Below are 481,106 nucleotides of genomic sequence, written 5' to 3' on the forward strand. Positions count from 1 at the left end.
CCAGCAATAGTATTCAAGGAACAGGTGCCTGATCCGTATTTTGTGGACTGTGTACACGACCTTCTGTAAGTAACGGAGATGGATTCATTCAATAGCACCTTGAGTGATTCCAGAGATCTCCATGAGCATCTGAAGTTGGAAGCAAACATCCTTTCTAAGAAAGAGGCTTTTCCTCAGTCTCTTCTAGCCAAACATTTGATAGTCATCTTGGGCCTCAGACGGGGAAGTAATCGGCAGGGGTGTGAATACCTTCAGCCCCCTCCCTGCTGCTGCGGTAGGAAAAGTGGCTGCTGGCGAGAACTCCCCCGCCCCCTTAGGTGCAGCCTGTGGATCGTGGATCCTGCGAGCAGGAAATCCCACACCAGCTTTATGGGAGCAGGTGGGCCTTCTCCCCTGTCCCTGTGGCCCCAGCAAAGACTCAGACAGACAGACATGCAAAAGCAGACTAACCTGCCCTAGCCCTCTAACGGGGAGGCAAGTCCCATTTGCCCAGTGCAAATATCGCTGGCCCTTGACACCTTTAATCTTGTGAGAGAGAAACTTCGTCTCTAATTGTGAGTGCCTGCAGTTATTTGGATTTTTGTTTGGCTCTGCTCTGGCTCAAAGAAAACGGTCTCAGATGTGACAGAGACAAGTAACCGTTTTGCTCCCAACCACAGGAGGACGGAATCCTCCTGTCGTTTTGCTGCTGCGGTTGTGGAGTGTAAGTTTTTTTTTTTTTTTTTTTTGGGGGGGGGGAGGGGAGGACCAGCAGCCCCTTAGCTCTCCCTCTGCCCCAGAGGGGGAACGTTTATGACTGCAGAGAGGTGGGGATGTGGAAGATCTGTCATCAGGCTTTCTTCCCAGAGGCGCGAGGGAAGGGAGGGAGTGGTCCGCGGGTGGGATCTGTGGAGCACACAAAATATGGGGCTCCCGTGCCTCCAAGTTCAACTTGTCCCTTCCTGAGTGAAGAGACGGGCATCCGTGGTGCCTCTCCCAGCGACACGGAGAGGAGAGAACGCACCCCGGAGGAGAGCGGACGCTGGGGCCAGCGAGCCATGCTCTCCACCAGGCAGCCCCCCGCCCCCGCTCGGGCACAGCGCCCCCGCCCAGCCGCCGCCCCGAAGCCGGTAGGTCCACGACTCGCGCTCCTCCCGTAGCAGCCAGGTCGGGTGGCCTCCTAGGGGATCCAGGGTCAACCCCTCCTCCCCAGGGTGCCACCTCCCTCCCGGCCGTCGGTGAGCGCCGGCGGCCTTCGCAGTTCCACGCGGAGCGCCCTGCAAACTGTCCCTGGACCCACGCCGTCCCCGCCTCGGGTCTCCCAGCGTCCGGGACCCTCCCAGGGTCATGGGCAGGGTTTCCTTCAGCGTTCGAGTCGGCTCGGTGCGGAGAGCCCGCTGTACGTGTCAGGGGCGATGCCACCTCTCGTGCAGAGTGCCTCTCCCGCCGGGCGCCGTCCACGCGCCGAGCGGAGCGGGCTGCGCGCGGGCGCCCTCGGGGGCTGCAGGTGCAGCCGTCGGAAGCGGCCCCCCGGGGATCCACGGCTTCCTCTCCGCGCCAGCGGCGCACGCGGCCGGCAGCTGGAAGGAGCGCGCCGGCGCCTCGCCCGCCCCAGACGTAAGCCTCGGTCCCCGACCGCGCGCCGGGCTCTCCCTCCCTCCCACAGCCGGGACTGGCGCTCGGGGCCCCGCTGGCGTCCGCCCGGCGTCCGCGCACCAGCGCGCCGGCAGACTGCGCGCAAACTTTCCCTGGGGCGCACACTCGCCTCGGCACGCCGGGCTCCGCCCGCCGGGGGGCGCAGGCTCTCGGCCGCCGGGGTCTGGCGGGCTCCCGGCCGGTCCCCAAGGGGAGGGCACCTCGGACGCTCCCCACCGGCCTGAGCGCCTGCCAGCCGAGTCTCGTTTGCGGCCGCTCCTCTCCTTCGGCGTCATTCAGGGTGTGCAATGCGCGCTCGCTGCCGCGGGGGACCCAGCCGAGCCGAGCCGAGCCGGGACCGGTGCCGGCGCGGTGCCGGCAGAGCCCGGGACCCGGTGGGTGGCGGGCGGCAGGGAAGCGGCGTCCCCTCGGCTTCCGCCGGGACTCAGGTCCCCGCTGCCAGCGCCTCCCGCTCGGGCCGGTGGATGGCGGTGTAGGCGCTGTTTGCCCGGCTTCGCGTTCCGGGACGGAGCCCCGGCGCGCTGCGCTGCGGCAGGCATAGCCCTCCTCCCGCGGGGAACTTCTGGGCACGGCGCGGTCAGCCTCCTCCTGGGGACAGGACTTAGTGACGGCCTCCGTCCGCTCGGCTGCGGGGCACACTTTTCCTGTTGTTTTTATTAGTCTCTGGCGAGGGCCGCTGGGCAGATGGACTCGCTGGCGCTGATGGTCCAAGGACAAAGCCTGGCGGAGAGTTTTGGAGTTAAAGGTGCATTAAAATATTCATTTCGGCGTCGCCGCAAGAGAACGAGAGGGGACGATGCATGTTTTTTGTCGCAGTCACGCCGACGCCACCATTCGCCAGCTTGCTTCTATTCTTAGGTGTCTGGTGGATTGGCCGGGTGAGGTCAAAAAATCAGCCCCCGGCCCCGGTTCCTGGGGCTTGAAAGGTGAGACTGGATGGCTGCCTAGAGCTGCGTGAGTGCTGGGCTGAGCCGTCAGGATTTGCACGGGATCCTGTCCAGGACACCAAGAGTTCCACTAGGATGAGCTATTTTTAGAGTTATTCTGGGGTGGAGTCCCACAACCCTCAAAACCCCTAGAAGCTGTGAAGAGGGGGGTCTTGCTAGAAAGTCCCGTGCAGGATTGATGGCAGTAGCAACCGTGAAAGCCTAAATGAACCTTCAGGTAGGTTAAAGAGACAAATCGAGATTTGCTTTATTAACCCTGTGCGGCGCACGTCCAGGGACGGTGGGACTTTCTGAGAAGATGCAAAGGGTGCGTCGGAAACCCTCGTGGTAACGCTCCAAAGATCTCGGGAGCGAGGGCCTGGACGGCGGCGGCGGCCGGCGGCAGCTCCCTGGTGGGCGGCCACCTTTCCCACGCTGGCTTCCTCTGGATTCGCCGGCGCTCTCGCCCTGCCAGCCCCTCGGCTGCCGTCCTGCGTTGTTGGGGGACGTTAGGGGTGAAGCTGAGCAGCCCGGTGTCTCTAGAGGGTTAGCATAGCCGCCCCCTGACACTTGCGTCCTCAATTGTCCCTGACACTTGCCTCCTCAGATGTCTGTACTGCTGATGGAGTGCCTGCTCCTCATCCTGCCTCCCTCCCTGCCTCCAGCCTCCTGCCCTGCAAAGACCTGTGCCTTGGGCTTTGAGTGTCTCTGCTGCTGGGCTAATGGCAGCACCCTGGGGACCAGGAGAGCTGGAACACCGACTTTTTGCTGAACAGGTCCACGAGGGAAAGGTGTATTAAACATGCCACTTTGCCTTAACAAGCTATTCAGCAAGTAGCATTCATGCCTGCTGTGTGCCCCATTGCTTCCACTTTGCCTGTTCATCTGGGAGATGAGGGCTGGTTGGCTAAGGGATATGGGCCTGTGTGGAATACTAGATGACACTCAGCTCGCCAGGGACTCCCAGATGACTTCCTCCTCCAGATCTGCTCCTGTGCACGCCCCCCCCCCCCCCCCCGCCCCACGCTTTTGCTTTTGTGCCGTGGGACTATTCAGAAGAAATGGAAGAACTCTCAAGAGTAAAACGTACCATAGCATACTGTGAAGACTGCAGCAATACGTTCTAGAAGTAGTGCAGGTCATAGTTGTATGTTGTATGAGCGCTTCTAACCTTTTTGTAAAAAAAACCTACTTTTTCAAGGTATTGAAATATACAACACTCTACCTATTTAATGTATACAGTTTGTTGCTTTGGAGATAAGTACACAGCATGAAGCCATCACCACAATCAATATTTCATCACCTCCAAAATTTGCTTCTGCCGTCTTTATTACTTTGCCATGAGGACAATGAACAAAAGATCTGCCTTCTTGGAGAAATGTTGAGTTTGCAATACAGCATCATTAATGTAGGCACCATGTTGCACAGTAAACCTCTAGGATGGATTTATCTTGCATAACTGCAGCTTTATGCCCTTTGTCTAATACTTCTCCATCCCCCTCCCCCAGGCACCCACTGATCTACTCTATGTCCATGAGTTTGAGTATTTTAGATACCTCATATGGGTGGGATCTGTATTTGTCTTTCTGTGTCTGGTTTATATCTCTGGGCATGCACATTGTCACAGGCAGGATTTTTTTTTTAAGGCTCACTCGTATCCTGTTGTATGTGTGTGCCACAGTTTCTTTATCCATTTATCCATGATGGACATCTACGCTGCTTCCATGTTTGCAAAGACCATGAGAATGTGGGTGTCTCTTCAGCATCCTGCTTTTGATGTCTTTGCATGTACACCCAGAAATGAGATGCTGTATCATATGGTTGCTCTGTTGTTTTTGAGGAACCTGCCATACTGTTTTCCATAATAGCCACATCAATCTATGTTCCCACCGATGTTATACACGGTTTACTCTTGTCCATATAAAGTTCCAGTATCATTCTTTTGCATGTACATATCCATTGTTTCAATGCCATCTGTTGAAGAGACTGTCTTTTCCCCCACTGCATGGTGCTGGCATCCTTGTCAAAGCTCATGTGACCATGTATGTGTGGGTTTGTATCTGGGCTCTCCATTCTACTCCATTAATACATATGTCCGTTTTCATGCAAGTGTCATGCAGTTTTGATTAGTATAACTTTGTAATATATTTTGAAATCAGAAAGTATGCTGTCTCTAGCATTATTCCTCTTGCTCAAAGTTGTTTTGACTGTTTGGTTTCTAAATTGTTTTTCCTTGGGGAGCGGCCAGGTGCATCTCAGATCCCACATGTAGTCTCTTAGGCCTTTTCTGAAGGCAGCTTTGTGTGATTCCAGTGCTGTTCTGTGCAGTAAAGTGGCTGCCAGCCACATGTGGTTGGATGTAAATTAATCAAAGTGAAGTAAAATTTAAATCTTGGTCTCACATGCTTTAATTACATGTGGCTTGTGGTCACCATATTGGGCAGTACCAGTGAGAGAGCCCCTCCACTGCAGAATGCTCTCTTGGACAGTTCCCGAGATTTCTTCGACTTCCTGATTTAATGAGAGTTTAGGAAGGGGGTTTTCCTGTCCAGCACCTACCTTTGCTTGTTTTCTCTTAAGAAGTGGTTTTGAGTAGTGGAACGTTTTCTATCTCCTTGAGGCCTTTTACTCTATTGTAGCATTTGTTGAATGGCAAAAGGACCAGATTTATTTATAAACCTGCCAACGAGAGTGTGTTGGTCACAAAATCCCTTCAAGTTCTCCCCTGTAGCCAGAATGATTTTTGTTTATGTGTTGTTTTCTTCACTTCTCGATGAGCTTTAGGGCTGATGGTTTTCTTGGTTTTAGAGCAGAAACTCTGAAGAAAAGGCTCTTCTTCCCCTGAATATACTCCTACACATTGTACCCCCCCCCCTTTTTTTTAAACAAGAATTATAGTGCTAGAATACTAAGTTTTATGTTTGGAGCAAAACCCACTCAGCATGTTTAATATCTGGCAGGCTACATATATTTTTTGAAAGATTTATTTATTTATTTGAAAGGCAGAGTTACAGAAAGAGTTTGGGAGAGGTGAAGAGAGAATCTTTCATTTTCTGGTTCGTTCCAAATGGCCACAACAGCTGGAGCTGGGCCTATCTTAAGCCAGGAGCCAGGAGCTTCTTCTGTGGGTGCAGGAGTCCACTACTTGGGCCATCTGCTGCCGCTTTGCCAGGCACATTAGCAGTGAGTGGGATCAGAAGTGGAGCAGCTGCCTCATGGGATGCTGTCACTGCAGGTGGCGGCTTAACCCATTATGCCACAGTGCCAGCCCCAGGCTGTATTTTTAGTTTTTTATTTTATCTGTTTTCTCGCTCTTCCTACTCCAAATGGAAGTCCAGAGAGTCAGAGATTTTTCACTGTTTCTGTTTATTGCTGCGTGTGTGCCTGCTCCATAGTTTGTACCTAGTCACCATTCAAAAGACAATGACTGGCTCTACAGGCCTGTATTTGGCTAAGATAGATGCTACATTAGGTGCCTAGGGCTGCTGTAACAAATGACCACAGTGGGGGAGAGGGACTTCAAACAACAAGACTTGATTTGCTCACAGTTTTGGAGGCCACAAGTTCAAAATCAAGGTGTCGGCAAGGCTTGGCGGCTTTTGAAGGTTCTGAGGAGCTTCTGGTGGCCACCCGCCATCCTTGGTGTTCTTCGGCTTGTGGGAGCCATAATGCTCCCATCACCTCCATCTGAAGAGGTCCTCCTCCCTGGGCGTCTGTGTATTCTCTTAGTAAAGGGCACCAGTCCTACTGGATTTAGGGCTCACTCTAATCTAATGCGACCTCATCCTAACTAATTATAAATGCAAAGACCCTGCTAAACAGTCATAGCAGCCTGTTGAAGGTTGTCAGTGCCATGGAATCTTAGTCTGGGGCTCCACAGACCCGCTGAGTTCAAGGTGGATTTTCTGCCTGGCATGCTACTGCTCCCCAAGATGGGAAAGCTATGCACCGGACCTGAATGACTTTCTCTTACAAGGCTTCAACTACGTAGCCCGGACATAACAGGACCGGATGCATCCATTTATTTGGCAACCATTTATGAGCCAGACACGGTGCCAGACCCTTGGGGATACATCGGTGAACAAAACAAAGGTCCGCGCCCCTGTGGAGCGGAATTTCTAGCTGAGCAATAAACCCTACCCCAGGGGCACAGTGTGAGTCCTGCTGCTCAGTGCCCTGGAGAGAGAGCACAGACTGGGAGAAGACTCTGCTGTTAGCCTCAGAGCCCCGGTGCGCTGGTGTGTGGTCCTGTGTTTAAACATCAGCACGTTTCTGCCCGCTACCCGCTAACCTCAAACCAATGAATTCATCTGAGACTCAACTGATGAGTCTGTTCCAGCTCTGGGAAAACTGACCATGTGGGATTTATTGACAGAGGTTATGTTGGCACTTCCTAAAGATTTCCCAGACTTACTTGATGGTGCCTGATTTTCACGCCTGATTCAGACACAAGGAAGGAAGATGTTGCTCCACTGTACCGGGCTTTGGAAACCAAAGCTACAATGTGTTACTTCATCTTTCTCTGTGACCCTTTCAAGCAATTTTGTCCCAGTCAAGCAAAATCAGAAATGGGAGTTTGATACTAAGTGGATACTACCAGGCTGTGGGATTGGTTTCCTGAAGTATACAATGTCCTGGTTAGACTGTTTAGCTCTGCAAGCTGAGACTTCAATGTGGCCACAGAAAATGAGCAGGACGTGGTACCACTTCCCTGCATTCTGTCCCCGGTGCCCTGCTGACATTCAAGGGGCTGGCATGGTTTTCTGTCCTACCCCCTGCTGCACTGTGACTTTCCCACCGCGCTACTCCAGCCTTGACCCCACCTGGATGTTGAGCAATTCACCTGAATTCTAACACTGTCTACATGGACCTCGTGGCTGATCCCTTGCATTTAAGGGCTCTGCGCCATGAGACTGCCCCCACTGCAGATGCCAGTGGCAAGTCCTAGGCCACGCTGACTTCTGATGGACCGGCTACAAATCAGGGGTCCCACGGCCACCTCCTCAGGTGCAATGATATGCTGGAAAGGTCACAGAACTCAGGAAGATGCATGTATTGTTTTAGGATGCAATTGTGCAGCCAGATGAAGAGGTAGAAGGGTCTGGAAGGGTCCTGAGGGGGGGTGCTTCTGTCCCTGTGGAGTTGGGGTCAGTGTCTCCTGGCACGTGGACGTGTTCACCAATCTGGAAATTCTCCCAACACCATCATTTACACATTTGAGTGGAGGTTTCATCACATAGGCATGACTGATGACCAATTCTGTCTTGGGCTCCTCCCTACTCCCCAGAGGTTGGAGAATGGAGCTGCAAGTTCCAGTCTTTTAATCAAGGCTTGGTTTTCCTGAAGCTAGCAAGGGACCCATCAAGAATGACCTTAGGGGCTGGTACCGTGACGTAGTGGGTTAAGCCTCTGCCTGCATTCCATTTCAGCACCAGTTCGAGTCCCGGCTACTCCAGTTCTGATTCAGCTCTCTGCTATGGCCTGGGAAAGCAGTGGAAGATGACCCAACTTCTTAGGCCCCTGCACCCATGTGGGAGACCGGGAAAAAACTCCTGGCTCCTGGCTTCAGATCAGTCCAGCTCTGGCTGTTGTGGCCATTTGGGGGAGTGAACTAGCAGATGGAAGACCTCTCTCTCTGCCTCTCCCTCTCCCTCTTTCTGTAACTCTGCCTCTCAAATAAAGAATTTTTTAAAAGATTTATTTATTTGAAAGGTAGAAATACAGTGAGGCAGAGGCAGAGCAGAAGGAGATAGAGAGAGAAAGGTCTTCCATCTGCTGCTTCACTCCCCAAATGGCCACAACAGCTGGAGCTGAGCCGATCCAAACCTGGAGCCAGGAGCCTCTTCCAGGTCTCCCATATGAGTGCAGGGACATAAGGACCTAGACCACTTTCTGCTGCTTTCCCAGGTGCACCAGCAGGGAGCTGGACTGGAAGTAGAGCAGCTGGGATGGGCACTGGCACGGCAGGTGGTGGCTTTACCTGCTAGGCCACAGCACCAGCCCCAGAAAGAAGTCTTTTTTTTTTTTTTTTTTTAATATATCATCAGAATAAAAGGTGCTCTTATCTCTCCTATCACACAGGAGATTTAGGAGCAAAGATGAGATGAAATATGTATTTTTTTTTTCATTTTCAATTCTCTTTATATACAGAAGATCAGTTTAGTATATATTAGGTAACGATTTCAACAGTTTGCCCCCATATAGTAACACAAAGTGAAAAAAAATACTGTTGGAGTACTAGTTATAGCATTAAATAAGAGTGTACAGTACATTAAAGACAGAGATCTTACATAATATATTTTTTTAAAAAAAATTAACTAATTTTCTATGCCATTTCCAATTTAACACCAGGTTTTTCCTTTTTTTCATTTCCAATTATCTTTATATACAGAAGATCGATTCAGTATATAATTAGTAAAGATCTCATCAGTTTGTACCCACGCAGAAACACAAAGTGTAAATATACTGTTTCAGTACTAGTTATAGCATCACTGCACATTAGACAACACATTAGGGACAGATCCCACATGGGATGTAAGTACACAGTGACTCCTGTTGCTGACTTAACAATTTGATACTCCTGTTCATGGCATCAGTAATCTCCCTAGGCTCTAGTCATGAGTTGCCAGGGCTATGGAAGCCTTTAGAGTTCGCTGACTTTGATCTTATTCCAATAGGGTCATAGTCAAAGTGGAAGTTCTCTCCTCCCTTCAGAGAAAGGTACCTCCTTCTTTGATGGCCCTGTTCTTTCCACTGGGATCTCACTCCCAGAGATCTTTCATTTAGGTCTTCTTCTTTTTTTCTTTTCCATGGTTTCTTGGCTTTCCATGCCTACAATACTCTCATGGGCTCTTCAGCCAGATCCGAATGCCTTAAGGGCTGATTCTGAGGCCAGAGTGTTGTTTAGGACGTCTGCCATTCTATGAGTCTGCTGTGTATCCCACTTCCCATGTTGGATCTTTCTCTCCCTTTTTGATTCTATCAGTCAGTATTAGCAGACACTTGTCTTGTTTGTGTGATCCCTTTGACTCTTAGACCTATCAGAGCCATCGAATGTGAACTGAAATCGATCACTTGGACTAGTGAGATGGCATTGGTACATGCCACCTTGATGGGATTGTATTGGAATCCCCTGGCACATTTTTAACTCCGCCATTTGGGGCAAGTCTGATTGTGCATGTCCCAAATTGTACATCTCCTCCCTCTCTTTTTCCACTCTTAAATTTAACAGGGATCACCTTTCAGTTAAAATTTAAACACCTAAGAGTAATTGTGTGTTACTTACAGAGTTCAACCACTAGTACTAGAACAACAACAACAAAAACAACAACAAATACTAAAAAGGATAAAGTATTACATTGTACATCTAGAGTCAGGACAAGAGCTGATCAGTTCATTGTTTCTTGTAGTGTCCATTTCACTTCAACAGGTTTTCCCTTTGGTGCTCAGTTGTCGCTGATCAGGGAAAACAAATGATATTTGTCTCTTTGGGACTGGCTTAATTCACTCAGCATGATGTGATATACTCCATAGAATACTATACAGCAGTAAGAGACAATGAAACCCAGTCATTTGCAACAAGATGGAGGAATCTGGAAAACATCATGCTGAGTGAAATATGTATTTTTTATGATGCCACAGGAGTGCTGCCTATGTGGGGAATCCTACTTGATCTTACTATCTGCTCCCCTCTTCAGGAATGTCTGCGAATCGTTGTTATAGTGATCTCCTGCCAAAGTACAGACTTGCTCATTCAATCCAGATGAAGACCGATTAGAGAAGGCAGCCCTGGTCTTCTGGGCGTGTCTACTCTGGCTGTGGGTCAGAAGGGAGCATTTTCCCTAGCACGCCCTTCGTGGTGTGGAAGGAATGGGGGAAGGGGTGTTCACTGGTAGTGAGGGCCTCTACCTAATGGGCCGCCAGTGAGTTGGGGGCCAGGTGTACTTGTTGGTGCTGCTGAGGATGACTTTGACACAGGAGAAAATTCTCTTTTTCCATTACACAGGTAGGAAAGATGCCCCTGAGCAAAGAAATAAGAAACATCACAAAAATGTGTTAGGAATAGCAACGCAGCAGAATTTTCAGGTGAAGTTGGAGAATCCTAGGACCTTTGAGATTTGGGAAGATTGGAAATAAAACAATGGAGGGTGTAGACTGAGCCTGATTAAGTCTTTCCACCCAAGGCAGGAAGTTAGCCCAGCTGCAGAGGCACGCAGGCCTGAGCTGGGTCTGCTCTTCACTTACTGAATGGACTGGGTGCCCCAGGGCACTCAGTTTCCTTGTCTGAAAAGTGGGAACGATACCTCCCCCGCAGGGCCGTGGTGAGGATGTGGTGAAATAATGCTTTATAAGAACACAGGTTGCTAGGTCAGTGTGTTTCTCTGTTGTTGCTGTTATCTAGTGGAGAATTTAGTGGTACCTATCCCTAATATCCCTCTTGATTTGAAATCTGAATTCCGAGTGGTTACCTGCTGTCCCCAGAGAAGATTGAAAGGAGAAATGTTCTCAAAGTCTGGGCCCCCTTCTGAGCACGACTAAGACAAAATAAAACAATTGAAAGTTAATGTCACACTGCAGTAGCAGCACCGTTCAGTAGAAATATGTCAGCTGCATATGTAATTTAAAACTTCCCAGTACCTGCATTGGAAAAAGCAAAAGGATGAGTTTAACTTTATCAATGTATTTCATTTAAACTGAATATATCTAAGATTCTATAATTTTAATGTGTAATCAGTTACTAATGAGGGTGGGCGCTAAGCCTGGGCATTCAGATGTTGGTTGGGGCCTCCGTGTCCTACATCAGAGTTCCTGGGTTGGATGCCCAACTGCAGCTTCTGACTCCAGTTTCCTGCTAATGCAGACCCTGGGAGGCAGTGGTGATGCTAAAGCCATTGGGTTCCTGCCACTCATGTGGGGTCTTAGATTGGGTTTTTGGCTCCCAACTTCATCCTTGGCCCAGTCCCAGCTGTTGCAAGCATTTGGGGAATGAACCAGTGGATGGAGATCATTCTCTCTCTCCCTCTCTCTCTCTCTCTCTCTCGTAATTAAATAAAAAGAATTTTGAATTAAATATTTTATTTTTCATAACAAATTTTAAAATTTCCGTGCTCTTATAGTACATCTCAATTCAAAGGAGCTAAATTTTAAGTCTCAGTAGCCACAGGTGGTACAAGGGCCGATAATAGCCTTCCAAACCTAACCTTGCCCTTATCCCCAGGGCCTGTGAATGCTAGGAAAGACTCATAGCTGCCCCTCCCTCTCGAAGAGGGGTGTTCCATGCCCTGGGGTGGCCTCTGGGATGGTCCTCCCGCCAAGGTAAGTATCCTAAGTAGAATCTGCTGGGGAGGCCCGGTGTAAGCTAACACAGCTGGGGCTTGCAGAGCACCCTGGGAGCATACCAGGCTGCTTGACCCTTGAGCCAATTTGCTCATTCTACATGGACTATTTAATGTGGAGCAGCCGGGCCAGGCGGTGCGGTTCACTTGCCGCCTGGGAGCCACCATCTTCGGGTAAGTAAAGGCGGTGTCTCCTTGCTGGGGTTCTGGGTGGTTTCTTCGGAATTAAGGAACGCGATGTTTGGGTCCTTTTGGACCTCCAGTTCCATGATTGGCAGGACAGCTGGCCAAAGGGATTTTGTGGATGGGACTCGGGAGTTTGAGAAGGAGAGATTCTGCCGGTGGGTCTGGGAGGGCCTACGGTAATCCCAGCGTCCTTGCAGGAAGGAGGCAGGAGACGTTGATGCGATGGCGGGGTTGACATGGGAGAGGTACGTCTGCAGGCACAGGCTGGAGTCACGGTTAAGGAACGCAGGCAGCCGCTGTGAGCTGGAAGAGAGAGATGGTCTCCTCGGGCTCTCAGCAGGAAGCAGCCCTGCTGATGTCTTGACTTTAGCCATGGAAACTTATTTTGGCCTTTTGGGAGAGTTAAGTGTAGGCTGCCTGAAACTATGCAGTCTGTGGCGATTGATTACAGTGATAATAGGAAACCAATAAATACAGTATTTATATAGCAACAGCCAAGACCATTTGGGGAAGGTGTCCTGTTAGCTACTTGAGTATCCTAATTCCAGTTGGCTTCATGTCGGCTTGGCTGAGTATCTATGTTTATGGTCAACTCTAGGGCTCTCTCCATTAGTGCTACCTCCCTCCATTAGTGCTGGGCTCCCTTTCTTTCTGAGTTAATTGCCGTCTTCGATAGCCACCTCCATTGCTGTGGTGTCACTGCCTTCAAGAGGGAACAAGGGAAAGGTGTTTCATACAGGCAGGCTGTGTGTACAGCAGAAAGACAATGGTGTATTAATGAAAAATGCTGTCACGTGTGTTGGGTAGGGTTAGAGCGTTACACCTGTCTCCATGAGTGTTGGAGTTCTCCAAACTGCTGTGCATGGGCGTCACCTGGGAGGCTGCTCACAGATCACTGAGCCTGGCGGTCAGAGTTCCTAAGTTAGTAGGCCTGGGATGACCAGGAGAACTTGGATTTCTAACGAGTCCCAGGTGATGCTCATGCGGCAGGTAGGTGGGTGTGGGAGTGATCCTCACAAGACCGGCTGCTGGGGGGACTGCAGGCCTCATCTGCCTGGGCAGGGAGCGACGCACACTTGGCTGAGAAAGACTTCCAGACTGAGCCTCCCTCCAGGCTGGGGTGCCGGAAGTCCCTCTCCAGCCCCGAGCTCAGCAGCAGGTGCGTGGGAGCCTCAGAGCCTGCCGCTCGTCTTGCCTGGCTTTGTTTTGCCTCTTCAGCTCTGAGGGCTAAAGGAGCTGACAGTCCTGAGCTCCCCGAGTTTCAGCTAAAAATACCTTATCGGCCACAAGCTAGCCGAATTCTAGGTTTTCCCAGCTGGAGTGAATCCCTCGGGCCTGGGGTTGCCCCCAGCAGAAAATACCTGGTTAAAAATAGCCCAGGGGAGGCCCTTCAAAGCCCTGACACCCAGCTGCTCCCTTGGGGTAACGAGGACCGACAGCAGGACTGCTGGCTCTGCCCAGTGTCTTTGTGGGAAGGCAGGCGGTGGAGGCAGGCGGTGGAGGCGAGTGTCAGCCCGTAGGAGACCAGTTCCCTCTACCTGGCCTTAGCAGTCAAGTTCTGGACTTGGTCACCGTGGTGTTACACCTGGCCCATGATGACTTCTATTCTGCCTCCCATAGAACAATAAAACTGAAATTCTTCGCCTGTTTGAAACTTAGACGATAAAGCCTTCTTAAGGTGCCTTGGTAAGAATATCCAGGGAGCTCTCAACAAGTATGAAATACCTCTTCGCAGAAAAGTGATTTAACACTAATAGACATAAAAGAAGTTCATGGGATATTTTAATGAAAAATATGTAAAGTCTTTTTAAAGGACGGCTTTCCCTTCAAAGTTTCCTTTCTGTTTCTCAAAGACAGAAGCCATAAAACCAAGTGTGGTGTTTATTTTAAACATTCATTTTTTGTTTTTGAAGGCAGAGGGAGGTGTCATCCATCCGCTGGTTCACTCTCCAGGTGGCTGCAACGGCTGGCACTGTGCCGATCCAGAGCCAGGAGCCTTTTCTGGGTCTCCAAAATGGGTTCAGGCACCCAGGGACTTGGGCCATCTTGAACTGCTCTCCCAGGCCATAGTAGAGAGCTGGATCAGAAGAGGAGCAGCTGGGACTTGAACTGGCGCCCATATGGGATGCCGACACTGTAGGCAGTGGCTTTACCTTCTACACCACAGTGTCAGTCCACCAAGTTGATCTTTGTGCCCCAGCAGAAATGCTAACTGCTCTGTAGTGAGGCCCAGAAATGGGCACACAGTAGTCCCCTTCCTCTGTGGTTCACTTTGCACTGTGCATTATGAAGGTTAACTGACCTGAAAATGTTAACAGAAAGCTTCACAAACTAATGCGTATGCTTTCTGTGTCCCGTTGTTCTGATGAAGTGTGAGAAGACCTCAAGCTGGCCCACTCCATGCCACCTGGGATGTGTTCATACTTTTGCTGGCACAGCCACACTGCATGTGTTACCCCTGGGTTATTCACCGAGCGGTTGTCTTGGTTGTCAGTGTCACTGTTAGCATATTCCTGTGCTCGTGTTCAACTAGCCCCTGTTTTTACATAAATGCCCTGAGGGTACGAGAGTAGTAATGTCGCCACTTCTCAATGATACACCAATGAGAAGCTGCAGCTTTGTTAGCAGGTTACTATCGAATGGTTCAGAAAGTTACATATTCACAGAAAAGCTGCAGATAGAGTGATTTCAAGTTTTTAAAGATTTATTTATGTGAAAGGCAGAGGTCCTCCATCCGCTGGTTCACTCCTCAGATGGCCGCAATGGCCGGAGCTGCGCTGAACCCAAGCCAGGAGCCAGGTGCTTCTCCTGGTCTCCCATGTGGGTGCAGGGCCCAAGAACTTGGGCCATCCTCCACTGCCTTCCCAGGCCACAGCAGAGAGAGAGTTGGATCAGAAGTGGAGCAGCTGGGACTCGAATTGGTGCCCATACTGCAGGTGGTGGCTTTACCTGCTATGCTACAGTGCCGGCCCTAAGATTTCATTTTTTTAAAAGGGGGGTGGGAAAGGGAGCATATGCATAGCCTAGGGGTTAAGATGCCTGCGTCCCACCCTGGAGTGCTGAGCTTGATTCCCGGCTCTGACTCGGCCTTCCTGGTGGTGCAGACCCTGGGAGGCAGGAAGTGGATCACTGCCGCCCACGGGGGAAACCTGGATTGAGGTTCAGGCTGTGGGCTTCGGTACCTGCCTGGGCCGTAGTGGGCATCTGAGGACTGAACCAGCAGATGGGAGTCCTTGTTCACTCTCAATTTCCTAAAACAAATGTTACTTGATCTCGAGGCTTTTCATACTTTAGTTTTTGTATTTACATGAGGATGAATTTTACTTGTAGTCATAAAAGTTTTGTTTTTTTGAAAGTAGTAAAGTTACATGGTCAATAGATAATTTGATCTTAAATTTCCAAAATAAATTGTTCCCTAACTTCAGCTGAAAACAGGATTAATTATCACTTAATTTCCAATCATAATTCTTAATTGTAACTTCTTTAGAGTATTTTAAAGTTGATACATCAAGGTTAGAAAAATATTAAACACTTAAACAATTTAAAAGTTACCTGAATTTGGGTCTAGGGATTTGCCTTTTTGTAAGCAATTTAGATGCATTCATAATTCATATATATATTTTTTGACAGGCAGAGTGGATACAGAGAGAAAGATCTTCGTTTTGCCATTGGTTCACCCTCCAGTGGCTGCCGCGGCCGGCGCACTGCGCTGATCCAAAGCCAGGAGCCAGGTGCTTATCTTGGTCCCCCATGGGGTGCAGGGCCCAAGCACTTGGGCCATCCTCCACTGCCCTCCGGGGCCACAGCAGAGAGCTGGACTGGAAGAGGAACAACTGGGACTAGAACCCGGCGCCCCAACCGGGACTAGAACCCGGTGTGCTGGCGCTGCAAGGCGGAGGATTAGCCTGTTGAGCCACGGCGCCGACCCATAATTCATATTTTTGACAGGTAGAGTAGACACTAAGACAGGTCTTCCTTTTCCATTGGTTCACTCCCCAAATGGCTGCTATGGCTGGCGCGCTGTGCTGATCCGAAGCCAGGAGCCAGGTGCTTCTCCTGGTCTCCCATGCAGGTGCAGGGCCCAAGGACTAGGGCCACAGCAGAGAGCTGGACTGGAAGAGGAGCAACTGGGACAGAATCTGGCACCCCGACAGGGACTAGAACCCGGTGTGCTGGCGCCGCAGGCAGAGGATTAGCCTATTGAGCTGCGGTGCCAGCCTTAATTCATATATTTTTTTTTAAAAGGTTTTTATAGAGACAGGTCTTCCATCCAATGGTTCACTCCCCAGATGTCCGAAATGTCCGGAGCTACGCCGATCCGGAGCCAGGAGCTTCTTCCTGGTCTTCTATGTGGGTGCAGGGACCCAAGCACTTGGGCTGTCTTGTCCTGCCTTCCCAGGCCACAGCAGAAAGCTGGAGCGGAAGAGTAGCAGCCGGGACTAGAACCCTCACCCGTATGGGATGCTGGCGCTTCAGGCCAGGGCTTTAACCCACTGTGCCACAGAGCCACCCCCCATAATTCATATTTTAAAACATTTATCACTTATGTTTGGTCGGAAAGCACAGACAAGTTTAACACTGGGAAAATTGAATTCACATGTTACATATTCTTGAAATACAGTATTATCATTTTAAAGATGTTTTATTACTTGGAACTACTAACTGGAAAGATGTTAATGAAAATATGTATGGAACATTGGGCTTTATATTTGCAGTTTTTCTTTTCATCAACATAACTTCAAGAAATTTTTTTTTTAAGCTTTTTTTACTTGAAACGCAAAATTGGAGAAGAAGCAAGAGAGATCTTCCCTCTGGTGGTTCACTCCCCAAATGGCCACAGTGACTAGGCTGAAGTCAGGGTGGTTTCATCCGTGCCTCTGACTAGGGTGCCATATTCCACTGTTCCCCAGGCCTTTATTGGGAAGCTGGACTTGAATCGGTGTCCTTATGAGTTGCAGCTCTTCAAACAGCTGCTTAACTCTGAGCCACAGTGCCTGCCTGCAACTTTTTTTTTTTTTTTTTTTTAAATATTTGAGAGGCAGAGTTAGAGGGAGAAAGATCTTCCATTCACTGGTTTACTCCCCAAATGGCCACAGCTGGGCATGTCCAAAACCAGGAGCAAGGAGCCTCTTCTGGGTCTCCCACATGGGTGCAGGGGCTTAAGGACTTGGGCCATCTTCTGCTGCTTTCTCTGACCATGGCAGAGAGCTGTATTGGAAGAGGGGCAGCTGAGACTCAAACCGGTGTCCATACAGGTTGAGGTGGAGGCTTAGCCTACTATGCCATAGCACCGGCTTCTGCAATTCTTAGTATCTTATATATGTTGATCATAAAAATTAATCATTCAATAAAACATAAGTATTAACATGTTAAAAATATTTAAAACCTTCAGTGGAAAGAATCTGGGAAAGTCAATTATTTGATTATGGCTGAATTCTAAAAGTGATTTATTTATAGGTCTAAGTATTGATGCTGCATATCCTCGAATATTAATTTGTTACCTAATGTAGTTCTATTGAACAGTTTTTTTTTTTTAAATGGTCAGACCTCTCAGGGTCTGCACTGTCAGGAAACTGGAATTGGGACTCCAACTTGAACTCCGAAGTGGGATGCGGGCATCTTAACCTGTCGGCCACGCGTATGCCCCCTTCCCCACCCATTTTAAAGAACTTGAGGCCTCACACGTTACAGAAGTTTCAAGTATAACTTCCTGAACTGTTGGACACTACATTGCTCAGTAATGTGGGCATCTCAAGCGCAGCCTTAGCTGCTGCAACAAACCGCAGTCCTTGAACATAATTAAGATAGATGTCACTTTTATAAAGTTGTTGTTTCCATCTCCACAAATGGACTACCTTGTACTTTTTATGGCATCCATCTGAACTGCCGTTAAGTGACCATTTGTAATGCTGTTAGCCCATTTCTCCCCCAATAGGCTGTGTGTCCCTTAAGGACAGGGACAGTTTCCACCTCCACATCACTGGACAAATCGTGTTCTCTTGTGCTCTACACTTTTATCAGGAGTCCAGTGTTCAGCTGGTGGATTGGTTCTACTATGAATAGGCAGAGTAGTTTGGGTTTGCTCCTGACAGACACCCAGTCTGGGCTCAATTTCTTTATTTCACAGCTGGGGAATTATGAACCTTTTGTACAACGTACATCTAGTACCCAAGCCTGCTCATGGGTCAGGCTTGGAATTTTTCATTTCTCGCAAGAGCTTTTCATTTCCCCCTGACTTTTCAGAGGCGTGTTTGCTCTTCTCCCTAGGCTAACTTGAGCTCTTCTCATTTCTCACATGTGCACTGAGAATGTAGCATTCTGAAAATCCTGGCTTTAGGCCGGCACCACAGCTCACTAGGCTAATCCTCCGCCTGCGGTGCGGGCACCCTGGGGTTCTAGTCCCGGTTTCTCCTCTTGTAGTCCAGCTCTCTGCTGTGGCCCTGGAGTGCAGTGGAGGATGGCCCAAGTGCTTGAGACCTGCACCCGCATGGAAGACCAGGAGGAAGTGCCTGGCTCCTGGCTTCGGATCAGCGCAGCACCGGCCTTAGTGGCCATTTGGGGGATGAAACAACGGAAGTAAGACCTTTCTCTCTGTCTCTCTAACTCTGCCTGTCCAAAAAAAAAAAAAAAAAAAAATATCCTGGCTTTAGCCAAGGCTCTAAGTTCCAAGTCCTAACACTGGCCATTTCCCAGGACCTAAGATAATTGATCTTCTTGTATTGTTAAATATCCCATTCCTCCTCCTACTAATTTCCTAGACATCAATGTATGCACTTCCTGCTCTGGTTTTCAATTTCCCCTTCTTTTTATATATTTAAACTGGCCTGAACAGTGGTTGAAGGAAGTATGGTTACGTCGGATAAAGGAACATGCTGGCAGGGGAAGGAAGTGGCACTTGCTGGAACTCGGACACTCTTGACTGCACTGCTATTCCTTGTGCACTTTCCCAAATTCTGAGAGGTGGAGCTGCGCACTTGGCTTTGGCGAGAACCTCTACCCTCATCTCCTCCTCCAATGCCATCTATAAAATTTCTGGGAAGTATTCTATTTTTATTTATTTATTTATTTATTTTTTATTTTTGACAGGCAGAGTGGACAGTGAGAGAGAGAGAGAGAGAAAGGTCTTCCTTTGCCGTTGGTTCACCCTCCAATGGCTGCCGCGGTAGCGCGCTGCGGCCGGCGCACTGCGCTGATCCGATGGCAGGAGCCAGGTGCTTCTCCTGGTCTCCCATGGGGTGCAGGTCTGGGAAGTATTCTATATTTGATAAGACTCTTGGTTGGAAGTTATGGAAACTTCTTAGATTTAGCTAAACCAGAGAAGGGGATTTGTCTAGGTTTGCTTGGACTCCTCACAGGTCCTGAGAGCAGGAAAGCAGGCAGACATCAAAAAGGACTAGAGTTCAGAGGCAGAAGCGTGGTGGGAACTGAAGAAAGGGAACAAGCTCAGCTGTGGGTGTCGGTCTGCAGAAGGGATGCCATGTGCCTCTGGCCTACTTCTGGGTCAGGATCCTGTGAAACCAGGTGAGGCTGCTGGAATAAATTCCTGTTTTGGTGGACTTTGATTCCTTCCATGTGTCTCTTTATTTCTGTCTCTTGGGTTATCTAAGCTATTTGAAAGGCGAGGCATAGAGGCAGGAGAGAAAGAGACATGAGAGACTGACTCTGCCTGACTGACCTCCATCTGCTGGTTCACTCCCCGAATGCCCACAACAGCTGGGGTTGGGCCAGGCTGAAGCCAAGAACTCCTTCTGGGTCTCCAGACTTAAGTACTGGAGCCATCATCTGCTGCCACAAGGGTGTGCATGAGCAGGAAGCTGGATTGAAAGTGGGGGTGAGACTCCATCCAAGGCACTTTGATAAGAGATGCAAGCTTCCTGGACAGCAGCTTAACCTTGCTGCACCACAACACCTGCCCGGTCTTTGCATTGTAAAGTAGGAATTGTTGTTTCTGCATGTTAGGATCTTTATTGCTGACTACAGAGGTATTGCCTGCCCTACTTTTGTCTCTGCACCTACCTCCTCTAGAAAGGCTCGGATGAGTTTTCAAGAGCTGAACCTATATCTTGTTTTGTTTCCATCTGTAGGTTGGATAGGGCTGGTGTTCTTCACTGGGTTTGCTGTTAGGTTTTCTTTGCTTCCTGGCCATTGTTTTTTGTCTTCCTCTTCTAGACTTCTCTATGTGGTTTCCCATATAATGAGAAATATGCAGCTGGTGGATTCTGGGTCTGCTAAGAGATTTCTTGTTCAAACAAACCTGGTCTAGCACTATCTTTGAGTTGACTAATTACCCCTCCCTCTCAGTAAGGAATTCTCCTATCAAATATATATATAGACACATACATATCACTGAGGCTTACACTATGTATTATGATTTTTTTTTTAAACTCCCTTTTAAGGTTGAGTTTTGCTTTTATTTCCCTTATCACTAACCTCAGACATTTTCCAACATCCTAAGGAAGTGCACACTCAATACTCGAGTATCCATCTATGAGAACTGTGTCAGGCTGTAACTTGATGTTCAAGAATTCTCGGAGCATTTTATGCTGCTTCTCAGTAGCCAACTGGCCTGGCTATCCAATATTGAAGGTTCAGTCCCCAACTGTTCTTGGAATGAACTGTTCAGCTGTAGCTTTATGAAGCTGCCTTCCAGTAATTTCTCAGATCCTTGGCTCACTAGGAAGATTCAATTCATTTTTTCTCCCAAGAGCTTGGTCCTCATCCTCTGTTTGATCCATTTGGATTATAGATATACTTGTTTTTTATCCTAGAAAGCACTAAAAACTCTCTTTTCAATAGACTGAGAATATTAGGCCTGGGTACAACTCTTTAGTTAACCTTCTTCAGTTCAGACCTTCAGAATTGTATCTTCTCAAAACCCAACATTTCTCTTAAGAAAACCTGTCTTCTCTTCAAGTTTAGTCAACTGTTCTTCCAAAAGTGAGACTAAAGTGTGTTTTTCAAACCATTCAGACCTTCTTTGACTTCCTGAGATGAATTCTGTGAACGCAGAATGTTTGCATAGGCCTCTGGAATTACCCCTTTAGCCTTTGCATTTGCAAGTATTTTTATTGAGTTGTTTCTATTTCACCCAAAGAAAATGGAATAAAACTATGATAAAGCCTTCCATCCCATTTTATTTTGAAACAAAGTTTGCCAAATTTCTATGGTTAAATCCATAAATTGGTTCTCTGTAATCTAAAACCTTGGTCAGATAATTTAAGAAGCCCAGAGTGACTTCAGGGCCATGTGATGGAGGATTGCTAGAACTTGTGAACAAGCCTGTGCACCAAGTGTTGGCACTTCCTTCTGTTGGTTTATTGGCCTTGAATATAGTTTAATGCAACATCATGAATAGAATTTGAGGCAGTCTGTGTGCAATAGCTCTTTAAGACCAGCATGAATACAGTTGGAAGCTCACAATCTACCCCCTTGAGGACCGAAGGCTCTAAAGCTTTTTGTAGTTTTTGGGGCAGCACATTTTTCCTGCTCATCTTGGGACCCAAGAAGACTTAATTGTCCTGAGCTGAAACTGGGTGAGTTTTCTCCAGGAACTAGAAAGGGTTTAGAGATTGTTCAAAATGTAAAATCCATATGGACCCACCAGGGCTTAAAGGTCTGCCTGCTCAAGAAATATTTACTCCACATATATTTTTCTCCCTAAATACCAGTCCTTACACTCTTAACACTCCTAGCTCACTGTAGTAGGTGTTAAGTTTTGAAGATCTTAATAAGTTACACCACTTCTCTTGATGTTGACATGAAAGTTCCTTTTTTTTTTTTTTTTGGCCAGGAAGGTTGGTGATCACAATGAAAAGACTCAATGCTTGTTTTTAAAAAAGTGAAACATTCCTCTCTATAGAAAAATATATAATCTCTCAGCGCTTACCTAAGACCTATTAGTTAATGCCTACAGAAAGTGTAAATGGTTTGCTTGCTTGGGACTTTTCCTTCTACCCAGAGAATAGAGGTGATCATTGCCTTCTGTGCTTAATGGATGCTTGATGATTGGCTTAAGTAATTCTCAGCAGGGGAAGGTAATACATTAGACATTTAGGGGGTCAGCACTCTAAGTCCATTGACTGCATCACTGGCATCCCACATAGATGCCTGTTCAAGTCCCGGCTGCTGCTCTTCTGATCCAGCTCCTTGCTATGGCCTGGGAAAGCAGTAGAAGATGGCCCAAGTCCTTGGGCCCCTGCATCCACATGGGAGATTCAGAAGAAACTCCTGGCTTCAGATGGGCCTAGCTCTGGCTGTTGTGACCATTTGGAGAGTGAACCAGTGGATAGAAGACCTCTCTCTATCTCTGTTTCTGTGTAACTCTGCCTTTCAAATAATAAATCTTTAAAAATATTAAAAGAAGACCTTTAGAAATAACAAAGGACCTGTTTGTTGGTGAAAGACAGACTGTCAGACTATTGGCATTTGTTAAATGGTGGCCAGAGATGTCCAGTGTCCTGAAATGTGTCAGTCCCATCAGTGAAAAATTGTCCTACTCAAAATGGCAGTCATGTTGCTTCTCCTTAACTCCTTTAATCAACAACAAATGCTCTGAGACTCACTGGAGGGAGTACTCAAGAAATAGTGTTGCTTTATCTTGGTGCAGAAGTGCACTCTGCACCTGAGGTTGGCTTACTGTTTTCACATGTTTGTGTTAATGTCCCCATCGTGGATACTGAAGTCACCTGGGGAGTCTTCTAACTCTTTAGAGGCAGGTTGTCAATTCCTTGAGGGAAAGGCCTAATCTTCATCTTTATATCCCTGTAGCACAGCTGTGCAGAGAATAGGTGAGAAACACGACTGGAATCAAATTAGTGAGATCTTAACATACAGCATAGACATACTATAATACAAACCTCAGCACAGAATTTCTAGTTTCCAAGTAGAAGATCCATGAAACAGCAAAACACGTGATAAATGTTAAGTTTGGTATTCATCCTTTTGCTCTAGGTATTCAGAAATTGCTGCTTTGTCTAACACACAAAATCCTAGTGCTTTTTTCATTGCAAGATTCCTTTCAGCAGGTAGGTTCAGTAGGTTAACTGTCTTCAACATCTGTTCATGTTTTACTTTGCATTGAAATGCCTGAAATGGGTTGTTTCAGAGCGTAAAGTCCATTTTGTCTTGTATGCGTTCCCTGATTATTCTCAGCTGCAGAAAGTCAATATTTTATTTCCCTGCCACTCTTTCTGTTTATTAAAAAGCCGCAACATTTCCATTGTCATAGGATTAGTGCATTGATGAAGCCTCTAAGATTTGTACAAGTTCAACAGTCTTATACTGCTACATGAAAAATAGAGTTAGCTATGTTTTTATAGTATATAAGCATTAAGCTCCTTTGGATTTTGCTATCACTTCCTTAGAAATGTAGTAGAAACAAAATAATTTGAATTCTAAAACCTTAAAACAAAAATGAATAAATTTCAAATATTGACATTCCAAAGAGTTATAATAAACCCAGCTCTCCTTTTTTCCTTCGGTAGCCTTCATTGGTTCCAAAAATATATCTTGCAACAGTGACCTTTTAGACTGTCCAATATATGCAGAGACAGTTTTGATATTGGATCTGTCTTAAAAAGAGGCATTTATTACTTTAAGGTTTGTGGCTTCCATAAAATGATAACATTGACATGTTTGAGATTGGGGGCAAAGTCATCTCAGAAAAAGGACACAGGATTCTATTTACCACCTTGTCTAGATAAAGAGGAGCCTCCTGTTTCTTTCCAAGACCATCTTCTGTAACTGTTACAGAAATGTGACCCTCCCACCTAGCTCTGAAGAACATGGGGTTTACTTCAAGGTTAAAAGAGGCTCTTATTGCCTCTGAAGACAACCCCTTACTTGAAGAAAGATTATAACTTTATTCCAGGGGAACTTAATTGAGTAAATTCTGAGCTATGTGTTTGAGCAAAATCGGGACTTGGAGCTTTCTGGACTTGTAAGAAGCATTTTTTTTTCCCCACGCATTTGCTTTATTAACTTCATTTTCCTTTTGCAATATTTGGGATTAGAGCAAGACATTTTAAAACTGTTATTTGTAGATATAGAAATACAGTCAGGACAAGGGGTAGTTTGATATGTTCACCTAGATTTTCAGTGGTAGAGGGGATATTGTACAAGTTCCCCCTGATACTTCAGAAGGATGTTACTTTCAAAACAAACACGACTGTGATATGGTGCGTGAGTATTGGATTACTGTCTAGTCTCCTTGATGGGACAGATTTTTTGTGTGTGTGGTATTTGGATGTGCAACATGGAGACCATTCTGGGTTATATTAATATGAAATCTGGGAGAGGACTATCTGGGGCTGTTAGGTTAATTTTCAAAGGAGGAAAATGGGCAGGGTTGGTTTGCAGAACCATGTGTCCTGGTGTGAACTGAATAATTTCATTGTGAGAGGGTGCATGAATTATTTGAACTTCACATGCTTCAATTAAATGCCAGAACATGGGATGAAAAGGCTTACTGAAAACCAGATGCTGTTCTTTAAGTCTCTCTATGCATCATAACAAACATCATAACAAAAGACATTTGGGTTTGGCATAATTTACTGTTGGATGATTTTGGAGGCATTTAGCTTATTGGTAGAGTAAGAGCTAATGTTAAGAATGGGCAGATGCTAGGTTTGAGAAGTAGCTAAATCATTGATCTTTCATTCAGTAAGTCTACTTCTAATTCATGGGAGGCACACTTTCATGGTTTATTGAACAGTAGAAAGCATTTAGCACTGGCAGGTTCTTGTGTTGAGTAAGAGGTAACACCTGGCTTGTTTCTTGCCTGGTGAAGATGGGGTGGAGAGGCTCCTATCTCCGAGACACAGCAATTCGAATTGCATTTTGGGCAGAGATTTGTGTGGGACGTGTTCCAACCAAGGGCCTAGCATCAAGCAGAGTTTCGATGTGTGCATTTTTTCCTGTGTGTGCGTTACAGCACAACGTGCCCTTAGAGCTTTGAGGAAGTGGTGGTGTCCTGTTCGGGCCACACTAGCAATAGTGACTTTACTATCCTTGTGGGCTGTGCCCTGCTCTGCTGACACAGCAGGCAGAAAATGCACTTGCAGTTCATCTCCATACCTGGACATCAAACGTGCTCATAGTGCTGACTTTTGTTTTATTAGGTTTTTCTTTGTAATTGTTTAATATTGTGAGTTTTCTTGTGTGGCCGAATGGCCATTTAATTGTCATAATTTTGCATATAATTCTATCCATTAAAATGTGTACCCATTTTGGTTTGAGAATGTTGTGATATTTTTGCTTGGTGATAATCAAACTCTAAAGCAATAATTAGAATTTTGTCTAAGTCCTCCAGATTAGCCTGTAAATTAGGGTAATCGTTGGCTAGTAATATTTGTACACTAAATATCAGACTGCTGCTAACCATTTTTATTAACTAAGTCTACAAAATTACCTTATATTTAAGGATAAAATTTTGTTATAAAGTGCACAGTATAGTGTCACATTATGCTTGTAGAATTAACTTTCATATCTCAAAACACTCTGCTAATCAGGAATAGCATATGTGTTCTCCTAAGTTTGCCTGATCTCTGGTATTACATTTTTATTTCAAATAGGATTTAAGTCAGTACCTCTCTTTGTGTGATGTATTAAATTAAAAAATGGCAAGCTGATGTTACTCTTTCTGTAGACGGTATCTTTGAGTGAATAGTGTTACTTCCAGAGCTACCACAGGCCAAGTATGGCATGTGTTTAGCAAAACCTTGGAATGATCAGAAAATAGGTTTTCTTTTTTAAATTAGGTTTTTGATTTGTCAGAAATGAACTTGAACCTGCTTTATATTTCAATCTTTGCTATTGGAAATGACATTTCTTATGCGACCTTACTAAGCAGAATGACATTCACATATTTGAAAACTGACAATCAGGGCCAGAATTTGCATTCCATTTTCAGAGCAAAATATTCTCAGCTATGTAGAAATTGTCAGATTTCACATTTACTAAAATTCCAAGTTCTTCTCTGGCAATTTTTCACAAATTCTTGACGATTTGGTTATTTTCAGTTTCCCCCCATTTTTCCAGAGATAGAGTAGAAAAATCAGTAAATGTTCCAGGTTTCGATAGAGATTTTTCTAGGTTTCGATAGATTTTTTTTTCCTTTTTAAAAGATAAAATAAGGAATTCTGTTTCTATCTTCAGTTCTAGTATATGTGCTGCCGAAGCAAGCACTCTGTTTCTATCTTCAAAAAATTAAAATTTAGCAAACAGGCCATTTCCAAAGCATCTTCATTGTCCAGCTGCAGGGGGTTGGTAGTCCTTCAATACTCTGACCAGGAGGTGGTAAAGAGGCACAGGAAAAAGTTGGTTTCTTACCAATAAAGGGCAGAAGTACTGAAATGGGTGATTTCAAAACTTGTGTTGAAGGCTTTGCATCTAGGTACAAACAAGGTGCTCAAACATGGCTCGATACATTTTGGTTGCTAGATTACCTTTTCTGAGCTAGGGACCCCTGGGAGAATGCCAGATATGGAGATTCTTTATTTGGTTTCAGACTTACGGGTTTTGTTTATATATTCATATATCTTGAAATATCCAATGGAGATGTTGGATATGCAGGTATCCAAAAATGACTAGTATATGCAGATCTGGAACTCTGAGCTACGGTTCTATGCATAGTACTGAAGCCATTTGTGTATGTGTGTGGGCGACGATGCCCAGGGAGAGGGTGAATGAGAAAAGAGCCTATGAAAAGAGAAGAAATGACTAGAGAGGTAGGAGAAAGGGAAGTCAGTGGAAGAAAGAGCTTGAAGGAGGGAGTGGGGGAAGGGGCGTTGTGGCATAGCAGGTAAAGCTGCTGCTTGCATCCCATATGGGGACTGGTTCATGTCCCAGATGCTCTACTTCTATCCCGCTCCCTGCGATAATGTTCATGGCCCAAGTGTTTGGGTTCCTGCCACTTAAAACACATGCTCTTAGAAGTGCCAAGTACTGGACTGGTGCTATGACATAGTAGGGTAAGCCTCTGCCTTGTGGTGCCAGCATCCCGTATGGATTCTGGTTTGTTTCCTAGCTGCTGCTCTTCTGGTCCAGCTGTCTGCTTATGGCCAGGGAAAGCAGTGGGTGACCACCCAAGTGCTTGGGCCCCTGCACCTGCTTGGGAGAGCCAGGAAGAAGCTCCTGGCTTTGGATCAGCCCAGCTCCAGCCAACTGTGGCCATTTGGGGAGTGAACCAGAAGATGGAAAATCTCTCTCCTTATCTCTGCCTGTAACTGTGTCTCAAATCTTTTCTTTAAAAAAAAAGTGAGCATAAATGAGTAGGTGTGTAGCCTTAGAAAGGTATGGCATTTTTCATTTGATTTTCATTCTGTGAAGTGGGACTTGGGGTAAGTCCTGGGCAGAAGAGTGGGAGGAGATGGTCTAAGGAGAAGGGAGGAAGTTTTGTTAACCACAATTCCTCAGTCAAGGTGTAACTAAAGAGAGCCAGTTCTTGTGTTCATCTGGTATTGGTTTTTGCAGGATGAGGAAGAAGAGAACCCAAGAGATTAAGGAGGTTCAGGACACTAGCACGAATATCATTGAAATCTTGATTTGAAAACTTTCAAGAAAATACGTAGGGAAATTGAAAACAGAGTTGATGGGCTGGGAAAGGATTAGAGGGACCAGTGGCAAGTAGGTCTCAGTCAGAAAGACTGTCATGAAAATAGTTGAATCAGCACGTTAAGAGGCAAACTAAATACCTAAGAATATAGAAGATGGGGATTAGAAGTGCTCCCAATGGGAACCACATTGACTCAAATACCCTAGTTGAGTAGACTTCATGAATTTGGTATATAAACCAAAGTGGCAGCTGTTGCCATAAAGGTAGTTCCTAAGATACAATAAGCACATTTTTGTCAATAGGATTAGTAAAACAGAATTACTGCTTCAAAATATGTGCAGATCTAATCGGAAACTCCATTCCCTGCCCCACCATGGAATGTCGTGCCTGTGCTCAGCTTACAGTCTTGAGGAGGATGAGGATGGATTGTGGACAAAGGATGCCAATCTGGAGAGAGGATTGCTCAGAGTCCATGGACAGGAAGCACAGGGATCGTCCCGGTAGTTGACCTGCTCTGGCAGCATTCACTTGACTGGGAAGTCTGAGAGCTGCGTTACGTTCAGAGGAACCCAAAGGACCTCTGAGTAATGCAGCACTGACAGCTACAGTCTTCAGGGCCAGAAGAGCAAGAAGAGTTATGCGACCAAGAAGCAAGTGATGAAACATTGAATTTCTTCTTCTAAATCTTTTTTCCTCCTCTCCCTTTGAAAAGAGTTATCAATGTCCTGGGAGCTGGGTAAAGTATTTGGACTGGTCTGGAGTATGTTTTCTGGAGATGATGTACTTGTTGATGTGCTTACATGAAATGGTAAAACGAAGCTGTAGCACTTCTTTCACGGTTGTACCTGATGACTACATGGGATGCATTTTGCTAAGGATTCCAGATAGTAAAGAGCCATTTTGAATTTGCCTCTCGCCAAGATTATTCCCGTCATGCTTGTGACCTCTGTAACAAGGAAACATCTTCCATTGTTGAAGTGAAAGTTCCTAATTCCCTGTCTCTCTGGATGCATTTTCCAACTCTTTTTACCTATAACAAATCTTAGAGTAGTGTGGGTTCTTTTTTCTTTTCTTTTCTTTTTTTTCCAGAACTGTGGCTGATTCTGATTCTCAAAGTGTCTTACCTGACCCTCCAGCTGGAAACTGTATTTCTATCTTTTGAATTCCCATGGCACTTTAGCTGTATATCTCATGGTGCTTACTGTTTGCTACCTTGAAATATATTATTTATGTACATCTCTTCTATAAGACTGAGCTTTTGTGAACTGGAAATTGTTAGATCCATCATTATGCTTATTACAACTAATAGATGGCTCATGAAGTGAAATGGGTTGATTCTGCTACTATCTTGGTTGTCCTGAGGTCCCACACTGTGTCTACAAACCTGAAAAGGCACCACTTTTCCAATGTTAGTGTCATAATTGTCTGGTTGATCTATTGTGCAGAACCATGTATTTTAGATATAAGTATTCAATAAACTAGGTGATAGTCAAAGTGTCTGATAAGTTACTTTGTGCTGTATGATTTCACCCAACTGTAGACTAACATTAAGCATTCTGAGCATTTTCAAGATAAGTTAGGCTAAGATATGAAATTCAGTAGGTTAGATGAATCCCTTACATTATAGATTTAAGATAGTTTCAACTTATGATGGGGTTATGTCCCAGTAAACGCATCTTAAATTGAGCATCTAATACATGTTTATATGTTGGAAGTTCAGGATTCAAGAAAAGTTCACGCGATAACTACACTATGGCCATAGTTCAAGCTCTGAAACTGTCAGGGAGAAAATAACAAAGTCAGAAGTCCAAGAGGGAATGGCGAGGCACACTTTGATGAAGGAAACTGAAGAACTGATAATAGTGACTCAAAACACTTGGAGTCCATCTCAGACTCCTGTTGAAAATTCACTGCCCTAAGCTACTGTTTGTAGTAAACAAGTCTACAGACTTCATTAATGGCAAGACATTGCGCTAAGCATAACTTAAAGCATTTGAAGACAAGAACTTTGTTTGAAGCATTACTGCAGCACCTCCTCATCCCCTTACAATGGATGGCCTGCAGGAGTAGCATGGACAGCCAAGGATGTCCTCAGTACCAGTATTCCACTGGCAAACAGGACAGGCTCTTTCTGATTGTTAAACTTGACACTAAATGTATGGGTTGGTAATCATTGCTGAATATTAACAATGAGAAATATATTTTATCCAGTTTCATAGACATCTGTGTTGGGATTAATGAGATGAACAAATGTGTGGATAATACCCTATCTACACCTACTAAATAAATGCTTTATCACTGAATTAGTCTTTGCTTACAGCTCTGGTCCAGGGTCAGTTCATGCCTTGGTAATTCCTAGCCTTGGAATAACAATAACTGGCAAATATGCTTTAAAAAATCAAGATGAAATAACATTAAGTGTTCATAAACTGAGGAAAAGTGATTGAAATAAAGGGTACTTCAAAAAATCCTAGTAAATGGAATTAAGTTTACTTTGGTATAAAGCATCCATCATGAGGGCTCTTCAAAAAGTTCATGAAAATGCAAACTGTGAAACTGTGTATAAAATTCTTTTGCACTAAAATAAACTCTTAATCTAATTTTTCATGTACTTTTTAAATGTACTTGTCGATGATTTGTTCTACCTGTGTACAGTTCATTTATTAATGTGATTTTGTGACTAACTTCATTTCCTGCCTTCAAGTGCTCATTGTAAAACCCTTCAGGAATGCTGCTGCTCTGAATGAATAGATGTAATCTACAATCTCATTCCATGTATTGAGTTTCTTTGAAATTAAAACCATGTTTCATTTTCCCCTCTTCTAGGTTTCGGGAGCTGATGACAATAACATGGGTGATGGTTGTTCCCAGAAACTGGCGACTGCTAATCTTCTCCGCTTCCTCCTGCTCGTCCTGATTCCGTGTATCTGTGCTTTCATTGTCCTGCTGGTGACCCTGCTTTCTTTCGTTGGTGGGTGATGTCATTATTGAGTTTTGAAAAAATGAAGTCCTATTTAAAAGCACAATTTAGAATACTGGTTTCTTGTCATTTTTTTAGCCTGAAGTGTCAAATCAATGAGATGGTTATCTGTCGACTCTTAGGCAAATCTTCAGTTTCAGCCACTGTAATCACTCTGTGGGTTATTATAAATACAGGCTGAGCATTCCTAATGAAAACATGTAATCCAAAATGGTCCAAAAATCTAAACTTTTTAGATGCCAACTTGACACCACAAGTGAAAAATTCCACATTGGACTTTATGCATTGGGCCACAGTTAAAATATAGGCACATTAATAGTATTGCATAAAATTACTGATAGGCAATACATCTGAATTATATATGAAACATAAGTGAATTTTATGTTTAGACTTGGATCCCATATTTGGTATTGGTCATGTTAATGCAAATACTTCAAAATCCCTCCAGAATATGGAATTCTGAAATATCTGAAATCCCAAGCATTTTGGATAAGAGGTTCTCAACCTGGATTAAATATTTAACAAGTGATGATGAGATTTCAGACACTTTAAAAGTCTTTTTAGAACTCAAGGGTGATTAAACTAGTCATTCTCGGTTAGTCATTCCTCTCAGTAGAGCAGAAGAACTGATTATCACAAAGGGCAGTATGGATTGGATACATACATATATAATATACATGTATATACACATATGTATGCATACATATATAAGGTATTCTGGTGACAAAGAAGGCTCCAAAAGGCTGTAAACATTTTAATCTTTGGAATTAAGCTAATAGGAATTGAGCTTAGAAGACAATAGTTGGGGATTAACATTTGGCAGGCAAAATAGCAAGTGCGAAAGTCTAACTTCATGAAAAATGAAGATGGTCTTAGGAAATGGTAAAAATTGGCAGTGGTGAGAAATCTAGCTGGATTGCTCATGTCCCAATGACATGATCTTCCATGTCATACGAAGAGACTTGGGCTTTAGTATCTAGAGTACTGGTTTTTAAAAAACTATCCCGCGGAAACAAGGTTGTGAACAGAAGGCTCAAGGGTTACATAAATGCTTGCTTTGGCTTTCATTTTGAAAAATAGGCACTTAAATACTACATAGCAAATTTTAACCAAGTGGAGACCAGCAACCAAGTAATATGCGCTGGTAGGCAAATTCATTTGTATTTACATCTTGCTATCTAAGTGAGCAATATTCTGAGTTTGAAAGATGAACTGTTGGGAGTGGAGAAAAACAACAAACTATTAAGAATGATTTTGAATTTCTTTATTTCATCAGAACTCCTATTTTCTTCATTTATAAAAACTATATATTTACAGTCTGTAAGTAAATTCCAATAAAAACAAAGTTCATGTTTGTCAGGATTAGGCTCCTGTATGCTATGTACTTGAAAGTAGACCAGTCGTCCCTTAATATCCACAGGGGATTGGTTCCAGGACCCCTTGCATGTACCAGAGTCACAAATGTCCAATTTCCTCATGTAAAAATAGTAGGGAGATCAGTTTGGAGCTCTGACTAGAGCCTAGGTAAAAGGTGATAAGGGTTTGAAATGGACATTGGGTACATTCAACTCAACAGAAATCTAGACTGACTAGATTTTGGTGTGGGGGAGAAGAGTCAAGGCTGCTTCTTGGATTTCTGGCTGGAGCAATTAGGTTGATCTTGGTGAATCTGTTGACATAAGAACTAAAAGTGGACAAGTCTGATGCAGGTAGTTGTAGGGCATGTTGAATTTTGTAAGTTAGAGACCCTTGTGGGATGACCAAAGGCAGTGCAATCATAATTAAAATGTATTTAATTTGAATAAATTCAACAGTGTGGGCTGGGCCAAGAAATGAGAGTTGTGTAAGAACTCAAATACTGTTTCACTAGAAAATTTCAAGGAAAATTGTGGACTAAATATGATTTTCTTGGTTTGTGTGCTGACTTTGAAATTTAACTGCCACCCTGCTGTGACAGGTTTGTAGCAAGAGCATCCAGAGAGAAGTTGGGAAGGAAGCCCTGGCCACAGTTAGGGATGTGGGAGTCTCAGTGGTAGCTGAAGCACAGGAGTTGATGAACTGTGAAGAGAGAAAATGAATTTATTACAAGCCAAGGACAAAGCTCTGGAGGATGCTAGTATTTCCAGGGCTGACAAAGAGGAGGGAGTGAGAAATGAAGAAGGGTCAGATAAGTTAAAGGAACCTGGAAATGCTAGGCTTGACAGAAGCCAAGGTCAGAGAGTGACCCAAATAAGAGGACAGAGCAGGTGCATCAGCCCAAGGAGACTGCAGGTCTTCTGTTGGGGTTTGGGTCACTTCTCCTTCTGTGGTGGTCAGCTCTCAGGCTGATGGCAGCCAGCAATCCTGAAACCCATCCCTGCCACTCTGCTTCCGAGGATAAATCCCTTCCAGGCCGAGTCCGCCCATTTTCCCTGCCCAGTGCCGGTTGGTAGTTGCTTTGATGGACATTTTCCAGTTTGTAGCTGTTGTCTATGGCAGGAGCTTTCTCAGTGTCACCACTGTTATTTTAAAAGTCTCATTCTCATGCTGCTATGTGCAGTGGCTCACACTTACTGAAGGATTTTTGCTCCCCTTCTGAGTGTCTAATACTACCTTAAAGTGAAAGCACACTTTAAGTACTTTAATGCTTAGAGGTCTGTGGGCAGAGGACAGAGGAGGGATGCTCAATACTTTAAGTGGATTATTTTTATTTTTCATTTACTTTTTTGGAATATAATTCATAACCCATATAATTCAACCATTTAGTGTACAATTAAATGGTTTCTAGTATCCTAGATCCACAAGTCAGTTTGAGAACACTTTCATCACCCCCAAATTAACCTTATATCTGTTGGCTACCTTTTTTTTTTTTTCCCCATCTCGTCCCAACCCTAAGCCATCCACTAATTTATTTCATATCTCTGCTATTTCTCTATTGTAGACATGCCATATGATTATGTCATATGTGACTTTTTTCACATAGCATAATGCTTTTAAAATATATTTAAGAAGTGGGGTGTGGAGAGGGAGCAAGCAAGAGAACACTCTTGTTTGCTGTTTCACTTTTCAAATGGCTGGAGCCAGGAACTCCACCCAGGTCAGGTCTCCCACATAGGTGGCTCGAACTCAACTACTTAATCATCACTTGCTGCCTCCCAGGGTGAGTAAGCAGGAAACTGGAATTGGGAGTGGAGCTAGAACTTACTCTAATATGGATGTGGATATCCTAACTGGTATCTTAACCACCAGGTCAAATTCTCTCCCCTGTAATGCTTTTTAAGGCTATCCAAGTTGTGGAATGTATTAACATTTCATTTCTTTTGATGGCTGAATAATACTGTATTTTGTGGGTATACTACAGTTTATTCATTCACCAACTGATGGACATTTGAGTTCTTTAAATTTTTTCCTTTAATTTTGAGAATATTTATAATTATACTTAAAGGCTCAGTGCTCCATTAAATAGAGTTCAAGAAATGAAAAATCTTTGGCTATTCATGCATAACTCTTAGTATATAAAGAAATGCAAATGTGTATACAAAGAATGGAATTCTGAATAATTTATGTATGAGATTAGGGAGACTGCTAATTTGTGACTACTCCCTTTTTTTTTTTTTTTTAAGTGCTACTTTGTGTATAGAAGCAACCGTGGGCAAGTGGTGGTTTCCCCACACAGCTTCAAAAGCATCACTTTTATTGATTTGATACAACCATACTGAAGTAATATCTGTCCAAGTAAACACTTCCTACTTGAAGATGTTTGCTGTTGTAATGAAACACAATGACTTTATCTTTGTTTTAAAAACATTACATGATGTTAACTTTAAAAAATGTTCTGTTTGAATTTACAACTCCATGCTCTTTCAAAGTTTTGTAGTTATTTTTGGGTACATGTGGGATGCTAATGAATGCTGGGATGCCAGTATTTAGAAATAGTAGGAGCACCAACTTCAAAAAGCAAAGAAGATGATGAGAGGATTATTGACTAGGGAATGATAATAAGAGCCTTCTGTTAAACAGAAGTAAGATGTGTCTCTGATTTTGTCTGTTTTGGCTTCTCTCATGTTTGAAGCCAAGACAGTAAAATGACTTGAAAATGAGAGTTGGAGTTCTTGAATAATTGTTTTAGCAGAAGGTTATAAAAGATAGCAGTAGAAAATTGTTCCTCCCTCCCCCATCCCTACCACCTTGCCCCTACAGTGGGGATACAAAGGCTTAGTAGATAGTCTGAATTGTCCATGTGATTCCAAAGATTTGAACTCTAAGAGTTCAAATAAGAATTCAGGTTTTTGAAGGAAATTAAGAGGGAAACTTAGAGTCAGAGTTACAATATTATCTCTGTATTTTTATTTTAGTCTAATACTGATGGGTCATATGACAGATAAGAAACCTACAACTTGGTGCTAGAAGGTCTAGTTTTAGGTCTTCCTCTGTCAATTATTGGATATGTGACTTTAGGTAAGATACATCACCTTGCCTGTGAGATGGGAAATTTTGAGAGAATTGTTACAAAAGGCACATGAGATAATGTTTCTACAGGTGCTTTTGTGAATGATAAAGTTCACTATGAAGGTAAAAAATGTTTTTCTTTGCATAGGAAGGATTGTCAAAGAATTTAACAGTCTTTTATACTCAAATACACACTGACTAAAAACATGTCTCATTTTAAGTGTAATCCACGAGAACTAAGACCTCTGTACTGTGATTGTCATAGTAACTTTATAATCCATAACCACATAACTCCAGGACCATGCCATTGCCACAGTACATTCTAATTGCCCATTAAGTAGCTAGGAAGGAATAAAGTTGATCAGTGGATGGATCTGCAAGGTGGTGATAAGTTTCACATGATTTGATGCTTAGGCTAATTCATTCTCATAAGAATGAAGTCTGCAGCAGTGTGTGCTGCTGTCACCTGACTGTAAGGGCCAGCTTACGTCATGGACTACTTTGCCAGAGACTGAATTGACCCCTGACTTAACAATAGATGCATAATCATGTGGCACACATCCACATATATCAACTTATAATATGTATTATGTAACACTTAAAGTAAAATCTTTATAGGGTATTGAGAAACACCTAAAAGAAAATACAAGTACAGGTATAAGTTCTTTCAAGAAATATTTATTGAGTGCCTGGTATTTTTTTTTTTTGACAGAGTGGACAGTGAGAGACAGAGAGAAAGGTCTTCCTTTTGCCGTTGGTTCACCCTCCAATGGCCGCCGCGGTAGCGTGCTGCGGCCGGCGCACCGCGCTGTTCCGATGGCAGGAGCCAGGTGCTTCTCCTGGTCTCCCATGGGGTGCAGGGCCCAAGCACTTGGGCCATCCTCCACTGCACTCCCTGGCCACAGCAGAGAGCTGGCCTGGAAGAGGGGCAACCGGGACAGGATCGGTGCCCCGACTGGGACTAGAACCCGGTGTGCCGGCGCCGCAAGGCGGAGGATTAGCCTAGTGAGCCGCGGCGCCAGCCGAGTGCCTGGTATTGGCAGTGGTGTGTGCCATAGGCCCAGGGTATGGCATTGAGTAGAGCCCATCCTGGGGACTCTACAGTTCAGTGAGGGAGGAAAACGTGGAAGGATGGCCACACTGCAGTGTAGGAAGACACGAAGTGCTCAGAGCTCGTGCCAGGGACTGGCCTGAGGGAAACTTCCCTGAGGGAATGGTACTGTAACACGGAAACCCATAGTGAGGATGTTGGAGTCAAGGTGATCTTGTTAGTTATTGTTTATCTACTTTATGGAGATGTGAGGTATGGTTGGTATGCAAAAAGTTGTACATATTTAATGTTCAATAACTGGATGAATTTGAAGATATGTACTCAACTGTGAAAACTTCACCATAATCTATGACAAAACAAAAATGCAGTGCATCTTGTTCAGAATTTTCTTCCCATCTCTTGTTACTATAGTTGTCTTGTTACTATTGGTTGGCGATAAGGACGTTTAAGATCTATCTTTTCAGCAAACTGCCAAACAATATTGTTGACTAGACACTATGCTGTTTGTAGACCTCTAGGACTTACTAATCTTGTATAATGGGAACTTTGTACTCTTTGGCCAATGTCAGACCTTCCTGTTCCATCCTATCTTCTGAGTCTGGCAGTTACTATCCTAGTCTCTGCATTAATTTGATTCTTTTAGATCCTTATATATGTAGGAACATGGCAAAGTTTTCCTTCCATGGTGGCTGATTTAATTTGGAATCTCCAGTTTGATCCATGTTGTCACAAATGACAGCATTTCCTTCCTTTTTAATGTTGAATATTTTGCTTTATATGTATACCACATCTTCTTAATGCACTAGTCCACTGATGGATGCTTATGTACCTTCTGTGCCTTGGCTATGGTGAATAATGTGGCAATGAATATGACAGTGAAGATAGGAGATTCTGATGTGAATTGCTTTGGATATATCACCAGAAGTGGGATTGCTACATCATGTAGTGGTTCTATTTTTAATTTTTTTGAGGAAACTCTATCCTATTTTCCATAGTAACTGCACCAATTTATATTCCTGACATTTTACAAGGATTTTTTTTCTCCATATTCTCACCAACTCTTATTTTTTTCTGAATTCCATTCTAACAGGTATGAAGTCCTAACTCATTGTACCTTTGAGTTACATTTCCCTGATGGTGATGTTGAGCGCATTTTCATAGACCTGTTGGCCATTTTTATATCTCTGGCAACATTTTATTTTTATCCCTCACCTATTTTAAAAAATGGGTCATTTATTTTGTTACTTTTGAATTGCAGGATTTCCTTATATATCCCCCCCCCCCCCCCCATTTTTCAGATAATTGACTTTCACATTTCTTCCTGTTCTGTAGGTTGCCTTTTCAGTTTTATGTTTCCTTTGCTGTGTGAATTGAATTTTTTTTTGGTTTAATGTAACTCATTTGTCTACTTTTGTCATTGTTGCTTGTGGTTTTGTTGTAACATTCAAGAAATCATTGCCATAGCCTGAGAAGAATAATATTTAGTAATAAACTTTACTGAAAAATTGATTTATACACTAAAAACATTAAAACTGATGAAAGGAATTAAAGAGGACAAATGGAAAGAAATTTTATGTTCATCAACCAGGGAAAAATAATGTTAAAATGTCCCTACTACACAAAGGGATCTTTGCAATCCCCAACCAAATCCCAGTTCACAGAAATAGGAAAAAAATAAAACCCCTGAAATTCATATGCAACCCCTACAAGACCCTGAATAACCTAAGCAATTTGAGGAAAATAAAGCTAGAGGCATCACCCTTCCTGATTTCAAAATATATTATAAAGCTATGGTAACCAAAGCATAGCTCTGGCTTAAACTGAGATATAAGCCAATGGAACCAGATTATAAGGCCCAGATAGAAATTTTGTGTTTATCTAATGGAAAAAAAATTCAACATTTGGTTGAAATGTTTTTTTTTTTTTTTTTTTTTTTTTTTTTTTTTTTTTGACAGAGTGGACAGTGAGAGAGAGAGAGAAAGGTCTTCCTTTTGCTGTTGGTTCACCCTCCAATGGCCACCACGGCCAGCATGCTGTGGCTGGCGCACCGCGCTGATCCGAAGGCAGGAGCCAGGTGCTTCTCCTGGTCTCCCATGGGATGCAGGGCCCAAGCACTTGGCCATCCTCCACTGCACTCCTGGGCCAGAGAGCTGGACTGGAAGAGGAGCAACCCGGACAGAATCCGGTGCCCTGACCGGGACTAGAACCCAGTGCGCTGGTGCTGCAAGGGGGAGGATTAGCCTATTGAGCCACGGCGCCGGCTGGTTGAAATGTTCTACCCAAAGAATTTTGTGCCTGGAACTTCATTTAATTTTAAACGAAGGTGCCAAGAATATACAATGGGGAAAGGATAGTCTTTGCAACAAATAGTATCAGAGAAACTGGATTTTGACATGTGGAAAATTGAAATTGGACCCTTATCTTACATTATATATAAAATCAAAATATATACATCATATATCAAATCAAAATAAGATTTTCTCTATTGATCTTGGAAATCATTGCTTGGTTGGGAATATTATTTTTTTTTTTAGATTTATTTGAAAGGTAGTTAGAGGCTGGTGCCATGGCTCAACAGGCTAATCCTCCACCTTGTGGCGCCGGCACACCGGGTTCTAGTCCCGGTTGGGGTGCCAGATTCTGTCCCGGTTGCCCCTCTTCCAGGCCAGCTCTCTGCTATGGCCTGGGAGTGCAGTGGAGGATGGCCCAAGTGCTTGGGCCCTGCACCCCATGGGAGACCAGGAGAAGCACCTGGCTCCTGCTTTCGGATCAGCGCAGTGTGCTGGCCGTGGCGGCCATTGGAGGGTGAACCAACGGCAAAGGAAGACCTTTCTCTCTCTCTCTCTCTCTCACTGTCCACTCTGCCTGTCAAAAAAAAAAAAAAGTAGTTAGAGAGGCAGAGAAGTATTCCATATACTGGTTCACTCCACAAATGGCTGCAATGGTCGGAGCCAGGACCTTCTGTGTTTCCCATATGGATGCAGGGCCCAAGAACTTGGATCATCCTCTGCTATTTCCCAGGCATGTTAGCAGGGAGCTGGATTGGAAACGGAGTAGCAAGGACACAAACCAGTGCCCATATAGGATGCTCCCGCTGCAGGCCAGGGCTTTGACCCACTGTGCCACAGTGCTGGCCTCTTGGTTCGGACTTGTAAAAGGTAGTTTAGGTAGCTGTATGGAGACAGGATTGAAGTGAGTTGAGCCTGTGGCAGGGAGTCCTATAAACATATGGAATATGGTCTGAATTGACTTTTTTCAAACTATTGTTCATCTCAATTATAATTTCGCCAAAGTTATTGTCTAAGAACTTGTCAGAAGGATCCCAACTTTTTCTCAGGCTGTTGAAGACTTGGTTTCAAAGCCTCTTCCCTCTGTTTGGAAGGATGACCTAAGGTTACCTCTTTGACTTTCTTAAAATGAAAAATCTATGCATGACTTAATTTTCTATCATGAAGAGATACTATAGTGGCACAGTTTAGAAAATATAAGTAGTCAATTTTTCTTAAACTTGATACATTCCTCATAAATGACTTTGCTCCTTAAATACTAGACGAGCGCGAGTTCATTGCACTTCAAAACAATTTTTCTCTTACCAAAGCCACAAGCTGAAAAGAAACTTTCTAAGAATTTTTAAAAGGATCATAATTTCCTAACTTGCAATGTTGTATTTTTTGAGTATCATTTTAAATGGAAAAATCTTCCAGGTCCTTATGTCCTTCAACCAATATTGAAGAATCTTTATGATCTTTCGTGACTTGTCTGTCATTGCTTTTAACCATGAAATTCTATTAATAACTCAGATCTTCTGGCACAGATTCATCAACATTAGACTATCTTTTTTATTTAACTCCTCAAGCCTGAGATTGTATGACGGATACAGGGCTTTTTGAAATGGTATCTAAAACATTGTTCTCCAACTGTGGCCCATGGCCTGACAGCATTAACATCACCTTTAGTTTGTGTGAAATGCAGAATCCAGTGTTTGATGTTGTGGCACCATGGGCTACGCCATGGCTTTAGATGCTGGTATCCCATATCAGAGTGCTGGTTTGAGTCTTTGATGCTCCACTTCCCATCCAGCTCCCTGCTAATGTGCCTGGGGAGGCAGCAGAAGATGGCTCAAATACTTGGACCTCTGCTGTCAGTGTGGGAGACCCAGACGGAGTTCAGTTTCCTGGCTCAGCCCTGGCTTTTGTGGCCATTCGGGGAGTGGGATGGGGTTTTTCGTGTCTCTTTACTGTACAGAAAATATTCTGCTTCTATTACTATATTCTTTGCCATAAATACTTTGCTGAAATTTAGAAAACCAGTAGTCTTTTTTTTTTTTTTTTTTTTTGCCAGGCAGAGTTAGACAGTGAGAAAGAAAGAGTTAGACAATGAGAGAGAGGTCTTCCTTTCCATTGGTTCACCCCCCTAATGGCTGCTACGGCCGGTGCTGCACCGATCCGAAGCCAGGAACCGGGTACTTCCTCCTGGTCTCCCATGTGGGTGCAGGGACCCAAGCACTTGGGCCATCCTCTGCTGCCCTCCTGGGCCACAGCAGAGAGCTGGACTGGAAGAGGAGCAACCAGGAATAGTACCTGGCTTCCCAATTGGGACTAGAACCTGGGGTGCCGGCGCTGCAGGCAGAGGATTAGCCAAGTGAGCCATGGTGCCAGCCAAAAACCGGTAGTCATCTTTTAAGACTCGCTTAAAGACCAATGAGGAAACTCTGCCCTGAGAATTCTTGACTTTCTCAAATGGATTAATGACTACTTCTCTACTTTTTTTTTTTTTTTTTGCCACCAGATTGCCACATCCCATGCATATCATTCTCAAAGCACTTGTACCATGGCTTGTATTCTTTCATTGAGGGAGGCAGATATTTGATCTACGAACATCTTCATAGGAAGACATTCTTTTTCAATTTTGTGTTCTCACTGGAGAGTATGTATGAAGTTCCTGGCACAAAGTGCAAAATAAATGTATTGCACATGGCTAAAGATACAAAGACAAGGAATTAACTTTAAAATTGTGTAATAGGAAGATAAATTGTGCAAGTATACACCAGTTTACTGTTTTAAACTGTTCACTTTGTCTAGAGTGAGCAGTGTATGTATGGGGGACGATGTGGTACATCTATCTATTGTATCCAAGCTCAATTTTTAGGTAAGTTAATTAACTCTTGAACTCCAGTGTCTTTCTCTCCAAAACCCTGCAGAAGGGGTTCATTATATTATTGATTTCATAGTATTGTTGGAAGGTTAACCCGGCTGAAGCCTCTAGTTGAGGGTACTTAAGCAAGGTGCCTGTATTAATTTCCCATTGCTGCTATCACTAATTACCACAAACTTGTTAGCTTAAACCAACACAGATTTGTTACCTTAGTTATGAAGGTTGCAAGATCCAAACAGTTCTCTCCCCTAAGTTAGGGAGCTCCTTACAGAGGCTCTAGGGACTATGTGTTCCATTGCCTTTTCTAGCTTCTAGAGGCTTCCAGCATTCCTTGGCTTGTGGTGATCTGCCACCTTAACAAGAAATGTCCCATCGAGTCTTTCTCATTTGTGATTTCTGCAATGTACTCTTATTTGCTTATAGTGACCTTTTTGATCCTAGTGGGCTCACCTGAATAACACCCTCCCAGCCAAGACCAGGTCCATAACTTAATCACAGCTGTAGCATCTTTTTTTTTAATGCCATGTGAGCTATATAAAATAGCCACTTCCTAATTTACAAAATGTGTTATCTGTAAGGGAGGGGCTATTACTCTGCTCACCTCCATGGCCCATCTGTTCATAAGAGACCAGTGGAGTTTGGTGGTATTACTAGCATTAGACTATTTCTTAAACACTTGAAAGTGAATCAGTCATGTAACAAAACCATCTTGAGCCTCACAACCTTGAAAAGACGTGATGTTCTGTTATAGCACTAGACAGCTACAGTTCTTATTCTAAAAGTGGGTTAAGTGATTTTCTTTTGAAAAATGGCCATTCTGTGAGGCTGGGATGCTCTTATAGTAAAAGGAAATTGTTGTTTATTTAAAAGTACTTTCGTAGCCCTAAAACAGACTCTTACTAGTGTTACTATAATTGTATAGCAGTGACTAACAGTTGTCAAGAACTTAGCATGTGCTCAAAGCTGTTTAGATCTGTATAGTCTAATTGGATCCCCAAGCCAGCCCCATGAGGGAGAAACTTTTATCTTCCTTATTTTATGGCAGTTGAGAGTTTGCCCAAACTTTTAGGACTAGAAAGTGATAGAAATGGAATTTAAAGCCAGGTGGTGAGACTGTAGCACTTGTACCTGTAACCACAGCACAATAAAAACAGGAATGTAGACCAGGATGCTGTGACATTCCCATAATCTGGGTTAATAGCTCGAAGCGTTTCTATAGTTGAATACAGTGTGAGTTGAGAATATTTGAGTTCTAATTTTTGTGCTTTTTTTTTTTTTAAAGAATTAGTTCTTTTTTAAAAAGACTTATTTGAAAGTCAGAGTTACACAGAGAGGAGAGGCAGAGAGAGAGAGAGTCTTCCATCTGATGGTTCACTCCCCAGATGGCTGCAACGGCCGGAGTTGTGCCGATCCGGAGCTAGGAACCAGGAGCCTCCTTTGGGTCTCCGCGCGGGTGCAGGGGCCCAAGACTTGGGGCCTCTGCTATGGCCTGGAAAAGCAGTTGACGAGAGCTGGACCGGAAGAGGAGCAGCTGGGACTAGAACCGGCGCCCATATGGGATGCTGGCACTTCAGGCCAGGGTGTTAACTCACTGCGCCACAGCGCCAGCCCCTAAAGAATTATCCATTTACTTGAAAGAGTTAAAGAGAAGGAGAGGCATAGATAAAGGGTCTTCCATCTTACTGGTTCACTCCCCAATTAGCCACAATGGCTAGAGCTGTGCCAATCCGCAGCCAGGAGCCAGGAGCCAGGAGCTTCCTCCAGGTCTCCCACGTTGGTGCAGGGGCCCAAGGACTTGGGCCATCTTCTACTGCTTTCCCAGGCAATAGCAGAGAGCTGGATCAGAAGTGGAGCAGCTGGGACTCGAACCGGCACCCATATGGGATGCCAGCACTGAAGGTGGTGGCTTTACCCATTATGCCACAGAGTTGGCCCCCAATTTTTGTGCTTTTTAAAAAAATTAGATCACCAGCTATGGTGGGAGATGGTCAGTTTCCTGAGGTGCTTGAAGACAAACTTTGCAGTGATTTTGTTTTCTCTCCTTGTCCCCTCACTCCCTCATTCAAAAAGTATAGTTTAGGAACATTAGCTACAGCAGCTATCGTGTTATCTTCCTTTTTATTTTGCCACAGTACACTGACAGTTTAAGAGCAAGGAAGCTGCTTTATTTCTTTTAAAGCATTTTTGACAGGCAGAGATGGAAGGAGAGGCAGGGAGACAGAGGCAACTTCGATCTACTACTTTATTTGCCAAATGCCCAGGAGCTGGGAACTTAATCCAGGTCTCCCATGTGGGTGGCAGGAACCAAACTACTTAAGCCATCACCTTCTGCGTCCCAGAGTCTGTGTTAGCAGGGAGTTAGAATTGGGAGAAGAGCTGCGATTTGAACTTGGATGCTCTGATATGGGATGCAGGTATTTATAATGGCGAGGCCAAATGCCCATCTTGGAAACTGTCTTAAAAAGTTGTGGTCCAAGTTGGTTTCCTAAAGTCAATTTTTCAAAGGACTTCTTAGGGTAAGCAGATGTTCTTAACATCTGCACCCCTGTGGTTAGGTTAAAAAGATAGGAAGAGTGGAGAACCATTTACTGTCAAGAGCCACTTTGATATTTATGGCATCACTTGTGGACCATACAAAACTATCACCTTAAAAATTAGCCTGCTATACATGGATTGACTTTCAAGTGCTACCTGCAGTTGTCTTGGCAGGACCAGACCAAGTGATTGTGCTGCCCTTACATTGACCATGGGCTGGATGTTCCCAACTCTGAAAAGAATATTAATAGAGCTAATTACGAAAAAAAGTTGATTGCAACTGTTCAAATATTATGAAAAGGAACTCATTTTGAGAGAGTTACTTAAGGATAAAGTGAGGAATTGGCTTTTGCTAAAAACATGTTGACAGAATCCGATGCTGACTGGGGTTTAGCATAAGTAAATCAACTTGATGTACCTTTTGTATTCATCACAGCCGTGTTAGTGGCAATGTTGCATTATGTGGAACATTTTTATGCCAGAGTAAGCAAAAAGGAGAACAACTAACAAATAGATGAATGCAAAGTGATAAGTGATTTGTTAGTAAATTTTTCTGTAGGAATTTTTTAAAAAAATTTATTTCATAAATGTGAATTTACAAAGTGCAACTTTTGTATTGTTGTGGCTTCCCCCCCCAACCTCCCTCCCTCCCGTGGCCCTCCCCTCTCCCTCTCCCATCCCACCCTTTATCGAGTTTCATTTTCAATTACCTTCATATACTGAAGATCAACTTAGTATATACTAAGCAAGGATTTCAACAGTCTGTACGAATTTCACGTAGTCATCAAACCTATCATGTTAATTTTGATCTAGGAGAAGTTTGCAAATTAAAGACAAATGAAGTCCTTCACTGAATGTATTGCATTTAATACCTACTCATAATTGCGCACTTTGGAGACTGTTACCTGCACTGCATGGTCATGGCTTAGCTCACTTCATGGCTTTATTTAGAATCCTTTGGCAGATGAAACTGTTGACCTCCTTTAGTTAGAAAACAGCTGCTTTTCTATTTTGATTTGTAGTTAATGTTTTCCAAGTGTCAAGCACATGTAGAGAAATTTTTTCCATAGACTGATATTAAACATCTTATTTATATTTTTTATTTTTAATGGTCCATGGGACTATTTAGAAAAGTGAGAGCCAATTAGAGCATTCACTGGAAGTCTTTTTAGAAGAAGTCTCCCTTGGGTATTTCTATGTATCAATATCACTTTCATTTATTTTCGTGGCATGCTCAACTACAGTGCTATATTCTAGAAACACAGTCGGCTGTCTATTTTGGCTGAGTTAAAAATGTGATCGCTCAGTTTCCAAAAGTTTCTGCCTTGAGACAAAGATAGATGATTCTCAGTAATCTTAGCTTTGGCTCTTTATTTTGTCACTTTGAGAAACTGACCAGCTAATAATCTGTTTAATGACTAATTCTTGTTTCACATAGTTACATTCTATATAGCTTCAGGGCACAGATGAAAATGTGGTTCTTTGAATTTGTGCTGTCATGAGGGTTTTACTTTTTGGTATCTCTGATACAAATCTTGGTAAATATATTACCCCTATCATTTTTACTTATGTTATGGATACTTTACTGAAATTGAGTGCAAACTATGGGGAAACATAAGGCTGAAGCCAAGTGGGCACCATTGTCCTTCAGTGATGGATGCAGTAGAGAAGGTGGAGTACACGTCCTGCCTGGTGCACCATGACAGGTGAAACCAAGCAGCTCGAAAGCTAGAAGGAAACCCTGAGATTCACCACCTGCTGTTTGTGGGGACTTCCAGGAGAGGTAGAAGAGCCCTAAGTTCTTTGGATACTAAGCAATTTAGATGAGAGGCTCGGTTTCTAAACCTCGAACTCGTAAGTATGAGTTTCCTCATAGGGCTGTGTGATTTGTGGTAGAGAAGTCCATTTGGTTATCTCCGTGAAGGAAGAAGTGTGGCTTTCATCATCCTTTTCTTTGTGTTGTCCTGGATGCAATGACCCGTGAGAAAGTAGCTCTAGTTTTCTTAATGTACTTTAAAAATAAGAAAAGACTTCTAGTGATATTTTAAAATCTTCATTTCTTTTTTGGTTTAGGAACATTAAAAAAGGCCTATTTTAAGTCAAATGGGAGTGAACCTGTGGTCACGGACGGTGAAGTCCAAGTGCCTGATATTATTCTTACAAACACAACTTATAACCAGAGCGTGTTGGCATCTACTGCACCTCCCAACCCACACACTACAGCCTGGACTGCAGAAGTTGCTGTCTCGGAGAACCAAAGTCACAGGAATACAAGTAAGTCTGAAGGTGCCAAATGCAGGTGGCCTTTAGTGTCTGTGGGACACACAGGTGGTTACGTGTGTAACTGAAGCAGGGACTTGACAATCTTATTGAGTATACTGGCAGAATTTACCTTCTAAGCCTAGCTGAGTGCCCTGTTCTTGAACACGAAATGCCATTAGCTCAGCTGTCCAGGTAGGGACTGAGGGAAAAACAAAGCAGTCAATGTTATTCAACGTTTTTGAGAAACAGACACTTGCTGCCGCTTGCCTCCATGGGGTGGAATTGATTTTTGTAGTGGTTCACCTGTGAGTGTTCATACTTATTTGTTGGCTTGCTAGAGGGAGCTCTAAGAGGATGACGAGTGATTGACCGGGAGCTACAGCCCCCTTGTGCTTTTGAGACACTGTGCGTTCTTGTCCTGCTTCAATCTTTTCCCTCACTTATTGGCAATGAAATAAAGTTTATATGTTGGTAACTGACAAATACTCTCACTTTGAGGGTAAAGGGCATGTGTGAAAGCATTCTGGTGCCCACATGGGATGCTGGGGAGGGGGTAGTTCCAGAGAAAGAGCTGTGGTGGCTAGGGGAGATAGGACAGAAGACAGTGGGGCCAGTGAGCTAGTGGCAGGCTCTGGAATGTGACCCCTCTCCCCCCAGGACTCTCCTGGTAGCTCTTGGATTTCCAGTAAAGTTACTAAACGTCCGGAATGTTTGATGGGAGAGGGTTTGGGTACGACATGATGAAGAGTTTTGGTTCTAATCTAACCAGTGCCAACAGAAATGAACCAGAGCACAGTCATGCAAAGGACTTTGTCTATAGTTGTCTGGCCTACCATTTCCTACTTCCTAAAATGATTATGTGATTGGGATTCATTTCGTACAAATCCTATCTATCCATATCCATGATCATTTTCTTATTTCTCTGTGTGTGTGGGTGTGTGTCTGTCTCGCTCTCATGAAAACCCATGAAGGGATATCATATATTGGGTCTGAGACAGTATTTATTTTTATTCTGAGCCAGGAAGGGAAGGATTAAATAGATTTTTAGCTATTGCAGTATATGCTTGCCAGTGTTGGAGGGAAAGCAGGATTATTCAATTTCTCCAGCCCCAAAGAGACAGACTGTTTGGATTCCATTGTTTCAAAGAGCACCTATTGGTATTAACTGTTTGTTATGCTTAGTGTTCACCAGTGATTCATACAGAGTTGTGTGTGTTACCTGATGGTAATATTGCAACCCAGCATTATGCCAAGTTAAGTTTATTTTCCTCATGAGTTTAATTTTGAGGTTTTATATTTTGGTCATGTCTGAAGCACTTCATTATTCTCTAAGACAATATTTTCCATCAGAGGTGCAGAAGCAATTTGAACAAAAACTCAGCCCAGTTAATGTGGTTGTAATTATAGTAATTGTTATTTTCTTCTACTAAGTGGATTTGTCTGTGTTTTGAAAGCTCTGTCATTTCTTAAATTTCAAATAAGGTTGACAAACACATGCCCCAAAGAGTAAAGAAACACATGGCCATGGTTGCTCCATTTGGAAGTTTGATAGAAGCCTGTGTGACTCATTTTTTCTTCAATGACTGGAACACTGCTTGAGAGTATAAGTATAATTTGACATGTGGAGGAAATCCAGATGAAATTACAATGATTTAATGGGGAAAGGTTGAAGCCTTTGAATATGTGTCACTCTGTGTTTTTAATGTACCTGACAGCTTGCATTGAGCTCTGTCTGACCGCATACTCTCAGGATATCTGTCTACATTAACTAACGTAATTTATTGCAAGGGACTTGATAATTTTTCATACATTTCAGCAATAGTGCCAGGCTGTGTTTGCAGAGCTTTTGATAGTTTTTTAAGACATGTTTGAATATTTTCTCTGTGATCCTTATAACTCAGGAGTGAGAAACATCCGGCTTTGGTGTGTCCCTGCTAAGGCAACCCAAACTCAAATTTTTAAAAATTTATTCCTGATGTTTGGTTGTGTTTTTTAAATTTATTCACTTGAGAAGAGGCAGAATTACATACAGAGAGAAGAAGACACAGAGAGGTTTTCCATCTACTGGTTCACTCCCCAAATGGTCACAATGGGTGGAGCGAGCCCGATCTGAAGCCAGGAGTTTCTTCTGGGTGTCTCACGTGGGTGCAGGTGCCCAAGCACTTGGGCCATCTTCTGCTTCCCTAGACATCAGCAGGGAGCTGGATCAGAAGTGGAGCAGCTGGGACACAAACCGGTGCCCATATGGGATTCTGCTGCTGCAGGTGGTTGCTTAACCTATGCCACAGTGCCGGCTCCAGGAATCAAAATTTAATAAATAGATAGTGGGCTATTTTTGGTGGTGGGGAGAGAGCGAGAGCTTGAGCTTCTACTCCTGGTTCACTCCCCAGATGGCCACAATGGCTGGAGCTGGGCTGGAGTTGAGAACTTCTTCTGGGTCTTCCACATGGATGCAGGTGCCCAAACACTTGGGCTATCTTATGTTCTCCCAGGTACAATAGCAGGGAGCAGGATGGGAAGTGGAGCAGCCGGGACATAAACTGGTGCCCACATGGGTTGCTGGTGTCACAGGATGGTGGCTTCAGCTGCTACACTGCAGCACCAGCCTCAGCAGGCTAATTTTTAAGTTGGATCATTTGTAAGGCTTGTGAATGACATTATAAATAGCCAGATGACCCTTGGCAGAACAAAGGATTCCCACACCTGCGGGATACGAAGGACTGGAAATATCATACACCATTTTTCAAAGTATAAAATAGGGACTTAAGGAGATCAAGTTAAACATCCAACATCACTTGAATTGGAATTCAGGCCTTGGAATCCCTACACCAGTTATTTTTCAAAGAGTTCGTGCTTCCTCATTTTACTTTGTTTATAGTAGCTAGAGCATTTCTGAATGAATTGTAATCTCCAGGAAAGTAGAAAGAGTAGTCTTTAAAAATTTCTTTACTGGTATATAGCCAGTGCTCAATAAAATAAACAAATGAATTATAATAGTGATTTCCAGCTCTTCTGATTTATCACTTTCGTTAGTGATTCCTAGTCGCGCTCCTGCCACTTGATATCTATTTAACCAGTGTTACTCAAAGTGTAATTTAATGTCTTATTTCTACATTAAAACCTAGCAGAGAATTTACTTTGGTTATTATGATCTAGTTAAGATGTTGTTTTGAATTCTTGGCTTATGATAAAGCTATTTAAGTCCATTTTAGTCCAAGAATACAGTGGCCAGACATTCTGTCCTTACCCAGATCTACTGAGTGGAAAACCAGGGGGCCAACTCCCAGCAAAAGGTGTTGGGAAATGTTCTTTCCCTAAGACGGCTCCTCTGGGGGTCTTTAATATCACGCTAAAGTGCAGAGCACTGCAGCTTGTCAAGTTAGCCAGCACACTCCCCATGTTACACTGGATAACACATCTGGGCTCTGTGGGTGTGATAAAGGGCTTATGTAATGTTCACTACCTCTTCAGGGTCATTAGTTGAGTTTTGAAATCCAACTGCAGTGTGGAGAAAGGCCCACAGTTAACTACCATCACACTACGTCTCCGCAAGGGATTTTTCTAGGTCACATTCTGTGTTTAGGTTTTTATTTTCATCTTTTCCTCCTCTCTTTGATAAATACTTAAACATATTGACTTCTAAGGAAAGGGAAAACTCTTTGACTGACAAAGAGCTTTTGGATTAAATATGACACACGATAAAATAGCCTAGAAACTCTAGCCAGGTATGAAACTGTCAAGAGTGGATTGATGGGCTACCAGCTTCTCATGTCCTGTTCTTTGCGACCATCCTTGATAAACTCCCAAAACTCCTGCTTCAGGTGAAGATGTGTCCTCTTTCCTTCACTTAAAAATAATCTTGGAGATACATACCATACAATGTCCTTATCAAGTATCATTCAACAGATTTTAAAAGGTAGTCACATGGTTATGTAACCATTATCACTTTCATTTTAGGATGTTTTTATCATTGCACAAAGTTTTGTACAGCTAGTGCTCTGTTTTTTCCCCTTTGTCTCCGCTCCCTGTTCAAATGAATGTATTTTCTGACTCTCCAGATTAGCCTGTTCACGTCCTATAGAGGGCGTCACTCAGTGTGATCCTCAAGATCTGGCTGCTTTCACTCACTGTTTCAGGGTGCCTCCATGCTGTAGCATGTGTCAAGACTTCATTCTGTTCTGGTGATGAGTAATGTTCCATTGCATCGACATACCATGGGTTTATTGACCCATTCATCCATTGCCAGACACCTGGATTACTTCCACATTTTCAGCTATTGAGAATAATGTTGCTGTGCTTACTCATGTACAACTTTTGTGGACATAGGTTTCCAGTTTTCTTACTTTGTTGTCATCTTAATTCAGCCATTGTTGGGAATGGATATTGATGTTTCCAATGAACAAAAAGCTTTGTAATTCTCCCTTGAATGCTTTATTTTTGCTTTATATACTTGGATGGTCTGTTAGGTGTATAAGTACCTGAAATGTTACAACTTCTTGTTATATTGAAACTTTTATTAATGTATGTCCTTCCTTGTCTCTTCTACTCATTTTTGATTTAGTCTGTTTTGTCTGATATTTGTATAATCATTCCACTTTCTTTTGGCTACTATTGACATGGATTTCCTTTTTTAAATCTATTTTGTGTCTTTGAATCTAAAGTGAGTCTTTTGCTGATGCTTATAGTTCATGTTTTTGTGTTTCTTTAACCCATTTTACTATCCTGTCTTTTGAAAACTTAATGCATTTATATTTAAAGTAATTACTGCTAAGTAGGGCCTTACATCATTTTGCTGTTTTCTAAATAGCTTATAGCTAATTTTTTTTTTTGTCCCTCATTTTCTGGGTTACTGTCTCTTATATTTAGTTGAAATTTTTTGTCATGAAATATTTAAATTCCCCTTGTTATATATTCTATAGCTATTTTCTTGGTGGTTAATGTGAGGATTACATTTAAGGTCCTGAAGTTGTAGCATTGCAATTTAAATTTGATGAGAGTTGACTTCAACTCTGCTTCACTAACAGCTTTGTCTCCTGCTTTTGGTTGTTGATATCATAAAATTCCCTCTTACTACATTGTGTGCCCCCAAATGCAAAAATACTTCAGGGGCTGGTGTTGTGGTATAGGAGGTAAGTTGTCACTTGTGATGCTAGTGTCATAAATTGGTGCTGGTTTGAGTCCCAGCTGCTCCACTTCTGATCCAGCTCCCTGCTAATGTACCTGGGAAAGCAGCAGAAGATGACCCAAGTGCTTGGGCCTGTGACCCACGTACAAGACCAAGAAGAAGCTCCTGGCTTTGGCCAGACTGGACCCATTGTGGCCATTTGGGGAGTCAACCAGTGGATAATAGAGCTTTCTCCCTGTCTGTAATTCTGCCTCTCAAAAAAAATAAACTTTAAAATGCATTAACTTCTTAAATTATGGAGAAATACAAAATGCAGAGTTAAAAAACAAAGTTATGACATAACTAGATTTTAGACTAATTATTTTAAAATGTTCCTTAAGTCACATAAAAAAATAAAATGTTTAGTTACAAGCCACTGTTACACTAACATGAGCTTTTATTAATGTGTTTCTTGATATGGCTTCTAGATCCTATCTGGTGTCCTTTCCTGCTGAGTGCAGAACTTCGTTGAGCATTGCCTGCAGTCAATGATAGATGATTTCTCATTATCTTTGAGATCTTGTCTTTTTTCCTAATCTTTGACAGTTTAATAATGTGTTTCAATGTGGGTCTCTTTTCATCATGTTAGGAGCTTGTTTAGAGTTCTTGGATGTTTATCTTGAGGTCTTTCACCAGTTTGCGATCATATTACATATTTTTAGTTGAAGTCATTATCTGTACAGAAAGCCCTACATTCTTTCCTTTCTTTGTCACATTTTACTCCTACAATTGGTTTATCTCTGAACAATATTTATAAGTTTATAGTTTTATCTGTGCCTCTATAATGTTATACAAATGCATGTAGTATATATTAAAAAATGGGATCATTCTTATTACATGTATTTTCCTACATAATGTATTTTTCATTCAAGAATACTTTACCTCTAAGACAATGGCTTAAATCTGTTATAATGACTGGATTGTATTCTATGTTTCATTGCCATAATTTATTTAGCCTTTCCCCTAATAATGGCATTTACTTTAGTATTTTTTTTCCTCAATGAACTATGCACTGTCACTTCTCTGAAGATAAAATGACTTGGATCATGACAGTATTACTGTCAAAATAGCAGTGATTTATTTTATACTAATTAGAGATGTTCTAAAAATTCCCTGAACACATACTGCAAAGTTGCTAAGTATAACAAGTTTATGCACCAATCCCAAACCCTAAAGTGATTCTATCTCGCTAGCTTTGTGTTTGACATGTGGTATTTCCATTAGCTTTAAAGTGAGCTCTGCAATAGGCAGTTAGGAGAATCGTAGAAGGTCTGGGAGTTTTTACCCATACTAAATTCATTAGGCGCATATCCAAGGGGAGAGTCTAATTAGACATCAGAAATCGGGTGAAGTTGCTCATCCTTTTTACTTGGCTTTCTAATCCTATCCTGGATGTCCACTGTATTCCTTAAATTCAGGTGATTTCCTCACTTTTGCAAATTGTGTGGTTTGGAGTGGGAGTTTGTACTTAAGTGGATTGGTGAATGGCTCAGATGTGCCTGGGGCAGGGATTAGAGGGGGGTGTACTATGGTATTGTGGCCCAGCTAGTTAAGTCCTCCTCTTGTGACTTGGGAGTGCTGGTTTGAGTCCCAGATACTCTGATCCATCTCTCTGCTAATGTGCCTGTTAAGGCAGTGAAAGATGGTACAAAGGCTTGGGTCCCTGCTGCCATGTGGGAGATTGGGGTGGTTTCTAGGCTCCTGGCTTCCACTTTGGATCATTTTGGTGGAGTAAACCAGGGATAGAAGATCTTTCTGTCTCTCCCTGTCTGTCACTCTGCCTTTCACATAAATAAATGTTAAAGACATGCCCAAGGAATTAGATTCTTATCATTCCTCTGGATTTTTTTTTTTTTTGGACAGGCAGAGTTAGAGACAAAGACCTTCCTTCCCTTGATTCACCCCCAAAATGGTCACTATGGCCGGCGCGCTGCGCTGATCCGAAGCCAGGAGCCAGATGCTTCCTCCTAGTCTCCCATGGGGGTGCAGGGCCCAAGGACTTGGGCCATCCTCCACTGCCCTCCCGGGCCACAGCAGAGAGCCAGACTGGAAGAGAAGCAACTGGGACAGAATCCAGCGCCCCGACTGGATTAGAACCCGGTGTGCCGGCGCCTCAGGCGGAGGATTAGCCAAGTGAGCTGTGGCACTGGTCGCCTTTGGATCTTTCTACAATATTTCTCCATCCCAGCTCTGGGGGACTTTTCCATGCAATCTAGGGGATTCAAGTGTTCTGTGTAAGAATTTCTTAGTTGTGTTTTCATTTCAGTGATAACAATAAATAAGCTTATTCTGGATCACCTGGATAAGCATCTTCACTAGGCACAGTGATGGTGTTGTCGTGTATGCATGAGTTTTTATTTAGAATTACATTGTTGTTAAACTATACCGCTTAAGCTTTTCCTGGATATTAAGCAAGGACCAGAAGCAGACTTGATAAATATTACCCTCCATGGGAGAACCAGGTCTGTACTAGCATGTTATACAAAAGGACACTTTTGTAGTGGCTAAGCCAGGATACCGGGTAGTGCCTGCTTCCCAAACACAGAACTTGTGCCATAGCAGTCAGCACATTTAGTGGTGGGTTTTAGCAGAAAAATGTTAATATTCACTCATTTTAAAATTAAAATTTAAATATTCTTCATTTTGAAGTTTGAAATTGTACACAGAAACCAATTTTATAGTTGTTAGACCTATAAAGGGATTTTTATCTAATTGCATGTATGCCTGCAAAACATTCTTCCTGTTTATAAAGCCTGCGTAATTCTTTAGCTTAAGGAATAATGCTTTAGGGTCCCTGACGTAGGGCTGTCTGGGTCACATCCCTAGAAAAACCACCAATGCTCTATGGCAAGCTTTCTCACTGTGTGTGTGTGTGTGTGCACATGCGCTGAGGACTCCTTTGGCAGTTTAGTGAAACTGATAAATGTCTTCGCAGAATGTTTTGTTTAAATACACAGAATTCAAAACAGTTATATCACATGCAGTTAATAAAATACTAGAAATAGAAGTTCATTATATAGTAACATGTGCCTATTCACTAATATATATCATAATGTATATTATGATATAACATATATAATATATAATATATATAATATAATATATATCATAGTATATAATGACAACTAGCAGTAGGTCGTTTACCACAGTTTTATGAAAGGGATTGAGCATAAATAGCATTTTGAATTATCTATAACAACTCTTGCTGTGCAAGTGTTGATGGTCTTTATTTTTTCTACATGTTGCCTGCATTGATACTTTACTTCTATGCAATGACTTAGGTGATGGAAGCAGCTGTTACTTTTCTTCCATAAGAATTCATTACATGGGGTATTGGGGTCTTTGAATTCTGACAAAGGACACTTTCTCTGGAGAAAAAGCAAGTTTTGTTGGTGCCCAGGAGGACCTGAGCTGCCACCTCAGCTTTAAGTCTTACTCCAAAAGTTGCAGAACCTAAGAGCCCTGGATGCCATTGTCAGACCCCAGTGTTCAAGTCCAGTTGGTTGCCCTGTTGCGTAGAGTAAATCACGTTCTGCAGGCTTACACGTATGAGACCTGGGCATGAACAAATAAATGATGCATTAAGTAACTTGCATGTGCTGGTCTGGTGAAGACCTTGACAGCTCTTGGGAGAGACAGAAAGGAAACTGAGTATAGGATAGCCTCCTTCTCTTTCCTTGTTCTCCTCTCCTTCCTCTCCATTCTATCTTTGGGTGACTTTTTCCCTGGACCATGTTGAGTTCCTTCCAGAAAGAGCAAACTCAATCTTAGGTGCAGAGCAAGGCTCTTGGAAGGAGTTATAGAACAGTGCCTGTTTTGCTCTCCTTTGGCTACAGTTCTAGTCCTCCTTTCCAAGAATTCTTGGCCCCCAGTCCTGAATGAGAACTGCAGTACGCCCCAGGTGACAGGTACCTGCAGAGGTAATGTGCCAATGCCACATTAATACAGCAAATGAGAGTCAGAGTTAAGCAGTGTGGCCAAAGGCTTGTGGCTCAACATTTTCCTCTCCAGGTTCATTATCGAAGTCTCCTCTTCAGCAAGAGCAGCCTGATACCCTCAATCTACATACAGAAAAGAACAGTAGCAAGTTGATGTCAGCAGTGTGAAATCGGTGCTGATCCAACTCAAAGACAATAATGCTCTTTTAAAAGCCAAAGCCTCAGACAAAAAAACAAAACAAACAAACAAACAAAAAAAACAACAACAAAACTGTAATTTACTTTACTCTCTGGTTCTGAAAGAAAGTTGGCACTGTATATATTCTTTTGCCTTAATCATTCAGTTTGCTGAGTCTCAGGTTTTTGGTCTTTGTACAATTTTGTGTTGAGAGCAAAAAAACAACCTCTAAATGGGGATCTGTTTGCTGTTAAGTGTGCCTTTAGAGAATATGCCTTTTCACTTACTTGGAGTTGAAATAAGTATGGTAATATATTTTCCAAACCAAAAACTTTACATCTGTTCACATTTGATGCAAACCACTCCTTGTGTTTCAGTGTAAACACATTTTATGTTTTGCTACTCTGCTTCATTAACCTAATATTCACATGTGGTGTTTGAAGTAATAGAATTTACCATATTTGTTTGTAATTATAGTAATCTGTGTAAAGCCATCCTGGTGCCTATGGACTCTTCCGAGGTTTATGAAATATCAGTTTCAGAGAACCTCAGTTAATAGTCCGTGAAGCATTGTTTATTCATCCAATAAGCTATTTATTGAGTGCCAAGCTCTGGGGACTTGGCTATTTGAATTAAGAAGATGGATAAGATACAATTCCCATTTCCAGGTAGCTGTCGGCTGACATCTTGAGACATGAACCATGTTATTCATACCTTGAGAAATAAAGTGAGAAATTTTTAAGAGTGGTTCTGAGAAGGAAGAAAACATGATCTATTTCAATGGTTTCTATTTCTAAAAAGACAGTACTATTTATTATAGCATGAAAATAGTTTAACATATTTTTCTAAAAATACTTTTAAACTTTGTAATAACTTATCTTGGGGCTTCTATTTTTAATCAGACTAATCTACTTCATTTTAAAAAATGAAAGCAATAATGTAATTGGCTTGGGCCAATTGAACAGTCTTGTAATTTTTTTTAAAGATTTGATAGAGTTGATAGACAAAGAGAAGGGGAGAGAGAGAGAGGTCTTCCATCTACTGGTTCATTCCTCAAAATGGTCACATTGGCCAGAGCTGGGTAGATCTGAAGCCAGGAGCTTCTTCCGGGTCTCCCACGTGGGTGCAGGGGCCCAAGCACTTGAGCCATCTTCCACTGCTTTCCCAGGCCATAGGCAGAGAGCTGGATCAAAATAGGAGCAGTTGGGACATGCACGGGTGCCCATATGAGGTGCTGGCACTGTAGGAGGAGGCTTAACTTATGCCACAGTGCTGTCCCCAGGTAATAATGCAATTTGTCACCTTGGGGAAGTAGGGGATCTGGAAGCTTACAAATGCCTCCTTGGAATTTGCCTGCTAATTTTCCATTATTAAGTAATGGAGCTCAGAGAGCTTGCTTGTTTGGATTATATGTTCATAGTTGGGACACTATGACAGAGGCCCTTAGGGTATTTGGGACACTGACTTGTGACACCTTATAGCTGTCAAAGCACAGTGATTATGTTGCCATACAATGTCTTTTGCAGTTGAACAGACATTTTAAAAATGAATAAATGAGAGTGGTGCCAAGAGAAGGTAATGGAGACCTTAAATCTAAAGGTTTTGCTTGCTGGAGGGTTTGGGAACAGGCCAGCAGGCCAGTTGTGAGGAGCAGTGAAGCAGGTGATGCCAGGGACGCAGGAAGCACTGTGAACCTCCCCGAGGAGGTTACCCTACGATGGCAGCCCTGTCCTCCATGCAGTCCTTCCGAGCCTGCAGGGGTCCTGCCGTAGTGGTCCTCACCACAGCTCGCGCCATGGGCGTCTGCCGATTCTTGGAGTTCACACATGTCTGTTGTGGTAATGCAACAGCCCCAGGAAGTAAGTGCTGTCCTTAGTCTCCCTTTATGGACAAGGAAACTCAAACACAGAGGATTAATCCTGTGCTCAGAATTGCTCAGCTAGTGGGTGGCAGGGGCCAGTGTTATAAGCCAAGTAGTGTAGCTCCAGGGTCTGCAGTGTATTTTTGCCACAAAGAACAAAACAGCAAGACACAGGAACAGTCCTAGAAAGACACATGGGAATGCGGAAACCCATGGCCTAAGGGGAGCCTAACTCAGTCCCAGAGAGCTGGATGCCAAGGCTGGTTAGCCACAAATGATATTTCGGGGGCAATTGTGTAGTCTGGTATCCAGTACTGGAGAACAGTTGTCTGGGACAATGACAGGGATGGAAAAGGGATGCTGCTTAAGAACTTGTTTCAAGTCTGGATTTATAGGAAGGATATATGGCAAACCTCCTGAGAGATCAGCGGGTTAATCTGAAGACAATAGAAACTCGCTCCCACTGCTCCCTATTAAGTTTTTGCTATGGTGAGAAACACAGTATGTGAGCTAACCTCTTCATTTTTTTTTTTTTTTTAAAAGAATTATTTACTTGAAAGAGTGTGACAGGGAAAGATGCCCTTCCTGCCCTGGCCAAACAAATGTTCACAGATCTACCTCCCACTGGTTCATTCTCCAAATGCCTGCAATGGCCAAGGCTGGGCCAAGACAAAGCCAGGAACCAGGAACTCCATCTCAGCCTCCCACAGGGGTGGCAGGGGCTGAAGCACTGGAGCTACTTCTGCTGCCTTTCCGGGTGCATTGGCAGGAGGCTGGATTGGAGCTGACGTTGCACACTTCCTAAGTATCTTGGGACTCGGAATGATACAGTGATACAGATGTGGGCATCTCAAGCAGCACATTGAACTGCTGCGCCATGACGCGTGTCCCTACCCTCTGACAATTTTAAGTGCACAGTGTTATTAACCGCATGCACATTGTTCAGATCTCCAGAATGTTTTTAGCTTGCAGGGCTGAAATTCTATGCCCTATTCTTCTGTTCAGCCCCTGGCAACCATCATTCTACTTGGTGCTTCTGCAGGTTTGAAATCTCATATGACTGGAGTCAAGCAGTATGTGTCCTTCTGTGACTGGCTTATTTCACTCAGAATACATCCTCAAGGCTTGTCCATGTCTCAGCATGTGACAGGACTTCTTTCTTGGTAAAGATGGATTTCTTTGAAAGGCTGAGTAACAGAGGGAGAGGGAGAAGAATTAGTTGCTGAGTGTTTGCTGGCTTACTGGACTTGGGATAACTTAGCTGTGGTTGAGCATTTATTCCCCTTTGCTCATAGCTTCTGAATTTCCTGTGGAGGAGTTATCATGTGGTGGTCTTCATTCTAACTTGACAAGTAAATAGAGATCTCGTGCTGACTAATTCACATAGAAGCTGAAGAAATTATTACATGTTCCTTTGCCACCTGGCTTATGCAGAAGGTAATCAAACAGATAAATGTTCGCGCACATAACATTGGCTATTGTACAAGTATACAAATCTGTTATCTTAGTTGAAAAGTCAAGTGGTATCCTTTTCAGAAGCTTACAGATCAAAGAAAAATAAAGCTAAAAATGTATAACTGATAATTAACATTCTACTCATGAAGTCTTGAGGTACATTGAAAGAGTACAGCGAGGGAATTTACAGCTATACATGCTTACAATAGAAAATTAAGGGGCAGGTATTTAACATAATGGTTAAGATGCTCACATCTTAGGTGAGAGTTTTGGTACTGGTACTGGGTGTGGTACTGGCCTCTGGTTCCAGGCTCCGGATTCCCGTTAGTGAAGACCTCTTGGAGGCAGCTGTGATTGTCAAGCCCTGTAATGTTAATTTTGATTTGGGAATATCGGTGTAAAGTTAGTATTTTCCTTTTTTTAAAAGATATATATTATCTGTATTCATTGAAAAAGACTAGAACGAATGACAACCTGGAAGCAATGAGCACCTCTGGAGCCCAGTTTCTCCCTAAGTTTTTGTTCAATATTAATTTTCGATACATAATACATCCCATATTTCTGGGATATCATGTGATGTTCTCATACATGTATACATTGTGAAATGCCAATCAAGATAAACATATCGACTCAAAAATTTACCCTTTTCTGTGGTGAAAGCAATCAAAATCCTTTATTCTTTGAGTTGTGTGGTACTTTGTTAGCCAAAGTCGTCATACTGTACAACGAAACACCAGAACTTATTTTTCTCAAGTAACTAACTCAGAGTCTGTTCAAAATTTCCCCACCTCTCTCTACCCCATTGCTTTCCCCAGTCTCTGGTAACCAGTATTCCACTGTGAACTTCGTTGAGATCAGTTTATTTAGATTCTACATATGAGTGAGTCATGTGATATTTGTCCTTCTGAGCCTGGCTTATTTCACTTCACATGGATGGAAGTAGAGGCCGTCACGTTATCACTAATGACAGGCTTTCATCCTCTTAAATGGCTGAATAGTATTGTGTGTGTACCACAGTTCTTTATCCATCATTTAGGGACACATTAGGTGGTTTCCATTTTTTGGCTATTTGGAATAGTATTGGGAGAAAAATGGGAATTCGGATGTCTTTTCAGCAGGTTGATTTCATTTCCTTTGGAAAGGAGTATGCCAAATGTGGAACTGAGATATTCTTCTAATTTTAATAACTTAATGTATATTGACGTCCATCATTCTGACAATAATGAAATGTTTTCATATGCAGACTCACTGATTCCTTCATTTCTGGAAATTTTTTATCATTACATCATTTGGAACTTTTCAACTTTTAGATTGAGGTGTGTTTTGGTTGACCTGCTGTCTTCTATGTGCATCTTCTTAAACGTCCTCCTAATAATTCTCTAGCCCCATTGCATTTTTAACTTATTTATAATTTTGAAATATTTTTACTGTTTATATTAGTAGGCTTTTTGTTGCTACATAACAAATACCTAAGAGGATTTACTTAGGAATAAGAGGGTCTATTGTGGCTCATGGTTTGTAGGTTCACAGTCCAAGGATGTATGTATAGGAAGAAACATAGTGTATAGACTTGAGTACCATCCTCAGTTTTGGGCACCTACTAGAGATCTTGGAACACACTCCCCTGTAGATGAATGGGACTGCTATACTACATAGTACTGAGCAGTTACCTAGAGAAAGCAAAGGCTTTGCAGCAGCACACTGAACCCTACGTGAAACATTAAACCATCATTATTAAAATTGATATTCTAAAATTTTATAACTTTAGAAAACATTGAAATGTCCTAAACACAAATGTGATTCAACAGTCTTCTCCTGAGTTGTCTGTGTTGAGCTTTCTATGCCTTCTGCCAGACCCTTCAGCTCTTTGCCTCTGTAGACCAGGGTGTGTCTGCCTCGTTGGCTGTGATGTGCTTTCCTTGCTATTTCCCCTCTACACGGGCATTCCCATGATTTTGTTTGCGTTATTATCTGAGTCGTCTATTTCTGTTACTTCCATAACATCTACTGGCCAGCAGACTTACTTCCATCTTAAACAAAAACAAAGGGTAGGAAGTAGGGTGTGGGCATTTGGTGCAGTGGTTAAGAGGCCACTTGGGTTGCCTGCATTTCCTATCAGAGTGCCCGAGTTCTAGCTTTGGCTCTGCTTTTTTAAAAAAATTATTTGAAAGGCAGAGCTAGAGGCAGAGACACACCTAGATGTGTATCAGCTGGTTCACCCCCCAAATGGCTGCAACAGCCAGGGCTGGGCCAGGCGGAAGCCATGAGCCTGGAATTTTCATCTGGGTCTCCCAGGTAGGTGCAGGGGACCAAGTACTTTGGCCATCTTCTGCTTTCCCAGGTGCATTAGTAGGGAGCTTGATCAGAAGTGGAGCAGCAGGGACCCAAACTGTTGCACATATGGGATGCTGGTGTCACAGGCCATGGCTTAACCTGCAGTGACACAATGCCAGACCCTTGACTCTGTTTCTGATTCTGCCTCCCTGCTGACATGTATCATGGGTAGCAGCAGGTGGTATTCAAGTAGCTGGGAGACCCGAATGGATTCCATCCCCTTAGTTTTGGCCTGGCCAAATCCAGGCTTTGCAGCCACTTGGGAAGTAAACCAGCAACTCTCTCTCTCTCTGTTTCTCGGCCTTCCAAATAAATAAATTTTAAAAATTGAAGGCAGGAAGTAGAGAGGTTTTAGATTTTTAAAGATAGTTTCCACACAGAGTCCTATTTGTGTTCCAACAAGTGAATTATCTGCAGGAATTGATAAAAAAGTAGGAGGAAAGTATGCTGGAGTTTCCTATTAATATCTTTCAGATAAGGACAACAATCTTCTCTAAATGCCCACCATACAGTTCATTACAATTGAAACAAATTCTTATCTGTCTTTAGTGGCAACAGAGTATGGCCATTGATACTTTCTTGAGAACCCCTGTGTATGAAGAACTCAAACTGACTCAGGATGAATTTGCTTTGATATGGGTGTTGTAATTTATAAGCTGCCGGCGCCGTGGCTCACTAGGCTAATCCTCCACCTTGCGGCGCTGGCACACCGGGTTCTAGTCCCGGTCGGGGCACTGATCCTGTCCCGGTTGCCCCTCTTCCAGGCCAGCTCTCTGCTATGGCCAGGGAGTGCAGTGGAGGATGGCCCAAGTCCTTGGGCCCTGCACCCCATGGGAGACCAGGAGAAGCACCTGGCTCCTGCCATCGGATCAGCGCGGTGCGCCGGCTGCAGCGCGCTACCGCGGCAGCCATTGGAGGGTGAACCAACGGCAAAAGGAGACCTTTCTCTCTGTCTCTCACTGTCCACTCTGCCTGTCAAAAAAAAATTTTTTTTATAAGCTAACATAAGGCAGTGGCTTTTCAGTAAAACAGTTGAAATGCTGACTTTAGGTAAGGTTTTTTGTCCTTGCTAAAGTTTGGGAGTGGATGCTTACAAAGACAAACACCAGTGTTCTTCATCAACTTGAGTTCGGCTAGATCTTTTTCTTGTCTTTTTTTTTTTTTTTTAAATTAAAGATTTACTTATTTAATGGAAGGCAGAGTTACAGAGAGGCAGAGAGAGAGAGAGAGAGGCAGAGAGAGAGAGAGAGAGAGAGAGAGATCTTCCATCTGCTGGTTTACTCCTCAAATGGCTGCAACAGCCAGAGCTGGGCTGATCTGAAGCCAGGAGCCAGGAGCTCCTTCTGGGACTCCTATGCAGGTGCAGGGGCCCAAGCCCTTGGGCCATCTTGCATTGCTTTCTCAGGTCATAGCAGAGAGCTGGATCAGAAGAGCAGCCAGGACTAGAACCGGTGCCACAGGCAGAGGATTAACCTGCACCGTGGTGCTGGCCCACTAGTGGTTTTTTTTTTTTTTTTTTTGCTGTTGGAGAAATGCATGCCTTTACAAGCTAGAGTCAAAATGTACTTTGCAGCTATATTTGACTTCCCAGGAAGAACCACATTTATGCAATGTTTGAGGAGACTTGTGTGTTAGTTACCGCTGCCTCTGAATCTTCAGGCTGTATAAACAGGCAAGAGACCTCTGACTGAACTGGAGGCCCCAAGCACTCTTCAGCTGCTCGCCTCTGGTTCACACCCAACACTGTAGAGCAATGCTGGGACTGCTGCTCAGTTATCCCTTTGTGCAGAGTCATGGGGGTTCCCTGAAGGTGGTACTGCGTCCTAATGATGGAGTGGCTTCATAAGTATGATGGCCTGTTTTCTTGCATAGATCCTCATACTTAGAAAGAATCTACATTTTGTCTAATGCTCTGCTGTCAAGACTAGGGTTTTGAGCCTCAGAATACAACCTACAAGAGTTGTTCTAATCTTCTCACTTTTTGTTGGTGTTGGTGTTGAGTGGTTGCTTCTGGTAGATTTTCTAATCTCATGTTACTCTGTAATAAGAAAAATGTATACTTATGAAGAAAGCAGTAATATATTTTGTATTCATTCCAAAATATTTAAAATACTTGACTATTTCCTTTTGGGTACTGAGAACATGCCTTTCCTTATGATCTTATTCCCTGTTTAAAAAAATTCCTTTGGTCCGGTGCCGCAGCTCACTTGGTTGATCCTCTGCCTGCGGTGCCGGCATCCCATTTGGGCACCGGGTTCTAGTCCCAGTTGCTTCTCTTCCAGTCCATCTCTCTGCTGTGGCCCAAGAAGGCAGTGGAGGATGGTCCAAGTGCTTGGGCCCCTGCACCTACATGGGAGACCAGGAGGAAGCACCTGGCTTCTGGCTCTTGGCTTCGGACCGGCATAGCTCTGGCCGTTGTGGCCATTTGGGGGGTGAACCAATGGAAGGAAGACCTCTCTCTCTCTCTCTCTCTCTCTGTCTCTCTCTCTGTCTCTCTCTCTCTGTCAAAAAAAAAAAAAACTTAAAAAAATTTCTTTGCAGATTCAGAGTAAAAAGGTAAACATCAGCTCAACCTCAGTCTGACTTCTCCCAGGATTTAAATTTGGAGAATTCTGAATGAAAGCAAACTATCTGAGCATTTTATAAAAATAATAATGCTTAATGATATAATTCTTAATTTTTTTAGACAGCTTTTATATAATACATGTAAATTTCATAAGTACAACTTTTGGATTATAGCAGTTCTACCACTCATACCTGCCCACCCACCCCCAAACCATCTCACCTCCTATTCTCTCTCCCATCCCATTCTTCATTAAGATTTTAAATTATATACAGAAGATCAGCTCTATATTAAAATTTCAACAGTGTGCACCCACACAAAGTATAGAGTACTGTTTGAAGACCAGTTTTACCATTAATTAGCATAGTAGAACACATTAAGGACAGAGGTCCTACATGGGGAGTAAGTGCACAGTGACTCCTGTTGATTGAACAATTGGCACTCTTATTTATGACATCAGTGATCACCCGAGGCTCTTGTCATGAGCTGCTAAGGCTATGGAAGCCTCTTGGCTTCACAAACTCCGACCTTATTTAAACAAGGACATAATCAAAGTGGAAGTTCTCACCTCCTCTCAGAGAAAGGTACCTCCTTCTTTGATGGTTCTTTATTTCCACTGGTATCTCACTCACAGCGATTTTTCATATAGGTCATTTTTTTTTTGCCACAGAGTCTTGGCTTTCCATGCTTAGCCAGATCTGAATGCCTTGAAGGCTGATTCTGAGGCCTCAGTGCTGTTTAGGGTATTTGTCATTCTATGAGTCTGCTGTGTTGCCTGCTTCCCATGTTGGATCATTCGCCTTTTTAATTATATCTGTTATTAGCAGACACTTAGTCTTATTTATGTGATCCCTTTGACACTTAATTCTATTTTTATGATCAGTTATGAACTTAAATTGATCACTTTAACTATTAAGATGGCATTGGTACCTGCCAACTTAATGGAGTCCCATGGCAAGTTTTAGCTTTACCCTTAGGGGTAAGTCTGTGGGAACGTGTGCTGAACTGTACATCTCCTCCCTCTCTTATTCCCACTCTTACTTTTAACAGGGCTCAATTTTCAATTGGATTTAAACACCTAAGAGTAATTCTATGTTAAGAGTTCAACCAATGGTATTAAGTAGAAAAAGAAAATACTAAAAAGAATAAAATAGTAAGCTGTTGCTTGAAAGGACAAGGGCTGATCAAGTCATTGCTTCTCTTATTGTCAGTTCACTTCTACAGGTTTCCTTTTAGGTGCTAAGTTAATTGTCACATATTGGGGAGAATGATATTTGTCCCTTTGGGACTGGCTTATCTCACTCAGCATGATTTCCAGATTCCTCCATTTTGTTGCAAATGACTGAATTTCATCTTTTTTAACCACTGTAGTATTCCATAGAGTACATATCCCATAATTTCTTTATACAATCTTCATTGATGGGCATTTAGGTTGATTCCATGTCTTAGCTATTGTGAATTGAGCTGAAATAAGCATGAAGGTTCAGGTTGCTCGTTTACTTGCCAATTTAATTTCCCTTGGGTAAATTCCAAGGAGTGGGATGGCCATGTTGTATGGTAGGGCTATATTCAGATTTCTGAGTTATCTCTAAATTGTCTTCGATAGTGGCTTCATCAGCTTGCATTCCCACCAACAGTGGGTTAATGTGCCTTTTCTCCACATCATCACCAGCATCTGTTTGTTGAGTTCTGTATGAAAGCTGTTCTAACCGGGGTGAGGTGAAACTTCATTGTAGTATTGATTTGCATTTCCCTGACGGCTAGTGATCCTGAACATTTTTTTTCATATGTCTGTTGGCCATTTGGATTTCTTCTTTTGAAAAACATCTGTTTACTTCCTTAGCCCATCTCTTAAGTGGGTTGTTGTTTTTGTGGAGTTTTTTGATCTCTTTGTAAACTCTGATTATTAATCCTTTATCAGTTGCATAGTTGCAAATATTTTCTCCTATTCTGTTGATTGCCTCCTCACTTTGTTTTTTTGCAGTACAGAAATTTCTCAATTTGATGTAATCCCAGTTGTTAATTTTGGCTTTGGCTGCTTATGCCTCTAGGGTCTTTTCCAAGAAGACTTGTGCCAATATCTTGCAGAGTTTCTCCGATGTTCTCTAATAATTTGATGTTGTCGGGTCATAGATTTAGATCTTTAATCTATGTTGAGTGGATTTTTGTGTCAGGTGTAAGGTAGGGGTCTGCGTGTGGAAATTCAATTTTCCCAGCACCATTTGTTCCATATGCTGTCCTTGCTCCAAGAATTGGTTGGTTTTAGCTACTTGATCAGATATAAGTTGGCTGTAGATGTTTGGATTGATTTTTGGTGTTTCTATTCTGTTCCGTTGGTCTATCCATCTGTTTCTGTACCAGTACCACGCTGTTTTGATTATAACTACCCTGTAGTATGTCTTAATCTAGTATTGTGAATGCTTAGCTATTCGAGGTCTCCTATACCTCCATATGAATTTCAGCATCATCATTTCCAGATCTGAGAAGAATGTCTGGCATTTTGACTGGTATCACACTGAATCTGTAAATGCTTTTGGAAGAATGGACATTTTGATATTGATTCTTCCAATCCATGAACATGGAAAATTTCTCCATTTTTTTTTGTATCTTCTATTTAAAGTTTTGTAATTCTGCTGGCGCCACGGCTCACTAGGCTAATCCTCTGCCTTGCGGCGCCGGCACACAGGGTTGTAGTCCCGGTCAGGGCACCGATCCTGTCCCGGTTGCCCCTCTTCCAGGCCAGCTCTCTGCTGTGGCCAGGGAGTACAGTGGAGGATGGCCCAAGTGCTTGGGTCCTGTACCCCAAGGGAGACCAGGAGAAGCACCTGGCTCCTGCCATCGGATCAGTGCGGTGCGCCGGCCGCAGCGCGCCTACTGCGGCGGCCATTGGAGGGTGAACCAATGGCAAAAGGAAGACCTTTCTCTCTGTCTCTCTCTCACTGTCCACTCTGCCTGTAAAAAATAAAAAAATAATAAAAAAAAGTTTTGTAATTCTCACATAGAGATCTTTGACATCCTTGGTTAAATTTATTGCAAGGTATTTGATTTGTTTTTTGTAGATATTGTGAATGGCATTGATCTTAGAAGTTCTTTATCAGTTGTGGCATTGTCTCTGTATAAAGGCTGTTGATTTTTGTGTATTGATTTTATATCTTAGTACTTTACCAAACTCTTCTATGAGTTCCAATAATCTCTTAGTGGAGTTCTTCGGATGCCCTAAGTAAAAAATAATGTCATCTGCAAATAGGGAGTGACTTTTTCTAACCTTTGACTTTCAGTCTGCATGCACCTTTGTTGGAAAGATGTGTTTCTTGTAAGCAGCAAATAGATGGGTTTTGTTTTTAAATCCATTTAGCCAGTCTGTGTCTTTAACTGGAGAGTTGAAGCCATTTATATTCAATGTGACTATTGGTAAGTAATGATTTTGCCCTGCCATTTTTCCAAAGATATTCCTAATTTATACTTTGAACTTCCTTTGATCTTTTACTGAGAGATTTTCTTCCTTTACCTTTCATATTGATGTCCATGTTTCTATTTCTGTGTGTAACACATCCTTAAGCATCTTTTGCAGGGCTGGAATGGTGGTGACAAATTTTTTCAATTTCTGTTTGTTATGAAAGGCTTTCATTTCACTTTCCTTCACAAATGAAAGCTTTGCAGGGTATAATATTCTGGGATAACAGTTTTCTTTTTTTTTTCCCTTGGGACTTGGGCTATATCTTGCCATTCTCTCCTAGCATGTAGGGTTTCTGATGAGAAGTCTGCTATGAATCTAATTGGAGATCCTCTGAAAGTAATATGGTGTTTCTCTCTTGCACATTTTAGAATCTTCTCTTTATGTGTCACTGTGGTAAGTTTGATTACAATATGTCGTGTCAAGGATCATTTCTGGTCATGGGAGTTCTGTGTGCTTCCTATACTTGGATGTCCCTTTCTTCAAATCTGGGAAGTTTTCTGCTCTTACTTCACTAAAAGGGCTTTCTAATCCTCTCTCTCTCCATGCCTTCAGAAACTCCTAGAACCCATACATTATTTTTTTTATAGTCTCCTGTGGATTCCCAACAGTGAATTTTAGATTTCTAATTTTCTCTTCTTGTCTTTGGTTTGCCTGTATACTTTCCTGTGCTCTGTCTTCTAAGTCGGATATTCTATCTTCTGCCTCACTGATGCTGTTTAAGGCTCTCCACTGCATTTTTTTTTTTTTTTGACAGACAGAGTGGACAGTGAGAGAGAGACAGAGAGAAAGGTCTTCCTTTTGCCATTGGTTCACTCTCCAATGGCTGCTGCGGTAGCGCGCTGCGGCCGGCGCACCGCGCTAATCCGATGGCAGGAGCCAGGTACTTACCCTGGTCTCCCTTGGGGTGCAGGGCCCAAGGACTTGGGCCATCCTCCACTGTACTCCCTGGCCACAGCAGAGGGCTGGCCTGGAAGAGGGGCAACCGGGACAGGATCGGTGCCCCGACCGGGACTAGAACCCGGTGTGCCGGCGCCGCAAGGCGGAGGATTAGCCTAGTGAGCCGCGGCGCTGGCCTCTCCACTGCATTTTTTGTTGTTCTATTGAATTCATTTCATTTTGATTCCTCAAGATTTCCATTTCATGTTCTATTGCATTATTTCATTGATTCCTCCTTAAGATTTCAATTTCATGGGAGAGATTTTCTTTCATGTCCTGCATGGATTTCAATAGTTAGTATGTTTGCTTTCGATTACTTCTATGTAATCTTCTGATCAATTTTTTGAGTTCCGTTTCTTCTATCTCATCATCTTCTTAATCTAGTATTTAAGTGTCGTGTTCTTTTGGGGGCATCATGTTGTCTTCCTTATTCTTGTTTCTTGTATTGTTGCATTTGTGGAGATACCTGTGGGTTTCTTTTTTTTTACCCCCCACTGTGGCAGTTTTTATTGTTGTACTCTGACTCTGTAGATAAGTGGACGTTTGCTTTCAGTGAATCTCTAGAAGCTTGTGGTTGGTGTGGCCAGAGAGCTCTGAGTTCTCCAAGGTTAAGGGCATGCATAAGGTGACCCAGATTTGGTGTGGTAAATCTATTTTTTTTTTTAATCAGAAGGGAAGTAATTTTGCTCAGCTTCTCCACAATTGAGACCAGTGCCTGAGCACTAGCCCCAGTGGGTATAATATTCATCTGCTCTGTCCCAAGCACCACACAAAGGGTTTGTGTAGTCCTCAGTGTAAGTTCAGATGTCCCAGCAATATCTTTCACCAGGTACAGGAACTCCTGAGCTTGTTGCATCTCCCACTGAGATTACTCAAAGTTCAGCCACACCGTGAGTTCTCCCACACACACTCAGGTTTTTTTTTGCCACAGTCTTGGTTCAGAAGCTTCACATAGTCACAAGCTATTAGCCCCTAGTTGTTTTTCCCCAACAGAGTCAGGAGTCTGCTCGGCTGATTACCGGGCACAGACATGAGCTGTCACAGCTCTTATATATGTCCAAAATGATGTCTGCTCTGTGAGCTTGTCGCAGTACACCTTTGTAAAGTGATCAGAGAGAGAAACATGTCCATTCATCTTTTCTTTTTTCTCTAGTTTGGCTGGTGCACTTTCCCCCACTTGGCTTCAAGCCTTGTTCCCTCTAGGCTTTTCCTGCTGCTTTTCGCCAGTGGCTTGGACTACTGCGGTCTTATCTCACCTCGTTCTTCAGCACTGGTGATTAGGCCCGCGGCTGCTTGAGTCCCAAGCCATGGGTGCCCACACCCTCTACTTAGGTTTCCTATGTCCCTCTAATTTCATTAGTTTCTTTGCTTATTTTCCTTAACTCTTCCCTGAGTCTACACAATCTCCATTTAAAAAAAAATATTTATTTATTTGAAAGAGTTACACAGAGAGAGGAGAGGCAGAGAGAGAGAGAGAGAGATCTTATATCTGCTGGTTCACTCCCTACATGGCAGCAATGGCTGGAGCTGCGCCTATCTGGAGCCAGGAGCTTCTTCTGGGTCTCCCACATGGGTGCAGGGGCCCAAGGACTTGGGCCATCTTCTACTGCTTTCCCGAACCATAGCAGAGAGCTGGATCGGAAGTGGAGCAGCTGGGTCTAGAACTGGCGCCCATATGGGATGCTTGCACTGCAGGCCAGGGCATTAACCCGCTGAGCCACAGTGCCAGCCCTTATCTCTACATTTTTTAAACTATCTCCTCCTGGGATAGAGCAGCAAATTCTCTCCCTACTCTGCCATCTTGGAACCTGTTGATGGTATAATTTAGACCTTAGTATGCAAGTATACATCATGAGGCTTGGCATTCATTTGTCTACTACTTAAATCTTGACTATTACTAAACCATTTTAAAATGGGATTCTAATAAAACTACACAGGGCTGGAAGGTCCCCCAAAATCTCATTGTCTTGATGGAAAGTAACCATGAATAGAATAGTAGTTTTACGATAAACTTTACCTGTAATGAACATGTACCACTAACTGATTTTTTTTTTTATTTGAAAGAGTTAAATTATAGAAAGGGAGAGATGGATACAGAGAGTAAGAGATCTTCCATCTACTGGTTCACTCCCCAAATGGCTGCGATGGCTTGGGCTGGGCCAGGCTGAAGCCAGGAGCCTCTAACTCTTTCTGGTTCTGCCATGTGGGTGTGTGAGACCTGAGCCTGGATCAAGGTACAACTATTTTAATTTAGGCCTCCATCTTGTAACTTGGGCCTGACCAGGCCCTAAACCCTGAGCCAGAAGCTCCCAAAAGTAAATAAATGAACTCCCCTTGCGATAAACTCTCCTAGCAACAGCCGATTAGCAGATAACGGAGAAATACCTAGAGTTCCTGGTGTCTTCTCAGGGCAGATAAGGTGATTGATAGCTACCCGAGACCCTGCAGTTCAGCACGTACACCCCAGCAGCTCGGACCCTATGCTTCGGCCAATCAATTTAAAAGGCATCAACCCCAGAGCCATCCAACCGCCTTTAGTAGGTCCGTTCCCGCCACTGGATGCACTAATCAATTCTAAGAGATGTCCTTTGAATTTCCTGCGGGATGAGATGATTTGCTAAATGGTACCATGATGTATAGAATGTCTCTGAAAACCCTATAAAAACCCTGTTAACTGAAGGGTCAGGGCTCTCAATTCAGACCCACTGTGTCAGTGTTGATCGAGAGTCCAGGCCCGGACCTGCAATAAAACTCTCATGCGCTTTACAGCGGTGTCGGCCCCTTGGTGGTCTTTGGGGACAGTTGAACTGGGCATAACAGGTGGCAGGGGCCAAAGTACTTGGGTCATCTTCACTGTTTTCCCAGGCCAATTAGCAGTGATCTGAATCAAAAGTGGAGCAGGGTGGGATTTGAACCAGTGCCGACATGGGATGCTGGTGTCCAGGCATTGGCTTAACCCACTGCACAACAATGCTGGCCCTGCACTAAGTAATTTCTAATGCCCTTAATATTATATGACTTACTTTTACCATTGTTGATGTGAAAAATAATTCTCTATATGTATTAAGGTATATTTCAATTGAAAATCTAATTTTCAAGGTTTTTTTTTTTTTTTTTTTTTTTTTTTTTAACCAACAGCTCTTCAATACCAGGCCTAGTGCATTTATATAATCACTAGGGACTTCATAAGTATTTTCCTGATGAATAATGTTTCCAAATACTTAATGATTTTTAGAAAGAACTCTCAACACTGTCTCATTTTCTAAGCAAGCAAAACTAATTAATTAAATGCTCAATTTTGACCTCATATAAATAATTATTTTTCCTCTACAGATAGATATATCCTGGAGTCCAGAGGAAAAATACAGAATGAATGTTTAACCTATCTGCCTCAATTTTGCTATCTATGTCATAGAGATATAAGTAGTGTCTCCTATATGGTTATGGGGCTTATGTGAAACAAATGAAATAATAGCAAAACTCAGAAACATCACAGTGACCCCAGTAAACACAGATATAGTTGTCTGCATTATGCAGCTGAGGAAACTATTAGAAAAGGAACAATTTGCAAAAGGCCACATAATATACACTGGAGCTGGGATTTGGATCAGACTGTGGAACCACTATACTATGGATGGGAAAATATAGAAACTTGAAAGCACCATATGAATTAGAATTATTGAATGACTGAGTAACAGTTCAAAGATGGACGATGGTATGAGATCAAGAGATAGTTATTTTGAAATTGATGAAAAACCATTGACAGAAACATGTTATAGCTGGAATGTTATGTCTCACTTTTTTAAAGATTTATTTATTTGAAGGCAGAGTTAGAGGCAGAGAGAGAGAAAGGGGGTGGGAAGAGTGAGAGAGAGGTCTTCCACCCACTGGTTCACTCCCCAACTGGCTGCAGCAGCCAGAGCTGCACCAATCTGAAGCCAGGAACTTCTTCTGGGTCTCCCATGCAGGTGCAGGGGCACAATGGCTTGGGCTATCTTCCACTACCTTCATAGGCCATAGCAGAGAGCTGGATCGGAAGTGGAGCAGCTGGGACTTGAACCTGTACCCATATGGGATACTGACACTGCAGGGGGCAGCTTTACCTGCTATGACATAGCACCCAGCCCCCTCATTTGGTTTTATAATACGAATACTTACAATAAAACTTTGACATTTATTATGTTAGAGAATTGTCACAGAAAGTATTGAATGAATTGCATCAGAATGAGGCTTTATCTATGACGTAAACATCTTAGAACCAAGTGCTATGGATGTATATGTGTGATTAACACAGAGAATGATCTAACTATATACATAAATACTTCTCTCACACACGTAAGTGTGAAATTGGCAAAAGACTTCAAGAGACTTGGGGTTGCATTAGCAAAGTTAGAATTAGAATGTAGGTAAGTATGTAGAAAATAAACCTTATACATCCTATTTCTCCTGGAAAAGAATAGCTAGCTTTTAATTTGTTAATTTATACAACATGAAATATGGTACTTTTTCTTTTTCCTTTTTCTTTTTTTTGACAGGCAGAGTAGATAGTGAGAGAGAGAGACAGAGAGAAAGGTCTTCATTTTCTGTTGGTTCACCCCACAATGGCCGCTGCGGCCGGCGCACCGAGCCAAGTGTTTCTCCTGGTCTCCCATGCGGGTGCAGGGCCCAAGGACTTGGGCCATCCTCCACTGCACTCCTGGGCCACAGCAGAGAGCTGGCCTGGAAGAGGAGCAACTGGGACAGAATCCAGCGCTCCAACTGGGACTAGAACCCCGGGGTGCCGGCGCCACAGGTGGAGGATTAGCCTAGTGAGCTGCAGCGCCGGCCACTTTTTCTTAAATTAACAAGATATTGGCTTATTTATACTTTATTCATGTCTGTAAATATTTTTCCCAAATGTAATAACTGACTCATTAAGAAAATATGTCTTACAGAAAAGTCAGGAAGGCAAATGTAATAAGAAACAGTCTATTATGTTTGGATTCAGTTTATGGAGTTGGTTGAAAAGCTCAAATCTTCGTAGGATGGTCTGGTCTTCATGTTTTATCTTATTGTAACTTTCTTACTGATCTAAGTACACAACATTATTCCTAATTGGTTTGTATTAGAAATTGTTCTGGCAAAAATTTCTTTTTGTGTGAGTTATCTAGAACAAAGAGTGTGCTTTTATTATCCACTATGCTGATGCAGTTCTGACTTGAGTTAACTCTATGGTATAACCAGCAAAAGACGCTAAGCATTCTCAACCTAACTGGTTCCTTCTAACCTGTTTTCAACCCTTGATAACTTTATTTATATGAAATATGAGGAAAAATGTTATATTGAGTTTTTTTACCTTAAATATTTCTTTGTGGGAGGAGAACACTTAAAATCTACTTTTAGCAATTTTCATAGCATGCCATACATTATTAACTAGAGTTACCATGTTGCACAATGGATTTATTTTATTTTATTTTATTTATTTATTTTTTTGACAGGCAGAGTGGATAGTAGAGAGACAGAGAGAAAGGTCTTCCTTTTGCCGTTGGTTCACCCTCCAATGGCCGCCGCAGTAGGCGTGCTGCGGCCGGCGCACCGCGCTGTTCCGATGGCAGGAGCCAGGTGCTTCTCCTGGTCTCCCATGGGTGCAGGGCCCAAGGACTTGGGCCATCCTCCACTGTACTCCCTGGCCACAGCAGAGAGCTGGCCTGGAAGAGGGGCAACCAGGACAGGATCGGTGCCCCGACCGGGACTAGAACCCGGTGTGTACAATGGATTTATAAACTTACTCTTCCTTTTTAACTGAAACTTTTTATCATTGGAAAAAAATTTCTAAATCCTGTTCTCTCCTCCTATCATCTCCCATGATCCCAATTCTATTCTTTGTTTCTGTGAGTTTAAGAAACACTTTTTAAAGGTTTACTTATTTGAATGTCAGAATTACACAGAGGAGGGGCAGAGAGAGAGAGAGAGAGAGCGCGCCTCTATCCACTGGTTCCCTCCTCTAAATGGCCACAATGGCTGCAGCTGGGCCAGGTCAAAGTCAGGAGCTTTTCCAGGTCTCCCACATGAGTGGCAAGGGCCCAGGCACTTGGGCAATCCTCTGCTGTTTTCCTAGGCTAGGGAAGCTGGATCAGAAGTGGAGCAGCTGGGACACAAACGGACTCCCATGGGAGAAGCAGGCATTACAGCCAACAGCTTTACCTGCCAAGCCACGATGTCAACTTTTTTAGTTTCCATGTGTAAGATAATGAAATTTCTGTCTCTTCCTGATTTATTTCATTTAGTGTAATGGCCTCTAGGTTCATCCATATTATTGCAAATGGCAGCATTTCCTTTTAAAGAGATGAATAATATTCCATTGTATACACTCATATACCACGTGTTCTTCTATTCATTAATCTATTGACTAATGAATTAACCTATTATAATTAATGAATTAATCTATTCATTAATGTTACGTCGATTATCTATCATTGATCTTGGGAATAGTGAGTGCTACAATAAACACCAGAATGCAGATTGCTGTCCGTCCTATTGATACATCCTTTGTATACCCTGTAGTAGACAGACCACCATATCATCCAGTAGAGGTGCTGCATTGTATTTTTTGAGGAATTTCCATACTGTTTTCTATTATGGCTGTACTAATTTACATTCCCAACGAAACAACAGTGTGCAAGTGTTCTCTTTTCTCAATTCTTACCAACTCTTTCTCATGGGTTTTCTTCTGGTAGTTTTTTAGTCTTTGATCTTACCTTGAAGATTTTAAGTCATTTTGAGTTCATCTTTGTGTATGATGTGAGATCAAGATCTATTTTCATTCATTGGTATGTTGATACAGTTTTCTCAACACTATGTATTGTAAGAGACTATCCTTTCTTCATTGTATATTCTTGGCATCTTTCTCAAGTGAGTTGAATTTATATGTGGACGTATTTCTGGACTCAAATGTTACAATCATCTGTATGTCTGCATGTCAGTAAGAAATTTTAATTACTGTTGTTTGTAATATATATATTTTAAAGACATTTATTTACTTGAAAGTCAGAGTTGCACAAGAGAGAAGGGGAGGCAGAGAGGTCTTCTGCTGGTTTACTTCCCAGTTGGCTGCATCGGCTGGAGCTGTGCTGGTCTGAAGTGAAGAGCCAGGAACTTCTTCTGGGTCTCCGACATGGTTGCAGGGGCCCAAGGACTTGGGCCATCTTCTACTGCTTTCCCAGACCATAGCAGAGAGCTGGATGGGAAGTGGAGCAGCTGGGACTCAAACTGGTGCTCGTATGGGATGCCAGCACTACAGGTGGCAGCTTTACCTGCTATGCCACAGTGCCAGCCCCTACAATATATTTTGATATCAGCTAATATGATACCTCTAAATTTTTTTTGGTCAATATTGCTTTGGAAATTTATTACTTTTGTGGTTCCAAATAGGTTTTAGAATTTTCTGTTTCTATGAAAAATGCCTTTGGAATTTTTATGAAGATTGCATTGAATCTGTAGATCATGCTAGGTAGTATGGAATTGTAATGATATTAGTTTTACTTGTTTTAAAAATTTATCTCCCACATATAAGGGAGAAAATGTGGTATTTCTTTATGTGTCCAGCTTATTTCACTCAACATGTTATCCTCTAATTGCAACCAATTTGATGCAAATGATAGAATCGCATTTTTTATAGCTGAATAATAATGTATGATGTGTATATACCATATTTTCTTTATCCATTCATCTCATGATGGACAACTTGGTTGATTTCAGACTTTGGTTCTTGTGAACAGTGCTGCAATAAACATGGTGATGTAGATACCTCTTTGATACAATAATTTTTTTGTCTTTTTGGTGTTTACCAAGTGTTGGGATTGCTGGATCATATGGAAAGTCTACTTATAGCTTTTAAAAATAAGTCTGTATGGTAGGTCTATATTCAGATTTCTGAGATATCTCCATACTGCCTTCCACAGTGGCTGCACCAGTTTACATTCCTAGTAACAGTAGATTAGGTTATCTTTTCTCTCACATCCTTGCCAGCATTTCTTGTTTGGCTCTCTTACAGAACTTAACATTCTAATTGGAGTTGAGATGAAACCTCATTGGGGTTTTGCTTTGCATTTCCCTGATGGCTAGTGAACCTGAGTATCTTTTCATGTGTCTGTTGGCTATTTGAATTTCCTTTTGAAAAATGCCTGTTCAAGTCCTTTGCTCATTTCTTGTCAGAATTGCTTGTTTTGTTGTTGAATTTCTTGCTCTTTATAAATTCTGGATATTAATTCTTTGTCATTTGCATGGTTTGCAAATATTTTCTCCTGTTGGTTGCCTCTTAACTTAGCTGAGTATTTCATTTGCAGTGCAGAAACTTCTCAGCTTGATGTAATCCCATTGGTTAATTTTGGCTTTGATTGCCTGTGCCTCTGGGGTCTTTTCCAGGAAGTCTTTGCCTATGCCAATGTTTTGCAGAGTTTCCCTGATGTTCTCTGGTAATTTGATGGTATCAAGTCATAGATTGAGGTCCTTGATCCATTCTTGAGTGGATTTTTGTGTAAGGTATAAGATAGGGGTCTTGATTTATACTTCTGCATGCCGAGATCCAGTTTTCCCAGCACCATTTGTTGAAGAGACTATCCTTGCTCCAGGAATAGATTTTTTAAAAAAAATTTTTGACAGAGTGTACAGTGAGAGAGACAGAGAAAGATCTTCCTTTACCGTTGGTTCACCCTCCAATGGCCGCTGTGGCCGGCACACCACACTGATCCGCAGATCTGAAGACAGGAGCCAGGTGCTTCTCCTGGCCTCCCATGTGGGTACAGAGCCAAGCCATCCTCCACTGCACTCCCGGGCCAGAGTAGAGAGCTGGACTGGAAGAGGGGCAACTGGGACAGAATCCGGCGCCCCGACTGGGACTAGAACCTGGTGTGCCTGCGCCGCAGGCAGAGGATTAGACTATTGAGCCGAGGCGCTGGCCCAGGAATAGATTTCAACTCCTTTGTCAAATTAAGTTGGTTGTAGACGTATGGATTGATATCTGGAGTTTTTGTGCTGTTCCATTGGTCTACATGTCTGTTTTTGTGCCAGTACCAGACTGTTTTGATTATAACTGTTCTGTAGTATGTCTTGAAGTCTGGTATTGTAATGCTTCCAGCTTTGTTTTTGTTGTATAAGATTTCTGTAGCTATTTGGGGTCTCCTGTGTTTCCATATGAATTTTTTCTAGATCTGAGAAGAATGTCATTGGTATTGTGATTGGGATCACATTGAATTTGTAATTGGGTTTTAGTAGTATGGACATTTTGATATTGATTCTTCCAATCTGTGAACATGGAAGATTTTTTTCTGTGTCTTATTCTGTTTCTTTCTTAAATGTTTTGTAATTTTCATCATAGAAATCTTTGGTTAAATTTATTCCAAGATATTTAATGTTTTATAGCTATTGTGAATGGGATTGATCTTGGAAGTTCTTGATCAACCATAGTATGGTTTGTGTATACAAAGTCTATTGATTTTTGTTTGTTAATTTTATAGCATGCCAGTATCCCAAGATCTTTTATTAGTTCCAATAGTCTTTTAGTAGAGTCTTTTGGATCTCTTATTTTTGGAATCCTGTCATCTGAAAATAGCGGTAGTTTGACTTCCTTCTTTCCATATGATCCAGCCATCCTATTCTTGGGAATTTACCCAAAAGAAAATCAGCATATGAAAGAGTAATCTATATCCTCATGTTTATTGCAGCTGAATTCACAATAACTAAGATATAGAATCAACCCAAATGTCCAACAAATGAAGACTGGATAAAATATTATGGTATAGTATTCTATGGAGTACATGTCCCATAATTTCTTTATCCAGTCTACTGTTGATGGGCATTTAGGTTGATTCCAGGTCTTAGCTATTGTGAATTGAACTGCAATAAACATTCAGGTACAGACAGCTCTTTTATTTGCCAATTTAATTTCCTTTGGGTAAATTCCAAGGAGTGGGATGGCTGGGTTGTGTGGTAGGGCTATATTCAGGTTTCTGAGGAATCTCCAGACTGACTTCCATAGTGGCTTTACCAGTTTGCATTCCCACCAACAGTGGGTTAGTGTCCCCTTTTTCCCACTTTGTCACCAGCATCTGTTGTTGGTAGATTTCTGAATGTGAGCCATTCTAACCAGGGTGAGGTGAAACCTCATTGTGGTTTTGATTTGCATTCCCCTGATTGCTAGTGATCCTGAACATGTTTTCATGTGTCTGTTGGCCCTTTGGATTTCCTCTTTTGAAAAATGTCTATTGAGGTCTTTGGCCCATTTCTTAAGTGGGATGTTTGTTTTGTTGTTGTGGAGTTTCTTGATATCTTTGTAGATTCTGGTTATTAATTCTTTATCTGTTGCATAGTTTGCAAATATTTTTCCCATTCTGTCAGTTGCCTCTTTGCTTTCCTGTTTTTTTTTGCAGTACAGAAACTTCTCAGTTTGATGCAATCCCAATAGTTAATTTTAGCTTTGACTGCCTGTGCCTCTGGGGTCTTTTCCAAGAAGTCTTTGCCTGTGCCTATATCTTACAGGGTTTCTCCGATGTTCTCTAATAATTTGATGGTGTCGGGTCATAGATTTAGATCTTTAATCTATGTTGAGTGGATTTTTGTGTAAGATGTAAGGTACACATCTTGCTTCATATTTCTGCGTGTGGAAATCCAATTTTCCCAGCACCATTTATTGAATAGACTGTCCTTGCTCCAGGAGTTGGTTTTAGCTGCTTGATCAGATATAAGTTTACTGTAGATGTTTGGATTGGTTTCTGGTGTTTCTATTCTGTTCCATTGATCTATCCATCTGTTTCTGCGCCAGTACCATGCTGTTTTGATTACAACTGCCCTGTAGTATGTCCTGGAATCTGGTATTGTGATGGCTCCGGCTTTGTTTTTGTTGTACAAGATTGCTTTAGCTATTTGAGGTCTCCTGTGCCTCCAAATGAATTTCAGCATCATTTTTTTCCAGATCTGAGAAGAATGTCTTTGGTATTTTGATTGGTATTGTGTCGAATCTATAAATTGCTTTTGGGAGAATGGACATTTTGATGATATTGATTCTTCCAATCCATGAGCATGGAAGATTTTTCCATTTTTTGGTATCCTCTTCTATTTCTTTAAGGTTTTGTAATTTTCATTGTAGAGATCTTTAACGTCCTTGGTTAAATTTATTCCAAGGTATTGAATTGTTTTTGCGGCTATTGTGAATGGGATTGAATTTAGAAGTTCTTCTTCAGATGTGGCATTGCCTGTGTATACAAAGGCTGTTGATTTTTGTGCATTGATTTTATATCCTGCTACTTTATTGAAACTCATAGAAGAGTTTGGTAGTCTCTTAGTAGAGTTCTTTGGATCCCCTAAATAAAGTGTTTATGGTTTAGATGGAATGCAGGGTATCAATTGGCTTGTTGATTTGGCTTTGGTTCTGGTAAGCCTAGAAGTGTATCCTCCAAGTTACTTCTTTTTATGTTCTTTTAATATAAAGAGAACCAATTCCATATATTTCTTAGAGAAAATTCTATGATCAGTATACTTCTCTTCCTCTCATTCCCTCCCTCAATCCCCCTTTCCTCTCTTCTCTCCTCTTAAAACATAACTTCAGTTTATTTTATAATCACAGCTTTAATGTACCACTAATAATAATAAACAAACAAAAAGTAGACAACTGTTCAATCGATCTTTCACCTTTTGGCTAAGATCAAGTGTAGAAAGACAACTGTTCAGGAGTGTAAACAAGGGCTAAAACAATCAAAGAATGTCTATTTCATTCTTAAACATCTTTTGTATTCTATATTAACTACCACATATCAGAAAAAAACAAATGTGACTGTTTGGGACTAGCTTATTTCACTAAGCATAGTGGTGTTACATCTATTTTGTGGCAAAAGGCAGGGATTCATTTGGTATTATGGTTGACTAGTATTCCACAGTATATATACATATTGCATTTTCTTTATTCCATCGTGAGTTGATGGACATCTGGGTTGATTCAATACCTTCCCTATTGTGAATTAAACTGCAATAGACATGGGGGTACAGATCACTCTTTCATATGCTGATTTCATTTTGTTTGGGTAAATTGCCAGTTGGAGGATGGCTGGGTCATATGTTAGATCTATATTCAGGTTTCCATACTGTCTTCCACAGTCCTTTCCAGTTTACTTTCCCACCAGCAGTGGACTAGGGTACCTTTTCCCTCCATATCTTACCAGCATTTGTTGTTTTTCTGATTGAAAACAGTTCTAACTGGAGTGAGGTGAAACCTCATTGTGGTTTTGACTTGAATTTCCCTGATAGCTAGTGATCCTGAGCATTTTTTCATGTGTCTGTTGGCTATTTGAATTTCCTTAGTTGAAAAATGCCTATTCAAGTCCTTTGCCCATTTCTAAACTGGATTGTTTTATAGTTGTGTTGTTTCTTGAGCTCTTTATAGATTCTGGATATTAATAAGTCATCAGTTGCATAGTTTGCAAATATTTTCTTCCATTCTGTCGATTTCCTCTTTGAGTGTTTCATTAGCAGTTATCTTGAAGTTTCTTAGCTTGATATAATCCCATTTGTCTATTTTTGCTTTGATTGCCTGTGCCTCTGGGATCTTTTCCAAGAAATCTTTGCCTATGCCAATGTCTTGCAGTTTCTCTGATGTTTTCCTCTAATAGTTTGATGGTTTCAGGTTATAGATTTAGATCTTTGATCCATTGAGAGTTGATTTTTGTATAACATGTAAGGTAGGTATCTTATGTACTTCTGCACTTGAAGATCCAATTTCCCAGCATCATTTGTTGAGGAGACTGTACTTTCTCCAAGGATTGATTTTTAGCTCATTTGTCAAGGATTAGTTGGTTGTAGCTGCTTGGACTGATTTCTAGGATTTCTGTTTGTTCCATTGCTGTTTGTCTTAATTTTTGGCCAGAACCAAGATGTTTTGATTATAACTGCCCTGCAATGTGTCTTGAAGTCTGATATTCTGATGCCTCCAACTTTGTTTTTGTTTAATATTGCTTGCATTATTGGGAGCTTTTGTGTTTCCATATGAGTTTAAGTATTTTCTAGATCTAAGAAGAATGTCCTCAGTATTTAGATTTGGATCACTTTGAATCTATAAACTGCTTTCAGTAGTATGGACAGCCTGATGGTATTAATTCTTCCAATCCACGAGTATGGACAATTTTCTCACCTTTTGGTGTAGGTCTTTTTCTATTTCTTTAATGTTTGATAATTTCTATGGTAGAGATCTTTCACATCTTTGGTTACATTTATTCCATGGTATTTAACTTTTTTGTAATTACTGTGAGTGGCAGTGATTGTACAAGTACTTTTTTAGCCATGACATTGTTTGTATAAAAATGCTATTGATTTTTGTATTAACTTCATATTTTGAAACTTTGCTAGACTCTTATGAGTTCCAATCATCTGTTAGTGGAGGCTTATGGATCCCCTATAGGTAGGATCATGTCATCTGCAAATAGGGATAATTTGACTTCCTCCTTTCTAATTTGTCTCACTTTGAGTTCTTTTTTTTGCCTAATGGCTCTGGCTAACACTTTGAGAACCATATTGAATAAAGTGGTAAAAGTGGGCATCCTTGTCTGGTTCTGGATATTAGTGGAAATGCTTCCAACTTTTCCCCATTCAGTAAGATGCTGGATGTAGGTTCATCATATATTGCCTTGATTTCATTGAGATAAGTTCCTTATATATCCATTTTATTAAGTTTTTTTTTCATAAAAGGATGTTGTATTTTATCAAATTTTTTCTCTTTTGAGTTAATTTTGTGGTTTTTACTTTTCAATTTGTTAATGTGATGTGTCCCTTTTATTGATTTGCTTATGTTGAAACGTCCCTGGGATAAATCCCGCTTCAGGTGAATGATCTTTTTGATGTGTTGGATTTGCTTAGCTATTATCTTGATGAGGATGGATCATTGTTCAGGCGTTTTGGTCTATAGTTCACATTGTCCTATCTTTTTATGGTTTTAGAATTAAGGTGATTCTGGTCTCTTGGGAGCAGTTTGGGAGAATTGGCTCCCTTTGAACTGTTTTGAATAGTTCAGGGAGAATTGGGATTCAATCTTCTGTAAAATTTGGTAGAACTCTGCAATGAGGCTGTCTGGTACTGGGCTTTTCTTTTTTGGGAGGGTTTTAATTATTGATTCAACCTGTGTCTTGGTTATTGAGTATAATGTGTCATGGTGAAGATCTTCTCCAATCATTCTCACTTGGAGTTCTATGTGCTTCCTGTACTTGAATGTCTATATCTGTGTCTAAATTCAGGAAATTTGCTATTTCACCAAGTAAGTTTAAGTCTTCTATTCTGTAGATACATGTATTTTGTCATTTGATGGTATCTTACAGATTCTGAACGCTATTTTCATTTTTTCATCTGACTTAGATATATCAAAAGCTTTGTCTTACAGCTCAGATGTTCTTTCACCAGCCTCACCAAGTCTGCTTTGTTGAGGTTTTCCCCTGTGTTTTTCACTTGACATATTGAATTCTTCATTGCTATTATTTCAGTCTGGTTTTTCTTTAATTTCTACTTCTGGCAGAATTTCTCATCCATGTCATTCAGATATTTCTTTAACTCATGTAATTGCTTCTGTGTTTTTTGAGTAGTCTTGTATTGAATCTTTTGAATTCCTCCTCAGACATTTAGTCCATCTTTTCATCTTCAGATTCTAATATTGAACTACTATTGTGATCCTTTGGGGGAGTCACATTGTCTTCCTTGTTCATGTTTCTTACATTTCTATGGTTATTTTTATGCACCTGGAGAAACATTTGTTATCTCCTCTGAAGTCTTTGTTCTTGGAAATGTGCTGCTAGGCATAGTACCTTCAGGTGTTATCCAGAGGTGTGTGCTATGTGTGGCCTAGGAACTCTGGCCAGCATTGTGGGTGGGAAAAAGTCCAAGGTAACACCAAAAATATGCATGGTAGCTGTTCTCTGTAGTTAATAGGGGACAGATTATGATCACCCTGGCTACCGTGCTTACTACCTCTGCCCTTCTCTGTGCCAGTGTGAACCTCTCCATGCCTGCACCTCTGACTTGGGTGCATGAACTGCACAAAGAATCCATGAACTCTGTAGTATGAACATGAAGGTCCTCCTTGCCTATAGCTCAGTCTTGGGATTCCTGCAGTCACAGGCTATAGAGGACCTACACTCTTTGCCTTGCAAGCCTCTCTGTCCAGAGAGAGATCCCTGTATCCCTGAGCTGGGCACCTTGGTGGTAATAGGGGAGGGAAATAGTGTGCCTTCATTTCACATAGTTAAGTTGGCACCCTGCACCCTCTACTCTTCTGCTTGCACTCGGTGGGGACCATGGATTTCTTGCTTTGATGACAAAAAACAAAAACACAACAAAACCCCGGAGGCACACAGGCTGCTGTAACCTCCACTGGCCTTATTCTGGGATGATGGCACTTTCCCACCCAGTCATTTGGTGCCCTGATCTAGGGGAAGGAGCAGTGTGCCCTCCATTCATAGCACTAAGTGGGTGCTCTGCCCCCTTTGCCCAGACTCGAGGTCAGTGGGAATTGTGGATTTCTCCCCATGGCAACATCCACCAGAGGTGCCACAGCCTCCAGTCACCTTACTCCAGGAAGATGGTGCTTTCCCTACTGGTCACTGGGTCCTGGTCATGGGAGAGGGCAACGTGCTTTCTGTTCAGAGTCAGGTGGACATCCTGCCCTCCCCCTGCCAACTCATCTACCTGGAATCAAATTCAGGGGGGCTATGAGCCTGTTTCCCAGACAGGATCACCAGAGGAGCCCAGGCTTCTGCAGAATCCTCTCACCTTGACCTGGGAAGAGGGCCTTCCCACAGGCTGCCAGCTGTGGATTCACTGATGGTGGTCCGCAAGCTGCTGCATTGTCTGTGCAATCCTTGTTCCATGAAGTCTCTTCTTACTGTAGCCTTCTCTCCAGCTATCTCCCAGGAATGCAGATCCTCTAATTTTTCTGGTCTTTTCCCATGATAAAAACCAGCACATCTTTCCTCTATTCAGTCATCTTGGAATCCTGAGTTACTTCTTTTGCTTTAGTCACAGTCAATAATGTCCATAAGACACTCAGGTTTAATCAGCAGTTCGTAGGAGTAAAAGTGTCACTTTGACATAAGTGTGGGCTTCCTGTGGTATCTTCAGTCCCCAGAGAGGTGGGTGTCAGTTATATTTGGAATATGATAGCCAGACCCTTGTCCTTGCTGCTGAGGGAACAAAAAGGGAGCTGTCGCCTTGTTCCAGTGGCATGCCTGAGTGATGCTAGGACTTACAGCACCAATAGCTGTGGCTCTAGGAAGGTGTGATATGGATGAGACCATCCCCAGGTCTTGCTGGGAGGGCATGACTAGGGCTGGGGCTTGTAACACCAACAAAATGTACTGGACGGACTGGGGCACATGAACTGAGTCCTGCTCCAAACCTACAGGGTGAATACAAAGTATGTGGGAAATTTTACCTTGTCAGGCATGGCTTCCGAGAGGTGGAATGCAGGCAGGTTCTTCCCGAGGTAGATTTCACTGTGTGTGTTTGAGGACATTCGTACTGATTGTTACAGTCCTTGTATTGTGGGATGCAGTGGGGTTCTTATCCAGATCTCCCACGGTGAGAACCAGGTTTTGGGTGTAGTGGTAACCACCTGCCTAAAGCAGAGTGATGCTGATAAAGCATTCCAGGTATGACAAAAGACAGCAAATTATTCCAAAGATTGCAAAGCCAGCATCAACAGTCTCAGTTCTGCAATGTACAGATGGAGCTGCACCCGTCCCCCCCTCTTCTCATGCAGCATGCAAGGGTGATGCTGAGGTTTGTGTCTGGCGGTTCCAGCACTGTGAGCTAGGAGGTACAGAGGGGGCTTCATCAGGTTGGGTCCAGATTTTTTATGGGCCATTGCTTAAAAGGAGCTGAGGGGAACCCCCTGGATCACATACAGTGAGTGACCGCAGCTCTGAGGGTTACGCCCAAAACTCCCACAGGATGCAGGGATTCTGCTCTCCCCCCTGTAAATTGCCCCAACTCAGGCTAAGGTTTCCTCTGGTAGCAATGAAACTGCTCGATGTTTGCTGAGTCAGAACTGAGAGCAGCTGTGACACTGCACAGCTGTACCCTTAGAAGTAAGTCTGTAGGAATGTACGCAGAACTATACTGCTTTACAGTTACAAACTTCATGCATTTGCATTACACAACTACAACATCGGGGTCATGGGGATTCTTCCCTCTGTGCCTGCCCTCCCTCCCAGACTCCCACCCGCCCCCTTATTCCCTCTCGTATTCTCTTTTATTTTTATTTTTTAAGGAATACAAATTTCATAAGTACAACTTTAGGAATATAGTAATTCTTCCTAACATACCTGGCCTCGCACCCACACTCTCCCCTTTCCAGTCTCATTCTCCATTAAGATTCATTTTCAAATTTTGTATACAAAAGACCAACTCTATACTAAGTAGATCTCAAAAATTTACACACACACACACACACACATATATATAAACTGTTTGAGAACTAGTTTACAGTTAACTCTCATAATAAAACTCATTGAGGACAGAGGTCTTGCATAGGGGTTAGTGCACAGTGATGCCTGTTAATTTTTTTAAATTTATTTATTTGACAGGTAGTTATAGAGAGAGAGAAAGGTCTTCCTTCCATTGGTTCACTCCCCAAATGGTCGCTACGGCCAGTGCTGCACCGATCTGAAGCCAGGTGTTCTTGGGCCATCCTCCTCTGCCCTCCCAGTCCACAGCAGAGAGCTGGACTGGAAGAGGAGAAACCGGGACTAGAACCCAGCACCCATATGGGATGCCAGCGCCACAGGCAGAGGAATAACCAAGTGAGCCATGGCGCCAGCTCTGACGCCTATTAATTTAACAATTAACGCTCTTATGTATGACGTCAGTGACCACCAAGGTTCTTGACATGAGCTGTCTAGGCTATGGAAGCTTTTTGAATCCACAAACTCCGTCGATATTTAGACAAAGTCATAAGCAAAGTGGACGTTCTTTTCTCCCTTCGGAGAAAGGTACATCTTTCTTTTTTTTTTTAACTTTTATTTAATAAATATAAATTTCCAAAGTACAACTTTTGGATTATAGCAGCATTTCCCCCTCATAAACTCCCTCCCACCTCCCACTCCCTTTCCCATCCTATTCACATCGATTCATTTTCAATTATCTTTATATACAGAAGATCAATTTAGTATATATTAAGTAAAGATTTCAACAGTTTGCACCCACACAGAAATACAAAGTATAAAGTACTGTTTGAGTACTAGTTACACCGTTAATTCACATAGTACAACACATTAAGGACAGAGATCCTACATGGGGAGTAAGTGCACAGTGACTCCTGTGTTGATTTAACAATTTGACACTCTTGTTTATGGCGTCAGTAATCACCTGAGGCTTTTGTCATGAGCTGCAAAGGCTATGGAAGCCTCTTGAGTTCACCAATTCCGATCTTATATAGACAAGGCTATAGTCAAATTGGAAGTTCTCTCCTCCTTTCTGAGAAAGGTACCTCCTTCTTTGATGGCCCATTCTTCCCGCTGGGATCTCACAGAGATCTTTCATTTAGGTTTTTTTTTTTTTTTTTGCCAGAGTGTATTGGCTTTCCATACCTGAGAAACTCTCATGGGCTTTTTAGCCAGATCCGAATGACTTAAGGGCTGATTCTGAGGCCAGAGTGCTGTTTAGGACATCTGCCCTTCTATGAGTCTGCTGGGTATCCCGCTTCCCATGTTGGATTGTTCTCTCCTTTTTAATTCTATCAGTTAGTATTAGCAGACACTAGTCTTTTTTTTTTTTTTCCCCTTTCCCGCTCCCTTTCCCCTTCCATTCATGTAAAGATTCATTTTCAATTCTCTTTGTATACAGAAGATCAGTTTAGTATATATTAGGTAAAGATTTCAACATTTTGCCCATATAGCAACATAAAGTGAAAAAACTACCATTGGATTACTAATTATAGCATTAAATAGCAATGTACAGCACATTAAAGACAGAGATCCTACATAATTTTTTTTCAAATTAATTAATTTTCTATGCCATTTCCATTTTAACACCAGGTTGTTTTTTTTTTCCATTTCCAATTCTCTTTATATACAGAAGATCACTTCAGTATATAATTAGTAAAGACCTCATCAGTTTGTGCCCACACAGAAACGCAAAGTATAAAAATACTGTTTCAGTACTAGTTATAGCATCACTTCGCTTTAGATGACACATTAGGGACAGATCCCACATGGGGTGTAAGTACACAGTGACTCCTGTTGCTGACTTAACAATTTGACACTCCTGTTCATGGCGTCAGTAATCTCCCTAGGCTCTAGTCATGAGTTGCCAGGGCTATGGAAGCCTTTAGAGTTCGCTGACTTTGATCTTATTCCGACAGGGTCATAGTCAAAGTGGAAGTTCTCTCCTCCCTTCGGAGAAGGGTACCTCCTTCTTTGATGGCCCCGTTCTTTCCACTGGGATCTCACTCACAGAGATCATTCATTTAGGTCTTTTTTTTTTTTCCATGATATCTTGGCTTTCCATGCCTGCTATACTCTCATGGGCTCTTCAGCCAGATCTGAATGCCTTGAGGGCTGATTCTGAGGCCAGAGTGTTGTTTAGGACATCTGCCATCCTATGAGTCTGCTGTGTATCCCACTTCCCATGTTGGATCTTTCTCTCCCTTTTTGATTCTATCCATTAGTATTAGCAGATACTTGTCTTGTTTGTGTGATCTCTTTGACTCTTAGACCTATCAGAGCTATCAATTGTGAGCTGAAATTGATCACTTGGACTAGTGCGATGGCATTGGTACATGCCATCTTGATGGAATTGTGTTGGAATCCCCTGGCACATTTCTAACTCCACCATTTGCGGCCAGTCCGATTGAGCATGTTCCAAATTGTTCATCTCCTCCCTCTCTTTTTCCACTTTTAGATTTAACAGGGATCACTTTTCAGTTAAAATTTAAACACCTAAGAATAATTGTGTGTTAATTACTGAGTTCAACCAATAGTACTAGAACAACAACAACAACAACAAATACTAAAAAGGATAAAGTATTACATTGTACATCTAAAGTCAGGACAGGAGCTGATCAGTTCATTGTTGCTTATAGTGTCCATTTCACTTAACAGGTTTCCCCTTTGGCGCTCAGTTGTCGCCGATCAGGGAAAACAAATGATATTTTTCTCTTTGGGACTGGCTTAATTCACTCAGCATGATGTTTTCCAGATTGCTCCATCTTGTTGCAAATGACTGGGTTTCATTGTTTCTTACTGCTGTATAGTATTCCATGGAGTACATGTCCCATAATTTCTTTATCCAGTCTATTGTTGATGGGCATTTGGGTTGGTTCCAGGTCTTAGCTATTGTGAATTGAGCTGCAATAAACATTAATGTGCAGATGGCTTTTTTATTTGCCAATTTAATTTCCTTTGGGTAAATTCCAAGGAGTGGGATGGCTGGGTTGTATGGTAGGGTTATGTTCAGGTTTCTGAGGAATCTCCAGACAGACTTCCATAGTGGCTTAACCAGTTTGCATTCCCACCAACAGTGGGTTAGTGTCCCTTTTTCCCCACATCCTCTCCAGCATCTGTTGTTGGTAGATTTCTGAATGTGAGCTATTCTCACCGGGGTGAGATGGAACCTCATTGTGGTTTTGATTTGCATGTCCCTGATTGCTAGTGATCTTGAACATTTTTTCATGTGTCTGTTGGCCATTTGGATTTCCTCTTTCGAAAAATGTCTATTGAGGTCCTTGGCCCATCTCTTAAGTGGGTTATTTGTTTTGTTGTTGTGGATTTTCTTGATTTCTTTGTAGATTCTGGTTATCAATCCTTTATCTGTAGTATAGTTTGCGAATATTTTTTCCCATTCTGTTGGTTGCCTCTTCACTTTCCTGACTGTTTCTTTCGAAGTACAGAAACTTCTCAATTTGATGCAATCCCAAATGTTAATTTTGGTTTTGACTGCCTGTGCTGTTGGAGTATTTTCCAGGAAGTCTTTGCCTGTGCCTATATCTTGCATGGATTCTCCAATGTTCCCTAATAATTTGATGGTGTCAGGTCATAGATTTAAGTCTTTAATCCATGTTGAGTGAATTTTTGTGTAAGGTGATAGGTATGGGTCTTGCTTCAAGGTTCTGCACATGGAAATCCAATTATCCCAGCACCATTTATTGAATAGACTGTCCTTATTCCAGGGATTAGATTTGGATCTTTGTTCAAATATAAGTTGGCTGTAGATGTTTGGATTGATTTATGGTGTTTCTATTCTGTTCCATTGGTCTATCCATCTGTTTCTGTACCAGTACCATGCTGTTTTGATAACAACTGCCCTGTAGTATGTCCTAAAATCAGGTATTGTGATGCCTCCGGCTTTGTTTTTGTTGTACAGGATTGCTTTGGCTATTCGAGGTCTTCTGTGTCTCCATATGAATTTCAGCATCATTTTTTCTAGATCTGAGAAGAAGGTCTTCAGGATCTTGATGGGTATTGCATTGAATGTATAAATTGCTTTTGGGAGAATAGACATTTTGATGATATTGATTCTTCCAATCCATGAGCATGGAAGATTTCTCCATTTTTTGGTATCCTCTTCTATTTCTTTCTTTAAGGTTTTGTAGTTTTCATTGCAGAGATCTTTAACGTCTTTGGTTAAGTTCATTCCAAGGTATTTGATTGTTTTTGTAGCTATTGTGAATGGGATTGATTTTAGAAGTTCTTCCTCAGCCGTGGCATTGCCTGTGTATACAAAGGCTGTTGATTTTTGTGCATTGATTTTTATATCCTGCTACTTTGCCAAACTCTTCGATGAGTTCCAGCAGTCTCTTAGTAGAGTTCTTTGGGTCCCCTAAATAAAGAATCATATCATCTGCAAAGAGGGATAGTTTGAGTTTGTCCTTCCCGATTTGTATCCCTTTAATTTCTTTTTCTTGCCTAATAGCTCTGGCCAAAACTTCCAGAACTATATTGAATAGCAGTGGTGAGAGAGGGCATCCCTGTCTGGTACCAGATTTCAGTGGAAATGCTTCCAACTTTTCCCCATTCAATAGGATGTTGGCCGTGGGTTTTTCATATATTGCTTTGATTGTATTGAGGAATGTTCCTTCCATACCCAGTTTGCTTAGAGTTTTCATCATGAAAGGGTGTTGTATTTTATCAAATGCTTTCTCTGCGTCTATTGAGAGAATCATATGGTTTTTCTTCTGCAGTCTGTTAATGTAGTGTATTACATTGATTGTTTTGCGAATGTTGAACCATCCCTGCATACCGGGGATGAATCCCACTTGGTCTGGGTGGATGATCTTTCTGATGTGTTGTTGCATTCTATTGGCCAGAATTTTATTGAGTATTTTTGCATCTATGTTCATCAGGGATATTGGTCTGTATTCTCTTTCAATGCTGCGTCTCTTTCTGGCTTAGGAATTAAGGTGATGGTGGCTTCATAGAAAGAATTTGGGAGGATTCCCTCTTTTTCGATTGCTCTGAATAGTTTGAGAAGAATTGGAGTTAGTTCTTCTCTAAATGTCTGGTAGAACTCAGCAGTGAATCCATCTGGCCCTGGGCTTTTCTTTGTTGGGAGGGCCTTTATTACTGTTTCAATTTCTGTGTCAGTTATTGGTCTGTTTAGGTTTTCTATGTCTTCCTGGCTCAATTTAGGTAGGTTGTATGTGTCCAAGAATCTGTCCATTTCTGATAGATTTCCCTGTTTGCTGGCATACAAGTCCTTGTAGTAATTTCTGATGATTCTTTTTATTTCTGTGGCGTCTGTTGTTATGTTTCCCATTTCATCTCTGATCCTATTGATTTGGGTCTTTTCTCTTCATTTTTTAGTTAGTTGGGCCAATGGGGTGTCAATTTTGTTTATTTTTTCAAAAAACCAGCTCCTTGTTTGGCTGATTTTTTGTAATGTTTTTTTGGATTCAATCCTGTTGATTTCTTCTCTGATTTTAATTATTTCTTTTCTCCTACTGGGTTTGGGTTTGGTTTGCTGCAGATTTTCTAGATCCTTGAGATGACTTGAACGCTCATCTATTTGGTGCCTTTCCAATTTCTTGATGTAGGCACCTATTGATATAAACTTTCCTCTTAACACTGCTTTTGTTGTATCCCATAGGTTTTGGTATGTTGTGCTGTTATCCTCATTTACTTCCAGAAAATTTTTGATTTCTCTTTTAATTTCTTCTATGACCCATTGTTCATTCAGGAGGATGTTGTTCAATCTCCATGTGTTTGCACGTGCTCTAGGGATTCCTGAGTTGCCAATTTCCAATTTCATTCCTTTGTGGTCTGAGAAGCTGCATGGTATGATTCTAATTCTTTTGAATTTGCTGAGACTTGCTTTATGGCCTAGTATGTGGTCAATCCTAGAGAGGGTTCCATGTACTGCTGAGAAGAATGTAAAGTCCTTAGATGTAGGATGAAATGTTCTGTAGATGTCTGTTAGATTCATTTGGGCTATAGTGTCATTTAAATCTACTGTCTCCTTGTTGATCTTCTGTCCTGTTGATCTGTCTATCTCTGAGAGTGGAGTATTGAAGTCCCCCAGTACTATTGTATTGGGGTCTAAGTCTCCCTTTAAGTCCCTTAACAAGTCTTTTAAATAAGCTGGTGCCCTGTAATTAGGTGCATATACGTTGATAATCGTTATATCTTCCTGTTGAATGGATCCCTTAATCATTATATAGTGCCCCTCTTTGTCTCTCCTAACAGTTTTTGTGGTAAAGTTTATGTTGTCCGATATTAAGATGGCTACGCCCGCTCTCTTTTCATTTCTGTTGGCATGGTATATCTTTTTCCAGCCTTTCACTTTCAGTCTGTATGGATCATTGTTGGAAAGATGTGTTTCTTGTAAGCAGCAAAAGGATGGGTTTTGTTCCTTAACCCAATCAGCCAATCGGTGTCTTTTAACTGGACAGTTCAAGCCATTAACATTCAATGTGACTATTGAGAAGGAGTAATTTTGCCCTGCCATTAGCCAAAGATACTTTCTAATATATGGTTTGAGATTCCTGTGATCTTTTGGTGTGAGGTTTCCTACCTTTACCTTCTTTCATATTGGTGACCGTGTTTCTGTGTTTCTGTATGTAACACATCTTTAAGCATCTTTTGCAGGGCTGGACGAGTGGCGACAAATTTTTTCAATTTCTGTTTGCTGTGAAAGGTCTTTATTTCACCTTCATTCATAAATGAGAGCTTTGCAGGATATAATATTCTGGGCTGGCAGTTTTTCTCTCTTAGCACCTGGGCTATGTCTCGCCATTCTCTCCTTGCTTGTAGGGTTTCTGAAGAGAAGTTATCTGTGAGTCTAATTGGAGATCCTCTGAGTAATCTGGCGTTTCTCTCTTGCACATTTTAGGATCTTTTCTTTGTGTTTCACTGTGGTGAGTTTGATTACGACGTGTCGTGGTGAGGATCTCTTTTGGTCATGTTTATTAGGGGTTCTATGAGCTTCCTGTACTAGGATGTCTCTGTCTTTCTCCAAACCTGGGAAATTTTCTGCTAGTATCTCACTAAAAAGGCCTTCTAATCCTTTCTTCCTCTCCATGCCTTCAGGTACTCCTAGAACCCGAATGTTGGGTTTTTTAAGAGTATCCTGTAGATTCCTGACAGTATTTTTTAGATTTCTGATTTCTTCTTCTTTTCTTTGATTTGATTGTTTCCTTTCCTGTTCTCTGTCTTCTAAGTCTGATATTCTCTCTTCTGCTTCGCCCATTCTGTTTTTAAGACTCTCTAATGTGTTTGTCATTTGATCTATTGAATTCTTCATTTCATTATGATTTCTCGTCACTATCACCGTTTCTTGTTCCACTAGTTGTTTCATTTCATTTTGATTCCTCCTTAATATTTCATTTTCACGAGAGAGATTTTCTATCTTGTCCATTAAAGATTTCTGTAGTTCAAGAATTTGTTTTTGAGAACTTCTTAATGTTCTTATCAATTTTTTGAGATCTGCTTCTTGCATTTCTTCAATCTCCTCATCTTCATAATCTTGAATTGGGGTGTCTTTTTCATTTGGGGGTGTCATAGTGTCTTCCTTGTTCTTGTTACCTCGGTTTTTGCGTTTGTTGTTTGGCATGTTGGAGATATTTGGTTTCTTCACTGTGGTGTTTTTTCTTGTTACACTATGGCTCTATATTAAGTAGCAGACACTAGTCTTGTTTATGTGTTCCCTTTGACACTTTATCCTATCATTATGATCAATTATGAACTGAAACTGATCACTTTGACTAGTGAGATTGCATGGTACATTTCTTTCCACTGAAGTCTCACCCACAGGGGTCCTTTATGTAGGACTTTTTTTTTTCCAAAGTGTCTCGGCTTTCCATGCTTGAAATGCTCCCCCTGGACTTTTCAGCCAGACTGGAATGCCTTTAGGGCTGGCTTACAGGTTGGAGTGCTACAAAGTGGTTATTATTCTATGAGTCTGCTGTATGGACTGCTTCCCATGTTGGAGCCTTCACTCCTTTTTAATTCTGTTGTTCCTTTTTTTTTTAAAGATTATTTATTTGAAAGTTATGCAGAGAGAGAGGTCTTCCATCCACTGGTTCACTCCTCAGTTGGGCACAACATCTGGAGCTGGGCCTTTCTGAAGCCAGGAACCAGTAGCTTCTTCCAGCTCCTGCCTCCCACACAGGTGCAGGGGCCCAAGAACTTGGGCTATCTTCTGCTTTCTCAGGCCATGGCAGAGAGCTGGATTGGAAGTGGAGCAGCTGGAACTTGAATCGGTGCCCATATGGGATGCCATCACTGCAGGTGGTAGCTTCAACCTCTGTGTCACAGTGCCAGCCCCTATTATTGTTTCCAAACACTTAGTCCTATTTATATGATCACTTGAACACTTGTTCTTATCTATATGGTCACTTTACCACTTATTCCTTCCCATTTGATCTTTATGACACTTAAGCTGCTATTTTTATCAGCCAGCTCAAGGGATTTTGGGGTCCTATAGCTAGTTGTTAAGCTGTACCCTTAGAAGTAAGTCCTTGGGAATGTTTGTAGGACTATGCTATTTTGCAGTTGCGAACTTCATACATTTCACAATTACAGCTTTAGGATCTTGATAATTCTTGCCACTGTGCCTGCCATTCCACCCACACTCCACCCCCATTCCTCTTTCCTTTCTTATTCTCACTCTTATTCTTTACTAAGATCTGTTTACATTTAACTTTATGATTAACTCTGTTAAGTATAGCATTCAATGAATTGTCTGAAAGAGAAAAAAAGTAAGGAAATATTTTAAAGGAAAAGAAAAGATAAACAAAAATGTGAATAAGCAGCTGTTCCTCAACATCTAAGAGAAGGGCTGTTCCAAATTGTCGCTTCTCAAAGTGTCCCTTTCATTTTTTCATGTTGTTGTTAAGGTGCTCTGTTATCACAGGTCAGGGAGAACATAGAGAATTTGTCTCTTGGGAACTGGCATGTTTCACTAAGTATGATGTTTTCTAGTTTCATGCATCTTGTTTCAACTGACTGGGCTTTTTTTTTTTTAATTTTCTCTTACTGTGTGGTATCCTGTGGTGTACATATCCCATAATTTCTTGATCCAGTCTTCAATTGAGGGGCATTTGGGTTGATTCTGTCTTTGCTATTGTGAATGGAACTGTGGTAAACATGGAGGTACAGATAGCTAATTTGTATGCTGATTTCATTTCCCTTTGGTAGAGTCCCAGGAGTGGGTTGGCTGGGACATATGGTAGGTCTATGGTCCTACCTCTGAGATATCGCCGTACTGTCTTCCATAGTGGCCTTACCAGTTCAAATTCTCAGCAACAGTGGATTAGAGTACCTTTTTTTCCTACATCTTCACCAGCATTTGTTGTTTTTTGATTTTTGTATAAAAGCCATTCTTATGGGGTTTAGGTGAAACCTCATTGTGGTTTTGATCTGCATTTCTCTGATGGCTAGCAATCCTGAGCATTTTTTCATGTGTCTGTTGGCCATTTGGATTTCTTTTAAAAAAAATGTCATTGTGTCCGGCGCTGCAGCTCACTAGGCTAATCCTCCGCCTGCAGCACCAGCACCCCAGGTTCTAGTCCTGGTTGGGGCGCCGGATTCTGTCCCGGTTGCTCCTCTTCCAGTCCAGCTCTCTGCTGTGGCCCAGGAGTGCAGTGGAGAATGGCCCAAGTATTTGGGCCCTGCACCCGTATGGGAGACCAGGAGGAAGCAACTGGCTCCTGGCTTTGGATTGGCACAGCGCATCAGCCATAGCAGCCATTTGAGGGGTGAACCAATGGAAAAGGAAGACCTTTCTCTCTGACTCTCTCTTTCTCTCACTGTCTAACTCTGCCTGTCCAAAAAAAAAAAAAAAATGCCTGTTAAAGTCCTTTGCCCATCTCTTAACTGGATTGTTTGTTGTTGTGGAGTTTCTTGATCTCTTTATATATTCTGGGTATTAATCCTCTATTAGTTGCACAGTTTGCAAATAATTTCTCCCTGTCGGCTGTCTTTGATTCTTCTGTAGTGCAGAAGCTTCTCAATTTGATGTGATCTTGTTTGTCAATTTTGGCTTTGATTGCCTGTGCCTCTGGGTCTTTTCTAAGAACTACGCCTGTGCCGATGTCTTGAAGAGTTTCCCCAGTGTTCTCTAATAATTTGATGGTGTCAGGTCATAGATTTAGGTCTTCAGTAAATGTTGAGTGGATTTTGGTGAAAAGGTGTTAGGTAAAGGTTTTGCTTCATGCTTCTGCACATGGCAATAAAGTTTTCCCAGAACCAATTGTTGACAAGACTGTCCTTGCTTCTGGGCATTGATTTAGCTCCTTTGTCAAAGACAAGTTGGTTGTAAATACTTGGATTGATTTCTGGCATTTATATTCTGTTCCATTGGCCTATCCATCTGTTTTTGTACCTGTGCCAGGCTGTCTTGATTATAACTGCCCTGTAGTATGTCTTGAAATCTGGTATTGTGATGCCTCTGGCTTTGTTTTTGTTGTACATGATTTCTTTAGCTATTTGGGGTCTCCTGTGTTTCCATATTAATTTCAGCATCCTTTTTTCCATACCTGAGAAGAATGTCTTTGGTGTTTTGATTGGTATCTCATTGAATCTGTAAATTGCTTTCAGTAATATGGACATTTTGATGATATTGATTCTTCTAATCCATGAACATGGAATATTTTTCCTTTTGTTGTATACTCTTCTATTTCTTTCATTACTGTCTTGTAATTCTCATTGTAGAGATTTGACATCCTTGGTTAAATTTATTTCAAGGTATTTTTTTTTGTAGCTATTGTGAATGTGATTGATCTTAGAAACCCTTTCTCAGCCATGGCATTGTCTGTGTACACAAACACTGTTGGTATTTGTGCGTTGATTTTATATCCTGCTACATTTCCAAACTCTTCTTTGAATTCCAATATTCTTTTAGTGGAGTCTTTTGGATTCCCTCTGAATAGAATCATGTCATCTGCAAATAGGGATATTTTGACTTCCTCCTTCCCAATTTATATCCCTTTGGTTTCTTTTTCTGGCCTAATGGCTCTGACTAAAACTTCCGGAGCTATATTGAATAGCAGTGGTGTGAGAGTGGGCTTCCTTGTCTGATTCTAGGTTTCAGTAGGATTGCTTCCCACTTTTCTCTACTCAATTGGATGCTGGCCATGGGTTTTTTATAAATTGCCTTGATTGTGTTGTGGAATGTTCCTTTGGTACCCAACTGACTTAAAGTTTTCATCATGAAAGGGTGTTGTATTTTGTCAAATTCTTTATCTGCATCTATTCAGATAATCATATGGTTTTGTTCTTCAGTTCGTTAATATGATGAATCACATTGATTTGTCAATGTTGAAGCATCCCTGCATACCAGGGATAAATCCCACTTGGTCTGGGTGGATGATCTTTCTGATGTGCTGTTGGATTTGAATGGTTAGTATTTTGTTGAATATTTGTGCCTATGTTCATCAGAGTCATTGGTCTATAGTTCACTTTCTCAGTTGTATCTTTTTCAGGTTTAGGAATTAAGATGATGCTGACTTCATAGAAAGAATGTGGGGGAATTTCCTCCTGTTTGTTTTTGAATAGGTTATGAATAATTGGAGTTAGTCCTTTAAATATTTGGTAGAATTAAGTGGTGAAGCCATCTGGTCTTTGTTGGGAGGGTCTTTATTACTGATTCGAGTTCTATATTGGTTATTGGTCTAATTAGGTTTTATATGTCTTCATGGCTAAGTTTAGGTAGGTCATATGTTCCCAGGAATCTATCAATTACTTCTAGGTTTCCCGTTTTGTTGGTGTACTGTTCTATGTAGTAATTTATGATGATTCTTTATATTTCTGTGGTGTCTGTTATATTTCCTTTTTCATCTCTGATTCTGTTAATTTGGGTCTTCTCCCTCTTTTTTTTTTTTGGTTAGTTGGGCCAATAGTGTGTCAATTTTTTTATTTTCAATAAATAAGCTCTTTGTTTTATAGATCTTTTGTTTTAGTGGTTTTGATTTTGTTGATTTTTATAATTTTAATTATTTTTTCCTATTAGTTTTGGGTTTGTTCTGTTTTTCTAGGTCCTTGAGATGCATTGATAGCTCATTTATTTGGTGCCTTTCTAATTTCTTGATGTATGCTCAATTGCTATAAACTTTCCTCTTAACACTTTTGCTGTATCCCTCAATTTTGATATGTTGTATTGTCTTCATTTGTTTACAGAAATTTTCTGATTTCTCCAATGACCCACTATTCATTCAAGGGCATGTTGGTCAGTCTTCATGTTTTTGTGTATGGTCTGGGGATTCTGGAGTTGTTGATTACCAACTTAATTTCATTGTGGTCAGAGAAGATGCATGGTGTGACTTCAGATTTCTTGAATTTGCTGACACTTGCTTTATGGCCTAGCATGTGGTCAATCTTAGAGAAAATTCCATGCATTGGTAAGAACAATGTCCATTCTGTGGCTGTAGGGCAGAAAGATCTGTAGATATGTTAGGTCCATTTGGTGTATAGTGTTGATTAACTCTGTTTCCTTGCTGATTGTCCAGTTGATGCTGCGAGTGGTGTATAGAAGATCCCCATTACTATTGTATTTGAGTCTGTCTCCCTTTAGATCCCTTAAAATTTCTTTTAAATAGCCAGGTACCCTGTAATTAGGTGCACATATTTATAATAGTCACATTTTCTTGTTGAATTGATCCCTTAATCATTATATTGTGCCCTCCTTTGTCTCTTCTAATAGTTTTTATGTTTACGTTTATTTTTTTCTGATATTAGGATAGTAATACCAGCTCTTTTTTGGTTTCTGTTGGCATGGATTAATTTTTCTATCCTTTCATTTTCATTCTGCTTGCATCTGAGATGTGTTTCTTATAGGCAGCAAGTAGTTGGGTTTTCTTTTTTAACCCATTCAGCCAGTCTGTGTCTTTTCACTGGAGAGTTGAGACCATTTACATTCAGGGTGACTATTGTTAATTAACAACTTTGCCCTGCCATATTTCTGTTGATAGTCCTATTTTTTTTTTTTTGAACTTTCACTGGGAGATTTTCTGCCTGCGCCTTCTTTTGTAGTGATGTCCCTGTTTCTGTATTCCTGTGTGTAGCACATCTTTGAGCATCTTTGTAGGGCTGGTTGGGTAGTTGCAAATTCTTTCAGTTTCTATTACGGATGATCTTTATTTCACCTTCATTCATAAATGAGAGCTTTGTAGGATATAGTATTCTGAATTGACAGGATTTTTCCCTCTAAGGACTTGGAATATATCTCACTCATTCTCTCTTAGCCTACAGGGTTTCTGATGAGCAGTCTGCTGTGAGTCTAACTGGGGTTCCTCCAATTGTGATCTGAATTTCTCTTGTGTACATTTTAGAATCTTTTCTTGTTTTACTGTGGGGAGTTTTACTACAGTGTGTCATGGTGAAGATCTTTTCTGGTTGTATCTATTTGGAGTTCTGTGTGCTTCCTGTACTTGGATGTCCCTTTTTATCCACCAAATTTGAGAAGTTTTCTGTTATTTCATTAAAAAAGCCATTCTAATCCTTTTTCTTTCCACGCCTTCAGGAACTCTTGGGATCCATACATTAGGTTATTTTATATTATCTTGTAGAACTCCACACACTGGTTTTTAGTTTTCTAATTTTTTTTATCTGAGTGGAAAATTTCAAGACATTTGTCTTTTAGTTCTGATAGTCTTTCTTCTGTCCCCCCTACTCTGTTGCTGAAACTTTCCATTGCATTTTTTATTTGATCTATTGTTCATCATTTCTAGTATTCCATTCTGATATTTCATTATTATCTGTTTCATGGGAAAATTTTTCATTTATTTCATGAATTTACTTCTAAGAAACCAGATGATTGATTTTTTGAATTCCATTTCTGGCATATACTCAATCTCTTCATCTTTACCTTCTACTATTGAAGTATTGTAGAGCTCCTTTGGGGGGGCTCATAGTGTCTTCCTTATTTAAATTTCTTCCTTTGTTTTTCTGGATTTGTGTAGTTTTTTTGGTTGCTTTTATCTTCGTTTTATGACTTTGTGGCTTAGTGGGATGTCTATACTTTAGTGAGTACCAAGAGATGTGTACTGGGTGTTGCATGCTTGTACTGTTCAGTATTCCATGATAGAGCAAGTATCCAAGATTAGGCCCCCATGGGACTTTGTAGCTCTTCTGGTTATCTGGATTCAGGAGGGTGTTTGCCTCAGTTGGTGTGACCCACCTTTATTACAGTGGCAGGACGCCCTGGTGTTAGTTCCTGGTGTTTTCAGCACTAGTTTGCACTGCTTAATAAACTGCACATTTGGGGCTGGCGCTATGGTGCAATGGATTTAAGCCCTGGCCTGAAGTGCCAGCATCCTGTATGGGTGCCAGTTCTAGTCCCAGCTGCTCTTTTGATCAAGCTCTCTGCTATGGCCTGGGAAAGCAGTAGAAGATGGCCCAAATTCTTGGGCCCCTGCACCCACATGGGAGACTTGGAAGAAGCTCCTGGCTTCAGGTCTGTGCAGCTCCGGCTGTTGCGGGCGTATGAGGAGTAAACCAGCGAATAGAAGACCTCTCTCTCTGTCTCTACCTCTGTAACTCTTTCAAATTAATCAAATAAATCTTTAAAAAAATATACTGCACATTTGATCCATGGCATCTTTCCTGTGAGCATGGTTCCTTCTGTTATGAGCTGCTATAGGTCCTGGGGTCATGGGCCTGTGTGCAGAGCCCTTGGTTCACTTCTCAATGGTAGTGGACGGGCATGAACTTTGGATAGGTGGAGCTTCTCCTTGCTGTATGCTACCTGCTTGAGTACAAAAATAGAAAAAAAAACTAAACAAAGGAGCAGAGTGGATTCTCTTGGTTGGCTGGCTACCAGTCCCTGCAGGGTGTGGGAGGGAGAGGGAGGTGCCACCTCTCTAATTGTTCATTTATATTTTCCCCGCCTGGAACTTCAAAAGCAGTTCGCCAGGCACTCCACCTCATTCCTATCTGCAGCTCCACGGGCCCGTGGATTGCCACCTCTCCTGCCTGGTCCGCTGAGGTCACGCTCTCCTTTTTGGGTCCAAACCTCTGCTAACCACTCCCTTCCCCCTTATTTGGTCTTCTGGAGTGCACCAGGACTGTCTCTATTCTTGCTTGGTTTCCCACTGCAAGTTTCCCATGATGTTATCTAGGGTGTGTAGTTTCTATCCCTCTTTTTTTTTTTATTTGACAGAGTTAGACAGAGAGAGAGACAGAGAAAGGTCTTCCTTGCGTTGGTTCACCTCCAAAGTGGCCTCTATGGCTGGAACTACACCAATCCGAAGCCAGGAGCCAGGTGCTTCCTCCTGGTCTCCCATGTGGGTGGCCATCCTCCACTGCCTTCCTGGGCCACAGCAGAGAGCTGGACTAGAAGAGGAGCAACCGGGACTAGAATCCAGCATCCATATGGGATGCCGGTGCTGCAGCAGAGGATTAACCAAGTGATACATGGCGCTGGCCCCTATCCTTTTTTTAATTATTAACTTTGTCCCACGTGATTCGGACCATCTGTCTATTCTGCCATCTTGGAACCCCTCAATGACTTCCAAAATGACCATATATTTTTTTGTACCACATTTATTAATTTCTGTGAGTACAACCATCCTTGCATCTCGGAGATAAATTCTTGGTTGCTTATGGAGAATGACTGCTTTAATGTAGTATTAATTTGGTGTGTTACTGATGGTGTGGTGTTGTTTTTAGACTTTCTGCCTCTGTTTGTGAAAGATATTGGCCTGTGATTTTCTTGTGGTAGTTTTGTCTGGCTTTGGTTTCAGAATAACGCTGTGATAATAAAGTGAGCTTGGAAATATTAGTTCCTCTTGAGCTTTTTGGAAGAGTTTGAGAAGGATGGGAGACTTTTCATTTCTGACTAAATCTCTTAACATGTTATTGGTTTGATCAGATTTTTCCATTTTTGTTTTATAAATATTATTTAAGGTACACAAATTTCATATTTCTTGTAAACAGTAAACAGATCTTGTGTACAGATCTTGTATACAGAACATAGTGATACTTCCCACCCTGGCCCCATCCCTCCAGGCTCCTACACTTCCTGCTCCATCCTCTCCTATTTCCTATTAATTTTTACAATAATCTAGTTTAAGTTTACTTTACACTTATAAGATTAATCTTACCCTAAGTGAAGGGTTCAACAAATAGTAAGAAGAAAATGTTTTTCAACAGTGGAGACAAGGGCTAAAAACAGACATTGGTGCAAAAATGTCAATTTTACTTCTAATACATTACATTTTTGATACTGTTACAACAGATCAAGGAAAACATATGGTGTTTGTCTTTTTGGTACTGGCTTACTTCACTAAGTATAATTGTTTTTCAGTTGCATCCATTTTGTTGCAAATTATAGAAGTTCATTCTTTATGGCCGAGTAGTATTCCATAGTGTATATAAACCATAATTTCTTCGTCCAGTCTTCAGTTTATGGACATCTGGGTAGATTCCCTATGTTAGTTATTGTGAAACGAGCTGTAATGAATATGGGAGTACAAACAACTTTCATATCCTGATTTCATTTCCCTTGGGTAAATTCCCAGCAGTAGAATGGCTGGGTCATATTGTCGGTCTATATTCAGCTTTCTGAGAAATCTCCACACTGTCTTCCACCAGTGGCTGTACTGTATGAAAACAGTTCTACCTGGGGTGAGGTGAAACCTCATTGTGGTTTTGACTTGCATTTCCCTGATGACTAGTGATCCTGAGCATTTTTTCATGTGTCTGTTGGCCATTTGAATTTCCTTTTTTGAAAAATATCCATTGAATCTGTCTGAAGAGCCCATGAGAGTATTGTAGGCATGGAAAGCCAAGACACTCCGGGGGAAAAAAAAAAAAAGACGACCTAAATGAAAGATCTCTGCAAGTGAAATCCCAGTGGAAAGAACGGGGCCATCAAAGGAGGAGGTACCTTTCTCTGAAGGGAGGAGAGAACTCCCACTTTGACTATGACCCTGTCAGAATAAGATCAAAGTCGGCGAACCCTAAAGGCTTCCATAGCCTTGGCAACTCATGACTGGAGCCTAGGGAGATTACTGACGCCATGAACAGGAGTGTCAAATTGTTAAGTCAGGAACAGGAGTCACTGTGTACTTACATCTCATGTGGGATCTGTCCTTAATGTGTTGTCCAATGTGAAGTAATGCTATAACTAGTACTGAAACAGTATTTTACACTTTGTGTTTCTGTGTGGGTGCAAACTGATGAAATCTTTACTTAATATATACTAAATCGATCTTCTGTATATAAAGATAATTGGAAATGAAAAAAAAAACCTGGTGTTAAATTGGAAATTGCATCGAAAATTAATTAATTTTTAAAAAATATATCATGTGGGATCCCTGTCTTTAATGTGCTGTACACTGTTATTTAATGCTATAACTAGTACTCCAACAGTGTTTTTTCATTTTGTGTTGCTATGTGGGGGCAAACTGTTGAAATCTTTGCTTGACATGTGCCAAACTGATCTGTATATATAGAGAATTGAAAATGAATCTTGATGTGAATGGAAGGGGAGAGGGAGCGGGAAAGGGGAGGGTTGCGGGTGGGGGGGAAGCCATTGTAATCCATAAGCTGTACTTTGGAAATTTATATTCATTAAATAAAAGTTAAAAAAAAGTGTCCATTGAAGTCCTTTGCCCATTTCTTAACTGGATTGTTTGTGTAGTTGTTGAGTTTCTTGAGCTCTTCAAAGATTCTGGATAGTAATAAGTTATCAGTTGCATAGTTGGCAAATATTTTCTCCCATTTCATTGATTTCCTCTTTGAGTGTTTCCTCGGCAGTGCAGAAGTTTCTAAGCTTGATGGAATCCTGTTTTTCAATTTTGATTTTGATTTCCTGTGCTGCTGTGGTCTTTTCTGAGAAATCTTTGGCTATGCCAATGTGTTGGGCAGTTTCCCCTATATTCCCCACTAATTTAATGGTATCAGGTCATAGATGTAGATCCTTGACCCATTTAGAGTTGATTTTTTTTATAAGGTGTAAGGTAGGGATCTTGCTGCATACCTCTGCATGCAGAGATCTAGTTTTCCCAGCACAATTTGCTGAAGCAAGTGTTCTTGTTCTGGGATTTATTTTGTTGGATCTATGTGCATAGATTGCTTTCTGGAGTTTCCATGTTGCTCCATGGTCTACATGTCTGCTTTTGTGCCAAAACCAGGTTGTTTTGAATATTAATGCCTGGTAATATGTCTTGGAATCTGGTATTTTGATGCCTCTGGCTTTGTTTTTGTTGTCCAAGACTGCTTTAGGTGTTCTGTCTTACACTTCCTTATGAGATCTGTGAAGAATGTCAATGGTATTTTGATGGAATCACTTTGAATCTGTAAATTGCTTTTGTTAGTATGAACATCTTGATATTCCAATCTATTTCTTTGCTTAATGTTGTATAATTTTCGTCAGATCTTTGACTTCTTTGGTTAAATGTACTTCAAGGTAATTTTTTGGTAACTGTTGTGGATGGAATTGATGTTAGAAGTTCCTTCTTGACCATGGCATTGTCTGTTTATACAAAGACTATTGATTTTTTTTTGTTAATTTTGTATTCTGCAACTTTGCCCAACTTTCTTATGAGTTCCAATAGTCTTTTAGTGAAGTCTTTTGGTTCCCCTTTATATAGAAAAATGTTATCTGTAAATAGGAATAATTTGACTTCATCCTTTCCAATTTAAATCCCTTTGATTTCTTTTCCTTGCCTAATGGCTCTAAAACTTTCAGAAGTATATTGATGGTGAAAGTGGCATAATGTCTTGTTTCAGATCTTAGTGGAAATACTTAATTCTTCCTTATTCAATAAAATGCTGGCTGTGGATTTGTCATAAATTGCCTTGATTGTGGTGAGGAATGTTCCTTCTATACACAGTTTGCTTAAGGTTTTAATCATGAAAGGATGTTATATTTTATCAAATGCTTTCTTTGCTTTCCATTGAGCTAATCACATAGTTTTTATTCAGTTAATGTGATGTGTCACATTTATATTTAGTGAATGTTGAACCATCATCCCTGCATACCAGGGACAAATCCCACTTGACACGGGCGAATGATATTTCTGATGTGCTGTTGGATTCAATTAGCTGGTATTTTGTTGAGGATTCTTAAATCTATATTCACTAGGGATATTGGTCTATAGTTCTTTTTGTTTGTTTTTCTGGTTTGGGAATTAAGGTGATTATGGCCTCATGGAAGGAGTTTGAGAGGATTCTTTCTTTTAATTGAAAAGCTGGAGAAGAATTGGAATTAGTTCTTTTACTTTGGTAGAATTCAGCAGTGAAACCATCTGGTCCTGGTTTGTTTGTTTTTTATTGTTGTTGTGAAGATGGTCTTTATTAGTGATTCAGTCTCTGTCTTCGTTAATGGTCTGTTTAGGTCTTCTATGCCTTCATAATTCAATTTAGGTAGATTGTATGTGTCCAGGTTTCTGTACATTTCTTCTAGGTTTCTTGATTTGTAGACATACAGCTCTTTGTAGTAATTCTTGATACTTTTTATTTCTGTGGTATCTGTTGTTAAATTTCCTTTTTCATCTCTGGTTTTATTGATTTGGGTATTCTCTCTTTTATGTGTGTGTGTGAATGTCACATCAATTTTGTGTTTTTGTTTTTTGTTTTTTTTTTTTCAAGAGAGACAGAGAAAGGTCTTCCTTCTGTTGGTTCACCCCCAAAATGGCTGCTGTGGCTGGCACGCTGCACCGATCTGAAGCCAGGAGCCAGGTGCTTCCTCCTGGTCTCCCATGTGGGTGCAGGGCCCAAGCACTTGGGCCATCCTCCACTGCCTTCCCGGGCCACAGCAGAGAGCTGGCCTGGAAGAGGAGCAACCGGGACAGAATCTGGCACCTCAACCAGCACTAGAACCCAGAGTGCTGGCACCACATGCAGAGGATTAGCCCAGTGAGCCACAGGACCCGCTGAATTATGTTTTTCTTTTCTTTTCTTTTTTTTTTTTGTTTGACATTTCTTTCTTTCTTACTTTTTTTTTTTTTTAGTAAATATAAATTTCCAAAGTACAGTTTATGGATTACAATGGCTCCCCCCCCCATAACTTCCCTCCCACTCGCACCCCCCATCTCCCTCTCCCTCTCCCATTCTATTCACATCGAGATTCATTTTCAATTATCTTTATATACAGAAGATCAATTTAATATATTAAGTAAAGATTTCATCAGTTTGCACCCACACAGAAACACAAAGTGTAAAATACTGTTTTAGTACTAGTTATAGCATTACTTCACATTGGACAACACATTAAGGACAGATCCCACATGAGATGTAAGTACACAGTGACTCCTGTTCCTGACTTAACAATTTGACACTCTTGTTTATGGTGTCAGTAATCTCCCTAGGCTCCAGTCATGAGTTGCCAAGGCTATGGAAGCCTTTAGGGTTCGCCGACTTTGATCTTATTCCGACAGGGTCATAGTCAAAGTGGGAGTTCTCTCCTCCCTTCAGAGAAAGGTACCTCCTCCTTTGATGGCCCCGTTCTTTCCACTGGGATTTCACTTGCAGAGATCTTTCATTTAGGTCGTCTTTTTTTTTTTTTTTTTTCCCCGGAGTGTCTTGGCTTTCCATGCCTACAATACTCTCATGGGCTCTTCAGACAGATCCAAATGCCTTAAGGGCTGATTCTGAGGTCAGAGTGCTGTTTAGGACATCTGCCATTCTATGAGTCTGCTGTGTATCCCGCTTCCCGTGATGGATCATTCTCTCCCTTTTTGATTCTATCCATTAGTATTAATAGACACTAGTCTTGTTTGTGTGATCCCTTTGACTCTTAGACCAATCAGTGTGATCAATTGTGAACTGAAATGGATCACTTGGACTAGTGAGATGGCATTGGTACATGCCACCTTGATGGGATTGTGTTGTAATCCTCTGGCACATTTCTGACTCCACCATTTGGGGCAAGTCCGATTGAACATAGCCCAATTGTACATCTCCTCCCTCTCTTATTCCCACTCTTAAATTTAACCAGGATTACTTTTCAGTTAAAAATTTAAACACCTAAAAATAATTCTGTTAATTAGAGTTCAAACATTAGTACTAGAAAAAAAAATACTAGAATGGATAAAGTATTGCATTGTACATCAACAGTCAGGACAAGATCTGATCAAGTCACTGTTTCTTAGTGTCCATTTCAGTTCAACAGGTTTCCCCTTTGGTGCTCAGTTAGTTGTCACCGATCAGGGAGAACATATGATATTTGTCTCTTTGGGACTGGCTTATTTCACTCAGCATGTTTTCCAGATTCCTCCATCTTGTTGCAAATGACTGGGTTTCATTGTTTCTTACTGCTGTATAGTATTCTATGGAGTACATGTCCCATAATTTCTTTATCCAGTCTACTGTTGATGGGCATTTGGGTTGGTTCCAGGTCTTAGCTATTGTGAATTGAGCTGCAATAAACATCAATGTAAAGACAGCTTTTTTGTTTGCCAATTTAATTTCCTTTGGGTAAATTCCGAGGAGTGGGATGGCTGGGTTGAATGGTAGGGTTATATTCAGGTTTCTGAGGAATCTCCAGACTGACTTCCATAGTGGCTTGAGCAGTTTGCATTCCCACCAACAGTGGGTTAGTGTCCCTTTTTTCCCACATCCTCTCCAGCACCTGTTGTTGGTAGATTTCTGAATGTGAGCCATTCTCACCAGGGTGAGGTGAAACCTCATTGTGGTTTTGATTTGCATGTCCCTGATTGCTAGTGATCCTGAACATGTTTTCATGTGTCTGTTGGCCGTTTGGATTTCCTCTTTGGAAAGATGTCTGTTGAGGTCCTTGGCCCATCTCTTAAGTGGGTTGTTTGTTTTGTTGTTGTGGAGTTTCTTGATTTCTTTGTAGATTCTCGTTATCAACCCTTTATCTGTTGTATAGTTTGCAAATATTTTTTCCCATTCTGTCAGTTGCCTCTTCACTTTCCTGACTGTATATTTTGAAGTACAGAAACTTCTCAATTTGATGCAATCCCAAATGTTAATTTTTGCTTTGACTGCCTGTGCTTCCAGAGTCTTTTCCAAGAAGTCTTTGACTGTACCTAATGTTGCAGGGATTCTCCAATGTTGCCTAATAATTTGATGGTGTCGGGTCATAGATTTAAGTCTTTAATCCATGTTGAGTGAATTTTTGTGTAAGGTGAAAGGTAGGGGTCATGCTTCATGCTTCTGCACTTGGAAATACAATTTTCCCTGCACCATTTATTGAATAGACTGTCCTTACTCCAGGGATTGGTTTTGGATCCTTGATCAAATATAAGTTGGCTGTAAATGTTTGGATTGATTTTTCGTGTTTCTTTTTTTTTAATGTGTATATATTTTTTTGACAGGCAGAGTGGGCAGAGAGAGAGAGACAGAGAGAAAGGTCTTCCTTTGCCGTTGTTTCACCCTTCAATGGCCGGCGTGCTGCAGCCGGCGCACCACGCTGATCCAAAGGCAGGAGCCAGGTGCTTATTCTGGTCTCCCATGGGGTGCAGGGCCCAAGCACTTGGGCCATCCTCCACTGCACACCTTGGCCATAGCAGAGAGCTGGCCTGGAAGAGGGGCACCTGGGACAGAATCCAGCGCCCCAACCGGGACTAGAACCTGGTGTGCTGGTGCCGCAAGGTAGAGGATTAGCCTATTGAGCCGTGGCGCCGGCCTTCTGGTGTTTCTATTCTGTTCCATTGGTCTATCCATCTGTTTCTGTACCAGTACCATGCTGTTTTCATAACAACTGCCCTGTAGTATGTCCTGAAATCTGGTATTGTGATGCCTCCAGCTTTTTTTTTGTTGTACAAGATTGCTTTATCTATTCGAGGTCTCCTGTACCTCCATATGAATTTCAGCATTATGTTTTCCAGATCTGAGAAGAATGTCTTCGGTATCTTGATTGGTATTGCATTGAATCTATAAATTGCTTTTGGGAGAATGGACATTTTGATGATATTGATTCTTCCAATCCATGAGCATGGAAGATTTCTCCATTTTTTGGTGTCCTCTTCTATTTCTTTCTTTAAGGTTTTGTAATTCTCATCGTAGAGATCTTTAATGTCCTTGGTTAAGTTTATTCCAAGGTATTTGATTGTTTTTGTAGCTATTGTGAATGGGATTGAACTTAGAAGTTGTTCCTCAGCCGTGGCATTGCATGTGTATACAAAAGCTGTTGGTTTTTGTGCATTGATTTTATATCCTGCTACTTTACCAAACTCTTCTATGAGTTCCAATACTCTCTTAGTAGAGGTCTTTGGGTCCCCTAAATAAAGAATCATATCATCTGCAAAGAGGGATAGTTTGACTTCTTCCTTCCTGATTTGTATCCCTTTAATTTTTTTTCTTGCCTAATAGCTCTGGCTAAAACTTCCAGAACTACTTTGAATAGCAGTGGTGAGAGTGGGCATCCCTGTCTGGTACCAGATCTCAGTGGAAATGCTTCCAACTTTTCCCCATTCAATAGGATACTGGCTGTGGGTTTTTCATAAATTGCTTTGATTGTATTGAGGAATGTTCCTTCCATACCCAGTTTGCTTAGAGTTTTCATCATGAAAGGGTATTGTATTTTATCAAATGCCTTCCCTGCATCTATTGAGAGAATCATATGGTTTTTCTTCTGTAGTTTTTTAATGTGGTATATCACGTTGATTGTTTTGCGAACATTGAACCATCCCTGCATACCAGGGATAAATCCCACTTGGTCTGGGTGGATGATCTTTCTGATGTGTTGTTGCATTCTATTGGCCAGAATTTTATTGAGTATGTTTGCATCTATGTTCATCAGGGATATTGGTCTGTATTCTCTTTCAATGCTGCATCTTTTTCCGGCTTAGGAATTAAGGTGATGCTGGCTTCATAGAAAGATTTGGGAGGATTCCCTCTTTTTCGATTGTTCTGAATAGTTTGAGAAGAATTGGAGTTAGTTCTTCTTTAAATGTCTGGTAGAATTCAGCAGTGAATCCATCTGGTCCTGGGCTTTTCTTTGTTGGGAGGGCCTTTATTACTGTTTCAATTTCTGTGTCAGTTATGGGTCTGTTTAGGTTTTCTATGTCTTCCTGGTTCAATTTAGGTAGGTTGTATGTGTCCAGGAATCTATCCATTTCTGGTAGATTTCCCTGTTTGCTGGCATACAAGTCCTTGTAGTAATTTCTGATGATCATTTTTATTTCTGTGGTGTCTGTTACGTTTCCTTTTTCATCTCTGATTTTATTGATTTGGGTCTTTTCTTTTTTTAGTTAGTTGGGCCAATGGGGTGTCAATTTTGTTTATTTTTTCAAAAAACCAGCTCCTTGTTTGGCTGATTTTTTTGTAATGTTTTTTGGATTCAATCCTGTTGATTTCTTCTTTGATTTTAATTATTTCTCTTTTCCTACTAGCTTTGGGTCTGGTTTGCTGCTGATTTTCTACATCCTTGAGATGACTTGAAAGCTCATCTATTTGGTGCCTTTCTAATTTCTTGATGTAGGCACCTATTGATATAAACTTTCCTCTTAACACTGCTTTTGCTGTATCCCATAAGTTTTGGTATGTTGTGCTGTTATCCTGGTTTACTTCCAGAAAATTTTTGATTTCTCTTTTGATTTCTTCTATGACCAATTTTTCATTCAGGAGCATGTTGTTCAGTGTCCATGTGTTTGCCTATTTTCTAGGGATTCCTGAGTTGCTAATTTCCACCTTCATTCTGCTGTGGTCTGAGAAGCTGCATGGTATGATTCTAATTCTTTTAAATTTGCTGAGACTTGCTTTATGGCCTAGTATGTGGTCAATCCTAGAGAAGGTTCTATGCACTGCTGAGAACAATGTAAAATCTTTAGATGTAGGATTGAAAGCTCTGTAGATATCTGTCAGATCCATTTGGGCAATAGTGTTGATTAAATCTGCTGTTTCTTTGTTGATATTCTGTCCGGATGATCTATTTCTGAGAGTGGAGTATTGAAGTCCCCCAGTACTATTGTATTGGAATCTAAGTCTCCCTTTAAGTCCCTTAGCATATCTTTTGAATAAACCGGTGCCCTGTAATTAGGCGCATATACACTTATAATAGTTACATCTTCCTGTTGAATTGAACCCTTAATCATTATATAGTGTCCCTCTGTCTCTCTTAACAGTTTTTGTGTTAAAGTTTATGTTGTCTGATATTAAGATGACTACACCTGCTTTTTTGTTTGTTTGTTTGTTTGTTTGTTTCTTTTGGCATGGAATATCTTTTTCCAGCCTTTCACTTTCAGTCTGTATGCATCTATGTTGGAAAGATGTGTTTCTTGTAGGCATCAAATATATGGGTTTTGTTCCTTAATCCATTCAGCCAGTCTGTGCCTTTCAACTTTAGAGTTCAGTCCATTAACGTTCAATTTGACAATTGATAAGTAGTGACTTTGCCCTGCCATTTTCCCAAAGCTGTTTTCTAGTATATGCTTTGAGTTTCCTATGATCTTTTACTGGTAGGTTTTCTTCCTTTACCTTCTTTCATATTGATGGCCGTGTTTCTGTGTTTCTGAGTGTAACACATCTTTAAGCATCTTTTGCAGGGCAGGATGAGTGGCAACAAATTCTTTCAATTTCTGTTTGCTATGAAAGATCTTTATTTCACCTTCATTCACAAATGAGAGCTTTGCAGGGTATAATATTCTGGGCTGGCAGTTTTTCTATCTTAGTACCTGGGCTATGTCTCGCCATTCCCTTCTAGCTTGTAGGGTTTCTGATGAGAAGTCTGCTGTGAGTCTAATTGGAGATCCTCTGAGAGTAATCTGATGTTTCTCTCTTGCATATTTTAGAATCTTTTCTTTATGTTTCACTGTGGTGAGTTTGATTACAACGTGTCGTGGTGAGGATCTCTTTTGGTCGTGTTTATTAGGGGTTCTATAAGCTTCCTGTACTAGGATGTCTCTGTCCTTTTCCAAACCTGGGAAGTTCTCTGCAAGTATCTCACTAAAAAGGCCTTCTAATCCTTTCTCCCTCTCCATGCCTTCAGGAACTCCTAGAACCCGAATTTTGGTTTTTTTAATAGTATCCTGTAGATTCCTGACAATATTTTTTAGATTTCTAATTTCTTCTTCTTTTCTTTGGTTTGCCTGTTTCCTTTCCTGTTCTCTGTCTTCTAAGTCCGATATTCTCTCTTCTGTTTCACTGACTGTTTTTAAGGCTCTCTAATGTGTTTGTCATTTGATCTATTGTTCTTCATTTCATTTTGATTTCTCTTCACTATCACACTTTCCTGTTCTACTAGTTTCTGCGTTTCATTTTGATTCCTCCTTAAGATTTCATTTTCTCAAAGGAGATTTTCTATCCTGTCCAGTAAGGAATTCCGTAGCTCAAGCATTTGTTTTTGAAGACTTCTAATTGTTCCTATCATAAACTTTTTGAAATCCGTATCTTGTATTTCTTCCATCTCATCATCTTCATAATCTTGGCTTGGGGTGTCTTGTTCATTTGGGGGTGTCATAATGTCTTCCTTGTTCTTGTTTCCTTGGTTTCTGTGTTTGTTGCTTGGCATTGTAGAGATATTCTTTGGATTCTTCTTCCCTCGCTGTGGCATTTTTTTCTTGTTATAGTATGACTGTATTAAGTGGACTGTCTGCTTTTGATGGAGCCTTAGAGGCTTGAGATGGGTGTGGCCTGAGAGCTCTGTTTGGTTCCTCAGGGTTAAGGGTGTGCCAAAGGTGACACTCCCAGGTTAGGCATGATAAATCTTCCTTTCCTTCCTTCCCTTCCTTTCCTTCCTTCTTTTTCCCTAATGTTAATTATTTCCTCCTAATTTTAGGTTTGTTTTTCTAGGTCTTTTTTTTTTTTAAATTTATTTGACTGATAGTTAGAGACAGAAAGGTCTTCCTTCTGTTGGTTCACCCCCCATGTGGCCAATTTGGCTGGAGCTACACCGATCCGAAGCCAGGAGCCAGGTACTTCCTTCTGGTCTCCCAATGCAGGTGCAGGGGCCCAAGAACTTGGGCCATCTTCTACTGCTTTCCCAGGCCACAGCAGAGAGCTGGACTGGAAGAGGAGCAACTGGGACTAGAACCCAGTGCCTATATGGGATGCCGGCGCTGCAGGTGGAGGATAAACCAAGTGAGCCATGGCACCGGCCCTGTTTATCTAGGTCTTTAAGATGCATTGTGGCTCATTTTTTATGCCTTTCTAATTTCTTGATGTACCACTATGTATAAATTCCTCTCTTAACCCTGTAGCCATTTGGAGAGTAGACCAGCAAATGGAAGACCTCCCTCTCTGTCTCTTCTTTGTGTCTGTAACTCTGACTCACAAGTAAATAACCTTTTACTAAGAAGATAGCAGAAGGAAATATCAGAGCAGAAAAAAATTGAGCCAGAAAAAATGATATGTAAGATCATCAATTCTGAAAAATTATATTTTGAAAAGATAAAATCGAGAAACTTTTAACCTATTTAAGAAAAAAAGTCTTAAAAATAACAGAATATAATAACTGGTCCCACATAAAAAGTACAAAGCATCACAGGAGAAAATTGTGAACAACTACATGCCAACCAACTGTATTACTGATAGGAAATTAATCCCTAGAGATAAACTACCAAGACTGCATCATGTAGAAATTGAAAAATCTGAACTTTCCATGATGATGGACTAGGGAAAGGACATACTGCTTTAAACTGAGGGAAAATAGTAACCATAAAAGCCAAATCTAGGAAGTGCATTCCCAGAGGAGAGTTGGAGAGAAATCTGCAGTGGGAGTTCTAAAGAAGGTGGATGGTGTCGCAGTGGATCAGTGTGGAAGGGGCGAATTCTCAGCTATGAGCATGGACACAGACCCCAGCAGTGGAGAGCCAGGAGGAAGTGCCAGCTTTTGAGAATGAGGTGAGAGAATGCAGCAGCCTGTGCTCTGGCACTATAGCAGGAAGGAGGTCCTGGCAGAGTACCTTGTCTTTGAGTCCAGCCTGGAGCCTTAAGGGGGACAGAGTACCTGCCTAACCCAGCAAAAAAGTGGCACATTTCTCTCTCCTCATCCTCCCACAAAAGCACACAGCAGCCAGCTGGGAGAGGGCACTATTTTGACATCAAGAGCAGCTGTGGAGTCTCACGTGTAGGTGCTCAGCAACTGGAGAGAACAAAGCACCATCTGATACCATAGTGGCCTTGGCAGCTCCAGGGCGTGCATCTTGCGATGGGCGGGGAGAAGGCACCATTTTGAAATGGGTAGCGGCTGCAGCTTTTTCGCATGCATGTGATCCAGGAATTTTACCAGAGGGAAAAATCTGTATTCCCCACTGATAGTGAGTCTGGCCTGGAGGATGACAGGGTGCTGGGCACCCAGGTAGGACTGTGAGCTATGCTTGGGCTCTGAATATATATCACAGGCTCCAGGGCTAAACCCCACAAGGGGGAACACCCACAAGCAACTGGCTCTGGGAATGTCTGTCTCCCTATCCATGGAATAAGGCACAATTTTAAGGCACAGGAGGCTGGGTGTTGTGCCGCTAGCCTGGGCTGCGGTGGGACCAACGCCATACCCAGGAAACCTGGGCAAGAGCCAGGCTGGGTACGTTGGCTCCCCTGACTCTCGGTGGGAATGGCTCTCATGGAAACAGAGTGTCTTACTGTCTGTCGTTGAATGTGGGATATTGAAGTCCCCTATTACTGCGTTCAGTCTTTTACTACATTCAGATGTGTTATTATTGGCTGTATGTAGTTAGGTACTCCAATGTTGGGTGCATATATTTTTATAATTCTCATGAGTTGACTCCTAATATCAGTATATAATGAACTCCTTTGTCTAGTTTTACAGTTTTTAATTTATTTTTATCTGATATAAGTATACCTGTCCCTGTTCTATTGTTTCCATTTGTGTGATTTTTTTTTAAGATTTATTTTATTTATTTGAAAGAGTTACAGAGAGAAGTAGAGACAGAGAGGTCTTTCATTTGCTGGTTCACTCCCCAGATGGCTGCAACGGCTGGAGCTGTGCTGATCCGAAGCCAGGAGCCAGGAGCTTCTTCTGGGTGCAGGGGCCATCTTCAACTGGTATCCCAGGCCATAACAGAGAGCTGGATTGGAAGAGGAGCAGCTGGGACTAGAACCGGTGCTCATAGGAGATGCCGGCGCTTCAGGCCAAGGCGTTAATCCGCTGCGCCACAGCGCCAGCCCCGAAATCGGTTTTTTTGTTTATTTACATCACTTATAAGAAACATTTTATTAGATGTTTTCTTCCATCACTTATAAGATATGTTTGCTTCAGTGGTAAAATTGGTCTCTTGTATGCAGCAGTTGGCTTGGTCTTGTTTCTATTCAGCTTCTGTTTTTTGATTGGAGAATTTATTTAAATTCAAGGTAATTATTGATAGTATCATTAATTCCATTTTGCTAATTGTTTTTTATTTTGTTTTGTCAATCCTTTGTCCCTTTCATTCTCTCCTTGTATTCATTTGGGTTTAATATTGACTACTGACTTTGACTTTAACTGGATAATTGTTTCAGTCTTTCTCTGGGTTTGTGCATTTTTCTGTCATTATCTCTTGTAATACGCTTTCTTTTTTCTTTTTATTGGAATATGCTTTCTATCCCTTCAACATTCCCAAATCCCTCTGGAATCCTAAAAATTTGAGTATTTACTGTTTTTTTCTTTAAAGATTTTTTTTTATTTATTTGAAAGAGTTAAAGAGGTAGATCCAGAGAGAGAGAGAGAGAGAGAGAGAGAGGTCTTCCATCTACTGTTTCACTCCCCAAATGACCACAATGGCCAGAGCTGAGCTGATCTGAAGCCAGGAGCTTCTTCCAGGTCTCCCACATGGATGCAGGGGCCCAAGGACTTGGGCCATTTTCTACTGCTTTCCCAGACCACAGCAGAGAGCTGGATCGGAAGTGGAGCAGCCAAGATGTGAACTGATGCCTAAATGGGATGTCAGCACTACAGACCGCGGCTTTAACCTGCTGGGCCACAGCACTGGCCCCAGTATTTACTGTTTCATGCCATCCCATATTTCTTGTAATCTTCATTCCTTTTTATTTATTATTTTTAGTTCCAATTGTGTATTTTCAGATAGGCTGTCTTCAAGCTCAGTGATTCTTCTGTTGGATCTATTCTGTATTGACACCTATTGCATTTTAAGTTTTAGTGTGTTTTTCAGTTAGAGAATTTCTACTTTTAATTCCATCTCTATCAAATATCTTTTAGAATCTTGAATCACTTATCTGTGCTCTCTTGAATTTCATTGAACTTCCTTAAACTAGCTACTTTTAAATCTGACTCAGTTTGGGAATTTCATTTTCTAGATGGTTGGTTTCTGGCACCTCATTTTGCTCTTCAGGTGAGGTCATGATTCATTGTAAGTTTATTTATTTATTTGATAGGTAGAGTTACAGACAGAGGGAGATAGAAGGAAAAAAGTCTTCCATCCACTGGTTCACTCCCCAGATGGCCTCAATGCCTGGAGCTGGGCTGATCTGAAGCCAGGAGCTTCTTCTGGTTTTCCCCTCATGGGTGCAAGTGCCCAAGCACTCGGGCCATCTTTAAAGGCTTTCCCAGGCCATAAGCAGAGAGCTGGATTGGGAGAGGGAGCAGCTGGGACATGAACCAGCACCCGTATGGAATGCTGGCACCACAGTGCCAGCCCCCTTGGAAGTTCCTGATGTTACTGGTGTACAATGTCATCTGTACATTGAAGGGTTAGTTAAAATAACCTGGCTATGTTTGTGGATGTTGATCTAGAAATTCTAATCACTTTATTTTCTCTGAACCTATATACTTATATTTTAACAGTAGACAGTACTCTAAGTTAATGGCTTTTCCAAGCTCTTCTGTTGATATGTTTTTACTGATTCAGTCTTGGAATTGTCCCCAAACTTCAATGTTTCCCAAATCTACATTTGATGGCTTTGTGCAGTATGTACTGGGTAAGTGCCAAAAAGGGGTTGTCTGTCCCTAGAAGCCTCTTCCTGGGCCTGTGTGATGCTCAAATCTTTGTCCCGTGTCAATGAATGCCACATTGGTAGAAAACATCTGGATAGCTCAGCCCGTGAACACTAGTGTATACTTAGGTTATAGACCAAAGCTCAGAGACTTTTCTTAGGAAGATAATAACACTGTGGTCTCTCACCTGGGTATAGATATTCGCACTGGTGTTTCTGCAGGGAGGTGGTCACTGGAGCCTCTTGCTGAGTCACCATCTTGGTTCTGATATACTGGAAAATAAATTTATACCTTTAATATTAAGGAATAACATGAATACATAGTGATTTATTCAAGGTTTTACTGCAAAGTAAATTTATTTCTTAATCCTATATATTTCTCTTGCTGAAGCTACTTATGTTATCTAAGCATTAGCTGAACATCAAACATATTAAAAATTATCTAAAATTTTTACTTTGACAGATTTTGTCCTTCCAGCCATAGATTAAATGTTGTTATGATTTCTACTTTATGGATTAGGACACTTTAAGAGATTGTGTAACTTCTACAAGCTCACATAGCCTTGTGGATAATTGAGTTGGACTTTCAATGGGGCTCAATGTGGTCTCCTAGCTTCTGTTTCTCAGTCCTGGAGTATCCACTTTTTACTTTGGTTTACAGAATTTTCTCCCACTCTTGTTAGCTACAACAGTCACTCGCATCCTCACTCTCTTCAGAGCTCTCTGCAACATTGTTGCAGATGGTCCTCATCTATGTATCAGCATGCTCTATAATTTGTAAGCCCTTCCTCCTCTTTTTCTGTCCTGGAGTGGGGGAAATCTCATGGTGAAGCAATTGAAAATGCTTAAGGATAACAGAAGATAGAACCTGTTAGATTATAGGGAAAAAGATGAAAGGGAAAGTAGCCACTATTCCTTTACTTCCAACTGCTGCACTTGAGTCCACAGGGGAGTCCAAGATAGAACTGATCTGATGAAGGTAATAGTATATGATTTTCCCATTCCACGGGGAGTTGTAGGCAACAAGTTTTGAGCACAGTAGTAGCAATATTAGCCATCATATTGGCATCTTTGAATCTCATATACATGGCTTTGTTCTGTATACTTCTATATTCAGTAAGAAAGCTTTTGGTATCAAGAGTTTGTTAGATTTAATCTGTTTAGTCTTTCAATGGATTGCTACTGTCTACTGTTTGATCTTCTAGTGGTATTTTTGTGACAAAGCCCATTACTACAATGTAAGAATACTCAGAATAGACAAATAACTGAACAAGACAATATTAGGTAGTACAAATGCTGTAGTGAAAATAAAGCAGGATAATGTTATAAAAGAGACAGGAGCACTTTGGATAGGATGCTCATTAAAACATTTATTGTGCCCTTGGAAGGCTATTTTTTGAACTGAGCCTCTGTTGTAGCTCCCTATCCCTGCAGGGTGATTTAGCTGCTATGATTAACCTAGTGGAGAGAAGGAAATTGCTTCTCTTTGATGTTCTTATTGGATGGCAGTGAATTCTAAGTAAGTAAAAAATGATGACAGCTTAAATAACTTAAACATTATAATAGAAACCACAAGACAGGATGCAACAAGCAAAATATTTGAACATGGATATGAATTTAAAAATCAAAAGCCTGGGTCAAATTATTTCCTGGCATATGATTTTTGTAACAATTTTACTGCTTGAGTGGTTGGTTCTGGTATATTTCTTGGAGGAGGAATCTTTCCGAAGACTTATTTGTCTAAAAGGTAGAGATACAGGAAGAGAGAGAGAGAGAGAGAGAGGAAAAAAGATGCTGCATTGCTTGTTCCCTCCCCAAATGGCTGCAATGGCCAGGACTGGATCAGCCAGGAGCTTCATGCAGGTCTCCCATTTAGGTAGCAGGAGCTCAAGCACTTTCCCGGGAACACCAGCATGGAGCTGGGTTGGAAGTAGAGCAGCCAAGACTTGAACCAGTGCCAATACAGGATGCCAGCATCACAGGCTGCGGCTTAAACCACTGTGCCACAATGCTAGCATTGAAATTCACTTTTTAAATTTTTTTATTTGAATATACTTTAAACTTTGATTTTTGGATCCACATAAATGTTTCATTTATTAAAAGGAGTAAAATGTAATTAGCTTTATATCAAGTTGGATATCACACAGACAAGAATTATTTTGGGTTTAATTTTCCCTAAAAGATATTATAATTTATGAAGAAAATGAGTACTTAAGTATGCACATATAGTTCATTACATAGTTTATAATGTAGTTATATGGTAAAGCTAAATATTTTGTCTGCATAGACTTAAGTATATTTCCTTTATTTGATAATTATTGCACATCTATTTACCTTAATTTTTAATTTTTTTTTCTGTTGAGATTTTATTTTTTTATTTAATGAGTACAAATTTCATAAGTATAACTTTAGGAATATAGAGATCCTTCCAGCCATACTGGCCCTCCAACCCCTATTTGCACCCAACCTCTTCCTCCTCTGTCCTATTCCCAGTTCCATTCCCCATTTTAAAAAAACGTTTGACAGTGGAGACAAGGGCTGTTCAAAGTCATTGCTTCTCAAAATGTCAATTTCACTTCTACAGATTACCTTTTGGGTTCCCTATTAGTTATCACAGATCTGGGAGAACATATGATATTTGTCCCTTTTGGGATTGTTTTTTGGCTAAGTATGTTTTCCAGATACATCCGATTTTTGCAAATGACTGGATTTCATTTTTTTTTTTTACCACTGTGTAGTATTCCACAGAGTATATATCCCATAATTCTTACAGTCTTCAGTTGATGGGCATTTGGATTGATTCCCCATCTTAGCTATTGTGAATTGAGCTGCAATAAACATGGTGGTACAGATAACTTTCATATGCTGATTTCATTTCCCTTGGGTAAATTCTCAGTAGTGGGATGGCTGGGTCAAATGGTATATCTATATTCATATTTCTGAGGTATCTCCAAAGAGACTTCCATAGTGGTTTTACCAGTTTATATTCTCACCAACAGTGGGTTAGGGTGCTCTTTTCCCCACATCCTTGCCAGTACTTGTTGTTTGCTGATTTCTGTATGAAAGCCATTCTAACTGGGGTGAGGTAAAACCTCATTGTGCTTTTGACTTGCATTTCCCTGATGAGTAGTGATCCTGAACATTTATTCATGTTCCTGTTGGCCATTTGGATTTCCTCTTTGAAAAATGTCTAAGTCCTTTTAAGTACTTTGCCCATTTCTTTACTGAGTTGTTTGTTTCGTTGTTGTGGAGTTTTTTTTTTTTTTTCTTAAGATTTTGTTTAAGAGCTAGAGTTAAAAAAGAGGAAGAGACAGGGAGAAAGGTCTTTCATCTGCTGGTCCACTCTCCAAATGGCCACGATGGCTGGAGCTGTACCAACCCAAAGCCAGGAGCCTCCTTAGGTCTTCCACGTAGGTGCAGGGACTTAGGCCATCTTCCACTGCTTTCCCAGACCATAGCAGAGAGCTGGATAGGAAATGGAGTAGCTGGGACTCGAACTGGCACCCATATGGAATGCTGGCACTGCAGGTGGCGGCTTTACCCACTATGCCACAGCACCAGCCCTGTGGAGTTTCCTGATTTCTTTGTAGATTCTGGTTATTAATCTTTTATCAGCTGCATAGTTTGCATATAATTTCTCCCATTCTGTCAGTTGCCTCCTCACTTTCTGAGTGTTTCTTTTGCAATACCGAAGCTTCTCAGTTTGTTGTAATCCTATTTGTTAATTTTGGCTTTGATTGCCTGTGCCTTTGGGGTCTTGTCCAAGAACTCTTCAGCTGTGCCAATGTCTTGCAGGGTTTCCCCAACAATAGTGGGGAAACAGTCATAGATTTATGTCTTCAATCCCTTTTCAATGGATTATTTTATTTTTTTGACAGGCAGAATGGACAGTGAGAGAGACAGACAGAGAAAGGTCTTCCTTTACCGTTGGTTCACCCTCTAATGGCCGCTGCGGCCCGGCCAGTGTGCTGCGGCCGGCGCACCGCGCTGACCCGAAGCCAGGAGCCAGGTGCTTTTCCTGGTCTCCCATGGGGTGCAGGGCCCAAGGACTTGGGCCATCCTTCACTGCACTCCCGGGCCACAGCAGAGAGCTGGCCTGGAAGAGGGGCAACTGGTACAGAATCCAGCACCCCAACCGGGACTAGAACCCAGTGTGCTGGCACCGCAGGCGGAGGATTAGTCTATTGAACAGCGGCGCTGGCCATTCAATGGATTTTTGTGTAAAGTGTAAGGTAGGGGTCCTGCTTCGTACTTTTGCATGTGGAAATCCAGTTTTCCCAGCACCATTTGTTTGAGACTGTCCTTGCTCCAGGGATTGGTTTTAGCTCCTTGGTCAAATATAAGTTGGTTATAGATGCTTGGATTGATTTCTGGCAATTCTTTTCCATTGGCCTATCCATTTTTTTTTTTTTTACCAATACTAGGCTGTTTTGATAATAACTGCCTTGTATTATGTCTTGAAATCTGGTATTGTAATGCCTCTGGCTTTGTTTTTGTTGTATAAAATTGCTTCAGCTATTCTGGGTCTTCTGTGTTTCCATATGAATTTTGGCATCGTTTTTTCTATATCTGAGGAGAATATCTATGGTGTTTTAATTGGTATCACATTGAATCTATAAATTGTTTTTGGAAGAATGGACATTTTTATATGGATTCTTCCAGTCTATGAGCATGGAAGATTTTTCCATTTTTTTTGGTATGTTCTATTTCTTTCTTTAATGTTTCGTAATTCTCATCATAGAAAACTTTGACATCCTTACTTAAATTTATTCCATGGTATTTGATTTTTTTTTTTTTAGCTTTTGTGAATGGTATTCATCTTGGAAGTTCTTTCTCATCCACGTCATTGTCTGTGTATACAAAGGCTGTTGGCATTTGTATATTGATTTTATATCCTACTTTACCAAACTCTTCTATGAGTTCCAATAGTCTCTTGATGGAGTCTTTTGGATCCCCTGTATATAGAATCAAGTCATCTGCAAATAGGGGGTGGTTTGCCTTTCTCCTTCCCAATTTGAATACCTTTGATTTCTTTTTCTTGCCTAATGGTCCTGGCTGAAACTTTCAGGACTATATTGAATAGCAGTGGCAGAGTGGGCATCGTTTTCTGGTTCTGGATCTCGGAGGAATGTAACTTTTCCCCCACTCAATAGGATGCTGGCTGTGGGTTTGTCATAGATTGTCTTGATTGTGTTGAGGAATATTCCTTCTAGACCCAATTTGCTTAGAGTTTTCTTCATGAAAAGGTGTTGTATTTTATCAAATGCTTTCTCTGCATTTATTGAGATAATCATATGGTTTTTGTTCTTCAGTTTGTTAATGTGGTATATCATATTGATTTGCGAATGTTGAACAATTCCTGCAAACCAGGAATAAATCCCAATTGGTTCAGGTGCATGATCTTTCTGATGTGTTGTTGGATTCAATTGGCCAGAATTTTATTGAGGATTTTTGCATCTATGTTCATCAGGGAAATTGGTCTGTATTTCTCTTTCTCTGTTATGTCTTTTCTAAGTTTAGGAATAAAGGTGATTCTGGCTTCATAGAAAAAAATTGGGAAAATTCCCTCTCTTTCAATTGTTTTGAGTAATTTGAGAAGAAGTGGAATTCTTCTTGAAATGTTTTGGTAGAATTCAGTAGTGAAACCATCTGGTCCTGGGCTTTTCTTTTTTTTTTTTTTTGGGAGTGTCTTTATTACTGATTAAATTTTGCCTTAGTTATGGGTCTGTTTAGGTTTTCTAGCTCTTCATGGCTCACTTTAAGTAGAGTGTATGTGTCCAGGTATCTATCCATTTCTTCTAGGTTTCTCATTTTGTTGGCATACAGCTCTTTGTAATAATTTCTGATGATTCTTTTTATATCTGTGGTGTCTGATGTTACATTTCCTTTTTCATATCTAATTCTATTGACGGCTCTTTTTTGGGGGGGGCAATGGTGTGAATTTTTTTTAAATCTCCATTTTAGTGATTTTTTTTGTATTTTGTTTCAATTTATTTTCTTTAATTTTAATTATTTCTTTATTAGTTTTGGGTTTGGTTTGATAGTGTTTTTCTAGATCCTTGATTGCATTGATAGCTAATTTATTTGGTGCCTTTTCAATTTCTTGATGTATGCACCAATTGCTATAAACTTTCCTCTTAACAGTGCTTTTGCTGTGACCCATAACTTTTGATGTGGTTTATTGTCTTCATTTGTTTCCAGAGAATTTTTTTTTTTTTTTTTGGACAGGCAGAGTGGACAGTAGAGGGAGACAGAGAGAAAGGTCTTCCTTTTTGCTGTTGGTTCACCCTCCAATGGCCGCCGCGGTAGGCGCGCTGCGGCCGGCACACCGCGCCGTTCCGATGGCAGGAGCCAGGTGCTTCTCCTGGTCTCCCATGGGGTGCAGGGCCCAAGCACTTGGGCCATCCTCCACTGCACTCCCTGGCCACAGCAGAGAGCTGGCCTGGAAGAGGGGCAACCGGGACAGGATCGGTGCCCCGACCGGGACTAGAACCTGGTGTGCCGGCGCCGCAAGGCGGAGGATTAGCCTGTTAAGCCACGGCGCCGGCCCAGAGAATTTTTTTAAAGATTTATTTTTATTTATTTGAAAGAGTTAGAGAGGTAGAGACAGAGAGAGGTCTTTCATCTGCTGGTTCACTCCGCAGATGGCTGGAGCTGTGCCAATCTGAAGCCTGGAGCCAGGAGCTTTTTCTGAATCTCCCACATGGGTGCAGGGGCCCAAGGACTTAGGCCATCTTCTACTGCTTTCCCAGGCCATAGAAGAGAGCTGGATCGGAAGAGAAGCAGCCAGAACTAGAACTGGCACCCATATGGGATGCCAGTGCTTCAGGCCAGGGCTCTTTAACCCGCTATGCCACAGCACCAGCTCCTCCAGAAATTTTGATTTCTCTTTTGATTCTTTGATGACCCACTGTTCATTCAGGGGCATGTTGTTCAGTCTCCATGTGTTTGCATAAGTTCTAGAGGTTTCTGAGTTGCTGATTTCCAGCTTCATTGCATTGTGGTCTGAGAAGATGGATAGTATGATTTCGATTTTTGAATTTGCTGAAACTTGCTTTATGGCCTAGCATGTGGTCAATCCTAGAGAAAGTTCCATTCACTGGTGAGAAGAGTATGTATTCTGCAATTGTAGGATGGAAAGGTCTGTAGATATGTTAGGTTTATTTGGTCTATAATGTCAATTAAATCTGCTGTTTCCTTGCTGGTGCTCTATCTGGTTGATCTGTCCACTGCTTAAAGAAGGTTATTGAAATCCCTCATTACTATTGTATTAGAGTCTATGTCTCTCTTTAGATCCCTTGAAATTTCTTTTAAATAGCCAGGTGCCCTATAATTAGGTGCATATACATTTATAGTAATCACATCTTCCTACTGCATTGTATCCTCCTTTGTCTCTCAAGCTTTTGTGTTGAAGTCTATTTTTTCTGATATTAGCGTGGCTATATCAGTTCTTCCTTGGTTTCTGTTCCCATGAAATATCTTTTTCCATTCTTTCACTTTGAGTGTATCTTTGTTAGTGAGATGTGTTCCTTGCAGGCAGCAAATAGTTTGGTTTCCTTTTTTAATCCGTTCAGCCCATCTTTGTCTTCTAACTGGAGAGTTAAGACCATTTACATTCAAGGTGACTATTGATAAGTAATGACTTTGCCCTGCCATTTTCCCATAAATATTCCTATTTTTCACTTTGGATTTCCTTTGAAATTTTACCGAGAGATTTTGTTCCTTTACACACTTCTGTAGTGATGACCATGTTTTTGTGTTTCTGTGTGAAGCACATCCTTAAGCATCTTCTGCTGGGCTGGATGGATGGTGAAAAGTTATTTGTTTCTGTTTGTCATGGAAGGTCTTTATTTCACCTTCATTCATAAATGAGAGCTTTGCAGGGTATAGTATTCTTGGTTGACAGTTTTATTTTATTTTATTTTATTTTACTCTTAATACTTGGAATATATCTTGACATCCTCTCTTAGCCTGTAGGGTTTCAGATGAGAAGTCTGCTGTGAATCTAATTGGAGATCCTCTGAAAGTAATCTGGCTCCCTGACCACACCCACCACAAGCCTCTAGTTATTCCCAAAATGCAGACACTCAGACATAGTCCAAAGATAAAAGCCACCAAGCAGGGAGGCAGGGGGACAAGGAAACCAACAAGTATCTCCACAGTGCTGAATAACAAATGCATCTTTCCAAGAAACAATAAGGAAGAAAACATGACACCCCTAAAAGAATGCAGCACTGTAATACTAGATTGTGAAGCTGATGAGATTGAAGAAATGCCAGAAATAGAATTCAAAAAGTAATCTGGCATTTCTTTTGTGCACATTTTAGAATCCTTTCTTTATGTTTTATTGTGGAGAGTTTGATTACAATGTGTTGTAGTGAGTATCTTCTCTGGTCATGTGTGTTAGGAGTTCTATGTGCTTCCTGTACTTGGATTTTCATTTCTCCAAATTGGGGAAATTTTCTGTTATTTCACTAAAAAGGCCTTCTAATCCTTTCTTTCCATGTCTTCATGAGCTCTTAGAACCTGTATGTTAGGCCGGCACCGTGGCTTAACAGGCTAATCCTCCGCCTTGCGGCGCCGGCACACTGGGTTTTAGTCCCGGTCGGGGTGCCGGATTCTATCCCGGTTGCCCCTCTTCCAGGCCAGCTCTCTGCTATGGCCCGGGAAGGCAGTGGAGGATGGCCCAATGTCATGGGAGACCAGGAGAAGCACCTGGCTCCTGGCTTCAGATCGGCGAGATGCGCCGGCCGCAGCGGCCATTGGAGAGTGAACCAACGGCAAAAAGGAAGACCTTTCTCTCTCTCTCTCTCTCACTATCCACTCTGCCTGTCAAAAAAAAAAAAAAAAAAAAAAAAAAAAAAAAAAAAAAAACCTGTATATTTGGTCATTTGATAGTATGCTGTAGATTCCCAAAAGTGTTTTTTAGTTTTCTATTTTCTTCTTCTGTTTGGTCTGACTGTATAATTTCCTGTGCTTTGTCTTGTAAGTCAGATATTCTTTCTTCTGCTTCACTGATTCTCTTTTTAAAGCTTTCCATTGTATCTTTTATTCTATTGAATTCATTTGTGAGATTTCATTTTGATTTCTCTTAAGAACTCTATTTCATGGGAGAAATTTTCTTTCATGCCATGTATGGATTTCCTTCTGATTACTTTTAAGTAATCTTATGATCAATTTTTTGAATTCTATTTCTGGCATTTCTTCAATCTCATCAGCTTCACAATCTAGTATTGAAGTGTTTCATTCTTTTTGGGGTGTCATGTTGTCTTATTGTTAAAGGTGCATTTGTTATTCAGCATTTGTGGAGATACTTGTTGGTTTCCTTGTTTTTTGTTTTCACTTGCTGGCATTTATCTTTGGACTATGAGTAGATCAGTGGAGTGTCTGCTTTCAGGGAATAACTAGAGGCTTGTTCTGGGTGTGGTCAGGGAGCTCTGTTTAGTGCTCAAAGGTGGAGGGTGTGTCTGAGGTGACACACCCAGGTTTGCTATAATTTTTTTTTTAATCAGGTATGGTTTCTTCTTGTCTGTTGGCATAGATTCAGCTGAGCTCCTCTGCTTACAGAGACCAGTGCCTGGCACTAGCCCTAGTGAGTATATTATTTGTCAGCTCCACCACAAGGACCACACAAGGTTCTATGCAATCCTCAGTGTAAGCTTAGATTCCCCAGCAGAGTCTCTCACCAGATAACCAGGAAGCCCTGATTGTGTAGAGCCTCCCATGGTGACTGTCCAATGTCCCAGCCACACCTTGAGTCCTCCCATGCAGCCTCAGTGTTCTCACAGTCCCGGCACACAAGCCTCCCACAGTCCTGAGCACCCAGTCCCCTGTCTGTTCTCCCCACCAGACTCAGGAGTCTCTGCTTGGCTCGTTGCTGGGCATGGACACAAGCAGTGCAGCTGTTAAGTATGACCAAAATGGTCCCTGCTGTCGGCTTGTTACAGGACACCTTTGCAGGATGGCTGGGGAGAGAGAAAACATGATCCCAACCCTTGTTTTTTCTCCTCTAGTTTGGTGGATCAGTATCCTCCACAGGGTTGCAAGCCAGATTTCCTCTAGGATCTTCCTGCAGCTTTTTCACCAGTGGCTTGGGCTGCTGCAGTCTGGTCTCACCTTACTCTCCAATGCTGCTGCAGAGGCTCTTGGCTGCTGGTATCATAAGTTGTGTGTGTCCTCACCCTCCATGTATGTCGACTTTGTTTCTCAAATTTGTGTAGAGTTTCCTGTGCTCTTCCTAATGCTTCACTGATACTGCACTCTTTACACTTTTTTTAAACTCTGGATTTCTTTTAAATATAGGCTTTTGAATTTATAAGAATTCCTCAAAAAATGCATGGAAAACACATATTATGAAAAAAATTTATTTCAATTTTTTTTTCCAGAAAGACTTTTTATTTAAGGAATACAAACTTCATGCATTTCTTAAGTACAACTTCAGGAATATAGTGATTTTTTTTCCTGCCACACCTGCCTTCTTACCCATACCAACACTCTTCTTCCTCCCTCTCCTATTCCCAGTCTTGTTTTGTATTAAAATCTATTTTCAATTAACTTTATGCACATAAGATTAAGTTTATAGTAAAGAGTACATCAATTTGTATGGAAAAAGGAAGAAACAAAAGGAAAACTGTTTACATTTGAGATAGGGGCTGTTCAAAGTCATTGCATCTTGAAGTTAATTTCAGTTTTTTTGAGAATTTAAAGAAGCACCCAAGAATGATATCTTTTGCTAGCACTTAGACATAACTGTAGCTTATGAGACATAATTATATCCTCTACTCAATACACTAAAATGGAATAAATCTGAAAACAACTGTTATTGCTAACTTTCCAAATAACAACTCTTTGAAGGCAGAGGTTCTGCATAGGAGGTTAGTGTAGAGTGACTCCTGTTGTTACTTTCATAATTAACACTCTTATGTATGACCTCAGTGGTTACCTGAGGCTCTTGACATGAGCTGCCTAGGCTTTGGAAGCCTTTTGAATCCAGACTCCATCAGTGTTTAGTCAAAGCTATCAGCAAAGTATAAGTTCTTTCCTCCCTTCAGAGAAAAGTACATCCTTCTTTGATGACCACTTCTCTCCACTGGGGTCTCACTCATAAAGGTTCTTCATGTAGGACACTTTTTGCCTCAGTGTCTTGGCTTTCCATGCCTAAAATGTTCTCCTGGGGTTTTCAGCCAAACCAGAATGCCTTAAGGGCTGATTCTGAGGTCAGAATGCTATTTAAAGTGATTGTCATTCTATGAGTCCACTGTATGGACTGCTTTCCACATTGGAGCATTTGGTCCTTTTTAATTCTATTATTACTGAACACTTAATGTATATTATCACCTTAACACTTAATCCTATCTGTATGATCATTTTAACACTTAAACCTATCCATGTGATCACTTTAACACTTAAAATGCTATTTTACACTCCAGCTTAAGAGGATTTGGGGGGGTGGGGGTGGATGCGGTGCCTGCAGTGCCGGTATCCCAAATGGGTGCCTGTTTGAAACCTGGCTGCTCCAGTTCCAATCTAGCTCTCTGCTATGGCCTGGGAAAGCAGTGCAGGATGGCCCAAGTGCTTGGGCCCCTGCACCCATATGGGAGACCTGGAGGACGCTCCTGGCTTCAGATCAGTCGCACTCTGGCTGTTGGGGCCATTTGGGGGAAGGAACCAGTGGGTGGAGGACTTCTCTCTATGTCTCTGCCTCTGTCTCTCTGTAGCTCTTCTTTTCAAATATATAAATCTTTAAATAAAGAGGATTTGGGGTCCCATGGTAAGTTTTTAAACTCTTCTCTTAGAAGTCTGTAGGAATGTATACAGAATTACAGTTTTACAGTTAAAAAGTTCATATACTTCCTAATTACCACTTTAGGAATATGGTGATTGTTCTCACTGTGCCTGCTCTCCCATCCACACTCCCACCCCTCTTGCTCCTCTCTTATTCCCACTCTTTTTATTAGGATCTATTTTCAATTAACTTTATACACATATGACTAACTTGATGTTAGGTAAATAGTTCAACAAATAGTAAAGAAAAAACATAAAACTGTTCCTCAACAGTCAAGAACTGTTCAAAGTCATTGCTTCTCAAAGTGTCACTTTCATTTCTACAGATTGCATTTTAGGTGCTCTATTAGTTATCATGGATCAGGGAGAACATATGGTATTTGTCCCTTTGAGACCGGCTTATTTCACTAAGTATGATGTTTTCCAGAATCATTCATTTTGATGACCAGATATCATTTTACCACTGTGTACTATTCCATGGTGTACATATCCCATAATTTCTCTACCCAGTCTTTGGTTCAAGGGCATGTGGGTTGATTCCATGTCTTAGCTATTATGAATTGAGCTGCAGTATACATAGGGGTACATAGGGGTACAGATAACTATACTGATTTAGTTTCCCTTGGGTAAATTCCAAGGAGTGGGATGGATGGGTCATATGGTAGGTCTATATTCATATTTCTGAGGTATCTCCATACTGTGTTCCATAGTGGCTTTGCCAGTTCACATTCCCACCAACAATGGGTTAGGGTACTGTTTTCCCCACGTCCTCACCAGCATTTGTTGTATGTTGATTTCTATATGAAAGCCATTCCAATGGAGTTGAGGTGAAACCTCATTGTGGTTCTGATTTGCATTTCCCTGACGGCCAGTGATCCTGAGCATTTTTCATGTGTCTGTTGGCCATTAAGTATTTCTCAAAAGAGGAAATCCAAAGTCCTTTGCCCATTTCTTAATTGGATTGTTTTGTTGCTGTTGAGTTTTCTGATCATTTTATATATTCTAGTTATTAATCCTTCATCATTTGCATAGGTTACATATAATTTATCCCATTCTGTTGGTTGTCTCCTCACTTGGCTGAGTGTTTGTTTCTTTTACATTACAGAAGCTTCTCAGTTTGATGTAATCCCATTTGTCAATTTTGGCTTTGATTGCCTGTGCCTTTGGGGTCTTTACAAGAACTGTTTGCCTATGCCAATGTCTTAGAGTTTCCCCAGCGTTCTCTAATAATTTGGTGGTATTGGTTCATAGATTTTTGGTCTTTGATTCTTTTTGAGTAGATTTTTGTGTAAGGTGTAAGGTAAAGATCTGGCTTCATACTTCTGCATGTGTGACAGTTCAGTTTTTTGAACACCATTTGTTGAAGATTCTGTCTTTGCTCCAGTGATTGATTTTAGTTACTTTGTCAAAGATCAGTTGGTTGTAAATGCATGGATTGATTTCTGCCATTTCTATTCTCTTACATTACCCTATCCATCTGTTTTTGTGCTAATACCAGGTGGTTTCAATTATAACTGCCCTGTAGTATTGTCTTAAAATCTGGTATTGTGATACCTCTGACTTTGTTTTTGTTGTATAAGATTGGTTTAGCTATTCTGGGTCTCTTGTGTTTCCATATGAATTTTGGTATCATATTTTCTATATCTGAGAAGAATGTCCATGGCATTTTGATTGTATCACATTGGATCTGTAACTACTACTTTTGGTAGTATGGACATTTTGATGATATTGATTCTTCTAATCCGTGAACATGGAAGATTTTTTCATTTGTTTGTATCTTCTATTCTTTAATGTTTTATAATTCTCACTGTAGAGATCCTTGACATTCTTGATTAATTTCATTCCAAGATATTTGATTTTTTGTAGCTATTTTGAATGGGATTGATCTTAGTTCTTGCTCAGCCATGGCATTGTTTATGTGTAGAAAGGCTGTAGATTTTTGTGTGTTGATTTTATGTACTGCTACTTTACCGAACTCTACTGTGAGTTCCAGTACTAATAGTACTTAGTTCATTCCTATTAAGAGTTGGCATGTTGTGATGTTAGTGTTTCCTAAGAAACACTGTGGTGTTTGCCAAGTATTAGGAATATTACAATGTGTATCATTGCCAGACAATGTTTATTTGTGTTTTTTGTCTCTCACTATTAGACAATGAGCTTTATGTACGCAGGAACTCTGTTTTGCTTGGTATCTGCTTTGCTGCTAGCGAAGTGCCTGCCACGTCATAGGAGAGCAATACAGATTGGTGAGTGAGCAGTGAGCAGGAGCCCATTTACCTGGGCAGCATTCACAGGCGCCCTCTGTGGTAGTGGTATAAACTCAGGTGGGAAGGTGTTATGAAGTACTGTGCTCAGATTGTGGAGGCAGCTGTTGGTAGAAAAAAGCATGGACTTTGTGTGCACAGACATGAATTGAATTCCATCTTTGCCATTTACTAGCTGTGCAAACCTTGGGGGGAAATCATTTACCCTTGTTTCCTCAGCTGTGAAAGAGAGATACTGACTTGCAGGGAGGGCAAATGAGCTAATGTGGGTGAAAGGGCTGAGAACAATGTGTGGGGTGTTACAGTCGTCCAGTAAATACTGAAGACAAAAATACACAGATGAAAGTGATGAATGTGAGAAAGTAAAACCAAAATACTAGGATTTAACCCAAAGAGATTTATCATATAGGAAGCAGCAACAAAATTAATGACAGATTGGATGAAAAGAATGAAAGAAAAAAGGGAATTTGGAGAAGAAAGCCAGCTATGTCATGATTTTCTTCCCAGACACTGAAAGACACTGTGTGAAAGAGCTCACCCTTGGCTGGTGCTGTGGCACAATGGGTTAAGCCACTGCCTGAGATGCTGTCTTCCTGTATGGGAACTGGTTGAGTCCCAGCTGCTCCACTTCCATTTCTAGCTACCTGCTAAAGTGCATGGGAAAAGCAGCAGAGGATGCCAAGGTACTTGGGGCCCTGTGCTCATGTGGGAGACCCAGATGGAGTTCCAGACTCCTGGCTTGAGCCTACCTAGCCTCAGTCATTGTGACCATTTGGGGAGTAAACCTGTGGGTGAAAGATCTCTCTGTCTCTCTTTCTCTCTAACTTTGCCTTTCTTTCAAAATAAATGCCGCCCCCCTAAGGATTTTTATTTATTTGAGAGAGGTACAGACAGAGGAAAAGACAGATCTTCCATCTGCTGGTTCAGTCCCTAAATGGCTGCAATAGCTGGAACTGAGCCGATCCAAAACCAGGATCCAGGAGCTACTTCTTAGTTCCTAACATGGGTTGAGGGGCCTAAGGGCTTCAGCCGTCTTCCACTGCTTTCCCAGGCCATAAACAGAGAACTGGATCAGAAGAGCAGCCACCAGGACATGAACCTGCACTCATAGGGGGTGCCAGCGCTGCAGGCAGAGGCTTAGCCTACTAACTCACAGTGCTAGTCCCCAAAATAAGTAACTCTTAAAACAAAAAAACAAAAAATCTTTCCTTTATGATCCTATTTAAATCTCAGGTTCTGGAAATGGGACAAACCCATGCAGAGGCATCCATGGGGGAGACCTGTGGAGCAAAATTCATGAGTTAAAATGAGGCAGTGTAGGCAAGTTAGGGCAAAACCATTCTGCTTTTCTAAAATACTGCCTTGTGATGCAATGGGATAGTGGGAGTAGCCCTTTAATGAAATGCAATCCTACAAAGGAAGTCAGAAGTGAAGTTTCTTGTTAAGATATTAGACAAAAGGAAACAAAGTACACTTGGAAGCTGATGTTTCCTTATTTTTAACTTGAAGCTTTCTGGCAGATAATATTGTGTCGTCTAATTGTGGTTTGATGCCATTTTGCTTTGATTTACAGCAATTTTAAATGCATAGCAATTTTTAAATTGTATTGAAGGAATTTTTAAAAGAACTCTGCTGACATAAATGCCATGCGAGTTAAAACCAGATATGAATGTTTACTATATTGCACTGATGGAAAATGAAGAAACAATTTGTAATTAAGGATGATAATGTGTGAGTGATAAACATCATTAATATAAAACCTCAATACAGAAATATCTAGTTATTGAATCTATGCCGCCCCGCGCCCTTAATCCTACCAAAATGCTTTGTTAAATGAGATTGGTTATGGGTGTCATTGTCTTAAAATTAGCTCTTAGATGGACCTTTGAGCCTATGTTGGTTTATAAAAGCTAAGCTTTATTCTTGTTAATTGTGCATTTAACAAAGTCTTGTAAGTAAGAATTTCTAACTGTATTTCCTTATCCGAGTAGACAAAATAAAATTCATAATTTTTGAAGGGTTGTAAGGGTAATTCCTACAAAAGACCCATCTTGCCTTCTTAATTTCAGTATCCTAAAAATATTAGCAGTGAGGTCTGAGCAGAGAAAATCCCAGTTTGATCTAGAAAGCTGTTGAGTCAGGTTGGGACAACAATAAAAACCAGCACTACATCACTAAGTAGCACTTTGTTTATATTTTTAAATTTTTCTCAAGTTGCAGCCTGTTACATAGTCTACTCTGAAAATTTGTTATGAAATCATGTCTTATTAGTACTGGTGTTTTAGAGACCCAATTACATTAATCTGACCATTATACACTGTGTATTTATTTAGAAATGTCACATTGTACCCTGTAACTATTGTGTCTATTTAAAATAAAACTTTATTAAATAAATATTTGTTTCACAAGAAACACATTATATCAGGAAGTGATTTTTATTTTCCCCTAAAGACTGTTTTTAGATTCTCATTTCCCCCTTGTGATTTGACTCCTCATAGAACAGGAGCATTTTGGGGGGGGTGGTGTTGACATGTAATGGACTAAGCTGGTACCTGCAATGCTGTTGTCCTCTGAGTGCTGGATTGAGTCCCAGCTGCTCCACTTCCAATCCAGCTCCTTGCTAATGTGCCTAGGAAAGCAGCGGAAGATAGTGCAAGTGCTTGGGCCCCTGCACCTGTGTGGGAGACCTAAGTGAAGCTCCTGTCTTAGGCCTGGCCTGGCCCTCGCCATTGTGGCCTTCTGGGGATGTGAACCAGTAGATGGAAGATCTCCTTTTCTGTGTAACTCTGCCTTTCAAATGAAACAGGATGAGACTATATTAAAAAAAAGTTTGAATTGAATGATGCTGTTTATGAGAGTGTTGTGGTTAAATACACTGTAGTTTTTTTCATGTTCTTACATATCAATCCTGACCTCTAATTTCTAGTAGATTGAATATTAAGTTCCCAGGGAAGAAAAATAAACTGTCACCTCCTTTCTTCCACCATTTGTATGCTTTCTTGCACTGTATGTATGCTTTGTTCCACTGTATGTAAGCCTAGTTAGATGGAGAAGGAACAACAAAGGAGTCCTCTTTCAAAGTGCCCTGTCCCTTCCCCACGGAGAGATGACTTTGCATGGTGCACAGCATGGAGCTGATTCATGAAAACTCATTTCTTCTGGTGAGAATGTGTTAAAAAACACAATGCTAGAATTACATGCTCCAAAAAATGGCGGAGCATCCTAGGAAAAGATATGTGACCCACATGTGGAAGCAGAAAGATTAATAGAAAATGGACACAATTACACAGATACAAAAGGCTTGCAGTTAGGAATCATAGGATGTCATTCCCTTTTAAACTTATATTTTTAGCTGTTAATAAATTCTTAGCAAATTTATAGAATTACTCTGTCCAGAATTAAGTTTTTCACTCTTTCTTTGTCACATCCAATTATGATTTGTCTTTGTAGGTATTTTGCTCTAACAATCTAGAACTTGCATATCTTTCAGTCACTGAAATGACTCCTTCCTCTTCATTAAATCGTGCCTGTGATTTATCCTATGTTAAATTCCCAGTCTTTTGGATTTCTTGTCAATGGCAGGTCCTGTGTTGCTGACAGCTATGGTATAGTGGACAGAACGTTGCCCTAAGAGGTGAAAGACCTTCTGTTACTGCCCTTGTGTTCTTTTGTAAATCAATTTTTGTACGTCTGCCTACTTTTTGTCCATCTGTGCATCCATCACCTTTCTATCTAGATATGCACTTAGGAGAGCCTAGTTTCCTCATATATGAAAGAAAATGTGTTCTATTAATTGTATGTTTCTCAATGATAGCTCTTTGGAAAACTCTGGAAAATCATTGTACAAATATGACATTATTATTTGTGTATGTACTAGTAATTTTTAGATTTCTTTAAAGTTTTTTACTATTATTTGATCATTTCCTGAGCATAGATTCTCTTTTCCTGAGGGAATTAGCTATTAGAGAGGGGAGTATCTTTTTACTCTTGGCAAATCACACTAACATAAAGCTAGTAGAGCTACCGAAAACATGATTTTGCCTTTTATTCTTATATTTTCACATGATCTGTTAATATTCAGTGTTTTCTTGGCTATGTGGTGGTAGGGGGACTGAGCTTTTTGGTTATCTAATTGCTTCAAATATGTTCCACGATCAAATGTACTCAGAAATTGAAAAGCTGATAGGTTCTAAAGAAAACAATGTAATATAAATTCAGATGTGTATGTTTGTGTATACATATGTATACAGATAATAAAGTAATATAAATGCAGCTATTTTTATGTTTTTTTTTTGATAGGCAGAGTGGACAGTGAGAGAGAGAGACAGAAAGAAAGGTCTTCCTTTTGCCATTGGTTCATCCTCCAATGGCCGGCGCGACCGGTGCACTGCGGCCGGCGCACCGCGCTGATCTGAAGCCAGGAGCCAGGTGCTTCTCCTGGTCTCCCATGCAGGTGCAGGGCCCAAGCACTTGGGCCATCCTCCACTGCCTTCCCGGGCCACAGCAGAGAGCTGGCCTGGAAGAGGGGCAACTGGGACAGAATCCGGTGCCCTGACCAGGACTAGAACCCGGAGTGCCGGCGCTGCAGGTAGAGGATTAGCCTATTGAGCTGCGGCACCGGCCTTTTATATGTTTTTAGTGTCTCCTTTTAATGGGGCACTAGGAGTCATTTTCTTTAAGAACTGTTACATTTTAAATTTCAGAGGCAGAGAATAAGAGAGGGAGGGAGAGAGCACAAGCGAGCACCCATATACTTGTTCATTCCTCAAATGCCTGCAAAGACTGGAGCTAGGTAATACAATCCAGGTCTCCAATACAGGTGGCAAAATCCCAATTCCTTGTCATCACTGCTGCCTCCAAGGGTCTGCATGCCAGGAAGGTGGAACTGGGAATGGGAGCTGGGACTTGAACTGGAGAACTCCAGTGTGGGATGGAGGCATCTTAACTGCGAGGCTCAACATCCCCCTAAGAACTATTTTTACGTAATGACAATAATCCTCTTTATAAGAGCCCACATGGGCTATAGGTGGAAGTTACTTGGGAGACACAGGCTTCATATCTGGAATGTCCGCATGAGGGCCATGTGTTCCCAGGCAGTTTCCTTAGCCATCCAAAATTGAGTTTCCTCCGTGATCTATAGATGTGATACCACTTCACTGGGTGGCGAAATGCAGATCATTATGAATGTGAGGGTCTGAGTGCCTGGCCCAGGGTTGGTTATCAATAAATCTTCCCTTGAGTCTCTCTATTTTGGATGGGGAAGAATTTTCACTTGTGCTCTTATGAGCAAGCTCTCGGCTTATAGCACACTATGCACGATTGTGGCGTTTTGAAGTCTATTTGTACATTCTCACTTCCCATAATGCTCCCTCACACTGCCACATGGTTTAATTTTTCTCACTTACCAACTTGAGTGTCACCAACCTCATCTGCATGAATGTTATACCCCAGAACTTATGTGAAGTTGAATTCATGTAACTATCACTATGTCTTTTGTATTCATTTTGCCTATTTTTATCTGGATTTTCCTTCCTTTCTAATTCTCTTCTTTCTCATTTTGTGTTTGGAATTTTGATGAGGCAAAAGAAAGTGGTATGCCCTTAAATTCTCTGCCATGTCTATTCTGTGGTCTATATACAGAAATTCTACACATTGCTGGTTGTCTTTGAAAGTGGAAATCATATTCCGAATGTGCCACATTGAACTCGGCACATCTTGGGTGATTGATGAGTATTGTGTAACAATGGGGAGTTGCATCTTTTCATGAGGGTGAGACTCTTGAGCTAATGGCTACAATCTGGTCACTGGGGGAAAGGTGTCCTGCGTGGCCTGGGAGGTTTTCAGAGGCGTTTGGAAGAAAAGTGAGATGGGAAATGAGTTTAAAAAGAGAACTGGAGGAGACCATGAGGGAATCAGTGGTAGATACTACAGTGATCTGTCTGAAAGTCTGAAGTGGAAAGTTAAAATCCTATTACAGGTTGTGTTTTCTAAAAAATAATTTGTGAGACAGAGTGAGGAACTCCCATCTGCTGGCTCGTTCCCCAAATGCCCAAGTGTCTGCGATGCCTGGGCTGGGCTGGGGCTGAAGCCAGGAGCTGGAACACAGTCCGGGTCTCCCATGTGTGTGGCAGGAGCCCAGTTAGGTCAGCCATCAGTGCTGCCTCCTGGGGTCTGCCGTGGTAGGAAGTGGTCAGGGGCCAGGTTTCACACCTAGATGTGGAATGCAGTATCTTCATCGCTATACAAAATGCCTGCTTCTAGAGATTCTAATTATTTTGTTACTGATCAAAGACTTAGTTGGACTTTTGTAAGAGACACAGCCTTATTTTTAAGTTTTTTTTTTTTTTAAATGGAGCTATCTTTTTGTTTGGAGAGAATAATCCCTTCACTTTGGAATGCTGTAGTGGTCAGAATAAATATTTCCATTATTGCTGAACTTTCTCCTCATATTTTCCCCTCTAATTGGAATTAATGCCTCCATTGCATTTCAAAAATTGAAGATCCTGGTTTTATTTTTTTGAAGATTTTTATTTATTTTATTTGAGAGGTAGAATTACAGACAGTGAGAGGGAGAGACAGAAAGATCTTCCACCTGCTGGTTCACTCCCCAGATGGCTGTGATGGCCAGAACTGTGCCAATCTGGAGCTAGGAGCTTCTTTTGGGTCTCCCACGTGGGTGCAGGGGCCCAAGGACTTGGGCCATCTTCTGCTTTCCCAGGCCATAGCAGAGAGCTGGATTTGAAGAGGAGCAGCCAGGACTAGAACCGGCACACACCCATATGGGATGCTGGCACTGCAGGCGGAGGATTAACCTACTGCGACATGGTGCCAGCCCCAATCTTGGTTTTATTTTTAAGAGAATTATTTTTAAAGGCCGAGTTAGGGGAGACACACACACACACGCGCACACACGGAGCTCACATTGTGTGGTTTACTCCTCAAATGGCTTCAATGGCCAGGTCTGGGGCATGCTGAAGTCAGAGGCAGGAGCTCTATCCTAGTCTCCAACAGGAATGCCAGAGACCTAAGCACTTGGTCCATCTTCTGCTGCCTTCCCAGGTGTGTTAGCAGGAAGCTGGATTTGATAAAGAATAGCTGGCAGCTGAACTAGCCCTTTAATATGGGATACTGGCATAGCAAGGAGAGATTTAACCTGCTGTACCACAACACTGGACCTGAGGATTCTGTGTTTTAAATAGTAGCTTGCTTAAATAAAAATAGAATTGCCTCCTTCTGAATAAAAGTCATGACTCCATATAAACAGTAAGAGGATACAGAATAAGAAATATGTAGCATTCTGCTACATCCCATCAAAGGGATCCATGTTAACATCGTGATTTATATCAGACCAAGCAGGCTAATTTCTGGAAAGATGGAATTGGAAAGGCTATGGGTGTGCTGGTGCCCTGAAGAGCTGGCTGTACAAGGGAATGAAGTTGCTCTGAGCTGATCCTGAACTCTGTTGAATAGGTAGGATTGCAAATCCATATATGATCATGTGTTTTCAGAAACAGCATCATGTGGTAACTAACATATACAGAACAAAATACTTGTCTTAGAGATTTGATTATTGTGTATAGCTCTTGTCTATACTCCTGAGGAACACTGGTTTTTCTACTTAACTACTTGTTGAATTCTTTATTTAGTGGAGGATTATGCTTGTGATTATAAGTTGAAAGTATGTCATCACAAAAATTGAAAGGAGGATGGGAGCAAGAGAGAAGAGGGAGGGAAGGTTTTATTTAATTATTTGAAAGTTACAGAGAGACAGAGACAGACAGATCTTCCATCCACCAGTTCACTCTCCAAAGGACAGCAACTACTGGAGCTGAGCTGGTCCAAAGCCACGAGCTTCTTCCTGGTCTTCCATGTGGATGCAGGGGCCCAAGGCCTTGGGCCATCCTCTGGTTCTTTCCCCAGGCCGTATCTGAGAGCCAGATCAGAAGTGGAGCAACTGGGACTTGAACCAGCACCCATATGGGATACTGATGCTGCATGCTGGGGGCTTTAACCCACTGTGCCACAGCACTGGCCCCTCATTATGTTCTTTTTATTTTATTTTATTTTTTATTTTTGACAGGAAGAGTGGACAGCGCGAGAGAGAGACAGAGAGAAAGGTCTTCCTTTGCCGTTGGTTCAACCTCCAATGGCCGCCGCGGCTGGCGCACTGCGGCTGGCGCACCGCGCTGATCCGAAGGCAGGAGCCAGGTGCTTCTCCTGGTCTCCCATGGGGTGCAGGGCCCAAGCACTTGGGCCATCCTCCACTGCACTCCCGGGCCACAGCAGAGAGCTGGCCTGGAAGAGGGGCAACCGGGACAGAATCCGGTGCCCTGGCCGGGACTAGAACCCCATGTGCCGGCACCGCAAGGCAGAGGATTAGCCTGTTGAGCCACAGAGCCGGCCCCCTCATTATGTTCTTAATAACTGTGCCTATGAAATACATGAAATTTGCTCCCTTTATTTAAATAAATTAATTAAACAGGATCAAGGTATACAAAGGTTTTGTGGCCTGCCATTTTAAATTACATTATAAACAGCATTCCATGTGATTACATAGATTTCTAAATCATTTTACACATACCTGAGTTAAGTGTTCTATTACTGGCTCTGTAGTATTTTTGTGTTTTTTTTTTTTTTTTAAATTTTTGTTTTGACAGGCAGAGTGGATAGTGAGAGACAGAGAAAGGTCTTCCTTTTCCATTGGTTCACCCTCCAATGGCTGCCATGGCCGGTGCGCTGCGGCCGGCACACCGCGCTGATCTGAAGCCAGGAGCCAGGTGCTTCCTCCTGGTCTCCCATGTGGGTGCAGAGCCCAAGCACTTGGGCCATCCTCCACTGCCCTCCTGGGCCACAGCAGAGAGCTGGACTGGAAGAGGAGCGACCGGGACAGAATTTGGTGCCCTGACCAGGACTAGAACCCGGTGTGCTGGTGCCGCAGGCGAAGGATTAGCCTAGTGAGCTGTGGCGCCGGCCGGCTCTGTAGTATTTTAAACAAGTCACTTTCATTGCATGTTTAGGTGATTTCTATTTCCTGAAAACTACGAACTATGCAGAGATGAAGATCACTGTGGATACATCCGTGTTCACAGCAATGATTATTCCTTTAGGTTAAATATCTAGAAATGGCATCATAGCCTCAAAAATGCATGTTTATAAGAATTAAAATTGTATTTGAAAGGCAGAGTTACATAGAGAGGAGGAGAGATGAAGGGAGGGAGAGGTGTGGGCAGACAGAGATTGATCTTCCATCTGCTGGTTTGCTCACAAAAAGGGGCAAAACAGCCAGGGCTAGGCCAGGCTGTAGCCAGGAGCCCAGAGCTGCTTCCAGGTTTCCCCCATGGGCACAGAGGCCCAAGAGCTTGGGCCATCTTCTGCTTTCCTCGGCAAATTAACAAGGAGCTTGATTGGAAGTGGAGCAGCTGGACTATAACCTGGTAACCATATGGGATGCCAGCATTGGAGGCGGAAGCTTAACCTGCTATGCCACAATGCTGGCCTGTTTGCGAAGTTTTTTGATACATACTGCCTTGCCTTCCTCTAATCTAAAACATTGACTGCCAATTTATATGCCCACCAGGTATGTAGAGAGCGTGTATTTTCCACACATTTGCCCAGGCTGAAAATGTTCACCCTCTGTAAATAGTAATGGCTTGATTTCATTCCCTCCCTCCTTCATGTGTGTGCATAACTGTATGTTTATAATCATTCTTACTTGCATAAAACACTTTATCTTATGAGCACATTACCTTGTCACATCCAGTGAACTTGCAAACATTTCTGATATGTCCACTTCTAAGTGTAATTGTCTTTTACTTCCCAGGTGCCTGCATCAGCATCCCCCACAGCCAGTGTCAGATGCTGCCCTACCATACCACGCCTGTCTTCTCAATCATCAAAAACGTGCAGATGGAGAAGTTCCTCAAGTTCTTCACGTACCTCCATCGCCTCAGTTGCTACCAACATATCATGTTATTTGGCTGTAGCGTCGCCTTCCCCGAGTGCATCGTTGATGGTGATGACAGGTATTTGGGGAACAAACCCGCTTAGTGAAAATAGACCTTTAAAGCGGAAGTGCTTGAGAGGCATGAGATCAGCCCAAGCTACTACCTTTCTTTTTTTTTTCTTTTGTTATTAAAGAAAAATACTGTGAGTCATATCCAGTTGGAGTCTTTTGAAACTAGAAATGTTTTTGCATACCTGGAATAATTTTTATTTGTGTGAAAAATTATTCAGTATGTTATACGGATGCTCTTGGAGGGATGTTCAATTGCTCTTCTGGTGAGAGTCTAGTAGAAGACAGCACAATAAAGGGTGGTGGAAGAGACTCTTAGGGAGGTGTGTACAGTGTTAAGGAGACGAGTGAGTGATGGGGAGAACAAGGCTTTTATTATAGAGGGTTGCTGTCCTCCCAGCCAAGTCTTGATGGACAGAAGGGCCAGCAGCACCTGTAGAGAACTGTGAACTGTGACTGTGGATGGGGGTCTCTGACAAGCCAGCTGCTCCACCTGAGGCAGAGGAGCCCAACCACCGCTGGAGCTTCAGTCCTGCAATGGAGAGGAGAAGGAATAAACACTTGGGCTTCTCCTCCCACTCTCCCCACTGCCAGAACCTCTCACCAGCTGAACTTGCTCCCACAGAGGACCAGGGCACACAACCGAGGTGCAAAATCTCATCCAGATAGACTCATCTCCAGATTCCCAAATTTTATCATTTAAATCACATGCTGATGGGATTTTGGATGGCTCTGGGGCGTGCGGGGACTCGGAGCAGAGTGAGGGACAAAGACTATTCAGCGCAACATAAAATAGGATTAGAAATAATTTTTGTTAAGAGCCAGTTAACCAAAAGTATAGTAAAGAATATTTTATTTTTTTTCATTTATTAAACTTTTATTTAATGAGTATATATTTCCAAAGTACAGCTTGTGGGTTACAATGGCTTCCCCCCTCCCATAACTTCCCTCCCACCCGCAACCCTCCCCTTTCCCGCTCCCTCTCCCCTTCCATTCACATCAAGATTCATTTTCAATTCTCTTTATATACAGAAGATCAATTTAGTATATATTAGGTAAAGATTTCAACAGTTTGCCCCATATAGCAACACAAAGTGAAAAAACTACCGTTGGAGTACTAGTTATAGCATTAAATAACAGTGTACCGCACATTAAAGACAGAGATCCTATATAATGTTTTTAAAATTAATTAATTTTCTATTCCATTTCCTATTTAACACCAGGTTGTTTTTTTTTCATTTCCAATTATCTTTATATACAGAAGATCAATTCAGTATATAATTAGTAAAGACCTCATCAGTTTGTACCCACACAGAAACACAAAGTAAAAAATACTGTTTCAGTACTAGTTATAGCATCACTTCACATTAGACAACACATTAAGGACAGATCCCACGTGGGGTATAAGTACACAGTGACTCCTGTTGCTGACTTAACAATTTGACACTCCTGTTCATGGCATCAGTAATCTCCCTAGGCTCTATTCATGAGTTGTCAGGGCTATGGAAGCCTTTAGAGTTCGTTGACTTTGATCTTATTCCGATAGGGTCACTGATAGGTCTAAGAGTCAAAGGGATCACACAAACAAGACAAGTGTCTGCTAATACTAACTGATAGAATCAAAAAGGGAGAGAAAGATCCAACATGGGAAGTGTGATACACAGCAGACTCATAGAATGGCAGATGTCCTAAACAGCACTCTGGCCTCAGAATCAGCCCTTAAGGCATTCGGATATGGCTGAAGAGCCCATGAGAGTACTGTAGGTATGGAAAGCTAAGATACCATGGAAAAAAAAAAAAGAGACCTAAATGAAAGATCTCTGTGAGTGAGATCCCAGTGGAAAGAATGGGGCCATTTCTGAATTAGAATAATGAGGAAATTTTCAGAATAGTAAGGTTAGAAATAATTACATCTAGGTACAAATAGGTTCTATATTATTTCTACTAACTTAATTAGTGTGTAAAATATGCCTGGAATAATGCTAAGATGTTTATTATTTTAACTGAGAAAAGCCTGCATTGTTATTGCTTCAGCCTAGAATAAAAATAGATTCTGCATTGTAGAAGTACATAAATAACTGTCAGCAGACATGGCATTCAGGGAAACATTTCACAACCCTGAATTGGCTGCAGAGCATGCCTTCATGGTATAAAGGTGGGGAGACTGTGCTAGGGCTTTCCCATGGTTAAAATATGGCTGGTGGTAAAGTTGCCTTTTGTGTTCCTAGACAGTAGTGGTATAATACCGTGGTTGTGTGAGTTTCTTAGGGCTGCTATCACAGATGACTACAAGTTGGGTGGCTTAAACAACAGAATTTATTCTCTCACAGTACTGGAGGCTGGAAGTCTATAGTGCAACATCCCCATGCTCTTTCCCAGGGCTCTAGGGTTTGAGGGGGGATTAATCTCCTTCCTTTGCCAGCATCTGGGGGTTTCATCCACTCCTTGACTTGTGGCCACATCACTTCAGTCCCTGCTATTATTTTCACGCAGCCTTCTCCTCTGTGTGTCTGGGTCTTCTCTTCTTTCTCTAGTTAAAACACTTGTCATTGGATTGAGGGCCCACCAGATAACCCAGGGTGACGTTTTCATCTCCAGATTCTTAGACACACCCACAAAGGCCCGTCTTCCTAATAAGATAACGCTCACCAATTCCAGGGGTTAGGACTGGGCCTGACGTTTTGGGGGCTACCATTCAACACTGCAGGGTTTGACAGGGCAGCTCCTCATCTGTAAATTGACAACAATAGTTGTGTTTACTTTACAAAGTTAATATGAGTAAGTGACAGAGCCTGTCTCTTACAAAGAACTTAATGAATATTGGCAATTATTATAAAATAGAGAATTGAAGATAGGTGATGCTAATGAAATGAGCACGAAAACTATAATATGTGCTGAGTACTCTAAATATTGAATGACTGCAAAACAGGAATTTAGGAAGACTACTTGAAGCTGGATTCTGATTCCATCTCTGCCTAATTTGGAACAATTTCACCTACATCTCATTGCTTTCACTTTCTACAGGTTCATGTGTGTGTATGAATGAGACAATAAAAGAGTACATTGACCTTCTGAAAGCTTTAATTTCAACTTGATCATCCTCTTTGTTATAATTCAATCTCTTCTTGAATTGTCAGTTGTAAAGTTCTACTTAATTTGCTCATACTTTTATGGGCAATTTTAGGTAAAATTTGTTTCTGTGACCTGGTTCATCTTGATAAATGCATTAATATGAGAGTTTTCCAATTTTCTGTTGTCATGACTAATGACATGTAGTCAAGAACACAAAGGGGTTCTTTGGGACCGTATCCTGTTTTTATTTTTACATTGTTATATTTAGTTTTAAATTTGTGCATTCGGACAGTGCTTCATGCTATCATTTGGTGTGCATGGGATATACAAGCTAAATTTAGTAAGAATAATAAGTTCACAAAAGTAAAACGTATTGTAGAAAATAATTCTAAAGTCAAGTGTACTTATTTCACTTTTTTATATCATTCATTATACTAGTTTCCTCTACTATTCACATAATGGAGAATTGCTTATTTTCCTCCTAGAGAAAATAGCTACTTAATAACATTTAAAACTTAATTTAAAAATACTAGGAAGGGATGCATAAATGGTATAATTTTTAACGTGATTCACATGAGACCTGAGATAATTGGTAACTATATAAAAGTGAATTTCAAGTTTCTACTTGAACCACGATTGCTTTCAGTAAATGTGTAAATCAGGTATGAACTGAAGTACTAGTTGAGAGGAGTACAATTTATGGAATAAATATATCTTAAACACAAAAATTTAACTGACAAGCCATCAGGGTGACCCTAGAAATATGTGTCACAAGGGATTCAGTAAGTAGCTCATGAGAAATTCACAATTTGGGGTCCAGGAGAATAACAGAAGTTCATAGATTTTTTTTAAAGGATTTATTTATTTGAAAGGCAGAGTTACAGAAAGAAGGAGATACATACATACATACATACATACAGAGAGAGAGAGAGAGAGAGAGATCTTCCATCTGCTGGTTTACTCCCTAAATGGCCACGATAGAATGGCTAGGGCTGAGCCAGGAGCCTCTTCCAGGAGTCTCACATGTGTCTAAGGGGCCCAAGCACTTGGACCATCTTCTGCTCTCCCAGGTGCATTAGCTAGGATCTGTATTGGAACTAGAGTAGCTGGGACATGAACCCACACCCCTAAGGGGGTGCCAGCATTGTAAGTGATGGCTTAACCTATGCCACAACGCCAGCCCCTGTAGAAAATTTTTTTATGCTTAAGTACACAAAGACTCTTGGGAAGAGGAAGCAGATATTCCAATCATGTGCTTTCAGTGTGTAGCTATCACCTTTTCCCACCTTAAGTACTGCATAGAGATCTGAAACCTTTTTAGAATTAAGGAGGAGCTAATTTGGATTAGACACCTAGCCTTGCCTTTGCTTCTAAATGACTCACTGGAGACTGATTTGTCATCACCCCATTCATATCTTCCACTTGGCAAAGAAATACCACACTCATGGAAGCAGGCCTTAAAGTTAGGAAACTGACATCCTGGCTATGGATTCATCCCTACCCTCACGTATTGATTTTTCCATTAAATTCTTGGCAGAAATTCTTAATATCTAGGTCATTGAAGTAAAACAAATCTTTGTCTAGCTGAGTAGTGGTTAAAAATTACATGTCAAACCCAGGAACTAGGGGACAATATTCTCTAGTGTACTCAATCCTTGTGGGTTCAAGGTGAAGATCAGATGAGTTTCCTCAAATAACTTTCGTTAAAAGCAATATTTTATTCAAATTGTATATTATGCATGTTCACTGGAAATTAAATAATTAGGCTACTTGAGAGAATGCCCTTGAATGTTTAGGGGGCAAATAAAGCCTAATTCAACCCATAGCTCTGCCAATGGCCAGTTATAAGACCTTAGACACTAACTACTCTTCCTGATTCTGTTTATGTGTAGAGTGAGGATTGTTAACACCCACTTTATATGGACTGTGTATTTCTGTGTGTATTCAATGGAATGCTTTATACCAAGTACTTGTACATGGGCTACACTATCTGACACATACTAAGTTCTCTAAAAATAGTCATTCCTATTATTGATATGGTCTTCAAATAATGTGGGAGGATATAAACATTGTGTTTTTCAGAAATGCAAGACTTGCATTTTTTCTCATTCTTGCCATCTTCTAATCCACTGTCCACTTAGCTGTCAAGGTGATAATTAAAAACACAAGTTGAATGGTGCCATTCCCCTGCCTCTGTCCTTTCTGGGGCTTTCCATTAGATTACAAGCTAAACGCCTTGCCACGCTTGTGAGGTCCTCCTTGTTTCTCTAGAGTCATGGACAAAGCCACATTGATCTTCCATTCTGTTTCCTCAAAACATCAGCGCCTCTCCAGTTTCCTTTGCATGTATGTCATGATGTCCCTTTGTTTGGAAAGAGCTTTGACCTGACACTAAGTTCACTGCTATTTGCTTTGGAAAAAATCATGAGAAAACCCACCTGAAGGTTTTGTAGGGGTTCATGTTGACACCTGATTGGTCACATCGATAACACAGGGTCACCCATCTGTCTTCAGAAAGTGTAGGCTGAGTTAACTGCAGGAGTTCTGCTTTCCTAGGGAGGCTTGAAAATCGGGACCCTGCTACCCAAAGACCCTTTTCTGCTTTAGTGCAACTCTCAGGTTCTCCCCTAAATATTTTAAAGTATACCATTTTGGGGAGGTGCTGAATCATCTTCTTAGATACCTGTGTGTCTTGAGTGGCTTGGTTTTTGCTCAGAGTTAAACAGTTCATGGTAGAAAATAGAACTTCCAATTCCAAATGTTAAGTTCTTGTTCCTCTGTCATCTGCTTCTCATTTAATTGAGTTTTTTCCTTATTTAAGGAGTTAATACATTAGATTCTTAAGGTCACTGCATGATAATTACTACAACACAGTTCTCATCAATTCTCATGTTAATGTGATATTAATACCAAGAAAACAAATTACATGTAGTTCATAGGTACAGTTCTAAGAATGTAATGATACTGCCTGCTTGCCCTCTTCCCTCCCTCTGATTCTTTCATCCTTTCTGAGTTTTTGCGATTGCATATTTTTAATTAATTCTGTGGGATTTATTTCTAAAATACTGCTAACTAAACCAAGATTTGAATTCTGCTATACTCTATTTGCCTTATGTTCATCTTTTAAGCTTTCACTTTTTGCCAAAATCCTAACTAGATAAAATAAAAGCTCTAGGGACATTTCATTTCAACCTCTAGTAAAGAGAAAAACAATCTTAAGATATCTTTAAAACTTCCTCTTTAGGGAGCACAATTTGATCATTTCTTATAAATTCTCTAGACTTTATTACAAAAGTGGCAGAGTTCCCTGGTAAAAATGAGCTTGTTTCCCAGTTTGTATTACTTAAAATGTTCTTAAGTTGAATGTTCTAACACATACAGACACACATGCACACTCTAATTACTACTACTAATTGACTACCATAAGGTAGTCAGGAGGAAACTTTGGGCTTATAAACTAATCCTCAATTCCATCAAGTTATATACATTAGATGTGGACAGATTGTTCTATACCAATAAAACCTTAATGAACTAGTTAAAACATTTTTCCTGTCATTTAAAATGCACAGATGGTATGATGGACTGGGCTCCATCAAATAACCAAATCTGAGATGGGCCATGTTGAAATGGTCAAGAGAGGGGACTTAAGTTGTTAGTCAATTGTTTTCTTAAGAAAACTCTTTGCTACACAAAACTATAAAGCCTCTTTCTCACCATCTAATTTGTAGTCACACAGTCTGCTATTTCACATCATTATGTTTCCATGTCATTTTTGAGTTGAATTTTACTGATTACGTTTTAGTAAAATAACCAGTGTATCTACTAAGTATATATTTTGACTTAAATGTCATATAACAGAGCATGGGACACTTTATAGGTAAACACAACCCTGAAATCATTTAAAGTCCTATTGGAAAACACGACTTGACTTAAAACTATTTTTGGAAGAATTCATTATTCTTTTCCTGAACAGAATAATTATACCTGCTTATTTGTTTTACTAAGTTTAACCCATGTCTCAAGAAGTATTTTTGTGTCACACTTGGAAATAAATGGAAACATTACAAAAATATTTTTCAAAATAATTGAAAATTATAGATCAGTATTGAAAGAAAAAAAGTTTTGTTATTACCAACTAAATAGTCTGAAAGTCATTTGCCACTTACTTCCCTGACTGTCGAACTTGGAAACAGCAGTATTTTGGGCCACAGCAGGCTGGCTACTTGGCTGTCCAGTTGGCCAGTTAATTGTGGTACAGTTCCCTTCTCAACCTCCGGCAGGACTGGTGAGCTAGTCTTCTTTTTGGCCTTGCATTACAAAATATCAAATGCTAGACAAGCTTCCATTTTATGAACCAGAATGCTTCAAAAATTAGGTAATACATGGTCAGGCAATACAGATTACTTTTATTTTATAAAGATGTTAAGCTAGAGTCAGACCATGACAGATCTAATCTTTAAAAATACCTTTGCATGCTACTGACAGTGTCTCAAGTGCACATATCTCATCAAGTTCAGTTGAATAATTGGTATACTTTTCTTCTCCATAATTCATTTGTGTTATGTGACTAGAATTTAGAAATATTTATGATTCAGTTCATTTGAAGTCATATTTATGGCATCACTTCATGATGCACAAAAATCAAAACAGCTGCAAAAATTTAGCAATTGTAAGCTTCTTTTGTGATTTGTTAATCCCCTATTCCCTTGGCCCTGGTAAAGTATGCCAAATATTAATGAGAATCAGGATCGTGTTGGTTAGAGGGGTATGGGATTCTTATATGCTCTTTCAGGAGTTAATATGTGGTTTTATATTATTTACACCCTTCTTAATTCAAGCTGTATGTTTCTGTTGGCATTTCCTCAAGTTTATTTTCAGAGTGACATTCTACTGTTAGTATACAATAGGGTTTGCATCTACAGTGATTTTACTTACATTTTCCTGTTACATGGGAATTACTTAAAGGTTGGATAGTGTGTGTGTAATTTGCTGACCTGAAAGTGGGGGGAGGGATTGTGCAACTCAGTAAGTTGGAAGTTAGATGGGATGGTTCTTCCAGCTTTGCTACTACCACTTTTATTCCAAGCAGGTCACTGACTCATATTCTGCACGTGACTCATTTATTTATTCAAAAGATATTCATGGGCCGGCACTGTGGCTTAATAGGCTAATCCTCCGCCTTGTGGCGCCAGCACACTGGGTTGTAGTCCCGGCGGGGCGCCGGATTCTATCCCGGTTGCCCCTCTTCCAGGCCAGCTCTCTGCTATGGCCCGGGAAGGCAATGGAGGATGGCCCAAGTCCTTGGGCTCTGCACCCGCATGGGAGACCAGGAGAAGCACCTGGCTCCTGGCTTCGGATCAGCACAATGCGCCGGCCGCAGCGGCCATTGGAGGGTGAACCAATGGCAAAGGAAGACCTTTCTGTCTGTCTCTCTATCCACTCTGCCTGTCAAAAAAAAAAAAGATATTCATGGAGTGTTACTGTATACAGTAGGGATACACTTACGTATAAATAGCTGACAATCCCTGACCTCATAGGACTTGTATTACATAGGAGGAAATAATAAGTAAATGATAGTATATAGTGATGAGAGCAATAAATTAAATAATACTGGGAAATGGAGACCTTTGGGAGGCTGGAATATAGTGGCAAGAGATGAAATTTTAAGCATTGTTCAGGAAACCAAGAAGGTTACATTGGCCCCATGAGAACATGGGAGTTCAGGGGGTGAGGGTGAGCCAGATGTCCCAAGCAACCTGAAGTGGAGAAAGAAGCTGTGATGGGATCAGTCCTAGAAGCAAATAGTTACTATTGCCCAAGAGAATGAATGTGGGGTGAGGCCTGTCAGGAGCAGAGCTGGGAACTTGTCTAGCTTGGGAGCGCTCTCTGTTTCTGCCATCAGTTATTCTACAAAGATGTTGGAAAATGATCAACTTGTTGAATCTTTTGGCAAACACTGGTACTTACAGTGTGTCGGGGCACATTGTTTGATGCAGAGGGTGTGATGAATAAAACACAGTACCGCCTTCAAGAGACTCAGTATAATAGGGGACCAGACATAAAAACAATTTGTTGTACAGTGGGGCCAGTTTCCAAGATGTGGAGATAACACAGAAGGAGAGAATCATCCCATTTGGCACTGTTAGTGAGGTTACTAGTGAGGAAGAGAAAAACACATGAATAGGATTTGGAGGGCATTGAGAAATTTGCTGTGTGGACCGGTGGGAGAAACAGGCAGCTCAGAGTAATAGCCTAGACCTAGCATACAGTAAAGCAGCTACAGCTCGTTGACATTTAACAGGACACAAAATGGGGGGAGAGAACAAATGGACTTAATGGATATTTTTTAAAGATTATTTTTTTTGTAAGGCAGAGCAACAGAGAAAGAGAAGGAGATCTTCCATCCACAGGTTCACTCTGCAGATGGCTAAAGCATCCAGATCTGAGCCAGGCTGAAGCCAGGAACTCTACCCTAGTCTCCCATATGGGTGGCAAGGGCCTGAGCAGCTGGGCCATTTTTTGCTGCTGTCCTAGGCACATTAGCAGGGAGCTGGATCAGAAGAGAAGAAGCCCGGGCTTGAACCGGTACTTCCATACAGGATGCCTGGTGTCGTTAGTAACAGGTTATTGCAACACAATACCAGATCCCTTAAGGGATTCTTAGGAAGCGAAATTGTCAGTATGCAATGATTAATTGCATGTGGATGGTGAGTCCAAGATCTTTGGGCTTGGAGTGTTGGGCAGATGGCATAACCACCAAGAAAATGTCTATCACAGGAACAGTAATGATGGTGGACAATGACTTAATGTTGAGAGGATTTCTTACTGTGGTTCAAGAAGTATGTGATAGTGGTTTTTCCACTGAGTGGAAGTAAAATTGTTTGCTGTAGGAGATGAGTTGATTTGCACTTTGATCCAGGAATGTGCTGGTAAACTGACTCCCTGAAAACAAATAGCAAATAGTAAAACCTTCATTTGTAGCATTTGCTAATTTCTAGATAGTAACTGTTGTTCTATGCACATGCCATTGTGCTTCATGGAAGTATTAGTAGCTCTGGCCATTGCAGCCATTTGGGGAATGAACCAACAGAAGGAAGACCTGTCTTTTTCTCACTCATTGTCTGTAACTCTGTCAAATAAGTAAGTAAAATCTTTAAAAAAAAAAAAAAGTCACAGAGAGAGGTAGAGTTACAGAGAGAGGTCTTCCATCTACTGGTTCACACCCCAAATAGCCACAACGGCCAGGGCTAAGCCAATCTGAAGTCAGGAGTCAGGATTTTCTTCTAGGTCTCCCAGGCGGGTGCAGGGGTCCAAGGACTTGGGCCATCTTCTACTGCTTTCCCAGGCCATAGCAGAGAGCTGGATTGGAAGTGGAGCAGCCCAGACCAGAACTGGAGTCCATATGAGATGCCGGTGTTTCAGGCTGGAGCTTTAACCCGCTATACCACAGCGCCGGCCCCTCCCCTTATTTTTTAAACCTGAGGTGCTAACGGCTCTCTGCTCCAGCCTACTGTTGGTTTTTCTAAAGCATTGTGGACCTCTGCAGTGGTTGCACTTAAGTGGGCCATTTGTGTCCTGCTGCAACCATGGCTAATACAACTTTGGACAAAGGCAGACATCATCCTAGATGCTAGAGTTTGAGACCAAAGTGACAAACTTATGCTGGCTTCTCTCATTACTTCTCTTCTGATGTGAGTCAATGACAAATCCAAACATTCATTTGCACAGTTTCTCATCCCATGTCTAGTGGAGGTGAGAGCCAGGGAAGGCACTCTGTTGCTCCCTTCATACCCCATCTAAGTCTAAGGTTTCTTGTGGTTCCGGAATGTCCTGACTTAGGCTGGTGCTGCTGGCCCCTCCCAGGGAGAACAGGCCCTCCCTCGTTTTCTGTGTTTTCCAGCAGTGGTGATGAATTCATGCTCTTATGTCATTTATGACTTTGTTTTTACGCTATCTGTGGCTCATGTTTGAGAGAGGAGGCCATCTAAGTGACATTGGTTGAACTGGGCCGTAGCCACAGTACTTAGCCAAGCGATCTCCTCCTTAAGTTTGTTTCTCACAAGGCCAAAGGAGAGAGTGTGAACAGATTGTCTGACAGATCCGTCAAACAGCAACATTTCTCTTCCTTGCTATGTGAGGGCTGCAGCTCAGGGGCTGCCTGTGACTGTGACCTTGTAAGCATTATTCACTGAAGAGCTCGGCCTGACCACACCCAGACAAATGGTATTTTAGAAAGAATCCCTCTCTCTCTCCCTCTACTCTACCTATATGTCTTTCTCTCTTTCCCCTCTTCTCTCTCCCTCTTCTCCTCTCCCCCCTCCCGAGAGAGAGAAAGAGAAATTGAGAAATCATTTGCTGGCTCACTTCTCAAATGCCTGAAAGAGTGGTTGGATAGGGGAGGAGAGGACCCCAAGTTGGTTCCAGAATTCAATCCAGATCTCCCATGTGGGTGGCTGGAACCCAGTTACTTGGGCTATCACCAGGTCTTGGGCTTTCCAAAGTCTGCATTAGCTTTGAAATGAGCTAGAGGTAGATATTGAACGTAGGTACTCTGATATGGGACATGAGCATTAAAATAACCAGCAGCTTAACTACTAGGCCAAATACCTGCCCTAAGGGATGTAATTTTTAAAATCATGATAGTGTGTGTCTCACTAATGCAGAGTATCTCTAACTCCATAGTATGACTTCAAAAAAGTGGTATGTCAATGACAAATGTATTAGTTACCTTTTGCTGCATAATGTATTGCCATAATCATAGTATCTTAAAATAGCATGTACCTAACTGTGAGATATACAGTTTCTGTTGGTCAGGAATCTGGGAATGGCTTAGCTGGGTCTTCCAAATGGGTGTAATCAAGGTATTGGCCATGGCTGGCACCGTATCTGCAGGTTTGACTGGGGAAGGAGACCCTTGCAAGCTTGTGTGACACAGAATTTCAGTTCCTCAAGGGCTATTGGACTGAAGGCCTCAGTGCCCAGCTGGCTGTTGGCCAGAGGCTACCCTAGGTCTTTGCCATGTGGGCCCCCCAGTCTGGGGACTTGATTCATAAAATCCAGTAAGGGAGAGTCAGAGGAAGGCAGAAGTCACAATCTCATGTTAACCCAGTGATAGAAGGAACATCTCATTACCTTCTATTGCTGGGAAGCGAGTCACTGGGATGGTCCACTTGGAGAGGAGCAGCTTCGATGGGGCACAACACCAGGCTGGAAAGGTCGCTGGTGACCTTTGTAGAGTCTGCCTGCCACGGAGTGCCTTTTGTGTTTAAAAAAAAAAATTAAATCCTAAGCTCTCTTAATATATTTAAACCTTATCTGCCAAAAATAAAAAGTGACAACTAAATGTGATGAGGGAGTTGGTCCTAGAGGAGATCTTGGTATCTTTGGATATAATCCTTTGTTGAAAGGCATTGCACTAATGTGGATTTCCTGGTTCTAATAATTACAGTTACGTAAACTACTTATCTTAGAGGAGTCTGAATAATTGAAAACTTTATGTACTATTTTTACAATTCTCAGTAGGTATAAAAATCAAGATAAAAACAAGGCTATTTAAAAAATCCATTGGTCATATAAATTTATTCAGTAATTTTAACTTCATGTCCTTATCAGAACTGTTTCCTGGCAGATAAAATCTATATATTTGTGGGTACATCATAAAAAAATCTTTGGTATAAACTCTCTAAAAATTCAAAGTATATGATCCTGGGGCAGGTGCCGTGGCTCATTTGGTTAATCCTCTGCCTGCGGCACCGGCATCCCATATGGTCACAGGTTCTAGTCCTGGTTGCTCCTCTTCCAGTCCAGCTCTCTGCTGTGTCCTGGGAGGGCAGTGGAGGATGGCCCAAGTGCTTGGGCCCCTGCACGCGCATGGGAGACCAGGAGGAAGCACCTGGCTCCTGGCTTCGGATCAGCGCAGTGCCGACTGTAGCGGCCATTTGGGGGTGAACCAAAGAAGGAAGACCTTTCTGTCTCTCTTTCACTGTTTGTCAAATAAAAAAAAAATATGATCCTTTGGCAGAAAAATCATTTTACAACATCCATCTTAGTGAAATCACAAAATCTCATGATGACTATGAAGTAATATTCTTTATATACTTATTGAATGTTTCTACGAATAATTATAGAGGTCCTATAAGGGTCTTCTGCTTTCATTTTAGCTGAAATGTGTTAGTGACTCCTGCACAACACCAAACCCACTTCACACATGCATTTAAGACAATCACCATGTCTAAAATAGTGTTGTGATAGCTGAAGTGGCCACTTCCCCTGGGCTGAACCCTATTTTCCAGTTACCAGTCTGCTTGTTGCTTGACTATGGACACTTACATTCCAAGTGTGGCCTGTCTCCTCAGACTGTCGCAACTGATGAAAAGCAAAATATTTCAGCCCTCAGAAGTAGTTGAATTTCATGCAAAGCAAGAACAATGTCTTTTCATTTTGCTCCCCATTTGAATGGATTTCTAGTTATTAATATTCTATCACCATTTCACATGTCCTGGTCCAGCAATTTAAAGCTTAGGGGTCTCGGTTGGTGACACCTCTTAAGAGACCTATTTGGAAACACTTTGCACGTTTTTCTTAGTCCCTATTTTTAGAACGGATGGTCTGATGGTATTTTAACGTCACTCTATATTCCCAGAACAAATTCCCAGGTCTGTTACCTGTCAAAAGCAAAGCTGAAGGGATTATCAGTGTTCTTAGAAATATTGTATTAAAGGATGAATTTTGATTTGTAAAATGTCAGTGGAAAAAGGATCATGAAAATTCATCCCAATTCCAGCTCTTTAAAACATCTTGGTTGGCCGGCGCCGTGGCTCAGTAGGCTAATCCTCCGCCTTGCGGCGCCGGCACACCGGGTTCTAGTCCCGGTCGGGGCACCGATCCTGTCCCGGTTGCCCCTCTTCCAGGCCAGCTCTCTGCTGTGGCCAGGGAGTGCAGTGGAGGATGGCCCAAGTGCTTGGGCCCTGCACCCCATGGGAGACCAGAAGAAGCACCTGGCTCCTGCCATCGGATCAGCGCGGTGCGCTGGCCGCAGCGCGCCTACCGCGGCGGCCATTGGAGGGTGAACCAACGGCAAAAGGAAGACCTTTCTCTCTGTCTCTCTCACTGTCCACTCTGCCTGTCAAAAATAAAAAAAATTAAAAAAATTAAGAAAAAATCTTGGTTTTCAAATGAGGAAACCAAGTCTTGTCCTGAGTGAACATTGGCTGAAAAATCAGACAGTGGAGGGTCAGCCGTGTAAAAATCACAGTGAGAGACTCGGTTTTTTCATGTAGAAACACAACCCTCAAGAGAGTCAAGGATGCGAGTCCATTTCTGAGTTGAAGACTTGAGAACATGAAAACAGCCTGCTGGCTCCTGCGTGGAACTTCATTGCTATTGGTCTAGATGAGACAGTTCTGAGAAATGGTGTGTAATAAAAATAATGAAAGAGGTGAGTACAGCATTGCACAAAGGTCGAGGAACTGCTTGTGAGAGTTGAGCCTGTGAGTACCGGCCAGCTTTGCAAAAGATGTCAAATGGGTTTTTTCGCCTTTAAATGAAATTTTATGAGTTAGAGATTCCTTTGCCTGGGGCAGACAGTCTTGTAACAATGAAAAAAAATCTCAGAGGCCGGCGCCGTGGCTCAATAGGCTAATCCTCCACCTGCGGTGCCGGCACACAGGGTTCTAGACCCGGTTGGGGCGCTGGATTCTGTCCCGGTTGCTCCTCTTCCAGGCCAGCTCTCTGCTGTGGCCCGGGAGTGCAGTGGAGGATGGCCCAGGTCCTTGGGCCCTGCACCCCATGGGAGACCAGGATAAGTACCTGGCTCCTGCCATCGGATCAGTGTGGTGCGCTGGCCGCAGCGCATGGCCGCAGGAGCCATTGGAGGATGAACCAACGGCAAAGGAAGACCTTTCTCTCTGTCTCTCTCTCTCACTGTCCACTCTGCCTGTACAAAAAAATAAATAAATAAATAAATCTCTGGGCAGGTCAAGTGTGCATTATTGTGGATTAATGTATTTCTCTTCCCAGGTTTTCATCTTTTAAATAAGTCTAATTGAGATTAGTTATGATTGGGAGTACATGCTGGATTGCAGGAAGGGAAGAACTTTGAGTATGATGGTAGAGGTGGCCATCTGGGGGGTGGGGCTGCAATTTGGAAGGTCAGGATGGTATAGGACCCCAGGACCATGGTCAGGGACCAGCAGGTGAATGAGGAATGCAAAAGACAAGGCTGGCTTGATTCATAGCTTTACTTTGGACTATCTCTTGCTTTTCAGAAGTGAAAACAGATATGTCTCTGCCCTTTCCTGAAGCCCTTTCCTAAGTATTATGATCATAGAATGAGGGGAGAGCCCCACCAGTGTGTGCATGGCTGTGCCACGGGAAAGTGCCTTTCAAATTTTGAACTAACCTTGACTTGCATTTCTGAAGCATTCATTTGTGAAGTCAGAAATTACCTGTAGTGCAAAAGATAAACAGTGGATCCTTGTGTCACTCAACCAGAGTTCTAATCCTATTTATAACCTCAGTGAACTTGTACAGGTTCCTTATTTTCCCAGTGCTCTGGTTTCCTTGTTTGTGTACTAGCGATTGTCTTGGTAACATTTTTTGCTGCTATATTAAAAAAATCCCAGATCAAATAATTTATAAAAGAATAATGGTTTAGTTAGCTCATATTCTAGAGGCTGGGAAGCCCAAGAGCATGGCATCGTTTGGCTTCTAGTGAGGGCCTTCTTGCTGCATCATAACACAATGGAAAGCAACCTGTGGTGAGAAAGGAAAGGTGCTAGTTCAGCCTCTTCCTCTTAGCCACTCCTGCCATCACGGGGGCCTTGTCCTGCTTGCATCTAATCCTAATTAGTCTTCAAAGGCTTCACCTCCAAATACCATTAATGGATGAGTGTGGCGGTCAAGTTTCTGGCATGTGAACTTCTGGGTGACCCACCTAAACCACAGCAGGGATGGTATGAGTTCCTATGTCACAGAGCTATTTTGAAGAAATAAATGATTCAGTGCCTGGGAAGAACTTAGGACAATGCATACTAAAGTGTAAGCAGTTACTTAGTAATTCTACCTTCTCCATATTCCTTAACTGTACTTTGGTTTTATTTAAGAACATTACAATTTTTAACTACTCTGGCATAAGACTTAGGATAATAAATGCTCAAAAAATGTCATTTGAGTGATACATTTTTAGTCCTGTAAATACCTAATGTGTTTGCTGAATGGCAGTCAGGTGGTTTCTTTATATCAAGATATTTACCTGGACCAATCCACTTTTTTGCACGAAAACTAATTCTTTCAAATGCAAAATCTCTCTCTCTGCACTTTCACTATAAAGTTTAGTTACACGTTAATGTATGTAGAAAATTATGTGACTGGCAGAATTCTAAGTTTTAATGTGGCTTTCTGAGCGGACGGTCAGAAATATTTTTTATGTGAATGTAGTTGAGTTCCCTTTTCCACATTTTTATGTATAATAAAATCTCTCCCCCAAAGATTCTTTTACAGACCATTTCAGTTCAATTTTATCTCAATGGCTGTGTGTCCCATTATGTTCTTTAATCTGTAGAAGCACAAATGAGGTATTGTTATAAATGAGCTTGTTTTGTCAAGGGGCTTTTAAAGTCCAATTATTTGGCCCTTATCTGAGAACAGACAATATAGGAGATGATGCGCTAGAAAATGGTCTGAGAGGCTGAATGCGTGAGTTCTGTCCTCGCTTCTGCCATTAGGAGCTGTGTGACATGCAGTCCATCCTAGCATTTCCCCGGGTCTACTCTTCTCAAAAGCTGGGTTTAAATGAGGTTTAGGGTGTTTTTGTAGGTCTAATATACTATGATTCTGTGATACCTTGTCAACTGTGCATTTGTACATTGCAGGCTTTGATTTGACTAGCGTTTTCTCCAAAATCATTTGAGATGCCTTTACCAGATGACCAGCCAGGGTGAAAGATGCAGTCTATAACTGAGAGCAAAAAGCCATTTCATGGGCGTGCAAGGGAACAAGGTTCATGCAGAGCTGAGTCTTTTGGAGGGTTTGAGATTGTCAGGTGAACAAAGAAGACTCCAAGGGCATCAGTACTGCTACCAGTAACAGATAGTTACTGTACTTTCCTATTTTGCAGAAGACCGAATAGAGAGGTAAATAATCATACAAGGTCTTCCAAATTGCTACTTGTTTGTCTAATGTTTCATTTCCAGAGAGAACAGAGAGTTAAGGGACAGCTTTTTCCATCTCAGAGACACTTTGAGTTTCTCAAAAGGAAGATTAAAAAAAAAAAACTAGAGAGTAACCTATTTTGTGACCCACTTCTGCCTTTGCCATTTGGGGACCTTCATTTCATGTTAATTTTCCCATTTTTGATATGAAATAGGGCTCTTTTTCTTGGTTGTCACACATATTAGAAAATTTTTTAAAAGTCATTTGGGATAAATATTTCTACAAATGATAGTTAAATGATGTGTTATGGAATTAGCTTATTCATTCTAGATCCTAGATAATCAAATGGCTGAAATCATTGTTTTAGGATTGACTATAGAAATTTAAATGGTTGACTCTATGAAATACATATTAAGATAATAGAGCACTGATGGCCAACTTTAATTTCATTATCACTTGAGAAGTGTTTTATAGAAACATTAATTTTCACCTTTTTCTTTCCTTCTAGTCGTGGCCTCCTGCCCTGTAGATCTTTTTGTGAGGCTGCAAAAGAAGGCTGTGAATCCATCCTGGGGATGGTGAACTCCTCCTGGCCCGATTTTCTGAAATGCTCGCAGTTTAGAAACCAAACTGAAAGCAGCAATGCCAGCAGGATTTGCTTCTCACCGCAGCAGGAAAATGTGAAGCAACGTAGGTATCTTTCATTCTTGCCAGTATTTGAGTATAGCATTCATATAGAGATGTTTGCAAGTACATACACAGTCCAATAAATTCTAGCTAAGTGACCAGACCCAGGTAGCCAGCACTCGGATCAGAAACAGAGTATTAACAGCACTGCGGAAACATCCGTCAGCCTGCTCTCTGTCAGATCTTGCCCTCCCCAGATAAACCTCTGCTTGACTTTGTCACCTTGGATGGTTTTGCTGACTTCTGAACTTCATAAAAAGGAAACACACAGTATGTAAGCTTTTGGTATCTGGGAACATTTGCTTAGCATTACATTAGCAGATTGATTACACTTTTATCTTGTAGTTCATTCATCCTAATTGTTGTATAGTCGTTAATAATATACTACAACATATTTTTCTACTGTTGGACACTTGAATTGTTTCCAGTTTGCAACTGTTAGCAGTTGTGACTAGTACTCTTCCTGTACATTTCTTAGAACATGTTTAAATAGTTGTTTAGCAAAATGTTGTCTAAAGTAGCTGTACTAATTTATACTTCTACCAGCTATGTGTGAAAATTCGTTATGCAAACAGCAAGGTTGTCTCCTCCCCACACTTCGGCTTCCTTTCTCAGCATGTGGGTGCTGCTTCTCCCGTGTGCTCCCACGGTCATGGCATGTCCCGTGAGGTGATACATCCAAGGAGAACTTGCAAGAGCCAGTGTCATGTGGTTTGGACCTTGGCTGCTGAAACTGTGAGCTAAATAGAACTCTTTTTCTTTGTCAGGTACTCAGCTTCAGGGATTTGGTCATAGTAACAGAAAATGGTGTAATACAATGATGTATGATTTTCTTCACATTACTTTTTAAAGACACCAGAGTTACTGAGATATAATTGACATACCATAACAATCTGTTTAAAGTGTGCAAGTAAATGGTGTTAGTATACTTCTGAGTTGTCTACCCATCACGACAATCAAATTCCAGAACATCTTCATTTCCCTAACAATAAACCCTATATCCATTAGCAATAAATTGCAATTCCCTCTCACCTCAGCCCCTGGTGACCACTAGTTTACTTTTGTTTCTATGAATTTGACAGTTTTTATGAATTTTTAACTGACATACAGTTCTAATTATTTTGGGTATGTACTTAGGAGTAGACTTGCTAGGACTAGCAGTAACATTTTTTGGCAAATATTAGATCCCATCATTAATGTATGAGTTATAATTTCTCTACATCCTCATCAACACTTGTTATTGTTCTTTTTGTTGATAGGAAGTAGCATTCTAGTTGGTATGAAATAGCATCTCAATATGAAGTAGCATCTCACCATGGTATTTTAAAATTTACTTGAAAGGTAGAGTTACAAAGAGGCAGAGGGTGAGAGAGAGATCTTACATCCACTGGTTCACTCCCTAAATGGCCTCATCAGCCAGAGCTGGGCCGATCTGTAGCCAGGGGCCAGGAGCTTCTTCCAGTTCTCCCACTTGGATGCAGGGGCCCAAGGACTTGGGCCATCTTCTACCACTTTTCCAGGCCATAGCAGGGAGCTGGATTGGAAGTGGAGAAGCTGGGACTAGGACCAGCACCCATGTGGAATGTTGGCATTGCAGGGAGCAGCTTTACCTGTTATGCCACAGCACCAGCTCCCTCATTGTGATTTTGATATGCATTGTACTGATGACTGATTATATTGAACAATATTTAGAGAGCTTGTTAGTGTTGGTCATTTTTATTTCTTATATTGAGAAACATCTATTCCTATACTTAACCCATTTTGGAATTAGGTTATTTGCCTTTTAATTGCTGAAGTATAAGATTCTTTATATATGCTGGGTATAAGTGTCTTATGAGATGTATGATCTGCAAATGCTTTTTTATGTTCTTTGGGATTTGTCTTTTGAACACAATTTTTTAAAATTTTTATTTTCATTTTACTTGAAAGGCAGAAAAAGAGAGAGCTCACTTCCATTCATGAGTTTATTCCCCAAATGCCTGCAATAGCCAGGACTGAGACAGGCTAAAACTGGGAGCCTGGAACTCAGTTTTGGGTCCCTACCACTCATGTGGGAGAACCAGTTCTTGAACCATCATTTGTGGTCTCCCAGAGAACACATTAGCAGGGAGTTGGAATCAAAGTTGGGACAGGCACTCCAATGTGGTATATGGGAAACTAAAATGCCAAACATCTGCCCCCAATACTCAGAATTCTTTTTAAAGATTTATTTATTTTGAAAGAGAGAGAGATAGAGAAAAGGAGAAAGATATTGATAGATCTTCCATCTGCTAGTTTATGCCCCGGGTGGATGCAATGGCCAGGCCAAAGCCAGGAGCCAGAAGCGCCTTGTGGGTGGCAGGGGCCCATGTGTTTGGGCCATCCTTTGCTGCTTTTCACAAGCCATTAACAGGGAGCTAGATCAGAAGTGGAGAAGCTGGGACATAAATCCTTACCCATGTGGGATGCTGGCATCACAGTCAGCAGCTTTAACCACTACATGACTACACTGGCCCTATGTTCAGAAATTTTAAACTTTGAAATTCAATTTATCTGTCTTTTGTTCTGCCTTTAGTGTAATGTCTAAAAATACTACCTAATACAAGGTCACTAGAATTTACTCCTATATTTTCTATAAAGAGTTTTACGGGTTTACTTTTAAAAAGATTGATTTATTTGAAAGGCAGAGTTAGATTGATCAATCGATTAATCTTCGATCCATTGGTTCACTCACCAAAGGACCATAATGGCCTGGTCTGGGCCAGGCCAGAGCCAGGAGCCTGGAACTCCATCCAAGTTCCTGGACCATCTTCTGCTTTTCCAGGTGCATCAGCAGGGAGTTGGATCAGAAGTGAAACAGCTGGGACTTCAACCAAGTGCTCATAGGTTGCTGGCATTGCAGGCAGTGGCTTAACCCACTGTGCCACAATGCTGGCTCCTGGATTTCATTCTTATATTTGTTATTGATGCATTTTGAATTTTTGTGTGTTGGGGGCAGGGTTGGCAACCTCATTCATTGTCAAATGTAATTCCAGTCCTGACACCAGCTGTTGAAGGGATCATTCTTTCCCCCACTGAATGGATTTGGTACCCTTTTCAAAAATCAATTAGCCATGGATAAATGGGTTTATTTCTGGACTTTCTATTTGTATCATTGATTGTATCTGTCTTTTTGAATACCCACTGTCTTGATTTTTCTTTGCAGGAAATTTTGAAATTGAAACGTGTGACTTGGGAGATCGTTTTTAGGAATTCTAGGTTCCTTATATTCTTGTATGAATTTTAGGATTAGTTTGTCAGTTCTTGAAAAAAATTCCAGGTGTGAGTTTTGATAAGGTTTGAGCACATAGATATCCCTTTGCAAACAGTAAGCAAAAGAACTGGAATAGCCACAGTAATATTAGATCAAATAGACTTTAAAGCAAAAATAGTTGCCATAGGAAAAAGATGTCTTTTAATGATAAAACTGTCACTTTATAAATTACAGACCCCAGAAAAACATAAAGCAAAAACTGACAGAACTGAAGGGAGAAATGGACAACTTAATAACGTTCCACTTTCAATAATGTGTAAAACAACACAGGCAGGTAATTAAAAAGGAAAAGAAGATCTGTAAAATATGATAACCAACCGGACCTTATAGACATCTGTGGGACACTATGCTCAACAGCAGCATAATATATGTTTACATCTAAATGTTTCCATTTTTAAATTTCAACTGATGTGTGTCTCTGAATATAGTTATATCTCTTATAAATAAGACATAGTTGAATCATATTAGCATGCAAATCTGTCTTTTAACTTTAGTGCTTAATTCATATATATTTAATAAAGTGATAAGCAGGGATTAATATGCTGTTTCAGGCCTCTCCATAATGAGCAAGAGGTGAAAGGAATAGGGCAATTTAAGATGCCACAAAATGAATGTTAGTATCACGATTCAGCAGTTTTTCTTGAATAAATCTTCTTGGGTTATTGGAGGCCTTTGGTTAATTTCCAGAGTTCTGTAAAAGTTGACTTTTGCTTAATTTTACCAGTGTTCTCATGGGAGAGACAATTTTCGTAAGTGTTCCCCTATACTGATGACTTATTGAAGCTGAAATTTCCTTATTTCCTGGAGTAATCTTCACTTGTTCGTGATACATTAGTCTTTTTTACTTATTTTTGGATTTTGTTTGCCAGTGATTTGTTTGGGATATTTATATTATTGTCTATGAGGAAAAAACTTGATGTGTGATTTTTCCTTTTTTGTTGTATCACTGTCTTCCTATTGTATCAAAGTTTTGATAATCCAAAAAAAAAAAAGTTAAGAGTTTAAGACTGGTATATTCCTTGTTTCAATGTTTAAAGAAATTTACCACAAAACTGTCTCAGGCTCGATATTTCTTTGTAGAAAGATTTAAAACTTTACATCCAATCTGTTTGATGGATAAGGAACTGTCCAGAATTTTTATTTTTTTCTAACTTCTTTTTGATAAGTAGTATACTTTGAGAAATTTGCTTATTTAAATAGTCAAGAATATTTATAGTTATTCATGATCTTTTCTCTTTTTGATGTTTTAAATATGTCTGATATTTCCATTTTCATCTTAATGTTGGTAATATGTGGCTTTCTTCTTGGTCTTACTAGAGATCTATTAATTGTATATATCCTTTTTTCTTTTACAGTGATATACTTTCAGTTTATTTTATAATCATAACATTAAGCCTTCACTAAGTAAAGAACTCAACAAATAGTAAGGAGGAAAAAATATTCCTCAACAGTAGAGACAAGGGCTATAAACAATAATTGATTCTCAATGTCAACTTTGCTCATATATTACATATTCTTGTACTCTGTTAGATACCACAGTTCAGGGAAAAGTTATGTGTCTTTTTTGGACTGGCTTATTTCACTGAGTATAATGATTCAGTTATATCCCTTTTGTCACAAAAGACAGGATTTCATTTTTTTCTTTATAGCTGAGAAGTATTCTATAGTGTATATTTACAACATTTATCCAGTCATCAGTTGATGGGCATCCGAGTTGATTTCATATCTTAGCTATTGTGAATTGTGCTGCACTAAATATGGGAGTACAGGTAATTCTTTTATATGCAGACTTTATTTCATTTGGATATTCTCAGGAGTGGAATAGCTGGGTCATATGGTATAGCTGTTTAGAGCTTTCTCGGGAATCTCCATGTTGTCTTCCACAGTAGCTGTATTAGTTTGTAATATCACAACAACTTCTTACCCATACATCCTCACCAGCATTTATTGCTTGTTGATTTCTGTATGAGAACCTTTGTAACTGGGTTGAGGTGAAACCTCATTGTGGTTTTGATTTGTAATTCCCTGATGGCTAATGATCCTGAGCATTACTTCATGTGTCTGTTGGCCATTTGAATTTCTTCTTTTGAAAAGCCTTTTCAAATCTTTTGCCCATTTCTTAACTGGGTTGTTTGTTTTGCTGTTGTTTCTTCAGCTCTTTATAGATTCTGGATATTAATCATTTATCAGTTGCATGGTTTTCAATATTTACTCTCATTCTGTCGATTGCCTCTTCATTTTGCTAAGTGTTTCTTTTGCAGTGCAGAAGCATCTTAGCTTGATAGAATCTCATTTGTCTATTTTAGCTTTGATTGTGCTTCTGTCATATTTCAAGAAGTTTTTGTCTATGCCAATGTCCTGCAGTTTCTCTGAGGTTTTTCTCTGGAAATTTGATGGCATCAGTTTATAATTTAGATTTTGATCTCTTTTGAGTTGATTTTTGTATAAGGTGTAACGTAGGGATCTTGTTTCATTATTGTGTGTTTGAAGATCCAGTGTTTCCAGAGTCACTTGTTGAAGAGACTGTTCTTTCTTCAGGGATTGATTTTACTGCCTTTGTGAAAGATTAGTTGATTATGGGTGTGTGAATTAATTTCTTGGTTTCCTATTTTGTTCTATTTGTCTGTGTCAGGATTGAGGCTGTTTTGAGTATAACTGCCCTGTAGTATATCTTGAAATGTGGTATTATGATGTCTCTGGCTTTTTGTTGTTGTTTCAGATTTCTGTAGCTATTTGGATCTCTTGTGTTTCCATATGAATTTTAACATTTTTTCTAGATCTGAGAAGATTATCATTGGTGTTGTGATTGGGATCACACTGAATCTGTAAATTGCTTTTGATAGTATGGACATATTACATTAATTGCTCCAATCCATGAACATGGCAGTTTTTCCATTTTTTGTATCATTTCTTTTTTAATGTATTGTAATTTTTGTCATAGACATCTTTCACCTCCTTGGTTAAATTTATTCCAAGACACTTTTTTATAGCTATTGTGAACAGGATTGATTTTAGAAATTCCTTCTTATCCATGACATTGTTGGTGTACACAAACAGTATTTTTTGTGTTAATTTTATATCCTGTCACCTGACCAAATTCTTTTTTGAATTCCCATAGCCTCTCAGTGTGGAGTCTTTTGGTTCCCCTAAATATAGAATTGTGTCATCTGCAAATAGGGATCATTTGACTTCCTCCTTTCCAGTTTGTATTCCTTTGATTTACTTTTCTTGCCAAAGAAAAGTTTAGGCAAGCTCTGGCTAAAACTTCCAGGTCTATATTGAATAACAACAGTAGAATTGCATGTAGTTGTCTGGTTCACAATCTTAGTGGAAATGCTTCCAACTTTTCTGCATTCAGTATGATGCTGGCCATGTTTTTGTCATAAATTGCCTTGATTGTGTTGGGGAATGTGCCTATTATACCCATTGGCTTAAGGTTTTCATCATGAAGAGATGTATTTTATCTACTGCTTCCTTTGCATCTATTGATAACCATGTGGATTATATTCTTCAATCTGTTAAAGTGATGTATCACATTGACTTTGTGTATGTTGAACAATCCCTGAATACTAGGGATAAATCCCGCTTGGAATACATGAATGATCTTTCTGATATGTTGTTGAATATGTTTAGCTAGTATTTTGTTGACAATTTTTTCATCTATGTTCATCAGAGATTGATCTATAGTTCTCTTTGTTTTTATCTTTTTCTGATTTTGGAATTAAGGTGATGCTGGCCTTGGAGAAGCATGTTTGGGAAGATTCCCTCACTTTAAATTGTTTTGAATAGCTTGAGAAGAATTGAAATTAATTCCTCTACTAGAATTCAGCAATGAAGCCATCTGGTCCTGGGCTTTTGCTTGTTGGGAATATCTTTATTACTGATTCCATCTCTGTCATGGTTATTGGTCTGTTTAAGTTTTCTGTGTCTTTCTGACTCAATTTAGGTAGATTGTGTCCAGCAACCTAAACATCTAGATTTTCCTATTTGTTATTTATAGTAATTCCTGTTGATATTTGTTATTTCTGTGGTATCTGTTGTTATATCTCTTTTTTCATCTCTGAATTGAGCCTGTGCCCTTTTTTTGGTTATTTAGGGCATGATATATGTTTTTTTTTTTTTTTCCATAAAAGCAGCTCTTAGTTTCACTGGTCTTTTATATTATTTCAATTTTGTTTATTTCTTTAGTTATTTCTTTCCGTCTACTAATTTTAGCTTTGGTTTGTTTATCTAGGTCCTTGACATGCATTTATAGCTCACTTATTTGATTCCTTTCCAATTTCTTGATGTAGGCACTAATTGCTCTAAACTTCCCTCTTAGCACTGCTTTTGTTGTATCCCATAAGTTTTTTTTTTTTTTTTTTTTTTTTTTTTTTTTTTTTTTTTATTGACAGGCAGAGTGGACAGTGAGAGAGAGACAGAGAGAAAGGTCTTCCTTTTGCCGTTGGCTTACCCTCCAATGGCTGCCGCTGTAGCGCGCTGCAGCCAGCGCACCGCGCTGATCCGATGGCAGGAGCCAGGTGCTTCTCCTGGTCTCCCATGGGGTGCAGGGCCCAAGCACTTGGGCCATCCTCCACTGCACTCCCGGGCCACAGCAGAGAGCTGGCCTGCAAGAGGGGCAACCAGGACAGGATCGGTGCCCCGACCGGGACTAGAACCCGGTGTGCCGGCGCCGCAAGGCGGAGGATTAGCCTAGTGAGCCGCGGCGCCGGCCTATCCCATAAGTTTTGATATGTTGTATTGTTGTCTTCATTTGTTTCCAGGAACTTTATTTCCCTTTTGATTTCTTCTATGAAATTTCATTCAAGAGTATGTTCAGTTTCCATGTGTTTGCATATTTTCTAGTGGTTCTTTTCTGAACACAATGGAATGAAATGGAAATAAAGATACATGGTATGATTTCTGTTTTTGTGAATTGCTTGAAACTTGCCCTATGACCTATTATTTGGGCTATCATAGAGAAAGTTCCATACACTGATGCAAAGAATATGTACTCTTCAGCTATGGGATGAAACATTCTGTAGATATAAGTTTGGTCCATTTGGTCCATAGTTTAGATTAGCTCTGTTTGTTGATTTTCTGGCTGGTTGATCTTGCCACTGATGAAAGTGGAGTGTTGAAGTCCTCAGATGATACTGTATTGGAGTCGATGTCTCCCTTTAGATCTGTTAAAATTTGTTGTCAACAGCCAGGCTCCCGGGATTGGGTGCATATACATTTACTATAGTCACATCTTCCTGTTGAATTGATCGCTTGATCATTACATACTGCCCTTCTTTGTCTCCTCATCTTCACATTCTTGTGTTGCAGTGTTTTGTTCTTTGGGGAGTCATGCTGTCCTCCTCTTCTTGTTTCTTGTATTTCTGTGTTTATTTTTAGGTATTTGTGGGAACACTTGTTGGTTTCTGCACTGCTGAGTTTTATCTTTGAACTATGCCTCTGTGGCCTAGTGGAATGTTTTCTCCTTCAGTGAATACCCAGAGACATATGCTGGGTGCGGCCATGGATCCCTGGTCAATGCTCAAAGGTTGGATGAGAATCCAGGGTTATACCCAAATTGAATATGGTCCTCTATTGTCAGCAGGGGAGAGTGTGATGACATCTGTTGGGGTAATCACACCCTCACCTCCTGTCTTCCATGGTGATCAATGCCCAGGGATTGCCTACAGTGACTACAACCCTCACCCATGCTGGCACATGAATTGCATAGTCCCCAGGGTGAGCATGGAATCCTCTGTAGTGATCTACACCAGGTACTCGGGGAAATCTGAGCTTCTGGTGCCAGACACCGATTGCCCAGAGACCAAGCGATACCCCATGCCCTATCATGCAGTTATAGAATTGCCACAGCACACAAGGCTTGCACAGTCACCAGTAGCAGAGGATCCCCTCGGAGCCCCTGAGCCTGTTCTGTCCATGGGGAGAGCAGAGCCATTCCCAGAGCGAGCTGCCTGCAACAGCCCTGCCTTGGAGGTTTGAGCCCCAGAGCCTGTGATAGGTTGAGAGGATGGCAGCAGCTCACAGTCCTAAGTGGATGCCCAGCCTCTTGTCAACCCTCCCAGCCAGACTGAGTCTGGGGAATGAGCATTTTTCATCTGGTAAAAGCTCCTAGATCTTGCATGTGGGAGAGCTGCCATGGCCCCAGCTGATGTGAAGATGGCACCTTCTCCCCACCAGATGCCAGGAGCCTTGTGGAGGGATGGAGAGAGAAAAATGTGCTTTTCCTTTGCTGGATTAGGTGGGTACCCAGCATCCCTGCTAGGACTCCAGGCTGGGCTCAAAATCCGTATGGCCCGCAAGGCTCTGCTTCAGACAGTGTCACAAATGGTATGGGCTGCTGCAGTCGGCTCTCACTGCTCTCGGGAGCTGGTGTCTCCAGCCCCGGCTGTAGGAGTCACATGTGGTGTCACTGCTGGCTGCTGTGTGTCTGCTCTTTCCACTCTGCTCCATGGCACCCCTCTCTTTTCTGTAGAATTTCCACTGCAGACTTCTCTCCATGCTCCCTGGGAATACACTTCCTTTGCTTTAACTTCTTCTAAATTTCCTATGGTCAAAGTCAGCATGTCTTTTCCCTATAGCCATCTTGGAGTTGGTATATCCTTTCAAAGAAGTTTTTTCTTTTTCTATTGCATGTTTGTTTTCTATTGACTTAGTTATCCTTGTATCTTTGTTATTCTAATGTTTTGGCTACTTATATCTTTGTTATGTACTCCCCCTGTTCTAGCTTTAATTGGACAAGATTTCAATATTTTGGGACTTCCAGATGACTCTATCCCCAAATTTCAACATTGCTTTCCACCACCTTCATCTCCTCCCTACTGGTGATTTAATCTTGGCATCAATGATTAATCTTGTTTGGGTATTTACTAGATAGAGCTGGATCACTCTAATTCCTCAGCTAGGTCATTGACTTTCTAGGCTCTGCTGCTACAGTATACAAGACTGTTCTTAAGCTACAAGCAAGACTTTTGCATATGGATTTTGCACATGGCTTCCAATTGCCTATACCTTTATTTATTGCTTTCTAGGGGATTGATGTCTAGTTAATAAGCTATCCAATATGTTGTCCATTGAATTACTCTTTCCTCTGTGTGTCTCAAACACCTGATGAATTACCCTACTTAGTACATTACTTTCCATAGGTGTACTCTTTATGAAATTATAGCGTCAGCACACCCACTTATGCTAGGGAATATCCATCTCTACCTGCCGCCTATGAGGACATCTTCATTTCTATCCCAGTAGTAAGTTATCCCAATCACTAACTCATCAGATCATCTGCGTTCTTGGACCACCCCTGAGACCAACTGTAATGATTTGGATTTTCTAGGGACAGTCCCTGGGATGGAGTTTTTTATTAGGCATTACCCTTTCTGTTAAGGGGGCAGAAAAAGCAAGAGTGGGGAGAGAACAGTTGAAATGTGATCCTCACCCATCAAAGCCTTAGCTGATTACTTGGGGAATTCTGAATATATTTGGCATAAAAGAGTCATCCCATGTTGAGCCAAAATAGTCAGGTCTTTATATCTGTGCATCAACTGGTCACTGGATATGGTCTTCCCAGGAAGATGAAGCCCTTGGGTGAGGCAGATCTCAGAGGCTCCCTACAGCTGAGGCAAAACCCGAAGGGGCTGACAACTAAAGGCTCTTGCCTGACAGGTGGAGCAACAGATCCTTACTTGAAGACTGGGGCCAAGGGAGGTGGTTGTGCGGATGACAGACTACCTTGATCTAATCATAGGTGGAGTTGATTTTGCTGGTTTCAAATGGTTCCCTCCACCTCTGGCTTGTCTCCATTGTGGAGGTGCTGTTTTCTAGTGGTGGCAACTGAGAAAATGGGGAATTGGCTAGGTTGTTCTCCTTGAGCAGTCTCCAGTTCTAATTCTTTGCTTTCCACTTCATTATTCAGAAGCTTTTTTTTTTTTTTGCTTAGATCTTTAGCCTCCTTTTTATTAGATTACTTTTATTGGCCCACAATAATTATACATATTTATGCGGTACAATGTAATAATTTGATCCATGCATATGTTTTAATGATCAAAATAGGATCCATCTCTTCCTATATTCAAGATTTCTTTGAAGTGTGAACACTCACAAGTCTCCTAGCTATTTAGAAATATCCATAGCTTCTTGTGCTCTGTGCAGATGCCTTGAGGGGCAAGCCAACCTACTTAGGGCCCACTTCTTTGGTCTCCTCTCTCTTGACTCCTTAATACTCAACTACTTTGACAACACCTAACTCTAATGTTTTGTTCTTCCACCCCTGTGGGATTGCCAAAAGCCCTGCTGGCTTCTTTAATTCTTTACAGTGGCCTCATGTCCAGATTCTCAGCTTTCTAGCTCCATGCCAAGAACTGGTGAGTTCCACAAAGGGAAAAACACAGAGGGTAGACTTTGTTCTTCACTAATCTTCTCTCTGGGATCCTGGCTGCTCATGTACTTACTATCTTGTCAGCCCTCAGATGACTTCAAACAGCTGTTTCTTCCCTTTTATCTGGCTTCCCTACTTGTACTTGATGGAGGCACTGACCTGCTGCAAGCTATTGTACTGTGGCCAGAGTAAGAGTTTTTCTTTAACATATCGTTTAATAGCGATATGCTGCTCAATTAGAATCCCCTCCAAAAGATGTCATATAGCAATAAGCTGTTCAGAAGGATCAATGGATTTTCTCTTCAGCAACATTTGCTCCTGTTAAATATGAACACTTACAGCCTTTATTAGTGCGTATTTGGAAAATGTATTCCACTGATACAGGATATAAGAATTCATAGAGAAAACTTGAAACCAAAACACTATCAGCATGTTCTTTAACACTACTGGTCAGAAAGTATCACTTCTTGGAAATCAAAATAACCTTGTTGGGGCTGGCGCTGTCGTGCAGTGGGTTAAGGCCCCCAGCCTGCAGTGCTGAGCACCAGTTCGAGTACCCACTGCTCTGCTTCTGATCCACCTCTCTGCTAATACACCTGGGAAAGCAGCACAAGACAGTCCAAGTCCTTGGGCCCCTGCACCCATGTGGGAGAGCTGGAAGAAGCGCCTGGCTTTGGATCGGCTCAGCTTCAGCCATTGTAGCCATTTGGGGAGTGAACCAGTGAATGGAAGACCTGTCTCTGTCTCTCTGTAACTCAGTCTTTCAAGTAAATATTTAAAAAAAAAATGACCTTTTCAGTACAGATGCTCCTTGACTTAAATTTCTGTCCACATAAACTTCTCACAGATTGAAAATTTATTTAGTCAAACATACATTGCATAATACACCTAAGCTACTGAACACTATAGCTTAGCAACACAGTACATGGTAGAGATGCATTGTTTGTCCTCGGGGTCTCATGCCAGACCAGGAGTTGTGGCTCACTGTGGCTGCCTGGCATGGTGAGAGAAGAGTGTGCTACATATTGCACTGGCCAGGGAAAACATCAAACTTCAAACTATACTACCTACTGAATGTGTATCATTTTTGCATGATAGTAAAGTCAAATGTTAGGTTGAACCATCATGAGTTGGACCGTCTGTATTCTTTTAATCACTGAAACTGAAATGCCACTTAAAATATTGGCTCTTTACTGTCAGAAGATACTGCAAATCTAACCTTGGAAAATATTGTGGAAATGCTAAAATATTTATTGTTAAAAACTTAAATTTGAGAACTGAAATTTCTGCATACACCCATCTAATATCCTGTAATTGTCTTCAGAACTCTTGGTTGTAATATTTTTTCATGCAAAAGCATTTCTCTAAAAATGGGCCTAATGGTTGGTCTGTGGTACAACATTTATGTGGAATTTAAAATATTCTATTTCATGCTTGATGAATAAACAAGATATTAACAGATGATCATAGTTGATATGCAATGGATACAGTTACTGATAGCTACAATCTTTGTATAGGAATAGGAATATATTTCTAGCTTATGCACAGTTAATAAAAAAGTGTTCCTATACTAAGAATGTTACATTACAACTAGAAAAGTATTTATTATATATTAGTCTTAATTATATAAGAATTTCTACTATAGGATTCTTTCATAAATGCAACTAAATACAGTTCTCTTTTTTCATTCATTTACCAAAACTTTTCTAAATATCATTCCAGGAATTCTGAGAAAAAAACAAAAGTCTCCAGCCCTGTAGCCTCCCTCCTTTAGTTTAACTCAGTAAATTGAGGGAGTGGTACAGCCAGCCACGTGGTTCTAGTCACCAGACTGTTGAGGTCATTTGTTTCTCCAGTATGTGACTTGATGGCCAGGGTTATCTCCAGAGGTTTCCCTTAGGGGAATGCCAGGGCCTGAGGCAGAAAGTAGCTACCACTTGTATGTAGCCCCAGGCTGACTGAAACCCATTTAAGACATACAAATATCATAAGAAATGGAACATTGCTGGTCAATCACGAACTTGGACACAAGCTGCACAGATAACCTGACCGAATAATTGCTGACACCAGCCAGTCCCTTATCACCTGGCTGTAGGCCAACTTGGCTGTCCCTAAACTGTTAGCTCATTCCTGACTCCCTCATCCTTGTAGCCTCCTTAAAAACTCCCAATCATCCTCAGTGCTCATTCAGCAGGTCAGTGATTCTGTGGAGATGAGTCTGCTACCTCCTCATCTATTGATAGGTTAAACTTTATCATAAAAGAATTATAGTGACCATAATATTTATACCCATCCAGTGTAGTGGTTCTTGACTAAGGGTGATTTTGTACACTTTTCCCTGGGAACGTTGGGCAGTGAAGGATTGCTATTAATAATAGTGGGTAGACACCAAATTTGCTGTGAAATATCCCACAATGCACACTATAGCCTCTGACACAAAAAGTTAATGTGGTTCAAAATATGACTTTTGTAAAACCTTGGTCTAGGGCTTTGTTTTTCAAAGTACTTTCACAAAGTGATGATGATAATGATGAAGATAAACGTAACATTCTTCCTACATTTAAGGAATGTTAAACCTACTCTGTGGCATCCATGTATAAAAAACAGAACTCCAAAAGAATACTAGTAACTACATGTAAACATGCTGTCATACAGAAGCCACAAAGGGAAGCAGGCTGAATGCCAAGGGAGTGGAGTCAACTATGTGAAATAATACGGAGTATTTCAAAAGGGGGAGGGTCCCACTTGGCAGAGAGGAGGAGAGGAGGTGCTCTGGCATGGTATTTGGCACTGTGAACTTGTGCTGGCATCCCATTCCCACTCGGCCTGTGAAGTGACTGAGGACTAAATATTGACTCCTGTCTCCGTCTTCTCATCACACCTGCAGAATCCACTCTGGCCCCGAGAAAACCGTGGCCCCTTACATCACGCACCCCACTCTCCTTTCTGAGGTGCTTTCACAGCTGCTGGCTCGTTTTGCTTCCAGAGGAAATCTCTAAAGTATTACCATCTTCATTGTATTAATTAGAGAATTGAGGATCAGGGAGGTCATTCCAAGGTTGTTGTAAACACAGTTCTCCAGGCTCCATTTCCCACCAGATAGTCCACCATCCTGAGACCATCTTGGGATTTGAATATTAATCCTTGAACACTACCCTGTGTTACAGCCTCCTTCTCATAAGAGCTCTCAAATGTCTTTTCAGATTGAATTGAGCCAAAACCTACAATTTGTAACAGCTGCTTTTCCCAAGGCATAGCTCTGTGAATTCACTTCATCTTCTCTTAGCTTCCTTTAAATCAGTCATAACTCCTAAGAAATTTTGTTCTTACATAGAAAGACATACACAGTTATCTGATCCTGTCTATCTTACATTGGTGCTAGGTCCTGCAAAGTAAATAATGTGCTAAAGTGATAATGCTATGGGAACTGTTCTTCAGAGGCTTAAAAATAAATATTTGTGTGTGTTTCCATAGTTGAGTAGTGAGAACTTTGAAGGCTAAAGTTCAAGTTCCATCCATCATTCTGAGTTTTCTGACTAATCCTTTACTCTACCTTGTCTGTAATCCTATATGGAAAGTATTTTTAAATGTATTTCTGAGGGCCTAAAGATATCTCCCTGCCTGCCATGAAAGAACTTGAGTTATTTATTCTTTCCTTTTCCTTTTCCTGATACCTTATTGCTTTGTCTAGCTCTGGTTGCTGATAGCAACCATTTAAATGAATTAGCAACAAAATTTTAATTTTTGGATCTCATTAAAACACGTATCTGGGATTTCTTCCTATTGAATGGCAGGTTCATTTGGGAGAAATACATATAATACTGTTTGCAGCTCGTGGTGTCAACATTTCTCCGGAGATCGATTGTGGCTTGTCCTGCAAATCCACACTGTCTGGCAGAACAGGGTGACAGTGTCCTCCCCACAAAGAGCACCGGAGACAAGTTTCGGTGAACATGTCTGACTTCATTCACAGCCACATATGCCTTTTAAAGGGCAGGGAGAGGGGGCGAAACTAATTCAGGGGAACACTAACTATTGGACAGAACTGACACTGGCCCCAACCTGCCTCTCCAATCAGCTTGAAGGTGGCTAACCAGGTGGGCCTGGGCCACACCTGGGAGCATTTTACCTGACTGGCAGAAGGTGGAGGTGGGGAGAAATGTGCCTGGGGCTCCCGCCACCTGCCAGCAGCCAGGCTGTGGGGGTCCCTCCCGGGAGGCATGGTGCGCCATGTCCTCTCCACCTGCTGCATGGGCGTGGCAGGCAGCCTTGCAGGATCGCCCACAATAGATGACCACAGGACAGCACCATGAAGCACTAGACTAGCTGTGCACTTGCATTACAATGTCTCTGCTTGGTAAAGCGAAATTTTCCTGGAACCTCCTGTTGTCCAGCATTTATATTTCTGAATTATTTGCTATTGTGAAGTACAAATACACTTTCTTCCCTATGGATATAAGTGTTTCATTACAGGGCTCAAAACTTAGAATCTGCAAACTTGTGTCCAAGCCCTTGTGGATTTACTTAATACCATGGAGGATTGAGAGAGCCTCAAGCCCTTCGAACCTCCATTTTCCTGCCTTTACAGTAGGAGTAATGAGACCTGAGAGGTAGAACAGTTTCATGGACTACACGAGGAAACACATTTGAGAGAATTCTGGAAGCCGCAATGCCCTATGCTCCCTTTCAACAGACATTTAAAAGTGCCATTCTCTGTATCAGGCAGCTTAACAGGAAATGGGAAAGGAATAATAAAAACACTGTGAAGGAGTTCCTGGGCCAGTGGAAGGAGTCTGAGTACAGAGCAAATGCTGAGATGGGCAGTTGAGCTCCGATGGGATACTTGGGAGGTGGCATGGGGCAGTGGTGGGGTTGGGGAAGTGGAGGAGTGATTCTGGGTAGGCAAGATGGCCAATAATGAATTCTCAAACCAGCTACCATAGTGGGCAACTGGAGTGTAGTTCTGTGGGAAGATCTGGGAAATCATGAGCCACAGAGTCCAGAATTAGCCCATTTTGAGGGCTGAAGGAACTGGGCACGTAGTTCCTTTCTGAAGTCTTTGAAACTCCTCGTATCTCCAACAACTCGCAGCACAGCTTCCTCTTGAAGAGGAAGGGTAAACCATGGCTGTGGCTGCAGTGGGAGGCTTTGGTCTCTGTTGATTGCGCCTTCATCTGTAGCACCTTTTACCTCTGGTTTCGGAAACGCCTCTCTTTCTGCTTTGTTGTAATCACATCCTAGTCTCCTTTTGCCTTTGCTGACCCCTTGAATCTTGGCATTCCTAGGTTTCTATTTTCAACCTCTTTTGACATTTTCTGTTTTCTCTGGGAAATCTCAAACCTGCTTATAGCCACATAACCATTGATGACTTTCAGCTCATCCCGAAGTTTATTCCACTTCCCTAAATTTCAGACCCACATCCTAGTCTTCCTTATCCTCGCAACCACAGCACTCTTCTCCACCTCTCCAAGGCCCTCTGTCGTGTTGTCACATTTCCTAGTATTCCTGGTTCTCCGCGGGTTTGGCCTCCAGGAACATATGCCACATTTAATCACTTCCTTCTCCCTGATAAACATTCCACATGACTTCCAGGAGGGTTTCCTCCTTCCTGACCACTTGCTCTCAGTCTCCATGTGTACTTCTTTTTCATTTCTCTCACCCCCAGACACTGGGGTGCCCCCAGGCTGTTCGTTGGATCTCTCCTTTTTGGGTGTTCTGCTTCAGGCTCATAGCTTTAGATATCCCTGACACATTGATGACACAAACGTGGGCCTCTAACCTGTTCTCTGAACACTGGACCTGCATGCACGTGTATGTGCATATCACATACATACACATGTGCACGTACCCACAATCTACCTTCTGTCTATTTCCACGTGAATAGCTAAACCTACAAACCAAATATATCAAAAAACCAATCTGATATTGCCCCTGTACCTTCTCTCCCAGGTCTCCCCATATTGGTAAATCACAACTTTATTCTTCTTGTTGCAGCCTAGAAGTTTGGGTTATCCTCGACTTGTCACTCTCCCCCACAGCGTATCTGGCCTGTCAGCAAATCTTTGTGGCTCTCCCCAAATACATACAAGATCTAATCAGTGCTCACCACCCCCGCAGCCTTCATCTTGTCCAAGCCAGCTCGATTCAGGTCTGATCATCCTTCCTGGTCCTTACTGGTGTCCTTGCTGCCTCCCCGTCCCCCTGTAGGCTCTTCCCTCTCATAGCATCAGATGAAGTCTTTTAAACTTTCACCTGCTCTTCACCAAGTTTTCTAAAGGCTTCCCATTCACTCAGAGAAAAGTCACCAGTCCTTACAGCAGCAGGAGCCCTCCATTGGTACTGCGGCGTTGTGCAGTTTCAGGCAGTGCCAGTCCCACAGAGTGCAGTGGGCACAGTGCCTCCTGGAGTTGTGTAGCGTGGAAAGCTGCTCTATGGTTTTTCATCCCTTTACCTCTCTGACTTTTTTTTTTTTTTTTTTTTTGACAGGCAGAGTGTATAGTGAGAGACAGAGAGAAAGGTCTTCCTTTTTGCCGTTGGTTCACCCTCCAATGGCCGCTGCGGCCGGCGCATCTCACTGATCCGAAGCAGGAGCCAGGTGCTTCTCCTGGTCTCCCATGACATTGGGCCATCCTCCACTGCCTTCCCGGGCCATAGCAGAGAGCTGGCCTGGAAGAGGGGCAACCGGGATAGAATCCGGCGCCCCAACTGGGACTAGAACCCGGTGTGCCGGCGCCGCAAGGCGGAGGATTAGCCTGTTAAGCCACGGCGCCGGCCACCTCTCTGACTTCTATCATGTTTATTTTCCTTTCTGCTCACTGGACCTTAACTACTCCATTCTAGCTGCCCATATCTTCTTCCCACAAATAGTCTATCTCAGTTCATTTTATCAGCTGTCAGGTGTAGCATGGGACTTTGGGTTGTGATAGGGGTAGGGATTTGGAAGAATTTTGTGAAGAAACTTCATGCTCAGTTTTTTCAGTACTTGAATCTTACCTTGTTGTGAATTGAAACTTTAGATTTTTAAAACTATAGGGCTGGCGCTATGGCTCACTAGGCTCATCCTCCACCTGTGGTGCGGGCACCCCGGGTTCTAGTCCCGGTTGGGGCGCCAGATTCTGTCCCAGTTGCTCCTCTTCCAGTCCAGCTCTCTGCTGTGGCCTGGGAAGGCAGTGGAGGATGGCCCAGGTCCTTGGGCCCTGCACCCACATGGGAGACCAGGAGGAAGCACCTGGCTCCTGGCTTCGGATTGGTGCAGCACCGGCCATAGTGGCCACTTGGGGGGTGAACCAGCAGAAAAAGGAAGACCTTTCTCTCTGTCTCTCTCTCTCACTGTCTAACTCTGTCAAAAAAAAAAATTTAGGTTTCTAACAACTTATTTTGGTGAACCAGAAGAAATGGTCATCTTATGGATATTCACTGTTTTTCTGAGATAGCCACGGACTTGTTTTGCTTTTGCTTCAAAACCAGCATAAAGAAGCACTTCCAAATGAAATATATCTCTTGTTGAGCCAAAATACTAGCTCTCCTCTTTGGGCTTGGTAATTCTTACATATAGATCATTTGAGATTAGGTTCTGTGAGATGGCAAATACTGCTTTATTTGAAGTGGCACAGTGGTTCCTAAAACAGCAATGTAGAGGTTCCTTCCCCTCACCTGCAACCACCCCTCTCACACTCTGTGCAACTTAGCTGCTTGGCCTAGAGCTCAATAATGCAGAAGCTCAGCATCTTTGATGGATTCTTGTGCCTCTTATGAGTGATGCTTTGTTCACTGACTAGAGACCAAGGTACCCATTTTGTTCAATATTACTAACAACAAGAAGTCTACATGCGTGGTCTTACAGGTTCATAAAATGTCAAATTTAGCAACACAGCTCTTCATTAAAAGAACTTTTTACCTTGAACAAAACATTTAAAAATTAATTTAGCAGAGAGATAGAGGCAGAGACAGAGCAAGAGATGGAGAGCCCCCATCCTTTGGTTGATTTCCCAAATGCTTGCAATGGGCAGGGCTGGGCCAGGCTGAAGCTAAGAGCTGGAACTCAGTCCAGGTCTCCCATATGCATGGTAAAGACCTGACTGCTTGAGTCATCACTTGCTGCCTCTGATGGTCTATGTTGTAGGAAACTGGAATTGGTAAGCCAAGCTGGCAATCAGCTAGGCACTATGACATGGCATGTGAACATCTTAACCTCTAGGCCAAATATACAATACTTATAATACTAAGCATAAAACTATTAGCCTATTTTGGTCGATCATCAGTTCTGATTATAGTAAGGATGGTGATCATTCATACCTTGAACAGTTTAAAACATCATGCATTTTAATTCTAAATCCAGCTTTATATTCCCTATGGCAATCAGTTTAATCATGGCAGATTATATCTTCACATAATCAGGCAAGTGAAAAATTATCTTTTTTTTCCTCTTGCCCACAGGAGAAATACTAGCTTAGTTCTAAGTTCCACATTTATCTAAAAATTCCCGTGATAGGATACCATCTATGGCTTTTCAGGTGACAGACTTGTGGTTCTAAAGTTCAACCAATTCTCCTAGGAATTGAGTTAGAGTGACATGGCAGTTGCCTAGTAATTGAGGTATCTGAGAGTTTGAGCTCTTAAACAGAACTGCCCACTAGAACTAGTGTGTGATTCGGAAGTATCACATCCAAATCTGAGATTTTTCTGAGGTTGTGATTTCATTGTGCTAAATTGCATTTCAGTCTTCATAAATGCAATTTCATTGAGCTCAGCAATTGAGAAGTAATTTGAAGTCTCCAGTTTCATGTGCTCCATCAATATGTTTATTTTTAAACAAAATGGGCTTTATTCCTATCAAGGAGGTGGTATGATAGTATTTTAGAGCTGTAAGCTTCCAAATGGCTTCACTTGTGTATCCATAAAGCTATACAGCCCTTGTACAGTTTTAATATCTGAAATTTTTAATCGTGAATATAAATAGTAGTAAAGAATTCAATTTAGAAGATATTATAATTAGCATTTCAAAAATAAACTGTTGCATTACTCTTTTAAATGTGTCTAGCAGAATTTAAATTCCATGATGATTTGGCACTCAATGACCATCCAACAATTACAAGCTCTCCTTGTAATATTAAGCAAATTTTATATTACTCCTTCTTTCATGTTCTTATATGTATGTCATTTCTGGTTTTTTTTTTTTAAGATTATTTTTAAAGTCAGAATTAGAGATCTTCTGTCCACTGATTTCATGCTCCAGATGGCTGCAGCAGACAGAACCAAGCTTGGCTGAAGTCAGGCGCTTCCTACTGGGCTCCCACGTGGAAAACCAGGACCTAAATACTGGGGTCATCTGCTGCTATTCCCGTGCCCTTAGCAGGGAGATGGATTGGTGGCAGCTTTACCTGCTGTGTCACAGCACTGGCCTTCTAAATGTCCTTTCTTACACAGAATTCCATTGTGGTGTGATACCTATTTTTAATGCTTAGAATTATTTCTATTGATCTATTATACGTGTCTAGACAAAACTATGCATAAAAATATAAATTACATGTTTCAATAGCTTGTACTTTTTTATGCTTACTAACATTCTACTATAGGGATGCACCCAATTTGTTTGTTCACTCATTTGTTGAAGGACATTTTGGTAGTTATTAAAATGGTTGCTATAAACATTCACTTACTGTTTTTATAAGCAGATTTCTCTAGGATAAATATGTAATGGGAAGTGTGTATGTTTAGCTTTATAAGAAACTGTCAGCTGTTTTCCAAAGTTGCTATCTCTTTAGATGTTTTCATCGACACCATATGCAAGTTCCTGTTGCTCTACGACTCCACCAGCATCTGTATTCTCAGATTTATTTTGTCATCTTTGTGTTGGCCGTTCTCATAGGTGTATTGAGGTATCTTGCTGTACTTGTAACTTGCATTTCTTTAGTGACTGACCATGAGCATGTTTTATAAAACCTGATTTGCCATCAATATATCTTTAGTGGTCTATTCATATTTTTGCCCATTTTTCCCTTGAGTTTTTTGATTTCGTATAGTTGAGTTTTGAGGATTCCTCATATATTTCAAGTACTAGTCTTTTGTTGAATATGTAGTATAGAAATATTTTCCCTAGTATGCATCTTGTATTTTTATTCCCTTCACAGTGTCTTTCATAGAGCAAGTCTTTGTAATTTTGGTGCCCCAATTTGCCAATTTTTCTTTTTATAGGACATATTTGTGTCATAGGAGCTCTGCCTGAGTCACGCACAAAATTTTCCTACTACAATTTTTCCAGAATCTTTTATAGTTTTCATTCTATATGATCTATTTTTGCATAGAGTATGAGGTTTGGGTCAAGTCATTTTTTCTTCCTTGCATATGGCTCTCCAGTTGTTCCTTGACAATTTGTTGAGAAGACAATCCTTTATTCATTAACTACTCTGCATGTTTGTAAAAAAAATTAATTGAACAAATTCATGTGGGTCTATTTCTGGAGTCTTTATTCTGTCCCATTGATCTTTATGTCAACCCCTCAACCAAAACCATGATTTTTATATTGATTATTCTGTGTTTCTATTGTCTTACATCTGGTAGTATGGGTTTTTCACTTGTGTTCTTCCAAATTTACTTGTTAGTTCTAGTTCTTTGCCTTTCAATACAAATTTTACAATCAAGTGATGGGGGTGATTGGAATTATTGTAAAGCTATCAAAAAAATTTAAGGAGATTTGACATTAACCTTATTGAGTTTTTTGAACCATGAACTCAATTTTTCCCCATTTGTTTAGACCTTCCTTGATCTCACTGGTATTTTTATTACAAATATCTTGCACATATTTTGTTAAATACTTTAAGAGCTATTTTAAAATGTACTGCTTTGAAAATATTGGTTTCCTACTGTACATTGTTTTGGTAAACTGAATTCCCAGATGATCTTTCAGGTGCAATTCCCCTGGTATACTACTTGATATACTCCTCCTACTTTAGATATGGGCATGGGAGAGATTCCAAGATGCTGGAATACTGAAGAAGCATACAGGTCTAGCTAGGAGAAAATAGTTTTGTGTTTTTCGTGTTTAAGGGTAGGGGGAAAAACATATTCTAAAGGGAGAGTTAGAAGACTGCAGAGGAGATTCTACAGAAGGAAGAGGGCTGTCGTGGATCTGTCTGGAAGGAGCGACACACAGCAATGGCCATGTACAAAACACGACCCCAGCAGATGAGAGCCAGAGGAAGCACCAGCTGTGGGGAGAGCAAGGGGAGATCAGACTGCAGTGGCCTGTGCCACTGGTGATATAGCCTGAGGGAGAGCCTGGCTGCCTTTGAGTTTGGCCTGGAGCCCTGAGTGGGACATGGTGCTCACTACCTCAGTGCGGGGAGAAAAAGGAGCATGTTTCTCTCTCTCCATTCCCTCCAACAACGCCACCTGGGAACTGGCTGAGAGGAAGCAGACCATATTTTGGACAGAAGTAGCAACTGTGGCAGCTCTTGTGCACATGCCTAGCAACCAGCAGGGAAGAGTCGTCATCTTGCACCCGGTAATAGGCGGGGAAAAGGAACCATTCCGACATCAGTACTGGCTGAAGAGGCTCTTGTGTGTGCCCAGTAACTGGTGGGAAGAAGCTGCTGTTGTGAAATAAGGAAGGATTGTGGCCAGTGGCTCTTGTGCACTTGTGAGATCCAGGGGATTCACCATGGGGGGGAAATCCACATTCCCCCTGCGTTTGAGTCTGGCTGGGAGAAATGATGGGGGCTGGGCACCCACATACTACTGAGGTGCCCCCAAGTGTTCAACATATCACAGGAACCAGGGCTCAAACTGCCTATTTGGAGCAAGCACAGGCAGCTGGCTCTGGGAAGGTCTGAGCCTTTGTGGTCGTGACAAAGAAGGGCACTATGGAATGACTAAGGGGATCAATTCAACATGAAGATGTGACTGTCATAGATGTATATGCACCCAATGCTAGGGTCCCTGGCTGTTTAAGCCAAATGTTCATGGATCTAAAGGGAGACATACACTGCAATACAATAATAGTGGGGGACTTCAACACTCCATTTTCATCAAATGACAGATCAACTAGACAGTAAATTAACAAACAACAGAGCTAATGTATGCTATGGACCAAATGGACCTAATGGATATCTACAGAACTTTTCATCCCACAGTTGCAGAATACATTCTTTTCAGTAGTGCATAAAACTTTCTTTGGAATAGACCATATGCTAGGTCATAGGCAAGTCTCGGCACATTAAAAAAAATTGTACCATGCAACTTTAGTCCTAGAAGTTTTAGCCAGTGCCATTAGGCAAGAAAAAAAAAAATCAAAGAGATAGAAATTGGAAATGAGGAACTCAAATTATCCATCTTTGCAAATGACATGATTTTATATAGAGGGGAACCAAAAGATCCACTAAGGGACTATTGGAACTCATACTAGATTTTGATAAGGTGGCAGGATATAAAATTAATACATAAAAATCAGTAGCCTTTGAATACACAGATAATGCCATGGCTGAGAAAAACTTTTAAGATCAATCTGATTCCCAATTGCTACAAAGACAAATACCTTGGAATAAATTTAACCAAGGAGGTAAAAATCTCTACAATAAAAATTACAGAACATTGATGAAGGAAATAAGACACATAAAAATCGTCCGTGTTCATGGATTAGAAGAACTAATACCATCAAAGTGTTCATACTACCAAAAGCAATTTACAGATTCAATGTGATACCAGTCAATACCAAGGGTGTTCTCCTCAGAGTGAGAAAAAACAATGCTAAAATTCATATGAAAACACAATAATTCCTAATAACTAGGGAAACCATTATACAATACAAACAAAGCTGGAGGCATCAATACCAGATCAAGACATACTACAGGGCAGTTACAATCAAAACAGCCTGGTACTGGCCCAAAAGGAATAGACATGTAGATCATTAAAACAGAATAGAAACTCTAGAAATCAATCCACACATTTGCAATCTACTTATATTTGACAAAGGAGCTAAAATAAATCCCTAGAGCAAGGACTGTCTCTTCAACAAATGGTGCTGAGAAAACTAGATCTCCATGTGCAGAGTATGAAGCAAGACCTCTACCTTATACCTAGCACAAAAATCCACTCAAAATGGATCAGGGACTGCGATCTACAATCTGAAACCACTGAATTACTAGAGAACATTGGGAAAACTCTGTAAGACATTGGCATAAGCAAAGACTTCGTGGAAAAGATCCCAGAAACACCAGCAATCAAAACTAAAATTGATAAATGGGATTACTGCAAAAGAAACACTCAGCAAAGAGAAGGGGCAACTGATGCAATGGGAAGAAATATTTACAAACTATGCAACTAATAAAGAATCAATATCCAGAATCTTTAATGAGCTCAAGAAATCTAAATGCAGGGCCGGTGCTGTGGCGCAGTGGGTTAAAGCCCTGGCCTGAAGCACCGGTATCCCATGTGGGCACCGTTCTAGTTCTGGCAGCTGTTCCTCTGATCCAGCTCTTTGCTATGGCCTGGGATAGCAGTGGAAGATGGCCCAAGTCCTTGGACCCCTGCATCCACATAGGAGACCCAGAAGAAGCTCCTGGTTCCTGGCTTGGGATCAGCGCAGCTCCAGCAGCTGCAGCCATCTGGGGAGTGAACAAGTGGATGGAAGAACTCTCTGTCTCTACCTCTCTCTGTAACTCTTTCAAATAAAATAAATCTTAAAAAAAATACAACAGCAAAACAAACAATACAGTTAAGAAATGGGCATTTTTTCAAAAGAAATTAAAATGACCAACAGACAAATACCATGTTTTCCCTGATCCATCATTAACTAATAGAGTATCTAAAATATAATGTATTGGAGTGAACTTGACATTTTGAGATTTCATGATTGTTTATAGGCCTTGTCTTGACTGTGTGTGTGTGTGTTTTAAAAGATTTATCTATCTATTTAAAAAAGAGTTACAGAGAGGCAGAAGCAGAGAGAGAGAGGTATTCTATCTGCTGGTTTACTCCCCCAAATGGCCACAATGCCTGGAGCTGGGCTGATCTGGAGCCAGGAGCTTCTTCCAGGTCTTCCATGGGATGCAGGGGCCCAAGGACTTGGGCCATCTTCTACTGCCTTCCCAGGCCATAGCAGAGAGCTGGATGGGAAGTGGAGCAGCTGGGACTTGAACCAGCGCCTGTATGGTATGCTGGCACTGTAGGTGGCAGGTTTACTCACTATACCACCATGCCAACCCCCACCCAGATTGTTTATTCACAGTGTTTTATTTTTTCTTCATTACTATTTGTTGAACTCTTTACTATAGAGTTAATCTTATGAGTATAAAGTAAACTGAAAACAGATATTTGTAAAAAGAATGGAGTAGGAGAGAGAGGAGGAAAGAAGGTGGGAGGCAGGGCAGATAAAGTGGGAAGTATCACTGTGTTCCGAAATCTGTGTATATATGCAGTACATGAAATTTATATGCCTTAAATTAAAAAAAGACTGGGTATGAGCAAGGCTCCAGTGAGATAATTACTGCTATAATTATGTTACGGTTTTTGGCAGTTAATTTTAAGAAAAACTATCCTCAATGGGGCTGACCTAATCAGGCTAAGCTTGTAAATTAAATCACTTTTCCAGGTTTCCTCAAAGGTTTTTTTAAGTCTCCCTCCCCCCTCCCCCGTATCTATGGGTGTGATCCTGTAGTTCTCCTTTCATTTGTTATTCAAGGATAGCATTTACTACTTTAAAATGTATCTTGGTTGATTAGTTTGTGTCTGAGCTTGATTTTATTTGAAATGATCTATTTTGTGTTTTGGTGAGATTCTTCTAAATTTTATGTTTAAGCAGATTGAGGGCATTTAGCCATTGATAATTTTTTCTCTGTTAAGTCTCATTCTCCACTTATTTTAATTGTATTTTGTTAGACCTTTTCATAGTCTCCCTTTGTTCTTTCAAGTTCATTATTTTTCAGTAATTTTCTCTGTTCCGATTGGAAAATTTCTATTATCTGCCTACTGCAATCTCTTGTCTTTCCAATTTAGCCATTCAGGGCTCTTTACAAAATTTTTAATTAATTTCAGTTCTAAAATTTCCTTGTGATTTTTTTTTTAAAAGTGTTATTTCTTTGCTGAGAACATCTGTCCTTCCATTCATTTCCAATCTGTTGTCCTTTACCAAGTGGAGTACTTGTAATGAGTACTTTCATGGCTTTGCCAAAGAATTCCAACAGCCAAGTCTCCTTGGGGTTGATGTCTATTGATGAGGGGATGCTGAGAACGTTCTGCGTGTTGCTGTGTTAACTCAGTTTGAATTACATACCTGGCGTTTTAAATATGAGATTTAAAATGATTTAAATATGAGATTTTAGGCTCTGTGATAATTTTGTGGTTTTTATAATTGTGTAATCATTGGGGTTTGTGTGCTTGTTTCCTTTCAGAGTTGTTTAACTCACGTTCAGGTCCCATTATACCTTCCGTGGCCTTCAGTTCCCATGTCGGGATATGTGCCTCATGGTGGCCAGTCTGGTACCGAGCCCATGCTCTGTAGTGCAGTTTATTTCTCAAAGCCTTGATATTTGCTGTGGTTTGGTTATAGTTTGTCCCCCAAGGGCTCATGAGTTGGAATCTTCATCCTCAGTAGGACAGTGTCAAGAAGTGTTGTACCTTTAAGATAGGGCCTTGTGAGAGTTGGTTAGGTCGTTGGAGGCACTGTCTTAGCAGGGCTTAAGGTCGTTCTCATGGGAGTCTGAATTCGTTCTCATGAGAATGAGTTGCTCTGATTTCTTATCTTCCCATGAGGTCTCTACCTCTTATTTGTGTTCCTTCCACGGTGGTATCTTCAGCCACGAGAGGTGGGGAGAGTGTTACCAGAGCTCACAACTTTGTCTCAACATCTAACCTCCAGAATTGTGCTAAATAAGCATCTTTAAAGTACCTAGCTTCAGGTATTTCATTATAATAGTGAAAAACAAATACAGTACTCTATTTCAAGTCCTTTTCATTCATACATACCTAGGGAACAGACCCAGGGCTCCACACACTGCTTTATGGTAGCTCATCCTTTGTTCCGTCCTGGCTATGATCCTCCTGGAGTCTCTGGCTCCTAGGGACACTGTGTCCTAATCCTCTCTTAAAAACAAACACACAAAAAAACCCTGCGGTCTGAGCTCCTTGCAGAGCTGTGCCTCCAGGGCGGATAGGCAGCCTTGGCTGCTGCTGTGGCCACAGTTGCATGAGCACAGCTTCAGGATTCCTCCTCCCAATGAGGTCAGGGGAGAAGCAACTCAAAAGGTTCTTGCTCTTTGTTTTACAGAGGCCCTAATGCTCAGGCCTCTCACCAAAGACAGGGTGTTGTGGTCATGCCTGCTGCGCGGTTCCATAATTTTACCCCCCAGATTCTCCTTTGATATTTATGAATTTGGAAAATACCAGAAAACTCAGCTCTGTATTAGTCTTGACTTCACGTCCAGATCCATGTTCCATTCTTTACCTTTCAGATACTGCCAATGATTGCTCTGTTTACTCTGTCCGTGATTTGTAGTTATAATCAAGGGAAGTTGGGGTATAACATTGTTTTTCCATCTCAGCTGGACACTTATTTTTACTTCTAGTTTTAAGAGATAGGCATAACGTGAGAGGCCTTGACGTGTGTTTGCTGCCTGAATGAAATGAACATCCTTTGTTTTCAGTGTTGCTGTGCACTCTTAGTTTTGTCTTCCAAGGGTTTCTCTGAGCACATTTGGGGAGCAAGGAGGCAAGCCAACTTGTTTTATGGAAAACAGAATTGTCTATATGTTGTAACACTAGTAGTTTTGCACCCCAGGATTATGTGTTATAGCAGATGTGGAATGGATGAGGCATGCCTTTTTGTCAATCGAAAAGAGACTTTGTAAAAGGGCAGGTGGGAAAGAAAAAACTTGATGGCTTCACGTTGCGTGTGGCTTCAGGTAGGCAATTATAGAAAACAGGGAACTTAAAGATGAGAAAATGGTTTCCTTACAGTTCTACCTGCATGAAGTCTCGGAAGGCCTTCACTGTCCCCTGTGGAGACACATTCCACAGTCAGAAGATGGTCACCATGGGAGCAAACAAACCTGAGCATTATCCTGGTTCTGCTTCCTTCCTGGTAATCGAGATGCAAACACAGGCGCATAGAGGGTGAGCGGTGACAGGGCGGCGTAAGCACATACACAGGTTGTTGCCATCCTATACGGGATAAGCATCAAGGACAGAAGAGTGCTGAGCAGATTGGGAGGGAGAGAGGGTAAAGCATTAAAGGCCGGTAGGAGCTGTGCAAATGGTGTTTTGATGGGAGATTTGTAGCATCTTAATTTTAATCCAAGCTGGCCGCCGTGGCTCACTAGGCTAATCCTCTGCCTGTGGTGCCAGCTCTCCGGGTTCTAGTCCCGGTCAGGGTGCCGGATTCTGTCCCGGTTGCCCCTCTTCCAGGCCAGCTCTCTGCTGTGGCCCGGGAGTGCAGTGGAGGATGGCCCAAGTGCTTGGGCCCTGCACCCCATGGGAGACCAGGAGAAGCACCTGGCTCCTGCCATCGGATCAGCACGATGCGCTGTCCGCAGCGGCCATTGGAGGGTGAACCAACGGCAAAAAGGAAGACCCTTCTCTCTGTCTCTCTCTCAATATCCACTCTGCCTGTCAAAAAAAAAAAAAATTAATCCAAGCTTCTCTCTGAATATGATTATAGACAATTACAGAATTAAAAGAAAACAAAGCAAAACAGAAGAAATGGTGGCCAGGATTTGCAATCTGGATAACGGCATTTTTATGACAGTATTCCATAGCAATAATGTCACAGTACTAACAAGTACCACTGGCTGCTGAGCGTATATTATGTGCTAAGTGCTTTAGCTACATGATCATACTTACTCTTCATAGCAGCATCGTGAGGATGGTAGTTGCTCTCCCATCGTGGATTGCAGGCTTGTGTCATTTGAAGTTCATATATTGAAACCCTGAGCCCTTAGTGCAATGGGAATAAGAGGTGTGGGCTTTGGGAGGAAATTAGGTTTAGGTGAGGTCGGGAAGGCAGAATACCCAGGATGGGGATTAACATCGTTAGAAGAAGAAACCAGAGGGCTCTCCCTTACTCTGGTGTCTCTGGCTCTGGCTCTCTGCACCAGGGAAGGCTGTGTGAGGATGTGACTAGGAAAGAGCCCTCACTAACTCCACTGTGCTTGGCAGGCCATCTGAGACTTCTAGCCCCAGGACTGTGAGGGGTTCGTGTTTGTTGGCTGAAGCCCTCAATCCGTGATACTCGATTGTAGCGGCGCACACTGGCTGAGATGCTTCCCATTCTGTAGTGAGAGGACTGACACGCCTGCTCGGTATTACCGAGGGCAGGCTTGGCAGAGCTGGATTGGAGCCTATTTGAATCTGGGACTGTTAGCGCTCAAAGCCCGAGGACTTCATGCTTACAAAGTACCGTCCACATATTTTAAAAGGAGAGAGGAGGACCTCTGTGCACACTTAATAACGTTAACTGTCAACACAAATGGTGGTTCTATGTACAAAGTCTACTTGTTTAAAAATCATTCAATGTATCTAGCATAGATTACAGGTTAATTCTATAGCATTAGGCCTCCCCAAAAAAGAAGAGTGTATTTCACACAAAAGTAGATAGTGTGGGGCAGTTCTATGCAGATCATAAATGTGTATATTTGCATATGATTCTATACATGAAGCAGATACCTTTTATATATCATTAGTGATAAGTAATGGTTATCTGCATACATCCCATTAGCTTTTCTCTGATATTCTTTATAGCAACGTTCTTGATTTTCTTTTCATGACTGGCAGTTTGTGTAAACCTGAACACAGGACCGAAAAAAGTGGTTAATGGGTTTAGAACTGCCGATGTTAACCCGGTAAGGAAGAGTGTGGGGGTTGGTTTTCTGTCACCTAGGACAAGGTGTCAGAGTTGTATGACTTGATGTAGGCTAACACTGTGCTGAAAATAAGTCTGCCTGCTGCCAGATTGCTAACTGAAGAAAATAAACACTGTTAAGATGTACCCGGTACAGAACAGTAGTGATAAAAATAAATGAACCTCAATATATTTTCACTAAATGAAATCCCTCAGTGTGGAAGTCAAATACAGATACGAATGTACTGACATTTTATCTATTTCAGTTATTTGTAGCACATTTATGCTGTTTTTTTCTGAAGCAAAGCAATTCAAGTTAATTTGACTAGAAATTTGATAATAAAATTCAAGGCCACATATTTCCTAGAAAGAATGTATATCTGACCTTTAGAATCCTATTATCAATTCAAATGGAAATGGCAATGTTTTAGACAAAAAATTGACTACTCAACAACTTGTGATTGTGAGCATTTGGGGAGTGAACCAGTAGACAGAAGATACTCTCACTCATATTCTCTCTAACTCTGCCTTTCAAATAAATAAATCTTTAAAAAACATCTTAGAACATTTGAGCTATCTCTACCCACCAAACAACATATGTAGAGAGTACAAAAGAGTTAATGTTTTCCGAAATTGCCCAACACACCCAGTGAGTGGCCCCATGGGATATTTTTACTCCGTAGGGTTTTATATAATAATTTTCTTTTGGGTTAAGCTGTTCCCAGTTTTCTCCATTTGGCATTTCAGAAGACTCCCTGCTCAGTATAATTTCTGAATAGAGGATTTTTATAGATTTATGTAGTGTATAGTCTGAAGAGTGGAAAATTTCTTGCTTGTGAAACTTAACAGCCGTAATACTAATGACTGAACATTATAATAAGATATTGTTCTGACGGAAAACAAAAATATTTCATACAATTTAATAGTCTTATTAGAAGAACAAATTACTAGAAAGACTTCAGTGAAAGAATTATTTTTACATTCTTACTTTCTGAGAACTTAAAGAAATGCATTCAATTTCAAAATACACATCAACAAAAATATAGTTATTGCTGTAATTGGTTTTTGTTTGTAATTCATAAATTGGGGCAGCCTCCATGCAACAAGATAGAATGAGGGCCCCTACTGGGAAGTCTCAGAATTGTGAATTTCCTAAGGTGGGTGTCAGGATCTCGCCCTCCGGGAACTGGCCGGGTTGCCACGAAGGAAGAGTCAAGGAGACTGAGGAAGGTCAAGCTAAACACACTTTATTGGTACTCTAGGCGACTAGGAGTAGAGATCGCTCAAGCCAACTCCTGCAGGCACTAGGCGCTATGCACCAGGAGCTTCTCCTGTGGGCACAAGGCACAACGGACCGGGAGAGAGGCTGAGCAACCTCTGGTTTACAGTGTCTGAGGGTCCCCTTATATACAGTTTCTAGAGGCTAGCCTCGCCCACATGCCGACCTCCCAAGGTCCCGTAGTCATGGCAACGACAGTTTGGTTTGTGGTTCCGCTGTCTAGTTAGGCCGTCCCTTTTCAAATCTTATGAGTTAGCAGTTAGCGTGGTTACTTTTCTACTGCGCAGTTACTTTCTTTGAAATGGCGCTACAGTTACTTTCTCCATGAATGGTTCCCTAACAGTGGGAGCAAGAAGAAAAATAGAATCAAACAGATTGGTTTATGTATGAGCTTGTGTTGCTACAAAGGAACACGTGGGACAAGTTATATAGAGAAAAGGTTTAACTCCGTTTTGGAGGTTGAAGGGCCTGGTGTGTGCATCAGCTTGGATCTGGTGAGGACTGTGTGGGGATTGCTGGTTGGCAGTGGTGCCCGTGTGGGTCAGAGTGAGCCAGAGAAAGAGGGTGAGAGGGAGGAGCCAAGCTGCGGCTTTTATAACTGTGCTGTGAGAGCTCAAGAGGTCCCCTGAGGGCTGCCTTCGCAGTTCATGCCCCTCATGTCTAAGGACCTCGGAATAGGCCCAGCTTCCTAATGGTTCCATCATTTCCTAGTGATGCTACCCTGGAGACAATGCCTTCACATATGGACCACTAGGGGACACTTGACATCCAAGCCATAGCAGTTAAAGTCAGGCCACATTTTTGGTAAGAGTTAAAGGGAGTTTTCTACTATGCTGACTCAAGAAGATTGCAATCTTTAATTTCCAGAAGAAAACTGGTCTATTTTGTGACTTACCTGATTCCTTAAGGTTCTGGTTTGATTATTTGGCTTTTAGCATGAGTGACTCCTTGGTTTGGGCTGGTCTGTTGGGGCCTGGTGCAGGAACTCTGTCTTAATCAATAGCCTCTGACAGTTGTGTTTAATGAATTCCCCACTTTTTGTCCCTTAAGAGGGTAACCAAAATTTAGGGTCTTTAAGCTACTTCTGGGTTTCTAGTTCATTCGTAGGTTACAGTATCCTTGGGACCATGTGTTTCTTTGACTTTTTGTTGTTCTAGATGAAGAAATATCATTTTACATTTGACAGATGGATGCATGTATGCAAGTATTTAAAACTTTTAAGAGAACACAGAGCACCAGGGAGACTACTATTACGAGTATCAGGAGGATAATCGTGAGTCTGGAGTACACTTCTTTGCTTGGGGCCTCAAGAACCAAACCAAGTAAAACTGAATGGGTCAAAGGATTAGGCAGATGGGGCTGGCACTGTGGCATAGCAGGTAAAGCTGCTGCCTGCAGTATGAGCATCCCATGTGGGTGCTGGTTCGAGTCCTGGCTGCTCCACTTCTGATCCAGCTCTCTGCTATGGCCTAGGCAAGCAGTAGAGGATGGCCCATGTCCCTTGGGCCCCTGCACTCATGTGGGAGACCCAGAGTGAACTCCGGGCTCCTGGGTTTGGATTGGCCCAGTCATGTGGGGAGTGAATCAGTGGATAAAAGACCACTCTTCCCCCTACTTCTCTCTCTGCCTCAACTCTACCTCACAAATAAATAAGTAAATCTTAAAAAATTACAAATTATATTAATTAAAAAAAATAATTAGCCAGGTGAGAAGTTTAACCATTTTAAACGTGTAGTCTGTTAATTGTTGCAACTGAGTCTTTGTAATACCAAGTGTATTTATCATGTGCAACCAGAAGTGTCAGCAACCATACAGATTCTTCCCTGTTCAGCTAATAGCAAATCTGTCATCTAGCATCCAATAGTGGAATTACTTTAAGGATGAGAACAAGTGAGTCTCCAAGTTTGACTCTATGGAGGGGCCACTAGGAAATGTCAGCAGTTGTGTTGGAGATGGTACTAAAGTTAGCCGCTGGCAGGAGCAATGGATCTCTTAGGCATGTAGAGACTTGGGTTTGATGTGACAGACCCAACACTCTGAAGTTAGCCACAGAAGCTGCTGACTGTAAATCAAATCATTCTGCCAAGAGAAAGAGGCATAAGCCAGGGAAAATTAAGAGGGGTCAGAGCTCATTATGGTAGGTAGTTTTGTTCCAGACTTTTGGGAATGATGTCCAAGGCATCAGTTGTCAGTTTCTTCTCCTGCTTTGCAAGGCATGAAGCATTCTGGTGAATTCTTAGTGTGGCATACACATCAGGCATGAGGCAAGTCTCCTGAAATTCCATGACACAGAATCAGATTGGTGTAATTTAGAAGGATTCAGTATCTACTCCAGATTATAGGTAGATAATAAAACCCAAAAGCAGTAAACAGGCCTACACTTCAGTAACATTATACACGATAGTTTTTCTTAAACATTTTCTCTATTGTCACCGCTAATTCTACAAAAAAAATACCAGCAAGACTGACATCCTTGCAAAATAAGTTTAGTTTCATCAAACATGGCCAGTTATTCACCTGAGTGCTACAAGAATAGTGATCGACCACACTGGTTCTTTTAAAGCTTGTTTTGCTGGAATGTTTGGTAAGAACTCTCACAGTGCACTTTTAAAAACTGCACACAAGTCTCGAAAGCCAAATCGAAGAATTTTGACTTCACATGTAGCGTCTACAGATTCACTCAAAAATGACATCCTGGGGCTGGGGCTGGGGCTGGGGCTGGGGCACAGCAGATTGAGCCACTGTCTTCAGTGCTGGCATCCCATCGGGTGCTGGTTCTAGTCCATGCTGCTCCACTTCAGATCCAGCCCCCTGCTGATGGGCCTGGGAAAGCAGCAGGGGATCGATCACTCAAGTGCTTGGGCCACTCCACCACATGAAAGACTCGGAAGAAGTTCCTGACTCCTAGTTTTGAACTGGCCAAGCCCTGGCCATTGTAGCCATTTGGGGAGTGAACCAAGCAATGGAAGATTGCCGTCTGTCTCTTCCTCTCTCTTTGTAATGCTGACTTTAAAATAAATTAAATTTTTTTAAAAAGGCATCCCAGTTAAAGGCTTGATCACATGAGTATAACCAATATTTGAAAAAGTATTCTATAATAAAAAGAGGTATTCTTACTGAGCTTTGCAAATAAATCTATCACCATAAAAATAAAGAGTACTCAGGCCAGTGCCGAGGCTCACTAGGCTAATCCTCCGCCTTGCGGCGCCGGCACACCGGGTTCTAGTCCCAGTTGAGGCACCGGATTCTGTCCTGGTTGCCCCCTTCCAGGCCAGCTCTCTGCTGTGGCCCGGGAAGGCAGTGGAGGATGGCCCAAGTGCTTGGGCCCTGCACCCCATGGGAGACCAGGATAAGCACCTGGCTCCTGCCATCGGATCAGCCGGCTGCGGCGGCCATTGGAGGGTGAACCAACGGCAAAGGAAGACCTTTCTCTCTGTCTCTCTCTCTCATTGTCCACTCTGCCTGTCCAAAAAAAAAAAAAAAAAAATAGTACTCATGAATAGCTTACAAATTCTGGAGTAAGCAGTTAGCTAGAAAATAAATGTTTCAGTGTTTGTACACAAAAACTTTTTTTTTTTTAAATTTATTCATTTGAAAGGCAAGTTCCAAAGAGACAGAAGCAAATAAGGAAGTCTTCTATCTGCTGCTTCATTCCCCAAATGGCTGCAATGGCCAGAGCTGGGCCGGTTCAAAACCAGGAGCCAGGAACTTTTTCCGGGTCTCCCATGTGGGTGCTTTCCCGGGCCATAGCAGAGAGCTGGATCGGAAGTGGAGCAGCCGGGACTCCAACTGGCACCCATATGGTATGCCGGCACTGCAGGCAATGGCTTTAGCTGCTATGCCACAGTGCTGGCCCCTATACACAAAAACAATCAAATTGCTACAAGCCATAGATAATTTAAAAGAAAAGATGTTTCCTAAATCTAGAAAGTAAATCATTAAAAAAATCAGCAAAATTTCAAAATTAAAAAGCCATAGAAACTCACATTTTTCTTCAATTCCTAATAACTTATTGTTCTACTTCATCTTGGTTAGCAATTTCACGAACCCATCAGTTTCTTCATTAGAGTTCTCAGCATTCTTCACCAGTCCAGTGTATGATCCTAAAGTCATCATGATTTGTTCTTGTCAGAGTCCCTTCCATGAATCTCCTTGAAGATCTAACACTAAGATTATTGTTGCTTGAGAAAAAAAACCATACTTTTAGAAAAACATCAGAATAAAGCAATTGACTGTGGCCATAACCAAAGATCTGATGTGAATTCATTATGATAATGATGCAACCAACACGGAAATTATTTCTGTGGCACAAAAAATTTAGCATAATAATCATGATTACTACTAATTTTAAATTTCTCGGTATATTATACAACTTTTGAGACATTCATAGCAACAACATATCCATAAATGTGACTTGAATAAGTTTTAGGATCATTAATTTTTTGCAATGCTCTCATATAATTTAAAATATTAAATCCAATTTAATATTTGTTTTACAAGCTGAGAAACTAACTTTTAACTTTTCCAGGAACTCAACTAGAAAATTCCAAAGTTAATTTAAGATAAAAATAACTTGATTTAAAATTTTGTTTTGAGAAGTTCATCAGAAATACCTAATTGTAGACATTTAAATAAGCATTACTTTTGTTATCTATTTTAATCAAAATGAAAATAAGACACTTTAAAGTTACATAGTTATGAACAAGAGAGTTAGCTCTCTTATAAGACTGTTTTCTTGAGTATACAAAAGGCCCAATAAAACAGCATGGAGCATAAGAAATACTGCTAATAAAACCCAACAAAATCTTTGTTTACTAGGTCAACTACTTATAAAGAAAATTTCTTTTTTTTTTTTTTTTTGTTTTTTTTTTTATTAAACTTTTATTTAATGAATATAAATTTCCAAAGTATAGCTTGTGGGTTACAATGGCTTCCCCCCTCCCATAACTTCCCTCCCGCCCGCAACCCTCCCCCCTCCCGCTCCCTTTCCCCTTCCATTCATGTAAAGATTCATTTTCAATTCTCTTTGTATACAGAAGATCAATTTAGTATATATTAGGTAAAGGTTTCAACATTTTGCCCATATAGCAACATCGAGTGAAAAAGCTACCATTGGATTACTAATTATAGCATTAAATAGCAATGTACAGCACATTAAAGACAGAGATCCTACATAATTTTTTTTTCAAAATAATTAATTTTCTATGCCATTTCCATTTTAACACCAGGTTTTTTTTTTTTTTTCATTTCCAATTCTCTTTATATACAGAAGATCACTTCAGTATATAATTAGCAAAGACCTCATCAGTCTGCGCCCACACAGAAACGCAAAGTATAAAATACTGTCTTGTTCTAAGACCAACGCTCCAAGAAAATGCTGTTATTTTAACAGAGAAGACCATATTCTACTTTCCATCAGTGTTCTCTTAAAACAAAAGCTAATTTTTAACAACAACTCACAAATAAATTAAGCTTTGATCAAGTAAGGGATGTCCACATTTTAGAACCCTTTTGGCCGGCACCGCTGTAGCTCAATAGGCTAATCCTCCACCTGCGTTGCCAGCACACCGGGTTGTAGTCCCGGTTGGGGCACTGGATTCTGTCCCGGTTGCTATGGCCCGGGAGGGCAGTGGAGGATGGCCCAAGTCCTTGGGCCCTGCACCCGCATGGGAGACCAGGAGAAGCACCTGGCTCCAGGCTTCGGATCGGCGCAGTGCACCGGCCACAGCGGCCATTGTGGGGTGAACCAACAGAAAAAGGAAGACCTTTGTCTCTGTCTCTCTCTCTCACTGTCTACTTTGCCTGTCAAAAAAAAAAAAAAAAAAAACTTTTAAAAATGCTTATTTTCCTATTTTTGAACAAAAACACACTCTTACATGTCCTTATTAAACCTAATTTCCTCACACATAGTGTTGTTTGCCTTATAATTTCCTGCGGTTTTAATTCCATATATAGTGAACCCTCTGGATCTGTGGGCTCTACATCCACAGATTCAACTGTGCGCACATCAAACATAACACGTATCTGTGAAGAATACAAAGTTTTTCTTGTCATTGTTCCCTAAATCATATTGTGTAGCAAATATCTACATAGTGTTTATATTTTTTAAGGTATTTTAAGTAATCTACAGATAATTTGAAGTACATGAGAAGATGTGGTTAGGTTCTATGCAAAGACTATATATACCATTCTGTGTAAGATATTTGAACGTTATATGTTTTGGTTTCCATGGGGATCCTGGACCCAAACCGTTGCAGATAGCAAAGACAGACTGACATATTAATTATGATTTTAAACTCTTAATTACATAATTACAATGCTTACTCTTACCAGCATGATTTCATAATTTCTGGAAACATGTTTACTCAGTTTTTTATGTTTATTAACAGTACCAGATATATCTAACTTCCCCATGCTCTACAAAAACAAAATGCCCAAGCATGGCCACTTTAAACTGAACCCAGCAGTTAAAGTGTAACTTAGAAATGACTCAGACATTTTATGCATATCACTTACTTTGACATAAAGGTAGCCTTACAATTTCAAGTTACTATACAAATAAACCATGAAAAGTTAACTTGTAAATGTGTATTCAATTTACATTCACCTAATTTACTTGTTCTTAACAATTATGTTTGAATTGCTCATGGAAATAAGGCTAACCAGCATCTTAAGTTACTTTTGACAAATCAGGCAGTTATCAAGATATCACAAACTAAGAAGTTAAACGTGGCTTTTCCCTGTTTTGCCTCTATGACTGACTGGTGGCTGTTCTTGGTCTGGATTTGTGGTTTTATGGTCTGAAATATCTAGGAGATAAAAAGCTTGTTTGATTACTAAACTTAGGTTAAAAAAAGGTATGCATATGCTATAATGCTGAGAATTTTGGAGACATTTCTTACCAATGATTTTAAAACTAGTTTTATTTACCAAAGACTATCTCAGATCAGATGAACTGAGACATTTGAAATAGTCTCTGCTTGTCTGAGAGAGTACTGGATTCACTTGTTTATGTTTTTCTTTAAACCAACTAAATAGAGCTCTTTATGAATTTTGGCAGCAGCACCTGAGATAGAAAAATCTCATGCAAACATACAAATATGTAAATATGAGGCTCCATCAAAAAGTTCATAGAAAACACGCGTTATCTTTAAACCCCATTTCCCATGAGCTTTTCTTTTTTTTTTTTATCTTTTATTTAATGAATATAAATTTCCAAAGTACAGCTTATGGATTACAATGGCTTCCCCCCCCCAATAACTTCCCTCCCACCCACAACCCTCCCCTTTCCCGCTCCCTCTCCCCTTCCATTCACATCAAGATTCATTTTCAATTATCTTTATATACAGAAAATCAGTTTAGTATTTATAAAGTAAAGATTTCAACAGTTTGCCCTCAAATAGCAACACAAAGTGAAAAATACTGTTGGAGTACTAGTTATAGCATTAAATAACAGTGTACAGCACATTAATGACAGAGATCCTACATGATATTTTTTTAAAAATTAATTTTCTATGTAATTTCCAATTTAACCCTTTTTTTATTTTCAATTATCTTTATATACAGAAGATCGATTCAGTATATACTAAGTAAATATTTCATCAGTTTGCACCCACACAGAAACACAAAGTATGAAAATACTGTTTCAGTACTAGCTATATCATTACTTCACATTGGACAACCCATTAAGGACAGATCCCACATGGGACGTAAGTACACAGTGACTCTTGATGTTGATGTAACAATTTGACACTCCTGTTCATGGCGTCAGTAATCTCCCTAGGCTCTAGTCATGAGTTGCCGAGGCTATGGAAGCTTTTAGAGTTCGCCGACTTCGATCTTATTCCGACAGGGTCATAGTCAAAGTGGAAGTTCTCTCCTCCCTTCAGAGAAAGGTACCTCCTACCTTGATGGCCCCATTCTTTCCACTGGGATCACACGCAGAGATCCTTCATTTAGGTCTTCTTCTTCTTCTTTTTTTTTTTTTTTTTTTTTTGCCAGAGTGTCTTGGCTTTCCATGCCTACAATACTCTCATAGGCTCTTCAGCCATATCCAAATGCCTTAAGGGCTGATTCTGAGGTCAGAGTGCTGTTTAGGACATCTGCCATTCTATGAGTCTACTGTGTATCCAGCTTGCCATGTTGGATCGTTCTCTCCCTTTTTGATTCTATCAGTTAGGATTAGCAGACACTAGTCTTGTTTGTGTGATCCCTTTGACTCTTAGATCTATCAGTGTGATCAATTGTGAACTGAAATGGATCACTTGGACTAGTGAGATGGCATTGGTACATGCCACCTTGATGGGATTGTATTGGAATCCTCTGGCACTTTTCTAACTCCATCATTTGGGGCAAGTCCGTTTGAGCATGTCCCCAATTGTACATCTCCTCCCTCTCTTTTTCTCATTCTTATATTTAACCGCGATCACTTTTCAGTTAAAATTTAAACACCTAAGAATAATTGTGTGTTAATTAAAGAGTTCAACCATTAGTACTAGAACAAAAAAAATACTAAAATGGATAAAGTATTACATTGCACATCAACAGTCAGGACAAGAGCTGATCAGGTCATTGTTTCTTATAGTGTCCATTTCACTTCATCAAGTTTCCCCTTTGGTACTCAGTTACTTGTCACCGATCAGGGAAAACAAATGATATTTGTCTCTTTGGGCCTGGCCTATTTCACTCAGCATGATGTTTTCCAGATTGCTCCATCTTGTTGCAAAAGACCGGGTTTCATTGTTTTTTTACTTCTGTATAGTATTCTATAGAGTACATGTCCCATAATTTCTTTATCCAGTCTATTGTTGATGGGTATTTGTGTTGGTTCCAGGTCTTAGCTATTGTGAATTGAGCTGCAATAAACATTAATGTGCAGATGGCTATTTTTGTTTGCCAATTTAATTTCCTTTGGGTAAATTCCAAGGAGTGGGATGGCTGGGTTGTATGGTAGGGTTATGTTCAGGTTTCTGAGGAATCTCCAGACTGACTTCCATAGTGGCTTAACCAGTTTGCATTCCCACCAACAGTGAGTTACTGTCCCTTTTTCCCCACATCTTCTCCAGCATCTATTGTTGGTGGATTTCTGAATGTGAGCCATTCTAACCAGGGTGAGGTGAAACCTCATTGTGGTTTTGATTTGCATGTCCGTGATTGCTAGTGATCTTGAACATTTTTTCATGTGTCTGTTGGCCATTTGGATTTCCTCTTTGGAAAGATGTCTATTGAGGTCCTTGGCCCATCTCTTAAGTGGGTTGTTTGTTTTGATGTTGTTGAGTTTCTTGATTTCTTTGTAGATTCTGGTCATCAACCCTTTATCTGTTGCATAGTTTGCAAATATTTTTTCCCATTCTGTCGGTTTCCTATTCACTTTCCTGACTGTTTCTTTTGAAGTGCAGAAACTTCTCAGTTTCATGCAATCCCAATAGTTAATTTTGGCTTTGACTGCCTGTGCTCCTGGGGTATTTTCCAAGAAGTCTTTGCCTGTACCTATATCTTGCAGGGTTTCTCCAATGTTCCCTAATAATTTGATGGTGTCGGGTCGTAGATTTAAGTCTTTAATCCATGTTGAGTGAATTTTTGTGTAAGTTGAAAGGTAGGTATCTTGCTTCATGATTCTGCATGTGGAAATCCAATTTTCCCAGCACCATTTATTGAATAGACTGTCCTTACTCCAGGGATTGGTTTTGGATCCTTGATCAAATATAAGTTGGCTGTAGATGTTTGGATTGATTTCTGGTGTTTCTATTCTGTTTCATTGGTCTATCCATCTGTTTCTGTCCCAGTACCATGCTGTTTTGATAACTACTGCCCTGTAGTATGTCCTGAAATCTGGTATTGTGATGCCTCTGGCTTTGTTTTTGTTGTACAAGATTGCTTTAGCTATTTGAGGTCTCCTGTGTCTCCATATGAATTTCAGCATCATTTTTTCCAGATCTGAGAGAATGCCTTTGGTATTTTGATTGGTATTGCATTGAATCTTTAAATTGCTTTTGGGAGAATGGACATTTTGATGATGTTGATTCTTCCAATCCATGAGCATGGAAGATTTCTCCATTTTTTGGTGTCCTCTTCTATTTCTTTCTTTAAGGTTTTGTAGTTTTCATCGTAGAGATCTTTAACGTCCTTGATTAAGTTTATTCCAAGGTATTTGATTGTTTTTGTAGCTATTGTGAATGGGATTGAATTTAGAAGTTCTTTTTCAGCCGTGGCATTGCCTGTGTATACAAAGGCTGTTGATTTTTGTGCATTGATTTTATATCCTGCTACTTTGCCAAACTCTTCGATGAGTTCCAGTAGTCTCTTAGTAGAATTCTTTGGGTCCCCTAAATAAAGAATCATATCATCTGCAAAGAGGGATAGTTTGAATTCTTCCTTCCCAATTTGTATCCCTTTAATTTCTTTTTCTTGCCTAATAGCTCTGGCTAAAACTTTGAGAACTATATTGAATAGCAGTGGTGAGAGTGGGCATCCCTGTCTGGTACCAGATCTCAGCGGAAATGCTTCTAACTTTTCCCCATTCAATAGGATACTGGCTGTGGGTTTTTCATAAATTGCTTTGATTGTATTGAGGAATGTTCTTTCTATACCCAGTTTGCTTAGAGTTTTCATCATGAAAGGGTGTTGTATTTTATCAAATGCCTTCTCTGCGTCTATTGAGAGAATCGTATGGTTTTTCTTCTGCAGTCTGTTAATGTGGTGTATCACGTTGATTGTTTTGCGAACATTGATCCATCCCTGCATACCAGGGATAAATCCCACTTGGTCTGGGTGGATGATCTTTCTAATGTGATGTTGCATTCTATTGGCCAGAATTTTATTGAGGATTTTTGAATCTATGTTCATCAGGGCTATTGGTCTGTAATTCTCTTTCAATGTTGCGTCTCTTTCTGGCTTAGGAATTAAGGTGATGCTGGCTTCATCGAAAGATTTGGGAGGATTCCCTCTTTTTCGATTGCTCTGAATAGTTTGAGGAGAATTGGGGTTAATTGTTCTCTCAATGTCTGGTAGAATTCAGCCGTGAATCTATCTGGTCCTGGGCTTTTCTTTGTTGGGAGGGCCTTTATTACTGTTTCAATTTCTATCTCAGTTATGGGTCTGTTTAGGTTTTCTATGTCTTCCTGGTTCACTTTAGGTAGGTTGTATGTGTCCAGGAATCTATCCATTTCTGATAGATTTCCCTGTTTGCTGGCATACAAGTCCTTGTAGTAATTTCTGATGATCATTTTTATTTCTGTGGTGTCTGTTAACATTTCCTTTTTCATCTCTGATTGTATTGATTTGGGTCTTTTCTTTTTTTTAGTTAATTGGGCCAATGGGGTGTCAATTTTGTTTCCTTTTTTAAAAAACCAGCTCCTCGTTTGGCTGATTTTTTGTAATTTTTTTTTTATTCAACCCTGTTGATTTCTTCTCTGATTTTAATTATTTCTCTTCTCCTACTAGCTTTGGGTCTGGTTTGCTGCTGATTTTCTAGATCCTTGAGATGAACTGAAAGCTCATCTATTTGGTGCCTTTCCAATTTCTTGATGAGGCACCCATTGATATAAACTTTCCTCTTAACACTGCTTTTGCTGTATCCCATAGGTTTTGGTATGATGTGCTGTTACCCTCATTTACTTCCAGAAAATTTTTGATTTCTCTTTTAATTTCTTCTATGACCCATTGTTCATTCAGGAGCATGTTATTCAGTCTCCATGTGTTTGCACGTGCTCTAGGGTTTCCTGAGTTGCTAATTTCCACCTTCATTCCACTGTGGTCTGAGAAGCTACATGGTATGATTCTAATTCTTTTGAATTTGCTGAGACTTGCTTTATGGCCTAGTATGTGGTCAATCCTAGAGAGGTTCCATGTACTGCTGAGAAGAATGTAAATGCTTTCTATGTAGGATGAAAAGTTCTGTAGATATCTGTTAGGTACATTTGGGCTATAGTGTCATTTAAATCTGCTGTCTCCTTGTTGATCTTCTGTGCTGTTGATCTGTCTATCTCTGAGAGTGGAGTATTGAAGTCCCCCAGTACTATTGTATTGGGGTCTAAGTCTCCCTTTAATTCCCTTAACAAATCTTTTAAATAAGCTGGTGCCCTGTAATTAGGTGCATATACATTGATAATCGTTTTGTCTTCCTGTTGAATCGATCCCTTAATCATTATATAGTGCCCCTCTTTGTTTCTCCTAATAGTTTTTGTGGTAAAATTTATGTTATCTGATATTAAGATGGCTACTCCCGCTCTTTTTTCATTTCTGTTGGCATGGTATATCTTTTTCCAGCCTTTCACTTTCAGTCTGTTTGCATTTTTGTTAGAAAGATGTGTTTCTTGTAAGCAGCAAATAGATGGGTTTTGTTCCTTAACCCAATCAGCCAATCTGTGTCTTTTAACTGGATTGTTCAGGCCTTTAACGTTTAATGTGACTATCGATAAGTAGTAACTTTGCCCTACCATTTTTGGGTTTCCTGTGATCTTTTACTGTGAGGTTTTCTTCCTTTACCTTCTTTCATATTGATGACCATGTTTCTGTGTTTCTGCGTGGAACACATCTGTATATAAAGAGAATTGAAAATGAATCTTGATGTGAATGGAAGGGGAGAGGGAGTGGGAGAGGGGAGGGTTGCGGGTTGGAGGGAAGTTACAGGAGGAGGAAGCCATTGTAATCCATAAGCTGTACATTGGAAATTTATATTCATTAAATAAAAGTTAAAAAAAAATCTCAGACCAAAAAAAAAAAAAAGATTTTATTTGAGAGGTAGAGTTACAGACAGAGAAAGAGCGAGATGAGTGAAAGGTCTTCCATCTGCTAGTTCATTCCCCAGATGGCCACAATGGCTGGAGCTGGGCCACTCTGAAATCAGGAGCTTAGAGCTTCTTCCGGGTCTCCCATGTGCGTGCAGGGGCCCAAGGACTTGGGCCATCTTCTGCTTTTCCAGGCCATAGCAGAGAGCTAGATCAGAAGAGGAGCAGCCAAGTCTCAAACCAGTGACCATATGGGATGCCAGCACTGCAGGCCCCAGCCTTACCTGCTACACCAAAGAGCCGGCCCCTACACCCACTTTTTGTCATTATTGTAAATCTTTGGAGAAAAAGCCTTTGACACATAGGCCTTTGGAGGACACCCAACCAGTATCCAAACCACAGCAGATTGTTAGCCAGGCAACTCTAAATGTGTCCTTTCAAAGGGATGATCCTTAGATGGAAAATTCACATCTTACATGCACAGAGAAAGATTTTCCAATAGTTCAGGGTATATTTCTTGCTACCAGAAATGAATTTTTTGGAGGTTATAGACTAAATTGTAGGTTTGAATTCAAAGCCTATCCAGGTAGACAAAAATTGGACTTTATGTGTTGGGTCTTATCTCTAGATAATGGCTGTAAACTCTAGCCTTGCCATGATGGGCCTATGGAGATAGACACAGTCTGGAGGAGAGCCCAGACAGAATGAGAATTAGATTTCTTTTTTTTTTTAAATTAAACTTTTATTTAATGAATATAAATTTCCAAAGTACAGCTTATGGGTTAAAATGGCTTCCCCCTCCCAAAACTTCCCTCCCACCCACAACCCTCCCCTTTCCCGCTCCCTCTCCCCTTCCAATCACATCATGATTCATTTTCAATTCTCTTTATATACAGAAGATCAGTTTAGTATATATTAGGTAACGATTTCAACAGTTTGCCCCCATATAGCAACACGAAGTGAAAAAAAATACTGTTGGAGTACTAGTTATAGCATTAAATAACAGTGTACAGCACATTAATGACAGAGATCCTACATGATATATTTTTTTTTAAATTAATTAATTTTCTATGTAATTTCCAATTTAACACCAGGGTTTTTTTTTTTTTTCATTTCCAATTATCTTTATATACAGAAGATCGATTCAGTATATAATTAGTAAAGACCTCATCAGTTTGTACCCACGCAGAAACACAAAGTGTGAAAATACTGTTTCAGTACTAGTTATAGCATCACTGCACATTAGACAACACATTAAGGACAGATCCCACATGGGATGTAAGTACACAGTGACTCCTTTTGCTGACTTAACAATTTGACACTCCTGTTCATGGCGTCAGTAATCTCCCTAGGCTCTAGTCATGAGTTGCCAGGGCTATGGAAGCCTTTAGAGTTCGCTGACTTTGGTCTTATTCCGATAGGGTCATAGTCAAAGTGGAAGTTCTCTTCTCCCTTCAGAGAAAGGTACCTCCTTCTTTGATGGCCCCGTTCTTTCCACTGGGATCTCACTCCCAGAGATCCTTCATTTAGGTCTTCTTCTTCTTCTTTTTTTTTTTTTTCTTTTCCATGGTGTCTTGGCTTTCCATGCCTACAATACTCTCATGGGCTCTTCAGCCATATCCAAATGCCTTAAGGGCTGATTCTGAGGCCAGAGTGCTGTTTAGGACATCCTCCATTCTGTGAGTCTGCTGTGTATCCCACTTCCCATGTTGGATCTTTCTCTCCCTTTTTGATTCTATCAGTTAGGATTAGTAAACACTTGTCTTGTTTGTGTGATCCCTTTGACTCTTAGACCTATCAGAGCCATCAATTGTGAACTGAAATTGATCACTTGGACTAGTGAGATGGCATTGGTACATGCCACCTTGATGGGATTGTATTGGAATCCCCTGGCACATTTCTAACTCCATCATTTGGGGCAAGTCTGGTTGTGCATGTCCCCAATTGTACATCTCCTCCCTCTCTTTTTCCACTCTTAAATTAAACAGGGATCACTTTTCAGTTAAAATTTAAACACCTAAGAATAATTGTGTGTTAATTACAGAGTTCAACCACTAGAGAATTAGATTTCAATGTGTCAGGCAGGTGGGATGCAGAGGAATATCCAAAACACAGGTTAAAAAAGTCATAAGACTTCACTCCAGGATCTGATGAGATACATGGACTAACCCAAGAGAAGGTTCGGAATCTTGTTCAAAATAATCCGCTGAATGCCAGGAACACATAGTTTACAGACCCATGTAGTTAGATAAGTGGCTTTTCCATGCAGCTTCTGTATCTTAGCTAGATTCTTGAGTTCAGCCCAATAACAAATAGAGCAGACAGAGCATGTTCTATGCCCCGTTCAGCATGGATAGTTCTAGAAAAGAAGCAAACCTGCTTTATGTGAGGAACTAGCTTTTATTTCATGTTCCTGGTGGGACAGTAACTAAGCACAAAGGTTCACAGTTGTGAATTTTTATTATCAATTAGTTGCTTAGATTTTTTCATTTTCCTTTTTAAGGGATGGACATTTTGAAATCTTTTTAGAAGCTTCTGCGCATCAGTCTTAACAGAACCCTCTAGTGGGCCTGCTTATTCATAAATGCACTTGAGATGAGCAGCCTTTTTCATCTGGAAGGTTCCATACAATAGCCATTGTAATTCTAAATTATCTTTAGTAAAATTTGTGCCACTTTGGTAAATATTTGCAGCTTTTAGAGCCAGATACTTGTATTACCGGTGACTGGCAGGGTTCTTGTCTTCGCGCAAGAAAGAATTCAGGCGTGAGACAGAGAGAGTAGTGGAAAGTAAAATAGCAAGGTTTCTTAGGGTAGGGACATCTTTAAGAATGAATGGGCACCTCTCCAGACAGAACCTGAGAGAGAGTGCCCAGTTGCTAGGACTTGGGGAGAGCGGGGTTACATGGTTGAGTGGAGAGATTACACCTGGGCAGGCCAGGCGGGCGGCTCAGCAGAAAGGCAGAGGGCTGAGCGCGCGGTCCGGTTGAGGCCGGGGGTTTTTAAGGAAATGGGTCTTTGTCTTCTCACATCTCCTCCTGAAACAAAAGACTTTATGGGTGTAAATACTAGAAACTCCTATCTGAGTTTTCCCCCAGAAGTTATCAGACAGGAGGAAGCCTAGCTGGCTCTGCCCTTGGTTTAGAGGAAGGGTGAGCAACACCCCCTGGAGGATCAGGATCCGGAGCAGGGTATTTGAAATGCAGATACTGGGCTGCCCCTGGAAGATTATCAAGCAGAAGGGGTGGGGACCCCCACCTGGCAGGTTATTGGGTAGAAGAGCAGGGCAGGATGCAAACACTGGGCTGCCCCTGAAACGTTATTGGGATGACTTTGAGATGCATATGCTGGACCCAAATGTCTCCTTGGGCCTTTGTCACACACACATAAGCTCATATCTGACTTCCTACCTAACACTTGTACATGTAGAAGGCAGGTGGAACATGGAGTTATTTAGAAATTAAGGGGTCTGTTTTTATATTAAATCTTTTCTCTTTGTGCAAAATAAAAAGTGAAGAGGGAGCGGCCAGCGGACTGTGTCATGTGATGCTTTTCCAGTGTGACTCATTGGATAGACATTCTCTTGAGGAGGGCAGGTACAGCTTCATTCCTGTGTAACTAATCCTGTCATGGTAGTCGTATTTTTTTGGTGGAAGGTCAATGTAATAGACTTAAAAAAATTATTTATTTGAAAGGCAGAGTTACAGAGGGGCAGAGAGAGAGAGAGGTCTTCCATTCGCTAGTTCACTCCCCAAATGGCTGTAATGGCTAGAGCTGAGCTGATCCAAAGCCAGGAGGATCCAGGAACAACTTCTGGGTCTCCCATGTGGGTACAGGAACCCAAGGACTTGGGCCATCTTCCACTGCTTTCTCAGGCCATAGCAGAGAGCTGGATTGGAAGTGGAGCAGTAAGGACTCAAACCAGCACCCGTGTGGGATGCTGACACTACAGGTGGGCAGCTTTACCCTCCACACCACAGTCTAATAGCTCTATTACCGGAGAAGCAAAGGGTTCTTGTCTTCGTGCAAGAAAGAATTCAGGCGTGAGACAGAGAGCAGGGGAAAGCAACATAGCAAGAATTATTAGGGTAGGGACATCTGTAAGAACAGATGGGCACCTCTCCAGAGAGGTCCTGAGAGAGAGTGCACAGTTTGCGTTTAGGCTGGTGCTTTTAAGGGGATAGGTTTTGCCTTCCCTCCCTGTCTCCTCCTCCTCCCAAACAAAGGACTTGTTGGATGTAAATATGAAAAATTCCTTTCTGAGTTTTCCCCCTGAAGTTATCAGACAGGGGGAGCCTGGCTGGTGTCACCCCACCTTAGAGGAAGGATGGTTATTGGGTAGAAGGGGCAGGACCCCCTGGAAGGTCATCAGGATCCAGGCAGGATGTTTGAAGTGTAGATACTGGGCTGCACCTGGAAGGTTATTGGGATGACTTTGAGATGTGGATGCTGGGCCTAGATGTCAATTCCTTAGGCCTCTGTCACACACACACACATAAGCTCATTTCTGACTTCCTGCCTATCAGCTCCAGTCTAATAGCTTTTAATTTCTGAACTGTACCCACGAGTCAAGTTGTTGTTTTAACTCTGAGATCCTCAAGGCCATCTTTTGCCTACCTAAATGTGGAAGAAAAAGAACTGAAGAGGATAAAGCACAAAATCCCTGTGCACTTTTGAAAGCCTGGGTTTACATCCCCTGCGGTAATTGCCATTTACTGCTTATTACTGTCTGACTCTATCAGACTTCTGAGGCTTCCCTACAGGGCCCAGCCCAGTTTCTGCTGTGACTTCATTCCTGCCAGGGACTTACCAGCCACTGCAACCTCCAAAAGGTCATCTGCTATCTCATGATACAAGCTCCATAGCCTCTCCAACATCATATGCTCTCACAGCACAAACAATCCCTGGAATCAAAAGCCAAAATGATTAGGGAGCTCAGTGCAGAAAGGGCAGAGGCTGACCTAAAAGAAACTCACAGACCTAAGGGCTCCCCGAAGAAGATGGGGGATCTCAAAAAGGGTCAGTGTTGCCTCTTCTGCATTCCACAAGGTGGCTCGGCAGTCTTGAGTAGTGGCCTTTGGGTCCCTTTGTAGGTTTCCAGAACCATGAAGAGAGACAATTACAGCAGCACATTTAGTTCTAGATATAATTGGCTTTTGTTTTTGATTCATGAATTGGGGCACCCACCATTCTGAAAAATAGAATTACAGTCCCCACAGAACAATAGAACAGTGGGCCTTGTGAAGTGACAACAAGGGAACAGAAATGGATAAAAGAGCTGATTGGTTAACATAAGGTTACTGAAGTTTACTTCTACTCAAGTTGGCTGGAATCTGTTTCTAGGGAGAATTGATCTGTTGCGGGATCTATCTGCTTCCCTAAAGTTTCAGTTTGATTAGGTGGCATTGAATATGAGTGATTCCATTTTGGTCTGTTGGGGTGGCAGGAGTTCAGTCTAAAACAATGACCTCCAAATGTTTTACACTTGATCTTAGCCAAAAGGCCGAGAAGCGAAGACCTCCAAATATTTTAACAACTCCATCTGGCAGACAGTTATGGAGCATACAACAGATATTCATGCATACAACAGGTGTACATTACATGGAGAGCCTACCATGTGCTAGTGTTTCAGGCACTGGAGATTCAGAAGCAAACATAGAGTCCCTGTTCCCAAAGACTTACATATTGGAGAATTTGGTGAGGTACTGGGGAGAGAAAAATGCAAGGAAGGGTGACTGCCAGGTGTTGGGTTTAGAAGAGATGAAAGGTGGTGTCCTGCCACTTGCCAGAGTAGAGACCACAGGGAGACGACTTTGGGGAAAGCAGCCATTTGAATACATGAATTTTCTGCCCACTGTCACTTGAGTGTAGGTACCTGAAACTTAGGAAGAAGTCTTGAGCTGTGGAGACAAGAGTTGGGGGTTCTTATTCTATGAGTTGGGCTCACTAGCACCAAGAGTAGATTGGGGAGGGAAATGTGACGTGCAAAGCGGGGAGAGGAGAGGACAAACTCTCAGGGGATGTAAAGGGCGGATTGCAGAAGTGGCTCTGATGACATCTGTCTTCCTCGGAGAGACCTACAGGATAACAGTACAATATGCTCACTTTTTCACTACAACACAGACTAACGAATACTGAATCTTGTATGTTAGTACTTCTTTCCAGTGTTTTCTCTGTGGGCTTGATTTTGAAACAGGCTAGCACCCTTCTGGACTGAGAATAATTGGAAAGGAAATGCAAGGGACTTACATTGTATCCTTAAGGAAGATACAAAAGCATAGAAATAAACAGACTGGTTTAAAAATGAGATTTTTTCTAACTTATAGCTCAAGTTGGGTTACAAGGACCACTGTCCTGTGTTGAAAACAAGGCTCTTACAGTAACAGCAATACCAACTTCTAACTTTTATTGCATGCTGAGTACAAATTAATATGTTTTGTGTTTTATATATACTATCTCATTTAATTACTTTAAAATATTTAATTAGAAAGAGTTATGGGGGGGAGGGGGAGAGAATATCATCGATCTGCTAGTTAACTCCCCAAGTGACCACAATAGCTGAAGCTGAGCCAGATTGAAGACGGGAGCCAGGAACTCCATCTGGATCTCTCATTTGTGTAGCATTGACTAAGGCAGCTGAGTGTATCAGAAGGGAGCTGGGTTGGAAGTGGAATAGCTGAGATTCAAACCAGCACAGAAACATGGGTTGCAGGCATCCCAAGTGGCAGCTTAATCTGCAGTGCCAAAATGCTGGCCCTAATTTTGAACACAACCTAAGAGATGTACCATATTATTCTTGTTTTACAGATAATGAAACTTAGGCTCTTCATTTCAGGATATATCTTGATTTAAAAAAAAAAACATAGTAATAAACCTTGATATCCAATCTACTTTTGGATGAGAGACTAAAGAAAGGAATTTTGACAATGAAAAAGGGGGGGGGCACTGAAATAATCCTATATTTTATATTGTAACTGTGTCTCATTAGTAATGATTACTACTGGTGTTACCAAAGACTTGGTCCCTGTCCTTTTTTCCAAATAAAATCATAAGCAAGACAAAGTTTAATGTATGGACAGATGAGGCGGGTAGCAGATCTGATTCTCAAGAACACCTGCCTTCCTGAATGAGGGAGTTTGGGGGTTATAAAGGTGGCTACAAAGAAGAGGAAACCAGTCTGGTGAAATCAGAAAAGTGCCCCAAGCCACTTGTACAATCCTTTTGGTTTTCACCTCGGGGATCCTTGAGACCCACAGGCAGTGGGATTAGACCTAGCCTGAAATAAGAGCAATACAATGTGCACCTTAGAACACGAGTGTGTGGCAAGCCAGCGGTTCAACCCCAAAGTATCACCAAGATGACCTGGGGGCTGGCATTGCGGTGTAGCGGGTAAAGCTGCCAGGTGCAGCACCAGTATCCCATATGGGTGAAGGTTCAAGTTCTGGCTGCTGCACTTCCAATCCAGCCCCCTGCAAATGTGCCAGGGAAAGCAGCAGCAGATGGCCCAAGTGGTCTTCAGTCAGCCCAGGAGCTGGGACTACAAGCAGGTGTTGGCTACACTCCCTGCTGGACCTGGAATTCCCCTAAAGAGAACCCCTCAAGACAACACTGGTCACAGAGTTGTTATCTGTTGGATAAGAAAGTGACCTCATGAGTCCAGTGTAGGGCTGGCTGCACCATGCTCTCAATTCAGTGAGTTAAGCTAGAGGAGGATGGCTAGGGGGCTGGGGCCTGATGGTACCCAGCCTCCCCATCCAAGGCAGGGTTTGAGGGATCAATTTCATTAGGAGCAACAACATAAGCGAACCGGTAGTGATGTTTATTACAGAAATGGGAATGGACTTTCGGAAGCTCAATCTAATGATACAGTGCTTCCTGCCACTAATGTTGTGCGTCCATCTCGGTGCTGGCACACAGTCAGATGCTAAGTCAGTTCTGCCTTGCAGGCTGAAGTCTGGCCAATTTTAATTCCTACTTGGGATCCTAGGCTGTTCGCTGCCTAGTTTTCCCTCCTGTGGCAAGTCTCTACTCCTCCTTTCCAGCTCTTGTTGCCAGTTTATCACTGCAGGGGTGTGATATGGGGCTGTCTGTGTCTTGGATCCTCATATCTAGTGCCTATACTTCTCAGTTTTTCCCAGTCTTGGCTTGGTTCCAGAAGTGGTATCAACAGAAATTTCTACCACCAGCAAGCAAAATAATAGGATATCATTTTTTTTAATCTTTGATATGTATACTTTAATTTTATTATATAGTATACATCATCTAAGTCTAAAAGAAAGTATACGAGAAACTAAAATACTTGAAATTTCTCACAAGGATTCTGGTCCCAACTTAGAATATCTTTTGGGCCGGCGCTGTGGCTCAACAGGCTAATCCTCTGCCTTGCGGCGCCGGCACACCGGGTTCTAGTCCCGGTCGGGGCACCGATCCTGTCCCGGTTGCCCCTCTTCCAGGCCAGCTCTCTGCTGTGGCCAGGGAGTGCAGTGGAGGATGGCCCAAGTGTTTGGGCCCTGCACCCCAGGGGAGACCAGGATAAGCACCTGGCTCCTGCCATCGGAACAGCACGGTGCGCCGGCCGCAGCGCGCTACCGCGGCGGCCATTGGAGGGTGAACCAACGGCAAAAGGAAGACCTTTCTCTCTGTCTCTCTCTCACTGTCCACTCTGCCTGTCAAAAAAAAAAAAAAAAAAGAATATCTTTTGTACAGAGAATATATCATTAGATTTAAAAACAGAGCCAAGTCAATCAAAGCAGCTTGTGGCACATGTGAGGGGAGTGAGGTTGTGAAAGTGGTCTGAGCCAGAGTTGGAAGTTTAAGAAATAGGATGGATGGGGGGGTTGGGCAGTGAATCAAAGGATTGAATGAGGGGCTTCTTGGCTAGACAAATACAGAATGGTTGGGAAGGAAGTTAAAGCTGGGAAAACTGGAGGAGGCCTTTGAAGCAAAGATCTAGGAGTCTGAACTTGATAAGAACAATGGAGAGGGAGAGGCCACTGCTGGGGCAAGTGACCTGGTCAAAGCCGTGGGTGAGGACAAACATGTTTTACCAACGGGTAAGATCCGATGTGTACTCGTTTTTGCACGCTTGAGTTGTCTATTAGATCTATTGTTACTGTGAAAAGTCATGAAGGACATTACAATGGAAAATAAAAGAACAATTCTATGGTTTGGAGATTTCTGAGTTTCAGTACAAAAGTTACTTTTCCTTTAAGCAAATTAAATACAATTTATCTTGTTCTAGGTGTAGCCTTCATTTTGGTCATTCCAATTTAACTTTTAAAATATACTTCTAATTTTTATAACCTTTAGGAATTTTGTTTATAATGTCAATTATAACTAATAGGTATTTCTCTACTTCCTGTTGTAATGAATACCATATATATATATATACATATATATATATATATATATATATGTGTGGCTTTATATATTTCTAGCATGGTATTTTTAAGTTAACATTTTATTACTGTGAAACTGACTTCATTTTAATTTTAGTAACCTTTGTAAAGCATCAGTATTGTTTAATAATTGAAGCTGTCTTTTTAAAAACTGAAGCAAAGAAATAGAAATAAAATATCTATATATTGAAAGAATGAAGCTGTATTTATGGCTCTATTGATCCATACTTTATAACTGTATTGCTGTCACTGGAAGACGACAGAATCCAGGCAGAGAGCCTGAATTTAAGAGAACGAAGTGATAGGCTTTACTGGGGATAGGGCACTAGTGAGAAGGAAGGGACAGAGGGAGAGCGCCCAGTCACTCGGAGGACTGGGGAGAGCGAAGTTACATGGTTAAATGGAGAGAGTACACCTGGAAAGGCCAGGCAGGCGGCTCAGCCTAGAGGCAGAGCTGGGCATGCTGTCTGTTTGGACTCCCTAGGCTTTTAAGGCAGTCGTTTACCCCCTCCCCTACTCCAGGACAAAGGATGGGAGTCCTGGCAGACGGGTTTGTTGGGTGAAAATTAGCAAATTCCTCCCCAGATTTGTTAGTGCAGAGTAGAGGGACTTCCCTTAGGGCATCAGTGAAGGTTTTATTGCCCCATGTTATCAGGTAACCCAGTTGGTCCTGAGGAGAGAGAATTCTAGGAGCTTTCCTTGGGGAAAGGGCTGGGACCACCTGGAAAGTTATCAGGGTCTGGGCAGGACTTTGAAGTGCAAAATGTTGGGCTTCTGGAGCTTTGGTATGTGCTGGTCTTCAGGCCTATCTCACACATAGGCTGAATTTCTGACTTCCTACCTAACGTTGCCAGTGAACATGTTTGAAGAGAACTTCAAAAAGGTTATAAAACCATAATTTAAAATTTGGATATGAAAATTTCAGAAAGCTATGCAGAAGAAGAGTGTTTTAAAAATTTATGGAAATGTATTTCATGAGAAATCCATGAATGGATTTCAAACATTTTTTGTACCACATTTCTAATTTTGCATTTTCCATGAACTTTTTGAAGTGTTGATATTGGAATGTGACCCCTTAAAATTATGTCAGAATATGGCCCCTTAAATTCCCCAGAAATCCCATCTGGGGTGCCACATATGTTATCAGAATTTGGGGTGTCATATGATAACACCATATGCTTACTAATAAATCCCCAATATTAATAAGCCCGAGTTGGTTCTTGCCTAATATTTAGAGAAGAATTCTAAATACTGGCATAAATGAATGAGGCATAAATGAATGAGGCAGCATTTTTCAGTGTGAAAATGCATAGGAGAGTGAGAGAGGGGTAAATCCGGGTTCATATCGAGTACCAGGAACCAGCCACGTGGAAGAGCATCTAGGCCATGTAGCATGGGGCGGAGTGGCCCAAAGGCTGCGGCCAGCCCCCTACTGGCAAGAGGCAAGGGCGGAGAGAAAGGAGGAAAGAGCCAGACACACTCTGTTCCAGGCTTTTTTTTTTTTTTTTTTTTTTTGACAGGCAGAGTGGACAGTGAGAGAGAGAGACAGAGAGAAAGGTCTTCCTTTTGCCGTTGGTTCACCCTCCAATGGCCGCCGCGGTAGCGCGCTGCGGCCAGCGCACCGCGCTGTTCCGATGGCAGGAGCCAGGTGCTTCTCCTGGTCTCCCATGGGGTGCAGGACCCAAGGACTTGGGCCATCCTCCACTGCACTCCCTAGCCACAGCAGAGAGCTGGCCTGGAAGAGGGGCAACCGGGACAGGATCGGTGCCCCAACCGGGACTAGAACCTGGTGTGCCAGCGCCGCAAGGCGGAGGATTAGCCTGTTGAGCCACGGCGCCGGCCTGTTCCAGGCTTTTAATCCACTTTCAAAGGGGAATGGTTAATTAACCTGATTGGCCGGTGGGCACTCAGGTGTGGCCAGGTAGGTGTGTTTCTAGAAAAGCAAAGGGTCCTTGTCTTCGTGCAAGAAAGAATTCAGGCGTGAGACAGTAGTGGAAAGAGAAATAGCAAGGTTTATTAGGATAGCGATATCCATAAGAACAGATAGGCACCTCTCCAGACAGAACCTGAGAGAGGTGTGTAGTGCACATTTAGGCTGGGCTTTTAAGGGGATGGGTCTTGCCTTTCTGCCTTTTCTCTCCCCCTCTCCTTCTTCTCTCCCTGAACAAAGGACTTGTTGGATGTAAATACAAAAAATTCCTCTCTGAGTTTTTCTCAGACGGGGGAAGCCTGGCTGGTGTGTGTTGCCCACCCCCCCTCCCAACCTTAGAGGAAGGAAGGTTATCAGGTAGAAGGGGCAGGACCCCCTGGAAGGTCATCAGGATCCAGGCAGGACTTTTGAAATGCAGATACTGGGCTGCACCTGGAAGGTTATTGGGATGATTTTGAGATGAAGATGCTGGACCACTGTAGATGTCAATTCCTTAGGCCTTTGTCACACACACATAAGCTCATTTCTGACTTCCTAGCAGGGGTATGAGGTCACAGAGGGGCATGGCGAAGGCATGGTCTTCCAGCTCACAAACCTAATCAATTTTAACCTGTATGCCTGTCTACTTCATTATTTTCACATGTGCATAGAAAAATTATACATATGTACATATGAAAAACAGTTTTTGTTTGACTTTTTGTTAGACTGTGATCCTTTGATTATTAACTTAAAACTTTATATAAAGAAAAAAGTAGATTGACAACAATACTGTGATGCTAAGGTAGCTTCTCCAATTGTGTTACCAACCAAGGACACAGTTGTTTAAATGCTTTTTGGCTAACATCACCACACTGGTTCAGAGCCCTTTAAGATGCAGAAGGTGAATCCGTAAAACTTGTGTAATTATATCAATCTCTTGTCCATTAGTGCAGCTTCATTATGCAAAGTCATGCAGTTAAACCAAAGTTTAGGTGTAGGAAGGCCCAAGGAAAACCAGTTACTGCAAGATAATGGTTTTTGCACTAGGCACTGAATATTCTATGTGAGTCATTGTACAAATTGAACAGATGTTGGGAACAAGTTGGCAAATGTAATGAACCTAATTCTCATCGTATATCATCATGTACTCTTTAGTGCCTCCAAGGGTAGATGTGCCTTTTTAACAACCAACTTACTACTCAGGAGCAACATAAACATTAAGGAAAATTGAGTGCTACATTTAGTTCAATTGAGTATGTCAAATGACAATTTGAATAGCTGCCTGAAAATTCAGAGGTTGGAAAGTCTTCTACTTCTTGCCTTTCTCTTCAGAGAGGATACCTCCTGCCAAACAGATGCAACATTTAGAATTTTCTCAAATCCTCCCGAAAGAAAGCGTGAACAATTCTCCTTGGCAGACCCATTCAGGTTTGTCATACTTCTTAAGAACAAGAAATTTTTCCTGGCCTCCTATGGTAGCATAGATAATTCTTCACATTTGTCATTAATAGAAAGAAAAAGCATTTGGGCATCTTCCTCCGTGAGATCACTCTTTTTTTTTTTCTTTTTTTCTTTGTTTTTTTGACATGCAGAGTTAGACAGTGAGAGAGAGAGAGAAAAGTCTTCCTTCCATTGGTTCACCCCCCAAATGGGCACTATGGTGGGCATGGTTGGCATGTTGTGGCAGGCGCGCTGCGCTGATCCAAAGCCAGGAGCTTCCTCCTGGTCTCCCATGCAGGTGCAGGGCCCAAGCACTTGGGCCATCCTCCACTGCCTTCCTGGGCCACAGCAGAGAGCTGGACTGGAAGAGGAGCAACCGGGACTAGAACCCAGAGTGCCGGCGCCATAGGTGGAGGATTAGCTAAGTGAGCCACGGCGCCAGCCAAGATCACTCTTTATGTGAAGAATTGCTTGAAAATGATGATCATGGTATCGGTATCATAAGGAGGTTCTGGCACGGGCCAGACATGCTTTTGGCTATTTCTAGACTGTTCCTGGTTTCATGGTCATATTCCTTGATTCAGATTGTAGGATGTTCCTTTGGAGCAATTGTTTCCACTCTGAAAGTACTGCTTTTGTGGATAGACATGTTTCAGTTTGTGGCAATCAAATTTTGATGGCAGAATTTTTATTTCTTTAGAGTACTTTTCTTTTTCCCTTAGTGTTTTAGTTTGTTTCTGAAAGTTGTTGAATGTTTTCTGCTTAGTTCTCACTATTTTAGCTAAGATGATTTCAATTCTTTAAGAATCCTCTTGCTTTCATAGAGCTTCATTCCTACTGCAGAAGAATAAAACAATCTTGAAGCTGAGATTAATCCTATCAAACACCATTTTAAAAAGGGTGTGTTTAAATCTCCCTCTCCCAAGTTCTCTTACTGTGACCAGTTTTTCTAGTGGGTTGAAATAGAAAACAGGAAGACTTGGTGATTTGAAATCACCTATCATGTCTTCTTTAACTCAAGTCTGTTCTAGAATGGCATCAGTAACCAAAGCTGGTGAGTCTAACATGGTCTTCAGCCTGTTTTAGCAAATAAAGGTATTTGGAACCACATTCAGTCACTTATGCATTGTCTCTGGCTTTGTTCTACAGTGGCAGAGTTGAACAGTTCTAACAGAAACTTATGCATTACAAGATGTAAAATATTTACTATCTGGCCCTTTGTAGGATAAGTCTGCCAACTGTTCTTCCAGAGTAAATCATATTTGCTTGAGAGCCCTGGATGAACATTTGGAAACTTTGGTTCTAGTTTTGCCTCTGCCTTTCAGTTATCCTTGTGACTTTGTCCAAATCATGTGACCCTCTGGCCTCAGTTTCCTCATTTATGGGATGGGGAGGCAGGGCTATATGATTGCCAGTCTTGTCTAGCCTTAATATTCCAGAAATCTAATCCCATTTTACCTAAAATAACTTAGAGGGTTTTTTTATTTTTTTTACATTAAATCTTGAGCTTATAGTTGTCACTTTTGAGTATGTGCAACACATACAAACTTCAACACATATTCAAAGATAAGAACATAGTCTAGTTTTCCTAGATGAGCTCTATGTGTGTGTGGTCTGGAGGCAGGCATTTTATTTTATCTTTGTTAAGTGTTTTTTTTTCAAGATTGATTTATTTATTTGAAATATAGAGTTACAGAGAGGCAGAGGCAGAGAGAGGTCTTCCATCTGCTGGTTCACTCCCCAGATGACCGCAACAGCTGGAGCTGTGCCAATCTGAAGCCAGGAGCAGCTTCCAGGTTTCCCACACAGGTGCAGGGGTCCAGGGACTTAGGCCATCTTCTACTGCTTTCCCAGGCCATAGCAGAAAGCTAGATCAAAAGTGGAGCAGCTGGGACTTGAACTGGTACCCACATGGGATGCGGGCTTTACCCGCTGTGCCATAGCACGAGCCCCATGTTTAGTCTTAAGGATGTTTCTGCATAGCAAGTGCACGTGTTCCCCTTTTAAAGAAGGTGCTGAGAGCCAGAGACTTACACAGCTCACGGCCAGCGCCGTGGCTCACTTGGCTAATCCTCCACCTGTGGCGCCGGCACTCCGAGTTCTAGTCCCAGTTGGGGCGCGGGTTCTGTCCCGGTTGCTCCTCTTCCAGTCCAGCTCTCTGCTGTGACCTGGGAAGGCAGTGGAGGATGGCCCAAGTGCTTGGGCCCTGCACCCACATGGGAGACCAAGAGGAAGCATCTGGCTCCTGGCTTCGGATCGGCACAGTGCGCTGGCCGTAGTGGCCATTTGGGGAGTGAACCAGCGGAAGGAAGATCTTTCTCTCTCTCTCACTGTCTAACTCTGCTTGTAAAAAAAAAAGGGGGGGGGGTAAAGAAGGTGCTGAGAGTCAGAGACTTACACAGCTCTTGTGTCAAGTTGCAGAGGTGAGACTTGCACCCACCTCTAATGAGAGAGCACAATGCTTTTTCTTCTATAGCAAGACTGCCTCATTTTTGTGCCATCTTTATTTTAATTCAGTAATTTGAATATATGCTAGCATGTTAAATATCCAGAGAGTGCTCCCTCAAGTGTTCAGAACAGAGCCAATGTTTACAAGGTAAGAAAACTGCCATTAAAGTAACATTCCTGAAGGTTCTTCTATAGAACCGTCTTCATTTTTATTTTTTTAAAAAAATAAGCATTTGCTTTTTGTGTTTCCCAGATATCTACAATTAATGATAAACAAATTATAAATGGGATGGTTACAGCTACTGGTGCAAGGATACAGTTTTTAGAGATTTGCTTTATTTGAAAGAATCACGGGTTGGGGGAAGAAAGAAATTTTTCCATCTGCTGGTTCACTTCCCAAATGGCTACAAGGTCCAGGGCTGGGCCAACTTGAAGCCAGGAACCTGGAACTCCATTGAGGTTCCCCATATGGGTGCAGGGACTTGAGCACTGGGGCCATCTTCAGCTAGTTTCCCACACACATTGGCAGGGAGCAAGATTGGAATTGGAGCATCTGGGACTTGAACTGGTGCTCTGATATGGGATGCTGGCATTGAGGGCAGAGGCTTAGCCCACTTTGCCACAACTCTTCCGGCCCTGGTGCAACCACTAGAGCAACATCCTCCCCATGGCAAGAGGTATTAGCTTAGGGATACCTTCAGCTGAGGAAAGTCCAGGCGGTGCTAAGAGAATTTTGCTGCTCATCCTAAGGACTCTGGAGTGTGAGTGAAATGTTTAAAAAAAAATAGCATTCTTAATTTGATAGGAAACAATTCTCCCATTTAACAGAATTTTAATAAAATTGTGAAAGAAATTAGCACTTTCACATATACAAGCTTCAGTTACTTGCTCATTTTCCTGTGTGGAATATTTCCATCCCTAAAAAGACTGTATTCATGAAATACTGCCAAATCCAGATTAAGAAATCTTTGGATTTTCACTGATTTCATCTCACTTTCTTTGCTTTGTTACTGTTTTATTCATTGTCCACTTTCTGATGATAGTTCTAGAGATAAAGAAGTAATTCAAAATCTGACTTTTAAGCTTTATGTGCAGATTTTTTCTTCAGTTAAGAATTTCCATTATCTTTTTATTCCCTACAGCTTTAGAGAGTATTTTTGGTTTTGTTTTTTTTTTTCAAGTTGAAGCTCATTCCTGCCCTGATGCATTGTGTATTATTGATGTTAAAATTAATTTCATGAAAGACAAACTCGCTTCCTCTCTTGCCAGGTTCGAGGGCAGCCTCTCTGATATCCCTAGGAATGAGTAAGGCCTGCTCTTCCGTTTGGTTGACTCTCCCTTTTCTGATCTCTCACGCATGCATTGCTTGCTTCTTTGATGCACAGGCATTTCCTTCTTTGGTGACGTCTCTCTTCACCTTATTGGAAAGGAGTAGGGTAGGAGGAAAGGGGTTGATTGATCACTATTCCCTGGTGTACTCCCCAAATGCCCACAACAGTTGCGGCTGTGCCAAGCTAAAGCCAGGAACCTATAACTCAATCCCAGTTTTTTTTTTTTTTTTTTTTTTTTAATTTTTGACAGGCAGAGTGGACAGAGAGAGAGAGAGACAGAGAGAAAGGTCTTCCTTTGCCGTTGGTTCACCCTCCAATGGCCGCCGCGGTAGCGCGCTGCGGCCGGCGCACCACGCTGATCCGATGGCAGGAGCCAGGTGCTTCTCCTGGTCTCCCATGGGGTGCAGGACCCAAGCACTTGGGCCATCCTCCACTGCACTCCCTGGCCACAGCAGAGAGCTGGCCTGGAAGAGGGGCAACCGGGACAGGATCGGTGCCCCGACCAGGACTAGAACCCGGTGTGCCGGCGCCGCAAGGCGGAGGATTAGCCTAGTGAGCCGCGGCGCCGGCCCAATCCCAGTTTCTGATGTGGGTGTCTGGGACCCAAGGACGTGAACCATCACTGTCTCCCAGGGTGTGCATTAGCAGGAGGCTGGGTTGGAAGCAGGGAAGCCAGAACTTGAGCAAGGAACTCTGATATGGAATGCAGGTGTACCAAGCGGTGACTTAACCATTCTGCCAAATGCCTCTTGGCAATCTTTCGTTTTCCATTCACTCATATTGTGTTTTTTAAAGACTTACTTATTTGAAAGGAAAAGTTAGAGACAGATCTTCCATCCACTGGTTTGCTTCTCTAAAGGCTATAACAGCCAGGTCTGGGCCAGGCTGAAACCAAGAGCCAAGAATTCCATTTGGGTCTCCCATGTGAGTGGCAGGGGCCCAGGTACTCAGGTCATCTTCGGCTTTTCCAGGTACATTAACAGGGATCCGATTAGGAAGCAGAACAGCCAGGACTTGAACCGGCGCTTATATGGGATGCTGGCACTACAAATGGAGGCTTAACTTGCTGTACCATTGGCCATTTCTTTTTTTTTAAGATTTATTTATTTGCAAGTCAGAGTTACACAGGGAAGGAGAGGCAGAGATAGAGAGGTCTTCCATCCACTGGTTCACTCTCCAACGGCCGGAGCTGTGCTGACCTGAAGCCAGGAGCTTCCTCTGGGTCTCCCACATGGGTGCAGGGGCCCAAGCATCTGGGCCATTTTCCACTGCTTTCCCAGGCCATAGAAGAGAGCTAGATTGGAAGTGGAACAGCTGGGACTCAAACCAGTGCCCACATGGATGCTGGCACTGCGGGCGGCAGCTTTACCTGCTATGCCAAGCGCTGGCCCCCCTTGATGATTTCTTAATCCATTACATCATTTTTTTAAACTTTTATTTAATGAATATAAATTTCCAAAGTACAGCTTATGGATTACAATGGCTTTTTCCCCCACCATAACTTCCCTCCCACCTGCAACCCTCCCCCTCCCGCTCCGTCTCCCCTTTTATTCACATCAAGATTCATTTTCAATTCTGTTTATATACAGAAGATCAATTTAGTATATATTAAGTAAAGATTTCAACAGTTTGCACCCACAAAGAAACACAAAGTGAAAAATACTGTTTGAGTACTAGTTATAGCATTAAATTACAATGTACAGCACATTAAGGACAGAGATTCTACATAAGGAGTAAGTGCACAGTGACTCCTGTTGTTGACTTAACAAATTGACACTCTTGTTTATGGTGTCAGTAATCACCCTAGGCTCTTGTCATGAATTGCCAAGGCTATGGAAACCTTTTGAGTTCACTGACTCTGATCATATTTAGACAAGGTCATAGTCAAAGTGGAAGTTCTCTCCTCCCTTCAGAGAAAGGTACCTCCTTCTTTGATGACCTGTTCTTTCCACTGGGATCTCACTCGCAGAGATCTTTAATTTAGGTCATTTTTATTTTTTTTTCCAGAGTGTCTTGGCTTTCCATGCCTGAAATACTCTCAAGGGCTTTTCAGCCGGATCTGAATGCCTTAAGGTCTGATTCTGAGGCCAGAGTGCTGTTTAGGACATCTGCCCTTCTATGAGTCTGCTGTGTATCCTGCTTCCCATGTTGGATCATTCTCTCCCTTTTTTTAATTCTATCAGTTAGTATTAGCAGACACTAGTCTTGTTTATGTGATCCCTTTGACTCTTAGTCCTATCATCATGATCAATTGTGAACAGAAATTGATCACTTTTGCTAGTGAGATGGCATTGGTACATGCCACCTTGATGGGATTGAATTGGAATCCCCTGGTATGTTCCTAACTCTACCATTTGGGGCAAGTCTGATTGAGCATGTCCCATAGGTCCATCTTAGACTCCATCACTATCAAAGAGGTGAGGAGTACATTAAGATGACCACCAGCCATTCCTGCCACATCTAATGGCCTTCCCTTGTCTCCATAGCAACTCCAGAGGATGGAATTTGGTTGGTATAGCCAGAGAGACATGGGCTTGGATATAGTGGGCAAGGGGTCACGTTTTGAGGAGCATGGGGATGCTTGGACCCCTGCCAATGGAACTTCTCAGAAGGACTTTTCTCAGGCTTTTTTCTTCCTTTGGGAGGCTGAGGGAGCAGCTAGCTTCATGGGCAAGTGATCTGCCCAGTGGCTCAGGGCTCTGCTTGGTTTAATGCATTGCCATCAGCACCTTGAAATTCCTCGTAACTTTACCAGTACACATTCATGTCTAGTGGAAAGGTTTGGGATAATAAAGGGTGTGTCTGAGCAGTGGGGCATGCTAGGTAGTAATGTGTGCATCAGGCACACCTGTAAACTGGCAGTCGGCAACATGGGTGTTGAACAATTGGCCTGCTCAGAGCTCTCTGACTCCACAGGATCCTCAGGTGGCTGGACCAGGACCTGGGCCCAGATTGGTCATAGCAGAAGCAACAGCGAAAATGCAATGGCCATGGGCCAGTGGGAAGGGGAGGGCATTCCATATTGGAGCAGCACTTGGATCTACAGGAGGCTGGCCTGGTCATTTGTCCCTGGAGTCTATTCTTGTGACATATGTACAAATATTAACTCTCTAGCTTGAGCCTTGGAACAGAAACTAGTGGTGCTCAGGAAGTAGACTTTGTTAGTAAACTATTAAAAAATAAAAGCGTACATAGGAATAGTACAATGAGGCATTTGCCAAGGAGTTGAGTCCTTCAAAGAAATAATAATCTGATTCCAAGTGCTGAAACATTTCAAGGAGAATATATACAGGCTTAGAAATAAGTTCTATATAATATTCCCAATAGAAAAGTTATATATAATATTCCCAATAGAAAAGAACAGTATTTTCATCTGGATGGACCAATTATTAAAGAGGGAGGTAATATAAAATGAAATTTTTCTTGAAATTGACAATATAGCTACAGTTATAAGCTGACATTTGAAGCTATAAAAATCATGAAACTACTTTTGATCTCTTGTACAATCTCCATAATTTACAGGAAATGTCAGGAAAAACATCAAAATGTATTGTATAAATTTGTGTTTAAAATTAAGAGTTGCATGGAACTGATTCCTATGAAGACTGAGCTTGATTAAAATTGTTGACTAGAATCACTAGCTCTGGATATGCTAGAATTTGTGTTGTGAAATGATGTATCAGAAAATCTGGCCAGGCGTTGTGATGTGGCTGGGTCAGCTGCTGCTGGGGACACCCACATCCCTTTTTGGAGTGCTGACTCAAGTCGTGGCTCTCAGCTTCAAATCCAGCTTCCTGCTAATTTTCCTGGGAAAGGCAGCAAATGGCCCAAGTATTTGAGTCTTTGCCACCTACCTAGGGGGCCCAGATGGAATTCCAGGCTCCTGGCCACTTCCTGATCACACCCTGGGTATTATGGACATTTGAAGAGTGAACCAGCAGATGGAAGATCTCTCCTTTTCCCTTGCACTCTTTCTGCTTTTCAAATAAGTAAATCTTTATAAAAAGTATCTCAATGTTGTCACAGCCTCTAAACATTCTTAACAGCTACAATAAAAGTTGCATCAGAAGAAACATGTCAAAAGTAAAATTTTTTTGCAGCCTTGTATTTGTATATAGCTACCAATGCCATGCTCAATTATATGGCTTGAAAATAATTTTTCTGAAAGTATAAATTTTGATGGCCTAATAACTGAGTTTGTAGAGAAAAGAAAAATCAGAGTTAATCAGGATGTCACATAACAACATTACTGCATCAATTTATGACATAAAAGTATCTTTGTGTAATTTGTAAGTTTCTCATATAACACAATGGACGCTATGTTTTTTTAGTAATAAAATATATTTTTATGGGGCAACATTTCTGGTTTTTTGCATCTATAAAGCCCCTTTTGCTCCCATAAGGAACACTTCATTTTCTTCTGGGCCCTCTAAAGTATGCGGCTGGTCCTGGCTAAGGGAGAAACCTGTTTAGCTGTTCTGTAGCAACCTCTTTGCTGCAGAACAGCAAAGAGTCTCATACCTCAAACCTTTTTCTTTTTTTTTTTTCTGTCTTCAAACATACAGCTCTTTTGAGCTTTATAAGGGCTCTGTTATTAATGACAAAGGAGAAAGAAGGGGAAGCCGAGCTGCTTCTCAGGCCACTGCCCTTCTGTGTTTCTCTAGGTCTAGCTAAGCAGTGGGGCTGATGGGTGTAACCCACAAAAGCACAGGTGCCTCTCGGTTGCACCAAAGCCTGGCGTTAGATTCATTTACATTTTAGAGTGTCATTCCTGAGGGGCAGTCTTTCAGAGTGGAGGTTAGGATGCTGCTTGGGATTTGAGTCCCATCTCTACTCCCAATTCCCACTTGCCAGTGCACAAACCTGGGAGGTAGCCAGTGATAGCTCCCAGGGGCCCCATGGCTCCCATGCAGCCCTTTCCTATTTTCTCATGCTTTATTTTTAAAAAATTATTTTTGTTTGAAAGGTAGAGAGTTAGAGAAGGAGCGTGAGTGAGAGAGAGAGAGAAGAGGGCTCTTGAGGGAGAGCTTCGTCAGCTGGATCACTTCCCAGATGACCACAGTGATCAGGGCTGAGCCAGACTGAAGCCAGGAGCCTCAAACTGCCCCCAGGTTTCCCTTGTGGGTGGCAGGGGCCCACGTATTTGGGCCATCTTCTGCTTTCCCAGGTCCAGTATCTGGGAGCTGAATCAGAAGTGGAGCAGCCGGAACTCAAGTCAGCTGTCTTATGGGATGGCAGATTCATCTGTGCCACAATGCCTTGTGCTTGTTTTCTAACGCCTTTTTAAAATATATATATATATATACATATATACATATATACATATATATATAGTCATTCTTTGTAATCCTTGGAGGATTGGTTCCAGTCCCTCCTTCAGATGCATAAATCTGGATGCTCAGGTTTCTCTAGAATGATGCACTTCTAACATGTAACATGTACATCCTCCTATGTAGTTTAAATCATCTATGAGTTACTTATAATGCCTCGGACAATATAAATAGGTTTTATACTTTACTGTTTGGGGAGTAATGACAAAGAAAAGATCTGAAAATATTCAGCACAGATGCAATCGTGGTAGGCCTTTTTACAGGCGCCATCCAAGGTTGTTGGAATTCACGGATGCAGAACTCATGGATGTAGAGTGCGGGGATGGGTGAGGCTGGCTGTGTCAAGTGCTGATAATGGCTCTGTTTCACAAGGTCTTGCAGTTGTTGCCACATCCTGGTTTGGCTGAGTGATTGAGGAGTGCTCAAAAATGGCCTGCTGGGGCCGGCACCGAAGTGCAGTAGGTTAATCCTCTGCCTGCGGTGCTGGCATCCCATATGGGCGACGGTTTGGGTCCAGGCTGCTCCTCTTCTGATCCAGCTTTCTGTTTATGGCTTGGGAAAGCAGTGGAAGATGGCCCAACTGCTTGGGCTCCTGCACCCACATGGGAGACCAGGAAGAAGCACCTGGCTCCTGGCTTTGGATCAGCGCAGCTCCGGCTGTTGTGGGCACTGGGGAGTGAACCAACGGAAGGAAGACCTTTTTCTCTGTCTCTCCATCTCACTGTAACTCTACCTCTCAAATAAATAAAATCTTTTTAAAAAAAAAAATTGCCTGCTAATTGAAGACTTTTGGCTTAAATGAAATGAATAAATTCAAAGTGAGGAAACTCAGCTGGGAAGTGTTTGAGGCAGGGAGATGATCCAGGAGCGCTTCGAATCAAGCCAAATTCTGTAAGTATCTGCCTCCTGTTCTGTCTGCTTGTGAGCAGCCTTGGAGTGACTGTCACAACATTTTCTTAGGAGGAGGGTTGCAGAGAAAAAGTGACTGCTCTCTTACAAGTTTTTGGAGTAAAGCCGTTTCGAGCTTATAAGACCTAAAACTTCAGAAGAACTTTACCACAGCTGTGAAAAGTTTCATTTCAATCTGGGTGCCCTGGTGAGAAAGCCTAACTGGGATTTGTAATGAGATTATCTTGTAATGAGATCTGCTGAAGAATCCATTTAGAGCCTACAAAAAAAAAATGTCCAAACTGCCATTGTAAAAATGTTTAAAAAGCCACTTGAAACAATACCAGCTGAGTGAAAACTTGATTTCTGAAATCATTTTTTATTATGGGAATGTGGAAAGTCAATTCTGAACCAAATGCACAAAGACTATATTGGTGTTTCATAATCATTGGCCTATGAGGAATCATATTTTTGCTTTGGCATATAAAATACAAAATGATTTTAGAAAGCAATATGATTTTATTTGAAAACACATAAAATACAATTGCTTTCAAATACTGCCACATACCAGGATGCTTCTCACAAGCTAGGTTATGGCTCTGTGATTCAGTTTCTGATGTGGTCTCCCTCTGGTGGCTGGTGCTAAGAAAGGTACTGGCTCTCAAGCAGTCACCACATTTCTTCCCTTCGGCATTTTGCTGAAATAGTCTCAACAGCATCTTCAATGGTGTTTTAATTCTATTGCGTTAAATGCAGTCAGGCTATATAACTTATTGTTTGACAATGTCATTAGGTTGGGAAGCTTGACTGTTTCAACATAAATCACTTAGCCAGTCAATTCATAGCCTCTTCCTGTAACCGTGTTAGAAATCGATTTAGACTATTAGGAAATTTGACCTGATTTCTTTATCTCTGTGGACTATTTCTGGTGTCCTTTGGTCAGGCTGTGTCTCTTAGTTTTGGTGACAGTCTCTTCCCTCTACTCTAGAAAGGCCCTGGGTTGAATTCAAAGTTGATTCAGCTTGCATTCCAGCCCCATAGAGACTGTTTATTATGAAGAACAGTAATGTTTATGAAGACGTAAGCCACAGAGACTGGCATATTTGACTTCACATGCCTGTAAAACTTTTGTATAGCTAAAGAGACTATAAACTTAAATGACACATAAATGATTGACAGGGAGAAGAGAAATGCAACGAAGGGAGCTCCAAGAGATCAAAAAGGGAAAGAAAAAGCAGAATGGGTAAAAGGTGTGAGTAGGCATCAGGTGTAAAGGATGCTTGTCTGAAGCAATGATGGCCAGAAACAGGAGTTTGTTTTTGCTTAGTGACAGACACAAGCCAAGAATGCCCTTTAGAAAAGAAACCTCCTCGGCTGGCCCTGCGGCTCACTTGGCTAATCCTCCACCTGCGGCACCGGCACTCCAGGTTCTAGTCCCAGTCAGGGCGCCGGATTCTGTCCTGGTTGCTCCTCTTCCAGTCCAGCTCTCTGCTGTGGCCGGGGAAGGCAGTGGAGGATGGCCCAAGTGCTTGGGCCCCACACCCACATGGGAGACCAGGAGGAAGCTCCTGGCTTCGGATTGGCACAGTGCGCCAGCTGTAGCGGCCATTTTGGGGGTGAACCAACGGAAGGAAGACCTTTGTCTCTGTCTCTCTCACTGTCTAACTCTGCCTGTCAAAAAACAAACAAACAAACAAACAAAAAAACCTCCTCACGAGAATTCCCAGTGAGGCTCCACAGGCGAGGGTCTCAGGCTGAAGTTTTCCCAGTATGTAACTCCTAGGAATGGTGAGCCAAGGACAGCTGCTGTCTGTGATACTGCTTAGAAACCACATGTGCCCTCCATTTTTGGTGAGCAGGAATAAGGGGACTTTTCCCAAGCTGGGCTCCATTCCCCATGCCCCCTCCACATCTGCCTCCTCCCCACCCATCTTGCCCCTGTACCACTGACCAACTCTTAAGTCATAAAATTTCTCAGGATTAAACTTATTAAGTTGACCCACACAACATTTTTATTTAACTTTTATTTCCATTTTCCACCAACTATTTAAGTCAGAGAGAGAGATCCTATTTACTAATTCACTCCCCCAGATACCCACAATGGCCTGGGTCAGGCAAGGCCAAAGCCAGGAGCTGGGACCTCAGTCCAGGTTTCCCTGGTGGGTGGCAGGAACCCAATTACCTGAGCTATCACCGCTGCCTCCCAGGGTCTTCATTAGCAGGAAGCTGGAGGCATGAGCCACATGTGGGACACCAACCCAGGCACTTCAATATGGGGCACAGTGTCTTAATCGCTAGACCCAGAATCTAGCCCAGAAGAGTATTTTGAGAGTAAACCACATACCTGCCCAAGCTGCAGCAATGAGAGCCTTCAGAGGTAGGAACACACAGATTTTGACCTCCTATTATCAGCTCAAGGTCTTTCCTCCTTTCACTAGAGTATTTTTTTTTAAAGATTTATTTTATTTATTTGAAAGAGTTACACAGAGAAAAGGAGAGGCAAAGAGAGAGGTCTTCCATCTGCTGGTTCACTCCCCAGTTGGACACAACAGCTGGAGCTGTGCCGATCCGTAGCCAGGAGTCAGGACCTTCCTCCAGGTTTTCCCACATGGGTGCAGGGGCCCAAGGACTTGGGCCATCTTCTACTGCTTTCCCAGGCTATAGCAGAGAACTGGATCGAAAGTGGAGCAGCCGGGACTTGAACCGGTGCCCATATGGGATGCCAGCACTACAGGCGCTGGCTTTACCCGTTACATCATAGTGCCGGCCCCTCACCAGAATATTCTTTGCTTAACTTATCTTAATGCCAAATGGATTGCTGTTCATTTCTAGTTCTTGTGTATCTTGCTTGAAGCTTTAGTCACTTCTTACTGCCTTGGCTCATTCTGTCTCCGTGATTGGATTGCTATACATTATTCACAGGGAACAGGACGTTACTCATGTTTACCAGTGAAAAAGAACATGTGAGTTCTGTGGAGGTTTTTGGAAAAAAGCTCAGCAGCTTTTTCCCTGCTTCCCTGAGCCCTTGGGTGCTGTGTATACACTCTTCTTGTCTTAGCACATTGGCAGCTATGACTCTGGAATGCAAGTTAATTAAATTGTGCTTGTGTTTAGTTTCAGGCAAGGTTGATTCTTTTTTCCTTAGATTTAGTCTGTGTGGCTTTGTTACATACAATCCTGGTAACTAGGGATACCAGGAGACATTTTATGTAGCTGTGCTGTGAAGAGCAGAGTGTAGGGGAGTAGAAAAGTGGAAGAAGCATGGGAGGAAGGATGCCCTGTGTTCCAGCCGAGTGTAAAGCATCTAACCAGGGCACAAATGACTTAGCAGTCCAAGTCCAGTTTCCTGGAGCAACTGACTTCCTTTTCTGTATAGGAACCAAACTGAAGTTAGAAATTCTACCCCTACATGTTGTTAGACAGGGCCCTGTGTGTGTTGATCTTCTCAAAGCCGCATTCTTTTCCAGTTATCTTGGTTGTGTCAAAGAACTTGGCTGTCTTCACCTTCTATGTCTGAGCAGGCAGTGGGATAGTCACAAGTTTGGGAGTTGGGACCTCTTAGTTCTTGTAGGTTAATCCTTTAAGCACAAGGCATTCTAAAGACCAATTGAGATGGCCATCTGTCAGAAGTGAATTACTCATTTCCCAGCCTTCATAAACTGAACACACTGGTCCTTCGCTAATGTGGTAGTAGGTGCTTCATACTCTTTTATGACTAATATCCTCAAAGACAATTTCAAAGTAGATGAGATTCAGATAAGGAAACTGAAGCCCAGAACACTCAAGTCATTTGCCAAAAGCAACAAAGATAGCTTAATTTAAACCCGAGTTTGCATTTTTTTTCCTACAAGGTTACTTTTATTCTGATCTGCCACGGTCATTATTCTGAGTAATTTCTTCCAGTCTGGTGATCTAGCAAGTGTGAGTATTCATATTAGGGTGGATGCTTATGAACAAGTCTCCACCAGTAATGTTTCTTCTTTTAAGTAGGATAATAATGAGAACTGAAGTTATCTGATTATTATTTGGGGGATTACTTATGTGTGAAGGGTCAGAAAACCGGAAGCATCTAGGCTTCCTCAACCTTTCCTTGTCTAGTTGTGTAGTCACTGAGGGAATGGGCAGTGTTCTGTTGCTTGGGCAGACCTCTTATCTAGGGCTTCAGAATCTTGGCATACAACCACTGGCTAGCCAATCTGGAAGATAGGTGAAATCTTATGTACCAGTGTCCTGAAGATCAGTAGATTCTTAAGAGTGATAATGCTTTGGGGGCCGGCGCAGTGGGTTAACACCCTGGCTGGAAGTGCCAGCATCCCATATGGGTGCCTGTTCGGGTCCCCGCTGCTCCACTTCCGATCCAGCTCCATACTGTGGCCTGGGAAAGCGGAGGAGGATGGCCCAAGTCCTTGGGCCCCTGCACCCACGTGGGAGGAGGCTCCTGGCTTCGGATCAGCGCAGCTCCAGCCGTTGCAGCCAACTGGGGAGTGAGCCATCGGATGGAAGACCTCTCTCTCTCTCTCTCTCTCTGCCTCTCTTCTCTCTGTGTAACTCTGACTTTCAAATAAATAAATCTTAAAAAATTGATAATGCTTTGGAATAGTCTAAGTAACAGTAATCAACAATAAGGAGGGAGAGTGATTTAGTGCAGTCTTTATGGGATTTGCAAGTGAATTTTTTAGACATTGGGGTAATAATGTGTTTTTTCACTTTTATTGATTTGAGAAGCAGAGAGGGTGTGAGAGAAATCTCCCATCTGGTTCATTCCCAAGTGCCAGCAATAGCTGTGATGGTCCAGGCTGAAGAGGGAGTCGGGAACTCAGTCTGGGTCTACCACGTAGGTGGTAGGGACTAAACCACTCAAGCCATCACCTGCTACTTCCCAGGGTGCACATTAACAGGAAGCTAGAATTGAAAATGGAACTGAACATGAGCCCAGGCCTTCCAGGATGGGACGCAGGCATCCTAAGCTTGCATCTTCACTGCTGGTCCAGCTGCCTGCCTCTGTAATGTTTTTGAAAGATATTTTTCATAGTTTTTTTCAAAACAAATTCTAAATATATATGTTCATTGTATTTTTGTTCTTACAACATGTAATGTTGGAAAGTCATGGATAGTTTATTTTAGCCTTTAGATGTTTAACACTCAATGTGGACTAAAATAAACTGGGATTACAAATAAAGAGTTAGAGATGAAAATGAAATCACAAACTGTGAACTTGTAAAGTGAAATCAGCCCAGTTTGCATAGCCCAACAAATACGAAAGGCACCACAGAGTGGCTCTTTAAACTGACTGTCTTAGTCCTTTTTTGTTGCCGTAACTAAACACCTGAGATTTACAAGAGAAGGTGCTGATCTTAGCTCACAGCTCTGGGGGCTGGAAGTCCAAGAGCATGGTTATGTAGAAATCTGAAGTTACGCTATGTACTTTGTAGGAAATGATTAATAACAGAGTCATGGTATATATATTATTTTCCAACAATTTTTGAAAAAAAATTGCATCAGTGTCCTGTTGAGGACTTTTAGACACTGAAACTTGAGATAGAATACTAGTATACTATTTTAATCAGACAATCCCTTTTTGGAAGTTTATTTTTCCTCCCTCTGTGTCTGTCTTTCACTCGCTAGCTCACTGTGGAACTGTGTAAACTTTTTTAAAATTTCTTTAGACTTCTGTTTTGAGTAGTCTCTGATCATAAGGCTCGACTCCCTGCTTTTTACAACTTATTCTTTACTTTTTTACTCTAAGTTTAAAATCTACTGGCAGGGTTCTGTCTAATTTTATTTCACTGCAATTTTACTTGAGATGTTGAATGATGACATGGAACTGCTTTCTAAACTCTGTTTACTTTTTCTGTCCTCTCAGCGTGCCCAGTTACATATCTATTTTTGTTTCCTGATAATGACTTCTGGATAATTTTACAATGACCAATTTTTCTATAGAACGATAGATCTTCCATTATGCTGTCAGGCAGGCAGTAAGTGTACTTAGCTCTTCTAGGAATTTAAGCTGAAGGCCAGATGGCAACATTGCTGTTAAAGCATAGCTTTATTTCAGCAGGCGAAACACAAGTCAAAGCACAACTTGAGGACATTTAATTTGGAGAGTTGTTTTGGATTTTCTCTGAACACTTGTTTGTCCGAGATGGTTTCTCAACTTTTTACAAAGATGTAAGCTTGCACCGAGCATTGTTAAACTAGAGAGGTGCAGCAGTGAGGGGGGCTTTACCTTGTTTTTGCACCAAGCTGGACACCACAGATCAAAGAAGTGATCATGGCACTTCCCTTTTGGCAATATTGGGGTTGAGAATTTTGAAAGAGCCTTTTTAATTTTATTTAAAAATTAAAAAATTGCAAGACAGAGGAGAGAGTGCAAGTGAGTGCTGAAATCAACTGGTTTCTTCCTCAGATGCACTCAGCAACCAGGACTCGGCCAGGCTGAAGCCAGGATCTGGGAACTAAGCCTAGGTCTCCCATGTATGTGGCAGGCCCTAAGTACCTGGGCCATCATTTGCTGCCTCCTAGGCTGTGTGCTGGTTGCAAGCTGGACTCAGAAGCAGAGCTGGGACTCCATTATGAGATGCATATGTTCCAAGCAGCAGCCAAACACCTATTCCAAGAACATTTATTTAACAAGCATTTTCTGATAGCCTATCATCTGCTACTTTGGAACAAAGATGTGTAAGTTAAAAGGTGCTAATGGAGACTTTGCTCCTTCCGTAACAATGAAAAATCTGTACAATAGAGCAATCTAAGAAAGCAAAACAGACCTGTGTTAACATATCTGCATTCTCAGTAAGGAAGGCTGGTGTTGAAGAGGGAAGGACAGGCCAGAGATGCAGGATCAGCCACAGTGGTGGCAATGAGAATTGTTGGGAGGGGTAGAGCTGGGTGTGTTGGGGGACTTGGTGGGGCCCAGTGCTCACTTGCTAGAAGAGGTAGGATCTCAGAGAGCGATGATTGCAAGGGGCAGCCATGAAGCTGGGACTCTGGGGTCCAGGGCCCTGAATCCTGGCTTGGCACAGAAACAATAGATCATAAACCCTGAGCACTTAGAGACTATGAGCCCCTCAACTGTTCTCTGAGATTGAAGGCTACAGGCCCCTGCTCAGATCTTCCGGGTAAGTTCCTTGGCTCCTCATAGCACCCTAGGGAGAGGCAGGCCCTGCAAAACATGCTTGAATGATGTTGCTCATTGTCCTTTGGGTGGGGAAGTGGGCATTAATTTGATTTAGAAGGGTGCAGTGATGTGGCTTTTCTCATGTTCTTCTGTGATAGTTAGATCCACGTCCAGTATGCCTTCGGGGCCATTCTGAGCGTGGTGGTGGTTCCGGGTGTCACGTCTTACTCTGATCATGTTCTGCTCCTTTCTTGCACCCCTCCTCCAAAGTTACTCTTCCTGTGTCCCATTCTTTCAAGTCTAAGTGTAATGAAAACTAAACAGCCTAAGATTAAATTCAGAACTAAGTAGTCATAGCCAAAAACCACACACTAAAGCGTAACCTCTAGATTTTAACTAAGTACTTAAAATCTTAAGGATGAAGCGGCGTCTTTGTTTTTCGCAGCCAAAGGAAATTTCTCATGGATTCAAATGTTGAAAGCAGATAGCACTAGAGCTCTCTGATAGAAAGGAAGCAGGAGACTTAACTCACCTCTGTAACCCATCATGTGCTCTCAAAGTCCCTTTCTTCAGTACCTTAGGGGTTCTCATGGAAGCCACAATTTCTTTTTTTTTTTAAGATTTGTTTATTTATTTAATAGGCAGAGTTACACAGAGAAGGAGAGGCAGAGAGAGAGAGAGGTCTTCCATCCACTGGTTCGCTCCCCCAGTTGGCTGCAACAGCCAGAACTGCACCAATCCGAAGCCAGGAGGCTCCTCTGTGTCTCCCATGCGGGTGCAGGGGCCCGAGGACTTGGACCATCTTCTGCTTTCCCAGGCCACAGCAGAGCTGGATCAAAAGTGGAGCAGCTGGGACTTGAATCGGCACCCATATGGGACTGCAGGAGGTGGCTTTACCTGCTACGCTGCAGTGCTGGCCCCAAGGAAGTTGCCATTTCAACCCAAGGAATGAGCAGTGTGGGTGTAGGTGTTGGTGGAATGCCAAATCCATCATGGGTCAGTGTGGGAGACTGACATAGCCCGGTTGATACAGCCGGTTCTAATTGTCTTGCTGTGAAAGCAAATGCTGCTCAGAGCCAGACTTGTCTGCAAGTGTGGGTGATGATCCTACTGTTTGCAGAGGGAATTTTGTCTTTCATCAAATTTACTCCCTTGGCAATAAAAAAAGCTAAAATTGTAATATATCCATTGCCAAGAAATAGGAGTTATCATTGAGAACTGCTCTTATATTCCTGCTTTGTATTCCAAGTCTTCATTTATTCATTCAACAAATATTTGAATGGCTCCTCTCATGTTTCAATTCTGTTCTAGACTCGAGCATTGCAATGAGAAAAACTGACAAAATGTCTTCCCTCAGGGAACTCCCATTCTAGAAAGGAGGAAGAATAAACAAACAAGTATCTTCTGGTGTTAAGTATGGGAGCTACAACAAAATGGGGCTTTTGGTTTTTTTTCTGAGAACGCTTGCCGGACCATCTTGGGCATCAGTTCTATTAGAAATGACCGGCACAGTGTCTCATGTCTACCAAATGTCTGAGCAGAGAGTGAGTAGGATTTTTTTCAGCTCAGAAGACAGATACTTCTTCTGAGGATGCAACAAGTGATGGGATTAGAGTGACAGAAAATATAGACTGACTTCATTTTCAGATCATCAACATAGTCAAAGGTTTCCATATTCAAAGGAAATTTTGAGATTTTCTGAGCTCCCATTGCTTTAGAGTGATAACTGTTTGTGGCAGCTGAGCCAGCCATGTAGGGAGAACTCAGTACCATTGTATGCTTCCCCTCAAAGACAGTATTCACATAAAGGGATTAAAAATGCATGTTCCCTTGTAGTCTGCTGCACCACTTACTTTCTTCTGTAGTCAGATTTGCCCTTTCCTTCTGTGCTCTCCTCTCCTGTGTCTTTGCCACACTCCTGTGAGGCCTCTGCCCCACAGCTCCATTGGAACTTCCTCCATCAAGGTCTTCAGTGGCCTCCATGCTGCACATCTGGTTGTCACATCTCAATTCCGTCGTCTTTGAGCTGTTGGCAGCTTCAGGTACACCTGGTCCTTTCCCCCTTGTTGAATCATTTTTCTTCCCGGGGTTTGCAGGACACCACGCTAACCTGCTGGGCTTCCTCCTACCACACTTGCCACTCCCTTGTCTTTGCTGGTGTCTCGTCTCTACAGCTTTTAAACATGGGTTTTCATGATCTGTATATTCACTAACCATTTCCTCTGTATCTCATCCAGAGACGCTGGCTTCAAGTTGATACACTGACAACTCACACATACATATTTTAGTTCTGTTCTCTCTCTTGGATTTTGAACCTTTATATCCAGTTACCTATTCAACATCTCCCTTGGGCATCTACTGTATATGTCAGACTCAACATGCTTACGATGTGACTCCTGTTTTTTTTCCCATAGCCTTGGCCACCCAGTAGCCTTCTCCACCCAGTGGAAGGCAGTTCCAGTCTTCCAGCTGATCAGCCACTTGGAGACGTCCTTGACTCTTGCCTTTCCCTCACATCTCTCGCCTAATGGACCAGGAAGCCCCTGGTTCTATTTCTGGAATACATGCGGCATATAATTCTGTCTCAGCACCTCCATAGCTCCTCCCTTCAAGCCACCACTTTGTCTTTTCCAGATTGCTTCAATGGCCTCCTATTCATGATCCCTACTTTTTCCTTCTCCCCTCCAGAGACTATTTGCAATACCATGGGCAGGGCATTCCTTTAAGAACTTATGTCAGATCAGGTTGATCTCTACTCAAAACCTGTAATGAGTTGTCTTTTTATCTTAGTTGCAAAGGCCTGAAAAGCTCATCTTGGCTGGGTCCTCCCTTCTGCTCTGCCTCATCTCTTACCTCCCTCTGCCCCTGCTCACTCTACTCTGGCCACACAGCTCTCCTTGATGATCCTGACACCTCTGGCCATGTTCTTGGTTAAAGGATCTTATTCTGGTAGGTACTTGAATTAGAAACTTACCTGAGATGTGGCTAACTCTCTTATCTCTTTCAAGTTGTTGCTCAAATGTCCACTTTTAATGATAGCTGGCCTGCGGTTGGTGCCATGGCTCACTTGCTTAATCCTCTGCAGTGCTGGCATCCCATATGGGCACTGGGTTCTAGTCCCAGTTGCTCCTCTTCCAGTCCAGCTTTCTGCTGTGGCCCGGGAGAGCAGTGGAGGATGGCCCAAGTGCTTGGACCCCTGCACCCACATGGGAGACCAGGAGGAAACACCAGGCTCCTGGCTTTGGATTGGTGCAGTGTCGGCTGTAGCGGCCATTTGAGGCATGAACCAACGGAGGAAAGACCTTTCTGTCTCTCACTGTCTGTAACTCTACCTGCCAAATTTAAAAAAAAAAAAAAAAAAAGATAACTGGTCTGTCACTGATGGCCTTCTGGCATGAAGGATAATAATTTTCTTTATTATGTACATTGCTGTTATTTATCTCACCATAGGATAAACTCTACAAAGCAAGGGGTCTAGTCTGCATTCAGTAATGTACCCTCCATCCTAGAGGAGGGCCAAACTGGCTAAATAATGAGTGACTGTATCTAGAGCAGCACAAGCCTTGTTGGTTCCACATGGAAGACGGAGGAAGAGATTACACCCCCAACTCCTCAGTAAAGGACTTAAATTATCCCATTGGATAGCTCTGTTTTCTAAGAGTCTTTTCTATACTCTCCCCTTAAGGGAGTCTCTCTACCAACTTTTCAAACGAATTCTTCTCCCAACCCAGTTCTCCTAGCACTAGCTCTCAGAGATATTCATTCATACCCAGAGCTTTCTGACACTCATTCATGTCTACTCGGCAAATACTCAATGGAGTGCAGAATCTTCCTGTTACTGTGACTCACCCTCCTTAGAAGGCTGAGTAAGACCTAGTTTGGTTATTGGAGCGTACTCTTGGATTTTCTCTCTCCCCATTGTTTTATTAATCTCTTCTGCCCAAAGCTACAGCACTCTCCACAAGGGGAGTTCTTGTGTGAACTGTTGAAGAATTATACACATTTTCTTCCTTCTAGTTAAATATCCTTGTAAAAGGTAAGAGTAGCGGCTGGTGCTGTGGTATAGCAGGTAAAGCTACTGCCTGCAGTGCCAGCATCCCATATGGGTGCTGGTTCAAGTCCCAGCTGCTCCACTTCCCGTCCAGTTCTCTGCTATGGCCTGGGAAAGTGGTAGAAATCCTTAGGCCCCTGTACCCATGTGGGAGACCCAGAAGAAGTTCCTGGCTTCAGGTCGGCCTGGCTCCCGCAGTTGTGGCCATCTTGGGAGTGAACCAGTATGTGGAAGATTATCTCTCTCTTCCTCTGCCTTTCAAATAAAAAATTTCAAATTAATTTTTTTAAAGTAAAAGTAATTGGGGGTTACATTAACTTAATTTTATCAGTCTGTAGCATATGGCACCAACAGGCTGTTTCTCAGTATAGGCCCAGGGAGAGAAGGGCGGGCTATGTCATGTTAGCTTTCTCTCCAGAGGTGGTTTTGAAGCTGAGTTCAGGCATTAAGTAGGGCTCAAAGGGCAAACAAGGACATCATACAATCAGCCATGGGTTGGTAATTTCTGTAAAAGAGTCCAAAAGTTAACAACTAGAGTAGAGGAAGAGCATTTGCCAGTGTAAACATTGCCCATAACAGACAGAGAGAACCAAGGGGGCTGGAGGCAATTGCAGAATATCTCCAGGTAATTTCAGGCTGTGGATTGTTATCTCAGCAGTCTGCTGTCAGAGACAAGAACACCGAAAAGAGCTGGTTGCTTTCAGGAATGTAACTCTTCAGAATCTGTGCACTGTGAAGTCCTGGGGATTCATCATTGTCCCTGGCCTCTGGGCAGGTAATCTAGTATCGTAGACAACTTTGTACTCTCATTCTGCTGTCCTTGCAGTAGTATTAATTAATTTTCACATGTGTGAATGTTGGTCAACATTGGTGGGTGGTGAAGCATCTTTAGTTAGCAAAAGTCTTTAACAGATGATAATCAGAATATATGAGGGGACTTTAGTACATAGAAAATCTGCATTACCTTTTGATGATACTTGTAAACAGACTTTTTGAAGCCCCCCTCCTGTGCTTCAAAGCACTAAAGTGGGGACTTTCTGTTTGGCTTCTTCACTGCTGTATCTCCAGGGGCTATTCCAGCATTTAGCGCATTGTAGATACTCAGTAAATAGCTGTTAAAGTAATAAATGAATCTCCCATTGTGTGAGTGGTTTAAAGTCCAACATATCCTTTTGGGATGACAGAAGATGTTAGGGTAAATGGTATCCAGTTTGGTCAGCCTGTCTTCTCTTCAGGGAATCTCCTTTTGTCATCTTAAGTGTGAACTCCAATTGTTGGAGGATGACTGTTGTAACACAGTAAAATTGATGGTTGAAAATTCTCGTTTGAAACTTGTTATGTGATGTCTCAGAATGTTTTTCCAAAGGCCTAGAACTGTCATGGAATTTCATCTCCTCTGCATCTCCTTCCCCGGAAGGACAGACGCTAGTTTTCTCAACAAAAGGCAGGAGAGTTTCAAATTTTACTCAGTCCTGGTGCTCTTCAACTGGCCTCTTATCAGCTGACTATGCAGTGGCCCAAGTTCAAGTTCCAGGCATGGGGAGTGGGTGAGGTGGAGAGCACTGGGCCTGAGCCTTGATCTTGGGCATCTTGCTTGGTTTTCACCCTTTACTTGTCTATAGGCTTGTCCCATTGATGTCTTAACCCCATAATACTCCACTTCCTCTATTTGTCATCTGTCTCCTCCTCCCCAGCCCAAGGAATTTGCAATAAAAATGCCTGCTTGTCTTCTCATGGGCCTTTTAGAAAATCCAAGTCAGATGTGTCTGAAGCACTTCATTAGACAGTTCTATGCAAATAAAGTGGAAATTTTGAACAGTGGTTCAGAAGAAATTACAAAAACATTCTGATATTATGAAAGTAATATTGATTTCTGGAAGTCTGACCTTTCAAAGAAAAAACAATAAACAATTTATAAAGTCCTAAAACCAAGGCAGCCACATCTGTAAATGAGGCACCACAATGAAGATGTCACTTTTTGCTAAGTCAACCAAGACAGGGACTGTCAATAAGCAGAGCAGTGCCAGCAGTGCCACGTGTGAAATCTGATCCAGATTCAAAATGTTCACGACAACACACACACACAGACGCACACACCAATGATCACAATGCAACATGTGGCTTCAGTGGAGTCACCGAGGATGCTACGGATGAAACTAGAAGGTGGCGGTTATTTAACGGTGTCGCTTGCAGCTCCATGTCCTGGGGAATCAACAGAGCCTTGCATGGGGAATGCAGTAACTCTTGGGTAGCATTGGAGCTGCAAATACAGAGACAGAAGGAATTTTTGTACCTTCCACTATGTGTAATATAGAAAATCTCACAATGGGATAAACTCCTTCAAGATTTTTTCTTAACCCCAGATAAAGGATATTGTATAGACATGCTGCTAAAATCTTAAGGTTTGGTTTTTCATCGCAGATCTGTTTGCTGTGTACCCTTTAGGAGTCTGCTCTCCTGTAGTAGTGCAGTTCCGTGCTCAATCCTTTAACAGTATGCACAGTACATGTGTTCAGTATTTTTTCAATTGAAATCCATAGGTGTAATTTAGTTCTTGTACTGAAAGTGTGGAATATAATAGCTTTTTAAAGTTTGTAACTCTGCCTTTCAAATAAATGAGAGAGGCAGAGAGAGAGGTCTTCCATCTGCTGGTTCACTCCCCAAATGGCTACACCAAGCAGAGCTGGGCTGACTTGAAGCCAGGAGTCTGGAGCTTCCTCCTAGTCTCCCAAGTGGGTACAGGGGCCCAAGGACTTGGGCCCTCTTCCTCTGTTTCCCAGGCCAAAACAGAGAGTTGGATTGGAAGTGGAGCAGCCAGGACTGGAACCAGTGTCCATATGGGATGCTGGCAGTGCAAGTGGCAGCTTTACCTGCTACACCACAGTACTGGTCCTGGGGTATGATAAGTTTGTTGATAGTGTGAAGATCTTTCTCATACTGCTACTGTAGCATTATAAGAAACTTACCAAGCCAATTAGGACTTCATTTTACTGAGTTGAGACTCTGATCTCTGATAGCATTGGAAAGTAATCAATGGATTGTGTGTGTGTGTGGCAGCAGAGTGCTGCATTAGAGAGTCAAGTGACTTTCCTTGTCAAATGTTAGTTTAGGGACCCCTGAGTACTAGCCAGTCTACTGTTTCCCAGGAACATGGTGGGAAATACGACAGACGTGAGCCTCAATGACTGGAGCCTTGACTGTCCGTTTCAGTATTCAAAGGAGTTAAAATGTTGCCTATTTCCTAGCTTCTGTTAGTTATGAGGATCTTCTCATCAAAGCATAACATGGCTCAGGGGACAGTGGTATTGACTCAGCAGCTGACCACGCAGCTGATGGCCTCCAACTAGGTTGCTTATGAGGAGGAAGAGAATAAGAGAGGGAGGGGGAGAAAGAGAGGTTTTCAGGTGTTGTATTTGTCTACTGTTACTCTGAAACAACAGCTGATGAAAAGTTACAGGTTTTGGCTGGCGCCGTGGCTCAACAAGCTAATCCTCCGCCTTGCGGCGCCGGCACACCAGGTTCTAGTCCCGGTCGGGGCACCGATCCTGTCCCGGTTGCCCCTCTTCCAGGCCAGCTCTCTGCTGTGGCCCGGGAGTGTAGTGGAGGATGGCCCAGGTCCTTGGGCCCTGCACCTCATGGGAGACCAGGAGAAGCACCTGGCTCCTGCCATCGGATCAGCGCAGTGCGCCGGCTGTAGCCATTGGAGGGTGAACCAACGGCAAAAGGAAGACCTTTCTCTCTGTCTCTCTCTCACTGTCCATTCTGATTGTAAAAAAAAAAAAAAAAAAAAAAAAAATTACAGGTTTTTTCTCTGGTTGAAAAATAAAAAATTAGTTTTAATCCGACTACCAGGGATAATTACAGTAGTCCTTGATATACCTCTCTCCATACTAGATTATATTAAGTCTTTTTAGAATCATTTAGTATTTTTCCACTTAAAGTATTGAACTTTGTGCTAGGATGCTAGATATTTTCTACAATGTGCTTTTCAGTTACTGTAGCAGTATTTATTATGGAGGTATTAAAAGTCTTTGTTTAATCACCTACTATTGCATGGTTGTTTCATAAATATCTTCTGGATATACACAACAATTGCATGAATATCCTTAAAAACAAGCATACATATTCATGGTCATTTTCTTTATGAAATGCAAGAAGATTGCTGAGTCAAGTGTTGTACACATTGAAAAGCCCTTTGCGTATTACCATCTATTTAAGATTATTTTGACATCACTTTGAACTGATTTATCCTTTTCTCTTAGTGATCTTCCTTAAAACATTTTTTTTTATCTCAAAGTTACTGTCCGCTAAATTTTAAGTCAATTGAGTATTTGTTGAATTTGAAAAGAAAAATCACTGTAATACTAAGAGCAAAATATACCAGATTGTAATCATGTTAAGGAAAAAAAAAAAAAAAAAAGAAAAACACTGTTAGCTAATGTCATTTCACATTCCTTCTGCCAAAATAGATGCTGACATTTTAAGTGGCATTTTTATTAAGGCAAGTAAATGCATTTCAAACTCAGGGCACGGGGTCTCCATGCTTAGATTTCAGCACACATCAATTGACTGACTCTATTTTTACTAACTTCCTCTGTGCCATATAGAATAGCGTTTTAGAAGGAAAGGTTTTTTTTTTTTAATGTTTGTTCAATTAATAGGACTTCACAATGCATAGATTTCAGTCATTAAGAATGATACTCCCAGAATTTCCACTTTGCTATGGCCTTGTCTAAATATTGAAGGAGTTTGTGGACTCAAAAGCCTTCCATAGCCTAGGTAGCTCATGTCAAGAGCCTCAGGTGATCACTGACGTCATACTTAAGAGTGTTAATTGTTAAATTAACAACAGGAGTCACTGTGCACTAACTCCCCATGCAGGACCTCTATCCTTAAGAGTCATATTATGAGAGTTAATAGTAGTACTTGTTCTCAAAGACTTACTTCATTTTCGTGTATTAAGTGGAGGATATTCCATAAGTTTTAGATAAGCCTCAGTGCCCAATTCCATTGCTTGTCTCCTTAGGTGCCTCTTTGATTAATGATAAAACTTGTTCTCAAAGTGAAAAAAAGTATGTTATTGCAAAAATTAAAAGAAGCAGGAGGAAGGGTTGGGAATGAGGGAGGGAGGGAGGATGAGGTGGGAAATGTCATTGTTGTTCTTAAAACTGTATGAGATACATGAAATTTGTTCCATTTATATAAATTTAAGTAAAAACAATACTGCAGTCAGGTATTTTCCCCACCCAACTTGTGCAGCCGGTGAGGCTACTCGTGTTCCGAGCATAGGCACTTTGCCCTGCACACCCCCTTGTAAAACCGCTCCTGCCCTTCTGATGCAAGCACTCTTGGTATTATTTCCAGGTAATTTCACAAGTATTTTTGTAGAGGGCTCAAAAACATCAGTGCCAAGGAAACAGGGAATTTGGAAAGCAAATTTGAATATCAGGGGGAGGTTTTCTATCATTGCCTTATCTCTCCTGATTTTAAGAGAAAAGAAGTCTTGTGACGTTTTCTGCTCCCCTCTCTTTTTTTCCAGTGCTCTGCGGAGGGGGCGAGAGCTTTCTGTGTGCCAGTGGACTCTGTGTCCCCAGGAAACTGCAGTGCAATGGCTACAACGACTGTGATGACTGGAGCGATGAGGCGCATTGCAGTATGTGACAAGCTGTTTGGGGTTTGTCTGGGTGGACAGGGTGATATTCAGGCACTTAGAAACCAGAACTATTCCATTGTCAAATCCTGACAACCATCTAGCATTTGTGTAGACCGCTCTTGGTTTGCCTTTATCAAGTCAGCCAACATATTTGTCTTCCCCCAGAGTGACAGCAGTGTTTGCACACCTTTCAAAGGCCTGGTTTTATTAGGAATGCAAGAGCTCCTTGCTGTATTGGACCAGATCAGGGAGTGAAGTCTCTGCTTAAAGTGTCTTGAAATTGGAAGAAGGCTTTTAGTATATTATGTTTGGGAGAGGATTTTGTTTTTGTTTTTAACACTTTGAGTATAAAGATCAATGCTTCTAACATTTTTAGAGGAAAATCTTTCACTCTAATGATTTTTAACATTGATGACACAGCAGATACAAAGCCTCTTACTTGTTTCTGCTTCTTCTAAAACTGATGATTGTCAATGACATTTAGTGCTGCAGACCCACTAATCGGTAGATTGTCTTGAGGAATCCTCAGTTGCCTTCTCTATTGACTTGTTAAGCCTTGTGTCTTGAATTGACCACTGTTTCTCCAATATAGATTCAGGGTTCAGATTGTTTTACACTTATGCACCAGACAGAAGGGAAGAACTGGCCTTGAGAATTCCACTGCAGGATTTGGATTCAGAACCAGAAGTATGTGCAATTGTGTTCTAATTGTTTTTTAATGGCTATATAAACAGCCAGAGCTAGTGCAGGAAGAAGTGTGTTTTAATCTCATAGGGAGCTGCCAAAGCTCTGTAACAGCTTGAGATTGCTGACCTTAATTGAAAGATTGCTGTGATCTGTAAGGCAGAGTGAACCAACTCTTTTATCTGAAGAGCTAGGATGCTCATTTGTGAGAACATTGTGGAAGGCGATATATTGTGATTTTACTTTAGGTCACTGTTTCCTAAAATAGCAAACCACAGTACCTGAGTCTTGAAAAATGCTTGAGAAAAAAATCGGTTTGCAAACTGCTAACAGATCTACTTCTTAAAGAGTTACAACACATACTCATGTGCTAAGCGTTCTGAGAAACATTGCAGTTTAAAAAGAGATTAATTTTGCTTATTTTGTTATTTCCTCAAGATTATTTCCTTATGTGAACTACCATCTTCATTTATCTATTTGTTTAGTTTGCATAATACCTAGCATTCTATATAACTTTCATTGTGCCACATTTCCTTAAGGAAGTATTTTCAGTGAGATACTTGCTTTTCACACCATGGATTTCAATGTTCTGGAGAATTGACAGCATGCAATTTTTACATAAAGCATTTTTATAAGAGATTTATTTTAGGAAGTATTGTTGACATAGCAGAAAATTCTGTGTAACACAACCACAATAGGGAATGTTAATAGAATTTTATTCGGTTTATGGTAACTGTGGTGGAATCTCTTGTTTATCTCCCATTATGGTTCATGTTATGCCATTATTCACATTCTGTGTGTGCTTCTAGCCTGTGCTGGGTCAACATAGTTCATCATTATGTTCCCCCATTGTGCTGAGAATTTCACTTTGAACTCAGTGAGTGCACTCTGCTGCATTTGTTGAAATTGAATATGAAGCAGTCAGCAACCGAATAAGAACGTATTACTGTGCTGCAGGGAATTAGGCCGTGCCCCAGCAGCTGAAGGTATAGTAACGAAGATCGATTAGGGACTTTTCTCATGAATATACCTCAAAATGGATCATGTTTGGTCCACTGAGGAAGCACATCCCTTTTGAAAACTGTGTGAAAATGCTTTGTGAGGTATTGAGGGCTCCGAGCACAGTTGCTTCTGACCTTCCAAGGACATCTGTCACTGAGCTGGAGCATTCGGAGGGCGGTGTTTCAGATGAGTGTTTCTGAAAGGTGCCACACTTCTGTTGTCACCACCCTGAGCTGAACAGATAGTACCAAGGCACTTCAACAGTTCATGGCAATGGAATTAAGAGATAAGTTAGTTCTGGTGTAACAAAAATCCATATCTAGTTTTTTTTTTTCATAAGATGCATTTCTCTGAACATTTTGAGGGTATTTGAACATATTTGTATGAATGAGAACATGTAAGTATGAATGAGAGTTTGCATGCAAATCAGAGCATGGAAACAGCTCACATACACTCATTGAAGAAAGAAGGAAGCTTTGTGGTACATTCCCAGTAAGGAACAAAAGAAAATGCCCAGTTCCTTTGGTTCTGGCAAGAGACAAGGAAAAGGGCCCCCAGATAGGATCATGGGTCCATAGATGAGGTGCCAAATGCTCCCTAGGTAAGGACTTGTCTGTTTTTATAGAATTGAGGTTGAATTAGGTAGTTTATATAGTTTGTCAGCTTACTAATATCTTTTTTAGCTGTATTCAAAGGCAGATAGGAAAGGAAATTATTATTTATGAACTACCTGTTCAACTGTGTTAGATGTGTTTGCCTACATGATGCAATTGAATTATTAGCACAGGAAACATTTCTCACCACTTGTGCAATGCAGAGCTAGGGCTTAGGGTGATGAACAAACCTGTGAGATTCCAGGTGCTGGAATTAAACCCAGCTTTGAACAGTTCCAAATCTGATGCTGGTGTTGACTTGTCCTTGTCTGTAAAAGTTCAGCTTCGGTGAACAATTACATTCTCATCATTCATGTGGCAGGAAAACATTGAACTGTTTCAAAGGCTCTATTAGGCTTTGAGAGGTAACCCTCACAGCAGCACTCCAGATATCTGTGCCAACTTGCTTTCTCCCCTAATTTTGTCTTGTTTGTCATTCTCTTCCTGTGTATGTGTTGAATGGAACAATTTCCAATCATGTAGATCAATTTTAGTAGTAACATGTGAATATTTTGAAAATTACGAAAACTTTAAAAATTTCTGGATTGGCAACTATGGGCAGGCTACTTCTCTAACCTCAGCTTTCCTTAGCATTAAGGCTGCTGACTTTTTTTTTTTAAACTTTTATTTAATGAATATAAATTTCCAAAGTACAGCTTATGGATTACAATGGCTTCCCCCCCCCATAACTTCCCTCCCACCTGCAACCCTCCCCCTCCCGCTCTGTCTCCCCTTTTATTCACATCAAGATTCATTTTCAATTCTGTTTATATACAGAAGATCAATTTAGTATAAAGTAAAGATTTTAATAGTTTGCACCCACACAGAAACACAAAGTGAAACATACTGTTTGAGTACTAGTTATAGCATTAAATCACAATGTACAGCACATTAAGGACAGAGATTCTACATGAGGAGTAAGTGCACAGTGACTCCTGTTGTTGACTTAACAAATTGACACTCTTGTTTATGGTGTCAGTAATCACCCTAGGCTCTTGTCATGAGTTGCCAAGGCTATGGAAACCTTTTGAGTTCACTGACTCTGATCATATTTAGACAAGGTCATAGTTAAAGTGGAAGTTCTCTCCTCCCTTCAGAGAAAGGTACCTCCTTCTTTGATGACCTGTTCTTTCCACTGGGGTCTCACTCGCAGAGATCTTTCATTTAGGTCATTTTTTTTTTTGACAGTGTCCTGGCTTTCCATGCCTGAAATACTCTCAAGGGCTTTTCAGCCAGATCTGAATGCTTTAAGGGCTGATTCTGAGGCCAGAGTGCTGTTTAGGACATCTGCCCTTCTATGAGTCTGCTGTGTATCCTGCTTCCCATGTTGGATTGTTCTCTCCCTTTTTTTTTAATTCTATCAGTTAGTATTAGCAGACACTAGTCTTGTTTATGTGATCCCTTTGACTCTTAGTCCTATCATTATGATCAATTGTGAACAGAAATTGATCACTTTTGCTAGTGAGATGGCATTGGTACATGCCACCTTGATGGGATTGAATTGGAATCCCCTGGTATGTTCCTAACTCTACCATTTGGGGCAAGTCAGCTTGAGCATGTCCCAAATTGTACATCTCTTCCCTCTCTTATTCCCACTCTTATATTTAACAGGGATCACTTTTCAGTTAAGTTTCAACACTTAAGAATAACTGTGTATAAATTACAGAATTCAACCAATAGTATTAAGTAGAACAAACAAACAAATACTAAGAAGGATAACGTATAAGTTGTTAATCAACAGAAGGCCGCTGACTGTTAACCTGCCCAGGAAGCCCAGCATACAGGGATTCTGATTCAGTTGGTCTGGTGGTGGGTCCTACACAGTAGTACTTTTGCAAAGCTCCCCAGATTTGATTTGAAATCATTAAACCAGAAGGTGTCTGGAGTCTTTTATTACTAACATACTTCAACTTTCGATTCTATAACCAGTTACTAGAATAATGCCTGGTTCAATTGCTTAGCAAATGAATATATTAAAACTCAAGAAGAACCATTGGCACAAGAAAACAGCTGTCATCAGGTTTACACACCTTATTCCGCTTAAAATCACCATTGAATACTTGGGGAAGGAATTTGTTCTTGATTTGGCATAATATTGGTTGGCTTACTTTTGCAGGCAGTGGTTACCTGATTATCCCGAGTACAGTACATTTTGTTGATTAACACTATGGCTACTTAGGATCCTATCTTTACCATTTCCTGTCCCCCGAGTGCCTGGGGCAAGTTACTCATCTTCTCTTTGCCTCAATTTCTTCATCAGCAAAATGGAAGCATAATAGTAACTGTCTCTAGAATTGTTCAGAATAACATCATTGTTGCCTTAAAAGCCTGTGGACCAATGTCTAAGGTGTAAGAACTCTCAAAGAATATTAAGATTTCCAGTTTTGATTGTTGTCACTATTGTTGTTGGTTATTGCTCTTATTCTTCCCTCACCTCCAGAACCTCTCATTCCTAGGGTGACCCCTAGAAGTCATGGAGAAGGTTGGCTGATACATGGTAGGGGAGACAGAAGCACTAAGACATGTGTAGCAGTTTAAAAAGCAGCGCCCGTGAAGCTATTTTAAAACAGAGGCGATATGAACAGCACAAAATAGAAATTGATATTCCAAATGATGTTTCTGAGTTACCAAAGATAACTGTATTTACTACAGGCTTTTTTTTTGGGGGGGGGACAGGCAGAGTTAGACACAGAGGTCTTCCTTTTCTGTTGGTTCACCCCACAAATGGCTGCTATGGCCAGCGTGCTGCAGCTGGTGCACTGCACCGATCCGAAGCCAGGAGCCAGGTGTCTCCTCCTGGTCTCCCATGGGGGTGCAGGGCCCAAGCACTTGGGCCATCCTCCACTTCCTTCCCGGGCCACAGCAGAGAGCTGGACTGGAAGAGGAGCAACCGGGACAGAATCCGGCGCCCCAACCAGAACTACCAGGGGTGCCGGCGCCGCAGGCAGAGGATTAGCCAAGTGAGCCTGGCGCTGGCCTACTACAACCTTTTTACCAAAACAGAATGCAAGTAAATGCTAAGAGTTCCATCAAAATAATAAAAGGATCTCCTTCACCACTAAATAGTCAACTATTTTCAAAATTGACTTTTTGTGTAATGGCAATCTGGTAATACTGAATTAATTAAAGTATCAAATACGCTTGGATTCCTGCTTTATGTGAAGTAGATAGTGGTTAATTAGACTGTTAACACATCGTTTAATTCTTCATGGAGCTTTTAAGAGAAATATAAACATGGAAATGGAAATGTATAGAAAGCAATGTAACACAAGTGATGTCACAAATCGAAACAAATTGGTATGAGCAGACAAGGTAGTGGTGGAAGTCTTGTAAGTAAAGACCAGAGTCAGGAAGCTGGGTTGAACAGAGACACTGATGGAGAGAAGGGCTAAAAACTAGCCTTTCTAGCCAGGTGACGTTTCTGTACTCTAGACATTTTGCAATGTATGGAGAACTTTTTCATAGTCACAAACGTGGGGAGGGGGAAGGTACTATTGGCATCTGTTAGTAAAGGCCAGAGACGCTGCTAAACATCCTACAACAAAGAACCATCCAGATGAAAATGTCAGTAGACCTGAGTTGAGAAATTCCCCTGTAGAGGGCGAATTCAATGGAAAAACACAGCCAGGGAGTCGGAGGCCTCACTTCTCATGGCTCCACTACTAATGAGCTGCACAGTGGTGGGCAAACCATGTAACCTTTCTGGTCTTCTCAAAATGAGAGTTGAACAAAATGGTATTTGGTAGCGCCCATCTTTAACGTTCTGCAGGTGGAAATTGAGCTGCCATACTGAGATCGTGAGTTGAGGCAACACATTTATAGTCAGAGACTGAACAAATTGAATGAACCCCTTTATGAAAAGGGATGTCTGGTTTTTTGCTTTAACTAATGGTAATCTTGGTCACTGAACTTAATAGCATGTGTATGAGATGCCAAACTGGAATATTAATGTGCAAGAACTCTGGAAGAAACATTTTGTATGAAACTCTCCTTAAGAAAAAAGAGCTGTATCTAGGAAAAACATCTACCTTAGATCATGCAAAATTATACATGGGTTGAGCAAGAAAATCACAGCAAGCAGCTTTTGAAAATTTTGATTTGCTGGCCCTAAATTGCACTGACAACATTGAACCTTTTCAGTTTAAATAAGCATTTATTCCAATAAAAGGAAGCACTGTGATCTTTGCTATTTGCTGTGTATTTCTGGCTGTGCAGTGCCTCTGGTTAAGGTTCTGAGTGTTTACTAATCATACGGACCTTAGGGGAGTACCAAGTTGTTTTCCAAATGCAGCTAAATTTGTATTTGACTTGTGAAAATGACTTCCAACCGAGCAAGTCCTAACTGTGGAAAGTTGCACCTGTGTGAATAATGAGGCCTTTAAAAAAATGCTCCACTTATGAAATATAATAAATTACAACATCGATTTTTTAAATGTCACTAATGAGAGGTTTAGTATGAATTACCAGTGTAGAGAGGCCTTCACATGAGGATGCATAAACTTTTGGAAACTTTTGGTGTGTTCTCAGGCTAATCAAATTCTGAAAGGAGTATTTGATTCCCCAGCAGTCTTACTACTTCAAAAGAAATTAACTCCTAAGACTTAAAATCTGATACCACCTTCTACTCCCACCTCTGAGGGAATGCATGTACTTCCGCACTAATGGTCAAGTTGAGAAATCTTATTTCCCTGGTTAATTCTAATTTTAACATTGCTTAGACGCTTCCTGCAAGAGCAATTTAGATAAAAACAAAGCAAAAAAAAAGTTTAAAGTTTCACAAGCATATGTATCTTGATGAAACAAGTCCCCAAGTCTGCTTGGTATCCAGGAGAGCAGTGCCATCACCTTTTAGACTCAGCTGACATTTGCACAGTGGTTCCTCCAGCGGTGGGGAGAAAGTGCCCTCTGCCGATGGGAGCAGATAGCACCATCAAAGTAATAATGGACCGCTCAGTTCTTAGCCTTGTTTTTTTCCTTCGGATGGTTGTCCTCGCTTGAAAGTTACTCAGAAAAAGGTAAAATAGAAAAAGTACTCACAAAGTTCTGTGTGTGTGTGAACATACCTGTATGCTAACATGTGTATGTTCACACGTGTACACCTCCTTAATAAAGACTCTCCACAGCCGATCTTTAAGTTCCATTCCATTCCTAAAATGATTTGATTCTAAAGGTTTTAAAGAAAGTTCTTTTTAGAAGAGTGAGTTTTGAAAGCATTCAAATTTTTTGATTTGATGATTGATAAATATTCTAAGTGCAGTATCTGAATGTAGCTAATGTCTTAACTGATGAATGGCAAAGACCTTTGCTAATGAATTGTCATCCAGTCTGGGACGTTTTTGGTAAAGAGGTGCCCACCACCAGTTGTATGAGATACAGGCGTGTGCCCAAGGATCGACAAGCAGCTGGAATTCAGGAGACTGCACTATGGACCTGGGAGTGCTTCCCGGCACTCATCAGCCAGGAGCGCCGTGATCCTCAGATGAGGCCTAGTCCTCACCGCTTACTGTTGCCTCTACCTACACCATACTAGCTGTCTCATTCCCACCACCCTATGGAAATTCTGCCCATCTTCCATGATTCTGTTCCAGCCTGAAGCAACCTGTTTTTGAACTACTTTACTTTATCACTTCTCGGCCTTTTGGCTAAGATCAAGTGAACTACTTTACTTTACATAATGGGAATGACAACACGTATAAGAAATCTAGTTTCTATTAAATGCAGAGTTTTTTACACATATTAATTTTAAACCCTTTTTACAGCTTTATTGAGATATAATTTACATACAAATTTTTCACCTTTTTATTTGTAGTGAATTTAGAGTTGTGCAGCCATTATCACAATCCAGTTTTATAACTTTATCTCCCCCTAAATTTTCCTCCCTCCCATTTAGAGTCAATTCCCATGCCTACCCTCCAACCACTAGTAATCCCTGCTCTGAGTTCTGTCTGTAAATTTGCTTTTTCTGAGAATATCATAAATGGGTAATATAATGTCATCTTTTTATCTTTTTTTTCCATTTAATGTAACATATTTGAGGTTTATCAATACTGTCACATACATTAGTAGTTTATACTTTTCATTGCTGGATATTATTTTACTATAAAAGGATATTAGTTTTGTTTGCCCACTCACCAGTTGGTGAGCATTTGGTTTTCTTCTGGTGTTTGGCTATTGTAAATAATATTGATAATGTAAATAATATTCATACATAGGTTTTTCTGCCTGTGTGTTTAATTCCCTTGAGTAGAATCTTAATAGCAGGATTCATGAATTAATTGTATGCTAAGGTTATAGTTCACTTTTCAAGAGGCTGCCTATTTTCCAGAGTGACATTATATTTTGTATTCTCGCCAGCCGTAACATGAAAGTTTTAGTTCCTCAAAATCCTTGCCAATATGTCTTATCATCTGTCTTTTTCATGGTCGCCATCTAGAGGATGTGTTCTGGTATCTTACTGGGGTTTTAATTTGCCTTTCCTTAATCACTGTTAAAGCAGCTTTTCATGAGCCATGGGTCATTGCTTATCTTTCACTAACACTTTCTTTGCAAGTCTTTTACCCATTTGTAGTTGGAATGTTGTTGTCTTACTGAATGTTAGTTCTATATACACTCTGGCTTTAAGTTCATTATAACATAGATGATTTCCAACTAATTATAATATGAAGCTTGTCTTTCATTTCTTAATGGTATCTTTCATATAACAAATATTTTAACTTTAATAAATATTTTTTCTTTTATTGATTGTACTTTTGGTGTCATAACTAAGAATTTTTTGCCTATCTCAAAGTCACAAAAAGTTTAATTTTTTTTCTAGAAGTTTCATAGTTTTTCACTCTTATATTTGAATATGTGATCCATTTTGAGTTCATTTTTGTATAGGATTTGAGGTGAAAATCCAGTTTCAGGTTTTTACAAATTTGATTCCTAGTTGTTTCAACATCATTTATGGAGAAGTATATTCCTCTCCCATTTGAAATGTCTTGATTTCTGAATTGATTTCATCCAGCTGTTCTTATAAAGCCTATTAAGTGGCTGATTTTATCCTAATCTCATAGATTGATGCACATTAGAGCTGAATGACAAATTATAAGTCCCATAGCTAGTAGATGACAGAACTGGGATGGGAGTTCTAGTTTTCTCAGGTACAAGCACTGTCTTTTTATTAAAATTGAGAACTGGCTCCTTGAATGCTATTTATTTCAGTGGTAAACCATCAGCCTCCTGCGATCACATATCACTTATTCCTATCTTGCCACTGCAGTCTTAGCATAATCCCTAATTGAGGATCGTGTTATGAAACACTCAACTGACATCAGCAGTCGTGTTTATGTGAGTGGAAGTAGCAGCTCTGTAATCTGAATGCCATTTGCTCCATTGTTAAACTTACCATTGACAAGCCTAGACTTTAAAGGAAAGAGCTACTCATCCTCTGCAGGGAAACATTCATTCTGAATGAGCGTGAGCTCCCAGGCGCCCTAAAGTGGAAGTCGGGTAAAAGTGATCAAAACACTTGGCTTGAGAACAGCTGGCCCCAGGCCTGCTTGCGCAGTAACTTGTTAGACTTGGGCAAGTCACTGGGTCTCTGTGCCACAGCCTGCAGATATGGACCAGATTACCTTTACAGTTTCCCTCTCGTGACCGGCTTTGTTTGAGTGCTGCTGTGACATCTTGAACTGCGTCAGTGACACGTGGTGGCTTCTCTTCTCTTAAAGACTGCAGCGAGGACCAGTTTCACTGCCACACAGGCAAGTGCCTTAATCACAGCCTTGTGTGTGATGGATATGATGACTGTGGGGACCTGAGTGATGAGCAAAACTGTGGTAAGTTGCATTATTAAGGTTTTAATTTAAAAAGCATGGAAACTTATAACCAGTAACTTGTAGCTCATGGTTAATAGTACATGTGGGTTGAATTGCAAGATGTGTGATGTCTTTTTAAAATATTTGAGTGACAGAGAAATGAGAGAGGATGGGAGGGAGAGATAGATGGAGAGAGAAACCCCAGATGCCTGGGGTTAGGCCAGACCAGAGCTGGGAATTGGGAACTTAATCCAGCTCTCCCTTGTGGGTGACAGGGATCTAACTACTTGAGCAATCACATGTTTCCTCCCAGGGCGCACTCAGCAGGAAGCTGTAATCAGGAGTGGAGCCAGGAACCAAATACATGCACACTGTAGGACATGGGCATCTTGACAGGCATATTAATCACTATGCCACATGTCCAGTCTGCCTTGTTTCATGGAGGGAGGGGGTTTGCTCAGCCCTGGTAAATAGTCATACAAAGGAAATGATAAAGAACTGCCATGGATGGATGCGCAAAAGTTGTTAACATGCTTGTGTGTTTTTCTTCTCTTAAGTGTTCTGTTTCTCCATGGGTTAAAGCCAGTGGCTTATGTTTTGATTTTGAGCTTGTGAGCCAAATTTTGCCTTCAGATACAGTGTTTGCACCTGACCCCCTTGGTGTATGTAACCAGATATCCTTTCCTTATTTGTGCAGTAGCTACCCCTAGGGATAGGGCCACCCATGTGTTTTATCTAAAAATGCTGTTCTTGTCATTTTCCAGAAGAAACTGGCCTTTAACAGAGCCATTTTCAACTTTAAATGTCATCTTGTGAATTAAAATCAGAAACGTTCCTTCTTCTCATTTACCTTTTTGGCTTTGTGATTAGCTGTTTATTTTTTAGGGAGTATCGTACTGGTTGACAGAGGAGCTTCACAATATGAATTAAAAGGCAGGCTGGGATGAGGATGTGTGACGGTGTTCAATGTGAGAGAATCTTGAAGCTTGGGAATGCATGAGGTGTATGACTAGAGCAATGGCTCAGATCAGATAGCTTCGTGTTAGGAAACTTGGTAGTTCCTGGGAGCCCCGTCCTGCTGCCCCTCACTGCACCCATGCATATACTGAAAAATGTTCGGATGTACAAACATCCCGTGGGTGACCAGACAGATGTGGGTTATCTTCTGGGACTGACTTGTCTGGAGACAAAGGATGGGGAGAATTGTAGCAATTATACCTCACAATGTATAGTTGAGATCATTTAATCCAACTTTTCCTTTTATCAATGAACTAACTGGAAAGTGAGTGGGGTCTTGGTGGGAGTGGGTTTGGGAGCTAAATGAGTTGGTGGAGTGAACGGAGGGGATGGTTAGTGTGTGGGAAAGAGTGATCTTAGTCACTCAGTAAAATGCCTTTGGTGCTAGAAGGATATCATGAAGTTTGAGACTGCCAGGATGGCTGCTGTCGCTCCATCTCAGTCAAGTACTTGAGCCACCACCTGCTGTGCCTCAGGCTGTGTATTAGCAGGAAACTGGATTGGAAGCAAAGCAGCCAGGACTCGAACCAGGCACTCCCATACCTCATCTTACTTCTCCAAAAATACTCTTCCAGATCTATGTCCCTTCAGGAGTCCTTGATGTCAGTGGCTCTGTTAATGATGATTTGTGATACTTTCTCATTATTGAGTCTGTTACTCATGAGTCCAATGCTTCTCTTAAAGGGCTTTTTATATTCAGGTTACACCATTTCTCCTGGCAAAGCAGCCTGTGATTCTGCCCTCTGTGACAGGAAACTTAACAGTTAGTGCCTCCTAACCCTGGAATATGTAGATTGAGACGGAGCTTACAGCCAGTCTAAAAGAATCATAAATAATATGACTAGTTTACACTGCTTCTCTAGAAACTCTTTCAAATATGAGCTATAAATTAAGATAGTCCAATTAAAAGAACCAAGTTTAGCTTCAGGAGAAATGACATGAGAATATATTACCTTTCCAATTACCAGAGGGGCAACTCATGATTCTTAGAAACACGGAAGCTGTCACCAACACATTGAATCAGCTATCCACCTGTGAAACACAAGTTCTATTTATCTGAGTCAGTGTAAACGTGGAGGAAAGACCACAAAGACTAAGGAAAACAAAGGATGGCAGCAGAAAGAGCAAAGTCTGGCTCCTAGGCAGCTGGGGCATTGCCATTCATCTGAAAAGCAGGCAAGTCTTCTCACAGTGGGGACCGTGCTTAGAAGGAGGTGGCATTTTCTGTGGGCCAGACAATGGAAACAGAATGTTCAACTGGAACTGCTGGGTGGGGCCATATAGCTCCAAGCGTCGGTCCTGCTGATTCTCTACATCCTGTGGCTTTTCCTTTTCTCCAGATTGCCACCCCACGAAAGAGCATCGCTGTGGGGATGGGCGCTGCATTGCGGTTGAGTGGGTCTGTGATGGTGACCATGACTGCGTGGACAAGTCTGATGAGGCCAATTGCTGTGAGTGTCCCCGGGTTTCTCATTTTGCTTATTTTCCTGACTGTTTTGTGTCTCATGGGGGAGGATTATGCCCAAGGTTCTTTTCTAGATAGCATTCAAAGGGCGAGCTTGTTGTGTAGTACTTTGGTTCTGGCCTGTGATGATAATCGACAATAATTGAATAACATGATAATGATAACAGCAATGTACTGTGGTTGATGCCACATCTCCACTCCGAAACTCTGAGCTTAATTGATCTGATGTGGCCAAGCAGGTGTTTGTGTTTTTGTCTCATTACTCCAAGTGTGTCCCTCTGTGCATCTGTGACTTGGCAAAAGTGATGCTGCTCTCGGAGACTGGGGCTCTTGGTGTGGCCAAGGTTCTCTGCAGGATCTGCCAGACACATTGTCAGGGCCCTGTGGGGAGAGAACGGGGTGGGGGGGATGTCAGAGGAGAGCCTTTAATGCTCACTTTGTCACACCAAAAATGTGTGATAGTAATTATGTTATAGCCTGTTTTGTTTCTGGGTGAGTGAAAATCCTCAGGTAGCTGTTCCTCAACCAATTAATGAGAAGTATGGCTATTAACCACTGTGCTCGCCAAGAAAATGTTGTCTGCTAGGTAATAATAAAAATAATTTAAAAATAGCAGTTATAGATGAAAAGGGAGCACAGTTGACCTGAAAGAGTTGAGGCGTATTTCATGCATATTTGAATAAACTGAATTTTTATTTCATCTTTTGCCATCTAATAAAAGTAGAACAGTTGATACTCAATTGTCCCTCAGTATCTGTGAGGACTTGGTTTCAGGACTCCCTGTGAGTACCATAATCTGTGGATGCTCAAGCTTCGATGTAAAATGACACAGTGTGTGTGACCTAAGCACATCTTCCTATCCACTGTAAATCACCTCCAGATTACTTTTTAAAAAAGATTTATTTATTTATTTGAAAGGCAGAGTTACAGAGAGGCAGAGGCAGAGAAAGAGAGGTCCTCCATCCACTGCTTCACTGCCCAGATGGCCACAACGGCTGGAGCTGAGCTGATCCAAAGCCAGGAGCCAGGAGCTTCTTTTGGGTCTCTCACACAGGTGCAGGAGACTGAGAACTTGGGCCATCTTCCACTGCTTTCCCAGGCCATCTCAGAGATCTGGATCAGAAGTGGAGCAGCCGGGATGGGAACTGGCACCCATACGGGATGCCAGCACTGTGGGTGGCAGCTTTACCTGCTATGCCACAGTGCCGGCCCCTCTAGATTACTTTAAACAATGAATACAATGTAAGCGCTATGGAAACAGCGATTATTCTGCATTGTTTTGGAAATAATGACACGAAAGACAATGGTACATGTTTAATTCAGGAAGTTTTCTCTTCCCAGATACTTTGTGAAACTAAGACTCAGGGCCAATTGTACATGAGATTAAATATTTAATGAGCTAAAAAATTGAGGCAAAGATGGAAATGTGGATTACGTTGTTTTTTGATACAAGAAATGTCATAAGCATTGTACATATGAGTCCAGTGCCTAGCATCTCCCTTCCCTGAACTGAAGTAGAATATCACCCAAGTATTTGCTCAGAGAAAGCAGTGGACACAGGGGACTTTACCCAGATGGATGACAGCAGAGCAGGAAATAACACTCAAGTATGACATTTCTGGTGTTGAACTTTGACTCAAGAAAAGGAGGTCTTAATACTAGATACAAATTCAGTGAAGACTAAGGTCACATGATCTGTGGGTTTCTGATGTTCTAAAACACAGTAGGTACACAGTTTAGGGAACCTATAGGTTAATAGCTCCCTCAAATCCCTCTCAAGTATCAGATGCAATACACAAACTTTGAACCAAAACGTTAATTAATTTAAGTGGTAGGAACTATGTGAGTTGTTTCCCGCGTATTTCACTGGGTCATTAGGTCAGGCAGATAGAGAATGAAATGTTTGGGCTTAAAGTCAGAAAAGCTTGCATTTGCTTTCTGCCCCTGCCTCCTAAGAGCCATGTGAGTTTGGAGAGGCACTAAGTCTCTAAACGTCAGGTTTCCTCACCTGTAAAATAAGGACAGTGAGATCACAGACGCTGTATCTTGGCGATCTCTGGCCATTGAGGCCCTTTATGAACTGTAGTCTTTACTGTTAGTGGTATCACTACTACCATCATTAAAAACCATCATGCAATTCTTAAAAGTTAATAAAAAGTGAATACACTTAAAAAGGGAGGAAAAATTAAGAAAAATTTCCATTCCACAAATGTTTCAAATTAAAAGACGAAAGATGTGTTCATTAGGGTGTGCACTACATTTCATTTCTTGGTGATGCCTGGTACGTGGGAATCATGTATACAGTCTGCAGCCCGAGAGGGTAATTAACACGTCAAGTGAATGTTACTCTTTCCTAGCCTGTCACAGCCAGGGTCTGGTGGAATGCAGCAGTGGACAGTGCATCCCCAGCAGTTTCCAGTGTGATGGAGACGAGGACTGTAAGGATGGGAGTGACGAGGAGAACTGCAGTTACAGTGAGTGTGTCTGGGGCCCTGGAACATTCTGCTACTGGTGCACTTTTCCCTGGGGACAAAGCAAAATGTCTGAGGTTATCTAATGCTGAAATGGGATTCCCCCATAAATAATTCCATATCGCCTAACTCAGTGGTTCTTACAGCTTTGGTCAGCCAGGAAACCCTTTCTTGTGGGAAATACAATTCTCAAGCAATAGATGCTGTCAAACCGTACCTTAGAGCAAAGAGGGGAGGGAAACTCCGAAACACTGTGGTTGGATTCAGTTAACTGTTTTATGGGGAAAGCCAGAGTAAAGAGAAAAGTTAAGTGTACAGCAGCCAATGAAATGTGAATAGGTTCCAGTGAGGTGGAATTGGATTCTGAAATTAAATGTAAAAGCTTCCTCAAATAACCATGTTCAGAGCAGTGGTTTAATGCCTCACATTAGCAAGCAGTGAACTTACATACATTAGAAAAGCTGTGTGAGATCTGTGTGTGAAACTCAGAAAATGAAAGAAGTTGGTTTTTGAAATGGGCCAGTGTCAGAAAAGAAAGTTGCACACACTGCCTTAAGCTCCCAATTGAGTACCAGCTGTTCCATGAAGGACTGGGAGCCAGAGCCCTGGGCTTAACCACTACTCAATTTGTCTGTGTGGTGCAGGCATCGCCTGATTGTTAAGAATGTGGTTGTTGTAGCTCTGCACTCTGGGTTTGAGCCCTGGCTCTGGTACTCGTCTGGTTGACATCAGGCAAGTAATTTCACCCCTCTATGCTCAATTTTCTGTGACTGTGAACTCAGAATAATGTTCACTACTTCTTAGAGTTGGCACATGGTAAGAATTTGAAACATGTTAGCCATTATTTCATGATCATTTTGTTGAAGCATTTCTTAGAGTGCACAGATTCATTCTCAGTTAATGCCACAGGTCATTTGTAGATCAATTTTGTCATCAAAGCTGATCGCTAGAATAACTGATGAAAAAGCATCCAACACCTAAAGAGAGAGCATTTTATTCTTTTTAAATTATTTTATTATTTTTATTTATTGATTTGGGAGGTAGAGTTACAGACAGAGAGGGAAAAACAAAGAGAAAGGTCTTCCACCTGCTGGTTCACTCCTCCAGTGGCTGGAGCTGGGCTGATCTGAAGCCAGAAGCTTCTTTCAGGTCTCCCACATGGGTGCAGGGGTCCAAACACTTGGGCCATCTTCTATGGCTTTCCCAGGCCATCAGCAGAGATCTGAATTGGAAGAGGATCAGCAGAGACACCAATCAGCACCTATATGGATGCTGGCACTGCAGGCAGAGGCTTAGCCTATTAGCCACAGCACAGGCCCCAAGCAGAGCATTTTAAACCACAGATTTATTACATAAAAACAGTATACCAAGAGAACTTTGTTTTACCAGTTTTAAAATTCGGAAGGAGGGGCTGGCATTGTGGCATAGCTGGTGAAGCCTCCCCCTCCAATGCCGGCATCCCATAAGGGCACCAGTTTGTGTCCTGGTTGCTCCACTTCTGATTAAGCTCCCTGTGAAAAGCAATGGAAGATGGCCCAGATGTTTGGGCCCCTGCTGCCCATGTGAGAGACTTGGAAGGAGCTCTTGGCTCCTGGCTTCCAGCTTGCCCAGTCCTGGCTGCTTCAGCCATCTGGGGAGTGAACCAGCAGATGGAAGATCTTTCTCTGTCTCTAGCTCTGCCTTTCAAATAAATCCTTAAAAAAATAAAGGTCAGAAGGAAATCCTTTATGAGCCATGAGTTAATGCATGCATATCAGGCAAACACCTCCCTCTGGATCAAGTTGTTTCTATATAATTGTATTCTTCCTGTATAATCCAAATTAATTTTGGATTCTTCACTATGAAATGGCAGGATTTGTAGATTATGTCCTTATACATAGGAGGTGTAAGAAAGCCCTATTGCAAAATAGCTGAAAAAGTAAATTTTTGTGCCTTTATATTATTGACTCTAAAGAATTTGCCTTAAAATATATGTGGTGCCTATATGTGGCCATTCACTGGAAATTCAGTGCCAAGCCAACTTGCTAATGAGCAGTAGGCTCCTGGGGGAGATAGGAATGCTGAAAATAGTTATGCCAGTCTGTCTCTAACCATGAAGGAACACAGGCTGTGAGGGACAATCCAGGATGCTCTGTTGCCATCTAGGGCATGCACACCCTGGTAGAGGGCTTGAGACAAAGCTTCCGTGAGGAAGAGGTGCTGGATCTCAGATCTGCAGAATTACGGAATTAACAACTACAATGAGGTATGCAAAAGCATTTCAGATGTAAGGTACAGCTTGGCCAAGAGTCCTCAGGTGGGAAGGAGCAAGGAATGTTTGCAGTACTGAAAGAAGGCTATTGTGATGGAAGAGCTGGGGATGAAGGGGAACATGGTACAATATAAGGACTCTCAACGTGGATTGTACACTTGTGCTGATGGATACAGCTAGGAGGGAAGTGGGCCCACTTCTCCTCAGTTTTCACATGCTGTTGCAGCATTAGGCCTTTAAAACTCTCCAGGCTCTGTCTCTGCTCACCTTTCTGGTCTCCCTTCCTTTCCTTCCCAGTGGCTGAAGCTCCAGTGACTTTAGCCTGTGTACCTACCTTCCCTAGGTCTTTGAATGGGCTACTTTTATGATGCGGAAACCCAGGCTCCTCTCCCACTACAACTTACCATATCTGACTGGAACACTCATTTGAGAAACTCCCCTCCTGCCTACTCTGATTCTAAGGCATAGGGCTGGGGAAAAAAAAAAAGAAACAGAACTGAAATAGAAATTTGTTTGTTTAGATATAAAATTTCTTTGAAATCCATGCTTATGGGGCCGGCGCTGTGGTGCAGTATGTTAATCCTCTACCTGTGGTGCTGGCATCCCATATGGGAACCGGTTCTAGCCCCAGCTGCTCCACTTCCAATCTAGCTCCCTGCTATGGCCTGGGAAAGAAGTAGAAGATGGTCCAAGTCCTTGGGCCCCTATACCCACGTGGGAGACCGGGAAGAAGCACCTGGCTCCTGGCTTTGGATTGGCTCAGCTCCTGCCGTTGTAGCCATCTGGGGAGTGAACGGAAGACCTTTCTCTCTGTCTCTCCCTCTCACTGTCTGAAACTCTACCTCTTAAATAAATAAATAAAATCTTTAAAAAAAAAAATCCTAGCCAGTGCCGCGGATCACTAGGCTAATCCTCCATCTGCGGCACCAGCACCCTGGGTTCTAGTCCCAGTTGGGGTGCCGGATTCTGTCCCGGTTGTTCCTCTTCCAGGCCAGCTCTCTCCTGTGGCCCGGGGAAGGCAGTGGAGGATGGCCCAAGTGCTTGGGCCCTGCATCCGCATGGGAGACCAGGAAGAAGCACCTGGTTCCTGGCCTCAGATCAGCGCAGCGTGCTGGCCTTAGCAGTCATTTGGGGGGTGAACCAACAGAAAAGGAAGACCTTTCCCTCTGTCTCTCTCACTGTCTAACTCTGCCTGTCCAAAAAAATAAATAAAAAAAAATAAAAAAGAAATCCATGCTTAGGCTTTTCATAATACGTATTTCCATGAACTTTTTGAAGACCTCTCATAGATATGATTTCAAAAATTTGTTATGAATGAGAATGAACATCTTTTAGTTCCATTTTTCACAAACTTGTTGATGTCCCCTCCTGTGTATCTTCAGTAAAGCAATGATCACACTATATCATAGTAATGCTTCATTCATTATGGTATCCCTAGTGGAGAGCAAGCTGCTTCTCAGGGGAGTCAGACCTTTTTAATCTTTTAATACCCATTGCCCAGTGTGTCACATTGACTTGTCATGGAGTAGCCACTTAATATTTGCTGAAATAATGAATGCATGTGGTAAAATTTCCTTAAGAGCCTCAACCCATGGAAATCATTTAGATTTGTCTGGAGTTTTGAAAGTGGGCCTTGCCAGCTTGAAAAGGTTGACATCTCTCTTCTACAAAGTTGTGATGCACAAGGTACTGGAAAGGAACAAGATTCTAATATAACAGTCATTGTCTGAGAATTGTAGGCTAAGAGTGATTACATAAAGGCACATACTATCATTTATATTTAAGTGTGTCTTGCAAGGTTCTCTAAATTCTGGATGACATGTCTGAAAGTAATTGGCCATCGTGGGGGGAGAGCTAGAAAGAGAACGGGCAATAATTTATTACCTTTCCCATTTAGTCTACAAATGAGCAGGAAATCAACGGGAACAGCAGTTTCCTCTCTAGTTACCTTAAGGAAAAGCCATTAGGGCAGGGGCTGACATTACTCCTGTCATTCATTTGGAAACAAGAAACCCAGTTCTTGGGTCATCACAGTTAGGCTGATGATAGTTTCCAAGGACATAGGGAGATCATGGATAACAGCTGCATAAGACTTGTAGTGTGATAAAGTATCCTCATTGTATTTGTGTTGATGCTGTATTTATTATTAGGAAAAGTATTTTCCTTAGAGGGAAGACTAAATGTCTGTATAGTTGAGTCTTCATGTTATTTAATATTCAGAATGTCAGATCTTTATTGGTCTCTGTGCCACAAATCACTTGAATTTTGTTTTGTGATCAAGTGTAGACATTCATGTAGAAGCACTATTGTTTTTTCCATTAAAAGCAACAGCCATCTGTTTTTTAGTGTGGGTTGTCTTTTATTTCTTCATTCCTATGGAATCCTTTTGCAATAACTGGATTGTATTTAGTTGCCAGGAAAATTGATCCAGAAAGCACGTATTCAACACATGTTCAATATATTTGGAGAAATTGGAAGGAAATTAATGTTGTGTCATTCCTCAGCCGCACCGGACATTCTTGATCCTTTAGATCTTGGTGTAAGGAATTTACAGGTGATGAAAGCCAACGTACCTTTTCCCCTCTGTAGGTCAGCCTCCATGTCAAGAAGGAGACGAAGGATGCCTCTACAATCCCTGCCTTGATTCATGTGGTGGGAGCGCACTCTGTGACCTGAACACCAATTTGAATAACTGTAGTGAGTACCGCAGCTGACAAATCTAATCACTGCCGCAGGATATGCATTTGGCTCTTTTCTTCTTCATTGACGTTAAAATACTCTAGGCTGGAACCCCTCCAGAAAAGTCTGTTTGCCTTTTTTCTTTTAGAGGTTGCATGTGGTAGCAGAAAAGAAACAAACTGGTCTTAATTAACTTAAATCAGAAACAAATGTGTCATTGCAAGTGGGTTATAAATCCACATGGCTTAATATCATTACCATCACTTTCAAATCAACATCAGCTCCTATATATTTTTTGGCTACATCTGCAGGCAGGATGCTCTCGTTCTTCCATTTTTAAAAACACAGCTTCAAAAATGGAAACTTTATCTAAGACGCAAATGTGGAGTTGATCAAAATAGTCACATCAAACTTTGACAGTCTGTTCTTTTATTACAATTTATTTTCACCTTTCTAGGCACTTTGTAGAATTGTTTTGGAACTGCTGTGTTACTTTAAGTGATAACGTAACGGCCTGAATGGTGTGAGCAGGTGCCTTTCCCTTAATTAGCTTTCCGCAGGGCAGGATTTGGCCTGCAGTTTGGTTGGTGCTTGGGTCACCACATCGCTTATCAGAGTGCCTGGTTGAAGGCCTGGCTTTGCCACCTCCCATCCAACTCCCAGCTAATGTGCACCCTGGGAGGCCACATATGTTCTCAGATCCTTGGGTCACTGCTACAACTGCGGGAGAGTCTGGTTGAGTCCTAGGCTCCTGGCCTCACCCTGGCCCCACCCTGCAGGCGTTTGAGGAGTGAACCATGGCTGGAAGATCTCTCCCTGTCTAATAAAAATACAGATAAGTACACAGAGACTGATGGCTAGAGCAGTTTCTTCCTCCTGGCGGTTATTTTCACATCATACTCAGTTTTTCCACTTAGAATCATTTGATTTTTTGCCTTGTCTCCAGCTTGGAGCAGGAACTTTTGAAGCGGTTCTGAAGGTTCCCAGTCTGTAAGAGGCGATCACTTCTTACACAAAGGCTAGGGGAAGCTGGGAGGTTAAAAGAGTGAGTGAGAAGCTCAAGGCCTTGGACACCCAACAGTTGTTTAGCTGAGAGCCCAATAGCCAGCCCTCCTCCCTTATCAGAGTGGGTACTTTCCCATAGGAGATATCAGGAGATGTTAGTCTGGCCACTACAATTAAGGCCGCTGTGGGAGGAGCTGGTGCTGTAGCATAGCATGTAAAGCCGCCACTTACAGTGCCAGCATCCCAGTGAGCACTGGTTCAAGTCCCAGCTGCTTCACTTCCAACCCAGCTCTCTGCTATGGCCTGGGAAAGCAGTAGAAGATGGCCCAGGTCCTTGGGCCCCTGCACACATGTAGGAGACCTGGAAGAAGCTCCTGTCTTCGGATCGGCCCAGCTCCAGCCATTGTGGCCAACTGGGAAATGAACCAGTGGATGGAAGATCTCTCTGTGTACCTCTGACTTACAAATAAGTCTTAAAAAAAAAAAAAAAAAGACAAGACACTTTGGGTCTGGTGCTGTGGCACAACTGGTTGGGTTGCCAAGTCAGTGTCTTGGTTCAGTCCTGACTGCTCTGCTTCTGATCCACCTTCTTGTTGGGGTGCATGGGGGTGATGGAGAGTGAAGGGTGACCCCTGGCTGCTTGTGTCCCTGCTTCCCAAGTGGGAGCCCAGATGGAGTTCTGGGTTCCTAGGTTTGGCCTGGCCCAGCTTTTTCCTTTGTGAACATTTGAGGAGTGAAACAGCAGGTGGAAGATCTTTCTCTCTCTCTCCATACGTCTCCCTTTTTCCTTCCTCCCTCCCTCCCTCTCTAACTTTTCAAGTAGAAGAAAATTAATAAGCATTAAGAAAAGATCTGCCTGTCTCCTTTTCAAATAATTTTAAAACAGACAATTTTAAAATATAGGAGATGATACACATGTAAAGAAGAACAAAGAAGTTATCACTGTGAAACCCATTAGTTCTTTTGTCCCCAAAGGGAAAGGTTGAGATAGAGATTTCTGGCAAAGTCCAGTTTCTTACTCAGAGTGTTAGTTACAGAATGTTCATCTTATAATACTCATTAAACTTTTAAAAAATATTACAATAGGTTTGGCATTTAAAAAGATGAATCCTTTAATATTATATATGCAGACTTTGAAAAGTGGCATTTTAATGTAAATGACCAGCATTAATGTATGATTTCTAGTGACTTCACAGTAGTACATCTTGACGAAGATATGACATGTACTTAGCAGTCTCATTTTCATTTTGAAATTAGAAAAATTTCTAAAAATCTTGCCTCAGAGTTTGAAAGGTGAAATAACACTGAGATTCCATAGGACCGTTATTTTTAATAGATATTTGTTAATCTGCATCTCTGTTCAGAACACAAGTAGGCACTGTATGGAGCTTGGATAGTTCCTTGTAGTATTTAAACTTCCTCACATTTTTAGTTCCTCGTAGTATTTAAACTTCCTCACATTTGTGACACGATCGCCCTCTAGTGGCTGTTGTAAATAAACTCATGAGTGAGTCTACTAAAAACAGAAAAACTATTAATATTAGAAATCATAGAATTTGAGGCTGGCAGCTATCTTGAGAGTTTATCTTGCTTAGAACTCTGTAACAAAAGCCTTATTGAGGAATAAGACACAAGATCCTGTCAACCTTACAACATTCAATAAAGATCTCCTAAATAGTATGTGATTCTTACTTAACCCTTTCATTTCTCTTGGCTCTGAATCACTTAAGTTTTGTCTTCTCTCAAACCAAAAGTGAAACTTTCTCCATATATCAAAAAAGAGAAGAATTATGCATGTGAATCACTCTATTAACTAAATGAGATGTAACAATAAAATGGTGAACACTTGATAAGAAAGGGGGAGAGAAAGGGAAGGCATGTATAAGACAAAAAAAGACTATGAATGATCTCACTTGTGTAAACCTACGTGGAAGAACTTGGGAAAACAGTATAGAGTTAGAACTGGATCTACTGAATTATAAGAGGGAGGGTCGTGGTAAATAAGGAATAAAACTGAAAGCAGGAACTATATAGTTCTTCTTTGCTGAAAGCAAACACAGATCTGTCTAAATGTGTATTTGTACAAAGCACCTTCAAAAAGTTCATGGAAAATGTGTCCCATGAAAAATTATGCATTGACTTCAAAATTTTTCACACTAAATAAACATTGTTTAATTGCATTTCCATTAATGTTTTGAGGTACTCTTATGGGTTTAAACCCTTACTTGACTTTGAGGAAAGCTGAGAGAAAGGGGAGTAGAGAGATAATTAGCATTTTATCTATATATTTCTTTGTATTTTTAAAGATATTTATTTTTCACTTTATTAGAGAAATCTTCCACATGCTGTTTGCATCCCACAGATGTTTGTGACCACTAGGGCTGGGCCAGGCTGAGACCCAGACTCAATCTGGGTTTCCCACATGGGTGGCAGGGACTCACACACTGGAGCTGTCACCTGCTGCCATCCAGGGTATGCAGAAGCAGAGTAGATGGGACTTGATCCAGGCACTCTGATATGGGAGGTGGGATCCCAAGTGGTAATTCAGCTGCTATGTCACACATCTGCCCCTTTGTATTATTTACGAGAAATATGCCTTGTTTGAAATCTGAAAATGTTTAAATTTTACTCCTTGTTTTAATTTTGGCTTCTATAACAAGTTAAAATAGCTTAAGGGGCTATAAACAAAAGGTTATTTATCATTTTTCTTTAAAAAATGTACTGATTTGCAAAACAGAGAGCAAGAATGAGAATATGATTCTTTCATTCTTTGGTTCACTCCCCAGATGGCCACAATGACTAGAGCTGCGGCTGGGCCGGACTGTCGTTCTAGGCACATAGGCAATGGATCTGAAGCAGGGCTGCTGGGACTCAAACTGGTGTTTGAGCCAATAACTGCTTAACCCACATGCCATGTCGCCGGCCTCTTCTCAGAGCTCGAAGTCCAGGTTTCCAGCATGGTCAGGTTCTGGTGTTAACTCTCCTCTGGCTTTCAGATGGCACACCTTTCTATCCTCACATGGGAGAAGGGGATTCAGGGGACCCTCTGTCCCCTTTACAAGGGCACAAATCCCATTCATGGGGGCAGAGAGAATCGCCCCATCCCCACAAAGGCTCCACTGCCTAACGTGATCACATGGGGAGTTAGAATTTCACCATATGAATTCTAGGGAGATGCAAAGGTAACACTCCCCTTGAAGAAGTGAATCCCCTTTCTGCTTCCTCTGTCACCTCTCTCCAACCCTGTACTCTGTACTTCATCCATAACCTTTTTCATCTGGCCAGTGTCAGGCTCCTTATAAAGATAATACCTGCAAAGCCTTCGGTTGTTCTAATTAAGAAGTGGTCTCAACTGTGTTTTTTTTTTTTTCTTTTCTTTTTTTTCTTTTTTTTTTTTTTTGACAGAGTGGACAGTAGAGGGAGACAGAGAGAAAGATCTTCCTTTTGCCGCTGGTTCACCCTCCAATGGCCACCGCGGTAGGCGCACTGTGGCCGGCGCACCGCGCTGTTCCGATGGCAGGAGCCAGGTGCTTCTCCTGGTCTCCCATGGGGTGCAGGGCCCAAGGACTTGGGCCGTCCTCCACTGCACTCCCTGGCCACAGCAGAGAGCTGGCCTGGAAGAGGGGCAACCGGGACAGGATCGGTGCCCCAAGTGGGACTAGAACCCGGTGTGCCAGCGCCGCAAGGCGGAGGATTAGCCTACTGAGCCGCGGCGCCGGCTGGTCTAAACTGTTTTAATGCTTTACCTCAGTCCTTATTTCTCATCGGTTTGCTTGCATTACTACCTCTTAGTCACATAATAACGTTTCATTTGAATGACTGCTCTTAACAAGGCATGGAGTCTTCAGTCAGCTTTGGCCAGTTTTACCAAGCTACTGGCTTGCTTGGCTCTCAGATCTCAGGAAATGTGTCGCATCTGCCGTGAGCCAGGAGGAAACACCGAGCCCCTCTACCACAGGCCCCTCCCAAACCTATCCAAGCCTCATTTACCCTCAGAAGCCTTCGGAAGTCCTTTCTGTTTGCCCTCGTCTCTTTGGGTTCCCAGCGTTGCAATCAGTACCACTGCCTTAGCAAGTTCAGACTGTGACAACAAAATGCCACAGACTGGGAGACTTAAATACAACTGTTTATTTCTCATAATTCTAAATGCTGGAGGCCCAAGATCAAGGTGCTGGCAGGTTTGGTTTCTGGTGAGGGCTCACTCCCTGGTTTGCAGACAGCTGTCCACTTATAGCATCTTCACACGGCAGAGAGTGAGAGCCCTAGACTCTTTGTTGTAAGGATGCTGATCCCATAGGGGGCGCCTCTACCTTCTTCTAGACCTCATCTAAAGCTAATTACCTCTTAAAGGCTCCACACACCAGGGATTAGGGTTTCAACATAAGAATTGGCTTGGAGTGGCACAAATAGACCACAATGAACTTTCTCCTGGCCTGTTTGCATTATAATATAGCTATCATCACCAGTGTCTTTTTTGCTATCAAGATTATGAAATATTTCAGTATCAGGGACTCTATTATTTTTTGACATGAGTAGGCTGAGGAAAGTTCCTTGCACATTTTTCTTTGTCTTTTACTTTCCTCAGTCTGGAACCATGCTAGTGTAGACTGAGATGAAGAAGTAACACTGATTTCTCAAAAATCTCAAAATGATGTGGGAGAGGCTGGTAAGTAACACATACAAGCAGAGTACATGGAGGAAATGATGGGACGGGACTGTGCTGCATTGGCATTCAGAGGAGACTCATCCTGGGTGGAGGAGTGTGGAGAGTGGCCAAGAAGGTTTCCTGGGAGAGGTACTTAGGCTGAGTCTTCTGTGCCAGGGAGGAGTAAGCATGATGGGGAGGCTGAGACAAGATTGCTGCCACTAGCAGGTGCTGGCAGCTCGAACCGTGCCCCCAGTTAAGGGGATGATTACAAGAAGGGTGCACAAAGACAAACAATTCTTAAAATACAGGGTACATCCGGGAGATAGAATTCATTGCCGCAGAGATTCGGTTGATGGGTGAGTCATAGGCAATGAGGTTGCACTTTAGTAAGCAACTTTTATGTATACATAGAAAAATGTTATATTTCTTGTATTCTAGTCCTAATTACTTTCATGAAAGAAAATAAAATAGACTTATGGTTTGTAAAGTTTAAAGAAGTTGTTTCTACATGTGAAATTTTAACAATAAATGTATTTGTTTTTGTGGTTAGGTCAATGTGAACCAATCACGCTGGAACTCTGCATGAATTTGCCCTACAATCAAACAAATCTTCCAAATTACCTTGGCCACAGGACCCAGAAGGAAGCATCGATCAGCTGGGAGTCCTCTCTCTTCCCTGCGCTTGTTCAAACCAATTGCTACAAATACCTCATGTTCTTTGCTTGCACAATTTTGGTACCCAAGTGTGATGAGAATTCAGGCCAACGTATCCCCCCTTGCAGGTAATAAGATGGGGCTTCCTGAAGTATCCGTATCTTGAAGAACTAAGAGGATGAAGACCTAGTTAAGTTTGGATGTAAACATTTGTTGTATTTAACAAATGATTAGTAGGTAAAGAAATAGGAGTTCTAGGATAAAGATTTGAGTAAGCTGATGAGTAGCCTTAAGACAAATTTTTTATTCTCTCTCAGTCTTGGTTTGTAAAGGATAGTAATGGTAGTTGGGTTGAGTTGTGAGATTCAATGAGTGTACTTAGATGTAAAAGTTCTCTGATCTGTGGCAAGTCCTGTGGCCACTCAGCTATAAGAATGGCACAGAGACACAGGTGCTTAGTAGCCACGTCCCTCTTCTGTGCCACGTGTTAGAGGATGTGGTCAGGGAATTTCCACACAAAGATGACTTCCACAGAGGCGTGCACTGCTCTGTGGTGCTGTTTTCCATCGGGGGGCCATATACAGATGTGCTGCCTAAATGTGAGTGATAAGTATAGAAACCATATGCTGGGAGCAGGAGTCACTTAGAGCTTTAAGAAAAAGCAATAATATTAATAGAGTGGACAGATGGGCAAACAATAAATTACATGCTGGATTTCAAATGACTGGCAATGTAAGAGCATCCATAGTGAGGAAACTATAAAATGTCAAATGTCCTAGGAAATGGAACAAATTATACAAAATTGAATAAGATATAATGTTGGCTTATGTAGTGATAATTATGAAAAATTGTCATAAATTATCATTAATATAACTCCTACCAATTTTATGTTAAAAAGTTATCTCTAAATCTTATTTCACTTTTGCTGACAGTGATGATTACAATTAGTAACCTTTAAAAAATCCTTACATTTGATTTCATTATTTGCATAAAATTTTTTCTAATGCAATATTTGCTCTAAGTGCAAATATACAGCTAGATAAGTTTATCATTTCAGGGCTTGAGTTTCAGATTAAAAAGACTAATGTGAGACTGATTCTGAAGCATTACCCAGTCAATATTTTGGTGAATTTCTTTTGGATAATTAAATAAATTTTATCTATATATATATATTTCATCTTTAATGTCTATCAGTGTGAATTTTTAGTTTTTTAATCAAAATTTTTAAAGATTTATGTATTCATTTGAAAGGCAGTGAGAGAGGGAGAAACAAAGAGATCTCCCATCTGCTGGTTCACTCCCCAGGTGTTGCAGTGGCTGGGGCTGGGTCAGACTGAGGCTAAGAACGAAGAATTCCATTCATGTCTACCACATGGGCAGCATGGGCTCAAGCACTTGAACCATCTTCGTTGTTTCCTTAGGATAATTAGCAGGAAGCTGGATCAGAAGCAGAGCAGCTGGGTCTTGAACCTGTGCTCCATTATTGGAGTCAGTGTAGCAAGTGGTGGCTTAACCTGCTGTGCCACGATACTGACCCTGAAAACTTGTATCTTACTGCAAATATAATATGTTAATTGGTTCAGAAAGACAGAAGACAGAATGAGAAAAGCAAAGAGGAGAAAGAATTCTGTTCCTGGGAGATCCCCATTTCTCTTTCTGCAGTGAGGTTGCTCTGAGTGAAAGGGCGTTGTTGGGACATATTGTCTGGGTGAAGATCCTTCTCATCTTTGTGAATCTGTATATTTGTACGCACACACCCTGCATACACATGGACCACGCTTATCTGGAGTTAAAACCCTGTGTGCATTTGGAACAGGTATCTCAGCTGTGGCTGTTGTGGCTTCTAATGTTTTGTCTTTCCTACTCGTACAGAACGCTGTGTGAGCACTCCAAGGAACGTTGCGAGTCTGCTCTTCTCATCGTAGGCCTGCAGTGGCCTGAAGACACAGACTGCAGTCAGTTTCCAGAGGAAAATTCAGACAATCAGACCTGCCTAATGGCCGATCAAGATGTGGAAGGTTCATATTTAAACTAATCGCCTTGGGGTACATAACAAGTAGCAACATGCCAGCCACGTTTTGGAGTCTTTTTAGGGGGTGTGAGGGAAGTGGAGAAGGGAGATTGTTTGCTTTTCTTGTTGTTCTATTTAATTGCCAATGAGATTGCAGAGGTGAATGAATTTGATGAGACTGAAGAATTTGATGTTCATCCTTTAGACATTGTCGTCATTTTAAAATAAAGAAATGGTCAGAAGAGTAAAAGCAAACCCAGATATGTTTAGCGTTGCAGGCGTTTATCATTTTAACCAATTATCACTCACAGAGCCCTATGTGTAGACTGTGCTTGTACCCTGGAGGTCTTGGATGTAATGATGAGTATTGGGCTATGGTTGCTTCAGCTGCAGAGTAAGGAGAGGCCTTAGCAACACTGGGCTGTTAAGTAAAGACTTGGAGTTAGGAACCTGACCACCAGGCAGATAGACTGGGAGTTGGAACTGATCTTAACACATTGTGGGCAACTGGGCAGTCAGGCGCATGGACTGCTCAAGGCGTGTCAGGCACTGGCAACCATTCAGTTGTCTGTTAGGAGCGATAATTAATCTGTTGAGCACATAGGCACCAGACCACTGATCTGGAGAGATGGCTTCTGGGGCCAAGGGGAAAGAGGCTGGACAGCGGACTGAGACTGATTCTGCGAAGGCCAAGGAAACGCCGGCTGTCTCAGCGCACACGTGACCATCCTTAGGCACAATAACAGCTCCCTGAGAGCATCTCATACCAAAACAGGTAACTCTGCGGATATTTCTGTGTCTTTCACTCACTGAGGGTAACATTGTTTTTAACAGAATGTTCCCCCAGTCACTTCAAATGCCGCTCGGGACGGTGTGTTCTGGCTTCCAGGAGATGTGATGGCCAGGCTGACTGTGACGACGACAGTGATGAAGAAAACTGTGGTATGTATATGAGGTGGCACTTTTCTCGAATGTTCAGAAATAACTGTTTAGGATAAGGAACTGTGTTAAAAAATGCAAGCTGTTCACTGGAAGTAAGTAGTGCTGATTCATTGATGTCTAGATTTGATGCTAATTCATTCACTTCTTAAGATCAACAGGAAGCATGAACTGGTAAGTGGTTTTTCTGTTAACTCTTGATTTTCCTTAAATTTTGCGTCTTTGTGTAACCTTGATGATGTACAAGGGTACGTCAAGGACTTTATGGCAAATGGAATTAAAATATAAATTAATTTGGTGCAATATATACATTAAGATTTATTTTTTGAAAGTCAGAGTTAAACAGAGAGAGGAGAGGGCAGTCTTCCATCTGATGGTTCAACTCCCCAGATGGTCACAATAGCCGGAGCTGCGCTGATCTGAAGCCAGGAGCCAGCTTCTTCCAGGTCTCCCACGTGGGTGCAGGGGCCCAAGGACTTGGGCCATCTTCCACTGCTTTCCCAGACCATAGCAGAGAGCTGGATTAGAAGAGGAGCAGCTGGGACTAGAACCAGCGTCCATATGGGATGCCGGCAGTTCAGGCCAGGGCATTAGCCCTCTGCGCCACAGCGCCGGCCCTGGTGCAGTATAGTTTTTGACATCCATGCTTATTACAGGTCTTCAAAAAGTTTATGGAAATATAGATTATGAAAAACTATGAATTACAAAATCTTTGTTCAAAAAGTTACCTTTTAATTCCATTTGCCAGAAGCTTTTGAAGTATTCTCATATGCTCAAACTCTTAATTAAAGGGGCAAACACTTCACAATGTAAGCAATTATTTTATAATTAAATTCTAAGGCAGTTGTTATCTGTTTTAAAGTCAGAGTCATGGTGCATTCCCTTAGGATCCTGTGTTGCCAAACGGGCGTCTAGACACACAGAGTTCATGCTCCAGTGTCCACATTTCATTGGTATCCATTTGCGTGCCCTCTTATTTTTTCTTTGTTGGCAAAGGATAAAACTCTTTCTGACATTTCTGCTGTTGAGTTCCAAAATCACCAATGGAAAGGCCAGAAATGCCAATGGTAATTTAAGTGGAACTAATTCCCATTTTATTTCCCTGCAAACCTTTGTACTTGTAACTTCAGAATATGTCAGGGAATAGAAAACAGATGATGTACTTTAATAAACAATATTCTGGAGTAAAGCAAGATGATCAAAGGGCCTCTCAGGATAGCTTGGTTATGATTATTTAGCTTCTCCTACCAAAAATGATACTTTTTTTCATTGCAAGCATATAAGGCAATACATCTTTTGAGATCATTTCAGCCTTTTGGCCTTTGAGGTAGGAAATATTGCCTTGCTCCCCAAAATGAATTTTCTGAGTAGACATTGCCCTTCTGGTCTAGACAAAATGTCACAAGCAATCAGCTGAAATCCTATCAGCTACTATAAATATGGACAAGTGCATCTTCTGGAAAATTACAGCTGTCAGAATGATGGTACAATGACTAGCAGTAATTTTGTTATGGAAGAGCATACAGTGTTTTGAGAACCAACTGTTTGCTTATCTGTGATCTTGCTGTAAGGAAAGAGAAACATCTTAAATGCCCTTATAGTTGAGAGCGTGTCAAAAATTTCATGAGAAAGTAAAATCAAAAGATAATTTTTGTGCAAAAAATTTTTGAAAACCACATAGATTTTTTTAGTCACATTTTCCATGAACTTTTTGAAGACTTCTTGTAAGATATTTGATATATACTTGAGAATGTATTAGATTTGTATATTTAATAGTGACTATTTTGAGTTGCAGCTTTGAATGGATTTTCCTACATGGTTCAAAGATATTGTATGATACTCTATTGGGATGGATAGACCTAAATTTTCCTTAAGGGACTAAATATTTGAGAAATGTAAAAGCTTAGTTTTTTTTTTAAATAGCCTTTTTAAGGCTAAAAGGTCTGAGTTCTAGAATAAACAAGCATGAATAGATTTTAAAAAAATTATGCCAAAATAAGCTTATCTTTTAATTCCATTTTCCACTAATGTTTTGATATACTTTCATCTACAAGAAAAAAAGAAATTCAAAGTATGATAGCAGAGAATGAGTTTAAATGATCCTAAAATACCAAGTTTCTGGTTAACTAATGAATTTTCATCAATACTTCAACCACATCAAAATGACAGAATAAGTTTTTGTCTAACCTCTGTGAAACACTTAAAATTTTGACAGCACTGTTTAAAGCTCCAGCTAACAAAATATTAATTAAAAGTAGGTGAAGAATTATTACATTTGGAGTTATAGCAAATTGTTCCAACACATAAGTTTTGAGAAAACTTTCATTAAGTTTTCTGGAGTGACTGATAACAGAAATTTTATATAGGTTCCTCTTTGGAACATAGGCATGTAGTTGAATGGCTTGCCCAGTGTTCTGGAGGACATACTACTTACAATCAAATAATGGAGTTATGTTGATGAAGGCCCAACAGAAGACTATTGTGAAAACATCCAGTTTCCATTTTGCCTCCTTGCTGTTTGTCTGTTTTCATGTGTGCCTAGGCATACCATCTCGTAATGCAAACACCTGCTCCAGCAATACTTTATGATTTAGCCTGTCCATTGTGGCACTGAAGACTTCTAAATTCTTGGGCTTCCGGAATAATGTGATGATTAACTATTCACTCTGACAAATCTGCAGTTCTGCCAGAACTACTAACAGCATTATTAGGTTTTCCTCTATAAAAGAGACTTAATTCAGTTATAAAATAATTGAAGTAGTAGCAATTAACTTAGTGTTTCCGTGATACTTTTGTAGTAGCATGAAAAGCATGATAACCACAGCACTAACTTTATAAACACACTTTTAAAATATAGGCATTAGATTTTAGCAGTAAGCAATATTGTTCATAAATGTTTCCGACTGCCATGACAAATTTTTGTTGTTGAAATTGCTTTGTCATATGAAAATCGTGGCAGTATTTGAAATGTTTTCAATAAGTGCATGGAAGAATTATGCAAACCTGGACCCCTTGTTCCAAAACAGATTCATGGAATGGAACCTAACAGACAGAATGATTAGCAGTCAGCACTGATCAGTACAGAAATACTTCACAGTTTTCAAGGCTGATGGCTTGGCAGTATTGAAACATATGCTACACAGGTGGAACTGTCTATAAAACCAATAGAATGATATTAGCATGATAAAAATGAGTTTATTTTCAACATAACATTTTCCAAGTATTAATAATCAAGCAGTGGATAGCAAGGCAAAGTTTTGGGAAAAGCTTATGATTATAAAATAAACTGAAAATATGACACTGTAAAAATTTTTTTAAAAGAATAAGAAAGGAAGGAGAAGGGAGGGTGTGAGCATGGGCAGGAGAGAAGGTAGGGTGAGAAGTGCCACTGTGCTCCTAAATCTGTATATATAAAACACATGACCCAGATTTTTAAAAAAATGAAATTTGTTCACCTTATAGAAATTTTAAAATTTGGGAAAAAAAGGGAGGGGGGAAATCACTAGGAAAAACATTAAAGAGAAGAGAGTTAAGGAAAATAACAATGGGATTGTATTTCTTATTTTTTCTTTCATCCTGTAGATTTGAATGTGTGAGATTGGGGATAGCTTTTGCCAGGTTTATTTGGGCTATAAGAGCGGGTAGTACCTGGGTATGATGCAATCAGCACTTTCTCAGTGGGGAGGTTATGTAAGAACACAGCTGAAACTGGGTCTTTATAGGAATTGGCAAATATAAAATCTTTTATTACATGACCACAGGCATCATAATTACTAATGGACCACTTTTCTCTGTAAAAGAGCATAGACCATAGGAGAAAGATGCAATGAATGGCTGAGTGTCAGTAAGTGCCTTGAAATTCAGGATCACTTTGTCAAATATCTTTAGTCTCTTCTTAGACTCATATAAAATAAAACCTTTAAAGAAAACCTGAACCGTTTCTCAGAGTCAAAATCCCTATCCATAGGATGTATCCAAAGCTGTGACTCATATTTGTAGACTTTACAGATTTTAATTTTTTGAGAACACTTTTTCTAGCCTTTTGAACTCTCATAGAATTTGTATAGCTTCTCTATCCACTTGGACTCTTTAATAGTGTTGGATAACTTATCTCACAGAAAGGGGTAACTGGCTTTCTTGGCACACGGAGTACCCAACCTCACGCCTGTACATCTCTGCTCATGGAAGAAACCACTCTGCTCTGTGGCTGGCAGAGGAGTGAAAGTCCTTCATCCATACACCCCTAACTGTGCTTGCAGGATGACTGTTCAGGACTGGCCTTGGATCCCTCAGTAAGGTTTAATTTTTCCCTGTACCTGGAGAAGTGTTCTTCCTCCAAGCGTTACACTAGTTGGCTAAATGTTCCACTGTCTTATGTGGTATCTTGGGCAGTTACAGAATGATCTAGTAGATGAAGATTTGGATTTAAATCCAGTCTCAGCACCTAGAGGCTTTGTGACATTTTTTGTGACCTTCACTGAACTTCTGTGGGCCCCACTTACAAAATGCAGAGAACACCCATGTTGTCTCCCACAGTGTGGAATGTTTATGGCCTGCCACACTGAACCCTCAGAAGCCGATCAGCAAGAATACTCCCACCGTGGTGATTGGAAATCCAGGATGCAATCTCACATTCACCCCAGGCATCTCCCTTGAGGGAAGGAGTCTGGTCTGAGTCTTATTTCTGGCCATTACATACGGCAGAGAAGAGAAAGCTGACATGTCTTGTGCTGAGCAGAGGCTGAGGGAAGTAATCACTCACACAGTATCACGGAGAGCAGGCGTGGGTATCTCATCCTTGAGACATGGACTAACGCTTATATCTGTAGGACTGCAGCCATGTGGAGGTCCTGGCCTGTAGTTCAATGCCCTTTCTGTTCCCTTAGCCTGCATTTTCCACCTGTGGAAGAGGCTCTATGAGGATGGCTCCCCTAAAATGGGGGAGCGACTCAGGAGATGGGAAGCCTGATGGGACTCCTGAGGATGACCTGGGCTGGTGTTGCTGCCATGACAGTGTCCAGTGTGGGGGGCAGGTCCTGCATTGTGGTTGCTGTGTGGCCATGCGTTAGCCAAGAGTTTTGCACACTAGCAAGGTTTTCACACCTGTTACACCAGGCTCTGCCTGGAAACAGCTTCTGTGTTCCACTCTCATGTCACATTGACAGCTGCTTCCTGGGGTAGACGTTGGCCTGGGATGGCTGGATCTGAGCTGTTTCAGCTTCTGCCAGCTGCCAACCCAGGTTTACCTTGTATCCTCCTTCCTGTGAGCAGCCCCACCCTGGAGGGTGAGACAGTTTTAATTTCATGCTGTTTAAGTCAGGAGGCTGAGTGGTGCTATTCACCTGACATGCAGAACAAGAAGCAAGTGCATTAAGGTGATTTGCTCTCTTTACTTATATTGACATTGACAGCTTTTTTCTTTTTCTCTCCCCCACCCCCAGAGAAACAGACACTCTAGTTTAATTTTTGAATTTTATTTATTTTCACTTAAAAAGATCTTCTCTAAGGCATATTATATAAAAATTGTCAAGGACAAGGAGAGGCTTATAAACAGAGTAAGAGAAGAGCATGAAGGCACATATAAAGGAAAACCAATTTTTTAAAGGATCTAGTTAGAGAGGTCTTCCATCCACTGGTTCACTCCCCAGATGGCTGCAATGGATGAGGCTGGGCTGATCCAAAGCCTGGAGGGAGGAGCTTCTTCCAGGTCTCTCACATGGGTGCAGGGGCCCAAGCACTTGGGCCATCTTCCACTGCTTTCCCAGGTCATAAGCAAAGAGCTGAATTGGAAGCTGAGCAGCCAGGACTTGAACTGGCGCCCATATGGGATGCCAGTGCTGCAGGCAGAGGCATAACCTACTATACCACAGTGCCGGCCCCAAGGAAAACCAATAAGACTCACAGCAGACTTCTCAGCAGAAACCCTACAGGCCAGAAGAGAGTGGGATGATATATTCAAGGTCTTAAAAGAAGAAAACTTCTGACCAAGGATATTATATCCAGATAATCTATCCTTTAGAAGTGAAGGAGAAATAAGGTATTTCCCAGATAAGCAAAAACTGAATCCACTACCACCAGACCAGACTTCTGAAATTCTGAAGGGAATCTTGCATTGGAAGTAAACATCATGAAAACACAGGACACCATCAAATTTACTAACAGAGCAGGTAGAATCAGTACCAACAAAATGACAGGTGTTAGTTCTTACTTTTCAATAGTAACCTTGAATGTAAACAGTGAATTTCCCCAGCTAAAAGATTTAGGATGGCTGAATGGATAAAAAACCAAGACCCTATTTTATGCAGGCTACAAGAAATTCATTTCATAAATACAGCACATAGGGTGAAAGTGAAGGGTTGGAAAAATATAAACCTGGCAAATGGAAACCAATAACCAGCAGAAATAGCTATCATATCAGATAATAGACTTTAAGTGAAGAACTATAAAAAGAAACAAAGATGAACTATTATATTTTGATAAAAGAACCAAATTCAGCAAAAAGATATAACAATCATAAATATATATGCTCCCAACACAAGACAAGCCAGATACACACACACATCAAATACTATTAGACCTTGAGAGAGAGAGACTCCAATGCAGTAATAATGGGTGACTTCAACACCCCCACTGTCATCAATGGACAGATAATCCAGACGTAAAATCAGTAAAGATACATAAGCGTTGAAGCATGCTGTTGAGCACATGGACCTAACAGGCATTTACAGGACATTTCACCCAATAGCTACAGAATATGCGTTCTTCTCATCAGCACATGGAACATTTTCTAGGACTGACCACAAATTAGGCCACAAATCAAGTCCCAGTGAATTCAAGAAGATTAACATCATTCTATGTATCCTCTTACCACAAAGGAATAAAACTAGAAATCAGCAAGAAAAATGCTAGAACATTCACAAACACATGGAAATTAAACCACATGCACTGAATGATCAATGGACCATTGAAGAAATTAAAATAAATTTTCTTGAAATAAATGAAAACACAAACATTTCAAAACCTGTGAGATACAGCAAAAGCAGTATTAACAGGGAAGTTTATAGCATTAAATGTTTACATAAAACAAAAAAGAAATGTCTCAAATGATCTATTGCTGCATCTTGAAGATTTAAGAAAACAAGGACAGGGGCCGGTGCTATGGCATAGCGGGTGAGTACCGCCACCTGTAGTACCAGCGTCCCATATGGGTGCCAGTTTGAGATCCGGCTGCTCCACTTCTGATCCAGCTCTCTGCTGTGGCCTGGGAAAGCAGTAGAAGATGGTCCAAGTCCTTGGGCCCCTGCCCTCGTGGGAGACCCGGAAGAAGTTCCTGGCTCCCGGCTTCAGATCAGCACAGCTCTGACTGTTGCGGCTAACAGGGGACTGAACCAGCGGATGGGAGACCGACCTCCCTCTCTCTCTCTCTCTGCCTTTCTGCCTCTCCTTCTCTTTTTAACTCTGACTTTCAAGGAAATAAATCCTTAAAAAAAAAAAAAAGGACAAACCAAACCTCAGATCAGCAAGAGGTGAGAAATAATAAGGATCAGCGCAATAATAAATAAATATAAAAAATAAAAAATATCAACAAAAATCTGAGTTTTTGAGAAGATAGACAAACACTTAGCTAGATTAATGAAGAAAAAACCTCAAAATTAGAGATGAAGAAGGAGACATTACAACCAACACCGCTGGAATACAAAGGATTGTTTTCATTTATTTGAAAAGCAGAGGAAGAGGGAAGAAACAGACACAGATTTCCAGTGCTATCCACTGGTTTACTCTCTAAACTGTCGCAGTAGCTGAGGATGAGCTGAGCTGAAGTGAGGAACCCAGAACTTAATCCAAATCTCATGTGGGTGGCAGGGAATCAAATACTAATACTTACCTGAGCCTTCATGGCTGCCTCCCAAGGCGTGCATCAGCAGGAAGCTGGATTGGAAGTGAAGCTGGGACTCGAACGAGCATTCTGATGTGGGTGTTCCAAATGATGGCTTAAGTGCTGCCCCAAATGCCCACCCCTGGCGGCTGCAGTAAAGATGGGCCTACCACTGGCAGGCAAGCCTGCTTCACAAAGTGTTTGCAAACATCGGAGTAAGCACACATCTGAGAATCATTGCTATCTTATCAATGTTACTGTTAGTGAGCATGCAGTTCACAAGGCTTTATGCCCAGAAGATCTATTTCTGTGGGCTCTGATCAGCTCAGACCAAGTGCCCATGAGCACCTCTGTACACTCAGGAAAGGTAGCTGGTGAACAAAAACTCCTGCAGCTTTTTTCATCCTCTGCTAGTATGCTTTGTGGTGAGAGAAGCAGCCCTGGGGCTGGGTGGGCACCATGGATGCTGAGCCTCCTTCGTGGTGTCCTTTGCTGTCTGGTGGACTGAATGGATTACATCACTTGGTGGGAGCTTGGTCACAGGCTGAGATTTCCAGATCCTTCTCAAACCTCAAGACTGTTGATGTCAGAATGTTCTGGATGATGTCTGTATTTTCTGCAAGCTGAAAACTGCAAGTGATCTTGAGGTGACTTCCTGGAAGAGATGTCCCTGGGCCTGAGAGCATTGCAAATGAAGAGCTCTCACTGTTTATTTCCTGTCTTTTCCTGGTAAATGCTCTAAATCAAATCTTGGCTACTAACAAAACTTTTTTTTGGTGATTTATTTCAATAATTGTGTTCAACAAGAATTTTGCATTTTTTTTCTCAGAAGGGATTCCAGGAAGCCTCAGTCAATTCTCTACAAAAGTTCTCTGAATCTTTTGTAAAAGGGCGAGTGAAAAATAACATTTTCAAAAGAAACTTATTATTTGGTCACTGTTTTGCATTTCATCCATCTTAAAACAAATGATCTTTTAGGAACCAGTTTTTGTTTTTTTTTTTTCTCCTTCCATGAAATGCAGTTCCATTTAAAATACACACATGTTGAAGGCTGGCAACCTGTACACTACTATTCTGGGCAGGGACTGAAGGCACCTCAAAGTGGAACACCACATGGTCTGTGCCTCATGTACTTCACAGCCTGGGGAGGGCAGGGATCTGAGTAGAGTGACAAACAAAACACCTGTGACTCTAGGCAGGCTTTCATGGGCATTCAAAATGCACTGTAATTCCATCACATGTCATTTAAAGATCTTCACTAGTGCTTGCTAGTTCATAGGAAAATTGCAGTTCAGATTATGGACTTATTGCCCTCATCTTGTGTGAATTATGTTTCTCATATTAACTGATAAAATTTCCAACCTTGGATCTTCACTTACCTTAAAGTAATGGCTTTCGTACCTGGCTTTGTAAACATTGTAGATATTTGGCATAGGAGATATATGGCATATGTTTGACTACACATGCAGATAGCCTATTAGTTTGTTGATGGAACTTACATTTTAATATAGTCTGCATGTAGATTCCTTGGCTTTGGCATTTTTGCCTAAAAACATAACTCATCATTTTATAGATAGGCCTATGTGTTGGCAAATTGATTTGAAAAGCAAAAGAAACCGCTAAATATTCATGTTCATGTATAGTTACTTTTTCATTTTGTTTCCCATTTCCCATGTGTCACTTGAATCTGTTAGGAGCAGATAGAGATTGTGCATTTCTACTTTTTTTTAGGAGGTTTTTATTTAATATAAATTTCACGGGTACAGCTTTTGGAATATAACAGTTCTTCCCCCCATACCTGCCCTCCCACCCCTACTCCTGTCCTACCTTCCACTCTCTCTTCCATCTCATTCTTCATTAAGATTCATTTTTTATTAACTTTATGTTCAGAAGATCAACTCTATACTAAGTAAAGATTTCAACAGTTTGCATCCACACAGACACACCAAGTGTAAAGTACTGTTTGAAGATGAGTTTTACCATTAATTCTCATAGGATAACTCATTAACGACAAAAGTCCTACATGTGGAACAAGTGCATAGTGACTCCTGTTGTTGATTTAACAATTGACACTCTTATTTATGACTTCAGTGATCACCTGAGGCTCTTGTCATGAACTTGTCACAGCTATGGAAGCCTCTTGAGTCCACAAATGCAGACATTATTTAGATAGGGTATAAGAAAAGTGGAAGTTCTCTCTTCCCTGCAGAGAAAGGTACCTCCTTCTTTGATTGTCCTTCTTGCTACTGGGATCTCACTCACAGAGATCTTTCATTTAGGTCATTTTTTGCCACAGTGTCTTGGCTTTCCATGCCTGAAATTCTCTCATGGGCTTTTTAGCCAGATCTGAATGCCTTGAAGGCTGATTCTGAGGCCAGAGTGCTGTTTAGGGTAATTTTCATTCTATGAGATGCTGTATGGCCTGCTTCCCATGTTGGATCATTTTCTCCTTTTTAAATTCTATCTATTGTTATTAGCAGACACTTAGTATTATTTATGTGATCCCTTTGGCACTTAATCCTGTCTTTATGATCAGTTATACACTTAAAATGATCACTTTAAGTAGTAAGATGGTATTAGTACCTGCCAATTTAGTGGGATTTGGAGTCCCATGGCAAGTTTTTAGCTTTACCCTTAGGGGTAAGTCTGTGGGAACGTGTACCAAACTGTACATCTTCTCCCTCTCTTATTCCCACTCTTACTTTTTACAGGGATCAATTTCCAATTGGATTTAAACATCTAAGAATAATTCTGTGTTAAGAATTCAACCAATTGTATTAAGTAGAAAAAGGAAATAATAAAAAGAATAAAATGAGCTGTTTCTGGACAGTCGGGACAAGGGCTGATCAATCAAATCATTGCTTCTCGTAGAGTCAATTTCACTTGTACAGGTTTCCTTTTAGATGCTCAGTTAGTTGTCACAGATCAGGGAGAACATATGGGACTGGCTTATTTCACTCAAAATGTTCTCCAGATTCCTCCATTTTGTTGCAAATGATGGGATTTCATTTTTTAAATCACTGTGTAGTAGTACTCCATAGAGCACATATCCCATAATTTAATTATCAGTCTTCTATTGATGGACATTTAGGTTGATTCTATGTTTTAGCTATTGTGAATTGAGCTGCAATAAACATGGAGGTGCAGATAGCTCTTTAATTTGCCAATTTAATTTCCCTTGGGTAGATTCTGAGGAGTGGGATGGCTGGGTCGTATGGTAGGACTATATTCAGATTTCTGAGGTTATCTCCAAACTGTCTTCCATAGTGTCTTTACCATATTGTATTCCCACCAACAGTGGATTAGTGTGCCTTTTCCCCTACATCCTTGCCAGCATTTGTTGTTAGTTGATTTCTGTATGAAAGCCATTCTAACCAGGGTGAGATGAAACCTCACTGTGGTTTTGGTTTGTTTGCATTTCCCTGACAGCTAGTCATCCTGAACATTTTTTCGTGTGTCTATTGGCCATTTGGATTTGCTCTTTTGAAAAGTAGTTTAAGCCCTTGGCCCATCTCTTAAGTGGATTGTTTTGTTGTTGTTGATTTTCTTGATCTCTTTGTAGATTCTGGTTCTTAATCATTTATCAGTTGCATAGCACATTTCTACTTTCAGAATTACATTATCTATGCTGTACAGGAGTCAAAACTTAAGAAAAAGGAACTCATGCCTTTGTGTTGTAATTTTTCTCTATAGCTTTGTTGGATCCACTCATCAGCTAAAATGGAATATTACAAAAACCAGTGACAGTCACACATGAATTTTATTGAAAATGAGAAGCAAATGAGAGACAAATGAGAAGAAAGGCAACTGATTGGGACCAGCCACCGATCAGGACCTACACTCCTTACCAGAATGCAGTCCCCAACAGCGAGTTACACAGCTTTTTATACTATTCTGTCCACTAGGGCTCACAATGTTGAACCAAACCCCTGGTATGCAGTAAACAATAAAAAGAAAACCAGAAAATGGTTGTAAGATAACAGTTAACAATAACAAACCCAATAACAGATCCAAGATTTGGTTGTAGGATAACAGTGAAGGACACATTTCTGTCAACCTAGTTCCTGGGAATTTGGGCCCACATAGTTTCACAAGATACACCCTTAGCTGTTAGCAAGCAAAGCTAATATGTACAGAAGCAAGAGATCTGCAATTAGCTTTTAGCCACACTCAGTCCATTTTGATTCTGCCTCTACAGCTTGACCAAATTCATCATTACTTTCAACACCGCATCCATTGCAAATAACCTTTCCTTCTGCCTCCAGGTTGTAAAGAAAGAGACCTGTGGGAGTGTCCATCCGATAAACAGTGTTTGAAGCACACATTGGTCTGTGATGGGTTCCCAGACTGTCCTGATAATATGGATGAAAAAAACTGCTGTAAGTGCTTTTTGGCATGTGTCAACCCCAACATTTTTCTTTAAGATTTATTTTATTTTTATTTGAAAGACAGAGTCACAGAGAGAGGTAGAGACAGAGAGATCTTCCATCCGCTGGTTTACTCCCTAGATGGCCGCTACAGCCAGAGCTGTGCCGATCCAAAGCCAGGAGCCAGGAACTTCTTCTGGGTCTCCCACACGGGTGCAGGGGCCCAAGGACTTGGGCCATCTTCTACTGCTATCTAGGCCATAGCAGAGAGCTGGATCGGAAGAGGAGCAGCTGGTACTCGAACCGGTGCCTATATAGGATGCCGGCACTTCAGGCCAGGGCTTTAACCCGCTGTGCCACAGCGCCAGCCCCCAACATTTTTGTTTTAAAAACTATATACCTCTCCCTTGGCAAACATGCAGGAAAGTTTGTAAATGTGTATCAGAAGCTCTTAGTTTTTGGGTGGGCATTTTGGCACAGCAGGTTAAGCCACTGGTTAGAATGTCTGTGTCCAATATCTGAATGCCTGGGATGGAGTCCCACCTCTGCTTCTGATCCAGCATTCTGCTGATATCCCTGGCAGGCAGCAGATGATCACCTCACTGTTAGATTCCTGCTGCCCACATAGGAGAACTGGATTGGGGAACCTGGCCTAGTTCTAGCTATTGCAGGTGTTTAGGGGATTTAGGGGATGAACCAGTAGATGAAATACCTTTCTCTCTGCCTTCCACTGTGTGTGTGTGTTTGTGTGTGTGTATGTATGTGTGTGTGTGTATGTCACTGTGGCTTTCAAATACATAATATTTTTTTTAAATGTTTCTGTCATCCTGATGCTTATCACAAGGCTGTGATCTTGCACTGACTGAATAGCAAAAGAAGGCAGACTTAGACCCTCATATATACCTCATCTCAGGCCTCATGCTTTGTCCATATTGTGAAGGGGGGGACATGGAAAAATATTTTTGAAATATTCAGAACTTTTGACCACAACTGCACCTGTAAATATATATGCCATGAATATACTCCACTGTTTAAAATATATACATGGTGGTATGTTCTAGCATTATTTGTGCCAAATGAAAACACCCCAAGTATCCAAAACTAAGAAAGATGAGATATAATGATTAGGTGAAATAATATGCAAACTTCAAAATAAAATTACACGATTCTCCAGGGTCCACTATATGAAATCAATTGAATAAAATAAGATATACAATAATATATGCAGTTTTGTCCTATGCTTTGAAAGTACATATATCCACAGAGGAAAAATATCAGAAGACTGTAATATAAAGTTTATAACTGTGACCTCTGGGCAGTGGGATCATTAAATTTTTTTAAAAATCTATATTTTCTCAATAATCACCATTACCTTTAAAACAAAAAACAAAACAAAAAAACTTTGCCTCTAAGATGTTTCACCTATAAGTGACAGAAATCCCAACTCAAAATGACAATGAAGACATTTATTATCTGATTTATATATCAGATATGTCTTTTATTATCATGTAAAGAAGTCAAGAGCAGGGTAGATTCTTGAGACTGTGGGAGTTCACAACTTGTGTGTGATTCTTTCAACTTGACCTTGAACTGGCTCCTAGCACAGTCCAAAGATGACTGCTGAGGGCACCTGGGCCACCAGGCTGCCTTGATCATATCCAGTCCTCATCTCTGGACCATCATTAACTCATTCACTCAGGTCAACTTTGGTAGAGGGCCAGTGTGCAGTCAGGAGCCTTGGTATAGATTAGGAAAGACAGTTTTGTGCAAACAGTTGAATTGCAAAATGCAGCACCATGCAGAGAGAGCCAATTAGAAAAAGATGCCATTCCCTCCAGTTGCCCCCATGCCTCTGTAGGGCACCTGGCCTGGCCAGCAGAATTTGGACTGGAACTAACCTGTGAAGCACAACCTACAAAGCTATAGGCCAAGGCCCTGATCTTGGATCCTGCACTAATAACTGCACTTAGAAAAAATTAATCAGCCAGAAAGGTGCTGTGTCCAGCTTAAACTAATTGGCATCTTCCAGTGGAACTGGGATCACAGGTGTGTTGGGGTTGGGGGGTGGAGGTTGAAGCTGAGCAAGACCAGATTTCCTTTAAAAAGGAGGAAAAGAAATAGATGCTAAGTAGGCAATTGAGAAGATTTCTCGTAATTCTGAAAAACTTAAATTAGTGTGACTCCTAGAGTCATTTAATAGTTTTTTGTGTTTCTGTTTTGTGTTTTTTTTTTTTTTTAAAGCAAACTATCTGCCTAATGGACAGAGCTTGTTTCTTTTCTACAGTGGCTTCAGTCTGTTCACCTTTTTTGCTCAGCTCATACAGATTTTAACCCTATCCTCTGATTCTTGGTATTTCTGCTGCTATAGGAACCAAGCTTCAGTCCTTTGGAAATGCTAAATCTATTGAAATGCTGTTTGGGAGTGTGGCCACATGAACTGAGTTTTCACACATTCTGTTGTTCTGCCTTAGTACCTGTGTGGAGGCCTCAGCTACCAAGCAGTTTCTTCCTTCCCTCCTCTTACTGCCCGTGTAGTCGCACTTTCCAAATGTTTCAGTCTTTCCACTTCTCTTTCCTGTGCCAGCATTTTGTCAAGCCGATGAACTGGAATGCGCAAACCACGAGTGTGTGGCACGCGACCGGTGGTGTGACGGGGAAGCCCACTGCGCGGACAGTTCCGATGAATGGGATTGCGGTAAGCAGCTTGCGTCTGCCACCTGTCGTTAAAGCTAAGTGAATCGTGAATTACTTCACGGATTTTACTAACCGCGTTCATCTATTTTGTTTCACTGTTAGAAAAGTGGACAGCAGTGATTCGTGAGCGTTATCTCTGACTCACAGAACATGTCCCTTCTGTATTTGAAGTGTCTGTGTTAGAAGAATTATTTGAGTTCAATTTTTTCTTAACAAAGACCGCTAGAATAGCGGTTCAGCTGCCATTCTTGGGTCATCTATACCCCCCAGAGCCTGAGACTAAAGTGCCCCCTCCACCTTCCCCGCGTTGATGCAGAGCCAAGTGGGACTTTTAACTGCACAGTTCCTTACAAAGATTGGATTAACAGGCATTACCCAGCAGTACCTGCAGTGCTGCAGTTTGTAATCTTGAGTTTCATTAATTCCCTCATCCCACACTCATCTCCGCTTACATTCACTCAGCTCTTGTCTCAATCCTTTGCATCATTGGCCGAATCATGATTGTTATGTGTGGGATCAGCTGCGTAGGGTTTCACAAATAATCTGTGCCTAAGTATGGAATACACTCTTTTATTAAACAGAAATTAGTGCAGAGACCAAATTAATCCTAAATTAGCATCATATGCATACCCTTGCATTTCCTTTTGCTTTCTCCAAAGGAAATGATCTGAATGGTGCTACAACTTGCTCCTGGTAACCATGCAAATCCCAAGGCAAACTCAGGGGATGGGCCCTGCCTTTGGTCCTCATCTAGCTCACAAAGAAAAGCAAAGACCTGCCTGTCCATTCCTGCTGGGGCCTATGGTTCTTTGAGTAGGGAGCTTTTCCAATTCGTTGATTTTAGTTCTTCATTACTTTGAGAGCAATGATTTGCACAGGCATTCAACCAATGCTTCTTAAGTAAAATAAGAATGCAAGTATGCAATGATCAAAGGTGTTTAAAGTTATCATTTGGTCTCATGAGAAGAAATGGTTTTAATTAGAGTTTTCCACCTTTTTTTCCCCCAGTGACCCTGTCTAAAAATGTGAACTCCTCTTCGGTGCTGACTGTTCACAGATCTGCTACAGAACACCACGTGTGCGCAGACGGCTGGCAGGAGACGTTGAGTCAGCTGGCTTGCAAGCAGATGGGTTTAGGGTAAGGTCAGTAGTTTGTAGCATTGATGAATTTCTCAGAGGACTTTGTGGAGCTTGGCAGTGATACTTTCCTTATGAATGCATAGTGAATTAGAGCTCCCCAACAAGGAGCCCTCCAAAGGCTGGGAAATGAATCAGGTGAGAGGATAGCATTTAATCCGAGGCACCTGCTTGAAAGACTGTGGACTCAAAACCTACTTTGAGGAAGCCACTAAAAATAAATGAAGTAATTACATTTTAAGTACTTCTAAAATGAAATGCTTTCATTATTTATAAAAGTATTAAAGTATTTTCCCCTGCAGAACCTGGATGGGAAAATTTGTTTCCTCTGCAATTGAAAATTCCCTTTTAGGGAACACACATTTTTTAATGAGTCAAAAAAATAGAACTTGAATTTCTTGATATTTCTATTTACCCTAAGTAATACAGGAAATGTAACTTGAGAAATAGTTGAACATTTTTGCTTTCTTAATAGAATGAAGACATATTCCGGCTTTGATACAGCACATTGAAATAGATACTTGGGAAAGCTGGATACTTGCTGGTTCTTGGGATTTTCTTTTCAGGTCTATCAAGGATGAAAAGTAGTCTTTGAAGGATGTTAGACTACATATCTTAGACTATATGAACGTAGGTGAGATTTGGAGGAAATGTAGAAATGAGAGAAATCAATTTTAAGTCTCTAAAATAAAAAATGAGTACATGGTATTTTCCAGGATCTGCCAAGGAAACTTGAAACATCTTAAAATAATGAGCCATTCAGTAATAGGACAGCAACTCTCAGCATGATTTGGTTAGCCCAGTTTGAAGAATTATGTGACTCCCAGCATCTTAAGCCTGTTCCTTCCAAGTAAAGACCCACATTTTTGAAAACTTGAGTAACATGCTAACCTAAAAAAAAAGAACTTTAAACTTTGCCAGGGTGGAAAAACCATATTCATCAAGATCTATTAAATTATATTTAATTTTCCCAACTTGCTTATTGTGATGAAATGAAATAGGATATGATTATGATCAATAAATGGAAGACCATTTGAATGTGCTGATTCTGATGTTTCACTAAGACTCAAGATTACTTCTTAATATAAAAACTTGACTACATAATGACAGCTAACCCAGGGAAACTGGAATTACAACAGATCTTTTAACTTTTTTTATTTTTTTATTTAGTAAATATAAATTTCCAAAGTACAGTTTATGGATTACAATAGCTCCCCCCCCCCATAATTTCCCTCCCATTCGCACCCCTCCCATCTCCCGCTCCCTCTCCCATTCCATTCACCTCAAGATTCATTTTCAATTATCTTTATATACAGAAGATAGATTTAGTATATATTAAGTAAAGATTTCATCAGTTTGCACCCACACAGAAACACAAAGTGTAAAATACTGTTTCAGTACTAGTGACAGCATTTCTTCACATTGGACAACATATTAAGGACAGATCCCACATGAGACGTAAGTACGCAGTGACTCATGTTGTTGACTTAACAATTTGACACTCTTGTTTATGGCGTCAGTAATCTCCCTAGGCTCTAGTCATGAGTTGCCAAGGCTATGGAAGCCTTTAGGGTTCGCTGACTTTGATCTTATTCCGACAGGGTCATAGTCAAAGTGGAAGTTCTGTCCTCCCTTCAGAGAAAGGTACCTCCTCCTTTGATGGCCCCGTTCTTTCCACTGGGATCTCACTCACAGAGATCTTTCATTTAGGTCTTCTTCTTCTTTTTTTTTTTTTTTGCCAGAGTGTCTTGGCTTTCCATGCCTACAATACTCTCATGGGCTCTTCAGCCAGATCCGAATGCCTTAAGGGCTGATTCTGAGGCCAGAATGCTATTTAGGACAACAGATCTTTTACCTTTTACACCACAGATCTTTTAACAAGCCATCCTGAATGTAACTATTCTATTGAAAATACATGGGAGATCAGTTTAAAGATTCTGATTTCATATGCACAAAATTAGAAGAAATATAAGTGTTTTTATTACAGTAAACATACATATAACATACAATGTGCTAACTTAACCATTTAATTTTTATTTAAGAGGTAGAGAAAGACAGAGACACAGAGACAGAAGGAGAAAAAGACAGGAAGAGAAAGCTCCTATTTTCTGGTTCCCTCTCCAAATGCCTACAGTAACTGGGATTGGGTCAGCTAAAGCCAGGAACTGAGAACTCAAAGTACATTTCATAAAGGTGGCAGGAACCTGGCCACTGCAGTACCTGCCGCCTCTCAGGTGTGCATTGGCAGGAAGCTGGAATTGGAAAGTAGTGCCACATATTGAACCTGGACAACCTGGCACTCTGGCAGTATGGGGCATGAGCAGCATTTTAACTGTTAAGCCAAAGACCGACTTCCTTTATTTTTTATTTAAAAAAATTTGTTTGAGAGGGGGAGACAGACAGAAAGATAGATCCCATTGGCTGGTTGATTCCCCAGCTGATTCCACAGTGTTGTGTAATCATCACCCAGAATATTTTCATTATTCCTTTAGGAAATTATGTACGCATTCAGTAGCAACATATTTCTCCCTATCTCGACCTAGGCAATTACTCACTTGCTTTTGTTCTATATGGATTTTCCTATTCTGAATATTTTGTTTTAAAAACATTTTTATTTTTAATTTATTCAAAAGGTAGAAACGCCATCACCTGCTGCCTCCTAGGGTGCTCATGAGCAGGAAGCTAGAATTGGGAGTGGAGCTGGAGCTTGAATCCAGGCTCACTATGTGGGATGTGGCCATCTCAACTGCTGTGCTGTCCACCCAACCAATAGATGGAAGCTGTCTGTCTTTGTGTCCCTCTCAAATAAATAATAAATTATTAAAATAAAAAAATGAGACAGACATTCAGCCTAACATTTAAGATGTTGCCTGTGTTCCATATCAAGAGTGCCTGGATTTCCATTAAAATAAATGGAAATGTAATATGTGATCTTTTGTATCTGGCTTTTCACTTAGGATAATGTTTCTGATCACTGCTGTGGTATGTACCGGTACTTCATTCCAGTTTATGGCTGCATAACATTCTATTGAATGAATATACTACAATTTGTTTTTTCATTCAGATATTTTAGTTTTCATTTTTGGTATTGTGTACATTTTGATTTCTTTTTAAATCCATTTGCCACATTTTCTTGAAATAGTGGGAAAAATTTCAATATTTTTAGATATTTAAAATCCAAATATACAAATATTTTTATTTTTATTGCTTTTAAAGATTTATTTATTTGAAAATCAAAGTGAGAGAGATCATCCATCTGCTGGTTTACTTCCTCAGTTGCCAGGGCAGGGCCAGGAGCTTCATCCAGGTTGCCCATGTGGATGGCAGGGGCCCAAACACTTGGGTCATCTTCAGTACTTTCCCCAGGCACCAGAGCAGGATCAGAAGTGCAGCCAGGACATGAGGCTGTGCCCATATGAGATGCTGGTGTTGCAGGCAGGGGCTTTACCCACTTTGCCACAATGTGGCCCCACAAATATTTTTATTTTAGATGAATGTATTCCACAACAAAATTAGGAAAATCTGAGATGGAAGTGTGGTTGGAAAACCATTATTGTTATTTGACAGGGTTAAATGGATAAGTTTTGATAAGTCATTCAAGAAAAGGAGTTACCAGTGTTTTTGTTTTGATTGCCTTCAAGTTTACTCTTCATTTTACTTGAGTGAATTATGAATACACAAAAATTCTGGAGAGCCAGGCTGAGGCAGGAATGAGCAGAATGGGTGAAATGAGGCCAAATTCTTACTTAGTAATGGGCTGCTCAGGAAACTGCTGTGTTCCATGGTCTCGGAAGCCAGCTACTGCGTGGCAGTTGCACAATTCTGCTGCCGAGGCCTCAGATCCACTCAAAGTAACCAGCACCTTTGAATCCTCTCACCCAGATCCAGCATCCCTGATTGGAGGGTTTGGCCACAACTGGCCCATGCACTAGCTGCCAGAGAGGGGGCGCAGTCTTCCTCAGCTTCTGCAGGGTTGTGTCCTCTGCACAGGCCTGCCTTTCCTTCAGACATGCTGTGCATAAAAATAGAAGTCTTAAAAGACTCAGCTAATGTTATCTGGTTTTCTCCTTCCCTTTCAGTTTTTTGAGCATCTGTGCATGGGTCTTGTACCAGACTAGGCATTGTATAGAGGATGCAAAAGTGAACACATCATCAGATGGTATGTTGTAGTGGGCAAGACACATGAGTGAAAAACCAAGAAAACAAGATTAGGATGAAATTCCAGATTTTTGTCATCTGAGAAAGGTGTAAACTTACAGCATGGTACATGGCGTTCTTGTTAAAGCTATATGAGGAAAATATTTAATTGTAAACTTACCTTGATACTATAAAGTATTAATGGATTCACACATCCTTTCAGTAAGCATGTATAGAGAATAGCTTTGTGGTGTAGGACCCAGGCCCAACATATCCTAGCTCTATATGTGGATCATACATCTCTTTGAAGGGGGAAATTCTGGAAATAGTTCATTAAGAATTCAGCTCTACACCAAATTACATATTTTGCAAGGATTCTACTAAAAAGCTTTCATGGCAGAAGCAGTTGATTAAAAACACTTGTACTTAGTGTTTCTCAGACCCAAATTATGCCTTCCATGTCTTACAACATAAATGCTAGCCTCTCAAGTAAGTCCTTGTCTAAATGAGAAGATTTAGAGTTCTTTGTTCAATGTGAAAAACTTTTTACTTTCATCTTTAGTTGTCTCCTGAGTTCACTCTACACCGGAAATATGATGGCTATCTTATTAGACTAAAGTGTAAAACCCCTAAATTCTCATGACAGTACATTGACTTTGCTACTTGCATGCCCACTATCAAAAACATCTGGACATTTATTTAATCAGCAATAAAAGTCAGCATTTAGACTGCCAAATGCTCAGTGGAGACAGCTGGTATCTGAAGAAGTTACTCTAAGGAAGTGTGACTCCTCGTGTCTCCTGGCTCCAGGAGCTCTATCTCTATACAAAGTCAGATCATCTGGAAACAGTGTGTCTGGGCTAGACTGTTTTGGCAAATATTCTTTTATGGAGTTAGTTACAATTTGATTTTATGCCTTAATATTTTAGAGTTGGTCATAGGAAACGCACCCTTTCAAAAGATGTTTCTGTCTTGGACAAGACTGCAAACATGCCACCTTTTTCATTATCTGACAGTCCTTACTAGGTCCTGATGTAAGGATTTACATGGTAATTTACTCCCAAAGGTTATTCACAGGCAAAATGGTCTAAGTTTGAATTTCTTTTGTCATGTAAAAACGATTTACTTAAAGATGGTTTCCTTATTTACTTACATGTAGTTCAAAGAAAGATCTAGTCCTCTATAGTAGTAAATGTAGCTCAGGAGGCTGGTCTTATAAACCATGGAGAAGAAGCTGAAAGCCTTGTTGTTATTTAGAAAAAAATTGATGTGTAATTAATATACCATAAAATTCACCCTTTAAAAGAATACAGTTGTTTTTAATGTATTCACAAAGTTAAACAATCATCACTGTCCAATTCCAATATATTTCATCAGTTCCAAAAGGAACTTCATAACCACTAGTAGTCACTTCTCATTTCTGTCTCTTCCAACCCCTAAAAAATGCTAATCTCTTTCTTCCTCTGTGCATTTGTTTATTAAGCACATTTTTTCCTTTTTTTTTTTTTTTGACAGGCAGAGTTACAGTGAGAGAGAGAAAGAGAGAAAGGTCTTCCTTCCATTGGTTCACCCCCTAAATGGCCACTGCAGCCTGTGCACCACGCTGATCCAAAGCCAGGAGTCAGGTGCTTCCTCCTGGTCTCCCATGCGGGTGCAGGGCCCAAGCACTTGGGCCATTCTCTACTGCCTTCCTGAGCCACAGCAGAGAGCTGGCCTGGAAGAGGGGCAACTGGGACTAGAACCCAGGGTGCTGGCGCCGCAGGCAGAGGATTAGTCTAGTGAGCTACGGCACATTTTCATTTGGTGTGATTTCAAGGTTCATCTATACTGTAGCAAGTATCAGGACTCCATTCCTGTTTTGGGGCTGAAATACTATTTCTTTTTTTTTTTTAAGATTTTTTATTCATTTATTTGAGAGGTAGAGTTACAGACAGTGAGAGAGAGGGACAGAGAAAAAGGTCTTCCGTCTGTCAGTTCACCCCTCAAATGGCCACAATGGCTGGAGCTGCGCCAATCCGAAGCCAGGAGCCAGGAGTTTCCCCCCAGTCTCCCATGAGGGTGCAGGTCCCAAGGACTTGGGCCATCCTCCACTGCTTTCCCAGGCCACAGCAGAGAGCTGGATCGGAAGAGGAGCAGCCGGGACCAGAACTGGCGCCCACATGGGATGCTGGCACCCCAAGTAGAGGATTAACCTGTGCCAAGGTACTGGCCCTGGGCTGAATACTATTTCATTGAATGGCTATAACCCTGTGTTGTTTATCAGTTCTCCAATTGATGGGCATTTGGGTTGTTTTCAGTTTTAGTTTCTTTGAATAATGATGCTATGAAAATCAATGTAGAAGTTTTTGTTTAAATATAGCTTTTCAATTCTCTTGAGTATGATAGCTAGGACTAGAGCTATTCAAGCAGTTGATAACTCTTTGTACCTATTTTATGTCTATTTAATTTTTATTTTGAAAGTAGCTGTTTTAAATACTGTCAAACTGTTTTCCAAAGGGCTGCACCATGTTTATACTCCCACTACCGGTGTAGGAGAGTTCCAATTTCTCTATATCCTCACCAACACTTGTTATTGTCTATTTTTTATTACAGTTATCCTTGTAGGTACAAACTAGTATCTCATTGTGATACTGATTTGCATTTTCCTAGTCACTGATGATGTTCAGCATCTTTTTGTGTGCTTATTGGCCACCTTTGTATCTTTTGAGAAATGTCCATTTAAATCCTTTACTTTTATCATTTTCACTAATATTGCCATTGATTTATTTTTTAAAGATTGATTCATTTGGAAGTTGATGTTACAGAGCGTGAGAGAGTGAGCACTCTTCCATCTGCTGGCTCACTCCCCTGATGGCCACAATGGCCAACACTGAGCCAAGCCAGAGCTAGGAGCCAGAGCTTCTACCAAGTCTCCCACATGGCCTGTAGGGACCCAAGCACTTGGGCCATCTTCTGTCTTTCCCAGGCCATTAGGAGAGAGCTGAATCAGAAGTGGAGTAGCCAGCACATGAGCTAGCACCCATGTGGGATGTAGGCATTAGGAGGCAGCTTTACCCACTACATCACAGTGCCTGTCCCTCCATTATGTATTATCTAGGCAGTTAGTAAGGTATTGCTTCCCTTCAAAATATGTATTCTCTTCCTTTCCATGTGATGCACTTTTTAAAAGATTTATTTATTTGAAGTCAGAGTTAGAGGGATTGGGCAGGGAGAAGAGAGAGAGAGGGGTCTTCTACCTGCTGGTCCACTCCCCAGATGGTCACAGTGGCTGGGGCTGGACCAGCCAGGAGCCAGGAACTTCATCTGGGTCTTTTATGTGAGTGCAGGGGCCTAAGCACATAGAACATCTTCCTCTGCTTTTCCCAGGCTGCTAGCAGGGAGCTGGATTGGAAGCGAAGCACGCAGGCCTCGAACTGGTGCCCATACGGGATGCCAACATCACAGGCAGAGGCTTAACTTGCTATACCTCAATACTGGCCCACATTTGATGTACCTACTATGTTTTAGGCACTGTTTTAGTTGCCTGGAATACAATGGTGAACAGGAAGAAAACGATCCCTGCTTTAAATAGCTTATATTCTATCATCTTTATGAAGCAACCAGAGTAGATAAGTGAATAATAAAGGACTTTAGGGGTTTCGAAGTACAGAGTGGGCTTTAGTATAACACAGAGTGATCACATAACCACCACAGGAAAAGTGGCTGCTAAGTACAGATCTGAAGGAGGTGAGAGGGTTTGCTAAGTAGAGATGCAGAAAAACGTTCCATTCAGAGAAAGTGGTGGCTGCAAAGGCAGGAGAGCAGGAAACGTGCCTGTTTTGAAGGAGTAGCATGGAAGCCAATGAGGCTGGAACGCAGTGAGAGAACTTGGAGATGATGGCAAGGGGAAGGTTGCAGATCATGCAAGCCCAAGTGGGAATTTAAGAACTTCCGGAGGTTTTTTTAAGCTGTAGTTATTTATCTGAAAGGAGTCTGGTGATTAAATGTTGGCTTAACAAGAAGAGAATCATAGAGTCCAATGTGCAAGTGTAGTGTTTTCTGGTGCTGCTATTCTGCAGTGAAAGATGAGAATCATTTTCCTGAAAAAATTGCTACATCTATAGACAGAGAAAGCTTTTTTTAAAAAAAGGTTCTTTCATGACATTATTGAGTATTAGGCCTTAATAATGAAAAGCAAGGTAACACTACCAGTCACCCTAAGAGAATTTATGTATGGTTACTAACAGCAAACTCTGCCAAGAATTTGTTAGAAAATTCAATCTCAAACTGTGTCAATTTATGAAATGAAAAGGAAACTTCTCAATGGTGTAGAAGAATTCACCATTATTAACTGGAATGGGACCACGCAGGATCCTGAATAAAGTATCTTTCTTTACTCTCCTAACCCTCCATTTTGTGGTTAAAAAAATATTATCACCGGGGTCAAGCATTTGCATCAGTTCAGATGGTGCTTGGGATGCCCACATCCCAGATTCCCGGGTTTGAGTTCTGGCTCTGCTTCGGATTTTAGCTTCCTGGTAATGTGTACTCCCCTGGGAGGCAGCTGGCGATGACTCCAGTAGTTAAGTCACTGACACCCACATGGGAGACCCTGAATGAATTCCTGGCCCCTGGCTTTGTCCTGTCCCAGCCTCAGCTATTGTGGGGATTTGGGGAGTGAACTAGTGGATAGGAGATCTCTCTCTCTCTCTCTCTCTCTCTCTCTCTCTCTCACTCACTCATCTTTCAAATAAGAGAACTAAAATTATTAAAAATTCATATTCTAACATAAAATCTTCAGTGATTTCCCCCAGTACTCCAGAACCAAATATTGTTAAGATCCACCTTAACCTTCTAAATCTGGCCCTAATGAAATCAGGGCTGATTGTGCGCAGTGATGTTCAAGAAAAGGATTATCCATCTTCATAGTCACTGGGCTATCAAATTCCCCAGTCATCGCAGTGTATGTAGCTTGGACATGAAGGTGAATGGGTCCTGGGTAAATAAGAGCATGATTTACAACTTGAGTGGTCTGTCTGGCATGGCCCAGGGAGGACTTGAGTTTCTGCTGGAGATCTTTATGTAGCAGGAGCCTCCTTTTGGAACTGTACCAGGAAACTCCTGGTGATGACTCGCCTTCTGATCTCATGTCTTTGTGTTGTCTATGAAACCTGTTATATTTCTATAGATTTTTTATATTAGAAATTAAAAATCTGGCCAGCGCCGCGGCTCACTAGGCTAATCCTCCGCCTAGCGGCGCCGGCACACAGGGTTCTAGTCCCGGTCGGGGCACCGATCCTGTCCCGGTTGCCCCTCTTCCAGGCCAGTTCTCTGCTGTGGGCAGGGAGTGCAGTAGAGGATGGCCCAGGTCCTTGGGTCCTGCACCCCATGGGAGACCAGGAGAAGCACCTGGCTCCTGCCATCGGATCAGTGCGGTGCGCCGGCTGCAGCGCGCTACCGTGGCGGCCATTGGAGGGTGAACCAACGGTAAAAGGAAGACCTTTCTCTCTGTCTCTCTCTCTCACTGTCCACTCTGCCTGTCAAAAATAATAAATAAATAAATAAATAGAGGATCTAAAAATATTAAAAAAAAGAAATTAAAAATCCATTGAACTAAATATTCTAGGAAATATAAATACTGTAATTTAATACTATGATTCAAAAACAGACCCCCTCTTTACAGGGGTAAAAACTGATATTTTTATCAGTTATACCTGTAGTAAAAACTGATATTTTTGTCAGTTGTACCGGTAGAGTTTTGCTTAATACAGTTTTTTTTTTTTTTTTAAGATTTATTTATTTGAAGCCTGCGCCGTGGCTCAACAGGCTAATCCTCTGCCTTGCGGCGCCGGCACACCAGGTTCTAGTCCCGGTCGGGGCATCGGATTCTGTCCCGGTTGCCCCTCTTCCAGGCCAGCTCTCTGCTGTGGCCCAGGAGTGCAGTGGAGGATGGCCCAAGTGCTTGGGCCCTGCACCCCATGGGAGACCAGGAGAAACACCTGGCTCCTGCCATCGGATCAGTGCGGTGCGCCGGTTGCAGCACGCCAGCCGCGGTGGCCATTGGAGGGTGAACCAACAGCAAAGGAAGACCTGTCTCTCTCTCTCACTGTCCACTCTGCCTGTCAAAAAAAAAAAAAAAAGATTTATTTATTTGAAAGGTAGAGCTACAGAGAGGCGGAGGCAGAGAGAGAGAGGTCTTCCATCCACTGGTTCACTCCCCAGATGGCCGTGGTGGCTGGAGCTGGGCCAATCTGAAGCCAGGAGCCAGGAGCTTCTTCCAGGTCTCCCACATGGGTGCAGGGGCCCAAGGATTTGGACCATCTCCTCTACTTTCCCAGGCCATAGCAGAGAGCTGGATCGGAAGTGGAGCAGCCAGGACTCGAACCAGTGCCCATATGGGATGCTGGCACTGCAGACCTTACCCACTATGTCACAGTGCTGGCTCCGCTTAATACAATTCTTATACTGTACCACTGAGGTTGACAAATGGATTGTAACAGAATAAAATTATCTGTGTTTACACAGGACTAGAATACAAATGTTTGCTTGGTTTCTTTAAATCTCAAGTTCACTAGAAAAAGAAACTCAGCCTTCACTCTGTTTTCAACATTTCTATGGATGGGAGTTTCACTGTATAGTCAGCTAAGCTGTCTAATAAGCAAATGAGTCAACAGTAGTGTTCATTCATGTTTTGCTGAAACCTGTTAATGGATTCATGTCAAAATATCTTTCAACATCAGTTCATCTGGTCTATAGGGACCAAACAGGGATGATAATTTGACCAGATTCAAGAAGATACTGGAAATCAGATAAAAATATTTTATGGAAATTTTTTGAGTTCTGAACAAGATGTTTAGAATTGCAGATAACATCTTGTCCATTACACAAGGCATTTTTTTTTTTTTGGACAGGCAGAGTGGACAGTGAGAGAGAGACAGAGAGAAAGGTCTTCCTTTTTGCCATTGGTTCACCCTCCAATGGCCGCCACGGTTGGCGTGCTGCAACCGGCGCACTGCGCTGATCCGATGGCAGGAGCCAGGTGCTTCTCCTGGTCTCCCATGGGGTGCAGGGCCCAGGGACTTGGGCCATCCTCTACTGTACTCCCTGGCCACAGCAGAGAGCTGGCCTGGAAGAGGGGCAACCGGGACAGGATCGGTGCCCCGACCGGGACTAGAACCCTGTGTGCCGGCGCCGCAAGGCGGAGGATTAGCCTACTGAGCCGCAGCACCAGCCACAAGGCATTTTCATTTAAAGGCCACTGTCAAGTTCTGAGGTGGAATACTCTACTCAGATTATTCCCCCCAGCAATAGAAACAGCAGGCCCAACGTGGTCCTTCCACTGAGATGCATCACAGCTAGGTAATTCCTGCATTGCTGCTGGCCAACATAAAAAGCCTTTGGTTTTTGGGAATTGTGCTGACCGTTTTTATTTTTTATTTATTTTCTTAAGTAACAAGCCCTAACATAATCATAACACAAGCATGGAATACCTATTACTTACTATAAAGCGATTTGATGAGGATGGAACGAGAACAGATCAAATTGTGTAGTGAGCTGATGTTCCTTTTTAGCTTTGCGTTATTCAATTCCTGTCAGAATTTCAGGATGTTTCAGAATTCCGGATAAAACCTGTCCCCTCATTTCAGTGGGGAGGGAATTTTACATTTTAAATGTGCCTTACAACCACATAATTCCAAAGAATAAAATTTGAGCCAAATTCTTTTACTTCTCTGTGTACTATGGCCTGTGGGCCAGGAACAGAGGGACCTTGCTCTGGTTCCCATGATTTAGAGCAGAAGTTCTCAGCCAGAGGTGACTTTGCCTAGGCATTTGGAAATGTCTGTAGACGGTTTTGATTGTCAGTCCAGGGGTGCTGAGATACTTCTAGCAGTGAGTGGATGGAAGCCAGGGTTGATGCTAAACATCCTCCAGTGCACAGGATGGTCCTGTATAGCAAATAATTGTCTTGTATAAAATTTTAATGATGCCTACAGTGAGAAACTCTGATCTGGTAGGACCACCCTCCTCTACCACCTATGCCACACTCCATAGGGTAGGGTAGCTCTTGGCCATGGAGTTTTGTCCACCTGGAGCTTGGTCCCTATTCTGGAGCTATGTTTTCAAAGTAGGGTCTTAGACTAGCAGCATCAGCCAACACCTGTGGTTTTGGTAGAAAGGCCAGTTTGGGAATTCATCTAAGCATTAAATCAATTGGGAAATCTAGGGACAGGGCCAACAATCTACGTTGTAACAGGTCTGCCGTGTGATTCTGAAGAATGCTAACATTTAAAAACCATTGTTCCAATGAGTGAAGAATTCTGTATTTGAAATGAGCAGATACATTTGTCAAGATACAAGAATAGAATGCATTTTCTTTGACAGCTTGTTAGCTTGATTTATGACATCTGAATATGTAGACATATGGTATGTGGGTCTCCATGTGTACTCTTGCTCTAGGCATTGGATCATATTCTTGTTTAAATTTCCTTCTTGGTGTTTGGATTCCAAGGCTGCAGTTGAACCATTTTGAGCCTGTAGTCCCTGCACAGACTTTTAAGATGCAGTGACTTTAATGTCTAATCTTAGGGAACATGCGTTGTGCTCTACTGCTCTCTACACAACAGGACTTCTGTAATTTGTCATTTGATATAATATGGAAAAAAGATGTCAAGTACTGATCATCAAACAAAATTTGAATGACAAATACCACATACCTTTGTATAGCATGATTCACATTATATACATAGTTGTAAAAGTGGAAAAACACAAACATATTGTTGATGGCTATGTATATTGGTATTTCTCTTTGAAGGGGAAATTCATTCTAATCAAAATTTTACATTTTTATTCAGTGATTTTCTTTCTAGGAATTTGTTCTTTTTTATTTTTTTTATTTTTTTTTTTATTTTTGACAGAGTGGACAGTGAGACTTTGCATGTAGGCAAAGGTGACTGCTTAGAAATGTTAGCTGCTACTATTTTGTTATAGCCAAAAATTGAAAACAGCCTACATGTGCAGCAGTAGTAGACTGGTATGGTAATGTATAAACATCCACATAATGAACATGAGACAGCCATCAAAAGAACACGGTGCAGGCTGTTAATGAAGGAGGGCCCTGTAGTCTTCCCACTGTAAGCGGTGGTGCTCAGATATCGGGCCATAGGGATGCAATTACCAGCTCTGCCATCTGCTTGCTGTGTGACCTTGGGCAAGTTATTTATTCTCTCTTTGCTCAGTTTTTTTCATCAGCAAAATTAGGGAATAATAGAGCCTACTTCACAGAGTTGAGTGGATTCAATATAATAAAACAAGTTAGTCTTCTGTGCTTATCATATAGAAAATGTTTAACACGTTACCTATTATGCAGTGACTTCCAAGATAAATCACTAAATGAAAGTATCAGTAACACGCAGGACAACGTGTGTAGACAAAAAAGGAAAGGCGGGGGAGAGTTTGTAAGCATGAACTATAGGAAATGTTTGGTAAGCATACTTGAATCCTATTTAGTAATTGTTTCTATGCAAGTGGGATGGGCAGAAAATGGTTTTTTCACAGGTTAGTTGTTTTCTCAATATACAGGTATTTTTAACTTTTAAAATTATTTAAGGAAGCCTATAGATTGGTGAAGTTAATATCAAAAGTACATAAGGGGCTGGCGCCGTGGCTCACTTGGCTAATCTACCTGCAGCACCAGCACGCCGGGTTCTAGTCCTGGTTGGGGTGCTGGGTTCTGTCCCGGTTGCTCCTCTTCCAGTCTAGCTCTCTGCTGTGGCCGGGAAGGCAGTGGAGGATGGCCCAGGTGCTTGGGCCCTGCACCCGCATGGGAGACTGGGAGGAAGTACCTGGCTCCTGGCTTCGGATCGGTGCAGTGCAGCCGTAGCGGCCATTAGGGGAGTGAACCAACAGAAGGAAGACCTTCCTCTCTGTCTCTCTCTCACTGTCTATAACCCTCTCTCTCTCACTAACTCTGCCTAGCCAGAAAAAAAAAAAAATAATAAGGAACTCAGATAACCCAACAGCAAGAATACAACATCATTAAAAAAATGGACTAATAACCTAATAACATGAGTAGACATTTCCTGAAAGATGACATAAATGCACAATAGGTATAAGAAAGAGTGCTCAACATTGATAATAATGAGAGAGATGCAAATTAAAATTGCAGTGATGGGGCCAGTGCCATGGCATAGTAGGCTAAGCCTCTGCCTGCAGCTCCAGCATCCTATATGGGTGCTGGTTCGTGTCCTGGTTGTTCCTCTTCTGATCCAGCTCTCTGCTTATGGCCTGAGAAAGCAGTGGAAGATGGCCCAAGTGCTTGGGCCCCTGCACACACATTGGGAGACCCAGAGGAAGCTCCTGGCTACAGACTGGCCCAGCCCCAGCCCTTGCTGCCATCTGGGGAATGAACCAGCAGATGGAAAACACCATTCTCATTCTCCTCCCCCATCTGTATCTCTGCCTCTCGAAGAAATAACTGATTTTTTAAAAATATTATCACTTCACACCTGTTAGAGTGGCTATTATGAAAAAGATAAAACATTTCAAAAATGTTGGTGAGAATGTAGAAAAAGGAAAACCCTTATATGTTAGTAATTTTTTATAAACAATGTGAAAGCTCCTCAAAAAATTAAAAATAATTACCATGTGATTGCAGAATCCCACCCCTCAGTAAACATCCAAAGGAAGTGAAGTCAGCATCTCAGAGGTGCATCTGCACGCTCATGTTCAATGCAGCATCACTCACAGTGGGCAAGATACGGAAACAATCTTTGCCAGCTGGATGAATGGATAAAGAATATGTGAAACGCGTACAATACAGACTATTCAGCTTTTAAAAAGAAGGAAATTCTGCTATTTGAGATAACCTGGGGGGCATTATGTTAGGTGAAACAAGTGAGACACAAATACCACATGATCTCACTTACAGGTGGAAACTGAGAGCTCATAAAGGCAAAGGGTGCAATGGCGGCTGCCAGGGAATGCGGGAGGGGATACTGTGAGACCAAAAGAATACAAAGGTTCAGTTACTTGTATTTGAATAATTGGTGGAGATCTATACAGCGTGATGAGGATAGTGACACTGTATTTTATGCTTGTAATTTGCTAAGATTTTAAATGTTCTCACCACAAAAAAAAGTAACTGAAGTGAGGAATGTGTTATTTTGTTTGATTATGATAATTTTTTTAAGATTTATTTATCTGAAAGAGGCAGAGAGAGAGGTCTTCCATCTGCTGGTTCATTCTCTAATTGGCTGCAACAGCTGGAGCTGTGCCGATCCAAAGCCAGGAGCCAGAAGCTTCTCCCAGGTCTCCCAAGAGGGTGCAGAGGCCCAAGCACTTGCACCATCCTCTATTGCTTTCTCAGGCCATAGCAAAACTGGATCAGAGGTGGAGCAGCCGGGACTTGAACCGGTGCCAGCGCTGCAGGCGGCGGCACACTACACCACAGTGCCAGTCCCTGCGATAACTGTTTCACAAATGTAAACATACATCTAAACATGAAATAACCCATATACATACACACATAACTTTTATTTGTCAAATATTCTTCAATAAATTTGAGGGGAAGAGTAAGAAGAATTGCAGATGCTTAGACTCTGTATGGTGGCAGAAATTACCCATGTAGAGTAGCTGATTTGTTTATATTGGGCCATAGGATGGCATTTCTGGTGCAAACAGATTTGTATTTGCACATGAAGGAATGTGCAAGTGTTTAAGAATTTCTTAGGGAAGAATTTTTATAATAACACATCCATCTTCCTAAAGATGAGTTTCTTTAACGTTCCACCTGATGTAACAGATTCAGGATAAATTGCCTTTCTCGTTAGAAGCTAAGGGATAGAATGCAAAACCATCCCACGTGCAGTGCTCTTCGGAGCTCATCCTTGGGGTCTCAGCAGGGAACTTGTGAGTTGAAAGGCTGAGGTGCTGTTTGCGATGATTTTCGTGTTCAACATCAATGAAAATCTTGTGCTGAATTGTACCCTGCACGCGAATCCTGTGTTTTCCTGTCGATATCTGACGTGAGTAACTTGATTAAACGACACAATCTGGAGTTGATCATTCCTTGGCTTTTTGCAGGTGAAATGCCTGGATTTAGAAGGCCCAAAAGTAAATTCTACTGCAGAAAGGAATTCTTGAGATGGGGACATCCAGAGAAGCTCTGAGCTAATGTGTGGTCTCCGACTTTTCTCCTTTCTATCTCGTTATGCCTCCCAAATCAGCACTTCTGGGTTGATAGAAAGCCAAATTCTCATTTTAATCAAGCAAATAAAAAATTGTTCTTCAGTAGGTTTTGTGATGTCTCAATAATCTAACAGTTTGTTCAGTTTTCTAAGTAAATTAAGATCTTCTCTTTTTACCGGGTAGTCAAGGTTTATCGTATTTGTTGCAGAATTGAATGATTGAGAGACTGTTTCACTTTCCATGTTTGACATTTATTCCACAATCAAATGTTCTCTTTAGAGCATTTTCCCATTATCTTTTTAAAAGTATTTTCTTTTGGCGGAAGGGATGTTCCTTTTTTTTTTTTTCTATTATGTGGTTATAATGTGTAAGGTTTGTTTGTTCATTTCAAAGGCAGTGTTAGAGGCAAAGACAGAAAGGTCTTCTAGCTGCTGGTTCACTCCCTAGATGGCCGTGACACCTGGAGCTGGGCCGATCCAGAGCCAGGAGCTTCTTCTGAGGCTCCCACATGGGTGTAGAGGCCCAAGCATTTGGGCCTCCTTCCGCTTTCTCAGGTGAATAGCAGAGAGCTGGATTGGAAGTGGAGCAGCCAGGACTCAAACTGGCGCCCACACAGGATGCCGGCACTTCAGGTGGCGGCTTTACCCAATGTTCCACAGCCCTGGCCCCTATAATAGTTTTTAAGTAATAATAAAAAATGAAGTGATGATATTTATTTCAGAGCCACCAACTAATAGAGCACCTAAAAGACAACCTGTAGAAATGAAATTGACACTTAAAGATCTGAAGCAATGACTTTGGACAGCTTTTTATTCTATATTTTTCTTTTCCTTTCCTTTATCATATCTTCCTTTTTTTTTCTTTCATACTAATCATTGAGTTCTCTATTTAACAGTTAACCAAATCAAAATTTTCTTCCCTTCCTCTGCCCCCTTCACTTTAAACTTGGTGTGCTACTAGAACATGTCAGTTTCTGCATCACAAACTCCTGTCACCCTCAACTTTCATCAGAGGAACTCACCTCCTTTTTGAAAAGAATAGAAGCTACCCGATGTGAATTCTCTTTTTGTACCAGCAAAACACCTGCTGCCTCTCTTGTTGCCTTTCAGTTCCAGAAGAAGTCCTGCTTCCTCCTGCTTAACCCATGCCCTGTATCTCATCCAACCTTGATAACATCAACTGATAATTTTTATTTAAATTAAAAATCCAAGGGGCTGGCGCTGTGGTGTAGTGGGAAAAGCTACCACCTGCAGTGCCGGCATTCCATATGGGTGCTGGTTCGAGTCCCAGCTGCTCCACTTCCAATTCTTCTCTCTACTATGGCCTGGGAAAGCAGTGGAAGATGGCCCAAGTGATTGGGCCTCTGCACCCATGTGGGAGACCCAGAAGAAGCTCCTGGCTTCAGATTGGCACAGTTCTGGCCGTTGCAGCCAATTGAGGAGTGAACCAGCAGATGGAAGACCCCCCTCTCTCTCTTTCTGCCCCTTTTTCTCTGTGTTAACTTTCAAATAAATAAATTTTCTTTAAAAGAAAATCCAAAAGGCTTTGTTGACATGGATTGCCTAAGAGAAGATCCAACTATTTGATGAAGAATAGGATACTATATGCAAACCCCAGTATTTTTGAAACTCCAGGTTTTAAATCTTGGATACAGTGTAACCATGTTTACCTGAAGGGTCACATGACACATATGCAGGAAAGCATTGATGGAGATTGAGAATACAGATAAAGTGTTATCTTGCTCCCATCTCTTTTCCAGAGTTGTTCTTTAACTTTGAGGAGAATGCGTGCAATACGTTGAAAATTTTTTACTTACAAGTTTTATTCTGTCTAAATAGAGTAAATGTCATTTTAAGAAACTGCTATATTGAAGAACTGGCAAGAAAAGAGGAAGCAAAACTCAGCTTGATAAATTTTATTTTGCTTTTTATCCCTGTCTAAAGTTGTTCTTTTGAAGATATTTGAACTTTCACCTTGCATGTTAGAATTCTAACAATTCATGAAGTTCAAATACATATCAACAGAAAAATGATTTAAAACAACTATAAAATTTGGGTCTTCATTACCTCTGTAATACTTTTTAGCAACTTCCCTTCTTGCTAGTCACATTCCAGCACAGACTTATCCTAAGCCAAACTCTCCTTGAAATACTGGCTTCCGATTTAATGTTGCTGCTGCTTTTTTAAAAAATCATTTGAGAGTGAGCTCCCTTCTATTGGTTCACACCACAAATGCCTGCCATAGCTGGAGCTGGGCCAGGGCTGAATTCAACCCAGGTCTCCCATGTGGGTGCAGGAAGCCACTTACTTGGGACAACACTGCTCCCAGCAGGAGGTACATTGGCAGCAGGCCAGAGTCAAGAGCCAGAGCTGGCATTCACACTCAGATACTCTGGTGCAGGATGCAGCATCTTAAGCAGCATCTTCACAGTTACATTAAACACCTGCTGCAAATAGTTCTATATGAAACAGAATGAGTGCTAAATAATATATCTTCATGCAATCTTGATGGGATTGAATTGGAATCCCCTGGTATGTTGCTAACTCTACCGTTTGGGGCAAGTCAGCTTGAGCATGTCCCAAATTGTACATCTCTTCCCTCTCTTATTCCCACTCTTATATTTAACAGGGATCACTTTTCAGTTAAGTTTCAACACTTAAGAATAACTGTGTATTAATTACAGAATTAAACAAATAGTATTAAGTAGAACAGACAAAAAAAAATACTAAGAGGGATAGCGTATTAAGTTGTTCATCAACAGTCAGGACAAGGGCTGATCAAGTCACTGTTTCTCATAGTGTCCATTTCACTTTAACAGGTTTCCTTTTTGGTGCTCAGTTAGTTGTCACCGATCAGGGAGAACATATATTTGTCCCTTTGGGACTGGCTTATTTCACTCAGCATAATGTTTTCCAGATCCCTCCGTTTTCTGTTCACAATTGATCATAATGATAGGACTAAGAGTCAAAGGGATCACATAAACAAGACTAGTGTCTGCTAATACTGACAGAATTTTAAAAAAAGGGAGAGAACGATCCAACATGGGAAGCAGGATACACAGCAGACTCATAGAATGGCAGATGTCCTAAACAGTACTCTGGCCTCAGAATCAGCCCTTAAGGCATTCGGATCCGGCTGAAAAGCCCATGAGAGTATTTCAGGTATGGAAAGCCAAGACACTCTGTCAAAAAAAATAAATAAATAAAAATGACCTAAATGAAAGATCTCTGTGAGTGAGATCCCAGTGGAAAGAACAGGTCATCAAAGAAGAAGGTACCTTTCTCTGAAGGGAGGACAGAACTTCCACTTTGACTATGACCTTGTCTAAATATGGTAAGAGTTGGTGAACTCAAAAGGCTTCCATAGCTCATGATAAGACCCTAGGGTGATTACTGATGCCATAAACAAGAGTATCAATTTGTTAACAACAGGAGTCACTGTGCACTTACTCCTCATGTAGGATCTCTGTCCTTAATGTGCTGTACATTGTGATATAATGCTATAACTAGTACTCAAACAGTATTTTTCACTTGGTGTTTCTATGTGGGGGCAAACTGTTGAAATCTTTACTTAATATATACTAAACTGATCTTCTGTATATAAAGAGAATTGAAAATGAATCTTGATGTGAATGGAAAGGGAGAGGGAGAGGGGAGGGTTGCAGGTGGGAGGGAAGTTATGGAGGGGTAAAGCCATTGTAATCCATAAGCTGTACTTTGGAAATTTATATGCATTAAATAAAAGTTTAAAAAAAACTTCAAAGATCATTGTGCTTTGAATATTTATCTGGTGTTTATCTTGTATCAGTGACCCATCTGTGACCCAGTGGATACAGGACCAGGACAAAGGCCAGCACTGGCTGACATTACACTCCAATTGGGAGAGCCTCAATGGAACCACTTTGCATGGACTGCTGGTGAATGGGTAAGAACTCTTTTTATTTTTCTGAATAATTATTGCTTTTCAATTAAAAATTTTAAATATTTTTTATTTTTTAATTTATTTTTTTAAAACTTTTATTTAATGCATATAAATTTCCAAAGTACAGCTTATGGATTACAAAGGCTTCCACCCCCCCATAACTTCCCCCCCGCATAACTTCCCTCCCACCCGCAACCCTCCCCTTTCCCGCTCCCTCTCCCCTTCCATTCACATCAAGATTCATTTTCAATTCTCTTTATATACAGAAGATCAGTTTAGTATATATTAAGTAAAGATTTCAACAGTTTGCCCTCACATAGCAATACCAAGTGAAAAATACTGATGGAGTACTAGTTATAGCATTAAATCACAATGTACAGCACATTAAGGACAGAGATCCTACATGATATTTTTTTAAGAATTGATTAATTTTCTATGCAATTTCCAATTTAACACCAAGTTTTTTTCATTTTCAATTATCTTTATATACAGAAGATCAATTTAGTATATATTAAGTAAAGATTTCATCAGTTTGCACCCACACAGAAACACAAAGTGTAAAATACTGTTTCAGTACTAGTTATAGCATTACTTCACATTGGACAACACATTAAGGACAGATCCCACATGAGATGTAAGTACACAGGGACTCCTGTTGTTGATTTAACAATTTGACACTCTTGTTTATGGCATCAGTAATCTCCCTAGGCTCTAGTCATGAGTTGCCAAGGCTATGGAAGCCTTTTGAGTTCACTGACTTCAATCTTATTCCGACAGGGTCATAGTCAAAGTGGAAGTTCTGTCCTCCCTTCAGAGAAAGGTACCTCCTTCTTTGATGGCCCCATTCTTTCCACTGGGATCTCACTCACAGAGATCTTTCATTTAGGTCGTCGTCTTTTTTTTTTTTTTTTTTTTTCCCAGAGTGACTTGGTTTCCATGCCTAAAATAGTTTCATGGGCTCTTGAGCCAGATCCGAATGCCTTAAGGGCTGATTCTGTGGCCAGAGTGTTATTTAGGACATCTGCTGTTCTGAGTCTGCTGTGTCTCCCACTTCCCATGTTAGATTGAAGAACTCTTTTTTTAAGAGCTGTGTGGACTGAAATGGTAGCAAGTCTCTCACCAGGGCCTGCCTTCCAGTCTTAATTTAAGAACCTAAATTTATCACATCAGTAAAGAGGGTCTATAGAATGGCTAATGGCCTTTATATTTCAAAAATTTTAAATTGTTTTTATTTTTTCCTGGGCAATTATATCTTTAATCACAGTTACAGCAGCAGTCATGGTGAGGGGGGAGGACCTTGGGTTCTAATCTTGGAGGTTTCTTCATATCTTACTCAAAATTGGCTCTTTTGTCTGCATTTCCTTCAGATACTTTAAAGGAAACTGGATAACAGAAGGAATTCAAGTAATGATAACTCATAAAACTTGGATAGTTTTAAACACAAAATGGAATTATAATCAAGTAGTCTTGGAAGTTATCTTAAGTATCCCCTAAAAAGTCATGGTGTCTTTTTAAAAGATTTATTCATTTATTTAAAAAGCAGAGTGAAAGGGAGAGACAGAGACCTTCCAACTACTGTTCATTCCCCAAAATGGCCACCACACCCAGGTCTGAGCCAGGGACTCCAGTCTGGTCTCCCATATGAGTGACAGGAATCCAAATACTTGAGCCATCACTGCTGCCTCCTAGGGAATGCATTAGCAGGAAGCTGGAATCAGGATCCAGAGCCAGGACTTGAACCTAAGCAATCAGATGTGGTATGTGAGTGCCTCAATTGGTGTCTTAAATTCTTTTTCAATATTTATTTATTTGAAAGGCCTAATGACAGAGGAGGGGAGAGGAGAGATATCTTCTATGTGCTACTTCACTCCCCAAATGGCCACAGCAGCCAGGGCTGGGACAGGCTGGAGCTAGGAGCCAAGAACTCCATGCAGGTGCATTAGTAGGGAGCTGCATCAGACGTGGAATAGCCTGGACTTGAACCAGCACTTGATAGAGTTGTATGGGCATCCCAAGTAGTAGATGACCCCCCGTGCCACATATCACTCCCCACCCCCAGCCAGTATCTCACCTATGAGGCCAAATGCCTATCCCAAATCATGGCATCTTAAGCAGGGTTCCCTCTTTTTTCTATTGGTGGACTACAGAAAGAAGACAAATTGAGGGAATTAACTTACTAACCTTCTGTTTCATTATAGGTACCCAATAGATAGTGTTACATAAATTGACTCATTTAATCCTCACAATAGACTTGTGAACTAGAGATAATTATCCTATTTTTACTGCTGAGGAAATAAAGGTTTAGAATATTTAAGCAGCTTGCTTAAAGCTTGAAGCCCACAGATGGCGATAGTCTCTAAACTTCATCTGGTTCCAAAGCTTGTAAGTGCTAGGGAAACCAACTCCTAAGAATTCCAAAGAAAACAAACTAAAGGTGCCGTTATTCCTTAGAATGTCTTGACGTTGTCCCCATAGACCAAACTCTGCTGTCAAATATCTGACTATCTGTAGTTATCAACCTCCTAAATATTGACCTGAATCTTTCACCAGAGTAATTTGTTTCCCCAAACTGGGAATGTCAGGCCCTTTCAGGTCAAATAAATGAATAACTCATTCTAAACTGAGAACTGGTAGACCTGGGTTACTAACCAGATTGTGGTCCTGTATAATCATAGTTTCTTACAAGGAGTCAGAGTGGACAGTCTTTGACAGCCTTTCCTATTCCTAAAAGCTAAGATTTTTCCATCTAACAAATATTAACTAATGATTGAGTATCTCCTGTATACCAGGTTCAGTGCTAGGCTCTGAGGGTATGTAGAAGTGAATGAACAAGGTCCCTGACCTCAAGGAACACACATTGCGTGAGAGAAAAACACAGAAACCATTTCAGACATTGGGGAATGCTATAAAGAGATTAAAGATAATGAGGTAGAGATTAATGAGAGAGAGAGAGAGGACTTCAGATGTAGGAAGATAGAACACAGATGAGCTTTTCCTGTATTATATATTTTATTGTTTCCACATGCCCCACGAACATTTAGCAAGAAACAAAAATACAGTAAATATGGGGTAAAGAGCAATAATATTTAGGGGTGGATTTCTAAGAATATAATAGTAGTTTTGAAAGTGCCAAAGAGGTCTTTTTCTCCTTTTAAATTTATAGTCTGAATTAATATTTCATGATTGTAAGGGAAATTTGGTGATTAAAATTTAACTTACCCCAAACTGAATTCTCTGTAACCACAAGGAGAGATCCTTAAATATGCTCTGTACTCTTGCCTTCAAGTATAACTTAGATTTTTAAGAAGTTCTTCTATCCTTATCATCTCCTATCAGTTCTACCTACAATTTTGATCATGCCATCTGGAGATACTGGAATAAATTTAATCACCTTTCCTCCTGTCATCTCATTCATCCACAGTTCAACCTTGACAGTCTTGATAATATTTTTCTTTGAGTGCAAATATTCTATCCACTCATGTTCTTTAAATTTTTGAAGTAGTATGTTATTACTCTCAGGCTGTTAACTTTTGGGGAGCACATATCCTTCTCTGTCATAAAAATCTGACATGCTCCTGTCACAGTTTAGATTCTAAGTGGCAGCACAATTTCCTCCTCTTCCCTCTTCCCTACCATGAAAATGATGGTTTGAGTCAACTTTGTGGGTTGTATCATCGACTACCATGATGTGGGAAAATTGTATTATGATAATATTAAACTAAAAAATATATAAGTACACATTCTCCATATACCTCTGTGCCAAGATGATACTGGACCACATCACTACCAGGATTCTATGGGTAACTATTGCTTAAAGTAATGTGACCTCTTTTAACAATTGGCCCCGTGTCCTTTCATTGATAAAGTATTTCAAGTGAATAGTAAAAACATAATCTAATTTATGCCACTTCGTATTTTCAAATCTAGGCAGTCCTGCCAGAGTGGAAGTAAGATTTCTCTTCTGTGTACTAAACAAGGTAAGAGCATTAGTGGTATGACAATGAGATGTGAACTGTACTGGCCCACAGGAGAAATGATCATTTGTACATGGCAGCAAAGAGCATAGCCTTTATCTAGGTTTGGCAGTGACTCAATCATAAATTCTTGCTCCTTGGTAGACTGTGGGCGCCGCCCTGCTGCCCGGATGAACAAGAGGATCCTGGGAGGTCGGACAAGTCGCCCTGGAAGATGGCCGTGGCAGTGCTCTCTCCAGAGTGAACCTAGTGGACACATTTGTGGCTGTGTTCTCATTGCCAAAAAGTGGGTTCTCACAGTGGCTCACTGCTTTGAGGGGTGAGTTGTACATTTTCTTTTTGCTTTGCTTGAATCTGGAAAATTCTCAATGGCATGTGTAACTGAAGCCACTGCAGTGCAAAAGTCACAGTCCATCTACATTCCAGGTGTGTATCTGCCTAGAGTTTTCTGCCCTCAGTGTTGTCATTCTGCATGCATGTTGCTCATTTATTGGCACTGGATGCCTATTGCTTTTGATTCATATCCTAAGGAGGGGAGGAAACAGAACTTCAGAAAATTGACTCACCATCCAGTAAGACTCTCTTCTAGATCTGTTAACTGTATCACTTACACTTGAGTTGAAACAGATTACTTACTTGCATATTAGTGAGATTAGGGTCAACTGGTAAGTAGTTTGAGAAGCAAAGTTAAAGGTACAATATGTGTATTGGTGAGGTTCTTCAGAGAAACCAACAGGAGGGTGGGAGGTGAGAGAGAAGACATTGGTTGATTCTAAGGAGTTGGCTTATGTGATTGTGGAGACGTGGGGTGTCCAGAGTCTGAGGGGGCAGGCTGGTAAGTCAGAGACTTGGCTCAGAAATGAGCTCAGAGAGTCCAAAGGTATCTGCTGGCAGAACTTCTCAGAGAGGCCAATGTTTGTTCTATAAAAGTCTCCAACTAATTGGATGAGGCCCACACATGTTATGGAGAGTAATCTACTTTCTTCAAAATACACCAAGTTAAATATTAATCTCATCCAAAAATACCATCACAGAATCATCCAAAAGAACGTTGTAATAACCACTTGGTGCAGCCACATTGATGTGGAATAGTGATCATCTCCACGTGCCTAACAGGGGGAAACCTACCCCAAACTGACAGTGTCACTGCCGAAGCCCCTTGCCGGTTCTGGCTGTTTATTTCTGTGACAAAAAGCACTACAACAACCTATTTATTTTAAACACAGAAGATTCTGGACAGGATATAGCTGGCACATTGTATCTCAGCTTTACGTTATTTGAGGCCTCAGTTGGAATGTACCAAGGTTGGGAAATTGGAGCCATTCAAAGTCACGTAGCCAGTGCTGGGTGTTTACTGGGACCCCAGCTTCTCCCGCTGTGGGATTCACTTTATGGCGGCTGGCATCCTCCAAAGCAAGCTTCCTAAACTGATAGGCAGGAGGAAGTTGTATTACCTTTGGCCCAGCCTCCAAGGACCTGTAATGCGGCTTCTATTGTGTGGTTGGACAGAGACTTCCTAAGTCCCACCAGATTCAAAGGGAAGAAACACAAACTTTCCCTCTCAGTAGGAGGGATGTCAAAGGAGTAGAAGACAGATTTTGCCAACCAATGTAACATTTATTTTATTCTATTTATTTTTAATAATTTCACTTTATTCAAAAGTAATATTAAATAATAGCAAAAATTGAAGACAAAATTAACCCCTGTTCTGTCACCTAATTAAATTATTTTTATTTGACCAGATTAATTTCTAGAAAAATGCAAATTCATTTTTGGTCTATTTGTCTATGATAAATTTTGCTTAGCTTTTCCACTTATTGTGTGACTATAATTAAATTAACTAGTTTTTCTGGGCTGCATCTTCCTCTTCTATGAAATGAGGAAAATAACAGTCACTACCCAGGCTCCCAGGACTGGTATAGGCATGAAGTGAGATAGTCTATCGAAAGCCCTAATTTCCATGCCTAGCCTCAAACAGTAAGAGCCCAAGAAAGGAAAACTCTTTTTCAGGTTTATTTTATTTGAAAGGCAAAGTACATAGAAGAGAAGGTTAGATAAAGAGGTCTTCCCACGATGGGCAGAACAGCTGCAGCTGGGCCATTTCAAAGCCAGGAGCCTGAACTCTATCAGGGTCTCCCAAGCATTTGGGCCATCTTCTCTGCTTCCCCAGGCACAAACAGGGAGCTGGATCAGAAGCTCAGCAGCTGGGAGTTGAACGAGCATTCCTATGAGATGCTGGCATTGCAGGTGGCAACTTAGCTCACTGAACCACAAGGCCAGCCAAAGGAAAACTTCTCTTTAAAAAAAAAAAAAACTATTAAAAATACACTTCCTGTATTTTCCCTTAGTATTAAAGCAGGAGAATGCTGGCATTTTTCTAGACTATTTATCTTTTCCACACTTTGTCTCTCTGACTTCCTCACCATCCTCAAGGTAACCCCTGCTACAGCCTAGTGGATGATCTTCTATAGCTGTAACATAATTTTTCCCACTGGTGTTATTGTTAATTTTTACCATTTGAAATCATACTCCATCCTTCTGTTTTTGCTCCTGTAGCAGAATATCATGGATATCCCTCCAGGGCAATTCCCTTTGGAAGCTAAATGACATTCTATAAAACAGATTTACCATGACTTTTCTGTTATTCCTCCATTGATGGGCCTTTAGTTTAATTCCAGTTTTAACAATACTGCAATAAACCTACTTATACAAAGCACTCAACTACTGGTACTCTCCGTTCTAGAGGGGAGAATACCAGAACATACATTTAGCTCCAGGTGGGGGTCACAGAGATGGGTCCATGTTTGTTTCTTGAGGTGCTAACCTAATGAGACAGGCATTCTAGCAAATAATTAGAAGAAAAGGTGGTAAGTGCCCATAAAATGGAAATGTGCATATGCTTGCTCATTGTGTGGAAACATAATAAAATAAAACCACTACCTCTTTTTGAGAATTTTGAATTCGTAAGACCCAGAATGATTGGAAGAGTCTGCATAATACATTAAGAAAGTCATATACTGAAATGTTACTGCGTTGGAAGGGAACAGACGTTTCTAGCTGTCTTTTCCAGTCCTGATTTGTAACTCCAGGAAAGGCAGAAGACTGTATCAGCAACAGTACATCTGTCAACATATGATCACCTAAATGATTCCAACAGTTCTTTAAAGGAAAACACCCTTTATATGCTAGTTAGTCCAGTTTCATCCACCGTTTTTGTCATTTCCACATATGGCATCAAAGTTTCCTCTTCCACTGGCGGATTTGTAAAGTTAAGAGATCTTGCAATACAGAAGAAATATATGCTTATAATTAAGGGAACGGATGTGATATCAAAGGGCTTGATGAAATTTCATGGGACACTACACTGAACAAAACTGTCAAGAGGGGCCTGGCCCATCCACAAGGAGTTAGAAATTGCCTAACTTCACACATGCCTTTGCTTGAGTATGTGCTAGTGACCATGGTTCTATTTTACAGTCTCTCCAGCGGCTCTGCAAGATTCTCAAAACTTCTAATTGTAAGTCTTACTCTCTGCTGGAGCCATCAATTGCTGTAATTAATGGGATTTACTTCATATCCTGATCCCATACTTTGACAAGGCCCAGCATGAACCATCTGTAGGTCTTCTCAGACTTTCTCTTGTAATTATATTGGTGGAAAAAAGGACGAATTTGTTTTGCCCTTCCACAAAGAAATACTTAAAACTCCCAAATGGAAATTAGAAACATGAGCTACTAAGTTGACCAGATAAGTCCCAAATCCCCAAATAACAATTAAACTTCAAAAGTTCTAAGGAAGAAAGACCGATTTTTTTAGTAGTAATTTAATAAGCCATTTTCCTGCCTTTCAAAATTTAAGAATAAACTTCCTAGGATGGCACACAACCAGTGGTGGTGAGCAGCACAGAATTCTTCCTTAGTAAACATCCAAGACAAATGGTCTTCCCAGCTCCTCACACCAGTTTTAATCCTGTCATTTCACCCACGTCTTGATTTCTAACAGCTCTTCAGTGCAACAAGAGTTTTGCCAACGTCTCTGAACTTCTCCAGTTATCTCAGTCCATCAAGTTCCTTCTTTCTTCCTCTTTCCCTGGCTTGCCTGGTTCTCTAGGTTTCTCACTTCAGACCTTTCACCAGGACCTTGAACTTCATCTTTAGATCTTTCTACTGCAAAACACAGGAAGACTCATCAAGGTAAATATCACATTTTCTAATCCTGTGTTGAAGCACTTTAGCAGTGAGGAAGAACATTACAGAAGAGTGCAGATTATGGGGCTGGTGTTGTGCTGTAGGTGACTGGGCCACCACCTGCAGTGCAGGTTCCAGTCCTGGCTGCTCCATTTCCAATCCCACTCCCTGCTAATGTCCTGGAAAAAGTAGCAGAAGATGGGCCCCTGCAGCCCATGTGGGAGACCCAGACGTAGCTCTTGTTCTGTCTGGCCCAGCTGTGGCCGTTGCAGCCATCTGAAGAGTGAACCAATAGAAGGATGCTCTCTGTCTCTCTGTAACTTTGTAAGTAAGTGCATCTTTAAAAAAAGAATGGAGATGGTGCCAGACTTGACTTTCAACTCAGCTAAACTTCACCCTTAATATTACTCAGGAATAACCTTTTATCCTGCTAGACAGCTCCCTCTCCTTCTCCACAGAACAAAACATCTGTCCTTGCTTGACATCCTGCCCTGACCTCCAACAGTCTTGCAGTACTCTCAGAAAAGGAAGGAGGAGGGTTGGTCTGTGACTGAGACCATATTGTGCCTTTAGAATTACCTCTTTTTCTTCTAGGTGTTTATGAATGATGCCAATCATTTGCAGGTTTTTTCCATTCCATCTATTTGAAGGGCTGGCTCCATTCCCATTGATAAGGTCCACTGTGACAGACTACTTTAGGCACTATGTTAGACTCACATCTTTCTTGGGGGTGCTGTGAAAGCATGGATTTAAAGATTCCTATGTGACCCTAACCTGGCCCCTTGCTTCCTATGAAGGTGTTCTCTATCATCTTCTCCAGCTGGAAATTTCCAGGTCTAGAATGTTGGCAACAGGTGGCCAGTTGTGGGCCAACCCCCATAGTTTCTTGAGCTTCCAGAAATTGAGAGATCCCTTCCCACTTATAACTTGTTAAAAGAAAAACTTTAGACAAATTAAAGTTAGCAGAGTTTAGTTGAGCAAAGAATGATTTGTGAATCAGGCATCTCTCAGAATCTGAAAGGTCAGACTTGCTTCTTCTGGTCTTGCTACTCAACTCATGTACATTGCACCTGCACCTACACAGCTGACCATGACTGGGTAATATCCTTCACCTGACTGCTGAGTTCAAGTCAGCTGGTAATGTGTCTCAGGTGAGTATTTAACACAATGGGACAATTCCAATATATTCTTGTAGTCAAGTTGCCTTTCCATCCTCAGAGGCAACTCTTCAACAGTTTCTCCTTTCTCTCCAAATCTCTGACATCCTGCACTGAATAAAATGGGTGCCATCCTGGCTCTGACTTTGTCTTACCCTTACTTACAACAAAGTACCTGAACCTTCGGTCACATTCCCTACTTTGCCTTGAGTTACGATGACAGATGTGTCCCTACACCTACTGAAGGGTAATCGTATCCCTTTTCCTATTTTCCGACTAGACTTCAAAACCTTCATTTCTATCTTGCATCAAGGACCTCTCCTTTTTTGGGGGGAATCATTCCCTTCAGCAACTTTTTTTTTTTTTTTTTTGATGGGCAGAGTGGACAGTGAGAGAGAGACAGAGAGAAAGGTCTTCCTTTGCCGTTGGTTCACCCTCCAATGGCCGCCACGGCTGGCACGCTGTAGCCGGCGCATTGCGCTGATCTGAAGGCAGGAGCCAGGTGCTTCTCCTGGTCTCCCATGGGGCATCCAGGCATTGGGCCATCCTCCACTGCACTCCCGGGCCATAGCAGAGAGCTGGCCTGGAAGAGGGGCAACCGGGACAGAATCTGGCGCCCCGACCGGGACTAGAACCTGGAGTGCCGGTGCCGCAGATGGAGGATTAGCCTAGTGAGCCATGGTGCCGGCCATCAGCAACTATTTCTTAACATCACTAACTTAAACTTCATTGTTTTGACTTGGCATCCATCTTCAATTATTGATCCATTTGAGCTGTTATTGTAAAAATCCTCAGTTTCCCACATCCTGTCTCCCCTTTTCCACGCCAATTTTCTCTTCCACCCACTCTTGTTGGGCTCTTCAGGAATGACACCAAATTTCTGATGACTTCCATTTTGCCAAATCCAATGGTGAATTTTCAATTCACAGAAACCCTCCCCACTGTGTGATCACTACATCCTTCTTGAAGTATTTTCTACACTTAATAAGACACCTTTGTGCTTTCCTGTTATTACATTGACCCACATCTCTTTCCTGCTTTCCAGTGTTTCCCTTTTAAAATTTTTATTTATTGTTTTTATTTGAGGGAGAGAGAATCTTCCATCCCTTGATTCACTCGGCAAATGCCTACAATAGCTGGGGCGGGGTCAGGCTGAAGCTTGGAGTGTGGAACTCAATCTGGGTCTCTCTTGGGCAGTACATTTGCAGCACAATGGAATTGGAAATTAACCTTGGTTTTGAACCAGCAGCTCTGATGCGGGGTGTGGGCATCCCAGGTGCTGTCACACCCACCCCAGGTTTTTTTCTCAGGCCATTGATTGTTTGGGTGCTCCAAGGTCCAACTCTTGACTTTCTTACCTGTTTACATTCACTGGTCTACATGGTTTCAAATACTTGTTGGTATTTGAGCAAATATGAATACAAAGTATTGATTGCACATCATATTTGAAAATCAAGAAAAATATTTGATACTCAAGTTTATATGTCCAGCTTTGCGACTTCCCCCAATTTGCTACTACCACCAACTTCAAACATGTTTTGAAATGCTCAGATGAACTGTCCATTTAAATGCGTTAAAACAAAAAAAACCCTACTTCACAGGCCAAAACTCTCATTTCTCTTATTGATCAAATAGTTGTATGCTTTACAGAACTTCCCCATATCAATAAATATTACCTAACTAACCAGCCCTTTTTTGTGGGCTTATAATCCCTTCAGTAGTTCTTTCAGTAGTTGGGACTGTGACTTTTTTGGGAACTAGAAATGTTAATACAGCTACAGTGGATCAGTGATTCCTTCCTAACTCCTCCCATGTTTTTAGACTACGGTTCAGCATTTCAATCTGTTAAGTATTTGTGTGGTTTTTCATTCACATGGGAGATGAATCTCCTGGATATTTTCTAATGATCATTCTCCTTGAGTAGAGACACTGGTATCGAAGGACACTAAATAGTTCTGTTTTGTTTGAGAACATAGTTATCTACTGTGGATAAATTATAGCCATAGATAGTTTTCTTTTCTTGTTCTTTTTGTACTTTATTTCACAAAGAATCATTGTTTAATTTTTTCCTGCTTTTTTTTTTTTTTAAAGAATCCCCTGTCCATTTTATGACTAAGAATTTTTGACAACTGTCATGGTTTGTGCTATTTTTTTAGTTGAGTAATTTGGGAAAGGAGTATATAATTTTGGCACATAGACTACCCTATCTCTGAGCTGTATTTGCTTTAGGAGTCTCTAGACATATTTTTTTCCCCTTCAAAACATTCTGAAATCTGATTCTTGAAGGTCTAAAATATTTGTGCCCTTCGATTGCTTCTTCTGGACCCTGGAGTAAGAGAAATTTTTCACTTTTTTTTAAAACCACATTCTGTAATTTTATTACTAATGATTAGTTCCCCATCATATCAAGGAGATATGTTTAGGAAAGAGAAAGCATCTTTTTCCATTGTCTCACTCATCAGTGAGCCTCCATCCATGCTTTCCTTCCTGTGCCAGGGCCTAAGTCCTAGGTTGGTATCTCTGGATCCTATTCCTGTTTCAGAAAACCTAGTGGAAAAGCCACAGTCTAAGTTCAAACGGCCAGCATGCTGGTCTGCTAGCATCATTTACTGCCTTCCTGACTTTGTATGAGTCACTTCTCTGCTCGGAGTCACTGCTTTCTCACCAACATAGCTGGTGATGAGATTATTTGAAATACTGTAGGTAGAAAAACTTGGAAAGCTGAAGAGATCATATGTTAATGAAGAATCTAGGATGCCAATCGAGTTTGCTTGTTGTGTATTTGAAAATTTTAGCCAGCATTTACATTTGGGAATACTTTGTATAAAATCTAGGACTGGGGCTTTGCTTCAGCAGCTGGAAGACCAGGCTACACTGAGCATTCCAACAGGACAGCAATTAGCTGGAGAGGCAGAGGGCCCTCAGGATGGGCAGGGCTTGTGGTCTGATACAGCCGTGTCTCTTCACACTTTGTTTTGCCATCACCTTATTCTAAAGTCTGTTCACCTTGTCCGGATAATTCTTTAAAAATACTAAAAACATGCACCATGGTAAAAGAGGTATCTAAGATCTATAGAACATAAAGGATACTATAATGTCATACGTCTTAGTGCAGAGTTGTTAGCCTAACTACTCTCTAATAATTTAGCTGTGCTACTTTTGGAGTAAGTTGTGTAAAAACAAACGGGGTCATTTCTATCACAACTATTATAAATTTCCTTTGTGAACAATAAACTTATTATATAGAAGATATTTAAAACAAACTCAGGATGAAAGAAGGAAAATTTTGTGCTTTCTGGAAAAGATAGGAAATCTCTAAAATTAGCCAGGTGAATTAAGTGAAAGCCTGCCATTTTCATATGTGGACTAGAGTTAACACATGTGACTGGTCACCGCATCCAGAAATGTTGTGACTGCAATTCTGTATAAATTCCTCTGGATGTCATAGTGCATGTGATATGTATGTAGACAGGTTTTCTTTCTGCAGTTGGCTATTCACGAATTTTAAGTTGACATTACATGCTCTCAATTTTATCACTAAAGTATATTCAGTATGTACCTTATATAAAGTAAAAGGTAACAAACATAAAGCAAATTACTCAAAATGTGAATTTCTGAGAATGAAATACCATCTAGAGCAAGAATGAGAGGATACATAGCCTCTTAACATTTCCCTTAGCCAATCTGCTCACCCTCAGAGCATGAGGATCCTTGTGCAAACTTTTTTTTCCCAAAGGTTTGAGAGTTGGTTGCAGAGAGAGATCTTCCATCTGTTGGTTTGCTCCCTAGATGGCTGTTATGGCCAGGGGTGAGCCAGGCCACAGCCAGGTGCTTTACAAACACTTGGGTCAGCCTCTGTTGCTTTCCCCAGGACATTAACAGGGAGCTAGATCAGAAGTAGAGCAGCTGGGACACCAGCCCACTGGGAAGCTGTTCAGATGCTTTGCTTGGGTGCTTTTCTTTGTAGCCTAATGTAGCTGTTCTTTGAACTCATATTACGTTTGGGAGGCGTTCATGTAGCCTAAAATCATCTCCCCTTTCTGTGCTTGGACCCAGAGGCGGGGCTGTCTCGGTCATTATTCCTGAGTCAGTCTTTCTAGCATACTTAATATATCACTTTCATTAAAACACATATCCTTCACTTCAGGTACCCCTTTCAAACAAAGAGTTACTGTTTTTCCAGACTGAGTGGAAAACTTTTCACATCATATGCATATCAAAAATAACAGTATTATTGCTGACTACAAAAAAAAGCATATAAATTTCCTGTGTGCTTTTTTCTTTATGGTTTTGGCTGACACTAGTGCCATACGCCAGTAGCTTCTGTGGCAAGAGACAGTTGGGTACAATTTATAATGGTTAATGGTTTTATGGGCACATTTTTTACTGATAGAGTAAATGCAATAGAGTAATTAAGTCTGGAATTTTGATGTTACTTCATCTTGTTACATATAATTTGGAATGTTCAGTTGTTTGAAATACTGTTTATAACTTAAGCAGCTGAATGAGCATCACAACCAAAACTTTGTTAACTTGATTCAAGGGCAAGGAAGTAACTTGAAATAAATCATTACTTAATTTCAGATGTCTTAAGTAGCAGAGCTTCAAGTGAACACTGAATTTCACAAATGGTCATGCACCAAAGGCTCTGCATTAAAGCCGGGAAGGAACGAGGTAAAGGGAGGAAGAGGGGAGGGAAATAATTATATACATTGGAAAACTGCCATTATTTCTGTGCACGCATACTAGATCTAACTACTTAGAAGTGTCCCACAGCATAAGCAGCCCCTTAGGGGCCAGAGTGGTGGCACAGCAGGTTAAGCCACTGCTTGGAATGCCTGCATCCCATACTGGAGGGCCAGGTCAAGTCCTGTCTCCACCCTGTTTCCAATCCAGCTCACTGTTACTGCAACTGGGAAGCAGCAGATGCTGGTTCAGGTACAGTTCTTGCCATCCACATGGGAGACCTGGAAGCAATCAGCCTGGCCCAGCCCCAATTGTCGTGAACATTTTGGGAGTGAACCAGCAGATGGAAGCATGTGTGCACTCCCTCTGTCCATCCCTTTCACTCTGCCTTTCAAATAAATGGATCTTTGAAGATATTTAGAACTTTAAAAGCTCTCCAGATGACATTATGCTCGTGGGGAACTACTGGTTGAAAAAATGATTGATTCATATGGCCAAATCAACCTACTTTAGTGGCTTTGACCACAAGCTTCCAAGTACAGTGGCAGCATGGCTGGCCCAGAGCACAATAGTATTAGGGAGTATCCTCATTAAAGTCCCACCACTGCCCAATATCATGGTCCAGTAAATGCCCATGCCTTAAATCTTGGCCGATTCTAAAGAAAGGAATGAAGGGAGTGGTGAAAATAGACCAGTCTTCAGGATTGGAGTCTGCCACTAATGGATGTTTTCCAAAACGTACATTGAGCCATAATTAAATACTTCTGAGGAACCCCTTACGTTCCAGGCATCAGGCCTTGTGAAAACAGAGTAAAGATGACCCGCAAAGCTCCTGTTCTCACAGAGATGACATCTTGGAGGAATGTTATGATGGAATAGACAAATATATCCATGTTATTGATATCAGTGATTATATGAGAAACAGGGTCTGGGGCAGGCATTTAGCCTAGCAGTTAAAAACCCGGTTAAGATGCCCATGTCCCAAATAGGAGTTCCTGGATCCAGTGCTTGGCTTTAGCTCTTGACTTCAGCTTCATGAGGATATATATCCTGGGGGGCGGCAGTGATGGCTCAAGTGAGGAGTTCTTGCCACACATGTGGCAGATATGAATTACATTCCTGGCTCCTGGCTTTGGCCTGACATAGTCTGGTGGTTCTATTTGGGAAGTGAACTAACATTCAGGATCTCTCTCTCTGCATCCAAAATAAATGAAAAAAAAAAAAATTAAAGCAGAGCTAAGAGTTGAGTGGTAAGCCTGGAATAAGGGTTATCTGGAGTAGACATGAAGGACAGTTCTGACAAGGTGATGTTGAGACCTGGATGAAGATAAGGAGCAAAGACAGGAGCTAGGTGAGAGCTTGGGAACTGCAAGAGCAGAGCCCTGGAGATGGATGCCCTTGCCATGTCCATAAATGTAAAGTACTGGGGATTGGAATAGAGCATGTCGAATAGGGTCCAGAATTTGTCTCAAGCATGATGCAAAGGCCTTGTGGAATTATGAGCAGGAGATGGACTTGATCTAACTACCATGAAGGATGTTAGTTACAGGAGCTAAGATTAAAAGACCACCATTTGGGAAGCTATTGCAGTGGTCCATGTAGATGGGAGTAGCTTTGATTGGGATTGAAAGTTGAAGAGAAACATGGTTTAAAATACACACACCTTTCAAAGTAGGAGTAGCAGACTTGCTGATGCAGTCAATGTTGGTTATAAAAGAAGGAAAAAGATTCATCCAGGTCACAATGGTTAAAAGAAATAATTGCAAAATATATTCTGAATGCTTAAACAATACTAGATAACATGGTCAGCTCTCAGTAAACCTTGGCTATTATCAAACCACCAAATGAGTGTTTTGAATAGAAAGGGGCACTCAAGTCTGCAGCTCAGAGGAGAGGATGGAGCTAGGGAAACATGTCTGGAAGTCATCCTGGTACAGGTAGTATTTAAATGCATTGGACTGGATGAGATCATCAGAGGATTGTGGAACAAGAAGAGAAGGTAGAGGGAAGAGTCCTGGAGCACTTCAACATGGACACTGGGAGCCTGAGGAGGAGACCGAGAGGGAAAGGTCCATGAGACTGGAGAAAGTTCTAGAGCTTGGTAAGAACTGGAAGTCCACTGAAGGAAGGGTTTTAAGTGGGAATTGACTAAAATATTGCTGACAAGTGTTCAAAAGTGGACTGCAAGATGGACCATTGGAAGTTGTAGGGACTTTTGTAAACCCTCGTCTTGAACTTGGCAGTTTTCCCCTGAATACTTGACATTTATCCAAAATTCTTGCTCGATTGTGGAAGGACTTCTTACTCTTGACTTTTTCTTTACTTTTCTCCTGCCTTTCTCTCCTACTCAAGGATTTTCATTATCCCTCTCAGGCTATGAAATAACTAACTACCCTGTCTGCCTTTAAAACTGAACAAGTTATTTTCAAAAACCCCATTCAAGAAATGTGAGCTTTGCTTTCCACAACAACGATACAGCACTTATTTGCTAATCACTTGGGCCATCATAGGCATGCTGCGTATACTTGTATGAATACATTAGGAAGTAGCCATGGAACTCAAAAGGCCTCCATAGCCTTGGAAACTCATGACTAGAGCCTAGGGAGATTACTGACGCCATAAACAAGAGTGTCAAATTGTTAAGTCAACAACAGGAGTCACTGTGTACTTACTTCTCATGTGGGATCTGTCCTTAAATTAGGGTCCAATGTGAAGTAATGCTAGTACTAAAACAGTATTTTACACTTTGTGTTTCTGTGTGGGTGCAAACTGATGAAATCTTTACTTAATATATACTAAATCAATCTTCTGTATATAAAGATAATTGAAAATGGATCTTGATGTGAATGGAATGGGAGATGGGAGGGGTGTGAGGGGGAGGGAAATTGTGGTGGGGGGGAAGCCATTGTAATCCATAAACTATGTTGGAAATTTATTTTTACTAAAAAAATTTTTAAAAAAGACGACAATGGAAAAATTTAAAAAAAGGAAGTAGCCATGGAAACAGCCCTTATTTACATATATATATATAATATAAATCTCATGTAAATTTAAAAAGGTTCAGTCTGTTTAAAAATGCCCATAGCTCTGAATTCTTCCTTTAGGAGAGAAAATGCTGCCCTTTGGAAAGTGGTGCTCGGCCTCAACAATCTGGACCACCCATCGGTGTTCATGCAGACACGCTTCGTGCAGTCCATCATCGTGCACCCTCGCTACAGCCGTGCAGTGGTGGACTACGACATCAGCATCGTGGAGCTCAGCGAAGACATCAATGAGACCAGCTACGTGCGTCCTGTCTGCTTACCCAGCCCCGAGCAGTCGTTGGAACCTGATACATACTGCTACATCACAGGCTGGGGCCACATGGGCACCAAAAGTGAGTGAGGCTCTTACCAAGCATGCCTGCCTTTCAGCTTGTAACTCAGACACAGCTCTTTCTAGGCTCTGGCTATAATTCCCCAATTAAAGAAATGCATTTTTGGTGGATATGTCACACTGTCTCTCCCATTCAAGATCCATCCAAACTCAGAGGCAACCTCAAAAAAACCTTCTCCATACCTCAGCATCTCTCTCCAGCGAGCCACTAGTAATGTCTTAGGTCCCATCTTGCATGGTGGCTCCAACAGTTCAGCTGTGACCCATCAGTGACTTGAGCTAGCTGTAGGCAGACACACTCAGGGCCTCTCTTTAGTGGTTAGGCAACTCCACTTCTGCAGTCAAACTCATATTTCCAGTTCAGTGTTATCTTATCCACAGCTGTGGCACAAAATGAAAGTCCTTCTCAAAAGAAAATTGATTTTCCCATTAAACTGATTTTTTTTTATTTGGATCTAAAGAGCCAAATTATTTTAAACTTAGAAAAAAACTCAAAATGTGTACTTTTGAATCTCAGTCCCCCACTCTAGGTATAATGCTATAGCTTTCAGCAGTGATGATGTACATGGGCTTCTTGCTGTCAATTTTAGGACCTGCCCAATTTGAAGGATTTTTTTCTTCAATTTTACAGATATGTTCTGAACTAGGCCAAGTTTCTTTTCTGTATGGTCAATTAAAGGATGGAAAGGAAAAGCCTTAAGAAGTTGATGACCTTTTCAGAAAAAAACTCACATGTAAAAATATCCAAGGCACTGTTAGACATGAAATGTCACCATACTTGCACATCTGGATTTTCAAAAGCTATAGTTGGCACTGTAACGTAACAGCAGAATATCCTTCATATTACCACTCCTTAGATCCCTTCCATGATATCTTGGAAGCAGTTGTGCTAAAATAATGATGTACCAAATTGCCCATGCCACATATATAGTGTAGCATGAACAGCAAGACTGACCTTGACTGTACCACTTTCTAGCTTATTCTAATTGGAAAAATAATCACAGAATCGATGTAAAAGTAAAGGCATTAAGTAGCTGGCCTACTACTAGTACCCAACAGATATGCTGCTGCTTATCATGCTTTTGACAAGAAACTTCCATTGTCTATATAACATTGATTTTTCCAGAAGATTTTCAATAAAGTGGACTGTGCACGTGTACTTCCTTAGTATCACTGAAGGAGGAACAGTGCCTATAATTTTTGTAGAATGGCATGACTCCTGCAGTCTTGCTTCAAGAAATCTGTTGTTTTCCTTAAAGGACTTTCAAGCGTGAGACAATTCACACATTCTCTGTTGACACTCAGGTGATTTTGTCCTTTTTGACTGCTGTAGCCTCTAGGATTAAAGGTCCTTATATCAAACTCATGGCTAATAGAGCACATGGTGAGAGGCTCTGCTCCCAGCGAGGATGGGGCAAGGCTTCTTCCACGGTGTAGGACTGACATGCTGAGCTAACGCTACCCTGGCAGCTCCCCTTCTGCAGCCGGACTCTGTTTCTCATCCTTTTTATAACTGTCTGTTGTTTTTGCCATAGTCTATAAGGGAAAAGCATGAGCCAAGTATTTAATTGGTCTGTGCCTCAGTTTCCTCTTTACTGAAATATCTTCACCAGATGAGTGCTATGAACACTTTTATTTGGAAAAACCTTATTCCAAATAAGGCTTGTCTCTGAAATAATACTTTAAGAACATGGTTCTCTTGGTATAAGGTGTTCTGTACATTTCTTATTTGGATAGTGTCACCTTTGGGTCATTTTGTCACCTTGCATATTTTTATTTCTTCTTTTTATGAACCCAGTGCCTTTTAAGCTGCAAGAGGGAGAGGTGCGCATTATTTCTCTGGAACAGTGTCAGTCCTACTTTGACATGAAGACCATCACCACCCGGATGATATGTGCTGGCTACGAGTCCGGCACAGTTGACTCCTGCATGGTAAGTTGCTTTCTGGTCACACGGGAGCTTTGGTTCAGTTTCCTTCACCCAGTACCCAGACAATCCTCCTAACCTTCTCCAACCCTCTCATTCTGGTTATTTTTAACTTTACCTTATACTATCTGGGGACCAGCAACAGTAGGAAAAACAAGTGTTCTGGTCCACCTCAGTCCTTCTAGTGGCTAGAACAAACAAGGTCTTCACCAAGACTTGCCAGGGGCCGCTCTAGGGAGCAGGGGGTAGTGTGCCCGAGGATGTTCTCAGCTGTTACGGTGCTGGCATTAAGGCTTATACCAACACCCTGACTTCCTGGCTGTGTGACAGGACTACCTCTGTCTCAGAAGTCATCACTGTGGCACTTTCTGGTCCCTGTGGGCCTCATTGAATTGCCAGTATGTCCTTAAATGTCACCAGTCCCAATCTTTAGACACTCAGGATTCTTGGAGACAAGACTCTGCTGAGCATGGAATTCCTCAGAAGCATTTTTATTTTTAATGAGACACTCATTGACTTTATACTGGACTGGTGCCCAGGAGAGAATGAAAATGTACAGGCACACTCAAAGAAGCCTGAGACAGAGAGGAGGATGTGGGTGTCTTACTACCCTGCTTTGTCACTGCTTTGGAGTAGATTAAATTGTCCCCCACATTTTACTACAGAAGAGATAAAAATGCTTTTATCATTAACCCAGCAAAATTAAATGACATTTTTGATGATCCAGTTTAGAATGGAAAGTCAGGGCACTGGAAAAAGCCCGGTGGGGATTCCTTAGATAGCTATCATGGAGTACAGAGAGGCAGATAGGTGCCTTGGGGTCTCCCCGAGGCCACATTTCTTTGTGCCTCATGGCCCCAAGTCATTCAGCTGAAGCGGGCAGTTGTAGAAGAATACCTCCTTTCTGTACAAAGAGGCCTGATTTTGATTGTCCAAGGAGAAATGAGTCACTTCAGTAGAAGTCATCTTGGGAGGGAGCCTGATGTGGGATTGAGGCGCAGGATTTGTGGCCTGAAGCTCTGGGTTGGAGGCCATCTCTACAGTAAGACAAAGTCACATGGGGAAGCTATCTTCCTTCTCTGGCTGGTTTTCTCATGACTAAGATACAGCTGCAAGCCCCTATACTTCCTGTGTCTGTTTGTGATGTCAGCCACATACTTAGTCACAACATCTATCCGTTAAGCGCTTATTTTGTTCCAGGCTGTCTTGAAAAAGATTTCTTATAACTCATTTAATCCTCACCATCACCTCCTGCAGCAATGTTTTCTCTGAACAGATTGATATGCCCCAGATCGTGTAAGTGAGGATTTGGGCCCAAGGGCTTGGCCACTGTGCTATGCTAGTAACAATGATTTTCGGGTCCACCAAAACTCAGCAGCTCTTGGCACAAGGTCAAAGTCATCTCTTGGGGCTTGCTGCTTTGAAGGGGAATTGAAGGCCCACACTCAGGTGGGTTCATATCATGCTGTTTGACAGGAGCCCAGTCCTGCCAGCTTGTATAGCTGTGGAAATTCAGTGCTGTGGTTCTCTTAAATGCAGGCTAGATGTTCTCTACCACAACCCCAGATACAGAAACAAAAGCTGCTTTTTACTAGGTCTGGAATAAATGTGTACACCAAACCTCTACTACACAATGAGCAGCTGGGTCCCTCTGTGAAGGTCTGTAAATCACGTGGGGCAACACTGAAGCCAAACATAAACTTTGGTCTAAAGTCCAAGCTCAGAAAAATTAGAAAAAAAGATCAGGCAGATTGGGCCTGTTGCTGTGTTTTCCCTTTCGTGTTGAGTCACCTGCTCAGCCCCTCCCTGCTTCCCTAGTGCCACACTCAGGTCTCAGGAAGGTATCGCTTGCTCCACTCCATCTGCAAGTAATCTCTCATCCTGTGAAGTCATTTTTGTTACTCAAGCCAACTTTTGACTACAATGGGACAACAATCAAGCCTTCTTCCTTTAGGGAGACCCTAGCTCAGAACCTCACCGAGAATAAATACTAAGTAATTTCTGATCTGATGGTGAAGAGGTGCTGATGTCCCATTTTAATGAATGAATTTGATAGACATAGCAAGAAATGATTGAGTGATTAGTAGACATAAAAAGCTCCTATCCTATGGCTTCCACTCTAAATACCTGCGACAGCCAGGGCTAGAGTCAGAAGCGGGGAGCTCAATCCTGAAGTCCCAGGTGGGTGGCAGGGACCCAAGTTATTGAGCTGTCTGCACTGCCATGAAGTAGCAGGCAGGAGCCAGAGTTGGGAATTGATTCCAGTTCCACTGATGTGGGATATGGGTCTCTTAACCACTAGGCTAATAGCCTGGTCCCATTTTAGTCACTCTCTGAAAAAATAAACATCTCAACCTAATTAACTGGGCATCTTACTATTTATTTACACAAGGAGAGATTAAAAATTGAAAATATGTCTAATAAAAATGTTTCCAGGAAATTTTGCTTTAAGAACTGTCAATTTGGCTTTCAGGTAGGAAAATTTATTCGGCCTTTTGTAAAGTCTATGTTAAATATTTAGATATTTAAATATTTAGACTTAGGTCATGGTCATCAGAAAGTTAAAAATGTAAAGATCACTTTCTACAAATACAGTATAAAAATTCAATTTTGCTTTCATAGCAAAATATTCACTCACATTCTAAATAGATGTAGAGTCGGTGTTCTGCTGCTAGAGTGCCCAGGATTTAAATCCTGGCTCTGCCAGTGAACGAGTTATTTAACTTGTACTTCAGTCTTTGTATCTACAAAATGGCCATAATAAAAATATATTATTTTATGAAAATTAAATAAGCCAATACATAAGTGTTCAGAAGAGCACAACAATAGGTATTTGTATATTAAACATCAAGAAAATCTATAGGAGATAAAATATAAGCTATGAATAAGTGAAATACCTCACTCTAAACAGTTCCTACAGGGTATTTTCTATCCAAATATGCCCAATGAAAAAGTCCTAAGAACTCTTAAGTAGTCCCAATGTGGTTTATATTTAATGTATTCACTCACATAGCAAGAAGCTTGAAAATGCAGACATATTTTGGGTTACATTCTGTGGTTATGAGAAATCAGTTTAAGAATAATTTTTTTTCTCAAAAACTTTAGGATGTAAGATACAAGAAGTTACTGAAAAATATCTGAGTTCATAGAAACAATATCTTCCAAATCAGTCTCATCTTTTCTCTAGTTCAGAGTTTAAAATGTTCATTGGAAAGTTCTACTTATACAGTGGATGGCATACTTCCTCCACAGGCATACATGGGACTAATGCCCACTGCTGTTCATTGCAGGGTGACAGCGGCGGGCCCCTGGTTTGCGAGCAGCCTGGAGGACGGTGGACATTGTTTGGTTTAACTTCTTGGGGCTCCGTCTGCTTTTCCAAGGTTCTGGGACCTGGAGTTTATAGCAACGTGTCCTACTTTGCCAAATGGATTGAAAGAGAAATCTATACCCAGACCTTTCTCCTAAGCTAATTCCAAGGATGATCAGAGGCTAGTACCAGAAACACTCAAAAGGAAATGACCTTGTGGATAACGAGCTTCCTGCAAGAGCGCTGGCCAGAAGCACTTCTCCTGGACGGGGATGCTCAGACGCATACTACAAACGTTCCTCTGCGTCTTGGATTCATTTTAATCAGCTTCTTTTCAAAGTTTAAGAAAACAAGGCAAAGTGCTTTTTATTTTTTTGTCAGGCCTAACCTTAACTAGAGCATAAAATTAAGTCTGGGGAGATTTAAAAATAAGGCAGGTGCTAAGAGAGCAGGTCACAGAAAGTTCCTTCATAGACTATCACAAAGAAGATGTTGCCATCCAGGCTAATCTCTATCAATTCTTGTATCTCACATACACAGTAAGTAGCTTAGGCGAAATTTTCAGTATTAACATGGGATGCTTGCTTTTGACTTATTAAAAGCGAAGATGATTTACATGCTTAAATTATTTACTATTACTCTTCTGAAGTTTGCATAATCCTGGGATATATGACAGAGGTAGAAGACCAAAAGCATCCACTTAGGTAGCTAAAATAGCAAGAAATGTGGAATGTCATGTTTCTCAGACATCAAAATTAATACTTGATATAATAGAATGGTTAATTCTGGATTTAAATCAAAGTTTTGATTTTATAGCAAATTCTATAGAGAACTTTCCTCATATCTGGTGTTTGTTCAATTGCTTAATTATATTGTATTAGTTGACTGAGATTTCAACAAATAGGTGAATATTTCATGGAAAATATGTTTGCCCATATGACAATGAAGTGGTGATTAAATTTTGCCAAAGGAGAACTTGCTGTAGACTGGAAAGATGCAATATTTTAAAAAGAAGTTAAATATGAAAATTTAGTTTTTCTATGTCCATCCTTAGAAATAGTCACAGGAATATTTCAAAACCTAGTAAAATTTTGCAACTTTCCCCAAAGATGTCTAACATGTTGCCATTTCTTTTCTAACAATTAAAACATGACTTTAAAGATGCTTTTATGCACTAAGCCACTTTACACAAATCAACTTCTGAAGCAACTGGTGGCTACTTTTTTCCACTTAAAAGCTTCAACACACAAATTTCACATATAATTAACCAGGCATACATTTTGCAATACCCTAATGCCTTTTGAATAAGTAGGATCCCCTGCTAGCCCCACCAGCAACCTGGGCTGCCTTGACATCCCAAAGAGAGACTGCCTGCAATTTTATATACATATTTTTATACTCTTTTCTATGTGTTCACATATTTGAAGCTCAAAGTTGTCTTGACACTTACCATGTTGTTCATTTCCTGTCCTAGAGTTTGTGTAAACCTAATAAGTATGAAATCTTCCAATTGAATTGCTTTCACAAATATATGTAAGTTCAAGAACATACATCAGTCTTGTTACAGATGTAGGTGTGTACTTACTGGCACAACTTTTAGCCTTGCTCAACTTGCAAATAAAGTGGTATAAATCTCAGGAAATGGTTTCTTCCTCTATAATAGCATGCCAGCCCCAGCTTCCCATCAATTAAAACTGCCTGTGTTACATCCCACGCACAAGTACATGTTCTTTTTAGAGCACTAGTGGCTCCAGGGTTAGTCTGCAATTAGGAGTGATTTGAGACTATTAGCAACCTCTAAGTGCTCACCGGGAACGTTGAGCCCTGCCTTGTAAGAGCACGTGGATCTTGAATGTCTCCAAGGCATTACAGGGAACCTAACCCAGTTATTTACTAAAATTATGTCACAACAATGTATGTTTTAAGTCACATTTCCTTGGCTAGCAGGAGCAACGATATGTTTGGTGCCCCCCAAATTTGATGATATATACTGAACACCAAATGCAACAGAACACATCAGCTTGGATAACCTTGTATGAAAAAAATATTTGTAAATGTCAACCATTAAAAGGCTTCATACAGATCCCAAATCTCTACCTAAGGGGGTCAGAGATGGTTCACAATAGAATTTTCCAAAATTTGGGGTTGGCGCTGTGGCAAAGCGGGTTAACGCCCAGACCTTTAGCACTGGCATCCTATATGGGCGCTGGTTCGAGACCCGGCTGCTCCACTTCTGATCCCGATGTTATAGCCTGGGAAAGCAGTAGAAGATGGCCCATAGTCCTTGGGCCCCTGCATTCACATGGGAGACCCAGAGGAAGCTCCTGACTGGATCGGCACAACCCCAGCTGGTGCGGCCAATTGGGAAGTGAAAAACCTCTCTCTCTCCCCTCTGTGTAACTCTTTCAAATAAATAAATCTTTGGAAAATTCTTTTAAAAAAATTTAAAAAGGTTAGGATCCAGTAGTATTATATTTTGCTGCAAAAATATTAATGTATAACTGCATTAAGTACATTAATAGCCAGTTTTTTCAGGACATTCAGTTTGTGTCTAATGTATGATAGATTATTCAGTTCTTAGAGCTATGGGGATTTTGGAATTGTAGATATGAGAGTGTAGCCCCATAACATGAACACTCAATATTTTCCTCTATTCATATGTATAAATGGTTCACATCTCAGAAACTGACCTTTTTTTGGACCGGTGCTTGCAATGCTGGCATCCATTTCGGAGGGTTGATTCAAGTCCCGGCTACTCTGCTTATACATCAGCTTCCTGGGGTCCCTGACACCTATGTGGGAGATCAGAATGAAACTCTTGACTTTGATCTGGCTGTTTTGGCCATTTGGGGAGTGAACCAGCAGACAGAAGAGTCCTCTCCCCAACTCTGTGTGGCTTTGCCTTTTAAGTAAAGCTTTTTAAAAAAAAATCACCTTCCATGTTCTAGTACACCTTAGGAAATTTCTCTTTTATGCAGACTATATTGCTTAAACAACTGATTTTTCTGCTTAGCCTTTTTAACTCCTTAGATGGTAGCCATTTTTATTAACAGATGAATCTTTCTCTCTACTTACCAGATGATGATCTTGGGATAAATGCCAGCTGCTTTGAGGGAGATATGACATAACATCAATAAATTTCCCAATACAATATTTTGATAAAAGATATGCCATGGGACTTTTAAGTTCTGGTGCAAATTACAGTTGGATTCAGTGTTTACAGGAATGATGACAGTTTTTCAATACATATTTAATAAACAGTTTATTTTAAAAAAATCATAAGGAAGCAGAAAGCAACTTCCCTCAGTCATGTGGGATTTTGAAAGCTGTAGAAATGACTATATAGATTGTTTGCAGTATCAGAAGGCTATTAAAAACATCTTACCAGGATTACCAGGAGAGTAGACAGCAAGCAGAAGATTACGCCCTGAGAATATAGTCATGAACAAGACCTTGATGTAGACAAACGACATCCACATGGAAATTTATGGAGGCACCTTGGGAGATGGGTGACTGACACACTTCCAATGAATAGAGACAGAACTTTAACAAAATTACAAAATTCTGTAATAGCACATAGCCTTCTTACTTGGTACAGACCAGTTTCTCTGTCCCCCAGCTAAAAGCCAGCATAAATGATTTGCAACAGCGGCAAACCTGTAGATATTCCTGTCCTCCAATGTCTTAGAAACAAAGTTGTCTAATAACCTTACCGAAACCTGAGACCAACCTGTATCAGTCTCAATTCTTCTCTCAGGATTTGGAGACACTAACACCGGCCATTTTTCTGGTTCTGAAGATGCTGAGCGCTCAGGAAGAGTATTCTGAAATCCGTGGTCTCAGTTGATCAGACTGTCCATTTTAGAATACAGAAAATTGCCAAGTGAACTCTAGGTTCAGCTGATGGCATCTGCAGAGGCAGACCTCTTAGGTTTTCTCTCATCTGGAAGCTCAGAGAACACGCTCCTTGTACCAGATGGAACCCTCACATCTCTCCTGCCCTTTCCAGGGAAGGCTCCACCAGTCAGGAAGACACAGAAACAAGCAGAGAAGCAGGCCTGTCATTCAGTGAAAGACAGCGGCATCTTCCCGTAGGAAGTTAAAAGCTATTACTAATTGCTATTTTAATCAGTGCAATTATTACCCTACTTTAGAAATGCCGTAAAGGTTCTTGTGAACTTATCAGTAAATTCACCACTTTACCTTGCTCCACATGCACATCTCCTCTGTGTCCTAACCAATCTAAAAGTGACTTTTAAGAAAATTCATTGAGTTCATTTAATGCCTTTCCCAAGAATATGAGTGCACTCAGTAAAATAAATACATCTCAAATGGATCCCTTTGAAAATGTTCTCATGTCTAAGACAGTTAAAATGCTTTTACAAAATCCAAAAAGTTCCATAAAAGCATTTGATTCTGAATTACATACTTTACTTCCCGAAACTCTGTCCAGGTGAAACGCCCATCCCCCTTTTACACATTAAATTTTCCAAGCCCCATAAGATGCTCACGTCCTTTACAAAAACACAAGTCATTCCTATTTGGTGGAGGGGTTTCTTCAGACTTCCAAAACTTGAAAGAAAACTTGTAACTCCAGGGAAGGTATCCTGCTTTCTCAACATCTTGAGGTTTGGTCCGTCTCTGAGGGCTTAGGTCCTGAGCAGCCTACATCGACTGCTGTTTCACATACAGGTAAGCTTCCTTGCTCCACAGTGCTAGAAGCTGCTGTCTTCAATGTCAATATAGTGCAAGGGGTAGAAGTGGGTGTTCTTGCTGACTTGCCAGCTGATTGGTCAGCACTCCCAGGTGTCCCTTGGTCCATTCGTCTAGCCCCTCTCCACTCTTTGAGAGCTTTGGTCCTCTCCTCTGGAGTCAGTTTGTCCAAGTGCTTAGCCCTCAGAATTGGAGATGGAAACAGGGATCCTTGAAGAACTCGGTATGCAAACCTAGGTTACCAGGAGCGTCACAGAATTACACTCACTTCCAATGCGTTATGGAACATACCAAGACTATACTAACCAATTAGAAAAAAGAAAGGGGCTGGTGACCACCTTGCTTCTAGGTGAAGGAGAAAACTAAGTGAAGGTAATGGGAAAAAACAATATTTATAAAATATTAGAAAATAAAGAGGTTCCATCATTAGTGATTGCTAAATTAAAAAATAAAGTCTGTAAAAGTAGATATATCAATAGTTGCTACCTCACAGGCAGAATGTTAACACTGTTGTTAAGATGCTACTTTTATTAGTGTTATACAGCTGCTGTAACAAATTTCCACAGACTTGTCCCTTCCAAGCCAGGCTGTCATGTGTGTCATTTATGCCACTGGACAAGAAAGCCCTCCACAGGTATTTCCTGCATACTCTCATCTATCTTCCTTAATGCAGCTGAGATGGCTGAGGGCATCCATGGTCACCCCTACTCTCTTCAGCTCTACCAAAGAAGCTGCTCATTTACTCTTGACCTTCTTTCCAGAGCATTCTCCCAACAGTCAATATACTAATTTTAGCAACTTTTGAAATGTAGATAGTGGTAGAATTTCCTAAATCTAGTCCATTTTGGCTTAACAGCTCTTTTCTCAATTCATCCCTAGCCTATCACATATCCTATCATAAGCAATGAGAACAAACCAGGCCACAGCTTCAGCACTTTTCTTAGAAACCCTCTCAAATGCCCAAATTCATTGCTTATAAATTCTGCCTTCCATAGTACTGAAGAACACAGTTCTGCCACTACAATGCAAAGATCCCCTTTCTTCGTATCCTCCAATGCATGTTCCTCATTTTCTGCTATATCCTCATGAGCAGTGCCTTTGACACCGCACTTCCAGCAATATCCTGTTTATGGTGATGGATGTATTCTCCAAGATGATCTAGCCTGTGTTTGCCATGTTCTCCTTTTTTTTTTTCCTGGTGCTTCCCTAGCAGCAACTTTAATGTCTATTTCTCCCAGTTGTCTGAGGAAGTCTAGGATTTTCCTATTATGTGCCTCAAAATTCTGACAGCCTCTAGTCCATCATCATCCAGTTCCAAAACCACTTATGTGTGTGTAGGCACTGGTTACAACAGCATCCATCTTCCAGGTATCAAAACTGCATGAGATTTCTGTGGGAGCTGTAACAAGTTATCATCAACTAAATGGCGTATAGCGGTAGACAGCAGGTCTGTGGGCCACATTAGGCCCACAAAATCACCGGGTCTGGCCCTGCCAAGGCAACTTTAGGTGGAACTCTAAATTCAATAAATCTACAGCAAGCTAATTTTTAAGTTGATCCTTTGTATGGCCCGCAAATGAGGTTATAAACATTCAAATGACCCTTGGCAAGAAAAAGGCTCCCTAACCCCTGGTACTAGAACAACACAGATTTATTCTTCCACAGTTCTGGAAGTCAAGAATCTGGAAATCAGTTGACCTGTACCAAAGGCGAGATGTTAAAGTGCCATGCGCCTTCTGGAGGCTCTAGGGGAGAGTCCACTCCCTGCTTCTTCCAGCTTCCTGGCATGCTGGTGTTCCTTGGCTGTGGCTGGTGAAGCTGCCTCCCTGGTCACTGCACCTTCTCCCTTCTGTCCCTCTGCCTCTTTCTTATAAGAATACGCATGGCTGCATTTTAGAAAGCACCAGGACAATCCAAGATGACCTCCCCATCTCAAGACCCATAAACACAAAGTCCTATTTAGCCGCATAAAGTCACATAGCTTCAAAGGATTAGGCTGTGGGGATATTTTAGGGAATCATTTTGTTAATCTACTATAGCAACAGAATTATATGGTTAATGTTCAGAATTTTTCAAAGCTATTATAATTTTGTTTCATCAAAAATTCTGCAAGTTCATTTTGAAATCTGAAAGCTGCTAATGGCAGGGAGAACCACATCTGGGTTTATCAGTGGTATTGCTAACTATACACCTATAACCACCATAGAGTGACTAAGCTGGGTTCTCTACACCTTTCTAGAAAAGACGTCCAGCACGGATAAAAGGTTTGTGTCTGTTCTGCCCCATAGTGTTATGGATCAGGGCTGGCAAACTTTTTCTCTAAAGGACCAAGGAGCAATATTTTCAGCTCTGTTTTAAGTACTCAACTCTGCTGTTACAGTGCAAAAGCAGCTCCAATGATACACAAATATATGAGCCTGGCTATGTTCCAATTAAACTCTAAGAAGAAAAACAGGCAGCTAGATTTGAGCTGTTAACCACAGTTTTTCAACCCTGTTAGAGAATAATGATGAACCATCTGACTCTCATATCATGGTGAAAATAATACGATTACTAGCTATAGTGCTTTAAACTAAATCGATTTTCTATAACTATAAAGAATTCTTATAGAATGTAAAAAAAACCTTTGACTACAATCTCTGGCATTCTTCGTAGCCATGTCTATCTTACACAATATTAGAAGTCAGGTTAAAATAAAATGGAAGGATAACAGAGGTGAGATAAGGGGGCAAGCTATGGAAAAGGCTCCAATTTTACAGAATGTATAGAAACTGTGGGCTGTCCCTCACTACTCCTCTCCATCTTTCTTTTGTGACCAAATTTAAGCCACTCAAAGTCTGCATAGCTAGGCTCTGGTAAGTAGGATATGAGCAAGGATGTGTTCAACTTCTGGCTCGTGCCATTACAAAAAGCAAAAATAATAGGTCTCGCCTCCCACTTCCTCTCTTTCCCCTTTCTCTGGGCAGGGGATGGCAGGGATGTTGGTCTGCTGATGCTGAGCCATCTTCACTCATTAAGAAGAGGGATGTTCAGGTGTGGTTGGAATTTCATCTTCCAAAACCCAGGTTGCAAGTTATAACTGCTACTGTAAAGTATAGAGATGGGATCTCTAGGGTATGATTAGGTTGGGGGCTCTGCCCTCATGAGTTGGGTTAATGTCCTTATACAAGGGCAAGTTCAGCTCCTTTTGCCTCTTTGCCCTTCCACCTTCAACCATATGGGGATCAACATTTCAGGCCCTGTCTTGGAATCAGAGGCACCAAACTTGCTGAAGCCTTAATTTTTAAGTTATTGAAGTTCACAGCTTCCAGAACTATGAGCCAATAAATGTATGCTATAAATGATTCAGTCTGTGGTGTTCAACTGTGGCAGCATAAAATGAACCAAGACAAGAGAAGCATCCCTTGGGAGAAGGCAGAGTGAAATCATAGAGGAAGGCATTTAGGTCCTTGGATGAGGTCATGAAGCAAAACTGACCTAACCCTGTGAAATGACAACCAGATTAGACTTTTCAAGAGATAAAATTAAACCTCTCCATCTGCTTAAGCCACCTCTGTTCTTTAGTCAACCAGTTAAGACCAGTATTTTAATTGGTACCCAGACTGACTTGCCCACCCAAAACAGTAGAGTCTGCCATCCATTCTTAGTAGTTGCTTGAAGGATTCTAAGCCTAGGATTCCACTGATGATAAAACATACCTGGGCAGAAGAGCAATGCAGGTTGTGAGGACACAAACCAAGTAAAACACTGGGTCCAGCATGTGCTTCTGCATAATCCAGTAAGGGTTGGAGGGGGGGTTGCAGGTTACACACATGGCTCCAAAAGCCAAGGTGAAGAAAAAATAAGACAGGATGCTACCAACAATGACCAGCAGGTGGATCCAGGTCTGAAACACAAGAAGAAGAGGGCGGTGAACATCCTCTCACTCATAAGGCATGGCAGCCCGGCAAAATCTGCTCCACTAAAGAGAGAATACATCTCAGCCCTGGGTGAATGGTAACAAATTCTAGCACACAAAACACAGCATACTGAAGAGGTGAGAAGAGCATCTTTCACAAGAGGCTTACATCACTGCTCGAATATTGTAAAACGAAGTCAAATACAGAAAGGTCATCGTGTTGACTAGTTCCATACTGTCTGTGTACCAGGAGATATCTGGGTATTCTCCCTATTTTTATATAGTCATGTAATACGCTGTTTCTTCATTAAGATAGTACCTTAATCCGATGATCTTGAATTTTTAGCCATTCACCTATGTGATAAACAGCATGGCTGCTCACCAATATTCTCATTCTTTTCCCCAAGTGAGCGTTTGGATGGATTGTACTTCACTATTCTTTGAAATTAATGTTGGCCATGTGCCCTATTTTGGTCAATGAAATGTGCATAAGAGAGATGCAAAATTTTCAATTAGAAGATGTAAGAATTGGTGTGCAATTTTCCATGCTATTTCCTTTCCTTCTGTGAGGACCATAATGTTCCTTTTTTGGGGATAATTCCAGACAGTAAAGCTAAAAGATGCAGCCTGGGTCACTGAGCCACCCTTCAGAGGACAATTGCTTCTGGAGATGCTGTTTGGAACATCAGCTAACTGTGGGTGAGCAATATACAACTCTTGCTGTGTTATGTCATAACCCAGCCACCTTTAGATCCTGTTCCAATACTTATCTCTTAACATTTTTCTTTAAATTGGCTCTTTACTTAAGTAACTTCCTTTCAAAAGAAGAGTAGCTCACCACTTGAAATGTAATATTAGCATTATGCTATAATGGTCCTAAGTCTGGGATTTGATCTGCTTTGTTATAAGGTGAAATTTTCCAGTTATTATGATAAAATATAATTGCTTCCTCTTTTACATTATCAGAAGTATGAAAAGACTTATGTAGTATTTAGTGTTATTTAATTCAGCGTATAGTATCACTTTAAAGATCAAAGACTATATATATTGGTGGGATATGTCGTGCTTTTCAGGCAAAACTACTTTTGTTACTCTTCTTTATTTTCTAGAGCTATAATTTTCTTTTAAAAATTTTTGTTTCATTTGAAAGGAAGAGTTATAGAGAAAGGAGAGACAAAGAGAGGGGAAGAGACAGTGCTTTAATTTTCTAGCAAGATCTAATTTTCTTCTTTTCCTTCCTAATCTTGCAAAGTACTTCCCCATGTCAAGTATCATCACAAGTCACAAAGAGTGCTTATTTTTTGTAAAATGTAAAAACTGCTGAGAAAATGTTGGCTAAATCCTTAAGATCATCATGCCTCTAAAGCTGATTTCTTTTCTTAAATGTTCTTCCATCTATTTGAGCCCTACTGCCCTGACTTTTTTCTCTGAAGAAGTGCTTTTGGAAAATTAGATAATGATTCTAGAGAGTTCACTTGTTTACATAAATTGATACATACTACTCAGCCATAAAAAACTGAAATCCTGTCTTTTGCAACAAAGTGGATACAATGGAAAACCATTATACTTAGTGAAATGAGTCAGTCCCAAAAAGACAAATATGTTTTTCCTGACCTGTGGAACTAATAGAGTATCAAAAATGTTATGTATAGGAGTGAAGTTGACATATTGATCTTCGATGATTCTTTACAGCCCTTGTTAGTTCTGTTGAAAACAGTGTATTTTTCTTCTTACTATTTGTTGAACTCTTTACTGAGTGTAGGGTTAATCTTATAAGCATAAACTGGAAGTAAATCACTGTAAAAATTAAGAGGGAATAGGAAAGGAAGGAAAGGGTGGAAGTATGGGCAGGAGGAAGGCTAGGGTGGGAAGTATCACTATGTACCTAAATCTGTACACATGAAATACATGAAATTTGTGTACCTTAAATAAAATTTTGAAAAAAGAAAGTTAAAATCAGAAACCTTCCATAACAAACAAAAATTGAAAGAATTTGTCACTACCCATCCAGCCCTACAAAAGATGCTAAGGATGTGCTACACAAAGAAACACAGAAACATGGTCATCACTACAAATGAAGGTAAAGAAAGAAAATCTCCCAGAAGAAGTTCAAAAGAAATTCAAAGTAAAAATAGGAACATTTATGGAAAAATGGCAGGGCAAAGTCAATTCTTATCAATAGTAAATGGCCTCAACTCTCCAGTTAAAAGACACAGACTGGCTGAGTGGATTAAAAAACAAAACCCATCTATTAGCTGTCTACAAGAAACGCATCTCACCAACAATTATGCATGCGGACTGAAAGTGAAGGGATGGAAAAAGATATTCCATGCCAAGAGAAACCAATAAAGAGCTGGTGTAGCCATCCTGACAACAAAATAGACTTTAACACAAAAACTGTTAAGAGACAAAAAAGGACACTATGTAATGACTAAGGGATCAATTCAACAGGAAGATGGAACTATTATAAATGTATATGCACCTAATTACAGAGCACTTGGTTATTTAAAAGAAATGTTAATAGAGCTAAAGGGAGACATCGACTCCAATACAATAGTAGTAATGGGGGACTTCAATACCCTATTTTCAGCAATGGACAGATCAACCATACAGAAAATCAGCACAGCAAGGAATCAGAAGAGTTAATCAACACTATAGACTAAATGGATGTAACAGGTATCTACAGAGCTTTTCGTTCTATAGTTGCAGAATACACATTCTTCTCACTGGTGCATGGAACTTTCTCTTGGATTGACCACATGCTAGGCCATAAAGCAAGTCTCAGCAAATTCAAAAAAATAGAAATCATACCATGCATCTTTTTGGATCACAATGGAATGAAGCTGGAAATCAGTAACTCAGGAATCCTTAGATCATACGCAAACACATGGAGACTGAACAACATGCTTGTGAATGAACAGTGGGTCTCAGAAGAAATCAAAAGAGAAACCAAAAAAATTTTCTGGAAACAAATGAAGATGATAATACAATATATCAAAACTTATGGGGCCAGAGCTGTGGCTCACTTGGTTAATCCTCCACCTGCGGCACCGGCATCCCATACGGGCACCGGGTTCTAGTCCTGGTTGCTCCTCTTCCAGTCCAGCTCTCTCGGGAAGGCAGTGGAGGATGGCCCAAGTGCTTGGGCTTCTGCACCCGCATGGGCTACCAGGAGGAAGCACCTGGCTCCTGGCTTTGGATCGGCGCAGCGCGCCGGCTGTAGCGGCCATTTGGGGGGTGAACCAACAGAAGGAAGACCTTTCTCTCTGTCTCTCTCTCTCTAACTTTGCCTGTCAAAATTTAAAAAGAAATTTTATGGGATACAGCAAAAGCAGTGTTAAGAGGAAAGTTTACAAAAATAGGTGCCTACATCAAGAAATTAGAAAGGCACCTAATAAATGAGCTATAAATGCATCTCAAGGTTCTAGAAAAACAACAGAAAATCAATCCTAAAACTAGTGGGAGAAAAGAAATAATTAAAAGTAAAGAAAAAAATTAAATAAAAAATAAAAAAGATCAGCAAAACAAAGAGCTAGTTTTTTGAAAAATTAAATAAAATTGACATATCACTGGCCCAATTAATGAGAGAGAGAGAGAGAGAGAGAGAGAGAGAGAAGACCCAAATCAATAAAATTAGAGATGAAAAAGAAAAAGTAACAACAGACACCACAGAAATAAAAAGAATAGAAATTACTAAAAGAGCTGTATGCCAACAAACTGGGAAACCTAGAAGAAATGGATAGGTTCCTGGACACATACAACCTACCTAAATAGAGCATGAAGACACAGAAAACCTGTACAGACCCATAACCAAAATGGAAACTGAATGAGTAATGTAGACTCTCCCAAAAGAGAAAAGCCCAGGACCAGATGGCTTCATTGCTGGTTTCTACCAGACATTTAAAGAAGAACTAACTCCAATTCTTCTCAAACTATTCAGAACAATCGAAAAAGAGGGAATCCTCCCAAATTCTTTCTATGAAGCCAGCATCACCTTAATTCCTAAACCCAAAAAAGATGCAACAGAGAAAGAGAATTACAGACCAATTTCCCTGATGAACATAGACACAAAAATCCTCAACAAGATTCTGGCCAGTTGAATCCAACAACACATCAGAAAGATCATCCACCCAGACCAAGTGGGATTTATCCCTGGTATGCAGCCATGGTTCAACATTCACAAATCAATCAATGTGATATACCACATTAACAAACTGCAGGAAAAAAAAAACCATATGATTATCCCTTATCTCATAGATGCAGAGAAACCATTCAAAAAAATACAACACCCTTTCATGATGAAAACTGAGCAAATTGGGTATAGAAAGAACATTCCTCAACACAATCAAGGCAATTTATGACAAACCCATGGACAGCGTCCTATTAAATGGGGAAAAGTTGGAAGCATTCCCACTGAGATCTGGCACTGGACAAGGATGCTCACTCTTACCATTGCTATTCAACATAATCCTGAAAGTTTTAGCCAGAGCCATTGGGCAAGAAAAATAAATTTAAGTGATACAAATTGGGAAGTAGGAAGTCAAACTATCCCTATTTGCAGATGACATGATTCTATAAATAGGGGATCCAAAAGACTCCACCAAGAGACTGTTGGAACTCACAGAAGAGCTTGGTAAAGTAGTAGGATATCAAGTCAATACATAAAAATCTACAGCCTTTGTATACACAGATAATGCCAAGGCTGAGATTGAGGTTCTAAGATCAATCCCATTAACAATAGCTGTGAAAAAAATTAAATACTTTGCAATAAATTTAACCAAAGACATTAAATATCTCTACGATGAGAATTATAAAACATTAAAGAAATAGAAGAAGATACAAAAAAAAAAAAAAAGAAAAATCTTCCATGTTCATGTACTGGAAGAATCAATGTCATCAAAAGAGAAACCTGGTCATTTCCAACAAAATGGATGAATTTGGAAAACATCATACTTAGGGAAATAAGCCAGTCCCAAAGTGACAAATACCATATATTCTCCCTGTGAGAACTAATAGAGCATCTAATACAAAAGTGAACTTGACACTTCGAGAAGGGAAGTCTTAAGCTTCTCTTAACTGTCAAAGGAGAGGGTTTTTTTTGTTTGTTTGTTTGTTTTCCTTTATACTATTAGTTAAACTATTTAACATAGAGTTAGGGGGCCAGTGCTGTGGCATAACGGGTAAAGCTGCCACCTGCAGTGCCAGCATCCCATATGGTCACCGGTTCATGTCCTGGCTGCTCCACCTCCAGTCCAGCTCTCTGCTATGGCCTTGGGAAGCAGTAGAAGATGGCCCAAGTCCTTGGGCCCCTGCACCCGCGTGGGAGACTGCAGGAGGCTCCTGGCTCTTGGCTTCAATCAGCACAGCTCTAGCCATTGTGGCCAATTAGGGAGTGGATCAGCAGACGAAGGACCCCTTTCTCTCTCTCTGCCTCTGTCTCTCTGTAAATCTGCCTTTCAAATAAATAAATAAATCTTTTTAAAAAAAAGTAAACAGAGGGGGCCATCACTGTGGGGCAGTAGATGAATCCTCTGCCTGCAGCACCAGCATCCCATATGTGCTCTGGTTCTAATCCCAGCTGTTCCTCTTCCAATCCAGTTCTCTGCTATGGTCTGGGAAAGCAGTGGAAGATGGCCCAAGCGCTAGGGCCCCTGCATCCATGTGGGAGATCCAGAGGTAGCTCCTGGCTTCAGATTGGCCCAGATCTAACAGCTGCAGCTATTTGAGGAGTGAACCAGCTGATAAAGACCTTTCTGTCTCTGTCTCTGTCTCTGTCTCTGTCTAACTCTACCTCTCAAATAAATAAAGATCTAAAAAAACAAACAAACATGATTCCAGCCCCTGGGTAAGTGGAAATGAGGCTGGAGACAGAAGTAATGGTATTAAAATGAGACCTTATGGGCTTAGGGCTTTCAGATTTCATTCTAAATACAATGGGAAATCACTGAAGGGTTTGCCTAAATAAAGGAAAATATTTTTCTTTGTTACTATGATAAAAGCATAAAATTATCACTTAACAAATTCAGTATGCCAGGATTGTGGCACTTTTTTTTCACTTTAGTTGAAAGGTATCAGCTTAGTGTCGAAGATGGCTGGCCATCGAAGCACAACGATTTCTCCACTCTGACTCCCGCTTCCATGACCCATCCACCCCTGATAGCACCAAGGGGACCAGGGAGGTGCTTTCCACTTCCCTAGCCACACATCGACCTCAGCACAATGGTACTCCATGGCCACCCACAGCGGCTGTGACCACTCTTCTCCATGGAGTCATTATCTCCTATCTTCCAGGCATGAAGGGTTTAGCAAGGACACTGCTCACAGACAGCGTGTCCTGGAGCATAAAGAGCTTCAGGCTACTGCCGAGGCAGGAAAAGCACTCACCAAACTCTTGCTTTCAATGACCAGGTGGAGAAGTATGATGAGCAGAGCAGCTGTGTTCAGGGGGTTTCCAAATGTGAAAATGTCAATGTCTGAGCCCTGGTAGGTCTACAAAGAGACAAGAGTAAGTGATTTTAGAGACTTGCGCACACTGGGCAGTGCAGCACCATTTGATCAGCAGCCCTGCTGAGGCTAGGGTCCTTCCTCCAATGTTCCTATCGAACCACCATTTTGGACAGACAAGAACATTTCCAGAGAAGAGATTCTGATTCTCCCCCACACGGGCCAGCTAAGTTTGCACTTTTCAGGTAGAATTCCCCTTGTTCCAAATCATAATTCACCTTCCTGCAGTCTTTCACTCACACTTCCAGCCCTTGAAGGCACAGAGAAATTTCAAATTTCTCTACTCAACAGAGCCGCAAGCCTTCAATGCAGCTATTGTAGCTCCCCTAAGCCGATTCCTCTCCCAGGTAAATATCCCCTCCTCTTCTGCACACGTCTTCACATTCTTAACTCGTTCCCAGTAGGCACCATTTTATGATCTTTCACCATCCTCTGCATTCTTTTCTGAGTAAACTCTAGATCACTTTGTCTATGTTTCTATTGGAGTACAGTGTAGCCAGACTACGTTATGCAGGATAATTCAAATAATTTTATTTGAATAAAAAATGAAAACATTTTTCATTGTTTTTCATTTTTCATTCTTAACACTAAACTTCTATTAACACCATCCATGACTAAGTTCGTGTTTTCTTCTGGGCAGTTATATTGGATGGGCAGCTACACGATGCTGCTTCATGCTGAGTGCCAGTTTACATTTTAAAACTTAATTTTATGCATTCTTTGCTTAGCAACATTTCCTCCATTATTTACCTGTGAAGCAAACTTAGTTCTGGAGAGACTATTTATAGAACTTAATACTATGAATGTCATCTGGTAGAATCAGCACAGCACTCATAATAGGAGCTTTCATATTCTGACTTTGCCTCTCTGATTTTGAGTAATCTAATTATATATACAGAATTTCAGTTTTATTCAAGTTATTGACAAAAGATATTTAAGTAGTACAGAGACCTAAGAGGGCTGCACTAGGTACTTTCCAAATTTAATCCATTGCCTAACATATTTTTCAGAAGTGTTATACTTTAGTCAGTTAATAATCAACCTGATTATATGAGCAATCTATCCTTTTAAGATAATATTTGTGGCAGAATACACAGAAGCATCATTGATTCATTAATAACAAATATAACAAGTGAACAAGGACTCACAAAATAAGGCACAAAGAAGCAGACCAGGCTTTGGTAAAAGGCATCCAACAAGGTTATCCAGAAGGTGAGGGGTAAATATGCCTGGAATGAAACAAATATTGGGGAGGGACTAAGGTTAACGTAACAAGGGTCAAAGCAAGTCAAGGAACAACACAAGCCAATAAGCACTTTGGTTCTCTGAGAAAACTCGATTCCTTCATTATCTCACTCATAAAAAAAAGTATGATTTGTCAGTGATGGTGAAAGAATGAGGGTAGTTGAATGAGATAAGCTCATAGGTGAATCTGGTAAAAAAAAAAAAATTCTTGCAGGAACTCTCATTCAATTCAGGTTGAATTTTAAATCCACCTAACATAGGGCTAGCTGTATTAACTTTTCATTTCCTATTTATCAGGAGGTACTCCAAATCCATCCACGTCTCTGCTTCATTCCAGTAGGCTTCAACGCTCTATGGATAACTGGCTCATCATCCAGCTGCCCCCTTTCTTTCTTCTACCCTCCATCCAACCTTCCCATACCAGCCAGATGGGTTTGGAAAAGTGCAAATCAGATCATGACATCTTCCTGATTAATCAGACTGACTCCTTCCATTCAATGACTTCCCACTGCATTTCCAACATAACTTCAAGTCTTTCCCTATGACTTACAAGGCCCTGCACTGTCTGCCTGCTAACTAGGTCTCCAGGGTCACTTATTAATGATCCCATAACAGGGAGCTTTATTCTTGCCTTGAACATGACAAATACATTCTTTCCTTGGGACTCACGTACGCTATTCTGTCTTCCAGGATTTCTTTGCAGCGACTTCCCTCCTTGTTGGTTTCTAGCAATCCACATCCTGGCTCAAATATTACATCTTCATAGCGAACACTAGAACAATCTAAAATTGTGCCTACTTAGTCATTTGTAACCCTGCTATCTTTCCAAGTCTCTCATTACCATCACAAGTAACCTTATTTATTTACTTAAAGATTTTTTGGGTCACTTCAGTGGAAAGCATGCTTCATAGATTGGGTCTTTGACCCTTATCAAGTGATTAAAACAGTGCTAGGCACAATAGCAGGTACTCAGCAAATGTTTACCAGGTTGATAAACTATTCTTGTATAACTTTCGATGTGCTAAACTGCTTCCTACCCAGAGCTAGCAGGAAGAAAGAGCAAGTACAGAAACTAGTTCAGTTTTTGAAAAAGAATTTTCAACTAGGAGCCAACTCGGATTGTCTGGTGATGGGTGTGAAGGATTCAGAGCTGCATTTTGACCCAGAGGAAAGCGTGTTAGGCGAGATCTGCCATGGACAAAAGTGGAAACACATTTATTATATCCCTGAGCTAGTCTTGTCTTTGCTTAACATGTTCTTCTTGGTCTTCTTTTCTTCCAAATGCAAACAGAGGTTGAAATGTCCTTGAAAATGTCTTACTGTCTCCTAAAGAGCAGGGCTTTATAAATATACAGATTCTCCATATACATTCTTCTACTCTTTTATATTTTTTTTGACAGGCAGAGTTAGACAGTGAGAGAGAGACAGAGAGAAAGGTCTTCCTTCTGTTGGTTCACCCCCCAAATGGCCGCCACAGCCGGCGCGCTGCACCCATCTGAAGCCAGGAGCCAGGTGCTTCTCCTGGTCTCCCACGCGGGTGCAGGGCCCAAGCACTTGGGCCATCCTCCACTGCCTTCCTGGGCCACAGCAGAGAGCTGGACTGGAAGAGGTGCAACCGGGACAGAACCGGCATCCCAACTGGGACTAGAACCCGGGGTGCTGGCGCCGCAGGCGGAGGATTAGCCTAGTGAGCTACAGCGCCAGCCTATTCTTCTATTCTTAAAAACAAACAAAAAAAAAACCCAAGCATAATCTTTTGAAGATTTATTTATTTGAAAGGCAGAGCCACAGAGAGGCCAAGGCAGACAGACAGAGGGGTCTTCCATACACTGGTTCACTCCTCAAATGGCCGCAACAACGGGAGCTGGGCCAATCTGAAGCCAGGAGCTTCTTATGGGTCTCCAATGCAGGTGCATGGGCCCAAGAACCCGAGCCATCCTCCACTGCCTTCCCAGGCCATAGCAGAGTGCTGGATCAGAAGAGGAGCAGATGGGACTCAAACCGGAGCCCAGATGGGATGCTGGCACTGCAGGTGGCAGCTTTTACCGGCCCCACTGGAATTTTTACATCTATCTTTTTGTCTCTTGGTCCCCTGAAAAAATCAAGGCAGATTCACTGTTTCCAGTCTACTTTTCCCTGTATTTTCTTTTACTATTTACTCATTGGAATTGGATAGATTCTACCTGTCTCCCTTCATTCCAGTGTCCACAAAATCTAAGTAGAAGCACCATCCAGTGGTGGAAGTGGCAACCAAAAAGCCACTGGACAAGAGACAACAACTGGAGTCTAAGTCAAAATATAACTTCATAAAGTTGTTTCCTAAACCTAGCGTGAAAAGGTGAAAAGCGTTATTTCTCAAGGTGGGCATCTGGTACTGTGGTCTCATGTGCTGGTTTGAGGCCTGACTCTGTTTCTGATTCCAGTGTCCTGTCAGTGCACACCCTGGGAGGCAGCAGGTGATGATTCAAGTGCCTGGGTCCCTAACACCCATGTGAGAGACCAACATTGAGTTCCAGACTCCGGCTTTGGCCTGGCCCACCCTGGATGTTTTGGGCATTTGGGGAGTAAGCCAGTGAATGGAAGATTCTCTGACTCTGACTCTTCCTGCCTTTCCTGTAGTGTAAAAAAAAATTAAACTAATAAAAGGTACAATTTTCTTATCGTCACATGAGGGAGAGTACTTACAGAAGAAAAGAGATTGGTCAAGGCCAAGGTCAGTGAGAGGTTGAACGGATTAACTCATAGGATCTACTAGAAACTGAAAAGCGAAGTCTGCACATGAAGTCAAAGCCATAAAACAAGATTGTGGGTGAAGAGAGAGAGGTGACAGGGGATTCCTTCTTGGAAGGAAAGCCTCTGAGTGCAGCCTTCCAGACTCGTCCCATCAGAGGAGAGTCTGTAATTCCTGAAGGGCATATCTCATTACACCGAGGCCAGGGAAGGACGCAAGAACAGAAAGTAATTTGTGTGGAAGCCAAATTCAAAGGGAGGGCACATTCTGGAAGGTGAAGTCAATAAAATCAATGATCTTCCATGCTGGGGATCTGCCTGCTACTGCATGCTTTATAAAACCAGCTAGCGAATGGAACAATGGGTACCAGTGATTGATAATAAGGTCAAACACAGGAAACAATGATTCCAGCTCTCCCAAGGGTAAGGCACAATTACAATATTCAGTCTGTACAAACAGGTTCTTAAAACACAGCTACAAAGTTTTTGATTGGAAACCTTCTTGCAATCTACACTCTCCACTTTCCACAATGGACTTGGAATTCAACTAGGCCTGGCGTGATGGATGGCCTTCAATTATATCTACCATTTACCCTGGCACCGTGGTTTGAACTTTTAAATCAGACAAATTCATTTAGAAAATACCATGTGGTTTCTGAATATAAATGGGTTAGCTGATAGTAAATGTCTTTAAGGATTGTTTTCTTTCCTGAAAGCTGAATGAGTGACTTACTGGTGTTGATTGTTACAAGTAACCAAATGATGCTAAATTACTCTCCATTCCAGAAAGATCAAATCAGAATAAAGTTAAGCTGATGCAAAGAAATATAAAATAAATATATTATAAAATTTTAGATTTTTCCAAATTTCTTTCTATTCCAGAAAGATCAAATCAGAATAAAGTTAGGATAATGCAAAAAAATATATATATATATATCATAAAATTTTAGATTTTTCCAAATTTCTGGTGAATTTTGGAGGGTAAAATAAAAAAAAAAACTTAGAGTTTAAGATGACAAGAAACTTTACAAATATGAGCTTCCCAATCCATGTCATTTTCTTTTTTTTTTTTTTTATTTTTGACAGGCAGAGTGGACAGTGAGAGAGAGAGGGAGACAGAGAGAAAGGTCTTCCTTTGCCGTTGGTTCACCCTCTAATGGCCGCCGCGGTTGGCGCGCTGCGGCCGGCGCACCACGCTGTTCCAATGGCAGGAGCCCATGGGGTGCAGAGCCCAAACACTTGGGCCATCCTCCACTGCACTCCCTGGCCACAGCAGAGAGCTGGCCTGGAAGAGGGGCAACCGGGACAGGATCGGTGCCCCGACCGGGACTAGAACCCGGTGTGCCGGCGCCGCAAGGCGGAGGATTAGCCTGTTGAGCCACGGCGCCGGCCCCAATCCATGTCATTTTCATAAAGAGGCTGAAGCACCAGCAAGTTAAACAACTTATCAAGGTCAGAAGCCACAGAACAAGAATTTAACCCATGGGTTTTTCTCCTTTTTGAATCTCAAAATGTCTACTTCACTCCAATACATTATATTTCAGGTACTCTATTAGTTACCTTGGATCAGGGAAAACATATGATATCTGTCTTTCTGGGGCTGGCTCATTTCATTAAGGATAATGGTTTCCAGTTGCATCCATTTTGTTGCAAAAGACAGGATTATTTCTAAAAGTGCTGTTCTGAATCAGTGTCTCTAGAGGAACAAGTGAAGCTGAACACACATTTCTTAAGGTAGGTCTCGTTTTTGCTTGCCCAAGACTTCTCTAGAGAAATTTTCTTCTCAATCCTGTCCTCAGGAGTGATATCTATCCTAGGCCTGGACAATAAGAAAATTATCTTTGTTGCCAGGGCAGTAAACACAAAGAAAATCATGTGACAAGCTAGCCCAATGAGTCATAACCACAAGGTTTAGGGTGGCTTAAAGAATAACAGTGTTAAGTTTTCATTACCCCTGGATTTTGCAGCTTTGTGAGCTAATATAGTTCTTGTTCCTAGTAAGCTCATTTGAGCTGGCTTTTAGCTCACTTCCAGCTGAGAGAACCTTGGTTAGGAGAGGTCTCAACACTAGAAAATCTGACTAGGCAGCCTACTCAACTTGTCCACCTACAGGTGACTAAGACTCCCTGTCCATCGCCGACCCTATGAGCCTGCAACATTCTTGGGACAAGCCTTTGGATTTCTGGCCAGTAAATACGATGGTAGGAAACTCCAGGACCAAAGAGAGCCTACAAGTTCCTTCTGCAGCACATCACAGTGGGAAACAGCACAGGCTTGGGGACCAAGGTTCAACTGCAGCACTCATTTGTTCTGTGTTCTAGGCACGTTACTCAAGGTCACTGTCTGTGCCCGAATTTCCTCATTTACCAAGTAGAGATAAAGGCGGCACCTACCCTGCAGAGGTAGTCAGAGGATTAGATTGCAGTATGCTAAGCACTTAGAACAGTGCCTGGAACATAGGAGGTGTTACACAAATGCTAATAAGTACTATAGTAATATTGGTTATTATGAATTTTGTGAAAGCTAAATTAGAAACAAAAGAATTTGGAGACATTTGCCTCACTTCATCGGCTACTACAATCTTCTATGCAAGGAACAGTGTGGGCAGAAGACTGGAAAGAGGGGAAGAGATCTGAGCAGGGAGAAGGATAGGCCTGAGAGATGGACCACGTGGGAGTGGGGACCAGTTTTAGGAGAGGCAGACAGTAAGATCATGCCTGTTATGCAGGATGCTAGAACCTCAAGAATTGAACTTTGGCTTTGGAACCAGATGGAAATGCTTCAAGTCCTGACTCGACCATTTTTTAGCTGTGAGAGTTTTAGGAATATTACCTCACCCCTTTGAGATATAGATTCTTCATTTCATAATGGGAATAAGGATCGTTTCTGTTTCCAAGTATTTTTATGAAGATAAGTGAGACAGGAACTTTTTGCAGTTAACACAACAGAAGACACAGTGGGGTTTAACAAATACTACCTTTCAGTAGTTTTAAGGTCTCCAACACTGGACTTATAAATATCTAAGGCTTTTCCTAGGTTTATCTATATAAGCTAAGTAACTTAATATCGGTCACGTGAGTACAGAAATCTTTTAAAACAACCAGACATTTCAAGTAGGTTTTTTTTTTTTTTTTTTGGACAGGCAGAGTGGACAGTGAGAGAGAGAGACAGAGAGAAAGGTCTTCCTTTGCCGTTGGTTCACCCTCCAATGGCCGCTGTGGCCGGCGCACCACACTGATCTGAAGGCAGGAGCCAGGTGCTTCTCCTGGTCTCCCATGGGGTGCAGGGCCCAAGCAGTTGGGCCATCCTCCACTGCACTCCCGGGCCATGGCAGAGAGCTGGCCTGGAAGGGGGGCAACCGGGACAGAATCCGGCACCCCGACCGGGACTAGAACCCAGTGTGCCGGCGCTGCAAGGCGGAGGATTAGCCTGTTGAGCCACGGCGCCAGCTTTCAAGTAGTTTTGAACAGTGCTGTGTGTAGTGCAATATTTAGGCTGTGCTGATTGGAACATGCCCTGGATTTGTCCATGGATGTGTATGGGGGTCAGCATTTTTGCTTTAGCACCTACCTCTGACTTCTGACCACTCTGATAAAGTTCAGGCAGCTGCATGAGGGTCTCTGCAGAAACATCTTTCTCCAAAATACCATAAATGACGGGCGGGGCAGATGTGAAGAGGAGGTTAAAGAAGATCAAAACCCAATAGTCAGTCATGGATGTTCCTGAAAACCCACAAAAGAACTGGTACCAGAAAAGGAGGTTCACATAGGCCTAGGGACACAAAGAGGTACATTTGGCTCTTAGAAACATGTGCTATGACCACACATTCTCTACACCACCTTTCCAAGTGTGTGATCTCACCCACTCAGCTTTGTCACATACACGATGGAAGGCCACAGCATGTCATGCACCTTTTTTTGGTAAATATTTTGTTAAGTTAACATATATACATGCACCCATATTCAGAGCCCACTTACTATGGGTGCTGGCATTGTCCTAAGAGCTTTACAAATCATTCCTTTAATCTTCTTAACAATTTGGGAAGACTTTCCATGTCACAGATGACGAAACTGATAGCAATGGTCTCAATATTTATGCCTCCATAAAACTCATATATTGAAATTCTAACCCTCAATGTGATGTTCTCAGGAGGTAAGACCTTTAGGGGACAATGTGTTCAGGGTGGCAGAGCACTCATGAATGGGATTAGTGCTCTTAAAAAGGCACCCAGAGGACTTCCACTCACTTTCTACTGTATGAGATCCTGTGAGAAGCCTGCAGCTCAGGAGAGGACCTGCACCAGAACCTGACTACGCTGACACTTTGATCTCAGATTTCCAGCCTCCAGAATCGTGAGGATAACTTCCCATTGTTCATAGGCCAACCAACCATCTATGATGCTCTGCTGCAGCAGCCAGGGCAGACTAAGACACTAAGCCAACAGGGAGGCCAAGGAACTTGGTCAAAGCGACCCAGCTAAAAAGTGGCAGAGCCTGTGTCCAAGCTAAGATACTTTAGCTCCATGTGAAGAGAATGTAGCCCAGTGCCTGGCAAAAGAGGCAGTACATCCAAATGTCCATGTTCTTGCTTTCTGGGTTCAGAGTTGCTTCTTGGTAGTGAAATGGGATTCTGCCAGCAGATTGGCCAGGGTCTGAGGCTATATGACTGCTATGCTAAGACCCAGGCAAAGACCCATGCTAAGACCCAGGCAAACCTAGACAGCTGGTCATCCTAGAGGCCAAGCACATACATCCTACACTGTTTCCTCCAGTTCTTGCTTCAGCCAAACCAAGTCCCCTCTAAGCAAAAACTACATGATCTCAAGCCAGACAGGACACTGGACATAGATTCAGGGGGCTCCGTTTCAAGGTCTGAGGACATTTCCTACTGATTGACTTGAGGTCACTTTCCTAACCTCTCTGAATAAACACTCCTTGGTAAAATGAGAATTGTATCACCTCAGGGCACAAGATCAAGATCAAGTTGGAGGTCCAGTGTTGTGGTGCAGCAGGTTATAAGCCACCACCTGCAACACCGGCATCCCATATGGGATGCAGTTTGAGTCTAAGTTGCTCTACCTTTAAGCCAGTTTCCTACTGACACACCTGGGAAAGCAGTGGAATACGGCTCAAGTCCTTGACCCCTGCACTCCCATGGGAGATCCAGATGGAGTTCCAGGCTCCTAGGTTCAGCCTGGGCTAGCCGCAGCCATTGCAGCCATTTGAGAAGTGGATCAGTGGATCAAGTGTGTTGAATCAGTCAATCAATGTCTCTGTCTCCCTTCTACCCCTCATAACTCTGTGCTTTAAAAAAATACTCTTAAAAAAAGAAAGTTCTCTCTACATGTAAAGTGTCTTAAAAATGTTATTGTTGGCTTTACAGATACTCTAGAACATATCAGGACAAAGGGCATAGCCTTAGAATGGAGTTTCTAGTGTAGTACCCATGGACATGCATTATGCATGCCTTTTGAAAATGCATCAATTTTGGATATATGTAGTTTGGAGCACCATTCTGGGAGACAAACCTATGCTTTTCATTGGTGCTTCAAAAGCAGTCAAACACCAAGTACATGGCTCCAGAAAGATAAGCTACTTTAATGACTGCTAGTCCTGGGCCCTTTCTCCTGAGTTTATAAAACATTCATTGTTTGGCTAGTAAGTAAGAGGTAGAAACTGAGTTTGGAGAATTTCAGTATGAAAGGCCATCCAAGGATTTCAGAGCAAAGACCATGGGGTCCCGATGCCCTGGTGATGTGCCCTCCTGTTTCATCCAAGAGTCTGTAGCATCTTTTCCTAATATTTGTGTTTGTTAACACTCAGGTTTAATTTCTGGCTAAAAGGAGCGATACTGGAGTGGTTTGCATCACAATAAGGGAGAAGGCAGAAAAATGTAAATGTTTTTAAAAAAGAAAATTTGGGAGGTTTCTTTCTGAAAGCCACTGAGCAAGCCCCAACATATCAGCCACAGCTTTCTCCAGGTTCACACACTAAGGCAGAGACTAAATATTTCAAATATTTTCATAAAGTATCTGAATTTTATTAAACTTTGACTATATGTGATCATCCTAATGAGTCAAGTACCGACAGTTTCCTGAAAGGTTAATGGTGCTGTCGGGAGAAAAAAATGTTCCTCCTGACCACACACAAAACATCAAATGACACATTTGGGATTCCTTAAAATGGCCCAATTAGGTTATTTTTCCCCGAAAGATGGCATTTCAATAAACTGATATAAACTTAAGGCTAGTACTAACACCACACATGGATTTTAAATACTATGAATAAATGTGGCTTAAAAAATCATAACCTATTAACATAATCACTGCACCTAGGAGAGACTTAAGTCAATCAATCGAAGGCCAACATGATTTCATAAAAGAGGACACTGCAATTTAACTGAAGATTACAAGCTAGGACTTCTAATAAAATTCTGTCCTTTTAGGAATTATGTAATCAAAATAAAATTCCTTTATCATCAAATAACTACCAAGCACAAATAGATTTTACAGGTTGGCTAGAGAGCTCTTGCGTTTTTGAGTGCTAATCAGCTACAAGCTAAGACATGATATTAGGTTCTCATCTGTAGCTGGGTCTTCAGTATATCACAAAGGACATCGCTTTGGGGACAGCAGATTTTCTTGGTAACTCCAGCAAAATGGAAGCTAATCTCATTCTCTCTGACAGCATTAAACATTTCATAATTCTGCCTGTCACAATCTTTTTATGGAAGGCCAAAAATTGGATTTTAACTGAATCAGACAGGATATAATTAAATTTAAATGCATAAGGAGTAGAAAATGCCAGCAGATGGATAACCCTAGCAATTTGCTGTCAGCAGCTGAAACGTAGCATATTCCAGATTACTTCTCGTAAGACAGGTCTGCTCCTGGCTGCTGCCAATACATCAATAAGCAAAGTGAGCTTAGCTTAGGACACCTCCTCTTCATGACTGATGCAACCAGGATGGCAAGCGGGAAGGGGGTGGGGACGTATTCTACATACCACGTTCTTGTAGAAAAAATAGAGAATCATGTTGGAAAGTCGAGTGTAACACCAGTGCCCATGGACAAGAAGGAGCTTGCTGAGATGTCTGAACTGAGAAATAGCAAAGTCACTGGCCATCACCGCCTGCAGAGGCAACGGGAGCAGAATGTCATCCTGAGCGACTGGGCACGTTAGGACAGACGCAGCACTGGTCACTGCTCTCAGATTAGTCAAGTCTCCAACACACAGGTGAAAAGAAAGAAAACACACACAAAACAAGAGCAAAACCCGTGAATACAGAGCCTGAACAGACTGCCTGGAATTACTACCTAGCTTTTTAATATGATCACGTGAAGTAAGACTTCTCATTGGTTACAACCCTTGTGATTTCAACCAATGGCCTTTCCTTAGAAAGCAGCCACCTTAACAAGAACCATCGTGTGCATTACAATGTACACTCACTTCCCAAGGAAGAGTTTTAGTGGGGCAGAGCTGTGGCACAGCAGATAAAGCCACCATCTGCAGTGCTGGCATCCCATATGGTCACAGATTCGAGTCCCAACTGCTCATCTTCTGATCCAGCTCCCTGTTAATGCACCTGAGAAAGCAGCAGAGGATGGTCCAAGTGCTTGGGCCCTTGCACCCATGTGGGACATTTGGAAGAAGCTTCTGGTCCCTGGCTTCAGATCAGTCCAGCTCCAGCTTTTGTGGCCATTTGGGGAGTGAACCAGCAGCAGGAAGATATGTCTCTCTTGTCTTTTTGCTTCCATCTAACTCTGACTTTCAAATAAATAAAAATCTTAAAGAAAAAAGTAGTACCATGGTCATGACTTCACACAAGTTTATATAATGCGTCAGGCAAAGAGGTATTTGAATTCCTCATCTTTTATCGATATGATAGCCAAAGTACTTGGGTTCCTACCACCCATCTGGGAGACTTGGATAAAATTTCTGGCTCCTGGCTTCAGCCTGGTCCATCCCTGACTGCTGCAAGCATTTTCTGAGTGAACCAATGGATGGAAGAACTCTCTCTCCTTCTTCCTATCACTCTTTCAGGTCAATTTTTTAGAAGAATTTCAATGGTTATTGCAGGACTCCAAAAGGAATTCTTATGATCTAGATAAGCTTAATTGTTTAAACTGAACAAATGAACCATACAGCTGAAAGCACCCAGAACAATGCCATAATGGTCGCCCAGTGAAACACCAATGAATGAATGGATCAGTTTCCTGTTTTCTACTTCTGACTAACCACATGCAATCTTAATTTACTACAGACATTTTTTTTTACCAAGGAGAGGGTTGCCCTTGGATGGGCAGGTCAAGGTCATGGCACTTGGGTGCCCAATGTGTACTCACCTGCATACCTTCTTGACCTGAGACCCCTATCCCAATGTCTGCCACTTGTATCATGCTAACATCATTGGCACCGTCACCTTCATGAGACAGAAGAAAAGGCAAGAAACATATGAGGAGTCAAGAAAGATGAAAACTTTGCACATCAGGAGGGGCCACTCAAGTGAACAAATAAGCCCTTGACAGTTTATCCCACTTCTCCGAGTTGTCCAGAAGCTGGTCAAGCAGAAACGTGGCATCCACTGCCACCAGGAAGAACTTCAAATACTGCCTTAAAATCCCTCGTGTCGTGGCACCTGTGTGCAGGGTTCCCCTTCTTCCTCCATGTCCCCTGTGCTGTTAGTTCTCCAGCTACACTCTTTTCTTCCTAGCCACTACACACGTCGTTTTCTCTGCTTCCCACCGCACCCTCCCCACCCCGCCATGTCATTTCCTCTGGGAAATCCTTTTCATAGTCCACTTAGATCAGAGGCTCCAGCACCACCCTGTGTATCTCTACCATGTGGTATCTTTCAACATTAGCAGCTTCTTAGGAGGTACTGTTAGGTTCCTGCTGGGAACAATGTTGTTGTTCTTCACAGACAATATTAAACGTTCACCTATGTTGTTAAATGCTGCCCACTAATTAGTTACAGTTTCTGATAACAGTATCTAATTTTTTCTTGGGAACTCTGAGTCAAACCCTCCTCACCCAGGAGTGAAGGGTCAGCATGTTTGTTCCTTGGTCTCAGTGACTGGTTCAGAGGTAAGTGCATGACTCAATTACTGTAATTATAAAATCCAGGGATTCCAGTTTTAGAGACATCTGGATCCAGGGGCTTGAAAACTTCACTTATATATATTAGTTAAACAAAATAACTGAAGAAAAGTTTACCTTACCTCACCTAAAAATTGGTCTCAGGACTTGATCTCACACTCCTTTTCTTCTCCATTTATACTCATTCTTTGTTCTTCTCACGGTATCACTAGACTTACGTCTCACACCTTTGTATCTCTAGCCAATTCCCTAATGCTAAATTCCAGACTTTCATTCTAGCTTTCTACCTAATATCCCTGCTTAGGTATCTAATGGACAGAGCAAACTAAAAAATGTCAAACCCAGCTCCTCATCTCCTTCGCCTCCATCTCAGTAAGTGAAAGCTCCATGCTGTCTGTCCTTAGACAAAGCCCTGGCATTCCCTTTGCAAGCACTTTCTCTCTTACAGCATATTCAATTCATCTGCAGTGTCACTGGCTTTCTTTATGCTGTGTCCTTTATCTGATCATGTCCCACCACTTCCTTTGCTCAAACCCAAACTCAAGTCACTACTGTTGCTTGCCTTAACTGTTTCAATAGGTTCCCAGCTGGTTTCCTTACTTAGTTTTTTTGCAGCCCAACAGTTACCCTCACACACACCATGTCTCATCTCTACTCGGAATCTGTCAATGGCTCCCTATCTCTTCAGACAAAAGGCAAAATTATATAATGGCCTCCAGGGCGCTGTGCGATCCAGCCAGCTGTCACCTCTCTTTCACTAAGCTGCAGTAAACTCTTATCTTTACTCAATCTGCTTTGGCTTTGAACCCACTGAGCATGTCCACCTCAAGACTTTGACTGTGGCTTTCCTCGCTGCATAAATGTTCTTCATATTTGTGGCTCCTCTGTCACTTCCTCAAATCTCCCATCTGGCAGCCTCTGCAGTGAGACCTTTTCTGAAAAATACATTTAAAATGACAACCTCTTCTTTTCCCCAGTGTTCCCTCTTATTCTGCACTGTGGCATAGTAGGTGAAGCTGCAGTGCCGGCACCCCACCTGGCTGCTCCACTTCTGACCCAGCTCTCCGCTGTGGCCTGGGAAAGCAGAAGATGGCCCAGGTCCTTGGGACCCTGCACCCATGTGGGGACTCAGAAGCTCCTGGCTCTGGATCAGTGCAGCTCTGGCCATTGCAGCCCACTGGGGAGTGAACCCGCAGATGGAAGACCTCTCTCTCTGCCTCTCCTTCTCTGTGTAACTCTGATTTTCAAATAAATAAATCTTTAAAAATATTAAGAGTGGGACTAGGAGAGTGAGGAGGAAAAAGGGTAGGAAGTGGGCAGGAGGGAGGGTAGTGTGGGGAGTATCACTATGTCTCTAGATCTGTGTATATGATGTACATGAAACTCATACACCTTAAATTAAAAAATTAAATGGAAAAAAGCATCTGTCATTATGTGACATCTTCCATATTTATGGTTTCTGCTAAATGCTGTTTCCTGCTAAAGTCAGCTCCCTAAAAGAAGGTACCTTGTCACCCTTGTATCTTCATTGCCTAAAAACTGTGTGGTACAAAGATGGCACCCAATAAACATAATGGATACATAAATGAATTGTTCATGTGCCTGAATTTAACTTTTATGATGTTAGACCTGCTGGATTTCTTCATTTCTATGACTATTTAACTTCATCCAGTAGGTTTGGGGGTCTAACGTGTACCTCTAGAATTCCTGACACCTCCCTCGCACTGTGCTCATAGTAAGTGATCAAATAGGTGATGGAAGGAAATAAAGGGGAAGAAAAGGGGAGAGAAGGCGGAGTAGAAAAAGGATAGCAGGAAGTACAGACAGAAGGCAGGCCAGGCAGAGGGACTGGACTACGGTGTGGCGGGAAACTCAAACATGCAGGGCCTGGTCCCATCCCTACTCACCAATAGCCAGGGTCATCACCTGGAGACGGCTGCGCACCAATTTCACCACCTCACTCTTCTGCAGGGGTGTGGCTCGGCAGCAGACCACAGCCTGACACCATGCAGTCAGCTCCAGGAACTGCCTTTGAAGGCTCTCCTGCAGGGCAAACTCCAGGGTTTTCCCAGTGATAATGAGTGCAGCCCGTGATGCTGAGTGCTGGGGGCCAGGAGGCTGCTGTAGACGCTCACTCAACGCTGCGCGCTCTGGACGGACTGCATCCTTCTTCTGAAGTTCGTTCAGAATTGTGCTCATCAGCATCTCACAGGCATCCTTGAAGCAAGAGGCAAAGATGATTAGCCTTGGGGCCCTCTTGATGGCCAGAGCAAACTGAATCTTCTTTGTCATTCTCTAGCAATTCTTCCATCAAGGCAACTCGGTAGTGATAATCAGGGACTTTCAAAGACTTCACAGCTTTTCTACGGAAAGTTTTGTGTTTCTATGGGGATGAGTTAAAAAGATGGGAGGACCTTTTCTCCAATTCTACAGCTCAGAAATGCTGGAGAATTTCCTTATGTGTGCAGGTTGCCCTCTCAGCCAGGGAATCGCAAGTGTCCTTTGGTCTCATTCTGCCATTTGTTAGCTGCAGATTACGTGATCTTTCCGAACCATGACCCCATCAGCAAAATGAACTAACATCTCCATCATAGCATGAGGGGCCTTCAAAAAGTTCATAGAAAACATAAATCATGAGAAAACCATGCAGGGCTTCAAAATATTTTTGTACCACAACAAACATCTTTTAATTCAATTTTCCACAATTTTTTGAAGTATCATAATTTTGGAAGGACTAAATGAAATTATATGCAAACAATTAGTGTCATATATGAGACACATAATAGACATCTAACTGATAATGTTTTTATTATTTTTTGATTCAGTACATTCATTTACTAAATGTGTGTTGAGAAACTGTATTAGAAAAAATTCTAGGCACTGGGGTTATGTCAATGACATTAAAATTCCTGCCCCCATGGAACTTTCATTCCGGTCGGGATGCTCTTGGTGGTACTCAACATGCCTGACTTGCACACCTTCTCATTCCACCCTGCTTAGGAAGTTCTTTAAGGGCAGACATCACTGCCAATCTAATTCTGAATCCTTTATAGTACCTGAAGGAGGGCCACCTTGGACACTCAGTAAGTATTTATTGAGTGGATTCTACTCACAAAGACTAACAATAAACTTACCCAGAAATTGCTATGTCAAGTGACCACTAAGGACAGAAGTGAGTTGAAGCTTGTACGTTAAAGCTGTCATAGTCTGTTAATGAAAGAGCCCCACATTCTGAGTCTACTTACATTTATTTTCAATGCTGTTTTATGAAGCATTTCTGAATCCACCGCAAAATGAGGGTGAAGAAGTAGTATAGATATAGGCGTGACACAGCAGCCTGGGCCACATAAACTATAAACAAGAAATGTGCTATGGTGTGAATATGGTCTGTTCCAAGCAAAACTCACATCGAGGCTTAATTTTTCTTTTTTCTTTTTTTTTTTTTTTATTTTTGACAGGCAGAGTGGACAGTGAGAGAGAGAGAGAGAGACAGAGAGAAAGGTCCTCCTTTTGCCGTTGGTTCACCCTCTAATGGCCGCCGCGGTAGCGCGCTGCGGCCAGCGCACCGCGCTGTTCCGATGGCAGGAGCCAGGTGCTTATCCTGGTCTCCCATGGGGTGCAGAGCCCAAACACTTGGGCCATCCTCCACTGCACTCCCTGGCCACAGCAGAGAGCTGGCCTGGAAGAGGGGCAACCGGGACAGGATCGGTGCCCCGACCGGGACTAGAACCCGGTGTGCCGGCGCCGCAAGGCGGAGGATTAGCCTGTTGAGCCACGGCGCCGGCGAGGCTTAATTTTTCAATGTAATGATACTGAAAGGTGGTGGGACCTTTAAGAGGTGGGGCCTCGTGAGAGGTGATGGGGTCATTTCAGCTCTCGTGTAGGGATCAATGCTGGTTTTGAGAGTCAGGGCTCCTAGCAGGCCTGGTCCTTCTCTGCTTTCTGTTTCCACACTCACCCCTCACATGCACTTTGCAAAGCTCTACACCATGAGGCTCTAACCACAAGGTGATGCCAGTGCCATGCACTTGGACCTACGGAATGAGCTAAATAAGCCTCTTTTCCATATAAAGCTTCCAAGTCCCAGAGATTTTGTTGTAACAACATGCAGACAAGATTCAACTTTAAAGGGAGGTGCCTGGCTACCTTTACCTTAGAAACAAATTTGATCCCAATATACCTGCAAAGCCTGCAAGGAGAAGTTCAATATAAACCTAATACATAATGGTAAAGAATATTCATAAATCATTCTGGGCTGTGGTTAAATTAAGACGGTACATTTAGGAAGTCATGCACCTTGAAGCAATTGAAAATCAAGTTATCTATTCACATGAGGTAGTGTTTAAGATATTTGTGTTGAAAAATGGAACAATACATACAGTATAATACAGTCATTGTAGTATTCATAAACTTATATTGTACACAATTCCATCTGGGTGGATACTCTCCAAAATAAGAATGTAGGTTATATATAGTTTTTTATTTGATTATAGATATTTATCCTTTTTACATGTTTAGTTTCTATATTTTTCTATAGAACTACACACACAATTTTCATCATTCATGGATTCCACATTGGAGAATTCACCTACTTCCTAAAATTTATTCATGACCCTACAGCCAACATTCATGGAGCTCTGCAGTAAATATGTCGACACACACACAGCAACATGCATCGCATGGCGTGCGCGCGGCCAGCTGAAGCTGAACAAGGCGGTGCTTGGCCTTCGAGCTCACACCGTCAGTAAGGCCCCTTTTTCTTGGTCTACATGATGGCATGGTCTTTGCATGTTTCTGATTCTTGTCGAGGATTTGCTGCTGCAAATGGCTCCCAGTCACAGGGCTGCAGCACTGTCTTGTCGCCCAAAGCACAAGAAGGCTGTGATGCGATTATGTGTGTTCAATAAGCTTTGTTCAGACACAAGTTACAGCACTGCTGGCTACGAATTTAATGCTAACAAATCAATAATATGTATTAAATAAGAGGTCTTTAAATAGAAAGCACATGAAATGAGGCTCTGTATTGATTATTTGACAGGATGTTTGGGGTAGAGGCTTGCAGGAAGCTAACATCTCCCCTAGGAGCAATAGTCAGTATTCACTAATTCAGTTTTCAATGCAACTCAGTAAAACAGAACTCCACAAATACTGAGAATTGCATGTGTGTGGTGTGTGTGTGTAAAACACATATATGTAATAGTCTGTTACACACTTCATGTAATAATGCTTCATGAGGATCAGCTGTGGGCATTTATGAGAAATCACAACTTTTCAGAGTGTCAGGCTATAAAACAGGGATAATTTATCTGCTCCATCTACTTGTTCCAACTGTCAAATGAGATCATGTATAAGAGGATTTGTTAGATGTTAGTAAACATGAAGATAAAAAGTTACTAATTGCACAACACAAATTTAGATGAAATCATGAAAAAAAAAAACCCTTAAAAATTAAATGATGAATTCTGAAAGCACTTTTTATATCCTAAGGTAGTAAATAATCCAGGAAATGGTTGTAATAAAACAAATAGAGAAAATAACCTTTGTAAGAAGGAAAATCATGTAAATTATATGAGAGCTATACTTATAATCCAATTTGTAACTCTAGGAGCAAAAAATAGAAAATTATAAAGCTGACACACAGAAATGAGTTCAGACATTCCACTGGCTTCCAGGTGGCCTACTTAGATTGTAGGAAAGGCAGTTCCCCCAATAAATGACACATTTCACTCCCTGATCTTCCAGTCCCTTTTTAAATCCTAGTAACTGCCGACGGATGGGCAGTGGGATGGGAAGAGATTTAAATACCAGTAACTCATCCTCTACTTGCTTGGCATTTTACATGCATGAACTTGAGTCATCATTCAACTAAATTAAATCATGTTCTAGTTAGGTATCTCAAAAATTGACAACATGGAGTAGCTATTGATTGCAAAACAATATTTTCCACAGTAGATACTCAGCAAGTACTGTTCAAATTGGTTGTTTTAAATATTCAACGTAAAGTATATATTTATAAATTTCCCAATCCTAATTATTTTAGGGCTCACAAAAATCTCTAAATCAAATACCAAGAATTGATTACTTACACACTGTTAGTGCAGTCACTGTGGAGAATATGGAGATTTCTTACAAAACTGGAAGTGAGCTTGCCATGAGCCAGCAACCCCACTACTGACACACCGGAAGACCTGAACACAATATATCAGAGATACCTGCACCACCAGGTTAATAGCAGCACTGTCCACAAGAGCCAAAATGTGGAATCAACCAAGCTATGCATCTACAGACGAATGGATCAAGAAAATGTGGTGTACACAATGCAACATTTTCCAGCTATAAAAAAAGAATGAAATCATTCCATTTGCAGCAAAGTGAATGCAACTGGAGGATACCATGTTGAATAAAATAAGCTGGATACAGAACTAGTATCATATGCTCTCCGTTGTATGTGGGAGCTAAAATTTGAAAAAAAAAAAAAAAAAAGTCTGGGTGTATCAGTATTGCTACAAATATAGTTTTGGGAAAATTTGTTTTATACCTGTGTCCAACCAGTGGTTAAGAATGTTAGACTGGGGCCAGCACTGTGTTGCAGCGGGTTAAAGCCTTGGCCTGAAGCGCCGGCATCCCATATGGGCACTGGTTCTAGTCCCGGCTGCTCCACTTCCCATCCAGCTCTCTGTTATGGGCTGGGATAGCAGTGGAAGATGGCCCAAGTCCTTGGGCCCCTGCACCCACGTGGGAGACCCGGAAGGGGCTCCTGGCTCCTGGCTTTGGATCGGCACAGCTCCGGTCATTGCGGCGATCTGGGGAGTGAACCAATGGATAGAAGACCTCTCTCTGTGTCTCTACCTCTCTTTGTAACTCTTTCAAATAAATAAAATAAATCTTTGGTTCATCCTCCAATGGCCGCCGTGGCTGGCGTGCTGCGGCTCCGAAGCCAGGAGCCAGGTGCTTCTCCTGGTCTCCCATGTGGGTGCAAGCACTTGGGCCATCCTCCATTGCACTCCCGGGCCACAGCAGAGAGCTGGACTGGAAGAGGAGCAACTGGGACAGAATCTGGCGCCCCGACCAGGACTAGAACCCATGTGCCAGTGCCGCAAGGTGGAGGACTAACCTATTGAGCCGCGGTGCCGGCCTAGACTATTATAGTTTTAATGATCGGTGATTACTTTAGAATTTATTGTATACAGGTAAAATGGCTATTTTTTTCATTCAATTCTTGCTTATTATTGTTTTCTATATACCTACTAAACTGAGTTCTTTTTACTTCTTGTTAAACTTCTTATTTGGTAAATTATTAAGTCTTTTTTATTGTAATCTAAATTCAAAATGTTATCTTGAAAACTAGAAAAAGAAAGTGAGGAGGAAGGAGAGTGGGAGGAAGTGAGGGAGAGTAAGGTAGGGAATATCAATAAGTCCTTAGAATTCTAAGGGGCCAGTGCTGTGGTGTGACGGGTAAAGCTGCCGGCATCCCATATGGGCGCTGGTTCATGTCCCTGCAGCTCCACTTCAGATCCAGCTTCCTGCTAGTGTGCCTAGGAAAGCAGTGCAAGATAGCCCTGCATCCATGTGTGGGAGAACTGGGAGAAGCTCCTGGCCCCTGGCTTCAGTCTGGCCCAGCTCTGGACACTGCAGCCATTTGGCGAGTTAACCAGCAGATCAAAGATCTCTCTCCCTCTCTATGTAATTCTGCCTTTCAAGAAAAAATAGACAAAACCTAAAAAAAAAATTTATCTACAAAGCACACTGAATCCATTAAAAACTAATTAAAAATAAAATTTTTCAAAAACATTTATTTACTTATTTGACAGGCAGTGAGACAGAGATAGACAGAAATCTTCCATTTGCTGGTTTACTCCCTAAATGACCAACAGCTGCAGCTGGGTTTTGAGCAAGAAACCCTATCCAGGTCTCCCACATTGGTAGCAGACACTAGAGCACACCGCCTGCGGTGTGCGTTAGCAGGAAACCAGAGTTGAAAGCGGGGTCAGGTCTGGAACTCAGGCCCGTATCTATATGGGATGTAGGTGAGCTGAGAAGCACCTTACCTGCTGTGCCAAACACCAGCCCCAATACTGTTTTCAGTGACTGAAGGGACTAAGCATTCTCTGAGCTCAGCCCACGGCAGGTGCTGGGAGGGGCTGGTGCTCATGTTCTGGGGCCCTGTGCGGCTGCCACCGTAGCACTGTGTACTGAGTAAGGAAAACCCTCTTTCCTCACAATGTACGGTGTAGTTGGGTACTGACTGAGGCCTGGCCACCAAAACAGCGCTGACAAAGGCTCACATGAGAGCCCCAAGGCGATGCTGCACGGCTTCAGAGAAGGCCTTCCTTGCTGTGACAGAGTGGACGCACATCGGCTCTGACTGCTGGGGGAGGAGGGTGCGAGGTCTCCCAAGCAAAATAGTTCTTGTGTACAAATCTTGGACGGTATCACTTTACATGCATTTTCTGAACAAAATAAAATAAAAAAAAAATGCCAGTACAACTGACTAGAACATGTGTATTGAAGATGAGTGGGAGGCAACATTTAACCAAAAATAGGCTGGGTCTAAACTGAGCTTCCTTCTCCTGGGGAGGCATTTGGCAGAGTGATGAAGACTCAGTCCAGGCACCTGTGCCGCTGCCTGGGTGCAGCACCTACCTCCAGCTCCTGAATCCAGGGCTTCCAGCTCGTGAGCACCCTGGGGGCCGGGGGTTCCCTGCCACCCATGTAAGAGACCTGGATGGAGTTCCTGGCTCCCACCCCCGATGAGGACATTTGTGGAGTGAACTAACATATAGCAGCTCTCTCTCTGCCCCTCGCCCCTTTCACCTTTCAAATAAAGACATTAAAAAAGATTTCCTTAAGCAGTTGTTTTTCCTTCCCTTGTTAAGTTTTTCAAACTTTTGATCTCCTCAGGCGCACTACCCAAGAATTGCCACCAGAGGGCACAATTAGCCTGAGAGTCTATTTTTAGAATCACCATAAACTATTATTCACCTGATTTCAACAGAAATGACCCCTTCCTCTAAGCTGAAAGGGAGGTAAATTTCTGTCTCAGGACTTGATGAATGTTGTTATTTTGGCCTAGGTTTGTCATATCCCTAGTAAACCAGTATAGAAGAAAAAGGGAAAAAATAAGTAAAAAGGATTTTTTTCCTCTAATGGGTGAGTCAGCAACGGTTTCTCTGAAGCATGATTTGTCCACCTCTTCAGGAGAATGATGGCAGCTCCCGAGCACAGGCGAGGCTGCTGGACAGAATAACCAGCAAGAGGCTACAGGTTATGGGCTTTCGTCCTTCTCACACACACCAGGTTACAAACGGGTCTCCGGCTTTGAGAGCGCAGAGGAACTGGTTTTACCTCCCCACACATACTTTAGTTTGGGTATCGAGGAAGAAGAGCTTGTCCTCTGCGTCCAGCAGTTTGCAGGCGTAGGCTATGTTGACAGCTGTCTCCTGCTTGTCCCCCGTGAGCATCCAGATTTTGATGCCTGCTGTGTGAAGGGCTTCTATAGACTCGGGAACGCCCTCCTGCAGACGGTCTTCGATTCCAGTAGCACCTGCAAAATGACCAAAGTCCAACAGGCTTTGTACAGAACCAGCTCAAGCTCACCTGGTCTCTAACCCAGTTACCTGACAGGCAACTCAGTCCTGAACTACACAAACACTCCAGACGCTTCCCGAAACCCAATGAGGTGTGGAGCCCCACTCCAACATCGTACACAAAGTAGTATCTTGGTAGGGAGGCCTCAGGGGTCAATGACTTTATCCATCTTGCATGTTCCTCTCTCTTTGCTTAGCTTTGTAACCCACAAATTGAAGGGGGTTGCATTCACTGATGTAAGTAATCCTGCTCCATGATTTTATAATCCTATGATACTTCCAAGGATACGGGCAGGCCTCTGAAGAATGTTCATTCTAATAGGATAGTAACGTCTACTTGCAGTGCCTTTTCGTAACCTAAGTCCATAATTTCCTTTTTTGAAACAACTGGGGCCAGGTTTTAGAACTTAAAAGTTTTCCAGATTTTGAAAGGAGAATGTGGCCTACATTCTATATTTTGTAATAGCTGCTAATAAAGCATATCAATGTTTATATAAAGACTATAAATAAGCTTATATTAAGGCAGGCCTGACTTTGCAGCCAAATGAGTTGGCACTAAGTCCACAGAGCATTTTCTTTTCATTTGGGAGGTACAGATGAGGAAATGTGGCCCTATACTAACTGTCACAGAGAATTTACTTACGAGTAGGCGTCATTACTTCAGTTGTTAGAAAATCAGATCCTTGTATTTATCCTTAATACAGGAAAAGAGCTCAGACATTGGTTGCTTAGCGTGTTAGTACCTATACAGGGGTACTTCACAAAGTTCATGAAAAATGGAAACAGAAGTTTATTTTGGTGCAAAAATCTGAAATCCATACATATGAGGTATCGGCAACAAGTTAGGGAAATGTATTATATGAAAAAAAATCTCTGCACAGATCAAGATAATTTTGTACCAAAAGTAAACTTTCGATTCCATTCCCGTGAATTTTTTGAAGTCCCCCCATATTAGAATCCAGATCTCCAGACTGTTAGGCAATTGTCCTCAAACTTGATTACCTCTTAGAATTACTTGGGAACTTCCACAAATTCCAGTGCCAGGCCATATACTAGACCCACTGATCCAGGATCCGTGGGGATAGGCTGCAAACATGAGTATTTTTTTTGATTGACACATAATATTTGTACCTATTTGTGGGGTAGAGTACAACAGTCCAATGCCTGCAGACAATGTGCAATGGTCACATCAGGGTAATTGGCATTTCCACATCCTCATTTATTATTTCTCTCTGCTGGAAATCTTGGACTCTTCTAGATGTTTTGATGCGTCATAAATTGTTACAGACGGCAGTCACCAGCTTGTGCTAGAACGCCAGAACTGACTCCTCCTGTCTGATTTTGCTTTCCTCTCTGTTACCTCCTCTCTCTCCAAGCCCCTTCCCCCCAAACCCCCATCCCCTTTCCCTTCCTAATCTCTGGTGATCTCTATTCTACTCTCTTCTTCTGAGATCTTTTTAAAAAATCTTGAAAAGATTTTTAAATTTATTTATTTGAGAGGTGCAGAGACAGAGACAAAGGTCTTCCATCTGCTGGTTCACTCCCCAAACAGCCACAACGGCCAGAGCTGGCCCTATCTGGAGCCAGGAGCTTCTTCGGGGTCTCCCACATGGGTTTAGGGACCCAAGCATTTGGGCCATCTGCTGCTGCTTTCCCACGCCATAGCAGAGAGCTGGATCGAAAGAGGAGCAGCTGGGATGCGAACTGGTACCCTCATGAGATGCCAGCGCTGCAGGCGGAGGCTTTGCCCACTATGCCACAGCGCCAGCCTCATTCTGAGATCTTTTCTCTTAGCTCCCAGAAATAAGTGAGAACAGGTACTTTTTAACTTTCTCTGCAGGCACCAATATTTTTTAAAGCTCTCCAGATGATTCTAGTTGCAGCTCAACCTGAGAGAAGATGTGTCAGCCGGGTGAATTTCGGTTGAATTCAGGAAGTGAGAGAAGAGAAATAAATTTCATTAGTTTATGTGCAGGTGCAAAATAAGGAAGGACTCTGGGGCCAGGTAGACCTGTGTTTCCTGTTTGGTTAGTTAGTAACCAACTCCCTCAGTTACTAGTATGTGACCTTGACCAAGTCATTGAACTGCTCTATGCCCCAAATTTCCTCTAAGTAAGATGGAGATTTGTTGTGAAGATTAAAAAAAAAAAAAAAAAAGATTTCGGCTGGCGCCGTGGCTTAACAGGCTAATCCTCCGCCTTGCGGCGCTGGCACACCGGGTTCTAGTTCCGGTTGGGGCGCCGGATTCTATCCCGGTTGCCCCTCTTTCAGGCCAGCTCTCTGCTATGGCCCGGGAAGGCAGTGGAGGATGACCCAAGTCCTTGGGCCCTGCACCCGCATGGGAGACCAGAAGTACCTGGCTCCTGGCTTCGGATTAGCGCGATGCGCCGGCCGCAGCGGCCATTGGAGGGTGAACCAATGGCAAAAAGGAAGACCTTTCTCTCTGTCTCTCTCTCTCACTATCCACTCTGCCTGTCAAAATAAAATAAATTAAAAAATAAATAAAAAATAAAAAAGATTTCACATATTGAGCGCATTATTCAATGCCTGGCAAGAAACTTCAGCTTTCTTCTTCTCTTAAGCCTTGGTATATGACTTTGTATTCTACATTGAGCAGGGGAGTTTTAAATAACTGGAAGAGAGGCCACCATCATCCCATCACAAAGGAAGTCTAGTTCACTTCAGTGGAAAACAGAATGGAAAGGGTTAGACTCTGGCTACTGGTTGGACTATACAATGAAAGCAGAACCAAAAGTGTTTCTTAGATCAAAATGGGAAAAAGGAGGCTCTGGTGAGTAATTCATTTAAAGGAAGCCGGTGTTTTCTCAAGGCCGTATCACATAAGCTACCTACCAAGCAATGTTAGTTTGTTCTCCAACCTCATGGCTGATTCAGTAAGTAGCTCTTCTCTGTTGTCGATGCTGGTTTCAGCTAAAAAATGATTCCTCAGCCACTCCGCATATTCACTGTCACTCATGACCTAGGGGAGGAGGAAGAAAAGAAAAAAGCCGTGAGGCGGGTCATATGATCTTGCAGGACCCACTAGGACTGATTTTTAGCAAAATCTTAAGCCAGCAACTTGTTTCAGGTACTTCTCCCCATGGGCACAGTCATGCCAGACCCATATCCTCCGCTGCCTGGCTGTGAGCTGTCCACACTCTGTGATCAGACTAGTGCAATGCTAATGACGGATGGTGTCCTCTACCTCTGTTTCTCCAGGGAATTCTAGGCACCATTCACGCTGAAAGTGGATTTGTCTGTTTAATTAAACCAGGAAAAATGCCGTTGGGAGAGAATCCAGGGTGCTTATTTATTTATTTGCATGTCTTTCATAAACACAACTTTAGGAACATAGTAATTCATTCCACCATACTCACCCTCCCACCCCTCTTCCTCCTCCCTCTCCTATTCCCTGTCCTATATTTTACTAAGATCTATTTTCAAATAACTTTATACACAGAAAATTAACTCTATTCTAGGTAAAGAGTTGAATACTTTGTGTGAGAAAGAAAAAGAAAAAAAACAAACAAAAACCTGTTCCTCAATAGCCCAGACAAGGACTGTTCAAAGTCATAGCATCTCAAAGTTAATTTCGCTTTTTAGCATTCTATTTTTGAGAAACAATTAACTTTGAAGAAGAACCTAAGAATGACACATCTTTTGCGAGCACTTAGACGTAAATAAAACTTACGAGACAAAAGGATATCCTCCACATAATAAACTAAAACAAAATAATTCTTTGAGAACAAGTTTTACTACTAACTCTCCTAATACAACTCTTTGAGGACAGAGGTCCTGCATGGGTAGTGTGCACAGCGACTCCTATTGTTAATTTAATCATTAACACTCTTATGTATGACGTCAGTGACTGCCCGAGGTTCTTGCCGTGAGCTGCCTAGGCAGGCTATGGTGTCAAGATGGTTCAGTTGGAGGGACTCTGCAGCCGGCAGCATCTTTGATATATTTTTATAGTGTATTTGTAAAAGTATAAAGAAAGAGGCCACGTAGTGAAGCAAGAAAGTCTTATTCCAAATACTAATCAAGTGGAATTCCTGAAGAGAGACCCAATGATAACTCTTCCTTTGTTTTTGCCATGGAGAGAGGGTGGTGTGGAGGGGCTAAAGCCATTTCTCTTTCTGCTCAGTCTTTCCCACAAGGTACTTTAATTTGGGAGAATCTAACAATTAATATAACACAGTTTTCTCAGGGGCAGGATCATTCATCTAAAAAGGCAGACTTGGTTTGATCTTGAACCCTAGACTTCCTATAGCTATGAGTGAGGGAGGTTTTGGCCCTACCTGCGGCTGGTTGATAGAGTTCCTTGGGTCTATAACAGACCCCACTTTCTCTAACAGAGCCCCTAATAACCAGAATTTGGAAAATAAAAGAGAGATCCTGGTAACAACATCCTTCAAATCATTTCTTGGAGCTCTTTCTTATTCTTTAAATTTTTATTTAGAAAGGATATAATATGTCCCAATAATATTCTCCATAGAGAATAATCCATGCTGAGATATCTCATAAGCTTACTAGGACTTAGTAAGATCAAAACTTCGGGAAAAAATACCAAGAACTTATAAGGAGGAAAATTAAAGCTAGTCTCTGGCCTCATTCTTTCCAAAGACATAGGGAGCAATATTTTCTAAGTTCTGAGGAGGAGGAAGTGGGATCCAGAGGTTTGTGTGTCTAGCCAAACAACTGTTTAAATATACAGGCACTCACAGATACAAAATGGTCCATAGTGTTTTCAAAATATGTATTTTCCACAAACTTCTTGAAGAGCTATCATAGGCATGGATTTCAAAAACAAAAATTGAACCAAACTAATCTTTTAATTTAATTTTTAACCAAGTTTTTAGAGTACCCTCATACACTGAAACATATGAGAACTTAGTGAATATAACTTTTTTTTTTTTTTTTTGACAGGCAGAGTGGATAGTGAGAGAAAGAGACAGAGAGAAAGGTCTTCCTTTTTGCCATTGGTTCACCCTCCAATGGCCGCTGCGGCCGGCGCATCTCGCGGATCCAGGTGCTTCTCCTGGTCTCCCATGCGGGTGCAGGGCCCAAGCACTTGGGCCATCCTCCACTGCCTTCCCGGGCCATAGCAGAGAGCTGGCCTGGAAGAGGGGCAACTGGGATAGAATCCAGCGCCCCATCCGGGACTAGGACCCGGTGTGCCGGCGCCGCAAGGTGGAGGATTAGCCTGTTAAGCCACGGCGCCGGCCAGTGAATATAACTTTTAGGCACCCTTCTTACCATACATTCTGGAACAAAACCCAACATACTAACATGTGGAGTGGAGAAGCTGCAGAGACTCAGTCCCAAGGCCCTCACCCAATGCCTGGATTAGGGTTCCACACACACTAGTCTTCAGTAAATGGTGGTTAAACGAGGGAAAGAACAAGACAGACGGGCTGGACCCGGCAGCCTCACCTTCTTGGCTATACACAAGGTGCGCAGTCCTCGTTTGGCGTAGTCATCCAAGTGCTTCTGAGTTTTCTCCCTTATTAGCATCTGTTGTTCTTCTGTAGTTGCCCCATCTGAAATAATGAACAACACCCTGGTGTTCCTACCCATCCACCCAATTACAGATGCATTTTCAAATGCAATGGTAGTTTAATCCACAATAAGCTAAGACTTTTCTAGTTTTGAATCCCAAACATGTACCTATAAAAAAAAAGTCTCCGAATAAATAAATCTTTGCCTTGTTCCTTTCTCACTGGGTAAAGTTCTAAGAATTTAATATCCACACTGCTCCCTGACCATCAATAAAGATAATCACAGACTATATGGATGCTTGCTGTCATTTGTCAAGTCCTTACCCTATGCTAAGCACTTGGCAGATAGTATGTCATTACCATCTCAAGCATTGATAATGGAGGTCCTATAACACCCACTTTATTAAAGAATCAGGCATGAAATAGTTAGATAACTTCACCAAGATACAGCTAATGACAGAGTCCAGATTTGAACTTGGATAGGCGTAGCCACAAAAGTTATTTGCCTTCCCACAAAAACCTAGCCACCTGCCTCTTAACTCACCAAGTATGACTGATTCCCAACGATCTACTTCTTTGCCTTTATAAAACCTTTGAGAGTGGCCTTTTAGCCTCTGAGCTCTTCCTGTCACTGGCATCTCAGCTCTGCATGAACCCACCTGGGGACCCCCTTGAGAGCAGCTCCATGATTACAGAATCCGCACCCTTGGTGTACACCACAACTTGGTTGGAAAGTGGGTGCCGCACCACGACAGACATTCTTTTTCTCACGGAGTCGAAGGGCAGGATGTGCAGGAGTTGAAATGTTAATGATCCCAAAGCAGCAAAGTCCACCATGACCTGCTCTGGGGTCCGCGATTGCAAAGTGCATCGGTAAGCCCTGGCCGCGTACACCAAGGCTGCTTCATCTGGGCTCTCTGCCTCGTAACACAGGTCGGAAGCCAGGGGCTGTCCAGGGAGGGATTCCACCTCGCCATTGCTGAGGCCTGTGTCACCGTCTTCTTTCTCCGTTTCTCTGCCACAGGCTGAGTCACAGGAGCTCTGGGTGCTCTCGCTGATCTGGGAGATTTCTTCTTCCACGGGTGAAGCGGTTTTCACCCGACTAAACAGAGACAGTCTGCTCACAAAGGCGTGTGGAAGTCCAGAAGATGACTCCTTCCCACTGGCCAGGGATGGTGAACTGGATCTTCGGACGGACAATTTCTGGAAAAGATTTTTAATCTCTTCCAAGGACTTAATGGGCATTCCACTCAGGGAAGAGAGGCGGATCTAGGAAAGAGTTTAGGAAGGTCCAGCAAGCCAGTCAAAAGCAGCTTATGATAACTTTGAAGTCGAACGTGGAAAAAATTAGATATGAAAATAATTATCACTACCTCCAATGGCTAGCAACCTGCTTCATACTTACAATTTGAAAGCATGAACAAAAATAAAAGCCAAAATGAAAAGAGTGTGCAAAGTTGTTAATGACATTGTAAGTCCCACAACCACTTAGGAAGAAATTTGACAATGGATAGTAAAAGACATAAAGTACTAATATTGGGCATAATGATAGCATTTTTCTGAAATAAATCATTCTAAATATAAAAAATTCATAATCTGGGCCAGCGCCGTGGCTTAACAGGCTAATCCTCCGCCTTGTGGCGCCGGCACACCGGGTTCTAGTCTCGGTTGGGGCGCCGGATTCTATCCCGGTTGCCCTTCTTCCAGGCCAGCTCTCTGCTATGGCCCAGGGAAGGCAGTGGAGGATGGCCCAAGTGTTTGGGCCCTGCACCCCATGGGAGACCAGGAGAAGCACCTGGCTCCTGCCATCGGATCAGCGCGGTGTGCCGGCCATAGCGGGCATTGGAAGGTGAACCAACGGCAAAAAGGAAGACCTTTCTCTCTGTCTCTCTCTCTCACTATCCACTCTGCCTGTCCAAAAAAAAAAAAAAAAAGCAAATTAAGTGTTCAGTCATAAAAATACATAGAAATATCTGGGATTTAAAAATGAAGTTTATAAAGACTATGGGTCAATAGTGGAAAAGCTATGAAAAATGTAAGAAGTAACAACATACATAGTAAAAAACTACAAGAAATTGAAGGGTTAACAAATTATTTTCTTCTACTTCTCAAATTCTGTCAAAGGTTGTTGACTTTTTTTTTAAACAAAACAGACCAATAAACTGAGTAGCTTAAGGAAGAAAAGTTAGCATCACATATGAGTTTGATTTTCTATTTCTATAGAACTTTTTCATATTCATGCCCCAATTTCTTCTAGATTTTAACTTTCATCTGTGATTATCAGTGATTAAACTTGGACCAATCAGTCTATCCTAAAATTTTTTCTTTCATAAATGCCCAGATATTAAAAAGCTTTCTCCTAAAAATGTGTAATTTTATGACAGTTTGAGGATGTCATGCTGGTAACTTTCGAATTTATTAGCAACTCAGAAATGCAGAGTGAAACTATCTATATTCCTCATAAATTGTGATTAGCTCCTTATTCACGGCCTTCCTATCACTACCCCAAAATACCAAGAAGATTTGGCTCTTCTCTGCCCATGGAGGTTTTCTTTCAGGCAGTAGAATAACACATTCTTTAGGCATATGCTAATACTGTTTCTTAGGAAACAACCTAAGAAGCCTGCTGTAGAAACAGAGAGAAAATGGTAGGTCGAGGAACTAAAGACTATCTGGCAATTTATTCTCTAGTTACATAATCACATTTCATGGAGCATCTTTCAAGGCAAACCTCATGAAAATACAGTTGTCTCTATCAAATGGAGCTTAATTGGAAGTAAATTATTTTTATGTTAAATATGACCACCTCTGAAGTTGCCAACAGAAAATGATCTGATGGAAAATTAAAATTTAATTGGATTGTGCTGCAAATTGAATTTTAAGTAGATGTGTGCAGAAGGGGAGATAGTTATACACAAGGAAGCCGGCACAGCAAGCAGTGAATCACCAGCCTCTAAAATAAGTTTTCCTTCTTAATTGGAAATGAACTTTCCATGGCTTCTAAGCGATGAATAGACTTTAAAAATCCATCTTTTGTGGGAACTGCAGAGTCTTAGCATATTATTAGATCTGTTGGATTTTAGACTGAGTAAAACTAACTCAGCTTATACTTGGAAAAGATATACTATCATTAAACATGGTAATGAACCCAATTTTCTATATTCTTCTTAATGTCACAATAGAACGTTGGAGATCTCAGAACTCTCAAAGGAGATTTTCATTTGGTGAGGGAATCAAAGCAAAATGAACTGTTCTTATCAGCTATTCTCTTAAAGGCTAGAAGTATAGTTGCCCTGAGCCACACTTTCAAGGTTCAAATCCTACCTCTCCCACAAATCAGTTTGTGACCTTGAGCAAACTACTTAACTTCATCTATAAAATGCAGAATAGTGAGTGATAGTACCTAGAGCACAGGGTTGCTGCAAGAATTAAACATAGTAATACCAGCCAATCACTTAGGCCATGGTAAATGCAGAACACAGAGTAAGTATTGAATCTATGTTGTGTAATTGCTATTGGCTGCTGTTATTAATTATGATGATGATGATAACAAGACTAGCACAGATATATTTCTGCCCAACTGGAAGGTCACCTTTGTTTGAATTAGAGACCTTACCTTTTGTCGTGGTTGATTAGGAGCAGAAACCACAACTGTGTTGCAAATAGCCAATGCAATAAAGAAGTCCATGATGTACAAGGTCTCCAGAGGTGGATTGTGGGTGGTCTCATCTGGTGGAGTAAAGAGCTGAGGTGTAATCTGACTAAACTTGTCCAAAAGTCTGGTATCTGGGACCACATCTGTTTCCTGAAGGTCCAGAAGAAGATGTTGTTACAATCAACATGAAAAGTAATCTTATTGGACCAGGGTCTAAATGAAGCAGGAGATGGTGAACTTTATTTTTTTAAAGAAAACTTTTATTTAATAAATATAAATTTCAAAAGTACAACTTTTGGATTATAGTGGCTTTTCCTCCTATAACCTCCCTCCCACATGCAAACCATCCCATCTCCTACTCCCTCTCCCATCCCATTCTTCATTAAGACTCATTTTTAATTATCTTTATACACAGAAGATCAACTTAGTATTTACTAAGATTTCAACAGATTGTACCTGCACACACAAAGTATAGAGTATTGTTTGAGTTGTAGTTTCACCATTAATTCTCATAGTACAACATATTAAAGACAGAGACCCTACATGTGGAGTAGGTACACAGTGATTCCTGTTGTTGATTTAACACAGGTGAACTTTATTTTTCTAAAAAAAATTTTTAAAAACCCTGAAGATATTAAGTGTCAAGGGAAATGAAAATGGAAAACACTATATAAAAATGCAAATTCAAAATCTAGAATGGATGTTATTAATGAGGGCTACCTTGATCACTAAACTAAACAAGAGCCAGGAACAATACCTTCCACTAAAATCTAGTTGAACATTTTCTCATTTGAAGTATATGGTGACAGACATATTTATTCCGCCTAGAATTCTACACATTGTCATTTCATCCAGCAGCAACTGATGAATACCAGCGCCTATTAAAGTGAGGATGCTATTTCAGCACATGATTATAACAAAATCTTTCTGGATCAAGTCACTGTTATTGTAAAAGCCAAATCTCCAAAATAAAAATTCTAAGTCGGTTAACAGATTTAACCAGCATTTTCCAGTAACATTCTGTAAGACATCGGTAAGGATTCTTCTCGATTTCTGATCACCAAACAGGCCCTCCTCTTAAAGATTCTTAGTACAGCTTTTCTCTAAGAAGTTTTGTTGTTGGAAAAAAGTACTCCACACTGTTTAACACAACGCTGCTCACACTCAGGAGCACTCATTTGAACAAAGGAGTGCTGTGGTAGAAAGCGGATCGTAATCGAGTACCACAGAGGCGAACGCTTCCGAAATTCTTCAGCTGAGGCAGAAGAGGCATTATCGGCTCAGAATCCTTATTTTACAAAAGCATCACTGCATTCCAGAGGAGCAGGCAAGTCAGGGGCAGTGACGAGTGGAACGGAGATGTGTGATCCCGGACTCACATCAAGGCTTATACTCAGGCCCAGTATAGATTTAACAAGAAAAGCATGGGATTAAAGTTTAATGTGTGTGGACCGGCACTGTGGTGTATATGGGTGCCGGTTCAAGTCTCGGCTGCTCCATTTCCCACCCAGCTCTCTGCCTCAGCCTGGTAAGGCAGTAGAAGATGGCCCAGATGCTTGGGCCCCCACACCTGCTTGGGAGACCCGGAAGAAGCTCCTGGCTTCAGATTGGCGCAGCTCCAGCCATTGTGGCCATTTGAGAGTGAACCAAAGGATGGAAGACCTCTTTCTCTGTCTTGCTCAAATGTTTTATATATATATATATATATGATATATATAAAAGATATATATATATATCTTTCTCTGCCTCTGCCTCTCTGTAACTCTGCCTTTCAAATAAATCAATAAATAAATCTTAAAAAAAAGTTCAGTGTGTACAGGCTTGAGTTCAGGTCTGAGCACCACTGCATACCAGCTTCCTGAACTCTGAGCTGCATTTTTTTTTCTGTACAATATTAAGATGACTTATCTGCCAAGGTAGTTGTTCAAAGTAGATGAGAGAAAAGACTGAGCTGAGACCAGCACAACAGGAACCCAAGTAATTTAAGGTTCTTTTTCTTTCTTTTCTTCTCAAATGACACACCTAAGAGTTCACACAGCTTAGGAGGTTCATAAGAGGTTAAAAAGTTCTGTATTCAGGGCTGGTGCTGTGGCTTAGTAGGTTAGGCCTCTGCCTGCAGTGCTGGCATCCCACATGGGCACCGGTTCGAGTCCTGTCTGCTCCATTTCTGATCCAGTTCCCTGCTAATGTGCCTGGGAAAGCAGCAGAGGATGTCCTAGGGTCTTGGGCCTCTGCACCCACGTAGGAGACCTGGAAGAAGCTCCTGGCTTTGGTTTGGCCCAGCTCCAGCCATTGGGACCATTTAGGGAGTGAACCAGTGATGGAAGACCTTTCTCTCTCTCTCCCTCTCAAATAAATAAGTCTTAAAAAAAATGGTGTTTTCTTTTGCCACAAATCATTCTTAAATTTCTGTCCAAATATATGACTCTCCACTGTCCTGATGGTTGCTTTAGCAGAGGTTTGAATGCTGTTTCATTTTGACAGCATTCAGAGACTCCCATTTCTGAGGGCTGTGACTGAGCTGGCTTCTTTCCTTACAAATCTCCTGCTTTCGGCGACACCAAGCTTACACCTGGGCTGACTCTCCGTCGCTCAGAGGGCAGCTCTGGCCTCAAGGACTCCCTCGCCAAAGCCAGCAAGAGAGAGAGGTAGATGGAAATTTTTTTTTTTTCCTCACTCAGTGTTTAGTCAAAAGATACTTGGAAAACTGTTGTGTGGTAGGAGGGTAATTCCAAAAGCTCACGGAAAGTGGAATTAAGAAAAGCCTTTTTTTTTTTTTTTTTTCTGCAAAGAAATTTTGAAATCTATGCTTAGGCTTTTTCACAATATTCATTTTCATGAAGTTTTTTAAATATCCCTTGTATTTTGATTACAGCCTGTAATTACACTGTCCGGTACCGCTGTGGGCATTATTTCCAAAGCATCCTCCTCAGAATGTTAACAAGTAATAAGCAAAACACAAAGAGCTCCATACTGAAGTAAGCTTAATCAATGTTTAAGTTAAACAAGCTTTTTGGTTGATTCTCAGAATACTTAACAGGCATTAGGAATCTCCAAGAAGACACTAGCACATACAATCACTTACATTCTATTTTTTTTTTTTTTTTTGACAGGCAGAGTGGACAGTAGAGAGAGACAGAGAGAAAGGTCTTCCTTTTTGCCGTTGGTTCACCCTCCAATGGCCACGGCAGTAGGCGCGCTGCGGCCGGCGCACCGCGCTGATCCGATGGCAGGAGCCTGGTCTCCCATGGGGTGCAGGGCCCAAGAACCTGGGCCATCCTCCACTGCACTCCCTGGCCACAGCAGAGAGCTGGCCTGGAAGAGGGGCAACCGGGACAGGATCGGTGCCCCGACCGGGACTAGAACCTGGTGTGCCGGCGCTGCAAGGCGGAGGATTAGCCTACTGAGCCGCGGCGCAGGCCTTACATTCTATTTTGTAGAGCTGTTTGTTGGCTACAGCGCATTTGGGATTGAGTTAGAGATCTTAGATGTTAATAGGGATTTAACTGTATTCATGATCCCAGCATTGGCTAATAATTGGTTTCAGAACATAATGATCAAACTATATTCAGGAGTGAATGTAAGAGTAATGGATGGTGTTTTAACTTCTGGTTTTGTGACCAATGCCATTTGCCATGTTCTGAACGTTTCTCCAAAATTCCTATGTTGAAATCCAAACACCTACGTGATGGTGTCAGGAAGTGGGACCTCTGGGGATGTGATTAAGTTAGGAGGACACAGCCCTTATGAATGGGATTACTGTCCTCATAAAATGGCCCACAGGCACTTGTTTGTTCCTTCCATCACATGCAGGCACAGAAAGGTACCTGTTCTATGAACAGGGAGCCACCCTCACGGGACACAGAATTGACAGGGTCCTTATCTTGGACTCCAGATTTTGAGAAATAAGTTCCTGTTGTTTATAAGCCACAAAGTTTATGGTGATTTTGTTATACGACCCACATAGGTTAAGACACTTTTGATGCAAGCCAATTAATATGTCATTCAAGGGAAAGGTATTTCACACAGTGGTTAACATGCCTCTTGGGATGCCTACATCCCATATCAGAGTGCCTGGGTTTGAGCCCCAGCGCCACTTCTGATTCCAGCTCCCTATTAATGCACACCCTAGGAGGTAGCAGGTGATGGCTTAGTAACTCAGATCCCTATTATCCATGTGGGGGATCAGGATTGCCATCTGGGCTCATGCTTTTGACCTGGCCAAGATATGGATGTTGCAGGCATTTGGGAGTGAATCAGAAGATTCATCTATTTCTACCTTTCAAATACATGCAAATTTTTTTTAATTTTAAAAATCATGTTATTCAGGAAATTGAATAGTTGTATGACTAAAAGCCTATACCCTAACCATGAGGAAAAAAAATACTAAAGCTGGCCAAAGCCACATGTGCCTGACTTGTTTGTGTACAAGTGGGTCACATCGGCAAAACTGTGCTAATAAAATATTGTCAAAATAAATTGGAAAAATCTAGGATCTCAGGACCATAAAAGGCCCTGAGATCACAATAAAATAATACATATAAAATAAGAAAAAGAAGATTTAAAGAAGACCCACATTAAAATGAAGCTGCAGAGGCTGGCGCTGTGGCATAGCAGGTAGAGCCACCGCCTGCAGTGCTGGCATCCCATATGAGCACTGATTCGAATCCCGGCTGCTCCACTTCTGATCCAGCTGTCTGCTAAGGCCTAGGAAAGCAGTAGAAGATGACCCAAGTCCTTGAGCCCCTGCATCCACATGGGAGAACCAGAAGAAGCTCCTGGCTTCAGATTGGCGCAGCTCCAGCCCTTGTAGCCATATGGGGAGTGAAACAGCGGATGGAAGACCTCTCTCCTTATCTCTCTCTCTCTGCCTCTCTGTAATTCTGCCTTTTGAATAAATAATTAAATCTTAAAAAAAAAAAAAGCTGAGAGTGGCAGAACCCCATTTTAATTGATTATGGAAGACCACAAATAGGCAGTTAATAGTGAACAGTGACACTCTAGAAGGGCGATGCTGCTGACCAAGCGGCTTTAATAGCACCCCCTCTCCTGCTCTAGTCCCACCTGTACAGGAGGTTCCTATTTCTTGCTGCCATCCCCCTCCAGTTTCAGGGGCTCATTAACTCATCCCTGCAATTCTGGATTAAGTAATATATAAAGGCCTTTTGTTGGCCCCTTCTGATTCCTGAATGTCACATATCCAAAGGAAAAAGGCAAAAAGCCAATAACCACATAAGCACATATTAACAACTCCTCACTGCCCCACATTCTTCTATTGTCCTGCACATCCCAGATGCTGTGTGCACCAAATGCCTTCCCTTGCTTTTACTCTGCAAACTTCCACTCATTAATCCTAATTCAAGTTTGGCTCTTTGCATCTCTTCTTGATCCCTTCTTGCCCCATTAGAGTGGATCACACCCTTCCTATACTTTAGATTACTCCATCTTTAATACCAGATTACAAGTATTCACCTGTTTGTCTGACTACTCTCTGCAGAACAGAACTGAAGGCTGGGGACTATGTCCTAGCTATCTACCACTGTTCACTAGGACACTATGACTTCCACTAATGAGTTTATTTGTCTTGTAAGTATAGTTCATCTATGGTTCTAGATACTCCTCAAGGAAAACAGGGCTTCACAGGGCAGACAGGATTAGTTGAAACTCACATTCTACTTGAAGGATATGATTGATCCCAAACTATCTCATAATAAAAAAATCAGATGCTTCTAGATTGAGACATGCAGATTAGGGTGAAATGCTTTGGACTGAGTGGCATGATGGAGGATGGGACATCTAAGCCAAGATCTCCAGGACAGGAAGGAGACAGTCATAGAAGCACCTAAGAGAAGAGCATCCCAGGTGGAATGAACAACATGCTGCTGAATGAAAACTCCAGAGGATTAAAGAAGCAAAAGCACATTAACTTGCGAGAGAAGGCTTCTATTTCTTTCTTTTTTTTAATTTGAAAGGCAGAGTTGCAGAGACAGAAATATCAGAGTCGGAGATATAGATCTTCCATCTGTTGGTTCACTGCCCAAATGGCCACAATGGCTGAAACTGGGTTGATACAAAGCCAGGAGCTTCTTCTAAGCTTCCTATGTGGGTGCAAGGGCCCAAGCACTTGTGCCATCTCCTGCTGCATTCCCAGGCACATTAGCAAGGAGCTGAATCAGAAGTGTAACGGCCAGGACACGAACCGGCACCCATATGGGATTCCAGCTCTGCAGGCAGCAGCCTTACCTGCTACGCCACAGCGCAGACCCCAAAGGCTTCTATTTCTATCATAGGTACTATGGATACAGGATTCATGGGCCTCCATGACATCCTAACTTCCCAAGCCTGGCATGTCCTTGCTGGTAACTCAACTAGGAGCCTCACTCATTCTCTGGCTCCACGCTTGCCTCCTATGAAGGGGACCACCTTACAGCCTTCTACTTGCAGACATCAGTGTGATCTCAAGCCGCTGTTCTCTCCCTGGGCTTGATGGATGGGGTTTGAGCATCACATACAGGATTTTTACAGTTGTGCCTTTGTCATATCAAAGATCATGCAACTTTCTCAAAATAACCTTTAGCCTCCACAAAGGAAAAAATCAACTTGTCTACACCAAGAGTGAGAAATGATATTTGCAAAATGCAAAAGGAGAACCAAAGCCCCCAAACATCTGTATAATCAGAATGACACATGGCCTGTGGTACAGGGAAAGTGAACCCAAAATAGACAGAGTGGAAGTGCTAAAGCCTGTTAAGCAGCTTGGTTCAACAACCTTCAGAATGTTTTATTGAGAATGGATGTGTCAGATCCTGGGCTTGATGTTGAGGAGTCAAGATGAGTAAGATTTTTTCTAAAGGAGCTAATTGCACAATGTCAGAGGCAGAAATAAGGCCAATGTTGTATGGATCCATGGAGAGAACATGTAAACAGAGCTCAGAAGCTGAGGAAAGAGAACTTGGGAAGTCTTCAGAGTTGGCAGTAAAGGTAGTTCTTAAAAAAGTAAGTATTTCATCCAATTCGATAAACAGAGGTAGGATACAAAGGTAGAGTATATATTTAGGCAGGCAAAATGGTATAAAAGAATAAAGACTTTAAAAAAAATCATTGTTTATTCCAAAAAGAGGGTGAGGCTTAAGAAATGGGGAGGAAGGGTATGCTACCAATTCACCTGATTGCCAATAACATGTTATTTCCAACTGAACATGAGTGGACATGTACTTATAGACATATACCTACTTCCTGATGGGTGGAGAATATAAAAGTGAAAGCATAGCATAGAAGGAAACATGTATCTATTTCTGATACAGCCTTAGAATGAGTACTGACAAGGCACTCTATCTCTTTTTTCAAAAGTTAAAGAAAAATTAAGTCTGGGTGTATTGGAACAGCTTGACAAATGGCAAAGATGTAATGTAACAGGTTTTATATCCTCAGTGCCATGGTAATGAGTTGGACTAAAATGATCATTCCAGTTCCGCAGTTGTTGCTGACAACATTGAAAAGATTCAGGGAATTTCCCTCGAGGCCTTCCTGGCATAAATGACACTCATGGGGTCTACTCACACCACATGTCTGCTATGAAAATCATATAATAAATTCACTGTAGAAACACAAGGGTTCCCCAAAGCCAATTTATTCTTGTTATGTCACCTATTTTGGAGGTGTTACTAGTCTCTTGGTGGCAGAATCCTCATCTGGGCAAAACACAAGAGTTAATGAAGTGTGAAAGGCAGAGGAAGAAGTTGACATTTTATAAAAGTAATTTTAAGTCTAGTACAACTTTCGATTTCTGATTCTTCTCACAAAGAATTCCTCTCTTCTCTGTCTACTCCATAATCCCTTATGTTGTTTGTAGTGAAACAGGTTGGTTTGTTAATGGATATGACCAGACAGTTGCTAACACTTCACATGGGGATTCCAGGACACACCGTGTTTGGTTCTGAAATGGAAATATTGGAAGAGGCTCTTCTGGAGTAAAGGAATAGAGAAGACGACATAGGTTGGGTGGATTGGAAGGAAGATGACAGAGTCAACAAGGCCGCTTAGAGCACCATTTCCCTGTCATTTAGACACATCTACCCATCTAGGACATAACTCTGGCAAATGCTGCTAGTTCTAAGAGTGAGCCACGATCCTTAAACCAAGGCAGCTTTTTTCAAGGTTAGCTTGACTAGAAATACCTCCTTTTTTTTTTTTTTTTTTTTTTGAGAAAGCTGTTACACTATCGCTCAGCACCAAATTTTATCAAACTTTTGGAAGCTGTGATACTGTGGCTCCTACTTGTACTTAGTGTGTCAATCATGCTGGACTGCAGTTGGGCAGTCTCCTTGGTAGAAAGGACAAGTGCTTCACTCTGTCATGCACTACGGATGGACAAGATTCTAGTCATGCATTCACACTTACAATGGGGCTACTGAAAGCAGCCTGTCTGGAATGAGGCATTTCACTGTCTCCTTCTCTGCTTCCTAGAGCACAAGAGCTTCCGGCTAGATGATTGGAGGGTTTGTTTCCCAAAGGCCCATTATGAGCTGTCCTGCAGCTGTGGGCTCTCTTTTTCGCCATATTGCTGAGGGAGTTGCTGAGGTTGTCTGTGAAATCTTCATCTTCAGAGACAGCTTCCTGATAAGACTCTAATCTTTTGGCTGAGGAAGAAAAATCACACTGGGTTACCATCTGAGAAGAGCCACCTGCAATCTGATTCAGATGCCTACTGACACAGTGGTTTCACATCACCTTGCCTTTCAAGCCTGGTCTCCAACTCCTGCACCCCCTCCCTGCCCCACTCAGTTAATGAACTTACCTTGTACCTCATGGAGAAAAGTAGAAGCCATCAGCCATGAACTACCTTCTTTTTCTGTCATCAAATCTGTCCTCCATCTATATCTGTATTCATGACTCTGCTTTTCCTCTCACTACTATGAATAAAGCACCTATTTTGTTTCAAAGGCCAAATCCTCCACTTGTGATCTGGACCCCACCCTCTGGATTCCTCTTTCATTAGCAGCAGTCTCTCCTCAACAAATTTCACGACTTTCTGTCCCCATCTGTCCAGTGACATTGCTCTTGTTATGGTCACAAATGGGTTCTCTGCTGCCAAAGCTGATGATTACATCTTCTCCTATCATAGGTGAATGTTCAATAATACTCAGAAGAGCTGACCATTCTTTCTTCCTTGACATGACTCTCTTGGTTTCTCTGACCCTACTTTTTTTTTTTTTTTTTTGACAGGCAGAGTGGACAGTAGAGAGAGACAGAGAGAAAGGTCTTCCTTTTGCCGTTGGTTCACCCTACAATGGCCACGGCGGTAGGCGCGCTGCGGCCAGTGCACCACGCTGTTCCGATGGCAGGAGCCAGGTGCTTATCCTGGTCTCCCATGGGGTGCAGGGCCCAAGAACCTGGGCCATCCTCCACTGCACTCCCTGGCCACAGCAGAGAGCTGGCCTGGAAGAGGGGCAACCGGGACAGGATCAGTGCCCCGACCGGGACTAGAACCCGGTGTGCCGGCACCGCAAGGCGGAGGATTAGCCTATTGAGCCGCGGTGCAGGCCTGACCCTACTTTTAAAAAAAAAAATTAAAAGATTTATTTTATTTATTTGAAAGAGAGTTACAGAGAGAGGTAGAGACACAGAGAGAGGTCTTCCATCCTCTGGTTCACTCCCCAGATGGCTGCAATGGCTAGATCTGTGCCGACCTGAAGCCAGGAGCCTCCTCTGGGTCTTCCACATGGGTACAGGGGCCCAAGGGCTTAGGGCCATCTTCCACTGCTATCCCAGGCCATAGCAGAGAGCTGGATTGGAATTGGAGCAGCTGGGACTAGAAGCTGCGCCCATATGGGATGCTTCAGGCCAGGATCTTAACCCACTGCACCACAGCACCGGCCTCATCTCTGACCCTACATTTAACCCATTTTTCCCTCCTTCTCCACTGACTGTCCCTTTTTAGTTCCTCATGCTGTCCCTTAGTGGCAGGTGCTCTTCCCCTTTTCCATCTATGCATTCTTCCTTCATGAGTCCCATCTTTGAAATACAAACTCTGTGTACATTACCTATAAACCTATACCTCCAACTGTGGCCGTTCATTGAAATCAAGGCTCATATAAATAGCCCTCTTCTTGATACCTCCACTTGGATATCTGCAAGGCTCTTTCACCTGATATCACACTTTTACCTCCCTTAAGTCTCTTACCATGAGCCCTTGCCCCTTTGCAATATATCCCTCAAATAATAGCTAAAGTGATCTTCCTAAAAGATAAAATATTTTCCTGTATGTAACTTTCCAGGGTTTTCACAAATCAATTAGAAGAAAATCTTATTTATTTATTTTTTTGATTTTTATTCTTTGACAGGCAGAGTGGACAGTGAGAGACAGGGACAAAGGTCTTCCTTCCATTGGTTCACCCCCCAAATGGCTGCTACAGCCGGCGCACTGTGCCAATCCGAAGCCAGGAGCTTCCTCCTGGTCTCCCATGCGGGTGTGGGGCCCAAGCACTTGGGCCATCCTCCACTGCCCTCCTGGGCCACAGCAGAGAGCTGGACTGGAAGAGGGGCAACCAGGACAGAATCCAGCGCCCCGACCGGGACTAGAACCCAGTGTGCCGGTGCCACAGGCAGAGGATTAGCCTATTGAGCCATGGCGCCGGCCAGAATAAAATCTTAACTGCTTATTCGGGCTTGCACAATTCCAGTTGATCAAACAGAGCTCCTTTCTCTTATTATCTTTCCTTCTCCCACATTTCCTCTGAAATTCACTCTGGGTACCTTCTGTTTTTATTTTGAAACTTGACAAGCTCACCCCAGTAAGGGCTTCCATGCTACTGTCAATGTCGCACTGGAAAGCTTTCGTCTCTGAACTTTAAGACTATATAATTCAGAATTAGGCTTTAATGTTCTACTTAGGTCTTGCCCAACCATCCAATCTAAAGTAGTCACCAATCAATCTATATCTTACCACTATATTGCAACTCTGCAAAGTACATATAACTAGTTATTATTTCTGTGACTATTATCTCCAATAGAAGCTCTATGAGAGCAGGAGCCTTGTCTGTTATTCTATCAAGTGTCTGAAATAGAGTAGATAATCAATAAATATGTGCTTGTTGGATTTCTTTCTGTCTCCAAGTCTACCTATGAACAAAGTATGATGTTAGGAAAGTTATTTTATAAAATGAAGAATATTTTCACATTATTGTGACAGTTTTTGTCTTTTTTTTAAGGATAAGATGAGACTAAAAGATATGGTAAACCTTGGGCCTAAAATCAACTGCTCAAGAGAATAGTTGGATTTCAGCAAATCATTTGCCCTTTCACAGCCTCTGTTCTCAGAATGAGACATTGCAGAATGAACAATTTGGGCTCAATGATTTCAACATCTTTTTCAGTTCTGCAAGTCACATAGTATTCTCCCCTACAACACAGAATGTTTTCTTACATGACCTTTCAGTTTCAAAAACCAGTCTAAACACTGTGTCCCGAAGATTCTGACCTCCACAATTATCACCTGAACCCTTGCTTGGAATATCCCTTCTTGGCCTGCTTTCAAAAATCTGGAGCGTCTTTAAAGGCTTGGTTCAAATGCCAGCTCCCTAAGGAAGGTTTCTGTAACTGTACCACTTCTCCTCCATACCTCTCATTTGGACATTTATAACTTCCATATGCCAAAAGTTAATAGGTGCCAGGCATCTGTCTCATTTAATCATTACAACAATGTTTTCAGTAGGTACTGCTAATGTTTTCATTGTAGCAATAAATGAAAGTTATTTGCCTGGTTTCACAAAGTTGTCCTAAAAACCATTTCTATTAGCCTCCAAAGGCAGTCCCCTGAATCCTCATCTAGACTACATATAAGGATAGCCAAATGTACTAATATGGTATATTCTAACAATTTACAGATTCAATGCAATATTAATCAAAATACCAATGACATTCTTATCAGATACAGAAAAAATGATGCTGAAATTCACATGGAAACACAGGAGACCTCAAATAGCTCAAGCAATCTTATACAACAAAAACAATGCCAAGGGTCAGTGCAGTGGTATAGTGGGTAAAGCTGCTGCCTGCAGTGCTAGCATCCCATATAGACACTGGTTCAAGTCCCAGCTGCTCCACTTCCCATCCAGCTCTCTGCTATGGCCTGGAAAAGCAGTAGAAGATGGCCCAAGTCTTTGGGCCCCTGCACCTTCATAGGAGACCCAGAAGAAGCTCCTGGCTCCTGGCTTCGGATTGGCCCAGCTCCAGCCATTGTGGCCAAATGGGGAGTGAACCAGCGGATGGAAGACCTTTCTCTCTGACACTCCTTCTCTGTGTAACTCTTTCAAATAAATAATCTTAAAAAAAAAGCCAGAGGAATCACAATACAAGATTTCAAGATTATACTACAGGGCAGTTATAATCAAGAGCCTGGTACTGGTACAAAAACAAATGGATAGACCAATGGAACAGAATAGAAATGCCAGAAATCAATCCACGTATCAACAACCAAGTTATCTTTGACAAAGGAGCTAAAATCAATCCCTGGAGCAAGAACAGTCTCTTCAACAAATGGTTCTGGGAAAACTGGATCTCTGCATGCAGAAGTATGAAGCAAGACTCCTACACCTTATACAAAAATCCACTCAAAATGGATCAAGGACCTAAATCCATGACCCAATACCATCAAATTATTAGGAAACATGGGGGAAACCTTGCAAGACATTGGCATGGGTGAAGAGTTCTTGGAAAATACCCCAGAGGCACAGGCAATGAAAGCCAAAACTGACAAATGGGATTATATCAAATTGAGAAGCTTCTGCACTGCAAAAGCTAGGCAAAGTAAAGAGGCAACTGACAGAATGGGGGGAATTATTTGCAAACTATGCACCTGATAAAGGATTAATAGCCAGAATATATAAAGAGCTCAAGAAACTCAACAATAACAAAACAACTCAGTTAAGAAATGGGCAAAGGACCTAAACAGGCATTTTTCAAAAGAGGAAATCCAAATAGCCAACAGACACATGAAAAAATGCTCAGGATCACTAGGTGTCAGGAAAATGCAGATCAAAACCACAATAAGGTTCCACCTCACCCCAGTTAGAATGGCTTTCGTACAGAAATCAACAAACAACAAATGCTAGCAAAGATGTGGGGGGGAAAGGAAACCTAAGCCACTGTTAGTGGGAATGTAAACTGGTATAGCCACTGTGGAATACAGTATGGAGATACCTCAGAAATCTGAATACAGACCTATCATATGACCCAGCCATCCCACTCCTGGGAATTTACCCAAGGGAAATGAAATCAACAAATAAAAGAGTTATCTGTACCCCAATGTTTATAATAGCTCAATTCACAATAGCAAAAAGATATGGAATCAACCCAAATGTCCATCAACTGAAGACTGGATAAAGAAATTATGGTATATGTACACCATGGAATACTACACAGCAGAAAAAAATTGTCATTTGCAACAAAATAGATGAAACTAGAAAACATTATACTTAGTGAAATAAGCCAGTCCTAAAATGACAAGTACCTTATGTTCTCCCTGATCTGTGGTAACTAACAGAGCACCTAAAAAGTAATCTATAGAAGTGAAATTGACATTTTGAGATGCGAAGTCTTTGAACAGCCCTTGTCACAACTGTTGAGGGACAATTTCTTTTTTTCATACTATTTTTTGAACTCTTTACTTAATATGGAGTTAATCTTACGTGTATAAAGTTCATTGAAGATATATCTTGGTAAAAAAATAAGGATGGGAATAGGAGAGGGAAGAGGTAGAAGGGAGGGAGTGCGGGTAGGGTGGGAAGAATCACTATGTTCCTAAAGTTGAATTTTTGAAATGCATGAAGTTTGTATACCTTAAATAAAAGGTTTCTGGGTTAAAAAAAAATCAGCCTCCTCTCTTTGATTTCAATGAGTCCATGTCCTATAGTTAAATAAATACTTGTTAAAAGAAAAAGATATGGGGATAAAATATCCCTAAGATTGAGGAAAAGTTGTGGGGTAAAAACTTAACATTTATAGAGATCTTCCTTTATTAAGCATCTGGCAAGGTTGTCTGTGTGTGTGTGTGTGTGTACACTCTGTTTGAGTTAAAATGAGTAGTAATACCACTGTTTTATTCTTCAGCTATAGAGATTAAGACTCAGAGAGATTAAGTATTTTAACCACAGCTAAATAGCTACCTGGAGGTAGAGCTGGGATTTGAATTCAGGTCTTCCTGATTCCAGAACCAGTTTGTATACCAAGTAACAGCTCCTTGGCAATGTTGTATGTGGAACAGGTTGGCTCAGAAATCCTCAACATAAAGTGACTTTGTATACCAGAGGACTTCTGGCATAGCTGTAGACAATTTGGTTATTATAACTTGGGGTGGGATGCTATTGGCATTCGGTGGACAGGGGCTAAAGATATTTCTAAACATCATATAATGCACAGGACAACTCCACATGACAACTCTCAAAATATCAGTAATATCAAAGTTGATAATCCTTGTCTAGCGCTAGAAATTTATTGAGATGTAATACTATTTTAAAAATACATAGGGTACTTCAAAATCTGTATAAACATGAGGGCTATACCTCATGATCACAGCCATCACTGGGGAAATCAGACATCATGCAACTATGTGATTAATAACATGCTAAGTAGCTCAAATATTATTGTACAACAGACTTCTCAATAAGTAGAGCTGTTAAGAGTAGAATAAAAAAGATATGGAGAGATTCCACCTTTAATCGTCTGATTCAAAGCTATGAGAAAAAAAAAAAAGACCAATAAAATTACAATGCAATTCAAAAAACAAAGTTACTGGAGCTATACGTCCAGGCCCAGAGAAAATTCTACAAAACTTGGATATGAGAAGCAAAGGTTTATTACCACATTGATAAGTAAAATGTACCAAAAGTGTTATTAAGACTTCTAATACTTCTCTTAAAGTAGGTTGTAATTAGTTCCACAAATGCCTCAGAGTGAGTCAGGAATTCTGCCTTCTGACTCATAAGAGAAAACGTAGAAAGTCTGTAATCCTTCATTTTTTCCTAGGGAAGATACTGGATTAGGTTTAAATTACTCACTTAATTTCTCCTCCTGATTTAATCCCTCATTTGTCTTCTCTATTCATTTTCCTCTTTAAGTACCCAATAAACTATTTATGATTTGTCACTTGAGTTGACTTAATATTCAAAAGAAGTAGGCATGTGTCTGTGAAGCAGGAAGTTCATCATACTTTTCAGTGTGCCCTCCAAAGGGTGGAAACCAAGGGTGAACAGCACACTCTGCTAAGCTTTCTTCAACTGTATCATCTACACACCCTCCAGCAAATCTTTTACTATGAACTAATCTCCCAAACATTTCCAGCATTCCAACTTTCACCTGCTAGTGAACAACGCACTCAGCTATGCTTCTTCCAACCATATCATTCAGATGTCACTAACAAGCAAACCTCTTGTTCTAAACTAATTCCTCATACATGTCCAGTATTCTCAAAATGTCCAAAATCTTGACTGATTGACGCCACACTTTAATCAGTGCAAAATCTACCACCAAAATTGAGTGCTTGGAAATCAAAATATGCAACAAGAGCACCAATTTTAATCTTGTAACAATTGACATGATCATTCTATGTTCAAATGTCTGCCTCCCACATCAGACTATGAGTTCCTTAAGAGACAGGGCTATTTCTTATTTTAATAATAACAGCTAGTATCACAACTTCTTTCTGTGTTATGCTCTGTTCTATGTGCCTTTATATGAATTATCTTCTCTCATCCATTTAATCATCCAAATACGTAGATACTATCTATGATCCTTTTTATTGGGGCATAAAGAAGTTAGATATCTTGGGGCTGGCGCTGTGGCACAGCAGGTTAAAGCCCTGGCCTAAAGCACTGGCATCCCATATGGGTGCCGGTTCTAGTCCCAGCTGCTCCTCTTCCCATACAGCTCTCTGCTAAGGCCTGGATAGCAGTGGAAGATGGCTCAAGTCCTTGGGCCCCTGCACCCACGTGGGAGACCTGGAGGAAGCTCCTGGCTCCTGGCTTTGGAATGGTGCATTTCTGGCCGTTGCGGCCATCTGGTGAACCAGCAGTAGGAAGACCTCTCTGTGTCTTTAACTCTCTCTGTAACTCTTTCAAATAAATAAAACAAAATCTTTTTTTAAAAAAGATAAATTGCTAGCGGGTCTCACAGCTTGTAGGTAGTGGAAATCAGATTCAGATTGAAAAGGCCTGATTACAACTTTGTTTAGAAAGTACTCAGTGCTGCTTCCATGTATTTCAGATTCACAAAAATGCATCAGATACTCTACAGATTAAGGGACTATGAACTGAAAAATATCCTGAAATAGTACCCCTCCAAACTGTTAAGTTAATCAAAAAAGAAAAAAGGTCTGAGAAATCACTAAGTTTGGTGACGTATAAATGATGACTGAAATATGGTATCTTGGATGTAACCCTCTAACAGAAAGAATGTTCCGTAAAAATAACAAGGAAGTTCTAATAAAGTGTGGGTGTGGATTTCTGTTGATTATGTATTAATAGTGGTTCATTACTTTTCACGTATGTACATGATGGACATTAACAGGAGAATCATTTATGTACATTGGAATCCTCTATGATAGCTTTATAATTTTCCTGTAAGTCTAAAGCATTTCCAAAATAAAGTTTTTAAAAATAAACAGGTGTTCCCGTTCTGCTGTCATATGACACAGTGCTTAAAAAATAACATGCATTTTAATTGCCTGGGGAGCTCTGTAAAATGCAGACTTCATTTGAAGCTCTAAACAGAGACCTGAGATTGTGCATTTCCAATACATGCCCCGGCGTTGCTGATGGACCACACTTTAAATTGCAATACTTTAAAACGTGTAATGGTGCTGTCAGATGTGCTTAGCTTCGCAGCATATGTGTGAGAGGTTATTTTCAGGCAGCAATATTCTTCTGAAATTATCTCCTAGGCAACAGTTTTGCTAGAAAACCCTGAAGGACTGGCCATTAAAACACAGATAAACTGTAAAATAGTTTTCATTTCAGTGAAAATAAATGTCATAGCGTTTAGTTATAGAGAGAATTGGCCCAGACCATTACCCCACCCCCACTTGTGTGTGCGCTCATGTGCATACCTGTACATGGGCTTGGTTTTAAACCACAGGAATAAAAAAATACCAGAAGCTCTGTATGTGTCTATGCTTAGGCAAAGGCCACACTTTTGAGAGGAAGCACAACAATCTACGATTCCCAAAGAGGTATCCTACCAATTACAGTTCAGCATTTGATTCCTTGTCATTGCTATCTTCTTGCATGAGATACATGGAAGAGAATTACTCACTTGGATAGGAATGTATATGTTCAGGGACTAGGGTGGAAGAAGGCTCTTATTTACTTTTTTAAATATTATAAAAAATTAAATGATACAAAAACAAAAACATGCGACACTTCCCATCATATATTTTAATAAGCATTTATTCCTGAAAATAGGCATGTGTGGTCAAATGATTCTGGAAATCACTAACCTCACAAACGTTATACACAGGTGTAGTTATGGTGCTGCTTAACTCAGCAAATGACCATTGACTACCTAAACTAACGGTGGATTAGTGACATAAATTATGGAAATTCTTAAAACGCAATCCAACAAAACCACAACTAACCAGAAAAAAAAGACCCAAATCAATAAAATCAGAGATGAAAAAGCCAATGTAACAGACACTACAGAAATAAAAATAATCATCAGGAATTACTACAAAAGAGCTGTATGCCAACAAATTGAGAAAACTATATGAAATGGATATATTCCTGGATACATAGAATCTACCAAAATTGAGTCCTGAAGACACAGAAGACCTAAACAGACCAGTAACCAAGACAGAAAGTGAATCAGTAATAAGCACCCTACCCCAAAAGAAAAGCCCAGGGCCAGATGGCTTCACTGATGAATTTTACCAAACTTTTAAAGAACTAATTCCAATTCCTTTCAAATTATTCATAAGTGATAAGGAGAAAATCCTCTCAAACTTTATCTATGAGGTCAGCATTACCTTAATTCCAAAATAAGAAAAAGATATAAGAAAAAGTACAGGCTGGTGCCGCGGCTCACTTGGCTAATCCTCTGCCTGCGGTGCCAGCACCCTGGGTTCTAGTCCCAGTTGCTCCTCTTCCAGTCCAGCTCTCTGCTGTGGCCCGGGAGGGCAGAGGAGGATGGCCCAAGTGCTTGAGTCCCTGCACCTGCATGGGAGACCAGGAGGAAGTACCCGGCTCCTGGCTTCAGATGGGTGCAGCGCTGGCTGTAGCAGCCATTAGGGGAGTGAACAAACAGAAGGAAGACCTTTCTCTCTCTCTCTCTCTCTCTCTCTCTCTCTCTCTCACTGTCTAACTCTGCCTGGCAAAAAAGAAAAAGTAAAAATATCCTTGATGAACACAGATGCAAAAATTCTCAACAAACTACTACTAGATAACTGAATCTAACAACACATCAAAAAGATCAAACTAAGTGAGATTTATACCTGGATGCAGGGATGGTTCAACATACACAATGAAATAACCATGATACATCACATTAACAAACTGAAGAACAAAAATCATGAGTATCTCAATGATGCAGAGAAAGCATTAATAAAATATCACATGCTTTTTTTTTTTTTTTTTTTTTTTTTGACAGGCAGAGTGGACAGTGAGAGAGAGAGAGACAGAGAGAAAGTTCTTCCTTTGCCATTGGTTCACCCTCCAATGGCCACTGCGGCCGGCGCTCTGCGGCCAGCGCACCACACTGATCCCAAGGCAGGAGCCAGGTGCTTCTCCTGGTCTCCCATGGGGTGCAGGGCCCAAGAACCTGGGCCATCCTCCACTGCACTCCCTGGCCACAGCAGAGAGCTGGCCTGGAAGAGGGGCAACCAGGACAGAATCCGGCGCCCCGACCGGGACTAGAACCCGGTGTGCCGGCGCTGCAAGGTGGAGGATTAGCCTGTTGAGTCACGGCGCCGGCCTAATAAAACATGATTTTGTGATAAAAACCTAAAACAAATATAAAAGGAACATACCTCAACACAATCAAGGTAATATATGACACAACTATTGTCAGCATCATATTGAATGGGGAAAAAAGATGGACACATTTCCACTTAGACCCGAAACAAGACAAGGATGCCCACTCTCACCATTACTAGTGAATATAGTTCTGGAAGTTAAAGCCAGAGTCACTAGATAAGAAAAAGAAATCAAAGAGATACAAATTGGAAAGGAGAAAGTCAAATTATCCCTGTTTGCAGATGTTGTGATCCTATACAAAGGAGAACCAAAAGACTCAACTTACTGGAATTCATGAGTTTAACTAAGTCGCAGGATATAAAATCAACACACAAAAATCAACAATCACATTGCCATTACTGAGAAAGAACTTGTAAGATCAGTCATATTCACAATAGCTACAAAAATTTAAATAACTTGGGATAAACTTAAGATGTGAAATATTAATACAATAAAAATTATAAAACATTAGGAAACAGAAGAAAAAACAAAAAAAACCTTTCATGTTCATGGATTGGAAGAATATCATTAAAATGTTCATACTACCAAATGTAATTTACAGACTCAATACAATCTCAACCAAAATATCAAGGATATTATTCTCAGATCTAAAAAACAACCCTAAAATTCATACATAAATACAAGAGATCCAGAATAGCCAAAGAAATATTAAATAATAAATCAAAGCTGGAGGCATCATGATACCAGATTTCAAGACATATGACAGGGCAGTTATAATAAAAAAAGCCTGGTACTGGCACAAATATAGACATTTGGACGAATGGAACAGATTAAAGATCCAAGAAATTAATACACACATCTACAACCAATTAATCTTTGACAAATGAGCTAAAACCAATCTCTGAAGAAAGGACAGTCTCTTCAACAAAATGGTGCTGGGAAAATTAGATTTCCACCTTATACAAAAATCAATTCACTATGGATAAAAGATCTAAACCTAGGACCTGAAATCATCAAATTTCTAGATGAAATAATAGGGAAAACACTGCAAGACAATGGAATAGGCAGGGACTTCTTAGATAAGAACCAGAAACACAGGCAATAAAGGCAAAAATAGACAAATTGGATTACATCAACTTAAGAAGCTTCTGCACAGCAAAGGAAACAGCAAAGTCAAGAGGCTACTGAAAGAATGGGAGAAAATGTTTGCAAACTATACATCTGGGGCCGGCACCATGGCTCACTTAGTTAATCCTCCACCTGCTGCACCGGCATCCCATGTCGGCTCCGGGTTCTAGTCCTGGTTGCTCCTCTTCCAGTCCAGCTCTCTGCTGTAGCCTGGGAGGGCAGTGGAAGATGGCCCAAGTGCTTGGGTGCCTGCACCTGCATGGGAGACCAGGAAGAAGCACCTGGCTCCTGGCTTCGGATCAGCGCAGCACCAGCCGTGGTGGCCATTTGGGGAATGAACTAATGGACGGAGGACCTTTCTGTCTCTCTCTCTCACTGCCTATAACTCTACCTGTCAAATAAATTTTAAAAAACTATACATCTGATAAAGGATAATGCCCAGAATGTATAAGGAGCTCAAGAAACTCAACAATAAAACAATTAAGAAATGGGAAAAGGATATGAACAAGCATTTTTCAAAGGATGAAATACACAGTCATCAGACACATGAAAAAATGCTCAGGATTACTAGTTAGGGAGATGCAAATAAAAACCACAGTAAGGTTCACCTCACCCAAGTCAGAATGGATGTAATCTGAAAGTTCAAAGAAAATAACAAACCCTTAAAAGGATATAAAGAAAAAGATACCTTAATACACTGTTGGTGGGAACGCAAACTAGTACAACCATTATGGAAGACCGTATAGAGATTCTTCAGAAATCTGAAAATAGATCTATCATATGACCCAGCCATCCCATTCCTGGGAATTTACCAAAAGGAAATGAAATTGGCATATGAAAGAATTATCTGTAACCCCGTGTTTATAGCAGTTCAATTCACAATAGCAAAAAGATATAGAATCAACCCATATGTACATCAACTGATAACTAGACAGAAATTGTGTTGTTTATACATGAGGAACTACTACTTAGCCATAAAAATGGATGAAATCTTGTCTTTCATAACAAAATGGATGCAACTGGAGGCCATTATGATTAGTGAAATAAGCCAGTCCCAAAGACAAATATGTTTTCTCTGATTTGTGGTAACTAATATATAGAGTATATAAAAAGTAATGTATATGAGTGACATTGACATTTTGTGATTTAATTATTTTCTACATCCCTTATCTATACTCCTCAAGAATCATGGTTTTTCTACTTACTACTTATTGAATTTTCATTTAATGGTGGATTAAGCTTGTGATTATAAATTCAAAGTATGTCATTATAAAAATTAAAAGAAAAATAAGAAAGGAAGGAAGAGGGAGGGTGTGACCAAGGGAAGGAGGGTGGAATGAAACATATCATTATGTTCTTAAAACTTGATATATGAGGGACCAGCACTATGGCATAGTAGGTAAAGCTTCCACCTGTGGCACTAGTTTGAGTCCCATCTGCTCCAGTTTTGATCTAGCTCTCTGCTATGGCTTGGAAAAGCAGTAGAAGATGGCCCTAGTGCTTGGGCCCCTGCCCCCACATGGGAGACTCAGATGAAGCTCCTGGCTTTAAATTGGCCCAGCTCCAGACATTGTGGCCATTTGGTGAGTGAAACAGCAGATGGAAGACCTCTTTGTCTTTCCCTCTTTCTATAACTCTGCCTCTCAAATAAATGTTTAAAAATAACTGTATATGTAATACATGGAATTTCTTCCCTATATATAAATTCTAAAAAAGCTGCAGTTCTCTTAAAACTAACTACAAAACAGAAAGCATGTTATGATGCAATTTATTAAAAATACACACATAAATGTGTGCATTTAAATTCTCAGACAAGTATACTAACATGCCAATAGTGACCCTCTCTGGTGAGAGTTATTAATGGTTTTAAAAATTATTATTTTGGTTCATCTAATTTTCCATAATATTGCTTTTGTTTTTCTCCAATAAAATAAAAGGATATTTGCAAATGACAAGTGGCTGACACCTGCATCTCACATTGGAATCCTTGTTTTGCCTCCTGACTCCAGCTTCCTTCAATGCAGACCCTGGCAGGCAACAGTGATAGTTTGAGCAACTGAGTTCCTACCACTCACAGGAGAGACCTAGAAGAGTTCCTGACTCCTAGATCCAGCCTCTTAGATCCTATCGTGGGCTATGTTGACATTCATGGAGTGAACCAGTGGATGAGAGCTGTCCCCTCCTACTCTTTGCCCCCCTGTGTGTGTATGTGTGTGTGCGACAAACTAAGTTAGCTCATGGGAAATCATATTGTGAAAAAAGCTACACACAGATTAAAAATTTTTTGTACCAAAATAAACTTGCACCAATTTGTTACAACATGCTTGAACAGGGTCTAGTTTGAGGAACTAAGAAGGATAAGACATCAGTTTGAAAAAGACTCTGTTGCCAGCACTGTGGTGCAGTGGGTGAAAGCCTTGGCCTGAAGCATTAGCATCCCATACAGGCGCTGGTTCTAGTCCCAGTGACTCCTCTTCTAATCCAGCTCCCTGCTGTGGCCTGGGAAAGCAGTGTAAGATGGCCCAAGTCCTTGGGCCCCTGCACACACATGGGAGACCTGGAAAAAACTCCTATCTCCTAGCTTCAGATCAGCTCAGCTCAGGCTGTTGTGGCCATCTGGGGAGTGAACCAGCAGGATAGAAGTACTCTCTCCCTGTCTCTCTCTCTGTAACTCTTTCAAATAAAAAAATAAATCTTAAAAAGAAAAAAGCCTGTTGGAGCAACATGAATTCTAATAAAATTGAAGCAAAGACAAAGATCAAAGTGACAATCAAGGTAGAAGAATGATAAAATCATTGATGCTTCTCAAAATGTTTATGAAAACAAAGATAAAATATAAGTAGATAACTCCCTTAATGAAGGGAGAAGATGATGCCCAAGATGAAGCTTACAGCATCACAGCATCTCCATCCATTTTCTAGGAAAAATTTTTCTTCTCTGCCCTCATGGAACAGGACCAACCCTTAATAGCATAAGCAACAGACAACACTAGACATCTCAAATGGTTCAGCTGAAAAGTCAAGGTAGAGCAGCCTTTCTGCCTGGTGGAGTCTAAAACCCTTGCACCAAGATCAGTTATACATAAGAACAGGCCTTACAATGTAAATTTTAAACAAGTATGAACAAGATCCTGAAGCATTTCTTGGAAGAACAGCATGAGATGAAATATGGTTTTACCCAGAGGATTCTGAAGACAAGGCACAATCAAAGGACTGGCTACCAAGTGGTGAAGTGGCCTGGTCAGAGCCACAGAGGATGGAACAAGAGGAAAGGACCTGACAACAGGTTTTTGAGATGTTCAGGGACTTTCTTGAGGGCCAGAGAATAGCAACATCTGCTTATTCTGAGAAAGTTACCCAAAGCTTTAGCAGAAAAATGCCTGAGAAAGCTCAGAGTCCCTCTCCTCCACACCAACGCTCCTGCTCATCGCTCTCATCAAACAAGGACACTCTTGTGAGAGTTTCACTGAGAAATCATTAGACATCCACCTTAATGGTCCTGATTTGGTTCCTTCTGACTTCTTTTGCTTATTTATTTAAAAGTCAATGAGATAGAGAGAAACACACAGACACACATACACACACAGAGAGAGACAGAGAGACAGAGAGAGAGAAAGATATCAATCCCATCCACTAGTTTACTCCTCCAAATGCCCTTAATAGTCAGGGCTGGGCCAAGCCAAAGGCAGGAGCCAGGAATTCCTTTTGGGTTTCCTTTCCAGGAGGCCATCATCCACTGCCTTCCCAGGGACATTAGCAGGAAGCTGGATCAGAAGTGGAGTAGTGGGTACTTGAACCATGACTCTGATCCAAGATTTGGCATCCCAAGTGGCTGCTTGACCCACTGCGCCACAACACCTGCCCATCTTTTGGTTTCTTAACCTTAAAAAATATCTTTAAAGGGAATCCATTGTTCTTCAGTTAATAACCTAAAAAAGAGTACACCGACATGGTTAAAGTCCCATGACTCTCAGTTCCTTATGGATGGACTAAATGGCTGGTATCATGCCTTACAAAAGCGCCTTGAACTCGATGGGGCTTATGTTGAAAAACAGTTTATATATTTTATCGTTTAATTTCATTTTCACAAATACTTTCAGAGTTCTCCTGAAGACATCTCATGAAGAGGATGGGATTTCACATCTGTAATTCATTATGCTTAAGGCAAAGGTGCAAAGATTTTCAAGTAACCAAGTCCCTAATCAGTTAGTCTAAAAGGAGACAGTTGTTTGGTGCAGTGCTCAAGATGCTACTGAGCTGTCCACATTCCACAGGCACTGCCTGGTTGAAGTCTGGCCTCCTGGTTTCAGCAGAGCCCAGAGACCCAGCAGGTGCAGACAACTGTGGGATGAAACAGGAGATACAAGATCTCTGTGTTTGTCTGCCTCTGCCCCTCTATTTCACTGTCCCTCTGCCTTCCAAGTAAACATAAGTGAACACATTTAAAATAAGAATACTCTAAGTAGTCTTCTCATCAGGTCCTCTTACTCCTCCTCTGTACAGGAGTTAGCACTTCCCTGAAGTCAGATTCTGAGAGAGATTTTGCTGCAGGCCTTGAAGAAGCCAACTGTTACACTGACGATAGGCCTGGTGGCAGGAAACAGTGGGCTGTCCCTAGGCTCGAGGATGACAGCCTCAGAACTCTGGACACTGAATTCTGTCAAACACCAGTGATCTGAAAAGGAGATGAGATCAGATCACCAATAAGGTCATAGTCCCGCCTGACACCTAGATTTCGGCCTTCTGAGAAACCGTGGGCTGAGGACGCACCTATCTTATACCCAGGTTCCTGAGCCACAGAACTTCTAAAACAGCATCGTTGTGTTTTCTACAGCACTAAGTTTGTGGAAGTTTGTTACACAGCAATAAAATCTCGTAACAGTGATAAACAATGAATCAGGAAAATATTTGCATGAATAGAAGGAAAGGAGAATAGTATCATGGTTGATATTCAGATTGTTTGCCAACCAATTCTTAACAGTGTACAAATGAAAATGGATGCTGGCCATGAACAGTCCAGACTAGGGTACATAGGCTGAAAATGAACCCTGCCCATAAGACACAAAACCTCCTCAGGATTACCAAGAACAACAAAGACTTACTTGAAAAATAGGAAAAGACCAGGATTAATTTACTAAGAAAATTCAAATGACCAGTAAATACAAAAAGTTCAATCTCTCGTAACTAATTGGAGACAAATTAAGTTAATAAAGTGTTAACTATATCTATTAAAATCACACAAATTAAAAAGTCTAACTACGGGGCCAGCACTGTGGCGCAGCAGGTTAACGCCCTGGCCTGAAGCACCAGCATCCCATATGGGCGCTGGTAGAAGTCCAGCTGCTCCCCTTCCAATCCAGCTCTCTGCTATGGCCTGGGAAAGCAGAAGATGGTTCAGGTCCTTGGGCCCCTGCACCCACACTGGGAGACACGGAAGAAGCTCCTGGCTCCTGGTTTCAGATTGACACAGCTCTGGCCATTTCAACTAATTGGGGAGCAGATGGAAGACCCCTCTCTCCCTCCCTTTCTCTTCTCTCTCCTCTCTCTCTCTCTCTCTCTGTGTGTGTGTGTGTGTGTGTGCGCGCACGTGGGCGTGTGCGTGTGTAACTCTGACTTTCAAATAAATAAATGTTTTTTTTAAAAAAGTATAACTTCATTCCATTAGAGTTAAGGGGAAAACAGGCATTTTTATCTGGGTTGTTGGAATGGACATTAGCAAGGTATTTTGGAAGTGTATCTTATAAAAACAACAGGGGCCAATGTTGTGGTGTAGTAGGTAAGCCTACACCTATGGCATCCCATATTGGCGCCAGTTCGAGTACTGGCTGCTCCACTCCCAATGTAGCTCCCTGTTAATGGTCTGAGAAAACAGTGGAAGATGGCCCAAGTACTTGGGCCCCTGCAGCCACGTGGGAGACCTGGAAGAAGCTCCTGGTTCCTGGCTTTGAATCGGCCCACCTCTGGCCATTATGGCCATTTGGGGAACGAACCAGAGAACAGAGGACCTCTCTCAGTCTCTCCCTCTAACTCTGCCTCTCAAACAAATAAATCTTAAAAAAAAATACAAATGTATATTACAAAGATGCACATTACATGATGAATTTTATTTATCTATCATAATTTTTATCATGTCTACTTCTTGGCCTTATGTTTAAGCTACATGTGATCAGGGGCTCATGCCACATATTAGGAACTCTCAAAAGATCCGTTGAATGAATAAGAGATGTTAAGCACAAGTAAGTTTCTAATAGCAAACTAAGTGTCCACCACTAAGCAGAGCAAACAATGAGTGACTATATATTTATGTAATGAACATGCGTTTATTTTAATTTATGAGCTGACAAAAAAATCACGAAATGTTGGGTAAAAGAAACAAATTGCAAAAAGTATCAGAATGTTTTCTAACTTACAAAAGAGATATTTTGTAAATATATGTTTATATACAGAGAAATGTGCATTAAGGAATGGATGGTTGTATATTTCACTAAATTATTCATGGTGGTAATATAACAAGAGTAGGGCTTTTGACTTGTTTTGTCCCTGTCTCTGAATTATCTTCATGGGAACATATAACTTTCATAAATAAAAGAGTTAATGAAGTTCAACTTTTTATAGAAAACTTTATATCGTTAGAGCCAAAAATTCAGTTCATCTTATTTATTCTTAAACTAATTATGCTTGCATCAATGGATTCAGTGGGGCCAGATGATAGGAATACGAGTCCTTTGTAATTATTTTCAAAATGTTTTTCAGGGATATGGTCCATAGTTTCATTAGATTCTCTAAAGTATCTATAATACAATATCATTGTCACCCCCACCAATCCCTACCTTCTAGCTCTACTAGTAATTTACTGTTGAAGTATGGCAGTAGACTCCTTGGCTTCAATACACCAACTATGAAGGAACAACAGTGAAACTTAAACTCCATTTGAATGAGTTAAGTGAATAATACATGAGTGAACCTAGAGGATGGTAGACTTTGATCTCTCAAATAAACTAATAATTTAAGTACCAACTGCTTAAATATATAACTATTATGTCACAATTATCAGACATATAAGTGGTTGCAAAAGGAAAACGTAAACCACAAAAAATACCAGTGTTAATGTTGGCTCTTGTAGGAACCCAGCACTCACCATTTTCTTCATGGCAATAATCAAATCCTGCCACACTACATCTTCGAAAAACCATCTTATTCTCGGTGAGGGTTCCAGTCTTATCAGAAAAAAGGTATTGAATTTGTCCAAGATCCTCGGTGATGTTCAGGGCTCGGCACTGAACAGTAGAATCCATTTTCTCGTTATAGAAATCCACATCACTTTGAATAAAATATATTTGCCCAAGTTTCACGATTTCAATGGAAACATACAGAGAAATGGGAATCAAGACCTAAGAAAACCCAATTTGTAAAATGTTAAAATAGGTTATAGGAAGAATGAGAAACTGAATATAACTGGATATATAGCAAACATCTAAAAATTCCATGATAATCTTGATAGAAATTACCTGTAACAAAATTATCATGGTCCAAAACATATAGAATCCTGCCAGCACTGGTGATATGATATTTCCGTCAGGCTCAGGAATGTTAAAAAAGAGTATGTCTTCATATTTGCTCAACCAGATTCCATGACCTTCCAAAAATCACAGACATTGAAAGGTTGTTAGACATACTATGCAAATACACAACTTTATTCCTAAAGAAGGAAGGATGAGAATATTCATCTGAGTTAAACATAATTGTTTTTGGAAATAAATTCAAATTCAAAAGTCTACATACCCTCCTTTCTCTCTGCCTCAACTGCTTCCCACATCCCTTCTATAGCATAACAAAGTGTGAGTGGATATGGTTAACGTTAGCGTTTTTGCTGCCCAAACAATAAGAGAGACAAAGACATGAGGAAAAATACTGACAAATAGAAACTCCCTCCTAGAAATAAAAAATTCATAAATATCATTTAAAATAAAATACTTCAGGCTAATATCTTGCTGAAAAGATATAAAAAAACAATCAAATTTTGCCTACCCAATGCACCAGTTAAACACATTATAACCAGAAGCAGGACACACCAGAGGACATCAGTATTTGCTCTTCTTTCTAATTTACTGCGCTTGTATCGTGGCCCACTGTTGTTAAGCATTGCTTTGGTTTCATGACCTACATAGGAAACACAATGTCAGAAAATATGCAAATTAAAGTAGCAAATGTCATATTTAAAAATCTCTCTGGAAGATAATTTAATAACATGTAGTTACATAATATATACTTTTCGATTTAGTCTGCTTTTTAATCCATTTAGAAAAACCAAGACCAAATCTATAAAGACAGAATTTCCTTTCTGCTTCTGTAAATTGCATTTTGGGTAAATGAAAACTGTTAATTTGTCCAGAAGCACAGGGGAGACAATGATGAAGATTAGAAGTACGACCAACCTGCATAAACCACAATGCCCACCACAGCCTCTGTGTTTCTAATGGTGCATCCTCTAAGCAACAAGTTTTCTTTACTGAGACCCACACGCTCTTTGTTGGAATGTTCTCTATAAGAAAGACAGCATATAGATTTATGTTTAAGTGGCAAAGGTGGAAATGTAAAAATGCAAATCATGGTCTTTGAGTCTTTTATTTGCAGTATTAAAGCAGGTGGTTCATAGAAAAGGTTCAAATTTTTGGCCCATTTGCTTTGTTATTTCAATTACCTGCTTTGGCTAGGAAAAAGAAGCAACAAATTTAATTACTATTGTTTTTTAGTAGTCATTTTTATAATCAATTTCTAGTATTTAAAAAACTCAAAAATATTCAATAAGGTTCCTGCTTTTTTAGAATAAATTATGTTCAGTGTGACTTGATAGTTCATGAGAGAAAAATTGATTTAATTACCTTTTCCGGTCTGGATGAAATCAAGAATCATTCTAGGTAATGGTAATATGTGGCTGCCAAAATCATTAGGTGAAAAGTTGATGGGAAACTTTACAATTAACATATATGGCTGACAACACCAATCTGACAAGGGGATAATGCGATGATCCTGATTTATCATAAAGGAAGTCATGGTCCCACAGGCATCTACTCAAGTTTTTATCAGGGTATCTTGACCTGGGGTCTGTGGTTCCAGAGGATCTATGAAAGCTCTCAAGTTGTGTGCAATATTTTGTGCATTTAAGTAAGTGTATGAACAAATATGTTGTATTTTCTAGGCAGAGAAACTGTATTTTTTTCATCAGATTTTGGAAGTTCCACATTACAGTTTATAGAAAATAAGGTCTGAGAAACATATTAAACATCACTACAAGGATGCAGTCAGCCAAATGTAAAGTGTGGTATATTCTGCAGGCAAAATGATCTGGTTTATTCTATAAATTATTGTCATAGAGGGAAAAAAAAGGAGTAATGGGGAGTTCAACACAAGAGAAGGCAATCAACTCAATCTTAAATGTGGCAAATTCAATAAACTAAGTGAGCATATTTCCTGGGAAAGAAAATTTAGTATTTATCAACTAAATACAGTGTATAGAATGACATTATTATATAATATTGGAGGCAAGCACCTACCAATAATCATCATTATGGTGTGTGTTATTCATAGAGTTCTTATAGGAACAGATTTAACATAAAAAAACCATCATTGTCAAAGTTCTTAAGTGTTAATATTTTGCCTGGAATCTTTATTTTTCACCATTACATCACTCTAGGTTATCACCATGAGGCCAAAACTCAGCTTCTATGTTGACTACACTTGCTGAAAATCCCAAACATGTCTTATACCTGACTGGATATGACAGAGCACCCATCCACTCCAGATGCTACCATGTGACACCTATATAATGTATACCCAGCACTTCCATTCATATGCTGGAAAAACATGGTTGATATAAACATATGATACCTATTATGATTGAAATCTGGTATTCAGCATGCAATGGTCATAGATTGGACGATGTTGGCTCTATGCAAAAGTAACAAGATCAGAAGTAATCATGTATAGACGGTGAGCCTGAACATCAATTTTTTTTTATTTTTGAAATTGGGCCACAAACCAGGAAAAGAATCAGGAGACAGTTTGATAGTTCAGTGGATAAAACATTTACACACACGCACACACACACGGGGAGAGAGAGATTGAGAGAGAGAGAGAGAGAGAGAATATAAATCACTATCTACCTGGGCTGATTCTGTTATTAAATATTTAATCAAAAATCACTGAGACCAACTACAAGTATAGGCATCAACAGAGCAGCCCAATGCCAGTCTGGTCACTGAGGGAGGAAGAATCTGAGACTTCTAGGAGGAAGACCACCCCAGTAATCATTCATCTTAATCAGGAAGGCAGCTACTATACAAGCAAACTGAAGTCAGAGTAGCCCGTCACAAATGGGGCCATGAAACGGCATGTAAACTTGGTATCCAGGAACTCAGGGGAAAGTGACAATCTGGACAACCAAGAAACTAACAGGGTTTTGGAACTAAATAATGAGTTCCAGGGCAAGACTCAATGCCTAGCCCAGCAAATGATGTCTGTTAAGGAAGCATCATGCCCCAAGGATAAAGAGAAGGCCTGACAAAGGGAGACCAAGACTGCAGTCCCAGAGACTTGGAGTTACTTGTCAAGTTCACAACAGAGCAAAAACGTCTGAGGTAGGAGTTGGAGCCCTGGATACTAGACAAATTGTCAGAATTGGGACTCAAGAACAGAATTTGTACAGTTAACAGTACTTGTAAATTTTTTTTAAATCTACCAAACACATGCTCAGGCAAGACATAGTATCTAGATTAGAGTTTATCACTGATCTCTCCTGCCTGTATGCAAAATTTACCATGCCAGAGACAAGTCTGATCCTCTTGGGGAAGTCAGTATTCCCAACTGTGGGGGGAGAGTACAGCTCCATGATGGGACCCTGAGAGTGATGGACTTCTAGTCAAAAACTGGAAGCCCCTGAACATCAAATGTGCAACAGGAAACTTTGACAACAGTCAGAAACTGAAGGAAATACTCCTAGAAAAGGACCCATCCTACAAGATGGCTAATGAGCATGTCTCTGAAGAGAAGTTTCTAGAGACCATCTAGAATTTAACCACAGTAGAATTTCCCAACAACTTCAGCAGAAATATTTCATCTTAAGCAAAACACAGTGTTCTCAGGATTTGCCTTCTTCATGATCTGCCTTATTTCTCAACCACACTCCAGACACACTTAACCACATCTGTCTCCACAAATACACTGTGGTCTCAGGCCTCTGCCTGTCTATGCTACCTCATTAAGCTGCAATGTCAACCATGCTTTGTACTTAGTGGCTTGCCTTGCATATTCTTATTCTTAAAGGTTAAATTCTGATATTCTCTCCTAACCAGGACTAAGCCTTTTCTCTTTCCTGAATGTTTTACATTTTAAGGTTAAATGTAAATCTAGAATCCATTTTATAACTGGTGAGAGGTACAGATTAAAGTTCTTTGAATATAGATATCCAGGCCAGCGCCGTGGCTTAACAGACGATTCCTCCGCCTTGCGGCGCCGACACACCAGGTTCTAGTCCTGGTCGGGGCGCCAGATTCTATCCCAGTTGCCCCTCTTCCAGGCCAGCTCTCTGCTGTGGCCCGGGAGTGCAGTGGAGGATGGCCCAAGTGCTTGGGCCCTGCACCCGCATGGGAGACCAGGAGAAGCACCTGGCTCCTGGCTTCGGAGCAGCGAGATGCGCCGGCCGCAGTGGCCATTGGAGGGTGAACCAACGGCAAAAAGGAAGACCTTTCTCTCTGTCTCTCTCTCTCTCACTGTCCACTCTACCTGACCAAAAAAAAAAAAATGAATATAGATATCCAATTGTTGCAACATCTGTTGAAAAGAAACCTTTCTCTATGAAATTGCCTTTGCATCTTTGTCAAAAAACAGTGGTTCATAAACATTTGGGTCTATTCCTGGACTCCATAATCTTTTCCATTCATCTGTTGATCTATTTTTATGCCAAAGTGACACTTCTTTGATTATTAAACCTTTTTAATAAGTCTTGAAATCATGTGGTGTTAGCTTTTTGTTAATTTGTTAATTGCTTTATTATAGGATCTTACATTTCCACATACATTTTTCAATATGTTTATCAATTTCTAAGAATGTTTCTGGCATTGTGGCTGGGACTGTAATGAGTCTATAGATTGACTTCGGGGGGTGGGGGAGAATTGGCATCATAATGATATTGAGTCTTTTGACCCAGGAGTGACATCTCTCTTTTAGGTGTTTACTTTCTCTTAGTGTTGAGTGGCTTTCCATGTACGACTTTTTCACATCTGTTGTCAAATTATCCGTAAGCATATGTATTTTTGTGACACTAATATAAAATTTTAAAAATTTTAATATCTGATGCTCATTAGTGTACAAAAATATCATTGATTTTAGTACACTGATCTTATTTCCCACAACACTATTAAATTCACCTTTTGTAGATTTTATCAAATTTTCCTACAAAGACCATCACATTCTCTGTGTGATGGTTTTTACTTCTTTCTTTCTTATTTACTGTCTTTCACTTCCTTCTTTTGTCTGACTGTTGTAAGAGTGAACATCCATATCTTATTCCTTCTCTTAGAGGAAAACATTTAGTGTTTTACCATTAAGATCTAGTTGCAGATTTCTGCTAGATTATTCAAGTTGAGAAATTTCCCTTCTAGTTCCACACCGCAGGAATAAAATACTTTCGTCAAATACCTTTCCTATATCTATGAGATGGTCACTATTTTTTCCCCTTCTTTAATATTATTTCTTAATATATATTAACATGGTGAATTATTAAACCAACCCTGCATTTTTAGCACAATTCCCAGTGGGTCATGATATATTACCCCTTTTCTATATTATTGGGTTTTACTGTTCATAATTTTGAGTTTTTGCTTCTATGTTCATGAGAGGTATTAGTGTGTCCTTAAATGCTTTTGTATGCTTTTGATATCAGAGTAGTAGTATCAAGATAATTCTGGTTTAAAAAGTCACTCAGGAATATTTCTGTTCCCATAATTTACCAATATGGAGTACGTTTAATTGTCTCCTTTTAAAAATGAGTGAAATTAGGATCAAAGATTGTGAATAACTTGACTCAAGGTCAAAAAGCTCTTCAGTGGCAGACTTAAGTACTTAAGACCCCAGATTCTAGCTGCTCTTGCAAAAGGGATGTGCATGACACATGAAACCTCCAGAATGAACACATGCCATAACTCCTCCCTTAGACATGTTTCCCAATTGGCCAAGTGCACTTGTTCACCGGCTGTTCTAATTCTGCAGGACCTAAGCTGTCATTTCTGGCCAAATACCATCATCCAAACAGCTAACATGTCTGGGATTTAACAGAGTCATAACATATTTGTGGAGTACTGAGATTCTAGGGAAATTTTTTTAAAAAGATCTCTTTGAAAGGCACAGCTATGGGGGGTGGGAGACAGATCGTCCATCTGCTGGTTTACTCCTCAACTGGTTACATTGGCTGGAAATGGGCTGATCTGATGCCAGGAACCAGGAGCTTCATCTAGGTTTCCCATGTGGGTGCTGGGGTCCAAGCACTTGGGCCATCTTCCACTGCTTCCCCAGGCATATTATCAGGGAGCTGGATTGGAGGTGGAGCAGCTGGAATTCAAACTGATGCTGCAGGCTGTGGAATTACCCTCTATGCCATAATACCATATGCCCTTCTAAGGATATTTCAAGAACAAAATTTTATTTTAGCTATTGTTTTAAATATGTGTGTGTGTGTGTGTATGAATAATTACCAAATTATGAAAATATAGAAACTGGCATTTGGCCTAGTAGTTAAGTCACCCATATCAGAGTTCCTGGATTCAGTTCCTGGTTCTGCTCCTGTCTCCAGCTTCCCACCAATGCAGACCCTGGGAGGCAGTCGTGACAGCTCAAGTCATTGTGTTCTCACTACCCACATAGGGAACCTGGACTGCATTCGCAGCTCCTGGCCTCAGTCCTGGACCAGCTCAGACATTGCGGGCATTTGCAGAGTAAATCAGTAGATGGGCGTGCATTTGCTCTCTCTCTGCCTTAGAAGTAAAAAAAGTCTGCTAAATAATCCACACTTAGAAGCTGGCTAAACATATGGCCTTTGGGGATAGCTTGAGTTAAGTGTATAAAAGCTTTATTAAGTACAGTTCCACTCACACCCTCAGAGGTAAGTCATGCATCACTCACAGGAAGCCTCGGAATCTGCTGAGGTCATTGTTTGGACTTTCACACTCTATTCTGCTGGCGAACTTCTCAGGATCAACTTCAGATTCCTAAAAGTATATTTTTTTAAATCACAAAACAAGAAGAATTGAAAATTAAATGTTTGATATTAGTTTTATCACTTTTACCAATTAATATACCAGCGAGTCATTTTTGGCCATAAATTTTGTTAACATAAATTTCCCAGGTGAAGGAAAGAATAGGTTGAATTCCAGGGCCCACAGCTCAGATCAGAATGGTCTGAGGGTATCAGCAAACATCTGCAGGTAGTGGGGATGTTTGAATCACGGACTGGAATCTGTGCAGGGCTCTGTGCTCATCATTTTAACAGTAAGGCAATAAAAATATTTGTGTAATTTACCAAATAACCAATAGAAAAACTTTCTGAGATTAAAGCATATGTGAACACTTTGAGCAGATATGCCTCTGGTCTCAGCCAAATTTTCTAAGTAAAAATTTAAAAAGCCACTGTAATCCAAAAGCTGTACTTTGGAAATTTATATTTATTAAATAAAAGTTAAAAAAAATTTAAAGATAAGTTGTGTATCAATATCTCACAAAATTCTCTAGTGGATCAACCAGATAATTTTAGAATGTCTTATGAAACCAATGAGTAAATAAGTAATATGCCCTCTTAGAATGAACACAGCTTCTATAATGCATGGATTCATTAAGAATAAGCCATGTCAACCTTAAGTCATGTATTTTTCTATGGTTTTTTTAGTTAGTAAAAGGAACACTACTGATATTGATATATCTCATAAAATATGAATTTGTGCATTATGCATAGCAAACATGAAGAGGTGAGCTATATGGTAATATGACTTGATTTGCTAATAACATCAATTGAGTTCTATTGATATGCCAAAATCTATATTAAAAATTTAAATATCTTAATGAATTTATTCTTTACAACCTCATGAATTGAGTACTGTAATTAGGTGTAAATAACACAAGGAAGGAGACACACAAAGAGAATCAATAATCTGGCAAACTTCTCAGAAAAAGAAGAAGGTACCTTGATCAGAATTACATCAAGGTCATTGGATTTCAGACTGCTTACCCTTAATGGAAACCAAGTGTTTTGATTAAAGTAACATTAGCCTCAAAGTAGATATCCAGTGGTATAACAGAATTCCAAGGTGTGCAAGATTTCTACCAATGTCTTTGATGCCAGACAGCTTCCAAGTGTCATAATGGCAGTAAATTCAGAGGTATGTCAATCACAGAGGGTCTAAATGAAACCCACAGGTAGAAGGAAAGGCCCATCGTGACAAGATGGAATTGCTCAACGGTAGAGATTAGCAGGCCAAAACATTTTTTGATTTACAAGTCTAAGATGAAGGAACTCTGACTTAGTACGAGTTTAGGTAAGAAAGGATCATTAGATTTTAAAACACTTCATCTAAAGAGCTTCCAGGTAAAGGGAAGAAAAGTTGATATTTACGATTTAGGTATGATGTTTTGTATATTTACATTGATGGAATCTTACAACAATGTTACAAAAGTGACATAATAATTTTCATCTTAAGATAAAGAAATTAACGTATAATATAAATGGCTTAAATGGGTTGCCCAGAGTTATACAGTAATAAATCGCAGACCTGTGACTCCTGCAAAACTTATGTCTATATAATTTAAAAGTTCTTGCTTCCTTCATACAGCACAGTGAAAGCTATGTGGCATGAGAAGTTATAAATTTCTTTTATAAACACTGTTTAAAGACTTTTAAGAGCAATGGACAATAAAATATAATACGAAATCTAAGTTTAAAAACAACAGGTGGTTATTTCTTCTGCAAAATAGTTACCAAATTTAAAAATAATTCTGTCATGTTCCTTTAATTCCAAAATATATATATATATATGATTGTCAGACTGAAGTGTTTGAATCCCAAAGTCATTTCATCCTGTCATCTACTAAATAGAGTGCACTTCCACCAATAACTAGAAATGGATTAAACCTTCTGGGATTCTATTTGTCAATGAATTTGAAAAATCTCTATCTGTACTCTATGAGCTCAGTCATCTTGTAGGGGAAAAAATGTCACCAAATCACCAACTGTGAACACGTTACTCACCTGATCTGCATATCCCCGAACCACCTGCCTCTGTTTCAAATTGCTCTCTCCGTCCAGACCAGAAGTCTCAATGTGACAGATTCCATCAGGATCAGTGGAAAAGAGTAAAACCATATCTGCAGGAATGATCTCGTTGCAGGAAAGGCGAATGAAGTCTCCAACAGTGACATCTTTCCAACAGTGGTCAATGTATTTTTTCTCTTTTCTAAAATTGAACAAAAGTTTTGAAAAGAGTATTAAGCCAAAGACACATGCAATAGTTTTTATTTTTAGTGTATAATTTAAAGTATGTTTAAAACAGTGCGATGAATTTTAGTCTATTAAATGCTAAAAAGGAAGCCACAGTAAAACCTCAGTTATACAAATGCTTCACCTTAAAATTTAATTAATAAGCCATGAAACACGGTTTTCAGCTTTTTTTCCCTGTGGGATTTCGAACCATTATGCAGTTTGTGCATAATTGTGGAATAAAATTGCACTGAACATTTGATGGGCTTACTCATACAAAGCAATTCCTGCCTGCTGCCCTTCAGTGAGGGACCAAGAACGGAGGTCTACACAAACCATCATCTGCTTTCAGAGTGCTTTCCATCTAGACCAATAGGATAGGCAATCAAAAAAACCAAAAAGCCATGCAGTAAAGTACTCAGAAACAATGTTTTGAAAATCATGACACCACCATACTAACACCTCTAATTATCATTAATGGAAACACAATTGGTCTTCCCTATCTATGAATTCTGCATCTGAAAATTCAAACAATTGCGATGAAAAAATATTTGAAAATTTTAATGCAGAGTTTTCCCTTCACCATTCCCTAAACACCACATAGCGTTTACATTTTGCTAGGTATTATAAGAAACCCAAAGATGATTTAAAATATGCATACAGGCAGATGTAGATAGATTGTGCAGACACTATGTCATTTTGTATAAAAGACTTCAGCAGCCCGAGATTTGGTATTTGCTGGGGTTGTGGAACAAATTCCCTACACATATTGAGGGATGACTAAATTGTCTCGAACAGTAAAGAATCTGCTGCAGCTGATCCCTAGAAAGGAGATGGCAAATTTTATGTCTTTGTAAAATGTGATTTTCCCACTCTATTCATCTTTTTAAAGGAAAGACAGATTAGGTGAGGGAAGTATTCTGATTTACGTTAAAGCTTTTGTCAGTTTTCTCATGTAGTTTCAGGCCAACAGCATTCATTATGCTCCATGAAGCTTGTATGGTGGAACAAGTTATCAGTTTAAGTAGCATTTCACATATGATGCTGCCAACAAATCACAGGGAGTTCTGTCTCATTCCCCCACTCTGTATCCCAAATATCCTTCAAGAACTAGTATTTTTCACAAAAATGCACATATTTTAAAAGTAGGGTTTTTTCCTACTGTATATATGGGACTAAATGTTCAAATTCACCAGCAAATGATCCTGGGAAGTGGTTCTAGTCTAAATTGTATGATCAACATATTAAAGTTACTAATTCATCAGATTAAATAGAAATGTCACCATAGGTTAATTCTTATATAACTTGCCAGATATTGCAAGAAATATTTAAAGGACTACCAAAGAAAATACATTTTAGAAATAGTCTGTTAGAATACCTAATGCCCAGTGTTGAATTCAACTAAAGGAAATCACTTAATACCTAAGAGTTTGGCAGTCCAAGCGGAAAGGCAAAACAATAGTTTATTTGGTCTTTTCTAAGCCTTTCTCTAGTGTCCATATACAGCAGTTCTTTATTCCATGGAAGTAAATGGCAGAAAGAAGATTAAAAAATAGGCAGGGGTCATATTTTTGAGGTTCAGTTTTACATGCCACACTTAGGAGTAGGCATTTCATTCCACAGAAAATGGGGGATCAGGAAAGGTTCCTCCTTCTTTGATGGCCTGTTCTTTCTACTGGGATCTCACTCGCAGAGATCTTTCATTTAGGCCCTCTTTGTTTTTTGCCAGAGAGAACACAATACATTATCATTCACTACAGTCACCATGCTATACTTTAGACCTCTTGGCTGATCACTTTTATGTGAGATATATATATATATGAAAAATGTTCCGTTGATTAAAAAAACAAAAAGCACACTCCACTCCAAGCTTTCAAACCATTAGACCTGATCAGATGAATGAGTGCTAGAGTGAAAAAATTGGATGCAGCCAAAGTAGGGCCATTACAAAAGCTGCCCTATGTCTTTTTTTTTTTTGGTGGGGAAAATAATTTAATCTGGAGAATAAGGAAAGACTTGAAATGGGCCAAAGTCTTTCAAACAGAGGTGAATCTTGTGAACTTTAGATAGTTTTCGTATCTGGAATGTCTTCTAAAACAAATCATTAAAGAGACGCATTTCAAGCCCTTGGGAGTCAGCAGCATCAGTTGATAATGAACATGAAGTGGTTAGCTTGGATTTCTACACGTATCAGCAGAATCTTTTTTTTTTTTTTTTTAACTTTTCTATCTCTTGCCAGTTTCTTTCCCTATGGACTCTTTTTTATTTTTTAAGCTTTTATTTAATGAATATAAATTTCGAAAGTACAGCTTATGGGTTACAATGGCTTCCCTCTCCCAAAACTTCTCTCCCACCCACAACCCTCCCCTTTCCCACTCCCTCTCCCCTTCCAATCACATGATTCATTTTCAATTCTCTTTATATACAGAAGATCAGTTTAGTATATATTAGGTAACGATTTCAACAGTTTGCCCCCATATAGCAACACAAAGTGAAAAAAAATACTGTTGGAGTACTAGTTATAGCATTAAATAAGAGTGTACAGCACATTAAAGACAGAGATCCTACATAATATATATTTTTTAAATTAATTTTCTATGCCATTTCCAATTTAACACCAGGGTTTTTTTTTTTTTTCATTTCCAATTATCTTTATATACAGAAGATCAATTCAGTATATAATTAGTAAAGATCTCATCAGTTTGTACCCATGCAGAAACACAAAGTGTAAAAATACTGTTTCAGTACTAGTTATAGCATCACTGCACATTAGACAACACATTAAGGACAGATCCCACATGGGATGTAAGTACACAGTGACTCCTGTTGCTGACTTAACAATTTGACACTCCTGTTCATGGCGTCAGTAATAGCCCTAGGCTCTAGTCATGAGTTGCCAGGGCTATGGAAGCCTTTAGAGTTCGCTGACTTTGATCTTATTCTGATAGGGTCATAGTCAAAGTGGAAGTTCTCTCCTCCCTTCAGAGAAAGGTACCTCCCTCTTTGATGGCCCTGTTCTTTCCACTGGGATCTCACTCACAGAGATCTTTCATTTAGGTCTTCTTTTTTTCTTTTCCATGGTATCTTGGCTTTCCATGCCTACAATACTCTCATGGGCTCTTCAGCCAGATCCGAATGCCTTAAGGGCTGATTCTGAGGCCAGAGTGCTATTTAGGACATCTGCCATTCTATGAGTCTGCTGTGTATCCCACTTCCCATGTTGGATCTTTCTCTCCCTTTTTGATTCTATCAGTCAGTATTAGCAGACACTTGTCTTGTTTGTGTGATCCCTTTGACTCTTAGACCTATCAGAGCCATCAATTGTGAACTGAAATTGATCACTTGGACTAGTGAGATGGCATTGGTACATGCCACTTTGATGGGATTGTATTGGAATCCCCTGGCACATTTCTAACTCCATCCTTTGGGGCAAGTCTGATTGTGCATGTCCCAAATTGTACATCTCCTCCCACTCTTTTTCCACTCTTAAATTTAACAGGGATCACTTTTCAGTTAAAATTTAAACACCTAAGAATAATTGTGTGTTAATTACAGAGTTCAACCACTAGTACTAGAACAACAACAACAAATACTAAAAAGGATAAAGAATTACATTGTACATCTAGAGTCAGGACAAGAGCTGATCAGGTCATTGTTTCTTATAGTGTCCATTTCACTTCAACAGGTTTCCCCTTTGGTGCTCAGTTGTCGCCGATCAGGGAAAACAAATGATATTTGTCTCTTTGGGACTGGCTTAATTCACTCAGCATGATGTTTTCCAAATTCCTCCATCTTGTTGCAAATGACTGGGTTTCATTTTTCCTTACTGCTGTATAGTATTCTATGGAGTACATGTCCCATAATTTCTTTATCCAGTCTACTGTTAATGGGCATTTGGGTTGGTTCCAGGTCTTAGCTATTGTGAATTGAGCTGCAATAAATATTAATGTGCAGATGGCCTTTTTATTAGCCAAATTAAGTTCCTTTGGGTAAATTCCAAGGAGTGGGATGGCTGGGTTGTATGATAGGGTTATGTTCAGGTTTCTGAGGAATCTCCAGACTGACTTCCATAGTGGCTTAACCAGTTTGCATTCCCACCAACAGTGGGTTAGTGTCCCTATGGACTCTTACATCCTTATCTGTGTCAATTGCCCTCTATACACCTAGGACTTCCAAATTTATCTCTAAACTCATGAGATCCAGATCAGAACCCTCAAACTTGTTGACTTCTCCAACTGAATATCCTACCCCACATAAAAATTCAGACTGAATTTAATATCTACACTGTGATGGAACCAATTGCCTCTAAACTCAGACATGGGGAAGAACAAGAGTCTAGGGAGATTACTGACGCCATAAACAAGAGTGTCAATTTGTTAAGTCAACAACAGGAGTCACTGTGCACTTACTCCTCATGCAGGATCTCTGTCCTTAACGTGTTGTTCAATGTGAATTAATGCTGTAACTAGTACTCAAACATATTTTACACTTTATGTTCTGTATGGGTGCAAACTGATGAAATCTTTACTTAATATATACTAAATTGATCTTCTGTATATAAAGATAATTGAAAATGAATCTTGATGTGAATGGAATGGGAGAGGGAGTGGGAGATGGGAGGGTTGTGGGCGGGAGGGAAGTTATGGGGGGGAAAAGCCATTGTAATACATAAACTGTACTTTGGAAATTTATATTTACTAAATAAAAGTTTAAAAAAAAAGATTCAAAAGGAAATGAAGTCAGAGAAATCAAGGGAGAAGGACATTTCAAAGAGGGAGGAATCATAGTCAAAAGCCACAAAGAGGTACTGCAGGTAAAGACCAAAGTGCCTGCTGTATTTGGTTATTAAGAGGTCTACTGACCTTGAAAAAGGCTGATATCGTGAAATAGCTGATAGGGAGAGTGAAGGAGAAACTGTGGCCTCCCAGTGAATCAAGGAGTGACCGGTTGAAAACATAGTATGCTTCCCAAAGGTTAGCTATAAAGGAGTAGGACTGCAAATAGTCACTGCAAAGGAAATAAAGGATATGAGAATGGGGCATGCACATCAAATGTAGGAGAGGGGTTTACGAGGGATGGTGCGGGAGGAAACAGAAGACAGATTGGCAGGTGCTGGTTGCAACTATGTGGAGGAACAACAAAGAATGGGATTAAGGATACAGTAGGAAGGACTACTACTTTTTTTTTTTTTAACAAAAAAGGGAGGTCCATTTTCATCTAGGTCAAAAGAATGTAGGTAAAGATGTGGATAGTGTAAAAAATGATTTGAGGTACATAGTCTATGCTTAATAGCTTCTACTTTCTATATGAAGAAAGCTATAAGGAAATTTGCTGAGAATATATGAAGCCGGGAATACAAAGATTATTCATAAGGTTTGGGATTTTATTTTTATTTTAAATATAAGAAGATTCCTTTAAGGAATAAATTTATCCTATATTAAAATAAAACTCAAATGAATTCAGTTTTATAGTTGATTTCACTTCATATTATCCCTACTTAGAGTACAGATCAGGATTTTTAAAAAACAGCCAATTTTCCCAATACCTAGCTGGTTCAGGTCCATAAACACACTGAACTTAGCATGCCAGTTCCCACGCTAGGTGCTGACAATACAAAAGTGGTAAAGCTATGGTCCTCACTGTAGAAGAGTTATGGCTGAAATTTCAAAAAAAGACACAAATTACAATTTCATAAGAGTGGGAGATGCAAAGGACAAGCGAGCAATCAGGAAAGGCATTTATCACTAGAGGAGATGAGTTCTGAACTGTCTTGAAGAATGATCAAGAATGAGTTAGGTAAAGAGAAGTGAGACAGCTCTTCTGTTAGAATGCTTTTGCTGAGAGTAGAGGAACAAGGACCAAAAGCATGAGAAAGCTTCATGTTTGGAAGTAACTACAAGCTAAGTGAGAATATCACCGCCACATTAACGGGCTTTGAATATTTTTGATGGTGGTAAATAGAAAATGAGGCTACCTTTCTATGGAGAATTAAAATAGGAAGACGACTTGCACATTCTCCAAGAGCCTAAATGAAGAAATAGAATTTACTATATACTGGAGAGAGAGAGAGAAGGGACAGGGCACAGGGGAGAGGGGAGAGGTTCATTCCCCCACCAAATGCCCACAACAGCTTGGGTTGGACCAGGCCAGAGCAAGGAGCCAGGAACTAAATGCAAGTCTCCCACATGGGTGGCAGGAACCCAGTCACTTTACTATCACTGCTGCCTCCCAGGGTCTGCATAAGCAGGAAGTTGCAGTCAGGATCTGGAACTGGGAATCAAACTCAGGTACTCAGATACGGGACACAAGCATATTAACCGCCAGGCTAAATGAGAGTTCCCAGATCGAATTTCTTACATCTACTTGGTTGTTTGTACTTGTGTAAGATTCTCACAGGTTAAGGTTTAGCCCTCACAATCCTTTCTTCAGGAAAGTTTCTAAACCTATTTTTGCTTCTTTAAGAGTTCAATATCAAATAGGGCTGCCACGTAGGCATCGGGAAAAGTTGGAATGAACACACACTGAACGATTAGCAGTGATCCCAAAGGGTGGGAGATTGTAAGAAGAAAGAGATAAGAACGAGAGGTAGAGAACATGAAATTCTACTTCTTTATAAAATGTAAAGAGGGAAGGAAGGGGTTTATGAATTAGTTTATGAATTTTTTATGTTTTCCTATAAAACACTAAACAATTTATAATAAAATTTTAATAAATTTATAATAAAGTATCCTTGGAAATACAGCAGCAAAGACTTATGAACTGCTTTATATGTGAGAGTTGTCATAAAGTTCATCAAATCTAGAACTTTATGACATAATCTCTTATATTTTAAAAAAAGTTTATTTTGGGGCCAGCGCTGTGGCATACTAGGCTAATCCTCTGCCTGCGGCCCTGGCATCCCATGTGGGTGCAGGTTCATGTTCTGGTTGCTCCTCTTCCAATCTAGCTCTCTGTTTATGGTCTGGGAAAACAGTAGAAGATGGCCCAAGGGCTTGGACCTCTGCACCTGCATGGGAGACCCAGAAGATGATCCTGGCTCCTGGCTTTTGGATTGACACAGTTCCAGCCATTGTGGCTATTTGGGAAGTGAACAAGTGGATGGAAGACCTTTCTCTCTCTCTCCCTCTGTAACTCTACCTTTCAAATAAATAAAATCTTTACAAAAAGGTTACTTTGCTGCAAACAATTTTGATATCCATACATAGTTTTTTTTATGCTATGCATTTTCTGTTAACTCCTTAGAGAGTTCTAGGGCATTATTATACTCATCTACAGACATTTAATTTCTGTATCTGTTGTGTGATTTGTATGTGAATACATTATGGCCCCCTTTTTACAAACCACAAAAAGTGGCATATTAGGTAACTTGCTCAAGGTCACACACATCCCTAAGTGGTCCTGGAGTCTGAAAACAAGACAGTTCACTCCAGAATACATTCTCACAAGTACTACCAGAGTTTGCCAGCACCAAATAAAATGTGGCATAATTGTGTTATCAGAAAGTGAATTTGAACAACCACCGCTTATAAAATTTCACACACCCAATGTTTTATCTTGGAAGGCCACTGATATCTAGACTCATTTTAAGAATCATAGAGGGGTGGCTGGCGCCGTGGCTCACTTGGTTAGTCCTCCGCCTGCGGCACCAGCATCCCATGTGGGTGCCGGGTTCTAGTCCCGGTTGCTCCTCTTCCAGTCCAGCTCTCTGCTGTGGCCCAGGGAGGCAGTAGAGGATGGCCCAAGTGTTAACAGGAAAAAAAAAAAAAAAAGAATCACAGAGGGGCCAGCACTGTGGCGCAGTGTGTTAAAGCCCTGGCCTTAAGCGCCGGCATCCCATATGGGTGCCTGTTCTAGTCCTGGGTGCCCCTCTTCAGATCCAGCTCTTTGCTGTGACCTGGGAAAGCAGCAGAAGATGGCAAGTCCTTGGGCACCTGCACCCATGTGGGAGACCCAGAAGCAGCTCCTGGCTTCCGATCAGTACAGCTCTGGCTGTTTGGCCATCTGGGGAGTGAACCAGCGGATGGAAGACCTCTGTCTCTACTTCTCTCTGTAACTCTGTCTTTCAAATAAACAAAATAAATCTTTTTAAAAAAAGTCATGGAGATTAAGAAATTTAAACAAACATCTCACTGCCAAACACATAGTAGGTATTCAAAATATTTGAAAGATTAATATTATTTTCCAGACATTTCTCTTACTTTTTAAAAGATTTACTTATTTACTTGAAAGAGTTACACAGAGAGGAGAGCCAGAGAGGGAGGGAGGGAGAAAGGGAGGGAGAGAGAGAGAGAAAGAGAGGGAGGGAAGGGAGGAGGGGGAGGTCTTCCATCTGCTGGTTCATTCCCCAGACGGGTGCAACAGCTGGAGCTGTGTAGACCCGAAGCCAGGAGCCAGGAGCTTCTTCCAGGTCTCCCACATGGGTGCAGGGGCCCAAGAACTTGGGCCATCTTCTACTGCTTTCACAGGCCATAGAAGAGAGCTGGATCGGAAGTGGAGCAGCCGGGTCTAGAACCGGCACCCACGCTTTACCCGCTACACTCAGCGCCAACCCAAGACATTTCTGTTACCTTGAGACACACTTTTAACATCTTACAGTTGGCTCTCTTTTAAAGATAATCGTAAAGATTTTTGGTAATAGTTCACTCTAACTTAATAGTGGCATACGAAAGTTTCAATGTTTAATTTCTCAACTAGCTTTTGCTATTTCAAGTGCTACTTTCCTACAGAAAATTAAGCATCTTGAGTAAGAACACACATTACCAATAAGAACCAAATTATCTGGAAAGAAATGCTAATAAGCTTCTTCTAAAAGCTTGCTAAAGTTAATAATCTCATTCTTTGGTGAGAATTCTTTCTCTAAAGTGATTCCTTTGTATTTAATTGAAATACAGGTTAGTACACTTAAATCAGCAAGGTACAATTTTATAGCCTATCTGTTTCTTTATAGCTTTATAATAATTATTTTGAGAACAATTTGGAGGGGAGCATATAAGTATTATTTTTCTACAGCTCCAAATAAAAGCAAATAAATGGAATAGATAAAAAGAGATAAAGTTATCTGAGTCTATTATGAAATGCAATAAAGTGATATCTTAGAATGAACCTTAAATCATTGACTAGAATATTGCACCTTATCTTTAAGTTTATATGTGAATCATTTAAAGTAGATCTGGACTATTTTCTAAATGAGAAGCTGAGGAACACATTACAGGAGGTATCTCACTGGGGAACTTTAATATTTTTAAAACATACTGTTATAAGGAGCAATCCAATACTGATTAAATGACTCAACAGTGATGTAATAAACTCTGGCTAATACTCATTATTAGCCTACAAAAATAATCACATTGGCTAAGCTCAGCATGTAGAAAGCCTAGGTACTTGCATATTGTTTTATTTGTATGTTCATAATGAAGGAAACTAGATTCATAATGTTTTGCTAGCTTATGTAATATCTCCAAGGCTACACAGTCACTAACTGGGAGAGTCACGATTAGAACTTTTTAGAAGAACCTAGAAAAGCAAATAAACCATGTTATCAGCTCTAACATAGCACTAAAAATCAGCATTTATATCCAAGAATTTCTATACTATATATATAATCTTTCCATTTATTATATTTAGTATTAACTAATTAATCTGAAAATTGCTTAAAATATGGACTTTATTCATCATAAAATCATTATGAAATACTACTTATCACAGCTAGTGTTTGAGGGTAAGGTCTGCATCAATATTTCACCCCTCAACCCCTGGAATACAAGAAGCATTCCCACGTTATTGAAGGACTCAGAAAATGGTTGTAGTAAAATACTGCATGGCTTTAAATATCAGTATATGTCTATGGTTTTTGTGTTAATTATGAAATACAGTATATCTGATTTTCTGAATAGATACAAGTAACTCACATCATATTACAAGGAAAAAGTTATTTTCTTTGTTTGCTTATCATTAAAACAAATGTTACAAAAGTCAACTAAGAAGTCTTACAATGAACATAATCCAGAATCCAGCATATTTCAGCTTAAATACACATCTTCAGGCAAGTTTTGCATCTTTTTCTCTATGACTCACATAAGACTGACGACAAGTTATACTGGTCTATACTTCTCACTAAATATTTTTCAAAGATTTATTTATTTATTTAAAAGTCAGAGTTACAGAGAGAAAGACAGACAGAACTTCCATGTGCTGGTTCCCTCCCCAGATGGCTACAATGGCCAGGGCTGAGCCAGGAGCCTCATCCAGGTTTCCCACATGAGTGGCAGAGACTCAAGTATTTGGTCTATCTTCTACTGCTTTTCCCAGGTCATTAGCAGGGAACTGGATCGCAAATGGAGCAGCTGGGACACAAAGCAGTGCGCATACGGGATGACAACATTGCAGGTGTCTGCTTTACCTGATATACCACAACCCCAGTTCCTGTTTACCAAATATTAACTTACCTCTAAGAATTAAAAACATAGGTGTTGCATAGAGTATATACCCCAGTTCCGGACTCATTTGACTTGAATTTATTCTTGGCTATACATTTTCTATTTCATAAGCATAAATGTTGGAAATGCACATCTCTAACATAGCACACATTCATCTGCACTGACCTCCTGCTATGTACCCCTCTGCTGCTGCAATTGGATGCCTCTAGTTTCTGCAGAAATAAAAAGAATATTCTTCTCCATTTTTTCCACAATCTATTTTCTCCATGGGCAACTCCTATCTTTTCTTTCATACACCATATTTTTCATATCCATTTAAATTCATTCTTGTTTTTCAGATACCATCTTCTTCTTAATCCTAAATAATATTATCTAGGGATTAAAAACTGTTTCCCTTCTTACAGTTTGATGCTTAGTTCTTTCAAGTCCATGTACAATGTGAGTTATAAAAGCTTTTGCTTTGCCACATCCTGGGTTGGCAATGGCTTGCACACTTTTGTTTTCCTCTGGCATCCAAATTAATATCACTGCAGGACTTAAAGAATATTAGTTAAAAACAACAATGCAAAAAGGGTCCTTGTCACACCAAAAGGAGAAAGAATAACATGTTTCTAAATGATGCATATGTATTTTGTGGCAAAACTCCCATCACTTACCGGCTGTAAACTTTAGTTACTAAATTGTTGATCTGTTTGTCAATTTTGTATTTCCTGTAATCTTCCAAGCCATCTTTAATTGCAATGATTGTAAGGACCACCACCAGAGGCAGCATGGTAATTTCCTTTTGGAAGGCTTCTACCAAAGGCACCCAGTTCAGGACAACTAAGAACAGGAAGTATAAGTTGGCAGCCCTGTAACCCAAACACACACACGACATGTTAACAACTCACCTCAAGGACTAAAATGAAAGAGGCCAAATGCCTTATTGTGTTTTCCTATAATCTATCAGCTTCTACTAGTTCATTTTGTAAGCTATGTAATAGAGTACTAGCTAAATATGAACAAAATGTTTATTACTCCCCAGAGATCTGGCTCATGTTATATTTTCAATAAATACAGGGTATTAATAATAAATATGTAACTGTGAAGGGAGACACTTAGGCCACCCTCTGTGGCCTTTCCCAGGCCATTACCAGGGGGCTGGATTGGAAGTGGAAGGGCCAGTACACCAGCTGCCACCCAAATGGGACGCTGGCACTACAGGCTGCAGCTTTATTCACTTCACCACAATGCTGGCCCCACATAGACGCTTTTTTTTGTTTGTTTGTTTTGTGAGCTTTATTTAAACAGTTACTTGATAGAAACAAAATGATATGTAAATTAAGCTACAGATTTATCCAGAGAAAGAATATCTTGATGTAGAACTCAGGCATTCTTTGTTGCCATCTTGCACCCTCTGTCTTGTCTCTTCCATTGCCACCAGTTGGCTTCCACTACTGCTAGATTCCAGCAACAGCAGCATTCAATCCAGTGCCTTTTTTTTTTTTTTACTCTTTTTTAAAAATTCTATTTAAGTTATAGAAGTTTCACATATGCAGATTTAGGAACACACTGATACTTTCCACCTTACCCTCCCTCCCACCCATGCTCCAACTTTTCTTCCTCTTCCCTTTCCCATTGCCACCCTTCATTTTTACAAAGATTGACTTTGTTTATTTAATGATCTTAAAGTTAACCCTACACTGGCCGGCGCCATGGTTCAATAGGCTAATCCTCTGCCTGCAGCACCGGCACACCGGGTTCTAGTCCCGGTTGCTCTTCTTCCTGTCCAGCTCTCTGCTGTGGCCCGGGAATGCAGTGGAGGATGGCCCAAGTGCTTGGGCCCTGCACCCGCATGGGAGACCAGGAGAAGCACCTGGCTCCTGGCTTCGGATCAGCGTGGTGCGCTGGCCGCAGCGGCCATTGGAGGGTGAACCAATGGCAAAAAGGAAGACCTTTCTGTCTCTCTCTCACTGTCCACTCTGCCTGTCCAAAAAAAAAAAAAAAAAAAAAAGTTAACCCTACACTAAGTAAAAAGAGTTCAACAAATAGTATGAAGAAAGAAAAAGAATGATATCCCTCTCTCCCTCCCTCCCTCATATACATATTTGCCTCATATACATTAAATTTTAAAACAATCACAGACCATTACAACTATAGTAGTATATCGTTATTAATCATTGGTTTGACAAAGGTACAACAAAGCTTGACAAAACTGCATTTGCAGCAATACTGACATGCACAGGCATTTCTTATGAGGGAGAACTGTAGTATTTGCCATTCTGTGTCCTGCTTACTTCACTCAACATTATGTCCTCTGGTTGCATCCACTTAGCTACAATTGTATATTCTTTATACCTTCATTTGATCACACCCCCTCCATATTTTGGCTACTGTGAACAGTGAGGCCATAAACGTGGTGCAGGTATCTCTTTGATATAATATGTTCATGTCTTTTGGGTATACACCCAGTAGTGGGATTGCTGGATCATACAGCAAGTCTGTTTCTAGCTCATCTCCTCACTTCTTCCCCTGGGATATGCTTTGCCCACACTGCTGTCCTGAATATCTCACTCACTCTCCACACTTCCAGTGCCATCCCTCTTCTATTGCTTCAGATAACATGATGTCCCTTTGGGGGACAAGTGCTACTTGAACGTAAGAGGTCATCATTCCACAACAGACTCATACAAAAACTGCCAAAGGATGATATCACAAGGCAGACGTCCATAACATACAACATTAAGAAAATGAAAACTTTTGTATCTCAAGTAGAATGACAAAAACATTCTAATTTGTTTTGTAAAAAAGATGAAACAGCACCTGTGAAATTGTTCAAATAAATTTCTTGGTACAAAATTCAGCAGTGTGTACTTGGTAGTCCGTATTCGGTTATTCACGTAGGTGCCCGAGAACTTCTCATACTCCTCTTTGAAGGGCCGGAGGTGGGGAACAACCACCCGGTGCTTTCCTGCCAGTTTGGGGGTGTGCGACGACTTGCCTCTGCAGGCAAGCAGTGAGGAGTAGTTGTATGGCCTCTCATTGTCATCCCTGGTTCTGCCTCCCATCAGCCGCTGCCAGTGGTATCTGGCCCATTGAAGAGCTTCAGTCATGTCCAGAACACAGAGAGATCCAGCTTGTGTGGGTGATCTAGAAACAAACAAACAAACAACACAGTTTGGCCTTCGTGTGTGCAAGTCTCTTAACCTGTGTGATCATCAGTTTTCTCATCTTTGAAATGCAAACAATGCTAAAGATGTCAGGAAATTGTCCTGAGGAGTCAATGAATAACATGGGAATGACCATGCATAAAGTCTCCTTGACAGCAGCAGTCAATGAAACCCATTCTGTGTACATTGCAAAAGGCACACATTCTCCCCTGTATGCACATCCCTTTGCTCACCAAGGGGTAGCCTTTGTCTCCCCCACTCAACCTGGCTAGTGAAACTCCAGCAAAGGTGGCACAAGCAGAAGCTTCAGAAGTGTCTGCTCACTGGCCTGCTCTCTTTCACTGCTGCCACCACCCTGAGCCCCAGCCAAGGCTGCTCTGTTGGATGATAAGCAAACATGTCCCCATTGCAACCACTGCTCCTGCCAACATATGGGTGAGGTCACTACCAGCTGATGACTAACACGTGAGTGTGCCCACTTGGAACAGAGAGGAGACATCCCAGCTGAGCTTAGCCCGTATAGCTATATACCAAACTCGGAGTCACCAAAAGTTACATTACCAAGTTTTGAGGTAGTTTATTAACAAACAAAACCTAACTGAAGCATAGTTCCTTCCTTATTTTCCTCATTTCAAAACTGTCCTTGTTTTCCAAGACAGTCTGCTCTACCACAGACATAAGCTCTTCAGTTAGAAAACAAAGGGATGAGAAGAAGCTCACATGTTAAGAACACACTATGTTCAAAGCACTTTGCAAAACTCTTGACATTCTCTATTTCATATTGGCATCAATCCTCTGGCATGGGGTATTATTTCAACTTTACAAAAGAGAAACAGACATACAGAGGTAAACATGCTGAAGTTCACAAGGTTAGTAACTAAGGCCGATTCAAACCACATGTTAAAGATCCCAAAGGTTTAAACTGGTAAGTCTCTAATGTGTCACCAGGGTGGTGGCACTGAAGAGATGCACCCCCAGAGTACACCTGGTAGGTAATGAGTGTATCTTCATGAGTGAGGAGGGCAAGGTCTAGAGGCCCTAATTCCACCCTTGCTTTATCAATGCCACAGCATTTGCTTATCATCTGGGGTTGGAGTTCACCTCTGGAGATCTTTAATAAATTTAGTAAGTTGTCCTGATGATCAGATGAGAAGTTAATTAAGGTGTGTGCAGACTCATCCAGAGGAAAAGTGGGTTGTGTGGAGGACACTACACAGGGCTAGGGATAAGGAAGGAGTAATACCTGGACTCCATTCTCCCTCTGGGAGCTCCAGGCCTAGGGGAGGAGATGGACCTGTCAATACACAGATGCAATCCAGATGCCCAATGGTGTTTAAGGCCCTGAAGTACTATGGGCAAATTATTGAAGCTTTCTTCCTTCCTAAGCTTTACCCTAACTTTATAATGTGTGTATCGATTCTTTTCTCTAAGTGTTACACTAATCAGAAATCAATAGCTTCCCCCTAGGCACATTAAAATTGTATCCAGCTTTCATAGATCCAAAATCATAAATCATTACCTCGTAGCTCTGGGAGATATGGTTGACTGATTCTAGTCATTCTAGTGAATCAATATCTTTAATGATACATTCTTGTTAGCATGCTTGTTTACTGCACATTATGCCTTAAGCAAGTCAAAAGATCATGGTTCTTCGGCATCACTTTATCATTGCACTTACAGAAAATAAGTTGAATCACAAATAATCTTTTAAAAATCCATAAAATCTTTAAGAATTGCATACAACTACAGCAAAATAATGAAAATAAGAGTGGACAGTTATTTATATCAGCTTAGTAGTGCATTTGTGGTCTGAATACTAGACTCACAATACAGAGGCTTGATTAGAGAGTCAGTCTTGTCAGTTTAATGATTTATATTAAATCACCAGGTCTCTGTCTTTTGGAATATGACCTCTAAAATATTTATTCATAGAGAACTAAATCAATGAACATGAAATGCCCATCTATTCAATGTAATGTTTAAAACTTTTAAAACGCCTACCTTAGAGAAGTCCAATTTTCACAGCCTTGCCCCTTAAACCAGTAACTCATAATGGCAGCTTGAGTTATAAAAGTAGATCATAAAATATACAGAAATCTCTCCCAGAATAAGGATGTAAGGTAATGTTTTCTAAGTGAACTGACAAATAATGGGAATGCTTTCCGGAAGTATTAAGCACTTTTCACGCCATTTCATACTGTGCACATTAGGTAACCATTAGGAAAAACATCACTTTCTTTAGAAGGCTGAAATAAGCATTATTTGCTACCACTTCTGGAAGCTTTAAAAGAGAAGTTTTCACTTGGAATTAAATTCTTACTAAGACATTACAATGTATATGTCCAGATGGGCATCTGCCCTGGGAGTTAAGACGCCCATGCCCTACATCACAGTGCCTGGGTTCTATTTCCAGCTCCTCACTCCAACTTTCTAATGCCAACCCTGGGAGGTAGTGGTGATGGCTGGCTCAAGCAGCCTGGGTGCCAGCACCACAGGCAGAGGATTAGCCTAGTGAGCCGCAGTGCCGGCCTGTGGCTATTTCTTAAGTCACAGATAAGTAATGTTTGGGGACCCTGTATATGGGGCTGAGATCAAAACTTTAAATATATTACTTTCAATTTTAAAAAAATATGTTGTTGGCCGGCGCCGTGGCTCACTAGGCTAATCCTCCGCCTTGCGGCGCCGGCACACCGGGTTCTAGTCCCGGTCAGGGCACCGATCCTGTCCCGGTTGCCCCTCTTCCAGGCCAGCTCTCTGCTGTGGCCAGGGAGTGCAGTGCAGGATGGCCCAAGTGCTTGGGCCCTGCACCCCATGGGAGACCAGGAGAAGCACCTGGCTCCTGCCATCGGATCAGCGCAGTGCGCCGGCCGCAGCGCGCCTACCGCGGCGGCCATTGGAGGGTGAACCAACGGCAAAGGAAGACCTTTCTCTCTGTCTCTCTCTCTCACTGTCCACTCTGCCTGTAAAAAAAAAAAAAAAATGTTGTCTACATATAAATAAATGCTCAATGTACCTGTCAGTTCCTCAGGAAAAAAAAATCAATACTAAATACACATAAAAGCCAATCACAAGAAACACACATGCTATAAATGACCTTTATATCACTCAATCTCATCTCTGACATTCTCTGCAAAACTCATTTCAACTATGAACAAACTATATTCCCTCTTTCATGGTTCATCATGGCTTTGCGTCAATTTGACAAAGGAATCCAAGATCTAAGTTTGAAAAGCAGTCACTTACAGCTTGGGATTGCACCATTCTACATTTATTGGAAGGAAGCTACTTCTCTAGGCCTGAAAGATTTTTTTAAAAAAAGTATTTTTTCCTCTCCTAGATTTTATTTTAAAGATTTATTCATTCATTTGAAAGTCGGAGCTATAGTGAGAAGGGGAGAGACAGAGAGGAGAGACATCTTCCATCTGCTCTTTCACTCCCCAAATGGCCATAATAACCAGGGCAACCAGGGCTGGGCCAAGCTGACACCAGGAGGTTTATCTGGGTCTCCCACGTGGGTGCAGCAGCCCATGCAGTGACACCACCTTCTGCTGCTTTTCTACGCACATCAACAGGGAGTTGCATTGGACATGGAATAGCTGGGACCTGAACTGGCACCCATATGGGATGCCGGCACAGCAAATGTTGGCTTAAATTTTACACGTGCTGCACCACACCACCAGCCCCTCTGCTAATAGATTTATAAGACCAGTAAGCAGTATAGTAGTGATTAAGACATCAACTCTAGAGTCAGATGTCAGTGGCATCTCCACTTGCCAGTTAACACTGATTACAGTGATGGGAGGTTCAAGTGAATATATGCAAAACTTTTAGAACAATAGGATTGCTAAGTAAAGTGTAGCCACTTCTGTGTTTATCTGGAATACATTCCCTCAAAATATCCATACTACCAAATGCAATTTACAGGTTCAGTGGGATCCCAAAGTACCAATGACATTCTTCTCAGATTTAGAAAAAATACTAAAATTCATATGGAAACACAAGAGACCTTGATTAGCAAAAGCAATCTTAAACAATAGAAACAAAGCCAGAAGCATCACAATACCAGATTTCAAGACATACTACAGGGTAGTTATAATCCAAACAGCTTGGTACTGGTCACAGAAATGTAGATCAATGGAACAGAACAGAACCCCCAGAAGTCAATTCACACATCTACAACCAGCTAATTTTTGACAAAGGAGCTAAAATCAATTCCTGGAACAAGGACAGTCTCTTCAACAAATGGTGCTGGGAAAACTAGATCTCTGCATGCAGAAGTATGAAACTAGACTCCTACTTTACACCTTATACAGAAATCAACTCGAAATGAATCAAGGATCTATAGCCTGATACCATCAAATTACTAGAGGAGAACACTGGAAACTCTGCACGATATTGGCAGAGACAAGGACTTCTTGGAAAAGAAGCACAGGCAATCAAAGCCAAAATTGACAAATGGGATTATATCAAGCTAAGAAGCTTATGCACTTCAAAGGAAACACTTAACAATGTGAAGAAGCAACCAATAGAATGGGAGAAAATATTTGCAAACTATGCAACTGATAAAGGATTAATATCCAGAATCTATAAAGAACTCAATAATCTCAACAATAAACAGTCCAGTTAAGAAATGGACAAAGGACTTCGATAAACATTTTTCAAAAGATGAAATCCAAATGGCTAACAGACATGTGAAAAAATGCTCAAGATCACTAGCCATCAGGGAGATGCAAATCAAAACCACAATGAGGTTTCACCTCACCCTTCTTAGAAATGCTCCCATACAGAAATCAAAGCACAACAAATGCTGATGAGGATATAGGGAAAAAAATTTCCCAAATCCACTGTTGAAGAGTATGCAAACTAGTACAGCCATTGTGGAAAACAGTATGTAGATTCCTCAGAAATCTGAAAATAGGTCTACCACATGACCCAACAATCCCACCCCCAGGAATTTCTCCAAAGGAAATGAAATCAGCATAAGAAAGCTATCAGTACTATGTTTATTGCAGCTCAGTTCACAATGGCTGAAATACAGATTCATCAGATTTTATTAAAGTTATAGTTTTAAGAGCAAACTACAACTACATGAAAGTTTGAACTTCAATAAACTTGTTAGCTAATAATGAGTGGAAAAATACTATTAATTATCCTGGGGCCAGCACTATAGTGCAGCAGGTTAAAGCCCCAGCCTACAGCACCGGCATCCCATATGGGTGCCAATTCGAGTCCTGGCTGTTCCACTTATGATTCAGCTCTCTGCTAATGTGCCTGAGAAAGCAGTGGATATAGTCTAAGTCCTTGGACTCCTGCACTCACATGGAGACCCGAAGGGAGCTCCTGGCTCCTGGCTCCAGCCTTTGTGGACACTTAGGAAATGAATCAGCAGATGGAAGACCTCTCTACCTCTACCTCACTACATTTCTAACTCAGTATTTCATACAAATAAAATAATTTTTTAAAAGAAAGATTAACTATATTCTCACATATTCCTGGGCTGAGATTGGCAATCTGAAGTCCAATATTGCTAATAAGCGCAAAATCAAATTGCCTTTCAATGGACAAGTTGCTTTAATTTGTTACTATTAACATGTTATCTAGAATTTAAATGTTTATCAATATGATCACAGGTCCTAAAAATAGAGGAATTTGATATGGGATTAATAAAAATCCAAGGCCATATACACTCAACTTACTATATAATTTCACAGCAAAGCAACAATATAAAGATAAATGTTTTATCACAATAATCATTGATCATCAACATATAAATATCTAAATATTAAATATGTATGTAAAGGCTTATTTATAATTGTCACAAGAAAATTACAGACCAATTTCACTTATGAATATTGCCACTAAAATTCAACAAAAGTTAGCAAATTGAATACAACCAGAAGAATGGATACTTCCAGGAAATGAGAGTGGTCTCCAATTGAGTCATCAAGGAAATGGATACCTTGGTGTTAACAATAACAAGGAGCTGAATTCTGCCAACAAGCTCAATGAGATTGGATGTGGATTCTTCCCCAAAGTCCCTAGATGAGAACTCGGAATGGCTGACATCTTAATTCCAGCCTTTGAAAACCTGACCAAAGAACTCCAACATACTGTGTCTGTTGAGTAGGTGATGGTTCAAGCCATTAAATTTGTGGTAATTTGTTACACAGCAACAGAAAACTAATGAAGAAAGCCAAGAAGCAGATCGATATATAAATGGAAAAAGTGGAATTTCAATTCATTGGGAAAATGGTAATTTGTTTAATTAACAACTCTGAAATAAATGATCAACCACCTTGAAAACAAGAATGCTAAATCCCTATTTTTACCATACTGAAAAAAAAAAAAACTCCAGGTAGATTAAAAACTTAAATGTAAAAAATGATAGTAAAAGTACAAGGAGAAATTTAGAATAGTTTTTATTGTTAGCTGGGCAAAGTTATAAAAGACAAAATAATTTATCAATGAGCTATCTACCTTCCGTAAAAAATCTCAAATAAAACCAAGACACAACTGTAACATTTAATGAATTGGAAAGTTTTACTATTCCTAAATTTTTCAAGTTGATATATAAAAATTAAGAGCTCAATAAAATAGGATATAAAGTAAAGATAAATATTTTCAGGAGACTAAATTCAAATAGGTAATGAAAAACAAGACACTCAACCTCACTACTCAGAGGGATGCAAATTAAAGCTACCATGAATATTCTGTTATCCACACAACTAACAATTAAAACAATTTTATGCAATGAGTGTGTGAACTGCTACTTTATCAACAAAATTTGACAAAAAAAACTTGACAATACCTATTAAAATTAAAAATACATAAACCACTGAAAATGTAGTTTTACTCTGAAGAGTATTACCTGTAAGTATGAACATATGTACAATAACGTATACTATAGCCTTTGTGTTTGTAGTAACAACAAGATCTTAGAAACACAAAAAATCCTTCAATTGGAGAATAGTTGAGCACATTGTAAATACCTACATTATGGAATTTTATATATCTATTAAAAACATATCTCTTTCCATTGATCTGGGATGATGGCTATTATAAACAGCAAGCAAAGAAAGCACATGACAGAGAATTATAAATAGAACGAACTTTTCTAAAACTGAATGTCAAGGCCCAAACTGTCTGGGTTCAAAGACTCGAAGAATAACTTGGCCACAGTTTAAATTACAGTTTGTTTTCTATATAACTAGCAAACAAAATCTGCACAGACACAAGATCTAGAATGTGCATTAATGGACATAGCTTCTGTTAACTCTCTAGTTCCTCATGTAGCTGTGGTCATTTAGTAAGTTTGTCAAATATGAGGAATGCAGAGCCTGCCAGTTCAATAAAACCTGGAACATGAGACCACTGCCTCTTCAAATTCTCAGGTTAGGCACCACATCAGCACAAGGGCTTACTGATTACCAAGAGATTTCTTATTGCATCACAGCTTCATAATTTTACTATTAACATTGTACTGTTGGATGTACAGTTATCTTCACATAACACATTTTTTATGAATTTTTGAAGACCCTCATATAAACTAAGCATTGCTTAGTAAATAAGTATAATGCAACTTTTTAAATATTTATTTATTTACTGATTTGAAAGGGGGAAAGATGGAGGAAGAGAGGGAGGGGGAGAAGGGGGAAGAAGACAGGTAGGCAGACACAGATAAACAGCAACATAATGAGACAGCAAGTACTCCCATCTGCAATGGCCAGAGGTGCGCAAGAGCTGAAGCTGGGAGCTGAACATAATATAGATTCCCCACCTGAGTGGCAAGAACCCAAGAACCTGAATCATCACTACTGCCTTCTAGATAAGGATTAGGAAGAAATTGGAGTCAGAAGATGAAGCTGGAAATTGAACACAGGTACTCAGCTATGGAATGCGGACATCAATAACTAGGCTAAACACCTGCTCCAAAACACCAACAAACATTATTGTTTACAAAGTACTTTTCAGATCCAAGAAGGTTTTCTTTCTCAAGGTATACAATCTTTGACTCCAAAGTCATGCCTTTCCAACAATATAATACTATGTCAATACAAAATTTAAAATAATCAAATAGGATCACTTAAAATTACTTTCTAATGATGGTAAATTTATTAAGAATAATACCTTGTATTAACAGAGTATACCTACAATATAACATATCATACTAAACTCCCTATTATACACAAATGCACTTGAGAGCAGACTTAATTCTCAAAAACCTTGCTTCTCCTAAAGCACACTTAATGAAAAGTTTGTAGTAGAGCAGATTACCAAAGGTAAACACAGGATAATGAATTCCGCTGGGCCCAGTTAGTATTAAAAATGCTGAGGTCATCAACAGCCTACAAACAACTTCAAATATACACATGAGCTTACTTGCAATAGAAGAGGAAAACATTCACATATAGTCATTTTGAGATGCTTGGAATGAAACATGCTTCAGCATGTATCAGAATCGCCTCACACTCCCTTCATTTCTGATCCAGCAGGTTTGGAATGGGGCTCAGGAATCTGCATACCTAACACCTTTAAAACAGGCAGTGCTGACACTGCTGGACTTTGGACTACACCTGGTGAACCACTGTTCCATGTTAAGTAACTTTATTTCAAAATACAAATTTGAAGTTCAGAGTAAACCCTTTGTTAGCTATCACCATGTTACTGGGAAGTCCATCTCTTCTGAGTATATAGAAAAAGCAGCATCAGGGGCCGGAGCTGTGGCATAGTGGGCTAAGCCTCTGACTGCAGTGCTGGCATTCGGTTCAAGCTCTCTACTGTGGCCTGGGAAAGCAGTAGAAGATGGCCCAAGTGCTTGGGACCCCGCACACGCATGGGAGACCGGGAAGAAGCTCCTGACTCCTGGCTTTGGATAGGCTTAGCTCAGCCATTGTGGCCACCTGTGAGTGAACCGGTGGACAGAAGACTTTTCTTTGTTTCGCTCTCCTCTGTCACTCTACCTCTCAAATAAATAAAATTTCTTTAAAAAGAAAAAGCAGCTGATATACACTGGACTGCTTACACTAGCAGACTATGATATCTAAGGCTGCAATGAAGTAAAAGAGTACAGATCTAGCTTATCCCCAGATCACCAGAGATTGCTGATGAGGTGCGAAGGATTGATTTCTCTGTGCAGAGAAAACACAGCTCAATCACTTTCAACCAACATTTCTAAAAATTCAGCAAAGAAGGACAATAGGCTCTGGCCCTGATCAATCTACAGCCTGCTCCCAATCAAAATGTGAAAACACCAACAAAATACTAAAGTTATTGCATGTTTCAAACCTTAGAATACAGAGAGTTATCTATCAGGGTTAATAAGAAGTACAGAGAAGTTTATGGTTTTCTGTATCTGTGGCTGAGTTTAAGATAGGAACTGCCTCACATTAGATTCATGATAACAAAGTCTCTTTGACCTGTAATATGTAGCCCTACCTGAGGGTTTTAGCATAGTGAGGCCTGACACAACTTTGGCTTGCTCCAATCTGTGACATCTCTGACTTGCCTGTCTAACTTACCTGCTTATAAGAGGCTTACTCCCTCAGGGAGATGGATTCCTTATCCTACAGGTAATGATAATGGCAGTAGGATCATTTGCTATCTTTGTGGGTTTCTTTACTGCATCAGGTGCCCAGGTAACATATGGGCATCGCCCTGCTATCTACAAAAGCAGGTTTCCTTTTCCTTCATGTCACGTCATCTTTGGAAAAGTATAAACTGTGTGTGGAAATATATCACATAGGCTTTCATGAAGACAAGGGCCAGCTGATTTAGTGGGAAAAGTGTGGCTCCTGTGAATAAAATCTCCTGGGAGTCTGAGTGCTCTGTGACATCCACAACAACTGAGCTTGAACTAAGTGCCAGGAGGAGAGCACATCCCACAATTTAGATACACACAACGAACTGGGCCAGGATAACACATCACTTGAAACATTGAATTAAAGTAATTGGCTTTGATGATTGCTGATTATCATGTCAGAAGTGACATTAATATGTATAAAAAGCAAACTCATACCATCTTTCATTTTTGCCACAAAGAAATGCTATAGTTTTGTCATTTTCAAGAATGTTGATGAAAACAGTTCAACTCACTCAAGCACGTGGCCCTTACAGGCCTTCAGAGATGAGTGCCTGCACCAAGCTCATTTCATCCCCGATTCCTTCAACAAACATGACCTGACACTGTGGTTAACGCCAGGGAGAAAGATTAAAAAAAATTACTGTTCTACATCACAGAAGCAGCTTCTAAGTGAAACCCTCCACAGCACTGGATGACATTTCATATCATTGCTGAGGAAAACTAAAATGACCATTTTTAAATATAACATGCATATGTTGAAAAAAGGCAGAGGTACAAAATGTGAGTGTCGTATCTAGATGCACTGTTTTACACTGGGAAACGTTATCCATTGCTACTGTTTGCAACCAAACATTAAATAGAAGGGTTTCTTGAATTCTCTCCTGTGACTGGAAACACATAATTTATATACACAATGTATAGCATATACATATGTACATATATAATACACATAGATGGTCCTTGATTCATGATGGGGCTATATCTGAATAAACCCATGGTAAGTTGGAAGTATCATGAGTAAACTTGCGTTTAATACACTTCATCTGGGGCTGGCACTTTAGCCCAGTGCAATAAGCCACCGCCTGCTGCGCCACCATCCCATATGGGTGCTGGTTCGAATCCTGACTGCTCCACTTCCAAACCAGCTCCCTGCTAATAGCCTGGGAAAGAAGTGGAAGATGGCCCAGGTCCTTGAGCTTCTGTTCCCACATGGGAGACCTGGATGAATCTCCTGCCCCCTGACTTCAGCCTGGCCCAGCCCCAGCAGATGTAGCCAATAGGGGAGTGAACCAGAGGATGGAAGCTCTCTCTAACTCTGCCTTTCAAGTAAATGAATAAACCTTTAAAAATATCCACTTAACCCACTGAACGTTACAGCTTAGCCCAGCAGATCTTAAACATGCTCAGAACACTTATATGAGCCTACATGGGCAAAATCCTGTAACACAAAGCCTATTTAATAATGAAGTGTCAAATATCTCACATAATTTATTGAATACCTGTGTCCAAAAAAATACTGGCAATGCAGCACACTGTAGAGTGCCAGTTGCTTCCCCTTGTGATGGCAGGGTCGACAGGGAGGTGTGGCTCCCAGCTGCTGCCAGCATCATCAAAGAGTCACATACCTCTGTAGCCCCACAGAAGATGAAAATACAGCATCTGGGGCTAATGTTGTGGCATAGTGGGTAAAGCCACCGCCTGCAATGCTGGCATCCCATATGGGCATCGGTTTAAGTCCTGGCTGCTCCACTTCCAATCCAGCTCTCTGCTTTGGCCTGGAAAAGCAGAAGATGGCCCAAGTGCTTGGGCCCCTGCACCCACGTGGGAGACCTGGAAGCAGCTCCAGGCTCCTGGCTTCAGATTGGCACAGGTCCAGTTGGGGCGTGAACGGCAGGTCCGTAACGGCCAACTGGGGAGTAAACCAGTGGATGGAAGACACCACCCCCCCCCCCACAACGTGTAACTCTGACTTTCAAATAAATTTTTAAAGAAAAGAAAATACAGCATCTGAAGTACAGTTTTTACTGAAGGTGTACCGTTTTCACTACCACTAAAAGTGGCAAAATCCTAAGCTGATAAGTCATGGATCCTCTATATATGTATATACATGTGTGTGTGTGTTTATGTATGCATTTTATGGATGGTTCATCCAGACACTGAAAGCTTTAATGCTTCTCTTTCCATATACACCAGATTTTTCTTAAGAGGACCCCACCTCCAAATGAATCCCCTTCAATGATTGCTTAGGCTCCAAGCTGATTTATATAGCAGGAAGGCAGGGAAAATGCTGCAGTTGTCCACAAAGGGACTTCAAAATCTTAAGGAAAATAAAGTTAAGATTATTTTTGTGCAGTATTTTTAAAAATCCATGCATACTTTCATGTGTATGTCTATGCTATTGGAAAGTTTTTAAAAATCTCATAGTCATGTGTAAATCTCTAATATGCCTTAATCTTTTCTTTCAATCAGAAAAGCATGAATACATGTTATAGTATTGATGGTTGTGATCTTTAATACTGTACTTTGACCTTGGTAATCCTAGATACTCCTCAAATAATATACTACTGAAATTATAGGATAGCACATTGAGATTGTTATTCAATGATAATAGTATGATTAATAAATCTAATATCACAGTAGTAGTTACCATTTATAGACATATGCCAAGTTTTGTGCTGGGGATAAATATACATTAACTTTAATCCTTACAATAGGTACATATTATTATTTCCAGTTAATGTCAAGGGAACTGAAGCCCATCTTGCTTGGTAAACTTACCCAAGTAGTATGGAATTGTACGCGGCTACCCAAACCTCACCGAAACAGCTCATGTGGAGGGAGAGCCACCGCTACTGCGGAGTCCTCTCACTTAGGACAGACCCACCCAAGCAGAGCTGGCAGGAAGCACCTTGCTTCTAGCAGACCCATCAGAAATGTCAGAGTCAAATAATAGAAGACTACTATTTTTAAAAATTGAACATAAGTATTTAAGGGAAAAATTACTAATGGCATACTTCACTTGAAAAAAAAGTTAACAGCGAAAGTACTTGTATGTATTTATTTTAAAAACATTCTTCAAATGCAGTCAATAGAAGATTCCTTATATGTATTTGAAATATAATCTCATATATGCAAATAAAATTTGATTCATTTTTTCATTTTTCCACCTGAATCCAATATCCTTTGATGGCTGCAACATCCATCAGCAACAGAGCAACCATATTTTGCTGCCCCTCACACTCACAGTCTTACTTCCCCACCTAATTTCAACAGTTAATCTCCCTGTCGCTTATCATCTCAACTGCTCTACTCCCTTTCTCACTTCTTTCTTACCAAAGCCCTTACCCTGATTATGTTCAAATCAGTTGTATTTAGATCTCTACATATTCTGTCCCAGTGTTTACAAGTGATAAGTGTCTAGAGAGAAATACACAGCATCACTGATGATTAGTGTCATTTTTAGTTCTTGAACAGGAACCAGGAATTGGACATCCACACTCACTGCAGAACTACTGCATTTCTAGTACAGTCACTCCCACTTTCACACTCAACCTTCCTGCACCTTTTCCTTTCTTCTCTGGCAGCCAATATCTCCCTTCTGACTTTCTTGCTGCTGATGACCTTGTTTCTGTTTTACTGAGCAAATCAAAGCCATCAAAAGCAAACTCCCACAAGCCTCCTCATGTAACTGAGCCCAAGACTCATACTGCCAACCAGGCAGGCCATTGCCAGAGAGTAACCACAGTGAGCTCCAGGCTCTCTCCCCAAACCTGCTACCCCTGTGGACTAGCCATGTCAGTTGGTGGCAGTTCCATCCTCCATGCTCAACCCCAAACGTGTGGGTCCATCATTTTCTTACAACTCCTACCTGGTCAGTCAGAAAATTCTGTTAGTTACAGTTAATATTTTATTATTTATTTGAGAGACAGAGGGAGAATGCATTGCCATCCACTGGTTTACTCCTAATCTCCGGCAACTGCTGGGATTTGGGTCAGGCTGACTTCAGAAGCCAACAACTCAATCCAGGCATCCAATGTGAGTGGCAGAGACCCAACTGAGTCATTACCTGCTGCCTTCCAGGGTAAACATTAGCAGAAAGCTGAAATCAGGAACAGAGATGGAACTCAAACCCAGGCACTCTGATATGCAATGCAGGTGTTGGCTTTAACTGCTATAGCAAACCCAGGCCCCTTCCTTCCAAAATTACTTCCAGAACCTTACTACCTCTCCTGGCCTCCCTAACTATTGCCCTAGCCCAGGACTATCAGCCTGGTACTATTACAACCTAAGTTAGACGCTGATGTCATCACAAAGACTCTCTGAAGGCTCCTATACTAATTGCAGTAACAGCCTCCAGCTCCATGAGATCTTCCCCTCCCCATTATTTTCCTTCCCCACATTATTTTTCACAGAACTTTAGCATCACTCTCTAAGAGTACATACTTTATTTGCATCCTTTAGCTCTTGTCTACTTTGTCCATTAGGGCAAGAATTTCTGTGCTTTTTTGTTCACTGATACAGCCTAGGTATAGGAGAGTATTAGGCATAAAGTAGACTTTCAATGAATATTTGAGGAATGAATGAATGAACCAAATAGCACCTCTGTTACAAGCAGTAAAGAACAGCTTCAACAGTTTTACACACTGTGGCTCCAGACAAGGATATATTTAGCTTAGGCATTTTGTGGTACCTCACTAAAGCCTTCATTATGCATGCTAAAGTTATTATTGCACATATTAAGATCTAGAGTACATAACCCTAAAAGGGAAACTAGCAAAAGGAAACCACAAAAAGGAAACAAAATAGAATCACTTTTTAAAAATAGCTGAGGAATTTGAATTTTGTTGTTCTAAAACTCAGGGAGGACAATTACTCAAATAATAATCTATTTCATGTCGCGTATGACAGCTTAAGGTCTACCACTCTGGTACAAATTTCATCTGGGAGGGAAGTCATATAATGTGTACTCTATTTTCCTATGTTTGAAACAGCTTGTTTTTTAAAAATATTTGAAAGTCAAAGTTACACAGAGATAGCGTGGTAGAGGAAGAGGGAAAGGGAGGGGGGAAGAGGGGTGACGGGAGAGGGAGAGGGGAGAGAAAAGAGACAGGAGAGAGAGAATCTTCCATCTGCTGGTTCACTCCCCAGATCTGCTGAACCAGACCAAAGCCAGCGAGCCAGGAACTTCACCCAGGACTCTCACTTGGGTAGCGGGTGCTCAGGTACTTGGGCCATCTTCTGCTGTTTTTCCCAGGCCATTAGCAGGAAGCTGGTTTGGAAATGGAGCAGCCAGGACATGAACCAGTGCCCATACAAGATGGCAGCATCGCAGGCAGCAGCTTTACCAATTACACTGCAATACTGGCCCCTGAAACAGTATTTTTAATAATGTTTGAGAATTCAGCACCCAATACTCTCATTACTAAAGTACTCTATACTGTGATGCCTTCAGAAGCATATTCATAAGTTGTTTTTTTCCCCTAGTAGATGAAGACGTCCTTGGTTTGACATCTATATCTGGTCTTACAGGTTTACTCTGATTGGCTGTCCAAATATCTGGCTTTAGAAAAATCTAGCTCTTAATTCCAACTACTTTAGAAGCATTAATAAATGCAACAAAATTGAACTAATCATCTCAATGGTCTTCATGGAGTAGAAGGCAGAAACTCAGCAAGGCTGATTCACTGAAATCTGTTTTCACAGGTTAGAAATTCCTTATCCTTTTATCTGTTGAGTACACAGCACTGAAAAGCTACCATGAGCCTGCCAGGAACTGCTCCAGATACTGAAACCAAAGTGATGGCAAGTCCTGTGTCTTTGGCTCTTGCCCTCCAGGAGTACGGCCCACTAAAGGGATCAGCCACGAACCTCATGAGATTTCCTCATTACCTGAAATACTCCAGAAATCAGTTCCCATGAGACAACTGTTGATATATGTGTGCCTGGGTTTCAGATCAGAAAGTGGTAAGGGCAATCAAATACTAAGCAACAGATAAACAATTAAGTTCTGAAATGGAGCTTGCACACAGATAAGTGCTCATTTTGGAAATCATAGTCAAAACATCTTTTTAAACTGGGAGAATAGTCAATTTCTGGTATGTCACTTTTACTCAGTCATACAAAGGGGACTAAATTCCAGCTCTGTGTGATAAGTTTTGTGTGTAAAACTTGGATAACACATGCGCTCTGGTTCTAAAGATAGTCTTTAAAAGATTAATGGGAATCCTAAGAGAAATGAGCTAAAATAAATTGTTTAATATCTGCTTCCTCTACAATATCATCTTATTCACTGTTTCTTTATTTTTAAAATTAGTTTTCATTTATTTGGGAGAGAGGACAGGGGGGAGGGTGGGAAACGGAGACAGAGACCTATCTCCCATCTGTGGGTTCACTCCCCAGATGCCTGCAGTGCTGGGGCTGAAGCTGGAATCATAGTCCTGGTCTCCCTGTGGGTGGCAGGAACTCAATGACTTGAGACATTGCTAGAGTCTCCCAGGGTCTGCACAGGTGGAACCTGGAGTCAGGAGCCAGAGCCAAGGATTTACTCCAGGCACTCTGATGCAGGACTCAGGCACTGAAGCACCAAGCGAAACACCCACCTCCTTGATCACTATTTTAACCAGTAACACAGATAGTGTCTGACACGTAGGGGACACCTGGTGGGTAACTTTCTTGGTGATTTAATGAATGTTAATCAGATTTTCCATGGTATTCTTTGTACTCTAGCAATGAATACTGTCTAAGGAGAACAAATCTGGAGAGTAAAGGCAAATAAATGAAATAAATGAATGAAGACATGGGGTTCTTTGCTGGCATCCACGTTGTCAATTCCATTTGACCCTTAAACTAAACTATGCTAGAAACACTGATTATATTTGTCCTCAGTCATTGATGACTTCAGTTGAACTCAAATGGGGCCAGTTTTGTCCTTCCCCACCATGCTTGGGGACATTTGGCAATATCTGGAGATATTTTTGGCTGTAGGTACCACAGGCCTGAGATACTGTTAAATACCCCACAACAAAGTACCCAGCTCAAAATGTCAAAAAATACTGCCCCTGAGATCCCCTGGGTTAGAGGAAGTCACCCCTTGGGTTCAAGAGAGAGGAAAGTGTCAGAGCATAAAGAACGGAGAGCTTCAGTCAGATCCTGGGGTTTCAGTTGTCACTCTACCCCTAAGTCCTGGGAGCAGTTCCTGTGGCCCTCAGCAAACAGCAACAATGACACCTACCCTGCAGGGCTGTTGTCAGAAGGTAATGAGAAGATATGTAAGGTATATGGCATTTCATTGATCAATACAAGGTAGCTATCCTCGTACAACTAATTGATGCCAATGTTTCTGCAGAATAGGAAAAGCATCTTAAAGATTACGGGGTCTAGCAGCTTGAAAAACAAACAGAATTTTAAAGCTGGAAAAATTATAAATATCGAAGTAAATGTTGCATTGTATACACAAGGAAAGTGAGGTTCAGAGGCACTGACTTATACCAGATTACACAGCAAGACAGTGGCAGCTCAGATAAAATACGCCACTGTTTACTCCACTACCGTTTTATGACCCACATAAACAGATTTCTTAAAATCCCTAAACTGTAAAATTATTTACAAATCTGTAATAAAAGATTTAAATCAATTTGAATATAAAATTACTATGCCCACTAAAATTTTATATGGTAGTATGACTAGGCCATAAAATATTTTAAGTTGCTGCTTGGGATGCCCGCATCCCATGTCTGAGTGCCAGTTCAATCCCAGCTACTCAACATTTGAGATCCAACTTCTTGCTAATATACACCCTGGGAGGCAGCCGCTGATGGCCCAAGCACGTGGGCTCCTGCTACTCCTGTGGCTGATGGAATTTAAAGCTTCTGGCTTTGGGCCCAGCCCAGACTGTTGGAGCTATTTGGAATGTGAACCAGTGGATGGAAGATCTCTTTTTACCATCTTTCTGCCTTTTAAGTAAATACATACAATACAACAAGGGAGAGACCAAAACTGTGAGTAGTATTATAAAGAAGTTGATTGTCTTCACTTAAATTATAAAATGGGGCCGGCCCCACGGCTCAATAGGCTAATCCTCCGCCTAGCGGTGCCGCCGGCACACCGGGTTCTAGTCCCGGTTGCCCTTCTTCCAGGCCAGCTCTCTGCTGTGGCCAGGGAGTGCAGTGGAGGATGGCCCAAGTGCTTGGGCCCTGCACCCCATGGGAGACCAGGAGAAGCACCTGGCTCCTGCCATCGGATCAGCACGGTGCGCCGGCTGCAGCGCACCGGCCGCGGCGGCCATTGGAGGGTGAACCAACGGCAAAGGAAGACCTTTCTGTTTCTCTCTCTCACTGTCCACTCTGCCTGTCAAAAAAATAAAAATAAATTATAAAATGGAGCAATGACAAATGGCCAATTCCAATCATTTACTCAATGCTTCCAATCCCCCAAAATACACCAATTTTGAAGTACTGATAATACAGTAATGAAAGAGAAACACATCAGGGCTGGTGCTGTGGAATAGCAGGTAAAGCCACCGCTTGCAGTGCTGGTATCCCATATGGGTGCCAGTTCGAGCCCCAGCTGCTCCACTTCCAATCCAGCTCTTTGCTATGGCCTAGGAAAGCAGCAGAGAATGGCCTAAGTCCTTGGTTCCCTGTACCCGCATGGAAGACCTGGAAGAAGCTCCTGGCTCCTGGGTTAGGATCAGCCCAGCTCTGGCTGTTGTGGCCATTTGGGGAGTGAACCAGTGGATGGAAGCCCTCTCTCTCTTCCTCTGCCTCTCTGTAACTCTGCCTTTCAAATAATCAATAAATAAATCTTAGAAATAAAATAGATGCAGTCTGCAGAAAGAACACAAGCTCTGTGAATGGAACTGCACTTGGCTATTTACCATGAGTTCTTAGCCTCTCCTGAGCCTCAGTTTCCATATTTATAAAATGGAAATACTACTAAACAGTTTAAAGGAGGATTATTATAATGCACTCTAACACACTGAAAGCACTTCAATAGCTTCTTTTTTTTTTCAACTGTTTGCTGTATTCCTACTATATAGCAGGCACTGCTACAGATACTGGAAATAAACCAAGGAGCCAACCAAAAATCTCTGTCCTCTAGGTGCTTACCTTCTCGTGTTCATTTATCTCACCCTGTCCTAGGCATAGTGTGGGTACCTTGGGGATGAATAAGAGTCCCACAGTAGGTCAAAATACTCAGTTCAATAACAAAGATAAAAAGAGGCACTTAAGCAGTATGAGGGCACTTCCAAAAGCTCACAGGAAAGTGAAAAAAATTTGATGAAAAATATTTTGAAAAAATGCATTTTTTCATAGTATGTATTTTCCATGAACTTTTTGGAGACCCCTCATGTATGAGTTTGGGGAAATACACAGTCCTCTCAGAAGCTGGACATGAGGTCAGAAGAAGGAAGGGGGGAGAGAGAAGATTCCCAGAAGAGAAAGTGTTTCCAGTGATATTTCAATTAGAATTTTATCTATAACCTTCTATATAGTGTTACAGACTAATTAAGGGAAGCCAGAATGTTTTAAAAATTGCAATAAGTCATTATGAAATTGAAAAGAATTCCCCCATTTGAACCAGTTTGAAACTGATTTTCACTTTCATTCTTATAGTCAACAAAACAACAATTTTTATTACCTTTGCTACACAAAAATGAGTTGAAAACTTATGCTTGTTTTACTAACAGAAATTAAATTGTCCCCATCTTTTTAAGAAGGCATTGAATTGAACAGATTTTAGAAAGATGAATCAGTATTTAAGACCTACTGGCGACAGACGTTAGCAGAGATGGTCAACAGGAAATGAACCGGCAGTAAGGCTCGCATCAGTCCAACACTGCTTATTATTTCAGAAGACAGCCAGGAAAAGCGTGACTGTGATAGACTAAGCATCACTTTGTGATTTCCCCTAAAATACATGTTTTCATTGGAAATATGAGAGACAGTGATACCTGACATAAAATTAGTGACCAGCAAGGAGCCTGAGGGAACTTTGTGACATAGGGAGCAGATAACACCACCTGTTACTCTCCATATTCGACAAATTGCTCTACTAGCATAGTGAATTCTACCCTCAATAAGTAGAATATATGTACTGAAGAAATTTTCAAAACTGTAGATGAGTAACAGTAGAAAAGTGGCAATTATGTATAATCCCACCAACCACAGTCACTGTTACCACTTGATTTGGGGCAGGCATTTGATGCAACCACTTGGGATGGCTGCATTCCACATCAGAGTATGGAGTACATGGGTCTGAATTCCAATTCTGCTTCTCATTACAGCTTCCTGCTAATCCATACTCTGGGAGGAAGGAGGCTATGGCCCAAATAGTTTGGCCCCTGCCACTCATGTGGGAAACCTGGACCGAGTCCCTGGTTCCCAGCTCCTGGATTTGGCCTGACCACAGGCATTGTGGACATTCAGGGAGCAAACCTGGGATACTTCTTTTTGATTTCAAATGAATACCTAAATTTTTTAAATTGGCTTGTTCCCACCAATAAACTGATTTCTGTGCATAGTTTTTTTCTAAACTAGGATATCATTTTGCAACTTGCTTTCTCCCCCTTCTTGTATCAAGGAGTATTTTTCTGTATTATTGAAAGAGTCTCTTAACACCAATTCTGATTTGCTTTCTATGTTGGTAAATACAAAGTGTACAAACATGGCAATTTATTGCTATTTTGATACTCTTTATTAGGAAGTTAATATCCCCTCTTCCCTAGCTTTGGACAATTCAGTTACTTTTCCTTGTAAATTGCCTTTATAATGTCTATTTTTCATGGAGAACTTTTTTATAGCCGTGTTCATCTATCTCTTAGTCCATGCGGGTTGCTATAGCAAAATACTTTGTGTGCCAATATTTATTTCTCACAGCTCTAGAGGCTGGAAAGTGCATGATCAAGGTGCCAACAGATTTAGTGGCCAGCTGAGGGCTTGCTCTCTGGCTTCTAGACGGCACCTTCTTTCTGTGTCCTCACATGGTACAAGGGCAGGAAGGTCCTCTGTAGAGTCTTCTCTTCAGGCAGTAATCCCACCATCTGGAGGCTACACTCTTGTGACCTCACAAAGCCCCCACCTCTTCACTCTATCACAGTGGGGCTTATGGATCAACACATGAAGGGGGGCGGGGAGACACAAACATCCAGATTGTAGCAATATTATACAATCTTTTTTTTTTTTATTTTGACTGGCAGAGTTAGACAGTGAGAGAGAGAGAGACAGAGAAAGGTCTTCATTCCATTGGTTCACCCCCCAAATGGCGGCTATGGCTGGCTCGCTGTGCCGATCCGAAGCCAGGAGCCAGGTGCTTATCCTGGTCTCCCATGCGGGTGCAGGGGCCCAAGTACCTGTGCCATCCTCCACTGCCCTCCTGGGTCATAGCAGAGAGCTGGACTGGAAGAGGAGCAACTGGGACTAGAACCTGGTGCCCATATGGGATGCCAGCGCCGCAAAGCGGAGGATTAACCAAGTGAGCCACGGCGCCAGCCCCTTCTTTTAATACCATTTGAAAGAGTACAGTGCTATGTAAAATACACTTTAGCATTTGTCTTTTTTGGCGGTATTTTTGAAAGTGAAGTTTTATAATGATAAAAAGCAATAGCTGTTATAGATGTTTAGGGAATATAGGTAAAAATATAAAAAATTAAATCAAAACTAATACTACAGGCCGGCGCCATGGCTCAACAGGCTAATCCTCCATCTTGTAGCGCCGGCACACCGGGTTCTAGTCCTGGTTGGGGTGCCGGATTCTATCCCGGTTGCCCCTCTTCCAGGCCAGCTCTCTGCTATGGCCCGGGAAGGCAGTGGAGGATGGCCCAAGTCCTTGGGCCCTGCACCCACATGGGAGACCAGGAGAAGCACCTGGCTCTGGCTTCGGATCAGCATGATGCGCCGGCCGCGGCGGCCATTGGAGGGTGAACCAACGGCAAAAAGGAAGACCTTTCTGTCTCTCTCTCTCACTATCCACTCTGCCTGTCAAAAAAATTAAAATTAAAAAAAAAAAAAAAAACTAATACTACCTAGAAGGTGTGTGTGTATGTATTTTGATATGTGATATATTAACAGATATACCCATTGATGTAAAAGGAACTCGTAAACAGGAACTGTTACAGTCTCACTAAATGTTCAATGTTTGTTAATTTAGAACAATGCCTGCTTTATACATTCAGAGCTTAATATTTACTGGGTAAAACAATCTTTTACACATATTAACTTCAAAACTACATTTTACAGGTTCAGGATCACATAGTATTAAATTTATTTTTTTGCTCTGCATTCCAAGCATATTTCCAAGTCACTTTTTTTCAAAAATATTTTGGTAAGTGAGCTTTATCAATAGATACAGAGAAATGCTATATTAATTTATTCAAATATTTTGCTAATGGGTCTTTGTTCTGATTTTTTTCTTGTCTCAGAAAACCCTGTAATGTCCATACTTGTAAATCTTTATAATGATTTCGGATGATTTTCCAAGAGTATTTCTAGACCCAGGAATGTTGGGTCCAAGATTATGATATTTACAGGTTTTAGTACATACTGCCATATTATTGCTTGAAATACTTGTATTATAGGACTATTAGTAATGTTTGTAAAATATTGTTGCCAAATTTTTTCCCTAGTAATAGCTGTATTATACAAGTGTAAAAGAAAATTCAAATTAGGCCACAACTCTTTACAAAACTAGTATCACTGTTACCTCTTACTCTGCAAGGCCATGACGAGCATTATTTATATGGCTAAACTAACTTCTGAGCAGAAAGAAATCTATGAAGGATCATAGGAAGGTAACAGTGTTTAAGAAATTTGACTCACAATTCTTTGCTAACTGATAAGCAAAACTGCTGAGCAGCTGTAACTATTAACTAGGAATGGTGATAGCATGTAGCATGCATGCAATTGTTCTTAGAGTTAACAAATTTTTTTTGTTTTTTTTTTGTTTTTTTTTTTTTTTTTTTTTTTTTTTTTTTGACAGGCAGAGTGGACAGTGAGAGAGAGAGACAGAGAGAAAGGTCTTCCTTTTTGCCGTTGGTTCACCCTCCAATGGCCGCCGCGGTTGGCGCGTTGCTGCCGGAGCACCGCGCTGATCCGATGGCAGGAGCCAGGTGCTTCTCCTGGTCTCCCATGGGGTGCAGGGCCCAAGCACTTGGGCCATCCTCCACTGCACTCCCTGGCCACAGCAGAGAGCTGGCCTGGAAGAGGGGCAACTGGGACAGGATTGGTGCCCCGACCGGGACTAGAACCCGGTGTGCTGGCGCCACAAGGCGGAGGATTACCCTATTGAGGGGCGGCGCCGGATAACAAATGTTTTTTAAAAGCTGGTGAATTTATTAAACACATCATGATAAAAGTATTGTGTTTTGAGGATCCCCAAATGATGTTGCTTATAACATTTTTTAAATTTCCCATCATTTAAAGAAAGATTTTAACTAAATTAGACAACAGTTAAAACGTGGAATGAAGTGAATATGTGGATACTTCTAAACTCGTATTTTGAAAAACTGATTCTAAAAAGAACATTGGGGTCAGCGATGTGGCGGTGCCGGCATCCCATATGGGCGCTGGTTCAAGTCTCAGGTACTCCCAGCTCTCTGCTATAGCCTGGGAAAGCAGTGGAAGATAGCTTAAGTGCTTGGGCCCCTGCACCCGCGTGGGAGATCGAGAAGAAACTTCTGGCTCTTGACTTCAGATCCGAGCAGCTCCGGCCATTGGGGTCATCTAGGGAGTGACCCAGCAGAAGGAAGACCTCTCTCCCCCATCTCCCCATCCCACCTCGCCTCTGCCTTTCTCTCTTTGCCTCTCCCTGTAACTCTGCCTTTCAAATAAATAAATCTTAAAAAAAAAAATTTGTCTAATACACAAGCCAGCTCTGTTCTATTAAATGTCATAATCAAATTATGAACATTTCCTTCCGTCCGCTGACAATACAAAAATAAATAATATCCTACTCAATTACATTTTGTCGCTAAGTATGAAAAGTTTTCCATTTTTGCGATACCAAGGTCAAACAAACATCCCCACATCCTGTTTCACACTGCTGGGAATTCTCCATACTTTTCACACAATGTGACAAATGTTAAGTTGGCAGTTAGGATGATGTTTTAAACTCCCTAGAACTTTGAGTGCTGGTAACTTGTTTTTCAACGCACACAGTATAATGTGATTTTGATAGAATGCAACTCTTTCAAGGTATGAATGTATATGTGTCTGTAAGGAGAGTAGAAAACAGTCCAGAAGCGGTTACCGCCTTTTGGGGTGGACAGGAGTAAGGGCTCAGCCTGGGGCACTGAATGGTTTATTCTGCTACAATGCTCACATGTTGCATTTCTGTTCTTGTCAACAGATTTTTTTTATGATGGTGAAGGCTGATAGGATAGTACTAGTGAAGGGCTGACCCTTTCCTTGTGGCTCATCTTTCAGGGTTGACTGGCTTACTCTGAGCCTGTAAAATTGCCTTTTCTCTGTTTAAAAAAAACACCAGCATGAAACAAAGAAAGAAGAAACTTTGGTTCTAGACACCCGAGCTCACAGGCCTGCCTTCTCGAATGAGAGTAAACGGACTGTTTGTAAAAGCAGAGTCCCAGGTCACCGGTGGGACCCCGCCCCTGGCCGGGACGCGCGACCCCCGACTTCCCTCCGCCGCCCACGGTGGCGTTTCCCACGTTTTGTTGGCTGCACCACGAGGGTGCTCAAACTGCAACTGAGTCCTCCAAGGCCAGGCCGGCCGGGAAGGGTGCCGGCTTCTCACTCAGCAGCACTCCTTTGAAAACTATTTCTGAGCAAGCTCCAAGATAAACACCTTTTTCTTCCTTAGCCATCAACCTGTGGCTTATCCACACGGGTGACTGTTAACACTCCCACCACTGCTAAGGCAGATGGCCCAAATTGCTTCGAGCTGCTCCATTTCACAACAGGACGAAAAGGCGGTGGTGGGGGAGGGAGAGAGGGGCGAGAGCGCAGACAGGGACAATGCCTGTGTGCAGGCGCAGGGGTGTGGGGGTGTGTGTGTGTGTATGCGCATAATCTACCTTTTCACAAAACCCAGCATGTAGAGCACATCAAATAGGTCCCCTTTTATAAATCAAATGTCTGAAGAAGGTGTAACCACGTCTACGATTTCCAAGTCCAGTAAGAGTCGGGTGGGAGGGGTCGGGGGAGAGAAAGAGAAAGAAGAGAGTGCGTGGGGAAGCCGAGACCCGGGACGGAACGGTCACCGAGGGTCCTGGGTCGTCATCTTACCAGTTCCTCCCCGGGCACACATCACAGCATGACGACCGCGAGTCTCAAGGGTGCAAGAAAAGAACCCAGCACGAATCCGGACACTGGGGGCGGGCTATGCTTCCAGGCCAGCCGTTCGGCTTTGGGAAGAAAAAAAAAAAAAAAAAGAAATCACTTCTCAAACAGCTCCCAAACTCCAGTGGCCGGAACCGGCGCCGGCGCCTGGGCAGAGCCTCGACCTACTTCTCCCTCTCCTCCTTTGGGCTCCGGAGCAGCCCTAGCTCCCGCGTACTGCCAATCACGAGCTGCCCCGCCTCCCGTGACGTCACGGGGCGGGGCCCGCCGCAGCCCGGTTCCCGACTCCAGCTGTTTGACAGAGCTGCCCATCACCACCGGGCTCCTTGCTCCAGAGCTAGCTAGCTCAGTCCCACCTGTGCCTTTCGCCGTGCGGTACTGATTGCTCGCGTTTAAGAGATTGGTTCCAATGCGCTCATTTACCTCGATTAGAAACACCGGGGAATTATGTTGCGCAGGGCAAGGAAATCAAACCTAAAAATTTGAAATGGAGGCTTCTATAAAACTAGAAAAGAAATTGAGAGAGGAAAAAAAAAAAAAAAAGACCACAGTTCATTTCACTGTTTCCCATTCCCTGTCTTTCTGTTTCCTTACTCTGGATTTGTCCGCACACTTGCCAGCCTCTGCTTAAAATCCACAATGTATTTTTTTAAAAAAAAACTTTACTCCTAAATCAATTTCAGCAAGCTGTCTGATCTCTCAAAGGGTCTGACTACTTACAGACTTTGAGAAGTAGGCCATTTAGTGAAGGCAGAAGCAATATTCCAGAACAAAATCCAATGAGCACTGGCTGCCAGTGGTTCTGTCCCACCAAAAGAAATGTAAAAAGTGAGACAAAACCCTCCACAGCTCTCTTATTTTCTGTCTTGGTCTTCCATTCTATCAACTGTTGCTCAAACACATAGCAAGAACAGGAGGACTCTCCCAGACCAAGAGAGGCCAAACAAGTTTTTGCAGCCACCCAGAAGTGCCCCTGTGAGATGAGCAGAAACAAGTTCTGGGTGTGGCTTCCTGCGGTGCCTGATTAGGAAAGCTCTTTTTGCAGGCAGGAGCACATCTCCAGAGCTTAGTCAATTCCTAGCTACACGGGCACTGTCAGCTGTGTGGCCTCTGAAATCCCATGTCGGGTAGCACTTTTTGCAGTCAGGTGACTGTCTGACATGATTTAAGAGGAAGCGAATCTCCGATTTGATAGTCCACTTCCTTGAGGACACTCAAGGCTCCAGATGGGGCTTCCCTGTGCTCCCCAAATCAGCACTGATGTAGTCTCAGGAAAGGGCCTTCCTGGGCAGGTGCATACCAGGGCAATTCAGGCATGCATCTGGCATTGCAGCCTGTCAGAATTGCCTCAATTGGTTGTTCTAACTAGCTTCACACCAGAGTCAACTTCGAAGCTTGATGCCAAGGCCCCACCCAGCCCAATTAAACCAGAATTCTGGGGGTGGAACTCTAGCGATTGCCTTTCTTTCTTTTCTTTTTTTCTTTTTTTCTTTTTTTTCTCCCTTCCTTCCTTCCTTCCTTCCTTCCTTCCTTCCTTCCTTCCTTCCTTCCTTCCTTCCCTTTCTTTCTTTCTTTCTTTCTCTCTCCTTTCTTCTTTTCTTTCTCTCTCCTTTCTTCTTTTCTTTCTTTCTCTCTCTCACTCTTTCTCTCTTGCTTGCTCCCCTTGTGGTTCTGGTGTGCAGCAAGTACTGAGAATCATGCATGAAGATTAAAGTTATTGTCTTAGAGGAAAATCTCTTATATTTAAGTAAAAAAGAACACTGTGGTAGACTATGAAACCCTTTGTCATATGACAATTTAACCTTGTACTTCTCTTGTATGTTCTTGTTTATTTTAATGTAAGTAGAGAACAGAGAGTAAGATGTGCATCAAAACTGGGGAGAGACACTTGGCCATGTGGTCAAGATGTCTGTTGTGATGCCCTCATATCATGTATCAGAGTGCCCAGGTTTCAGTCCACTCCGGTTCCTTGCTCAGCTTCCTGCTAGTGTGCACCCAGAGGGGTGGCAATGCTCCCTCAGGTAGTTGGGTCCCCAACCAGCAACATGGGAGATCTGAATTGAGTTCTAGGCTCCTAACTTCAGCCTGACCCAACCCTTGCCATTGTAGGCATTTGGACCCTGAATCATCTTACAGGAGCCTTCTGTCTCTTGATATCTCAAATGATTAAATAAATAAATAGATCAGAAAGATAGAAGAAGGAAGGGAGATGATTAGCCTTCTGTTTTTGTACCATTTGAACCAAAGGAACATGTATCCCTTCCAGCATTTAAACATATCTACTGAAATATTAAAAATTAGTATGTATAAGTATCATGAAGCTACCATTATTAAAGTAACCATTTTAAAGTGTGTTTTAGTTTGTAAGTCAACTTATTTTTTTACAAATATTCCTCTAATATGAAACTTTTTTCCTAAGAGCGATTTACACTTGGTAAAGAAGAATAAATCTGTAATTCTTAATTTAAGACATTAGCAAGGTGCTGGCTCTGTAGTGCAACAGGTAAAGTTGTTGCCTCTCATGCCAGCATCCCATTTGGGCACTGGTTCAAGCCCTGGCTGCTCCTCTTCCAAACTAGCTCTCTGCTATGACCTGGGAAAGCAGTGGAGGATGGCCCAAGTGCTTGGGCTCCTGCAGCGACATGGCAGACCTGGAAGAAGCTCCTGGCTCCTGACTTTGGATCACCCCAGCTCCAGCTGTTGCAGCCATTTGGGGAATGAACTAGCAGATAAAAGACCTTTCTCTTGTCTCTTTTTATCTCTGTCTGTAACTCTACCTCTCAAAAAAATAAATAAAATCTTTTTTAAAAAAAAAAGACACTAGCAATTCAAACGTAAGCATCAATCCATACAGTCATTTCTAAAGTTAGAATGTGGAGTGGGTGTTGTGGTGCAATGGGTTAAGCTGCTGCTTTGGGACACCTGCATGCTATATCAGAGTGCCTAGTTTCAAGTCCCGCCTTCTGATTCTCTATTTTCACATATCCCTAATACCACCCTTCATTTACAGCTGAGACAGCCTTTCAATGGAATTCAAGGCAGCTGTGCTGATCACTACTTATACCTATGGTCTGTGAAGCAAAGCTTGAAGTGAAAGATCGAACTCATATTATCTCAAGGAATTTCAATCTTACATTACCCAGTGAAATATTAGGTTGAGCTATATACACCTGGCAATATTTGAATAATCAGTTTTGACATGTAAAAATGACAACTATATGAGGCTCAACTGATTTTTTTGACAAGCAGAGTGGACAGGGAGAGAGAGAGACAGAGAAAGGTCTTCCTTTTGCCGTTGGTTCACCCTCCAATGGCCGCCGCGGCCTTCACGCTATGGCCAGCGGGAGCCAGGTGCTTATCCTGCTCTCTCACATGGGTGCAGGACCCAAGCACTTGGGCCATCCTCCACTGCACTCCCTGGCCACAGCAGAGAGCTGGCCTGGAACAGGGGCAACTGGGACAGAATCCGGCACCCCGACCGGGGCTAGAACCAGGTGTGCCGGCGCCGCAGGCAGAGGATTAGCCTATTGAGCCGTGGCGCCGGCCAGCCAACTGATTTTTTTTTTAAAAAAGGGCTCTTAGAATCTTTAAATATAATGTCAACTGTTGCAATGCATGGTGAGGTCATACAAATAATTTTTAAGTTTTTATAACATATTTGAGTGAACATAGTTTCTCACTGTTTGTAATTATCAAGACTTTGAAGAGATTTCTGTAAAGCAAGCATAAAACTCCACATAAAAACGCTCAAAGAAGCCGGATTTGGAAGTCCACAACCTATTCAGTTCTCTTTCCAGTAAGTGTCCAGTATGGTTAAATCCACAGATAGGAAACAGAACACTGGTTTCCAGGCACTGAAGGGGAGGAGTTTTAGTAAATGACTACCACCACTAATGCGAACAGGGTTTCTATTTGGCATCATGGAAATTTCTGAAATAACACCATTTAAGAAGGGTGTACACTTTAAAGGAGTGGATTTTATAGTACATGAAGTATATCTCAATTTTTAAAATTCTGAGAAAAATGTTCTCTGAGGCAAGCAAAAGCTGATAAAAATTTTGAAGTGTTTTTGTAAGGACATTTTATATAAATTCAAAATCTAATATTTTTTTCAACACTTTGAATTTTACAATTTGCTATAATTCTACAATATATAGAAAATGCAGCGGGGTGGGTGCTGTGGCACAGTAGGTAAAACCGCTGGCATCCCATTTCTGAGTGCTCTTCTGCTTCTGACCACCTTTGTGCTAATGTGCCTGGGATGCAGCATATGCTGGTCCAAGAGCTTGGACCCCTGTTAATCACATGGCATTCGCAGATGATGTTCCTAGCTCCTGGCTTCAATCTGGCCCAGCCCTTGCTGTTGTGGGCATTTAGGGAGTTAACCAGTGATGGTAGATAGCGCTCACTAACTCTCTCTCTCACTCTGCCTTCGATCGATCTATCGATCAATCGATAGATAAATCTTTTTAAATAAGGAAAGGAAATGCACTAAAATTTTATGCCAAGATTTGTATAGATCAGTTAGTTTACCTCAGTGGAATATACAAAGATTATGTACCAAAACATTAAATGTGCTGAAAAATCTGCCAATTCACCTTCCAATCTTTAGTAAATTCTGTTTTTCCCTTCAGCTGCCACTGATGAGATCTGGGGGGACTGGGCAGGAACGTCTGTATTAGGGGAAATGGCCAGAGTAAAGATGGTGCATTCAGGGCAAAGTGCTGAGCTGGGTTTAAAAATTCAGGAGGGGCACAAGTTGAGGGCAAGAGGTATCAGCCTCTCTTTCTCTAAGAGTTCTGTAAACAAGAGGGAGTTCTAGATGTTTTATTTGAATGTGAAGTTCTAAAATGACCTTAGAAGACAAGAAGAATTTGAGACACTTGGATTATAAGTCAGTTCTACAATCGCTAGAAAAGGTTAGAGCAGATTAAATTTTCAGTTTCAAGCCCTCTGTATTTCACCTTCCCTATATCTCTGCTTAGTCATACGCTTGTTCATTTAACAAATATGAGTGCTGCATAAGTGGCTGGCACCATTCCGTGTTTAGGCAATGCGGGGGTCAATCAGTCAAACAAAATCTCTGCCCTCAGTGGATGTATCCAATCAGTGCCACACTGAATACAGCAGGGAAGTGAGCAAGAGGGTTGGCTTTCAATTTTGGGGAGAGCTTTCCAAGAATGTGCTACCTGGGCAGGGATCTAAAGGAGATGGGAAATCAAGCCATGTGGGCAGTCTCTGGGGATGGGGCATTTCAAGCAAAGCGGACAGCAAAGGGTATGCATGGAATATTGGAGAGATGTCAAGCACCTATGTGGTCAAAGCACTGTGACTGAGGCACTTTGTGGTGGCAGTAGAAAGTACTGGAATGTGACATCAGATTCATAAACTCTTAGAAAGCTTTGTATCCTCTATGAGGAATCTGAATGTTACAATGAGCAAATAGGAAAGACCCAGGTAGGTTCTGAGTGGAGGACTGATAAAGTCTGACTTGTATTTGAATAGCATCCCTGTAGCTTTTCTATTTACAATGAATGATGATCAATGCTGGGAGAGCAGTCAAGAGGTGACTTTAGGGACAGATTAAGCCACCACTTATGATGCCCATATCCCATATCAGAGTTTCTGGTTACTCTGTTTTTGATTTAGCTTCCAGCTGGTGCATCCTGGGGACAGCAGATGCTGACTCTGGTGTTTGGGTCCCTGCCACCTCCATGGGAAACCCTGCTGGGGTTCCAGCCTCCTGGCTTCAGCCTGGCCCAGTCCTGGCTGTTAGGAACATTTGGGAAGTGAGACAGCAGATGGAAGATCTCTCTATCTCTCTTTTTCTGTTGCTCTGACTTTTAAGGAGATGTAAAATAAACAATTTTAAAAAGAGGTGACTTTAACAATCCAAGGGAGAGGTGATTTTGACCTAGGATGGAATGGTAAATCTAAAGGTAGTGGTCATCTCCTGGAATGTATTTTGAAGGCAGAGCTAATAAGATTGCTCATAAGTTGTATGTGCATTATAAGAAAGAAAAGTGGCTGAGGATAATTTCAAAGTCTGGGCTTGAACAACTGGAAGACTGAAGTCACTTAATTGTTCTGGTTATTACTTACGTATACAATTATCTGTTGTTATCATTATCTAGATCTAATTACCTAGACCCTGAGAGGAAGGGAAAAGAATATGTACACGATAGCATGCTAAGATTTTGTTGAGTGCCTCAGTGCCTGGTAGTTGATCACTTGCAATCAATGGGTATGAGGCATGATACTTCTTTAAAGATAAGACTACTAAGACACCCTTAGTACCTGCTAGTGTTGCTGCTAACAGCCAGTTGTATAGCTGCACTTTTCCTTTGCTTATCTGTCTTTCATTTAGATACTCTAGTAAATCCATTTCAAGAAATATTTCACTCTTCAATTGCTATCTTTAGCTGAATCTTACAAAAATATAAAAACCAAATAATGGTTTCAAAGTTCAAAGTGAAGTACTGTCCTTAATTCTGGAACTCTAAGAATCACTAGCATCTGAGCTTCAAATCCTTATTTGTAGAAACTCTGTCATTAACCCCTAATTGCTCACAAATCCAGCCCTTTATGAGGCAATTCAATGACACATTAAAAACACATTCATGCATAGGAAGATAATATTCTGAATTTTAGATAGCTTGAAAATTTTTTCTTAATTTAGATGCTTAAAAATGTAACAGCAGACAAGAATGGCTGACCTGTGTTTATGTGCCTCAATACCAGGAAACATACAGGGAAACACAGTACTGCAAGGTAATACAATTTTAACAGGAGTTAAGAACCAAATTTACCTAAACATCTTGCTTTCTTAAAACACCTGAAGCTTGGGGGGATTAATAGGCATTTCTTTTTCCTCTACCTCAAGCTCTTGCATTTACCATAAAGAGAAATGCCACTTTACAAATGGCAAAATGGACATCAGCCTCATGGTTAACTGCTTACCCTGGAAGAAGTCTCCTTTCAAGAATTTGAGGATTAGTTTCAACCCACAGGATGTTTAAACCTCATAATTCTCTTCTGTTTATCTCTGGTTTGGAACATATTCTCTCTGGAGGTCCCAGACAGTCTGACATCTACTATCACTCTTTTCCAATTAGCAGAAAAGTACATCGGGGTTTCTCATGTTTGTTCAACACTTACTGACAGCCTATTCTGTGGGTATCTAGACGCTAGGGGCCCAAAAATGAGCAAAGTCTTTGAGGTCATCTACCTTGTAGTCTAGTCTGGAGGAAGAAAAGTAATCACAAGATTGTAATGCAAATGAAAATTGCTATGGTGGAGAAAGTACCAGTACCAGGGAAACCATTTAGATGTAGATAGACAAGAATACTTCCTGGGAAGGTGACATCTAGGCTGAAATGCAAAGTTTGGAGAGGAGTTAGACAAATGAAAAGGCAAATCAGAGTATTTAAGAGAGAGGAAACATTCTGGAGGTGAAAGAGCTATGGTATATGAGATTTAAATGTGATATTCAGGTTGTCAGCCAGTGGGGATGTTTTGATAGACATTAGAGGCTTTGACTGTTTAGGTTGATCACCTCAATGATGGTTTGCCATTCTGAGTTAGCATTTTTGAGTAGCCTTAGACCCTGCAGTATGAGAGAAATAAAACAGAAACCTGAAAGAAGAAACTGGCAGTGAGCATGAAATGGAAGTGTTGTATTAGAGAGCTGGCAGGTGGTCAAACCTCATCTGTTATGAAAACATGAAAAAGAATAGAGCTCCAACAACAACCCACCACTGTTGACTAAATTCAGCATTGTTGGTCAGCATTTTTTGGTCCCCTATCCTAAATGAGCTAAATTCTTAATTCTATTGCTCTTTTTCCTACTACAAGTCCACTTTGTCAATCGCCATCCATGGACAGAATGCCATGAAAATGAGCGAATTAACCAGGTAACTCTGAAAAGTTAGTGAACTCCAAGAAATCCACACTGTTGGTGAGCAGTCTTTCTGTTTATGATTCTTTATCACATTCTTAGCCAAGCTCCTCTTGTAGCAAATAGTTACTGAGTACCCACGGGTGCGAAGCATCATGCAATCTAAACCCTGTCTCACCACTTCCACTTTCTTCAGGTAGTCACCTAATATACTCAGATGACCTAAATCACCACAATGTATGAGTCTCATCAAATCCTCTCTCCCTCTCCCACATTTCTACATAAATTGTCCCCCTTTCTTTAGAGAAAGAAGTTGAGTTTCTCTCTGAACACTCCTGGCTTGTGTCTTGCAGGGTTTTATGCCATCAGCAATTTCTTCTCTTTAAACCATTGCTCTCTACCTCCTCAACCGCCAGCAAATATTTATGTTAGAGATTAATACATGTTCTGTATACTAAAAAGAGAAGGAGAGAAGGAAATAAGAATGGAAGGGAAGCAAGGAGAAAGGAAAAAAGGAAAAGAGAAAGAAAAAGAAGAAGGTAGGTGGGAAGGAAGGAAGGAAGGAAGGAAGGAAGGAAGGAAGGAAGGAAGGAAGGAAGGAAGGAGGGAGGGAGGGAGGGAGGGAGGGAAGGAAACAACATGGAAACAGAGAACAAAAGAAGAGAAAAACAAGGGGGAGGGGAATCTTTTCTCTTGGTCTTGCTATGTCTTTCAGCCAGCTTATGGTTCAGTTTAATTTTTTTGCCACAACACTACCTGAATATTTCCTGGAACTTGAATTAAACACATGCTAAGCTTTAGGCCCTTGCAGTTCAGTTTCAGAACCCCCGCCCCCACAAACCTCCAAGTCTGAAGTCACAACTGCAGTTGTTAGATTCAGCTGATTCCTTTCACCCTCCATTGTCACAGCTGACTCAGATGGCCATTCACTGGGGTGGCGCTGGTGTTCTTCCTGGCCCTTCTCTCCCCCTCTCCCCCTCTCCCCCTCTTTCTCCCCCTTTCCCCTTCTCTCTCCCCCCCCCCCCAATCTCTCTTCCTCCTCATTTCCACTTTTAAAACCTCAGTGTGCAAGTGGTCTTTCCAAGAATAACTGCTAACTTCCTCATCTTGGGTCAGTCATGGTCTCTTGGCTGAGCTTCAGGTCTGCATTTCCAACCGTCTTCTCACCGGCTCCTCCTAGATGGCTTTGCCTCTGGGTACGTGGATGCAGTGTGCCTTTTTTTTTTTTGACACCCTTGCCTCTCATTTTTCCTTCCTATTCCCCTAGCAGGCTCTGCTATGTCCACAGCTGGGGTTCAGTCATACCTAGGTAGGTGTGGCAAGCAAGCAGGGCAGCAGAAGCTGTGGCGCAGAAGATCCAGCAACCTCTTAGGATTTACACTCATTCTAAAGGAAAATTCCAGGCAGATTTGACTGGTCTACCAAACATTTTTAATCCTTGTAGGGGGTAGGATGATTTTAAGTATAGCTTGATATTTGCCACTTAGAAGCACTTTTTACCCTCTCCCTTAAAATACAAAACCAGAAGCTTCATGCCACTTTGTGAAGTGCTACTTTAACAAATGTGTATAATGGGGGTATAAATCAGGTGCTGTAAGAGTATAGAAGGTAGGGAATGAGTTCTCATAGGACAGGGGAGCTAGCAAGTCTTATATAGGATTTTTCATTTCAGTGGGCCTAGAATATGTGTAGGAATGCCCTGATGGAAAAATAGAGGAAAAGTTACTGGCCAAATATTAAACAGAAAGCAAACAAGAACAAAAATATAAATATGTTAGATGACAGGACATCTGGGAATTTAAAAAAAATTCATGCATCCAGCACATAAAAGCAGAGGTTAGAGAGAGAATTCAGTATCTACAGTGAAGATTTTCCTGAGGGAGAGCTGGGATTGGATCTGCACTATAACGAACTACTCTAAAAGCCATGTTTAGTCCAGAGACTGCAGTGTGAGGGAGATGAAACTAAGACCTGAAAGAAGGAATTGGCTGTGAGCTTGAAAAGTATACATTCAAGAGTCTAAGAAAGGCCAAATCTTCCCCACTATGATAAGAAAAATAAGAAGAAACAGAGAGCCCCCAACAATGTTGGGTGGCCCTTAAGAATGTTCCTACACTGCACACATGGGGTCGGTCAAGGTGTCCTGAACTCTTGGAAGAGACCCGCCCGACATGAAAAGCTTGTACTGGTGGGAACCAGGCTGAGGCATTATTGTTCTGACAGGTGGTGCATGACCTACATGGTGAAATGAAGGGACACTTCTCTGTTAATTTAGGTACTTCATTATATTTCATGCAGATTTCCATGCTGAATGTAGTGACATCTCTGCCATCTACTGGGTGATGTACTCCACTGATTTTGCTAATCAAGTATCTTCATTGTTGGGATGTTCACTCGCAGAAATACGAGGGCATTTCAAAAAGTTCATGGGAAAATGAAAACAGATTTTGGTGCAAAAAATGTAAATACACACATATATTTTTCATAATACATATTTTCTGTGAACTTTTTGAATTCCCACCATATTATAGTCATTAACAAAGTGCATATGCCCATGAAGAGCACACAGTAGATGTCAAAGTTGCTTGTGATGTTCTACCATTTTCTAAGCTCAGTGGTGGTGTGTTAGCAATCTCCTGGGAAACAGAACCACATACCAACAGGATAGGGTGAGTTGGGAGGGGGACGGATAGGGAGTAGAAATATTTATTTTCTGGAATTGTCTTACATAATTATGGGGTTGCCAAATCTGAAATTTGAAGAGTAGGCCAATCGGCTTCAGACACAGGGAAGAGTTGATGTATGTCCAAGTTAGAAGGCAGTCTCCTGGCAGAATTCGGCCTTTATCTGGAAAGATAGTCTTTTTCTTTTAAAACTTTCAACTGATTGGATGTGGCCCACCTATGTTGTGGAGAGTAATCAGCTTTTAATCAAAGTCTTTTGATTTAAATGTAAATCTCATCTAAAAATAGAAACATACAGAATAATGTTTGACCACATATCTGGTACTATGGTCCAGTCAAGTTGACACATAGAATTAACCATCATAAAACAGTACCTAGGTCTTTCATTAAACTATAAATACACATTAAAATAGTAATAGCCAGTATTCTCCTTTTTCTTGGGAGCTGAAAATAAAACTTAGAACATAAGAACTCAAGGCTGATCAAAACAGTTTTGAAAGCCTCTATGAGCAAATAACAAAACTGATTTTTACAAATAGGCCAAAGTCCCTTTAAATACAAGGTAATCAACTCTGTACGGTGAAAGGCAAGGTTGGACTTTTCTTATGTGCTTGGCCCTGGCCCATATTATTAATCTTCCATTGATTGATGAGGTTGTTATTAAGCTCCCAGTTGGAAATTCACAGAATTTGCTGAAGTGTTAGTTGAGACCTAGAAATCCAGACAGGCTGAAAAGAAGGCTCCTGGACCTCCAGGGAGCTGACTCCCTTGCTGTGCCAGAAACAGCTTCAGCTGGCACATGCTGGCATTGGCTATTTCTTTAAAACTTATTGTGGAAATCCACCCAGGGCAGAATGCTTAATGTTCAGAATAATTTGGGCCATCTGTCATCTGGAATACACACTTAGTAAACCTGCAATGAGAGCAGCACAAGGCAAATTTGAATTCCTCTGTTCATCTAAATGATGTTCTTGAAAACTGATGTGTTTATCAAAGCTCCATAAATCAACTTTTATTGCAACTACCCTAGAGAAGTTAATTGTTAAAGAAGCCTGAAGAAGAATCTGTTTAAAATTTCAAATTGTGTTTTGTTCCTTGGATTAAATGAAGACAACAGTGATGGGCAGAGTACTAAGGGGGCCTGCTAGGTTGGGAGTGGTCCTTTACCTGCTCTCTTCATAGCTTGTTGTGTTTGTGTGAAATCCATTTGCCATCATTTACATATGGTCTTTATAAGTATTCTTAACAACATTTTATGTGTGTGTGTTGCATTAAACCAACTCTTAGAAATGCTATGACACAGGGCTTGTATGATCCTTTTATAGGCTTTAATTTACATAGCTTAATTTATGCTAAAATGTATTCAAATGTTTGGGTTTGCATTGGTTTATATAAAACAACAAATAAAATAATTTAACAAAAATGTATTTATGAAGGTGTCTGTTCTTCATCTGTTATGTTTTAAAACTTATCATCCAGCTGATACATTACAATGTTTACCCAGCATTCTCCCTGCATTCCAGTACATCAAATGGATAGCTGTTTTCCTATGAAAGAAAGTCAAGACGTTATTACCCTTATTGAACAGTGTTCTGATGATGCTGAAGTTATTACAGTCAGTGCTCAAGTGTGGACAGGACTTGTAGTTTTCTAAGAAGAAGTTGGATTAAATGCTTCCTAAAGTTAGTCTTCTAACGCTGTAATTACCTAACTTTTTTCCTCTGGTTCTGCTCTATAATTTAGCAACAATGCTAGCAGAATGGCTAACACAGAAAATTAGACCTGCTTGACTCTAGATCTAAGTATAGTTAATATCATAAGCAGAAATGTCTTTATTTATGACATTAAATATTGATGTAAAAATTTACTCATTTGGATACATCTGACATTGAATTTTATTAGCTGTCTTCTTGGTCTGTGTGACTTCTTCCACACATCTATACACTGTACCTGTGGATATTTAGCCCATGCTCCAAAGGCTAATCTCCTTGACCTGAACATCTCTGATCAGAGAGAGATGCAGAGAGAGAGAGAGAGAGGTCTTCCATCCACTGGTTCACTCCCCAGATGGCTGCAACGGCCGGAACTGCACTGATCTGAAGGCAGCAGCCAGGAGCTTCTTTCAGGTCTCCCACCTGGGTGCAGGGGCTCAAGGACTTGGGCCATCCTCTACTGCTATCCCAGGCCACAGCAGAGAGCTGGATCAGAAGAGGAGCAGCCGGGACTAGAACCAGCGCTCATATGGGATGCTGGCGCTTCAGGCCAGTATGTGCCACAGCGCCAGCCCCTGTATTTTGCTTTTGAAATTTACCTGATCTAGAAAAGTACAAAGGATATAAAAACAAATTGATATCATCTTCCCATTCAGAATGCATGGTAGTTGTAATACAGCCCTTTTGTGGTATGTGCCTTTGAGACCTATTTCTTTGATGAAATACTATCGATATCACTGAAATTCCATTACATGCTATTCCAAGTCTTATTTCTAGAAGCTACAGGTATATGTGTTAACATTAAAATCCTTTACAAAAACGTCTCTATTTTAACTAATGTGCATGATTGTTCGTATGCATATCTATATGGTTCCATATATTGCTTTTAAACTGGACATTATTGTAAAATATATTCTCACTGATGCAGTGAATAAATTCATTTTAGGAGAATGCATACAGCATCTCACTATATGACTATGCTTTATTTCACTCATAATCTCTCTCTTGATGTTATTATATGTACATTCTTTATATTGTAGTAATTGTTTCACATAAAAACTCCCCTACTGCATTATAATTGCTTGCGTTTCATATTGTTTTTTTAAATCCATTTTTCTTAGAAATAAACATAAGAATAAAATAATAGCTAAAATGAAAAATAATTAACTATCAATGAAAATAACGATAAATTGGCATAGAAACCACATACTTGAAGATACAAGACTGAACCTGGGAATTATTGGATTAAGCTGGTTAAAGGTCAAAAACTACTCAGGCAGCAAAGAATGTGTATCTTCCACAGAAGCTGTAAGGAAGGAGAAGCAGCATAGAGGATGGGAAAAAGTCAGAACTTCCAAATATATAAATAACTAAAAACATAACTCAGTGATTCCTTGATAAAAGCAAAGGAAGTCTTCCTTCATTCCTGCAGATTGTAACTTAAAGAGTTGCTGGTCAGAACAAGATCAGGGCAAACTGTACCTTTTCTGAGAGAGCAAGCTTGAAGAAGAGCAGTGACATTTGAGTGGCCCCCACCAATGGCGTAACCAGTGAGGGGCTCCTTCAAGGCCAGCTGGGCATTGCAGCTGGGAGCAGTTTCCTCAAGAGCTGTGGGTGGGGGCGGGAGGGATGGACACCTGAGAGTTCCCTGAGAGGAAGAGGTAACAAACCCGACCAGGCTGTGCCGGGACCCTACTTCCTACAGAAATTCCCCTAGTCCTTTTCTTTCTTCAGCTTTCTTTTTCAGTTCCCTCAAGAACCCAAAACCCTCACACTGAAGTTTGCTGTTCAGAGCTCCCTGCTGAGTCATTTCTTTGGCTGCCTTCCTGGGCCTGACCTTTCTTACTCTCCGTGCTTCAAAATGACCTGTTTGTCAGACTTTTGACCAAGACCGCCTTAACACTTCCCCAGCTTGAGTAAACTTGGCCTTCCCCTTTGATTCCAGAACCCTGCCCTCCATCCTTGAAGAGCAACTTTAGGAAATCTGTAGTTAAAATATTCAGCAACTAAGTATTTTCTTTGCCCCCTTGAGATGTAAATCATTTAGAAAATCTTTTGTAAATTTTAAAACTTAAGGATATCTTCTTCCGGAATCTTCAAGCCATCTCTTTGAAATGCGGTCACCAAAACAGAAACTCTGTCTCCCCATTTCTGTGGAAGGGAGAGAGCCTAACTTTGGTGGGCACATTGCTCCAAGTTGTAAAGCTGCCTCCTGTCACGAAGGTATGAGAAAGTATATTTTGGCGTGCGTGGTAAGTCCAGTTAGTAAACACAAATGGTCTGTGTTCTCCACTTCACCCTGACGCTGAAAAACACTCCCTCTGCATGTGGGCCTTTGGCTTAGCGATTAAGTCACTGCGTGAGACAGTGACATCCCATATTGGTTGGAATGTGTGCTTCATTTCCCAACTCCTCTGCTTTCAAACCAGTTTCCAGCTAATCTGCACCCTGGAGAGTGATGGTTTGATGGCTCATGTGCCTACCACCCATATAGGAGAGAGCTGCATTGAGTACCAGGCTCCTGGCTTCAGCTTGGCCCAGCCTTGACTATCGTGGGCACTTGGGGATGGAAATCTGCCTGTGGATGGAAGATCTGTCTCTATCTCTCCACATTTCAGATGAAAAAATATATTTTTAATCTTCTTTTCTAGCAGGCAGTTTGGTCTAGTGGTTAAACACCTGCATCCCATATTGGAGTACCTGGGTTTGGTTCCCAGCAATGCTCCTGACTCTGGTTTCCTGCTAATGCAAATCCTGGGAGGCAGCAGTGATGGCAGTAATTGGGTTCCTGTCACTCAAGTGGGAGACCTGGATTGAGGTCCAGCTTGGCTCCTGGCTTCATCTTCAGCTTGTTGCCCTTGTGGCCAATTGGAGAGTAAAGCAGTTGATGGGAGCGCTCGCTCACTCTCTCTCTCTCTCTCTATCTCTATCTCTCCCCCCAACCTCTCAATTAAATACTTGAAATTACTTTTTTTTTAACTGGAGTTCGGAGTGAATTCTGCCTCTCTTCCCTGTTCAAACAGCCTTGTGTAGTCTTCCTTGCTTGTTTAACATTGTCCAGTGTAAAGTTTGCTTTGACACTTCCAATTTTCTACCCATATCAAAACTCTTACTTCATAATCACTCTTCAAATGAAATGTCAGAAGTAAAGTTGTCAGATTTCAGCAATTTATGCTATATAAATTGCTATTTCCTAGGGGCTTTCACATAGTTTTAAAACAGCCATCTGCTAATTAATATGTATTTCTGAGCTGCTTCCAAGCAAGGTAACAGCAAATAATTGGCACATTGCAGGCAATCAGGCGTGGATATTTTTGGCCAAGGGAGCGATTTTGATTCTCCTTTTAGGCTTTAAGCTTATGGCTCTCGATTTCAGCTCCATGTTAGAATTAGATGAGGAGTATTAAAAATGCTGCTTGGTCCTATCTCCAGGGATTCTGACCTCCTTGGTCTACAAATGCACTGGTCATAGGGATTTTTGAGAAGCTCCTTTGTTGATTCTAATTTGCATTCAAGGTTGTAAACCAGTGCCTACGATTTTCTTAGTTTTTTTTTTTTAATCATTCTTCTATTTCTGAATTCAGCAAACTGTTATTGGGAATCTGTTTTCTGTCAGATGCTGTCCAGATACCAAAATGAATGTGGCACAGCTCTGCATTTCAAGGAGCTCTTGGAGCAACAGGGACGGCAGAATATAAATAAAGAGCTCCAACACAATAAGAAATATAATTGAAGTTCATTCAAAAGGTTATAGAAAGGCAGCAATTAAAATTCTCTGGGGAGCATGGATGAATACATTAGGCCAACTAGGTGTGCAAGGTGAGAGCTGCAGTAGGATGGGGGAAGGATTCCAGGCAAAGTAAACAACAGGAACAAAAGCCCAGCAATTTGAAAATCACTGTTAGCTAAATGTTCTCAGGGTCTTTGTTATTGTCACTGGTACTACAGTGACACACAACACTTTGTCTAAGTGTTGACTTCTTGGTTAGTAAGAGGGTTAAATATGCATTTCTCACATTTAGTCAAAAACAGTGAATCCCAACAATGGCTTACATGAAAATCATCTGGGATGTTTTATGACGACAGAATGGCACTGGTTTTCTACCCTAAAAGAAAAGTTGGATATTGTTGATCTAGAGGATAGGATCTGACATTGTTTTGGTTTGTTTGAAAAGCTACCCATGTGATCTGTTTCAGACAGGAATAAGGAACATTTTGGGGGACATTGTAGTGTTCTCAAACTGAATTGAGGTGATGCTGTGATACATGCATTTGGAAAACTTGGAACAGGCATTTAGCTTATGAGTGAAGATGCCCACACCCCTTATCTGAGTGCCTGGATTTGATTCCCAGCTTTATCTCCTGACTGTAACTTCCTGCCCATGCAGACCCTAGGAGGCAGTAATGATGACTCAACTAATTGAGTTCCTGTCATCTACTCCTGTGCAAGACCTGGATTGAGTTCCTGTCTCCTTACTGGCCCAGCCCCTGCTGTTGCAGGTGTTGGGAGAGTGAAACAATGGATGCCACCTCTCTCTTACTCTGTCTCTCTGCCTCTCAAAACAAAACAAAACAAACAAACCAAAAAACCCGAAAAACAACAAGTACACCTCAATTGTAATGAATTGTACTTTAAATGGGTGGATTTATGGGATGTAAATTATAAAGCTATTTAGCTGTTTCAAAAACAAAGCAAAAATGTAGCATATTTAATGTGAAAAATCAATTACTCAAAAATGCCTTGGGTTGAGTAATGTGCTTTGAGAAGCACTGGCAGAAATCTTCAAAGCTTACAGATGGAGGCTGTCTGTACAGTGATTGAAAGGAGTAGCGTCTGAGAGAAGGGAGGTCTAACAGGCAGAGAACCTTCATCAGAAAGACTAATTGAGCACTTGACATGCCATCTAAAAGAATGCAGGCCCCAAGGACATGGTATGGATCACCTCCTAGGTTCAAAATTGCAGTTCGTTCAAGTACTGCACTTTAACAGAGCAATTACAGAGCTGTTGGTATATTGTATTCTTTAAGGCTACACTGAAATAACTGTTATGTGCTAGCTTTATTGCCCTTTTCAGATCAAAATGTCTATTCATTTCAAAGATCACTTTAATGGAGATCTCAGGTGGCTCAAGCTACAAGTATTTTTTTTTGCAAAAAATAAGAGGTTAGCATTTCTTAATTATACACAAAACTCTAAAACACAAAAGACTTCATTAAATTTAGTCACAAGAATGAAATGAATAATTATCCAACTGATTTCTAAGAAACTGTTTTATACACAGTTGAGTCTGTCTACGTTAATACAGATAAGACACGATCAAACTCAATACCTCTCAAGTCTTTGTCAATTAGTCATTCGAAATTTCTTTCAATGAAATAGAACCAATGACAATGTAACATCTAGATATTTCCCATGTGGTTACAAGATAATAATTAATTTCATTTAGACTTTAAGCCATTTCCTCTCAACAGTTTATGCACAGGAATAATTGTATGCAGATTGTGATGTAAAATAATTAATCACATATGTACTGCAACACCTTTCATGAGAATAAATTAGTCAACTTGAAGTCATAGGTTAACCTGAAAGGCAGGTTTGAACAGAGAAAATAAACATGGAAAGCTTCAGACAACTCCTTTTTATTAAAGGACAATATGAACCTTGAATGCTGAGTTGGTATCTTTCCTTGATCCCTAGAACATTTGTCAGAAATTTTAATTACTGAGGCTAATATTGTCAGTCTGAAGGTGGTTAAAGTACAGATTCCTCAGAATTTTAGGAGAAAGCAAAAGTTTTTCATATGAAATTAATTATCTGGAATGTTTTGTAAAACAAAATAGCAGTGTTTTTCTACCCTGATAGAAAAATTTGATATTGTTGGTCTGTACGGGGTACGGTGTGCCTCTGTTTTGTTTGGAAAGCTACTGATGTGCTTTATTACAAACAGGCATAAGGGGGGGCCAGCGCTGTGGCACAGTGGGTAAAGCTGCTGCCTGCAGTGCTGACATCCCATATAGGAACCAGTTCGAATCCCAGCTGCTCCACTTCCAATCCAGCTCTCTGCTATGGTCTGCGAAAGCAGTAGAAGAGGGCCCAAGTCCTTAGGCCCCTGCACCCACATGGGAGGCCCAGAAGAAGCTCCTGGCTCCTGGCTTCGGATCAGCACAGCTCCGGCTGTTGCGGCCATCTGGGGAGTGAGCCAGTGGATAGAAGACCTCTCTCTCTGCCTCTCCTTCTCTCCGTGTGTAATTCTTTCAAATAAATAAATAAATATTTTTTAAAAAACCAAACAAACAGCATAAGAGACATTTTGGGGAGGGGGAGGTGGTAGTGTTCTCAAACCAAACAATGATGAAGAGGAATTGTAATTTGCAGAATAACCCTCTGGAACCAAAACTGGAACTGGCGTGAGGATGGCTAACGTACTTAGATCCTTGCCACCCATGTGGAGACCTGGATTAAGTTCCTGGCTTCAGCCTTGCCCAGCCCCAGATGTTGTGGGCATTTGGGGGAGTAAACCAGCAGATAAGAGCGGATAGCAGAGAAAGAAGTCTTTTCTGAGCTTCCCCACTTCTTAAGACGGGATGTAAATTCTCCTTACTGGAGACAACTCTTACAGCTCACAGATAACCTGCAAGGAATCCACCAGTACAAACAAAACTTACTTCACTAATTTACTCCCATTTATTTATATCCTCCAAGATTCCTGCTGCTGGAAGCCTAAAACTGCTTTCCTCTGTGCTGTCATGCCTGTAAAACATACGTGATTCTTAATATGTGATTCTTTTTTTTTTTTTTTTTTTTTGGGCAGGCAGAGTGGACAGTGAGAGAGAGAGAGAGACAGAGAAAGGTTTTCCTTTTTTTGCCGTTGGTTCACTCTCCAATGGCCGCTGCAGCCGGCGCATCTCGCTGATCCGAAGCCAGGAGCCAGGTGCTTCTCCTGGTCTCCCATGCGGGTGCAGGGCCCAGGCACTTGGGCCATCCTCCACTGCCTTCTCGGGCCATAGCAGAGAGCTGGACTGGAAGAGGGGCAACCGGGATAGAATCTGGTGCCCCGACCGGGACTAGAACCCGGTGTGCTGATGCCGCAAGGCGGAGGATTAGCCTGTTAAGCCACGGCGCTGGCCAATCACCCTAGGCTCTTATCACGAGTTGCCAAGGCTATGGAAACCTTTTGAGTACACCAACTCTGATCATATTTAGACAAGGTCATAGTCAAAGTGGAAGTTCTCTCCTCCCTTCAGAGAAAGGTACCTCCTTCTTTGATGACCTGTTCTTTCCACTGGGATCTCTCTCACGGAGATCTTTCATTTAGGTGTTTTTTGTTTTGTTTTGTTTTTTGTTTTTTGCCAGAGTGTCTTGGCTTTCCATGCCTGAAATACTCTCCTGGGCTTTTCAGCTGAATCCGCATGCCTTAAGGGCTGATTCTGAGGCCAGAGTGCTGTTTAGGACATCTGCCATTCTATGAGTCTGCTGTGTATCTCGCTTCCCATGTTGGATTGTTCTCTCCCTTTTTTATTCTATCCGTTAGTATTTGCAGCCACTAGTCTTGTTTATGTGATCCCTGTGGCTCTTAGTCCTATCATTATGATCAACTGTGAACTGAAATTGATCACTTGGACTAGTGAGATGGCATTGGTACATGCCACCTTGATGGGATTGATCAGCCCCTGCCCTGACTGTTGATGAACAACTTAATACGTTATCCCTCTTAGTATTTTTTTTTGTTTGTTCTACTTAATACTTTTGGTTGAATACTGTAATCAATGCACAGTTATTATTAAGTGTTGAAACTTAACTGAAAAGTGATTGCTGTTAAATATAAGAGTGGGAATAAGAGAGGGAAGAGATGTGCAATTTGGGACATGCTCAAGCTGACTTGCCCCAAACGGTAGAGTTAGAAACATACCAGGGGATTTCAATTCAATCCCATTCCAACTCAATTAAATTTTTTAAAGGTTTATTTATTCATTTGAAGGCAGAGTTACAGAGAGAGAGAGGTTCAGACAGAGAGAGGTCTTCCATCTGCTGGTTCACTCCCCAAATGGCTGCAACAGCTAGGATGGGCTGAAGCCAGGAGCCAGGAGCTTCTTTTGGGTCTCCCACATGGGTACAGGGACTTAAGCACTTGGGCCATCTTCTACTGCTTTCCCAGGTATATTAGCATGGAGCTGGATCTGAAGTAGAGCAGCTGGGTCTGGAACTGGTGCCCATATGTGATGCCAGCACTACTGGCAGCAGTTTAACTACTACACCACAGTGCCAGCCCACTCAATTAAACTTTTTAAAAATTTATTTTTCTTTGGAAGGCAGAGAGAGATTTTCTATCTGTTGGTTCACTACCCAAATGGCTGCAACAGCCAGGACTTGGACAGGCTGAAGCCAGGAACCTCTGGCACCATCCAGGTTTCCACATAGGTGATAGAGACCCAAGTACTTGAGGCATCACTACTGCCTCCCAAAAGCTAGATTAGAAGCAGGGCTGGTGGGACTTGAATCATGTATCCAGATGTGGGATGCAGGTGTCTCAAGCAACATGTTAACCGTGGTGCCACATGGCTGCCCTCAATTTCTCAAATTTACACTGTTATTTTATTATTTTGCTTTTTCATCTTTACTTTTGAGATCATAATCTTTGCAACAAGCCTTATAGCTTGTGACTGTAATTAGTTCACATTAACTATAATGTCTGTATTAATTAGGATTAGGCTGAGTGATACTGACAGGAGGTCCATCATTAAGGAAGCTGTCTACCTAGAGGCAGGGAAATATTTTTCTGCCAAGGACAATTCAGATATTTGTAACATCATTCACAGGCCAAACAAAATTATCAGCTTAAAAATTGTCCTGGTACAGATTTATTGAATTTCAAGTTCCACCTGTGGTTGCCTGGGCAGGGCCAGACCAAATGATTTTGCAGGCCTTCTCTAGCCCACAGCCCAGGGGCTGCACATTCGCAATTCATGATGTCACATCATGTGGGCTCACATCATGTCAGATGTGGGCTTGACCAAGTCAGGCCCCTTAACTTGCTGCAATTGTCCCTACTTAGTACATGGCCTATGATATCTTGGTCTAAAAATGCCATCATCTGAATTTTAGGAAGCAGTATGGGGGGCAGAAAAAAAAGGAAGCAAAGGGTTAGTTAAACAGTTGGGGTCTTCCTTAAATAAAGGTTCCTGAAGTGCTGAATAAAACTTCCCCTTTTGTCCCATTGGCCAGCACCTCATACTGACCAGGGAGATACAAGAAGACTGGGAAATATAGTCAAAGTGTCAGCAGGGTTTGATCCTTTGAGGGCTATGACACAAAGGTCTGCCTCAGGTCTCTCTCCTTGATTTGTAGGTGGCTGTCTTCTCCCTCCATATTTCTACAATATCTTCCCTCTGTGTGAATCCCTATGTCCAAACTTAGGGATTTGATGCCCATCCTAATGACTACTTCAACTTGCTTACTTGTGTAAGAACCTTATCTCCAAATAAGTCACATTCTTAGGTTCTGGTTGTATTTTAGCAGTGAAATCTGTGGTTACACCATCCATCCCATAACAGAGAATATATATTGGGATCAAGCACTCCCTTATCTGACAGTCTAATGGCTGCCTCTATGGCCTATTTTTACACAAACCAGGAGGAAGAGGAGTGAGTTAGGCAGAAGTAGCAGTGTAAGGACAAGTGGCAAGCCCAACTAATAGCTGCTTTTTGCAGTGATCTGCCAATATGGAGACTCAGCAAGGCCAGTACACCATAAATAGTATCTGTTTTCATGCAAGAAGCTAGGGCTTCAGGAAAGCAGCTGTAGTGACAGAAGCTAGCATCTAAGATCCCTGTCTGCTCTGCCAAAAGCCAAGCCTGAGAGTCAAAGGACAGATTGGTCAGAACTGCAGACCCTACAGGCCCTAAGCTGAGAAAGCCCTTCACTTTGCCTGGTTCCTGAAATAACCATTGCTATTGAGGGGGCGGGCAATCCTAAGGTCATTGCTGACATTGCAGGTAGGATCGCACATTTCATTTTAGAGGTACCATGTATTCTGAACCAACCTCCTATTTGGGCCAACTATCTTATTAGTCCAGCCAGGTAATGGAGTCAATATGATGCCTTCCCTAAGGAGATTCACACCCCCATTATAGTTCAAGATTTTAAGGCCATTAGTGAGGCAGAAACACCAGCATTGTGCCCAATCCTTATACAATATTAAGAGAAATACCCCCTTGGACTAAATGGTTTTCAGTCTTAGATGTTAAATATACTTTTTTTCTGCATTCATATAGATCCCTCCTGTCCTTGCCTTTGAATGGTTTAACAAACAGGCAGTATGTGCTCCCACAAAGATTTATAAACAGATCCCACCTATTTGGTCAGGCCCTTGTGGGGGACCTAAAGGACCAATCTGTTGGGCAAGAGGGTAGAGAGATGATCTGAAATGTGGATGATTTGTTAGTTTGTTCCCCAACCTGCGATGCCAGTTTTGGACACCCTTGACTTCCTAACAGAATGTATCTACCAAGTGATCAAGGGAGAAGCACAGCTGGTCTGCCAGGAGCTAAATTATTTAGAGCTAATCCTCACCTTTGGGCAACACAGACATTCATCAGAGAGGTTACAGGCCATGCAGCAAATTATTACTCCTATAACCTTCAAACAGCTCTGGCATTTCTCTGAATAACAGGTTATAGATCCCTAGATACAGGGAAACAGCAAAGTCCCCGTGTCGGGCTCCCAAGAGCAAGTGAGAACAGGGTTACCTCCTTTAGGAAAAAAAACAGAACACAGTCTTCAACAAATGAAAGGTTGCCATGACTAGGGCCCCCATACTGGCGCTGTCAAACCTGGTAATTTAAACAGACAGACCTTAGACATGCAACTGCTGACAAAGGGGGTATCTGTGCCATGCTCCATGAAGAATGTTGTTTTGGGGGAAATAAAACTATACAGCTTCAAAGCCATATCCACCACTTCTTGGGTGAGGCCAGACAACTCCATGACCAGATCAAACAGGGTTGGGATTTCTGACTCAGCATTATGCTGTGGAAATCCGGGTTGTTGGCTCTCCTTGTCCCTATGGCTCCTAAACTCTTATTGCTTCTCTTTGGACCAGGAATGTTTAATGCACTCATTTGTTTAGTCTCTAACAGAATATAAGACATTCAGCTCCAGATGGTCATGAGTCAGGGCTTCCAGACTATCCCACTGAGTGATGTAACCAGCCCTCTGGATCATGCAAGACAAGCATTGTCCATACTAGTCCCAAACACCATAGGACAGACAGAAAGAGAAGAATATCCACACCCAACTCTACATGCATATGCCAGCTTGAGGAAAATACAGAAGATGGACCATCACCCACACTACCCTCATAAGATTATGGGTTACTTCTTGTGAAGGGGGGTGTGTTAGATAGCAAAGTTGACATTAGTCTACATGTATAAGAGAAACCAAAGAAAAAAAGATGCTTTTAGAGAAAAGGGAATGTTTTTGTGGTTGAAGTAGGGAAGAAACATAGAAGAAAGATTCAGAGGCAGACTGCATTTGCACATCAAAAGCCTTGTACTTGTTTGACAACCTTGCTAGGTGATTTCCAGCTCTCAGCTGGAGCAGTTTAGGGGACTCTTCCCCACCTTGTATCAAAGGGGCTATTAGGTCCAGTAACACCATATCAATAAGGTCCTCAGAGGATTTTCAGGAATTCTATACCCAGAAAGCTCTGCACTCTGCAATTTCCCAGAAGACAGAGGAGGGGAGGAGAAACATGGGACCCACACTCATATCCATAAACACTACAGTGTGAGTGCAGACTGGGCTCTCAGTTGTTTTCCTGGGGTGCCTACCTAGTCTGTCTGGTCTGTCAGATGTATTCTCTTTATTAAACCTTGTGACCTTGGTAACCACTGAGAGAGAGAGAGAGAGAGAGAGAGAGAGAGGGAGGGAGAGAGAGAGAGGTGGATGTTGTGAGAAAATTCGCAGTGTTTGTCACAGTGCCCCTAACATGGAGGTCCTTGGCTTGCAGTCAGTGATTGGAGGATCCTTCTCCATGTATCCCCCAGGCTGACTCAGTTACCTACGGGACTTCACAGAGTGGAATCTGCTTCATTTCCCTCCTTAGCTTTCTTATCAAGGTGTCTCACCAGACACCCTGACTGCTGCTCATGTCTGCTTTGAATCTGTGGCACAGGGTACGTGTGCATGTGTGTATGTGTGTGTGTGTGTGGGGGGGTGGTGGTAATCTCTCACTTTCTCTCTAGGGTTCCACACTACAATTACTTGTGTCCCAAGTAACACTTGTACTACTTACTACTGCTGAAAGTAGCAATTAACTTTTACTATGGGCAAAGTACATTCTGGGCACTCTGCTTTATTTTATGTGAACTTCACCACAACTCTCTTAGGTAGAAAGCAGCGGAAACTCAGGGATAGGCAGTTTCTCCAACTTACTCAAGTCATGTGGCTGGTCAGTGGGGGAGGCACAATTACAGCTGAGGTCTGTCTGCCTTCCAAAATATTTCACCAACATAACAGCTACAGTTTATGGCTCTATCTCTTGGCCAAGGACTAAAATCTCAAGGGTGGTTTGGAGGACAGATGCTGGACCAACTCTTAAAGTCTGTATTTCACTTTTACGTCTCTTTCTCTTCCACAAACATCCAATTTGCTGACAAGTGTTCTAGATCTTAGTTCCAGAATACACTTCCATTAGCCACTACCCATCATCTAAACTCCTGGTTTAGATCTACAATCTGGGCATACAAATCGGCTCTTAAGAATTTTACTGCTTATGTTAGAATTTATCTGGAATACCTTCCAGATTAATACATAAATGAATATTCTTACAGCCTCCTGTTTTCACTCTTGCTCCTTGAGGTTTGTTTTCCACAGTATATTTGCTTTCCAGGGTATAACCATCTAAAGATACAAACCAGGCCACACTAATTTGCTTATTGAAATCCCTGCCCACACCTTTGGCATCATCTCTCCCCGCTCCAGCTTGGCACACGGCAGACTAGCCACGCAGGTCTCTGCCATTACCCCAAGGCAGGCCAGTTTGCTCCCACTGCAGAGACTTGCATTCTGCTGGCAACTCTTTTTCCACAGATGTTGGTCTTCATGCCACCGTCTCACCCCTATGCCTTAGTATAAATGCCCTTTCTTAGCAAGGTGCCACTTGACCAATCTAGAGAAAATTTCCATCTCTCCCTGTTACATTCCTCTATTTCATTTTCTTCAAGACATTTGTCAATATAGGTCATTATCATAATTTTTTATTTGCTCATTACTAAGCACGCTTTCTCCCCTGAAACAAGAAGCCATGTTATTATTCACTGTTTGCATTCCCAGAGTCAGTAAAGTACCCCATGCATGGCAGATTGCTAATCAATAATAGCTAAACAATGAGTGAATCAATAAACCTCCCAACATGTGGTGCACAAAATTCCTTCTTCCTTCCACCTAGAAACAGGACAAACAAACAATAAAATAGCCTCAGAAAGAAAGACCCTGCAAAAAGCAAGCTTATATTCCACTTTCAGCTTAGCAAGCACACACAATGGGGTCTGACATCTTTCTACATCTTCCCATCTGTGATCACTGCCCTACATTGCCTATACTGCCCTGCATAGCAGGCTAAATGGGGTTGAAGGGCAGATCACATTCCCAAGGTAGACACTGTCCAACTCTCTATTTAGAAGGGTTAATAAGGAGACATCTGCATAGAAGGGAGTCTAACAATATTTTTGGTGTTCCAGGACAGCCTTCCTTAGCCTCACACACAACAACCCTGTAAATTCTAAGGTATCATTATAACTAATCACAGAGGAGGAACTGGGGTTAAAAAAAAGCTTACCCCAAATTACATAGGTGGTAATTTTCAGAGCTAGTGTTTCAACTTCAGATGTTTTGCTTCAGAATCCGATTGTTTAACCATATTATAAACAAGATTTGGAAGATGGTGACCAGAATATACCTACCAGAAATGGGACTAGGAGAGACAGTAAATGTTTTGAAAAATTTATCCTATTAGATGCATAAAACATCTTCTTACTAATCAAAAGGCAAATATTAAACTCTTGTAGATGCCACATTTATTATAGGTAAGCTTTTGTTATGTTCAAATTCTAAAGGAAAGATCAATTTCTTTCTGGCATTCAGTTTTCCTTGCAAGAGAAGTCATAATCTAATTTTGTAGCCTTGACTGCTGTGCTGTTTGCAATGTTTAGGAATCAGCAATGTGGACTTCCTTTCCTCAGCGGCGGCATGTACCTCCCTGAAGCCTGTAGACAGACCCCACTAGCTCCAGACGTAGACTAGGGCCTTTGTAGCTACTACCTATGTGACCTTGGACAGGGCACATATTACTTCACCAAGTTTGTTTTGTCATCTTTAAAATGGGGATAATATCCACTACAAAAGGTGATAGTGAGGATAACAAGCTAAAATAAGTCCTTGGCATACAGTAGGTGCTGGACAAATGTTTTTGTCTCAGTTATTATGATATGTAATATTTAGGTTTTTTGCTTAAAACAGATCTTACACATTGACAGACTTACTAATATACTTGGGTTAAATGGAAGCTCTCCAGATTCTCATTTTAATTATTTAACTATTACTTGAGCAGCTCCTGTTACTAAAAACCAAGTGTCAATAGACAAGTACATTTCAGCTGGGGCAATGAGAGTTGTATGTGGCTCCCTGTTTTAAGATCTGGACAGTGGTAAAATTTTAAGTGAAAAATGGCTGAAGTGGCAGGATAATTCCAAGGAAGAAATTCCTTTCACCTCCAAGAACTGGGGCACAGGGTAGAGAAAGGGCATTTGAGCTAAATCGCAAAAGATGCCACCAATAAGTAAGCAGTTTTTCTTCGGATGGGTCACAGATTAAATACTTTATCCTCTTCGGTAAGCTTCACCTTGTGTGCTACTTTTATTACTGAATTTCTAGATGAGGTTGTAACCCCTGTTTCTATTATTTCTTGTGCACTTTTGCCTGACAGGGGTTGTCTTCCCACCACTGAGTGCCCCAGCACAGCTGCACTGAGAGAAGCAGCAGGCTGCTAGGGCTTTAGCACAGCCCAAGGTTAAGAGGGCGGTTCTAGAGTCTGCTTCTGCTTACTTTCAAGCTTGGGTTAAGTGATTACACTTGGCTTGGGTTAAATGATTTTTGAGAGTTGGCAGATAAAACACAGCGCACTCCGTTAAATCTGAACGACCGGTAATAAATCAGGTTTGACTTTAAGTTTATACCATGCAACATTTACGGTATGCAGATTACAAAATATTTGTTGTTTATCTGAAATTTTACATTTGACTGGGTGTCCGGTGTTTCTATTTTCTAAAACTAACAACCCTCCTGACCTCACTGATCAGGTTTATCTGCACATGGGGCTGAAAACAGTATCTTCCTCTTGGGGTGATATACAGGAAGAACTTGCTTACCTTAAACCTTGCATTTACCTCCCAAGTGAGGGTATTCTAGAAAAAGACAATGGCCATGGGCACACTAAACGGGCTTAAGGCTTTCCTTATTACACGGTTTTCTAAAGAGTACAGAGAAAGTTCCTAGGACTTTGAACCAACTTACAGACTGCGTCAAGACATTTGCAAATCTGCCTTCAAGGTAACAGCAGATCGTGTTTCAGCCACAAAGAACCAAAACTGAACTCCCGCAGCCGGCGAAAGCCGCGGCAGTGTCTCCGCGCAGGCGCACACACACGGCCGCGTCTCCGCACTCGGCCCCGCCCCAGCGGACAGGGGGTCACGTGGGCTAGCCGGCGCAATTGGGACAGTCTGGGGTTGTCACGTGACCCAGGCCCCAGCTTCGCACAGGGATGGAGCCGGAAGAAGGGACGCCCCTGTGGCGGCTGCAGAAGTTGCCAGCCGAGCTGGGCCCACAGGTGAGGAGGGCACCTGCGGCGGTGGCGGCTGCTGCTGCCAGGGCCTCAGCTCCGGGGCGGCCTGGCTCGCGGTCACGCTGGCTGTGGCCAGGAAACGAGCTCCCCAGGGAAGGGAAAAGAAAGGAACTTGATTGCGGGCGGCTGAGCCTCTGCTTCGCCTCGGGGGCTTGGGCGGCCGAGGCCTGGGGCGACACGTCCGCATCCCGGCTTGGTTGCGGCTGGAGGGAGCTCGTGCGCCTCGGTGCGTCCGGCAGCGCCTGCCCCGTGGTGGGGGTGGCCCGCCTGCTCCCACGCGCTGCAGGGGACAGCGACCCTGGGCTGGGCAGTGGAGTCGCCACGTAGTCTTGGCAAGCTTCTGACGTGCAGTCGGTGGTTTGCCGCCGCCTCGTGTACCATCCATCCATTCATTCATTCATTCAACACAGACCTTCCTGCGGCACCCTGGGTGCTGTGGATACCTTGGTGGCCCACACTGGAGCCGACCCTGCCCCCTTGAGGGTGGCGGGAACGAACTCGGTAGGCGCTGCCAAGGGAGCAGAATTACC

General features: G+C 41.4%; 3 protein-coding genes and 1 non-coding gene across 7 annotated transcripts in view; 3 read left to right on the forward strand and 1 right to left on the reverse strand.

The window, feature by feature from the left end:
• The first annotated feature begins 1,326 nt into the window (after positions 1-1,326).
• On the forward strand, positions 1,327-332,032 carry CORIN (corin, serine peptidase). 4 transcript variants are annotated; one of them, XM_062213544.1, is made up of 22 exons: positions 1,327-1,606; positions 30,472-30,606; positions 45,857-46,057; positions 140,036-140,237; positions 157,959-158,140; positions 242,087-242,200; positions 252,252-252,359; positions 254,696-254,806; positions 257,178-257,294; positions 262,132-262,239; positions 268,425-268,656; positions 270,401-270,546; positions 271,374-271,481; positions 283,620-283,733; positions 286,306-286,416; positions 287,424-287,553; positions 307,662-307,778; positions 311,703-311,752; positions 311,894-312,068; positions 324,884-325,155; positions 326,953-327,086; positions 330,371-332,032. In XM_062213544.1, exons 1-22 carry the CDS (start codon positions 1,327-1,329, stop codon positions 330,551-330,553), a joined length of 3,330 nt encoding a protein of 1,109 aa, XP_062069528.1. In that variant the 3' UTR covers positions 330,554-332,032. The 4 variants fall into 4 exon arrangements, with proteins under 4 accessions (XP_062069528.1, XP_062069527.1, XP_062069526.1 ...); XM_062213543.1 differs by having other exon boundaries at positions 1,333-1,378; positions 30,462-30,606; XM_062213542.1 differs by having other exon boundaries at positions 1,528-1,596; positions 30,462-30,606.
• Positions 284,543-284,673, forward strand: LOC133775514 (small nucleolar RNA SNORA51). Its single transcript, XR_009868257.1, has one exon. It is a non-coding gene; the product is annotated as a small nucleolar RNA SNORA51 (small nucleolar RNA).
• On the reverse strand, positions 315,389-452,576 carry ATP10D (ATPase phospholipid transporting 10D (putative)). The gene is made up of 24 exons (XM_062213540.1): positions 452,331-452,576; positions 427,165-427,491; positions 425,019-425,213; positions 413,699-413,903; positions 411,583-411,668; positions 405,843-405,949; positions 405,436-405,567; positions 404,916-405,043; positions 404,546-404,798; positions 385,719-385,957; positions 377,280-377,468; positions 374,323-374,932; positions 373,599-373,705; positions 371,019-371,145; positions 367,938-368,122; positions 360,486-360,795; positions 357,825-357,901; positions 356,485-356,610; positions 353,051-353,251; positions 346,654-346,734; positions 345,386-345,490; positions 338,802-338,989; positions 333,081-335,336; positions 315,389-315,915 (listed from the first exon to the last, which is right to left on the reverse strand). Exons 2-23 carry the CDS (start codon positions 427,452-427,454, stop codon positions 335,006-335,008), a joined length of 4,272 nt encoding a protein of 1,423 aa, XP_062069524.1. The 5' UTR covers positions 427,455-427,491; positions 452,331-452,576; the 3' UTR covers positions 315,389-315,915; positions 333,081-335,005.
• A 27,894-nt stretch (positions 452,577-480,470) lies between these two features.
• Positions 480,471-481,106, forward strand: part of COMMD8 (COMM domain containing 8) — an 8,818-nt gene continuing 8,182 nt past the window's right edge. Inside the window, exon 1 of the mRNA XM_062212969.1 lies at positions 480,471-480,561. Within this exon, the coding sequence (XP_062068953.1) occupies positions 480,496-480,561 (66 nt within the window). The 5' untranslated portion in view covers positions 480,471-480,495. The remainder of the gene's footprint in view (positions 480,562-481,106) is intronic.

Source organism: Lepus europaeus, chromosome 16 (assembly GCF_033115175.1).
Source record: "Lepus europaeus isolate LE1 chromosome 16, mLepTim1.pri, whole genome shotgun sequence".
NCBI lineage: Eukaryota > Metazoa > Chordata > Mammalia > Lagomorpha > Leporidae > Lepus > Lepus europaeus.

Bases quoted from the DNA above. Each gene is read 5' to 3' on its own strand.
- ATP10D (XM_062213540.1), bottom strand. From the start codon at position 427,454: ATGACTGAAGCTCTTCAATGGGCCAGATACCACTGGCAGCGGCTGATG. The intron at 385,958-404,545 runs GTGAGTGCTGGG...TTTCTTCCTCAG, and splicing joins TTATTGCCATGAAGAAAATG to CCAAAAGATTAGAGTCTTAT. The intron at 353,252-356,484 runs GTATGTAGAATA...TTGTGTCCCTAG, and splicing joins ATTTTTTCTACAAGAACGTG to GCCTATGTGAACCTCCTTTT.
- CORIN (XM_062213544.1), top strand. From the start codon at position 1,327: ATGGGCAGGGTTTCCTTCAGCGTTCGAGTCGGCTCGGTGCGGAGAGCC. The intron at 46,058-140,035 runs GTAAGTCTGAAG...TTTACTTCCCAG, and splicing joins CCAAAGTCACAGGAATACAA to GTGCCTGCATCAGCATCCCC. The intron at 140,238-157,958 runs GTATTTGGGGAA...CTTTCCTTCTAG, and splicing joins ATCGTTGATGGTGATGACAG to TCGTGGCCTCCTGCCCTGTA.